General features: G+C 37.9%; 2 protein-coding genes and 9 pseudogenes across 6 annotated transcripts; 7 read left to right on the top strand and 4 right to left on the bottom strand.

The window, feature by feature from the left end:
* The first annotated feature begins 20,257 nt into the window (after positions 1-20,257).
* LOC120615275 (uncharacterized) lies at positions 20,258-20,373 on the top strand (annotated as a pseudogene).
* Positions 20,374-53,167: 32,794 nt separating this feature from the next.
* Positions 53,168-53,276, top strand: LOC120615238 (uncharacterized; annotated as a pseudogene).
* Positions 53,277-57,369: 4,093 nt separating this feature from the next.
* On the top strand, positions 57,370-57,488 carry LOC120615302 (uncharacterized; annotated as a pseudogene).
* A 27,018-nt stretch (positions 57,489-84,506) lies between these two features.
* On the top strand, positions 84,507-84,625 carry LOC120615254 (uncharacterized; annotated as a pseudogene).
* Positions 84,626-88,280: 3,655 nt separating this feature from the next.
* Positions 88,281-88,399, bottom strand: LOC120615327 (uncharacterized; annotated as a pseudogene).
* An 11,877-nt stretch (positions 88,400-100,276) lies between these two features.
* On the top strand, positions 100,277-376,474 carry DYNC1I1 (dynein cytoplasmic 1 intermediate chain 1). Its single transcript, XM_039878046.1, has 16 exons — positions 100,277-100,684; positions 129,140-129,256; positions 135,887-136,001; positions 138,728-138,818; positions 170,886-171,001; positions 262,282-262,371; positions 268,218-268,380; positions 270,412-270,511; positions 278,246-278,371; positions 312,354-312,500; positions 316,409-316,522; positions 319,191-319,324; positions 323,508-323,652; positions 354,485-354,625; positions 358,690-358,815; positions 375,540-376,474. The coding sequence occupies exons 2-16, from the start codon at positions 129,149-129,151 to the stop codon at positions 375,648-375,650; spliced, it is 1,827 nt and encodes a 608-aa protein (XP_039733980.1). The 5' UTR covers positions 100,277-100,684; positions 129,140-129,148; the 3' UTR covers positions 375,651-376,474.
* Positions 124,026-124,145, bottom strand: LOC120615215 (uncharacterized; annotated as a pseudogene).
* Positions 163,379-163,974, top strand: LOC120615001 (60S ribosomal protein L9-like; annotated as a pseudogene).
* A 16,308-nt stretch (positions 376,475-392,782) lies between the features above and the next one.
* SLC25A13 (solute carrier family 25 member 13) lies at positions 392,783-558,153 on the bottom strand. Of its 5 annotated transcripts, none has more exons than XM_039878040.1 (18): positions 558,002-558,153; positions 538,653-538,706; positions 530,729-530,871; positions 498,026-498,141; positions 479,115-479,254; positions 465,078-465,224; positions 463,144-463,282; positions 462,188-462,281; positions 461,859-461,943; positions 457,531-457,618; positions 456,901-457,059; positions 443,880-443,932; positions 442,411-442,491; positions 420,013-420,153; positions 404,523-404,661; positions 394,417-394,575; positions 394,232-394,322; positions 392,783-393,945 (listed from the first exon to the last, which is right to left on the bottom strand). In XM_039878040.1, the coding sequence occupies exons 1-18, from the start codon at positions 558,014-558,016 to the stop codon at positions 393,759-393,761; spliced, it is 2,031 nt and encodes a 676-aa protein (XP_039733974.1). In that variant the 5' UTR covers positions 558,017-558,153; the 3' UTR covers positions 392,783-393,758. The 5 variants fall into 5 exon arrangements, with proteins under 5 accessions (XP_039733974.1, XP_039733975.1, XP_039733978.1 ...); XM_039878041.1 differs by having other exon boundaries at positions 457,531-457,615; XM_039878044.1 differs by lacking the exons at positions 498,026-498,141; positions 558,002-558,153 and having other exon boundaries at positions 457,531-457,615.
* LOC120614999 (peptidyl-prolyl cis-trans isomerase A-like) lies at positions 458,263-458,934 on the top strand (annotated as a pseudogene).
* LOC120615223 (uncharacterized) lies at positions 528,887-529,005 on the bottom strand (annotated as a pseudogene).
* Positions 558,154-565,962: the final 7,809 nt, after the last annotated feature.

The following is a 565,962-nucleotide window of genomic DNA, read 5'->3' as shown; positions in this document are numbered from 1 at the left end:
AAAGAAAGAATAGTTAAAGCTAATTTCTACATGGACCTTGGAAAAAGTAGCAACAAATAATGGATTTGTCCTTCAAAAATGTTCCAAGCAAACATCTTATCAGTCACAAATCAATTACAAATCCATTTTAGGCAGTACCAAATGAGCTATGGGCAATTTTTCTCATTAAAGTAGTGTTTAAACTGTTGTTTCCAGGTGACATAGGAGACATATCAGACAAACAACACCTGCAGAAAGAATTGGTGAAGTATTCATCAGTCAGAAAGTTTACTAAGCAGAAGAAAAATAATTTGCCTTCTCAGTGACATTTTCCTAAGGTCTTGTGAGTAGTTGACACCATTGTTTTTCCTTAAACATTCAAACTTTAATTGGGTTAGCGTCAAAACCAAGGACATGTTAGTAAATTAGAGGTCACATCGGAAAAGAAAATTCATTTTGGTTTGGATGGATTTTTCATCTTATCTCCACTTCCCGCCTCGACCTCCTCCCCTCTCCCCACATGACCATGGTGTCCTGTGTTCACCCTAATTCTGTTAACAACAGGGAGTAGACTTGAGAATCTCAGTAAATGTTATATTTGTATCACTAAGTGAAATTGGTTGAAAAAGGAAGCAGAGAAGAATTGGTTGAAGACATGGAGATCCTGGGTTCTGTGTGACATTTTTTATTTTTTGTACTTATTTATTGACAACCCCTAAAAAAATTAATCTCTCTAGGTCCCAGTTTTCATGTCAATAAAGATTAAATGTTATTGTAGATGAACTTTAAGGTGCATCTCACATCTAAAATTTCCTTGTTTACCTATTATTGATTTTGAAGTTCTCACTGAATGAGTCTGAGTAATTGTTGCCTTTCCCATATTGAGAAAGAGTTTTTGATAAGAGTTCACTTATAATAAACTCTTTCTCCAGGCAGAGACATCCTTACAATGTCCCAAACCAACAGCCATCTCATTCTAGCTCTTTTCTCTGGAAAACCTCAAAATAAATTCAGCTAGGACTAGGCACGATTTTGGTCTAACTCACTGAGTGTTCTTGAATGGAGTTTTGATTCTTGAATGAGTGCTGTAACTGCAAGAACATGGGGACAGGTGCTGGTCATTTATCATTAGTGACAGTAACAGATTTCTCCTGTGCATGACCCCTGCTGGGCTTCTGGCTGCTCTGTCTCAGAGCTTTCTCCATCCTTTCCGAACCTCTGTCCTGTGGGTTTATGAATAAATTTTAATTTTAATTGAGGTAGTTCTACTGAGGTGCCATTAAGAGCTTTGAAGAATAGGCCTAGGTGACAATCAAGATGCCTGAATTACATGCCATCAAATTTCCCCACATATTTGGAGGCAAATACCATTATGCCTGTGTGTTCTTTTTCTCAGACTTTGGATGTTCTTTCTCTGCCATCATTCTCAGACCTTCCACCATCTTATAGATTTACAGTGGTCAGCCACACCTCCCTTCTTACTGTTCTTGACACCATTCACTTAATAGTGAAGTCTAGGGTTGAATTTTGATGCTGCAACCTTATTTTTTGATTGAGTTTATTGTCAGTTAAAACTCCAAAGCCTCTGTCCTCCACAAAACAGGTACTCTTAACTAACTGAATGTTCAAACCAAACCGAGTTCTTTAAAAAAAATCTCATCAACTTAGCCTAACTAGATTTTAATGAATTCAAATTCTATAGCATTGCTTATCTTTTTTTTTTTTTTCAATGTGTGTCATCTGAAAATATGACAACCCATACTTACCAGTTGACCACGTTATCTGTAAGAATATAGTCAGGAACCAAGCTCTTTGGAAGAACCTTAGAAAACTGTTTTTAGAAGAAATGCAATAGAACACCAATTTTGCAAGATGCATCTGAAATACATGCGGAGAATGCTACATACTCACACTTTTTAAGATTTAAAATACATATTGATGATTAAAAATTCTAAGAAACTTTCCTCCATATTGACATTGATCAACTAATGTAGCATTTCCCATATTGTGTTCCACTAGGTAGTCCTTGATCAAATAAGTTAAGAAAGGATAGCATAAATAAATATTTATTTACTGTAGGACTTTTAGAACCATAATTATAGTAATGTACACTGTGCTACAAGCAAACATTAAAATCACTTTTAGAACGAAGCTGGTTTTTAAAAATCAACGTTACTGAGTTAAGTCAACTTTATTATTATTTACATACAATAAAATATAATCCTTTTAACTGTACATTTTTAGAATTTTTACAAACGTATACCTCTGTGTAACTATCACTACAGTTAAGATGCAGAATATTTTAATCATCCCCAAAATTTCCCTTGTGCCATTTTACAGTCAGTCTGCTCTGACCCCTGGCTGTAGGCAACTGCTGATCCCTTTTTATCACTATAGATTAGATTTTCTTTTTTATAGACTCATATAGATGGCATCATACAGCATATACATTTGCATCTGGCTATATTACTCAGGATATTTCTTGAGATTTATCTACGCTGTTTTAGGTATTAGTAGTCCATTTATTTTATTGCTGAGTAGTATTCCACTCTGTGGATATACTTGCTTATCCATTTGCCTGTGATAGACAGTAGAACTGTTTCTAGTTGTTAGCTATTAAAAATAAAACTTTATGATTATTGTATACAGGTTTGTTTGTACACCAGCAGTGTTTCAGTTTTTCTCACTAACACTTAGTATGGTTACTCTTTTTCATGTTAGCCATTCTATTGGGTATGGAGTGCTATCTCATTGTGGTTTTAATTTGTACTTCTCTGATGACTAATGGTGTTGAATATCTTTTCATGTTCTATTGGCCGTTTGTAATTCCTGTACAAACATTTTGTCCATTTAAAAATTGTGTTGTTTATCTTCTTATCGATATCTAAGAGTTCTTCATATGTTCTAGGTGTGTCTTTTTCCCGATATATATGTCATACAATACACACATATGTCCTGTATGTTACACATATACATATACATATTTATATATACACATATATATTGTATTCACACACATACGATTTTGGATATATATATATATTAGATGTTTTCTCCTCCCATCTATAGTCTGCCTTTTCATTTCTTAAATGATGTCTTTCTAAAAGCAGAAGCTCTGAATGTTGATGAAATTAAAATTTTCAATTTTTTCTTTCACATTCTTGCTTTTTCAGCCTTTCTATGGAATGTTTGCCTACCTCACGGTCATAAAGGAAGTAGTGAGTTCTCTCCTCATATTATTGTGTTGGCTCATTTCAGCCTCTGTATTAAGACTACCCTGCCCCCCCTCTCCTCCGCCTGCCCCCTCCCCCTTCCTTTCCCTTCCTTTCCACAGACTCATCACGAGTTGTCTGGAAATGAGAGTAAGCTTCCAGTTGTTGGGGGTCTACATCAGCTAATATGACAGGAACGTGGTTAAGCCAGATTTAAAAATAATAGAACATTTATAACATGTAAAACCTTAGATCAGAAGAATATTCTGAAAAGGCTTTTCTTAAACATCATGTTAAATGAGGCCTCTCAAGTTACTCTCTATCCCCATGTTGGAAATTTTCTTCAAGGCACAATTATCTTTGATGATCTTGTTTATTTGTATACCTGTTTCTCATCTGACCCGCAATGGACTATAAGCTTTTCTGTCTTGTTCACCTGTGATGAATGTAAGGAGGAACCAGTGGAGGCAAGATTGCAATGTGGCTGACAGCTGTTGACATGAATTTGGGGTTCGTGGCTCCCACAACTTCAGCATCCAGAAATCTTCTCTCCCTGTCACTTTCACCCACTGCATTTGTAAATTACTATATGGGGGTAAGGCTTTTGTGTAGAATACCTAAACCCATTCCTTTAGGGAGATAATCTCTCTTTCCTCACATTAATGAGAATTGGGATTCTCTGAAACTACTATGTTCATCCTTTCATGGGTAAAAGATGATTCAGGATGGGGTAATGGGAGAATTATTAAGAAGATTGCATCTTTCCATAATTTCCTTTCTAGCCTTTTAGATGGGCAATTAGCAACAGAATATTGGTTTTCTTAAATTGTTGCCTGCTAGTGTAAACTTGGTTAATGCAGCCCTGCTGGCATTCTAGAAAGGGTTTCTTTTACTGGTGTTTATCATTCAGCTGCTGAAATTCACACTGGGTGAAACTTGGCATGACAGCTTTCAGCTCAGTTGCAACTTAGAAGAAAACAGATTCTGCTTTGCTTAAATTGTTTTCGATTGACTGGGTAAGAATAAATTAAAGGTTCTTGTAGGTAATCGCTTCTGAATTCAATTAAAAATATCATCAGGCAGCTGCTTTTTCTGAAAGTACAGAAATGATTTCGAGCTACTTAATTGATTTTCTTATGAAGTTTTTTGACTGACAGATTTAGCCTAATACTTCCTCAACATTTTTCACTCACAGCAATATAGCAATAGAAAATGGGAATTAGAAAAAATTTTAATTATCCTGCTATGGTAAGATTCTTAGTTATAAAATTTTAAAGGTCAGTCAATCTATCTCTTCATTTGTTTATTCATTCAAACATTGATTCATTGATCAAACATTTACCTCTTAATTTGGGCCAGGTTCACTGCACAAGAGTTTAATACTTATCAGACTTGGGATTTTTTTGTTGTTTACAAATGACTCTAGTTTTGCTAGTCTGTAAATTTCAAGCAGGCTGGAGCCATGTCTGTTTTATTCACTGCTGAATGGAAAGTACCAAAAATAATGGATGGTGCATGGTAGACTTTCAATAAGCATTTGATGGAAGGAAGGAAAGAAGAAAGGAAGGAAGGAAGGAAGGAAGGAAGGAAGAAGGAAGAAGGAAGGAAGGAAGGAAGGGCTGAAGGCTGAAGGAAGGAAGGAAGAAGGAAGAGAGGAGGGAGGGAGGGGAAGGGAGGAGAGGCAGAAAGTTAGCAAGGGCAAAAATTATGATATATTCTGTGTACTGCAATCCTTGGGCAGGAAGAGGCTAGGAACACACATACCCAGAGGCTAAGGTTAGCCAAATTCTTCTTTTCTTTATTCAATATAGGGAAGAAAAATTCCACAAGATGTTTCCCCCTTAGCCATATAGGCAATTCATGCTTTCTAAATCAAAAGAAGAATTTGTTGGGTGTCACACTATGCCACAGAAGGTCAGGCTGTATTCTTCATATGTGAGAGGACAGTAGCTGTGCACATTTTTCTCTAGCTGGCGGTTAAGAGGTCTAGACTCAGAGGTAGGGGCTTGGAATCCTATCCTCTCTCCAACTATAATTCATGACAACCTGCATTGGCAGCTTGCATAGTCTCCCTGTGCCTCTTTTTTCTCACCTCAAAAACAGGATAATAATTGGAAGAATAATTGCTTCACTGAATTCTGTGAGACTAAAATGCACATCTATGTGAATGTGCTTGACAAAAGATAAAGTTGTTTGAAAGTAATGTGTGCTGATACTATGGATAAGAATTGGGACAATTGTGCATGCTTCAACTCCCCAAAACATGTAATTAATGAAACTGACAAAAACAAGCTTTATGAAAGAAGCTAAACCCTAAGCTGTACATATATGATTCCATTTATCTCAATATTAAAATCAGTCAAAAGTAAACTTTAGTGCTAAAAGTCAAAGTATGAGGGATAGAAGGAAGGGCATGTGGGGCTTTTGGGGTGCTGGACAGTTCTGTTTCTTTTCTTGGTTGCTAATTACAGGGGTAGTTACATGGGATAATTAACTGACCTGTGAATGTATGTATGTTATGCTTCAATAACAGAAGTTTAAAATATGATACAAAAATTGTTTTTAAAAACCACCCTAAATTCAGCCACTCAGATATAATCACCATTAACGTTTTGGTCTCTCCTTTTCTAAATGTGTTTTCTTTTTATATACATGCATATCTATATAGACACCAACCTTCTCCCCTACCCCGCCAAAAAAAAAAAAACACCCACAAAAACATTATAAATATAGAAACACAGTAACATTTTACATTTTTATATAAAAACAGGATTTGGGTATATATATAGTATTGTTCACAACCTGTTTTTTAAAATGAGTATGAAAATTGCTTTGATGTTTTTCTTAATTACTGAAAATTACTCAGTAAAATATAAATAATATGATATATGCAAAGAAAAAAGTATTATTCACCTTTAACCTCACCACTCAGAAAAATGATGTAACAGGTAAGACATCACGAGTCTTTTCCAAAATACCTTAACAAATTGGAGTATTCATTTCTGTCCTTCACATCCAGTTCTGCAACTTACTATAGTAAAAATGTTATTAAAAAAAATAAAAAGTTTTTTCTACTAAGCCTAATGGGATATGTGCATCTTAGTCAAATCACTGAGGCATGCATGAATTTGGCTGTTGGCTTTTTAAGGTTCGCAAAATTAACATTATAAGTTAACCAGTATCTGAGAGTCCAGTTTGAAAAACTCAAACTTAAAAGACACAAACTCACATCTAGAATGCCAAACGTGCACTTACCTTTGTGCCTGCTGGAACCCTCTGCCTAGAATCCTCATTCTCCAATTACATATGTGGCTCTCTCCTACTTCATTCAGATTTCTACTTAAATGATGGAGGTCTTCTCAGACCATCCTTTTAAAAATAGCGTACCGTGCTCCCCTGACACAATAAATCCCCTCTTTTTTGTTTCCTCTTGGCACTTACAGTTATCTGACATTATAGTAAACATTTAAGTATTCTGATTATTTTAAAAGATTAGTTCGAACCTCTTTGTTTTGTTCAGCCATATCTGAGACACAATATATGCTAAATCAATTTTTATTGAATGAATGAAGTATCTCCCCAAATGGGACACAACAAGTTAATTGCCCTCTTTGCTCATTATCTACCTCTAGAAAATTTCTTTGGGAAATGTGATCAAGAGCATGAGGTACTGTATCACCAAAATAGTTTCACCATGAAGAATGCATTTATCAATACTATATACTTTTGCTCTGCTGATTAATTAAACCCATGCAGTTATTCTTAATAAGGTTGTGGGGAAAACTAAAATAGATAATCCAGAAGTTGTAACACTTTCTCAGTTCACAGCAACTTGGTAATTTTTTCATAGCATTCCTAAGTCCAAAGAAATTCTTAACAGTTCTGCTTATTCAACATTTACATCCACACAACTTGATAGTAATAGTTTTTGTGATATCTGAAAGATGTTGTTATATTTCCCTAGAAAATGTAAAATAACTTGCAGTGCTCATGTGAATTTGTTGCAGTACCCCGGGCTGCCTTGGCACACAGTTTGGGAAGCATGGAACTGACTAAAGCTTCTAAACAGTGTGTTTACCATATTACTAAAACCAAGTTACTATAATTCTGGTTTAATTTGGCCATTGATGACATGATGGGAACAAGAGTGTTGAGCCAATTTGATTCTGAGAGTACAAGTTGACTTGAATGAGTTGAATCTTGCCACAGTGACAGTCAATATTAAGCAACCAAGAATTCAATGTTCTAAGGAACTAGATTCTTACTTAATCTTGTTTATAAGCCTTACAGTCTTAATAGCAATTTCTGTGATTTCATAATACTATCATGAACTTTGCTGCTACTAAATCATTTGTATCTAGATTTACATTAACCATAATATGGGCAGAACAAACTACTTATTGCTACATATTAATTTACTACTTATTAATTTATTACTACTATTAATACATATGCAGCTTATTTGGTAGACAAAACCTTTTAAAGACCCCACTGACATGAGTGGTGAGAGGTTTGGGAACGATCGCTTTAGTCCTTTGTTTAACTGGGCTGCACCTTAGTCTGATTAGTAAAGCATTTACAAACTTACTTTAGGGAGGGAGAAAACGGTGGAGGATCCCTGTGCAGAAGATTACCTGATTTCATTAAGTGATGATTTCGATGAAGAGCATGTCAGAGGGTGACATTTTTTGATCTTCCTTCCAGACTTTGGATTCCAGATTTCATACACATAAACTGACTCCCATAGTAGGCACTTGAACTTGAGGGTCTAAGGGATGGTTTAAAGCAAAAATTAGTTTCCTATAGCATGAGCTTGAAGCTTTGCTTATTTTTATTCATAAGACTAGATTATGAAACAGAATAGCTTATGCTTCTCATTTTCTCCCTGTAATAAATATTACGGCAGAAATTAATGAAATAGATAATAAAAAAATAGAGAAAAATCAATGAAATAAAGTTGGTGCTTTGAAAAATGAACGAAATTGGCAAAACTTAGGCTAGATTGATCAAGGAATAAAAGAGAGGCTATGACTTATTAAAATCAGGAATAAAAGTGGGAAGATGACTACCAACCTTACAGAAATAAAAGATGACAAAAGGAAAAAATATGAACATTGATATACCAACAAATTAGATAACTTGGACTAAGTGGACCAATTCTTACAAAGGCACAAACTACCAAAACCAACTCAACAAGAAATACAAAACCTGAATAGACTTATAACAAGAAAAGAAATGTAATTAGTAATCAAAATATTATGCACGAAAAGTTCCAGGCCTGGACAGTTTCACTAGTGGATTCAGCCTAAAATTTAAAGAATTAATACCAATTCTTCATAAACTCTTCCAAAAAAATAGAAGAGGAGGGAATGATTCCTAACTCATTTCACGAGGCCATTTTTATGCTGATACCAAATCCAGAAAAAGACAACAGAAGAAAGGAAAACTCATTTCCTGTTCTGTATCTCTAGTGGTAGTGATCTCCTCATGGATTGATAGACCCTCGGTGAGGAGCAAAAAACTATTCAGTGTATCAGTGTTGTGGAACCATGTTGTAGTTAGTTACATCTAATCTAGAGTCACTGACAACTATGAAACATGGATTTTTGCCTTTAAAAAAAATCACAGTATGTTCAATATATAGCTTAAATATGAGATGAAATGGCCTACTGTTAGCCAGACTTTAGAGAAACAAGTCCTATAAATTACAAAATGTACCTAGCCCAAATGCTCAGAGAACACATGGGTCATTGCTCTTCTGATATGAATATGATGTTGTTACGTGCCTCTTAACATCCACCAAGTTCTTATGCAATTCCCTTTCAGAAAAATCCACTGTACTGGAGTCCAAGCAGGGCCTCACTGATTGGGACTATTAGTATAGTTATGTGTTATTCCTACCTCAGTGACCTGACACAGTGCCTCAAGCCTCATTCTCTTCTTCAAGTCACACTGTCTACTTTTCCCCTTTGTCTCGTGACGGACTCCTGCTTCTACAGCATGTCCTATTCTGAGCATTGACATCAGTGATCTGATGGCTTCTAAGACGTTGGCTGAAATCAGCTCACGGTTCTTTCACTCATCTACTTGAACAGTCACAAACAGAAAGACAAGCAGACCCCTTGTACTATATTTATTCTTAGCCCTCTACTGAGACTTGGCAACAACCAGTGGAACCAGATTTTTTTGTTTGTTTGTTTGTTTGTTTGTTTTTGGATTAGGTCAACAGCCAGCCTCTGAGATTTTCATCTATCTTGTTTGTTATGGTGTAGTGGTCTCTGTTCCATCATTCCATCTGAATCATAAAAAGCCTAGAACAATCAATCTTGATAAATGACACAGAGAGCTGAATCGCTGGTATTTATTTACTTTTGAAATTCACATTTAAACCAATCATCGTTAATAAAATTACATTGATATATGCCTGCCAACATTATTCTCTTAGTTAAGAAAATATGAATACGTAAATGTTGATGCAAAATTATGTAGTACATAAATGTTGATTAACTATGTACACCTGAAACTCATAAAATATTGTATGTCAAATATACTTTAATTTAAAAAAAGAAAATATGAATGCGAACTCTCAAAGAATCTGTTTCCCTAAACAATCCAGAGATGTGTAAATGTGGCTGCTTTGAAAGACCATTCTCACTGCTCCTAATGTTTTAACTATTCTGAAGAAGGTATTATTATTTCTTATATATATGTATATTGTTTACTGTTGTTTTTTTTTAAAGAAAGAGAATAGTTAGGGAAATTAGGTATACTCTGTAGCATGAGGCTAAGCTCCTCTTAATAAAATTTCTGTGTAAATATCTAACCATACTTTGTATTTAGACTTTCATATATTTTTTCTCTTAAAAAAAATATAGGTTTCCTATATCAGATATTAAGACTTCTTTTTTAATGAGCTTTAGTGCCTTTGCTATCATTTCATTGTCAGATCATCCACCTCACCTTACTGCACAGTACTTTACAGTTTTCAACCTCAGGCATCTTATCTTCCTAACAATCTTGTGAGGTAGGGCTGTCGGATATTGCATGCTTATCCGTTTTACCTCTGGTGTGAAATGTTTTTCTTCCTATAATTAGTGTAACTATAATAAAGTTAATTATGCTTCAAGAATTTTACAAGGCCCAGAAATACCAGGAGAAATGGCAAGGTATTGTAAAAACAGATTGAGGAATTTCTGATATAAGAGTCAGAGCCATCTTATGTGAAATAAATCTGAAACCAAGCTAATGGAAAAGAGGGTGGCATCTAGTAAATGCCAAAAAAGCCCGGAGTTACACAGAAAACATTGCCATATTTGGTTTCTTGACCTCATCTATGTTTTTCATGTGTGAATCTCAGGCCCTATCTTGATCTTTAATTACATTTTCTTTTACTCTCCCCCCACCACCCTACCAAATAGTGTGCTTTGTTTAAAAAAAAAAAAATTAACTACATAAAAATTTGAGATACAGAGCGTGGAAGAATTTGAGGACTGTTAAGTCAGGGTTAGTAACTGCTAACCACTTTGATAGTCAAACTTCAAAATATCATTTGCTTAACACAACAAAGAATTATTTTCGTACTCTTGTCATAGCTAAATACAAGCCACAGATTTTTTCCAATGCTATCTCAGAGATCCAGGCTGCTTCCATGTTGTAGCAATGCTATTTTAAAGTTCTTTATTTCTAGTTGCTAGAAATTGAGAGAGATTGAGAAAGAGAGAGAGAGAGATTGGAAGAGAGAGAGTGTGGAGAATTCACAATGGCTCATAACTGCCTTATCATTTACACTCATGTTTCCATTGGCCAGCACTAGTTAAAAGGTCCCAACATAATTAAAATACTAAAAAATGTATAAGAGTATATAGAGTATTTGGTGAGTACTAACTATCTCTGCTATGAACATATAGAATGATTGCAATTCATGGAACATTAGAGCTGAAAAAAGATTTTAGAAAACATGTAATGTAGTCTATTTTCTTACGGAATCAGAGTTAGAGAGGCTGAATGACTTGGCCTAAGTTGCATATCCAAGAAGTGGCCAAGGGAAGAGTTTATATCATAATAACTGGTATTTATTTATTAAACTCTTATTAAGGACTAGGCAGTATGCTAACACATCTATGTACCTTAGCTCCTTGAGCCCTCACACTAACCCTATGAGACAGACATTGTTCTCTTCATTTTAAAGATGAGAACATTAAAAGCTTAGAGAAAATGGGTGAAACATTTAAGGTCACGCAGTTGGTAAATGGCAAAAGAAAGATTCAAACCCAAGCTACCTACCATCGAAATGCCAACACAGGATCTATCACTTAATGGCCTTTTTTTTTTCCCTCTGGTCCCCAAATCCTCTTTCTGATTATACCAACAGACTAGGTATCATTTGGATTAAATATAAAAGTCCTCAAATGATGTTATAGCAACTTTAAGACAGTATTCTTACCTGTCTCGAAGATAGGTTGAAGTTACTTGTGAGAACAGAGAGAAGCAATGTATAAACAGGCAAATTGCATTGGATTATCATGGTGAAACTTGCTCTAGCTATGAACAGGGTTCTACCTGTAAAACATATAAGTATTTTCTGTCATGCGAGAAGTGCCCAGTATAGAGCACCAGGTAACATACATTAACTTATACCCACAGAGTAGGCAAATAGAGAAAACAAATGTTGCAGTGTAATATTAAACCAGTTATCACAGTCATTTCTGTGGTTCTTGTTCTTCTACATGATAGCAATACTAGTTTTCGTCATAATTTTTCACATCTATCCATTAGATCAGATTGTAGATCTCAAAGACTAGAGTTTTTTTTAGAGAATTATCCATTTTGTTATCAATGAAAAAGCCTTCATTTATACTGAGAAAAACAAAAATAGATTTATAAAATTGTTTCTAATTAAGATTAAATTATATGATGTATTTAGCACAGTACTTGGAATATAGTAAGCATTCAATAAATGGAAGCTCTGCTATTGTTGTTGATGCTGCTGCTGCTGCTGATTGCACATCTTAGCCAGTGAATCCCTACTTTCATACTTGATGTTATTACAAAATTCTTTATATCAGTAGGGAGTAAAATTTTCATTGAGGAGAAGAGGGTTTATGACATAAAATTACCCATCCTATATATTTAACTGAAATGACTGCTTGCTTGATTGAATTCACCAAATTGCCAGGTTTTTTTTAGATCTAGCCTCCAGTTGGAGGCCATGAGTAGGAAGGGATGGGTCCACATAGTTTCTGAAACATGCGGACACAAGCCAGGTAAAACATGAGATCCTTAACTGAATGTCAGTTCAAATAAGTGTTTCGAAGGAAAAGCAAGTCTCTATTATCCAGTGTTCATGAGGTCTCCTGAAGAAGCAAGCATGCTGTCCAGGAAAAATCAGCATAGTTACTGTCAAAAGAATTAGTAGGAGTTCCAGCTCTTGTTACTAATTTGTTAAGTCCTTTACTTTCTTCAGAAGTGTCTATTTTGTTTTGTTTTTTACTGTTAAATGAGGTGGTTATTTTGAGCATACAATCCAGTGATATATTAAAGAGTTTTTAAAAATAATTGTACATTTATATAAAACCCCACCATAACTTGATGGTGAAGTCTAAAAATTCAGTTGCGGTCTAAAAAGTCAGTTGTGTAAAATATGGAGTCTTTTTTTTTTGCATGATTTATGAAATACATGAAGTTCCAGAGTCCAAGTGTGCCATCTACACCTGCCCGGGACCTGCCAAAGTTTGACGTTTTGAAGTTTCCCAGTTAGTTGGCCAGTTTGGGCCAGGAGAATATTTAAGATTTAAGGATCCATTTTCCTCTCCCTGCTTTCCCCAGATGGTTTGAGATTGTCTGCTTGCTGTTTCCCCTCCTGGCTTCATCATCTTCTCTTCCCACCCAAATAAACTACTTTCTCTGATTGAGAAGGGGCTGATCAGAAGATAGAAGTCATTGCCAATCTTGCTACATCAATATTCAACTTACAGGGCGATGCTGCATTCCCCTAGAGAGCTTAAGTACGTTACCCATGGTCAATGGGTAATGGAGTAGAGAAAAGTTTATTCTTCTGATTTTTCTTAGGGAGAGCACAGTGTTTACTTGTGGAAATAATTCGACATGCTGTACCCATGTTATGCATGAACTGAGAGGAGGAATTGGCATTGCTGGTGAGGGGGCAGTGTGGCTCAAGGAGGGGTGGAGGGTGGAGAAAACACCAAAAGCAGAAAGAAAGAAAAGAGAGTAGGAGGAAAGGAACTTAGAGAACTGGCAAAATGCTGTGCTCTAGGCTCCTGATAATGCCTGAATCTTCAGTGTGTGAACAAAATCCAAATATATACTTGAAATCATTGGAATTCTTTCCTTCATTGGCTAGATGGGAAGAGGCAATATTCCAATATTAGGACCTGGAATTAGAGTGCTATGGATATTAGTTATTATATTGCTATTAAATTTTACATCTACATTACAATTTTACATTTTACATGAGGGCAATTTACATTGCCCTCATCATAATTGGCTATTGAGGTATATCATAATTATTTACCTTTGAACCTCCAATTCCCATTTCCATGGACTCCCAGAAACTGGACAGGAACAGCAGATAAACTCCAAGCCTTATTGTTCTGAGGCATCTCAGACCCTTCCCTTTTGATTTAAAGCATAACAAGGATAAGACATGTATTAATAAGCTGAATTTCTAAGAGGGCAGGGACAACTCCAGTAAACTTGACATCAATTTATATCAGAACTATCTCAAGTAAGCCATAAAAACAAGTGCAAAGGGTAAAAATAAGTCAACATACTAAATAGGAATAATGTAAAGCTAGAACTAAAGTAAAATTCAAAGATAAGTGGAAAATTCTGTTTACTTTAAATTGTCAGTGACAAAATCGAGTGCAAATATTTCAAACATATATAATTTTTAAAAATTATAAACATAATTTTTAAACAAATTAAACATAATTTATGTTTAAACATAATTTAAACATAAATTATAAATATAAAAAATTATTAAAAAATTTTTTTTAAATTTTTAAACATGAAACAAATTAATTAGAGATTAAATCAATCTATGCGACAATATTTTATGTCAGGCAATGAAGAGGTGTAAAGGACAATTTGTCATACCATATGCTTAAATATTTTCTAGATTTCTTGAGGGAGAGACTATAACAGAAGGATAACAAAATAAAAATAAAATTATTTATAAGACTGTTGTTTCAATAGTTAAGGTATAGTTAGCTTAGCCTGGTTTTCTCCTGAAAAAGTGAGCAGAGGGCAGTGGAAAGCGAAGGAGGGAAGGAGGAAAAGCCAGTGCAAGGGTGAATTCTTGAGTTGGTCACTGCTTTGGGCAACTGGGATTCTCTGACAGGTAGTGTAGACTGTGCCTCAGAGTGGACCTTCCAGGGAATGGAAAAGGGAGGCACTTAGCACTTATGCACTCGCTCCCATCCCTGATTGGTCAAGAGTTGCTTTATGGGTATTAACTCCCTGGCGATTCCAGGAGTAAACATGTGAGAGAATGTGACAGAACCCAGTCTTTCAAGGGGGTAGCAAAAAAGCCCTGGGTCAGAAAGTAAGACATAAGTGAGGAAGCTAAGGTGAGATGCTATCGAGATGCACCTGTGAGCAGAGGCACTGGCTGTGGCAACGTCTGTAGTAAAAGGTGAGCCGAGAGGAAGACACAGGGCACAGGGAGAATCCACTACTCTCACATGCCAGTTCTAACTGACTCGTCATGCTGCTAGGAGTCTGATATTGAGATAAATCCAGAAGCCGATTCTGGACTTATCAGCAAAGACCCCAATGTCTGTGAGATGGGAATTATGGTATTTTTAGTCCATCTTCATTTTATGTCATCTGAATATAGAGAGTCATAATACAGAACGGTATTATTAAAGTTGAGTTGAGAACTCAGACATTAAAACTTTTACACTGAGATTAGAAAGTCCAGTTATTCGCCCAAGAGTTTGCTCCCCACTCTAACTTGAGATAGAATATGCCCCATGGTGTGGGAAGCATAATTTGAGGAGATTTAGTTCTTCTTGAGTTGGAGGGCTTTTGGACAAAGCAGACTTTTGCTATTGCTCAAAATCATCGAGATGATTTTTGGGGGGCAATGCTTATGATTAATAAAAGAGTGAAATAGGAAAGAACTGTCTGCCCTACCAAACGTAACATCAAAACACTCTTTGGTGTCCTGGGTAGGGAATCATGTTTAAGCCAAGTAAAAAACTATTATCCCAAACCACAATGCATGTGTTGAAATTAATTACAGCTAAGGGGTAAATTTAAGCAACTGCAAGCAAATATTTACTGTATTAGAACATTTCTGAGGTCTTCAGTGAGAAGTATACTAGGAAGAAAAATGTTCTTTAAAGAGTTATTCTGAAATTGAATTAGTTTCCTATTCAAGAAATACAATTGTATTCCCTTCAGAGTGAACTCTTAATCATACTTTGAAATGACACGCTCTTTTTTACAGAGTTCTCTCAGGAAATTGATTTTTATTATTCAAACACCAAACTTGCATCCGACATAGCGAGGACGCAGAGCCAGACATTTTTGCAGATAGCATTTTGCTCTGTCATTCCTCAGAACTAGCAGAGAACTGTCTCAAGCTAAGGAGTGTGGGTTTGGGATTGGAGCACGCTATGAGCATCGACTCCACTGTGGGCCCTTATTGTCAATCTCTGCCATTCTGAAGATGGGATGTGCTTGGCTCCTTGCAGATAAAGGTCCCTCACCTTCGCAACTGAGATTTGTAGACACCTGCATTGTGGTGTCAAGCAAATTCTGTGACTTTGATTATTCTCCTTCACATGTTATTTCTCACACACCTCCACATTCTATATATACAGTGTCATCCAAATTCCCAGAACTCTGCTTTGGCCCGGTTCTGGATGGTGTGGCTGGCCAGCATCTAGCTTTTGTCTGGCATGCTGCCTCACAGAACTTTTCCCTCTGTTCTACATACTGTAACCATAGATTAAGCAATGCCTCAACTCCTTGCCAGCATGAGAACCTCAGACACTATGCTCCAGTGTCTAAACTGGAATGCTCCTAAACATTCCTTTCTCAGAGGAGAGAATAATTACAATCATGTGCTACGTAACCATGGTTTGGTCAAGACCACATATACGACGACTGTCCCATAAGATTACGATGCAGCTGAAAAATTCCTATTGCCTAGTGACATCGTAGTTGTTATAACATGATAGCATGGCACCTTACTCACAAGTTTGTGGTGATGCTGATGTAAACAAACTTACTGCACTGCCAGTAGTATAAAAGTATAGCGCACAAATTATATATAGTACATAATGCTTGATAATGAAAAAAAATGACTATGACACTGGTTTATATATTTAATATATTACACTTTTTATCATTATTTTAGAATGTTCTCTTTCTACTTACAGAAAAAGTTTGTTGTAAAGCAGTACACAATGTTACGCTGGCAGCAGCCTCATACATCTTGTGTTCACCTTGTCTCTTGGTTGCATCAATTTCTCTTATGCTAGATTGAATTTCGTGTTGTTTTGTACAGTAGCATGCTACACAGGCTTGTTGCCTAGGGACAATAGGTTATACCGTATAACATTGGTGTGTAGTAGGCTATACCACCTAGATGGTAAAGCACACTTGTGTAAGTGCGCTTTATGCTGCTTACACAAGGACGAGGTCGCTTAATGACACACTTCTCAGAATGTACTCTGTAGTTAAGCAGCACATGACTGCTCTTCAGCCTGGCTAGAATATTTAAGAAGCCCGCTTTACCATGACCTTGCTGTGATCTTGTGGCCTCCTTCTTTAAATTGTGATTAATATCATGACTTATGCCACATTTCCATCAAAGTCCCCATCTTATGTGCCTCTCAACTACATCTAAGTCAGAGTCCTTAACCTGATTTCCCATCTCTACTCATGTTTCTCTGTGATGGACTGGCTGTACTGCTTCTTTCCACTCTCCTTTCCAGTTAATAGAGATCTGTCTTTGGATAAAAGTCACCATATCTGAGTCCCTGATGCCTGTCACCAGAGCAGCCCAAAGCCCATCTCCTTCCTTATTGGCACTTCCTTTTACCATAACCAGCCCCGTGTGGCTATTGACTGCTGCTGCTTCTCTCTGCCCACCTGCCTCAGCTCATGCCAATGGCATTTTGTTGTTACTGTACCTTCTCCTTGTCCCTAGAGCCTCTATGGCTCTATATTCCAGTCACCTCTGATCTTGCTTTTTAAAACAGAGAATCAGCATCCAGGAACAATAATATTTTGTAACTTCTGTTAAACACTTCCTAAGTGCCAATATTGGACTTACTATCTCTAAATCTCATGACATTCCCAAGGTAGGTTTCATCACCCCATTTCATAGATGATAAAAATGAGTCTTAACCTGAAGGTGGCAGAGCCAGAAACAGGCTGGAGTCTGGCATCAAAACCCAAGCTCCTCAATGTTACCAAACTCTTTTGCAGTATATTATCTTTAATCATCACCAGTATTATTATCTTTATATACAGGCAAATATACTGAGACTCAGGGACCTTGTGCGTGAGGAAGCCAATATTAGAGTCAAATTTGCTGCTTAAAACTTTTACTTTTTCTACTACAGATGCTGTCTTCCATGATGGTACTTAATACTTTATAAGTTGTATATTTGCTTTGCAAATTTTAAAATATATTTGCTACTTTATACTTTATAAGTTGTATACTTGCCTTGTAAACACTCAGATTTCAGCCTGAAATCAGTTTAAGTGCCCCTATAATAAAGTCTCTTGTTGATGGCATCTGAATTTTGGCTTTGGATGACACCTTTTCCCTTCTGCCTCTCTGCCTCCTTCTCAGCTCTCCTCTCCACTTGTCCTTGGAATGATTCATCTCTCCATCTTCTCTTCAGCAGGCGTAGATTGTTCCTGAGGATGTTTACAGAACTTGAAATATCAGCTAGAATGTCAACTTTAGATTACAGTGAGGAATGGAGACATCAAGTTCTCCAGTGACTCATGTCTATTGATGGGTACTCTCTCTCCCTGTAGGCAAATCTACGTGGGATGTTAAATTTATAATTGAGAGATGGATTGGCGAAAGAAGATTTGAAACAAGAGAAATCAGACGAGGTGACTGGATATGACAGACTACAATGGTTTAATGTGTTTGTTTTTGCATTTGGGATTTTGCTGCCACAGGCTTTGGCTGGTTGAGTTCCGGGACCATGGGACAGACTCTCTCAGATAGTGCTATGGTAGAGTGTTGAAAAGTTGTTATTTTGCTTAATATACTTAAACAATTTTTTAAAGTTTTTAAAATGAGATGTTCAGTAAATAGAAATATATTTATAGAATTTATGTAAGTTATAAAGGATAAATACGGTGAACATTCACTTATCCACTGTCTAAGCAAAAAACAGAACATCGCCAAGAATGTTAGTTTCTTGTGTGTCCCATTTCCTTTCTCAAATAACTATGACCCAGCATTTTGTGTTTATAATTTCATTTTTTCCATATTAGCATTACCTTTTCCTTGAATCTCTAAATAACGTATTAACTTTATGTAAATGGGATCATGCCATATATATTTTTAATCAAATTTTTTAAAAAATTATGTTGTTTTATGTAGCTGAAGTTCATTAAATTTCACTAGGGCATAGTAATCCACTGAAGTAACATAAAACTTATTTATCTGTGCTATTGTTGATGCGCATTTGAGTTACTCAAAATTTGTCGAGACAGTAAAATTTGTACATTCTTGGGTATTTCTCTTGATGTGTATAAACATGGATTTCCAGGAGTTAACACCTGGGTTGTGGGGTATACACATTTTCAATGATAGTAGAAAAATACATATTGTATTCTAAATGGTTGTAACAACTATTGATATTCCTATTAGCAGTATAAAATCCATCCTTTCCCACATCTTCACTAGCATGTAATGTTGCCAGACTTGAATTTCTATTGTGGATGTGATATTATTTCACTGTACTTCGAATTCATACTTCATCATTTCTAATAAATAAGCATCTTTTCCTGTATTTATTTCCACTTATGATTATTCATCTATGAAGTTTGTATTCAAGATTTTACCCTTTATTATAGAATTGTTTTTTTCTCTTTAAATGATTTACAGGAGGGTTTTTTTGGTTTGGTTTTATTGTTTTAAATATGCATTATATATTAATCTTTTTCAGTTTTATGTGTTAAAAATCTTTTCTCAGTTTTTGTATTTTCTTTTCATTATGTTTATATATTTTGAATGAAACGATAGCATTTAACTTTTGCTTTATGTTTTCTGTTTTTTAAGAAATTCTTCCCTATATAGAGATCATATGTAATTAGCTTTGTTTTTCTCAGCTAAGACATTAATGGAATTATTTTTTAAATATAGTTGAAATTTTTTTTCAACTGTGCATATCCAGGTGTGCCAGGATAACTTTTTGAAAAGTACATTCTTTCTTTGATGACCTTCTATATATACACCTTCTGTCATATATCAAAGATCCACATATGAGTAGATCTGTTTTTGTACTTTCTATTCTTTCCTTTGACAAGAACTCTCTGTCTTAATTATTATGCCTTTATAATAATTCTAAATATGCGATAAAGTAAGTACCTTCTTTTCTTCTTCTTCTTCTTGGCCCTTTGCTCTTCCATGTAAATTTTTAAATCAGCTTGTCAAATACCACAAAGTGTTTGTTGGCATTTTGATGAGAATATCATTGAAATTATCAAATAGTTTGGGAAGAATTGGTGTTTCTACGGTTATCAAGTCTTCTTGTCGATATATATGATGTATATTTAGATTTTCTTTGTCTTTCAATCATTTTATAATTTTCTTCATAAATTTGTTGAGCAATTTTTTAAAATAAAATATAAATTTATTTACCAAACCCAACAATATTATTTACCAAAATAATAATAATAAACTTCTGCCATATTAACCACATAGTAGTATCAGGTTTAAGTTTTGGTGCACGTTACAAAAAGTCTAAAAGTAGGACATGGTTCCATAATGTAGCGGTTAGCACATCTGCTTTACACACAGAAGGTCCTGGGTTCATGCCCCAGTGGAGCCATGGTCCATGGTCTATAGCCATGCCACCCTGAACAAGCCTGATGGCTAATCTCAGAAGCTAAGCAAGGTCGGGCCTGGTTAGTACTTGGATGGGAGGTCACCTAGGAAGACCAGGTGCTGTAGGTACAAATAATAATTAACTTTTTTTAAAAAAGCCTAAAAATAATATAACATTTAAAAAATTAATTAATTCATTTTTTATGGTGACGTTGGTTAACAAAATCCAGTAAGTTTCAGGTGTACAATTGAACAGTAAGGCATATATGTATTGCATTATGTGTTTACCTTCCATTGTTAGATTTGTTTCTGTCACCACGTATTTGACCCCTATTAGCTCATCTACCTCCCCGCTCCTCCCCTATCCCCTATCCTCTGGTAAGCGCTAGTCTATAGTCCATGTCCATGAGTCTCTCTTTGTTTGTCCTGTTCACTTGTTGCTTTTAGGTTTATATCCCACATATAAGTGATATTATGTGATTTTCAACTTTTTCAGTCTGGCTTATTTTGCTTAGCATGATTATCTCGAGGTCCATTCATGTTGTCTCAAATGGTAGTATTTCATCTCTTCTTATGGCTGAGTAATATTCCATTGTATATATGTACCACAGCTTCTTTAGCCAGTCATCTATGGTAGGACACTTTGATTGCTTCCATGTCCTGGCCACTGTGAATAGTGCTATGAACATCGGTGTGCAAATATCTTTTCGGATATGGGTTTTCAAGTCTTTGGGGTAAATATCCAGTAGAGGGATTGCTGGATCATATGGTAGATCAATTCTCTCTCTCTTAGTTTTCTGAGGAACCTCCATACTGTTTTCCATAGCGTCTATCCAATTTGCAGTCCCACCAGCAGAGTATGGGGGTTCCTATTTCTCCACATCCTCTCCAACATTTGTTATTACTTGTCCTGTTGATTATAGCTATTCTAACAGGTGTGAGATGATATCTCATTGTGGTTTTGATTTGCATTTCCCTAATAGCTAGCGATGTTGAGCATCTTTTCATATATTTGTTGACCATTTGTATGTCTTCTAAAAAGAAGTGTCTGTTCAGGTTCTCTGCCCACTTTTTGATTGGATCGTTTTGTTGTTGTTGTTGTTATTGAGTTGTATGAGTTCTTTGTATATTTTGGATATTAGGCTGTGATATGAGGCGTTGCTTGCAAATATATTTTCTCATTCAGATGGTTCTCTCTTTACCTTGTTGACAATTTCTTTTGCTGAGCAGAAGCTTTTTAGTTCGATGGAGTCCCATTCATTTATTTTAGTTTTTACTTCCCTTGCTTTTAGTTCCTATGTTTTCTTCTATGCATTTATTGTTTAAGGTCTTAAATTTAGGTCTTTAATTCATTTTGAGTTAATTTTGGTGTGTGGTGATAGACAACAGTCTAGTTTCATTCTTTTGCAGGTGGCTTTCCAGTTTTCCCAGCACCATTTATTGAAGAGGCTTTCTTTTCTCCATTGTACGTTTTTGGCTTTTTTGTCAAAAATTATTTGCTCATATAAATATGGGTTTACTTCTGTACTCTCGATTCTGTTCCACTGGTTTGTGTGTCTGTTTTGCTGCCAATACCATGCTGTTTTGATTACTGTCGCTTTGTAGTATAATTTGAAGTCGGGCAGAGTGATGCCTCCAGCCTTGTTCTTTTTTCTCAGGATGGCTTTGGCAATTTGGGGTATTTTGGGCTTCCATACAAATCTGATGATTTTTTGTTCTATTTCTTTAAAAAATGCCGATGGGATTTTGATGGGGATTGCATTAAATCTGTATAATGCTTTAGGTAATAATGTCATTTTAACTATGTTGATTCTTCCAATCCAAGAACACAGAATATCTTCCCATTTCTTTGTATCTTCTTCGATTTCTTTTACTAGGGTTTTATAGTTTTCATTATATAGGTCCTTCACTTGTTTCATTAAATTTATTCCTAGGTATTTTATTCTTTTTGTTGCAATTACAAAAGGAATTATTTTTTCCACATCTTTTTCTGATACTTCGTTATTAAAGTATAAGAAAGCTAAGGATTTTTGAACTTTGATTTTGTATCCAGAGACTTTAACGTATTTGTTTATTGTTTCTAGTAGTCTTCTTGTGGAGTCTTTAAGGTTTTCTATATAGAGAATCATGTCATTCGCAAATAGTGACAGTTTTACTTCTTCGTTTCCTATTTGGATGCCTTTTATATCTTTCTCTTGTCTGATTGTACTCGTTAGGACCTCCAATATTATATTGAATAACAGTGGTGATAGTAGACAGCCTTGCCTTTTTCTTGATCTTATAGGGAAGGTTTTTAGTTTCTCACCATTAAGTATAATGTTGGCTGAAGGTTTGTTATAGGTGGCTTCCATTAACTGATTTTGTTAAGTGTTTTGATCATAAATGGATGTTATAGCTTGTCGAAGGCTTTTTCTGCTTATATTGATATGATCATATGATTCTTATTTTTTAATTTGTTTATGTGGTGTATCATATTAATTGATTTGTGTATGCTGAACCATCCCTGTGCCTCTGGGATGAACCCCACTTGGTCATGGTGTATAATCTTTTTACTATGTTGCTGTATTTGGTTCACTAGTATCTTATTTAGTATTTTTGCATCTGTGTTCATGAGAGATATTGGTCTGTAGTTTTCTTTTTTGTGTGTTATCTTTACCAGATTTTGGTATTAGAGTAATAGTGGCCTCATAAAATGAGTTGGGAAGTATTGCCCCCTTTTCGATTATTTGGAAGAGTTTGAAGAGAATAGATATTAAATTTTCTTTGAATGCTTGGTAGAATTCACTGGTGAATCATCTGGTCCTGGACTTTTACTTTTTGGTAGACTGCTGATGATTGTTTCAATTTCCATACTGGTGATTGGTCTATTTAAATTTTCTAGATCTTCTTGATTCAGTCTAGGAAGATTGTATTTTTCTAAGTACTGGTTTATTTCTTCTAGGTTATTAAATTTGGTATTATGTACTTTTTCATAGTATTCTTGCATGATCCTTTGTATTTCTGCAATGTCAGTCATAATTTCCCCTCTTTCATCCCTGATTTTGATTTTTGTGTCCTTTCTCTTTTTTCTTTAGTGAGTCTAGCCAGGGGTTTGTCAATTTTATTAACCTCCTCAAAGAACCAGATCTTTGTTGTATTTATTTTTTCTATTTTTTTTGTTTGTTTTCAATTTCATTTATTTCTGCTCTAATTTTGACAATTTCTTTCCTTTTGCTGACTTTGGGCCTCATTTGTTCTTCCTTTTCTAGTATTTTAAGACGAAGCATAAGGTTGTTTATTTGGGCTCGTTCTTGTTTTTGGAGATAGGCCTGAAATGAATGAACTTTCCTCTTATGACTGCTTTTGCCGTGTCTCAAAAGTTTTGATATGTTGTACTATCATTGTCATTCGTTTCTATCAATCTCTTGATCTTTCTTTTTATTTCTTCTCTGACCTAGTTATTCTTCAGTAGCATGTTGTTTAATCTCCATGTATTCGTGGTTCTTTCTGATTTCTTTTTGCGGTTGATCACTAGTTTATTTTGGTTGGTTTTTGTGGGTTTTGCCTCTGATTCTTCTTGTTTTGTGTTATATACTTCAGTTCTGACTCTATGGTGTATGGTCGCCATTACAAATATGAAAAAGGTAGTTATATATAAACAGTCGTCCATTTTCTTCTGTGTGTGCCTTATCTCCTTTCGCCTTTGCAAATCTGGATCTTTGAATCCTCCTCTTTTCAGTCATTGTTATCTCAATTCGTTTCTATGTATGCTGAATGTTCATTACTACCTATAAGAATTCTCTTATTATTATTTAAGCTTATAATGTCCTGTTCTTAGTAAGGGTTGCACTTCTCTGCTTCTATTTGCCTGATAGTCACTTTACTCCTAATTATGTGTTGTTGTTGTTGTTTTTTGGTCATTTTGTTTTAGATGAACTGATCCTTTTCAGTATTTCCTGTAGTGCAGGCCTCATAGTGGAGAATTCCCTCAGTTTTAGTATATCTGAAAAGTTCTTAATTTCTCCTTCATATCTAAAGGAGAGCTTAGCTGGATACATTATTCTAGGCTGGTAGTTTCTTTCACTTAGTAGTTTAAATATTTGATTCCATTCCTTTCTGGCTTGTAAAGTTTGCGCTGAGAAGTCTGAGGATAATCTAATGGGTTTACCTTTATAAGTTACCGTTTTTTTCCTCCCTGGCTGCCTTGAGAATTCTATCTTTGTCGTTGATTTTTGATAACTTTAATACAGTGTGTCTTGGTGAAGGCCTTTTTTGTTGAGATAATTGGGTTTTCTGTTGACTTCTCGAATCCCAAGCTCCAGCTTATTTCTTAGATCTGGGAAATTCTCGTCCACTATTTGTCTGAAAATGCTTTCTAGTCCCTGCTCCTTTTCTTTGCCTTCGATAATGCCCATTATTCTTATGTTTCCTCTCCCGATGGTATCAGCTAGTTCTTGAATTTCTCTTTCATTATTTTTCATTCTTCGGTTTCTCTCTTCTTCCTTCTGATTTATTTCTAGATTTCTGTCTTTGATATCACTGATCCTTTCCTCCATTTGATCAACTCTATTTCCCAAGCTTGCTATTTCATTTTTCAACTCTTGCAGTGTGTTTTTTATCTCCAGAAGATCTATTCTGTTCTTTTTGTGGGTTTCAATCTCCTTGCTCTGCTCATCTAGTTGTTGTTTTAATTCCTGAAATTGTCGATATGACTAGCTTTGGAACTCACTGAGTTTTTCCAGAAGCGCCATCCCGAAGTCTCTGTCATTTAAGTTGCATATTTCTATGTCTGCAAGCTTATTTTCTGGAGATTTTTCTCTCTCTCTGAGATGCCTTATCACCTTAGTTGTTCATGGTATTTAATGGACTATTTCTTCACCTGGGCATTAATGGAAGTGTATTCTGCTGTTTTTCCAGAAAGAAGGTTTATTATATAAAGTTTTCTCTTTGGCCTGATGCAAAGAAGACGCTTTTCTTTTGATTTCCAGTAGGTGATATCTAAGCCTCTTGGATCCCTGCTTTATATAAAGCCTTAAAATGCCTCTTAAAAATTTTCTTGTAGATATTTAATCACACTCACTACCCTTAATTTCAGTCCCCATCAGTGTCAGTGACAGTCTCAGTAGCATTTGCTCAGATTCCCCTGGTGCTCCATGGTGATTGGTCTTGGAGGGTATGGGGGGAGGAGCCCTCTGGGTTGGGAGTTGGGGGCTGCAACTCAGCCTCGGTTTTGCAACTGAGGCTGGTAAAAATCAACGGTTGTTTCTCTGTGGTCCCGCCCCGCTTCTCTGTCTTCTGCTCTGATGACCTGGCCCTTCCGCCCAGCATAGTGAACTCACAGCAGTCCTAGGCAGGGCTGTTCAGGGAAGTTCCTGCACGTTCACCCCTCCCCATTTTCCTGCATGGAGCTCCGGCTGTGAGAGGTAGCTTCTTTGTTTCTCCCAGTCCACCGCCCGACACCCGGGGTTCTGATGTGCGATAGCTCTTATGCCCAGATCCCACACTCAGATGTGCTGGTGTGCAGTTTGGGCATTTTTTGTTGAGTTTTAGATGTTCAGCTTATTGTTCTTTCAAGTGGAGAGATCTGGGGACATCTCTCACTCTGCCATGTTTCCACCCAAATCAGTTGTGGTTGTTAATATTCTAATTTTTGTATCTGTGTTCATGAGAAGATTGATCTGTAATTTTGTTCTCATGCTTCATTGAATTTTGTATTAAAGTTATTCTCACCTAATAAAGTGATGTAGGGATGTCCTGTTCTTCTATACACTGAGGTAATTTGTATGAGATAGAAATTATTTTTCCTTTTATGTTTGCAAACTTATTTCTTCCTTGACTGTTTGTCGGAGAATGCTGACAACACTGTCTGGACCTGGTTTTTATGTAGGACTATTTTAAACTACTGAATCAAGTTTTTTATTGTTATATGACTGCTTATATTTACCATTTCTTCCTAAGTAAATTTTGGTAAGTGATATTTTTTTCTAAAGGTTTATGCATTTTATCTGAGTTTTCAAATGCATCACATAAAATTGTTAATAATTCCTACTTATCTTTTTTAATTCTTGAAGCATCATTTTTTTATTTTTAATATTGTTTATTAGTGTCTTTTCATCTTTTCAAAAAACTATCTTCAGAGATGTTTGTCTGTTTTATTTGTTCTGTCAAAGAATCTTGTTATATATATATATATATATATATATATATAGATAGATAGATAGATAGATAGATATAGATATAGATATAGATATAGATATAGATATAGATATATATGACAAGATATATATATATTTTTTTTGTCCTGGTATCTTTCTAGGAAATGTTTCTACTCTTTTATAAAATCATTTCCTCTGTCAAGCAATGGCAATCGAGATTTGATATTAAACTGGACACCTGAAAAATCACCTTTCTCTCATAAGTACTTTACATGCTTAAGTATAAATTTGGGTAGAAACTTATTTTTCCACTTGGAAAAATAATTATGAAACCAGTTTGATTGAAGATTTAGGATATTAAATATTTTCTTGTACAGTCTTAAGTAGGAGACAGATTGGGTGCTCATGTAAACCTTTCACTTTACCTCCCTAAGCTTTGCAGACAGGTCTGAACAGGTTGGTTTTCAAATCCTCTAAGCAATCTACCAGTACAGAACACAGCAATCATCAGAAAAGGACAAATGGAACCCTGGCTGCTTTAACCAGGCAAAGACGAAGAGTGCAATTCATCTGCAGCTCATTGAATCTATGTGTCCAACTGTATTCTGCATTTCATTCTCTCACCCTTCTCCTGTGAGCAAAACAAAATCATATACATGTTGATATCCAGACAGGACCCACACTTGCTTTGCTTTAATTCTTTCCTCTGCCTAGAATTCTTTTCTCAGATCTCTTTTACCCCAAACTTAACTATCCTGAAAATATGTTATGGACACTATTAGTGTTTCTGCCTAGCATATACCCTTCCTTCTCTGAATTCATTTTACTCTCTGCCCACAAAGTGGCTTCCGCTGCTTTGTTTGTTATACACGACCCTCTACCCTTACCAATCTGCTATAACCAGAGTTGACACCTAACCAAAGTTGAGACACCCAGAACCTCTCTTCTGGTTATTTGAAATGGGAATTCAGAGTTTTAGTAGTTTCCAAAGGTCCCCCTTGGACCTGGATGGTGTGGCTTTGGAGCTGAGGATGTCCTTCTGCAGCCACCATGCGCAGATGTAGACAAAGCCATTTCATAAATAGAAATAAAGGTAGATGCACAGAGAAAAGCAAAGATTGCAGACCTGGTGACTCTGAACGGCTAGACAGAGTCACCTCTCTTTCATTTGGCATTAGATTTCCATTTCCACTCCCTCATTAGGCTCCTTGGTACTTTCCACACTTAGGTTCTAGGAACTACCTTTGTATCCTTGTGATAACCCCTCTCACCCAACACACACACTTTTTTTTTTTGCTTTGTCAAGTCAGATGAGATTCTGTTTCTTGCAACCAAAAGAAATTTAACAAAGACATGTCTTCCATGAAACCATTCTTTATTCTTCCTTTTGAAAGAAAAATCTTTCTATAAACAGCTACTTAATTTTATCCTTCTACCCACTGATAATATATCATGTTAAAAAAAAAAAAACCACTCCTATACTGCTGCTTTTATTTTTCAGTTTTAGACTTATATACTGACTTCCATGTAAGGAAGATGAGGACTTGCCTCTGCTACTTGCCTCTCCTCTTTTTCTTTCTTCTTAAAATTTGTTGATTCATAGCAAAATGTGACATTTTGTCACTTGTTAAAATCATTCTAATTAAACTCTTTTCCTTCTGTCTGCAGTTTCTATCTTCTGAGATTTACATTTGGGGGTGGGGTTGGTCTACCCAATGCCTCCTCAGTCAGTCTTTGAGGTAACTTCAAGGCTAATGCAAAAGCAGAAGCAGGCTCAGACTTATCTTTTTACCAAAACCATAGAGGCCAGTTACCCGAATTACTGGTCTACACAGGACAAATAGCAGAGAAGATTTGAGTATTCTATCAGTGAGACAAATAAATAAAGATAAATTATTGTCAGAGAGTAATAGTAATAATAATACTATCTTCCATTATACAAGTCATTCGACCTCATTCTTAATAATCACCTTATTTTAAAGCAGTTATTATTATTGGTGTTGTTATTATTAGTAGTAGTATGGTAAGAACACAAAACATGAGATCTACCCTCTTAACAAATCTTTAAGTATGCAATACTTACAATAGTTAAATATAGCAGATCTCTAGAACTTATTCATCTTGCATTCTTGAAACCTTATAGCTATTGAATAGCAACTTCTCATTTCCTCCTCCCGCAACTCTGTCAACCGCCATTCTACTTTCTCCTTCTATGAGACTGCCTCCTTTAGATGCTTCATATAAGTGATAGGTATCATGTAGTATCTGTCCTTCTGTGGCTTATTTTACTTAGCACATTGTCCTCCAGGTTCATTTATGTTGTTGCATGCGGCAGGATTTCCTTCTTTTTTAAGGTTGAATAATATTACATTGTATGTATACACCACATTTTCTTTGTCCATTCATCTGTCAATGAACATTTAGATTGTTTACACATACGGCTATTGCGAATAGTGCTGTGATGTGTCCTCCCTCTTCATTTTCCCCTTCTCCTACTTTGCTGCGTCATGATTTTGGTTACATCATTTACATTGTAACGTATATATAAATATTGTAACAGCTGAACCATATGCTGTAGTGTTTTTACTTTTCCTTTCTCTGTGGTTGATAATTGTCTTTTTAAACATTTGCTTATTTTTTTATGTCTCTGTTATTAATTCAGCCACAAATTTTATCGGATAGAACTTAAAACTCTTCTAAATATGGCACACATGTTGGCTGCTGTTAAGTTCATTTTCTTTTCTAAAGATGTCCCAAGAAAACCTCCTTTTCCTCTTCCAATGTAGATTGGTGATAATCTGCACAATCATCCTGAAACTTTTCTTCATCTCTCCCCTGAATGCAATTCCTCTGGTTCTTGGATCTCATTTTCTTTGTTCTTGATTTTCTCTCAGTGTTCTAAAATAGTGTTCTAAAATTTCATAATGATGTGCCTTTTCTTCATCCATTGTGCAAGATGAGTCCTTTCAATTTGCCAAGTCATGACCTTTGTCTTTGAGAATTTTCTTCTATTATTTTTTGATAGTGTCATCTCATGGAATTCCTAGTAATTGAAGTTTGAACATTGTGTATTGACCCTCTAATTTTATTTTCTTTCTATTTTCCACATCTTTATTTTTTCAATTAAATGAAAAGAACCATCCTTATCTTTATCTTCCAAAACTTCTAATGAATTTTTAAAATTTTCTATTCTGTCCATCTTTTTGGAATTTCCATGGCTGCTTTCTTGTTTGTTGAATATTCTTTTTTGAAACATCTTGTTCTTATTTCATAGATAAATATTTCCTCTTAGGTCTTTAAGCATATTACTTATAGTTATTTTGTGTATAGCTGTGAAGTTTTTTGTGTATAATTGTTCATAATAGAGATTTTCCTCAAATACATGATGATCCTAGATTTATATATTTTGGAGCAAGTTACTAAAAAGCTAATCGATGATTAGAATTTCTTTTTTTAGTTATTTTAATTAATTTCAGGTATATAGTACATTGGTTAGATATCCATATAGTTCATAAAACAATCCCCCCAATTCCTCCCTCCCTCCCCGACCCTACACCTAGCCAACACATTCATGATAATTGCGTTCCCTATGCTGTGCTCTCCATCCCCGTGACCATCCATCAGCTACTAAGTTGTACTTCTTTAACCCTTCACCCCATTCTCCCAGCTCCCCAAATCTCCCTTCCCTCTGATCATCACCAAATTGTCCACTATATTTGTGAGTCTGTTTTTGATTAGTTTGTTCTTTTTATTCCTTAGGTTCTGCCGATAAGTGAAATCATACAGTGTTGTCTTTCTCTCTCTGACTTAAATACCTTCTAGGCCCATCAAAGCAGTATCTTTGCCCATCCTCTTCCTTTTAGCCTTTGTATGTCTTTTAATCTGAAGTGAGTCTCTCGTAGACAGCATATGTAGGGGTCTTGTTTTCTTATCCTTTCAGCTATTCTATCTTTTGGTTGGAGCACTTAATTCTTTTCATTTAAGGTACTTATTGATAGGAATGTAGTTGTTACCATTCTTTATTCCTGTTTTTGATACATGTTTTTTCTTTTTAAAGAAATCCCTCCAACATTTCCTGTAATACTGGCTTAGCAGTGATAAATTCCTTTAGCTTATTTTTGTCTGGAAAGCTCTTTATCTGTCCTTCAACTCTAAATAATACCTTTGCTGGATAAATTATTCTTGGTTGTGGATTTTGGGTCTGCATCCTGTCGAATATTTTTTGCTAAGCCCTTCTGTCCTGCATAGTTTCTTTTGAGAAATCAGCTACCAGTCTTATGGGTCTTCTCTTCTAAGTAACTGTTTTTCTCTTGTTGCTTTTAATATTCTTTCTTTGTATTTAACCTTTGGCATTTGCCTTACGATGTGTCTTGGTGTGAGCCTCTTTGGATCCCTGGTTTTTGGATTTTCTGAGATTCCTGGGGTTTTATGTCCATTTCCTTCACCAGGTTAGGGAAGTTTTCCATCATTATTTCTTCAAACATCTGTTCAACATCTTGATTTTCTTCAGTTATGCTTATCAGACAGATATTTGGACCCTTATTAGTGTCCCATATGCTCCTTAAATGATTTTTATAGTCTTGGCATCTTATCTCTTGCCATTCTGATTGAGTGTCCTTGGCTTTCCTGTCCTCTAGATAGAACATTTGATCCTTTTCTTTATTCACTCTGTTTATTCCTTTGTTTATTCCATTTAATATACTTCTCATCTCAGATAACATGTTCTTCATTTCAGACTGGTTCCCTTTTATAATTTCCATTTCCATTTTTAGGTTTTTTATCTCTTTGTTGAAATTCTCACTGAATTTAACCAAAAGTTCATTGAGCATCTTTAATAACCAGTGTTTTGAACGCTGCATCTGTTAGATTACTTGACTCCATTCTATCTGAATCTCTGTTCTGTTCTCTCATATAGTTTCTGCGTTTATGTCTTCCCATTTTGGCTGCCTTTCTGTGTCTGTTTCTATGTACTAAGCAAAGCTCCTAAGTCTCCCAGTCTTATTAGTGTGGATTTGTGAAGTAAGTGTCCAGTGGCACAGTCCTGAGAGGGATTCGGCTGCAGGTCAAATTTAGCCGAAGCCTCTGCTCCTCTAAGGCCACCTGTTAAGATTCAGCAAGCAATCCACAGATGCTGTGCTTATAGTTGCCTCAAAAGGCCACACCGAGGTCAGCTGCCTCCAGTGTGAGTCTAGGCGCTGCTCAGCAAGGGGAACCTGACTGGCTGAGAATACACCTGGGTGTGGCTTGGGTGGAGCCGCGAATTGGGGGAGGCGGGGTTTCAGGGAATCCTCTGGGCGGAGCGACCACTGTTATCAGTTTGATGACCTCAGGGCTATGTCTGCCCTGTGTCCAGTGCACTGGTAAGGGGGAGGGCTCAACAGGGAATAATGGATACCGCCGGCACTTATGTACTCAGCGAGTATCACCTTGGCCCTCACTCTGCCAATATGCCCCCTGCACGCAGCCGAATCGGCACTGGTGCTCAGAGTGAGCAGGTCCGTCACCACGAAAATCTGCTCATGGATGCGGCTCCTTTAAGAGGCATCTGCTTCTGCTGCTGCAAGTGCCTCCTTCTCACTCAGCTGCTGGAGACTGGGCAGCCTTGCATCCTCGCCCTGTCCTACCTTCTGCCATTGCAGGGTGCTTTCTTGGATTTCTCCCTAGTTATATGGCTTATTTATCTAGATCCCAGGCAATTTTTCTTTGCTGTTGCTCCGTGTTTCTGTCACAACTTCGATTTGGTCGCCAGAGGGATAAACAGGGCCTCTATCATGTATGTCATTTTGATTGGCCCCCACTCCTCTCCTACCTCCCAGTATTAGTATTTCTGTGTGAAAGAATGAGCTTACTGACTAGTGGACTCCACTTAAGCAAAAATCTGACTGTATTTTGAGAGGTTATCTCAAATTTTCTCTTGGGCTTGTCAGTTTTTCCAGGGAGAAAGCTAATTTCCTGCTTGAGAGTACAAACCTGATTGTCAGTATTCCGAGAATCCAGCAACTTTCTGGACTTCTGTTTTCAGTTTTGGAACCTTATTCTTGTCTTGTTTTATACCTGGAGTTCCATATCTACAGTGTTCTGGTTCTTCTCACAAAAGTAGAAGTGTCCAGTGTTCTGCTGAGGTTGAGGGAAGGGGAATTCAGGCTTTGGAGGCTCATTTGGGGGTTGAATGTTTTTCTACAATTCTTCAGCCAGTTCTTCTATTGTCAGTCCACTGTACTCAGACCTAGTTTTTACTTGGGTTTTCTTTTTATTATTGAGTTGTAGGGTTCTTTATATTGTATAGATATGAGTACCTTATTAGATATGTAATTTGCAAATATGTTTTCCCATTCTGTGAGTTTTTTTTCAATTTCTTAATGAGGTCGTTTGAGACATAAAAGTTTTTAATTTTGATTAAGTCCAATTAACAATTTTTCTTTTTGTTGCTTGTGCTTTTGGTGTCATATCTAAGAATCTATTGCCAAGCCCAAGGCCATAAAAATTTATACTTAATACCTATGCTTTCTTCTAAGAGTTTTTTTTTTTTTTGAGTGAGTTATTTATTTTTTTATCTAGTATGAGGTAAGGGTTGAACTTTATTCTTTTGTATGTGACCATCCAGGTGTCCTGCATCATTTGTTGGGAAAAAAATTTTTTTTTTCCCTATTGAATGGTATTGGCATCTTGTTGAAAATTTGCCGTAGATAAATGGGTTTATTTCTGACCTCTTAATTCTATTCCATTGATCTTTATGTCTATACTTGTTCCAGTGTTATGCTGTCTCGATTATTGTTCCTCTACAGTAAGTTTGGAAACTGGGAATTATAAATCCTCCAACTTTGTTTTTCTTTTTCAAGATTGTTTTGACTATTCTGGGTTCCTTGAATTTTATCTGAATTTTAATATGAGCTGGTCAGTTTCTGCAAAGAATCCAAATGGAATTCAGATAGATTGTATTAAATTTGTAGATTAATTTAGGGAGTTCCTCAACTCTTTCTTCCATTTCCTCCTTGAAATGTCTCTTGTCTAGAGTGATATTTATGTTTCCTTTCATAAGATATTTTGGAATGAGGGTAGAAAAAAATTAAGTCTGTGACTTTAAAATGTAATACCTTTATATGGAGGAGAAAATTGTAAAAATAGAGAAATACATGTTTCTAAAAATATCATTTTTTAAAATAAAGAAACATTATTACATGATACTTTTCTAGAATCTTCATTTCTTTCCTAGGGACCAGAATATGGAGCACAGAATTGAAATGAGGAAATTACCATATTAATATTTGCAAATCCCTTTCTTTGAAAGGAAAAAAAGCCCTATATAGGGAAAAAAGACATATATAGTTCATAATTCAATTTCTATTCTAAATAAAGATGAAATAAACTTAAATTTTCTTTCCACTGGAGTGAAATGCTAGCAACTTCATAAAGCTTGGGAAAGAATGACTTTTGAGAAGTAGTAAATATTATTATTTGCACTTTAATATTGTTAATAGTAATAATAGCACCATTATTTACACAACCCTTTTACGATCTGCAAACTAAGTTTACATACATTATATCTCTACGTTATATTTCTTCTCTACCTATTTTAAAGTAATTTTATTGTGACACCACAACAAATAAGCCTTTTGTGTCTATGCTACTAAATGTCTGTGTGTGAAAAATGAGCTATTTTTTTCTATTTGACCCCAGCATGTAAAGCAAGAGTTATTAACCTATTTTGTGCCATGGACTCTTTAACAATATGAGACAGATGCCTATTCATAAAAATATATTCAAATGCATAAAGTAAAACACATTGGACTACAAGAACACAAATTATATTAAAATACAGCTATTGAAATATTAAAAACCATATTTTAGTATCATAATATATGAATGTAAACCTAGAAAATTATCTTTAAGCATGTCTCATATTACTAGTTGAAGCACACTTTTCAAATCTTTGTCAATTTCTTACCCCTTCCTTTTTGGGGTGGGGAGCAGATGACTTCTGCACTAAATAAATATTGTTTATTAACTAGTATAATACCTAGTGTTGCTTGAGGATTTTATAATCCAAATTCAAGTTTAAAGTCAGGGTGACCTTGCCTTGAAGTAAATAAAAATGGAATGAAGGGAGACTCTAGTAAGCAAGAAATAAAATAAAGCAAAAATAAATCCAAACTCTTTCCCAGTGGCCTTTATCGACAGTACTCTATAAGCACAGAAAATGCTGAAATTTAGAGTAGATCATGTTTTCAGGGCAAAAACTTAATTCAAATTAGAATACACTTTCAAACAAGCAAAGAAATTAACTAAAGAAATGCAATTTTGGCATATTAAGATCCTCTGAAATTAAGTGTTATTGAGAACATTTTGAAGGATGTCTATGTGGGGCTGAGATTAGAAGTTTCGTGTGACATTAACAGATAAATACAATTTTGTTTTGTTTTGTTTTTGTCTCCCATCCTTACATGCAAGAGTACAGAAGTTAACAAAGTACTTTGGAGAATATGACTTCAGGGAGCACTGGGTGGGTTTCCCTGGCCAAACACATCAACCCTTTTAATTTGTCCTTTGACCTTTAAATTTTCTTTTTTTGAGTTTTGAATTTTTAAAAATTTTTTTACCATTTTCCTGATTTTTAAGTATCTCTTGGGAGCATTAAATCTCAACGCCCATCATTAGTTAGCATATAACTACTAGCAGATAAATTAATAGTTAGCAGAGAGCTCGATCCTAGGACTGAGATAGCAGAGAAGTGTCTAGTAGAAAAGATACAGGATGTGTATTCAGGTGATTTAGACCAAATTCTTGGCTGCACTATTTTCTCTGAGCTTCAGTTTCATAATTTTTGAAGGAGTATTGATTATAATGTCTATGATGTCTATAATATGACCCTGTGTATGTCATAAAGATGTTATATAAATTATACTGTAATTAATAAATGCTATCATCTTCTTTATTGCTTTCGTGTGAGTCAAAGAGCCAGGAAGGTGAATAAAAGGTAGATGAAAAAGAATAATAATTGTTGATGATTATGCCCAAGATCGGCTTGCAGGGCCAATTTTGGGGCTCAAAAGTGCAAAAGAAATTTAAGAGGCACCTGGAGTGTGTCACCTTTAATTTATCCATTCATCTAACCAACCATCAGCAAACAATTACCAAGCACTTGTCCCATACCAGGTGTGCAAAAAGCAGAGACTGATTAAAAAGAAAACAAAAAACAAAACAAAACAAAAAACCTGTCATACCCTCACACCCCTAGTCTAGTTTTAGGAGTCCCAGAGTTATGAATTATATTATTCTCATTCATTGAATTTTCTTTCATTCAACACTTTTAAACCACTGTTTCTCAAAATGTTCAGGCCTCTAGTTGAAGAGATTCTTCTCTGTTGAAAAACCTAAGCTTCCCTCAAGTGATGGAAGAGATAATTTTTGTAAGGAACCTAGAAAATTATATGACCAATTATAAATTTTTGACATATGCGTGCATTAATTTATTATTTATTTAATGGGTAGGAGTGGCATAGAAAGTAGCATGGGTTAGTGGCATGGAGAGATGTATGACACTGTGGTAGTAGGCATCCAGATTATTGGTGAATCGTTTAAAAAAGCAATTAATACTTTTTATTTCAAAGCATCTTAAGGTACCTATACACAGATTGTAGTAAAATGATCAAAATGAAATGAATTTTAATGACAGAAAAAATATCTAGTGGAAGCCATACACTGACCTTAGATAGTTATTCCAAAACCAAATGTGTAACTATAATACAGTACAATTTTATGCACTTCGAAGAACACTATTTTACTATTTTCTTCTTGTCTCTCCTTACACTTCACATTACCTTCGTCTAGTCACAAACTTCATTTGATAAAGTAAGACAAAAATTTAATAAGGCAACATAATCAGTGGAATGGTCTTTTGTCTGCTGTTTGCACAATCAGAAATGTTAGAGAACTATAATAAGAATCAGAAAATATCTATGAGATTGGGCAAATCACTTAATCCCTCTAAATACCTGTAAAAACAGAATAAGTATAACTTGCCTACCTGCCCCTTGAGGATGTTGGGAATATCCAATAAAATCTTTCATGAGAAGGCTCTATTTTTTTTTTCACCAAAACACCGTACACGTGTAAGATATTATTTAATTATTAGTTTGATGTCATCTGTGTTTCTCAGTCTACTACTTTGTTCAATGTATGTCTTGCTCATTGTGCCCCTTTTAGAAGCTTCTCCACAGAATAGAAATAGATCTTCTTTTATTGATCATTATATCTAACTGTCTAATGGAAATGTTGCACCACGTATGCAAAAGATACCTCTTTCCTCATCACATCGAGGACAGAGTGGCGTAACCTTGTTATAAAGAGTGTCACAGATTACCTGAGGATCCAGCCCTGTCGTCTGTCTGCAGTATGATTTACAGCGCATGCTATAATAGGAGATTATAATGTTGCAATCAGAAGACAGAGCTCTCACTTGCATTACAGAATAGGCTGTACATAATTCTGTTCACAGCATGCACCATCTTCCCTTAACGGTCTGAATAATGTAGTAGCAGAACAACAAAAGAAAGTAATTTGGGAAATAAAACCAACCTGTTATTAAAGGATGCATAACACCAATAGTTCCCAAAGTATTCTTTGTTCTTGTTTCACTTTTGCCTTTCTTTAAGAGAAAGTAATACCTTATGTATGCATGCCATATTGCACTTTATAAAGAGTTTTTTATGAAATATACTTTAATCCCTATGGCATCTTAATAAAGTAGGAAAGGCATAGTTTTATTTTAATTTTATAGAAAGAAAGATTAGGTTAAAAGCTTCCTCAGTATCATATACCTCATTAGCCGTAACTGTGAATCAAACTCAGGCCTTCGATTCAGTGTTTCTGGTTTTATTTTTCTAAGAAACATGCTCTAAAAGCTTATACAACACTGCAGACATCCTGGATGACCATTAAATATACATCCAAGAGCTCTTCCAGTTTGAAATGGAGGAGATTCTAGACTTTCTTCACCAATTGTACAATTCTGAGCAAATTAAAAGGAAGGTTATCACATCACACAAGAATAAAAGCATCGTCATAATTACTTTAAAAAATTTTTCTGTCGAAAGGCAAGGATCCTGATCTGGTTGGATATATATCAGTTCATTGAGTAAAGTATCAAAGGTGTAATCATCTTTTTCAGTTATTGTTTAACATTTCTTGTTCTACAGGTGGGACAAAATGTACTCATTTTATTTTAAGAGCCAGAGCTGCAGAAGATTTGTACTGAGCTCAAAGTACATTCTTTGTTTCCCTGGTAATAAAAAGTCTTAGCCATAAGGACTACTCCGCAACATTTCAGCAAAGGGAGGAGGAATGTGCCTTCCAGTTTATAGAGCCTTTATTACAGTTCTGCCATTTTGGCAGATTCTCCTTCATATTAATCTGTGAACTCTGTCCTTTGTTACATGAGAGGGTGAAGCAAAAGACACTGCTTTTATGACATTAAAAGAGAAGTCTTTATTAATGGCTCTGTTTCATGCTTGTGTAATATTAAGCAGTTCTAGCTAACGGTAGGAACATGGCAGAGAAGATTGCTTTAAAGAATTGTAAAAGAAGTTTATGTGGAAAGGGTACCTTATCTTTACTTTCACATTATGGTGCATTCACACGGGGTAAGATGGAGATCTGATAATTATCTAGCTAATGTGATCAACGTTAATGGACAATCTGGTTAATTTGGCTTTTAAAAGTAGAGTTTTAGTAACAAGAAGTGGAACGCCAAGAGAGCTCTTAATGAATTTTCTTTAATTTTTAAGTTAAATTGCGGTTCCTGACTTTATTTTCTAATTACCATGATGTTTTCAATGGTATTTTTGCAATAATAACACTTGGTTCTCAAAGGGTCCCTTGCATTCAATTAGTTCAAAGTAGATTTGGGTATGTAGAGGCTAGCAGCTTCCATTCAGCTTTATGAAATGAATATGAGCTGCAGATATTGGTACCCCCACTATTTTTACTATCCTTATTCTTTTCTGAATTCTAGCCACAGTGATTTCTGATATCCTTGAGCAATTTCATTTACTGTATGTGCATATATATTTACCTATACACTGACAATTCTTCCTACATTTAGAAGGACAAAATTTTAATTTTTTCTTACTCTGAAAATATTAAGCTGATCTTTCATTATTAAACTGTATTGCTTATTTTTTGTCAAAATGCTTACACATTTAGGTGAATATTTATGAGGCACGTGCTAATTTTATGTAAAGCACTGAACCAGGTTTTAGGCTGACTTATATGAAATTATCCATATACAAGCACTATTGACCTTAAAAAAAAAACTTCAGTAGCATGAGGTTCAGTCTGTTACATGAGATGCTATGAGTATTAGAAAAGACCCATAGAGCCACCTTTGATGTCCCAGACCTCTGTCTGCTTTGTCTGCGCCTCTTGATTATCCATATTCTGAAATTGTTAGTAAAGCTTGTTACTGCCTAAGCACTTTTCTAGTGAGTCTGATTTGAGAATCTGATCTTGTGTGTTAGCCCACTCATGAAATCAATAAAAAGAGTTTTAAAATTAAATGCTTGGTGCTGTAGTGTAGTGTAGACTAGGCAGCAAACTATTAGCCCTCAGAATTTATTCTGCAACGTTCTAGGATCTGTGAATATTTTTGTGTTAACTCTGATATAAAACCAATATATGATGTAATATAAAAATGTAAGAAAATACCCTAGAAAAAGATTGTAAGAACATATGCAAAATATTAGTAGTAGTTATCTGTGAATAGTGACATATGGGGTAATACTCACTTTTTTTCTTTATCTATTTTTCCAAAATATTTTATAACTGTAGACATATTTCATTTTCTAAATCATAAAAGATTTAGAAAAAGATTCAAAAGATTCAAAAACTATAATCAATCTTGTATAATACCAATTTACTGCAATTATGTTTAAAAGATACTCAGCAAAAGACTGAACAGAAATATACCATACATTACCTAAGATTTTCTTAAAGTTGCTATTTGAATGATTTGTTTATATTTTCGGTGTTTCTAAAATTTCTATAATGAGCATGAATTATCTTGAAAAATTTATGAAAAAATCTAATTTTTTAATGGGAGTGTACATAAAAAGAAATAGGTTTTTAATAGGGCATTTCTCCCTTCCTGTGCGCCTGTTTTCAACCCACTTATTCCTATATAATAACAGTTAATGATTAAAATAGGCATAGAAAAAGTACAAAGTTTATAGACTTCAACATTAAAAGTTAATGATCTCAAAGCCACCAATGTTTTTTTTGTTCCTATCAGATTCTATAAAAAATGCTGTTGATTCTATAATCCTATATATTTATTTAATCCTACTTATACATGTTTTATTTTGGCTATTTGCAACAATGAAGAAATAAATCTAAGAATTAAAAAAATATATATCTTCTTCTCCACCACGTTAAGAATAAACTTTTTATCTACTTCCTTTAAACTGTTGTGGCTGGTGTCGGAAGAATGTGACATTTCTAGGTTAAAGCTCTGAAAGTATAATGCGAGTCTCCCCTCTTTTTACTCCCATCATGTTCTAAGCACTACAGCAACTTCCTGAGAAGAGTTAGTCCTATACTTATTTTTGTTTTCTTGAATAGCAGTTTCAGGGAAGTAGCTCAGGAATAAACTAAAACATTCAGTCTAGTGCCAGAGCCAAAAGCATACTCGAACCCATGTGATCATACAGTTTTGCTCAGTTCCTTGGATATAAACTAACCTTAGCTGATATCTGGTTGAAAAGATAATAGAGGTACACAAATCTATTACCATTCATTCATTCATTCATTCAGTAAACCCTAGCATAATCTCTAGCAGCAAGTATGGGATGAGGGGTTTCAGGAATGTTCAGTGATGAGCAAGACCAACACAATCTCTGATATTACTGAATCTTACATTTTAGTGAGAGAGGGAGACATTAAAGAAATAACGAAATTAAGTATATATTTATAAGCTGTGATAATGGTTACAAAGAATCCTATGGAAAAACAGCACATGGAGACTTGGGCTAGTCAAGAAAGGCCTCTTTGGAAATGACATTTAACTTAGGCTGGAGATGTGAGGAGCAGAGACAATGTTTGAGTCAGAAGAAAGAACATGGGAGAAATCCCTGAGGAAGGAAATGGTGTGGAGTATTGAAGAAACCGTAGAATGCCAAAACCAAGTAAGTGAAGGAGCATAGAACAGAGGACAGTGCAGTGTCCAGAAACTCACAGACTGGAATTTTTATCCAAGCACAATGAAAATTCATTCAAAGATATGGAGCAGGGGAATAAATTAAAATGAATGCTACCTTCATGTTCAAAGTATCCTCATGTCAAGGTTGAAACACTAAGTTTCATCTCTTTGAAGACATAACTATACATGATCTATACAAACATTAGACATAAATTTGAGTCTATGAAATCAAGTATTTCTTATAACATAGTGGTTAAAACTTCAGGCTTTGAAATCAGACTATCCTGTGTCTGTCACTTTCTGGGTGCATGACTCTAGGTAAGTTTCTAAATATGTACCGTGTGAATAACAATTTGTTGTTGTGAGAACTAAATGAATAATACATATAAAAGGTGAACATGGTGTCTGGTACATAGTAAGTGGTCAAAAATAATAGCCATTATTTCTTGACTCAGTGCCATAGGAAAAGAATAAAATCATCACATAGCAGACCTGTGTGCTCCTTACATAGCTAATGCTGGATGCACTTTTAGAGAGCTAAATTGTACTCAGTGTTTTCAGACTAATGAGCCAAATACATTAACTGTTCTGGAAACAGATGAAGCCTGACTATTTGACTAAATATAGAGATAATTAGAGTCTAGACTCTATCTGTTGATATGGCTTAGGGAAGCATAATGAGAATCATCATGCCATAATAGAATAATACACAAGCTAAAACAAATCAGAAATTTCACAACACAGATGAAAAACAACTAATTTTATTGATGTTAGGAAAACGTTATTAGCGGAGTCTTCTGCAATCTTATAATGTTTGTTTCATGTTGTAACAGCTCCCTAATAGTATAATCAATTATGTCTTTCTGTTTTGCTACTGAAGCTTTTTCTTTCCTCCACACATAGTTTAGTAAAATTATCAAGTGTCAGATGAAATCCTTTTTTGTAGTTTTATAATGTGCTTTAGAGACACTTATTCTTTGACGTAGTTGAGGATAGAGATGAAAGGTCTTTACAGGTACTTTTTATTCAAAGCCAGAGAACTATTTTCTATAGGAAAGGTATTGACTATCTTGCTGGGTATCAAGGCCTGACTACATATTTGCACATTGTTAGTGGAGCAATTCCTATTATCAGGAAAGCTCCAATATTACTTGATAATACACATGTAAATAATGTACAATGCCAGTGTGTTGCATGGAAAGGAGAAAAGGCCAGGCTATAAAGTTTCACACTCTGTCCAGTGTGGGAGGAAATGATAGGATATGACCAATTCTAAGACTGTCTTCATTTTATACATCACAGGCAGGGTGCAGCCCAGGGTCTGGAACATTAAACCAAAGAGTAAAGCTTCATTAAGGCTAAGTTTGGAAACTGATGAGTGTAGGGAGTATAGCATAGATTTGCAAGTATCATCAATCATTACTAGTCTATGGTTAATTTCTCACTAGTCCTTGGTGAAATGAAAAGGAGAAAGACAATGCAATTAGTTTTTCATAAGATAAATTCTTTAGGGTGTTTTATTTTGAATTTGTGTCCTTCTTTTTTACATAGCATAATGGTGGTAGAAGATTTTTCAAATTAATATTCTTTATTTGGTGAGATAAAAATTGATAAGATTATGTACGTCAAACTGAAAAATATTTAAACATTTTTATTTATTTATTTGTTTGTTTATTTATTTGTTTATTTAAGAAAATCTGAAATGCTAAGATCCACTAGTACTGAGAACATACAGCAATGATAGTCAGGAAAATAAGAAGTCTTAATAGGCTCTTTAAATCAAAGTCTGAAACACCCATAAAATCAAGTTATTAAGATATACACATTGAAAGCATTAAAGGTTAGAACCTAGAAGCTCTGGTTGCATTCAGGCCTGCAGGCACCTACTAGAGAAACTAGCAAAATACTTAATCAATGGGTCAGTATCATCTTATGAAGCTCTGGCTCCAATATTGAGGTAGGATTCTGGGGCTGCTGTGCCAGGAGTTAACTTTTATTGTGGAGAGGTGTGGGTCAGAGGTATAAGAAAACTGAAAGGGGAAGAGTGGCCAGGGAACTTTGGACACCCAAGACATTTGGTTTTTACCAACTGATATAGAAGTCTTTCCATATTTAGCAACTGGTATAGCTTTATAGTTTGCTGAATATCATCCTTGAGTATTTAGAATGGAGACAAATCCCTTGAATTCAAGCAGGGAGAATGTCTAAGAGCTTTAATAAGCTGGCCTTAATTTTTGATATCAGCTCCTTTACCAGCCTTACCTATTTCCAAGGGAAGTCTGACTTGAGTTGGAACTAATCCCTGCTCTGGAGGATACCATGGAATCCAGTTTGATTCCATGATTTTTAGCCCTGTTCTTTGAAGGATTAACCTTACCATGTATCTAAACCCTGAAACAGAGTCTGCCTTTGTAAACTATGAAAAAGGTCAGCTCATTTTCCCCATTCGCCTTCTTCTCCAGGTACTGATTAATCATTTATTTATTTAATTTTTAAAAATTAATTTATTTTTGTAATTGAAGAAATGATTTTAATTTTTTCCCCTATCTTCCTTCCCCCTCTTCCATCCCCCCTATCCTCTAGTAATCATGTCCATGAGTCTCTGTTCATTTGTCCTGTTCATTTGTTGCTTTTAGGTTTATATCCCACATCTAAGTGATATCACGTGATTCGCAACTTTTTCTGTCTGGCTTATTTCCCTTAGCATGATTATCTCAAGATCCATCCATGTTGTTGCAAATCACACTAGATTTTATATCATGATTGACAGCAAATAATCTTTTCAGCAAATCTTATTTTTCTTTGTTTCTGGTAAAGGAAGGCATGAGGAGAATATAATTTGTCTCAAAACCATAGGGACATTGCAAGACAATAAAGAGACTACCGTGCCTCCATTCCCCAATGTTTATATTGCCTCCAACCAAGATTATTTGTGTATGTAACTCTTACTTTTTTTCAGAACTGTTCACCCTGTGAGATTCATCTTTGAAATAACCCACAATTATTCAACTCGCGTCCTGAGAAAATGCCCTACTCTGCACCAATAGTATAACATTCTAGAAATTGTACTTATAATCCTTAAAAGAGGAATCAGTAAGACTCGATTTACAATTGAATCTCAAATGGTCTTTTATTGTTCTATGGTTGCTGGGTTAGAAACATTCATGGTCTCTTCAAAGAATTATGATGTAGTTATAATACACTTTAATATCCTCAAATAAAATGTGCTCTATCAAAGTATTATAATTAAAATGCATTATTAGAGAATCTCTACTTTCTTTTGCTATATTTAACATTTTTAATTTGCAACATATTGCTATCTCTAATTGCTCTTTCTCAGAATTACTGTATGAGGTGAATGAGAATTATACTTGTGTACATCATCCTTTTTTAATAGGAAAGCAATGGAAATTCAGCAGACTCGTTTAGGTCACACAATGAAAGACAAAAGCCTCGTGTGAGAAACTTCTGGGTCTGGCAATAACGTAACTCTAAAAGAGACGAGACCCATAAATATGCTGAATAGTTGATCCAAAGAGAGAAAATAAAATCGCTCGGTTCCAGAAATGTAATGGAAACAGAAGATGAGAGCGCTAAGGGCGTGAGCTGATGCTGCAACAGAGCATGGGGTGAGTGAGAAGTCTGGCTTTAATATCCACAAGAGAACAGTAGACAAAAGATTGGACTTATTATAGACTGAATGCATTCCCCCCAAATTCATATGTTGAAATGTTAACACCACAGTTTGATGGTATTTGGAGATGGAGCATTTGGAAATATTTATGGTTAGATGAGGTCATGAGGGTAGGGAATTGGTTTGATGGGATTAGAGGCCTTATAAGGAGAGACACTAGAGCTTTCTCTCTGTCTCTCTCTGTCTCTGTCTTACTCCGTCTCTCTGTCTCTGTCTCTGTCTCTGTCTCTGTCTCTGTTTCTCTCTCTCTCTGCCATACAAGGACATAGTGAGAAGGCAGCCATCTGCAAGCCAGGAAAGGATCCCTTACCAGAAACTGACCAGATGGACATCCTGATATCATATTTCCAGTCTCCTCAAGTGTTAGAAAATATTTTTCTGTTGTTTAAGCCACCCAATCAATGTGATTTTGTTATGTCACTTTAAGCAAACTAATACAGGACCCAAAAGAGGAAGAAAGTTGGAACAGTTTCTCACATAAAGCGGATGCCCCGAAAGGACAGCACCTTCAGTGAAAGGGTGAACTAAGAAGCAAATTCGTTCCTCAGCAAAGAGAGAAAACAAAAACAAAGCAAAAACAAACAAACAAACAAAGTAGAATTAGAAGGTCTTCATGCTCCTGATAGGAGTCCAAACAGCTAGAATAGAAAAAATGAGGGATAAGCACTGAGAATTTTCTAGAAATGATGAAATATATGAATCCATAGAATCAAGAACCACATAATTTCCAAGGATAATAAATAAAAAGAAATCTACAACTAAATACATCACTGTGAAGCTATAGAACCTGAAATCTTAAAAGTAACAACAAACAAAATACACAATTAACAGACATGATTAGACAAAAATATAAAAACTTGTCAATAGCGGGGGGAAAAAAAGCCTAGAAAACAATGGAATAATAAGGGAAAGTGACTATCAAACCTAGATTTGTATACTCAGCTAAATTGTTATTTGAGAATCTGTTTCAAGCAAAGAACTAGAAACTTTAATCATTCAATGACCCTTGCTAAAAAGAACTATACTAAAGGATATATATACTTCATAAAGAAGGAAATTGAATTCATGAAAAAGAAGTGGAATAAAAGAAACGGTGATGAGCAATCATGTTCATAAACATGTGGATATGTAAAGCATTAACAATGATGGGAGCGACAGGTTTGAGGATACAAAAATGAGATGAAACAAAAATATTAGACGACTATAGAATGTAAAAAAATGAAGTTTCGAGTTAAAGCATTCTACGATCTTTTTAATTGTTAGGAAAGAGTAAAATATTGATTGAGTTTAGACATTGTTACATCAAGAATTTATGTTAAAACTTTCAAAACAGCATTAAAGAAAGAGAAATAGAATGTATAACTTTTGAACCGTGAGCAATGATGAATAAGGATAACTATTAATTAAGTAGAATCTTGGAAATGTTAAAAAGAAACACAAAAAGTATGCAAAATAGAATGCATAAGGTGACAGAAATTAATCTATATATACCCATAATTGTAATAAATGTAAATAAACTAACTATCAGTTAAAAGAATTAGAGTGGAATTTTTAAAAAACACCTGTACTTTAAATAAGATATATTTAAAATATGACCCAAAACATGAAGCTAAGAGGATGGAAAAATCATCCAGAAAAATGCTAACCCAAAGAAAGCTGGTACAGCTATAACATATCTGACAAAATAGTCTTTAAGTAAAATTTAAAATATATACATTAGGAAAAAAGTGCACTATATAGTGATAAGGAACAAAATCACCAAGAAGATACAAAAATTTTAAACTTAAAAATGATAAACCTAAAATAATAAAAATACTTGACAAAATTACAGCAAAAAATTGACAAATCCATAATTATATTGTAAGACTTTAATACAGTTCTTTCTGTAATTCATGAATCAAGCAAATAAAAAATTGTAAAGATTTAGAATATGTTTCAGGAATATTAAGAAGTTTGATCTAATATACTTATGCAGAATCCATGGATCTAGATTTCTACATCACACAGGTAATAGTCAATGCAAAAAAAAATGAATAGCCGAAAAATAGTCATGCTTCTTTGATCAGAAATTTAAAAACATACTTTTAAATAATTTATGAGTCAATCAAGAGATCGTTGAATGAAAAATTGTGAGTCGAGGCTAATCCTGTCTTTATATGCATTATTTACATATATTAGGGAAAAGATACTAAAAACTAAGAATCTGTCTCTGTAATTTTAAAAGTTGGGGAAAATAGCACTTACAAGTTAGCCGGCAACATAGGAAAGATGAGTGTCCCACGATCTATTAATTTGTGGTGATGACTCACTCCTAACTGACAACAAAAAGCACTTGACCCACCCCTACACAGCTTAGTGGTTAAGCACCCAAGTTAAAAGATCTTTAAATTCTGGTTCAATTACTTTTGAGCTATATGGCTGTGGGTACAATGTTTGACTTCCCTGGGCCTCAAGTTTTCTCATCTATAAAACAGGAATTATAAAACACAGGGATTATAAAACACAGAGAGCTCTCATCATCCAAGTATATGTTATCCAAGCTTTTATAGGGAAATAAAATGTATCATAACATGAAAATATTGACTAATAAACTGACTTCTTCAATTGACCCCCCAGCTCAAGTGCCTTGGCTGTGCCTATTAATGTCGACATTGGTCATACTCTCACTGAGTGTCCAAAACTTTCTTCCTTTTCAAATAATAGTAATGACCATTAGATATATGCAAGTGATTAAAAAATGCAAATTCAAATGGCGCAAATGATGGAGGATATCATGAAGTCAATATAAGTAGAAAACAAAGTGAATTATACCAAAGCTATTAACAAATATTTGGCAAAGTTAAATATGTTAACTCTCCAAGAAAAAAATTTAACTAGAACAATGACATGATAGGCATTTCAAAGAAGAATAATTCTGACATCAAGTTCTAAGTAAATTCATGAACTCAAATAATTTTGCAAAATGAACCCTTGTGTTGCTTTATATTTTCATGTTGAAAATATAAATGTAAAGTGAAGAATATTACATTATGCAATCATGTAATCCCCCCACCCAAATCCACATGAACCATTCTTCGTTAGTTTTAAGAATTAGTACAAAGTTGATATTATAAAATATGTGTTGTTGATGGGAGATAAATTTATGTTATAATGTTAATCATTTTTAAAGGTAATGTCCTGATCAAATATTTTCTCCCCAACAATTTATTATAAAATTATGGTTTCCATTTCAAGTGGGATCTTTTTTTAATTAATTAATTTATTTTAATTAATTTCAAGTACACAGTACATCTATATAGTTCGTAAAATGGTCCCCTCAATTACTCTCTCCCTCCCCTGACTCTCTGCCTAGCCAATGCATTCACAATAATTGCATTCCCTATGCCGTGCTCCCCATCCCCATGACCATCTATCAGCTACTAATTTGTACTTCTTTAACCCTTCACCCCATTATCCCAGCCCCCCAAACACCCCTCCTCTCTGTCCGTCACCAAATTGTCCACTATATTTGTGAATCTGTTTTTGATTAGTTCGTTCTTTTATTCCTTAGATTCCACACATAAGTGAAATCATATAGTGTTTATCTTTCTCTGTCTGACTTAAATACCTTCTAGGTCCATCAAAGCAATATCTTTTCCCATCCCCTTCCTTTTAGTATGTGTATGTCTTTTAATCTGAACTGAGTCTCTTATAGGCAACATGAAGGGGTCTTGTTTTTCTTTCCATTCACCCACTCTTTTAGTTGGAGCACTTAATTCTTTTCCATTTGAGGTACTTGTAAAAGGAAGGTAGTTGTTACCACTCTTTACTCTTGTTTTTGTTACATGTTTTTTCTTCTTAAAGAAGTCCCTCCAACATTTCCTGTGATACTGGCTTGGTGGTAATAAATTCCTTTAGCTTATTTTTGTCTAGGAAGCTCTTTATCTGTCCTTCAACTCTAAATAATACCTTTGCTGGATAAATTATTCTTGGTTGTAGATCCTGAGACTGCATCCTGTCGAATATTGTTTGCCAAACCCTTCTGTCCTGTATAGTTTCTTTTGAGAAATCAGCTCCCAGTCTTATGGGTTTTCCCATCTAAGTAACTATCTGTTTTTCTCTTGCTGCTTTTGATATTCTTTCTTTGTATTTAAACTTTGGCATTTTAATTATGACGTGTCTTAGTGTGGGCCTCTTTGGACCCCTGGTTTTTGGATTTTCTGAGATTCCTGGGGTTTTATGTCTATTTTCTTCACCAGGTTAGGGAAGTTTTCCATCATTATTTCTTCAAACATCTGTTCAACATCTTGATTTTCTTCAGTTATGCTAATCAGACAGATATTTGGACCCTTATTAGTGTCCCATATACTCCTTAAATGATTTTTATAGTCTTGGCATCTTATCTCTTGCCATTCTGATTGAGTGTCCTTGGCTTTCCTGTCCTCTAGATGGAACATTTGATCCTTTTCTTTATTCCTTTGTTTATTCCATTTAATATACTTCTCATCTCAGTTTATTCCTTTGTTTATTCCATTTAATATACTTCTCATTTCAGATAACGCATTCTTCATTTCAGACTGGTTCCCTTTTATAATTTCCATTTCCATTTTTTAAGTTTTTTATCTCTTTGTTGAAATTCTCACTGAATTTAACCAAAAGTTCATTGAGCATCTTTAATAACCAGTGTTTTGAACTCTGCATCTGTTAGATTACTTGACTTCATCCTATCTGGATCTCTGTTCTGTTCTCTCATATGGTTTCTGCTTCTTTGTCTTCCCATTTTGGCTGCCTTACTGTGTCTGTTTCTATGTACTAAACAAAGCTCCTAAGTCTCCCAGTCTTAGTGTGGATTTGTGAAGTAGGTGTCCAGTGGCACAGCCCTGAGAGGGGTTCAGCTGCAGGCCAAATTTAGCTGAAGCCTCTGCCCCTCCGGGGCCACCTGTTAAGATTCAGCAAGCAATCCACTGGTGCCGTGCTTATAGTTGCCTCAAAAGGCCACACTAGAAACAGAGGCCAGCTGCCTCCAGTGTGAGTTTAGGCGCCGCTCAGCAAGGACCACTTGTCATGCCGAGGACACACATGAATGTGGCTTGGGTGGGGCGTGTATTGGGGGAGGTGGAGTTTCAGGGAATCCTCTGAGTAGAGCAAACTCTGTTAACCAGTTTGATGATGTCACAGCTATGGAGCGCTGTGTCCACGCACTGGTAAGGGGGAGGGCTCAACAGGGAACAATGGATACCTCCGGCACTTCTGTACTCAGCGAATCTCGCTAGGCCCTCACTCTGTCAATGTCTCCCTGTAATTCTCTGGTTCCTCCTGCACGCAGCCGAATCGGCACTGGTGCTCAGAGCAAACAGGTCCATCACCACGAAAATTTGCTCACAGACGCGGCCCTTTTAAGAGGCATCTGCCGCTGCTGCAGCCTCTATCTCACTCAGCCACTCCAGACCAGGCAGCCCCACATCCTCGCCTCATCCTACCTTCTGCCATTGCAGGGTGATTTCTTAGATTTCTCCCTAGTTGTATGGCTTCTTCGTCTAGATCCCAGGCGATTTTTCCTTGCTGCTGCTCCTTGTTTCTGTTACAACCTTGATTTGGTCGCCAGAAGGATGAACAGAGCCTCTATCATCTATGCCATTTTGGTTGCCCCTCCTCAAGTGGGATCTTTTAATGGGTCTTTCCCAGCATCAATTATATTTTGATAAGAAGGACTTCATGAACCTACATATGGGGTTATTGGGAACCTTAATTGAAATCACTTATTTAATTACAATGTGCTGGCCCATAGTAAGCATTTAATAAATATTAGCATTTAATCATCCTGTGCTATCACGAATCTAACACTTTAAAAAACCTCCATGCAAACTTTCAATGTACTTTTCCAATGTTATTGCCCAATATTGTCCTTCGTAAAGTCCAGATCTTATATAAATTAAACTCTTCTCCATCTTCCATATATCTCCAACACAGTCTAGTCTACCTCATGTTCTTTCTTTATCTCAAGTGTTTTCCCTGAAACATCCAGATTCTTCAAGGTTCAGCTTAAATTAAACTTCTTACAAAAGCTCTTCCCTAGCACTCCAATTAGAAAAAATCCTTCCTTCCCTCGTATTCTGTATTCTCACAGCAAAACGTGTAACTCCATAATGTTTTTCTTAAAGAGAGTTATTTTTGTCTCATTTCCCTTATGAGATTGCAATCTCTATTAGGAGCAGGTCCAACATTTATTTTATTATCCTCATAGTATCGTGGACCATGACTGACACATAATTTCCATTCATTTACCCATCCATTCAAAAACATTTATGGAACAATAAAAATAGATTTAATTACTGTGTAGTCATTGAGTGAATGAATTCAAGATAGAGCAGTTATGAGTGAGTGTAAATAGGAAGTTTTCTTTTAGCTTGCAAGCAAGATTTCTTCCCAGGCTTTTCTAAACTTCGAGAACATACAGGATTCCTGGATGTGTGCCATTCCAGAGATGCGCTTGAGAGAGTAGCATGTGTTATTCATTACATCACATATAACCTTTTCAAGTTTACAATCAATCTTGCTCAGAAAGCTGGTGTCATTTAAAAAGTATAGCCGTGTGCTGGAAAGAGAGACAATCTGAGTTGGCTACAGTCTGTGAATTCAAATACCTTATTTAAAGGTCCAAACATGAAGAAGGAGGATGTACTAAACACATCATTTTCCTTCCCAGTGATTGAAAAGGGATGGTACATTGAAGCTTTGTTGGGTTTCAATGCATTGATTTTCTGGCTACTTATTTTTCTCCGGTTTGTCAGGTACTTAAGAGTCTATTTCAAGTTGCCTGCAGACTCCTTTTCTCATGTTTCTTAAAATTATTTGTGATTAAATTCTCCATATTGTCTTCCAGGCTGTAATGATTCTCTTCCTGCAAAATCCAGTTTTGTCCTTTACTTTATTCTGGTTCTCATGTCTTTATTTTCCAATCCAGTGCTTGCTTTTGGTATCTCCATCAATTTTTCTGTTTCTTGATGCTCTGTACATGCTCATATTTATTTACCTATCTGTCTATTCACTCAGTATTCAGTTGTTGGACACCTTCCAGTGTCAGACAGTGCTATCTGATCAGACAGGGTCCCTATACCTGGGAAGATTGCAGTCTAAAGTGGTAATGGGAGACTGGGGAATATAATGTCACATGACATAATGAGCAAGCACAGCATACCACTGTGCATATCATCATGTAGGCATCTCTATCCAATGCCGAATAAATTATTAATTATGGAATAAAATCGAAAGCTAAGAATAAGTATTAGACTGGGATTTTAAGTCAACAGGGGATGAAAAGAGGAATTCCAGATGTACCAACTAGAATAGCAAAGACAGTGGATTGTTAGTTGCAAAGAAATCTGACTGAGGAGAGTATTTCTCAGTGCTATCCGTGGACCAACTATGACAAAATCATCTAGAATGTTTTAAAAGTCAAAGTTATGTGGACTTCACCTCCAAATCTATTGAGTTGGAATCTCTGAAAGTAGATAAAACCTGTTTTTAACAAACACTGCAGGTGATTTATAGGCATGGCAAAGTTGAAAACCTTTATATAGAGTTGAGAGAACCTGGGTAGATAACAGGCATATCGACTCAACTGACATAAACAAAAAGGAGACATAAGTAAAGAGGCAGCTGGACATGTCCCCAACGATTATTAAAAATTTTTTCATATCTTATATAGTTTCCATTTGAGAAATGGGATATTAAAATTTTGATGGGCCTTCTGGATGTACCTGGCATGATGCTAGGTACTCTCTGAATAAAATCAAATTTATTTCTCAAAACAATTAGTCCATCTTCTGTGTTTCTGGGCTTCTGTGTTCTAGGATGCTAAGTACTATTGGAGAAAACCAAACAACCACGCAGATTGGTTTCACTACCAGTGTGGGGTCTTCCCCTAATTTAAACCCTTAACGTTGCCTGAGCACCCTGTATATTTCTAGCTGTCCCTTTCCATTCTTTACAACAGCTATTACAGGCTTTCTCCATTCTCCTCAAATCTCCTACTGTACTGCCTCTATTCTATTTTTTAAATTTTGTTTACTAGAGTACCAGTTTAGTATGAAAGTATGTAACTCAGGAACCACCAGATGGAGAAGATGCAGAGAGCAAGGTATGTGGGAAGGGGCGTGACGCTTCCATGCTCTCTGAGCTAGCCACTCTCCCCAAACCTCCATGTGTTCACCAATTCCGAAACTCAACCTTCATTCCTAGTAGATAAATTTCAGTGAGAAAAGGAAACCCTTAAGATAGGACTCCTCAACTTCTTTCTGCCCTCTCTACAAACTAACTGGCTCCACACCCAGTCTCATTACCTACCCATTCTCCTGCCTAGAGTTAATCCTCCTAAACTGAGATCTAGGATAGCTGCAGCAGCATCACCTAGGAATCTGATAGAAATGCAGAACCTCGGGCCCCACTCAGACCTACTGTGTCAGCATTTGCCTCTTAACAAGATGATTAAAATTTGAGAAGCTCAGCTAAAAACAAAACAAATAAACAAACAAACAAAACTCACCCCTTTCTGCCTATTCAGGTGTCTGGCTTTATCAAATGACCTGCTGTCTACTCTAACTGCAAACCTGCTCTTTTCGTTGGGCCCTCTCAACAACATTTACATGTTTTAATCTTTTCTATTTTAAACCAATAAACCATTTCTTAAAACTGTGCTATGACCTCTTGTTCCCTGAGGGAGAATACCTGATGCTCTTTTCCTCTAATAAAGCCACAAATCTTCAAAGACTTTCTTATATTCTGTTTTTTATTTTGCTCCCATTTGTTTTTCAACCCACTTTTAAAAGATGCTACTAGGATGTGGTTCCATTGTGTAGTGGTTAGCACGTCTACTTTACACGCAGAAGGTTCTGGGTTCTCACCCCAGTGGAGCCGTGGTCTGTAGTCTATGGCCATGCCACCCTGAACAAGCCTGATGTCAGAAGCTAAGCAGGGTTGGGCCTGGTTTGTACTTGGATGGGAGACCACCTAGGAGGACCAGGTGCTGTAGGCATAAATAATAATAAAAAAAAAAAAAGAAAAATACTATTAGTTGTCCCCCAAAACCCAGTCTCCCAATTTTCCATGGTAAAAACACTCCAATATTTATCTAGGCACTTGATTGTCTAGAGTAAAGACGTATTTCCCAGCTTCCCTTGCAGTTCTGCATGTTCATGTCTCCAGGTTCTAATTTGATGGGATGCTAATGCAAGTGATATGTTCATCTCTGGAGAAGTGTTCTTAAAAGGAGAGAGTATGACCTTTTCATTTTCTGTCTCCTTCCTACTGGTAGAATGTAGATGAAATGGCTCAAACACTGGCAGCTGACTTGGATCCTGAGATGAATTTGGGAACATGATAGAAGTCTCTGGAGAATTAAAACAAAAGACTATTGTTCCAGACTGAACTGACTATCCCCAGACTTCTTGGACTAGAATGAGAAATATAATTCTGTCTTATTTAAGCCAATGCTATTGGAGGCTTTTAGCATCAGAATACTAACTAATATCCTACAGCAATCTGCCAGTCCTCCTTTACTCCTGATAATATTCAAGTTATCAACGATGCACATACATGTGTGTATGTACACACACACACACACACACACACACACACACATTTGCTACTCCTCAAGGCATAAAATAGTGTTGACTACTCCTCTTCTTTTAAATACTTTCTCCTTTGGATTTCCATGACACCATGTCACTTGGGTTTTATCCAAACTCTCCTCTGCCTCTACCTATTAAGTCAGAGTTCTCAACCATGGCTTCATATAGCAACCACCTGGGAAGCTTTGAAAAAGTGCTGATACCTGGGCTCCAGCCCCAGAGATTCTGACTTAATTGGTCTGGGGTGAGGTCCTGGCATCACTATTCTTTACAAGCTCTCCAGTGACTCGTGTAGCCGCGGTCCGCAGCTATACCTAAAGCCATTGCAGACTCTAGACTCTTATTCTCTGACTTGCACATTCCCCCTGACCAATCCCATCAGCTCCTGGTTTCAATTAGCATTACATGCTGATGACTTTCAAATTGGTATGTGCTAGATCTCTACTGAGCTTCAGACTCATATATACAGAACAGCCCATTGTAAAGTTCCAATGGATATGCCATTGACATCTCATTATTATATATCATTTTTTTAAATTATTTCTTCTCACCATCCCCAAAAAGTTCTTGTTCCTCTTCCTGTGTTTACTATCTGTATGAATAGCAGCACTATCCACATAGTTTTAAGAGCTAGAAATTCTAGCTTCCTTCCTAATTCCCCTTTTTCCCTTGGTGACCCTATCTAATCAGTCATTACACTTAGTTTTTACATTTTAATGTCTCTCACGTTCATTCACTCCTCTCCATCTTCACTGCCATTTCCTGGTTGAGGCTACCATTGTTTTCGTGCCTGTACCGGTTTCTCTATGGAGTCTTGCTCCCTTTCTATCCTTTCTCTGCACAGCAGCTGGAGTGAAACTTTTCAAATGCACATCCAATCATGACACTTCTTTGCTTAGAATTCTTCAGGATTTCCCTTTTGCTTTGGGGGAGAGGCCAAATGCTTTTGCCTGGCCCACCAGACCCTTCACGATATAGGCCTGCCTTACCTCTCCAAACTCGTGTCTTATTTTTCCTCTCCACCCATATGTTACCGTGTAATTAGGTATAAGGAATTGTTGGTAGTTTTCCGAATTCATGTTTCCCTGCGCCCAACCCTGGTTCTACTGAAATGTCCTGCTTTGTACCAAATAGTTCCCAAACTTCCGTGAGTGCAGAGAATTGTTTTAATCAGCATTTGTACTCATAGGATTTTATACAATGTCTGCGGTATAGTTGACTCTACAGCAAATATTATTGCCTACTTATGCCATGGAGCTTACATTACTATGTACTCAATATTTACAGAATTAAAATAGATTCTTAATTATTTTACATGTAGGCTCAGAGAGATGTACTAATTTTTACATGATTAAATGTCGCAGCAAAAAATGTGACCAAAGCTCCGTTCGATCTAAATTTGTTGGCTCCAATGCTCATTTTCTTCCCACACTAAAATATACAACTTCTACACAAAGATGCTTTGTGAAGAGACTATAATAAAATGGCATTTAAAGCAAACTCCTCTAATACTTTGAAATGTTTTCTAAGTTATCACGGATTTCCTGACTTTTCTAATTAGTCTGGGGCTTCTAACTGGCTTATAAAACAGCAGTCTGAAATTGTGTTTATCTAACAGCAAAACAGTTGGTCAATTAAACCAATTTACTTAAAAAGAAATAAACAATTGAATTTCTTGGAGAGACACCTGTTTTCTTTTTAAATAGTTAGCCTGGCATCAATGTGGGTATAGCCTTACACTCAGAATGTTATTTCCTATTTCCATTTGGACTTGGAATTTGAAAGTGTGGCTTTTCTTGTGTTTTGCTTACTCAAGTTACATGAAATATTAACTATAGTTTACCAGGACAGACATCCATAGAAGCCAGGTAAATAAAGCAAACAAGTAGAGATGGTTCTGTTTAATAAATACAAGAGCATATACCTGATGATAAATGTATGTTGTGATGATTTAGAAAAATGCAAGACTGTGGGGGTGGAGAGAAGAAATGAGCAGAGAAATGGTTGATCAAAGTGGAAGAAACAAAGACTATTCTGGGGAAAGGAGCCGAGGAAGTAGCAGAATTTCAGTGGAGACTCTGCTTCTGCTGGCTTCAGGATAAGGAGAAAACCCTCTTGGGGTGGCCAGGTGATTACATCAACCATCTTAAACTGGATCCTGGGGCTGAGTATGTTAACCTTGTGAGGACTTTACTCTGCAGGTTGAGGAGAAGCAAAGAAATGGATAGAAAAGTCCACTCCTAAGTGGAATGAGTCATGCACTAGCTCCCTCTCACACCTCCATACAAGCCTTTTGTCTAAGAGTCACACATTTGGCAGTGACCAGTCAACACCTGGGAGGAGAACAATAGCCCAGGATCAAGAAAATGTCACAGGGCCTGAGGGATAGAGTGAACCTAGATACTTCCCAGAGATTTCCTCTACCTCAAGGCAAGTCCTTAGAAATCTAAAAGGTGAAATGAAATATCTACATGGACATAAAAAAAATAAATCACCGGATTTTCTTTTAGCTTAAGTTTAAGAGTTTAGTCTCTTAAATTTATGAAAAGTTGTTGAGTCTTACTCAAAACAAGAGAAACAAGTTAAGTGGAAAGTCATAACATTTTTCATCTATCAGATAAAAAATCAAAACATTTAACAAGCTATGAGGAAGTAGGCATCCTCCTACACTGCTGAAAAAATATAAGTTGGTAGCAATGTTTATGAAGGGCGATATGGGATTGTTTGTTAAAATTTAAAAATGTGTAAATTTTAACCTCAGCAGATCCACTTCTAGAAATTTATTCTACAAATGTACTTACACATGTGAAAAACAACATATGTATGAGGTTATTCATTGCAGTATTGTTTGTAACAATAAGAGGTATTACTCAGCCTTTTGAGAGATATGAATAAGCCCATCAAGAGGTTAAATAAAGTATAGTACTTCTATAGGATGGAATATTATAAAGATGTTAAAAAAGATTTAAGAATTTTTATTTTGATGTGCACTATTCTAAGATATGTTGTTTTGTGAACCAATTAATTTTATGCTATCTCTTGTATAAAAAAGGAAGAACATATATTCATATATATGTAAGCTTCTGGAAGGAACTTATGCAAGAAACTTATGAGTCATTACATAATTGGGAAGCAGGCAGGGGAACTTAGCAGATGGGGGACAAGGTTGGAAGGGAGTTTTTTTTTCTGAATATTCCTTTATTCTTTTTATTTTTGAGCCACATAAGTGTATTACTTATTCAAAAATTCCATAAATTAATTTTAAAGAAAATAATAGAGTCCTAACTAAATCATTAGAACTAAGCACGTATGTAGGCACTGAGTCGTCGACAGCCTAAGTTGACTTATCAGACTTCCACCTTCTAGAATTTCTGGTCTGTTGCAGTTCTGAAAGATAAGGGCCGCAATGCTCAAAATATGATTAAAGTGGCCCCTACAGGACAAATTGAGATTTTTTTTTTTTGTTACTTTGTTCCCCTTTAAAGGCAGAAAAATTTAGTCTACGGCCATACCACCCTGAAGAAGCCCAATCCCATCTGATCTTGGAAGCTAAGCAGGGTCAGGCCTGGTTAGTACTAAGATGGGAAACCACCTAGGAAGATGAGGTGCTGTAGGTTTAAAAATAAAAAATAAGGGATTGTAAACTTAACAGTTCCTTGTAATCTGTGAGGTCAACCAAGGGTTGCCTCACCTAAAAAATAAACAAACAAACAAACAAAATAAAGGCAAAAGAGTTTAGAATACATGGTTAGTCACTGTGACCGTGGGTTTCCCTTTGCTGTTGCTAGAAAGAAAAGTTTTGATAATTACATAAGCACTACAAACAAAGCCATTTTATAGAGAGCAGGTTGGGACAGCAGTGTGTTGAAGAAGGAAATCTATGTACCTGGATTTTTATACTCTCCCTGTCATTCATACCTTTATGACTTTAAGCAAAGGCCCCTAACCTCTTCAAGACCTAGTTTCCTCACTTGTAAAATGTAGATCATATTACCGTCCTTGTAAATGTATGCTTAATAAAACCCAGAGCTACTACAGGTCAGTGATGTTCAACTCTAAGGCAATCCCAGGTCCCCCAAACTCACTCCAACAAGAAGTGAGTTGCTAAAGACCACAGCCCAACAAAGAGCACCTCAAAAACAAAAACAAAAACAAAAACAAAAACAAAAACAAAAACAAAAAACCTTTCTAGAGGAAAGAATGAGAATGGCCAGATTATATGACCAAGAAACTCTAAGACCTTACATGGGTGATGTTCTAGTTATCACTGTTAGGTTTCCCATTTTCTGTGTTTACAATGAAGATTTTAATATAGGTATATTATCCTTTCTCTCTGAAGAGTTTGTGTATTGATTGAGGGTGATCGATATTATGATTTACTATAAATTGCTACAGTATTTTATTTGAATATTTACTTAGAAAAAGTTCAAGATTTTCTGTTGAACTTGGAACTGTAAAGTTATAAAGTCTGAAACTGCCAGAGGTCACCAAATGAAAGAAGCCTATCTAAGATGGAGGAAAGCTGGGGTGGGGGACCGGTAAGGAGAGAGAGATCTTGAAATCCAGGAACATTTTCTTTTTGCTTCAGTCACTATTAGTTGGGTTTTCTAACCCTTGCAAGTGAAAAAATCTCAACTAAATAAACTGGGTCTTTAATAAGTGAAAAGATGCTTAACCTTATATACCTCACACTGATATGCCAGTTTTCAACGATCAGATCTGCAAATGTCTGAAGTCTTGATAACTCACTGTATTGACCAACTTACAGAGAAATAGAAATTATGTTTTGTTGGTGGGAGTATTCAGATGATACAATCCATGTGGTAGGTAATTTGGAAATAGTATCAAAATTACAAGTGAATTTACCTTTAAGCTTAACAATTTCACTTCTAGGATTTATTCTACAGCCATACTTGTGCATATGAAATGAAAGAACATTTGTTCATTACGGCATTGTTTGTAATAGTAAAACAGTAATGTAAAAGTCCACACTAAAGGTCTGGATAAATGAAAAATATAGTACATCATACAGAGGAATATGTGAAGCTATGGAAAGAATGAGGAATTCTGTTTGTGCTAATATAGACACATTTTTCAAGATAATGTTAGAAAAAAAATTAAGTGCAGATACTTATGTGAAATATTCGTATAAAAATAGGAGAGAAAGAAAATATCTTTTCATATTTACTTGTATGTGTATGAATATCTCAGGAAAGATAGAAAAGAAAAAAGAAGTAGTTATGCATGGGGTAGGGACACTGGAACATGGGATTCAGAGGACAAGATTGGGAAGAGGAATTTTTCACCGTATACCTTTGATTTTATTGTATTTAAAACGTTTTGGAACAACATAAACCTTCACAGATATTTTCAGTGTATTTTTTAAAAGAAAAATACAATGATAACATAGCGGAGTTCCATAACTCTAAATTATATGTGGGGTGCCGGCGTTGAAATGTCAGCCGCATAAATTGAAGGAGCAGGCTTTCTATCACGTTCTAGAAATTCAGCTCTAAAGAGATCTGTGCGGCGCAGCTTGGAAAGAGCTATTGCATTGCAATGGCGACACCTACAGGACATACAGAGAATCTTCTATTTGTTTTATTTTTATTTTTCTGCGAGTTGACCGGTTTAAAGCATGGATAGGAGTGGTGCTTGGTTTTCCATTGGAGTTCCTGAACAAAAGTATTTCGCTAATCACTGTACATTGATTGTCAGATATACCTGGATACAAATACTGTCCCTTTCATTTACTGTCTGTGTAGCTTTAGGCAAAGGCTCTTATATCTTAAAAGCCATAGTTTTCTTCACTTGTAAAATCTGGATAATAATACTTACCTCGTCATATTGCCTACTAATATTTTAAGTGAATTGTATTGCCTAAGGAATATCCATGCTGCCCTCCAAAATAGCCCGTGATTGCTCAATGCCTAACACAACCCCCCGGCCTCTGAACCTGCCAGTCCACAGGAAGTGAGATTCTAAATAAATGCAGCCCACAGAAGGGGCCTGTGAGCGTGCCTCGAGGAGCTTCCCTGGCTGCAGGTGAAGGGAGCCTGGAGAGAGGGAGAGTGAGCGGAGGATGAGAGAAATTAAACAAGTGGGGCTTGAAGGCATTATTTGAAACCTATATCCAGGCACACGGGAAGCTCTAAATTTATCCCTGCCTTTTCAGTTGTAAAGACAATAAATCCCTTTTCTAAAGCCAGATTGAGGTTTCTTTTTCCTTCTGCTTCTAATTGAAATACCCCTAACAATTTCCCAGGCCGTTACTCAATCTCACTCGTAATGAAAATATGAATTAAAATGACAAAGTATTTTCCACCCATTAGATTAACAAAAATTAAGCTAAAATTGATCAGACACTATGTTGGCCAATGAAATATTTCTGTGGAGAAATATTTGATTTTACTAGTGAGAGCTTAACAATCCCTAAAGAAGGCAAATGAGATATATTTGTTAAATCACAAATATGTGTATCCTTTGACCAGACATTTATGCTTTTGTGTAATTTGTCCCATAGATATATACATCCACACATGAAAAATGAGGCATGGACAAGGTTATTTAGTGCAGCACTCTTTAAAAGCTCAAACAAGAGGAATCGACCTAAATGTTCATCACTGGAGAATTGGTTTCATTCACACCGTGGAGAACTCTAAATCTCCCCCAAGGAGTACGTTTCTTTAAGAACTGATAATGGAACGCTCTGTAAAGAAAGAAAAACAACGACATAGAACAAAGGGGTGTGAATAGCTAGCTATTACTGGCATTAAAAGGGAATGAGGGAAGGAATCTATGTTCATATATTTACTTGCAAATATCTTCAAGCCTCTGGAAGAAGAGACAAAAAAATGAATTACCATCATAGAGAGACTACATAGAGGAAATTGGTCAGTAAGGGACAGGGATGTTGGGAGATTTTTTTCAAATACGACTCTTTTGTACATTTTAATTTTTGAAACTTATAACTGTATAACCTATTCAAAAATGAAATAAATACAGTTTCAGGAGAAAAGGATCGTAACTTATATGTTGGAGCTATGGAACTCTAAATCCATGAGTGGGGGTCCTTAGATTGAATGGCAGCCAGACCGGACTCTGTCTTCTAGAAATTCTGATCCGTTTCAGCCTTAGATCAGGCTGCAAAGCTGGAAAGAAACAGCCTGTGGTTACAGTGGCATCTACAGGACAAACATAATATTTCACTTTGTTTCTTTGTACTTGTGGGGAGGAGCATCAGAGGAGTTTGGCAAGGCATAGGGGATGGTGATTTTTTTTCCCATTAGAGTTGCTAGTTATGGTGAACATAATCGTTCATATAACCCTATTGGAAGCTTAGACCTTAGAGTTAAACACCCCTGGTTACAAATACTGGCTTTGCCACTCACTCATTGTTACTGCCCAGCTGTGTGGCTTTAAGTAAAGGAACTTAATATTTCTGAATCGTAGTGTCTACTCCTGTAAAATGAGAAATATACTATCTATATTACGGGTTAGTGCCTCACAGTGTTTTAAGAGACTTATCTTGCTAGAGAAACTCCAAATATGGCAAACAGCAGCCTGTGATTATTCAACCCCTTAGTCAGACCTAAACACCTCAAATCTATTCCAACAAGAAGAGAACTAGCTGCTTATGAGATCTAACACACAGAAGGGGCCTCCTCCGCCATAGGTTCCAGCTCATACAGGCCATGGAAAGACAGGACAAAGGAGATCCTTCCAGAGAACAAAGCAGAGCAGCCATGTTGGCTAAGGAGCTCACGTTACCTCCAGGTGAGGGGCACCTGACTCTTCCTGTCCTGCGTCACACTGTTTTCTTTTCTTCTCCTTACCAAAGGGAAGTTTGGTTGTAATTATCCTGCTCTTGCCCTGTCTCTTCAGGTGTGTGTTATAGTTATACTAGAATCATAAGTTGTTGAGTCATGAGGAGCCACATCAGGACCCAACCAATAAGACTGTGTATCACCCAGAAATCTTGAACTTGGAGCAATAACTAGATGAGTCGCTATGTGGTCTCCCTATGTGATTGTAGTTATACAACATATAATTATGGCTTCATTACAATTATGGGTGTTTTTTAAGGGATATGTTTGAATAGAAGGGTGTGTGTGGAAGTAGACCTGTCAAAGGGGTGGACTGCAGCGCAATTTGTGCTGTTCACCAACCAGGGCTTATCTATCCTTCATCATATAAGACTCTCTGATCTTTCTCTGGACAGCCAGGATGCCCATCTCTCACTCAATCTATCTAGTTTAGGGGATTTTGACTCTATTGTGTGACTCAGGCCTGGCCAATCAGAGCACTGTATCCTCTGTCCAATGCAGGTCAGTGAGAACTGGGACGATCAGAGGCTGTCTGAGGATAGAGCCAAGACAGAAGGAAGCTAGAACAAGAGAGAGAGAAGGCGAGGGCGCAAGCAACATAGAGAGAAAAAAGAGAGTGAGAGGGAGAAATCACAGGCCTTGGGGACATGGAAACTTTTGAATTAAGACTTATTGGAAATTCTACATCTACCTCCAGACTTTTTAGTCAAGGAAACATAAATATCTTCTCGCCGATGCCATAAACCAAAGCTTTCTATCACTTGCAATCAAAAGGATTCTAACTCATTCAAATGGCTTTTAAACCAAAAGATGCTCAAACTCACAAATAATAGGAGAAATAAACAATAAAACTGAGAGACATTTTTTTTCCACTCTCAGATTGGCAAAAATTCAAAACACACTATGTTGGCCAAGTTGTGAGGAATTGACAATTTCAAACATGACTGACAGGAGTATAAGCTGGTACAAGCCCTGTACAGGGCAATTTGGAAATGCCCAGAAATGCATTTATCCTCAAACACTTTCAGATGTATTCACACATGCAAACTGAACGATATCTGAAATACTTTCAGATATATTCACACATGCAAACTGGACTATTTTAAGACTGTTTTTCGTAGCAAAAAATCAATTTACATGTTCATCATTAGAGAACTGTGTTGATAAAATTAGGTGCATACATATAGTAAAAATACTGTAAGTGAGTGAGAGAGAATTTTAAGTACTGATATATAAGGATTTCCAAGATATAGTGCTATGTGGAATCATGGAGAAGGAGAAAAAAAAGTTATAGAATGCTATCATGTGAAATAAAAGAAGGTAGTTTTTAAAATGTATTTTCTTGTATATGAATAAAGAAAGTATATGGAAGTATGAAAAACCCAATAACATTGGTAACTTTTGGCATGGATTTGGTGAAACGGAAATTGTTTTTACTGTATTTTTTTGCACTTTTTGTTTGTTTTTGAACCATATAAATACATTGCCTTTCAAAATTAAATGAATTAAAAATTGAAAATGTCCTAACTAGTAGCCAGGAGATATAGAACAATAGAAACAGATTATGGATGCTGACACGGAACTGCATAAGTTGAATGAGCTGGCTTCTTGCATCTTCTATGTCTGGTCTATTGCAACTGGGAGAGATCTGTGCAGCAAAGGTAAAAATACATGTTCTATGATGAGAGTGACACCTGCAGGACAAAATGAGAATTGTTCTGTATTTTTTCTTTTTTTCATTTTTTTTTTCTGACGGAAAAATTTAGTAGGGCACAAAGGACGGGCAGTGAGCATGAATTTCCCTTTAGAGTTGCTAGAGGTGAAAATTTTGCTGATAATAATAAAGATATTGCAAACAAAACATTTTTCATATAAGGTACACAGAGAAGCGGTGTGAAAGAGAGAGGTAGAGGTAGAGTCCTCTGGATACAAACATTGGCTTTGTCACTCCCCAGCTGTATGGCTTTAGGCAATGCCACTTAACATTTCTGAGCTGTAGAATCTACACTTAAGGAATGAGGATAATATAGTATTTACCTTCCAGGGTTGTTGCCTCTTAATGTTTGAAGGAGCATTCATAGCCAAGAAACCTTAAACCCTACAACTGTTCAATCTCGGAGGCTATTCCAGGTCCCCAAGCCTACCCCTTCAGGAAATGAAATGCTAAACAGAGGCAACCCATGTAAGGGGCATCCCAGCCAAAGGTCTTCAAAAAATGGACCACGGAAGATGAAGAGAAAAGAGAATGCTCAAGGGTGACCACATTGTGTGACGGAAGAACTCAGGGGCTTTGATAAGGGTTTGACGTCAGCGACTTCTGTGGGTTGCTTCCTGGTCTCCTATTTTCCAAATGGGAGGTTTTATTTCAATGTCATTGTCTCTCCCTGTAAATGTGTAATGTGAGTTATAGTTTTCATTAAATCATAGTTTGCTGGACTATGAGAAGCTACATTAGGACCCAAACAAGAAGATTCAGGATTAGAGTAATAACTGGTTTATTCATGATTTGGGGGTTATTTATCTGGCATGTAGATGAACAGTTTTTATTATGAGTAATACAGCTGCATTCTATTGATATGGACATCTTTGAAAATATATGCATGGGTAGAAGGGTATGTGGTCCAGTGACTCGAACTTGGGAAAATAGAGAAACACATCCCTCTATCTGCAGTGATGATTCAAGGGCGGCACATGACACATTTGAAGTCAATAAGAATCAAGTCTTACTCTTTGTGCTGAACTTGGAGCTGTGAGAATGAAAGTCTGAAGCTGCCTCAGGCCACTGCAAGAAGGAAGACCCGTGAGAATAGAGCCAAGAAAAGGGAAAGGAGAGAGACGGAGCTAGAAGGCGAGACAGGAAAGACAGGGAGCAGAACCAGGCTTGATGACAACCTTTGAGTCCTTCATCAGGGTGTCTCTAGGTATACCTGCTAACTTTTGGGGACTTTTTTTTTTATGACTTTACTCTGTTGCTTGAACCAAATGGAGTTTTCTACCACTTGTAATTGAATGAATTCTTATTAATTTATGTGAAAAATGTTGTTCCTCCTCATAAAAAAAGAAATGCATAATAAAACTACACAGAGATAACATTTTTCATCTACCATATTGACAAAAACCCACATGTTCGATAGCATGTGGTTGGACAAGTCATGGGGTAAAGGCTTTCAGACACAGGGTTGGAGGGAATGTAAATTGCTGCAATCTTGAAGCAGGGAAGCTTGGAAACGCTATAAAAATTACAAATGCATCTACCCTTTGACCCAGAAAGTCATGTCTATGAATTTAGTGTACACCTATACTTTGTACCAGATAAAGACCAATGTCCTGGTTATTCTCCGTTTATCTCTCGGCCCCATTTCCTTTTTCAGTCCTTTTCTGCCATGCTTTTTTGCTCCGGGAGCTGACTTTACTCCAGGAAGCTCCAGGAGTATCACACAGGCTCCTCTGCCCTCCGTTTTAGGTTGGGTTAATGGAGGGGTTAATGGAGGCGTTTGGAAGACAGAAAGAGAGAGGTCAAGATATTTATTCCACTGACTCCTGCCTTGACAAGAGTGATTCTGGAAGAGATTTTCTTTATCACTACAGCCAATGTCAAATGACCCCTTCAATGACTACAGCTATCACCAGATCCCGATGACACCAATTCCTTCCCATTGTCCCAGCAGACCAAATGCTGGTAACAGATTTCTGCTGCAGCTAATTACTGTATATTCACTATCCCTTCTCAGTTCCCCTCTCCCTATTCATCTGTGATGATTAATCTTATGTTTCAACTTGACTGGACCACAGGGTGCCCAGATATTTGGTCAAACATTTTTCTGGGTGTTTCTATGAAGGTATTTTTGGATGAAATTAACATTTAATCAGTAGACTGAGCAAAACAGATGGCCCTCCATAATGTGAGTGAGCCTCTTCCAACCAGTTGAAGGCCTGAGTAGAACAAAAGGCTGATCCTCTTTCCTGGGTAAGAGAAAATTCTCCTGCCAAAGTTCTTCAAATACATTTCCAATAGTAGCCTTGAACCAATCAGAAGATGCTTTGGGCTGTGGATCCACTGAAAGGAAGTTATGCAGAAGAAATAACTTCCCATAGTTCCCTGCATGAGCTCCCGTGTCAGAGCCCACGTTGCTGGTCGGACATGCCTGGTTTCTCAGCTTTCCCTATAAACTCTTGGCCTGGACTTTCCCGCGTCACTGCTCATGGCACACAGATCTCTGACTCCCCTTCTGGACTTTCACTCCCCACCTCCAGCATTTTTGTAAGGTCTAAGACCTATAACAAATGTCTTCTTCCCATAATTTTCATCCTGAATCCTGAATAATGCAGATAAAAAATCAGTTGACAGCAGCTGCATCTGAAAAGAAGAATGAAGACTTAAACTTTCAACTCAGTTAAACTCACCTGGACTTCTGATCTACAGAACTGTGAAATAATAAAACATTGATATTTAAGCCACTAAGTTTGTGATAACTTATTACAGCAGCAATAGAAGACTAACATGCTGCCATTTGTGTAATAAAGAAGGCAGAAGGCAATATTATGTATTCATATTAGTATATATATGCATTAAAACTCTCTGGAATGATGCAGGAGACCAATAACTATGGCTACTTCTTTTGAGGGGTCATGAATAAAAACTAGGTAAATGGGAGTGATGGTAGGAGGGAGATGATTTATTATATACCTTTTTATACTTCTTGATTTTTGAATCATATAAGTATTCTCTATTCAAAAACTGAGAAATGCTTTTTTTTAAAAAAAAAGGAAAAATACAATGTTAATAAGTATGTATATTGGAGCTATAAAACTCTAAACACATGTATAAGTTTAGCAATATGAGCCATCACACACATAAATCGGCTTCTTCTATTTTCTAGAATTTCTGGTCTATCACAGCATTGAATGATCAGAGCTGAACAAGAAGGAGATATTCTGTGGTTATAGTGGCACCTGCAGGACAAACTGAGAATTTTTACGTATTGGTTTCAGTTTTTTCTTCGAGGCATACCTTGGAGGGAGTGAATGTTGAATCCCCCGTGGAATAGCTAAGCAGAAAAGTTTTAATAATGACTGATGAAATTGTAACCAAAGATATATTTACACAGGTCGTGCTGGGCAGGAATGCAGAATGGTGAGATAAATAAATGTAGGTTGAAAAGCCTGATACACTTGGCTTCACATTTTCTCTATGTCACTTCTGAGCGTTAGTTTCTGCACATATTAGTTTCTTCACAAGCACAAACCTGCCCCTTTTGCAGAGTTGCTGTAGCATTAGAGTGCATGCAGTGTGCTGAATTTGGAGCTTAGCATACAGGTAGTTTTCAGTAGTGAGTAAGCAGCATATTTTTGCACTTTGAGTATCCTACAGTGTCACTAAACTCAGAAGGCTGATGACCCTATAAGGCTCACCCTGTTTCAACCCAGCCCCCACCTTGATGCACATCCAGCGTTTCTCAACTTTCCACAAACAAGTTTCTCACGTCAAGGATGATTTAGCTTTCTCGAAGCTCTTAATATCAAACCAGCACAGACTCCTTTCCCCACTCCTCACTGCGCTCGTGACTTGGGGCCATTTTTTAAAAACTCTTGGTGTCTGTTTCATTTTTTCAAGGAAAATATCAAGAATTATGTTTATACTTTTTTAAAACCTGACACTAACATGTATTTATCCACATAATGACATGACATTTTCTTCTCCGAGACTGTTATTAAACTTGAGCATGACCTTTCTTTACCTTTTGAACATAAAGGTTCTTCTGAGCCTCTGTCAGCCACATATATATACATATATATATATGCGCAGCATCACGTTTTTAGAGTGACATGCTCCTGTATGTGTGTAAGACTAAAACAAAATAGAATTTGAGGTCAAGAGCTGAAAAAAATTCATTAGTTATTTCAAACCATGAATAAATTTAAAAGGTTTTGCAACTCAGTAAAAGGAATATTTTCTAGGGCAGCAAACTAGTCAGGCCTGACTTTTAAAAGTAATCCAATACACATTAGAAAATACATATAAAGTTAGGTTTAAACCCAAAATAAAATGTGGATTGATTCCCTGCTCCCATAATGTTTAGATCGACTAGAGAAGAGAAAACTAGACGGAAAAAGGATGTGATGATTATGATTTGAAGTAGTGCAGAATCTAGACAGAATTAGGAAAAAAAACAAGAGAAGAAAGAACCCTGTGTTTCCAGGCAGATGGTGCTGCATGTCATAAATATCGTGAGGAAGATAATGACTCAGGGGTCTGGGCCGGTCAAATGACACTCTGATGGGGGATTTCAACAACCCAGATGACGGGAATTAGAAAAAGTGACTAGTCATGATTACTAAAACATCTGTGTTGTGGTCGACATAAGTTAGGCTCAGCCACAGAATAATGAACACACAATATGACAAATATAGTGGTAATATATAATATTGGTAACTACAAAATATTGCTAAAGAATTCAGACATCAAGTTAGAGAATTTAGAAACCACATAGTTTTATATGACCATATAGAGACCATGTTCCCTGATACTACTAAAGTTAAAAACAAAGGGAAGGTTGACATTCAGACACCATAAAGGTCACAGGCCAGAGACAGTCATCACTGAAATGAATATCTCCAAGATGGAAAATTAGATAGCCCACCCCAAACAACAGTTTAAGAGCTAAACCATGGACAAATTATAGAAAAGCAAAACAGTACTGATGGAGCTGGAGAAATAGCATGGGCATAATACACACATACAAGACAAACTGTAGTTCAGACAAGTGTAGATGAAATGAAGATCAGAACATTTATAAGCCAGGATCTCCCCAGGAAAGGATTACAATTATACAGCAATGAAAAGTAAAAGTGGGATATAGTGATTTCCCAGTTGAGATAAACACCGTTAGGACATAGTTAGACTACTGAAAGATATGGAGAAGATAAACTTGCATGCCAGAATGGACTTCAGAGAAATAGAAGAAAAAGTCACATTAAGAAGTCTATTAGAATAGAAAAGAAAAGGAAGACCTACAGTTAATTTTGGACATGAAAATGAATAGAGTATGCCAATCTTATAGACAGTTGATCTCCATGAGACAGAATAATAGAACACACAGGGATGAATGGCTGTCATGCAGCCCTAAACCGAAGAACCAGTCTGTTCCAACAAAGAGAGGAAAGGTGTCAAAATACAAAAGAACAGGAAAAAACTCAGGCCCAAGACAAAGAAAAAACCTAGAGCTCCAAACCAGAAACTTGGCGTTCTTTTATCCTCCCAGATTAGATTTTCTGTATATTATCTATTAAAATGTAATTAAATTTTTTAAATGTTAGGATTACTAGATACAGGATTACACATTTCAGTAGTTTCAGGAAACTGTCCAAGTGTGCATAAAAGTAAAAGAAAAGTAAGATTCAAAATGTTAGGAAGAACCACATGAATAGGAGTCCTCAGAATTTATGAAATATCCTTACTCTGAATAAATTTATGATGTATGCAAACTCTGACTGAATCACTGGGACAGACAAAATTTAACAATTACAAGATACTGGAGAAAACAAAATCAATTCAGCAATACATGTTTCTACTGGAAAGGCAGAATCGGCACCAGTACATTAGGTTGTGAAGTGTTGTATCTGTATTCCCATGAGTAAAGTTTATTCTTAAAGTTTTATAAAATGTATTTGTTGTTTTTATTGTAAAAACGTTATTTTCACTTTGATTCATTTCTTTAATGTGTATAGATGAGCTAAGAAGATGGATTTTCTTTTTTTTTAGTCACTTTTGGTAATATCTTTCTAGAAGTGTGCTCATTTCATCTAGGTTTTCAAGTTCATTGCCATAAAATTGTTATTGAGGAGGCAGTAGCAACTCAGTAGTTCCTTTTTGATAACTTTCTAAAGTTGCAAAAATAGTACAAAAGTAGTACAAATATATCCTATATTTCCTTCACCCAACCAACTTCCCCCAATGCTAACATTCTACATATACTAGTAAAATATGAAAACCAGAAAATCGCTATTGGCATAAGACTGCATTCGGATCTTATTTGAATTTTATCAGTCTTTATATGCACTGATTTTTTTTTTCTGTATAATTCTGTGAAATTTTATCACTTGTATAAATTCATGTAGCTACCATCACAATCAAGATATGGAACTGTTCCACTATCACAAAGGCCATCTCTCATGCTACACTTTATAATCATACACCTTCACCCTCCTACCTCCCCTGACAACCACTGATCTGTTCTCTATCTTCATAATTTTATAATTTCAAAATTTTATAAATGGATTCATGTGGTATGCAACTCCTCGATACTGGCTTTCTTCACTAAGCACGGTTAGTGATGTTGAACACTTTTTTATATCCTTATTTAATATCTTTATTCTTTTAGGTTAAGTGTCTGTTTTAGTCTTTTGCCCTTTTTCTAACTGGGTTATTCGTGATTTTATTGTTAAACTTAGAGAGTTCTTTATATCTTTGGAATACAAGTCCTTTGTCAAATATGTGATTTGCAAATATGTTTTCCTGGTCTGTACCTCTTAAAAGGATTTCTCGCAGAACAAAAGTTTTTAATTTTCATGAAGTCCAATCTGTCATTTCTTTAAATGGATTGTGCTTTTGGTATCACATCAGCAAACTTTGCTCAGCCCTAGGTAACGAAGATTCTTTTCCAAGTTTTACTCTAAAAGTATTATAGATTTATATTTTACATATAGGCATGTTCCATTTTGAGTTAATCTTTGTGTAAGGTATGAGGTGTTTGTCAAAGTTTATTTTTCTAGCTATGAATGCTCAACTGTTTTAACATCATGTGTTGAAAATACTATCCTTCCTTAGTTGAATTTTCTTCAACTTCATTTTTTTTAAAAACATCTTTTAGTCTACTTTAGTTTATTTTCTGTTCTTTATAAATTTCATATTAAGATGGATTATAGCACAAAAAATGTTGTGAGGATTTTAATATGAATTGTACCAAATCTATAAACAAATTTAAGAAGTATTGATATATTACTGTTGAGGCTTCCAATTTATAAGCGTTGTTTATTTCCATTTTTTTTTAAAATTTCATCAGCATTTTGTACTTTGCACCATACAGTCCTATAAATCTTTTGTTATCTTATGCCTAGAATTTCATTTTTGAAAGATTTTAATTGGTTTTGTCTTTTTTAATTTTGGCTTTCAATTGTTCAGTTCTAGAGTATAGAAATATGATTGAGTTTTGAGTGTTGACCTTGTATTTTTTGATCCTGCTAAATTCATTTATTAGTCCTAGGGTATTTTGGGGAGTGAGTAGGGACTTTTTATGTAGACTGAGGCTCTCCAAACTACAGCCTATGTGACAAATCCAGCCCGTTGTCCGTTTTTGTAAATACATTTTTAGAAAAACATGCTAATTCGTTTATGTTTTACCTATGGGTGCTTTCATGCTGTAATAGCAAAGCTGAATAGCTGTAACAGAGATATTTCCTACAAAACTGAAAATATTTACTATCTATCCCCTTACAGAAAAAGGTTGCTGACATGTGATGTAAACAATCATGTCATATGCAAATGGAGACAATTTTATTTCTTCCTTTATTGTTTGTGTGCCTTTGATATCTTTTTCTTTACTGCACTGTCAAAGAAGGCCAAGAATAACGCTGAAACTTTAATTCTTCCTAGCCTGTAATGAACTGCCCCTCCCACATGGTGTCAGTGTACATCCGGAGGTGAGTCTGGACTTCCGCTCCCACTCGGCAATAAGAAGGCACTCTTTCCTTTCTAATCGTTGTGATGTCAGAGGAGGCCTAATGGCTACATTGCCCAGTAGAAACAAGGACAACTCCACCTCGACATGGGCGAAGACCACAGGGGCAGCTGGAACACCTGTGGCCGCCCAGCAGTAACTATCGACACCCGCTGTGGGTTGAGTGATTAAGCTGTGCTTCTACCTGCACCCTTCTTCACCTCCTTCCTCTGATAAAGTAATGCCAGAAAAAGCCAGTTAACACGGAAAGTTTAAACAAGATCCAGGATCTCCTAACATATTATGAAAATGTTCAGGTTTAAATAGAAAATCCCTTTTCATCGAAGAATCAAGATCTCAAACTTAATGAAGGGAAGACAATCAATAGATATTAACACCAGTATGACAGCAATGTTCGAATTGTCTGGAAAAAGTTTTTAAAAAGCCATGATAAAATGCTTCAACAAGCAATCACAAGCCTGCTTAAAGTAAATTTTAAAAAAAACGTTAGGAAGGAAAAGTCTCAGCAAAGAAATAGAAGATATAATAGAAATGAAAAATACAATAACTGAAATAAAAAGTTCAGTGGGTGATGAGGTCAACACCAAAATGGAGGGAACAGTGGAAAGAATCAGTGAATTGATGATAGAACAGTTGAAATTACCCAAACTGCACAACAGAGAGAAAATAAACAGGAATAAAAGTACACAGGTCACGCTCTCCAACCACAATGGAATTAAACTGAGACCCCCATAGGTGGGCAGTTGAGGCTTATATGCCACCTTGATCTAAGGAGAAGAGAGTAGTGGTTTGGGACTTCAAAGAAAAGGAGAGCAATTCACATGAAGGTGGTAAAGCAAATGTTTGGTAAAAAAATGTTTGCTGGGCCATGCAGAGACAATGGGACACAGGTGGTTCTGATCTCTAGGCCCTGCTGAGTCTCCCCCACCACACATAGCTCATATTCTTTGTAGATCTCTCTGGTGATATCTAAATTCTTTCCAGCAGTTAGGAGGAAGGTCAAAGGTTCTTCCTGAGTCTTTTGTTTCTTAAAAATAAAATAACTCTATGCCAGAGAGACAAATTTGGGGATGACAAATTTTGCTTCCTTACACTCCCTTCCCTCAACGTGGCACCAAGTTTGAGAAAGGCGAGATTTTTCACTGTTTTCATTTGTAGAATAACTTTAATTTTTAAATTCACCCTTCCAACTGACAGTTTATCCCTTTGGAGTCCCAGCTCTATGCAGTGGGATCCTGTCTGAATTTCCATCTTGTAGAGGCCTGAAGGTTTGCTTCCTGCTCTAATGTCCTGTGACACCACCAGATAGAAAACTCAAGGTCACCATAACTCTGAATGCCCTTTAGCAGTTGATAGCTTCTCAATTCCTCATCTCATTGATTACCTGTTCACTCCTTTTCGTCTTCTGAAATTGTCTGGTACTTTGCTGTCTTTATTTAAAAAATTCTACTTCTGAATTCCAAGAGAAATAAACTTCTAAAACTAGATATTTGTTTTTAAATATTTTATCTAGAATTTTTACAGTCTTTTTCTAAAAAGTTGATTTTTTCCTTTTCTTTTCCTTCTTTCCTCTTTCTTTCTTTCTTTCTTTCTTTCTTTCTTTTTTTCTTTCTTTCTTTTCTTTCTTTCCATTCTGCCATATTCTTAGAAATAAAAGTCCTTCCATAGTGTTGGTAAGTTGGCTGCATCTAGTCTCATGCAGTGTAATTGAGATCGCTGGGAATCGAAAACCAGGAAACAGGAATGATAACCTGAGCTCTGTTCTTTACCAGCATGTGACGCCAGGCAGTGAGCTCTCTTTTCTGAGCCTTTTTTTTTTTTTTTTTTTTTTATACCATTGAGGAATGAAAAAAGGTAGATTAAATGATCTCTAAGTCTTCTTCACTTAAAAGGTGTACTATTTTGATATTGTAGTATATCAGAAACCTGCTGGCCTGGGAGTCCAGAGTCCTGAATTTTAGATTTGGCTCTGCCTCTCTCTCGCTTCCTGCTTTTAGCCATGTCACTTTACTTTCTGAATCTTCATTTCATTTACAAAATGAAAGTGAATAATATACACGTATATGTGCCAGATTTTCTTTATCCATTCACCTCTCAGTGGGCACTTAGGTTGTTTTCATATCTTGGCTATTGTGAATAATGCTGCAATGGGATGCAGATATCTCATCAAGGTACTGATTTCATTTTCCTCGAGTATGTACCCAGAAATGGGATCGCTGGATCATTTGTTAGCACTATTTTAAACATTTTAAGGAACTTCCATACTATTTGCTATAATGATGTACCAATTTCATTCCCACCATTCCCTTTCTCCACCTCTTCACCAACACTTATCTTGTCTTTTTGATAATAGCCATTTGTGACAACACAGATGAACTTGAAGGACATTATGCTAAGTGAAATAAGCCAGACACAGGAACACATATACTGTATAATGTCCCTCATATATGGAATCCAAACAAGTTGAACTCATACAGAACCAGAGAGTAGAACAGTGGTTGCCAGGAGGTTGGGAGAAATGGGGAGGTGCTGGTTGAAGGGCACAAACTTTTGCTGGCGCTGAGTAAGTTCTGGGGATCTACGGTGTGGTGACTGTAGGTAATAACGTTGTATTGTATACTTAAAATTTTCTAGTAGCCCTTACATGTTCTCATCTCACAAAAAGTAACCATGTGAGGTGACTGATGTTTTATTTAACTTGATGGCGGAAATCATTTCACAAGGTATATGTATATTAAATCGTCGCGTTATACACTAAAAAAAATCAAAATGTACAACTTAAATATACATCATTTTTATTTGTCAGTAATACTTCAATAAAGCTGAAAAATAAACAATATAAAAATAAATTTTAAAATAAAATTTAAAAAATGAAAGTGATAATACTTCACAGAATTGTGAAATCCAAATTAGATATTATTTATAAAAGTTCTTGGCATATAAAAGGTGAATAATAAGTATTAGGCATATCCAAGTATACAGAATTAAATGATCTCTAAGTTCCTTAATGTTCCAAAAATCTATATGTCAACCAAAATCAGCTCTTAAAATTTAAAAAAAAAAAAAAAAGTTTTGCTGCAGTTCGAACATAAGCTCTCTAGAGGTCTCCATTGCCAAACAAATCAGCACATGTTTTACTATCAGTTGTGGAAGTTCAGAAACTGGATCTATTAATCCCTTGTTGAATTCAACATTCTCTAAAGAGATTTTTTTTTTTTTTTTTTGCACTTGTGAAGCTAAATCATTTGATTTTCTGGCTATATCAATCTTTTTTCATTCAAGTTATTGAAGATGAATCTCCTTCTAAGTCTCATTAGCAACTGTGGACTGGGAATTGATACAATACTATCCATAAACATATTATGATTTTTTTAAAATAAATTTGTTTCTCTCTTATTCCCTCTATTTCAAAAACCGTTGGCCCCAGATGTTAACCTATGCTTTCCCAAACTCAGGTTATCCATCAGAATAAACAGTCAAACCAAAAACATGAAGGGGTGATGGAAGAAAAAAAAAAGAAAAACAAACAAAATACCCAAAAAACACTTAACCGCTGTTACTCACAGTAAGCTATACATTTCAGGCAGTGCCTATAACACTCACATGTATTTAACTAAAACAAATGTTTCACAAAACAATAGTTATCCTTATAGAGGGAGTTGCACTTTTATATTTTCTATTCTATTCTATCCTGTTCTTTTTAATAGTGCTTTTGACACACTAGTTTATTCCATGAATCGCTAAGGGATGCTAGCAGTTGTTTGAAAAACACTGCCATAAGGGGATGCAAAAGTTAAAAAAAAAAAGTAGGTCGGCCTAGTCTAGTGTGCAATATATACTGACTGACCTTAAAAGACTTTGCGAAGTGTCAAGTGAACCTGGCAAACAAAATGCACAAGGTGATTCCATTTCTACAAGGAATGTGAGTATACATATATACTTATTTAAAGAGATTGGGTAGGATGTTGTGCTGGACTGTACCTTTTTTCTGACTCAGGTTAGAACTGGCCACGAGTGAACTTGTGTAAGATTTGGAAGGCAGAGGCAAAGCGGCAGCCATTACTCTCAGAAAGTCACCATGGTCAAATACGGGGGTCAAATACGGAGCTGCGTCAAACCTCCCTGCCCATTTGTTCTTCCCAATCTCTGGCCCTGATGTTTGATAGCAGCCATGAACCGATCAGAAGGTGCTTGTCTGCGGATCCACTGGGAGGAAGTTATGCAGAGGAAATAGCTTCCCGTAGCTCCCTACACGAGCTCCCGCACCAGAGCTCACGTTGCTGGTCGGACATACCTGCCTGGCTTCTCAGCTTTCCGTACAAGCTCCAGGGCTCGGCTTCCCCACGCCACTGCTCCTGGCACGCTGATCTCTGACTCTCCTTCAAGACTTTCACTCCCCACCTCCAGCATTTTTGCAAGGTCTAAATCCTATAATAAATGTCTTATTTTCATAATTTTCATTCTAAGTAGTAAGTATAAATCAGTTGACAATAGCTACATCATCCAAAAAGAGGAAAATCAGTGACAGGAAATATAAAGGAGGAAGTATACTTTTCTTTGCAGATGTTTAAATCATATAAAGTTTTATGGGAGAACGTATTAATACATTACATAATCAAGAAAGAGAGAAAAGGAAAAAAAGTTCTTCTAAGATACCAAAGCACAGAAAAGTGCAAAGTGGAAAATAATATCACCATTTTCCAAACATTTTAGAATGGATGTAAGTAACATTTATATTCAAATAAGTGACTATAAAAATGGTAGTAAAAAAAGACAACTTCCATAATTTTCAAAAATTCAATATCATGAGGGGCAAAGTGGAAACACTAGATAAGAGCAGTGCTTCTCTGTCCTTAAGATTCATTCGAATGACCTTGGAAGCTGGTTCAAAAATGGCTTTTGATTCAGTAAGTCTGAGCAGGGCCTGATAGTCTTCATTTCAAGCTCATGTACAGGTGATGTTGCTAATACTGATTCATGGATTATGCTTTGAGTATCGAAGTTCAAGGAAACTAAAATTAAATCCAATACTATCTGTGAACTTAGATTGGATATTGTTTCAAAGGGGGGGATCAATAAACATCATTTGAAGGACAATTAGGAAAGTAAGAAGGTGGACTGGGTGTTAGAATATATTGTAAAACTGATGTTAATTTTTAGATGGGATAGTGTTAATGCGGTTATATAAAAGAATGTTCTTAGAAAAGGCATCCTGAAGTAGTTAGTGTAACATATATGCTGGGTTAACTTTCTATGAGTGCAGAGATAAATTTCTCTTGCTGTCAGTAACTTGTAATATAGTAACTCTTATTCCTGGAAAATATAGATAGATGAAGAAACAAACGCAGCAAATGGTAATTAATTGGTCCCAAGTTGCCAGCAGCGAAGGTGAAATATGATGTGCTAGTTTTGAAACGATAATGTTGAACTTTACCTGAGCCCTGTGCTCAGGACGAAGCCAGATACAGACCCTTCATATTCCCATTCTTTGTCATAAAAAATTAGTTGAATGCTTGTCCCCATTGATCAATTTGAAGAAAATACTCACTAACTTAACTTGACTAAACTTTAGTCAGGCTTCTCTGCTCCCAGAGCCTTGAACTTGTGCCTCTGAGGTTAAGCAAGCATTGTCAGATCATGCCACCTGCTCACCCTATGCCCAACTCCCAGTTCTTTCCAGCCTTGTTTACTCCTCCCCATAAAACAAAAGTCCTTTCTGCCTGACTGTTGAGATGCTTATAGATCTTGTAATCAGGAACTTTGTTCTCCCTATTGCAAAGTCTCCCTCTCTTTATTGCAATAGTCTTTTTGGATGAAGTCTCTGCTTACTTAAGTCCAAATTTGTTTTTTTATTTGACAGAAGTGTAAAGTGGGAGAGAAACGTTGCTCTGCAAAAGTAAGAAGTGAGATAAGGCAGTGACATGCTGGATCAGAGGAAATCTTGGAGCCAGGATGTAGGAATCCAAGAAGCCAAATGCTGCAAGAGACAAGGGCACAGGATGGGACCCTGATCACTTCTCAGGTGACTCTGCTTTGTGACTCTGCAGAATAACCTCAAGTAGTGTAATGTACTTGGTGTGATTGGATTCCATTCAGAAGATGGTAAAGGGGCTGATTTGCAGCAGGTTGGGCATCTGACTGAAAGAATCAGTCCAGTAGACAGTTGCTATCGTAGGAGAGCAAAATTTGCCATCCCGAAATGTGTCTCTCTGGCATGAGGGCTAATTTAGGCTGATTATTTTCAAGAAACAGAAGACTCAAGAAATTTTTCTTGTCACCTTCCCTTTAAGTGCCTAGAAGAATTTAGATAAAAGGCCTGTTTCCCCGAATAGAGCTATCACCAGAGATATCTTCAAAGAATATGGGCTAAATATGATTGGAGAGACTCAGCAGGGCCTGGAGAGCAGAATCTGCTCTGTATCTCATTGTCTCTACATAGCTCGGCAAACATTTGTTTACCAAATATTTGCTTTTCTATCTCCATGCGAATTATCCTTCTCTCCTTTAAATCCCAAACCACTTCTCTCTTCTCCTTAGCTCAAGATGGAATATAAGCTTCAAGTGCCTGATTTGTCCTTCGGCTTCCAATACAAAATTAAATCGAATTTTCTCTTGTTTTTCGTCTCTGACACTATTAACAATAACAATAGCTACTAGTTGTTGAACTTCTAGAGAGTCCCAGGAGCTGGACAATGAACTTCACATACCTTATTTCAAATCTACACAACTCTGAAAAATGAGCCTCATTCTCCATGTCTTATACCTGTAGGAATTATGTCTCTGAGGCTGTTAAATACCTTTGTAAAAAGAAAAAACTAGTGAGTGGGAAGTGCTTTTCCAGGATGCCCTATATGAAAAATGTGTTTCTTTCCAGTGTTTCCATCAGTGCTTATGCAAACTTCTTTGTCTAAGTTTTGATGGGAAATCTGCGATCACCCACCCACCTTAAGCCATGCCCCAGGTGTAGTGCTCTGTTTAGCAAAGATAAATAAATCAACAAATTCTCAGCTTTTCCTGCAGGTGTCACCCTTACCATGAGGTAGGTCTTTTGAGCTCTCAAAATTCATCTCTTGGTATTGCATTCATCAGAAATTCTTGAAGAATAAAAAAGGCTGATCATGGACTATATGCAATCTCGATTTCTGGATCATGACTCTCTCACGTGGATTTAGAGTTCCTTGGCTCCAATAAATTAATTAGAATCTTTCTTTTCTTTTATATTTTCATTTTTAGGCATTTCCTATATTTTTGAATAAATACATTAACACGGTTCTTAAATTGAAAAGTCTAAAAGTGTAAGTGAAAAATCTCTTTTACCTCTGTTACTCATCTGCCAAGTTTTTATGCCCCAAATAGAAAAACTATTATTAGCTTCCTGTGTATCTTCCCCAAGCAATTTTATGCATATATAAGCAAATATAAGTATATATTACTTTGCCATATTGTTTTACACAAATATTACACAAGCTGTTCTGTGGTTTCTCCATATTAATATATCTTATAGCTTCTTCATTTTTAAACAACTGAATGATATTCCACTTTATAGCTGTATTAGAATTCACTTAATGAATTCTCTATCTTTTAGGTTGGTTTAAAACTTTGGCTTTTTCATCATCCTACTACTACTACTACTACTATTATTAATAATAATAATAGCAAGCACTTGCTCCAGATCTGTCACTGCACTTATTTCTACTTAAGCCAAACCACAGCCCCATAAAGTATGTGTTTTATAAATGAAGAAACAGAAGCAAGGACACAAATATTCCGTCCCTAACAATGACCTTTCCAGCACCTTGAATCCTGGTCTTCTTGATCCCTGCTGCTAGTACATATGGTGCCTTTGGGCAAATTAGAAAGAATTATAGCTAGATGCTTTATAGGTCTGGATTCCAGAAATAAAAAGCCATTCCTTTCTCTCCCTCTTGGTGTTCATTTGTTATGGAATGAGCATGAGAACAACTTTGGCTCTGGCCACTTTTATATGTATAGCCTGGCAGTACAAGCCTCAAGCCCGACCCTCATACCTGATCATTTTCTGCCACAGGGCTTTTTTTTTTTTTTAATCAATGTTGCATTGTGGAAATGTGGTAGGAAACTGCTGGACCCTCATGCATATGTACCTCAAAGTGGAGGGCAGTTACCCTGTGGGGTAACCACTAATGCGAGATGTGAATCAGGGCATAGTTTTTCTTTCTCGGAACGAAAGCAAATGTATTCATTTTCTATTGCTGCTGTAACAAATTGTCACAACCTTAGTGACTTAAAACAACATGAATTTGTTTTCTCAAGTTCCCTAGGTTACAAATTCAGATGGGCTCGATGGGTTTCTCTGCTCTGGGTTTCACAAGATCAAAATCAAGGTGTCTGCTGGTTGAGATGCTTCTCTGGATGCTCTGGGGAGAATCCAATTGTAAGCTCAGTCACGTTGTTGCAATAATCTCGTTTCCTTTGTTTGCAGGTCTGAGGTTCCCATTTCCTTGCTGGTTGTCAGCCTGGGGATGCCCTTAGCTCCTAGGGCTTCTCTCCAGTCCTTGTACCTGGGCCCCAGCATCTCAGAGACAGTAACGGCAGACTGAACACTTCTCACACTTGGAATCTCTCTGACTTCCCCTTTTGCCCCATCTTTTAGGTCTTCTGTCTCCAGCCAGGGAAAGTTCTCTGCTTCCAAGGGCACATGCGATTAAATTGGGTTCATCTGGATAATCCAAAATTATCTCCCTATTTTAAGATCAATTTACTAGTAGCCTTAATTACATCTGCGAAGATCTTTCAGAGTAGCCTTTATTTAGTATTTGATTGAATAACCAGAACATCTAGATTGGGGAACATCTAGAATTCTGACTATCACATAATCAGTCGTCTGTAGTGGTGGCCAACTTGACAACCCATTTTTATATTAGTTCTCTATCCTTACCTGCTTTGTTCTCACTATCTCCCACCTTTGTTTCATGGGTCACACTCCCCAATGAAGTATTGTCATTTAAGCTTTATCTCAGACTCTACATATTGTAGAACTAATGTACAGTTCTACCAGTGGCCCTGGAAACCAGACCTTCCGGATGAGATTCTGAAACTGGTTCCCTCACAAGTCATATGGCAATAGGTAACCAATTCCTGGAGTTACCTATGTAGCCTGGTGATAACCTCCGGCCTTCAGTGGCTCTTTAATTACCAAGGTTCTCATCTGTGACTTATCGGAGTGAGATACAGGTGGAAAGTAAGATTTGGGGTTATACTTTGGTTTTAGCACTTGAATGATAGAGAAATAACGATAATCATGAACTGTGGAGAGGGCTTTTTTTTTTTAGATTTAAATTGAGCTTTTATTTTTTATTTTGAGATCATTATAGTCAGAGATATACAGAGATTTTATGCATCCTTTACCTCCTAATGGTAATATCTTGTAAAACAGCCAAAATATTGATGTCGATAAAGTCAGGTTACAGAATTTTTCTATCATGACGGGAGTATTTCATGTTGCTCTCTTACAGCCACACCCATTTCTTTAATCCTCAGACTTCTCATATTCTGGCAACCACTAATCTGTTCTCCATTTCTATAATTTTGTCATCTCAAGATTGTTATATAAATGGAATCATTACAATATGTGAAATTTAGGATTGTTTTTTCACTTAGCAGAATTATCCAGAGATTCATCCGAGTTGTTGTGTTGTCAACAGTTTGTTTCTTTTCATTGGTAAGTAGCGGTACGGATGTGCTACAGTCTGTTTAATCTCTGACATACAGAGGTTAAACATTGCTTATGGTTTGTAAACTTTTTATACCATTCACTTATGGAAAGATAGCTGAGTTGTTTCCAGTTTTTGTTATTGATTTTTAATTTAATATCGTTGTGGTCAGAGGGCATATTCTCTAAGAATTTAATATTTAATTTTTAAATTAAATTAGATTAAAATAAATGTAATGTTTAATAGTTCAGGTGCTCTCATGGGATTGAGCAACCAGTCACACACGTGGTAGTAGCCAACTTGATAATATGTCTTGTTTCCTTTTTCTTTTCTGCACTACCATTGTCTCTCATTTCTGCCCCTGGGCCACACTCCCCAGTAAGGGGTTGGCACAGAAACTTTTTCTTCGGGTTCTGCTTTCTGGTAAACTTAGGTGAAGACAGAGTTTGAGTGTTAGCCTCTTCTGATTGTTTGCCGTAATCTCAGGACATGTTCTGTGCACTAGTGCCAAAGTCGTGTCATATAAAAAGGAGGTGGAAGCGGGCAGCTGCAGAGGACCTTCAGATATTAGTTTAGATGGCTTTGTCCTCGGTAATTCCCCGGGGCCCAAAAGGAATTACTAAAGGTAAATCTATAATCTAGGAGGAAAAGTAAATGAATTTACAGAATGAGACAACACGATAGAGAATATATTTTAGAAAAATTATCTTGAGGATGTTTTCAGTCTTGCATGAGTGATTCAGGGTATTTCCAACGCTCAGTCACCTTTCAATAGCAGGAAGGGATATGAAATATTTAAAGTTCTGATGTCTTCAGAAGGACTATGGAGGAGGCTGAGTGTGTAGACTACTGAAGGAGGCAGGGTTGGAACTGACCTTGATAAGGGTTGGCACTTCTGCGACTTTGTGACATATGAGGAACACATTGTTTCTCTACAGGGGATGAGCTCAGAGCCAGGGAATATTTCTGAATTTCAAGTATCGAGGACCTCTGAGTCCTTCAGAGAGAGAGAGAGAGAGAGAGAGGTAGGAAGAAGCCTGGGAGCTGCCATGCTGAGCATTTGTGTTGTATATTGAAGTCTAGACTCCAATAATATTTCATATAAATGCCAACTTGGGAGGCTTGAGGTGGTACTACAACAAGAGTTCCCTCAAGTAAAGAAACCCATAGAATTAGCTAGGTTGATTCAGTCTGACAATTAGAGTTGCTAACTCATTCATAAACAAATATTCTTAGATATAAACAAGAATATAGTGGTTAAATTCTAAAATTTATATCAGTCGCAATACTCTTTATTGCATAAACCTATACCAAACTACTGCTATGTCCTACCAGCGCTAAATTGGGCGTAAATAGGCAGTAGTGGATAGCAGCTCTAGAACCTACTTTTTGCTTTTATGGTTAGTTGAGGTTGCAAAACAAAAATGTAGATGGTTCATTACGTGACCAGGTTCAAATGAATCTCTGGTACTCTCTATTGAGGGAACACCTCCCCATTTGGGGTGAAAAGACTTGCATCCTGAAGACTGTGCTATCTCTCAGCAGCCATGAAGTCAGCAACCTAAAACTTCCACGGTCATCCCAAAGGAGAGTGGAAATCTGGCAAAGAGCCCAGTTGAAAGATTCAAGGTGACAGAAAGTAGTGGAGTCTTCAAGTGGGGAAAAGATTAGTCTCTTTAAAAGCCAGAATCCTACTTTGGGAGTGGCGGACATTAATGCCAATTAATCAGGGGTTCTAGATGGTACTGCAGTGCCTCGTGAATGGGTTGTGAAAGGCACTAGTACTTTCTCAACAATGTCACCACAGGGTACTAAAGAAATGCATGATGATTTACCTTTGAAATCTGGCTAAACTGAAGAGTAAAGGAATTCATTACACTCTATGATGTAACTACCAGATTTGACAAGAAAGTTAAACACTTTGGCTCAGGTAACAGGCAGGATTCCAAGCCTGGGAGGCAGATAAAAATATCCAAGGTTGTACTGTAGGACTAGGCTGTTAGGCTCCAACTGCTGTGCCTGGGCACAGGACTGACCCCATCCTGTGAATTCTCTCTAATATTCTGTCTTTGAGTTTCTTCCTCCAACATTCAAAATCCCCAAGTTAGGAAGGAAACATCTGGTATTTTTTAGATTTTCCATAATGGGATAAATTTTCTACCTCTTATAGACTTATGTGCTGTGTGAGTTTTTTGTTGTCATTATTGTTGTTTGTTTGTTTAGTTGTTATAAGAGGGAATATAAATGGGATTTATTCGCCGGGCAGTCAGAGATCACTAGAACATGTCTTTTCTCTACCATCTTATTGGCTACTTGATATCCCACATGAATTCTTCCTCCCAGAATTGTACTTTACTGGAAAAGTTTGTGAAGGATTAGAGTTATTTCTTATGTGTTTTTAAAAAAATTGAACTTGTGTACTTATCAAAGCTTGGAGTTTTCTTTATAGGAAGGTCTTACATTAATAATTTAGTTTCTTTAAAATTAGTTTACATTATAGAAATTATCAATATTTGATTATTTTTTTATCTTTGGAAAATTTGATTTGGACCATATTTTCTTTCCCTTGTTGAAAACATCCAATATTTCCATACATTTGGGTTTCCACAGCTTACAAAGGGGCAGTGGGTTTCCTGCAACTACATACTATACCCAACTTTCTTTAGAAAGGTCAGACATTTTTTAACCTTGCTTTTGACTATTTTTTAAAAAATGCTTTAAGGGTTCCATACAATAAGTGGCAAATGAAACAAAGTAAGGCTTTATTTTCTCGTTTTCCCCCTTTTCAGTACTATATGTCAAAGGAATAGGGAGGAAGGCTTATCATACCAGTTGGTACCCCAAGGGTTGCTGCTGGGTCCTCCATAGTGCACCCATATCATCAAGGCCCTGAGGCACCCTGCACTGAGGAGCCTGAGGTAGGTAGGTGCCAAATGTCTTTTCACAGCCACCTCACGGCACGGGGTGCTGTAGGTTGCCTGGGTCTTCTTGGTGCTCCCAGGGCTCCTGGCCTTTAGAATAGCAAGAATAGTAGGACCAAAATCACGACCAGAGGTCTCCCACCTGGTACTGCACTACCATAAGTTCATTTCTACGAGCCTTACAATGTACACTTAAAGACTAAATGTAATTACTAAAAATAAAGTGAGAAAAAAAATCCCTTTACTAATTCCTGTATCAAATTACCAGAATGAAAATAAAAACATTTGTTCGATAAAACACATTGTCAGATGAAAACAACTTGCTTGCAAGATAATCTCAGTAATGTATATTTGTCACTATTTATATAATTTGTCTGGTGAGGAAATTTAATTAAATCTGAACAGCTTTGTCATTTTTTCAAACAAGTAGTTTCATTAGCTTAAAAATAGATAAGGCTAGTCAATGGCCATACCACCCTGAACACGCCTGATCTTGTCTGATCTTGGAAGGTAAGCAGGGTCGGGCCTGGTGAGTACTTGGATGGGAGACCATGTAGGAATACCGAGGGCTGTACGCTTTTAAAAAAATGGATAAGGCAGCCGAATTTAACTGCTTTTGGTTGCAGAAAAACATCTCAGACATTAACCTTCACCTTCCCAAATGTTAAGAGCACAAGATAAAAAGATAATCAAAGTATCTTCTCTTAACAAGAAACTAAGCAGCTATTGTCATCAAATCTATCTCTAGTACTGTTGTAGCTGCCAGCCCCCGATAGACACACGGACCACCAGAAATCAGTGAGTTATAGGAAACACACTCTTTATTCAGCCAGCTGGGTCTGCCAGGGGTATGTAGACCCCCAATTAAGCAGCCCCGAAATGTAGAGGTACAGGGTTTTTAAGCCCTAAACCCATTCTTCATTCTATTTGAACACACAAGTCTATTTTTCTTCTTTTTACTAATTGTCAACCCACAGGTCAGTTGTGCAAGCGGGGCGTACAGAAGCAGAAAGCTTATTGTTAGAATGTTATGTTCCCATGGGCGATAGCCAAGCAATAATTTTCCAGCCAGCACAGTACTAAACACAGGGACCCTCATAAATATAAAATTAAATTCTTTTTGAGAAATGGGTTTGTGATTTTAGGTATGTGGGATTTACATTTATTTGCTAAATGTTGTATAAAAATGTGTGGTTTTCACATCTTTATTTTCATACACAAGGGATTTCTTCATCATCTCAGCAAGTTCTCACACACAAAGGACAAGCTGGCTTCTTTGGCTAATTTCAGAAAAGGGCGCAGCCACATGTCATATGCTCTCGGTCTCTGTAAAATCTCCTTGGGTGACAATCTCTGTGTCCATCGCTGCCATAAGGTACTGAAAGCTTTGCTCTCCAAGTAGCTCCTGCTGTGTCTTAAGCTTCTCGTGGATGAACCTCTGCAGTGACACTGTGTGCACTGGATCCTTCAGGGCCAACATTTCTTCCCTCTTATCCTGTTCTGTGGGTGGTTCTTCATCTTCTGTTACTTTTGGTTCTTCAAGATGAGACATCAACATTCAGTCTTTGTAAGTTCCTGTTTCGAGATCTTCCATCATGACATCGTGTAGGCCCTCCACTGAAATGTTCATAATCCCACACAATTTATCTCGGATAACACCTGGGCTCCGGCGGAGGGTCAGCAGCTGGGGAGGCACAAGAGGCATGGGCAAAGACTGAGTTCTGTGGCGCCAGAGGGAGGCCTGGAGGGACAGCCGCCATTTTTCCTCTAATACTTAACTGTTATAAGTCTATTTAGATATCTATCTTCTGCCCATTTTGATAAGTGGTATTTTCTAGAAATATAACCATATCATCTACATTTTCATATTTATTGGCATAAAATTATTTATAATATCTTAATATATTCTTACTTACTTTAAATGCCTGGAAGTTCTCTAGTAAGATCTAAAGATCTAGATCTAAATTTCTAGTGAGATTAATCCTCTTCAGACCTGATATTTTTATATTTGTGCATTCTCTCTTTTTTTTTGGTTAGTCTTGTTAAATGTTTATCAGTTTTCAACAAACCAAACATTTTTGTAGTTGATTTTTGCTATGAGAAGCTTATTGTCTACTTCATTAATTTCTCCCTTTAGTTTTATTATTTCCTTCCTTCTGTTTCTTCGGGTTTATTTTATAGGTTTTTATCTTAACTTTTTGAAACTTCTGGTTTCAGCTGTGACATGTAAAGATCTGGGAATTCATCACTCTTAACCTTACATCAAGACAAAAGACATAAGGCTTAAACGGCACTAACCATTGGCTTAATCTAATTGACAATTTATACTATGCTCCAACCAACAATAGCAAAATATGAATTATTTTCAAGTGCATGTGGAATTTGCAAAGATATACCATATGCTGGGCCACAAAACAAATCTCAATACATTTAAAAGGATTGAAATCATTTAGACTATCTTTTAATTTATGGGTTATCAAAAAATGTAAGGCTAGACTTCATTATCCAAAAAGAGTCTCCGAATCCCCAAAACTATAGTATCTCTCCATACAGAAAAAAATGGCAAACCCACAATTATGTTTCTTTGTTTATGATAAGAGAACAAAATAATAATTTCACTCCTATATGTAAGTAAAAGAAAACTCCAAGAGGCTTAAGGCTGCCTGCTGCGGAGCAGTGCCGAGATCTCAGGTAGGTATACCTGACTGCTAGGAGAGAGCCCTGATAGTAAATAATGAGAATCCGTGCTACCAAACGAAGACCGAAGTGGGGTCTGTTAGGTGAAAGTTTCCTTCCTCCAAGGAAGCTGACAGGAGGGGAAACACCTGGCTTCAGGTCACTGATACCAACATCCATGACTGAATTAGTTTACTCCGAGTGAGGTCAAAGAAGAGCCCTGTCGCCTCTGGGAGGAGAAGTTAGAGCATGAATGGTAAAGAGGAGCAAGACGGGAGTAATGTGGGGGCCATGACCCCTGAACCTAGGACAAGGAAAGTGTAACTACCACCCCAATAAGGCGAGGAGGCCAGGCCTCTTCCACAGATTTAAATTTTGAGCTTGTAAATTTGAAATGTGTTGGATCTAATCAGTGTGATGTAAAAAAAAATCACTAAAAAAAAAACAAAAGAGGGGCACGGTTGGAGATGGGTGGGTGATTCAGAACCTGAAGCAGAGGACAAAGGACAGCTCCCTGCAGGAGGCAGAAGGAAATGTAGAGAAGACTTTCATCGCATCTATGACATGAAGAAGTGTGTGGAGGTCACCCTGCCCTCCCTGCCCCCACCTATTTCTAAACCTTGAGTAGGACTCAGGGCTGAAGAAGAAGAGACTTTTTTTTTTTTTAAAGCAAAGCCATGAATAAGAATTATGCTCAAACATGGCAGTATGGAGGGATCGAGTTTTCATGTCCACTCCATTTGCAGTACTTTACCCAGCAGCCTCACGCTTCCAGAATGGATCTGGATGAACTCAGACAATTAACAGTTGGCTTCGTTAAAGGAACCAGATTCTGCAAAAAGGGGTCCAAATGGTGAAACTTACAAATGGATGATTGGGAGAAGATAGAAGGAGAAAGATTTTCCCCAAGGTCACGAAGGCTTGGGCACGTGGGGTAGTCCTGTCAGCCTAGTTAAAAGGACATAAATATACCAGGCGGCTGTGAGAACAAGTTAAAGAGAATAAAGGAGTCACTTCTAAAATCCCTATGCTGCTCTAGATTCACTTTGTGTTGAAAGATATGGCTCTAATCTGAAATACAGACTATCTCTTTGCATTCTGTATCTGTTTGATGAACAACAAACAACAAAGCTGTTTAATAATTGTACCACCTCTACTTCCACTACCAAAGATGTTGTATTAAGCTAATCAGCAACCATCCCTCAGAAAGATGTGAATATGCATATCCTTGAGAGTATATGAGATTGTTTGTTTATCCAACTCCTGCCATCCTACATCTTACACTCAGTATTACTTTTTCTAAAACAAGTTATTAATCCTATTTTTGAATATTTAAAAATATGATCAGTAATATGAAGAACTTTACCAAAGTCTAGATTTAGGAATTAAGGGGACGTAGCAGAGATAGCTGGTTGTCCACCAGCCACAAGCTCCCTTCTCTGTATATGGTCATGAGCTACTTAACAACTGGGATACATTCCAAGAAATGCATTATTAGGCGATTTCATCATTGTGCTGACACCATAGAGTGCACTTATTTATTTATTTATTTATTTAGGCCTACAGCACCTGGTCTTCCTAGGCGGTTTCCCATCCAAGTATTGACCAGGCCTGACCCTGCTTAGCTTCCAAGATCAAACGGGATTGGGCTTGTTCAGAGTAGCATGGCCATAGACCTAGAGTACATTTAAACATATCTAGATGATATGGCCTACCACACGCAAAGGCTATACAGTATAGCCTATTGCTCCTACTTACAAACCTGTATAGCATATTACTTTTCTGAGTACTGCAGGCAACTAACTGTAACATAATAGCATTTGTATATTTAAATGTAGAAAACATACAGTAAAAATGTATAAAAAATGTTTAAATGGTACACCTGTATAGGGCCCTTACCATGAATGGAGCTCGCAGGACTAGAAGTTGCTCTGAATGAGTCAGTGAGTGAGCAGTGAGTGCATGTGAAGGCTTAGGACACTGCTATAGACTTTAGACTTTACAAACACTGTACACTTAGGCTACACTGAGTTTATTAAACAATATCTTTCTATTTTCAATAATAAATTAACCTTAGCTTACTGTAACATTTTTATTTTATAAACTTTTTATTTTTTAACTTTTCGACTCTTCTAATAACATTTACCTTAAAATACATTGTACAGCTGTATAAAAATATTTTCTCTGTATACTTTTTCTATAAGCTTTTTTCTATTTTAAAAATATTTTATTTTTCTTTTACTTTTTAAATATTTTTGTTGTTGTTAAAAATTAAGACACAAACACACACATTAGTCTAGGCTTACACAGGGTCAGGATGATCAATTTCATTGTCTTCCACCTCCATACCTATGACGTTGCTAGGCAATCAGAGTTTTTCAGCTCCATTGTAATCTTATGAGACCATTGTCATATATGCAGTTCCTTACTGACCATAATGTTGCTACACAGTGAATGGCTGCTATAGACTTTTGGCTGGGCTCCTGAGGGCTCTACTAGTGATGACATTTCCCAGTCCCTTTTTAATTAGGTGTGGTCATGTGACTGAGTTCTTAAAGAAGTGTATGTAGAAGTGACCTGTGCTACTTCAGCATCTGGGCCATAAGACAGGGATTTGCATGCCATATTCCCACTTCCTGCAAGATATATGCCTTTCGCCTGTGATCTGGCTTTCACTGTGCAGGCGAAGACTTGCTTTGACAAAGCAACAGGTTGCAGGGAACATGAGTCTCTGAGTGTGCATCTGAGCAGAGTAACTTGCTGCCCACCAGCCTGGTGTGCTCACTGAAGGGACATAACATGAAAACAATATGCTTCTATTGTTTTTAAACTACAGTATTTTGGAACCATTTGGTTATACTGCCTTAGCCTTTGACCAAGCTTATAAAGCAGATTTTAGCAAAAAGTAGAGTGACATGGCAGGTGGGAATTTTACTTTTCTCTGATTTTTTTCTTTAGTAAATTAATAAACTAAATAATTAACATTTTTTTTTCAGTTTAAGAAAGGCATTATAATTTTTTTCAGTTAGAAATTGAGTAGAAGTGCTAGAATCCCTGAATCATGAGAGTAATTCTTATTAAATCATAGAATCATCAAATTATATAACCTTGCTTCTGAAAGTGATAAAAGAAATATAGTGCCCTCAGTGAGGAAGTTGCCTGGCCAAGGTCTCAAAAATATGTAATAGAGTGTAATTATCTTTCTACTCATCTCAACTAAGTGCACGTACATGGGGGCACACAGACACAAGCTCCCTCACAGGCAAGAAAGGCCTCCTCATTTAGGAATCTTAAAGAGAAAGGTGAAAACTATGAAAAGAAGATCAAAGCTTATCATATAAATGAAAAGAATGAAAACTGAAAAGAGAAATGTAGACTTGAAGTTAAAAGAAGTCATAGCCAGAGAGGTCATTTTTAATGGATTTAGTTTCCACTTACTCTACAGACTGAGCACATTCTCCATTGGCTTCATAAGGGATAATCATTCATAATCAGTCTCACGCAATTGCCACTAGAATTAATAAGTTTCTCTTCCTTACCAACCACTGTTACAAAAGAATCCATAAAAAATATTTGCAAGGCTGACCATATTTAAGATTCAGAGCACTTCTCATGATTTTGAACACCACCATTGTCAGGAGTAACAAACTTCAGCATTGGCGCCTGATTAAAACCTTAAAAGGGTTAGTGCGTAGCAAACACTGTAGGTATGGAGGGGGACTACACAGGCAAATAGACATGGTAGTAGAAGGCCAGAGACCCAGTTAACCATAGCCTTGAACATGGCTGTGTCAGGGACAGAAGCAGGTGGCAGGGAGAAAATGGCTGGGAATGAATGCAGGGGAGGGGTCTAAGGATGTGATTGTATTATTATATCCTGCTCATTTTATCCTACCCCTCCTATTTATTGTCTTGGATTTAATGTGCTGGTTCCTACCATCGACTCCCCAGGTTTCGATTTCTATAGAGACAATTATCAGAATGTGCGTGTATGTGTGTGTGTGTGTGTGTATGTGTATGTGTGTGTATTAGCTTTTAGAAACTCTCCTTTGACATGGGATATTATTTTCTTTTTTTCCTTCCTTTTGGTATCTCTTGAAATAACTGTTTTCCACCGCCTTTCTGTGCAGTTTTCTTAACACTAATAGCCAAACAGCTGCTACTATTGTGTCTTACCATCCTCCCACATCAGAGGTAGAGAATCAAAAACAAGACAAAACAAAAACCATATACCCCTGGAGAACTAAAAATCTATAAGAACACAATTCTAAATAATAAATAGTTCACAAGATTTAATGATAGTGCTCACTATGTAAGTGACATTTTTCTAATGCTTCATACTCGCTAATTCTCAAGGCCACCCTGTGAGATAGTGCTGGTTTGCAAATTCTGGGTGAAATCTGAAACTGGCCCTCATACATGGAGAAAGAATCAGACCACTCCACATTGGCAGGTGGCAGGTTTAATAAGCAAGGGAACTTACAGATGAGGCTTGTCTTGAGCAGGTGCAAGAGTAGCAGATCTCTCCAACAGCCTGCCAGAATCTTAAAAGTTTGTATAGAGGCCTTAATTGGATTAAGTCACATTTACCATCCAGATGATCTCGACTACACATTCCTCTCTAACGGTTGCGTCCCTGAACCAGCTCCGGCTGTGGGGACAGTGGGCAGAATGTACATTCCAAGGACAGGGATAGGGGTAAAAAGCCTCTGATGACTCAAGTCCAGCTAGTGGATCAACGTCCTCTTAATGACCTCCTCCAACACGTAGGTATTGTTAATATCTTCATTTTACAAACGAAGAATCTGAAGCACAGAGAAGTTAAATAACTTGCTCAAGGTCAAGTAAATACTATCTGAGTGGATATCCTGGCCCGAATTCTAATTCTGAGAAGTCTGTGTGCAAAATCCAGCTACAGCAGACCTAATAAAACCCCAGAGTCAGATACACAGTGGTTGCATAGCACATGTAGCACTTGGGTTCTGGCATCAAACATCCTGATTTAGGATCCCGGCTTTATAAGCTGTGAGAGCTTGAGCAAGTTACTTAAACTCTGAGTCTCCGCTTTCCCATGCACCTACCGTGGGGGGTGATGATAATGATACCTAACAGATGGAGAAGAGCCTAGCACATAGTAGGAAGTTGCATCTCTGGTGCCCAGCAAATAGTAGGTGCTTGAAATATATTTGTTGAATGTTATTTGTTATAATAGAAGAGTATATGTTAACAAGAGTAGAAAAAATGTCGTTTCTTAAAGACAAACCCAGTGACCTTTCTATTCCTTCAAAAGCTTCTCATTTCTCCAACACTTGCAGTATAGCCTACAGATGGATCATATCCATAAAGCATAATGCAGACCCATATTGTTCTGATGGTGACGTCATCACCAATAAAATAAAAAGGCTTCCCTTGCTCTCTTCTCTTGCCACCCTGCATGCTTACCTACAGACTATCCAAAGAATAGTTGGCATTTTGTGAATAGTACTTAAAATGTTGATTTCCCCACTTTTTTCCTGCCTTAAATAATGTTCATCTATAAATTATGCCTGATAGAATATATGTAGAACAAAAATCTACATTTGATTTGGAGGCAATGGCTCAAAAAATAGATTCTGATTCTGAGTTCAGGCATTATGGAATAAGATGGTTATGATTTTGCACAGTTAAAAAAAAAGGCAATCTAAAGAACTATGAAATTCAAAGGGTCACTGAAGCTAGACATCTAGTAAATTCATGAATAGGACACTTTTAGGAGTTGAGTGAGTGCGTCAACTCTTAAATTTTTCCTTAATGCATGGATAAAATTCCTGGAATTCCATTGGAAAATAAATCTTTAACAATCAACCTAATTTTTGAAAATAAAAGCAAATCACATGCTCCCCAAAGGAGATGGGAATCTTTTAAAATTGTTAATAAGCCAGTGGCTCTATAGCGAAGTGGTTAGCACATCTGCTTTACAGGCAGAAGGTCCGGGATTCTCGCCCCAGGTGGAGCCACGCCCCAGGTGGAGCCACGCCCCAGGTGGAGCCACGCTCCAGGTGCAGCCACGCCCCAGGTGGAGCCAAGGACCATAACCGTCCTGGGGTGCGCCAGACACACCCCCCCCTTCTCCCCCTGCTCCGTGTGCGCTGGGAGCGCTTGGGAGGAGACACCCTGCCTTCAGAGATCCAGTTCTTAAGGGGAGACAGCAACATCTGTAGGTCAGGGGTGGAAGTGGTGGGGGCAGGGAATTAAAGAGGGGAAAAAAATTGTTAATAAGCCAATTAACATTGAACCAATGTTCAAACATGTTCAAAGTAATACGTGATAGGAGTACTTTATCTTACACTAGGGCTAATTGCAGAGTTTACTGACTCCTTGTGTCTGTATTTTATTTTGTTTTCTTCTGTTTCTTTGGAAATTCTTCCAAACTTCCAGCTGCTTTAGAACTTCCTCTCTCTCTCTTTCCTTAACTCCATCATAGAAATAAAGCATGAAATATATTCTTATCTGTTGCCTTTGTTGAACAAAATTTGGAGTTTTATTAATCCATTGACCTAAAATATTACAAAATGGTTTCTCTCAAAATACACATACTTATTTCTTTTTGTAGTTCTTTTACTGTAAAAAAAAAAGTTTTCAGACTCTTAATGGCGGTTAATCATTCCGTTTAACATAATCTTGTATGACTTTAATTATAGTTGACAAGTTAGAATGGTAAGAAACTATTTGAACAGTTCAGTAGTTAATCTCCATCAACATGAGCCTTTAGTGAGTGAGGAAGTTTGACTTACAAATAAAGACATAATATTAAGGATGTCAAAATAATGAAAGACATATAATAGCTTTAAGCAGCTTGTAATATTTTATCTTCTATTACTTTTAGTCTATATGATCAGAAAACCTTGTATGAAAAAGTATTTTAAAGAGACTCTGTTAAATGTAATTTCACTAACAAAAGATGAAAAATTAAAGTCGAATTAAAAAAAATAGTCTTAAAAAAGGTTGATTCTCTTCCGTATTTAAATAGTTTCACGCAAAGTTAGAAAACAAAACAAATAATGACCCCAAGGCCCAATGACAAATGGACATAAAGCTAACTTTTAAAAATATTTATGAATCACCTTTTATCAATTTCAGACCATTCAAAATTTGAATACACATACACATATATTTGCAGCAATAATGAGTTCAATTTAAAATATCAGTTAGAAAATCTTTCAAAATATGATAAACACATCCAAGAGGCAAAAAAAAAAGGTCCAAATGAACCTTAAGAGATTGTTCTTGTAGGAGAGCATTAAACCGTTAAAAGCTTTCTCATGTGCCAACGGTAAGATGATCTCAACTATCTTCCCATTAACTAGTTAAACTTATATTTTACAGTTAGGCCATATTTTTGAGAATCTTCTGGTCAATAATGTGAATTGGACTACCCTATTGTTTTGTACACAGAGAGCAAGAAGAGACCTAAGAAAGAGGCCAGCCATTCCGCATTGGTAGGTGGCAAGAGAACTTATTCATAAGGCTGGTCTTGGACAGCCGGCAAGGTGACTAGATCTCGGCATCTGCCTGCCAGAATCTTAAAAAGAATGTATAGATGTCTTAATGGGATTCAGTCATGTATCTGGTCCAGGTAATCTCAACAACACATCGCTCTTTCAAAACTGCATCCTCGTAAATAGCTCCCACTATGGAACTGATGGACAGAAGTCACATTACATTACAAGGACAGGGGAGGGGATGAGGAGCCTCGAATTGCCTGGGTCCAGCTGAAGGGTCAACCAGCGGTTACAGTCCTCTCAATGACCTGCTCCAACATACCTTCCACAAAGAATTTCACTGGGAATTTGTAAAGAGAGGAAGGACCCGGAGGTCACAAAGGAACCGCTGGCCACACGGCTGTATCCTGTCATCGCTAGAATGAAGGACACCTCCCTGGACGATAGACAAGGGCAGCACATCTTTCCAGTTCCAGAGAAGACTTCAGCAAGCATATTATTATTAGATCCCTGGGGAGGGATTCTTTCATGGCTCATTGCATCTCAATGGAACCAGAGTGGCACAATAACCACTTAAGTGGTATGTGCTAGACATGGTGTGCAGGATGATACTTGGTATTTATCTAGGAAGTGAGAAGGCACAATCTTCTTCATTCATCTTCATTCTATCCTTATCCTCATCTCCTTTCTAGCAAGGAGGCGCAGCACTTCCTCTAACCACAGCTTATCGTTTCTAATGTCTATAATGCATATCATAACCATTGCCAAATGATGAGATTTAGTGTATGCTTAGGAGTTTCCAAAGGAAGAAGCTTATTATATAAACCTCTATTGCTTCTAAATGACTTAATGTTGTTACTAGAATTTCTCTGGTATCTAACAGGCTTGTTGGAACACACATGCATGTTCATCATAGAGCAATTAGAATATAAGAATAAACTCAAAAAGAAAAACCACTATAATCTAATCACCCCCAAATCTAAGCCACCTTTAACATTTTTGTGTAACCTTCAATTTTATTTTCTATGCATATCCACATAAAAATGTCTAGTGTTTACTTGGTGCCAATCACTATAACCAAGTTTTAGTGTTTACTTGGTGCTAATCACTATAACTAAGTTCTTTATATGCATCATGTCATTTAATCCTATTACAATCTTAAAAGATGGGCACTGTTATGTCCATTTTACAGGTGAAGAGATTGAGACTTAAAGGGTTTAATCTATTTGCACAGAATCACACAGCTAGTGAATCATAGGAACTAGCTTTAACCCAGATATGCCTAACTCCAGAGCCTGTGTTCTTGATCTCAATGTAATATTATTGATTTATACATTTCTTTAATACTGTTTTATAATTCTTTGTAAAGTATAACTCTATAATGAAGTAAGCATAAAAAGGGAGAGAAGTGAGAAACATTTAATATATAAAATTTGTATTCTAAAATACATAAAATATTTAGATTTCATGTCTCAGATAGCCAAATGATATTAAGAGTTAGCAATGAGAAATAACGAAGTACCATAAAGAAAAACACTCAGATTTGCTGGTTAGAGGCACACACACAGTACCAGTGTATATATATTTAATTACTCATAAATAAATACAGGTGACTTTTTTAAAGTCTTGGGAGAGCTATGGCAGAGAGAGTTATTAAGATCAATTTTTCTAAGGAGTGGTTACAAGAACTATGAAATATGTTTCTAGGAAATAATCTAGAGAAGTAATTTACCAAAAATGTGGTTTAATTTCTTCTGGTGGGTAGGTTTACTTGATTCTTAGAAATATAAATTCGAAATAACAACTAATGAGGCAGAACATAAGGAAGGATATAGATACTAATTCCACAGCTGGGAAAAATAAAGATTTATATTTAAACACTGATGGAAAGTGAATTTAAAACAACATAAATAATTTATGTTTTGTAATCATTGGACTTTTCCCCCAGAAATTTAAGTGCTTAAAATAATTTTTGAGGTTAAAAAATTTTTATTTTTGCTGTATAAATATTTTCATGGTTGCTTTCATTGCTGATTGTTAAAAACACATGTATTCTGGCTTATCATCATCCTGCAAAGAAAAGCTGATGGAAGAAAATTTAAGAAGGAGAGGAAGGAGCAAAGACACACAAAGGCAAAAGTGAAAGAGTTGTAAATATGGGTGATATTAATAAAATTATATTACAAATGTAGTTAATTATAAAACAATTGGAGTTGCATTTGGAAGTTATCCAAAAAAGCATTTAGAAACTATACTGTAGACATCCCTGAATTCATTTTCAAAACTGAAGGCAAATTTTGTGTGCGTGTGCATTTATTTATTGAAGATTCTTTGTACTTACTATATGGAAGCATAGGCAGTGTCCCTTAATGAAGTGTCCGGAAGACAAAAAGCTGGAATTGCTTTAGACATTGGAATCATTGATTTCACTATAAGACGCTCTTTGATTTCTAATATATCTTCAAACACTAATAATGCACCTGCTCCTGGACATCTATTATTGTTTTGATCTGGTGCAAACAGACCAACTTGTCATATAATAGAAAAATACATAAAATATATCCCCCTGAAATATATCTCACATAAAACCATATCTGACATTGGGCAGTGGTTTTAATTAGTTTCCTTATAGGATTTTATTCTGAATATGATGTAGAGTTCATATCATAACTGGAGAATATTTCCAAGCATTTTTTCCTTCTTTGGCACCTTATGTTTTTAATAGCTGATTCAGATGTCTCGCTTTTTTTTTTTCCTGTGATTTTAAGGCTGTTGGATCCCTGAGATGAATTTTTAGTTTTATTTCTTGCAACCAAACATAATGAACCGAGGAATAACTTCCACAGGAGATTCTTGTGCAGATGTGAAGGGATCTGGTATATGAGAGCGTTGTTATAACCTATGTGAAGTGGGGCTCTAGGAAAGTAAGTCAGACATGGGAACCATCTGTGGGGCCATGCCTGTATCCAGTATTGATGAATGATAGGTGTACAAAGGCAGAGGAATCAATGTCTTGAAGGCTAGTGGTGCCCCCAAGGTCTGTGTGGTCCCTGAAATCTGGTAATATCACAGATTGAATGTTGAATTTAGAGGGTACGACGCTCTACTTTTTAAACTTTTCATGCAGACTGGATTAATAATAGCAAACCATGTCTAACATTTATTGAATGTTTCTAATTATATGCTGGTGGCTATGCCAAGTGCTTTGCATGGATTAACTCACTGAAATATCACAGGAGACAAGTATCTTTATTGCCCCCTTTTGACTTTTAAGAGGTTCGAGTCTCAGAGGAGTCTAGTAACATGTGCAAATATACCAAAACCGGTAAGCAGTAGACAAGAGAATCTGATTCCAGAGTAAAGGAACTTAGCCATACTATTATTGTCTGTCTGGAGGATTCTAAAGCAACCTCTTAATGGCTAGCAAGTTAAGAATTACCCAGCATGTTTTGTGGTAGAGACCGAATCCCTTCTTGAAGACCTTCTTTCAAACTTTAGAGTAATAATTAGATTAAGAGGGGAAACGGGTATATTTGTAATGAGTAGTTTATAATTTTTAGGGGGGTATATGGGAACTCTACTTGCTGCAGTTTTTTTTTGTTGTTGTTAACCTAGAATGCTCTAAAAAAATCTATTAATAAAAATAAGGTCTATGCTTCTTTTTCTGCCTGCTCTCTAACTCCATTCTCAAATGCTCATCACCATCTGTCAGAATTTGTATTTAACTGTAGATAAACACCTAGAACCTCTTCAACAAGGCTTCCAGATTATAGATTCCCAGTTGGAGTGGGTTTTCTTCTTCTCCATTTCTCATTGCAGATGTCTTCAATTATTCTACTTTTCCTAGTCTGCTTGGTATTATAGCCAGTGTGTCTCTTCATTAGATTTTGAGTTTCTAGAATACAGAGACCGTTCATTTCTTATTTATTTCCAGTCCTGGACCCAATATCTATACTATACCTGGGTACATGAGAATAAAAAAATGTTAACTCAATTTTCCTAGGTCTTTCCCATGTATACAGGAGATATACTTGATTAAACTTTTTTTTTTCTCCTTTTATTACAGGGATATACAAGGGTTCAGCCAAGAACCCAGGAGAGAAGAGGAAAAATTATTTTCCCTCTTGTACAGAGCAACAGGCTATATCGTATAGGCTAGGTGTTTAGTTGGCTGTACCAAGTAGGTCTGTGTAAATACTGTTAAAGAGAAAACCACAGGCCACAAATGGCGTCACTTATGCTAAAGCCCAGGATGCCAAACCTAGATTTAATACTTGACCTAATTGCTGTTTGAACCTCTCTCAGAAACATAATCTTAATCAACCAGTCTGATATTCTCTGGTCAACACCAATGAAGTAATCTGTCACTTGGTTCCTCTCTATCCTGCCTCCCGTTCCTATAGGTTAAAAAAGGCAATTTGCATGATAAAATCCTTGCCATTCCCTTCTTCCCAAAAGAAGTTGTCCCAGGTCTAAAAATAATCCTTTCTTTTCTTTTGTTAATGGCTCCCTTGCCCCACCCTTCTTCCTATAAAAACATTCCATTTTGTACAACCTCTCTGAGAACTCTACTATAGCTGGATGGGATGCTGCTTGATTTATGAATCACTTAATAAAGCCAATGAGATCTTCAAATTTACTTGGTTGACTTTTGTTTTAACAGTACACTCTGTGATGTTTACACAACCAGGAAATCACCTAAGGACAAAATTCTCAGAACATATCCCTGTTGTTAAGCAGTGTATGACTGTATTATGTATCTAATTCACAGCAGAGGCAAGTATTTTTTTTCACAGAATTTTTCTTCTGGAATATCTTGAGTTCCTTCTCTAAAGATATTTCACCTGTCTCATTTTTAGCACTATTAATGGTCACGATAATTTGTGAGTAGGAAAAATTGGAATAAAGATGGTCATTTCAGAGGTAGATATACTATATTTACAATAGGAACTATATTTACTTCGAAACTACTGTAGAACTTGCTGATTAAATGAATTTATACGTATTTATTGAGCAGCTATTATGCATCAAACACTGTTGGGTATTGGGGATACAGCAGTGAATAAGATACAATCCTTGCCCTCTACTAACTTTCATTCTAATGTGTACAGTGCCCCTGCATGTCGACTGAAAAATAATGTCGACTGAAAAATAATATCAACTAGGTGTTTCGTCACCAAAAAGGATTTATTGGGAGGGAGGTTGAGAGAGAAAGGGTTGTAACCTAGTGCATGCAGACATGGGGAGCCAGAGTGCACACTCTGGCCTAAGCGCCAAGATGGAGGAGTATTTATATAAAGGACAGTTAAGGAAAGGGGAAGTTAGAATCATAGAGCTTTATTATAAGCATAGAGTTCTTCCTAGGGTTCTTGCATGTTAGGTTCTTAGGATTACATAGAGTGCCAGAACTTCTATAAGCTCTAGCTCCTACCACAGACTCTCTCCACTGATTATGTGTCTTTAAAGTTCCAGTTAGTCTTTATTTCACAGATATTGAAGAAACATGATGAAAAGCTTACTTACAAAATGGCGCCAAACCTGGGTTGGTAAGAATCCCATACTCCATTTCTGGGCCTTAAAACTTACCTGTTATGACAAGTTCTGGGGCAATCCAAGAATGGTGACCCAGGTTTGTAAAAGCTAGGACTCTAAGAAGCAATCCTATATGTACTTTTTTTCTTCTGGGGAAAAAATAGGGATAAATCAGTCTCTGTGTGTAGCAGATAAACCAGAGGTTTCTAACCGTAAAGTAGTTGTCTGGGAGTGAAAGTTGTTCAAAGTCGGCATGTCAGCAAGAGCTCCCCCCAAAATGAAGCTCTTCTGTTTGCTGCAGCTTAGGTGTGAGTCCGGCCGAATGGAAAGGGATGGACCGATTGACCTCCGCAGGTCCCCTGCTCGCTTCCAGCCTCTGGCCGGCGCCACCACCTCCCTGAGAGACCGGGTGAGCGAGAGGGGAAGCGGAGGACGCCCCCGCGGGAGGGGCGCGGGGCGTGGAGGGCGTGGGCCGGGGGCGGAGCGAACCCCGCAGACTGGGTGCTGCGGGAGCCGTCAGTGTCAGGCTCCGGGAGAGAGAGGAAGTGCTGGCTCCCGGAGGAGCGCGAGCCCAGCGGCCCGCGCAGCGTGAGACAGCACATCCTGCGCGCGCCGCGCCCGCAGCCCCCGGGAGCCGCTCGAGCGCCGCCGCCGCTGCCCGGAGCCGCCGCTGCACTGGGGGAACCAGAGCCGGCGCTGCCGAGCGCGTCCAGGTAAACAGAAGAAGGGAGTCGAGCTCTCCCGCCACCCTCTCGGCGCCCCTCTTTCACCTTTCCCGCCTCGGTGTCCTCTGAGCTGGGAGCCGGGCAGTAGTGCGGCCCCTGCAGACGCAGCTGGACCCTTGACTCGGCCCCTGCACCAGGCTCCTGCGTGCTCCGCTGCGCCCTAAGGCGGCCAGAGCCCCCCAGCGGCGGCCCCCTGCTGCAGCTCCCCCTGCAGAGCCGAGAGGTGAGTGAAGAGGAGGAGGGGTCGCGGTGTCATCACCTTGTTGCCCACCTTGTGAGTTGGGAGGGGCGTCCTATTAACGTCCGGCCACGGTCTTCCCTTAGGGAGCAGAAGGTCAGCGGCAGTGAAATCCGCACCCTTCTGGGCCACCAACTGACGGCCCTTGGGGGAGGAGGGAGCTGCAGAGGGAGAGGATGCTGTTTGATTACATTTTCAGCTGTCTGCAAAGCTCTTAGATGCTGTTGCTACCCGCCAAGTTGGAGGGAGCGGATGCGCTTCCAGCAGGGCATTAATTAACACGCAAGAAGATGCCAGTTTCTTCTCACTGCTGCAAAAAAGTGTGGCTGGGGGATGTGTTTTCATAAACACCTTCCCAGCCGCGTGGCTCTCCTTCCCCCACTTTCACTCCTGAATCGCTGTGGCTTTATAAATCTGTGCGTCGTCATCGTAAGGGCTGTGATCCTGGCAGCAGTGATGGGTACTGAGTGTGCCGGAGGCTCAAGACTTGTACCTCTGCTAATAAGGTTAAGCAGAAACCCAGGATTAAGACAGGAAATTACTTAGGAAATCAGAGACTCAACAAAAATGCAGATTTGGAATACAGTCGTTATCCTGGCCTCTACTACATCTAGGTGAGGGGCAGGAAAAAGCCAGCCATTTTCTTGCCTAGAATGCCTTTCAAGTGGGCATTCTAGATTTATTGTAATTCAAAGTTATGAAAAATTGCTTCCACATATTCCAGATTAGCGGAAATCATAGCTAACAGTAAAGCATGTTAACTGCAGAAAACATCATAGGGCTAATATTAGCACAGATATGGGTGACTGTGTACATATTTTCATTGTGGAAATTTTATAGAGAAAGATGTTGGTCAGTGTTAGTAAATTTGAAACAGAGCATTCTGTGCAAATTGCATCCTGAGGGTACTAGTGGGAATGTCAATAATACTTTCTCTGATTATCAAAATGCCATGTTTTTCCTGAAAGTTTTGGTGTAGAAAAAAGACCCCAAACTCTGCTCTTCTGCATATTTCTTAATAAAATAAAATCAGACTCTCATACCACTTCTAAGTTATCAAATGTTCTTTTAAAAGGAACCAACTTTCCAATATTTCTTAAGGTCTGAGGATCTAGTCCTTCAAGAGCCATTTCTCTTAAAAATCTTCTAGCACTATTGTTGGGATGTTGAGATGATATGATTAGGGGCCCACTGCAGGCTTTCCCCAGCCTATCCATTTTAGGCCCAGTTTTGGGGCAAGCACATCTCTTTTTCTTCCTTATCTCTGGCCTCAGGCACTGTTTGGCCTACTTCCTCTCCTGGACCTTGGATACTGAAGCCTCTGCAACACAGTGCCCTGGAGGAGAGAGATGACTCAGCTCTTCCCCCGCACCGAGCCTGCCCTCCTCTCCTACCAAAAACATGTCCTGAAGCTCTTTTGGTGGTAAAGGTCTACAGAGTTAGGTATAATCACCATTAGGGATATGGGCAGAGAAAAGAAACTACTCACAGGACAGTGGGGCAGATTTCTTCCAGTGGTCTTTAGTTTCTAACTTCTGAGATGGTATGAGGAGGTCACCTAGCATTTCTGTCACCATGTTTTATGTCTAAGAGGGGGCTCTATTAACTTTCTTCCCACCCCTTCTACCTTCCCAAACACTCTTTCCTGAGTCTACATTTAATAAATAAGCCTTCTCCTTGACTCCGGTGCAGAGCCAAGTAATTCTTGGAATCCATCCTGGGTGCTGCTCTGTCTATACTCAGAACAGCCCTGTAGACCTTTGTAAAATACATGCCAAGTATTTAAATCCAGCCATGTCTCTTAGCACAGACTATCTGCACAGGCTTCATCCACAGTTAGTTACCTAAATGGGTCATTCATTTTTCTTGTCACCCTGTTTCTTTCTGTCACTTAATCTAGCATTAAATGAAAAGGTCGCACACATCCGTTGCAAACACAAGTATATTCCCTCACCATTTTCTTCTCTCTATATGTTTTTCCACCAAATAAAACAAAGGTTGATAATATACTGAGCACTTTACCAGTGCTCAGTACATTTAGTAAATGCAGTGTTATACATTTACTAAATTCCCAATACATTTACTAAAGCGTATTGAGCACTTGACCAGGCCTTGTATTTTAAACTACTTTTCTATGTATTAATTTATTGCTTACCAAAATCTTATGAGTTATTATATTATTTATAATCCTATTTGACAGATGGGGAAACTAAAACAAAGATGTCAAGTAACTTTCTGAAAATTGCTCAGCTAGTATGTTGTAGAGCCAGGATTTGAACGTGGCAGTCTGACTCTACTCTTCTCATCTACAGAATTATACTGGTTAATTCTCATCTGTTCAATCCCAAGCTCTTTTAATCCTGTAAAGTAGGCATTATTATGCATGTTTTGCAGATGATGAAACTAAGTGACATTCTCGATGTTATAGTTAATAAATAGCAGAGGTAGGATTCAAATCAGATCCGTTCAACTCTAAGACCAGAACTCATCCATTTTAAGTAGCGTCCCTCTCTTAGAAACAAACAAAAAAAGCCGAGCTTGTCTGTTTCAGGTTTGCTGCCCAATTCTCCCATGAGCCATTGTTATTTCCTTTACGCCTCAAGTGTAGTCATACTTTTTTTGACCGCTGATTGGTAGCTGTGGATGATACGGGAGACCCAAAGTAGAATCATTGCTCTTTCAAAATCAAATATTGCCTTCGTTCTGTCTCCTTAATGAAGCTAGCTAATTCCCCATGATAGTTTGTGGATCTCAAATGCCAGGTAAATAGTTGTCCCCTTGATCTGGGGATCTCTTTTCCAGAAACTTTGTGGCTTCTACATCCCATAGAAACTGTGATAAAATATGTTCTTTTGGGAACTTCGCTTGGACAATAAACTTCTAGTGTTGACTTATTTTGAGAATTAGCTAAAGTTAATGTGACTCATATTTTACTTCTTTGAAATTTATAAACCTTTGCCCAGATCCATGTAAAAATTATTCCTCTTGACTGAGAGCTTTTCATCGATATCTGAACTTATTTGCTTTACTTCTTCTCTACAGGAAGCCTGGCACCAGAGTGTCAGAGTGAAGCTGACCATTGTAACATAGATACCACTGCCCAGATGGCAAACTCTGAGGGGCCCTCAAGTTCATAAAGCATATCCTGATTCTTTATGTAGAGGAGGTTTCTCAAATAGGAGTCATAGGCACATGGAGGGCAGACACATGATATTTTCAGGTAGTAAATAAATAGAAAACAAATAAAATTGATGAAAAATTTTATGCATTTGTGCATAATTGAAGTTTTCTAGGGGAAAAAAAAAAAGGGCATTTGTGACTGGTCCAAGTGTACTGTTTAAGAAAGGAGGGAGGAGCAGAGGCCACTCTGTTGAAATGTGTTGAAAACAAGGCAAATTTGTCCAGCCAGAGCCGGCCAAGAAGAAATGTTCTTGGCTATCAAGACATTTTTGGCATTTCGCTGCTCAGGCATGCTAGAGGTGACCAGGTGTAAGTACAACGTACACTAATGCACACTGCAAACAACTGTGGTCTCCAGGAGTGGCAGGCAGCCCTAGGGCTGCTTGCCATTCATTGGGCACATACCCTGTTCATATTCAAGGTTCATCAGATCACCCCAGCATCCCTGTGAGGCTGACATTTTTATCTTCATTTGATAAACAACATCTGATGCTTGGAAACATTAAGCTACTTGGTCAAGGCCAAATGAGGCCAGTTAGTAGAAGGGCTGGATTTCAAATTCCAAGGTTAGTTTATTCTCCTCCCATCTCATTGTTTCTCTATATGGGATGCCAGAAAATGCTGTTTAGTGTAACTTTTTATTGTGGCAGGACGGAGAGTCCCTCAAGAACATGCTCAACAGTGCAGATAGGAAAAGCCTAAATATATTCGCAAAGGGGAACAGAAAATGAGACATCTCTCAGAATGACAGAGGATAAGCAATCCCTGCTTTTCCTTTTGTGTGCTGAAGCTCCACATATTTGATTCTCAAGCGTCAGCAGGTATCTTGCTAAGCACGAAATGCATAGTAGTCCAACTAAGACAGCCCAGGAAGTTGATTTTGCAGGGATAGTGGAAAGTCAAGACTTTATTCATTGCAAAGATGAATTTACTTTAAAGCTAAATTCGAAGCTGCTCCGTTTTCTCAGGCTTACCTAATATAGTCCTGCGTGGTGATCCAGAACACTAACTTGGTAGTAAATCCTGGGAGCACCTCTGCTTAACAGATGACCTATGGGCCCTTTAGTTTTTAGTTAATGTCAATCCTGAGATCCTCACAAATAGTTGTGCTTGTTTCCAAAATTTACTTAATCCCTAACATTTTTATGCTTTATCCATATTCTTGCTATACTCTTATAGAATGAGCCACTATTTCATTTTGGGGTACAGATCAGCTAATGCCATCAGTGTGGCAAACACACAAAGCAGAAATTTATGTTAGAGTCAAGGCCATTCTTTATAATAAAAGTAATGAGTCTCAGGAACTGTAAAGGATGATCGCACTTGATCAGATCTACCTGGGAACCAGTGTGCTTGCTTCATTATGCTTCAACAGTGTTTCTCCCTATGACCGCAAAAGAATTTTTTGAACTAACTTATTTACTTATTTCATTTTCCCATTCCCTCACCCCCTTCCCTTTGGCATCCATCAGCTTGTTCTCTATATTCGTGGGTCTTTTTCTATTTGTTTATACATTGTTTTTAGATTCTACATATAAGTGAAATCATATGGTATTTATATTTCTGAAATTTCACTTAGCATAAATACCCTCTAGTCTACTCATGTTGCAAATGGTGGGATTTCCTTTGTTTATGGCTGAATAATATATCATTATGAGTGAGTGTGTGTGTGTGTGTGTGTGTGTGTGTGTGTACACACACACATATACCACATTTTCTTTATCCATTCATCTATTGATGGGCACTTTGGTTCCTTCCATATCTTGGCTATTACTAGTAATGCTGCAGTCAACATAGGGGCGCCTACATTTTTTTAAAACAGCATTTTTGTTTTCTTCAGATGAATTCCCGGAAGTGGAATTGCTAGATTGTCTGGCAGCTCTGTTTTTATTTTTTTGAGGAATTTCCATAGTGGCTGCACTAATTTACAATCCCACTGACAGTGTATGAGCATTCCCTTTTCTCCACATCCTCACCAGCACTTGCTATTTCTTGATTTCTTGATGATAGCCATTCTGACAGGTGTGAGATGTTCTCTCACTTTGGCTTTGATTTGCATTTCTCTGATGATTAGTGATGTTGAGCATCTTTTCATATGTCTCTTGGCCATCTACATATTTTTTTTGGTGGAAAATCTATTCAAGTCCTCTACTCATTTTCTAATTGGTTTGTTATTTTAATACTAAGTTGTTTAAGTTACTTATATATTTTGAATATTCACTCCTTATCAGATGTATCATTTACCAGTATCTCCCATTTAATAGGTTGTCTTTTCGTTTTATTGATGTTTCCTTCACTGTGCAAAAGCTTTTTAGTTTGATTTGGTCCCATTTGTTTATTTTTTCTTTTGTTTCTCTTGCCCAAGGAGACATATCTAAAAGAGTAATGCTAAGAACGCTGTCAAAGAGTTTATTGGCTATGTTTTCTTCTAGGAGTTTTATGGTTTCAGGTTTTTCATTTAAGTCTTTAATCCATTTTAAGTTTATTTTTATATATGATGTAAGAAAGTTGACCAATTTAATTTTTTTACACGTATCTCTTCAGTTTTGCCAACACCGTTTACTCTGTTGTATATCCTTGCCTCCTTTGTTATAGATTAATTGGCCATATAAGAAAGGATTTATTTCTGCGCTCTTTATTCCATCCATTGATCTATGTATCTGTTTTTATGCCAAGATCATATTCTTTTGATAATTGTAGTATAACCGCTATAGAATTTTTGAAAATTTTGTTAATTCTTTACCCCCACACATTTAGGTTGGCATATGACAGTTTTCATGTAAATTTAAAGAATGACAGTGAATGTGATTTATAGAGTATTGTGAACTTGGATGTTTAAAAAGAAAATGATGAGATCATTCTTTGAATCCACTTAAAATCTAAAGATTATACCAACTTCAATTTAGAAAGTACCTGAAGGAGCTCTTCGACAAAAGGTTGTCTTTGTACCTTGTGGTCAAGCATCACAGTAAGATTTGGGTTTCTTTTTTTTCCCCCTTTGGTAATGTGGAATAAGGGCCTTTGTGAAAATGAAAGTGGGAACAGACGTCCTGAGTGCATATCACTAGCTCTTCCCGTGCCTCCATGCTCTTTAGAAAGCCTTCATGGACACCAGGGGCATGTGATGCCAGCCTGAAGAGCATGCATTTATCTGGCACGGGTGCCATGTTACATGTCATTGTGGGGCAGTTGCCAGGAGTCAGGTCCCCATTCTGTCCATGTGGCTCACACTCAAGGTGGGCAAGGCAGGAAAGAACTAGAGAGCTGCTGGTCCCTTCTCCTGCCCTCAGGCAGGTGACTGCGGAAAGCTGTCTTTTCTCTATTTAGCGATTCACAGAAAGAAATAGGCCCACTCCAGTGTGTTTTTATTTCAGTGATTTTTAGCCGAGAGCTATTGCCTTCCTCAGGGGAACTTTGGCAATGTCCAGAGATGGTTTTGGTTATCACAGCTGTGGAGAGAGGATGGCTATGGGCAGGTATCTCTAGTGGGTAGAGGTCAGGGCTGCTGCTGAACAATCCACAAGACAGTCCCCGTGAGAGAATTATCCTGCCCTGAATGTCAGTAAGGCCAAGGTTAAGAAGCCCTGTTTCAGATGTTTGGTTTTCTCATTGAAATCTTCCCTGCTGTAATTTAAGTCCATTTATTTTTTTTTATTTATTTTTTTTTTTATTTTTTTTTTACCATGTATGAGCACAACATCCAGGGAGCAGCAACATAAGGTAATGAAGAGGAAACCAAGCATCTCACTTACAGCCTGTGTGAGCCTCAGTTTCCTTATCTGTAAAGTGGGGATCATACAAAGTTATTGTAAGGATTGTAGATAATGAGCGTGCAGAGTCCAGTGTGTGGCACACTCAATGCATGGAAGGTACTTTTTTTTATCCAACAATAATTATATCACTCTGTAGCCTCCCCTTCTCAGGGACGTGTATGATCTTATTCTCCTTTGAACCAAAGGTACATTTTTTTTTTTTTTAAATTTTATTTTGAATTATACACGCCTCCCTCCCCTTCCAGACTCTGGGCTCCCTGAGGCCTCCCTGTATCTTCCAGCAGAGACACATGGGGTAGATGCTTAACAAACTTTATTGACCTGAAATATTAGCCAGAATAGATTCCACTCAATTTTCCTTTTATTATAAGATTTAATTCTTTCCCCTTGGATCATTTTAATGTGTTTAGTGAAAACACTTACTTCCTGAAATGTAGCCCCTGAAATGGCACCGCCTGGGCCCGATCTGAATGTGGGCTTGGTAATGCCTAGAATTTTGGAATCCTGTGTAGCATTTCTGCTGGGGAGGGAGAGTCGAGGACAACCTTTCATTCTAGAAGCAACAGGCAGGATGGTTTGAGTCATGAGTCTTTATGAGCCTCTTGGGCTAATTCTCTTGATCTGGCTTTGATCTGCCACTCTCCTCTGAGCGGTACAGTACTTTGGTTCCTTTCTGGTAGAAAGAGGAAATTTTGATTCCTTTGTCAGATTTCTGTTTTATACTAATGTCTAGAGTGAAGCCAAGAGCAATGTGTATGTTTTAAATTGTGCTAATGGATAAATAATGACACAATATTTTATATCCGTTGCCTGTAATCGGTTTCCCTTTTAGAATGCAGGTGTTTCTACTCCAACCTGAAATAGTACCCATTTCTTTGTTTGACAAGCTGAAGATATGAGTAATTGAAATAGAATGAAATCCTCACCCTTTGAAAGTAGTTTTGATCCTGTAATGCACACATGGAAGCCTTTAAACCTTTATCAAGTCATTGAGTGTTATAACGAGCCCATGCAAAAAAGATGACATGAGATTCTGTCTCAGAATCAGCCTGTGGAATTTCAGTAGTTGGTAGGTTTGGGTGGTTGAAAAGGTAAGGACCCCTGTGGGGACTGTGTGTTTTGACAGTGTCCCCTTTTAAAATGATGGCGTGTCTCCCGTTTCACCATCTACCCCATTGGGATCAAAATAGCAAGGGGTTGTGGGAATTGGTGTGTATTTTGTAGAGGAAAGAATAACAAAAAACGTCTCTCCCTGTTTCCTTAAAAAGTGTGACTCTGTTCACTTTCAGAAGGTGTAGGTTACCACCGATTTGGAAGGAAGATCTTCCCCTTTGAATGCTTTCAGGCTCAGAGGAAAGCGAGAAGCTATTTACATAAGTTAAAATGCCAAACGAAATCTTCCAATGCAAATGTGGACCACCCAGGGACACTGTAAAGGCCAGGTTTGGGGTTTCGAATACAAATTTTCTTGCTTCCTCTTTTAAGCTTTTTAATATTTTTCGAATGCTGCTGAAAAGTAATTGGCACAATAGCAAAAATAAAATCCCTTATCTTTTGTCGTAGGTTTTAAAGGGTGAGGGGTGGGGTGGGGGGAAACTGTACTCATTTCCCTTGAGAGTACCTTGTTTTAAAAATTAAAGAAATATGAATTCCTAAAATTTGCAGGCCAACCAGTTGTAGATTTTAAAGTAGATAAGAAAGTTGGGTTACAAAATAGTTGTAGGGGAGGAGAGATTCTTCATGTGTTCCCTCGCCCCAGTACATTCTGCAGAGACAGAGCCCTTTACCTCAGTCAGTTGGGCGGGACTTTGCTTCTGGGGATGGGCCAGGGTTTCGGAACTGCCTTTAACCGTTTTGTCAGCACCACCGCTGCCTTCCCAGACCAGGCGGCATCTGGAAAAGAGTTTCTGAGCTCCCTGGGGGAAAATGCAGAATGAAAGTTGCTTTAACCAGGACACACGTCCTGAGGACCATGCGGTTAATGACATTACTGCTTTCCCAGTCTTTCTACCTCTTAAAAAAGAAGTTATTCATGACACTTGTTAAAGAAATGGTAAGGCAGGCTTTACTCCGGGGGACTAGTGTGATAGATGTCAGGACCAGTGCGATAGATGTCAGGACCAGTGCACGGGGGCTTTGCAGTGGAGGAGAGAGATTGGGCTCAACTCCGAATACAACAAGGAATAGTGGAATTTATAACCCAGGAGCAGGGTGGCAGTCTGTGGATGGAAAATTACTAAGAAGAAACATCAAGGGTAAGGCGGGGTGGGGATTCAGGCTAGACATAGCAGTATTCTTGCTGAAGGCAGGCCAGGTTGATTAGATATCCCTTGGCAGATGGTGGGGGGATGAAGAACTCAATCAGATATCAATCAGATATCAGCCATCGGATATTGAGGGTAGGGGATTCTGGCTAAACTGACTTAACAGGATTCTTGCTAAAATTGGGCTCTTGAAAACATGCCCACAGACAGGGCCTGGTTGAAAAAGAGCGCGAGGAGCCTGACTAGAGTTTGATCAAGGAGAGAATTTTTGTCACCACCTTCTCAGAGGGCATTCCACAGCGAAGCTTAGGGTGCTAAATCAAAGGTAAAAAGTAACCAGAATGCTGGATCACTGGAGTAGATTTGGGCCATGGGATCAGGTTAAGCTGCATCATGATGCAATGACAAATAACTCCCAAACCTGGGCAGAGTAACAACAAAAACGATTTTTCTTTTTCATGCTGTATGTCCAGAGTGGGTTGAGAAGGGACTCTGTTCACCATATTCACTCAGACACTTGTGCTGAGACAGACTTCCTCTTGATACATATAATGCCCCAGTCCCTCACATTTCATTGGCCCTGCCTGATTACAAAGGAGTTCTTAAGTATAGTCGGAGAGGAGGGGGACAAGAATTTTTGTGATTAACCCAAATGACTGTAGAAGGGAGGGACTTTTCTGACTTCCACCTATTCTGGTGAAAATTACCTTCCTTTAGTAGTTTTTCAATTATAGTCAAGAATGTTTATTTAGTACTCAGAACACTGGAGTGCCAGTCATGAACAAGACTGAGTGCTTCGTGGTTATGCATCATCACATATGTCAATTACGTGGTTGTCACATAAGATGATATGTGATAAATATCTAATAAAGATATAACAAAATGCAAACGGAGTTCAAAGAAGGGAAGTGATTAATAATTAAGTGAATAATAACCCTTTTGAATTTGCAGGCTGACCAAACCTCACTGTTAACCAGGCAAACAAAACTTTTTGTATGAATGTTTTATCTTCATCTTCCTCTTTTGTTCTTGGACCTGATTTGATCTCAGGACAAGAGATAGTATGAGAGCCTGACCTCTGGAGCCGGGGTTCAAATCCCAGTGTCACCACTTACTAGCTGTGTGACCTTGGCAAGTTACTTTGCCTCCCTGTCTTACACATGAAGAAAATGAGGTAGGATCATGTTGAACATTTCTGTCTGTGCCCAAAGAGCAGTTTAGGGTTTAGAGTTTAGGATAACTGCATGGTAAGGACAAGATGGTCAGTCAGTGTTTTCCATGATTATGAGGCATCCTTAGTCCAGAGGCTGCTAGAGTGTCAAGTTGACATCTATTCTGATCTTGGTATTCAGGTCTGCTGAGGACACCTTTCCTAGTCCCCTTAATCTAACGCCAGCACTCCAAAGTTGTGTTAAATTAAAATCTAATGTGGTACAAATCTACTATGGCTAAATAAATCACAGAGGCATTCTGTTTGTTTGAGTCTAGAAAGTTAAAGGTCCATATGCTTGGAAAGAGCATCATGGTAGAGTCTGGGTGTGGTGGAAGGGAGGCTGTGGGGCTTATCTTGGCAAATGCATCCCCTCTCATTCCTCTATCTCTTCATTGGCTCTCTCCTTCCCCCCTACTCCTCAGATACAAAGTAGATGAACATGAAGCGATGATGTAGAGAGCTTGTGGGCTGTCAGCAGGTGAAGGGGTGGGCAAATAGACATGAGGACACCTATCTACTATAGCCCAGAATTCTAGGAGAAAGGAGAATTCATATCAATATAATGGAGAACTTTTGATTGATTCAAGATATTCTTATTCAAAGTATGAACTGGGCTGCTTTTAAGGTCATGAGTTCCCAGTACTCAGGAAAGTTCAATGCCACGACCAGTGAGAATTGTCCATAAAGGGATTATTGTGCCAATGAGAGGTGAGACCAGTATTTGGTAATCTCTACATTATATTTTCTCTTAATTTAAGAGTCTATGATTTTGTGTACTGTAGAAAGCCTTGCATCGTCTTTACCTTTGGCCAGATTCTGCCATTCACTTGGGGGCAGAATAAATAGAGCAGGTGCCAAATTGGAAAAATATATGTGACAATCTGTGTCTTCTTTTTTTCCCGTGTAACTGTTCAAGTTGTAACATTCATTCATTCACTACTTCATTCAATAAACATTCCTTGAGCTTCTGCCAGACACTGGGAATGTTATAGCAATGTCAGGCCAGGTGGAAGGAAACTTAATAGCTTATGGCAACCATTAAAAATAAACAAAAAAATGGCTTGCCTCTAACTTTATTCCAAACTGGCCACATCGTCATGCGGTCGAGGCTCTTTCTTCCATTTGTTCATTTATTTGTTTGTCTGGTAATCTTTTAACGTGCCCTGATGATGCTCAAAGTCTGATCTATCCTGCCAACAGCAGAGGCTAGACAGATATGCCATTTCAGAGGCATATCCCCCAAATCCCGAACTGCCATTTTCTTTTTATAATGTGAAGAATAGAAAACTACCAGATGACTTGAGAGATAGAATTCCCACCCCGAATGGTTATTTTATGCAAAAAATGTTACAAATTCTAAGGATTCAATTTTGAGCACTTAATTTCTCACTTTTTCATTATATACAGCAAAGGTGTGATATGTAAGGCAAATGTTAATTCCAGTTGTTTGCCTTGCTTAACACATTCGACTAGATTGGCTTGCTTTAACGTGGAAATGTTTGATTTTCATCCAGACTACATGTTTTAAAAATAAATAACTTTCTTCTGAAGTGAAGCAGGACCAAAGGGCAGAAGGTCAATTATGACCTGAGAGTTTAGCATCAAACACACACCTTTCCAGCTTGTTTCCCATGGCACCACTTTGGGCACACTTGGCTGTATGCTGTGGTCCAACTGAACTGTTTGCCATTCCCTAAACCCAGGCTGCCGCCTGCTGCCTCTGTCATTTCACTCACACTCACCTTCTTTCTATAGAAAATCTTTCTCCAGTTCACATCCTACGTACATTTCAATGTCTGGTTTGTGAAGCCCTCCTTCATGAAGCCCACTGCATGTTCCACTTCTTGCATGCTCTCTGTCATGCATTAAACCTCTGTCAGGTACTTATCCCATTCTCCCTGGCAATGGAGCTAGGGTTTTCAGACCTCGCCACATCACAAGCTCTTTGAGACGGATGCTGTCTAGACCATTTGTGTAAGTCCCAGAGCACCCAGAACAGCACTTGGCACTTTGTAGAGTCTCAATGAGCATTCATTAAATTCCATTAACATAAAGATAAATTTAGCATTGTGGAGCCAAGTACTTGGCTTTCCTGGCTATTAGCAAATTAGAGAAGTTGGTTGATTAGTGTGCTTTTCCCTCATTTACAAATGTAGGGGGATGTTGCTGCAGATACCCAAGGTATTTTCACACCACCCTCCATCAGCAAATCATCACACTCTTCACTCCATTCTTCCCGCTGCTCCCTTCCTGTAAAGGGTCACTGTGGAGCAGGGTCTGGAGTGGCGGGGAGAGGCGCGCTCTGGTCTATCAAAGGAATTTGGGGTTAGGTGACTATGTGCATAAGTGTGGGTGTATACTCACGTGCTGAGAACATGAGCATGTGACACTCTTGGGCTTCGGCATTCTCATCTATAGTTAGGTCTCATTGCAGCTGTAGAGACAGATGTGATCAGTGGCATCTAGTCGTCAGCTATTCAGATGGGCAGGATTAAGGTCTGAATCTTAGTTTTGAGGGTCTAGATGTTAGATTGTTCTTACGTAGCCAAAGTTCTCTAGGAACTTAGTTATGAGTTCACACAACCCAATGTACGTATATGTTGTATATTAGGCTACAAACATAAAATGCCAACTTACTGACTTGTCAGGAGAAACCTAACTTCCCATGGGATCACAGTGCCCTTGCTTATAGGTCAGTATTCTGAACTCTTCTGAGAAGTTAGATTCTTAAGCCCTTGGTCTCAGAAGTCTGAGCTGGGCATGGTTGGGACAGTGCTAGCCTGAGGGTAGTCCTGAAGGCTCAGTACAGTAGTAACATGGGCTTTGAAAAATCATACAGGTGGTCCAATTTGTAATACATTCAAAGGGCCAGGAAAAGAGGCAGAATCTAGGTGTGGCAATAATATGGCAATTGAGGACACCAGATTCAGCGAAAGAGCTGGAAAGGAGGGTCACAGAGCAGACCTTGGAGAATCTCAAAGACAGTGGAGCTTTGACCCTCTTTATAGAGAACAAGGCTGGGAGGAGAGAGGAAGGCGCTCACACAGGTACATTTTGGTGACATTTGTTTATTCAACAAATATTTATTGGTTATCTCTTACCAGTCACTATCCTAAGTATTGGCAAGACACTAGTGAACAATATAGACAAAAATCTCTGTCTTAATTGGAGCTTAAATTCTAGGAAAAGAGATAAACAATGAAAAATACTTAAATATTACAGAATATATTAGGTGGTGATACATGTCATGAAGAAAAATAAGGCAGCAGAAAAAACATGGAAATGCAGGTACAGTGGGGGGAAGTTTGCTCTTTCAAATTGGGTGGTTGTGAGAGACCACAGTGAGGTGCGGTTTGATCTAAGTTTTGAAGAAGCAAGTATTTCAGATATTTAGGGGAAAGTGTATTGGGCAGAGAGAATAGTAGATGCAAAGTCCCTGAGGTGGGAGAGTCCCCGACGTGTGTGAGGAACAGCAAGGAAGCAGGTCTGGAGATGAAACCAGAAAAGTAACGGGGCTGGATTGTTTAGGGCCAAGGAGGCCATTGTAAGTCTTTGGCTTTTTCTTTGAGATGGGAGCCATTAGAGAGTTTTAAGCAGAGAAGTGACATGATTTGACTTGTGTTTTTAAAGAATTGCTGTTGCACCTGAGCCTAGATTGTAACGAAGCCAAAGGTAGAAATGAGACCATTTAGGAGGCTTTTGCAGTAATCTGGATGAAAGATGATGGTAGCTTGGACAAGGTGATGGGAGGAGAGGTGGTGAAAAGTAGACAGATTCTGGGTATGCTTGGAACGTAAAACCTGAATAATTTGCTAATTGCTCAGATGTGGGATTCGATTGAAAGAGAAATCAGGGATGACATCAAGATTTTTGGCCTGAGTTAGTTGGAAGGCTGGAGTTGCCTTTAACTGAAGTGTGGAAGGCTGAAGAGTAGACGTACATGGAGGCAGGGCGTAGGGGACAGTTGTCATGGCTGATGTTTCAAGATGGTAGCCTGACGCCATTATGGTGACTCTCCTAACAGATGCACAGGAAAGATAATGTCAGCTGGTGTCGTTTTCCCTGGATGCACTAGAGAAAATCTGAAAAATGCACGCTTCTTTTCCTGTCATTTCCGACTCTGTTCTCCTTTCATTGTAATTTTTATAGTTGTTCACTAATTATGTGGTGGTTTTCCATTACATTTGGTCAACCCCCAGAGGTGATGTTTTGGTAATGTCGTGCTAGCTTTGACTTGGGATATGCCTTCTGTTTTAAGATAAGGTCTATTTTAACTCTCAGAAAAAGATCATGCTCTATTTCCATTTATTCTAAATTCTTGGAGAATACCTACAATCATCATCTCCCACCACCCTAATGTCACTCGAATTAGGGAAATCGATTTTATGTCTCTACTCTGCCACTTCCCCAGGCTATGATTTGGTGGCAAAGGTTTAATTGCAGCGATAGACTGGAAGGGGCAGCCTACCAGGGAGAAAAGGAGTTAGATGTGTTCATGTAAGTTACAACTTACTTTGGATATTTTGTTACTCCTTAGCATGGCCTTGAAAATTGAGATATAATTCTTCTTTCACTTTAATTCTTTCTGCCAAAATTGCTTTTCTTCAAAAGCTGATATATACAAGCCTGCATCCTATTTTCACTCAAAGAGACAGATGGTTGAAACTGACTCCAGCTAAAAAAAAATTTTTTTAAGTCTTGAATTAAAATATACACATGAGTATCAGAAGGGTATAAGCCTTTTAGTTCTGGTTGAGAATCTGTTCTGCGTCCTGCCTCATTCCACTGAGTTACCCATTCATGTACAGAATGCCTTGTGCTGGGGGAGGCTAGGGACTTTGCAGCCAAGCTTTTCAGATGGGTATTTACTTCCAGAAAGAATATAAAGGTTGTGCTGATGGGACAAATAGCAAATACCCAAATCCCAAGGTCATTCAGCATTTGTGCTGACATGGTATGCAGGAAATATACTGTGGTCTTACATTTCTGGCGGTATTGATTTTTTTTTTTTTTTGCACTCTTATGAGCATACCAGGGTAGCTGAAAAAGTGGGTTGATCTTTGTAAGTACGTCTGCCTTGCTGTGTTTGTGCCTTGAAGTATCCTGGGATTTATGTTGTACCCCCCCTACCCCCAGCACCCCTTTCTTTCTTTGGTAGATTTAAACACATAGAGCTGAGCTTGCTTTGGTCATTCTATGGTAGAGCTTCCCCATCAGTGCTTTGCAAGTGGATTACAGGTTACGTGTGTACTTGGATGTTAATCTCTTGGTCCTCAGGGTTGTTAGAGCCCAGGTCAGTCTCCTGTGGCAGTGAACAGTTTTGTTTGTTCACCCCATAGTGCTGTGCGAATATTGTCATGATTTATGGGTGTCATCATACAAAATATTTTCTGAGAAAGGACAATGGCAGGGATAAATTTATAGTTTAAAATTTGCAAATTTTAGAACTGACATAGCCCGATATATTTCAAACTCTTTTTAACTGCAACTAATGATAATAAATAATATTGATACATAACAATGAATGTGTGTCCAAAACAAGTTTCATGAAATAATAGTTGCCCTTCACCATGTGCAATGCATTCTAATAGTCCTAATCTGTCAATCACAAAAATTGCTACCTATGACTACTAAACTAACTTGATTTTGTAACTCACCAGTGGATTGCAACCCCTGTTTAAAAAGGCTGGTCTGGCGTGTATTTCAAGCTAAGAATAAATTGTCTAGTGTTGTACTTGCTCAGGTCCTGCTGTGTTTCCTTGCTGCCTACAGAGAAGTTCAGACCCCTTTAAAGCATAGCAGACCTCGGGCTGTAGGATGACTGACTTGTCCAGGTTTTCCTAGTGTGGTCACTGAAATTCTTATATCCAGAGAACCCTCTCACTTTGGTGCAAACTGAGATGGATGGTTTAGTCACTCAACCTTTGGGATCTGATCTCTGGCTGCATTTCCATCATCATCTTCCTCCATCTTCTTTTGTACTCAGCATTTTATCTGTTGCAAATTACTTGTCCTATGGGCTGTCCATTCTCTTTTTTACTTACCCGCCTTTTGTCAATGCTTCCCTCTGAGATGCCCTGCTTACCTTCTGCTGTCTGCAGGTCTGGTCTTCCTCTGTGATGGGTTAACTCACCCACTCTATGAGCCTTCTCACTACCTTGTGATCACAGACTACATCGATTTATGGGATCTTTAGTAGCTCTGTGTTTTTCTCAGGTGCCTTATTCTTTATCACCTGCAGAACAAACATGAGAAGGGAAAACTGCTGACATAAAGTGGGTGATTGAGACAAAGAAAGAATACAAGGGGAATGGACTAAACCAATACAGATGCTAAGACCAATAGAATAGGGCAAGGGAAGAGGAGAAACACATAAAGTTACAGGCAAATGCAGTAGTTAGTTAAGAGCATGTGCTCTGGACTCTTGGATTTGAATCTTAGCTTTTCACATGTCAAAGTTGTTTGCTTTGGGTGTGAGGATAGAGTATTGTATATACCTTAGCAGGTTCTTTTTCTACATGTGTTTCTACACTCATTGTAACTTCAAGGGAGATCGATGATCCTTAAAATTATGTAAGCTTAATTACAAATTCATAAGTATTTAGTAGTTAATTTGGGAGGGTATTGAATTAAGTGGTTTTAAGATGTCAAAAATCTCAACATAATTTTAGAAGATTAAAACAAATGGACTGTGAACATTTATACTGCTGATTTATATTGAGAAAATCTATTTTGACTTTATTATTTAAACATTAACATTTTTCCTTTCCTTATTTTTATTAATGTGTCTTGATTTTATTCCCTTTAGTATGATACTTTAAATTTGTTCTTATTTGTGAGTCGCAAGAACCTCAGGGCAGCTTGAATTTGCCTGTGTTGTCCATCAGGATAGAATGCCCACTTTCGGCAGGCCTACCAGCCAGGGCTGTCTGGATTTAACTTTGCTCTACAGAAAATCTGGCCCCTTTACAGGGACAGCAGGCCAAGGACTCAGAGTGAAAGCTAAAGCTGGTCATGTGTGAAGTTTTGCTTGTTTTCAGTTATTTTAAAGATCAGCCCCACACATTACCTGAGAGTGATTTGTTTTTATACATGTTCATTTATCATCTTAGCAACTCTGGAGAAAACAGCTTTAAGTGCAATAGATGGCTCTGTTCTAAACCATTGATATTTTACATCTCTTAAAGAGAGAGCCAAACTATCAGCATGATAATTTATCCTCAAGGTATTTTGGGTGATAGATTCTAGATTGCTGAATTTGTAAGTTGAAGTAAACAATAGAGGCTATCAATTATAAATTGAATAGATTTTGCTAAATAATCCTTTCAGAGTCAGAAATCAGATTAAAAATATAAGCCAGGCAGGAAAACATTATATCAATGGGTACACACAATGGTAGTGATTAGGCAAAGATAGTTCAATGGTTGAGGGAGGCAGTGCTAGGATTATGTGTTCATTGCATATTTGTACTGATGGATGAAAACATTTAATCTTCCCCACCCGGCATTGGAACAAAGATCTATTTATTACACGGTAAGGAAGATCTTTTCTTTGGGTGTGAGAATAGAATATTACCTTAGCAGGTCTCCACTCATCATAATCTCAAGGGGGATCAGTGCTCATTTAAAAGCTTAGAAAAATTCCAATAGTGAAATTGTGGGAGATTTCACATTACTATCTAATGGTTATTTAGCAGTTAACTGAGCATTCACTGCTAGGCACTAGGAGTACAGAGGTAAATTAGACATGGCCCTTCTCTTAGAGGAACTTTCAGTGCAACAGGAAGAGAGAGTCACATAAACAGAACATAGCCATGGGTAAATGGAGCATGTGATACATGTTCCAGTAGACCATGCATAGTGTGCCCTAGGGCCACCACGGAGGGATGCTTGGCCCAGGCTCGATGCCCTCCCTAGGAAGCCTTTGTGGAGCAGATATGATTGAGTTGAAATAGAGAGATGAATGGGAATCATCAGATAATGAGTGGAGAAAAGAGCATTTCTGCAGTTTGCAAAGGTACAAAGGAAGGAAATAGTTTGGTACGTGCTGGTCAAATGTGAAATAGGGAGTGCAGGGATATACGAGTGGAGAGATGGGCGATGAGAGCATCTTATGTGCCTTGATAAGGAGTTTGGGACCCATTTTGCAACTAAAAAGGAATCATCGATGTGTTTTAGGCAGGGGTGTGGACTCATCAGATTTGAGTGGCAGAAAGATCACCCTGACATAGTGCGGAGGATGTGGAGGATCACTAGGGAGCCAGGTTAGCATGGGGACAGGAAGATCAGAAGAACATCGCAATCGTCAGATGAGCAGTCTGAACTGGCATTGGGCATTGTGAATGGACATGGAAGGCAAGGGCAGACTTGGAAGTAGTAGTTGGTGAAAGTGGGAGTACTGCTGAGAATTGGCAGTGGGGATGTGGTGGTGAGTTGAGGATTTCAGGGCTGAACAAGGAAAAGATGGGACCATGAGGTGGCAGCATTGCTCAACGCTATTGGGCGGTACTTGTATAGGACTACAGGAGAGGGGGATGTCACTTATAGCAGGAGACCTTCCAGAGACAGCAGTGTGGAGCCACCACCCACAAAGGGAAGAGAGAATCAGAGAGGGAGGCCACGTGTCTAGGGGATGCCATTCAGCAGCAAGGTGGGGAGTCTCTGGATCTGAGAGTTCTGAAGGACAGCAGTAGTTAAAGCTCTCTTATAGTCACAGGGTTTGTCCTATCTATGTCTAGCAGATATTGGGTGCAGTTTGCAGAGTATGCAAAGCAGGCGAGCTCTAAATGGCTAAAAAAATATGCTCATTTGAGCTATGTTTAAAGCAATTGGATGTGTAAGAATTTGTGTTTGGTGCCAGTGGGCGCTCAAAGCTAGTGGTCCTAGTCTGATGTGAAGAAGTAAATAGCATAGAGGCCAATACATAGGGGCCATCGTTAACTCATTTTTATAATAGCAAGTATTTATTAATGCCTACTATGTGATCGATATGAGGCTGAGGAACCACTGTGAAAATTCCAAAGGAAGTTTACAGAATGGTCTGTGGAGAAGTCGTTCCTCATGAACTGCTCCTTGAGCATGCCCATTTAGATATGGAAGCTCCTTTCTCTTTGCTCCGAAGTGCTTTCAAACCTCTAGGAGGACAGATTCATATTATATAAAGTGTAGTGGTGATAGTGTTCTTTGATACATCCTTCCCATCTATTTTGACCCAAGACTAGGTGCTTCTACAGGATCCTTTGTGCGAGGCTTCATTTCTTTGTTCACTCTAGTTTTCTATCCTATTCCTTTCTTCTGTTTTCCGGTTCCTTTTCTGACCTAATTCTTATGGATCCAATACCGAAATACTGCCCTCTAGTTGTCCAAACTGTCCCATCTTTAATTTTATACTCTTTCAGTGATGCCACTTGACATGCTCACTGCCTAAGGACTCTCCATGTCATCTGAGTGTTTCCCGAGGGAAGATACTCTAAGAGATGAATGACTGGTTCCCTTAATCGAGGAACAATTCCTTTTCCAAAGAGAAGTATGTTGTATCTCTTAGTTGGTGGAATGCACGGTAGGGGTCAGAAATAACTCAGTGTTTTTCAGAACTTTTTGGTGAACATGACGATGGCTTTTGAGTCCTTTAAATTTTAAGAGCTCTCATGTCTCCTCTGTTAACTAGATGAGACGGCTGATACCCTATGGATTGATTTTTCTCTCTAGCATAATGGGCCTCTGTGCTGAGTGCTTGAGAGTCTCTCCTGTTTAATGTGCTGCAATTGCCAATGCTCGAGTTACAGCTCAAGCAGCATAATTTGGGTGGCTCAGAATTGTGAAGTACTGAAAGTAGGACTAGAGACAATATGCAGACACAACAATCTTAAATATAGCTCAAAATCCCAGCAAGAGCAATACTAAAGGCTTAATTTAGAAATATTGCCTGATTCCCTAGTCAGGAACAAACCTAATATGGATAAAATTGAAAGGAGCTTAGAAAAATCAATGTATATGTTTAACTATATGTATGTACTGAATTTTTTTTTTTCCCTATCAGAGCAATAGTTCTCTATTGATATAAATAGATCCTTCATATGTAGATGAAACTCTTGTAGTGTTTTGGACTACCCAGTATTGGCTTTGGTGGTGTGGTAGGGAATTTCATTGGCAAAACCTTTGCTCCTGGTCTCAGCTGTCTCATGCAATTTACATTTCCTGCCACCAGTTGGTGATAGAGAGTGGTTGCAAGGTTCTACTGGAAGACTGGTGGGATCCAACATAAAGCCTTTCAAGAAGAGCTTTATTTTTTAAAAATTTTATTTTATTATTAGTTTCAAGTATGCAGCACATTGGTTAGACATTTATATAGTTTGTAAAATGATGCCCTTAATTACTCTTTTTCTCCTCTGGCTCTCCGTCTAGTCATTACGTTAATGCTAACTGCATTCCCTATGCTGTCCTCGCCATCCCCGTGACTATCTATCAACTACTAATTTGTACTTCTTTAACCAAGAAGAGCTTTCTTTTAACTAAAATGAGTAAAATATTGAATAAATAAACACTGAAAGGAAAGCATTATTTAGTAAAAATATTCAAGAATAAGGAGATCTGGTATTTTCAGTTCTGACTTGTCTCCTTAATCATTGTGAATTTAGATAACTATTCAGTTTCCCTATTTATGGGTAAAATACTGGTATTGGATAATATCGCTGAAGTCCTCGTCTTGAAGCAAACGTGTAATTGTAATTGTTAAAACAGCAAAATTAAAAGAACAAAAGAATAAAAAAGTCTTCATATAACAGAGAAATCAATATTTTATTAACAACCATCTTAGTTCCCTTCGAGGCAAAGGCCCATTAATTTGTGTGTGTTTATGTTTGTGTGTGTGGAGGCGGGAAGGAGAATGGGGAGTGAGAAAAGGCTTCTTATTTTCTCTTCTTTACCTACTGCCTGGCTTAGGCAATCTTTCACACATAGTTTTATGGAACCTTTTCTTCATGGCTTCACTCTTTCCCTAATTCCAGTTTTCCTTATGCTATATCCAGAAGTCTTAGATCTTCCTGGTGTTTCTAAATGATTATAGTTTCTTGACTCTAATCTGAATTTTCTATGCTCAGTGATTTTGCTACTGTGTCTTTTCTGCAAAAAAGAAAGAGCTCTAACCACCTCTGTTTAGATTATTTATATAGCACTTATCAAAATTTTGTTAATTAACGTCTCCTTAGGCTTTGGAGTCCACTTCACCTTATCAAAATTTTGGTTTGAGGATCCCTAGGGATTTTAAGTCGTGTTCGGGATTGTGTAAGGTCAAAAATATTTTTATAATCATGCTGAACTGTTATTTGTCTTTTTCATTGTATTGACATTTGCAATGATGGTGTAAAAGTAATGGTGGGAAAAACTGCTGATACTTTAGCATGAAATGAGATTGTGGCACCAAACTCGTGTAGTAGTAGCATCAAACTTCACTGTGACACACTTGTAGTTTAAATAAACGAATGAATAAACAAAAACAGTTTCACTTAAAAATGTCCTCTGTGAAGCAGAAAAAAAATTAGTTGTATTAAATCTCCACTATCGAACACACATCTTTACTCTGACAAATAGGAACACGCAAGGTGATTCTGCTGCCTACTGATATTCAGTGGTGGTTGTCTAGAGGAAAGCATCGGTTTGAGTTGAGTTGTAAGCTGAACTAGCTGCCTATTTTCATGAAACTATTTACTTGAAATAATAGTCCAGAGAAAAACTGTGGTTATTCAGACTTGGGCATTTGGCAGAAATTGTCTCAAAAATCAATGACGTGAGCTTGTCACTTTAAGAACATAATTGACAGTATTTGTTGCTAATCATAAAATTTAAGCTTTCAAGCAAAAATTAGAATTTTGGGAAACTAATATATGCCACTGTGAGCTTGACAACCTTACCATACCTAAAGACTTTTCTGAAGACTTTGGTTGTGATATTACCAAATTTGATTTTTGAATATCATACCATGAAATGTGTCAACATTTGAGAAGTCTGCATAATTAACTAAATAATTTTCTAAATAAGCAGTGAACGATGTTTTAGAATCATACATGGATAAAAGATTCATTTAAAGTTTAAGATAGACCAATGGATTTTGGGTTGGGGAGTTGTACGAAAAAAATGAGAGATTCAGAAGTACAAATTGGTAGTTACAAAATAGTCACGGGGATATAAAGTACAGCATAGGGAATATAGTCAATAATATTGTAATAACTATGTATGGTGCCAGGTGGGTAGTATAGACTAATTGAGAGGATTACTTTGTAAATTACGTAAATGTCTAATTCCTATGCTGCACACCTGAAACGAATAGAAAATAATTTTGAATGTCAACTGTAATTGAAAAAAGAGATAGACCAATGGATTTTAATGTAACAAAAAGTTCATTGATTGATGTGGTTTCATGTTCACATTGCAACTGAACTCTAAGAAACTGCTATTTGTTGATTTTTGGTGTAATAACAAAAAAAAATCCATAATTACTTCAAGAAGCTATTCAGATACTCCTTTTTCGTAATACATATTTACATGAGACTAGATTTTCTTCACAACTAAAATAGCATCCCACCACAGATTGAATGCAGAAGCAGCTTCAAGAATCCAGTTACTTCTGTTAAGCCAGATATTAAAGAGATATGTGAAAATGTAAAAGAATTACACTCTTCTTACTATTTTTTTTTTTTTTTTGGTCTTGGAAAGTATGGCTGTTTTTCATAAAAATTTTAACACATTTATTATTTTAAAATTAATTATTAAATAAATATTTAAAGTTTTATCAGTTTCGTATTTTTTTTTTTTAGGCGAGGCAACCCTTGGTTGACCTCACAGATTGCAAGGACCTTGTCAGTTTACAATCTCTTATTTTATGTTTTATTTTTTTTTTATTGCCTACAGCACCTGGTCTTCCTAGGTGGTCTCCCATCCAAATACTAACCAGGGCCCGACCCTGCTTAGCTTCTGAGATCTGTCAGGATCGGGCTTATTCAAGGTGGCATGGCCATAGACCTCAGTTTTGTATTTTAATGTGGTTATTGTTATTAGATACAGCCCACATATAAGCAAAATCTCTTTGAGTTCTCTGATAATTTTTAAGAGTATCAAGGGATGCCGAGACCAAAATTTTTGAGAACAGCTCATCTATGGTATAAGTGCCAGGCCTGGACACTTTCCTACTTCTATTAAAAATCTTGTTTTAACAGTGTAATGATGGTTGTAAAAATTTAGCAAGTAACCTTTCCACAGTTTTCACCAGCCATCCTCCCTCCTGAGACTTTATAACCTTCTTTTTATTGGCAGTGTGATATAGCTGTACAAATGGACGAATGGTTGTGGTCCCATTCATCCTTTGGCCTCCCATCCTTTGGCCTCCCATCCCTACTACCTTTAAGTGCAACTCCATCCAAGTGCAAGGAGGCAGCTGTTTTTTATGAGAAGCAGGCAGGTGAAACAAGGTTGTGAAAGATCAAATTTCTTATGTACCTCATTGCAGATGAAAATTTCAATAGCTGATGGTACAAGAGCAATTGTTTTCATGCAGGAAAAGAGAACTTGTTTGTGGGTTTTTTTTTTTTCCCAATGTATCTGGCAATAGCTGGGCAATGATTTAAACTTCCTAGGATTCTTACTTTAAGCTTAAAAGTAATTTGCATTATGCCAGCATTAGAAATGGAATCTCAAACTGCTGCCAATGTAGACAACTGAAAGGAAGTAGAGATCTATATTGTTCAGAAGCTAAGCCTGGGGAGGCTCTGGTACTCTGCAGCTGTGTAAACAGAGCGAAAAACTCTTTGCTTCTCCTCTGTTAGTTAAGCACTTGGTTCCAAGCAGGACTAAACCATCCCATGATGATATGTGCAGAAACAAAAATGAAGGTAAAAGATCTCATTTTTAGGTTCAAGAAAAGCTATAAATTTTCCTTGCTTAAGGGATGTGTGTGGACATGACATGTGAAGGAGATGCAAAGTTAACTGGGAAGGCAAGGGGAGGTGTGAAAATTACTTTCGTTTCTTTCCTTCTTAGTGGCCATATTTTTCTATTTCATGTCCCCATTCTTTCTTCTATTGAAATTTAAGCCCATGAGCCATTTTCGTGATGGAACACCAAGAGCGACCCTCCCTGTAAACTAACTTCTTAACTAGAGAATAAGCCATTTCTCCAGGTGCCTCTCCATCCTCTGGGGGAAGTGATAAGAGGGGAAGATGCCTACCTGGGACAGCTTGATATGTAATTCCCATGTTCAACAGAAAAAATGAGAAGAATTTACAACTTAAATTAAATTTTAATATTAAATGACTACATTTAGTTAAAAAATACATTTTTTGAGTCATACCTCTTTAACTACATGCCTTCCATTTTTATAACCCATTTAGATTGAGAAGCTCCTTCTAGTCTCTCTGAAGTGCCTTCGAATAATCTCTAGGAGCACAGATTGGGTTTTCTCGCTCTGATTGTATTGCTATTAAATCAGTAACATGCTATCCCTTTAGTGTCTTTCTCTAATATTTTTTAAATGATTGCGGTGAATTTTGAGTGATGACTTTGGTTATTGAATTAGTGTGGAATTAATGGGGCAAGAGTTGGCATTATAAAAAAATAAGAGAAAAAATAAGTTCAGAATATGGGACTCTGCTATGGGGAGAGCTGAGCAGGTGTGTAAAGATGAATCGACTGATCACCGAATGGATGGAGCTGGGGAAGACTGAGCTGTCATTGCTCCTAAGCCAGAGTAGAGTTTAGCTGCAGAAGGCTGGTGGGTGGGAGAGTAGGTTGATGATCAGACAAGGAGGAGACTTACACCCAGAAGTAGGTTTGATTTATCTATTTGACCCCTTACCATTTGTAAATTAAAGAGACCAGTTTTTTATGTGTTGGAAGCAAGTGAGCAGTAATTAGCAGCAGGCAGCTCTGATTCTTATTTTCTTAAACTTTTGAGAACATCAGAATTGCCTTTGCAATGACCTGCATTAGCCACAGGAAGCTCTATAACTCATGTTCCCTATCCTTTGCTCCTTGATTTTGCTTTGTTTGATATGCAGGGAAATTTTGTGGGTCAGACGGGCAAACCCTACTCCCACCTCTCACTCTATGCCCCCTCCCTCTTGAAAACCTGTGGAGTTCAGTGCTGACGCTGCATTTAATGCCATTATTTAAGCCATATCTCTATGTGTAAAGGCCCATTCATTTACTCTAATGTGTACTTTCCAAACCCTTTATGAGATGTTCTCTTGAGATTTCTTGTTCTCCTAGGGGCTGATGCAAAGTGTCTATTTTGGAGTAGATCCCAACATCAATAAGAGCAAGGTCTAACATTGTGGCCCTACTACCTTTAAAAAGTGAAGTGTGTTATTTGAAATATCACCACCTAATACAATTGTTTAAAAGTTCCCTGGATGTTTTTGTTGTTTATTTTCAAAATATTGGCTCTACGGCTGGTAACACCAACTTAAATGACCAACATTTTCAGACATATTTATTGGTTGTAAAAAGACCTCTGCCCTTTGCAGAAGTGTACTAAGAATACATTTTACTTCCCAAGGTGAACAAAGGTCTTCACAAGGAAATCACAACAAATACAGGATGTTCTTACTACCTGGTTTCTCATCTCATCTGTAGACTGCACCTGTGCATTCTTTCAGCCCAGAAGTCCCCTTGACACTCAAATGGTTTTTTCATCATTTCCTTCTTTGCCTTCCCTTTCCAATTTCACTGCCATCCTCTTTGCTCTATCAAAGTTGAATTGTTACTAAAGCTTTCTCTTTTGCTTCCACATCTAATAGCTACCAAGAGTGACTTCTTCCTTCTTGACTGTGCTCTCTCCAGTCCACATTCCCTACATTCTTTCTGTTCACCTGTCATCTCCCTGCAGGTACAGTGAGTCTAGATAGATGCCACCAGCCTCCCAGCAGCTTGTCTTACTTCTGGTGTCTGCTTCCATCTGTTTTGCAGGAAGAGACAGGGACGAGAAGAGGCTTAAGCAAATTCCATTTTCATTTCATCACTTTCTCTTTCAAAAAGCAGCTGTGATTTTCCATAACTCATTGTACCAAATGAAACTCATGTGTGTTCCCCCCCCGCCCCAAGGCTTCACCAGTTGCCTGCACATACCCATTCTCACCAACTCAAGTTGGTATTTCTTGACTTGGGTTTATCTGTCATCTCTTGTACTCAGCCTGCTGGTTCCCTGTACCACAGGTTTTCACACATTTGTACCTTCCCTTCCTTTGCTAGTTCCTGACCTCATTTGATATCCAGTTCAAATTCTACCTCTTTCTCAAAGCTCACCCTGGCATACTCCGCCAGACTGTAATTATTCTTGTGTTTTGCATTCCCTCTGAACTTGTGCATTGGGATGAACAGTATAATAGTTCAAAGCATGGGTATGTTTGAATTTACGTTCCACCATGTGTTAACTATACAGTCTTAGGTCTTGCTGAGCTTCCTTTAGCTGAATTATGAAAAAGGCATTAATAATAACACAGCTCTCCTTGAATTATTGTGATTAAAGATGCTAATAAATGTGAAGTTCCTGGCACTCAGTAATCAATGAGCCCATATCTCAGAGAATATCTTCAGCCACAGCACATACCCATAAAGTTGAGTTAGACACTCCTTGAAAAAAAATCTGGTTTTGCTCATCTTTGTACTCTAATGCCTTATAGAGTGCCTAGCACAGATTAAATGTGCAACAAATATTTGTTGAAAAATGAAGACAGTGTGATCATGAATGGCAGATGGATTGTTGTTGTTATTATTTCACAAATGTTTGCCAGAACATCCATGAGCAGAAATACGTACAGTAAGAACACAGGACACTTCTCAACTGTGTTTTCATCAGAAAGTGTGTCTTGAGGTGATGCAGGTTCTTCATTATCTTCTAAAGCCAATGACAGGAAGTTTGAGAATTTTTCATTATTTTTGATTATTTGGTTCTTTACTGTCTTCTGTTGCCCTGTCATCTTCTTAGGGATACATTATATATTCATTATAGTTGCATACAAATAATATGCAAATGAATACTTATGACATTTATGGTTAGTTTTTTTTTTAACTTTATTTTACGAATTTAGGTCAGAGGGGTTTCTTCATTTATGTGTTTCCATTTTCTTAGTTTCCAGTTAGGAGCACAAAAAGAGACAAATATAATCATTGCTAAGTGGCGCGAGTCTTCTCCAAACTCATTTTATTGAAAATATTTCTGGCACCATCACCACCAGCATCACCATCATCATTAACATTAAAATTAAATCTCAGATAAATTTTCCCAAGAACTTGCCATGGTGTTTATCTCCTATTTTATGTATTCGCAAACATCTTTTGCTTTGAAAAGAGAAAGCACCAGAATAAGCAATATTATATTCAGTATGCAAATGTAAGCTTTATAGAAATAGGGTTGTACTAGAGATGAAATTAATTGTGACAGTTCAGGAAGAGTTTTGCAGAAAAAGAAGATTAACATGTTAGGCCTTCGGTGGCTGTCTTTCCTCATGCATATAATATTAGGCAAAATGAAATCTTCATGTGCCCAAGCTCAGTGGAATAATGTTTATTGAGTCCATAGAAATTTGAGCAGGGCACATCTTTAAAGGTTTATGACAACCTATTTTCTTCTCTCAGTGTGAGGATGAATTGGTCCATTATCGTCTAAATTAGAAGTCAGGATGATGGTTCTTTTTTGATTCTCTTATTTACTTATTTGTTTGTTTGTTAAGAAACTTTTACAGAAAATGTGTTGCTTATTCTGAAGTCGCTATTATTCTTCAGAACAGAATAGACTATAACATTGTATTTTTTCAAATATTAATATATACATAAAAGGGGAAGATTTTATATCGAGTGAGACCAGATCTAACTTAACTCATTTCTTTGATTATTTGACATAGACTAAATAATACAATCTGTTATTGCCCCAAAGGTAAATTTCCTTTTGAATTATTTTTGCGATGATAAATCAGAAAAGTTATTTTTATATATTCACATTTTTTTTTCTTTTTTCCTCTAAGGAAACCAACATGTCTGACAAAAGTGACTTAAAAGCTGAGCTAGAGCGCAAGAAACAGCGCTTAGCACAGATAAGAGAAGAGAAGAAACGGAAAGAAGAGGAGAGGAAAAAGAAAGAGGTAAATACTGGGCGTTAGAACATGGAGGGAGGATAGAAAAATCGCTCGATTCTTAGGGGCTGGCCAAGTGGATAGGGAAGATTCTCTAAAAGAATCCTGAATAAAAGAATCCTGAATAATGCCTGAATAAAGTGAGAGGATACCTATGGACCCAGAATAATGAGGTCATTGCCATCTGCTACGTACTGATCAGACACCATGTACGTGGTAGGGAGCATTTGGTCCAGAGTCCCCAAACCCCATGTTCACCCCAGACTTGAATAGAACCTTGAAAGTGGTCTGCGATATCTCTATTGTTAGAAATTCCTTAACCTTTCTGAGTTTCAGTTTCCTACCCTTAATATGGGAATAGTAATATTTTTTTGTGGGGTTGTGGGGATTAAAAGAGTTAATCTTATACAGCACATAGCAATACCAAAATATAGTTAATACTTAATAAGTGTTAGTCTTAAGTTTTTAAAAAACTACTGGTAAGAACATTTTAGGAGAAAAATAAAGAATGATGGCAGGAGATTTCCATGGTTTACTAAGTGGTATATATTTTTCAGGGTAAATAAGAATCGGAAGTCTGCTAAAGGGAAAGCCGCATTTCCCTCCCTGGGTGAGGGGCGGATAGTATAGCAGACTCTGCCCCATAGACATAGAATTTATTATGAGATATTAAAGCTGAAAGAGATTTTAGAGACTTTCTGTCGAGGCCCCTCTTTATGCCAAAAAGGCAGCAGACAGCCAGAGATGAGATGTAGCTTTTCTTCCTGCTAGACCTGGGATCCGGACTCTCAGTTTAATGCCTTGCTGTCATATCATGTTTCCTTCTCCTATCTATCTCAATCCAACAAATAATTTATCTCCAATTTGTTGCGGCAGAATAGAAATAGTCCACATCTTGTACAGAAACCAGATGCCAACGATATTTTGGAATAGTTTTCCAAAAAGGAAACTATGTATGCTTGTGTATAGAAACTGGAGCTGCTTCCCTCTACTCAGAGTTTTTCTTTAGGAAAAGAGAACATATTTTGATGCCTCACAATCTGAATAAGTGTTGTTTCATACTGTAAGGCTGGGAGACCAAGGTAACAGACTTATAAAAATTATTTTCTGACAAAGTAAAACATAATTATAGTTGCATTTTAGCTTTCTGGCATCATGTATCTCTCCATTCCGTCACTCTGTGATCGATGCCATAGTTTATTTCTCCTTAACAGAGTGCATCATGTTTTCCCTGTGGAAATCTTTGCTGTTATATATTCAGTTTCTGAGTGAAGTGGAGGTGAGAACTGACAAGGAATGGCTATTCATTTCTATGCAAAGCCAAAAAAAGAATTAAGTTATTATGCTTCCTTTCCTTCAAATGTCAACACTTACTGTAGTTTTAAAGCACCTGTTATCCTTCACTAATAACTGGTTTCCTTTTAAACTGACATTCTAATATCCAACTTAAATTACCGCAAAATGCGATGTGATATGAGAACTCTGGTTCCAGATTAGTCTGCCTGCTTCATCTTTGTTATTTTTCACATTTGGGGGAAATTACAGGCAAACAAGACTGATTGAAATAGGCCAGCTTTTTGTTTCTACATTAAGCAGCCTGATGGAGATTTGGCTTGTTACACAGCAGACAGAGCCTGGCAGATTCAGGGCGGCAGGTGGTGGGTGTGTGAAACACCTGGATTGTAGGCATTCCTGGGGCTCTACCTAGTACTGGAATTAGAGTCCTGTCGTCTTAGTTTCTTCCTTTCTGTGCTGTTCTGACTCTGTTCTATGGACTCCCATGGTAACATAGAATCATAGTCTCCCATTTCAGAGTTTTTAATTTGAAATATCCAAACGAAGCCAGATTTGAGGATCCACTGGACTATACATCTTTAAAATCTGCCTGGCTTTATTTAAATCTTGTCCCTTGGCAATCTGCCCCTCCCTTCCCCCCACCCCCCCGCAAAGATCAGTTCAGTCTAAGCACCTTTTGTAGACTGTGAAGACTTGGTTTGTCTGAGCAGCCGGGGCTGTAAGACAGAAGGCAGTAAAACTCAGTGGTTATCACAGAGGCTTTCGAGTTGAACATGGCTGGGAAACCTGGCTCTGGCCTTCACAGAATGGCCTTGAGGGGTCTGGGGCCTCTGTGAACCTGTTTCCCTTCTGTAAAATGGAGAAAAGAGTGGTGCCTTCCTCACAAGTTCTGAGAGGACCCAGGAGATACTGTAGAACAGTGAAAGACACAGATAAACCGGTTAGTAAGAAACAGCCATCACTCTGCTCCTGGGATCAGCTATCAGAGTAGGAGAATCTGATAGCTGCCTCCTTTCATCGCCATCCCTGCTGGTGAGTCCATTTTCCAAAAATACCCCGTTATTGTAAGGATCTTATAATTCAAGGGCCCTAGTTTCTTGGGATTATAGCATTTTGTAGCCAAAAAGAACCTGGAAGTAATCTATTCTGATTTTCTTTTTCAAATGCTCTTAAGCCCCAGAGGCCAAAGCCTTGTGGGCAGCCCACTTTTATCTCCAGTCTCAGGAAGGGACCCTTCTAGCTAGTTGTCCAAAGCAGAAGCCTGGGGTCATTCTTTCACCACCCCCCTTCCTCAGCTGACAGTGATCGTCAGGTCCCAAACAGACACAACACTCTTTCTCCCCGACTTTCTTTCTCCCTAAAATCTGCATGCCAGCCAGACTCAGCCACTTACATATCACCTGTGGGCCCTGTTCCCTCTTGACAGAGAGTTTGTGAATTTTCTCCTTCCTCTAGTTTTGCCTTTCTTCTACTTCTCTCTATTGTCCTTCACTTGGCTGTTAACTACATGTCTTTCAGTGCTCATCTAAATGTCACATCCTCACGAAAGCCTTCTCTGATACCTTTTTGCATCTATGACTGAGTTAGTCCTGCTCCCTGTCCTTGACCTTATCAAACACCATTTAACACAAAAGCATTATATTTGCCTCCTCACCTGTCTTTCTCTTATAATAGAGTACAAACTTTTGAGGACAGGCTGGATATTTTTCATCATTGAGTCGGTATCTAGCGTAGATCCTGCCACTAGGATAGGCCTTCGGTCAAGGATTATAGAATGGACGAATGAGTGAATGAGTGTATACATAACTAGTTAGGGCAGATCTGAGGTGCTGGTCACTGACATCCTTCCCACACATCTGAAATTCCTTTGTACAAATTTCCTTGGAAGCTTCTGATCCTGAGTCTTTGCGATGCCCCAGTCATCTGGCCACTGTCATTGACTCCTAAGTTTAAGATTTTCTACTTTTTATGTTGTTTATGGAGAGTTAGACGTAGCTTTAGCCTTATAGGTTTGATATTTAACTATTTAGGCTTATATTGCAAATAAAACAAATCTAGAAAAAAAGGGAAACAAAATGCTCTTTTAACGCTAGTCTGAGTAGCTAGTTTTGCCATGACTGAAAACTAGTGTGAATTGGGACCACCCAGGTTGATTGTCTCCACGGAACCCAGAAAACTGTGTACATGTATAAAATTACCACTCTCTGCTCCTTTGGATGTCAACTGCTTACTTGGTTGTGGTATTATGGATGAAATCTGATTTTAAAGTAAATATAGTGGCCACCATTTAAGACACAGACCCAATTTCATGAAAAATTGCCTTTAATGCAGTGAGGTGTTCTTAACGGGGCCACCCTGAAGTTTTGTCCTGTCCTTGGCCTTCTGCCAAACTGCTGCAAGGTATGATGGACAGAGGTTTCCTGCCCTGTCCTCACTTGTTCCTCTAATAACCACAGAGCTGTCTTTGGAAAAGTGACTGATAATTCTCAGTTGGTAATTTTTCTTTCTTCGATTATCCTCTCTAGGTCTTAGCTGTGATTACTCTACACAAATAGAAATATCATTGGCTGAGGAAAACATCTTTAGCATATTTTTTAATTATTAATACTGTGAAATCACTCCTTATTGAGTCATTAAAACATATTAGGATTCTATAGTATTTACATGGAAAAAATCAAGAGTTTCATGATTAGGGCACTTGGTGTAGCTGTCTTGGATGAAGTAACATTGTTTACTTTAAGGTGCTATTTGGTGACAGATAGGTCTGCCTTTATTTCCAATAAGCCCCAGTTACCTAATTTTGCATTTTTCGTGGTCAACTTTGAATGTGTTCATAGCTTTCCTAAGCTTATGATACATCCAGATGGACATTTGTCCTTATTAATATATGTCATTATGTTGCCTGTTTCCTGAAGGATTAGAAAAGACGTAAGGCAGGGAATGAGTTGTAGAGGTGCCTTGTATTGTGGGAGTGAAATTTTAGAGCTGGAGTTCAGGTGAACTTTATTTGCAGAATATATGGTTATGGATGTTAACCTGTGATTTACCCTTTAGTATGTTTCTTGAATGATTAAAGTTAAAATAAATAAAAAAAAACGACAACAGATTTTGTGCCTTTCTGCATAGGTCATACATGACAGAAAATTATAGATAATATGCCCTAAGTTTGTTCAAAAGGAAAAGATTAGGCAGATCTTTTTCTGTTCACTCTCTATAAGCTGCATTAGAACTTCTGTTTCATCATTAGCATTCTGTTGTCAAATAAATTTTTGTTGAAAGAATAAGGAAAGGTTAAAGATTTTTTATTTTTTGATCATAGAAACAGACCCAATTTGGGTCTGTGTTTTATTTTTAGAACATAGAAATGGTTTTGTTATGAGCGTGGAGTCACTGGAAGTTTAGGTGACTCCTCACGGTGGTGTTGTAAAGGGGCTTTCTGAATGGGGTCCAGTTGGTGGAAATTGGCCTGAATACTATGTCATTCTAAGATTCTATAGCGGTAGAATAACACTTACCAAAAGCAGATATTCATTCATTCATTTAACACATTTTTTTTTTTTTTAAGCATCTACTATGTGTCCGGCCCTGATCTAGATGTGAGGATATAGTGATGAACAGAATAAACACATATCCGCTCTCAGTAAAGCCGATAGTCCAGCCATGGCTTAACTATTATAACACTCAAACTATTCCATATTGGCTAAGATGAATTTTGCTTGCCTTAGTTTTTCATTTGTATTTCAGTAGCTGCTATAGTAATTCCCTTTTCTTTCATTTCTCCCCTTTGTCTCCCATTCTTCTTTTAACTTTATGATGTGAATGTTGATACAGATCTTCACTCTGCAAGTCCCTTTTCTCAGTTCTGTCTTCGCCTTCGTTGTATGCATAAACTTTGAAACTTGCTCCAGTAGTTTAAATGTTAAAATTGGAAAAGAACATGAACTGTGATATCTTCCCTGATAGAGATTAAACTGCCATTTCAGAATTTTGGAGTGCTCAAAACCCTCTCATACTCTCATTAGTCCCTGTTGACCTCCATAATGGCAGTTTTCCCTCTACTGACAGATAGACTTCAAAAATATCAGTGCCTTTTAAGCCTGAGGCAAATAACAACAGAAGTGTTGAGCTCAGAACTATGTACAAAGATTCATTTTGCTTATTATCAGGGTGTAGTTTACCGTCTGGGAGTTAAGTAAAAATTTGCATGAACTTTTTCTGCTTTAGATGCTAAGACATAAATTATGCTTCACTGCTTTGCAATGTACTCTGCATTCCTGAAGGAGGTAATATGCCTGTTCAGGTGCCAAACTTGCCCCTAGGGAGGAAGGTGTGTCTGATAACTGGATAATTGGCTTTTGACAAGCTTTAAGGCAGCTTCACTTCTGTAAACTCACAAAGCTTTCTTGTGAGGTCGCTGCACATCGAATAAGATGTTATCATGTTTCAGACTTGGGGCAAATGCCTTGTCTTAAGAAGTAACTGTGTTATGAAAAAGAAAAAAGACCTTAATGTTTAATAACCCGAGTCCTGCTGTTAACCTTCTTTAACCTGTATTCTGACTTGTTACTGTCCTGTGAAAATACAAACTGGCATAGGATCTGACTATAAGAGGCTCACACACAAAATGTGGTTTATTTTTAAATAGAATCTGGAAAAAGAAGTTCTTCTAAATGATTTTTTTTTATTCTATATTTTTGACGCATTAATTTTCTCTTTTTAGTTAATATGTATAATAGAAGCCTATGAAAGTCAGAATTAAGTAATGAGACATCAATATCGTTCACATGACTTAACAATTAGATTTTAGCCTAGCTTATTTTAAATCATGATAAACTTAGATTTACTGAAACAAATAGCGTATTTTACAGTTACAGATTTTCATAACTAATTTTACTTTTTAGTCAGATCCCAATAATACCTTGTTTGCATAATTTCAAACATGGGGCATGAATATTACAAACACACACTCACCGAGAACTGATAGTATGTTTCCCAGAAGGGACAAGGGGTGTCTCAAAAGCAGACAAAATTTTTAAAAAATTTATATCCCAGTTAGAAATATTTTGTCTTGATGGTTTCTTCCAAAACTTGTGAGAGAAAGAAACTTTTATGCCATGTGACAGAAGCAGGAAAAATATTCAACCAGCAGAGAAAGCACTGGGTTAGTAATTATTAAATGGAGCAATTACAGTGTTTTTTTCATCCTTTATACACATGGTTATATCTATTTAGGGCTTTGGTCTGGTCTTCACAGCCAGGCATTTACCATTTTCAGTTTCCGCCAGGAAAAGCATACATTTAGTTCTGTTATTAACTCTTGTTACTGGCGTCTACTTTTTAAAGGCTGATATGCAGCAGAAGAAGGAACCTGTTCAGGACGACTCTGACCTGGATCGCAAGCGCCGGGAGACAGAGGCCCTGCTGCAGAGCATTGGCATATCGCCGGAGCCCCCTCTAGGTACTTAAAAGGGCTTTGTGTTATTTATTATTTCCTTAAATTCGATTTGCACGGGATACACCATGTCCAACATTTACTATTCTTTTACTTTTTTTCTTTTTCTTTTTCATTTTTAAAGAAGTTCTGTGGCTTATGGTTCAGATTATTTATTTTTGGAATTGAGGGGCTGGAAGGAGAAGGGACGACAGGTTGTATGTAGAGTTGTTAGCAATTGGTTGCTTATTGACTGATTATATGGTCAACCGTCTCTACTGTGTTACGTTAGATTATTTTATACTTGCTAAACGGGTTGCCACGTGGTAAATACAAGACATTCTGGAATTTTTTTCTTCAGTTATTCTTTATTTCCATTGCTGAATTCCAACCACTCTGCCAACCTAAATACTGTGAATCTGGTTATGAATTTCATAACCACCACAGGCGTAGTTATTCCATGCTGAAAATAGAATGCTCAGTGGGAAAGTTGAAGGAAAACCTAAAATGCTGACAGATTAGCAGCTAACTAACAAGTTTTATTTGATTCTATTGTATGTCTTGGTTTCATTGTTAATTGGCATTTTCACTGCAATACCCCTCTTCCAACTCATTCATTCCTAGTTAATTGTCCATGATCTCATTTTATTACTAGGATTTAGATATCGAACTATTTGTTTTATTTGTGTTGAAGGTACATATCGTGGTTTTTTTTTTTTCTGTCATTTAACTGTGTATCTCTCATGTGAAGTTATTTTTTTTTCTTTATCTGTTTGTTTTCCTGACATTTCAGAGTAGTCCTAGAGTGTGCATAAAATTACATGATATGCAATATAGTTTAAAAAACTTGAAAAACAATACATATAAATAAAGACAATAATAGTTCCTTTAAAAATGGTTTGTTTTTCTTTAATTCTACCATTAATTTTATATTAAAATAAATTCTCATTTATTTCCATGGTCACTTAAACTAAGAACAAAAATTATCCTATGTACAAAAAAAGATAAGTATTTACATTAATGTAAATAAGAAAAAACAATATATAATGAGCCTGCAAATTATTAAATATTGTTGGATATAATTTAATATGTACACACAAAATTAAAACACCATGAAAAAGCATTTTATACTCAACTTTGATTTGTAGTAGATAAAATCATATGTCTAACAATGATATAATAAGCCCCAATTAGATGTCAATAATCTTGTTTAGCTTCTTTATGGCATGGAAGATGTAACCTATGGGATACTGATGGACCTTCTTCAAGGAGGTTGACAAACTTTTTAGTACTTAGTTGATGTGTGATATCAATTAGACATATTGTAATCAGTTGTATTTTTGCCTCAAAGTAGTCTTGGAAATTCTGTTACAATGTAGACACTGGTTAAACATGATAGTAGTATGTCCTGTTCTCCCCTACCCAACATAAAACCAGCAATTAAACTTTAAGAACAAAACAGTTTACTCTCCCTAAGCCGTGTCCACATTTTGAATTATCCCTGAATCCCTATCAACAGGCTCTGGCAAGGGTGGACTCCATTTTCAGTTGTCATTCATCTCTCTGACTTACCCTCTGACTTATTGCAGAGGATAATCAGTGAATTAATTGGGGGACCACATGAGAATTCCTAGTTTCTTGACAGATCTGCCACTTGCGTTATAGGATTTGGATAAAACAGTTAAATCCTTTACCCTATTAAATAAATAAAAGGAAATTGCACATGATTGAAACCAAATGGGAATCTACACTCATGAAATGAAGTTTCTTTCTGCCCATATGACTTCATTGGCATGTGTGATATTGAGAACCCGTTGAATTCGTCTGGCCTGGAGCCATCTTGGCTCTTTGGTGCAGCTTCTATCTGAAGGACTTTTGGTTTGTATCTGAAGGGTAGAGAAAAAAAAATACACTTGAATTTTTCTTTAGCTTGCTTTTATTATTCTTGCTCTCAGATTTTCAGCTTGCACTGACCTCAATCTTTGACCTTGCTTCTCCTGTCTTCAGAATGGCAGTTTACTTACGTGAACACGGCACTGCCTTCTAGAGCTGCCAGAGGCAAAGGAACACAAGTCCCAAACACAGTAAACAGTACAATGGGATGAAACTAATAATTAAATGTAAAAATAAAGCATCCTGGCATTTTCCTTTGTTTCGAAAGAGATTTTTAAATTACCAGGTTCAACATTTACCCTTTCTCTACCTGTCACTTAGTTTCTCAATAACAAATACAGTTTATGATTCACAGAAGATCGATTTCCCTCCAAATGCAGACGTACAGCAGACTCTTCTGACTCTTCTTGACTATTTAAATTATCCAGAATCACTTCATAATCTATTTTAAAATTTTATAGACACTCCATTTTATTTTTTAATAGGTCACATCTATGCTAACAAAATAAAGTGGAGAGTTAGAATTATTTGGAAAGTTCATACTAGAGAGATCTTTGATTTAAAGTATCTGGATAATTATTTTAATTCTCCATTTTACTTCGTTAAGGTGGACATGGCCTTAGACTCTCTAAGTTCTGTCTAAATTCATTTCAAATTTTAATTTCCAAAATATAAAAAATTCACTCGACTTTCTTCCTTTTCTTTCCTTTTTTTTTCCCCCTTATCCCATCTCAATTTCTCCTGGCCATACTACCACTTTTTAATTTGGGCCCATTTGTTTTGATTTGTCTGACACTGCTCTTCTCCAGTGCAGTCGCTGCATTTTTTAACATGGGATACCTGTTATTTTCATTATTTAGTCCCAACCCCTATGTCTCCCTCCTCGAAATCAGCGAGCACTCCCAGTGAAGCTGGAAGCCAAGACTCAGGCGACCTGGGACCATTAACAAGGTAAGAATCGTCTCTTTACGATGGTCATTGTAGGATGTCAATTAAAAAAAAAAAAAAATAAGCCTAAAAAAATCAAAGCACTGTTAAATCTTTGTGAATAGAACACTGAAATGTTCTAACCCTAAATTTAATTTTTCAAGCAACTTCTTTGTTTGCTCAATAGAGTCAACTAATTTGTCCCTCAGGTATTTTTATTATTGTTACTAATCGTGATCATCAGGGTTGACGGCTCCATTTTGTGTGTCACTTGCCAAGTTTTTATTACACTATGTCTACTCAAAGATTATGTAACTTCTGAAAACAGATACAGATATTCTCTAATTAATATATGCGTGGAGTCATGGTAACTTTCTTAATTCATTCGCCTTCACCAGGATTCCCACATGCAGGTGCTCATAGGCAGGTGATATAAATGAGTGGGGTGTGGCATCCTGTGGCAACTGAATTATAAAGCACTCTATTTATAAAGGCCAGATGGTCTCCTCACAGCCCAGGCTGGTTGGACTCATGTGGGAATATGAACCCAGTTTTTCCACATCTCTCAATTTTTCACGAGAAGCTAAAAATTCAAGAATTTATGTAACAATCTCCTAAATGTTAAATGTTAATGACTTTGTTAAAAGTGGTTGTGGGCCGGATTTGGGCTGCAGGTTGGCAATTTGTAACCTCTGTCTTTGACTCTTAATTAAAAAAAATCATAAAATGCTTTAATGAATCTCGGATAAGAGAAAAAACAATCATCCACAGTACTACAATTCCTAACAAATCAGCTTTCGCCTTGTCAATCCTTCTTTACCTGTGTATATTTCTTGCTACCACATGTGTTTCTGGGGGGAGAGGTAAATAATTTTGCATTTTTCTTTTTTCACTTAACACATTATCATAAGCATTATCTTCTGAAAGTGCATCGTTTCCCCGTAGGCTGAGGCAATTTTGGTAGAGAAAAATATGGAAATGAGAATAGTCTGGTATTAGCCTGAACTGTAGGGTTCTTTTTTTTTTTTTGCTTTCTGAAATCAGCATGTAAGACTGGTATTATATCACCCATATCTGCCTGTTGGTTTGTTTCAGACTTGAGAATGTATTTTGTTTTGAATGGTCTTTTCAAACTAGTGGACATTGCTTCCAATTTGAGAAGAATGAAAGTAGAGGTTTTTGTGGGCACCAGGCTGGTTTATTTTAGCAAATCGCCTTCGTGATTTGGGGCAGCACATGTCTTCTCTCATATTTTGCTTTGAACACTTCAAAGATCTTTGAGGGGGAAAAAAAGTAATAATAACACACTTACGTAAGATCTCACATTTATATAAGAGCTGGCACAATATAATCACGTTCTAGAAGGTCCATTGGTCTATCATTAAGTTAATATATTTGCCTCTTTCTTTATAATGATGGTGTTATGTCATTAAGGATTAGCTTTAAGGGTACAGTTGTCAGCATTAAACTCGGTCACTGTGCTCACAGTCGATGAGCCCTTTTGAAAACTTTCTAGAGAAAGCTGACTTACGCCGTTAGCCTTGTGGGTACAGCAGCAATTGTTCCTTCTCAGAGAACATCACTCTTCATTTCTTCCTTTTTCTTACATGATTTTTCTTTTTTTTAACTTAAGAAATCATTTTGGAAGAAGTGTTGCCCACTCCTGCCCCCCGCAAACTCTAACTAGCTTCAATTCTTTATAGGAATGTTCTGGCAAGAAGAGACAACTAGAAGTCAGTGGATAAATCCCTTGCTAAATGTAAATTTCATAGGATTGAAAGAAAACTGGCACTGAGGAAATGATGATTTTTCAGAAAAATAGCACAAAGTTTGCTTAAGGAGAAGGTATTGGGAATAGCTTAGTAGATGTTGCCCTTGTTTTGAACTTAGGAAAATTCCATGCAAATTTATGTTTTTGCTTTCGTAAAATAGATATGGGAATTAAATTTCAGAATAAAATTATATTTGTTTTTAAAATTTCACTTGGAATGTCTTTTTCTGTAGAAGAAATATCCCTGAAACAATTACGATTAATTTTAACACTTCATAAAACATGAGACTGGGAAAAGAGCTTGGTAATTCCTAAGAATATAACTCTATCTCATAAATTTGCCTATTTGTGTGGAATTTGGACTCTGAAAAATGGAAAATCTTTCAAATGATAACATAGGAATAAAATTAACATTTCTGGTCTTAACTAAGGATGCACATAAATTCTGTCATTCACTTGCCAAAATTTCAAACCAAAACTAAAATTTTCTTTACAGAGTCAAATTGCAAACATTTCTTATATAACTCCCTGTAAGTGGTTAATTTGCAAATTGGCATGCTTAATGTATCCTATTATAAAGAAAAGGTTAAAGTAGCGCTTTTAAAAAATCAAGTATAACAAAATTCCTTTTATTAATTTTTAAAACGGTTAATTTTTTTAAAATGAGTGAGTAGAGAGTTGAAACATATAATAAATTTTCAATTATAGTAGTGTGGTTTAATTTTTTCAAACTTAGAGTATCGCAACTTATTTTGCAATTTCTGCTCCTTTTGTTATGGCCCTCTTCTTTACAGTTTACATTTATAGTATTTTACTTTTAATCACTTTTGGTAAAACTAATTAGTCATTGCACAGCTACTAATCATATTGGGCAAATACAAACTCAATATTATTAATAAAACATTTGAAAGACTAGTGTTACTTAGAAACATAGATGTAGAAAGTCCTAAATATACTATATGCAACTGGAATCCAGCACAACATTAAGGGGATACTATGCTGTGATTAATTTAGGATTGATTTAAAAACTCAAAGATATTTTAGTATAGGAAAAAAGTGTTACCATAATTCAGCATATGAAAAGGTCAAAGAGGGTAAACAACCATTGTAACATACACTTAAATGGTACTTGAGAAATTTAAACATCTATTACCATATTTTAAAACTTAGTATTTTCTCTGTATGATAACGAATAGTAACCTCAAACCAACAGCCTACATCTTTTATACACAGGGGTGAAGCATTTACTACTTCATAGCCCTTAAAGAAGAAAAGAAGAATGACTTATGTTTAGTTGAATATATGTCTTCTTTCTTAGGAAATGACAAGTTCTTTTAGGGCAGGGAGTAAGTGATATTTGAGGTTGTACCCATATAGTAGGAATTTGATAAATGTTTGTTGAATGAATCTAGCATTATCCATATATATGTATACATATATATAGGATATACATATATTAATATCTGTATGATACATGGTACTGTCAAACATGTTTTTCTAATCAAGTATCTCTGTTTTTCCATTTTAATACATTTTCATCTTATTTAATTTCTACACTATCTTCAGATTTTCCCAATTATAACATAATTCCATTTGTATTTAAAATTGATGCCTGTCTTCCCAGCAATGAACGTCTATTAACCAAAACCCTTATATCTATGGATTTTTCTCTAAGGAGGTGAGGTCCCACTCAAGGAGACCTAAATGCAGTAGATGAAGAAATGTCTTTTGAAACACTGAACAGGGGAACAGAAGTACAAAGGGAAAGGATTAGAGGTCACTTAGGCTTTCAGCTTCATGTGTACTCCAGCTTAGAGTTTAGGACGAAGATACAAATGTCTGCATATCTTCTGCTGCTCAGTTTGAACACTAGGCCCCCGTATAGTTAAACTTCCCATTGACAGACTACTTTGGTAAAATGCAGACATTTGATAAACTCTGCCATTCCCTGATCTACTGCCTAGTGAACTCTCAAATAAGGAAATTAGAATAATTCGTTCATGGTCAAAGTGTGCTTGCAGCACCTGGTTACCACTCTCTTTTCTCAGTGATTCCAGTGGAGAAAATTGTGGTACGTGACCACATGGGCTTAATGCCCAACAGAAAATCCTTGGGACTTTCATCTTTATCCAGTCTGGGACTACATCAGCTTCGAAGGACTTTTGACCCTTTTTTGGTGGCATCACTGTCTTCTGTGGTGCTCTGATGAATCAGGGGCCAAAGCGAATACAATAAGGAGGTTTTAGTAAAGGTGAAAAGGTACAATAAAAGAATGTGACAAATTGGAGGAAATTTAATAAGATTATTAAAATTTTGTATATACAAAATTCTTTATCATTATGTAAAGAGGAGTCGACAGGATGCTATCAGCTAATTGGACTTCAAGGAGACCAATATCACTGATTCAAGGCTGGTTAAAAGTCAATCTCTTTGAAAATTAAAATAAAATGTACACCATATGGTTTTCTCTTTATGTAGCACATTAACCGATTAAACATTTTTGATATCCCTCTGTCTTCGGGAGAGTGTGCTGTGTATACCCATACGGTTATAGTAGCACAGTAAGCATCTGTTTTAGCAAGACACGGCTGAGCTTTCTTCCGGAGAAACTGCTTGACAGCAGCTCTGTGTTGGGAAGTCTTACATTTCTTTTTTGAATCCAGCTCCAATGGACTTCCTGTATGGCTTACTGTGGTCCATTCTGTTTTTAAGGCTTTGATGTTAGGCAACAGGGAAGATTCTCACACAGTAAATTAAGAAAAAGGCTTTTAAAAAAATAGCCTGGTATTAATATACATTGCACTGTTCTAATTTTATTCTTAACATCAGAAAATCTTTATTATCATCATTGCCAGTCCTAAGGAAGGAAATAATTGAGACTGGGAAGTAAAACATTAACTCATTATTTAAATGCCATCTTGATTAATTGATATCATGTTAATGATTGAGACAGATTGAGTGATATGCTGGATTTTAAACTGTCCTAATTATTCAGTATATTACTTTTGGAAATGGCACTCAGAAAAATAGATATTTGAGTATGACATTACTAGAGATTATCTGTTTGGCACTGTGGTCACATTGGCCCAAAGGGTTTTCTTTATCTAATTAGTGACTAGTGCTTTGTTTGACAGAGAAATTTTGGGACTTGGGAGCTCAATATTCTGTCCTCAAGCTGTTTCTCCAACTTAGAGAGAGAAAAAATATAATGTGAAAAGTTGGGTTCCAATGCACGTGTTTCAGAGATGATCTAAAGTTGCTAAGTTCATTTGGTAGAGAAGCTAGTAGGACTTCTCTTTTTTCAGCATTATGGTCAGAATTTTTAAGATAGGCTACCCTTCAATGTGGAAGTGAGTCAGAAAATTTTACTGGGACTGTGGGGTGACATCATGTCATATGACATTGAGTTCTTTGGTAAAGATGAAGGGAATCGGGTAGATATGCCCTGATTTATTCTTTCATTTTTTTATATAAAGTAAAAACTACTTCTTTGGGACTCAACTTGCCCTAACACTTCATACCTACCTGCAGAAAGGGCAAGTCAAGACCGTTTGTGCGTTCATTCATCTAGTCACTCAATAAATAGTTGAGAATTTATTGTGTGCAAGATACACAACAAATGTTAAATGTTAAACCTGCCTGGAATATGCAAATAGGAATTCTTCTTACTTCTAAAGAGCCTGCTTCCTGTAAATTAATGCATATTAGGTACTTGATAAATGTCTATTGATTTGCTTGTGTGTGTGTGCACACATACTTATGTGCGTGCACAGCTTGCAAAAATCTGGGTAGGATGGATGTAAGATGAATGTAGGCATGAAGACACAGGCCAAAGCAAGGAAATTCAAGATTGCTGGGCACATTACTTGAAGGTGGACTTTCCTCGAGAAGAACTATGGGCAGTCGTTATAGGACTGAGGTACAAGGCGACGATTTTCTTACAGAAACAAGGCAGAAATCCATTTATTGGGCTCAGGGCAAACTGTCAGTGGGACTAGCACTGTGTTTGGCTTGATGCTGAGGCCCTTGGGCTTTGTAACAGTGCTCATTACCTCCTACAGACCATCTTCAGACTTGGTCTTAAACCCTGATACGGGGCTACTATTGAGGTCAAGTAGATTATAGATTGGCAGAGAGAACTGTGGAATAAGAGGCCCAGATATTTCTCTATTCTTGTCTCATAGAAAGGCAAGTTATTTCTGAATGAGGTTATTGAGGACAAATATATTTAGAGAGCAAGCCATTTGAGGTGGGCCTTAAAGAATGCACATGCTTTGGATAAGTAGAGATAGGAAAAAGGGCTTCCAGATGATGGGACAGGCATAAACAAAAAAAGATGGGGGAAGTCTGGGTTGTAGAATACATTTTACTGAGCAATAATAAATTGAAACTGGGAGATAAGTATCACCTTTGAGATAGTTGAGATCCCTGGCTCCTTTACCTGGTGGTTATTTATTGGATTTAATTAGGAGTTTGTTCAAAACACAGGTACCTGGGCCATAGGTCTGAAGTGAGGTCTGGGACGCTGCAATTTTATAATGCTTTCGAGAACTGAGGGCTAGTTTGGGGAACCACTGATTTGAAGAAAAGGACTGAAATGAGGGTTGCGGGAATGGAAAAGGAAACAAAAGAGCGATGAGACAAGAAAGGTGAAATGGCTTTGGTGTGCAGATGGATATGTCTGAAAGTCAAGTGAAAAGGTGGGAATTGGAGCTCAATGGTCATCAGGACTTTGGGGTTATTTGTGCAGAAGATCTTTGCACATGATGGGATCGCCGAAGGTTAGAGTACAGAAGTGGAGGAGAAGTAACACTGATTGGGAAATGCCTATCTTTGTGGGTACGAAAGAATAAGGGCCCTGTTAAAATTGTTCTTGGGATTTGATGATTTTGAAGTCTCACCAGGACTACCACCACCACCACCACCATCATCATCATCATCATCATCATCATCACCACCACCACCACATCATCATCATCATCATCATCATCATCATCATCATCACCACCACCACCACCACCACAGCCGCCATCACCATTATTTTTGTTATTACTATTATTGCTTGCAATGTTTTATTTCTGTAGGCTGAGTTCCTGGAAGTAAAACTAGTCCAAGAGTAATTCTGTGTTTATGATTCTTGCTATATATTGGCATATTGCTTTCCAGAACTGTACTAATTTTAAATGCCACCAGCAATGTATGAGAGTGCCTCAACCATATTGAGTGTTAGCATTAAAAAATGACAGAACACTGCCTTCCTAATATTTATCAGATATCACTTCCTTATAACCAAAGCCCACAAGAAGTAAGAGCAAAGACATTCTTTAGAGAAGAGTTTTAAGGCTTTATATTCTAAGGTCTAATAAAGGTGGAAAGAAGAATGGAAACCACAAACCTGGCTATTTTGGTAATAGCTGAGTAGGAAGAAATTAACCACTCATCAGAGAGTAAAGTACATGCAGCCCGGACATCATCTTTTACTTCTGAATTATGCTTTCAACAGATGACCAGGGATTGTTTTTGTTTTATTTTTGTTTTTTGAATTTCTACTTCACTCTATCTAATAAACTGAAACTGAGCAAATAGAATTGGACCGATGATAGTGATGAATTGGCAGACGGTTTAAAGTGCAAAGTTCTATTAGTTTCTTAGTAGGTCGCTGCTAATTCAAAGAATTTTGATGTTCTGTCTATTCTTAAAAGGAGTATTAAAAACAAATCGTACCCCAAATTGTATACTGTGACATGGTAGGCCTTTTTAGATGAGATGCTGGAGGCTGCATTGTCTGGCATATTTAGAGTCAAATAAGTGAATGATTATTTTCCATGATGCGGGAAACTTCTGTAACCTGGTATTTGGAAACAGAGTTGGGAAATGTGACGTTAATTGGTATGTCTAATCCAATTTTGGGCCCATAGAACCATGATGATGTTCCTTAGTCCGGAGCAGGAAAGGAATTATTGGGTCGTTCAGGATCTGCGCCAACAGCAGGATCCCTGTGACAGATCAGAGATCCTTCCTTAGACTCTCAGAGAGTTAACCCAAGAAATAACCTAAAACTGATCAATGCAGACAAATGCAACTCTTAAACATAAGCAAACAAATAAAACCGGGATAGTTTCCCATGAAGGAACACTGGACAAAATCAATTGACCTTTAGGAACGATTACATCAGTCACAAGGGGTTCGGTTGGCCATCAGAGGAATTCAGGAAAGTGGAGACTGGCAGCAGTGAGGGCGTATGTCTGGCCTGGCTGAATGATGTAGACGCAGTCGGGGATAGGGAAGGAGGAGCTGTAGGAGCTAAACATTCAGCTCTCCTTGTTCTGATTCCAAAGGTACTGCTACTCATCTGGCTTCCCAGGAAGCTGGCCATCAAGGAGAGAAGACTTTGTGAGGCTTGTATAATTGCTGTGCTGGCAGTTATTGTTCTCATGATGAATTGGTAAATTGGCATGTAAAATATGACAGTCTTTTTAGATGTAGTAAACTAAATCAGCCACCTAAGTCTAATAAACTAGGCACTGATGAAAGTGAGTTGGTTATGTTCAGATCATACCCCATCCTTCAAAAACCAAGTTGAATGGAATCCCTGGTCTTTTCAGAGGGAGAGTGTCTTCCTGCTCGGGCTTCTAAAGGTTAATAAAAGTACAGTCCAACACCAGGCTGACTGGCACGGGGTAAACACTAACTGAAAGGAAATCATAGCTATCATTATTATTAATTTTCTGATGGCATTTATTTTTTTTCAGCTAATCTTGATTGAAACTTTAAACTGTACCAGGCCCTACACAAGCGATAAGAACTACCTTTCCTTGTATATGTTATCCGTATATCATTAGGTATAAATATTTATGCCTCATTCCTTTACGAAAATGTAAGATTTTTAAGCGCAAGTCCCATGTCCCACAGCTCACCTGTGGTGCCACTTACATGATATATTTTACTTTCTGCCTTGTTCTGCTAAACTATTTATGCTTTATTTTTCCATAAGTGTGGTAGTTTCCTTGAGCAGTCTTTTAATCATGTAACATAGAATTTTTACACATTAGGCTCCTTAATTGATATTTATTGAATGAGTAAATGAAGATTGTTATGAAAAATATTCTCTCCCTGTATGCGTTGATTGGTCTGTTCCAGAAATGATTGAAAACTAGAACTAATATACTATAGTAAGCAGGGTGATTTCTATATGAAAATATTTTGTGATAGTATATTATATCCATATATATTTACTTAAAACTTCACTAATTCTTTCATTTTAAAAATAAATTACCTAGTAAGGTTTCAAACTGTCCAAGAAGCTGTAGGAAAACCATGATTTTATTTTCAGTGATACAGTAACTTTGATAAGATGGTTGGAAATAAGACCTATGTCAATAGGTTAAATAAAAGTATACCAGTTGGAGAAGAGAAAGCTGAAAGGCAGTTTAATAATCATCCAATGTTTTAAAAGATCAGACAGAAAGGACCTGTAAGGGACTCTAGGCCTATATCCTCATTTTACTGAGGACGGAAGACTTTCCTGATGACACAGTGTTTACCAGAGCTGGGAACACTAACCCCACTCTAGGCCTGAGCGGGGCCCTCTCCAAGGTGCTGCCATCTCTGGAGAAGTCTTTCCACCAGTTTTCACAGAAGGAATTCAGCAAAAGTTTAACCCACCTTCTTAGGCTACCTTTGGAAACACAAGCAACCTTTGCCCATTTATTGTATGGGCTTTAAGTTCATTTTTAAAGAAAAAGTGCCTTCTGTGCAAGTCTGACCACCCCACAGATGATAAAGGAAAAACGAAAACTAGCACATGAGGTAGCATCCTTGGCTTGACTCCTTACCCTGCTGGTCATTACTGACAATAACGATGATTTCTTTTACTGAATACTATATGTGTGATCAGGGGGGCGGGGCGCAGAAGTGTGGTAGGTCAGTTGCATAGACCACCTTTGTTGTTCTGGCTGAGTAAATGCGAACGTCAGACTGCTAATCCGCGGACCTCTTAAGGGAGTGATTCTGATGGAATCATCATTTTTACTTCTGAAGGGTTACAATGAGTTCAGGTGAGCTGTCAGATATTTAACGGAACAGCCGGACCTCCTGGGGTCTGCCACATTCTTCACCTGCCTGAGAGAAGAGGAAAAGGTCAATAAAGGTTGTTCCATGAGAAACCTCAAGGCAAATTGAGGGCAAAGTATTTGATTCCACCCCTTATGAGGGAATGTGTCTCACAGTCAGCCAGAGCCAGAGGCTGCTCTGCTGTCTACAACCAAAGAAATGCCTTAATGATAAAAGGTTTGATTCCCCAGAGATATGTGAATGGCAAACACGAATTGCCGTAACTTCTACCATCTGAAACGAGGGGAGGGGTCAGCGTCCAGAACCAGGAAGGGCTGCTTTTCTTGAGCAGAGAGTGAGCCCAGGGCAGTGGTACTCACCCCTGGCTGCATATTAGAATCACCTGGAAAGTTTTCCAAAACACAGATGCCTGTGTCCCACCCCATACTTTCTGATTTAGTTGGTCTGAAAGTGGTCTGGGCCTGAGGCCAGGCTTGAGTTAATCATGTGTTTAGATGCTGGTATATTTGAGGATCAGTGATACTTTGTATCTGCTGACAAATGAAAGCAATAGTCCAGCCTTGTCATTGCCTAAAGTTGGTTCCGGGGTCAGCTGTAAGGATTTTCTGGGATCATGTTAAAATACAAATTCTCAGGCTCTGATCCAGATCTACTGAGTCAGAATTTCTGGGGTTGGAGACCAGCATTCTGTATTTTAATAAGCCCTCCAGGTCATTCTGATCCATGTCAGAGTTTGTGAGCCACTTAAATTTAAGCCCAGACCTTGCTACTCAAAGTGTGGTCCACAGACTAGTGGCATCTGTATCCCCTGGAGCCCGTTAGAAGTGCCATAGACCTACTAAATCAGAATCTGCATTTTAATAATATTTCCAGGTATCTGGATGCACATTAAAGTTTGAGAAACTCTAAGAAACAGTGACCAGTTAGTATTCTCATTGGACTTTAGTGGTCACTTTTTCAGAGTATTCAGGTAAGGGAACAAGAGTACAGCCAGAGCTAATAAGAGAAGCTGTGACACCGCATTCTGTTACCTCTGCAGGAAGAGCTTATGTGGCGTCTGTCAGATAGGTAGGGCATTGACTCAAAGAAACCTTGGTAGTAGATATAGTGGATGTATTAGTAGTAGGGGCAGCTACTGTTTATCAATTAGTTACTTTGTGCTTTATAGGGATAATTGTATGTAATCCCTTTAGAAAACCAGAGGGAGACCATCCATCCATCTATCAATTGATTGAACTAATAGTGTATTATATAAGCATGTATGCCGGGCACAGTTGTATGCACATATCTCTGTAATCTAAGGATATAACTGCTGTTACCATTATGAGGCTTAAGTCCAGATCAAACAACAAACAGTAATAAATGAACTGATATATAATAAATATAAGTGCTGTGGAGGTAGTAAAACAATACTACCTCCACAGCACTTATATTTATTATATATCAGTTCAACAAGTAAAACAGGATAAGGGAAAAGGATAAGTGTGACAAAGAAGTGCTACTTGAGATAGGGCAGCATAAGGAGAAAACCTCTCTGAGCAGGTGACATTTGAGCCAGGGCATGGACTAAGCCAAGGCATGATAAGCCACACAGCTCCTCATGGGAAGAACATTAAGGAGGACACAGGACACATGGAGGATACAGTGAGGGAGGTGGACAGTGGTTAGAGATAAGTTATGAAGATAACTACAGGCCAGGTCATAAATTCTCTCATAACCTATGGTAAATCCTAATGCACAAGGAAATGGTACAGGGCTTCTCATACTTTAAGGTGTCCACGAATTGCCTGGAACCTTATTAAACTAGTGTGGTGTTAGTGAGTTTGGGGTGAGACCTGAATCTCTGCATTTGCAACAAGCTTCCAAGAGATGCTTATGCTCCTGGTCTGTGGGCCACACTTAGAGGAAGCAAAAGAATAGTGTGTTGAGAACTCATGCAACATGCCCAATGTCACAAAGCTGATAAGTTGCAGAGGCAAGATATGAATCTCAGATGCCTGACTTCAAAGTCCCTGCTGTCCATCAGTTGCCTGCTAGATAACCTCCTGCCTGATTCACCTTAACTGCCTACGTGCAAAAGTCTGCCCAAGAAGGGTCCTGTGTGCCCTCTGTTTACAGAAGATCTATTTATCCCTTCTTATTTTGAAGGAGAAATAATAAGAGAAATTGAAAGCCTGGGTAACTGTTGATACTTTGTGCTATTTTTTTGTTGCTCAAATAGTAAAAAGATGTAAGATATCCCTGGCATTCCCTGGCATCTTAGAGACAAATGGTATGGTTGGAGACCATCTTGGTGTAATATATAAATAAAAACACCAAAATACCCATGGTCCTTGAAAACGAATGCATGATTTTGCAGTAGATGACCAGAGGGAGCCAGTTATTCTTCAAGCCCTGCAGTCACGCTCCATTTGGCCAGACTCCCCAGATGCTCCTGCTCTGGTCCATTTGCACACTTACATTTGGTTCTCTTCACTGCACGGGAGATGCGTGGTGCTCCCAGGTGCGGATGGGCTCTGGGGTGTCGGAGATACGTGAAACAGGTTACGTGTTCAAATCAAGCTTCAGTGAAAAAAACAAAACAAAAAAGGATGGCGGAGGGTTTGGAATCTGAATATTTAGCTCTGGGCTTCCTTCCAGGAAAACAACCATAACTTCCAATATCAAAGAGATATCAAAGGAAAAGATGGCTCCTTGTTTCCTCTTGTGCTTGATATTCACAGGGTCTTCCTTGCACCAGGAGATGGAAGGGGTGCGGGCGAAGAAGTGGGAGATGTTCTGTGTATGTATCGTATATGCCATTGCCTTGATGATGACATGGTTTGGTTTGGTTTGTTTCCCTCCCCTTTTGTTAATTCTCTGTGTTCTTTTTCCTTTGTGCTGCACGATTAGGACCCTGCAGTGGGACACAGACCCCTCAGTGCTCCAGCTGCAGTCAGACTCAGAACTTGGGTATATGTCTGCTCTTTTGTTACTCCTTTTATTATTTCTTCGCTACAGTTGTGTTGGAATGCTGGAGCTGTCGTTGCTCTTGTTTTTTGCCCCTTTTGTTGAACTTCCAGTTCGATAAGTTTATTTCCTTGTGTTAGATTTCCTTATAAAGTTCAGCTTTGAAGAAAGTCTCTCTTTGTGGAAAACACCACAAAAAGATGGCTTTTGGTCTCCCCTTCTTAATTCCTATTATTGGAAAACAACCCTCCCCCCAAACAGAAATGCAAGCACATGCCCACACCTCTGCTTCAAGGTGGGGCACATAGTTCAGCGACAGGAGATACGTTTGACTTTATCCTAACCATCGTCCCCCTTTACTAACAAGTTGCCTTAGGTTAATTTCTGTTTAAAATCAGTATTAAAATGTTGTGTCTTGTTTGGTTCCTTTCCTTTTTCACTGTTTTGGGGACTCACAATAAGCATTTCATTTGAATTGAGTTTGAACATATAAATATTCCTGTTAAAGAAAAAGCAAATTTGTTGACTTCTTCAACATTAAGAAATCTAAAATATTTGATGATGGGTAATGTCTCCTATATCAAAATGATCAAAAAGATCATTTTTTGGCGGGGGGAGGGGGTATGGAAATGTGTTGTCACAGATTTAAAGATAGTTTCAGAACTGAAAATGTGGTATATATGTACAATGGAATATTATTCAGCCATAAAAAAAGATTGAATTTCTGCCATTTGTGATGACATGGATGGATGGACCTTGAGGGTGTTATGCTAAGTGAAATAAGTCAAGTAGAAAAAGATAAATACTATTTTGATCTCACTTATATGTGGAACCTAAAAAAAAATGAAAAAACAAAACTAAACCTGTGAATAAAGAGAACAGATTGCTGGTTGCTTGAGGTGGAGGGTTAGGGGTGGGCAAAATGGGTGAGGGTAATCAAAAGGTACAAATTTCCAGTTGTAAATAGAGCAGGTCATGGGGATGTATTGTGCAGCCATGACTGTAATTAATAATGCTGTATTGCATGTTTGAAAGTAGTTAGGAGAGTGGATCTTGAGAGTTCTCATCACAAGAAAAAATTTGTAACTGAATAGTGATGGATGTTAACTGGACTTATTGTAGTGATCGTTTTGCGATATATACAAATATTGAATCAGTACTTTGCATACCTGAAACTAATATAATGTTATGTCAATTATACCTCAATAAAAAACTTCATTCACAAAGAATAAAACACTAGGCATATCCTAGAAACTTGATTGATTTCTCCTTTAGGTTTGGAGTTAGCATGGTCACACATGAAATAGTGGGGTGCTTATACCAGCTTGTGCTAAAGCTCAGGAGAGCTGACTGTGTGCCTCTCTTCCTTACTTTGCATTCAGCGAAATCAGATTGAAATCTGCCATGGCAAGAGTGTTTACACTACAAAAACTGGCAAATGCTACAAACCAGGGCTTGCCTCCTTTCCCCTAAGCCAGTTATTAAACATTTACCAACATGTCATCGGATTCTGCAATATGTAAATAGCAAACATTATTACAGTATTTTATGAAACTATTATTTTCTTATTTCTAAGTATAACCCAATGAATCCCAAAAGAGACTTTCTTTATTTATTTATTCACTCATTCACTCACTCACTCACTCACTCTCTTACTCACTCACTCGCTCACCCACTTTGAATTCCCGAGATTCCTGGGCATGTATCTCTGGTTTTATATCAATGTCAGTGACCACTGTAGGTGTATGAAGAGGTCGAAAGGCTTTTTGCATGTTAGATTCAAAGCTATCTGCCTGTGTCCCTTTGTATATGCAAAAGTTCTTGGCAGACTCACAACAATGCTAAACCAAGGAAATATCCTAACGATTCAGTAACTGATACACTATTTTTTTAAACATTACTAAATTCTTGGCTATTTAGTTATATAGTTCATTGTATGTTATATTTCAATTTGTATTGTTTAAGTAACTAAGAAATATGGCTTAAATCAAGCAGAGAAACAATGAATATATAGTATGCTCTGGTTCAGGAGAGCTTCAGAGGGCAGTTCTTTACTATATCATTGCATTTAAAAAAATGAAGATGGAACTGGCAGAGACTCTACCTTATGCATGTAACAGATTTTTAGACAGATTGTGGCATTGCTATATTACACTTGCTGATGTGGAACAGTTAGGAATTTTCCCATTTTTATCTCTTTTCCAAGCAGAAACTCAGTTGGCTATGCAGATTAAAACTTGTGACTCATTCTAGGGAGGTGGCATATCTGTGGCTCCCACACTGCCTGCCACATTTTACTTCTGAGTGGACCCAGTGAGTCAGAGAGAGATGAGATGTGAGACTTTCTGTTCACTGAGTAGTTTATCTTAGAGAGTTTGAAAGGAACATTCAGAGAATATTTGAGAGAGGAGATTATTTTAGCCATGTTACAATTTCAAATATTGATTTAACGAAAAATTTTCTCTTTTTGGTAGTCCTTTTATACCTGACTTTATGAAATACACCTCAGGTAACAAGATTTTTCTAGAAACAAATTTATTTCCTCTTCTTAATGCTTGCCATGGCATTGGCCATAACTCATAGCCTGCTCTGTCACTCGATTTTTTTTTTTTAAAAACCAGCTTTATTGAAATATACAATTGACATAAAAAACTGCACATATTGAAAGCACTCAAATTGATAAGTTTTAACATGTACACACAACCATGAAATCATCACCACTATCAAGATAATGAACGTATTCATCATCCCGAAATATTTCCCATGCCCCTTTATAATCCTCACTCCTGCTTCTTCTCCCCATCTCCCCAAACAACTAATCTGTTTCGTGTCACTGTACTTTAGATTACATTTCCTAGAATGTCATAGAAATCTAATCATGCAGTAGGTACTCTTCTGACTGATTTCTTTCAGTCAGAATAATTATTTCGAGATTCATTGTGTATCAGTATCACTTTTTATAACTGAGTGGTATTCTCTTGTATGGATATACCACAGTTGGTTAATCTGTGCACTTTTTAATGTACATTTGGGTTGTTTCCAGTTTTTGCCCATTACAATTAAAACTAAAATGAACATTCATGTACAAATTGTATTATGGTCATATGCTTCCACTTCTTTTGGGTAAATACCAAGTAGAATGGCTGAATCATAGTGGATGTACATTTAACTTATGATTCTGTTAAACTGTTTTCAAAGTGGTTTTATGGTTATACATTTTCTGTAGCAGTGTATGAGAGCCTCAGTTCCTCCATGTTCTTGACGATGAGTAATTTAGACTTTTGAAACAAATTATTTTTTTAAACCATTATCAAATGAGTGTAGTGGTTTCTCATTGTGGTTCTAATTTGCATTTCCGTAGTGGCTAATGATGTTGAATTTCTCTATGTGTTATTTGCCATTTGAATATCTTCTCTGATGAAATATCTGCTTGAATCTTTGGCCTTTAGTGTTTTTGAATTGGGTTGTTTTGTTTTATCATCATTATTAGAGTTTTTGAGAGTTCTTTATGTATTTGGGATACAATCCTTTATCTGATATATAATTTGTAAATATTTTCTTTCAGCCCATGACTTGTCCTTTTCATTCTCTTAACAATGTCTTTTAGACACTTTTTACTTTTGACAAATTCCAGTTTACAAATTTGTTCTTAATGGATCATGCTTTTGTTAACATGATTTCAATTTTTAGTGCTTCTTTAAATATTTGGTAGGATACAATTAACCTGTGAAACCATTTGGATTTGGAATTTTATTGTGAGGAAGGTTTAAAAATACAAATCCAATAACTTTAAAAGCAGTGGAGCTATTGCAGTTATCTATATTTTTCTGAGTGAACTTTGGTAGTTTGTGTCTTTCAAGTAATATATCCATTTCATCTCCATTGACAAATTTATTGACCTAGAATTGTGTATATGATCTCTTATCATCTTTTAACTATCTGCAAAATCTTTAGATATACTCACCGTACTTATTTCTGATACTGGTAAATTTTGTTTTCTGTCTTTTTCTTGTTATAAGTATGGCTAGAGTTTTATCCATTTTATTGCTCGTCTCAAAAACCAGCATTTGGTTTTTTGATTATTATCTCTTTTATTTCATTGATTTCTACTCTGTCTTAATTAGTTCTTTTCTTCTGCTTACTTTGTGTTAATTTGCTTTTCTTTTTCTTGTTTCTTAAAGTACAAGTAGAGGTCATTGACTTGAGACTTTTCATCATTTCTAATATATGTATGTAGTGCTATAAAATTCCTTTTCAGTACTGGTTAGAGGCTTAGAACTTGAAAATTTTGATTTTTTTTTTGTCATTTTCATTGGGATCAAAATAGTTTCTAATTTTTCTTTTTATTTTAATTGATGATTTATTTGGAAGTGTGTTATTTAGTTTCCAAATATTTTGGGATTTTCTAGAGATCTTTTTGTTTTTGATTTCTAATTTAATTCTTTTGTGGTTAAAAACCATTCTTGTGTTCTTTGTATCCTTTTAAATTTGTTACTTATTTTACAGTCCATAGAACAATCTGTCTTAGTGAATATCTTATTTGCCCTTGAAAAAGATAGGTATTTTGCTGTTGTTGTTGGGTGTAATGTTCTAAAAATATTAATTAGGTCAAGGTGGTTGATTATATTGTTCAAATATTCTATATTCTTTACTGATTTTCCCGGTTTTAGCAACAATTGAGTGAAAGGTGTTAAAGTTTCCAACTATAATTTTGATTTTTCTATTTATTGTTGCAATTCTATCAGCTTTTGCTTTGTGTACGTTAAAATTTTATTAGGTGCTTAAATGTTTAGGATTCTTATGTCACATTCGATGAATTGATTTCTTCATCATTATGAAATGATCTGGTACAGTATTTTGCTCTGAACTCTCCATTTTCTGGCATGAACATGGACACTCCAGCTTTCTTTTGGCCGCTGTTAGCACAATATGTCTTTTTCCATCCTTTTACTTTTTAACCTACTTGTCTCTTTATACTTAAAATGCATTTCTTGTAGGCAGGATATAATGGATTCCTTTAACATTTTCAAAAAGAAAGATATAATAAAGACTTTTAAGTCATAAAAAGATCTTTACTATAAGAAACACTGAAGGATATCCACCAGGCTGAAATCTTTTTCTTTCAGTACTTTAAAAATGTTGCTTCACTGTCTTCTCACTTGCATTGCTTATGACCAGAAATCTGCTGTCATACTTGGTTTGTTCCTCTTTATTTAACACCTTTTTTCTCTGTGTGTGTGTGTTGGCTACTTTTGCAATGTTCTCTTTTTCACAAATTTTGAGCTGTTTGATTACGATGTGCCTTGGTGAAGTCTTCATGCTTCCTGTGCTTGGGGTTCATTGAGATTCTTGGATCATTGGCTTTATAGTTTACAACAAATTTGGAAAATTTTGACATTATTTTCCAAAAAAATTTTTTTGTCTCCCCTTCTTTGGGGACCAAAATCACATGTATATTAGGCAACTTGCTCCATTTATTTCTTTTTCTTTACTATCTGTGTTTTATTTTGGATAGTTTCTATTGATATGTTTTGTATTCACTAATCTTTTGCTTTGTAACTTCTAATAGTCCATGAAGCCTATCCAGTGAATTTTTAATTTCACACCTTTTAATTTTCATCTCCAGAAGTTTGTTTAGGGTCTTTTTTATATCTTCCATATTTCTACTTAATTTTTTGAACACATGATATACTGTTTTAATGACTTTTAATACCCTTTCTTGCTATCCCATCATATGTATTTGTTCTGGCTCAGTTTCAATTGATTGACTTATCTTTTCATTATAGTCATGTTTTCCTGCTACTTTGCCTGTCTGCTAATTTCTGATTGATGTCAGACATTGCGAATATTACTTTTTTAGGTGTTGAATATATTTGAATTCCATATCAATAAATCTCAAATATCAATAAATCTTCTTGATATTTGTTGTGAGATAGTTAATTCACTTAACTGTGATCTTTTCAAGTCTTGCTTTTAAGATTTATTAGTTGGGATTAGAGCAGTGCACAGTCTGGGGCTAATTAATTCCTACTACCGAGACAAGACCCTTTTGTGTACTCTACACAATGCCCCATAAATTCTGAGATTTCCTAGCCTGGCTGGTGGGAATAGGTGCTATTTCTGTTCTTGTGTGGGTGCCCAGAAGTGTTACCTCTAGTTCCTTGAAGTAATTCTTCTGTTGGACTCAGGTACTTTCCTTACATACATGCATTGATCAGTACTAAGCTGAATCCTCAAGAGCAACATTCTGAAGATCTCCTGAGTTTTCTTTTTGTGCCATTTACTTTTCTCTCTTATTTTGTCCTGTGAATTTTAGATGCCTTGGTCTCTTTGGACTCTCAGCTCTGTCTCCTCAACTTAGGGAACTTGCTAGATTTCACCTCACATTCCTCTTTGCACCATGGCCTCGAAATGCTCGTAATGCAGTAAGCTGGAGAAATTGTAGGGTTTATCTGTTATTTTTCCTCTTTCATGTATCACCATCCTTTATTGCCTGACCTCCAGTGTCTTGCAAACTATAGTTTCATTCAAACTGCTGTACATTTTTTTCTTTAGTTGTTTTAGGCAAAAGGTAAATTGGGTCTCTATTACTCTATCTGGACCAGAAGCACGAATTTGTGTCCCTTCATTCTGGTTTATATTTTGACCATGTGATCAGCAAAGCAGATGGCAACATAGAGGAATAAGTACATAGTATATAGTATTTTGGGAAAAAAAAAAAAAAAGAAGCTTCAAGAGAATTATAAATAAAATAATAAGTGCAGCTCAGCTTGTTGTGGTGGTTTTCTTTTGTTTTGTTTTAATTTTTTCTACTACTTATGAAAGTGCCCAAAACACTTTGCTTTCTTAGACTATTATAATAAATTAAGTGGATTGAAGATAGCAGGAGTAAAAAAAATGAAATAATAAGATAAATAGAGTAAGTTAAAAGATCACAAGGTAGAAAAAGTCTGTATAGGCTGGGAGGTGAATAAATGTCTTTGAAATTTAGGGTTGCAATGGGCACGTTTGAGGAATTACGATTTAAATGTCTTTTGTTGTCTTAAGCAAGAAACGTAAGTGGAAAAGCCACCATGAGGTTGTCGGTCGTTAAGGAGATGGGCTGAGTCAGTAAAAGGGAAGTGGGGCCAGGAGGGAGGCAAAGACTCTCAGTGACGAGCAGCTATCAGTGAGACATGAGAGTATTTTGTAGCCCCTAACTTCAAATCCCAAACCCAATAACATATAGGAATATTTAGTGACTTCTGATTTTATTGAAACCTCACAATTGTATTTCCTCTATGTCTTAGTATATTAAACTCTTTGTAGGGATTCTGCAATATTTGGAAGCAAAAGAGGATGAGGAACAACTGAGGCTGTGAGCAAGGATTTGGCTGCTTCTGTCCTGAAGGAGGAACTTAGAGATTCCTTCAGTCCTTGAGAGACATTGTTAGAAGGTAGTGACCTCTTTTTTTCTCTCAGTCAACAGAAAGAGATGGTATCACTCCTGAACCCACCAGGTACCATCCCAACTGCTGTGGTGAAATAGAGAGATCACTGTCAATAATAGAAGTTAAACCAACTCTATAAAGATACCAGAACAGCATATGGTCTTCAAGGTTGTGGTAGGTGTTTGAGAAATCTAGCTAGACAGTTCTAGAGGTTTTTTCATGTTTTAAAGTTATTTCCATTTGCTTAACATAACAGTAATAGCCTCATTAGCCTTTGATGAAGTCATCCTCTTTTGGCTTATTCTCCAAGTTTTGTCATGTATTCTTATGCATTATGTTTAAATCACTGGTTTGAATGAATTTATAAAGGTTTCCTATGTAACAGCGCCTAGTGTTTTGTTGACAATGATGTTGGTTGTGTTCTTGAGCAAACTGACAGTCTCTGACTGTTCAGTAACACCTAATCACCCTTTCTATAGAAATTAAAGTATGGAACAACATCTTGTAGTGCGTGTGTGTGTGTACACATGTGTGCAAATCAAAAGGTAATGGTAAAATGTATTATAAATAGAGAATAAATTCAGACCCACAAAAAACTTCAATAAATTAGTTTTAACAGATCCACTCAAAATTTTGTCATGAAAGTGAGAGAAAGCACTTTGCCTACCTCTTAAAATAGTCATATATTCAGTCTCCAAACATTTCTTGAGAAGCTGCTATCAGCCGGTCTTTGTTTTCTGCCCTCAAGAATCTTGAGAAAGCAATTATAGGATATCTCCTGTTCCACACCAGCAACTTGATTTTCAAAAAACAATATTCTTTTTTTAAATTCCATTTCATAAAAATGAATATGACCAGTTGGTAAGGACGTGTGCGAATACCTTGGTACTCAGTGTCTTGAAGAATTCCATAGTTTTATAGCTCTATGTTACAACTTCTGTAGGCAGTAGTTCATAAATATCAAGTCAAAAAAGTCCGTCATTATAAAGTTATTATATTATCATTGTTATTTCTATGTAATATTGGAGAAAACACACTTCTGTACCTTCTGTCCTTTTAATTCTGAACTTTTAATTTCCTTTGTAAAGGGAGCACTTAACGGCAGAACCTTTGCCAGTGTTGCCAAACTATTATAGCTAGGACTATTTTGACTCATCTCTCTTCCCGGAAAGTTGCAAGATTTGCTTGTGTTCTACAATTCCAAGCAAACCTTTTGGCTGTGCCTTGACTGATCCAGACTTGACATTTGCTTCTGTTCAGGAAAAATGCTTTAACTGCCAGACTAATATCTCTGCACAGTAAGAAGCAAATATCATGGAAATGAAATAAATACTTCTTTAAATGATTTTTTTTTAAATGTGAACATAGAAAATGGAAATTTATCCTTCTTGAGATAATCAGAAAAGATCAACCATCAAGCTGTGTCTTAGTCCTTGGAGGGAAATACCCATTCTGAACATAAAGAGTAAATTGAATGTGGCCGGGGGGCTGCCATGCCAGGCTCACTTCCTCTGTGTGCTGTCCCATTCCCAACTCTGGGACTCAGTCCCTGAGATGTTATACTTTGACAACTAATTACACTAGTGTATGGCGTTGGGGAAGCAAGTTAATCTTATACTATTTTTTTTAAAACCTCTTTCATATTACATGAGTTTCTATGCCCTTAGTTCTCTATATTCTCTTTTTCTATCGATGCAGCATTATCTCATATGACTCTCCGTGGGTGGCTCCCAGGGCCACATTTTCTCTTTTGTCTTCTCTTCTGAGCCTTGATCTTACATCTCATATAGTTAGAAACCCCTCGCCACAAACTCACCCACTGAGATACTCATTTCCACCCCAAAGTAGGTCTTTCTCTGGGTTCCCGTCTTCCAGTTATACCACTCACTCTTCTTCCCATAAGGCATGAAGCCTTGAAATAATCTCCAGTCTATTTCTTTTTTTTCACCCTCCATACGAAGTAAACTGCTAACGTCTACCCTTAATTCTTTTCTAGAGTCACCAAACTAGAGCATTTCCTTTCTATTCCCAGCGTCATCACTACTGAGGGCTTTCTCATCGAGTCTCTACGTTGGTTGCAAATTTCAATCACTTCTACGGCCGCCCACTTTGAATTAAGGTTTTGCCTGCTTTCTCTGTTTAGTAACTGAAGCCACCCACCCTTTTCTTGTAGATTCTTTCTCAATCCCCCCTTTTCTCCACAGTAAGGGCCTACACATAGCCTCTGGGCACTCATTTGTCAAAGAGCGAGAATTTTACTCCTCTTTGCATAGTTGCTATACTAATATATTTTAAATGTCTCTTTGAAGCTGTCAGTTTCTTGCTTGGTAACTTTAATAATTTCTCATTGTCGACAGCATAAAGTCTAATTTCTTTAGCCTGAGATTTAAAGCTCTCTAGCCATCTAGCTTCAATGTAGCTCTCTAAATTTATCACCCATCTTCAAAACTTCTATTCTGAAAAACTGGTTGCTTGAGCATAAAATGTGAACTCAGTCTTTAGATCTTTGCACATATGGGGCCACCCCCTCATTCTTCTCCACTAGACTGAGTCCCCTCTAGCCTTCAAGACTCAAATCCGACCTCTATTCTCAGCGAAACTCGCTTTGTTTCCCCAAACACATTATAATCTGCCAATCGTACTCTCTTGTCCCACTTATTATATGAATTCTCATGATGGCTCTTATTATTTGCTACCTATCTTTGCCTTTTGATGTATATGTTCAATATCCTCATTCTCCCTGTGTTATAAGGATCTGCCAAACTATCGTACTTCAAAAATTGTTTGTAGTTGGTGGTAATGATGTTGGCTGATGAAGTGCTTTTGCCAGTTGTCAAGGGCACAGTAGGTATGCACATATTTCTGGACAGGAAGAAAATAGCACTATTATCACTCTTGCTGTCTTAGGGGGCTCTTCTGTGGGAAACCTCAAAGAATTTACAAGCAGCACTAAGAGAAAGTCTCCGGTAGCACCATTAATATATCTTGGTATAAAATACTAACATGCAAATAGACAGGGATAAAACCCAACAGAATTGAGTCTGGGCCCAATGCAGATATTCTTTTATTCCTTGGCTTTGACCTACTTTGGCATCTGGCCAAATAACTCCTTGTCTCTGAGAACATCTGTTCCTGGTTTTATCTGCTTTACTCCCATGTCCCTTCCCTGCTCTGGAGATGGCTCCTTGTGACAATGACCCCTTTTGACCCCTTCTGAGTGCCACACACCGGCTTCTGACCTAAGCTCCCGAATCTGCCATCTTAGTTACCCACACTCGTCTCCTGCCACCAGGTCTAACCAACATACCCTCAACATTAGAATTTGCAGTCATTGAACACTGAGACTTATTTAAAAACCATATTGAGAGTCTTTTGTGATTCACAATTTCTGAAATTTGAAGGTTCTTAGATGCCTGAGTTATATTTTTATTCTGGCTTTTCTGTATCTTCACACAGGCTCTTGTACTGTGATTTTAAAAAAATCCTACTAATGTCAGGCTCAGCCTATCTTGCAGTTTTACCTCCCACTATTGATGATGGATCATTAAATGAATCATTCACCCTGATATAAGTGTATCTTTGAGGATTAGCTGACGGGATCTGTGAAATTCTCAAGGCAGCCATCTTGCTTAAAACTTTTGTTGTCTGAAGCTAGTTCTCTGATATTGTTGGGCTCCTTTATGCAGTATTTATGCAATTTTCTTCACATATCTTGAATATGAAATGCAGAAACATCGAGTTTGCTCTATATAATTAATTATGGTCTGAAATTAGAGCACCAGAATATAAGTTGCATTGTGTTTAACTGATTCAGGAGGAATTTGATGATGCTTATGCCAGTGGTCAAAGACATGCTCGGGATCTCTGAAAGCTTTCATGAGCACTGGGAAGCTTTTAGGTGATGAGGTCCTTTTCTAGAATCCATCCTTCCACAGTCAGATTCGGCTACTGGTTGGGGCCAGTGGGCACAGTGAGGATCACTATTCATGGCAGACACCTTCCTCAGCTCCCCTGCTCAATCTTGCCACTGAATATTAAGAAAAATTAAGCATAGGGCAATTGGATATCCACCTGTGTAAAAGAATGAAGTTGGATCCCTCTTTCACACCATATGCATAATTAATTAAAAAATAGATCAAAGACCTAAAAATCAGAGCTAAAACTATAAAACTCTTAGAATAAGGTATAGATATAAATATTTATGACCTTGGATTGGGGCAGTGGTTTCTTAGATATGACACAGCATATAAGCAGCTAATGAAACATAGATAAATTGACTTGATTAAAATTTAAAATTTTAGTGCTTCAAAAAACACCAACAAGAAAGTGAAAAGGCGCTCTTTGCCGCATCTACTCTGAAGATGAAGACCGTTCTCAGCAATCAGACTGCCGAACATTCCAGAAAATGTGGTTATCACCCTGAAGGGACACACAGTTTTTGTGCAGGGTCCTGGAGACACCCAGGGACATGGTCACGTCAGTGTAGAGGGACATGGTCACATCAATGTAGAACTCAGTCTTCTTGGAAAGAAAAGGAAGGAGGTTCTGGCTGACGTGTTGGGGAAATAGAAATGAACTGGCTACTGTTCACATTATCTGTAGTCATGTACAGAACATGATCAAGGGTATTACACTGGGCTTCCATTACAAGGTGAGGTCTGTATATGCTCACATCTCCCACAATGTTGTTATTCAGGAAAGTGGTTCTCTTGTTGAAACCCAAAATTTCTTGGGCAAAAAATACATCTACAGGGTTTGGATGAGGTCACGTGTTGCTTGTTCAGTATCTCAAGCCTAGAAAGATGAGTTGATTCTTGAAGGAAACAACATTGAACTTGTGTCAAATTCAGCTGCAGTGATTCAACAAGCTACAACAGTTAAAAACAAGAATATCAGAAAATTTTGGGATGGTATCTGTGTTTCTGAAAAAGGAACAGTTCAGCAGGCTGATGAATAAGTTTTCCAGCTACAAAAGCACCAAGACATCTGATGATTCCTCAGACTTATTTGTGATATTTTAAAGATGCAATAAAAATTGTATATTGAAAAAAAAGTGAAAAAGCAACCCACAGAATGAGAGAAAATATCTACAAATTATATACCTGATAAGTATCTAGTTTTCAGGATACATAAAAATCTCTTACAGCTCAACGATAAAAAGACCAAATAACCCAATTTGAATAGGCATTTCTCCAGAGAAATACAAATGGCCAATAAACATGTGAAAAAAATGCTTGACATCATTAGGCATCACGGAATGCAATTTAAAATCACAAAGGTACCACTTCCACTCAGTAGGACAGCTATAATAAAAAAGACAGGTGATAAGGATATATAAGGATGTTGAGAAATTGGAATCCTTGTGCACTGCCAGTGAGAATGTAGAATAGAACAACTGTGGAAACCAGTTTGGAAGTTCCTCAAAAAATTAAGCATGGAATTACCATATAATCCAACAGTTCCACTTCTAGGTATATATAAATTCCAAGAAAATTGAAACCAGACGCCCACACAAAAACTTGTACACAAATGTTCACAGCAGCATTATTCATAATAGACAAAAGTGGAAACAACTCAAATGTCCACCAGCTGTTGAATAGATTAAAGGTAATGTGGTGTATTCACACAATGGAATGTTATTCATCATTAAAAAGGAATGAAATTCTGGTATATGCGATAACATGGATGAACCTTAAAACATTAAACTAAGTGAAAGAAGTGAGACACAAAAAGCCACGTATTGTATTATTCCACATATCTGAATGTAGACAGAAAGTAGGTTAGTGGTTGCCAGGGGCTCTTTAGGAGGTAACAAAATGTAGGTGTAATTAGGTAGTGGTGAGTTTACACAACTTTGCAACTATACTAAAACACACTAAATCTTATACTTTAAAGGGGGTTTTGCCATCCGTAACCAACCCCCCACCACCCATGTCCTTGTCATGTCAAAATTATTTTTCCATTTAAATTTGTTACCTTTATTCTTAAAGGCAGCTAGATCATAGTTTCTTTGAAATCCAATGGGTTTTCTTTAGCACTCCACATGCAGGCACGAAACAATGGCTCTCCATATGTTTAGGTCACAGGTACGATGACTTCAGAAGCTGAAGGTCTCTTATTCATGGCTTTGAAAGGAATGGAGGTCTTTTTAAAAAATAGAGACAAACCAAAGGTATCCAGCTTTGAATTTCCTTCATCTTTGAAATAGGAAAAGAGCCAGTTAGTGTATATTTATTAGAATTCCAATGGCAATGTACGTTTCTCATGCTGTTAATGATAGGACAAAATCCTTTTATTTGGGAGTAAGTTTGCATAACTGAACTCTCTTTAGCTTTGGTAGACATCATAATGACACTTAAGTTACACTTTGGACTTTATCTTCCTTGGATAATGAAACTTTGTAAGTACCTACCTAGCAAAGCCGTGCTAACCTTTTTGTAGGTGGATACAGACATCGCAAGTGAGCCAGAAACAGAAAGGGGATTAAGGACAGTGGTTCCTGCAAGGTAGCATTCTTGTGATTCATAACGTCTAACCAAGAACAAATGGACACACCTGGGTAGATTGGACTGTGCTAGTGGTGGACTGGAAATATTTACACCCTGAGCACTGGCAAGTAACCTTCTCAAAGTTCAAGTACCTACAGTTTTTATTCTTTATCAAAACCTGACTTTTTTCCTCCCAAGAAACATTACAGCTATGGTGCAATGTGGCTTTCCTCAGCCAGCTTGCTCAGCCAAGTTGATAGGACCAGGTGGAGAGGAAGCTTCCGGGACTTTGAGTGAGGAATCTAGCTCTAGCCCTGGGGGGATGTGAGCCTCCTGTCACTTTAGCAACATGCCAAGTCAGCTTGTGAAGGGTTGTGGTTCCATCACCTAGAGTCTCTGGCATCCTCAGGCTGAGTTTTTAGTTTTAAATCTAGGACAGACTCTTGTGCCAGTGCCTTAATATTTTGTACACTGCAAACTCCTTTATTTGACAGTCATCCTCTCACCCTGTCACTCATCTTTGTTCATCTTTGCACCTGGCCTATCTCATAGTGCTTTGTCAACTTGATCCCAGAGACACCTTCCCTCCTCAGTGAGACTAAGGCCTCATGCTCTAGGATTCGGCTGCAGGATAGGGAGGTCCAAGCAAATCTAGTTAAATAATGAAGTCTCTGTCTCTACAGTGTAGTGTTTCTAAATAAGTGGTACTCAGCCTTTAGTGTGCTTCAGAATCTCGGGGTGGGGAAAGGGGGCTAATTAAAACAGATTGCTGGACTCTACTCCCAGAGTTTCTGGTTCAGGAGGTTTGGGTGTGGCCTGTGAATTTGTATTCTCACCTGTTCCCAGGTGGTGCTGCTGTCAGGGGCCACACTTTGAGAACCTCTTTTCTAGGACTTATCTCATTTGGGGGTTCTCTATGTTTGTTAAATGCAGTCACAATGAATCCAAATATATGAGGCCTTCTTGTACTTAAGTGATTTTGATTTTCGTACAGTTATTTAGAACATGTTGTACATTTAATTCGGCATATTTAAAATTTTATTAAAGCTTCTTATTTTAGAGCAAATTATCAAGGTGAAAATACACAGTATGATTTAAAAATAATAATGCCACGTCGACCATGGCATGGATAATTGAAGTCTCAATTTACATTTCCGTATCATGCCTTCTGCCTTTTCCTCCTTCTCTTCTTCCTTCCCTTCCTACATCAAACATTTATTTACTGCCTGCTCTGTACCTGACACTGAACTCAGGCACAGTGTACAGAGAAAACACAGAGAGGGATAAATAAGTTTGCATTCGAGTCAGACATGAAAAGAGTGACATGTAGCAGAGGCTGCGGCGGAGGTTTATGTGTGTACAATAGTGAGGAGATGAGCTTGGCATGAAGCATAGTGGGACAGCGGGAAGTGTATCCTAGCCAGACTCAGAACTGAAGATCCAACATGGAATTTATAGCCTAATTAGAAGAAAAAGAATTATAGTAGCATTAATGGTACATTTTTTTTTTCCTCCTTTGCTAGTTTAATTTGCATCCTTGAATAAAAGAATTATGAACTGGTAAGACCTTGAACAAAAATCAAAAACACACTCAGTGTTATACTTTTAAAGAAAATAACTACTATATACTTCATCTCTTAGACGTAGTTATAAAATAATTTTGTCAGCTGATTAAATTGTAGGAGTATTTTAGGGAAGTCGAAGAAGGTTTCTATCATGGGGTTGTGTAAATGGATGGATTCTGGATCAGCTGAGACATGCAGATCCGAGGATTCTTTCAGGAGAGACTCAGAAGTGAGGACTGAGTTGGAGAACAGGTCTAAGAGGAAGGTCTTTGCCGTCGAATGTCGCCACCTTCTGGCCAGCCTTTCTAAACTAGCTAGAGCTGGGACAGTTAACTGTAGTGCTTACCTTGAAATACGGTCCTTCCATCAAGTCTTAATGACCCAGGTGTGGCTATTTCTCAGGAACCCTGTCTCGTGCTTATAAAATGAGCACATGGGCTTGGACTTCTACTATCTTAGGTTGTAAGCCTGTGCTTCAATGAGAGAATGAACGTGAGGCATTAGAAAAAGGCAGAGCAAGGTCGACCTAGCGCAGTTTTTAAGAATATAGCCCTGGACTATAGATAGAGCCAAGGCCTAGGTCTGTCACCTTTGTGATTTGGAGCAAATTACTTAACATCACTGAGCCTAAGTTTTCTCATCTATAAAATCGGAATACTATGCAAAATTTTAATAACAATAAAATAATACATGAAAAGCGTTGACACAGTTACTAAAACAATGACAAAATAGCCACAAAGAATAAAATCATTTGTTATAAATGCAACTTAATCAATCTAGATATTGCATGGAAAGATGTGGTAATCTATCAGTACCCCATAATTAGTATCAAAGCAGTTGCTTTAAAATTACAAGTCATTTGAGACAGAATCACCCTCAAGCCAGAACAACCACAAGTTTATTAATGTATCAGCTGATTGGCATGTTGAGAGAATCACATGATCATAACTAAACTTTTATTTATTTTTGTTGGCTTGAGTTGAGTTGGGACCTGAACTCACAAACATAGATAGCATCAATGAGGAACTGGTTGAAACTTTTCAGTAATTATTGAGAAAAGAAAATATTTTGTTTAGTGGAATAAGATCACTTCTTCAAACTAAGTTTTGAAAACTGAAAAGTTTCATGGTGATAATTCTTTTAGTTAAAGAAAAGGCGAATGGATTCTCAAGCAGCCAACACAACCATATGCCCATACATAGAAGTTAGGAGTGTGATTCTTATGTTTTATTGGCAGATTTATCTTCAAATCTAAAAGAATCTGTAGATTGGAACATTTATAAATCTGCCTTGTCTGATTTTTTTTTTTTAAATATAAGCATTATTATGATCAGTCAAAAGGATAAATTAAAGGTAAAATGCTTGAACCAGGAGTAGCTTGCTATGTGCCAGGCACTAAATTGAGTGCTTTATAAGTATTAGCTTCATTTAATCTTCACAATTACTATGATATGTCCCCATCTTACAGATAAGAAACGTGAGGCTTAGAGGGGTTTGTCATTGTCCAAAGCTTTCACATACTATTTGGCTGGTTGGTGACAAAACAGGGATTTGAACCTAGTCTTTCTATGAGTACATGACTTAACCATTATGCTATACTGCCTCCCTAGTTGGTTTCAGTTTGCCATAGTGGATTATCAAATTACAGATGAGCTTCCTGTTGTCCACTGCCTGCTGCTGGTCACACGTGAAGATAGGCCTACAGCTTATGTCCCATTAGCAAGATGTGCTGGAATCTCTGCCTGCACAAATAGGTACCTCTTAGTGGGAGTATGGAGATCTTTGGATCTCCCTCAGGTGCCCATTAAAGTCTAAGGTCCAGGGTGATCTCTCCATGCCAGGGGTCACCCCTCCATGCCAGTAAGAGAATAGACACCCAAGGTCTGCTTGAGGCAGACCTTGGGTGTCTCTTCCTTCAGATGCTTCAAGAAAGTCCGATTTCATGAAGAAAAACATTCTTTTCTGACACAAAAAGGCTTTAAAATAGTACCTGAATTTCTTTGATACTTTGAGCCTTTTACCTAGTTTGGTAATCTTGTTTCTAGTACATTTTGTATGTTTTCCCATAATGCTGTGTGAGCAGCCTGTGTGGAAGGGCTGGGGGCCCGGCTTCACCTTCTTTTACACTCTGTGGTTCAGACTCCTGGCGAATGTGGCCCAAGCTTGCGTGGAGCCTGGAGGCATAGTCACACTTATTGGGGCTGCAGAGACAGCCCCTAGGCTTGTTCTCTAAACCAGCCTTGGTTTGTTTGTGTCTGCTTTGTTCATATCTTAGATCTCATCTCAGTTGTTTTTAATAATTCAGAAAAGAAAAAAAAATTTATTCTCTTAGAATACTTGGGAAATTGTGCATAGAAATTCCTAGCTGTGCTATGCATTTACTTTCATTTTATTATTACTACTATTAAAAATAATGAGTCTGTGCCATCTCCTAGTAATAATTAAAAACAATAATATGAATAGGGTATGCTTCTACTGATCCTAGAGAGCTAGGGAATGTAGGCTTTTGGCTAAATGATTAGTTTACCTTTCTATTTCTTTCTCAGAGACACACACATACTCTAGACCTGTAAATTTTTAAGAAATAAAATATGTTCAATATTAATACTAAATTTACATATTAAAATAATGTTCCAGAAACTATTATAAGATATATATGTATGTAAATTATGTACATGTATATACACAATATCTATGTGGTATATGCATTATATTTTGTGGTACATATATGTTACCCATAACAATCTTAATTGTAAGTACTGATAATATCTCCATTTTATGGATGAGGGAACTGAGGCACAGAGAGGTTAGGTAGCTTGTTCAAGATTACACACGGTTGGTAGGTGCTGCAGTTAGAGTTTATGTGCTTAATCACCAGACTATGCTGCCTCCATGATGTTTTCTGGGTGGCCCAGGAGGGCACTTCAGATTGTTGTGGTAACTCACAAATCACCATTGAGGACCTTAGGATGGAGTTTGGGTTGGTAGAAAAAGCACTGGACCAGGAGTCAGGCCGACAGTATTTTAGCCCCGTTCTCACTCTCCTCGTTTATCAAATGGAGATGATAACATCTGCCCATATGCCTCGTAGAGGTGTTTGAAAGATAGATGATATGATAGAAGTGAAAGGCATCTGAAAACATTTGACGTGCTGCATAAATATCCAGAAAGGATTTTTTTACATGGTTACCGTTAATTCCAAGCCAAAACTTTATCACTCTTAGCCCAGTGACCTCTTCACTCACCTAGGCTATGTCAGTATGTCTTTAAACAAATTCACGTGCTGATCTATGCTAGTTCCTTTCTAGAGGAATGAGGCATGTTATACCACCCCACCCACCGCCTTAGAATATGATCCCCTCATTGCTATTGTAGAGAACATGCAACTTCACTAAGGAATCATCTCTCTTTCCTCACATTCGAGAAGCATACTTCTCTTTTGTCCCTTTCACCTACGAGTCTAGAATCCTATATTATAAATGAAAATTCCCTTTATGAATTTAACTCAAGCAAAATCAGAGATGCTCAGAATGGAAGGAGTCTTTTCCGAGCTGGACTAAGATCTTGTTTTACAGATAGAAAAACTGAGGGTCAGCATGAGGGACCCATCTGACATCATGCAGCAAATTAGGGCCAAAGTGGACTAGCAGTCCTGACTTCCAGCCTAGGGCCAGTTCTACTTCCTGTCCATGACCTTTGTACTGGAAGCTAAGGGTATTTGGGGTTCGTTTGTTTCAGTCCTTTGTTTTAATACTGATAGCTCTTCTACAAGGAATACCTTCCCTCTCTAAGCATTTGTCCTTTGTTACTTACAGACGAAGACTGCATAAGCTGGGCGTATCGAAGGTTACCCAAGTGGACTTCCTGCCCAGGGAAGTGGTGTCCTACTCCAAGGAGACCCAGACTCCTCTGGCTACGCATCAGTCTGAAGGTGAACTGTGTCTTTTGTTTACTTCCCGTGTGATCTCTGGAGAAATTGCCAGAGTCACATCCTTCTTATTGATTTCGTGTCCTACAATAACAGATCTTCACAGGATGCAAACAGTGACACGCCAAAGGCTTAAGGGCTCCTTTGGCTCTGACTTTGATAACTGTGGCGAGGGAACCCAGTGGTACTCCTCCAAAGAACCCAGGGAATTTATAGCGGATGACTTAGTGAGGTCACACTTTGTCAAACTGTGTAAGGAGGGAGATGATCACCAAAAGGTGATGTGACAGAAACTTTTCTGGATTTTATCAGTAAGAAGAGTGTGTATGTTAAGATTCATCATTTGCAGGAGTCAGCAAACTACAGCCTATCACCTATTTCTCACCCGTTTTGGAATACAGCTTCATCCAGTTTTTCATTTCTACATGGCTGCTTTCTGGCTATGAAGGTAGGGTTGAGTAGTTGTGAGAGAGAATTTATGGCTTCCATAGCCCAAAATCTTTACTACATAACCTGATGCTTGACGGAAAAACTTTGCTGACCCATGATTTGCTTTGCCAATTTAGAAGACAACACATTAGAGTTTCTTACAACAAATTAAAAAGATTTCAATTGAAGCTCAGCCTAGGTGAATGAGAGTTGAACTTCATACATACCGGAAAACATCAAGTGGGAAATCCACATGCAAATCTTAGTGGATCAAAAACAATACACTGATAAGAGAAGTTGAAGTTGATAAATCAAAATGCTTCCTGGAAGTCAAAAATTAGACCAAAGCAGAAGAGGGATATGTGTATACTTAAAATAGGATAAGCGAAGGTCTCATTGTTTGAGAATAGCATTATTGTTAAAGCTAAGCCCATTCTCTTTTTACTTTATGTTATTTTATTGTTTAGTGTGATGAAGAGGATGTCAGAATTCTGGTCTCATTGTTGTTATGTAGTAAATACTGCACAAAAGCCATAAGAATGAAAAATGTTTCACATTTCCTACTTGGTTTACAGAAAATATATAAATCAGTACAATTTGGTTTGTGCAAACTGTAGAGCTTTACAATTTTGGTTCTACACACATAAGCAACATGAAATCTGATTCCTTAGGTAGAGCGCTGCCTGCCAGCTTCCCGAAAACCTTTCCTCCCTAATGCTGGCCATCCTGGATGGTTCTTTGGTAGCAAGGCCTTTATTTTTCAAGTCCGATATTGAAATGAATTTTAGACACAAACAAGTAGCACCCTCTGGTGGTGAAATTTTAAACCACCCACTGCAACAAACGTGAGACCAGTACATTAATGTGGCAGAAAATGCAAAGTTAAAAAAGCCTTCGGTAGTTCACCTAGTCTATCCTTGGACCTCCAGGCAGATCAGGAAGATCGTTAAAAAACAGCCTCACCACCCAACCCAAACATTTGTCTGAGTTAATTTGCTGCCAGAGGTATTTGCAGAGCTGTAGCCCGAGGTATGTTTATTTAGCCTAAAATTTGACTCATAACATAAAGTTATACAACTGAAATAGGAGAAGGAGTGAATTATTTTTTTGAAAATTTGTAGACTGCAGATATTGGCAATCATACAGAAATATTTACAGGGGAAGATAAATTAAGGATGAACAGGCATCAACTCTAAACTTTTAAACTGGAATACATCAAAAGGAAAAGCCTGTATATGCCATTTTATTACTGCGAAGAGAGCTTGGGAGCTCTCATTATGCTGTGGTCCAAGCAGCGGGAAAGAAGGAATTTATTTCTTAGCTATTGGCAGAAGTACTTTCTGTTTTGTTAACAAGACTCACAGAGCTTTTTGTGGTGATTGTATTTCAGTAGTTCAGATTCCACAATGCAGACTTGAACTCAAAACTAGCTATTGTTGCTCTAGACATTAAAGCAATCCCCAGTGGGTTTAGAAGGAAGAACTTTGGATATGGGTTCAGCAAATCGTTCTTTCACCACAGACTATTCCTTGACTATCGGCTGCCTGGAGTTCCCCAGCTACCTGGCTGATGAGGGTGCTCAGTGCTCACCTTTCACCTGCTATGTGAAGGGAGGTGGCAGAGGGAGAGGCAGGGGCAGCAGCAGACAGCAGACAGCAAGGATCTACCGCATGACACGTTTCGGTTGGCTTCCACTTTGGGGTCTTCAGCATGGCAATGTTTTCATGACAACCGCAGCCATTCAGAGGCAGGACACAATGAACTACTGAATTTTATGACACAATGAGGCTCTTGGGTGGATAATATTTAAAGCTGTGGAGTTTATAAGATCCACTTTATCTCTTTATTTCCCGTAGTATGTAAAGGAATGACAATTGTTTTTTAAGTCATTATGGGTCTATGGAAAATTTAATAATATTTAAGCTAATGATCTCAGAACATTGATCTGTTCTACATCCAATGGAGTTCTTACGCATTCTGTTTTTTATGTATTCTCATTTTATTTTTTTAAATGAAGGGGAAGGCACCCGGGATTTGCCCAAGCTCAAGCCTTTTTTGCCACTATGTACTAAAATGAACAGTCTCTTAATTTGTGATCATAATGACCTGTTACGAGAAACACTTCAGGGAATGATTTAAACCAGGAAGATTTAGGAACGACATCTGCATGAACACTGTTTTTCCAATGCAAATTTAGAACTTGCCTCTCTACTTAGATCAGTAGTTGCAAAGAAAGAAGGCTGAGAATAGGAAACACTGATTTCAGGGAGAGCTGGATCTCTCTACTCCATAACATTTTAAACACATGCTTTATATTCCCAAGTCGTAAGAAAGGAAAAAAAATATAGTTTCCTACCAAACTACCTCTGCCTTGCCTCTTATTACTGTCTCCCTGAACTGACCATGAGGTCCTGAGGTTAGTTAAGAACTGAGTCTCCTACATCTTTATTATAGCGGCTAAGCGACTAGCTCATAACAGGCACCTAACAAATGCTGTCGAATGACAAAGATGATGCCGGACATCTTAGAAACTCCAGGTTCCGTAATGACCCCTGGGAAAAATGAGAATTTCTTAACTTGTTGGAAAGATGTAAACCAATCTGGAGGGAGGAGGACGAAACTTAAGACAACTTGTTCATAGTTTTGAAGAGTTCTCTGATCTTCCTCTTCTCGTCATGATAGCTTATAAATGGGAACTTCGTTCCTCGTGTTGGCTACCCACATCCCTTCACTTCCCTCTCATATCTTATTTCTTATATCCAAGAAAGACCAGTTTGCTTGCATTTTCCAAGGTGCCGTGCAACCTCACGCCTGCACTTGCTGGCACATACTGTCTCCGTGCCTGGAATGCCATTTCTCCTGCTTCCCTTCCTTCAGGACCACAATCAAGGGTCAGCTCCTTGGTAATTTCTCTTCTAGTAGACATCCCTCCTCACACCAGGGGCACTGTCCATTGTCTCCTTCTCACACTGTATGTAATTATTTTTCAAATGTCTGCCTTTTAGACTGTGATCTCCTTGAGGGCATGGCATGTGTTCTTTACTTCTATGCCCCACGAAGTGCCTGGCACAAAGGAAGGGCTCAATAGATATCACTGGAAGAGATGAAGAATGAGGTGATCCTGGGGAATAAGAAAGAAGGAAGACGAAATGCTCATTGTATTTCAGGGAGGATAGAGGGCGATCCACGCATGAAGGCTATGTAGGTTTGATGGTTTTTTTAAGGAAAAGTTGTGAGAGCAAGATTGTGTCGGGAGTTTAGCCAAGCCTCTGTTTCACTTCCTCGGCCGATGCAGGCAAGCCTGCCCATGAACGTGACACAGTTATGAAAACTAAAGGAGAAATCACAGAGGCAGCCTGGGTTGGCCCAGGATAGAGCAAAGCAGTCATCCAGTTTCTACTGTGCAGAGATACTATTTAAACTACTTTGAGTTTGGAACAGGTGTGCAGAAAGGCGGCCAAGGAAGGCTCTTGTTTCACCTTTGCATTTTTTTTAAAAAAATATTTTCTTGGCTGGTTAAGGAGAATTTCTACCTTGGTTCCCATTCTCTCCAGCATATACTCAATACAGAAGCTGCAGGCATAGAGACAGTTGCCCAGAATAGTCTAGTTCAGTACTGTTCAATAGAAACATAATGAGCCATTTTTATTTTTAATAATGTTTTATTTAACCTAACACATTAAAACATTATCATTTCAATAGGTAATCAGTATAAAAATTATCAGTGAGATATTGTACATTCTTTCTTTTTGGTACATTCTTTTTTATGTTAAATCTTCAAAATCTGGCTTATATTTTATACTTACAGCATATCCCAATTCAGTTACTAAATTTTCATTGGAAATACTTGCACTGTCGTAAGATTCCATAAAATTTACAATTGAAAATATAGATTCATAATACAAAATAATATTAAATGTCAATAAAGAAATAAACCATGATAATATAATTTTTAAAAAATGTAGATTCATATACTACTGTCATTCCAAATATATTTAAAAGCTTTTAAATAATTATATCAAATATCACTTGTTAATTTTAAACTTACATCAATTAAAAGTAAAAATGAAGCTCCTTAGTTGCCTTAGCTACATCTCGTGTGTTCAATAGCCACATCGATTGGTGGCTTTTGTACTGGACAGCTCGGGTCTAATTGCACAGGTTCAGATGCAAAGACCCACAAAACCAGCCTGATCTTCACTTTGCCCTGGCTGGGCAGAGGGGCTGGGGTGAGAAGACCTCTCGTACTTGTAAAGAACTCCTTCTTTCTGTGAGGCCAGCTGAATCCAAGGTCATCCATAACACTTGTTAAATGATTGGACAGAGCAAAGTTGTACCCTCAGCAGGGCAAGTTCAAAATAAGGCTCATCCTGTCATCCCAGAGGCAGTTGTGGGAACCCCTCTAGGCTCTTCTTTCACAGTCCATGGTTTACACATTGAGATATTCATTCCTTCTACTCCGTCTTCATGCTGCCCAAAGGACTGCCGAAGACCATGTATGACCTCCTGGTTGGGTATCTGCACCTCTGCCGCTCCCTTCTCCCCTCTTCCACTACATGAAGTCAGGAGAGATCAGGATTAAGATTTGAGTCCTAAACTGCTGACAGTTGAATTCTAAATCTTCCTACATCTTGGTGGCCCTAGGAGCATAATTCTTTGGTTCAAAATTTTCCAAAGAATCTAAGTGGAATTTTTATTTGGAACCTTAAATTTGAAATCCAGCAGTTCTTAGAAATATAAAATAATTCCCTAATGAAAGCCAATCCTGAAACACCTAGAGATGAAATGAGAGAAAACAGGCTGCGGTGTTATAACCTTGACTCAAGCTCTTCAACTGGTTCCCAATTTCCTGGACCTTATACTCTTTCTCTGAACTTGTTATTTAAAGCAGCCGCGTGTTTGGAGACAAGCCGTGGTGGCATCTGGATGCCAATTAAAAATCCCTAGTGAAGCTGACACATACTGTTCTTATTTTTAGCTTCTGCTTCTTAGATAAGAACTGACACTTTTCCTGAGACAGATTGACATTTGCCGTGTTTTGCTTCCTTGAAATACGCCTGCTATTTCCCCTTCGACACTTGTTTAAGTGTTAATCCTCTTTTAGAACAAACTGTAGAGCCTCCAGGCCCATGTTAATAAGCTTGGGGATTGAGGGATCCTATCCTGGGAGATTAGTTTTCTTTACACAATGTTAATCTCGTATCATCTTGGCAAGACTCTTGAAAGACCAAAAAAAAAAAAGGCTACCTAAGGAATATAGACATTTCAGGTATTATTTTTCAGATATTATTTGTGTTAAATAGTCAAAATGTTCTGGTTAAAAAAACCTCTGTTTTTCTTGATTTGGGTTAGACATCAAAGATATTGGCCTACAGTCTAGCCAGTCTTGATACTCCAGAAGAGAAGGCTTTTAATCTCTATTGGGTTCAGTGACAAACCAACACCTATGTCTCAAAAGAATAGTAACATAATGAAGTGGCTACACTATTGCTCTAAAATCTAGGACCTCTTCTATAATTTCCTTTAGAGCTTTGCCACAGACACTTTGGGCATCACTGAATCACCTAACTATAACGTCTAAATAGTTTAGCCACTTAGAAGCCATATGAATTACTTGTTAAATGGATTGAATAAATACATGCAGATTTTGACTATGTTGTCTGCAAAAGCCAACATGGCCCACCAAGCACTATGACTCAGCATTGAAGAAACAAGATATTTGCACTATACTTTGGCATTTACTGCTAGACCCATAGAAACTTTCCTAAAGTAGCAGGTCCTTATGTTTTCAAATACTTTTCTCCCATCCTCTAGCCTATCTATGTCTTAACAAGATATTAAAGGTACCAATCCAGCTTATCTTCCAGGTCCTGCTGATATGATGCCCTGCGTTGTAGGTAAGATGATCAAGGTCTATTAATAGAATCACAGAGCTGGCTCAACCCTGATGTAAGATGATGAAGACGCAAAGAGAAATGAGGTGGATCTTCTTTGGATGTCAAGCAAAGTTTAGCATAGAATGTGGTTTGGGAGTACGTGCAGGCCTTCATATCTTCTCCGAATTCAGTTTTCTGTTATTTCCCAGTCAGCACTGTCACTTTTACATAAGTACGTTGGTGAGACTGGCAATTCAATGGCATAAAGTCAGGAACAGAATTTGGAATTTGCATCTGACTTTGGCAGACATTTACATAGACATTTATCACAACCAGCAAATTCCCTGGGCCTAGGCCTTGAGCTAGAATATTGAAATTTGAGCTTGTCATCTCTTCTTCAAGCTGTCTAGTCCCATTTGAAGCTGCCACCTCACCCTAGCATCTTTAAATTCTTCATGCCATTCACACTATTCAATGCAGTGACAATTTGATCCCTTAAATCCTTCTTTCCTGTGGATACTTCATTAAAGACTGCCACAGAAGAGAAATCATCTAGCTATTTGTTACGGCTGGCAGGTTACCATTCCTGAACTCTTACTAAATTTTCATTTGCTTTAGCCCCTATTAGGATAAATAACCAGGACCAATTCCCCGTGTGACTGTCTTTTGATAGCAATTTCTATACCAGTCTGAATTCATGGTTGCCAATAATAGAAACTAACTCTACTTAATTTAAACAGAAAAGGGATTTGTGGGAAAGATATGAGATACTTGATAGAATTGATGAAAAGTTAGAGATTTAGGTCAGAAATGGAAAAAAGGCAGCCCTCACCCCCAATGCAACTGCATTTGGAAACAGGTTTCATAAGAAGTAATGAAGGCTAAATAAGGTCATCAGGGTAGTATTCTACTCTGATAGGATTGATGGCCTTATGAGAGGAAGAAGAGAGATCTGTCTCTCTTTCCACGTGCAACAAGGAAAGGCCATGTGAGGACACAGTGTGGAGGCGTGAACAAGCCAGGAAGAGAGCTCCCACAAGACACTGAATAGGCTGGTAACTTGATCTTGGACTTCCCAGCCTCCAGAACTGTGAGAAAATAAATTTCTCTTGTTTAAGGCACTCAGTCTATGGTATTTTCCTTTGACAGCCAAGCCAACTGAGACAGCAGCTAACACAGCAAGGTCATGCCACTGAACTTGTTCAGCCTGGTAAGAAGACCTGAACCTTCTGGACTTCTTGTTATAGGCAGTCACTGTTATGCTCAGGATTTGAACTCTGTACTCACTTTTGCCTTGAAAACCTCTGCCTCTCCTGGCGTCTCGCCAGTGCTCCCTCAAGATTTAAACAGTGGTGTAAAAGTCAACTCGCTGGGCCTAGGTTACATGCCCAGCATTAGCTATGAGGAGCCAAGTACAGGAATAACTGTCTCTACTCAACTTCCATAATGTCAGGGGAGGCTATGACTCTACTGTGATCTATTTTTATATACTCCCCTCCAAAAAAAAGTTGTGTGGATGTTGGACAGCCAAAAAAAATATGTTTAAAAGATGCTCACTCTGGTGTGAGAAGAAAAAAGGAGATATAAAGAGAAAAAATATAGGAAATTATATTTATTATGTGTCTAGCACACTCATACATTATTGCACTTATGATGTTGCTACAAAATTTACTCAACTTTAAAATCAGAAGTGCAAAGAAAATATAACTCCTTGTTTTGTCTTCCGTTGTCTACAACACTACTGGCTATCAGGGGAAAACAGGAAAAATGTATAAAACAAACAACCTTAGTTCAATCTCTTGTTTTAAACAGACTCCGTTGGTATGTTTTGTTATAATAGGGTGGAAATGCTCAAATTCTCATGGAACCTCACTCTCACCTAGTTTTCTCCCTAAGATCCAAGTATAGAGGGGCAAGAGGTGAGGTTTCCATGATCTCATGGCATTGGGGACGTGGGGAGGGGTAAGAGGGACTCTGGCGTCACGCCTGTCCTTGACGGTATGCTGGCTGACTTCTGCAGCTCTCTGATATAATGGTCTTTGCCCACCTGGGCTCTGGCACCCAGTGCTACAGCATGCAGCTGGCAAACTTGTGTCTGTTCTTTTGGCTTGGTAGTGTTCCTAGGGAGCATGGGCCATTTCCCTTTTGGTGACTTGGTCTCCTCTCAGCTTTCATCATCTTCAGACTTTGAGTCAATCAATACCTTGTTCTCTATCCAGCCCGTGGGCTAGGAGCTCATCCCCAGCTCCTGCCACCTAATCCCTTGTTCCACCACAGCAGACCCCTGGCAGAGCTGCAGAAGTCAGCCAGCATACTGTCAAGGACAGGCATGACGCCAGAGTCAGTTCAGTGTCCATGCCTCATATGATCTAAAGGAGGTTCACAAGCACTCACCAGCTCTCTCTGTCTTGTCATGCCGACCAACCCCAGTGAGGCTGGGTTGCCTTGTGCATGAGACCTGTTGCATAATGGTCTCCTCCTAGGTTCCCAGACAAAGAATGTGGTTCAAGGGTCCCTGTGCTCATGCCTCTCTCACTTGTTTAACACGCCATCCTTCCCAATGCTTCTCTCCAGAAAGTGGATATCTAGATTTATCTGAAAATTTCTCTTTTTCCTAAATGCTCCTTTTCTTGCCATTTATATGGAAATAACTTCCTCTGTTTAATTTTTCCATCGATTGAGGGAAGGTTCTTCTTTTTTCTTTTTTTTAAATGATCTTTCGACATTCTAAATGGTAAGAAAAAGGAATTTGGAGTATCTTTTCTCTCTCAGTTAAATCTAGCTTTCACCTTACTGTTTCAAAATCCAGTTTTTTTTAGATGGAAACTGATTCTTTAGCTGTTTTATTTTCATTCTTCTGTATCAAATACTAATCTTTCTCCTAGCAAATGAATGCCCTAGGTAGACTAGAGTGAAGACAACTATGTTCAGGAAGACAAATAAAAAGCACATTAATAATTTTCAAATATAACTCCCACTGTACACCAAAACAAAGAGGATGTTGTTTCCATTCATTTCTCCTGATCCATGATATAGTCAAGAAAACACAGGGATTACAGAATACTGAAGGGTAGTGAACCTTTCATTCCCTCGAGAATTACAGTTGATATGTTGACTAATTAAACAAGTATGGAAAGGTTCCGCTGTCAGTATGGCAACATGGGGAACTGTGTGGATCTGATTCCCAGGAAAACTAATAAAAATTATAAAAAAAAACAAAAACCAAAACCAAAAAACAAACAAACAAAAAAACTATTTTAAGTCTCTGGAAATGGTCCCAAGGGCATACAGCAAATGAAAAAACTATCTATTCAAGGAAACATACTAAAACTTGGTAAGAACAGGAAGAGTCTGCGGCATTGAAACCACAGCCCACTCATTTTCTTCCTCTTCCCAGTTCAACTAGAAGCAAATTCCACTTCAAACAGGTACATCAAAAACAGGTTCACAGAGGTGCCACTCCCTTAGCTCCCAGTTGTAGGGCTATGGTATCTTTCTTACTGGGAGGGGCAGGGCATTAGCATTTATGCCCCTAGCTACCTGATTCGGAGCCTGAGTTCCAAGCAAGTGCAGCTGAGAGGTAGGTATTCCCTTCTTCTGCCCAGCCCTCACTTGAAGGATGGCAACTTTACCTTGGGTTCAACATGATAAAAATACTGGAGCCCCAATCACCCTCATGCCAAGTTCATGTGTAAAGCGGAGGTTCCATTCAGGGAGAGGCAAGCCAGATAGAGGCTACAGCAGCACCCCACTTTGCCAAGCACCAGCTCTGAGAGCAGAAGTGTTACTCAGGGAGAAGTATGCCACTGTCCCTTCCCCTAGCTTTAGAGTCTTGGCTCAGCTATTTTGCCTAGGAGAAGAAGCAGTCCATAAAAAAAAGCTTGGAATCTCATCCCAAAGATGTGCATGGGCAAGTTCAATCCTAAGGGCATCCTCAAAATAATGGAGGTTGTAGTGTAAGGTATTAAGAGGCAACTGATAGATGCATTTGAGATATAAGCTGAACCACAGGCCAGCTAGTTTACCAGACAGCACCAGGGAAACAAATAGCTAAGAAGACCCTTCCTGGGATCAGGCAAATCTCAAAAACTGATCTCAAAAACTATCCCTGTGAATGAACATGAATTTAATTAAATCAATCTGTGGAGAAATTTGTGCCCCACGGCATTGTTGCAAACAACAGAGCAGTCAGCCAGCTGTTAGTGGAACTTAACAGCTCAGTGTGGTCTGGGAGAGGGACAGTTAAAGAGACTACAAAAGATCGATATTCCAGGATGGCAGTGTCCATGCCCAAGGCTGCACCCTCCCAGGAGCGATATCAGAGGAAGAGGGAGGAACAAACTTGACCAAAGCAGTCCAGTCACTAAACAAACAAACAAACAAATACCAAACAATAACCAACCCCTGAGGAAGGGGAAGAGGATCAATCTGTACCCAGAGTCACTATAACATAGTATCTAAAATAGTCAGTTTCCACAAAAAGTGAAAGAGAAAAAGGAAAGAAAGAAAGAAAAAGGAATACAAAGAAACTGGCAAGTCTTTACAGGAGGCAAAAGAAACTCCCTATGAGAGCAACCAGTCTGTTGGATATAACAGATAAAAACTTCAAAGTAGTGGTTACACACCAGAGAGAAAGAAAAGAGTGAGCTTTTTCAAAGCACTAAAGGAAACCATGATTGAAAAAGTAAATGAGGGTATAATTGCAATATTTCATCAAGTAGAGGATATCAATATAAAGAGGCAGAAATTATAAAAAAGGACTGAATATAAATTCTAGATTTGAAAAGGACAACTGAAAAAATTTAATGAAGGGCATAATAGTAAGAATTTGCAAACTTGAAGATATATCAATAAGAGAGTAGTCAATTTGAAGACTAGAGAAAAAGAATGAATGAAGAAAAATGAATTCAGAGAGATGTGGGATACTGTCAATAAATGAGCATACATGTGAGAAAAATGAATTTTCACTTATAAGGAAACCCAATAAGGTTAACAACTGACTTCTCATCAGAAACAATGGTAGCCAGAAGACAGTGGGATAACATACATAACAAGCTCAAAGAAAAACTCAACCAATAAATGTGAATCTAACGAAACTTTCTTTCAGAAATGAAGGTGAAATAAAGACATTCCCAGATAAACTAATAATTACAACATTGTATTGCTGGCTTTGTAACATATATAGATATCTTATATATAACAATAATAGCATAAAAGAAGGAAAGGGCATAGAGCTATATAGGTGTAACATTTTCATATATCATTGGAATTAAGTTAGTATTAATCTGAAGCAGACTGATTATTTAAGATGTATATGGTAAACCTTAGACAACCACAAAGGAAATAACTAAAAAAAAGTGAAAAAAATCATTAAATAATTAAGATGTTATAAAATATTCATTTAATGTTGAAGCAGTAAAAGTATAATAGAAGAACAAAAAAGACATGAAACATACAGAAAACAAAAATAAAATGGCAGATATAAATCCCACTATAAAATGGCAGATATAAATCCCACTGTATTTTAGTGAGTGTTGGGATGGGAATGGGAGTGGGCACCTTGATAAAACCAGACCTGCCCCACAGAGACTTATAGGTGTGCTGGCTACAGAAGATACAAAGACCAGGCAGCATGTGTATGTAACAAGGGAATATAGTAGCAATACAGAAATACTTCATTGCACTTTGCTTTATTGTACTTCACAAATGTTGCATTTTTTACAAATCGAAGGCAAGACCCTCCACCAGCAAAGTGATTACAACTTGCTTTATTCTGGAACTAAACCTGCAATGTCTCCAAGGTATGCCTGTACAGGCAGGCAAATTCTAATCCAAAAAGACAATGCAGTGGCCTACAAAGAGATGTCTAGGACTGGAACATAGTGGAATATAGGAGAAAATGGAGTTTGCAGTAGAAGAAGGTGTTGGAAAAGTGGTGGGGAAAAAAAAAATGAAGACAATTTGAAGGTGGCAGAAAATAATGGCATGTGAAGGTAGCATAGTGTCAAGAAGTTCTGATAGTAGATAACTTTTAAAAATGATAATAGGATATTATCCATAATAGAAATATGTTATATCTTGAGGGTCAACTGAAATCTATTGGTAGTGACTATCTAGATTGCTGTATTGAGGATTCTGAGGCTCCATTCTACCTCATCCCAATGAAAGATGTCTTCCATGGGCGTGAGATGCGAAGCAGGCATGCCTATTGTGAGCAAACACTGGCTGAAACCATTTCTGAGGACGGGACTGGAGCAATGAGAATCACAGCTATCATTTACATTTTATTATATATAGACTATGGAATAACTCTTTTCAATACTTTGTTATTTGAAGAAATTTTCCAATGTTTATTATTTTTATTTTTATTTATTTTTTGCTGATTTTCTATAGTCTACAGTAGCTAGCATTAAAACTCTTAAATGAAAAGGAGAAACATATGGGGGTAATAATGAAGCGAAGAACAATTAATTTCAGGGAGAAGGAACTGCAGAAGTAGAGTAAGTAATGGTAATCAAAAAGTGAAAGAGAAGGAGGCTCGGCCCTTGTGGCAGAAAGCAAGCAAGAAAGCTGTAAACAAAGAGATAGTGAAGGACATGGAAGTTGGGGCAGGAGAGCCCCATGTGGTCTCCACACATTTTAGACAGGCAATGGAGTTAAATCTGGGGCATCCAGTTAAAGGCATTGGAGATTCAGCCATGTGACCTGGGCTTCGTGGGAGGGTACAGTGTGAAGGAAGGGCCTTCCGTTCCCTTCCAGGAAGAAAGAGCTCCCCTCAAAACCCTTGACTCTTGTGCTTTTCTTTTCTTCTCCTCAGAGAAGTGGGTTTGTAGGAAGGCTGGCAGACGATAATTATTGGCCAGTATTTCTTAATTGGATGTAACTAATTTATCAGTGGTCCTAAGCATGGGAAATTTAGTCTCTTTATACTATTGTCACAGATAATATATTTTACACTATTGACCAGATAGAGGTGTTGACATAAGTAAGAGTGTTTGCTGTGCCACATGTGAAATGTTCTGGGGCCTAGAATTTAGGGGAAAAGTGAAGGATAAGCTATGAAAATTAGAAAATGGTTTGTGAGACCAGGGATCTGGGGAGGTTGTTATGCTTGGTGACTTGTTAAAAAAGAAACAAATAAATGAAGAACAACAAAAACTCTGATCACTATCATCATAGAGCCCTAATGTATAATAAGTTTTCCCATAAAATCATCAGTGCAGGATTCCATTTTTGATAACAATTTGGATGATTTTGTCAAAACAAACAAACAAACAAACAAACAAACAAACAAACAAACATGTATCTGACTGAGAAGTTTTCCTTTTCATAAAATAAGATAGTTTTTTGAACTACAGGAGAATAGTTGATCTCATTTAATAGCCTAAAACTTGTGTGAAATTTGTGTCCTTGTGGTCAATAGAGCAGGTGGCCATTTTCACTGTGAGTGTGGCATACCGAAGACTCGGGATGTTGCTAATATGTTTTTCTGGTACTGGGAAAAGAGATTGAGCTCATGGCTCAAAGAAAATGAGAATAACCTTTCCTTCTTTCATTCCCTCTACCTAATTATTCTTGGGTATCGTTTGCAGGCTGTGGCAGCCCATTCACATTTCCTGATTAAATAAGCAGTTGGGGTCAGGCAAATGGTCATGCCATGGAATGGTATGCTAGATGATGGCAAGAATAGTTCCAAAGCAAGAAGCAAAATATGATGCAGTGTGTATTACTATGATGAAATTGTATGAGTTCATAATTTATTAACTGTTCACAGAGGGTGAGATTTGCTTTGTGTATCACTCATTTTATAATTCTCATTGGTTCCATACTTGCTTTGGCTGAGGGCCAAACATAGACGTGTGTTCTCCTATCTTCGGGAGTACCATTTAAAATTTCCTTCCATTCCTGTTTTCTCCACTGTAACCTCCACTTAGGAAACCGTTGTCTTTCTCTTGGACAACCATTTTGATTTGTTTGGACACCACAAAATTCATGTCTTTTTTTCAACCCTTTCCTTAAGAGGATATTATAAAGATAAATGACAAAATGATTGGAAAATGCCTTTCCTTAAACTATTATTTCAACGATAGAGATTGGTTTTGCTGCTAGAGGACAGAGGAAATATATATGTAATAACAATCTTCCCCTCATAAAATAGATCAGGACAGTGTTCTTGCCAAAATTGGGGGTTTCTTAGTAGTGATGAGTTTAAGGATGTGCCCATTTTCCCAAGAAAAGAATACCATATTTCTTAAAGTACTTGGATAGAGATTTTGAGCAGCTGTTTCACTGGATCCTCAGTTCATGCACAGCACTAACCTCAGCAGAGTCATCTAGCAGAACTAAGTAGTGGTCCAATCATCTTTAGGTGCCCCAGACAAGCTGTGATTTGGGCTGCCAGAGGGATTCTTGGGTGGGCTGGTGGTGATGCATCTTCCAATAAGCATTATTACAAGTGTCAGCTTAGGTAAATTCATGTTCATCTGGGTTCATTTTATCTTATTTCGTTTTAATTTAACCCAGATCTTGAGATTCAAGTGTTATGTTGAGCATTACTTTAGTGAGGTATGGTGAAATTTGAAGAGGGAAAAAATGTTCCTTGCCACCCTTACAGAGACAACACACAGAGGAAATAGGACTTTTCCCCTCCCTGTTTTGGTAATTCTTGGCTTGGCATATTTGGGTAAGAAAATGAAAGGTTTGCCTACATAGTTGAAATCTCTCGTCACATTATATCATCTGAAGCCTATTTGTACGTTGGGATCACTTTATTTGGTTTTGGTTAGACATAAAAGTGTTCTGTGGTCTCCTATTTTTTTCAAGGCCTTCTGGCTTTTGGAAAATTGAGTGATTTCATCCTTGTCCGGGTTTCCTAGTGAAATCTTTTATTTTTACTCAAATTACTTGATCAATTAGTTATGTCAGCTGCCCAAAATGTGCCTTTTTATTAATAGCACCTTTTATCAACTCATTGGAATTAGACATTACAACCATGGTCTGAGGCTGGTAACATCTTGCAATAATTTATAAATATTACTTTAAAAAATAGCACCACAATTGCTCATTCGTGAACTTTTTGGATGTGTCCCTGTGTGAGAAATTGTGTTCGTACTATTATTAGTTCTGACAAACTGGATTAGGTCTTGGCTATTGTTAAGTGGTTCTATCTGCCCTCAAATCTACTGAGAGACACAGCATTCTTAATGAATTTAATTAAAACTGCATGCGGTTTATACAGTCGCCTCTAGCCAATATGCCATTCTTCTTGACTGAATGGAGTTCTTGCTAATGCATAATGATGTTTTCTGTGAGAGATGTTTGAAACCCTTCATAGTAGCCCCAACGTAGTTTCCACGGAATGACATGGTGATGAAATATTAAAATAATAAAAAAAACTTTTCTTCTTAAGTGAGTCATGTTTACACTAAGTAATGTATGCACAAATGTATTAAATATGTTTGTTGAAGCTGTGAGAGACATGGGTTGTATTTCAACACCAGCAATATGTTGGCAGTGAAAGATTTTTAAGAAATTCAAATCTGGCAACACTTTGGATGATCTGCTATGTGTATTATTCTTTGAAGTAGTAAAAAAAGGCCATTATGGAATTTCCTCTTAATATTTAGTTCATTTTGGCCAACTAGTTTTAACGAACAAGAATTATATGGAAAGATGGTTCTCAGCATCAATTTTAACAGTCTTGGAAGACATCAATGATAGAACTTTGTCTTTTTTAAAAATAAAGACATCCACTGTATTTTCTTAATATTGTTAAAGAGGAAATTATTTCATAAAATTCTGTGGAAGGGGTCAGTGAAGCCCTCTGATTGAATAGACTCAGTTTCTAATTCTGGAAATTGATCTTTGATGGTAATGATAAGAGAACTGCAGGGAAATAACACTCATCTTGAGTGTTGTTCCCTCATATTTAGTCTTTTAAAATGTCAAAACACTACTGAGGAACCTTTTCAATCATCTCTATTAAGTACATAACAAATGTCTAACGATTTTATAGAACCCAGCAGGGCCAAGGTTAGAAGGGTTTTGTAAGATTATAGAGAGGAAGTGGTCCTTGGAAGGCAGAAAGCTCCAGGTCGATGCGCCTCAGAATGGGGAACAGATTCCTGGTCATGGAAGTTGACCGGGAAGAGAGATAAACTCAGATTGAAGAAGTCCAGTGAGCACTGAGGGGAACGATGAACTTTCCTTGGGAAGAGAGTTGAGATAAAGGAAGGTCATGGAATCTGGACTGTGATTTCTTGAGAAGTCAGTGAAATAGACAACTGGCATGAACAATGAAGAGAGGCTAAAGGGATGATAGAGGCAAAGACAGCTTACAGGCTGCATGCACAGCAGTGTTCTCGATTACTTCTCTGACACTCAGTTTCTTAATTTACCTCCTGGGGTTGTAGTGAAGATCAAATGTAATCCATGGAGAAAAAATTCCATATAAAATGCTTAGCACAATACTCGTTATAAATGCTCATAAATTTTTGGCTTAAAATGACCATTTATACTTATTCTAACTAGGTGTCTTAACAGTTTCATAAATAATCCACATATTAATTCGAAATCACCAAATAGTCTCTCATTTCTAGTACCCCCATCTCTTCTCCAGATCTGAATGGCATGTCATTTTAGGATTTTTATTTTGAGAAACACACCTCATCTTAGCTCCTTAAAACTGAAATAGTTTTAGGTAGCAGTATTCTCTTTCAACATTTCATTGAATGACAGGAAGAAAAACATTAAAGTTTTTTTTGTTCTTTGGACTTTATTTTTTGTCCCCCAATTTGGGGAGATGAAAACAATTTCTCCATAGAAAAGATGAGCTATCAAAGTCATATTATGAATCCTACTTTCAAGATTTGGGTGACACTAATTAACAATAGCAGCTATCACTTATTGAGCTCCTATGACTTGCCAAGTGGGATATCATATCCACATATGTTTCTCCACAATTCTCATTCCTATGCCAAACAGACTGCATTATTCCACATTTTATAAAGAAACTAAGATTCAGGGAGCTTAACTTGCTGACAGACAGCCGAGCCAGGATTCACACTCTGCGCTTCCTGACTTTAAGTTTCTTCCCACGATACCACTGTGCCTCAAACCTCTTGTTTTCAAGAAAACACATTTCTAAAAACATTTTCAGGGTTATCTTATGTTGATATTAGTGAATTGACCAACTATACTGTTTGACTGACCAAGCAAACCCTCCCCAAGGAGGCAAAAGAAGGTAAAGTGAAAAAAAAGCGGGGAAGAAAAGGTTGAAAAGGAAGATAGCTGAGACTCAATAGCCAGAAAGATACCTCCGTTTCACTGAAGAACATATGGAAGAGAGCAGCAGTAATCACAGAGAACAAGTTAGAAATATGCCCTTTATGAGTGATGGTATTCTGTTTCTATGGTAACTAGACATAGAAGAGTAAGTTGGTGCCCCATTTCTATTTTTCAATCTGTATGTGTTTAACATACATGACAGAGCAGTTTTCAACAAAAAATAATTCAAAAAGACAGCTTTGATCATGTCACCACCACCACCACCACCCCCACCCCGCCTAAAATTTTCGTGACTCTTGGCTAAGAGTGGAATGCCATGTGAGCATAGGAGGCCCTCCAGTGCGTGACACTAACCTACAGAACCAGCCTTATCTCTCATCCTCGACAATTCAGTCTCTATGCTCTAGGTTCAGTGGCTCTTAACCCTGGCTGCCTAGCAGAATCACATGAGGAGCTTTAAAACTATACAGATGTCTGGGCTTCACCCCAAGGAATTCTGGTTTAATTGGTTTAGGGTGGAGTTTTCAAAATTTCTCCAGGTAATTAGAAGGCACAGTCAGGGTTAAGGATTACTGCTCTAATCAGAGGAGATTCTGAAAACTGCTTCAGTCTCCTGACTGCTTTTTATTGAGGTTCTTCCTTTCTTTTGAAACACATTTTTCTCTCTCCCCTTCTACCTCCTCTGGCCAACTGCATCTTCTAAATTCTTCCCATTCTATAGGGCCCTTATCAAATGCCTGGAAGCTTTTCTTACTCCACCCCTCCCCCTTTAGTGGCATGTCATCTCTCTGTCATTTAAACACAAGGTCTTTATGCCCCTATTACAGCATCTACAGCTCCTATCCCAGCTTCTTGCCACCCTTCTCCATGAGAAGGAACTAGGTTTTACTGATTTCTTTATACACTACAGGCTCAATAAAAAAATACAAATATTTCAAATGTTGCAACCAATCTTCACATAGATCCTTGAAGAAAAGAGTTAATATCATCCTTCATTTCTGATGATGTCTGGATTGAGTCCAAGTCTACATTCAAGGTGTATCCTATAATAATGAGACTTCTTGTTTTAGGGTCTGCAGGTCCCCTGACATAGTATTTAGAATGGCGTATGGGCCTGAATGTGTTATTTTCAGGAGAGGTTCCATAGTTACAGTCTCAAAGGTACCCATCTCTGATCTGTTGACTTGGTTAAGAGCCAGTGTCCTCGAGAACAAATCCCCATAACTCAGCATGCAGCGATAACAGTGGCCCTGTTTGCTGGTCACTAAAGTTCCATTTCTCTTTCTGCCATGCTAGCACAGCACCACATCTCCATTTAGGTTGAATGCCTTCATGAAAAAAATCATTAGTCTAAAGACTAATCAAGCACATAGCATCTATCATTTGGATGATTAAATATTTTTAAATGAAAAATAAAATCAGATTAAAGCCTCTTTTGTTATTGGCGCAGAAAAGCTGTAAATTTCTAACTTGACTGGAAAATAAAAGCACAGTGGCCCTGCCATTGTCCTCCAGTAAGTCACAGGAGAAAACTGCTCACGTGAAGGTATGAGTGAGTGTGTATGTGTTGTCTGTGTGTCGTATGAATGTTTTACCAAAATATAGTTTTTCTTTGACAAAAATTGGCAACAATCTGGTTGTCTGCAAAGGGAATAAAATTTATTTCAACGGGCCACCTCTGAGTTTCTTATGTTTCACTACTTGCTGCTGAAATATTTAGCACTAAAACAACAACAATCGAAACATGACTTAGTAGCTGTTAGAAGTAATTTTTCTATTCCCGGGCACAAAAGAGCCAGAAAAGCATGTCTTCTCAATTGCACTGATTTGTAATTCTAGAAGGTAAGAGGAAAAAAAACTGTAAGAACCTCCACTTAAATCTGTAATTTGGGTGATTCTGAAGCGATGTGACGGAAGGAACTTTGATTGGCGCTCAGTTTGGCATGGGAGATCTCCTTCCAAGGAATAAGAAACGTTTGGGAGAAGTACTTGGAGGGAGCTGCAATTGGGGTTTGACCTGAATCAGTAGAAACAGAACATGGGAGACAGTAACTAATGAATCTTTTAAATTAATAAGCTAAAGATATGGTTTAGCAATACATATATATATATATGTATATATATATGTATGTGTGTGTATGTATACATATAAATACACTTTGAAATAATTTTCAAGAATAAACATCAGCCTTAAGTGGAGTACTGATGTGCTTTCCTATGCAAAAAGGCTAGCATTAAAATTCAGAATTTCCAAAATACAAAACTTAGGAGGTAATTAGTCATAATTTTAAAAGGATTTTTTGCTTTACAAAAGAATCTACCACAATATTCCATTCCAAATACCTCTTATAGTATGTTAAAATTGCCATTTGGTTAATTCCAGTGGTTCTTAAGTGTTAGCATGTACCAGAATCTCCTGGAGGGTGTGTTAAAACACAGATTGCTCAGCCCCTACTCCCTTCAGAATTTCTGACTCAGAAGGTTTGAGGTGTGTCCCCAAAATTTGCACTTCTAACAAGTTCTCTGGTGAAGTCTATGCTGCTAGGCACCACAGTTTGAGAATTGTTTGTTAAAATTCCACCCGAACATAGCTTTAAGAAATAAATCTGCGATGTAATAGAAGGTATACCTACAAAGGATTTTTTAGTAGTTATTATGGAATGAATTGTCACCCCCAAAATTCATATATTGGCCCAATACCTCATCTTTTCTTAGTTTCTTAATAACTTTATATATTTTGGCACAGTGGATTTTGAAAGGAGTGTTAAAAAATAACTCCCGATTTTGACTACTAAACACTATCATGTTTTAGAATTCTCTCATAGCAGGCTAATTTCCATAGTAACATACCTTTATTCATCCTGATGGAGATATTGAGAAGTCAGAGGAAAAATTCACCCATTATATGAAAATAATTTGAGAAAAATTAGGCAGTTCGTTGGTTAGCTTTTGCAGTATAGACTTGTGACTTGAGAAAGTCTTGTTCATACATTTCTTGATCTTTTCTCCTGGATTTTTATAATCAAAGAAGGGAAGGATAGGGAAGTACTTGATGTCTGCTTAGGAGGAATATTAATGATACTGTATAAAAGGGCCCTTTGGGCGTCATACATTTTGTTTAGTAAATATCTAGTCCTTTTGTTTAAGACTCTAAAAATGACAAAGTGAAACATCATTCCCAGTAATTCCCTTCAATGTAATGAGAAATATTGCCTGGGTTTTCGAGTCTCATAAATTGCTTAGCTGAGAACATGAGTCCTATTCCTGTTTCTATTTGGGGTCCATCACATTGCTGGCACTCCACGAATGTCAACTACGAAGCTTATACATTTTGGTATCAAAGACTGCTGATGGTTCAAAACCTAGAGATCGAGGAAATACCGAAGAATAGCACAACCAGACTCAAAGGTTTTTTTTTTTCTTTCTTTGAGCTGTCAAAGCTAGGAATGTCAATGGAAAATATAGTTAATATAAGCAGATGTCAGACAAAGCCAAGTGGTAAGAACGGGAAACAAAGATATTAAATAAAACAGCAGTGTGCTGACTGGGTTGGGACTTGGAGAATTGGGTTTGGAATCTCTTAAAACAATCTGCCCTGTGAAGGGTTGAAATACATTTTGAAGTGAAATGAAAATTTGTTTGGTCCCTCAGTGGATAACTATTTCCCAAACAATATAGAATCTGATGAAGCCTTGAGTTTTGTTCTTTGCTGTTGCATATAAATAAATTTGCTGACTATTTAACATGTTGGTATTATACTATTATCATGTGATGCTGTAGTAACCTTCCTGTCCCTCATCTATCCAGACCCAGCATCCTTGGATATCCAAAATCCATTAGCACTATAAGTGCAGGGTGTACGAGTGTGTGTCTTCTTTTAAACCTAGATAGTAACCATTTCTTAATATGACCTAGATTTCTCTAGGTAATAATAGTTTAAGACTCCTATTGTTTGACCTGAGAGGTTTCTAATGAAAGCAGGGCTGGCTGGCTGTGGAGAAGGACTCTGAGTTCAGGATCTACTAGTGAGGGAGGCCAGAGAAACTATCTTCTCCACTCTTCCATTCCTTGGGCCGTTATTTGCAAGAAGAGCCAGCAGAAGGCACTAAGCCTCCACAGCCTGTGAAGCTGTGGCTGCTGGGCTAATTATAGCAGAAGCTGGGCGGTGGAAAGAAACTAGTGCTGGCAATAGCTTGCTTAATGGAGACGGCTGCTTTTTCAGGCAGTTTCAGAAACAGCTTATTGGGGGTTTCGGTGGGACTAGAACAGGAAGACCATCTGCTCAGGCTTGTCCAGTGAAGAGCCTTGAGTCCTTAGCTAGTATTAATTCAGCTAAAAGGAAGCTCTTTGTGAAGAAGTGTACCGAGTTTGGCACATCACAAACATCACAGCAAGATGAGAGGCAAAGAGGTAAACTGGAGAGGATTATTAATATCAAAATTAATAATAATAAGTATGATAATATAATCTAATGTCTATTACATACTTGCTATACGTCAAGTCTTATACTGAACACTTTAAATTCAATGTTTCATTTGACCTTCTCAGCTACCTTATGAATTAAGTACTATTGTTATTCCCACTTCAAATGAGATAGCTGACAAAGGGAAAATAAGAAATTTGCCTGAAGTTACACAGCAACTAAACACTTGGAAGTGAGATTGCACACAGCTCGGTGATTCAGAATTTCACACTCTTTTCACTAAATCATGCGGCTTGAAAACAAACACAGGGAAGGCCAGTGAGAAGTCAAAAGGCAAGTTGGTTATTACTTCATGGCGTTGATGTGTGTTGTGGGAACCACAAATGGCTGTAAATTATTACCGCTACCCTCCAGGAACCTAGAGTGTCAATCCATGATCTTTCTCATCAATTCTGTTTATGTTCTATTTAGCCTCATACATAAAAGCAAAACAGTAAAATTGGCTTTGTTCATTTCCAACTGAATGGCTTATTTTTAAATTTCTAGAACCTGTCGTATGTCAAATGTTAGTAAATATTGCTAGATGGACTGATTATATTAGTGTAACATACTGAGAATAGTGAAAATTACTTAAAAGTTGGATTTTTAAATACATGGTCGATTCCTTCTAACTTGTAAGACCAACATAGAAAATTTGTCTCGGGTTTATCAATGCAGGTTGATAAACCAGGATTTTATCAGTTAAAAAAGGGAGGACTATGCCAGGGTTTTTGGAATTTTAGGGAAAAGGGAAGCCTCTAATTGGGTGAGGAAAAGTAGAATTTGAGTTATAACCTCTTCCACGGGCCGTTTATGAGCACACGGTCATTAACATCTATCCCCAGGTTTCTAAGCAGGAAGCAGGAAAGGCAACAAACTAGAGAAAGTTCTGAGCCCCCTTTGAACTTTATAGAAAGGCACTTTATAAATCTTAGGAAAATAAATTTATGTTATAATTTGTTCAGAGTGACTCTGAGTTAGAACTCTTTTGAAGGTAGAGCCTACTCGATATACCACGTGGAAAATCACGTCTCTCCCTCGCTCCAAGCAGTGTGGACCGTTCTGTGTTGACTTGTTCTTCGTTGCTGTGATTTTCTCTCAATATCCTTTCCTTTGCACCTAGATTAAAAGTATTAAGAAATACACTATAAAAGGGAAGAGCCTATACAACAGGAGGCCTAAGAGGCAGGCAAGAAAAATCTAGCCCTTTGTCATGAAATGGAATGAATACTCATCCTTGGTTGTTGATTAAACAAGATTTTAATTAGCCGTGGACAGTCGTGATGTAATTGGCAGGCAGACCTGCTTTCTGTGCAAAGGAATATATTTGTATGTGTTCATTTTTTTAATGCATTCCAAACCCTAACAGTCAAGTTGATTTTTTTTTTCCTGTAATAATGATATGCTTTTAGTAGCGTGTCATTTTCTTTACCCTTGTAGAGAGATAACATGCAATTAGGGAGTGATGTCAGCCTATAACATTTTGGTGTAAAATTTTGGTCACACCAAAATACCGGGCTCCTTAACAAAGCTGGCAGACACATCTTCTGGCAGCAGCTGCTCGCCATGTGAGTTAAAACTTCCTGTCACTATAATTGATGTGTTTTTATTCTTTCCATTTCCTGAAGCCTGATCAGAATTAAAATTGCTGTTGGAATTTCCTGTCAAAGCAACTCATTTATTCGCTGAGCTCTGCCCTTTCATTGGACATTGCCTTCAGCAGCAGTCAGGTGGAGATTGCTGGGAATTATCCTCTTCACGCAGGTCTGACAGCCACACACACCAATAATACAGATTGTCCCTCACGTGGCAAACGTGTCCTAATGGAAACTCCAATGCAAAATGTTAACGATGTGAATATCAAACTTGGCCACCTGCTGGGTGCTCTGGGTTTGTGTTAATTTGGGAAGTCCCACAGTTTCCAACTGCTTGTCTCACTGTCGAATTTGGATTCTTGTCCCAAAGCTCTTGTATTTCTGATCCGTCCCTGGTTTAGACAATATGACTAAAAAGTTTGAATTTTCTCGAACCCATTTCCCAATCTTTTCTGTGCCTCATATGCTGTTTACATACACCATCTTGGGTGACTGGGTTTGAAGGATGGGTGATTCTGAACTGTGCCTTAGCAGGCACTTTCTTACACATCTGTGGATCAAGATAACTACAAAAATTAAGGATGTGGGTGAAATACAGGCAAACCTCGTTTTACTGTGTTTCTCTTTACTGCATTTCACAGATATTGTGTTTTTAACAAATTGAAGGCAAGACCCTCCACCAGCAAAAAGATTATGACTGACTTTATTGTGATACTTGCTTTATTGCAATGGTCTGGAACTGAACCTCCAGTATATCTGAGGTATATCTGTAGTAGGCAGTGGAAGGATCTAAATTTTCCTTAGTAGTTTTGTTTTTATATCTGAAAGAAAAATCCATAAAATTACTGCTTTTTACAAAGAAGGAAATCCCTGACTTACCTCTGATTACACGGAGGAATTATTTATTTAGTTCTCAGTTTTAGAACTGAGTTTATCATCTGTTTAAAATGACTATTTTCAGGTTGAGGCAGGTAAAAGAGAAAAAATTTATGAACTTGAAGAGGTGATTGACTACATTCAGTGCCCTGAACAACAAAGACACTTTGCTCATACCAGTGATTGGGTCCTAATGTTTCTTCTTGGGAATGGGAATCTCTGAAAAAAAAAAAAAAATTCTTCATTGAAAACAATCTAGCTACTCATATGCAAGTTTTTTGTTTGTTTGTTTCTTTCTTTCTTTTTTATCCCCAGGTAAAGATAAGCTTTTAGATATGAGATTCTCCAAGTAGTTTTAAAATATTTTATCTTTCAAGAATGTAAACTCCATGAGTCTGAGACTTCATTTTGTTCATTGCCTATCTCTATTACCTAGGACAGTGCCTTGCAAATTATAGACACCCAATTAATATATATTAAACAAATGAATGAACTCCTTTAGACCCCTTAAAGTGTCAAAGCAACAGAGAGAGGACTGTTGTTATGTCTGGAGGCAGAGAGTCTCCAAGCATAGTGACCTTTCTCTGAACAAGGGATCCCAGTTCTGCTTATACTTTGGAATCACCAAGGGCGCTTTAAAAATAAAAACCTGATGCCTGGACCCCTCCCTGGGCTATTAAATCAGAATGTTTTGCTGGTCACTCTTGAGCTGAAATGATGTGAAGACCAAAGGTCACCTTCTTTATATACCAGCCACCCTTGAGGTTGAATTGTAGGTCCATTCCACTCCAGACTGCCAGGTCTGATCTGTTGGTCCCAGCAAGCCAGAAATCATACAGGACATATTTACTTTGTTAATTGAGGCTCTCAATCAATTCTTGAAAAATGAAGATGGAAACAGCAGTTGGTGGGGAAGGCAAAACTACTCCCTTAGTCACATTGTGCGATGAAAGAACAAACAAATTAAAAAATCACAGGTAAAACAGGGATGGGTCAACATCCTCAAATCAGTCAGTGTGATACATCACATTAACAACATGAAGGATAAAAATCCTATGATCATCTCAGCAGATGCAGAAAAAGCATTTGACAAAATTCAACATCCACTTATGATAAAACCTCTCAGCAAAGTGAATATAGAGAGAATGTATCTCAACATAATAAAGGCCATATATGATGAGCCCACAGCTATCATCATACTCAGTGATGAAAAGTTAAAAGCTCTTCCTCCAAGATCAGCAACAAGACAAAGATGTCCACTTTTGCAAGTTTTACTCAACATAGTATTGGAAGTCCTAACCATAGCAATTAAGAAAAAGAAACAAAAGGCATTCAAATTGGAAAGGAAGAAGTAAAACTGTCACTATTTGCAGATGACATAATATAAAGAAAACTTTAGAGACTGTCAAAAAACTACTGGGACTAATAAACAAATTTATTAAAGTTGCAGGATACAAAGTCAATACACAAAAATCTGTTGGCTTTCTATATACTAATAACAAACTATCAGAAGGAAATTAAGAAAGCAATTCCATTTGCAATTACATCAGAAATTATAAAATGCCTAGGAATAATTTTAACCAAGGAGGCAAAAGACCTATATATTGAACACTCTAAGACATTAATGAAAGAAACTAAAGAGGACACAAATAAATTGAAAGATATTCCATGCTCATGGATTGGAAGAATCAATATTGTTAAAATGTCCATACTATCTAAAGCAATCTACAGATTCAGTGCAATTCCTATCAAAATTACGGTGGCATTTTTCACAGAAATAAAATGAATAATCCTAAAATTCATATGGAATGACAGACTCCCACATGGTCAAAACAATCTTTAGAAGAAAAGAGCAAAACTGGAGGCATCACGCTCCCTGATTTCAAACTACATGGTGAGCTCTTTGACATAGGTTTTGGTGCTGATTTTTTGAATTTTACGCCGAAATCAAAAAGCAAAAATAAAGCAAAATAAAAAAGTGAGACTATATCAAATGAAAAAGCTTCTGCACAGCAAAGAAAACTATCAACAAAATGAAAAGGCGACCTATTGAATGGGAGAAAATATTTACAAATCATGTATCTGAAAAGGGATTAATATCCAAAATGTATAAAGAACTCATACAACCAACAGCAAAAAATACACAAACAATCCAATTTAAAATGGGCAGATCTGAATATTTTCCCAAAGAAGACATACAGATGGCTAATAGGTACATGAAAGATATTCAACATCATTAATCATTAGGCAAATGCAAATTAAAACCACAATGAGATAGCACTTTATACCTATTAGAATGGCTATGATATAAAAGACAAAAAATGAAAGTATTGGTGAGGATTTGGCGAAAAGGGAATCCTTGTGTACTGTTGATAGGAATGTAAATTGGTGCAGTCATTATGGAAAACAGTATGGAAGTTTCTCAAAAAATTAAAAATAGAGCTAATATATGATCTAGCCAATTCCAAGTCAGGGTATTTATCCAAAGAAAATGAAAACACTAACTTGAAAAGGTACATGCACTCTTACGTTTATTGCAGCATTATTTACAATCGCCTATATGTGGGAACAACCTAAGTATCCATCAGTGGATGAATGGATAAAGAAAAATGTGGTATATACAGTCACGCATCACATAACAATGTTTCGGTCAGTACGGTATAAGTACACTCTATGATGATTGCACAGTGACAAAATCACCCAGAGACACTTTTCTCAGAACGTATCCCTGTCATTAAGCAGCACATGACTATATACAATGTGATATTATTCAGCCATAAAAAAGAATGAAATCTTACCATTTTGACAACATGGATAGAGAGTGAGGGCATTATGCTAAGTGAAATAAGTCAGGCAGAGAAAAATAAATACCATATGATCTCTCCTATGTGGAATCTAAAACAAAACAAAACAAAAAAACCAAAACACCAGAACATGAAAAACCAGGCTCATTGATACAGATAACAGATTGGTGGTTGCCAGAAAGGGGCACAGGGTTGGAATGGGGGAAATGGGTGAAGGAGGTCAAAAGGCTAAAAGGAAAAAAAGATACATTTTTCTCTCTTTTCCTAAAAATTGATCTCCACCATAAAATAATTTGACAGTATATTATTTGGATAGTGTACAATTTATATTAAATGTCAACAAGGAAAGCTTGTCTGTAACCTAGCTTTTCAATTATTTTATTCTGTCATTAAATATCAACCATCTTTAAAAACTTATCTAATATTCTAAACAAAGTTCACTTCAAATTTACATAATAAAAGGAGAATAAATCAAATCAATGACTAGGAGTTAGATAATAATAATATCGGGGACGAGCACTTGCTTGGTATCTGCTTCCACTTACTATCATGCTTAAGACATTTCATCTCACTTCACAGTTCACCTCTGAGAGGCTGGAAAAATCTTATTTTAACTTGCTTACTTTAGCCTGCTTTTCTTCTATCTGTTTTTGCAAAGTGTATCACAAGAAACACACAGGTATTCTTTAAAATCCAATGTAAAATGTTTTGATGTCCACTATTAAAAGTATAGAATATAAATCACACACATACAGAGAGAGAGAGAGAGAGAGAGAGAGAGAGAGAGAATGAAGAGAATCACAGGTAAACCACAGGTAAGGATAACCTTACATGAGGAGCATGTTAGAAACCACTACTTTTATTCAAGGTCTCTAGCATGTTAGGATATTCAGAGCAGGGGGAAGAAAATTTACATCACTAGTGTTTTTTGTTTTCTGTTTTTGTTTTTTGTTTGTATTTTAATTTTAAAGCAAGTTTGAATATTCTACTTTTTCCTAGGACTATCCCAGGATATTTCTAACTCCTCATAGTTGTCTGACCTCTATTCTACCTCAGTATCTCCCTCACCTTATTCCCCCAAACTCCTTGATTTTAGAGCAGCTGGCAGAAATAGCAGATAAATGATACACGTATTATCGTGTAGGGGCTCGTCTGTTTTATGCACACAAGGATATTAGATCTGTTCCCTGGAGCACATGATTTTGCCCTGATAATGATCTGTGAAGAGTTTGCATAAGTATTTCTGTCGCCTTCTCTAGAGGGACACGAGCTTGGGAAATTCATCTCCAGAGGGCGCCTGAGGCTACATGGATTGGAAGCTCATCCTACTTTATTTCCAGTTGTGCTCCATAGCCTATGTTCAGCATACCACTGGAAAGGAATCCTAGTTTGTGTTTTTCTTCAAATTTCCCTTTCCTTTTAATTCTTGTTTCCTTCTTATGACATTTTGCTGTTCTTTGCCACAAACCATTGCAAAACAACCCATACAAGAATTTTGCCTCCGTCTTGGCTAGGGCTGAAGGCTCTTTGAAAACCACAAAGCCACATCTCTAGGGAACAGTAGCTTTATTAATATAATAATCACCATCATCATGGACCGGTTACAATACACACATTGCTTTAGAAAGCAAAATAAGGACAACCTGGGGTTTGCTGGAGAGGCTGCTCTTGAGGTTAGATGTGTACAGTTAAGTTTGGAGTCAAGCTGAGGTCATCGCTAAGGAGATTTGGAGTTGGAAATCTGTGTGGAATATGGTTGTCCCATGGAAGCTATCCACTCACCATTAAAACTCATTTTGAATGATATCAGAGCAGAAAAATACAAGGGTTTGATCCCAAAACAGACTTGGGCTTTTCTTAAAGTCTTGTTTTGTTTGGAAAAGAGGTTTGATGGTATGTAATCTTTGCTGTCCATCCTTCACTCATAAAAGAAACCCTAGTAACAGTTGAATGAAAAGTTTTATTGGGAAGATACATCCCATGTGTCTTCCATGGGATTTTCATTACAAATAATATATAAGGAATGATCTATAACATGTTAAAAGAATGACACAGTTTTTACTTTGCTCTGGGTCCTTCCAAAGAAACTGAGTATATTTAATAAAATATTTTCTCTAATTGGATTGTTATAAAAAGAAAATAACATATTAAGAGAATCTTTAATTTTCTCTTTGGTTATTTCTTGGAGGTGGGGGAAGAAAAAGAAATAATGTGTGATAAACAAAATTGGCATCCTCTTTTTTTAAGCAACCACGTCAGCTTGGATGCAAATGACTAGTGACAAAAGAGTCCAACTAAGTGTGCTGGAGCCTCCAGGAAAGGCAGACTGCTGACATGGCAGCAACTCTGTTTCCAGCTGATTTTAGGCCCAGATAACTATCCCTTTTCAGCTTAAATGATGCTCTGCCGTAATTGACCAATGCCCAGTTGGGTTGGAGCAGAGTTCTTTTGGAACCTGTTCAGACCAACTTGGACTGCCTGTGAGTGCTGGGCCAAGATCAAACTGGTTTCCTGGAGCCTAAGGTATTATGCTGGCTGTAGTCAAAGGGGCAGAGTTCTCTGAATGTTTAATAGAATGTGTCATTGCATCTGTTTGCTGCATTGAATATATTCAAGAATAATTAATAACAAATAAGGCTATACTGTAATCTTTAGGCTGAAGCAAAGTGTACACTAAACACATCTAATAGTCTATAAGTTGAATAGGCTGTTTCGCTTTAAGAATAGTTGTACTCTTTCTTAGCAGTTGCTCTCGAACTGTGTTCTGCATCTTGTCTTTTTATGAACCTTAAATCCTCCTTCTAATATGAAGCTGGCTTTAATTGACAAAAGATAACCATTTTCAAGTTGTTCAACTCTCTGTAACAAAGCTGCTTACTGACAGTGTCACTGATGGAGGCTGTGGAGTCTAGAGGACGTGAATGGATGATGGAGCCTTGCATGGCTAGATGAGGGTCATCATCTGCTTAAGGGCTGGCCAAATACCTGGATTGTTTTGGTGAAAAGATTAGTCATTTCTTCATTCTAAATTTATACCAGAAATTACTGCTTTCTAGATTTGGTCTCAATCAACACGAGAACTGATTTCCCTAGTGAGTATTTAGGAAGGTAGAAGTGAGATCCCAAACTGATCCTCCAGCTCTAGTGGACCAATGAGTGCATAAAATGGCCACGAGCTGCCTGGTGGTTTGTTTAGATTTTACAGCGCTATCTTTTGTTTCTTTAGCTGATGTCTGCAAATATTGGTATTTAAAAAGTGGCCCTGAGGTGCCCAAAAAACTTGATAAAATTCAGGTGGCTGCCTTTTACCTTTCCTCCAAACTAATTGTGTTTAATATATGAGTCCAGGAGATAATTGACTGCTGACATCTTGTTTTCTAACAGAGTATTTTTCTGCCATTGAGAAGAACCAAAATAGTTAGCATGTAGAAAAATACATGGAATATTAAACTAAAATACGTCTGTCTAGGGATCCATTTAGTTCCCCCCAAATAGCTCCTTTCTTTGTGCATGCCAATATGTTTATATATATTTAAATGCCCCATTTGCTACACTGGTTTTAGCTTCTTGTTAGCATCACTTCTCGTTAGCATGATGTTCTACAGCGCAAGGCAGCTGGAGAAATGAAACATGTGTTGAAGAATTTATGCAGTGTCCTTAGTTTCTTTCATTAAGAGAACCAGGAATAATAGGTGCACATTATAAGTTTGGTGTGTTAAGCAATATGTTATAGCTATGCTTGACAGACATCTTGTTTACATTCATGTTATATATTGGGGAAAACATAGCATTTTAAGAAACATGGCATTTTAAAAAGTAATATTTATACTGTGCCTCCATTCAAGGGAAACTCGGTCGTCTAAAAACATGGTACGTTTTAAATCCACTTGTCTCCTTCTCCTAACGAAATATTCCAAGTGAGTTCTCCCCAAAGTAGGGAGTTCAACATGGTCTCTATTCAGGCTATTAGAATTACTGCCAAGGAAAAACCCAGCTGCATACCCTCAGTTTATTAAAACAATAGGCCATCTTATTGCATTTTGGTTTAGTTCACTTGCGAAAACTTTATCCTGACTTTTCTCCATGGAGAACGGTATGAAAGCTATCTTTCTGGTCAGTTCAGTGTTTTTGTTTTTAAAAACGTCCTGGCAGTTTCCAGGATGACTTGGGGAACTTCCTTGGTGTCATTGAGCATTGTGAAGTCGCTAATGGAGATGAAACATCTCAGTAATGCACAGTATTAAAGTCATCCACATCCATACCTTTTATTAAAAAAAATTATTATTATTTTATGTTTATTATGGTGACATTGATTAACAAAATCCAATAAGTTTCAAGTGTACAATTTAGATATATATTGCATTGTGTCCACAGCCATATCTTAATAGCAAGATTCTTTAATGCCTTTGCGTTTTCCTCCAAAAAAAGAAATGAGATGAAACTTGAAGTTCAATATAGTTCCTGGTTTGATAGTAAGTATACTGAAGGTGAGAAAGAAGAACATATCTACCTTCTTCCTTTTTCACATTTTTTGAGCTTAGGTCAAACTTCATCGCTGCAGAGTGCTTTGCCTTATTTTACTCGAATGCTTCAAACCTGTGTGGTAAAGTGTTCATTTTGGAGAGCGAGGCACCTTGTATTTTCTAAAGCATTCCTATCTATCTCCAGCAGAAAGTGGGAAGGCTAGTCATACTTGGTTCTAGTTGAGTCGTAACCCCTGCCAAGGACTGGAACCCAGATGAAGCAAAAGTGAAGAAAAGGTACAGAGCTGAGATGAAGGTGGCACCACTTGAAGAGACTTAAAGTTTGAAGTGTTTCAGCCCATGGAAAACCGGGTTTCATGTGACTATTCTGTCAGAACAGAAATGATATAATATCATCATCATTATTTCATTACCACGCCAATTCACAGTTTATTGACTGCTTCCCCTTTTCAGACATTGCTAAATGCTTTGTATCCCTTCTTTAATTTTATCCTCACCACAACTCTGTAAGGTAAGGCTAATCATTCCTCTTTGATAGATAAGGAATCTGAAGCTTAGAGAGGTTGCACAGCTTTTCCAAGGGCACAACCAGTAACTTGTAGAAGCAGCATTTCAGTCCTTCTTTGTTCGACTCCAAAGAATGGGAATGTGCATCACTGACCAGGTGAAGTTAGTTGCATGCCAGGATGCTAGGCAGTAGTGGCTGCTCCTGCAGGAGAACTTGGCTTAGGGCAGAACGCAACTGCCAAAGAGACAAACCCAGTCAGGAGCAGCAGCAGTGTCCCGAGAACATGTTGACAGTTGGGCAACCTTTTGTGGCTAGAATAAAAGATTTCAAATTCAGTTTTGCCTTGCTGTGTGGGAGACATAGATACCATTGAGCTGATAACTAAGTTTGGTTAGCCCTTTATTTTAAGGAATATGTAGGACTCAGAATACCCCAAATATGGCATCTACCTTATGGCACAGGGTCATCAATGTCACAGAGTCCATACTACGTCACTTCCATAGTCCTGTTAACAAGGACTCGGACTGCAGCCAGGCCTCAGGGTCTTAATTCCCAGTTTCTCTTTCCCTGGCCATCTGTGGGAGATAAAGGCAGTGGAATTTTAAAGAAACTGCTGGATGAACTGCTGGATAGAGGAGGAAGCTATGTTTTAAGAACATGCAGCAGTGAGCTGTAAGTGATGTGCTTTGCCTGGGGACAAATCTGTGAAAGTGTAGTGAATGATTCAGCGTGGAGATATTGGTCAGATTATTTGAAACAAAAATGGCAGGAGACGGGATGAAAAGGTGCATTATCAGTTGATGACAGGATACAACTGGACATAACAGAAGAACATTATTTTTAGATTTACAAGTTGATTAAATCTAACGATTTAGATTCAGAAATGTTTTTGTATATAGAAGAATGGAATGTGATCTTCAATTCTTGGAAAATCCTTTTTTGAAATCCTAAATGCCCGAAAATACCTTTTTTAGTTAAAGATTTTATATATATTTTATATATATATAGCATTTTAGTCCAAAGAAAGAGTTACCACTTGAATCTTTCCTCTTTAATCCATTGGCATAATATTTCCACCTTAATTTTCCCAGCACTTTTTGTCACATCAATGTCCTATTCAGTAACTTTCAGAACTTTGAAATTGCCTATCGCATTAAGTCAAAATTCTTTGTCATTGAAATCAATACTTTTCGTAAGTCAGTTTCAACCTACATTTCAAGCTTCATTTCTACAACTTTCTCTATCGATTTAATTAAAAAAATGGATCAATTTATTGTTTTTGACCTTTGTTTAAAATGTTATTTTGACCTATAATGTGTCCAGTATTTTCTCTACCTAGTGAAATGTCATTTGTAGTATAAGGCTGATGATGGCCTATAATTATAAACTAGCAGGCAGCAGATAAGGTGTAAGTTGGCTTGGTAAGTACCTGAGGTCATAAATAGCAGTTGGCTTCAGAATGGTTGAAATAAAGAGATTCTTGTGTTACATTACAAGGTGATATTACAGAAACACTAGGACAGACTTTGGTCCACTGGGTCAGAAATTAGGGGTGGAATCAGTCAGTACCCTGGATAGCTCCCAGGAACAAAAATTCAAGCTCTGACAGGGATCTATACTTTGAGCTGTAGACCTACTCAGCTACAGACCCATACTCTCTAGGCCCTTTCTCTTAAAGAGGCCACTTTCTCTCTTCCCTTGCCCCCCAAGCTTATCAACTATAGATTCAGAGATTCATTCTCATATTGGCCCTTCTTCTGGTCTGACTTGGGATCCCTGATCATGCTAAAGGCTTATCTTCTACATTGTTGCCTGAGTCATTCTCTGAGGGCTTCGTCTCTCAGAGCAGAGATGGGGTCCTGATAACACTCCATTTTGTCCAGGCTTTTTTTGTTTTTCCTCGATGACATTTTATTATTTTGCCCAATGTAAAAACAAAACAAAACACCCTCTCCCTCGTCTCAACCAGAACACTTTATAGTCTGCACCACTCATTCCAATATTAACGATACTGCCTTTTATAAACTGTCTTTTAATCTGCCCATGTCTTAATCTACCTACATCTAAGCTCTCCACTTAGCTCGTGTACTTCATGCCTCTTATCAACAAGGCTTCCCACTAAGGATGCATTTCAGATTATTCCATGAAACATACTTTTTTTTTTTTTTTGGAAAGAGAGAACAATTTTTAAATTTTCTAACAGACATGTTCAATCAGTAGCCCTTTTCAATTATGTGTTGAAGTTTCTATTATTTACGGAAACCTTCATGTGTTGTCATGACTACGATACTGGGATATATGTAGCTCTTCCTTTTTTTCTCCTGTTATTTATTTATCTATTTATCTATTTATCTATCTATCTATCTATCTATCTATCTATCTATCATCTATCTATCTATTTATCTATTTATTATGGTGACATTGGCTAACAAAATCCAATAAGTTTCAAGTGTACAATTTAACAGTAAGTCATATATATATATCACATTGTGTGTTCACTGCCCATAGTTAGATTTCTTTCTGTCACCACATATTTGACCCCTTTTGTAGCTCTTCTTTTTTAATCACACTTTTCTGATGGTTTTAGAAACACCACCTTTAGAGGGTTTTGTGTTTTTTACCATGTGCTTACAGTGACTCACTGATCATGGTGAAGGATTTATCTTCTACTTCCACTTATTCCTAGAATGGTTTGTTTTCCTCAGTATAAAATCAAGAATTAGGGTTGCCATATTCAACATATAAGAAACAGACCTTTAAGCTTTATTCTTATATTGGAGCGGCGGCGGGGAGCAGGCTAACATTTATCTTTGTGGAAGTAAGGGTGAATTTGTTCTTACTTCTTTTATTTATAGAAAGCCACCTTATCAAGCAACCTGACAGAGGAAGGCCACTAGATCTCCAAGAAAATAAGATAACATTTCCCAAACACAGACCCCGTGGGCAGTTCAGTCTTTTCATGAGTTGCAAGGAGTTGATTTCCAGAGACTGCTCAGGAGAAAAAAAGGTCTCAGAAAAATAAACCTGAATATTTATGAAAGAAAACCAGAGCATTTTAGCTGGACTTCTATCCCTTTAAACAATACTAGTCACAGAAATGTGGTTTCCTAGTCATTTAAAATACAGTTTACAGAGGAATTAAGCTAAATCACTTAAGCTCTGCAAGCAGCTGGCTTCCCAGCTTCCTTACTGAGATCTGCTTGCAGAGCATCTCCTTTGAAATCTGTGGCTCAAAGACAGGGTTGTTGAGCTCTGAGCTACTTGCTTTTTCTTGTCCTGTTCTTCTCAAGTAATACAAAAGCTGGGAAATATTTGGATGCAAACACATATTCTTGCCCCATGTCTTAGTGTTTTAAGGGGCTTTATTCTCATGAGTTTAAGTGAATACCTGAAAATGAGATAAGGTCATGTATTAAATGCTTTCGTAAAATACCATATAATTTGCAGAATGACTGTGCATTTTGGAAAGAAATAGCAGGGCTCTGTTTTCCGGGCGAATACGCCAGCACTCAAAACCTCCTATAGTTTGCCCATCCAACCTCCTCTTACTCCCCACATGCGAGCCCTTGGCTCCTGCTAGCCTGGTTTCTACACTCTTGACTAAAGTCAGCATACATTTCTGTCCCTGTGCCTCTGGTCTTGCTCTTTCCTCTCTTTTCCAAATGCCTTTCCCTACCCATTTCATTGCTCGAAACCCAAGGCCCATCGCCTCACAAAGATTTGCTTGCCTTCCCCAGTCCAAGTTCATGTCCTCATTCTCTGACTTTCGCCAAGACCGAATCAGCCATCAAGGAGCAGTTTGGTTCTTGTTCTGTGAATTCTTAACTAGAATGCAGTCTACGTGAGAGAAAATGTGTCTTATTCAACTTTTTATTTTCGTCTCAGAAAGTGTTTTATATATTCAACATTCGGTAAGTATTGTTTAATAGAATTATCAGATGAGAAATTAGAAAAGCGTAGGCAAATTGAATCCAAGTTTTTAAAAACAAAATATATCAAATGTAAGGGGTAAGAAATAAAAGGAATTAAAACAGCCTGGAAAATATGCAAGCAAACACTCAACTAAATGTGATATATGGAAATTTTTGTAATGTGTTTTAATGAATAGACTGAAATGTGTTTTACTTTATATGATTTATGTGTTAGTAGACACAAAATGGTGTCTAGGTAGTATAAATTCAGTTAAGCAGTCTATGAATGTTTTATTTAAGGAAGAAAATGATGAACTATTCTCTGTAATCTTATTAAAACAACCATGCATGAACATGGTGTTTGTGATAACACTCTGAAGTTTAATATAAATGTATACATTTTTGTGTATAGTTCCATAAGACGTTAAAAGTACTTGTTTATGGAACTATATCATGGAGAATTCTAGTTTAGCATGTGAGATATTTTTCCACATTTCAATCTAAAAGCAAGCATTTAGTACCTGAATAGCGACCTATAAATAAATTTAGCATCTATTATGTTATACCCTTAAATATCTAACATTTTAAAAGCAATAGTAGGTACTACTGATGAGATAATTAAAAGAGTTTTGGGGAAGATGCAGCCTTTTTTGTCAGAAAGCAATAAAAAAAATAAATGACCCATGGTGGTCCTTTAAAAGAAAGTAATACACCAAATTGCTAGATGTTACTGGTTGAACAACTCTTCGACTCTGATATCCTTAGCAAATTTCTAGCTGATCTGTAGAATTTAAGCCAGTGATCTAAGCTCTTTTTTTCTTTGGCGGGAGGAGGTTTCCATACCCAGATGTAGGAGAGCATCTACAGCCATCGACGGTTCACAGGCAGGCCAGGAATCCAGGGTTCCTGGGTGTGACTTGCCGTGGCATCTGGTGTGGAAGGGATCTGCCTGACTTAAATCCACTGCAAGCAGAGCTTTCTACCCAGCACTGCCAGCAGAGCAGTGCTGGAAAGCTAGCATCCTGCATTATCAAGAGCAAAGCATACCTTGTTAAATGTGATCTTGACCCCTAAAAAAGCCAAAGACTACTTTTAAGATGAGACATAAACTGCATTACAAGACAGGGAGTAGGGGTTGAGGGCAGGTCTATGGGACTGCAAGGGGAAAAAATTAAAGAGTTGGGCATAGCTCTCCAGACAGTGTCTGGACCAGGGCTGTTACTGGAACAGAAAGAAAAGGGAGGATGTAAAGAATGATGAAATACCCAAGGGAGACTTGAGATTAAAAACAATTCTAAATGAAAGGGAAAGAATGGCGGGACAAAAGTTCACGGGGAGCAGACGAGGAGTTCGGTAATTAAACAGCGAAGTGAGCACAGCCGAAAACTAGAGGAGTTTGGGAGAAAAAAAAATTGAGCTCTGAAAATATTCATGTTGTATTTTCTAGTAGAAATGAGGATTTTTTGAAACCACATCCTTGGCCGTAAGAACCTTGTTATTGCAGATTACATGTAAGCCAAAGAAATGTCCAGCTTCAGGTTTTCACTTATTCATTGAACACACGTTTATTGAGCATCTCTTACGTGCCTCCCTTGTGTTGCTGCTGGGGACGGAGGGTGCACGATGCTGGCACGCTCACGCCCTGCTTCTCTGGAATAGGCAAAGGAATTTGGATCCTGAACCGTGAATAAGGAGAGAGGAAGGAGAAAGACCAGGAACTGGTAGAAGAAGGAGGGATGCAGCTGGAGTGATTTTTATAAAATATAAATGTCATGCCATTCTTAAAACTCCTCCATGGTTTCTGCGTGCCCTTGAAATAAAATCTAAACTATATCTTTTATTACCTGATCCGAACCTTGCTCTCCATCTCATCCTAATTTCATATAATTCTCTCCCTTGCTCAATATAATCCATTTTTGCCAGTTTCTTTTCTGTTTCTTCTGAATGCCCCCAGTCCTTTCATAACTCACAGCCTTTGCCCTGCTCCACCCCAGCTGACATACTCTTTCTCCAGGACTCAGAATTGCCCACTGATTTTCATTCTTCAGCTCTCAGGCTACGTCACCTCCTTAGTTGTGTCTTCTCAACCTAACTTTGCACACTCCCTCCTCTCCCCTCTACCCTACACCACCTAAAGACTTAGTTGCATCACTCTGTTTTACTTGTCATAGCATTTATCATAACCTATAATTATCGTACCTGTTCTGTTATTCACCTGTAAGCCCCATGAACACAGGGAGTCTGTCTGGCTTGGAGCACCCAGTACAACGTCTACTATCTACCAGGTGCTCAATAAATAGCTGCTGGACGAAGAAATGTTTGCCCACGCTCTTGCTTCTCTCCTCTCCCAGTGAGACATATTGTGGCCTGCCTCACTGTGTCTCTGAGCCCTTTATCCATGCATGCAAGATCCAATGTAGGTGACAGCGAATCCCTCTTGTCCAGGCTGTGCGTGCACGTGGCTCTGGTTGGAATGTGCACATTTCTCGCCCCTTGATTTGCAATGACGGAAAGAGTGCATAATTAATGATGAGACTGATTCAATTTTGATCGTGTGAAGATTTTCTCACCAGAAGGATCTCCTTCGAGGCAGCTCTCTAGTAGAAAGGACTGTCCTAACCAGGTCTGCTATGTTGGATGAATGCCAGGTGAGGTGCCAGCCAGTTCTGGAGGCAGGAGCAGGAGATGCAGCCTTTGTCTGAGCTTTGACCTTCATTAGCACAGCTCTGATCGGTGGCTGACATCCCACAGCATTCCTCTGCCTTTGGATCAGCTTCTGAACAGTGGGAGGTTTGTCCTAAGAGCAGGAGACTGTGGGGCACAGATTGGACTTCTTGGGGTTACTGCCCTGGCCCTGGGTTGGTTTCATGCATACTTGGAAACAGCCACTCTTCCGTGCTCCCCAAATGAAAACCAACTTTTGCAGGTTGGTAGAAAAGAAAGCTAATTAAATTCCCTTGATTCATGCTCTATCCACATTAATAGTTTCATGCAAGCCTTTTCATTTGTTTTTTGTGTGTGTGTGTAAGGCGAATGAGTGTCTCTTTTCTAATTAACATCTCTAGTTAGGAGCTGGAGCCGGGTTCATGGCTCTGTCCTCGGTAGGAAAAACAGATGTTAATGTGGCTGTATCTTCAGGTTCATAGATTGATATTATTTGCGAGTTCTTTTGAAATGAAATTGAACCTTGACCCTTATCGCATAAACTTACCCTTGCCTCCGAGTAAGGTGGTCATGATGTGAGAACTTGAAAGAGAGGGAATTCAAGTACTAAAAAAGAGCTTCATAGGGTATGACAGATACAGATAACACGAGAAACTATCCTCACCAGTCGTTGAGTTATGAGTTTGACTTTCAGTCTATTCACTAATAAAGCTATGGTTTATTAGGTCAGTTCCTAGAGTTGTGCTTCCCAATATTCCTCACATCAAAATTAACAATATTGGCTTGGCATTCTGGAGTAAGTGGAGGGGGAACTCCCATCCTTGTCAGGCTGAGATCAGTAGTCCACTTGTGACGCGTAAGTGACACACCCATCCAGAAGCTCTGAGCTTGGGCAGAATTATACATTTGGCTCATGTGCAACCTATTAGCTTTGACTCATTTCATGGCCCAAACGATATACTTTAGCCAAGACAGGCATTGGGTTGTTAGGTGACTGCAAATGCCAGGACAGAAAGCCTGGTAGAAGCGGCTGACCTGTCTATTCTTAGAAAAAACAAGCCAAAGCATATTTTTGTTTTATGGCCGCCATGAATCACGTTTTTATTTCCTTAACTTATAAGGAAGCTCTGAGCCACTTCCAGCGGCTGAACAGGATGGGGCCGCGCGTCTTGTCCATGGCTTTGTATCTCCCTTCGTCAGGACTTCCTTGGTTGTTTATTTCATACTTTCATATTTTGGTTCTTTTTATAAGCCGCTCGAATCCTCTTTGTGAGTTGTGGATAAGGGAGGGAATACATAATTAAAAAAGAAAACTCAAAACCCACGCCTTGCCCATGTTGGGTCAGTCATGTCATTTTTGTATGCAGACAGAATATTTTCACCCTTTAATAACATTGGCAACTGAATATATTAGTCATAATGTGAAATGATGTTCCTTTTTGAATGTGATGATCATCCTGCTTTTATTTTCCCATCTGCAAGATGAGAATGATAATTATCCCTTTGAAAATATCATATGGTCAAATTAGTTAATGTTGGGCAAGCCTTTCAAAATGAAGATACCTAATAATTTATTAGCGGCTCCACTGGGTGCAATTTGAGAATGAAGTCTGCCTGTGAGGAACTGGCATCTGCATTGATTCACGCTTTCTTTCAATACCTTAGGAGACCTGTGCTGCATTTTCTCCTCTGGGCGTCAGCCGTGCCCACCTGTGGCACGTGGTCCTGTAGCCTCCGCCCACAGCAAGCAGCCTGAGGTCAGGGGATCATGTCCTAAAAGGGAAACTGAGCAAATAAATTCACCGATGTACTTCTTTTAAATGGATTCACTTTTCCTTTTAATCAAAATGAGATTTTTGATTTTTAACTCAAAAGAAAATCTTGTAGCATTTTATGTTCTACTCTATGTCCTTCAAGATACATTCTGTGACTTGAATGATCTCAGTTATATCCTTAATGAGACAAGTGAATTATTTCTGTTTCATGTGCTGCCATTTCCATGTTAGATAATTAAGCTTGGCATAATTCAGAAAGCATGAGATTGTATAGTCACAAAGAGAGCCAAGGAGGACGCACAAATAATAGTAAATACAGTAATAGCTATCATGCATTGAACCCTTATATGCCAGAGGCCTTACATGTATTACCTCTAATACAACAACTCTGAAAAATATTTACTTACAAATCAGGAACTGGAGGGTGAGAAATGTTTATCTAACATGCTCAAAGTTACATAGCTTTAAAGAGAGATAATGCTGGGATTTTAAAAGCTTTTACTTTTTAATTTAACTTGTATTTCATGAACCTAAGTCATTAATGAGTATTTATGTTTTATTTCTTTATACTTCTGAAAAAGCTAATTTTTTTTAAACAATTTTTTGGTTACTAAAAGAAGCCACAATCTGATGGAGCAGAATTAGACCAAATGGTCCTTCCATTATGACTGCAAAATTACACAGACCGACCTGTATGTGAAACTTTCAAAATATTCAATGTATTTTCTTGAATGCCTACTGTCCTCCAAACTTTGTGGCAAATTGCAGTCTAGTAAAATTCATAAATTCCTAGACGAGAATTCCTTTTTTGTCAATGAAATGAAATCAGAAAATTTCACTTCTTTAAAAGGCTGTACCTTTATATAATACAAATCCCTAAATTAACAAAGTCAGAATATTTTGCTTGTCTGCTTTTCATTTAGGTTAGACTATTTCTTCTGTTTAAGTTGGGCCGAGTCCATAAAAGGCTTCCCCTTTCCACTTCATCGGCAGAGAAAATGAAACTGCTTGGTAGTTCACTGGGATCCATCCGACAACAAGAAATGTGAACTCACCAAAAGATTGATGTGCCTTAGAGTAAATAACCAGCTCTCCCTACTCTGAGAATCTGTGGGCTTGTGAAGCTTTGAGAATTGATTTTATTCTAGAACTGTTTGCTCAGTACTCCAATATTGTGTCTGAAATGCCTAACAAAGAACATTTAGAAGTTATACTGGTGCCCTTATTTAAAATATTTATTTAAAAGAAACTAGACACAGATGGAAATGTTTCTAACTAAAAATTATCTTTCTCAAGTATAAAAACATTTCTCAAAATCAAATATTTCCCATATAAAGTCAGTTAGCTGTGGGCTTTGAGACTTTACTTTCCATTGCCAATAAAAGCCTTTGATTGGCGAGCCTTTCTTTGCTTTAAATTTGAAACTGAAGTATGTAAGCAGAGCTTGGATATGAGTGGAAAAACTGGCTTAAATTATGTGAATTTCAGAAATATCGCTGTGTATTTATTTGTATAGTTTCCTCTAAAGGGGAAAATTTTGTTTAATATTTGAATATGTTTATTTATGAGAACGATAGAATAATCAGCAGACATTTGTATTCTATTAGAAATACGTGTTCTCCATTTTCTTTATGTATTTTCTATTATAAGGGCCTAGTTTTCATATGTGTTATGGCAGAGTATTTATTTGAACATTTAGAAATCGCTACGATTTCACAGTTAACCTTTAATATGTGATTATCAGTCCTTTCCACGACATACACAGTCTTCCCTTGAACATTTTCCTGTCTCTTTAACCCAGCTTTGCCGCTTTGCCCTATTTTAGATCCTCCGCGCTTCAAAAACACAGCCAGGAGAGGGCGCTGCTGGCCTACGTTTGCGAAAACTCATTGCCTTATTTCAGCACTTATAAACATACGTGGAAATTATTTTTATTCAGTCAAAGCAATCAGAATGAAAAAACTGTCTTAAATTTGTCAAAAATTGTTCATTCGTGTCACTTGCCACCCCAGAGACATCAATAAAACTGGGCAATGAGTTTTTCTTCACTCATCTTCAGAGCCCTCAGCTGACCCATGGCAAGGATGAGTTCAGGGCAACCGGCTGTGATTATCTAATTTTTCCATCAGCTTGAGGTTCTTGTGTGAAAGTTCTATTCATGGAGAGCCAAAAGAAGGGGAAAATAAAAACCTGTTTACGCTTTCACTTTCCAACTAGCCTTGCCAAGTAAGTTATCCCCTGACCTGGTATAATGATGAGAACATATCTGTGCAACCTCCACCGTCCGGGGTGTGGACTTGGGAGGCTGTGTCGGGGGTCTTGGTAGGAAGAAGTTGGTGGAAGATGGGCATGATCTTACAGACGCAAAAGCATTCTCTCTTCTCACACAGGCATTTCCTATAAATACAGTGGCAATGCTAGGAAGTGATCTGAGGAGGAAACTTTGCATTTCTACCAGCACCACCATTCTTACAGATCAACTAGTGACAGCCCCTCAATATTTTATAAACTCCTATGCAAACACAGTCTCAAGTTAAAACTTCTAGCCAACTCTCTCCCTAGTCTCCTTCCAAAGAAAATGCTATACCTAAGCCCTTCCTACAAAGAAATTCTAGAACCTCCACCGCTAATATAGGTATTCTGCAGAATTCCCTCACCCCTCTTAGGGACATTTACAAGTTGTTGAAGATGTTGTGGTGAAATAGAAAATATCGAAATATCACACTAATCACATCTGCGATTCACCTTTATGGGGGTGTTAGGGAGTGCTAGAAACACCCTGATAAAGTTTTTGGTGAATCCGAACTCTGCTTAATGTGGTTTTTCTTTGCCACGTGGGAACTGGGCACTTGCCGTCCTTCATAGCTGGTAGGTGCCACTTTTGGCTGGCCCCGTAGCTGGCTGCATTCGTCTGTCCTTCCACGGGATGAAAAATGTCTTCCATTAGCTAATGGCTGTGTTCTCCGTGAAACATTCTGCCCCTTGGCCTGGGGCTGCAGGAGAGCATCAATCAAGTCTCTTAGATGAGGCCTCAGAGGACGGAGGGAAATTTGTATAATCCTGAACTATAAACATAGGGACCAGTGGTTGAGGTTTTGGATTTGCACAACATTTAAAAATGTCTATTTGAGTATCGAAAGTAAACCTTTATTTTAAAGAGAAGCTGAGGCCCAGGAGGCTCTCTGGGTGGCCTTCAGAAGGCCGACTCAACTTTCTGCCTCCATTTCCCTTTCTTCAAATTGGAAAAAAAAAAAAAAGGCAAAAAACCTTACTTTTCTGTTTTACGGAACAATCATTTTAACTTGATTACCAGTGTGAGGTGATCTAATTAATTTAATTTTTACCAGCCAGGTTTACTTTATGCCTCTGCACACCTTATAGACTGTATTATAAACTCTCTACCCTGAGGTTTAAGTGTCTGCTAGTGATCTCTCCCTAGTGATACTTTTTGCTAAGGTTTTAGTTTTCCTTTTTCTTCATCTTTTACTTTTACCTACTAGCCAAGGAAGACAGGATGAGGCGCTCCCACCCTTTCTTGTAGTGGCAAAACGGCTCCTGGCTCGTGAGGGAGTGGAGAAAGGCAGGGACCGGGTGCGTGTGTGTGCGCGCGTGTGCATGTATGTGTGCATGCACGAGCTCACACATGTATACGTCTGTGTGTGTCTCTTTTAGCAGCTGGCCTTTTTGTGGTGGTTTGTTGTTGTTGGCACTTTTAAAAGCAGTCAGCCTGAAGATATTCCTTAGGAAAAAGAATGAACTAACTTCCTAGAGGTGAAGAGAAGTTTGTGGAGGCCTTGCGGGGCATTTATGTAGAGCTGACTTTTCTCTATGCTGCTTGGTATTGCTTATTTTAAGTTCTTTATTGTTAGGACTAAGTTTTTGCTCACCATCTCCCCATTCTCTCATTTTTTCCCTTTAAACAATTATCATAAATATTTTCATTTGAGGAACAGTCTAGAATTTCCTGAATTCACGCCTTTTCCATTTTAATATGCAGTGCATCTGAATGTCAATCTTGATAGATCTTCTTAAAGAGTACTGCTCCACAGTTTTAGAAACTCATTTTACTCTGACCTTGAAAGATGAGATGAGAGGGACACTGAAAAAGCTGTTATTTCTGCACAGAGCAGACAACCCAGAAATATTCACGAAATGAAAATTACATATACCATCCAGGCTGATATTTTTCTCAATGGTAAACTCAGAATTTTGCTTATGTATTTATATAAGGCCATGCATTCGGATAAATTAGCAATTAATTCTACTGAAATATTGAAATAATGTTTTCTACAAGTTACACTATCTCAAAGAAGTAAAATGAAACCCAGACATAGAATTTGATTACTAACTCAATGTCACCAACCTAGAGATTTCTTCAAAGAGTAAGTAAAAAACTCCCCAAATCAAAAAAGCTAGTTCTAGATTATCTAGTTAAAAATATGGTATGCTAATTTCAGCTTTACGTATCACATGACTTCCATTCTATTTTCACAAATATAGGTTAATTTCACAAACAGGGTTAATTAGGTTTGACATTTTGTTTCATATATATAAACATTTAAAAATCAGCTTCTTTGTATGACCAACACATAATAGGAAAATATGTAAAAAAAAAAAAAAAATATGATGACAGTTTGCAAGAAAAGCTGGAATAGTCTATTGTCTTCATTCTGAGGAATTGTTGGGCTCCAGGCAAGAATTTGATAGTCCACCAACTAAAGGAAGAGCTCAGCCTGGTGACCTGTATGAGCCATCACATACCAAAGTTAAGAATCTGGGCTTGGCATTTAAAACAGTACAAAGTCAACATGAAAACAGTCATATTCTTCTCATATATAATTTTGGAAATATACTTTGAAAACTGGAAAAATGTAGCTATCTTTTTAAAAAGTGATATTTAGGAGCAAATAGAAAGAACTCTCAATGGCCAAATCTGGAGTAAACTGAGTGACAAAATAAATCGTAGATCATTGGATTGGATTGCGTTGGGTTTATAACAGATGAGTATTGGATCATAACTCAAAGAGTACGATACATATCTATGAGTTCACAAGGATGTAAATAAATGATGGAGTAATTAAATAAATCAAGGAGAATAGACAGATCCCCCATATAAAAGGATCCCAGGTAATTTATGTAGATACTATGTCTTCAAGGAGGTGGAGCATACCTTGCTCATTAAGGATGGGTTACACATAGTGACTTTCTTTTATGGAGTATAGTGTGAAAAATGGGGTGGGGTTGGGGGGAGATTAATTTTACGATGGAGAGACTGGACAGACACTGTCTTAGCCAGGTGATCGAGGTCAACATCACAGTGATAAATCATGTCGATAGCCTGTGCCTTTAGTGTGATACGATGGGAATGACACTTTACTTCTGTAGTCTTCGTACCCGAAACCCATAACCCCAGTCTAATCATGACAGTAACATCAAATCCAGTAGAGAGGCATCATACAAAACACCAGACCAGTGTTCCTCAAAACTTTCAAGGTTGTTAAAACTGTGGAAAGTCTGAGAAACTGTCATAGTCTAGTGGAGCCTACAGAGACATGATGACTAAATGTAGCACAGTATCCTGGATGGGATTCTGAAACAGTAAAAGGACATCAAGGAAAAACTAAGGAAATCTGAATAAAGGATGGACTTTAGGCAATACTAATGTTTCAAGATTAGTTCATTAGTTGTGACAAATGACATAGTAAAAAGATGTTAACTGTAAGAGAAGCTGGGCAAGAAGTATACAAGATGACTCTGTACTATTTTCCCAATTTTTCTGTAAAACTGAAACTATTCTAAAATATAAAGATTTCAAAAAGTAATCCTTATTATCATATGTTAGCCCTGAATCTCAATGTAATTATTTTCCTAACTCTTGGTTGATTTTTAAGTGACAACATTAAATTGGATAAAAGGAAATATGTTCTTCAAATATTACTATTATATAGTTATAATTGTTAAAGGTGCCATTTGTAGAGCTATGAATATTATGATTGCCTTTGCTTATAAATAGACTCAATATTCTACTTTATGAATTTTATTAGGGATCCAAGATATGAGAAAGCTTGCTCCCTATATTTAGGACTACCATGGCCACCCACGGAGGAGGAAACTGAGTAACTTAGTGGTGAGTGGCCACTTTACCATTCAGTCAAGAATTATATAATTTTAAATGGATAGTTTAGAAATAATAATCAAATAGTTTCTCTTCTGTGCACAGTCCCTGTTAATATGATAGCTTCTTTCATAAAATCAAGTTTGTTATAGCCTTTATCCAAATGGCATTGTATTTTCTTCCTTTGATAAGTACAGTGTTTTTAAAAAAAATTAAAATATATTCTCTTTCAGATAAAGTAATGAATTTTTCATCCAAAAATCGTAACCGTTCACAAGAAATGTAAAATTTCTCATAAATATCGATAAACCTATCAAATTTTTTGAGGTTCTCTTACTTTTCGTAACTATAAATACTATGTGCAATCAAATTATAACTGCAAAAAGTTCAAAAATATTACATATCACTAAACGTTTTCTAGGAGAGTCCTTTTGTGTGGCCCAGCGATCCCCTCCACATCCATTTCCCCCTCATATTTAAAGGCTAACTGCTTTTACTTTTTCCATTTTAGTGTTCAGCTATGGTCTGGTACAGATTTTTCTGCCTGCAGTAAGAAACACATGGTCTGGCTTCATCATTAAAAGTCTTTGTGTGACCTGGGCGTCTTTGAGGAGCCAGTGGGTTTTCCCGGTTGTCCTCTTGTCTGCAAACACCCTGGTCATCTTCCAAAATGAAATTCTGGGAGCCGAATGTGCACCATATTTGTGAGTGTGTTGACTGACCAATGACTCATGAGACTATCACACAACAACTGATGATGAATATGCCATTTTCCTTCTCTAAAGTGACTCCTGTCACAATATGGTTATAAGCAGTGTGATTTTACAGTTTCCTCTCCTTTAACCCAGTAAATCCTTGCTGTCTTATTCTTTGAAGGAATATTTCAGTCATTTTGAAAGAACGGAGAGTGAGCAAGTACTGTATGCAATTACCGTGTATTGTATCTAGCCTTGAGATAAAATAATGTCCCAGTAGATTTACTTCATCTTTTAAACACATAATAATTTAAATTCTTAACTAGAACACACTTGAATTTTCCCATGTTTAATTATTAAAAAGGCAAAACTTAATTTCATCAAGTGCAATCAAAGAATTTTTCCTAGTAGCAATTAAAAAATATGGAACTGGAATTTCAATGACATAAAATTGAACAGCTGCTATGTTATATTTTTAAACTTCATCCAAATCAAATGGCAAATCAGATTTTTTTCTTCCAAATTTTTTCTTTTCTTTTTAATATTAGTGGGTCGAAAGGTGGTTTCAGTAATTCAAAAACCTCCTTAAACATTCTCTAGTACATTTTGAAATGTATATACAGTGTGACTCCAAAGTGAGTAACCTTTTTATTTCTATAAGACACAAGAGGCTAAAGTGTTTGGAGAAGGACTGATTGGTTAGCTTGCTTTGGCATGAGGGGACTTCCAACTATACTGAGCTGTTTAACTAAGGAAACCCAAACCTATTTTGCTCGGTTTGCCGTTCCTCCCGTACTCCATGTGTGGCATTTACAAGAAGAGAAAGTAAAAGCCACACATGAAGTTCAGGTCCTTCTTCTCATTCCTTCCTGTTTCCATGCTGGGGGAGAAGGGCTATTTTTGTGATACCCAGTCTTCCCCGCACTTTTATGTGTAAGACAGCGAGCTGGGACATATGTAGCAGATATATAATTAGCCAAATGGCATACTTTTCACTGCATGCGCAAACATGTTCCCTCTGATTTTCCTCCTTGACTTTTAGGTGTAGACACCAAGGAAAGGCAGCGCCCAGTCAAGCCAGGACTCCAGGTTTTCAAAAATGTTTAAATACTTTGAAAAGGTGGGGCTATTTAATTATTTTATAATGTCAAAAGCCTTCTTATTTTCTCTCTTGACATATTTTTTCTTCCTGAAAATGAATTTGAGTTATCTGGTCTTGAGCCCCTGTCACCTCTAAAGACTTTTATTTTAGTTCATTATTTCTTTTCATCAAACCTCTCTCCTGACTCTATTCTGGTAGCAGATTTTTCTCAAAACCTAAAGGTAGTCTTTTGCTTTCAGAATTTTAATTTCTTCATGGGCCTTTTATTTTCATATCTTTTTTATTATTGGGGGTGGGCAAGAGGAGGCAATCGCCTCTTCTGTGGGAACAGAGGCTTAACTGTTCCTACACCAGGCAGGACTACATATAAAGTGACTTAAATGGTAGATCAGCCTTTGGGACAAGACTTCAGCCTACCATTTTTTAAACATTAGAATTAAGTGAATAATAAGGGAATTACTTTGGTTAGTAGGATTTTTTTTGACCAGGACAAGAACTTTGACTTATTCAGTGTGAAAACCAAATGACCATTAGGACATAGTTTATTCAGCCTGAAATATTTGTTGATAATATTTTTTTCAAAAAATAGAGAAGTCTCCTATATTGACCTTGCACATAGTCAGTGTGCCTGAAGGCAGTAAAATGTAGGGGAAAAGCCAATGACAAAGAACTTGTATTTTGCTTATTTTGACATCTGTGCTTCACAAGGATTTTTGTGAAGCTTAATGAGACAGACCATGCTTTATAAACAGTAAAGGACTGTCCACATGTAAAGTATTCTTCTTATTATTATTAAAATATGGGTTGAGTTATGTGCAGGAAGACTGTACTCCGAGAATCATTTCTGTGGGAGCAACATTTTATAGATTATTTGCAAACATTCTCTATATGATTAAAACAATGATATGTTTTTACGGGTACATAATTCAAACTCTCAGAATATCTCTTCGCCATTCTTTTAATTGCTTTGAACAAGATGCACACACTTGAAAATTATATAACTTTATCCTACAAATGGCATTTGAGCGAAAGTGGAAATTATAATAAAGCATTACTTACTAATACATTTTTAAACTCCGGGCCCCGCATGACAGTTACTTACAGGAACTTAATGCTGGCATGATGGCTATCAGGAGCTGGCACCATGAGAGGATGGAAACAATTTTTTATGTTCTTCACATTTATGTTCTTCACATTGGCACCTCTTTACGGTTATGCTTTTTGCCAAGGGAAAACATGAGAGGCTCATTGCATAGTGGGCATGAGATACAGTCTTTTTGTGTTTCGTGTCTTGAATTGTCCTTATTTTGCTTTGGTCGTCTTGATCCATATTTTAACCTCCAGATCTGTGTTCCTTCTGATTCAGTAGCCACTGGGCACGTGGGGCTTTTAAGCATTTGAAATGCCGCTAGTCCGAATTGAGATGCACTGTAAGTATAAAATACACACTGGATTTTGAAGACCTGGGGTGAAAAAAATGGAGACTATCAATAATTTTTATATTGATTATGTATTGAAATTATAATGTTACATGTACTATGTTAAATAGAATAATTATTAAAATTAATTTCATCTTTTCTGCTAGAAAATTTAAAATTACGGTTGTGGTTTTCATCATATTTCCATCGGATAGCTCTGAGATAGATAGTAGTCAGCATTTTTCTGCTTTTGATGAGAATGGGGAATGAAGAGAGTTATTAAGTCACACATTGGAAAACATTTTCAGTATTCGTTAAATTTCAGCTAATTTCGATGGGAGGCTTAGATTTAGAACACCTCGTTAGTTCATAGTCAATGCTTGGAGCTAGTCAATGTGGAAAGCAGCACAGTGGTTTAGCTTGTAGTGGCTGGAGCCAGAGTATCTGGCCGGTCCCGATCTGTGGCAGAAGCGACTTTGACTGCGTGGCAGAGATGGATCCCACATCTTTGACCTATCTCAAGGCGGGCTGTCCCAGAGCCCCTCAGTTGACTCTCATGTGATCTTAGCCAAATCTGTGTAACCACCGCGCTCTCTTATACGTACAGCGAACAACTCTCTGATCTCGCAGCTAGAATGCAATTCCACATAGACTTCAGCAACTGAAAATCTCACACCTAATCCTTGGTGACTTAAGGCTTTTCTGTTGGTATTCACAAAAATGCCCCTGGATTGTCACGTATGAATCGCAATATTTGCCTTAGTATCTGCTCACCATCTCCTCTTTCTGAACATGTTCATTACCATTAGGATATTCTGGGTGGCTTGTGTGGTTCACATAAGTGGGGACAAGAACTTGCCAATATGTTATCAATGTCTTGAGCTTAAAAATATATGTTTGGATTTTCACCAGAGTGAAAATTTGTGTCTAATCACCCCCTTTCCACCTCCCTTTTGATGAAAATCATCAAAATGTGAGATGAAAGGATCTAATGGATTGTCTGAATGTTTTTCCCAGCCCTTTTGGAAATGATTGAGGCATTGGGTCTTCAGTGTTTCCTCGGAGAAAGCAATTCCAAAGGTTGGTGTCAACTTACAGCTTAGTAATGGACTAATATACATTATCCTGTATGCAACTCTAAATTACAGCCTGCCAGCTGTGATTCTGGAAGTTTGGAATAGGTTCCTTCCCAAGATTCTAAACAGAAATGGCTTTGAATGTTGCGGGCAGGAGTTTGTCTAACCCTTCTAAAGGCAGCATGAGTGCTGTAACATTTCTATTGATTTTTAGCATTCAGCTCTCTAGAAAATAGAAAATAGCCAAAATTTGACAGGCGCTTTACAAAATGATCTGATTCTTCTAAGAGCTGTGTTCACAAGTGGCATTGTGCTTAAATTCGAAATAAACCTTCCTTATTTCTTTTTCTGCCTATTTTATTATATGGAGTGATTATGTTTTACTTGATTTGAAATAATGCTTTAAATATTGTCTTAACTCTTTTAGTTTTTCTATCTTTTAGATATTTATGGCCCCAAAATTCTAAAAGGAGAGTGCAGATTTTCAGTTGAGTTATTTAATGTTTAGCCTGATATATAAATCAAAGAAATCTGAATTTAAACAAGGAGCCACTTTGCATATATTTGTCGCAGATAATGTCCAGAGTTAGCAAGGGTGTGTGGGTGAAGAGGCTTTGCTACAGCAGTTAAAGTTGTCACAATATTGCTGAGAGGCAGCTTGACGATACTTAACCATCGTAAGCTTTCACACTGAGCAATTTCATTTCTAGGAATTGTTCCTGTGGGAAGTAATTAAGAATGAGAAAAAAAGATTTCAGTAAACTGCAAGAATTCTCATTGCACTGTTATTTAAAATAATAACAATAGATGAATCTGGGTAAAGGGCATATTGTGTTCTTTGAATTATTTCCTTGTCTGTTCATTTGAAATCATTTCCTAATAAAAAGTTTTAAAAACCAATTCTCAGATAAGAGGCAACAGAGGATAACTATCCTTATTCACTGCCATCTGAAGACCAGAACTGATGCCAGCTGCTTTTTTAATTTCCCAATTGCAAAATAAAAAAACTAGAAGTATCTATTACTAGGGAAGTAGTTACATAAATTAAGATGCATCTGTACAATGAAACACTATTTAGCTATTAAAGATGACATCTTTTAAGTGAATAAAAAATAAAATAGGTTTCAAAATAAAAAACAGCTTACAAAAATGTATTTGAATGTGATTTATCCTGATAAATATCTGTTTTATACATATGCGTAGGTAAGACTGAAGCGTAACACCCAAGCATTAATATTAGTTTCCTCTGGAGGTTTTTTTGTTTTTTGTTTTTGTTTTTTTTTAATCTACTCGTGTTTGAGAAGATATAACAACTTTGGCTTCCTGAACAGTGGTCTGAAACTCTTTTTGAGCATATTTGAGTTTTCCTCATCCTTCCATATGTGGTAAGATGAATAAAAGCCAAAATTATACTAGGGATAAAACACAAATGAGGGATGTAAGGAATTCCGTTGTTATTCAAACCAACTGTTTCTTCTGGTAGTTGCCTTAATAGCTATCTTGTTGATCTTGGTCTTGTATAATCATAATGATCCACCTGCCCACTCCTGAGGAGCTTTCAATATAGACACTACTTGTCATCGTTCTCATGTCATATTACCTTTAATCTAATGCTGATGCATAGGCAGATATGGACTGTGTTGTTCAGACTACTTCTTCCATCTGTTATGAAGCTTTGGCATTGTAGTCCGTCCTCTCATATGTCCAAAATAAATGACAATACTATGAAATTTTTTGTAAATACTTCAACAAACTCACCTCATGAGCAAAGACTATTATGATTTAATAATTCTATTTAAAGGTTATTATAGTATGTGAATCTTCTTAGACTAAGAAGGAAAAAGTATTCATTTGTGTAAATGACATCATGGAAGTCTTAAAATATCTAATACAAATTAATGAACTCTATAGCCATTTGTGTGTGTGTGTGTGTGTGTGTGTGTGTGTGTGTGTGTGTACTTGGCAATTCATCGAATAGATATTTGTTCTGCCTTCAAGAAGCTTACAGTCTGATAGAGGAGGTAAATGACCATACAACGCAAGGTAGGACATAATAATAGTCAGAAGAGAAGTAAATTTAAGTGCTAAGCGAGTATCACAAAGGAGAGAGAAATGTTAGGGTTAGGATAATGGCAGCAGTAGCATTTGTGTTGAGCTAAAAGGACATTTTTGGGCTAAATGACAAAATTGAATGCGAATGATTATTTAAAACTATATCAGTGTTAAATTTACTGAAGTCATAACTATTCTGTGTGACTATATATCTTTAATTAGGAAATACACAAAGACATATGTGTGGGAGGGAGGGAAGAGAGAATACAAGTGATACAGTAAATGGGGTAAAATATCAACAATAGATGAAATCTGGATAAAGGGCATATGGATGTACTATTTTTATTTTTGCAACTTACCTGCTCATTTGAAATAATTTCCCAATAAAAAGTTTTTAAAAACTGACTCTCAGATAAGAGGCAGCGGAGGATGACTGTCCTTATTTACTGACTTCCGAAGACCTGACCTCATGCCAGCGCTTTATTTCCCCAAATGTGGTTCGTTCTAGTTATTTGTTGACTTCACCAAACCACCGCATAATTTCACACAACCCAACATGGAGGGCAGCGGCATCTACTTTACAGGACCCAAGGCCTGAAATAGCAGGAGAGCTGTGTTGTGAGTGGGGTGGGATTCGGTGCCCTGCCCAGCAGCGTTTGGCTTGCTCTGAGCAGTTTGCTATCAGACCCTTCATGGTGCAATAATCAACCAGCACAGATAAGATGGAGTGTATGACTTAGAAAACAAAGCTTTTCGCCTTCTATTTGAATGTTGCCTTTCCTTTTTCCTCAGAATAGCACACGTTTCTTTAAAGATGTTTCTCAGATGGCACTCCAGTCACTTCCTTGTCATCACTGTTAAATTGGAGTTTCAGCAAAAGGACACGAAGTCCTCATTTCTGGTGTCCGGGTAACCTCCTCCAATATGGCTCAGACCTGAGCTGTTTCACATACTTTATCTTACAAAGACACCTCTATTTAAGAAACACATTTTCCAAAGTGCTGCAGGTTTTAAGGATCCCTCAGCAGCGTGAGAGCAGTGAGAGTGACAATGCTCCTAGAGAGGAGCTCACGTCCATCTTAGCTGGAAGAGGGATGGTTGCTGCAGCCCGGAGGAGCTGCGTACAGTCTCCATTGTGCCTCCCACCACACCCGCCTCCGCCACCCCCGCTAGTTGCTCCAGGAAGCAGAATTAGAAACACTGAAGTTGATTCTCTCCTTCAGGCTGGGAAAGGTGGAAATAGAGGGTGTTGAGGGCAGGAAATTATCCACCAGTGTCTCTCAGTAACTCCAAGTTGGGGACTTGGTCGCTCAAAAGCCATAAGGCTAGAGAAGCTGCAGTCCTGACTGGGGTGGGTTTGTAACTGTCTTGAGCTGGCCCTCCACACAGGCTCTCTCCGCTGCCTAGGCTGCAGTGAGAGTTTATGCCTGATGCCCAAGGGCCACGTACAGCTCTGCGCCTTCACTGAGCAGCCAGGCCTCAGTGTTAGACTCACCAGGTTCCAGCAGTGGCTGTGCTGCTTACTGCCTACACGGCCATGGGCAGTCAGGGAGCCTCACTAAACCTCAGTTTTGGCACCCACTAAATGGAGATAATAATAGTCCTGAGCTCCTAGAATTGGTGTGAGGATTAAATACATCAGACAGTGCATATCAAGTCTGAAATGTAAATGGTGGTTATTGCTGTCGTTTTTGTGTGTGTCACGAGTATTAATGTTCGCAGCCTGGCTTCTGTCCTTTCTTCTTTCCCCAAAGTTATTGGTGTTGCATAGTCGATTCAACTGTATTTAGAGACACTGCTTCTTTGAAGATGAGAGTCTTGCAACTGGATTTGAGTAAAATGCTCTTTGAAAAACTGCAAAGTCCTCAGTGAATACATAAAGATGAACAGTCTTTAATTGTCCACTAGCATATTTCACTTAACATTATGTGTTAGATTCATTCATACTATTGTATGTAGTTCTAGTTCATTTACTTTCATACCTAGTATTCCACTATATAAATGTATCGTTTATCCACTTTGCTGATGTTACACTGGAGAGTAACTATTTTGTGAACTGAACTGAATACTGATGTCTGGCTCTTAAGAAACACTTCCCAAGGGAAGGCTGACAGGTCAGAAGGTTAAATTCATGAATACTAGAAAGGCGGCCCTGATTTCTCACGACTTGGGAAGAGCAGTGACTGAGGACTCCCAATATCCAGAGCTGGCAAGGTCTTTCAGATTCGACACACCTCAGTTCCCCAGCCCATGAGAGTTCTTTATTCTGCTCTAGCCTGGCTGATTGCTAAATTGGTAAAAATCAGAGTGCTTTTGGGCATGGGGGCATTCCTAGGATTCTGTTTTGCTATTAAATATTGACATACAAATATATAGCTAAATGTGTTTTACTAATGACTGTGGTGGCATTAATTGTAATTACTTGTCCATCTAACTTGTTGCCACTGTCTGAATTTCTAACATGTTTGAAAAGGTTTTTAAAGGATTTCACTAGCAGTCTTATAAATCGTTTGTCAATAAATGATGAAAAGGCCTGTCTGTTTATATTTCGATGTTATCGTTTTAATGGGTAACTGTCTACATGCCACCCACCACAGAAATGCTCCCCACACCCGCCTTTTTTGGGAAGAAGGTATCTAAGGTGGAGGGAGGTCCGGTTGCTATGGATATTTTAACAGGTAAGCTGAAACCCTCACTCTTTGGTCTCCACCTGAGTGGCGTTCACATTTAGAAGTTACAAGATTGTTCTTGGCTATCTGGACCTTGAGGATGTGGCTAAGTACTGGCAGTTAATTAAAACTAGGCTGGCTTTCAGTATCAGAATTATGCAGCCTGTTTTTGTAGGATGCCCCTGAAGTCTTCACTACCCAGCAATGTGTTTTTGATGTAAAAAAAAATATTTGAAAAGAAAACATAACACAGGGCAGCTTGTCCTCATTTACTGCAGAGGTTGGTTGCTCTGTGGGCTTTTCAGAGTGGGGTTCTGCCCCGGTGTTCTTTGTCCCTTAGCTTTGCAGACTCTGGGCTGCCACACTTTAATGTGCCCCAGAGAGCTGATAGGAGAACACAGCCCTGGCAGAAGATTTTGCTTCATGGGATAAAATGGGGACGATCTTAGAGAAGGTTCTCAAATCAGAGTATTACTACTTTAAGTGGCAGATGAAATAGTTTTAAATTATTCTTTTAATTATTCTTATTATTTTAAATATGTTTTCAATTATATAGCAGTTCATGAATACATTCTTAATGTAAATGCAAAATCTAACAGTATGGATAAAGAGAAAAATCTCCTTGACTCTTCTACATCAGTTCTAGTTTCCTCTCAATGGATACCCTCTCATCAGTTAGTAAGTATTATGATAGGTCAGGAGTCAGGAAACTATGGCCCAAGGGCCTATCCAGCTCCCTTCCAGTTTTTGGAAATAAAGTTTTATTGGAACACAACCATGCTTTTGTTTACATGTCCCTGGCTGCTTTCATACTGTAGTGGCTGAGTCATGTAGTTGCAACAAAGATCACGTGGCCCACAAAGCCTAAAATATTTACTGATTGGCCCTATACAGAATAAGTTTGCTGGCCCCTGTACTAGATCTTATTTTCTTTGCAATTTTGTATATTTAAAGTAATATGAAATTTTATTTGCAGTGTTCATATGTATGTATAGTTTTTTATTTTGCAGAAATCATCATATAGTTCATACTGTTCTATACTCACTTTTTTTTAACTATTTGCCTTCATGAACTGTCATCCATATCAAAACATGTGGCTCTACCTCATTATGTTTATTTAGCTGTTACATATTGTCCACAGTAGGACTGAGTTAAACTTATTCTGTCATCCTCTATTGGTGAGCATGTAGTTTACTTTCAGCTTTTACTATTAAAAAGAATGCAGCAATAAAAACTGGCAATAATCTCTATTTTTCTCTAACTGGTATCAGAAAATCATATATACAATATGCTGGCATATTTTCACAACAGAAGTTTCGTAATAATCATGGCTAATATGAAGGAAAGGGGGGTTAATGACCTTGGCTAGGGACTTAAAACATGACAGTGGGCAACACCCGGGACACACATTTTTATGCTTCCCATTGCTAGGCTGTGCCTACGCTGGGAAAAGGCCCGAGTGGAATTGCAAGTGCTTTCCCCTAAAGGACACAAGAGGGAACAGAAGTGTCCTTCGGCAGGGTATCTGTAAGCTTGCTGTCACTTGAACTATAGTCTGAGAAAATGTCGAGATTACAGTGTATGTGCTAGAAATATAAAACCATTGAATGTCAAGCTTCTAGGAACTTCCACAGTGATCAAGTTGAGCCCCTTCAGTTTTTAGTTGAGAACACCAAGACTAACAAAGGTTAAATGATCTATTCAAGATCATAGTATTTGGCTTTGATCATGACCTAGCCTGTCAAGTGACTTCAACTCCAATGGCCTAGAAATGAAAGACCTGATTTTTGTTATTCAGGAGGAAGAAGACTTACAGTAGCGCATCATTTATATGTTTTATAGTTGGTCAGAGTATTTGTATTTAAAACACACGATTTAGGTATGAACATTCACATTACAGTAGTTTCATTTCTGGTAATGTATTAGGTGTCATTCCTTCAGCAATCCCAACAAAGAAGAACCCACACTGACCAGTGCCTGAGCGGTCCGAAAGTTCCTGTCCGGCCATTAGTTCATGTATGTTGAAGAATCACTGGAACGGAAACAGGCGACCTCAGCTGAAGTTGTTCTAGCGCAATGCTGTGATTCGAAGGGTTAATCCAGTACAGGAACATATTTTCCAGAATTGTAAGAAAATTTTTGCTTCCAATGAAGTAACAATAATAATTGCTGATCATATGAATTAACATTTGTGGCAGCTTAGAAATTACACCAACAATTGGCCAAACCCACATTTGCACAAAGAAATGCCTTTTAAATATGTCAAGATTTTTGTTCATGATAAATATACTGTTTGAATGCAGACTCTTGCAGAGGTGACATGAAACTGCACTAAAAGTGTTTTTTTTTTTAAAAAAAACCCTTACCTAAATTACATAAATATTTAATGTTAATGAAACTCTCACCTTTAAGTTACTATGCTTGCCACAGCCTTTCTCCTTTAGTATTCTTAGCTAGATTTATTTTGAGCCTGATGATAGTAAAAGAAGTAACATAAAATGAAACTCGATATTCAGAACTACCTGTTTCTTATTCATAAGTTCAGTCTGGGGTCACCATTGGTTCCACTGAAAGACTGGCCTAGAAAGCAATTGTAGTCCATATTCTTTGCAGTAGAATAGAAAAGATTTTTGCCACTGATAATTGTTTTTATTTAAGCAATAATTGCCAGGTGGTCTTGGAACAGAGAAAAAGAGGGAAATGACTAGAACACACTCTGCTATTCAGTTTCTTGGCCTAGAAACCATGGAGAGACAGAGAAAACAGCCCTAAAACAACTAATCATAACTAATCTCAATGACTGGAAGATGTGAAACAATTCCATACATTTTGTCAGATTAATAGATGGTCGCTAAGTATTTCTAGAGTTCCTGTAAGGTACATTATTAGATATTTGAGGGGGCACATATGAAATTACAGACATGAGCTTTACTTCCCAAATTATAGCCCTTGCTAGGAAAAGCAAGACAAGCAAACCATAATCAACATCCAACTAGGAATTTCTTCTTAGTAGGTCTAGGAGCAAGACTCTTAACTTCCATTATTTAAAACGGTAGCTGAACATATAAAATACTAAAACAGCTCATTGAAAACTAATCAGTTATGTATCCACAAATAAAATGGGTTGATAAATAGTTCTTTCTTACGAACACAATTATGTTGTTGTTTTGGCTTCAAGTGGGCAGAGAATAAAGGCAACCATTCATAGAATAAAACCAAAGTTATAGAATAAAACAACGAAGTCATAGAATGAAGAATCCCCAGAACTAGAAGGGACTTTAAGGTCTTCGAGTCAAATGCCAATATCATCAAAAATGTTATCCACCTGGTGGATTTTACTTATAAACTTTTAAAATCCCAGCCTGAATTCCCCTAGCCTCTACTGGAATTTTAAAGTTGCTACCTCACACCATCACTTAAATATACAAACCCGTTTTAATATTAGCATAAGAAAAATATAAGAAGATAAATATACATGAAACTACAATTTACAAAAAACTGCATATAGCACCTCAAAGTTTAAAAAAAACTGAAGCTTTTTGTTTGTTTGCTTTTTTGTTTTGTTTTCGTTTTGTTTTGTTTTTATCTTAGCCAAAGTATACAATTGCACAGATACTCTATTCTCTCTTCTCCATTAGAGGAGCTAGTCAGATGTGACCATATAGACCTCAAATTTGCCTGGATACGATGCGTTTAGCTACTAAATAGGCAGGCTAATCTTAAAGTCAAGAATTGTGTGTATGCAATAAGAATAGTTATTATAGGAAAGTGTAGTTATTGAGGAATTAATATAATATGTGTGTTTGCCATATAAATAAGGAACCTAAAAGTGTTCAAATACATATATGGCTGATATGCTGAGAATGAAAGAGAAATGATTAGGAAACTAAATACCAAAGTGGTAGCTATTTTTTTCCCCTGGACTTGTCTCAGTGACAGTCGCAAATAAAATAGCTACAGCTAAACCGTTCTTAAAGCTAAGAGCCTGGAATGTTCACAGACTCTGGAAATTTGACATTAAGATAATGCCCTGATTTATAGAGACAACCACAGAACGATGGGTTTTCATCTGTAGCTGGTTTACAGGTGAAACAAGTTATGTTTAGAAAACAAACCCAAACCAGAGACAAAAACAAACAGAAAAAAATAATCTGGAGGAATACGATAATGCAAGCAAGAGAAAGAAATTACCAAGAAAGAGTGCTATAATTAATATATTTTGAGTAGTAAGAGGTGATCTGATACTTATAAAATGAAAACGAAATGCTGTGGAAAAAGCAGAGGACAAAAAGAGTTTTACAAATTAAAGCTACAATAGGCCCATGAGGAAGCAATCAGACATAACCAGAATACGAAACATTCTCAAATAATTTGAAAATCTACTACAAGTGAATGCCACAAAAAAAAAAGGGTTTGTGTGGGAAGGGTGGGGCGAAGACTGGGAATATGGCTCTATTAGGATGAAAGATTCTATAAAGGCAGAAAAACCAAGACCAAGGTGTGAACCTTAATTAGATTTAGTTAAAAAAGAAAGCAGCTATGAAACATATTTGAAGGACAGCTAAAAATATGTGCACATAGATTGAATATTAGATAATACTGGGGTAATATAATTAATTTTCTTGGTGTAATAATAGTATTGAGGTTAGGATAATGTGCTTGTTTTATGAGATGCTTGCTGAAGTAATTAGGAATGAAGTGTCATGATAGTAAACATTCTAAATGGTTCACAAAAATAAAAAATACACAAAAAATGTTATTACATTTTATTTTTTCTTTACAATAGCAGTCCATTTCAATGTAGAATAGAAAATACAGGAAAAAAAGGAGAATGTTTACAAGCAATCATAAATACAATTCATCCCAGCACTGCTAACGCTCTAGTATTGTATATGTGTGTGAATATATTCATGATATATATTAGGTACTAAAATATAACATCTGCATTATTACATAAATACATACATATATAACACATAATGTATGTATATACCCATGATAATACATATGTTATTTATAGTAATATGAATATATCTTTTACATTAAAAATGTTAATCATATAATATCCTTTTAGTGATTGAACGAATGTAGCATTGTACTGTGTGCATGGACCCTAATTTTTTGTACCTGTCTCCTCCAGTGAAAGGAGTTTTACTTATTATTATGCAGGCACAACTCTTCCTCCTTGTGGCTGAGGTTTTAATTTAGTGTGCATGACTTAGAGTGCTTCTGAATTCCCTCTTGATGAGACCTGACTGGTTTGTTATGTTTTCTTATCATCTGTTCTGTCAATGACATTTTTCATCATTTACATTAGCCCAAGAGGGCAAAGAGCATTTTTATCTTGATGGGTAATCTTACACATAACAAATTGGTTGCATATCTTTGCTCACTGGTACTTTATTTAACAGGCTAATCTGATAAACTACCTATTTTTCAAGTTATAATAACATTCATGGTGGTGGTGAACTTGATGAGGTTCCAAGTCTCCAAAGACAGAAGCTGATTGCTTGCGGCCACATAACATTTTAGCTAATGCAATAAAGGATTACTCTTCATAGTGAAGAGGTAAAGACTGGGGGAGAAGGGGATGGTTAGCGTATTAGGGGCAAATGCAGAATAATCACATATGGCAATTTATTGCTTTGGAATGTAGAATCTTTTTATTGTAATATCCTCACTTTGAAAAAGGGCACTTGGCATCAAATAGACCTGCTTCAAATAATGGCTTTGCTACTTTTTAACCTTGGCAAGCAAGGGTATGATTCTCTCTGCCTAGTTTTCTCATCTGTAACATCGATCCTGAAGTATGTATGGAAATTTCATAGGTCTGTTATAAAGATTTAATGAGGTCATGAAAGTTTTTTGTAAATTATAAAGAGCTGGTGATGGGGGAGTGAGGATCGTGATGGTAGTAGTAGAATTAGTAGCAGTAGCATAAATAGTAACAGAAGTAGGAGAATATTAGTAATGGGTAACTATTATTAATAGATAATAATAAACCATTAATATGATATTTATATTTTATATCTATATTTATATTTTAAGATATTTATATTTCCATTTACAGATATTTATATCTACATTTTAATATTTATATTTTAAGACAAATTTTTAATTTCTATTTTATATTTATCTTTATACTTATCTCATATACAAATATTCGAGATATTTACATTTTAAGACACTTTTTTATGGATTAAAAAGCTGATCTTAATCAGATGCATTTATTATAGCGTCTTTTCAGACACTCCAAAGACCACCGTAAAAAATAATTTGTATATATTTGCAAGTAGAGGGAAAAAAAGATATTACTTGATTCAAAAATATGATATTGAAAATTTATGTTTATTCTACATTTTATTATCAATGGAAAGAGTTTTATTGTAAGTTACAATAGCATTTTAATAATAGTCTTCTAAATAAAGTATTTCTGCTAGATTTGTAGCATCTCTGATCTCTGCTCGATTCCTCATTTTGCATAAGTATTCCTTTAATTTAAATTCATATTTGTTGTCATTCTTAAGTTTTGACTATAAAGGAGAAAATGTACTCTTTATAAGTGATACAAAATAGCTGTATGTAAGATTAGGTGGCTCATACAATAAGTTTACTTAAGAATATCCTTGTTTTTTCTTTATTCTAAAAGATACTCTTGGGAGAAGGATACATTTCTGAAGCTTTAAGTTCTCACCATTCATTTTCTTAGCATTATACACCAGCTTTTGTGTGTGTGTGACCCAACAGACACATAATACAAAAGAAATGAACACAGTTCTTTTTATAGTGGAGGATGAATGGGGTAGATGTTTGTTTTGTTTTAGTGAAGAATTAGTGGGGTGGGTGTTTAAAAAAGCACCAATACATCAAAATATAGAATGATATTTAAGGCAAAAAAAAAAAAAAAAGATATTTTTTCCTACCTATTAGGATCGTTTCATCTCAAATTAGAGTGTTTGGAAAAGCACATAAGTATATGAGGTACTGACATAAACATGTAAATAAGTATAATTCTCTTAAAATCCCACGCTCTCCACATAATCTTCGATAGCACCCTGTAAGAAGATCTGATTCTGGTCACTCGCAATCCACTGCGTATTCAACATGTAAGCAAAAATACATCTAAGCACTGAGCCTCATTCATAGAACATGAGGGTGCCATTTGGAAAGAAATTGGAGTGGAGCAGAAAGAGTCATGGTCCATTCCACTTACAGTTCATTCATCGATTCATTTATTCAACAGACCTTTAATGTCTACCCTGAGCCAGGCCCTATTTTAGTTGCTAAGGACACTGCAGTGGACAAGGCAGGCACAGTCCCTTCCCTCATTGAACTTATATCTTGGTTCAGGGGAGGAGGAAGAAATACAATAAAAATATTGAACAAGTAGAGGGAGTATGTCAGATGATGATATGTGCTATAAAAGAGAAGAGTAAAGGAGATGGAGAAAGCCAAGTGGAAGGAGGGTACTCGTTTGTGTAGAGCGGACAGCGAAGACCTCACTGATCTTCTGAAGTCAGAACAGAGGCATGGGGAAAGAAGCAAAGACAGCCCTAGAGGACTGGAAGGAATGATTCCAAGCAGAGGTGAAGCAAAGGCCCTGGGGCAAGCAGCAGTCTTGCTATCTCTGATACAAGTTAACGAACTTCTCTGAGTTGCAGTTTCCTCTGTGGTCAAAATGGAAGGAACAGTACTACAGCGAGGATTAAATGAAATAGGGTGTGCAAAGAGCCACATGTACTGAGTATTCTGTAAATCTTCAGTGCATTTCTTCTGTAAATATCTGTTCATGTGTGTATGTGTGCTTGTCTGCAGCATTATGGTCTCTCTTCCTTGAAAGCGATGTCTTTTAAACACTAAGGCCAAAATCATTACCGAATTGTGCTACATAAAACACTAAGGCAATCACCTGTGTTATGCAGTTTAAAGATGTCCATGGACTACTTCATGAAGCATGTCTTCATGTTTCACTTGTCTTTCTCAGATCCTGCCACCATAGGTCCACCCCAGAGCCTCCTGCTGCTGAGATCTTACACTAGTGATGGCAGATTTGGAGGTGGCATACGCCCAAGATAGTTCCAGATTAGCTAGCTCCCTTCCCTCTGTTACTCTCTCCCTGAGAAACTCATGTCCTCGTAAAGAGGGTGGGGTAGATTCCTTGGCCCCCACTTTTCTATACCCTTACTTTTCTCTCTAGTTTCTTTTTTTCCAGCATAGGCAGGCACGGGAGCTGAGAGAGCTGAAATGCTCTGTGTAAAACAGTGAGAGAAATACGGATCAGAGTGGGGCTTATACCTGAAAGGGAGAGCAGAGAGAAGAGAGAGGAAAAAACACTTCAAGTATCATGATAGAGTGGCTGAGAAGCTTTTAAGAATAGAAAAGACCAATATGCATTTCTAAGCGGTTTGCATTGCTGCATTATAAATTCTTTCCATCTCCTCAAAGCTTTGATAAAGTCTCCTACAAAATTGGTCTTTGTATATGGCTTCTTTTGGGTAGCAGTCAAGGAAAAGGAGTGAGTTCCATTATGGAGTCAACGTCAGGGCAGAAATGAATGAAAAGCTCTGTGACCAACAGTAAGGAAGTAAGAATTCTGCAGAAGAAGGAAGCAGGAGCCAGAAATGACCACCCGTTCATCCCAGAGAAATTCTCAGAAGTCTCTCAAGGACATTGAGCATTTCAAGCCAATAGTATATTGATTTTTAGGAGCAGGATAACCTCAGTTAACATGTGCATGTACAAGACACTTACTTCAGGCAGCATCCCGAACAAAGACTGAACTCTCTGGGGTGGTAACATGAAATTCAGGCTGATGATCTGAGAGGTACTTTGGGCCTTCCAGGAAATGGGTATGACAGTTAAGACACATCCACATTTATCAGTGTCCTTGAATGGACCAGTGTATATGCTTAAGCTGCATTGTAGAGATCCCAAGACGACATTCAGAAGTGACACCTTGAGAATGGCTCTGTTTGCCAGCTTAGTTTGCTAGCTTAGTCTTGAATCAACATCTTTGATTCCATAGAACAGAAGGGGAGTATGTTTGGGGTAACTTCCTTGGACCGTATCCATCCTGGGCTGCATATAAGGCAGCTGTAATATTAAAGCTAACATTGACTGAGTACCCAGCATGAGGAAAGGCTTGTGCACTTAAATCATCTAGTTCTCACAACAGCTCTTTGAGATAACTGCTATTATTATTATTCCTAAACGAGGAGGCATAACTTGACCCAAATACAGGTTTTGGGAAACTAGAGCATGTGGAATAAATAAGTACTGAGGGGAAATTTTGTGAGGATAAGTGAGAGTTAAAGAAGCAACCAATTCAGCAATTCTTTAATAGCACATGGGCTGTTAACTTTATACAGATGCCTGGTGTCTTCGTCAGGCTTATAGGATGACAGTGTAATTTCATTTGCGTTTGTCTGATGTTTTCATTTAGACCATGACGACTCCCAAGTCAGCTCTTTTCAGGCTGTAGGTCTTCCTCTGTCTTTGCAACTCCACTCTGGATGGGCAGGTATGTGGCTCATTAAAGGCAAGAGTGGAAGATGAGGTGATGATAACTGGGAAAAACTTGGGCTTTGTGGAGAAATAAGCAAGTTTTGAATTTGAGCAAAGATCAAATTGAGATGAACCCCAAGGCGAATGTGGTCAAGGTAAAAGAGTCTGTTTAAAAGCAGATGTTTGTATGCGTACTTCGTCCGCAATGTAGCTCTGGAGATCCATTTCGGAGTCTGGTCTTACAGTGTGCATATACATCTTCTATGGAATTTACACATTCACTCATGCAAGTGAATCCTTAGAAGCCCAGCTACCCATTACTGCCTGGGGTGGGGCCAGCGAGGGGTCGGGGAAAGTGATGCTGATACTTGCTGGAAACTCTGTCTTTGGGTCAAGCTAATTTACTGCATATTTGAATGTTTGGCTTTTGATGGCCATTAACTTGAGCCTGACTCACCGGAGTAGCCGGCTTTTAATGAAGAATTGCTTTGTTAAAAAAAAAAAAAAAAAAAAATTCTTGAGATTTTTTTGGAAAAGGAAAAAGTAAATCCCAGAAGATTTTTAGAACTGGTAGTTGAAGCCTGTTCACTAGCCTGCCTGGATTTCCTTTAAATGCTAAGATGAAAGTCATTCAGCATGGAGCTCTCACTAGTGGGGATTTAAGAGGTTTTTATTCCTGTTCTGTACTACTGCCAGGAACTATAATTAACAGATAAGTGAGAGAGATGGAGATGGATTTTTTCCCCCAGCTTATTTAAATATCCTCCTCCTTTAAAAACCCATATCCATCATAACCAGAGTGGACCTGGAATAATGGAAGTCCAAATGGACAGAAAATCCACAAAAACAGTGCACCTGTTTGTTTTTCTTTTGGCCTGAGGATTAATAAAGGATCTTGGACTAGTTTGCCATTCATCTCTCATCTTTCATTTTTTCAATAATCTTATCTACAAAATGCTTTAACTAGTATATTAAAAATCTTTAATTTTTAGATGTGTTCACTTTGAATTCTTTCCATTTTTTTCCCCTTGGTAAATGTTTATCACACTCATAGGCAACTTGAAATTTCCTTTATAGAGAGGAGTGCCCCATTAAGGAAATGAAAACAAAAAAGACTGCTTAGAAAATTTAAGGGCCCTGTGAGACTTATATTTCTAAAAGGACTCCTATTAAAAGAACATTAGGGACATATAAGGATAAACACTTGCCATTTCTTCAAATATGAAGATATCACTACTCACCATTCTTCAGGCACATTTTGAAAGCTTTGATTTGCTTTGGTTTGTTTGGTTGGTTGGTTTTGTTTGATTACTTGCTTTTTCCATGCACATTAATCAATTTGCATCGACTCATCCACATCTACTTCTTCTTTCCCTTCTGACCAAAAATATACTTTAGTGTGCACAAACCAATGAAAAATCTTATTAAGGCATCTATTCAATATGTGACATCGAGTCTTATATAAGTAAGTAGCTTCTGTTGCCAGTAAAGAATGATGAACCGTGAGTTTTCTTTTCGACCTATTCTGACATCTGCAACTCTCACAGCAGAGTTTGGCAAATCTGAATTGAGTCATGACTAGAGAGTCAGTAGGTCACATTCAGTCCAAGAGACAAGAGAAAGATGGAGAAGCAATGCCATTGTCAGTTGGGAAAGGTGCATCTACAACCATACTCATAAAACAAAAGTGAAGATCAAGAAGAAGATTAACTTAGAAATAGCAACAGAAGCATACTGATAAAATATCCAGCAATAAAGATCATAGAAATTAACCTAGTATAGAATATTCATGACACAATAAAGTTTTGAATCACCTCTACTTCAGGGTACGTGAAAAATTCATTACCTGTTGCAAAACATCACCGTTTCCTTTAGTCTTTCTCTCTCTGAGACTAGTCTCATAACTCTTCAAAGTAAAATGGTCTGTTGAACTAAGAATGAACAGGGTTGAATAAAATAGACCCGTGTATTGGTGACAATGATTATACCTTTTAAAGTTTTCATAAATAGCACTTTACTGTTATCATTATTTTCTGCTCAGTGGACAGCACCAGTTCCAGAAGTTGTGTGAGATAATTGAAATTGATTTTTTTTGCTAAGCAGCGCGTTTGATATTTCTTCAATGAGACTCCAGCTCTCCTCCCCATGCCCGCCCCCAAATCTGTGGTGAAGGAAACATAACTTTACTTCATCTCATCCTTAATATGGCTCTTAAGTCCTTAAAGGTCATGGGCAGTATTTACAAAGGCTAGGATGTACTATGAGAGAGGCAATAATGCTTACGTTTTCCCAGTTACGATAAGCATCGAGTAGTCCAATTAATGATCCATCTGGAATAGTCTTCTTTGGATTTGGCTTTCAAAAGTTTGCTTGAAACCTGAGAAGTTTTTTTTTTTTTCTTTCCCTCATTACCCATACCTGTCTGTTACAGTTTTAAACAATACATCCAATATAACCTTTTTATTAAAGGTTAAGTCTAAAATGCGTTTTCTTTGGCACAATTCTGAACTCACGCTTTACCCACTTTTCGAATGCTTTCAGCTCACAAAATGAGAGAAAATCTTTCTGTGACACGATGGTATCACCATCTTTTTTTCCAGTGGGAGGACTGCACGCCCACACAGCAGATTTTCTCTATGTTGTGGCATTCATGCAGCAAAGGGCTGTACTTCTGAAGGGTTTCTTGTGTAAGGGCTTTTATGCTTCTCGCTTTGGAGAATTCACTCAGACTGTAGCCAAGTGGAGGTCAGGAAGAACCCCGCCCTGATCCTGCTTTTCTGTATGTTTCCCTGTGGTTCTCCACCGCCTCACGGAACATATTCCTTTCAATCTCTCTCGGAATCATTTGCTGCTTCATTATTTGCAGATGGGAAAAAAAAAAAAAGCACACTGACAAACAGGAAGAATTCTTTTATTTAATAAGCCTTTGGTCGCCTGCTCGATTCTGAAATGTGTGTGCTCTGTGCTCCAACTGAATAAGTCTGATAATAGACTGTAAGAATCTTTCTGCTTCCTCTCTTCTTTTCTTCTTTCTTTTCATTTTCCCTTTCTCTTTTCATCCTTTCCTGTTTTATCTGTTTTAAGGCCAGTTTGCTCCCCAGATTATCCACTTACATTCTTTTCCTCACGATGGAATCTTTTTGTCCTTCTGACTCTTAGAGTTGTTCCAAATCTCTGTTAACGCATTTATCACTTCTGACATAAGGTGGTAGATTTTTTTAGCTTATATTTTCCTCCCCTTTGCAATTCCCTTCTTTCACTAATGGCGGAGAGTGACAACTAGTGATTACAGGAATCTTGAAAATGCCACTGGGAACTCAGCAACAAGAGCTGCCTCATCAAGACAAAGATGTGAATTCAAGCCTGGATCCCCAGATGCCTCCCTCCCTTTTATCCCCACCCCACTAGCAAATTCTGAGTAACCTCTTCCTACTTCCTGACCTGGAGGGTCTAACTGAAAACCTCAACAAGCCCAAGGGTGTGCGTGGCCTGCTTAGTGCTTTTACGTTCCCTCCCACACACAGTCTATTTTAGAGTGAACACTATGTTATTTCTGTACTAGGCAAAAAACTTTTCTGTGTAAATGGAAATATAAAATTTGTAGGTGCTATAAAATAAGCTTACAGAAAAAATAATGTTTCGATGTGTTTCCTCTTTCTCGTCCTTCCTCTGTCCTTCTTTTACTCATCATGGTGACATTTGTCTCTTCCTTTCTTATTTATGGATGTGCTAAAGTGTGTGGCTGAGTCCTGAGTGGGGCTTAGGGAGTGATTGATCACATCAGACCTTCAGGGTCTGCTTGTCCAGCAGAGCTCAGCTCAAAGCCAGACCACAAAACCACTCTGGTCTCCATGGAACAGCATTCTACTGGTCAAAGCGGCTAATGGCCTTCTTTGAGCACAGTTATAAATTACGACGGTAGGTCCATATCTTAAAAAATTCATGCATTCATTTAGCAAATATTTGTTTTGTACCTACCGTGGGCTGGCTGTTCTAGCTCTGAGGATACTGTAGAGAACAAAACAGACAAATGTCTCTTTACATGTACCTTCACATGTTAGAATATCTTTTCATAATCTCTTAGGCAATAGCTGTTTTTACAAGTGGTTCTAGTATCCTTTAGACATAAAATCCCCAACGTTTTAATGACCATAAGCATCTTGTTCAGTTTTATACATTTTTTTCAAGAAACAAATGCTATAAAATCAAGTAAAATATGTTTTGTCTTTTTTTATGTGAGTCGAACAGCCTTTTGCAGAACATGTTTTAATTTCTCTTCCCCCATTTCCTTGCCCCTATCGGAAAAAAAAAAAAAAAAAAGAAACAAAAAAAGAAAAGAAAAAAGAAACATGTTTGGATTTTCACCACCTGGTTATGGTTAGTTCTTTATTTTAAAATCGCTTTCAAAACAGATCAGACATTACACTGTTAAAAACAATTTTCACTGTAGGTATAGAATATCATACTGCGCTTGTAGTAATAACTGATAGATATCTAGAATAATCTTCAATAGGACTGAGACTATAAAGAACTGTCAATCACTGAGTTTAACTTTAAACACAGATGATTTGAATTCATGTTAGCAGCGTGAGGAAGCCAAGAAGATGGAATAGTGCTGGCTGGAGAAAAGATGATAGGATTACCTCTGCAGTTTGCCTTTCTTGCTGGTTGTTTGAGTCACTAAATCAAGGCAAAGTTTATGAAAAGCCTGTGGTTGGGGTCTCCAACTTTTTATTCCTGCTGAGATTTTCCTATTATAAATCTGCTGTCAGAAATAAGTGCTTTACTTGTGACTTAATTCTATGCAGGCACACACACCTTGGTTCAACACTTTGGCCAGGCAGCCTTGACTGTCTTGAGAGCAGCAGAGATCTCATTAACTCAAGCTGTTACAAAGAAAAGTGGTTCACATGCTTTCTGGTCGTCATTCACTGCTCTGGCAACAGCTCCGTGGATGCTGAAAGAAACCGTGAACTCCAAGGCAGTGATGGGGCCAGAACAGTGAGGACCAGAGGGTGCAGCCGAGTACGGTGGAGAGAGTGGTGGGATTTGTGAATTCAAAACCGTTATCCTTCTTGGAAGAGGCACCTCTACTTTTTAAAACTTTCCAAGTTACCTATTTTTAAAAACAGGTTATTTTAAAGTATTTCCGCTACTATCATCGCAGGCTAGACTTGAGCTGTCCAGTGTGGGAGCCACTAGCCACATGAGGCTATTTTAAATTGAAAATAATTAAAACAATAAAATTTCAAATCCAGTTCCTCAACTTGCACTAACTGCATTTCAAGTGCCCACTGCCGCACGTGGCTCAGGGTTACAGTATTGGACGGCACAGAGAGAACATTTCCACTGTCACAGAAAGTTCTGTTGGACAGTGCTGGTTAGATAGTGTTGGCAGAACGTGACACCTTTACAGTGATTAGGCATTTAAAAGGTATAACCAGTAAGAACTGAATGCTAACACGTGAGCATATTTTCACTTTGAATATATTGACTTTGTATTAGTTACATTTCTGTTAAAATACATGGATGATTATTTTCTTTGCTATGTCTTTTAAATGTCTTTGAATATCATATATGTCAGTGCTGTGTCACATACACTCCCCAAAGGATCCAGTCCACACATTGTTAGTTACCAATCAATGAAGTAGGTAGAGAAATAAAGAGTAAGCATTTAGATGTTTTTTATAAAGATTCAGCATTGTGCAACTTCCAGTCACTCATGATGATTGTATTTTATGGAAAGATCAGTCTGAGACAGATTAGAAATTATTTAAAAAGAACAACTGCCCCTTTACTACAGCGAGTTAAGAAGCAAAAATATATGAAAATATTCTCCTTTGGAAACACATTAATCAGTTCACCCAAGGATTTCAGGCAAGACCAGCTTATACGAAAGGAACAAAAGCTCAATTCAGAGTAAAAAAAATTCTATTAAAAGTATAATTATGTGACATGACTGAATATAAGCTACAGTAGTTTTCCCATTCACTCTTCAGTGTATATAAAAGATTCAGTTCTGGGTGCTCTTTTCTATAAATGTAACGACACTTTTATGTAACATTCTCTATCTCAGGGAGCTTAGACCAAAGTAGGGGGAACGAGTGTGTCTTGAGAGGAATGTGGCACTTATTTAGTACAACTTGCCAAGTTAGAAAGATTTGTGCTTTGGCTAATAAAAGTAGCTACTATTCGAAGAGTGTTACAGTATCTGAATTGAAAAACGGTATGTGTTACTGCATCAGCACAAAGGAGATGTCTCCCATGATGTGAACTGGTACCGTGCAACAGGAGTATCCCTAGCCTTGTTTTAGTTCCATCCCTGCAAACCAGGCCACGTGTCAGCGCACTAAGCACAAGGACCAGAGTGTACATGGCACGTGCATGTTGAGTTGCTAAGTAAATAATGTGTAGTAGTAAGTGCTTATTTGCTAGCTTCTCTAAACTCCGAGCTCTCCAAGGGAAGGAGATGTATTTAGCCATGTCGGCTTATACAGTGGATGCTCACGAAAACCCATTTAACAATTGGTACTGTAAGATGCTATTAAAACAAACATTTAATGATCGAGTCAGTTATTCAGGTTATTCAATATGATACCAAATCACTGCTTTGACATTTGCTTCATCTGGTTGTTCTGTCATCCTGGATATGCTGAGCTTAAACTACAGCTAGGTGAATGGCTTGTTGCAAAATCAGAAAACTCTTATTCTGAGTTATTGCTCTTCCTTAGCTCTAAAATAGTAATATAATAATAAATATTGGTTTGCATTAGAGGCAATATAATGAACAAATGATTGTGAACTACTTTACTGTGAGATAAGGTGAAAACATTCATTCCATGAAATATTTCTACTACAAATTAGCCAGAATTCATTAGAACTTTTTTTTTTTTTTCTCTAAAACTTCCAAGTGTCAGAGGAAGTTGGGAGTTGCTGCTTAGGATTTCAGAATCAGCAGCATCTTCATAAAACCTGGCACTTGGAAAGTGGATCTCAGGGCAATCTGCTTTCCCCGACCCACCCCTCCATTTCTTTGTATCACATAACTACCCCTAAAGTCAATACTCCCCCTTAAATAAATAAATTGTTCAAGCTCTTTACTGTCTGCGCTGCTTCTTCATTAACTCAGGGTTTCAACGTTACTCATTCTCCGGATGGTCCTACTCTCTCTGGCTCTTGTCTGCGAGTTCCTGACTGGGGGCCCTATTGATCTGAGGAGGAAGAATACTGAGGCCCTGCAGATATGTGGTTGATCTCTTTGCCCACTAGCCTGGCATGAGTTGGAAGTGTCAGAACTGAGGAAATGACTCTTACAGCCTGAAACTTTCATCTGGAGGCAGTAGTCAGGAGCTGGGAGGTTCACTTAGAGTGACAAAATGTTTTGCTTGTCATGCGATTTACAGGAAAGGACACATATAGGGGTACACTCTGAATGGAGAAAAGTTCTCCATCCCCAACACCACAGAGCTCAACCTGTGGTTTTTAAGTCACATTCACACTCACAGGAAATATCACTACTCACGAGGGCTTCCACTGGGTGAGGAAAAAGAATAGGCTGAGTGATACCCAGTGCATCATAATTACAGAGAGTGAATGGATCTGATGCATCATAAGCCAGGGTTACTCAGGCTCAGCACTACTGGCATTTTAGGTTGGTTAAGTCTTTGCTGCGGGGGTCATCCTCTGCATTGTAGGATGCTTAGCAGCATCCCTGGCCTCCAGCCACTAGATTCCAGTAGTAACCACCCCCAGATGTGACAACCAAAAACATCTCCAGATATTGCCAAATGTCTTCTGAGGGGCAAAATTGCCCTGGGTTGAGAACCACTACAATATGGAGACTTTGAAAGGATTCCAGATGTGCCACCATTTCTCAGAAAGGTTCAGTAACTTTTTTTCTAGGAATCTCTAGGAAAATGATTAAGGAATGTTTATTTCATGTTGTAACCAAAAAAGTACATGTAAGCACCCACTTATATGAGACACTCAGTTGAGTTCTAAACAAAACAATCAAAACTTTCCTCTAAACATAAATCTTCTAAGCCAATCAAATGATAATTCTTGCCATGCACACAATCTAGAGATAAATCATATTCAAAATACATCAGTAGAAATTGACACTGACTCTGTCTTAAAATATGCCTTAAAGAATTTGTCTGTTAATTCACCATGCAGAAATATTTATTGAGCATCGACTATGTGCCAAGCACTTGACTAAGCATTGGCAATAATGGACAAAGAAAACACTACTACTGCCCTTAGGAGTTTAGAGGAGAGTGGAGACCGACAGACAATCATTAATTACAAATGATAAATGGCTTGGTTGCTCTACACAAAGGAGAAGCAGCTAAATCAGACAGGGATAAGGGAAAGTGTTCCTGAGGTGAATTTTGAAGCTGTGTTTGGAAGGATGACTAGTTAGTAAGGATGCTGCAAGAAGCGGGAGGAATGTGTATGGAGACTCAGAGGGATGCAGTAGCGCGACACAGAGAACTACGAGAGACTCCGAATGTCTGTGCAGAGATGGGGCAGGGGTATAGAATGAAGTGAGAGAGTCTCAGGCAGATCTGGCAGGGCTTTGGGTGCTGAGCCTAAAGCCACGGTGGAGATACACTGGGAGAATTTTAGCAGGGGCAGGACAGGGCGTTTTTGGCAGCTCCTCCCAGCAGCGTTATAGGGGATAGATGGAAAGACTCAAACCAGGAACAGAGAGGGAGTCCAGTTAGAAGCCAGCGGCAGTAATTCAAGAGGGACCTAAATCATCGTCGTGGCAGTGGGTTAAGGAGGAGGAGAGGATAAGAGATCTTTCAGAGATTAAGGAGATAAATCGATCTGCTGATTGTATATGGGGGCTTGACATAGAAGGGACATTTCTAATGGATCCCAGGCTTCCTGTGTAGGTGGTTCATTGGCTGGTTCTCAATCCCAAAGAAAAGAGAATCCAGGAATGAGACCAGTTTCGAGGAGAGAACAATGAGACAGCATGGCGGAGTGGTTAAAACCTCGAGTTCTGAAATTCAACTTCGGTTTATATCCCAGTTCTGTTATTTACCAGCTGCATGAATGTGCTTGAATTTGCTTAATTTCCCTAAGCCTGGTTTTCCTCCCTTGTTAAATGCAGTTGATAATAGTACTTACTTGATAGGTATAATTGAAAAAATTAAATTAGATGACCGTTAGGAAGAACTGTGCCTAGCGCTTAGAACGTGCTCAGTAGAAGTTAATCACAATGTGAAGATTTCTGTGGAGTTATGCAGTGAAGCATCCCAGGGCCCAGGCAGCCCAACTCAGAGCTTATACTCTTAACCATTCCAAAGGACTGCTTCTTTGGGGTGTGTTCACATAGATTAAATAGTTGCAATTTAGTCTACACTAGGGAGAGTGGTGTGAGATAAGGATGACAAACTAGGCAAAGGTTAGATCACAGGACACTTTATATGCCAGGCTAGGGAGTTTGGCCTTTATCCTGTGTGAGGAATGAGGAAATGCTGGGATTTTTAAGAAGGGAGATGCCATATCCCAATTTGCATTTTATGATTATCACTTCGACAGTGGTGTAGAAGGGATGAATTAACACCATAAGAAGAAGTTAGAGAAAAAGGCCCATGAGACTTCTTCCTCTTTCTTGTTTCCTTTCCAAGTGTATAGAAAACTCAGCTGGCCATCCTGATCTGCTTGGTTCTATGTAGAGAAGATAGAAAATGGTGATAGAAACTTGAGGTGTTCCAAGTATATCAGCATGAAATATTTCTCTCCCCTGGTCTTCACAGCTGCAGGTAGGTACTGTGGATTCAGAAGGCTTCACTTTGCCTTAAAAGGCCAGTGCTCCATGCTGTGCAAAGCAGGAAAGGAAGTGCCTTTGCAGACGGATAGGAGCAGCCAAGCCTGTGGGACCACAGCAGGCTCCGATCCAGATACTAAACTCTGTTCATCATCGTCTAGACCTGTTTGAGTAAGTTGGTCTAATTAGCCTGTCCAAAAAAGAATCTTCAATTTTAATGGTACATAGTTGCGCTTGCAAACTTCCTTCTGCCAGGCATGGTCTCTAGAAGTGAGGGTTTGATGGCCCGCAGTGGTTTGGCCAGAAGCCAGGGTGGTGCTTTAATGACTTTGTATAATTTAATGACTTCATTCAGAAAGAAAAATTTGGATTAGAGAAAATGAATAAATAAATGAGGTAGTAGCCATCTTGACAGGTGAGGCTTGCTGAGAGTGTGTCAGATAATCCTCTGCTGAGACTCATTTCTGATGCAAATCTACTTGGAATTGGGGCTTTTCTTCCTCTGTATGACAGTCTTGCTGCCACAGCATGAGGAATGGCGGGGAGCTCTGAAGACAGAGTCAGCAGAGAGCCCCAGTCCAAGCTCTGCCACTAGCTGGCTGTGTGAATTTGGGGAGCCTGCAACTCTGTGAATGGCAATAACTCACCCATTCAGTGAAAGACTAAACTAGGTCATTAAGGAGGAGGAGAAAGAAGAGAAGAAGGGGCAAGGGAAGGAAGAGGAGGAAAAGAAGAAAATAATAATTTTCACTAACCTAGTTTCTTATTTAATTTTCTGAGCATCATGCTATGTGGTTTACACACTTCATCCTAAAATCTCACAGCAATACTTCCCTAGCTCTTTATGAATTTTTTCAGTTATATGTTTTTATGATCCTGCATTGATGTGAAAGCTCTAGGAATAATATGGAATGGCAGAAGATGAAGACGAAGCCTTCCTGTATAATAGGAGGAGATATTTTAAAATATTGAGGCTGCCTCTCCAGTGACCACGAGCAGGATACGAGTAGGGATTGGCACATGTAGAGGAGAAGATCGATTTCACCGGAGCACCATGATCAAATCACAGTGTCCGTGATTTTGTTTGTTTCTCCCGAAGACTGCATTACAGCTAGGAGTGTAATAAGTATATGGCTACCAGATAATACTTATTTTAAATATAATTGTTTTTTCTGTTTCACCGCTCTATCAAAACTTAAGGCCTTAGCCTGGCTTCCAAGCTATCTGTCACATAGTTTTCCACCTTCGCACCAGTTTTGTCCCTTGCTTTCTCTCACGTGGCTTTTCTTTCCTTGCCATGCTCATTTTCTCCTGACTTCGCACCTTCCTTCATCATGTACCCAGATCAATTCAACACGGATGTAAGGAGTCCCGCCCTTTATGGGCCAGACATTAGGCCAAGAACTGGCAGTACAGAGAGAATTCTATCAATACTTAATTGATTATTCCATGTTTCTGTGCCTTTAAGATGGAGTATAAGATGTGATGGGAGCCCAGATCATCTCACCTAGATGAGATAGATGCTAACAGCTTTTCTCCTGCCCATCACACTCCTACCTGTCCTTTAAAGCCCACCTCATACCTGCAGTAGGCCCCCGTATTACCAGAATGTCCATCCGTGACCCATAGTTTACATGCTTTCTCTAGTCCCAATAGGATGTAGAGTCTGTTTCATACAACTTGAACCATGATTTTGTATAATGTTTTTTTGACCTTTACTAGGTGCTTTATACTCCTCATCTCTAAATCCTAACACAACTCAACAATAGCTGTCTGTGTGGATCTTTTCAGCCCTTTGTTTCTATGACGAGTCCTAACTGGAATGTCTCTCTTCTCTTGCTACGTTGCACATTTTTGTGTCTGGATAGGCCATTGGATATCAAAACCTGTAATTATTACTACAATGACCTTACCTTTATAACTAACACATTACAGCCTTTACCACACACTAAGCATCTCTACATTCATTATCTCATTGTTATATTAGTAGCACAGAGTTACCATCCCTGACTGACAGATGAGAAAATAAATCTTGAAAGAACTAAGAAACCTATCTTTTACATATGTAATAAAAGGTCACGAATAAGGCCATATTCTCCTTATGCTATCTCTCGGGGAAAAAATATTTAGCTAATTTACCTACCACAAAATTTCTCATGGGAAAACTGTCCCCCTGGGTCATGGTATTGCTAACTGTCTAAGGATCCTTAAAACCCTCTTTTGACATAAATTGAAGCAATGAGGATTCAGAGTGCTTCTTCTCAAAGGAGCTGAGTGAATCCAATAGCAATGTGTACGACCCTAATTATCCTGGTGTTTAAGGCCTTCCATTATTTCCTCTGTTGACCTATATCTGCAATGCACTGTACACGTCTTTACGTTGTTACACATTCGTATATGCTCTTTCCTCTTCTTGGAATGATACTCTGAATTCCCATTTCTATATCCTTGTCTAGACCCCACCAATCCTCAAACCAACTCAAATTAAACTCTGTAAAAAAGTCTGTTTCCCTTTTTTCTCTTTTTTCCTATAGTCTCCCTCCCTAACTTCGGCCCTCTTGAATTCCCATAGCCCATCTCCAAGCAGTCTCCATTCTGATTCAGATATTTGCACAGATATTTGTCATTTTTCTGCTCAAATGCCAACTTCTCCGAGGTCAAACATCTCTCTTGATTCATTCCTGTGGAGCTCATAAGATGTAGCCTACGCCTTGTACATAGCAGTTTCTCAAGAACATGTGTCCAATTACAATGAATGGAAGAATTATTGTTAAAGGGGTCGATTTAGGTTGGATGAGGACACTCGACATGAAACTGAAAAAGCTGAGAACAGGCAAAACTTTCAGGCCTTCATGCTCTGACCAGTGGACTATTTTTCCATTCTAAATAGGACAAGCATGGTCATTATTTTTGTTGTCACAGTTTCATTCTCACACTCACACTGAGCCTTTGAAGTAAAATCTCTCCTAGCACCACTGAGGTTAGTCTTCTGTTTGGAGGGATATTCAGTAGAAAGTTATGGAGTCTCTGGTGAAGTGCTGCTCAGTTTATCCTCTAGAGATTCAGAGTCTTTCAACCAACTTAATGTTTCAACAGCTTGAAAAATGAAGGCAAGAACCATGTCTGTCTAGACTGACCAGAAAGTAAAAACAAGGGGCACTTTGAAATCTCTGAACCTGACCACAACTGAGAGCTGTACATAATCCAAGTCACTGGAAAATCAGTTTCTTGGATTAGACAAATGCTTCTCTTAAGACTCTCAAACTGCTAGCTTTCTTCTTTGATAATTAATAGAAAATTATTACATTGACAGACATGGGACCTCATATTTGGGCCAATGGGAAAATTTGACGTTAAAACCAGGGAAATAATTTAGCCCCAAATAGAGTTGTTAATGTCAGGAAAAGGCAAACAAATGTGCTAATGATCTTCCCTGAGAATTGGACCGTGATGAATTTTTATGTATTTCCAGATGGAAAATATATCAGTTCTCTCTGGGCTGGGGACGGGACACTAGAATGAGAAAATGCTGAAGTGAAAGTCAGCACAAAGCACTCAGAAGACCTCATTTCCATTTTCTAAGTAATAAGAATGCAAAAGAGATAGAAAATTCCCATTTGAAGAAACCAGATCTGTAGGGTTGTAAGCCCCTATGACAAGATGGGGAATTCTGATTTCCGTAGCAGGAATGCCATTACTCTGCTGGCTCATGGAATTGTGTGTGTGTTGGTTTCAAGATACAGTGCTGCCTCGCTATTCATCTGTGCATTCAGTCATCTTTTCATTCAACAAATATTTATTGCCGCCTCCCACATATTCAGCAGTTTTCTGTGTTTTGGATACAGCAAAGAAGAGATATAGTTATTGATGTAGAATTACCTGTCTAGTAGTGGGAGATAATAAATACGTAATTAAATGTATAAAATTAGGTAGCTATCAGTGCTATGAAATTAAAAACAAAAACAAAAACAACACACACATCAAGCTAAAGGAGAAACAAGTGCTATGTGCCAGGGCAGAATGGGGCAAGACATGTTGATATAGTATATGGATTGGATAGGGAAGACCTCAAAGATGATGTGGGATTTGAACAGGGACCCTAAAAAGGTCATGAGAAAGACATGTGAGTATTCAGAAAAATGGCATTCTAGGCAGAGGGAATGGCAAATGCAAAAGCCACGAAAGTTAAAGTTCTTGGCAAGATCACGAAAAGGCTAAGAAGCTAGCTCAGTTGAAGCAGGATCAGCAAGGGGAGAGTGTAACTCATGGGGTAAGCTATGGAGCAGGGAACTTCCTGTAGACATGGTCTTGCACTGAAGAAGACAAGACTGTCCAAAGCAGACCACTCTGCAGCAGGCGGGTACACTTCTGAAACTACACATGAATTGTGCAACAGCCCACTGATGGTGTTACACTGACTAGACAAGGAAAGAGAAGCTGGGGGTCTGTTTGATAGAATATGGGTGGCTGCTTTGTTTTCATCTCTGCTCCAAAATGGCTTTGCCACTTCATGATCTTTCTTCTCCATTGGCCGTGCTTATTCTCACTCTCGAATGCACTGAAACATCTGCATACTTCACAGCCTACATCAGGTAACTGGGAGACAGTATGGACAAAGCTGAAACAGAATGAAATTTGAAGTCTCGAAACTTGGGTTCCAAAATCTCCCTTTATAATTTAGTAGCTGTCTGACTTTCAGCACTTTATTTAACCTCTTTTGAGTCTCAATGTCTTCATTAATAATAATAAAATATTCTTTAAGTATATTGAGCAGTTAAAGAATCACTATTATTCAAGGAGGGCAATTCTGTAATCAACAGCCCAGGAAACTAAGGCATAAGGGGTTAAGTAGTTCAAGTTTACTACTAAGTATTAGAACCAGGATTTGAATCTCAACAGCATGGTGAAAAGACTCATGCATTCAATTCTGTGCTACCTTGCAGGATAGCATGCATGCTGAAAGAGACTATGTTGAGAAAATACAGAACACAAAGTAGGTACTCAATAATTATTAGTTCCTGACCATTTGTACTTTTTTTGGTTGAAAGTGGCAGAGAAACTAACCCTAAATTACTTAAGACAAAAGAAAGTTAATTGGCTCTTACAAATAAAAATCTGGCCCCATTGCCTCAGATACAAAGTTTCCCCTTAAACCTTAAGAAGGATTTACTTAGCTTAGAGAGGGGAAGGAGGGGTCCACCCAAGAACAATAGGGGGATTCTTATTCCAGGAAGTGGGGTGGTGGATTCTGGGTGGTCAAAGCTACAAATGTCCATTACCATTCCCTTTTCTTCCTTTATGCTGTTTGGTATGGTTTAGCAGTAAATTGTGGGGTTTTGGAGTTGGAAAAACATGGGTTTGAATCTTGGCTTCATTACTTCCTCTAGCTCTATGACTTAGTCAGATCATCTTCCTTTCTAAGTCACTTTCTTCACATATAGGGAAAACTAATTGTGTAAGCCTCTGTGAGTTCTTATGAAAATTAGATGGGATAATGGACATAAAACATTTACCACAAAGTTTGACATATCTGAACATTAAATCAATAGCTATTGTTTTCCCATGATGCCTAGAATAGACCTGAGAGCACACGTTAGGTGGTGAGTTAATACCTAATGACCAGTGACAAGGACAGGAAACAAAGAACCACGAATCTTACAGTGAGTGTGCGGAGTCTCAGGATAAGTTTAGACAAGTTTGCTGTCAATGATGATGAGACCCAGAGATCAGGAAAAGGAATCTTAGAAGTTGAAATTAAGTTCAGGAGATTTGTGATCCAGCTAAAACATTGGGGGAACCACTGAGAAAATGTATTTTTTAGAACTACCATGTAGATGAGACAATTCACATTTAAAACAGTCAAGAACACTTATTTAACACCCATATTGGGGCAAATAAATATGAATAATTAATCCATCCTACTCTCAAGAAGTTTAGAATTTTGGATGGAGAAGAAAACTCCTCAATGCACAGGGACGTGTTCTACTTAAAATAAAAACATAGTAAACAAAGTAGAGAATGATAAATGCCATAATCTTAAACATAAGCATTCTTTGATTGGTTGAATAAAGGTTAAGAGAAACCCAGCTGAAGTGCTATGAAGGGTTCAACGAGGAAGAAAGCCTTTCCAAGGATGAAGAACAGGAGAGAGATGGGGAACTGGGGGTATTTGAATCAAATCTTGAAGTAAAGCTGGTTTTTACTTGTGGGAAGATATGAAAGTATTCCAGGCCTTGAATACTCCAGGAAAAATTCTGCCCTTGTACTTTTGTTTTCTCTGGCTAGAATGCTTTCCCCAGGTATCCATATGGCTTGATTCCCTCAGTTCCTTGAGTCTTTTTTTCAAATGCCACCTTTAGGTAAGGACATCTTTAGCAACCTGTGTAAAATGGTGATAGCTACCACTTCCCCCTCCTTCCCTCCTTTGCTATTCTCTTTAGCATTTGCAACTCTCTAACCAACTGAATACCTTACTTATCTTCGCTGTTATCTATCTCTCTCACTAGACTGCAAGCTCCATGAGTATAGGAAATTATGTCTATTTTGTTCACCGCTGTATCTCCAGCACTTGGAATGCTGAGCAGCATATTAAATGCTGAGGGAGCAACGTGAACCAAGGGACAGATGGAATGTGGACATTTGTGCAGCAAACGCAGTATCAGTGTAGACTGCATGGAGTGTGTACAGAAGCAAGGGTGAAGTGAGACGAACATGGTAGAGGAAATTCAGGCCAGAAACATATTTTGGGGCCAGACTCTAGAAGACTTGGAGACTAGACCAAGGAATCTAGCTTATGTTCTGCATGTCATGGTATCAAAGGCTTTCACTAGGAAATTTATATGACCAAAGTTCTATTTTAAGAGATTAATCTGACAGTGTTGTTTGTAGCAAGGGTTCATGTACAGAGAGGGTGAACATAGGAATGCCAGGTAGGGGACCCGGACAGTAAGCTACATAAAAAGCCATAGAGGCCTTAACCAAAGAGAAGGAAGTGGAAAGGATAAAGGGTTTTACAAGTGGAGGTGATACAAAGAGAATTAACAAGATTTGATCCTTTTAATAAAAGGAATGCTAGAGAACATGTAATATTGAGATGACCTATATGTGCAGTAACTGATGCGACAATTGCTCTGATATTAATCATCAAAGTTGACAATACTTAGAGACGGAAGGTACCACTTTCTCTTTCAGAACAATTTTTTTTATAGGTAAAACAATGTTTCTAAATGGTTTCTAACATAACAATAACCAGTTTAGTACTTGAAGACCTGAGGTTTTACCTTCCTTGGGATGTATCTACAGTCACTGTTGAAAGTTAATAGGATGACATCTCTGTTTCTGTGACCTGAATTTTCTTTTTCACAAGCAGTTATTCCACTGAAAGGATGTATGGATTTGCACATTTGGATGAAATGGTAGAGGAAACAAAGAATAGGGTGTGGGATTGGCCCAACTCAAAAGTAGGCGGCAAAAATGATTTAAGTCAGAAAAAGAAAGCTAGGAGTTCTTTTTCTCTTTCCAAGTAGCCAAGAATTACATTTTCAAGGGTTTTTGAATTATTGCCTAGAATGTGTATGTGTGCGTGTGTGTAGATCTATATAAATAAGGCCGCCAAGGACAGACATAGAGTCTGTGCCCTGTTCAGCTCCAGAGGCCCTGTTTGCATGAGTGCGATAGCAGTGCTGCTTTCTGGAATTGTCCCATGGATGGTTCAGTGTCCAAGGATGCAGGGCAGAGGACTGATCTGAGCGGTGGCTCTGCTCAAAATCTACCCTGCAAGAACTGCAGTTTGTCATTAGAGATTAATTTATTTGAGTTACTGTTCTCTAATTCATTAATATGAATTAGTTCATCCAGTTGATCTCTTCTATGGCTGAAGGCTCCATGACCTCCTGAGAAAACTTGGGAGAAAACTACAAAAGCTTAGTCTGAAAACTACAAAAAACTAAGGAGAGGGAAGATGGAGGGGTGGTTTCTGACAACAAACTTGGCCTATTTCATATACAGTTGAGTCAAGGGCTATTCTGCTTTGAGCAATGCTGAGGAATTAAGTTGGGGGTCGGATGATGATGAGCCTTAAATGCTGATCTAATCTTGGAAATAGGGAACTATTAAAGGTTTTTAAGGAGGAAAATGTATGGAAATACAGGTCAATCAAGCCTTCCCATCCCAAACTTCAAATGCTGAAGTTACACATGGGGCCCTGCCTGGACATCTCTGAGAAGAGCATTGTTCTCTTCCTGATATCTGTCCCTCCATGCAAGCTGACTAATCCACACCAGCTCCATTCAACACATATTTACTGTACACATATTATATATCAGTACAATTACAAGTTTCAGAAACAGCTGCTAAAAAGTACTATTCTCTGGCTTCCTCTCTCGTTTAGAATATTTTCTTTCATTTCCTCTCATTTGCAATGTCTTGGGTGACATTCCATCAGGAAGTAAACTTTCCAAGTACTGTCATGTTAGAGCCTTAGGAGAGAACTGATGTGGCCGAGAGTGTTAACAGGAGCGCTCTGTACGATGAGAAATGTATGTTTTCTTTACTCTGGCCAGATTTTTCTAGACCAGAAAGTGAAGGTTTTTTAAATATTAGCATGTAGTATATTTAACAAAGTGCTTACTGAAAATCCCACAAAATATGTCGTTCCTGCATATTTTTAAAGCACAGAGGCGCTCACCTTGGTTTGTGTAAGCATTCAGTGGTGCACGTTATACTTTATTTTGGCCGCTATGATACATATTGGGAGGGTGGCTCTCTTTAAACTCCTGGCAAAATTGGCAAACCATGCACGAAGCTGGTCCAAGGATAGGGTGACTTGAGTGAGTTCTGTCCGAGAGCCTTCACTGTCTGCTGTACAAACACGGGTCTAAATTTACAGTTCAGTTCATCACACCCACTGGTAACTAAACCATCCAAGGTCAAGTTCTCATCATCTGGTTGCTTGGACTACAGCTATAGCTTACCTTCTAACTATCTCCCTCCTTCCAGGTTTCCTGACTCTGCTCCAGCCTTCATACTGCCTCCAAATCGCCTCCGTATTCTTAAACAAAATATGACCTTGTCTCCTGTGTTTTTAAAAGCCTCCAGTTTCTCTACAGGGCTGGTTGACAGCAGTATTTTCATCAAGAGTCAGGCAGCTCCTTAAAGAGATATATCCGAATATGCATAAAGGGCTGGCTGAGAAGGAGATAAATGAGGTTCCAGAAGCTATATTTAGCATCATCAATGCCTTGAATTCTTTCTGAAATTTAAATTAATTCTTATGGGCTAAATGAGACCTGTGTTTATTAAAAGGGGGACACTGATCTCCAGAAAGAAGTCCAAACTCGTTCTGTCATGCAAGGTCCTAAACAGTGTGATTCATAACTCCTACCTTTTCAGAGCAATCACCTGTCTCATTGTTTCTAGTCTCAGTACTTGACATCGATTTTACTAATAAAAGTAGGTCTTGAGGGACTTTTCATCTGATTGTGGAGATAGATGCATAAACCTAATTTCAAGTGGTCTGAGATGTGATATCATAGAGATATATAAAAAGGAGGGGTGGTTGAACAGTAGAGAAGGTCAACAAGTCTGCTTGGGGGGAAATGCTAAAGCTCTGGAGTTGCCTCGTGAAGGACCAGTAATAATCATCTAGTGGGTATTGGAGGGAAGACCAACATAAGAAGAAAAAAATAAAGTGCAATGCCTTCAAGGCATAATCCTGCTGGGATGTCACCGGATTGTGCATCGTCTATAGAGGAAGCTGAGGTGAGAGAGACAAGAAGAAGCCATGGGCTTTTATACCAAATTTTTTAGAGAACTACAGAAGTTTTTTTTGGTGGCGAAAGCATGCATAGATGTGTTTTTAAATTAAAAAAAAAAAAGAAAAGAAAGAAACTATGTAAATACAGAGCAAGACTTAGTGGGAGGATGACCAGTCAAAAAGCTGTTATAATACTCCGGGCAAGAGATGGTGATGGCCTGGACTAGGGCAGTGCAGTAAAGACAGAGATGAATTTGAGACATTTTGGAGGAGGAATCGAAAGGACTTAGAGACCCTTGCTTGTTTTTCTATTGAAAAAAATTAAATATGTTATAAAAAGAATCACTCTCTGAAATGTTTATGTGTGTATATATATATATATATATATATATATATATATATATATTTATAGAAAAGCGGCTAGGGCATTTGTTCTTACATTGAAAGTAATACATCTAATTACTGTCCTCTGCCCCCAAAAAAGTACCTCTGTCTCTCTTTACATCTGTTCACCAACAGCACAGTTATAAGATTGATTTAGAAGTAACTCTGTGTTCTTGCTAGCCCTTTTATCTTTTGGAAATCTGTTTCTATTTATTCCTAAGCCACAAATTATTTTATCAATTCCAACATTCACAATTTTTCACATTAGAATTGATGATGTTATGATTTAATTAGCAATAATTGTTTTTCTTAGTGCTACATAAAGTAATTGTGCATCTTGTAGTCGCTGGCTTGTTTGATTCAAAGTCATGTGGTAATCGCTTTGTGACTCCCCTTTTTGGCAGCAGCAAGCTAGCCTTTGGAGTCAAGAAGGATGGAGTGAGATGGCCTGCTCTGCTTTCCGCTGCCCTTCTGTATCTGACCGGACTTAGTGGTCTTCCATGAGGTGGCAGATGGAGGGACCACAGCCCCCTCCTGAAAAGCCAGGAGCAGAGCAGCAGGAACTCCATCCAGGCACTCAGACTCTTTTATCCTGGGGCTTTGCAAGCCCTAGAGAGAGCACAGAAAAGTGAGAAACCACTGACTTTATAAAACACAAGTCCTCGTCTTCAGAGAGGGCCACCCTGCACCGCTCAGGGTTTTGGTTGCAAGCAGGAGGCACCAAGTTCAGTGAGATTCACTGGAAGGAAAGCTGGTGCTGACGGAATCAACAGGAGGCAGAAGGAACAGGCTTGAGAAATGGACAGGAACCAACCCAGGCCGTGGTCCTCTCGAGCAATCTGGCCAGGATGTTGGACACCACTGCTATTATGGCATGTTGCCCCAAATTAATCCTAACTGTCCCCTCAGCTTTGCTTCCTGTATCCAAAAACAAAGCCACAGTTTGGAGCATTAAGTCTGACTTCCCAGATCCTCCTGTTCCCTGGTTACCAGAGATGGCGAGCGGAAAAATGTCTCCCCTTGGCTTTAGGAGAAGAAAGTAGGGTCCAGCATGTCATCAATACAGTATAACTGCTAGGAGATTCCCCGCAGACAGAAAGCGGTTGTCATATTGTATTCCAAACACTGACAAACGTTCCACTCCACTCCCTTCCCAGTGTCTCAAATTCGTGACCATCAGAACAGTTCAGCAGTCAGAAGACTGTGGCATACTCAAATTGACTACACAGCCTGGTAGAGGAACTGACCCTTCTGGAGCTCATAGAAAGGGTCAGGCCTGTGCTCACTGTGTTACATGTGGTTGTTGCTGAACACGCAATTATTCATTATTAGACCTTCAGAAAATCCTCAGGAAAGAGGACAGTGGTTACCAAAGATTTTTCCGACTTCAGACGGAACCAATGTAGCAACTGCAGAAGGCAGCGTTTGGGTGCTAAATAAAATATTGTGGCCCAAAGATGCCGTTGTTGGAAATTAGCCCCTTCACTGACAGGTCATTAAGTTCTGCCACTAGTTTAATTTCTTGTGTGGACCTGGTACAGGAAACCATGCATGGGTGGTAATTTTTTTTCCCTTCCAATCTCAGAGGAAATGTAACTGGGTATGAACTAGTGGCACAACTCATATATCAGTAGTCTGTAACAGGTCTACATAAATCCTTTTCTTTAAAGTTATTTAACTGTTTTAAAAATGGTTTCAACAGAAGTAATTCCAATTGCACCAGAAAGGAAACCAGAGTCTTAAAGAAAAATATGCTCTCTTTGCTGAGCAAGGCAAACATATCAGTATGTGGAGAAACAAACCAGTCTCTTGTGTTTTATTTCCTTAGCAAATCCACTGAAACACTTACTTTGTGTCTTTAAAAGGCTGGTAGACAAAGAATTCTGTGGTCACTAAAGATGAATGCCTACAGCTGGTTTGTAACCGCTTTAAAAGGACAGGTATCTTTTTTTGTTTTTGTTTTTGTTTTATTTTGTTTCTCTCGTGTTCACAGTATCTCATTATGGGACTTGGTACATATTATAAACACAATAAATATTTGTTGTTTTTTTTTTTAAAAAAAACATCAAAAACATATTCTCTGGGGAAGGATTTTCTATTTGAAGAAAAGGATAACTTGCTGTTGACCCACACACTTCGTGCACAGACTAATACATTGCTATCACAAACCCAGCCCTTTTTATAGCCAAGCCCTTATAGAATAATATTTTTTCAATATCTCTACGTGGCACTTTCTGTCATGATGTTGCTTTTTGACTCTTCCAGGAATTAATGTTTAAAATAAAAACCCTTATATCTGCTAAAGCTGAGAACTTGATGCTATTTAAAGCTGACTAATTCAAGTCATTGGTGAAACCAACTACATTTTGAGAACTAGAAAATGTGAATATACAGACTAGATGGCTCTGATAAAAGCACAATTGTTTTCCATAGTCAAAGGAACTGATAATAAATTAATTTTAGATCTTGACCCATTCTACCCCTTGGGTCCACACAACAAGACGGAAGAATCTGTTTGTTATTAGTATTACTATCTCAAGATCTTCACACGACTCACTCCCGTAACTCCTTAAAACTGTTACTCAAATGTCCCCTCAGTGCGCCTTACCTGAACACTCTATTTTAAATTTCATCTCTTCCTTCCCTTACTGTCATGCCCAATCTCCCTTTCCAGCTTGCTATTTCCCTGCAGCATTTATCTGTTACAGTGTAAGTTTTGTTTATTGTTTTGTGGTTTTTCTCCTCTAACTCAAATGGAAGCTCCATGCACAGAGAAATTTTGGGGGTCTGTCTTGTTCTCTGTCATATTCCCAGCACCAGGTGCATAGTAAGTGCTCAATAAATCTTCATTCACATACAAGCTAAGGCAATGCCGTTTTGAAGGTTTCTGGGTGCGGGGATTCCCAACTCTTTTGGTAGTTTAAAAGCAGTTTCACATCAATTATTTTATTTGATCATTCTTACAACGACATTGTGTTTTAAGAAAGGGTTATTATTTACTCAATTCAGTAAATGAGGAAACAGGGCCGCAGAGTTTTTATGAATGGAGTAAAATTGAGAGGCTAGCAAGTAGACTCCATTCTTGAACCCAGGTCAGTTACTTCCCTTGATGTCCTGCTCCCAGCCAGGCCGTGAATCTGTCAGGCAGGAGGAGTTAGTGCTTTGTACTAAGCATTGCTGGTCACGTCTCAAGGAAGTAGATTCCAAAGTGAAAATGAGAACAGACTTTGGATGCAGAATGTATGTTCTTGACAAATGAAACAGCACGTAAGGGATGGCTCTCAAGGACGTGAAACCTAACTCTCCTCAGCTGAGCCTTATGTGTAGATGAGCTATTCGCTTTGAGGCCATGTGACGTCTGCCTTAAAGAGCACCCACGAACCCCGCCTGGCACTGCGAGTGGCCCTCACACCCGCATGTGCTCTAGGTCTTTCTCCTCTGCATTTCTGTTTCATGCCATGCGGTGGGTAGGGAGGCATAATGGTTAAAGGTCATAGACCTGAAAACAGTCAGAACCACACAGAACATAAAGCTCGATGTGGTTGGTAGTTGTTTTTTTGTTTTTGTTTTTGCTTTTTGTGTGTGTGGGTGGAGATGGTGTTGCTCTGTTTCCTCATCTATAAAATTAGCCTAATGGAACCAAATTCTGATAAATAAATTAGATTTATACAAGTAAAGCATTCATCACTGCCATAGCTATTATTATTGTATATTGCCTGTGTCTCTCTTACAGGATCATGAAATCATAGAAAGCAAGGCACTTTACTGGCTTTATTAGTTTGCTAATAATGCTACTGTAACAAAGTACCACAAACTGGGTTTTAAATAGAAACTTATGTTTCACAGTTCTGGGTGCTAGGATTCCAAGATCAAGGTGTTGGCAGAGTTGGTTCTTTCTGAGGAATACGAGGAAGAAGCTTTTCCATGCCTCTTCCCTAGTTTCCGGAGATTTGCTGGCAATCTTTGATGTTCCTTGGCCTATTAACACATCACCCCAATCTTTGCCTTCATCTTCACATGGCATTCTCCTTGTGTGTCTACATTTCCCCTTTTTATAAGGACATCAGTCATTTTGGATTAGGTGCCTGCTCTACTCCAGTATGAACTTATTTTAAGTAATTGCATCTGCTTCCGAATATGGTCACATCCTGAGGTACTGGCGGTTAGGTCTTCAACACATGATTTTGGGGATGGGGGACACAATTCAGTGCATAACATGGGCCTTATCTTTGCACTCGTATCTACTTGCAGTTGGTAAATGTCAGGGCATTGCGGCTGAATCCATTACATTTGAAGAAATGTCTCTAGAAGGTTCAGAAATGGAGCCACTTTCAAACAGATTGGTGACCTTTTGAAAATTGTTTCTCCATCCAAGATTTACCAGAATAAACTTCCCTCCAGCTAGTGCCTTGCTGAGTGTTGTGTTAGATCTTTGGATCAGGAAGAAAAATCATGTGGAGGTGAATGCTTTGTTCAGGACTTTCCAAACAGGTTTTTAATGAATAGATAGCAGTAATATCTGTATATGTGGGTATGCATTTAACTGTGCTATTTACAACTTAACATTTTAAGGCTTTGTCTAAAAATCTGTATAACTCACTGTTCTTGTCAGTATTTTAAGTGCAACTTTTAATCTCATAGGTATGTGTTAATAATAATGTGTTAATAAATGTGTTAACATGTTAATAATAAATGACAATTTTCCTTTGTTTTACATTTTTTCTGATATGTATATAGTGTGGTTATAAAGTAATAAGGTTGGTTCCACGATCTTCAGACATGCATATAGAGTACTATATTTCAATGAAAAGTCACATTTAAAAAAAATAATGTCTAAATTGCAATGCTCTACTTTATATATTCATATTTTTTTAATTGATATTCCTTCCACAAATGACTTGCTTAATATAGTCAGAACTTTTGGAGTTGCTTTTCAGTCTATGCATATTTATTTATTTGGGCATTTAAGTGTACATTTGTAATGCGTTCTCTAAGTGGTTGGTGCTGAAATTTTAGTTGATGTCAAGTTCAGGATTTATTGTGATGGAAATGGGACTATCCATAGAGCTTGAGATCTTATAGAAGGTCTATAAATATTTGTTGAATGAATAAATGAATATATGAATGAATATATGGGGGGAGGAAGTGAATCTATTTTTTTTCCAACTCCATTTGAATGAAGTCAATAACCTACAGTGAATATAATACTTAAGAGTGGAAATAATACATTAAAAACTTGTGAAAGCAAGTTTTAATTTTTTATTGGATTTTTTTGTGACACCTTGACTCTCCCCTATATCTTCTACATTATGACTGAAATTTCAGGCACTACAAGAAAGGGGCCTCTAAGAAAGGCGGGTTGAGAGCAGAGAGAGCAAGTGAGCGAGCCCACATTAGCATAGGGCAGGAAGGGCACTATAACATCTGGCAGTGGTAGTCGACTGGGTCCATTTGTTAGTGCTCATTAAATTCACATTAATGCATGAGCTGCTCTGAATGTGTAAATGCCATGTTGGTTGGTTGCTTTCTCCCAGGCCAATGGTAGTGACTTTTGGGGCCCTACCCCCAGAGGCTTACTTGCCAGTGGCATTTGACCTGGGGTCAGACCTGTATTTAACCCTTTCCTGTAGGTCAAAACTAAATTAATTTGGTGAGAATTAAATTGGAAATGAGTCGTCTGTACAGCAGGTGTCCCCTGTGGAGAATGTGCCCCAGGTGGAAACATTTTAAGATCTGTTCCTGGGCCATCTCCAAAGAAGCTTCAGAGGTCAGGGAGGCAATTCCAAGACATCCCATGTGGTGAGGGCCTGGAGGTGGACGTAGCAGGTGCTGACTCAGGGCGGTTTTCTCGGCAGCTGGGGGGACTTTCAAAGAGACCCCTTTCGGAGAAAATTTATTTATATATTCATGAACATATATCTTGGGCATTCATTGTGGACTGATTTACTTAGAAGTTGCCCTAAATGATTGGAACTCTACCCTTTGCCCCTACCTCCCACCATCAACCAAAGACTTTGATTTGAAGGAACAATAATAACGCATTTTTCTCTTTCTTTTTTCTAGAGGATGAGGAAGACGAAGAAATGGTGGAACCTAAAAATGGCCATGATTCAGAACTGGAAAATCAAGACAAAAAACAGGAGGTGAAGGAAGGTATGGTGTGAGAGATAAATTGAGTCATCATTTTATTTTATTTTTTTAACCAAGGGTTAAGGGACTATAGAGGTAAGAAAAAATTAAATGTACACCCACTTTGTGGAAGGTTTTTTGTGACTGTTCAATACATTACATTTAGCAACATAAACTTTAATCTCCAAAGCAAGCTGTTTGTTTTTCTGACTGACTGATAGAAGCAAATAAAATACAAACCATCCACATTTCCAGCAACAAGTCCAGTCATGATTCCAATAAAATTATTACTCAGTAGTGATTAAATAAGACACTTGTTATCAATTGTTGTGTTATCTAGTTCACTCCATTGTATAACAGTAACAAGAAAGCAAAACAAGAAACAAAAACAAAAAAAGTAAAGAAAGGGGATGATAATACTACAGGTGATGTTTCCTTAAAAATCTAACTCTGTATCCTTTTGAGATTCTCTGCCCTGGAAACAAAAGAGAATTTTGAAATTATCTTTCTTACTGACAAATGGAGAATCCATGAGAACAGAGTATAGATTAAAAAAATTCTTCCATATTTCCTACTAAGTGTCCCAAATATTGATCAACATAATTCTAATTAGAAGGCCACTCGATTTAAAAACTTTAAAGATGCCATGGCTCTGGCACAGCGTGTCACATAGTTGTCACTGGGAACATTTGTAGGAATGAATATGTACTGGTCATATGCACTCACTTCAGCCTTCTCAGGCATTGAGCAAGGTTGATAACTGTCAAGTTCTGGGGTACAACCGAGGGCAGGGAGAGAATTCAGCATCTTTAACACTGGCATTCATAGAAGGCACAAGAGTTAGTTTTTCCAAGAGATTATAAATGGATACGATTGAAGAAATTTTACCTTTGAACACCTACAAAGAACATATATATTTTTAAAGTAGGTAAGTAGATCATTAAAGCAAGACAGGTGTAGCACAAAACAAAATAAGTCAGATTTATTAAAGTATTCTCTTCTTTCTTTTGCAAAATATCCTTAAGATGTATTGGGTGATAAGGAGCCAGGTTATGTGTTGTGTGTCTTGGTACCCCCAACCCCGCCACAACTCGTCTCCAAATCGTCTTCTCTGGCAAACCATTGCGCCTCCTTCTTCACTCCTGAGTAAAAAACACCCTCAAGTTTTAACTGTTCCTCATGCTTCATGGAATTGATTAAAGTTCTGGTAAAAGTCAGAAAGAAGTTTGAGAGGACATTTCCTATTACTGCTGCACTGTGCACCTTATTCTCTATTAATGAGTTTTCTGCAAATTAGCACATAATGGGTTAAAAGCATGTTTATGTTGGCATCAAACTCTCTCTGGCTTTTTTTTTTTTTTTTTTAAAGCAAGACAGTATTTTGCAAACTTTTAAAAGAATCTCTAGCAGATATAATCGTGGCGCCATTCGCACGGCTGCATAGTAGTTAGGGCTGTGTCAGCACTTCCATTATGAACCCTGAGTTTCAGGCATTTATTACTCAGCCATAAAAATTTGCTCTGGGCTGAAACTTGACATACATGGTTTTAAACCAGAGAACACATTTTTGAGAAATCTGGCCTTTTTTGGAGTTAAGAAAAAAAAGGGAGTGAGGGAGAGTCGGGAAAAAAAGTCAGCGCTCACTAGCTTTTGACATTTTTGCTAGTGTGACATCAAAATGCATTAAATAGTAAAGAAATATGGGTTTGATTTATTACCATTTTCACTCTTTTTTCCCACAACAAAGTAGAGGAAAACAGCAGACACGTTTTAGCTTTTAATCAAAATTTAGGGAATTTCTCTATGTAAGTGTCGTAGTAGCTTCATGTTTGGAGATTTAAAACAGCAGGACCGGAAACCTAACTCTTGTAAACGCACATCAGCTCATAAACCTCACGTGAACTTCAGAGAAGGGTATTCGTCTTTATTAGTTTGGTTTGGTTTTCTTGCTCTTGTTTATGAACTGATTTCACCAAAAAGTTCTTATAAGAACCACTTTATTTAATCTGCTTTGAAATTTAAGCTATGTGGGCTTATTTATTTATTTATTTATTTGCTTATCTATTTATTTATTTATTTTCTTTTAGATATATTCTTGGAAAATATTAAAAGTTGTAATGTTTTATGTTGAAATTTAAAGCTACATCATTGAAAGAATGCAATATATTTCTGAAGTAGATTAAAAAAAAACTTAACCTAAAAATGAGATTGTAAAAAATTTATTAATATAAATTGTGAAGTTTATTATGAATTTTACATTTTTACAGAGAAAAAAATTTCAAGAACCCGAGGAATCAAGAGGAGTATATTGTAAATAGAATAAATTAAAAAGAAACTGAAAAAGTATACTTTAAGGTCTAAAGAAAACTCAAGAAATCAGAACAAATAGGATAAAATCATCATGAAAGATGTAAGATAGTATTTTCATATGTAAAACCAAGAGAAATTAACACTTCTATAATAAATAGGATAAAAAATTATCCCTAAAATAAAATTTATACTAGATTTTAATTTTGCAGTATATGAGTTCATAAAATTAGCAGTCTTCTAAATTCTGAATTTCATGAAGGCAGTAAATTGTTTTTATGCTTGTTATTCGAGCTAAATATAACTGGTCAGGTACATTCTGTTAAGTTTGGAAATGTGTCATGTCATTTGGATCATTTGTAAGTCATATTCATGTGTTCTACTATTCATAAAACACCTTTATTTTTAAAAAAGGTCACTTTAAATGCATAAAGTATTGTTAGCTCTTGGCAGGAATACTAAATATTTTGTTGCAAAAACAAACAACAAGCCTTCTACAATAGCATTTTCTGCTTAACTTATAAAAATCAAATATTATCAATTCCCATGTTTTGCCATGATAAACCTTTTGCTATTAAATTAATCCCTACCTTTTATGCAATGAACATGCTAAATATGATTCATTAGGTTCCAGTGATAGGGAAAAGCTTCAGAAACACATATTTCAGGAGAATTTGAGCTCTTTTCCTGGGTAATACAATTTCAATTCTAATTGTTTATGCTTATATTTCGAACCTTGTGGATTCCATTAATCAACCAATTTTCTTTCATAAAATATGGTGTATGGAGAGGTTTTATCTTCGAATTCAGCTTTTGATTGTGGTCCTGGATATTCCATTATGTTTTCATTACATTGTAACAACACATCGATTTAAAGACTTTTAAATATGGGACATTTGGGGTTTTTATCAAAACTAACTATGTCCCTGTTTAACTCCTAGAATGAACATTGTTTATGACTTTAAAGAAATGCTTGTCTGCACATACATCTTATTATTTTGTGCTAACAGGGATCATTTGATCCCTGTTAGACATCAAAGCTTAATATAAAAGATATCCTTTGTTTTGCTTCATTACAATTTAATTTCAAGCCAAATATCGTATTGTAAATATAATATCTGGATAGGCTACTGCTTCACCTACCTTAACTTGGCCTCTGCAAATACACTTTGATCAGCCATTTATGTTTCTCTTGGAGAAGAAGTTGTATGTCTTGAAAGCCGAGATCAAAGTGACAATAAGCTACAGGGAAGAAAAAATTACAGAAAATTACAGTGACACTATTTTTTATTCAATGGACCTGTGAGGAAAGATACAGGTGAAATAGAAGTAGCTGAAAAGATAAACAGAGAATAGGAAGATTTTTATATTATAAAAAGAAGGAATAAAGGGGAAAATTCCTATTCCTCTTTTTAATTTCAAGTGTGTCATCCATCCACAGTGACTAAGGCTGAACAAGACTTTTAAAATAAGACATTTTTCTTGGCCATATAGTATCTTTGTTCAGTGAAGTTTATTTATTTATGTAACAGCACTAACCAAAACAAAATGACCCTAATATTTTGTAGGGTGTTTTTTTTTTCTTTTGCCTAATTATATTTAATAGTTTACTGTTTTCTTGAACTTACATTAAGGACAAAAAATTCAAATGCCTAATTTATGGGAGTTTTTAAAAAGTAGACTAATAAATTACTACTTAATTACTAATTATTGAATGCTTAACTATTTGTCCTATATATTTATCTTTAACTCTTAACCCAGACTTAAAGTTTAGGTATCATTACTCCATTTTATAGATAAAACTGCTTTTCAGAGAGCTTTAATTGATTAAAGAATCAAAACTAACATATGGCACAGTAAATGTTGTATTCCAGGTTGGTTTTGTAGTGTTCTTGTTACTTGTGGTCTACACATTGCTTGTTTCACTATTTCTCAAACTAGTGTCTGGGCAACACTGCTTAGCAGAAGTTGATGGGGGTTCTTGGAGATTCTCCACACACATTGGCATATTTAGGGCTCTGGAGACATTGGCGCAAAGAAATATTGCAATATTTGGGGCTGCTAGAAACTATGTGATGGACTGTTTTTGGAGATCTTCTTCTGTAGCAGATGAATCATTTCTTGTTATATTACCTGAGGAGCATTTCTCAAGGTGTGAACCAACTACATCAGAATCATTCCAGTTTCTTGTATAAATACAGGCTTGGGAGTCCTTTCAGACCTCCTGCATTGTGGTCTGGGGCAGGAAAGGGGAGATCGGAAGGGGAGAGACAATATGAACCTTAAAAGTTTGAGATGTACTGCCATGGCTCTGCAGAGGAGCTTTTGGACAATTTCATTTTCTCAGGACAATGGCTTTGTGACATCATGAATGGAATCAAATAACATTTCCACAAAACATTATGCTATGGGTGACTGTACATAAAAGATTCCTCAGACCACATGGCCAGGTAGGAATCAGTCTTGGTTATGGGGATAGTGGTGGAAGTTTTGGGGAAAGTCTGTGGGTGAGCATTCCATCAGGAATCTCACCTGTGATTATGATGCACTACCCTCCTCCTGTAGCTTAAACTACAGACACTTCTGGTCCTACTGAAAGAGTCATCAATCAAACGTTTATTGAAGGCTCTGTGCATGAGAGTTGAATGGTGGGCGGGGGGGTGGGGAGGGAGTTCCTAAAGAGCCACAAAGATTCAGCTGACAGTTTCTGCCCTTGAGAGCTTCTCAGTCTGGGGAGTTCTTAATCTTTTATCTGTGTTTTTATGTAAGACAGCGACTATAAAAACAGTTTATGTAAAACAATTGTGACTCTGAGGTGAACTGACTTCCTTTCAGACACTATAACATATTGCTAGTTATTTTATCTCTTTGCCTCATTTTGCATCTTCGAAATTAGTTTAATGAGATTAATTATGCCATGGAAGTAATGCATAAAAGCAATTGTGAAGTGTCTTATGAAAGTATTTATTTGTTTCATGTGTTCGTTAAAAACAAGATATTTTGGGTGAAAGCAGATATGGAAGGACATATTTCAGGTTTTGAGTGGAATCTTTACAACAATCATGTCAACTTTACCAACTCTTCATGTAAAATAAAATGAATTTTTCCATAGAAAGAGGAAAGATACTATCTGGATCATATTATAGCTAGTTCTTAATTATTTAATATGTGCAGCTTTATAGTAGTGTCTAATATATATAGTTTTAGATTTCTCTATTATATGTTATTTCGGTTATTTTCAAGCTCAATTCTAAAGAAAATGACAGTATTCAAAACCAATTGCTAAAAAATCTACCTAGCTATTTCCACTTGTAATCTTTTTTAACTCTTCCAAACAGTAATTAGGCCAGATATGAAATCCTTTTCTAAAACTAGCAGTGGAGACATCTGCAAAAACCTTTGGCGTGAATTTGGTAGTGATTTAGACTGCATATTATAAACAATGACTTTTCTCACTGTGTCTTATCACTCCTTTGATAAGCATTCTCTTTCAAGAGTTGGATTCCTTGTGAAATGTTTTTAATTGCCTTTTATTTCTTTCTTGACAATCTGTTACAAAAAAGCACCTCCGAGGGAGCTGACGGAGGAAGAAAAACAGCAAATCCTTCATTCAGAGGAATTTCTCATCTTCTTTGATCGGACCATACGGGTAATCGAAAGAGCACTGGCAGAAGACTCTGACATCTTCTTTGACTATAGCGGTCGAGAGTTAGAGGAAAAAGATGGGTTAGTTTCTTGTGTGCATTTTTTGAAAAACAAACAAACAAAAAATAAAACAACAAAAAAACAGTGATAGATTATCTGTTGATGTTAAATTCATGTATGTATTGAGCAGGTAAATCCCAAACCTAACAAATCAGAGGAGGATGAAATTCCAGGGTTGATCTTGCTAAACAGCTTTGACTAAGGACTTTGGTTATAACTTCTGGCTTAGCGTTTCCCTGTAATTATCATGTGCTTCCGTGAAATGCTTTTGAACTCGATATCTGGGAAACAATCCAGGTGATAGAGACTGGCAGAGTCATGTACATCGTCCTTTGAGAAAACATTTTTATAAGCAGCAAAAGGAGATGTGTGTTACATCCAGTAGATTTATTTTTTATGTCTAAGCAAACAAGAAGGTGAAGAAAATAAACACGAGATACGAGAGACCTTAACTGATGTGGGAGACAGTGAACAGAGACTGGAAACTTTTTTCTGTTTTGATACTGTAAGATTATGTGTGTATACCTTTTAGGAAACACATTGTGCAAGGATATATTTATAGATAAAACAAACAAAAAACTAATCAATAAAGCATATGGCCCCAAAGGACTTTCTTTGTGATGGCAACATATATCTTGTAAAAGGCAGTGGCTGCCAACCATCATCATAGGGGTGATAAGAGGTACTTTGTGAACTTTGTAAGAAATAGAAATAGCTGGTTTTTAGCTGCCAATTTATTTTGGCTAAGAACAATATGAAAAGGTAAGATCACTTGCCTTTTTCATTAGATCTGACTTTACTATATCTAAAATTCAAATACATTCTCAAAGGACAGCCTATCATCACTGAAGACACTCAAAGAAATGTCATAGAGACTCCAAATACAGTTTCAAAAGGGAGTTCTGAAAATGTTCTAAACAAATGACAGCATCCTGTTTACTTCAAAAAGACAACAGTATTTTGAATATACATGTTCTGAGGTGTTTGTTTTCTTTGTAAAAAGCCTGTTCTGTGGCTCAGTTGATTTTCTGGGTCCTATTTCCTTCCGGGTGCCTGGCCCAGTGATATTCTGGCTTCTTGGCAGCTACTTGGGTGCATGTACCCCATGCCTGAGTTTGCAGTGGTCGAGCTGAAGAAGGGTTAGCAGGACAAAAACTTCATAAGTCTGCTGATTAGAGCTTGAGTAAAATAGTCTGAAGCCACTTCACCCAGTCTGAACAAGGGCTATATAAGACAAGTGATTCAGGGGTGCAAGCCAGTTGAATGAAGCAAATAAACAGAAAAAAAGTGAGTGAACTGAAGCCTAAGATTTTACGCAGCATTTTATGCACATCCAAAAGCTGCTGGCACAGAACAAGCATTACTTAATTTAAACACTCAGTCTTGTGGAGAAAATGCATGACCAGTGCAGAGTTCTTCAGAAGAGGTTTTGTGGCCAGCTGAATATCAGCCAAATAAACACTGGCCAAAGTATAATCCACCTAGAACCAGATGCCATTTGGGTCTTTGTGAAGGATCTGATACATTTGGTGAATTCCCTCCTCTTCACCATGTCTGTCTCATGGCAGAACTTCCCAGTTGCCATTGAGCAAGGAGGTAATCACTATAGTCAATCAGAAATTACAGATAGAGAAACATGCATATTATCTTTGGTCTAAGGCTAGAAAAGGAGGCATTGATATCAAAGAATCTCCAAGTGAACTAATCTCCCTTGACAGCTCAGAGATTTCTAGTGAACTCTGCTTCAAGATAGAACTTATTAGGAAAAGGAGAATCCTTTAGGACTGGTCAAGATGAGAACCTGAAACAAATTTGACATTTCATACCAGTCTCGAAACAACATGTGGAAACATTTTCTGGGCCAGGTTAGAGAGAGCTTGTCATAAAGGAGAGCCTAATTGGTTCATGTATTTGTGATCAGAATTTGATGCTTTGACTGCAGAGAGTATTGTGTGCCATGCTTTAGCCATTTTATTCTTTCAGTATGAGCAGCAGAGGTAAAGCCCCCATCCTAAAGCATCATGTTTGTCTTTGATGTTTAAACCTTCCTAGGGATGTCCAGGCTGGAGCCAACCTTTCTTTTAATCGTCAGTTCTATGATGAACATTGGTCCAAGCATCGAGTGGTCACTTGTATGGACTGGTCACTCCAGGTAAGAATTACTGCTAGAATGGGACAAACTGGGCTTGCATTCTCATGGGATGTGTATAAAAAATTAAGAGACGTTTGCTTCCCCACTTTGGATATGTTCACTAACCTACGATTTTTTTCTGTGTCTGTGATTGTCTTTCTTATTTTACTGAGATTTTATTTTAAATTCTACACTCTGTTGTTCATATATATTGAGTACTTACTATGTGCTAAGTTTCAGACAAGGAGCCAAACCATTTTGTCTGTGAAACTGCTCTTGTTAAGGTCACCAATGATTTCCTACTTGTCAAATCCTCTGGATATTTTTAAACCTTCAGAGGCCCTGACTGCTCTTTGTGATCCAGCTTATTTAACGTCCCTACACTTCTAAAAACAATAGCCTTCCATTAAGTTCTATAACTCTCTAATTCTCAGACTTTTCCAAGACTCCTTTTTTCTCTTCCACCTTTGTGGTCCTCGTGCTTATGGCCTCACTCCCTACCCTTCTTCCCGACATGCTCTCTGTGGGAGATTTCTTCCGTTGCAATGGATGCCACTACCGCATGGACAGTCTGTTTATCTCTCCTAACCAATCAATCATCCTCCTGAATTCCACTTTACACACCAGACAGATCCACGGAGGTGTCCCACAGAATCTCAAATGTATCACTAACTCATTATTGCCACATAGTTGAAATCCTTTTTTGCCCACTACATTCTCTTTATGGTAAAGCCATACCCAAGGGTCTAAAGCAAAACTTTCATCATTCACATTAGCAACTTCCTCTCCCTTATCTCTCAGTCTATCGACAGGACTGCCCATTTCTGCATTCGTATATTCACTATCTTATATCTATAACATTACAAACCTTCTCACTGGTCTTTCTACATCTATACTTGTCCACCTATAGTTTTTCTTCTGGACAGCTAGCTAAATACAGTTGACCTTTGAACCACACAGGGTTTAGGGACACCAACCCCCTGCACAGTCGAAAATCTACATGTAACTTTTGATTTTCCAATTGTCCCTCAGTATCTTTGAGAGGTTGGTTTCGGGACCAGCCCTACCCCACCACTTCCACGGATACCAAAATATGTGGATGCTCAGGTCCTTAATATAAGGTGGTATAGAGCAATGCATTCAATCAGCCCTCAACTGCAGATTCCCAGCTGTAGATTCAAAATCTAGGGACAGAGGGTCAATTGTATATTTATTGAAAAAAAAAATCAGCATGTAAGCGGACTCGAGGGTTAAATGTAACAGAGGGTTAAATGTAATCTTCCGAAATTGCAAATCTGATCATTTTATTTCTTTGATTAAAATTCTCCATTGTCTATAAGAAAAAAGTCTAAACTCCTTAGTGTGGCTTTCAGAGTAAAAGCAGGCAAATTTATCAAAAGCCAGTTCACTGAATGACCAACTCAATTAGTTGACAATTTATCTAGTGCTGACCAGTCAAATCATGTGCAGACAGGCACGCAGCCTAGTTGTGGTGCAGGTGGAATTTGAACCCAGGTGGTCTGACCCCCGAGTCCATGTTTTTGACAACTACACTATGTTCTCTACTGCAACGACAATGACATAACAACAACGATGGAAATAGGAAGGGCCAGTCCTGGCTATTTATGTATTGCACAGTTTCTACTTTCTCGTAGTCTGTGTTTTTATTAAAAATGATAACCATGGCTAGCTTTTAGTTTGTGTTTCTTATATGCCAAGCACTGTGCCAGGGGCTCTGATGGCATTATCCCTTTTCACTCTCATAATATCATGTGAGGCAGCCGCTATTACTGTTTCCTTTTTGTAGCTGAGAAAATTGAAGCTCAGAAAAGCTAAGTAATTTGCTAAGTCACTCAGCTAGGATGTGGTAGAGCAGGGATTTGAACCCAAATCTTTTAGCACTTCAGGGCATATGCTCTTTACCACGGCTTCCCACGAAGGGCTCATGAATCTAGAACCAAGAGTGGTGATAAGTGCTGAATGATAGGGGCAGATAGCAAGTGCTTTCAGTGTTCAGTGGAGGTTGGGATCTGTTTCTGGTCAGACATGCCTTCTCAGAAGATTGAGATTTAGAGAGATGGAGGGGAGAAGAGGGTGTTCTAGGCAGAGCAGTGAAGCAGATGATGTGAAGAGCCCCTATTTAATCCTGCTGGAGAACAGGAGAACTGAAGAGGAGTGTAATCCTCCACAACCAGACTGTCATCAGCCACCAAGTGGGTGAGTGTTCTCTCCTCTCGAATCTCCTTTTGCATCTAAGCAACAAAGCACACAGTGCAGAGACGAATATAAGCAGGGTTTGCCCAGCCACTTCTCGCCAGCGTGTGGGTGGTCTGTGAGCACGTTCGGGTGTATGCACAGAAATCAGATCCAAGCCTGAGGAAACACTTAGCTCGGCGTGTTCACTTGTTCAGAGTCTGGAAATTACACAGGAACCTTATCTGACACATTCCTCAAAGGCCACTTTTACTGTGTTCCTGGATCAGCTGATCATGCTCCCTGAGGAGGTGGCAGAGCCAGCATCAGCGAGACTGGTCCTTCCTGGCCTCAGCGTGTGATGGGCCATCTTACCCATGGTTGGATTTGCTTCCAGTCAGGGTTCCGTGTGATGTTTTTGTTGCAGGAAGTGAAACTATAAAGGGCAGAAATTCCACCAGGGAGACACCACATTTATTTTTCCCCATTTTTGTGTAAGCTGTTCATCTACTCTGGGGGCGGGGGAAGAGGTTTACAACTCTGAAAATGTTATTTTATATGGAGTGTGAGAAAAAGGAATTAGAACCCTCAGCTCCTACATCATAACACTTTTGCAGGGTTCAAAAGACCAGGTGTATATGCTTATGGGATGAAGAGACTTCCTGAATGGATCTAGATGCAATCCGGTGATATTAAGAAAGAAGAGGATAGAGGCACGGCTTTGGAATCTAATAGGGGCTTGCGTGCCTAGGATGATTTCCTGAGTGGGACAAAATGGAACAAAGGGGCGAAAAAGGAAGAATAACTACAACGAGTCCTTGCTTAACGTTGTCGTCGAGAGGTTCTGCCACTTTAAGCAGAGCAACATATCAGGAAACTAGTTTCACCAGAGGCCGATATAAACAAGAGTTAAGCTCCTATGATATCTCATTGTTATAATGAAATGAAGTTGGACAAAACGATGTTATTTGAGGACTTGCCATATGAGATTTCTGCATAGCTTTGCTTTGATCTCCTGAGCTTCTTAAATAAGAGCACTTTAACTTTGCAATATTTGCAAAATATCCACCAAACATTATTCCTTGGAAGAAATTTGGGCACTTAGGGAATTACATTAAATTTGTCAGTCATTGAACAATGTTTAGCAGAGACGGTCAATAATACTATTCACAGAGCATATGACAGATTTTCCAGACCTGCACAAAACCAGATTCACGATCTTACTCCCACGTATATACTTCTCTTACATGTAAATTGCATTCTCCAATCTTTCAGTCATTGTGATACAAACCCGAGTAATCTTTGACAGCTTTTTTGTTTGCCAAATCCAATCAAATTTACAGTAGCAAAAAGACTCCCACTGATACCAATTCTAATCCATTAACGTATGGGTTTGACACCTACTTTCTGTCATGCCCTCCATTTCTTGCTTATATTAGGAAATAACTTTCTAACTGGTCTTCCTACCTCAAGTCTCTACACTGTTGAGTCATTATAAGTACTTTTGCCAGATTAACACTTGTAAAGATTACTTATATGCTCTCAATATCACCTTGGGCAAGTTGCCTTACTTCTCTTGGCTTAAGTTTCCTCATTCATAAAATAATGATTTAAAAAATACCTAGCTCACATATTTATTGTGAATATTGAATGAGTTAAGGTATTTAAGGCACTTTATTTAAAAAATGTCTCTAGTACATAAAAAATACGCAATAAATGTGACAGTAAGGAGGGTCGTTGTATAAATAGTTTCAGAGTATGACTCCTGCCATCCCTAATGTCTAAAATCGTTAGTCTGTACTCAAAAACTTCTGTGAGGATTCCTTGAGACATTTCTAGCCCTTTCTTCTTTTTTACCTCTTCACATACCCTGCCTCCTAGTCCACAGCTACAACCCAAGGTCTCCTGAGCCTGTTCTTCTTCACTGCATTGGTTAAGAAAACTTTACCTCTTGCTAGCTAGCTTAAGCAAAAGCGGAAATTTATTGGAGAGCCACTCAGGTACTTAGGGAATCCATGGAAAAGATGAAGAACTGGGACTCAGGAAGAGTAGAAACCTGGGCAGCTTGAGGGAACCTCACCAATAAGATGCTGTTACTACCTGAGTCAATTGCCAGCCTGATGGTTCTGTGTCTCAATTCAAAATTTACAACAGCCAGCTTAGAGAATGTGATTTGCCCAGCTGGGTATCAATCCCGCAATGAATGAATTGTACCTGGGTAGTGAGACAGCTGTTTATTGAGGTAATCTTCAAAGATGGGAGAATCACTGTGAGCCAGCTGACATGCAAGAGAAAGCTCCTGCACCCATATTGGTACCCTTGTCCACACTCTCCTCTCCCTCTTCTCCTAATATCTTCCCACTGGACAAAGCCCAATTCAAGTCTTGTTTCTTTTCAGAGGTCTCTTCCAATTTTCCTGCCACACCCCATCTCAATTAAAGTAGTTATTTTCTCCTCTGTACTTGTATAGAACCTTGTTTACGCCTCCATCTTAGCACACAGTATATGTTCTTTTATGTTTGTATTACAGTTATTCATACATGTACCTTACTTCCCTCTACTTAACAGCGAGTTCCTATAGAGCAAAGCATGTTATTGTTACTTTCTTCTCCCACATTTCACCTGGCACAGTACCGTACATGTGCATAGGAGGCACTTGATGTTTGCTACAGTAAACCAGAAGGAATGTAGAATTTAAAGCCAGACTTTAAACAGGGTTCTCACTTCTTCATTTATTAGCAATAAAACTCAGAACAAGTTACTCACCCAGGGACCCTTGGCTTCTTCATCCGTAGAAATAGGAAAACCATTGCCTACTTTACAACATCGCAAGGACCAAATGAGTTAACATCACCCAGTTCGATGTCTGACACATAATGGGCCCTTAAAACATGTTGGTTTTTTCCTCTCCAATAAATGTCATATTTTATTTCTCTATAAGAATAAATGGCTTGAGAGAAGATCTGGTAATTTCCTGGTAAAAATTTTCCTAGTTTAAATATTAGATAATCTAGCCCAATGAGTAATCGCAAACTTCATAATTATTCATTTTTCTCTTTAAAATCATAATTTTGACATTTAAGGTTAAATGATTATTCGGGGATTTACTTTTTATTGGAAAATAAGAAAATATGACTAGTCATGTTCAAACAAACAACAGAAAAAGACATTCTAGAGGAGACTTTGAATTCATAAAAACTTACATTTGATAAGAGTTAAAAATAGTATCTTTAGGACTTACAATCCCAATTACGAAAATTACACCAAACACATTTCACTGGTATTTTACTAAAACTCTCCTTGTTTTCTAAAGGAGACTTAAACCCAAATAATTTAAAATATGTTTTAATGGAAAAAAGAAAAGCTACGAGTGGGAGCCAATGATGAGACCCAGATGTGAAGCTGTGGGATATGATTGCAGACACATCTGGCTGCTCATTGGCCACTATAGTAGTGCTGCTCATGTTTATAGAGTTGCCTTTTCACGTGTGACATAGTTAAACTTCAGATGGACAGTCTGGAGACTTTTGTGTTTATCTGAATGTCAGTGTCTTTGAATGGGCTTTGAATCAGAGTCATTTTTTACCATGAAGTTGTAGCTCTGTGCAGTTTTCTTAAGTTGAGGAAGCTGAAAGAATGTATAAAGCCATGTGGAAGACTTAGGTTTAATTATTGTGTTAGAAAAAAAATGTTGATGTTTAAATTTATAAGGATAATCTGTTAAATGTATACACAGCATAATGAAATAAGGGGAAAAATTAAGTTATGAGCAAAGGGTGATATGATCTGCTATAATCCTAATATACTTGCATATATAATGATGTGATTTTTTACTGGGATGGCCTTATAGGAATCCCACTAGGAATGGCCTTTTCATGAAATGTTGTCTAATTCATAAATACCTCCCATGAGACTCACCCTCAGTTTATTTATTAACACATAGCATAGAGTTTATATAGGGTGAGTAAGTATTTCTACGCACCATAGAGACCTTGCGATTTTATTGGTTGTGTTTCTTACACTTACACTTTTAATCGCTGGCATTATTTGACAACAAAGGATTAAATATAAGGACTTTTCAATGAGCACAGTTACTAAAATAAAAAAGAACATTTGTAATTCAATAGCTTTTGGCACAAGTTTATCATGTGCTAGGAGTTACTAAACTCTAGATTCAGAGGTCAATACAAACCAGTCCCTACATTCAAAGAGCTTACAAGATAGTAAGAGAGATAAGTGAGGGGAAAAAACCCATAATACGATTTGACAAGTGCATTAATGGAGGGGGACACACAAAATGCTAAGGGAGCCAGTGAGAGGCAAGGAGGTGTTATAGATGGTTAGTTAGGATTGCCTAGAGGACTTGATGCCTGCATTGAGTCTTAAAGAATGAGTTAATGATGTGTACACTAAAGAAGAGGCATTCCAATGAAAGCATCAGACTCATAGGTACAGAGGCAGTACCTATGAATCTCAGAACTAGCCCAGTGAGGCTGGGTCACAGAGTATAGGGTGAGATGGGAGAGGGAGTGGAGGTTGTAAGAGATTAAACAGAGGAGGCCGAAAATGACAGATCATGAAAGATACTATATGACCTACATTGTATCTTGAAAGTCATAATGAACCATTAAAGTGTTTTAAGCAGAGGAGTGACTTAGCTGAATGTATGTTTTTTAAAGTCATATTGACAAAGGATGGAGTATGGAGTAGGTGAGGGTAGAGCCTGGTGAGCTCAGAAGCAAGAAGCCATTTAGGAAGCGGTTGCCTTTATCAGGTAGGAAATTAGTTTAGGAGGCTCTCACCTTAAGCATGGAAAGGAAACATGCATTCAAAATGTATTAAGGGAATAGCAAAGCATGGTGCATGGGGATAGGAAAGAGAAAGGAGTAAACATTAATGTGGAGTGTCTGGCTTGAGCAGCTAGGTGAATGTTAGTGCAAAGCGCCAAAAGAGAGAACATTGGAAGAGCAGTAGGTTTTGGGAGGAGGCAATGAGCTCATCTTTCTATGCATTGCATCTGATGCGTCTATGAAGAGCCCTAGGAAATCCCCAATAGGCAGTCAGATAAAGTATCTGCAACTCAGAGAGAAATCAAGCCTAAAGATATAGATAGATTTGAACATCGTCATCATATTAGTGCTTGTTAAAGCCATTGGCATAGATGAGGTTACCCAGGGAGAATGTGTAGACAGAGACAAAAAAGGAGGAATGAAACAGCCCCCTTGGAATATAGATAATAGAAGGAGAACTCGTAGAAACTAAAAAGAGTGAACAGGAAGAAAGTGAGGAGAGATGATAGATGTATTGGAAGTCCATATAGAAGAAAGGAGGGAATATGTCAAATGTCAGATAATTAGAGAGGTCCAGCAACATGTATAGTTTGGTAGTTATTTGCAAGCATATATGGAACGTTGAGGCAGGAAGTTGATATTAAGTATGCCACAACTTTAAAAGAAAATGCCATGTAAAGTATGTAGCATAGCATGTGTCTGTAGGAATTAAGAAAGTTTTCTTTATGTTGTCATCTTGGCATGATCCATCTATGTGACCTCTTTCATTCAGTACCCCGAGCTGATGGTCGCTTCCTACAACAACAATGAAGATGCTCCCCATGAACCAGATGGAGTGGCCTTGGTCTGGAACATGAAGTTTAAGAAAGCCACACCAGAATACGTCTTCCACTGTCAGGTAGGAGTCAGCATAGTAAAAATAACTTACATCTCCTACTAGACCAAATATAGTTCATGCTGCCTTGCATCTGTCTTATGTGGAGAGGAAGAACCAAGTTTAAAAATGGAATTGTTGACAATTTTGGAAAATTCCCCCACAGTAACCTAATGTTTTGGGAAAGTGGCAACCCTCTCCAAACCCTCTCCAAACAGTTAGGAAGCCTGGTTGAGGACTGTGTGTCATGTTCTTTCTATTTAAAACCGACCCCGTAAAGAAGAGTTTATAAAGACCTCGCACTTATGAAGGATTCCTGGTGTACCACTTCCTCTGCTTAACAGCAACATATGCTAGCCCACCCACGTGGACATCTCAGAGCACTACCATTTCAAGTTCTCTGCTCTCTCTGAAATGCAGTTCAATGGGATTTTGCCAATTTTAAGTTTACGGACGCCATTTTGCTTACAGATAATAATAGTTTTGTAGCTGGTTTAGGGGAATACCTAGCACAAATCTTTCTTGAATTGTTGAGAAATATAGATGTTGTTTCCGGTTTGCAAGTGCAGAGATCATTTAAAATAGTTGTAGATAGTTTATTCTTTGTGTCTGCTGACACATTTGTCTTCTCTTCCATTCAACACAATACAGGCTGAAATTATGTTACACTTGCAAACATTCAGCTTTGCTCTGTTGCCATGACTCTGCTTAAATAATAGGCCTCAGCAGTGGCCAATATACCAACCCCTTTATTAATGCCCCTATCCTGTGATTATGCTCAGGAAAATGCAAAACAAACATTCCAGCTCAAAGTTTCAGTTCCTCAAATATTATGATTCAGACGTTCTGAGTGGCAGATTACTCTGACTACAAATACACCAGCTAAAGAGGATGGATAGACCTGTTGATATTTAGAAGCTTAGTGCTTTTATATCTAAGAGCTGAATATCTTTTTGAACTGAAATATGTTTAGACTTTAGAACATTATCAGATATAATTTGGGGAACAGGAGCTGCTGGAATAAAAGTCTCAGCTTCGACCTGATTGAGTAACCTCTAACTCTGGCCATCTTTTTCTAATTTGCTATCTTAAAAACAACAAGAAGTCTAGGTCTGCGTAGTAAATAACCTTTATTTTTTGAACCTTTGAAATAAGAACAGTTTTTTCTTTCCTTCTTTTTTAAGATTATCAAATTTGTCAGTGTGATATGCTCTTTCTGTAAACATAGAAGCACAAAATCTTAATTTTGTTCAGTTTTAAGAGGTTAGCTGAATTACCAGGAAAACACTAAAAAGATTATGGGGTAAGCAGAAGCACATTTATGAAAAATGGTGCCATATAAACTATTTTCATATTATATAAAGCATACCTTGATTTAAAAAAAAAAAAAGAAAGCTAACACAATATATTATTTTGGTTGATGTACATGCTGTTTTTCAAAATTAAAAAAAAAATATTTTATTAACTGACTATAGGTAGCCTGTAACAATAAATTTGATTATATGCTTAATATTCACAACATCCATAGTAAACAGGTGAGGAGGAGCGTAATAATGCTGAGTCAAGTACCAAATTTCAAAGGTCTTTGTAATTAACTGGCATTTTGAAATTGCCTGTTTTATTACATAATAATTAATACCAGCATTGATTGAAAAGAGCATCTTCTCTTTCCTCTCCTAGTATCTTTGGGGTCATTTACTAAAGATCTCACGAACGTGCATTTAATTTCATTTTTAGTTTCTCCATTAAATGATATAATATATGTATTTTAGAAGAAAATATACTCCTGATTTCAAAAAAATGTCATAAGTGCTCTGAATAGCCTACCAAAAGATGCTGATTAAAATGTCTGTATTTCCCAACTTCCCATTACTATCTTCACTTTATCTGGTGACCAGAAGCATATGGAGGTTCTAAGCTCTACCTAGCATTCTCACTAGGAGAACAGTGAGAATTCTAAGACTTTTAAACTTTGCAGTTGATTCAGTGACATGTGCAAAAGACCAGGAGGACTCTGAGATTCTAGGTACCAAATAAAAGCTACTCAACTTAACTACACACATCTTTAAAGATATTGAAAATCATACTTGCACTATTTAGATATGAATGATAAGTAGTTTACATAAATGACACATTTAGAAAATCTTATGAAAACCTAAATCTGAATACCACTATAATAGCTTGCTTCTGTGATTAGATTATTTCTCTTAAACTTATTTAACTGTAGAGGGCAGAGTGTATCACCAGCTTTGGGAAGGCGAAAAGAGAAAGAACTTTGATCTCTCATTGGAGATGAGGAAAAGGAAGAAGTGAGCACAACCAAAGTAATTATGAAGCCCTTCTGAGGAACCCTGGTAGTTTGAATATGCAGCAATAGTTGGAAACTACTGGAATATAGAGAGATGAAGAATGGGGATGATAAGAGACAAAAGTGGCCGGCCTCTTCATTTGGAAGCGTGGGACTTTTCTTCTTGCCCCGCAGTTCCTCTTTGGCTCAAACTAGAGTGGCATTTCTTGCCTTTATTACTCTGATGCTGATCTCCTGCCTGACCCTATTTGAGAAATTTCCTAACCAACACCCCCGTTCTTTTCCACCTAGCCTCCCCGCCAACCCCAACTCCATCCCCGACACGCACACATGTATGTGCTCACTTCCTCTAGCTCACTCATTGCTGTGATCTGCTTCAGTTGGTGGATGGTCAGAAGACCCAGAGTTATTTTTCCAGGAAGGGGCTCAAGTCCACATTGAACATAACATAAGGACAATGTTCACTGGCGAGTCAGAGAGTACTATTTCTTTGGGGATAGTGACATACCTTGCTATAGTTAGTATCTGTGAAGTTAAGATTAAAGCTAAGTAAATATTAATGGCTGCCAGAAGAAAACAAAGGGCTATAATCCTAAGTATACCTGAGCTGATGGGAGACCAAACCAGGGGCAACTTAAGCAGCCAGGAAAGTTATAGATGAATTAGTAGATGGAAGTTAGGTAGAGGGAAAAAATAATAAAAGCAATTTGGTTATCGTGCACTGAACTCTAACAACTGCAGTGAGTATAACTACATTTGCCTGTATCTTACATTTTCCCAGCACTTCATGATCTCATTGATCCTTACAACATTGCAGCAGAAAAGATTTTATTATTTTTCTTTTCCAGTTGAGGGAGTTTGCACTTTAAAGGTTCCCCAGCTAGTGAGCAATAGAATCTCTGCTGGAAACAAGGCTCCTTCCCCCAGGCTGTATTCAGCGATGGGGCATTGTGGGCCTTGATCGCAAAGGCTGTGCAGTTCTGTCAAGGTATACTTTTGGCAGCCTGCCACTTAGAAGATGTTGGTTAGACCTGGTACTAGAGGTGGCTGCTGGAAAGAGAAGGTAGACCTCAAGAGGGTGTGCAGCAACCATTGAGAGAGGCCTCATGTCATGTATAAGCAGTGACTAGATTGGCTTCGATACTAGGTAGCCTGGCAGCCTATCATCACTAGCCTAGTGCAAGGCATAAACTACATCCTGGGCCTAGAATTGTTAGGCAGAGCAGCATCTACCCACTATGGACCTCAGGGCACTCTCCTTCCTGTCCTTCAATACCCCCTTGGTGGAAAGGACTCAAAGGGGACATTTTGGCCACCTAGGACCCATCTGGCTGTGTCCAGGCTAAGGAGGAATATGAGATTGAACCCATCAGTGGAGCTGTTAGCAGTGGGGGCTTTTTATTTTTTATTTTATTTATTTATTTTTTAGGCGAGGCAAACCTTGGTTGACCTCACAGATTGCAAGGACCTTGTCAGCTTACAATCTCTTATTTTTTACTTTTTACGCCTATAGCATCTGGTCTTCCTAGGTGGTCTCCTATCCAAGTCCTAACCAGGCCCGACCCTGCTTAGCTTCCGAGATCAGACGGGATTGGACTTGTTTAAGGTGGCATGGCTATAGAATGGGGGCTTTTTAAAAGAAAACTATTTTGATGAATATATTTAAAAACTTTAGAAAATTTTAAAGCTGCCAGTCTAGAAATAAAAACAGCAAGTTGGAGAACTTGATTGCTAAGTACTTCTCAGTAATAACATGCATTTCTTGATAACTGATTAATGATAGCAATATCTTCTAAACTTAAAGGGGAACTTGGGGACCCCACAGAATTAAAATACATATATGAAAAAACCTAACCCCTCACTCACCAACCTATCACTTTTCTTCTATATCTTTTCTGATCTCTGGTAAAACTTACTTATTACAACAGGTCTCTTCTAGACACTATCTCACTGAAGTCAGGCAATTTGAATGTGCTTCCACATGCTCCTGTGATGTTGCAATAATTTCAAAATTAGACAGTTTGCTTAGTAGGAAAGAGGTCTGTGGATAGAGAGAAGCAATGGGTACTTTACAATGATTGTACTTTATCATTTTGGAGTAATTGCATTAGTTATCTATTTCTTGATGATCTCTGCGAATTCTTTGTATTTTTCAAAAGTGTATAATTGCAAACAAATCCTTTGGCTCCGAAAAGTGTCATTTTGAGCACTAGAAAGCAAATGCACAAGAAACAGTCATCAGTTCAGTGTTCTTTTGCAAAGATTGACAGGCTTTTAGCCTAATCACAAAAAGATTGCAGTATGAAGGCTCATTTCTCTCTGTGAAGAATAGCAAGGCCAAATACCTTCTACTTCCACCGGCAGTTTTTTTTTTTTTTTTTTTTGGTCTTTACTAAACTGAATTTTTAGTGTGGGCTCTGGTCCTGCATTTTCTATTTTCATTTCAATAAGAGCTGTCCATACTTGGAAAATGTCAGTGGACTCTGCATAGAAATCAGCCGCTCGGCCCCACCACACAATCTGGCAGCAGTCCTGCTGCCTTCTGTAGTGGCTTCCACACACTGTCATTAGATCATGCATTCTGACCACCCTGCATCGCTTACCCTGGTGTGGTCTTTCTCTTTTAAATAGAATGAATAGAATCAGAAATATATATCTTAGAATTATCTGCATTGAGGTAAGTGGAAAAGTTATATTTAGAGGCTTGGCTTGGTCAGAGGTTTTTATTTTTACTTTTATTTTTTTCCTGATTTGGTTTCTTTGTTCTTAGCATTCTCTTTTTTAAGGATTATCTGACAATGACCTGAAACCCTCACTATTTCAAGGGGAAAGCAGAATGTGGAGTGGGGGGTGATATTAACTAACCTCATTTGTGCCAGTGTTTAAAATCCTCAGTTGGCTTTTTCCCTATGTTTGGCTTCACTTCTCATCAAGATTCTATAAAGGTTATAGATGAGATTGCAACTCAGAGCTGTAGCCGTCCAGTGTTTGGGTCTGCATGAGGTTCCGCTGACCTTGGAGAGAGTCCTCCCTGCACTGTGAGGAGTGATGGTGACACAGGAGGGAAAATGGGCTAATGGTTAGGAGAAGGGACAGAAAGTCATGACTTGCAGCTCTGCTTTTAGCTGACCACACTGCTGAATGACCTGCAGGTGTTGTTTAAGCTTTGTTGTTGTGTCATGGAAAGATTTCTTCTAGTCTCTGGTGGAACCATGAAATTTATTTCGATGAACTTGATTTCTTCTCTCATTAATTTTTGTCCCTCCTCCAGCTCGGATTGCGGCCCATAATCCAAATCGACAAAACAAATGAATTTAAAGGCATTTTGCAAGGTGTTTTGACCAGAGCAGTGCTGGAATTTGACTTAAAGATTTTTTATTATTTTCTTTAATTAAAGGAAAAGTAATTTTCTGATGGCCTGGCTGATAAAAAGAAGAAAAGGAATTGATTTTCTAAGCTTTTCTCTTGGTTGTAGCAAGGAGTGGTTACTTGGTATGAGTCGAAAAAGAGAAAGAGTGAAGGAATCGAAAGTTCTTTGTCAACTAGGGCTACACATCAAAATGTGTTGGGATGACAAACGAAAGGACTTGCTAAGTGCTTACTAATTGGAGAACGAAGTCCATAGACAAGAACACGCTAACTAGTGCAAGACCCAAACAGTTTTCAAATGTAATGCTGGGTGGACTGCAGGATGGAGAAGCCCAGAAGAGGAAACCTCAACCATTATTGTATAGACTGTGATACACACTTCAAAGTATACAATTATGGAAAATTAAAGAATGCACATGACATAAAGGTAAAAATTAAGCTCTGACATAAAAGATGCAAATTATATGGATCAGACGAGAGGAACGGCAGAACAGCAGTGCTATTTTGTGCCTTTAGGAAAAGGCACAAGGGAGTTTAAACATACGTGCTGAAATGAAATGCAGACGCTTGGAAACACTTCTTTTATGCCAATTGAGTCTGACTAGTCTGACGATCGAGGCTTGAGCTAGACACTGATTCTTATTAAATCAAACAGCAGGAACTTCTTTTTCTGTTTTTGGCCCAGGAAGCTAGAAGTAGAGAAACTGCCTTGCCAACTTTCACTCTTTATCTGCCCTCTTTCTGGAATTTTCTCCAAAAAGTAACACAAGAAGAAGCAAAATCGATCATTGAAACTTATCTAGGGAAATGAGAATTATCATATCGGCAGGATTTCAGCAAACGGGTTGTATCATAGACGATTCCTTATCTGAAAATAGTAATGACAGAGACCGTATACTGTACAGGTGACTGAGGGAGCTAGTTGAGGCAGAGGATGCCATGAGAATACACCTTCGAACAAACTGTTTTTAAATTGTTTTCTTTGTCTTGCCACGACATATTGCAAGTGATCAAGCTGAAGTTTAATATTATTACAAAAATTATCTGAGACTTACTAGCATTTACTCTACCCCATTAATGTGCACATATATCGGAGGCATAGAACCCAAATGTTAATGTTTTTATTCGATTCCCTAAATGCTCTTCCTTCCCCCTTCCCATGCCCTGTGCTAAAACTGTCCAGACAGGACTTTCTCTAGTTGCACTTCATCAAGCAATTGCCCCAGGAATTATTGATGCTGAGCAATGGGAGCTGGATAGCAATACAAGAAGTTTTCTGGCCTGTCACTCCCCTTGTCCTCACCATCATCCCACTCAGCCATTCACTGAGGTCAGAGAAACTGTGATCTAAGGGGAATGGGTGTTCTCAGGGGTCTGGGCTGAATGCTGATGGGTTCTACTTACTTCTTAAGGTTATTGTGAGGATACAAGAGATAATATGGGTGTATTAGTTTGCTCAGACTGTGATAACATAATATCATAGACTGGGTGGCTTAAACAACAAAAAGTAATTTTCCCACAGTTCTGGAAACTGGTAAGTCCAAAGTCAAGGTGCTAGCTATTTCGGTTTCTGATGGGGACTCCCTTTCTGGCTTGGAGACAACTGCCTTCTAGATATTTCCTCTAATGGCAGAGGTAGAGAGCAAGCTTTGATGATGTCTAATGCCATTATGAGGGCCCACCCTTATGACCTCATCTAAACCTAATTACTTCCTAAAGGCCCCATCTCCAAATACCAAACATCAGGAGTTAGGGCTTCAACATATAGATTTTAGGGGGATGTAATTCAGTGCATAGTAATAGGTGAACATGCTTTGAGAAAAATAAAATATTCTCTTTATATTTGCTTGTTTCACTATTATTGCATGAGAGTCCCATAGGAGGAAGCTTAAACCCTGGCATCCTTACTTTTCTTGCTTGAATATATTTTTCTTGCTTGAATATATTCCCAAAGAAATTTTGCCTAACTCCAATTCATTCATTCGCTCATTCATTAAGTGAGTATTTATGGGTTACCCACCACAGCTAGGTCCTCACAATAACAATTGGCTGGAACTGAAAGGAGGCTGTCCTCTCTTCACAAGAATTTTAGTTCGACCCTGTCCACACTGTGTCCTGTCCTAATTCCCATCACCCGGCCAGCTCCTCTTACATTGTCAGATCCTTGTATGTTTTTATATACAATTGCCAAGAGAAGAGGGAACCTGAGTCAGAGTCCTGGGATTATAATTCAGGTCCCACCATTTAGAAGCTCTGTGACCTTGGGCAGGTCATACATGGGAGCGAAATAAATAAATATTTATGAAGCGCTTAGTGTCAGGCACAGATTAAGTAACCAGTAAATGTCAGCTACAGTTATCTAATACAGTAGTCCCCAACCTTTTTGACACCAGGGACAGGTGCTCCTTATGAGAATTTAATGCCTAGTGATCTGAGGTGGAGCTGAGGCTGTAACTAGTGCTGGGGAACAGCCACAAATACAGAAGAAGCTTCACTTGCTTGCTTGCCACTTACCTCCTGCTGTGTGGCCTGGTTCCTAACAGGCCACGGAACTGGTACCAGTCTGCAGTCCAGGGGTTGGGAGCCCCTGATCTACTATGCAGAAATGAAATTCGAAATATGTAACAATGTATTTGGCTCTGTCCAAATAGCATGGACGAGGGCCCCCATTGTATCAGGCATTGTATCTTTACTTCCTCACTGAAGGAGGGAGGGACCAGGTGACAGGGAAGCACAAGTTAGGACCTGGAGAAAAGCATCTTAACAACAAGTACAAAATGATCTCAATATTTTAGTAACTGGTGATATATTAGTGTGCATGGCTTGTATATCATCCCTGATGTTCTGCTTCTACCATATGCTGGGCACAGATGCATTTGCTTCTGTGGCTTAATTACTCACACTGGTTGCCTCAGGCGCAGTCTTCATATAGGAGCCCTCTGTTTTCTACATAGCTCAGATGGCTGCACTGAAGTCTTTGTAGACTAGCTGGCCATTTGCCATTCTGAACCCATGCTGTAGACCCTGGAGTAAAAGTAAGGAAGATGGGGCTGACAAATGTTCTACTTTCATCGAAGACCAGATTAGCATCTCTGTTAAGAGCTATCCCTCCTACAGGCCTTCCCTAGGTGGTGCTTTCATTCTCTGGAGAACAGATTTTACTTTCTCTTTATCTGAAAACATTTTAATATAGGCAAAAGTAGGTTTTTAAATATAGCAGATTCTCTAAATGGAAAGAGAAGTCTCAGAGGGGCAGCCCTCTCCCTCAGAGGTGTGGGCATGGTGGCCTCCTTCCAGGGCAGGAAACAGTGAGCAGCAGAGGGGTGGGCTGGGGTGCTGCCCCAGGCCATTAGCACATGCCAAGAGTATTCTAATCTGTTGTCACCTCTGAGGCAGTGCCTGTGCTTTGCTTTGACATCATTATATTCTAGGCATAGACCCACTTCTGGACTTCAGGTGATCTATTTCTTAAAAAAATAAACCTTTTCTTCCCTACAAATTTGACCAAAAGCTTCTGATTTGTGTGTGTGTGTGTCTTTAAGTTGCCTGATATTATTGGATAAAAGGGGTTGTGTGAACTTAGCATGTAATTAATAAATACAGTTTGTATAAATACAGTTCATATAAATAAATATAAATAAATACATTCATATTCCCCAGTAGTCACATTATTATTTTAACTCATTTCAGACAGTGGCTCTCAGCAAAAAGCTGTTCTTTCCATTTTTGTGATTGATTTTCGACAATTATTTTAAAGCATTATCATCGAAGAGAATTTGTGAAAGTAGAATCATCATCCTTCTGAGGAAAGTATTTTTTTAACCTTTATTGTAACAAGTAGTCTGCATTTTACTTTCACCATGCATATATTTGATTTATAATTTTAAAATGATATATTTATTAATATATGAAGAATTAAACAAGATGTTGCTTTTCTTAGGTGAAAGATTTAGCTTAGTTGATTTGTAATCTCCTTCTAAATGTACTGAGTTTTATACTTAGAAAATGCTCAAATCATTGCTGCCATAATCATTTTGTATCTACATTTTTTTTTGTTGTTCTCTAAAGCTGACATGTTTTCTCCTTTTTACTTGTTTAAAAAGCATTTCTAGCACCTATGTACAAGAAAGGTGTGTTATTTTTTTGCTTCTTTGCTTCTCGATGACTTGATCTGGAATTATATTGAGTAGTTGAAATTAACATTATTTTTTAGATACAAAAATCTTTATTTCTGTAAAAGTTTGTTATAAATACGGTCTTCTGAAAAGAGAAAGGGACAGGAGCAAGAATTATACACAAGTACCCACACTCACATAAATGCACACACACACCCAAGACTCTAAAATCCTGGTCAAAAGCTATATTTCATAAAAGGGAATTATAGTAATGTTGATGGTTTGCCAAAACCTCAAGCAGTGACAAAATCCACAGAGTGTCCTGAAAGGGATGCCTTTGCAAAACCGTGCCTCTCCAGATGGTTTAGATTACAGATGTTTAAAAACACATGGCAGCATTAGTTTGGTTTAGAATTCATAGTTAATTCAGTAGATAAAATAATGCAAATTTGAAATCCTAGCCTGTGTATCAGAAAAATCATCAAATCTTATGATTGCTCTTAGGGGAGGTTGGTATGTGATGTGTTGATTTTTAAATGATCTAATTGAAATAATAAAATTAAGCAAGAAGGGGTAAAAAACAGGATTGAAAATACAAGAGTATAAGTAAAAGCTTTCTTCTCTGCAGAAGATTTATTCCTTTAAGCTGTCATATCCAATCAATTTGTATGGGATTCGACAGCCAATTGTCATTTCCTGAGATAAACTATGTAAAGAGGTTGTGTTACAGAGACAGCATGAAAAAGTAGGGGCAAAAATCCCAGAGCATGATGCAGAATGTCCTTAAAGTCCACTAAGTGTTGCCAAGATCTCCTCACCTTGCTAAGAATAGCGGATAAGCTGCTTATGCCCAAGTTTTCCCTTTGGCTTATTCAGCCTTTCCCCCTGCACATACTATTTCTAAAAGAAAGTGCTCGCGGTCCACATTTTAGTAAATTATTTTACCTTATATGTGGTTTTTAACCTTGGTGGGGGCTCTATGTGAACAGTGATGTCGCACACTGTGTTCTCCAGCACAAGATATACAACAGTTACCCCAGGGCCCCGAAAGGCTCCATCACTAAAGGCCTGGCACCCTCTGTCCCCTTCCTTCTGTCTAAAATCAAAAGCATCCCACCCTCTGATCCCACAGCTGGGCGGCTGGCAAACAACTCCTGGGAAAGAGCTTATGTATGGGAACAGTATTAATTTAATGATGTATATTATCGTGTGTGCTACCTGCGGCACAAATAAAAGCATTCGGCTATGTTAAAATTGCCACTATAAGAATGTTCATCTAAGAGCTCAAAGCCTTTCAGAAAACACAGGACAAAGATTCTGCAAAAATAGAATTAGAAGGTTTCAAACAACAGTTGATGGGCTTCAAAGGGCTTGACTCTCAAAGGTGGCACGGTATTTACTTTCCCCAGAAAGGAACACATTTTGAACATTTTCTAAGTATAAAAACTAGAATTGTGGCTTTTAGTGTCTGGAAAGAGCTCCACAATCAAAGCAAATGTGCTCCTTTAGCAGGAAAGTGCACATACACACATATACACACATACACACATGCGTGCACACAAAGAGAAATGTGGGGTGGAGGAGGAGACCCTGTGCACAGAATTTGTGTGGACTCATGGAGATTTCCATTATGAATTTATTTAATTCTGTTTTGGTAACAGAGACATTGTATTGATCAGACTTAACTACTGATCCACAGTTCTGCATCCATACCCACTTAATATTTGTAACCAGAGATTGTAGTTTTGTTTCATCTTCTAATCATTTTTTAAATAAATGGGTATGCAAGCCCCAGCCAGATCAAATTCTTATTTTAAGATAGTTTAACTGTACTCTACCATATGAAGAATGAAGGGATATTGTTTTTTAGCTTTTTATTTTGTTTGTGTGTGTGTGTGTGTGTGTGTGTGTGCTTTTGTTTCTCATATGTGACTTAATACTTTTTTTCATTAGACTTATTACTATATAGAATTATAGAATCTCAGAGCTTTAAAGAACTCTTGTGGTTTTCTGGACCTCTGCTTATTCAATCCCTGAATTCTCTTGATTTCATCTTCCCCTACCAAGTCATCATCTTGCCTTGCTTGAACATTGCTTATGCTCTTGTCCCAAGGCAAACCATCCTATCTCTGGCCAGTGCTAGAGAGTTTCCGAGTGTGTTTGCATTCCATCCTAAAGGATTACTCATCACGAACAAAGGCAAAGTCACGTTGGAATGTCAAGGGGACCACGTCTGGGAGCAGAGAAATTGGCTTTGAGTTTTTGAGGGTGAGAATGAGCACACAGATACAATACTGCCTGCCCTCCCCTGCTACCTTCCTCACGTGTCGTACTATCTTTGTCCTCACCTGACTTCCTTTAACATTGTTTTATCAAAGGCTTAACAACATTCTGTCAACCTATTGCACTCAAATTGTTGAAAAGAATTGACTTTGGGTGCTCACTTTGACTGTTGTCCCCCCACCCCCAAACCAGACTTCTAGTCAAGCCCTCTATATGTTTCATGGCATTTCCTTTAAAATTGTGAGGACTTGCTAAATTTCGGAACTGAATTTCACTGGATTTTCCCCTTTATATAATGAGCGCTACTGAGACAGGCCTAACACAAACCTCCTGCCTTTAGAACATTACAATATGCTGTTCCCTTTGTAAGAGGGACATTTGAGCCAAGTTCTGTAAAACATCACAAATTCAGACAACAGGGACAAAGAAGGCCAGTTCTCCATTCATCTGTGGCTTACTAAAGGCAGTAACTAAATGTTTGGTTTTTTTTTTTTGAAAAGTGATTTTGAAATAATCCCACTCTCCCAAGTATACTTGAATAAATTGAACTTTTCATATATCAGGTCCTCTGATATGATATCTGCTGATTTGGGACATTGCTACTTAAATGAAAATATATTAATAGTGAGAGTATGTGATAACCTGAACTAGCAATCAAGCATCAAGGGCCTGATTGCTTTAATGAAGAGTTGAGAATATTTTGTCATTTGTATATTATGGTTCATAAATACTTAAAAAATGTAGAAAATATTTATTCCCCCAAACTATTCATTTAGTTAGAAAGTATTCTCTTTTTTATAGATAGTGTAAAGGGAAACCAGTTGCTCTTTATTATTCTGTAATAATTTCATAGCTAATTAGGTAGTTTTTTTGTTCTAGGAATAATGCCAAAATAAACGGGAAAGGATCCCTTTGAGGTTCTCAGACCCATATTATTTCAATACCTGATTTAGATATTTCGCTCAAAACCCTTGTGGAATTTTAAGTGTTGTCTATGCTGTGAATTTTTATCTCGACGCGCCCGAGACTGTTAAATCTTGCCTATCAGCGGAATGAATTCGAACCATTAAAATATTACATTACTGCTCTCAACCTCAAAACTCCTCTAAAGAAAAGAAGGATAAAAATGAGCAAATCAATCTTATATTTCTATTCTACATAGTTTCTACTGAAAACCTTTAATGAGTATAGGAATAACAAGTTCCTATCAATAGTGTCTGGGTACGTAATTCTCGGACAGCAGAGAGCAGCAAAATATGATACATTGGAAAAAATGGAAGTGCAGAAATAGGGAAAGGCTTTTCATTTTTACCTACAGAATACAACTTGCCATACCCTCGGTCGATGGCATGTTGGCCCAAAGAAAAACACTCTAAAGTTCTGAATAGCATGTTTTTAAAAAGACTAATGGATTTTTACTGCCTGTTTCATATGTATCCCCATAAGAAAGACGATGCATTGGAAAACCAGCAGTATCAGTTAAAACAAAGTTTGGTATAAACACTAAGACCCATATTAAAATTTATATATGCTCAGAGCCTTATTATTTGGAGCCTGAATTCTATTCTCTCTGGCTCTGAGTCCGAGGGGCCATGATTCATTTCACTACTTCAGCTAGTTCAGTTATCACCTGTGTTCCAACAGTGAAGTCAGACCAGGAGGAAAGGGAGCTCGCTGGGCTGCTAAGATCCGTATCCACTCAAGCCGCTCTATTTATTATTCCACAAGGGAATGCTCTGCCCTTGAAGGCTGATCCGATGAGGGTGGGATCACAGGCAGCAGGTATGCCATGAACAACAAACCCATATTCTTAACATATGTTTAATTTGAGTAACTCTCCTCCTTTAAAATAACTCTTGATTTTAAATCCACATCCTGATTTGCCCACTCTTGTTACCATTTTCTGCTGCCTGTTCTGAATTAATCCTTTGAGGTGGTCATTCCCCGGAAAGAAAAAAGGAAAATGAGAAGAGAGATGCAAAGTGGGGAATGTGAATGAAAGAGAGTGGGAGAAAGCAGAGAGAAGGGGATCATTAAGTAGAATCTGTTTTCATGTGCTAGGTTTTCTTTGAGCTGTGGAAGACAGGAGAGGTAGAGGAAGAAGAGAAATACAAGGAAGAGGCTCTTGAAAGGTTATCCATTAATATCCCTACTGAAGAATGGAAATCATTTTTTGCAATAGAGCTCAATTTACAAAAATTATTTTGATTCTCCATCATACTTCATCTCAAAGAATTGGTATAATCTAAAAAGTGGTTAAAATTATTATTAAAATAGTTTCCATAGTAGAAAATTAAATGATTTTACTAACTGTCATAGTCAGTGTTTAAACTAAGATAATTCGAAATATATTTTTATAGTCATCATGTCACTAGGATGTCTAAACATTCTTTGTAAAAGAGTAATCCCTGATTCTGATTTTTTATAAACAGAAAACTGACTAAAGGTTAGAAATATTAGCCACCAATTGCTATTATTTGAAAAATCTACAGAGAAAGCTGGTTTTATTGAGGAATTCTGAGTTAAAATACATTCTCCACTTTAGAACTATTAACCCTATAGGACACTTTCTGCATTTTTCCTAGGTTTATTTTCAGCTCAGGGGATTGTGAAACTACTTCAAATACTTATTTAGACTATATTTAAATGTGAAATAACAATATCTTGTGCTGTTAAATGTCATAAAATAGCAAATTATTATGTTACTTGAGGCCATCATATTTATTTTCCCTATTTCTGTTCGTGTGTGAATCCATCTATCTATCAAATCCAGGTTTTTCTAGCTCATAACAGACTAGTTAAATGGGGTCTCGTTAACAGTATCAACCATATTTCTATAGTTCTCACCTCATCTGCAATTTAGGATTTCTGGGCTCTTCAAATTCCTGTACTTCTTTTCTGAGAGCTTCCAAAGGAGGTTGCAAGTGTGTTCATGAATGAGGTTCCAAGGACCACCTGTGACTCTAATGGCGCCTTGCTAGGACTCTAGCACCCAAGCCCCATTGCCTTCCCCAATGCCCGAACCCCATCAGGCACCCCAGGGTCCTCACTCACCCCTAGAGTGAGCTTCACAACCATGTGCTGGTTTTTATTGGTACAGTGCCATCGTTGCTGATTGAACAGCCCAGTTACTTCTAGAACTGAAGGTAGTTTGGTCAAGGAATGTTCCATGAAGGAGACAGAATGATCCTCTCCCCTAAGTATATAGTTTTTGTCTCAAGGAAGCCTAAATACTGCAAATTGGTACTTCACTGTTTCCAAAGTTTATAATACATTTAGTCTTTATATTTTATCAGCAGCACACTAATGCAAGTAAAGTTCTGGCAGACCTATCCCACTAGTCTGCTATTCATGACTACCCAAATTGTGAACACTGCTCGGGCTCAAACCTGACTACCTGTTTGATTTTATTTCAAGTTTTAAATGTGGTGATTTTTACATTCACACTGGAGCAAATTGCATTTTATCCAGAGCAATTCAGCAAACATTTATTTTGTCTAGACCCATGCTAGCTGCTAAAGCCACATGATGAAGATGGTCTGTACCTTGCTTATGGGGAATTTATTCCTCTTCCCTAGGTCAAAAGCAAGAATGTGTGATCCTCAGTAGATTGCAAGCTATAAACCTGATATTATTAGTGCATATTTTACTCAGAACAACCCCCCTCACTTCCCCCCACACCCGCTATGGTGTCATCTGACTTAAGACTTGGTGTGAAAGGTTGAAAGTGAAGTGGAGATAGGGATGGTGAAGTTGGTTTGTGGAAAAGGCCTTTGGAAAGCTGAGCTAGTCTGCATTTGGAGGGAGGCGACCTCACATGAAGAATACCTACCTCCTACATCAAGACCCTGCAAATGGTTTGGGGATGGTTGGTGAACCACAGGTATTCCTAAGGCTGGTTCCTATTAGACAGGGAAAACTAGAAGCCTCGCTATTCCTCATCTTTGCCGTGGAATGAAACCAATAAAGTCAGTTACTATTTAGACAAGTGAGTGAGTGCTGTTCATTTGGGAGAGAATGTTCCTGGGGAGGGGAATGACCAATAGAGGCCACTGAAGGGCTTTTGGGGGCAGGGGGGAGAGTTCAACTAATGCAAGAATCAATGGCAACTCTGTTAACAACATTTAAATCTACCTAAATCAAAATCATGAGGAAAACCTTACGTTTGCATATATATTTTTGTCATTCTACAAATAAAACGTGTAGTTTAAAATCTGGCACAATGACTATCTACACAAGACTGAATTCTATGGAAGAAAAATACCTAAGAGAAATTTGTATTGCCAGATGCTTGGCATCATGTAGTCAAAACATTTTGGATGTGTTTTAAAATAGTCTTCCAGATGTGTGACAACTTGTAGCTAACTGTAGCCCTCGTCTGCATCTTGGAAGGGGGTGGGGTGAAAAACTTAGGTATACAGGAAAATGAAACTCTTTTGCCTTCCTGGTCTGATTGCCTTGGAAAAAAGTAGTTTAATTTTTTCTTTTTCCTTTCGATCAATTTCTTCAACTCTTCATTTGACCTGGCAAATGTAGACACAGAACTTTCCACAGTACCTTGCATTTGCCATATGAAACACATTATTGCCATCAAGTTATGACATTTTCTGACTCCAGAAGTAGTTATTTAGAAATTCAGCTTTATTTTGTGTTTATTTGTCCTGCTTTTTGATATTAAATATTATTAATTTCATATATGTCAATTTACCCACTTTATGATTTAAGGCTTATGTTCAAGAGTACAGAATTAAAAAAGGAAAAAAAGTGTAGTAGAGATTTCTTTACCTTTGAACTGGATTTTCCCATAGAAATTCACATTCTTCCATTAGAGTGGAGTGTTATGTTAAACCTACCTTAAGTTTATATTTGCAAACATTGGGTGCTAAATATTTAATAACTTGCTAGAACTGCAGAGAAAATTGCTCAGGAGAATTTAGACCTTGTGAATCTTGCAAAATTATTTCCTCTAGGCCATAGGATGAGATACTCTGTACTTATGATAGCCAGTAAATCTGTGGATTTTGTCACTGATATGACATCATTGCCAGAGTTAAAAGAAAAAGATGCCTGGACTATAAAAATCTGAAGTGTTGTTGTGTGTCTATCTAGTACTTATCTTCTTCTGTCAACACACTTAAGTCCAGTGCTTAATTAATTTCCAATTATTCCCAATTACTCTTTGACACCAGTTATACATGATACAGTGATAGGACTGGCATTGGACAAATATAGTAAATTGTCATCCTTTGCCAAATGATACGATTAAGTTAAAAACAAGATAGAGTTCCCATAATTGTTTTAACCAAGAACGGGTGGAAGTTTACCCAAGTGACACACACTAACAGGCTTAAAATGTCAATTGCTTCAAAACAATTGAAAGCTTCAAAATGAAAATATATAATGGACCATCACTAAAGTTCCTATAGGTTGCCTGCCAAAAATATCCTGAAACTTTATCTGTATGGGTGGGAGGAGGGTTGGATGGCAGTTGGAGGTTGCTTATTGTCATATATTTTTAATGCCATGAGGACAAATTTGAAAAAGTTTCAACAGAAGGTGTATGAATCTTGCTTGACATGATGGTTAGTAGCACCTTGAGTAAGAGTAATTCAGTGATTGTGACTTAGGTTGGAGGGGTTTATTTTGGAGTGAGAAGGTATATGACTCAGAGGTTGCTAATAATGGCAGAGCTTGGGTTTTATCTGGTAGGATTCCAGTATGCTCTGTGTATCTTTACTCCTGCCTGAAGATTACCACCTCCTCTTTTTTATTGGTTGATCTGTTTGCAATGGTCATTGGGGAAAAAGGAGTTTAGCGTGAGGTGAGAGGGAAAGTGGAAAAGGGGTTTGAATCTCTGTTATGGCTACCTCGTTGTCTCTCTGTGACAGTGAGCAATTCACTTAACTTTGAAGAAAATCTGTCACAACAGATTATGGTCTGTCCCCCAGGTAAAAGAGACTAGGATGGAACCAGAGTGCATTTTTTAAGCCAAAACAGAGTCATGTGAACCTGAGGTTGAAAGAGTATGACGTTTGTGTGTTTGGGAGGGGTCAGATGTACAGTATACATGTGACCACGACTTCGGCTAGTGATGAGCCCTGGGAATTACCTAACCTTAGAAATAATTCAAAGTGTTTATCATTTTCTCAAAATATTTATAGGTTGATTAAATATTTATTGAACACTTTGGTAGGCAGAATAATGGCCATCCAAAGATGTTCACCTCCTGACACCAGGAACTTGTGAATATGTTACCTCACATGGCAAAAGGGACTTTTCAGATGTGATTAAGTTAAGGATTTTGAGAGCGGGAGATTATCCTGGATTATCTGTGTGGGCCCAATATAATCACAAGGGTCCTTATAAGTGAACAAGGGAGGCAGCAGAGTTAGACTCAGAAGGAAATGTGATGATGGAAGCAGAATCAAAGTGATATGATCTGAACAGGCCTTAACCAGCCATTGCTGCTTTGAAAGTGGGAAGTGGCCGGCCATGAGCCAAGGAATGAGACTTTTAAAAGCTGGAAAGAAGGGAAGGAAATTGATTCTCCCCTAGAGCCTCCAGAGAGGAATGCAGCCTTTCCAACCCCCAAGTTTAGTCCCTCTAACCTCCAGAACGATAAGATAATAAATGTGTATTGTTGGAAGCCACTCAGTGTGTGGTAAAGTGTGACAGCAGCAATAGGAAATGAATGCAAATACCTACTAGTTCTCAGGAACTGTCTTAGGCACAAAATACAACACAGAGAGAAGAGAAGCTTGTCATCTTATCTCCTGCCGTGTGAGGCTTCCAAGTCTGGTGTGCCCATTTTATTTTGCCCGTGAGGAAATTAAGCTGATGGAATTAACATGATTTTCACATAGAAAATCAGTCTTGATTACCAGCCCAGGGATCTTTACACAACATCTGTATCATATGACTGGGGATGGGGGAGGTGCATTCTGTCTGCCTCTCCCACACAAATTTTGTGTGTTATGCTAAAGGCTGCTGTCCTCTAACCACTGTGGAAAGCAGCTTAATATCAATCCAATCATCTAATAGAATAACAGTCTTGCTTTTGCATTCTGAAGAACTGGAATGTCTAAAGCCATTCAAAGAAGAGAAGGTAGCTTTTTCTCTAGGGCAGTGGTTCTTAACCTAAATGAAGAAACCGTGCCCTAAAGGAGTTAAGTCACATGAACAAAGTCACACAGCAGTAGTAACAGGCCCTGCTAGAACTTGAGTTTCCTGACCCCCTTTTCAGTCTCTGCCCATTTTCCCTACAGACATTAAAGTGCCTGGATCCAGGTGCTTTTTCAGAATCTGAAATAGGAATCGAATCCATTTCACTAACGTACTTCCTAGCACACCGTGTGGATTACGAAAGGAAATTAACATGGAAGGAAACCCTTTGGAAACTAGAAGAGCCATGTTAGTTCTCTCGCTTTATTATTTGGCTGGTCTCACCGTCGGTGTCATTTTCAAGTGTGGGGCTTGATTTAATAGAGACAGCCAACAACTGTGGATCTAATCAAATGGGGCTCAAAGCACGTAACTTTCAGTGTCAGGGAGCTGTAAGAAACATTTTCAAGTTTTGGAGTGGTCTGAATAAAAGGGGTTAGAAAATCAGGCTTAGGGATCTTGTTTTTCAGGTCTGTTATAGCCACTCTGTGAAGTATTGCAGACAATTCATTATAATTTATCACACTGATACTCTTAGGTTGGATGAAGCCCAACACAACTGAGTTAGATGCATATTAAATTACCTCTTACTTAAAAGGAGGGTGGTCTCACCAGGGCAGGATGGAGTTCATTAGCAGACTGAGAAGTTTTCTTAACTCTTCATTATCTGGTTTCATATTGTTCTGGTTACCCAGGAACATCGGACACTTTTCTTTTTTCAACTCTTGAAGAAGAACCCTGAGCACTTTGTGAATCTCACAAATCCCAGAGATAAAATACTCATCATCACAAGTCTACGAACAAAACTAAGACTGCTATGAAAATTGCTCCTGTTCTTTACATAAAATTATCTTTTTTAGGAAAAAGGAGGAAAAAATATTGTCCTCTTGTATTTTTATTTAGATCTGCATAATGCAAAACATTCCATTCCATTATCATAATTGACTGGCACACATATTAAGTGCACTCTAACATATGTGTTTTGGAATTATAATCACATTCTTCTAGCTAACCAGCACTATCCCCCATATCGTTCAATGAAGGACATGGTTCAGACAGGATTCTGTTGACAGATGGCCTTTAATATGCCTCCAGATTTTTTTTCCAGGACTGGGAACTTCAAACTCCATGTAAATGGCCTTTAATTTATGCATTCTAAGTCTTATGAGGTGGGGTTTTCCCCCTGGGGGACAAAAAGGACAGAGATAAATCTCTGAGGTGCTGTAAATTTAATAATTTAATCCCAAAGGAATTTTTGTTCGTACATTTTCGTTTGTCTCTGAGTTTGTTTATTGTTTAGTTCTTTTAAAAACTAGCTCATGTTGAACACTGGGAAATTTAATACCCATTTATTCGTTATTCTTCCCACTACGTGTAAACGTCATGTTAAGGGGGAATTTATCTCAGCTTAGAAATAAACCACCAGGACAGATTTCTGTCCCTTTCCACACTCTAGTCACTCTGTCTTGGAGTCTCTCGTTAAACATCAAAGAATCTTCATTGGAAATAGCATTGGTGTAGAAATCGGGGGATGGGTGGGACTTGGAATTAGATGACAGTCACAAAAATCAGTTTACTCTTGTCTCTTGCATCGATCTTTTAGCAAGCACTTAAACCCAGTTTTTTCTAGTCCTTTCAGTACTTCAAAGTAGCAGTTTATCAATAGAACCACCAAGCTAGACACAGTCCTGAGAGGTCATCTGGTTCATCTCCGTGCCTTAGGCATAAGCATAACTAAGTAATTCCAGGCAGATAAAAAGAGACAAAGACTGCTTCTGCCTTTGAACCACATTGCTTCTTGTCTATAGGACCTCAATTCCTATTTGTGTCTCTGAGTTCTATACTCACCATATAGTTTTAATGTAAGGAAAAAAAAAACCTATTCTTACCAAATTCTTTTATTTTCCTGCTAAATTTAAAATAATCTAAGTGATTCCATGTACTGTCACAGCTGGCAAAAACACCACAGTAACTCAAAAAAAAAAAAAAAACAAAGAGTCTATATATAGTGGAACACTGTAGGTTGTTTTTTTTTTTTTTTTAATAGTCCCTCTATAATTTCTGACCTAAGTAACTTGGTAATGATCTAATGTGGGATGTTCCATAACGTTTTGGGTAGACCCTCTGAATGTACATTTATTTTGTCAGCAGGGGCTGTTGAGAGACATATAGAGACGGCATGTTCTTCCTTCTTTTTTCTACCTCCTCAAGCACAAACTGAATCCTATAAATTCAAGAAGAAATTGCCCAAGAGGCAAGACACAGATCTATGTATCGTACAATGGTATATAGACATTCTCGCCAATACAACAGTTCTAAATCAGATTAGCCTATTTATTATTGTGTTTGCAAAAAAAAAAAGACCCAATACCTGTATTCTATTGGATTCTCTAGCTGAAAGCCAAATTGCCAAGGAAAGTCACAGACTAAGCTGGCTCCTTTTTTTTTAAACATGGCTTACTCTATCAAGTTGAAGGGGAGGAGGCAGGGACAGGGGGAGGGATCTATATTTCTGAATTCTGTGTTTGCCTCCTTTGCAAGGACTTAGTACTTTTTCAAAAAAAATAAAAATAAATTTAATTTGTGGCTACACTTCAAGTAAGATGGTTTGATGGGAAAAGTGGAACAGTCCCAGTCTTGATTTGGAGAACTCGTGTAGCTGCATCCCTTCGTGTCACTTTCATGTGGTTTGGGTGAGCCAGTCTCAGAAACCCCAAGCATTTTTGAAGATACTAAACTGGAGACATTCACAATTCTTCCCTCCCTTTTTGCTATTAATTCTTCATGTTTTAACAAGCACTGGAGTTAATACTGCCTATACTCTCTTTCCTGTCAAATTGGAACTTTTCTTCTTCTCTTAAATAATCTGTTCATTCTAGTTTATACTCACTTAAATCAAAGTGTTGGATGTCAACACATGCCATATCCAAATACCAACTTCCTTTTTTTTTTAATTAAGCAGGATTTAAATATTTGATCTGAAGAAAGCTGGTGCTTTTTAATCTATAAAGCAATCCATGTATTCATCTCTTCTTTTTCTTTCTTGTTCTTTTTATAAAGTTAAAGTTTGCTTTCAGCTTGTACCTCATCCCTATTCCAGCCTAAGCATAGCAACCTGGGTTTTGTATTTTCTGAAAAAGTGGCACTACAGGGTTAGTAAAGGGTCAGAAGTCTATACTGCAAAAGCTTCTTTGACCTGAGAATGTTTCAGTGAGCATTTTTGTCAGATACAATGGCGTATCCTCACCTTGCTTTATCCATAGTAGTTTTGAAGTAAACAATTTTAAATGTTCAATGCGTGTGTATGTTATAATTCCCTTTCAGCAGCTGATCTCAAGTCATGGATTTTTTTTTTTTTTTGTCTAATATTTTATAAGATCTAAAAAGATCTCTGTCTAGGGGAGAAAAAAAGGCAAATCCAAACTGAGGGACATTCTAGGAAATACCTGACCTACCAGTATGCCTCAAAACAGTTAAGGTCATCAAAAACAAGGGAAGTCAGAGAAGCTGTCATAGCCTAGAGAAACCTAAGGAGACATGATTACTAAATGCAGTGTGGTGTTCTAGATGGGATCCTGGAACAGAAAAAGGACAATAAGAGAAAACTAAGAATGTCTGAATAAAGTATGGACTTCAATAATAGTGTACCAATGTTGGTTCATTAGTTGTGACAAATTTACTACACTAATGTAATAATAGGGGAGAGGTTGACAATAGGGAAATCCGGGTGAGGTATGGAGGAATGGTACTATAATTACAACTTTTCTGCAAATCTAAAACTATTATAAAAAGTTTATTAAATAAAAAAATAATTTTTGTGCTGATTTTTCTACAGAACTCATACTAGCTGTGAGAATTGAAATAGGACTGAGAGCCACTTTTCCATTTATAAAGTTTGCTAAGGAAACAAACTGTCCTTTTACAAATAAGGAAATTGAAATTTCCTAGTTATTCTGCAGTGTAATATGTTATATCTAGTCTGACACCTGGTACCAGGAAGTCTTCCAATGGCTTGTGTAGTTGATAGTCTGAAGCAGTTATTTTCTAAGAATGGCTTTGCATTTTAAAGATCTTGTTATCAAGATTCTTCAACTTACTGTTGGGTAGTTTTTAGCTAGAATGTACCAATTTTTTTTTTTTTGTAAAGTTCTCTTTTTCACCTTGAATTTTAGTATTTTAAGAGACTCTTCAGATACAAGTGAGGATGGAATGCACCTAAAATTTTTTATTGATGATTGCTTTTTGAACTTTTTTTTAAAGATAGGCCATTCTTTTTTTTAATTTCTAAAATGTTACCATTTTGCCCAAGATGACTCTATCTCCTAATGAATCTCTTATTTTAAAAATGCATGCATATTATTTCATATTTCTTGAGTTCAGAAGACTGTTCTCCAAGTCTTATGTCTGTGTCTCTAAGTAGGAAGTCTCTTTTCTTTTTTAAAGCATGCAGAAGAACTCTTCCCTTTCCACAATAATTAATACCAATTTACATAATTATTTTGGGGGATAAATACTCATTTAAGAAGAACTTGTACTGAAATGGCATTTTTGGTTTGGCTGCATAATGACAAGATGAAAACAAAGTACTTTCTCCCAAAAGAATGACAATAATCACAGAGCTTGTCAGTAGTGACCCAATTGGTTTCCTGCTGCTAGCTGTTCAGTAGACTCCTATGAAACGATTAATTGGTCTCAATCAGTTCTCAGCAGGAAGTACTCGCCTTATAGTAAATATTACCACAATTGGTGCTAATTAGCTCTGTTGTCACCTGTAGGTAGGCCAGGAGCTGAGTCAGGTGACCAATATCTATCTACATCAGCAGCAGAAGTTTAACTAGAGAGAGGTTTGAGATGCAATGCCAAGGCTATTGTAGTGGGCAAGGAGCCCAAAGCCTACCCTGCCACATGGGGATGCATGAGGTTTAGTCTGTGATTACCAGTCCCATAGTATGTCACAAGTGTGACACTCAAGAGGTGGGGCTGTGTATTTCAATGAGAAAATGCACCTGCATTCAACTGATGAAACGTTTCACAGTTTATTAGCTTCTAAATCAATATAAACCAGGCTGCAGTTCAAATCTGGGCTTTACCACTTACTATTCACTTGCTCTTAAACTTTTGGTTTAACTTGCCTGAGGCTGGGTTTCCTAATCTGAAAAAAAATGGAGGCAAAATTACCTACCTAATAGAATTGATATAGTGATATATACAACATATTTGGCATTTAGTAGGTAATCAAAAGTTTTGGAACACCCCCACAAGTGAATAATCATGAACACTTGGTGTAACGATGATAATGATCATTAGCCCTCCTAGTAATAAGCAAGAAAACTCTCTGGTGTTCAATGTCAGCCTGAAGAGTGATGCTAAAGGGGAGTGGGGACCTAAACCTTCACTATCCTTTTTATTATTTTCTAAGAGCCTAATTATTTAGGAGGGGAGGGGAAGCAAAGAGAGATGTGAAAAGGAGCAGCTAAAATGAAGGGAAATGGAGCGATGGCATTGTAGTAGAGAAATATTTATCGTATCATGTGTGTCTCATTTGGGCAGGTTGTGAAAATGGCACATGACCGACCCTATGAAGAAAACATCCCGGCATGGCCTATGTTGATGGAAAAGGAAATTGATCCCATAGTGACTTTAGGCCATTCTCTAATTCATTATTTTAGATCTGGGTTATCCAAATTTCTCAATGATATAAAGCACCAGGGTATTTGTTAAATACACAGACCACTAGGCTTCTTCAAAATTTGATTCAGTAGCTCCAGGCTTGGACTTAAGAATCTGTGGGGTATTTTTCTTTGTTGCTGTTGTTTTTGTGTAAGTATAGTTGGCATACAATACTATATTAGTTTCAGCTCTACAACATAGTGATTTGACATTTATATACTTTATGATATGATCACCATGATAGGTTTAGTAACCACCTGTCACTGTGCAAAGTTGTTATGGTATTATTGACTATATTCCGTATCTGTATACTACATACCCATGGCTTATTTATTTTATAACTGGAAGTTTGTACCTCTTATTCCTCTTCACCTTGTTTACCGATCTCCCTGTCCACTCTGTCAACCATCAGTTTGTTCTCTGTACCTGTGAATTTGTTTCTGTTTTGTTTTATGTTTTTAGATTCCATGCAGTATTTGTTTTTCTGTCTGACATAATTTCACTTAGCACAATACCCTCTAGGTCCATCCATATTGTCTCAAATGGCAAAACTTCATTCTTTTTGATTGCTGAGTAATATTCCATTGTGTATGTGTATAACACATTCTTTATCCATCATCTATCGATGGACACTTAGGTTGCTTCCATATCTTGACTGTAATGAATATAGAAGTGCATGTTAGTGTTTTCACTTTCTTTGATAAATACCCAGAAGTGGAATTGCTGGGTTGTATGGTAGTTGTTTTTAGTTTTTTAAGGAGGAATCTGTGTTATTAATAAACTCTCTAAGTGCTTCTTATATTCAGGTAAGTTTGAGAACCATTGATTTAAAGCAGTACTTTTCATTTGACAGCACATCAAATTTCCTATGGAATTTCTGAAAATATTGATGCCTGGGTCCTACCCTCCTCCCCGCCCCCAAGAAATTCTGATTTAATTGATATAGGATATGGCTTGATCATCAGGGAAGTTTTTAAAGCTCCTCAGATGCTGCTAAGATACAGGCAAATTTAGAGTAACACTGATTTAGAAAATAGCTTGAGGGAGACTATGAACCTGTGTAGGATGAATTAGTAATAATCAGACATAAAGTCATGTCACAAATAAGTAGGTTCCAGCTCTGATTCGAGGTGTGAAATATGGTTAAAAAAAAAAAAGTTTAGAACTCTCCTTGGAAATAGAGTGCAAATTATCCCATTGCCCTAGAATTTTGTTGTATTCAAAAGTATTTGTACTGAAGGGATTATAAACTATGATACAGAGTCTAAATTCCCCTAAATTGTCCATCCTTGCTCTGTGAGTATGCATATAAATAATAATGAATATAATCTCGGCTTTCACTGCAGAGTTATCTCTGGTGCTAACTTTGCACTGTTTCTTCTTTCTCCTCTAATTCATTTTCCAAAGTCAGTAAATGTCAGGACTTGGAACTGCCATCAACAACAGGAGCTATAACTAGGCATGGGGATATGTGAAACCAGAGAGAAAATCAATGTCCCAGACAGAGGGGAAGGGTTGTCAAAAATAAGGACTCGGAAGAGTTAAACATGTAACAAAAGGTGTAGTACACTTCTAGGAGTTTCTTCACCCAGGTCATCAGGACAGGATCAAATATTACTAACTGAATTGTTTAGGAAAGATTCGTTGAGCAAAATGAAGAGTCCTCAGGACCTTCTTTTTCTCTAGAAATGTTTCTTTGAATCACAAAGTAGTCATTTCTAATTCTATATTGGGGAATATTTTTTATCAGTCTTTAAACTGCACTTCTTAATTAAAATCTTCCAGCAGTCCCAGGGAAAAGAAGCAAAGAAAATGCCCTGTTTCTGAGCAGGGCAAGAACTATCGTGTTCCTATTATGAATTGAAAATTCAAAGTTAGACATCTCATTCAAATTAGGATGTGAAAAACAAAGCAGAAAATAACAAGTGTTAGTAAGAATATGGAGAAATTGAATTTTTTTTTTTTTTTATTGCTAGTAGGAATGTAAAATGATACAGCCACTATAGAAAACAGTATGGAAGTTCCTCAAAAAATTAAAAATAAAATATAATCCAGCAATTCCACTTATAGGTATATACCCAAAATAATTGAAAGCAGTCAGAAAGAGATATTTATACACACACATTAATAGTAACATTGTTTATGTTAGCCAAAAGGTGGAAGCAACACAAGTGTCCATTGACTGATGAATGGATAAATAAAATGTGATATATACATATGATAGAATATTATTCAGCCTTAAAAAGAAAGGAAATTCTGATACATGCTACACATGGATGTAGTAATACTTGTAGTACTATCTGAGTGTGGTAACAGCTATAAGACATTATGCTAAGTAAAACAAAGCAGTCACAAAAGGACAAATATTATATATGATTCCATTTATATGAGGTTCCAAGAGTAGTCAAATTCATATAGACAGGAAGTAGAATGGAGCTTGCAAGAGCTGAGAGGAGCATAGGAGTGGGAAATTAGTTCAATGGGTATGGAGTTTCAGTTGGAGAAGATAAAAATGTTCTGGAGATGGATGGAGGCGATGGTTGCACAACAATGTCGATGTACTTAATGCCACTGAACTGTATACTTAAAAATGCTTAAGATGGTAAATTTTATGTTATGTACATTTCATCATAATTTTTTAAAACAAATAATTTGAAAATTTGCAAAACAAAATTAAGGCTTAGAGGATTCACACAGCTAACAGGTGTCACAGCAGGAAGTAAACTGTAGGGACTCCAAGTGTGTCAGCCTTCCCTTTCCACCTCAGTGCCTCTTGGAGAGTAAAAACTGAAGATGTGCAGGGGAAAGTAAAGAGGACTGAATAATTGTTTGAAAAAAAGATCAAAATAGTGCAGACATGTGTCCTGAAGATAAGAAATAAGGTTGGTAAACTCCATGAGATCAGGACAACGTCTGCACACTACCTTTTTAAAAATTGAGATATAATTCGCATATCATAAAATTCACCCTTTTAAAGTATACTATTTAGTGTTTTTTTAATATATTCACAAAGTTGTGAACCATCACCACTATCTAATTCCGGAACATTTTTATCACCCCCAAAATGAATCCTATATCCATCGTTAGTCATTCTCCATCCTCCCCCTGACCGCCACCCTTAAGCAACCACTAATTTACTTTCTGTTTCTATGGATTTGCCTAGTCTGGACATTTCATATAAATGGAATCATACAATATGTGGCCTTTCGTGACTTGTTTTACTTAATAATATTTTTAAGGTTCATCCATGTTATAGCACATATCAGTACTGTATTCTTTTTTATTGATGAATAATATTCTGTTGTATGGATTTTTAATCTACATTTTTAATCTATATAATATTTTTATTTTAAATCTATATAATAAAAAAATATATGTTTCATCTGGTCCTCAGTTGACGGACATTTGGGTTGTTTGAACTTTTTGGCTACTATGAATATAATGCTCTTATGAACATTCGTGTACACGTTTCCGTGCAGTCATATGTTTTCAGTTATCTTGGGTATATACCTAGGAGTGGAATTGCTGGGTCATATGTTAATTTAGTGTTTAACTTGTTCAGGAATGGCCAGACTGTTTTCCAGAGTGGCTGTCTCATTTTACATTCCTAGCAACATTGTATGAGTATTCTGATTTCTCTCTGTCCTCACTAACACAAGTTATTTTCTCCCCTACCCCCAGGTTTACTGATCATAATTGACATGTAAACATTTAAAAAATATAGCTATCCTAGTAGATGTGAACTGGCATCTCATTGTGATTTGTGCACTAACGTTTATATTCTCAGCACAGAGCTCTAGGCCCACATGAAAGTCTCGGTACTGAAAGGCATGAAAAGTCCAAGGAATTCTAAGAAAAGTCATCGGAATGAGTGGTTTCTAATCTTTGGGAAATCAAATTTTAGAATCAGCTCTTCTCTCTCTCTTTTTTTTTTTTCCTCCTTTTTTTTAAATACAAACTCAGTCAAGAAGTAGCAAGCAAGCTAATTCAATATTTGCTCCTGGGCACCCCATTACTAATGGGCTGATAACTTTCAGTAGATGCTCACTCTTCTCAGAGTTTAGAAGAATGAAGTATGCACCCTGGGATAGTAGCTTAGGTGAAGGAAAAGAGAGCTCAGAAGGAAACAAGACTTTTCCCCTTCATTTCAATCAAAGTTAAGTGCCCAACTCATGACTCATGTCTTGGCTCTACCACTTTTACGCCTTGCATGTAGTCAGATGCCTGGTGCTATGTGATTGCCTTTAAGAGGAGTTTTCGATAGCAGTGTTCTCCAATTACATGTATTTCCATTAACAAAAGAAATATCTTTGTGGGTTTCTTAGGTACTTGCAGAAATATATACTTTTTCGCTAGTAGCCAGAAGCATCTGATCTGTCTGCCTCAGAGCCCTCTGACAGTTAAGCATTTGCTTTTAGGCAAATAAAATGTCAGCCATCATTAAAAAGCATATGGCAACAATATGGCTGTTCCGTCTCTGGGGACCAGCCTCTCCTCAGAAGAGATGGTACTTGAAATAGGAGATGCTTTTGAATACAGAACCCCTCTTTCTCTCACTCAGGGATGGTGGCTGGGGAGTGGGCAGAATGCCACACACAGAAGGACAAACCAGATCAAATGTGAACATAGGGGACGAGCTGCCCAGCCAGCAATGACCAAAGGCTTTTTGTCCTAGGCATCTGGTCTGTGGTTAAGGGGAAGTGCCATCCCTAAGCTGGCCTGGATTAGCTCTATAAAATAGAAAACAGCCTTCACAGCCACTTAAGGAGAGCTTGGGGTCGACTGGAATTCAACGCGGTGGTGTGCAGTGAGCAGGGGGAGACGTTGAAAGTGGAGTCTCCACTGGTCTCGTCTCTGTGGAATTTCCCTGGTGAATGGGGTAACATAAACTGCCTTGTCTTGACACAGATGATAAGGGTGTGGAACCCTGTTCAATGGGTCAGCTCGTGCTCAAGTGGACATGTGGCAATGTGGATAAAGAGGAGTGCCGCCTTTCCAGGGACGGCCGGTATCCAGGCTGTCTGCTCAAGATTAACAAACCATTTCCTCTGGAGCCTCTGGGCTTCTGCGGCTGCAGAGGACACCAGAAATGGTCAACACAGATGACTGATTCTCAAAATGTAGTCTCAAAACCTTGCTTGTCCCAGTTTGGGGGGATTATAGTATACAAATAATCAGAATGTGATGCTCATCCTGTTAGAAATGGTGGTTCCTCATGCAAAACTGTCTCTATGTTACTTGAGTTAGAATGTAGTTAGTCAGGCTCGCTGGTTTTACATCAAGCTTTTAACATATGAACTTATATTTCTGGGCCCCTGATTTGACCGTCAACGTGCCCACATCAATGAAATCACTAGCTTCATAGAAAACAGAGTTCAACTGTAGTGTCAGGAAAGCTTACTTTGATTAGACAGTTAACATCATCCAAAAATTCTTCTTGTCAGCTTCATCATGATTTTCCACTCATGTCAACTACTTGATTTGAATGTTTAAAGGCCATACATTGTTTCTCAAAATAGTTCTAACTCTCTAATTTTTAAAGTATAAAATAAGTACAAAGTTAAAATTACAAAAATATCTATATAGATACATATTCTTTGAGCCAGGATCACAAGGTAGGGAAACCTTGTTTCTAATAGATTTTGTCTAAATTGTATTAATCATATAATTTAATAAGGCTTTATTGTGACACTGATTAACTGAATGAATAGAAAATGTTAAATGCCTAGGAAAGTGATGAATTTTTTAAAATAACATTATTGTTAATGTTTTTCATAGAATATGGCTTCAGAAAATGTACGGTTAAAAACAGAACAACAAAAAAACACATATTTTATTAGTGTCAATCAATTTTTCTGGAATGCTTTTTTACCCTTTACTGAATAGTTGTAACTGACAAGATGATATCATCCTTTGCTCTTTATACTGACAGTCTATAAATTCCATGACAATTGACAACAACTAGATCAGTAGCTATATGAACAGTAGGAGGTTGCAGGGCGTTTTTCCAAGACACTTTACTCATAGGGAGTTGATGCATACTTTCCAAATTAGAAGAGGGGCTCTCTCTGTCGGGGCTGTAGTTGGGGGCTGTTCAAAAGGAACTTAAGTATTTGGACAAAAAAATAAAAAAATTCTATCATTCAGCTGTTTGCCACCATTACATCAAATGTCAGGGTACTTAGAAACATCTCAAGAAATGACCAAATTCTAAACTTTACATCTAGGTAATTGAGATCATACTGCCTTAATGTTTCCATATGAATGGTAATATGTCAAATGTGGCATACCTTGGAGATCTGTTTTGAACCTTAATATATATTCTAAAATGCTATAATTAATGTATTAAGCTTAAAAATAAGTGAAATGGATGAATTACATAGCTACTTCTCCATTTCAAATCTTTCAAATATAAAATAAAAATGTCTACTTTATTCCTTATGGAGATATTGTAAAGATTGGTTTGTAGCAAAATAGAATAGCTTATGATGGCAGAATTCTTTTAGCATTAATTGAACGTTTTATTAAATGCGAACAGAATTCTGAATTCGAGATGAGGGCTTTTGTGACATTTGAAATTTTTTGAAATGATCGAGTTAGTACTTAGTGGGCACTAGGTGTTTCATGAATGAATGAATGAAGAGTGAACCAATGAATGAATGAAAAAGTAGGAATTAAGAGTTTTCACTTCGTGAGGTTGGAGTCTAATTGATGGCCAACTATGTGTTTCAGCCTCATAGAAATACCCACACTTTATATTTTGCTCTAGTTTAGTCTCTCAACAAGCTGTGTAAGGTTTGGAGCAGTACGTGCTGGTATTTGACTGAAACACAGAAGCAATCAAGTGGTTGAATTCTGGATTTTTCTAATTTAATGACATTCCTTTATCCATATTGATTGGAGCTTTGGTAAATTCAATTGTTGATACCACCTGGATAATTTTAAGTCTTTCTGAAGCTTTAAAGAAAATGTTTCCAACATAGCTCAAACAACATAAGAATTTCATCAATTGAAAACTAAGAATCGTTTCTGTGGGATGTGTAAAACAAGAAGCTGACCAGCATTATTTTCTTTTTCTTTAATTCAGTATCATTATTGAGAGTTTTTCTTGAACTTTATGAAAACCAGATTGGGGCACACGCATGTTCTCTATTGAATCATGTTCAAGGCATTGGAACTGAAAATCATTTCAAACCAGGAAAACATGACATTGAAAAATAGTCCACATTCTTGATTCTCCCTCAGAGTATCTGAGACTGTTTCTGACTAGAAAGCCTTAGGCTGATAATAGATCTGATCTTTTTAGAAATGGATGTTTAGCTTCCTGTCAGAAAGAGGTCGTAATTTTTTTTTCAGTCATTTCTTTACTTTGCTGGCTTATCAGTTACAACCTTTGATCCTCTCACTTTGTTTGTCAGAAAGCTGTGATTTCTCACTGTTGCCCGCAGAAAAACATCCTTAGGTGCCTGCCATTCAAGGCCCTCTCTGGTCTGGCCCAGGTGACCTCTTTAGCCACATTTCCTGCTACCTGCCTCTTCCACGGGAGCTCTTTTCCAGCCAAACCAGACTGCAGGCTGTTCACCAGCTTCTGTTTGGGTGCCTCCAGTCTTTTCTTCTCTTTATCCGTCTCTCAGGAATGCCTGTTTCTTTTTCTGTCCACTCGCTAAATGTCCCACATATACTTCAGAGGGTGATACATTTTCTTTTGTGAGGTCTAACCATCGCACCCTTTACACTTTTCCTCTTTTTCTCCCCTCTCTTTGCAAAAACAAATCTTCCCCTATCACATACACAAGACACATCAACGTGTGTGCGTGCATGCACACACACACACACACATACACGCAGTCCTATGGTTTAGTGACAGGCATGTACCACATTCAAGACTGCTACTTGTGTGCACAAATTGTGTCCTGCACACTTGCAGGATGTCAAGTGTGGACAAAAATTAGGAGGGGCAAGTGAGCACAAAAATTCCCCTTAGTCTCCACTTGCCAAGGCATGCACCCACCCACATGACTATGTCCCTGTAGAGAGGCACCTTTTTCTATTTCAGACAAAGGCGTGGACTAATGCGTATGGACCAGCAGCAGCTCTGTTCATCTGCCTGCATGCCTTTCAGCTTCTTTAACCAGGGCACGAGTTTGTTGAGGGCAGTGACTACTCTTGTCTTCCCATCATGCCTTGTACAATGCCTTTGTTACATATAAGATCATTTATTAAATTTAAATGAAGGGATGAAATATGTTTATTAAAAAATTACTTCTACAAACAAACACGAACATGTAAAGCACTGCAGGAATGAAAATGGACTTTTTAGCAGATGTGAAACAGTCAACTTGTCTGATTTTAAGTACATCATGGTTCTGTCTCAGCTAAGTAATTTCCCATAAAATGTAGTGCCCAGTAGTCTTTTGTGGAATTTCAGAAACCACACTCATGATGCTATGACAGGCCATGGCAGAGCTGAACTGAAATCCATTTCTGACTGTTTGTTAAAATAGGCAAAGAATAACATTAAGAATTGTCTGAAGTGGGCAGGATAAAGGTCAGGAGAAAGCCCACGGGAGGCGAGGGAATTTGGGGAGGGACCTGTTGGATCAGTCTGAGGTCAGTACACTTCCTAGAAGTCTACTTGAAGCTGAAAAGACAAAAAAGCACCCCATCTCAAAATCTTCAAAGCCTTGCCAACACTGTACATAAGATAACTTGATGTGGCCATGGCCTCAGAGTAAAGAATTGCTTTGTAAAGACTTCAGCGGGTAATTAATATTAGCTCTAATACAATTGCATTGGTAAGGGGAAATGTCCATAAACCAAGCTTTCCAGACCACAAAACAATGATGCATATCAGATAGGTTTTACGCCTATTTGATGACATACCCAGGACTTTAAATTTCAGGTTTCAAGGGGTAACTGTTGGCACTCTCTCAAGGGCAAGTCTGTATCTATGCACAGAATTTTCTGTTCACTATGCACTTAATTGCTTTATATTTTCCAGGATGTATTGAGTTTATGTGATAAACTGTTTTCTGTTCAGAAGGAAACAAACCTTCTCCCAGCATTTCACCATGCTCCCTTCTCCCTTTTATTTTCACAGTCCTCTGTGATGTCAGTCTGCTTTGCTCGTTTCCATCCCAACTTGGTGGTTGGTGGGACTTACTCAGGCCAGATTGTCCTGTGGGATAATCGCAGTCATCGGAGGACGCCAGTGCAGCGGACACCCTTGTCAGCTGCTGCACACACAGTAAGTCGAGCTTTTGTTACATCCCTGTTGGCCATCCAAGCTCTGAAAGAGGGGATAATTGACAAAAGTACAAGGTTGTCATTAACTTTAAGTTAGGAGTATCTAATTTATAGTGATTGCAGCCTGACTGAAATAAAGCTGAGGAAAAGTAGGTGAAGGAAGCACTGGGTTTAGAGAAATCTCTTAATATTTTACAAATTTTAGCACATATATAGGATCTCTGTGGATGTCTCAAAGGCCACCAGTGAGGATGGATTAAAAATAAAAAAGGATACGGGGAGAAACTTTGGAACAGGCATCTGTGAAATTGTTTTCCTAAAGAAACCCTTCATGTTTACATTGTAAGGTGGAAACATGACTTTGGACACACCCTGAAGAGTAACCATTTCATGTCTAGGGATGGTACACGAGACTTTTGCCAACAGGCCTTATCCACTTGTAATTAGAGGAAATCTATGACTTTAAATTCCTGAATGCGTGATGTAAGTCTCAACGGTAAAGTCTACAGTGACAATATAATCCCCAAGGTTAAGAGTCAACATCTCAAAACCATTACCCATAATTTAGCAGAAGAACTTCAGTATAGTGTTTGGAAGACAACTACTCTGTCATTTCCTTTAAGAGAATGACAGGTATGTTTAGCAATTGTTAGGAGGAATGAGAAGACAGGCATGTCTCCATCAATCCGTGCTACCTTGACATTCAGAGTAACTGATGTTCTTTCTCTGAAATGCCCAAATTATGCCCAAGGAAACAGCTCTACTATTGTTTCAATTTTCTTAACATAGTTGCCTCATTTGCTTCATCTGCTGGCCACAAAACCACTCTAGCTTTAAAAAAGTACTGCTAGCTGTTTTAGATAGACCATAAAGAGGAAAATTCTTCCACTCTCATAAGATAGATTGACAATGAGAACTGAAAATACCAGGTCAGCTTTAATTCTGATTGACTTGGGTATAAGACATATGAAGGTAAAACTAGTTGTTAGGAATCTTGGAAAATTGCTCATGCTTACCCCATTTCCCCAAACTAATAACAGAAAATTGTGACCCAGGAAAAGGCGGGCTTGATGCAGGTGTTTGCTCAAGTAGCGTGAAATCACCTCTTGCCTGTATGTATATATCTGGTGTGTTTGTGAACATGCCTTCTGAAGTTTCAAAAAATTGTAAATCCAAATGTTAGAATATTTAGCAAGAAGATTCTGGTGAGAATTGAAATCCGGGCATTAATCTTCCTTTTTCAAATAACTTAGGATGTGATCATCAAAACTAAAATTCGATTATTATCGAACAGAGTGACATTGTTTCTGTTAGAAAATAAAACAACTTTTTTATCTCTTTTGCTGTGTTTTATTGAAGTCACTGCTTTAAAAAAAAGTTCACAGTAAATGTCATGACTGTCTTTCAACTTCCACTAATGACTGGCTGATTGGTATCAGGATCCAAAGTGGTTAAGGAAAAAGAGGCCCACCACGGATTACTAACTAATTTCCTTTCACACCCACCACACATATGCATTTGGGACAACAGGAAATTATAATTAAAGCAAACCTTCTGCCACACAGTAAGTTTATTCCTAAAATAAATAAAAAACAATCTGGCATCTACACTGGAAATATGTGCCGAACCATTGCTTTTTTCTTTCCATTAAGTAGAGTTGTATATGTTTGTGTCTGTGTATGCCCACGTGTCTGCTTCTGTTCTGGTTTCTTTACATCCAACTCTTTTCTTTTAAATTGAGTTTTATTACTCATGAAAGCACAGGCCAGTAGTACTGATTAAAGCCAGGAAGAGACTACCACACACATTCCTTCTTTAGGCGTTTGGCTCCGTACATTCTTCTAGATGCTTTCTTTCCCTACTAAACTCACCTGTAGGAGTCCCACTCTATTAGTGTCTTGGTGATTTCTATAGATGTTCGCTGATTAACATAGAAACCCTACTGGATTTTTGCTAAAAAATACTAAATAGATTTAATTTGACAATTTTTAGACCTTGCTTTCCCGTTCTTCAGTTTTGCTAAGTCTGCTGTTTTTAGGTGAGAATTTGTTTCATCCATTCTTACACTTGATTTTCATACAAAGCTTCCTTTGGATGCTTGCTTTAAACACTGCTGCAGATTCCACATACTCCAGAGACTTGGGGAAAAGCATTATCTACAGTCCCACAACCAGTTAGTCTTCTTGATATTTAGACCTGATCAGCATAACATTTTGTTTCAGATCTCTGATGTCCAGATCCACTAAGGCCAATTCATTTGAAAGTTTCTGTAGGAACATAGTACGAAAAAGACAAAGGGACTTAGTTGACTATCCATCAGCATGGGTAAAAAAGGCGAAGTGATTGTTAAAAAAGCAAATGTAATCTCAGGATGCATTAATACAGGCATTTTTTTTACCTCATGAGAAGTGACAATTCAATACTCCCTGGATTTCTGAATTCTCTTGGTCGGAGTATAGGTAGATAGTTATGTTTCATTCTCTGAACTTCAATGTTGAGAAGAACTCAGAAAAAATGTAGTATATTAAAAAGAGAGTGACCAGATTGGGGAAAGTACTGAAAACCAGACATTCAAGGAATAGTTGAAGTAATTAGGGTAAGACAAGAGTAGGGGGAGGAAGGATAATATAACAATAATTTGAATAATGTTTTGACTTGACCTGTATGATCCCAGAGGACATTGCACTGAAAGTATCTCCTTGAGCTTTCTTTATCCCCATTGGTGGAGGGAAGAATTCCCCAGGAATTAGTGCTAAAACTGACTACCCTTAAGAAAGGTGTTTAATCAGAGTTTGGACCACCTCTTGGTAGAGGCAGATGAGCAGCTGCCCCAGATGATTATTATGGTTCTTTCTGACCAGGAGTTTATATGATAATAATAGTTTTGGAACCATCCTTTATATAACATCAACTTTCTAATATTAAAGATTGTTTCATTGTCATTGTGGCTAGGTATTATGGATAGTAACTCATCAAGAGTAAGTCTTAGACTGTCAGCTATTTGTACAGAGAGGCATCAACTGAGTTGTGGTTTGGCCACTGATGGCTAAGCTGCCTGAAATCTAACCCAAATTACTGCTAGGTTCTGCTATGCTAACCTTCCATTTAGTATTTAATGTGCAGCTGCAAATGATTTTAGCCTACCATTTAGAATTGTACAGAGTGGGATAACCTACTAGAGTATGACAAAAGGTTAGAGCATCTTGCATACAATTCCTGAGATGTATAAATGGCCTTTCTCAAGGCCCTGGCCAAATCTAAGCCTCCATACTACCCCAAATGATATTTTGAAAAATAAATCTATCATTATCCTAGATTTTGCAGTAACATAAAAGAACCTAATTTTATCTCACTAGATGTGTCATGCCAATAATTTCCACCACCATCTCTCTCTCAAATTAAAGAGGCTGATGAATATTAACCACTTTTTTATAAAGAATGTTAACAAATGCTTGGCACTGTGACCGTAATTCCTTAAACTCTGGATTTAGTAACACTTATTCCTTCCAAAAGTCAATAGTTCCACCCTTTTGAAAACTGGCTTTTTCTATTACTCATGGTGAGTTTATAAGCCAACCTAGGCAGTGGGAACTCAGTTAAGTAATCCAGATTCACCTCTCTGCCCTGCGTCTGCTCATCAATCCTCTTTGGCTCTAGCTTCCTACAGCTTCATTACACTGCATCCGACTGAGCAAGATGAAGCTTTGTAAGTATTTCCACTACTATGTTGCTTCCAGAGCTTTTAGAAAGAAATCAGGTTCAAATCAAAAGTGGCAAATGACCTGAGGCTCATATTATTGTTGGATTATGTCACTCTTTAATCCTTGTTTTGGAGTAATGTGCTTGATACTCAAATGGAAGCATTTCCTCCTGGATCAATGTCTGATCCTCCATGTTTATGTTTTGCAGCATCCCGTGTACTGTGTAAATGTTGTAGGGACCCAGAATGCTCATAACCTCATCACTGTCTCTACTGATGGTAAAATGTGTTCCTGGAGCCTGGACATGCTCTCAACTCCACAGGTGGGTTTGTTTTCCCCTACACATCAGAGCATCCTGGTTAAAAGAGATGCCTGCCTAATGGAACATAGTTCCTAAAAGCCAAACCCTCACATCCTATAGGAGCTAAAACCAATGGGTGCACTTGAAAGACTGGGGCTTGCTTTCAGCAGTCTCCTCTTGAAGCCAAAACCCATTTCCTTTACCACAAATCATGTAATTATTGTAATACGTTAATCTTTAGGTCAGTTTCAAGTGAAAATGAAATAATCCATTTTAAAGCATAGTAATTATGGAAGTTGCCTGTGGTATGAATTGTACTTATCCTACAGCATTGTTAAACAGATTCAAACGAGGTGGGAGTGCAACAGAGCAGTCCCTGGAGAGGAGGTATCCCAGCAAAACAGAAACCCAAGCTCTTGCTTGTATCCGTAGCCTCCACGATTGCCTGTGTGCATGTAGAATCTGTCAATCCATCTGTTTTCTCCTCCGGAATGTTTGTTATTATGGCGTCTGCCATTCCTCGATCAACAAATGAGAAGTCAAAAATGAAAGAGCTCCAAAGTTTCCAAACCAGTAATAGTTACATTAATGGAAACCAAACAGGAGCATAAGTGGAAGAGACCTTTGGAGGAAAGCATCTGAATGCAACTTGCAGAATATATGTATGTACACATACACATGAGAAGATAAATACCTACACACTTTTACACACTATTTTTACATTTCTTTGTGGGGGAAAAGTACTTCACCATCTTTCAACTAAAAACACAAAAGTTTATTGCTATAGCCTTTGACAAAAATGTGAGGAAACATCAAGAAAATTGTCAAACATATCTAGAAGATGATTCTTAATTTTAACATTTTTATTCCTTCTTGGAATAATAACCCAAGAATGTCTCTCACAGTTTTAGAAGATATTGAAGTTTCAAGATACATAAGGGAATGCAGAAACTGTAAGGAACCTCCCATAAGTTTCCGCGTTATAAAAATGTAGATAATGCTAAGACTGAATAAGTCTTTTTATAATTTAGGTGGGGGAGAAGGAAAGAGCTAATAAGCTCCTTACAATTTAAGTTCCTCTATTTTTGCTGATCTTTAACAATATACAAGTCAGGAGTTGTGTGTGGGTATTTCATGGCTTTGTCTTAAAATTCTCAACAATATGTTGTTTTCTTTTAAAAGCATGGAGATTATAAACAGATATAAGAGTGAACCCTCTAATTAAGAATTTTTAATTGCCCCATTTGCTGATTAAACGTGTATTTGTTTAGGTTAAAGTCAGTCATACAGGGGCTACAAGACCGTTTTTATTAGTTTTAGCATGGCTGCAGACTCCTGTCTCTATGCACAGCTCGGGGGTTTCATGGCAAGACTGTGGATGACAGGCAGACTTGGGAGCATCCAGCAGTTGCCCTGCTCCCTCTCTGTCCCAAGCGGGTAACAAAGAGACAGTGCCTTCCCCGCTGCTAATTTTATCGATGGAGCAAACCATTGGATGGTCCAGTTTTCTGTATTATATTGTCCTAGCACCCTCTCACTGATGTGTTCACTCTGTGTGACTCTGACATCCTGTAAGCATGTCATGTGACCACAGCACACATGCACTTTGGATTTATGGACTCCTTGGTTGGAGCGACCCGATTTATTTGCACAAAAGACTAAATGTCCAAGCAACTATAATGATGATCCCCTAGAACAGTGGTTCCCAACCTTTTTGGTACCAGGGACCAGTGCTCCTATGAGAATCTAGTGCCTGATGATCTGCGGTGGAGCTGGGGTGGTGATGCTAGTTCTGGGGAGTGGCTGCAAATGCAGAAGAAACTTTGCTCACTTGCCTACCGCTCACCTCCTGCTGTGTGGCCTGGTTCCTAACAGTCTACAAACAGGTACCGGTTCATGGCCCAGGGGTTGGGGACCTCTGCCCTAGAATGACTTTTTAAATTACTTCAGGTGCACAAAGAAGGCTGATTGATGTCAATAGCTAAAAATAATCAGGGACATCAGTTAGTTATACTTAATTACTCATTACTCTTCACTGTCATTAAATTTAATTCAGCAGAATGTCCTTTAAAATACACTTTAATTCCCTATTTTGAAAATCATTTTAGATAATATGAAGACTCCATTTACTATTTTAAACAGTTATTTAAACACATATGCACCCAATGGCTGTCCTTCATGAAATCTAGCCAATCTAGTTGAAATCTGGTTTTTATGACCTGACTGACAACTTTCTAATTTTAGTCCATGGAGGACACACACTCCTGCTTTGACAAATGTACTTAGTACATGTGATATTAATACATGTGTATTCTCACGAACAATTGATTTTGAAAATGTTTGTAAATACAAGGGTATTGTGTGTTTTATTAAAGCTTGGGGCTGACAAGTATAACCATTACAGTATTATCTTTAGTTTCTGCACCATTAGTTTCAAAATTCTCACCTGTCATCTCTGCCTGACTTAAGAAGCAGCAGCGCACACTGATGAAATCCAGCCAGCCTGAAACCAGAGATACACAGAAGCATGAATGTCAGGGGCAGTAAAGCGTGGTTTCTGGCACAGCCGGGGTCTTTTGTAACGCTGTGTGAAAAGCAAACAGACAATTTAGCCAAATGATTTTTCCATGCTGTCTTTGGCATGGCAAGGAGTTGACAGAGGGAATGTAACCACACTGTGTTTTGGTAGGAGAGCATGGAGCTGGTGTACAATAAGTCCAAGCCTGTGGCTGTTACGGGAATGGCTTTCCCGACGGGAGACGTCAATAACTTCGTGGTTGGCAGTGAGGAGGGTACGGTCTACACGGCCTGTCGTCATGGAAGGTGATTTTCTGTTTTCTTACCAGTGACGTGTTCTTCATTTCCGAAAATCTGTTATCACATTCAGGATTATAACCACCTTGCATTATGAGAAAGGCATTTCTGAAGAAATGCAAAGTGCCACCTCAAGTTCTCATTATCGTACAGCATCCATCTGCTTTGGTCATTAGCAATTTGTAAAGTTCACAATTGCATTGAGGAAAAATAGTCCCAGGTTCTTAGCATATCATATAAGACCCTTGACTCCCTGCCCCTTTCCAGCCTCAGCCTTCGGGCTCCAGCAGCGACAACAGTCCCCAAATATTGTTTATTCCCATACATCTCCATGAGTTTGTACATTCGATTTCTTCCTCTGGGTCTGGCATGTCTCTCTTCTTGTCCTGGTTAATTCCTCCTCATCTTTCAAGAGCCAGCACAGAGGTCATTCCACACTGAAGCCTCTCCAGACTCTGTTGGGTAAAGAAAACCATTCCCTCCTTTATGTTTCCATAGAATTTTTATTTCTTCATTCATTTATTTATTCAAGGAATATTTACTAAGAACCTTCCATGTGCCAGGCACCATCACGTCTTAAGGATGCAGTAGGAACAAAAACAGACCTGGAGTTTATATTCTGGTTGAGGGTGAAAGATAATTAACTAATAAAGAAGTAAGTATATGGTTTGCGATGATACATACTATGGAGAAAATTAAAGTAGAATAAATGGGATAGGACTTAAGCTGTCAGATACGTTTGCTATTTTATATATTTTGATATATGCTTCTACAATAGCTTTAATCACATTTTGTTTCAACTACTCAACTACTCACTCACCTGCCATTTTTCTCTTAACTAAACTATTTCCTTTTTATCATTGATTCCCTGCCTGGTGCCTGGCACATAGTAAGTAAAGAACTAAAAATCTATATGAGGAATAAAGAAATGACAATATCCAAATAATATAGAGAAATGCCTAGGGCCCTTCCTCCCAGTCAGAGAGGCTGGAATATTATGAGATACACAAGCCACTCTGCAGTTTCCAGGTGATAAGAACTCTGCCTTGATTGAGAGATTGGCAAATGCCCTGTGGAAAACCATCAGGATAAAGTGGAATCCAATAATTTAGGCTGGATTGTAAAATTGCATGTAAGACTTAACAAGCGGCCTTGCATCATTTGAAAGCTTCACTGTGTTCACCTAGGTGCTTAATTTCTCTTTCACTTTAGTAGGTCTAATTAAATTGATTTTTCATCTCTTGTACTCATCCTAGGCCATTTAGATGTAATGAGGAACCACAAATTGTTCCAAGTTCGTACTCCAGTGTTTTTGTGATTTGTAGAAGTAAAAAGCATCCATGGCCCAACTCTGTGATTTTTCCATTCACGCAATGTGAGCTGTGATATTCCTACTGTTCTGCAAATAATAACAAGCAGTATTTTCCCTGATCACATGATTTAAAGGTGACCAGGAAGTTATGCCTCATAGTTCCAGGCCCATGGTCCTACTTCATAAAACTGGCTAAAACCATGCATTAAAGTCCTATCAAAGCATAAAAAGGTCTGATAAAGTTGTTCATTTATGCAAATATTCATTGCCCACCTACTTTGAGCAAAGTGCATTGCTAGATGCTGCCAGGCATGCAAACATCATTTATTTTTATTTTTATTTTTATTTTTTGGTTTTATTTGTTTGTTTGTTTGATTGTTTTTTAAGTTTATTGGGGTAACATTGGTTAATACAATTATATGATTTTCAGGTGTACATTATAACTTGACATCTATATATCCTATTGTGTGATTACCACCCAAAGTCCAGTTTCCTTAAACTACCATATATTTGATCCTCTTTACCCACTTCACCCTACCCCATCCCCCTATATTTGATCCCCTTTACCCCACCAAACATCATTTAAACTCGGCTTCTAGCTTCAAAAAACTAATGATGGTGGGAAAAGTAAACACTCAAATATCTTTAATACAAGTAGAATGTCATAAGTGATGTGAGAACACAGAGTGCAGTGCTGCAAACGTGGAGTCACACAGCTTTATGGAAACATTTATTACAAGCAATGGGGCATAGGTTCAATTGACTTAATCCAGGACCTTAATGATCTATGAAGGCTACAGAACATGTTCACTGATAACTTTCAGGTTTATTTGTTAGTTTCTGTGTAGCAAATAACTTTTACATAATGAATATTTTGTAAAATTATTTTGGCTATTGTCCTTTTCAGACATAATCAGAATATGCACTGTGGTTCGAAAGAAAGATATCTATGGTACATGCCACAAATCTTTATACAGCATGCTTGATTATGCTTTTACATTGGTTCATTCATCTGAAATATGAAATGCAGATCTTAGTAAAGTCGTAAAGTAGCAAGCATTTGGCTTTGTAGTAATTTTTTATGGGTCATATATGGCAACAGGGGGTGGTGGGGGGGATTTCTATTTTTCACCTAACGTAGAGAAGGTGCAAATCTACTTCCATAAATTAAACGAAGTCCTCATTTTGCACCCTATAAACCCTTTCAGGATGCTGTTAAGAGCAAGTGAAGTCTCACCAGGGGCCACTTCAAAGATCAGTTCCTCATGTTCATTAGAACAAATTTAAAGGATTATATGTAGAACTGCTGTTCGCACTTTTACTGGGCATAATTTCTGAGTGCCTGTTACACAGGACACGCATTACAGTACTTTGCTCATGTTTTCAAATTTTGCTCAACACATTGACATTTTTTGGTGCTCTGGAAGCCCAAATGTTTCAATAACTTAGTTCATTTTTACTCTTAGTGACATAATATTTAGATTCTACAATCCCTATGTACTTGTCATATTTATCACCTCACACAAATGGATTTTTTAATTATAGCATTTTGGTATATTTTCTGATTGGGTATGACTGTGTGCAAACTATTGTGTGATAATTGAGGGCTAGAAATAATCCCAGCTTAATTAAATAAGTGACATGTCTGTGGATAACTTTCAAAATATATGTCACTTTCTCAACTGTGCTTCTGCTAGAAAAAAAAGCATGTTTGTCTCTTCTCCTTTGTTGTTTCTTTAAACAAATATGTATTGAGCACTTACTACATGCTACACACTTGGCGACAAGAAAACAAGACATGAACCCTCATAAAGTTTAAAGTTAGTAGATTAGTAAATTTTTCTTCTGCTTTCATTTTCTCCATGTTACTTTTTTAGTTAGGCATAGTATTTTGTGGTGACAAGAGTTTCTACAAAGTATTACATTTTCAGGTATGCCAACCTAATTAAAGAAATTGCCTTGAAAGAATAAAGGTATGTGTACAAGAGTGTCTGGGTTTTATAGTCAATAGGCTCTGCAAAAGAAGTTAAAATGGAACATGTACAAAAATGTCATCACAATAATAGAATAGTCTTATTATAAGTATGAAACCTTCTGAGATCTAAGAATATACATTTTGTATCAAAATAGCTGCATCAATGATGATAGAATTTGAGGAACCCCTTAAAAACAATTAAATGATAAAATCTGATATTAAATTCTGAAGCTTAAAAAGATTATATTACCCCTTATTATATTTTATTAGATTTATTAGGGTGACATTGATTAATAAAATTATGTAAGTTTCAAATTATATAATACATCATCTGTATATTGCTTTGTGTGTTCACCATTCAAGGTCAGATCTCCTTCTGTCACCATCTATTTGACCCTCTTTGCCCTTATCTACCTCCCTCTTGCCCCCGCTTCCTTCTGGTAACCACTAAACTATCGTCCATGCGTCTGAGTTTTTTGTCTATTTGTCTTGTTCCTTTGTTGCTTTCAGTTTTATATCCCACATGTGAGTGAAATCATGAGATCTCAACTTCTTCTGTCTCACTTAGTTCACTTAGTATGATAATCTCAAGCTCCATCCATGTTGTCACAAATGGCAGTAGTTCATCTTTTCTTATGGCTGGGTAATATTCCATTGTGTATATGTACCACATCTTCTTTACCCAATCATCTATCAAAAGATACATTGGTTGTTTTTTAATTATCAAAAATAGTCTAGCATTTTGTTTTTTTCTAGATAACTGTGAAAGTGGTCTCATTTTTGGTGGTGTATGGTGGTTGTTCTAAATTTGGAGAAGTAATCACACAGAGATGAAATTGTTATTTTAAAGCCATCATGACTTTGCAAAGTTCACTTAAATTCTGCTCATGTTGGTCTTCATGCAGCAAAGCAGGTATTGGTGAGGTCTTCGAAGGTCACCAAGGGCCAGTGACAGGAATTAACTGCCACATGGCAGTGGGCCCAATCGACTTTTCACACCTGTTTGTCACATCGTCATTTGACTGGACCCTCAAACTGTGGACTACAAAGGTAAGAATACCTTGATTGAAATTTGCAGGTAATACATAGGCAAAGAGGACAATTTTTGTCCCTTGGAGGAGGTCATAGGGAATCTCAAGTCTCTTCCAGATGACCTGGCACTGGAATTTATATCACCTGCTGGTGAGCCCCATCTGCCTCAGAGCTAGTTAAAGTTCCCTTTCTTGGTCGATTTTGTTTATTTTTAAATATATAAGTAATACTTGAAAAATTTGAACACTTCTAATAGTGATAAAACTGATGTCTTCCTTAACCAACACTAACCCCACCTAGGACATCCCTTCATTGCCTAGCATCCCAGTCTTCAACCCAGAGGTAACCTCTGTTATCAGTTTAGTGTCGATAGTCTAGAGCTTTGTGGCATGCACTTACATACATATGTACCTGTGGAAATATATGACTTGGGACTTGGAGTTTTTGGTTTAGCAGTTTTTTTGGGGGGTGGTGGTGGTGGAAGGATTAAGCTAGTAAAAGGCACTATATTATTTGTGTTTTCAAAGGTAATTCTGACTATGTTTGAGAGCAGGAAAAGGACAGAGCACTTAGAAGACAGGTGCAGTGCCCGTGCAGGGGAAGAATGACAATAGCCTAGACCAGTAGAGTGGGATAGAGAGAAGTAGACGGATTTGTGAACCGCTTAAGAGACACATTACTGATCGATTTGGTACAAGTAAGGTGAGAAAGGAAATCATCAGGAAAAGACCCAGGTTTCTTGTCAAGGGACATGGTAGCCAAGTTGAATGAGCTCCTGCTGGCCAAAGAATATCAGTAAGGACAATAGATTCATGAGTTCATAGTGATGCTGAAAAAATAAAAACTAATTCATTGGTCGTGTATAAAAACACTGGGGAAATCAACTCATTTGGAAAATCATTAAGTAATAGAAAGGATCAATTGATCATTTATGCTAGAAGAATCAAACATTTATTCTGCCTTTTCTGTATGATTTGAACTTCATGGATACTAAATAGGTGACCAGGGGGAGTTTTCTTTCACACAAATATTCCAGTTAATATAAGAAGAAGAAATGATGGGGTTTGAACATCATCATTTTGCATCCCCTAATGATCTCGGCCATGATTGTTGCTGATAACATAAAATCGGAAACAACCTTCATGACTATGGAAGTACATAATACCACTTTTGATTTGCCACCCAAATTGAAACTGAATCTTATCAATCCACCAGATCCCTGAATTTAGAGGCAATAAAAGATACAGATGCAAAATGTTAAATAATATCATAGGGATGGAATCAACCACATCTGGACTGCAGGGGATACTTATAGGACAGTTGATCATATTTCTGCAAACAAAAAAAAATGTTTTTCAAGGGAAAAAAGAAATGGAGGTGGAAAGTATATATAAAAACAAAATTAATTGTAACAAAACTTAAGACGTTTCAACCAATCTTAAAATATGGATCCTATATAGCTCTGGATTCAAACAAACAACCAATTAAAAATATCAGAAACCTATTAGGGAAATGTGAATATTGACTGGATGTTTATGAATTATTATTTTTAGGTGCAATGATGATGTGATTATTTTAAGTGCATTTACTTTTGATGGATGCACACTGAAATATTTACAGAAGAACTTATATGCTGTCAGGGATTTGATTCAAAACAATAAATTGGGAAGGGGTGAGCCTGTGAATACAGATGAATAAGATTGGACATATAGTGATAAATATCAAAGCCAGATATTGGTATTATTCTATTTCTGAATATTTTTGGAAATTTTCTGTAATGAAAAACAAAAGAGGAAGGAATGATCAATAGTAACAAATACTTCAGAAAAATAACATCAAGACGAAAATACAGCAGATCCTCCAATAACATCATTTTTTTAAAGCAGAAACTTAACTCTTGTTTATATCAATTAGCCTATGGTAAAATTGGTTTCATTCTATGTCATTTCACTTAAAGTCACAGAACCTATGAACAACATTAAGTGAGGACTTACTGTATGTCTATGGTATTTAGCAACTCGAAGCCACTTGTACCCATGGCAAGTACTGTCTCATAAAAGTGTATCGAGGGTGGGACACAAATAACAATGGGTTAAGGGCTGAGTGGAAGACAAGGAAGCACTGAAGACAAATGGAGAAGTTTGGCTATGAGGAGAGGAAAATGGGAGGTAAAGAGAGGATTTTTTCCTTTTTTTTATTCTTTCTTTTTTTATTTTAAGGTGATAGAGACTGTCAAAGATGTTGTTGTGGTGGAAGAGCCATTAAAAGAAAAGAGGAGAAAATCTAAAAGTGTAAGGCTGAGAAAGGGCCCTAAAATGCTGGAGTGAATAGGATGCATAGCGTGGGCAGGGAGGTGAATTTTAGATTTGGACAGTGATGTCTCTTGTGTTGTCATGAAAGGGAGAATGAGGGCAAATATATGTAAGTGTGTAGGTTTGGTGAATGGAAGCAGAGAGGACTCTCATATGATGCTGTTTTCTCAATGAAGTGGGAGCTGAAATATTCGGGTGAGTGGGAAGTAGAGGTATGAAGGGAGCAAGTTTCAGCTGGTCACAGAAGAGAAGAGGAAAGACTGGTTATGGAGACAAAGACTCTGGGCCGTGTGGAGGACCCAGCCGAGTTGAAGACCAAGATGTTTTAGTGGCATCAGTCTTCGGGGCTGACTTCCTCCAAGACAGCTGAGCAGCACTGAAATGGACATGGATGAGGGAGACAGTTAGATGGATCTGGGGCCGGAGCTTTATGAGAATACCATGGAAGGACAACAGGATGTGGGATTTGGAGATATAGACGAGAGCGTTTGGTGTTAGAGACTAGGGATTCTAAGCTGGAACAGAAAGGAAAAGAAAATGGGAGAAAGTAAGGGAGCAAGGGATTGGAACCCCCTATCAGAGAACAGGTATGAAGGAAATAATTGAGTATGAGAATTGGTAAAATGAGATAGTTATTTAAAAATGGATGTTTGGACTTAGCGTTTCACAACTGAAATAATTCCCAGTGATTTATAAAAGAAAAGTTGAGGATGTGGTCATGTCTGTATCTGATATGCTCAGTGAAAAAGTGGGAAACCGGGATTGGGAACACAGATTTCTGTGAGCCCAAAGCCCGTATTCCACGCCGGCACACTAAGCCTTGACACAGGAAATCCAGTTATAAGGCTAGTTCAATCATCCAGGTGAGAGCCAGAGTTTTGGCAATGGCAAGGTACAGTGAGTTTATGCAGGAGAAAACAGGTCCGAGAGAGAAAGTCGAGCAGTGATCTACTGACTCGATTTGGGAGGAGATTCAATGACAATTCTGATATTTCTGCCTTAGGCATGTGAGTGAAAGGCTGGAGGTACCAATGACTGAAACAGGAAATAAGGGAGGAGGAGGAATAGACTAGGGTTGCCACTAGAAAACAAGCAGTCGGTTGGGCATAGTCCAACTGAGATGTCTGGAAAATCTAAAAGATAATTGAAAAAATTGGAGATCAGGAACAAGAGTGGAATTAAAAAGATAGTTATGAAAGTGATCAGCATATATAGTTAGTCATGTATCCAAGAGAGAAAATTATGAGTAGAATGTGAAATGAAGAGGACAAGGGTGCAGCCTTGCAGCTGTCGATGCTGCAAGATGAGACAGAATCCACAGATGGAAAAGGCAAGAAGAGGGTGGCACTCACCACGGTGAGAGCAATTTCAGTGGAGCAATGGAGACAGATTGTGGTCATTGCAGGGTGAGGAGGGAAGACAGTGCACATAGGAAATATAGACTACTCTCTTAGACATTCAGCTATGAACTAAAGGAGATAGAGCGGTGGCTGGCCAGTTAAGCTGGGCCAAGGACGGATTTGGTTATTATACTTTTTGAGAGACTTGAGCATGTTGGTGGCCTGAAGAGAAGCAGCCAATGAAAAGTGTAGATGATAGTAAGTGGTTTGAAAAATTGAGAAAGGTGATGTCAGATGCCTATGTAAGGATGGGGTGAGAAGTAGGGGCAGGACACCAGTTAGACTGGAAAAAAATGCTTATGGATAGGTTTAGCTATATGGAAGTGGAAGGGGAAGCAGAGAATGAGAGAAGGTTTCTATTTTCTTGGTGAAGTCAGAGGCACGCTTATCTGCCCGCAATGAGGAGAACTGAGATGCGGTAGGGAGAAGAGAAAGGTTTAGACCAGGTCCTGTAAGATGTGACAGGGCCCTGACTCCATAGGATGTCTGAACATCACAAGCTTGAGGACCACCGGGGGCTTAATATCAAAGATGCATTTCATGAGTGCTAATTTAAGTTTTGTAAGAGCACTAGGAATTGCATAAAATTACCATTGTTGAATCTCTTAGGTCTTCAGAAACCACCTGAATCTGACATTCAAAGTTGTCCACAACCTGTCCCCAACTGACTATAGCAGGCCTATAAATTCAGATGTAGGAGATATATCATTTCTCTACAATTCTAAAATAAAGAATTCTCAAAGTGTGCCCTTTGATTGTCATGGGCAGCATTACCCAGGACTAATTAGAAATGCAAATGATCGGGGCCCCATTCCAGATCTTCTGCATCAAAAACTCTGGGGATGAGGCCTGGCAATCTGTGTTTTGACAAGTAGTCCAAGTATTCTGATGCTGCTAAAGTTTGAACAGCTGTGCTGCAAACCAGCGTGAAGTTTTATTTCAAATTCCTCATCCTATAGAGCTACTGGGACAGATAGGTGAGTTTGAGGGGGTCACTCCTTTCTCTTCAGGGTTGTGTTTGGAAACCAGGAAGCTATTTCAGGGTTCAGGCAGGAGAATAAAAACCAATGTCTCACCCCCCCAACCAGGTTTCCTGATACAATTAATACCCTACTTGTTCTGGCCAGGGGCTTGTACTGTGAATACATCTGAAACCCCAAATTTATCATGACCTTTCGTGGTGATGTGCTGGGAGCAACAGTTACGCTTGATACTCCTGACACCATTGCCCAGAGTCTTTCTCCTCTTCTTAATCTGAACATGCATTAAATTTAAAGGAAACGGTATCAACATCTCTTAAAATTTCTAATCACTTTTGTAAGACTATGACTGAAAATAACCTTCTTTATGTTAACAAAAGGGCAAAGTGAAAATACAAATATTATTTTGGATATAGTGGAAATCAAGGCTTTAGATTTTTTTCTAGTCTTGTTGACAATGAGGATTTTTAGATAGGTATAGAGCAGAGGGAATAATAAGATAAGTAATTATTTTTCAGTCCCTCCTGACAATAATAATTACCTTAGTTATCTTCATTTTAAACTCATTGGGTAACTTGGAGTCATTTGATCATTTAAGCAAAGGTGAAGTTTATGGTGGAGCCATACTAGACAATTGAGTTAGTGATATCTTCACACTTAAGAAGATTATGTTTTAGTCAGTGTGGGCTTCTGTAACAAAATCCCACACTGGGTAGCTTATAAACAACATAAATTTATTTCTTGAAATTCCGGAGGCTGGGAAGCCCAATATCAAAATGCCAGCATGGTCACGTTCTGGTGAGAGCCCTCTTCCTGGTTCATAGCAGATACCTTCTTGCTGTGTCCTCACGCTGTGCAAGGTGCTAGGGATCTCCGTGGGGTCTCCTCTATAAGACACTAATTCCATTCATGAAGGCTCCTCCCTCATGACTTAATCACATTCCAAAGGCCCCCACCTCCTGAAACTATCACATTGGGATTAGGATTTCAACATAAGAATTTTGGGAGGACATAAATATTCAAACCATAGCAGATTGCAAATTAAATAATGTAAGGAAGAGTCCTTCGAATTGTGGATAGTTGATGCTACGAAATAAGACTTTAAACGAGTGAGAAGTCAAATTTTAAAAATGACTTCAATATGATACTTTGTGCATAAAAATAAGTATAGCTTAAAAAGATAACCAAAAAAGTTGAAAGGCAAACCAACAGGAAAATTTAGCAACACAGACATGCATTTTGTGCATTCTCCTGACCAAGAATTTGTATTTCTAAAATAAAGCTAAAATATTAGGAAAGAAAATCTGTATTCTCGGAGAGAACGTTATGCTGGAATTAGCACACGGAGCGAAATGAATCAAATCTAAAAGCCTGTAGCCAAGTCCATATCCATTCACTTTGCATAAGTAATGTGATTGCAAAGAGACAATAGCTTCACACACTTTTAGGAAGAGAAAAGCTATGATTTTTAAAGATAGCTAAAAAATGAAATTTCTCTACACAGGATTTTAGAAATATTGCTGTAAAATAGAAAAAGTATATTTGGAAAAAATACAATCATTGTCAATTCTCTTTGTGACTTGAAAACTTAATATTGCCATTAAATTTATATATGGTTTTATTTAAATTTTCATGAAGACTGGGTAGGTTGAATTGGGAAAGGCTAAAGGAAGAACATAATACTGCATATTTTTGGAGGTTTGGGTTTCTAAATAGTCCCCAAAGAGTGGTTTAGTTCTTGAATAGCAAATAGTCACACTGATTACAGGTGAAAAATTAACCTACCTAATAATATTCTATAATAATATTATAGAATCTTAAAATAGAATTTTAAAATGATTCTTTCTGGTTTCATTAGTTTCATTAGTTGACTTAATAAGAGAAAATAAGTAGTTGCGTATTAGTGACAGAGGCAGATTGTTTTTATTTTTATTTTGTCAGAAATTTAACGCAATATTATTAAAGGCATACTTTTTTTTAAGAATAGCAATGCAACCATTTTTGATAGTGAGAGAAACTTTGTTTATCACCTTAATTATCAACATATTTTAACTTTTTTTATCACCTTAATTATCAACATATTTAACTTTTTAAACTATATGACCCTTGCCACAGTGGATAGAGTGAAAATATGATCAGGTATAGAAATTAGTATTGCTATAGTTGGTTAGCTTATAGGCAATATAACAGGAGGGTCCAAATGAATAGCAAAACAATCAGTTGTGTGCTGATTAGGGTGTAGGGAAGGGATGGGCATGGAAGATATTTGTAGGTCCTCTGCCTATCCACATGATGGCCTCCCATGGGAGATCTTCCCATGTGAATTCCCACATTAAGCATCATCTCTCTCTTTTCTCTGTATGCCCAGCTTCCCCTTCCCTCCAACATATTGAAAACAAAACACAGCACCTTGTCACCTCTTTTCCATCCTGTTTCATCTTCTGCCTTTTCCCACCAAACAGCAGTTTTACTTCCTCCAACCTGTCTTTATCCCAGTGATCACCACTAAACCTGCTTTCTCAAAAGTTGCCCTGATCTCCTACTTCCAAGGTCATTTTGCCATTTTCATTTCACAACTTTGCTGTTTCAATAATATTGATTAGCATCTGAGCACATTCTTCTTTCAATATATCAATGAAGCTCTAATTTTAAGAGAACAGTAAAAAGCTGCATGCTTAAAAGTTTATCCTTGATGCTCTTTTAAAAAATATTTTAAAATGCACTGCCTGAATAAATTCTATTGAGTACCAGTTCTTACCTTTACTATATATCTTAGCACATTAAATTTCCCATCCATCAAGAAATGCTGGAGTTGATGCTTAGAAATAAAGTATGAACTCTTGGCTGGATGAAAACATTCATTATTCCACTCAGCTTTTCTGTTTGCTGAGGTTTTGGATAATTTTTTTTTCCCTCTACTGTAGCTTAGCTTAGTGGCTAGACAAGTTATGAGTCTTTGGGCTTTTTATCGTTGCATCCAGTTTGGAAAGTTTCAGTGGATTCCAGTTAAACATTGGGTTAATATTTATTTTGGTCCTGATACAGCTTCACAAGCATCAAGGTTCTTGATACTGTTTATGTATTTGCCAACTCAGTCCCTTCCTTTAGACTTCAAAGGACTTGTGTTTCTTCTGCTCATATTGATAATATTCTGCAAATCCTTTCTGTACTAGAACTTTGGGGCCCTATAATTCCATTCCTTTATGTTGACTGGTCAGGTATATGGCCTGATTTAACCCATCGGTCAGTATTTGATGTGGATCCTGGACAGCACCCTAGGGTGCTATCATCCAAGAACCTTTCAGGACACACATTTGATTGATGGAAATCACTGACTTCCTCTAAATGTATCTTGACATTGTATAATCTGTCCTAGCAGTCAACATACATCTCAGTCCTCTGATCTTTTAACAAAACAGTGAATCTGATAAAATTTTCTAAGTGATCGAGGGTGGTGACTTGGCACAAATTAGAAAGATAATCTTCAATTTTCAAGCAACTACTGTGAAATCAATAAATAATTATTATCATTTCAGTTTTCTATCCTCTGCCAAGTTTAAAATATAAAATGGCTATCTTCGCTGATTTTTTTCCCTCTTAGCTACTAGAAAGGAATATAATTTGAGTTTTTTATAAATAAAAGAAACGAGAAAATTTTGTTTCTAAGGAAAAACATTATTTATTGTGTTTAAAATGTATTCATTAAAAATGATCATGTACTGAAATAAATGTTAAATATGTTTATAGTATAGATAATGTAATAATAAAAATACTTTTGTCTTGCCCACTGAATCATATTTAGTATGTGTAGAAATTCCACTCTTTCAGCATAAGAACGTGCACTCCTTGACAGCAGGCCCAAATCATTTTGTCTGCCTCCCCAGTACCTGGCATAGTCTTGGCATATGGTAGGCACTGCATAAATCATTCAATTAATACATGAATGAATAATCCCTGGGCTTTTAAAAGATGTGCATTAAAGAAATACTGAAGCAAATATTTAGTTAGCAGTGGTTTTGAGCAGTAAAATTCATAGCCATAATTTAGAAATATAATGATTAGAAAACTGAGGTTAAGCTTTTAAAATTCTATTAGGATATATTTAAGAAACTATAATTTCAGAAAAAAATACCCAAGGCAACCATCTAGGAATAGAGTAGCCTCCAAAATATTTTTCTTACAAAGTAGTTGAGTAGAATTCCTATTAATTAGTGAGAATATCTAAAGAGCTGGGCAACATGAATGTGTGTCCTTAGCCACCCCTTCCACTCAAAAGGGTGAGTACTTATCTAAGTGAGTAAGGAAAGAGGTTCCCCAACAGGCCTGACAATCACCTCTTGGTACACTGTAGCCCAGTTAAATGCAGGAATGCTCTTTCTAAAAATATCCCTGGGAAACTGTCTCCTGTGGGATGTGGTTCCCTTTAGAGAAGAGGGCTTGACTCTTCTCTAAATCATAGTTTATAAGAGGAATTCCTAGCATGAACTAAAGCAGTAGAGTGGATATGGAAAGGGAAATGTTCTAAAGAATCTCAAAATAGGTGACATCCAAGCTGAGATATGAAAGAGTGAGTTAGGTAAAGAGAGAAAGGGAAGGGCATTTAAGCAAAAGGAACAGAATATTAAAAAACAGAAGCATGAGATAGTTGATACTCTGGCTGTGTGACTTTAGGAAAGTTACTTAACCTCTCTGTATTGCCGTTTAGTCATCTCTACAATGGGGATTAAAACACTGCCTATTTCATAGGGTACATGAGTTTATGTAAACTCTTAGAACAGTGTCAAGCAGAGTAAGTACTATGAATTAATTGGCAATACTTATTATTATTATTATTATTATTATTATTATTCTTAAATATATTTATTGTTGCTATTATTATTTGAATTTTAAGTGGTTTAACTGAGTTGGAACAGTAGGTGCAAAGTGACTGGACGGGAATAATGAAAGGATGGTCTGGAGTCAAAAAGGGACCAGATGGTAAAAGGCAATCTGTGATGCTATGTGATGGAGTGTGGACTTTCTTCTGAAAATAACAAGGTCTCTAATATATGATAAAGTGGCCCCTCATCACCTCTTGCTTAATGTCATATAGAGTGAGACTGGGCACTAAAGACATGTCACCTTCCCTTCAGGACTGTGAACCACAGTGTTAGCATAATGTTCTGCGTCTGATCACTGCTTCATCAGATTCCTAGCAATACTCACGTTCCACATTAACCCCTGGATACAACCCATAGATCTCGCCTATCTCAATGATAGTTGGTTGGATTATTAATGAATACTCGCACATTCTAACAAATTCAATGGTCGCATCTTGATTGACCAGAATGTTTACTTTTGCAACCCTTTATGAGACTTTTCTCTTAATTCACTCTCCACTTAAATTTTCAGATGAAGCCCAATCATGGCGATAAAGACTATAATCATAATAATCATAATAATAATAGAAGCTGCATTCAACTGAATACTTCCATGTGACTGGCATTGTACCAGTGAGGTCACATAATTCTAAGTATATTTTTGTAAATATACTGTCATGTGACCCCATCTTGAATGGATTGTTGCAGAACTGTCTTATCTGACCTTTCTGTTAGCTTTATGTTTACTTGTTTCTCCATTGTATTTTTCATAGGACTTCTCTTTTTATCAACTTGCCTTTAAATTTTTGAGCCAGATATATATTCCCTTCTTCATCCTTATTTGTTCCCGCAAAATTGTCACTAGTACTTCTAATCCTTACCCAAAACCCCATTAGTCTTTTCACATCTGCCTTGCTCCTACCCAAGTCCTGACTTCACAAAGGGGATTTAAATATGGCAAGAAGATGGAGATACTCTCATTTGTCTTAACTTTTAAGAAAACACATGTAAAGATTTTTTCTTAGTATATTTTTATATCAGTTACTTTCACAATTTCTTGTTTAACAATTTGGTGTACATTTATACACCCTTTTTTTCAGAGTAGGATATTTCTTTGTTCATCTTTATCCTGCGTCTAATATATGTTAGTTTTCCAGTATTACACACAATATAGAATGATTAGAATTTGACCATCAAGACAAATTATTATTTTATCAACTTGGGACGATAAAAATTGGGAGATTGTTCTCATTCTTCTAGTACTTTGTAAAGAATAAATAAGAGTTTTTATAGAGGAAAAATAAATATAATTAATCTTTGAAAACTCTCATTTTTCCTTCCAAAGTAGAGTAACAGGCCTCCCATAAATTCTGGGGAAACAGACCTCAGTGTTTACTACTGGACGTTCACCAGTTCTGTGGAAGGTTCCGGAGAGGAATGTTGTGGAATTGGCGGTAGAGTGAAATAGTTTTCTCTCCTGTCCCCTGGTTCATTGGCTTGAACTAAGCCCAAGTCAAAAGTAAGAAGAAGTCTCTTATAAGTTGTCAGTTTCCTTCTCACTTAGGACCTCCCTTAATGATTAAAAAGTTCATTTTTAAACCAGATTTCCCCTTTACCACACTGCCAGACCCAGCTACATTAAGAGGTATAATGAGTGACCAATCCAGAGGGTTTTGCTTGAGACTCTTGGCTCCCACCCATCTATGGAACTTAACTTAAGCCTGATTGGTTTGATGTTTTTTCCCCCTCATTCACCTTCCTTTAAGAAAGTTCAGTAAACGAATTGAGTTTTGCTAATCTTTTTAAAGACTGCTTCTTTAAAGTAGCAATCCATGAACCAGATCATCAAAATGAAGTGTGTGTGTCTTTATGTCCATAAGTGTGTGCATGCGTGCTATTTTGTTTCTTCTTACAGTATTTTGTGTTAATCTAGATCTGAAATAAATTAGAACAGTCATACTGTGGTCTAAGAATGCCCTCTCCTAAAAAAGTCTGTTTGGAAAAAATAGTTCCTTAAGAGCAGAGAATGACCATGTATTGGCTATCAAGTTTGTGATAAAATCATTACCAGTTTCTGTGAGGTTGGTGTCTCCCCATGCTCATTTTTCCTACATAATTCTCTTAGATAATCTTCCTAAAATACATCTTTTATCATGTCATCTCCTTATGCCACAACATATAACAGTGTTTACAGTCTGTGGAATCTTAACAAGCCTTTTTTTTTTTTTTTTTTAAGGTAGAGAAGAAGTTCTATGATTTAAAAACAATACAGAAAGTTAAATAAAGTGAGTGAGTATCTTTAGCAGAGAGGCCCTTTAAATTTTCCCTCAGAAATGGGCTGGATATATGGCATGCAGAGATCCCCAAACTTCTGTGGATATGGAGCTCATTTTGACCCAAGCATACTGAGAGAACAGTGTTCCTTGGAACATACCTCTGGAAACTCTGACTGACACGGCTCTGCTTGCTTTCCTAATCATTTCAAACACCTCGACCTACATTTCATGGTTTTCCACCCTTTTGGACACTCGTCTAACCATTAGTCCCGCAAGTTCTAAATAATGTCTTTCTAATTTGCACTTCTAGTAATAATGACAAAGAAATAAACAACAATATCAGTAAGGATAGAAATAATTAAAGAACTTGAATATAGGTAGAGAGAAAGAAGAGAGAGAAAGACTGACAGGAGGAATTAAGTGTCCAGAAGCAGTATTTGAAGATGGACGCATGACAGGACCCTGAAAGCCCAGGAAGGAGCTTTCCGTGAAGACAGGTATGATGCCAGCACCACAAGAAAGTGCGATTAAATAAATATACCAACTTAATTTTTTTTATAAAGTCTTTAGGTCCTTTAAAAAATCAAAGTCCATATGTGGGAAACAAGAAAGAAAGGCAACGAGAAAATCTGGTTTAAGTCATAGAAATCATAGCTGAGGAGTATTTTGCAGATAGAGCCCCCATTCAATTCCCTAATTTTACAGAAAAGAAAACACAGTGTCCTATATTTTTTCTATCTCACATTGATTGTAATTGAGTCAGAAATCATTAGGCTAAAAAACAATGGTTTTAATATTTTGAACTGTCTGCCTATTTTTATTGGCGATTTAGTAATGGACTCAGATGACGGAATAACTTACCGTTTTAGATGGTTTTTATACCACATCACTATAGTCATAAATTATTTTTATAATAATTTTATTCAACACCAAAATATCCAGCAGTTGAATATAATGTAAATGTCTTTTATTGTATTTATTTGTTCACTGTTTCCCTCTTTCTACTGAGCCATGAGCTTCTTCAGGTCAGTGGCCATGTTTCACATCTATTCTATATTCCCCACAGCTTTCAGTCAGAGTAATTAATGGTCAATGTATTGACCAATTATATATAAATTAAATTAAGCCACTAGCAGTCAATGATTAACGATAGGGTAAACTCTGCAGTTTTATATTTATTGTCAATTTATTTCAATGCTCATTCAGGCACCCAGTGACTGAAATACCCATGGATCTACAAAGACACCTCTGTTCATTTTTTTTATTGATATTTCTGACAACTGCATTCTCCATTTATCACCTTTTCTCTACTCCATCGATCTTTTCCCTTTCCGTTCAATCAATTGTATACACATATGAACACATGAATGTTTACATATTGACCTACATATTATCACTGCAAAACATGAAATAATATAATAACAGAGCAATTGTTTTTCACGATCGCTCAAGTCCACAGTTTACATTAAGGTTTACCAATAGTGTTGACATTCTATAGGCTTAGACAAATGTATAATGACATATATCTATTCTTATAGTACCACACAAAATATTTTGTCTGCCCAAAAAATCTTCTGTGCTCTGTTTATTCACCCCTACCCTCCAAAATTTTGGCAACCACTGATCTTTGTATTGTCTCTATGGTTTTGCCTTTTCCAGAATGTCATTTAGTTGGAATCCTACAGCATGTAGCCTTTTCATATAGGTTTCTTTCACTTTAGTAATGAATAAGTACTTTAGTGATATGCATTTTAGATTCCTTCATTTTTTTTTTTTTCATGGCTTGATAGCTCGTTTCTTACCACTGAATAATATCCCATTGTCTGGATGTGTTACGGTTTATTTATTCATTCACCTACTGAAGGACATCTTGGTTGCTTTCAAGTTTTGGCAATTATGAATAAAGCTGCTATACATGTCTGTATGCAGGTTTTGTGTGGGCATAAGTTTTCAGTTCCTGTGGGTAAATACTAATGAATATGATTGCTGAATCGCATGGTAAGAGAATGCTTAGTTTTGTAAGAACCCACCAGACTGTCTTCCAAAATCATTTAGCATTCCCACCAGCAATGAATGAGAGTTCCTGTTGCTCCACATCCTGGCCAGCATTTGGTGTTGTCAGTGGTCTGGATTTTTGGCCATTCTAATAGGTGTATAGTGGTATCTCATTGTTGTTTTAATTTGTATCTCCTTGATAACATGATGTGGAACGACTCTTTATATGCTTATTTTCTATCTGCTTATCTTCTTTGCTGAGTATCTTCTTAGATAAGTTAAAGTCTTTGACCCAGTTTTTAATCAAGTTGTCTTTTTTATTGTTCAGCTTTAAGAGTTCTTTGTATATTTTGGATAACAGACCTTTATCAAATGTGTCTTTTGCAAATATTTTCCCACAGTTTGTGGCTTTTCTTCTTATTCTCTTGATAACAGTGCAAATTTAATTAAGATCTGCTCACATTTAAAGGCAAATATTGCCTTCACCATCCTTCTAATCAAAAGAATACATTTGATCAATTTTTCGTCCATTAAGCACACATTTAAGAATTTAATGTGTTTTTAACCTCACGTCAAAGTCTTTGAAAAGAATAGAAATGAGACATGGTCCTTGCTACGAATGGGATGCATAGTATACGTCTCTTTACTCAAACTTGAGTAAAGAGTGGAACTTCTTTAAAGGAAACAAATTCTTATCAACCTCCAACATTAAATGATTTTGTTATAATATAATTTAAATACATATAGACAGAGAGCAAGGTACATACTCACTGTACTTATTCATTTAATACATTGCTGTAGTCCTAGCACTGGGAATATAATAGTAACAAAAGTAGACGAAGTGCCTGACTCCATAGGCACATCCATTTTGGTTGGGAAGGAAAAAATGAGAAAAAAAAAATGTAATTGGTTCTCATTATTCATGGCTGTTGTGTTCTATAAAGTTGCCACGGTGAACTGGCAAATACCGTACCATTGCCTCTAGGAAAAATACAGGATTCATTTCCTGAGAGCCTCTGGTCACCACATTTTCATCAACCAATCAGTACATGATCTTGTTTAGTCTGTTTAAAGACACTTTATTTAATATCTATGGTTACTTCATTAACATTGAATGGCAGCCAGTTGCTCATGCCTGAAGGTAGCTTATCTAACATATATTTTCTCAATAAGGCACATCACAGCCTTCTTACTCTTAGGAACTATAGACGGCACTTTAACACTCTGCGTGGGGGCCACTTGAACAGTGACAAGAAAACCACAAAAATGAAAAAAACATGGCACCCAGTAAACCACAAAAAGGACGTTTGTTTACAGTACGAGAACCGAAACTAGGAGCCAGAGCGTCTTCTTGTTCATCCTCAGCTGGGAATGTACATGTCACGTGACTCAAATTTTTCCCCACTTTGCACTTGTATGTGAATGACTTTGAAATACTGCTTTTGGGGTTATAAGGAAATTTGAGAGAGTAGGCAAATGCGAAAACATGGAATCCACAAATAACAAGGACCAATTGCACATAAAGAGTTTCAGATAGCGGTAGGTGTTAAAAAGCAAATGAAGCAGGGTTAAGGGTAGAGGGTGAGAGGACGTTGGGGAGAGTATTTTAGGTAGGTGACTCGCTGTCCTCTCTGAGGAGGCGACAGCTCGGTAGACATGGATAATGAAAAGAAGTTTTCTCTGTGAAGGGGAAGGGAACAGAGGTATTATAGGTGAAGGGAACAAGTTAAGTTTGTGAAACAGATGGGAGCTTAGCTTGGCTTGTGTGAGGAACAGGACAAAGGTCTCCATTTTGCTGCAAAATTAGAATAGCAGATGAGGTTGAAAGGTAATCAGAGGTTAAGTAATGCACGGCCTTGTTGGCCTAAGAAGAAGCTTGGATTCTATCCTACAGGGTAATGGGAAGCCACTGAGGGTTTTAAATATAAATGAGCTAAAGTTTAAATAATTTTATAGCTCTCCAAAAATTCCAAATTAAATTTACTCCCCTCCCACCCACCCCCGATATACCATTTCAATGAACCACATTAGCTTAACATGACAAGTAATCTTTCACTGAAATTAAAGTGTTCATAGTGTGACTATCGGGCTAACTTCAGTGGCAACTCTGTGCTGTGTGATGACTGCAGGAATGATCATCACCTGGCACAAATGGATCATTTCCTAGTCACGATTTCTTGGTGGGTCCCCCGCCCCCACCGCCCCGCCGCTCCCCAGTCTGCCATCACTGTAGTGAGAACATTCATCCAGGCCCAGACTCCAACATACAGTTATAGGTGGCAGCATCAAAATGATCCAGAGCCATGTATACATAATTTTTTTGACTCTTACCTAAAGGAAAATATAAAATAATACTTCTCCTACAGAGCTCCTAAAGTCTCCTCTCCCTTCAAGAATTAAAACCACAGCCCTCCACGATTGTTTGTAAAACCTTGTTCAGATGTTCAGACAGGATTTTTGAGACAGCAGAACTACACTGTACCTGCCGCATTGGTGGATAGCTGTCATTGTACATTTGCCCCAGTCTATAGAATATACAACACCGAGAGGGAACCCTTAGGTGAACTCTGAACTTTAAGTGATACTGAGGATGTGTTGATGTAGGTTCATGGTTGTAACAAATGTACCCCTCTGTGAGAAGTGTTGATAACAAGGAGGCTGTGGGGGGTGGGGAAGGGGGTGGGGCGGGCAGAGTGGATGGGAAAACTCGGTACCTTCCTCTCAGTTTTGCTGTGAACATAAAATTATTCTAAAAAACTACATTTACAACAAGGCAGCCCCAAAGCACCTAGAAAGAAGTCAGAAAACAATAGCTGTGGCCCGGAGGAAGTAGATGCCCTTGTGTGGGTAGATGTTCCAGGGGGACTGAGAGATTAGTCAGGACTTGATCGGGATGGCAGGATTGGAGAGTTTGCGGGGAGAGAGAGCGGTGCATCATCCTCTAAGGGTGGAAGGCAGCGTGAACAAAGGCTGGAAGGCCAGAAGGGATTCAGTGTGCAGAGGGGACTGTGAATGCAGCCCGGTGGCTGGAGCAGGAGGTTTTGATTAGGAGACGATGGGGAAACCACTTTCGGAACGCCCGGCCCTGCGTTTCAGTACTGATCTGTCCCAGTGGGATCAGATGTCGGTGTTCACACCCCCGGACTGTCTTGTTAGAGTGCTGGCCGTGGGAGCTGTGGCATGGAGGTACTTTCTCAATGTAGCTATTTGTACTGAGCCTGTCACTAGCTCGGCAGGAGGTAAAAATTATTTGACAGTCTCTCCTGGCTCTCACCCATTTAAAGCGTGAGAGAGAGTGGGGGTGTCAGAGTGGGTGGGCATTGGGGAGAGTGAGTCCCTAAGAACTGAAGCTTTTGATGAAGGAGAGTGAAGGTCATTGAGAGACTTACCCACAGTTTGGGGGCACCTATGCCAGGCAGGCAGGCCCCCCACAGTGGGCTCCCTGTACCCTTCCATCCTCTCTAGGGTTCGCTTTTCACTCTTGAAGTCTTCGATTCAGTATAGAAATTCTCTCTCTCTCTCTCTCTCTCTCTCTCTCTCTCTCTCTCTCTCTCTCTCTCTCACATGCACACACATTAAGTTGTTATCAAAAATCACTTTGAAATTTAAACTCTCAGCTAAGGATCTTTCTCTTAAACAAAAAGCTACGTTTTAATCCAGTTCTATTGATTCCTTATTATATTGCAGATGTGAACCACTCACCATGTAAAGGGCAATCATTTAAGCCCGCTTGGCTTCTTAAAGTGAGGGCGATAACATTTTGGATTTCATTTTGTTTGTCCTATAAGAGTCTTGAGTTTTGGCCAAAAACCCAGGCCCTGGATGAATGTGCTTTAGACCTCACTTTTTGTCACAGGGCCAAGTGGACTTGGGAGAGAGGGTGGAGCTGTCTGTTCAGACATGATTTTTAGTTTGCCCTTTGCCTCTGGAGCCGAGGCCCTGGCCCACATCCAGCCTCGCGAAGAGAAGATTATGGTATTTTCTAGGTAATTTTAAGGAGCACAAACCCAAAGTAAAGTCAGGTGGTTTCAAGTCTGCACTGAATTTTTCATGTTAAGGATTTGTCATGATTTGGGTTTTCAGCAGAGCTGTATTTTAAATGATGAAGAGAATTGTATTCTTCTGGAGACAGGCATGTTTTGCTTGTTTGCTAATGACCTCTGGTTTTGCTTAAGGGGAGTTTTGTTAACAAATGGAAATGTAGCAAAATAAAACACTCTATTTCTTTCATACTTCCTTTTTCTCCCCCCTTTTTCTTCTTTTTTAAACAATGGGAACCCTTGTAATAAACTGTCAAAACCAGGCTATAGATATTGGTTATTTTAGCATCATTAATACTGTGTAAAAATAAATTAGTCACTTTGGCAATCAGACATTCTTCTGATCTCCTGTCGGCGCTTTTAAACAGAGCCTTCCCCTGGCTGTTTGATAGATTCTATTGTTAAGAGAAAAGAACTATAGAGATGTATTCAAAAATTCTTTGAAATTTTTCCAACCTTGGGAGCCCATTCAGCAGTAATTAGCCTTTAAGGCTGATAAGGAGAGCTTGGCAGGGGCCTTCCTGGTGAGTTGAAAGGTCAACCGTAGCCTCTAATGAGAGAGTTCAGCTTTAGGACCCATGTCATGCTCCATCTACCCTGCCTGCTTGCCTTGCCTTTTCCTGCCCTCTCATCCAGCCCCCATGGCACCCTCTTCTACCTTTTCTAAAAAAAAAAAGAGAAGTCAAGACTGAGCATGTGGAAGGTGACAAAATTAAACCAAAATAAACTCTAATCTCTGTTTCAGGGAAAAATAGCTCTGTTTTCAGCCAAAAGTGACTGAATTGAACACATTTGTAATTTCTGGTTCAATTTTAGTTGGGTCTCCGGAATGGTTCGACCCATTGGTACCAAGATGGCTTTGAAGTCCACGTAGATTCCGCTCTCCATCCTCACTGTCCCAGTTGTCTCAACAACGTTACAGAACTATAGGTATGATTTAAAGCTGCATTGAAAATTAAAGAGGCTCTTCTGGCTCCAGAGAGGGGCAAACTTTTATATTCACTGCAGTCCCCTTTTAATGGAAGGCACAGTAAAGCACAAGGTAGAGCTGCCATCATTGACTGCAAAGAGACATGTTCAGAGGGAGAGAAGTAGCTGCTCAGAAATAGCATTCTGCCTTGCACTCTTGAAGGCAATTTCATAAATGCAGAATTGTAGAGTAATTGTGCCCATGCGGCTGTGTATTAGAGGCCAAGAAGAAAAGAGCCCTCCTTTTCTTTTCATTTGAGAGCTGTATTAGTTTGCTAGGGCTGCCATAACAAAGGACCACAGGCTGGGTGGTTTTTTAAGTAACAGAAATTTATTTTCTTACAGTTCTGGAGGCTAATAGTACAAAGTCAAGGTGTTGGCAAGGATAATTTCTTCTGAGGCCTCTCTTTGGCTTGCAGATGGTCATCTTGTGTCTTCATATAATCTTCACTCTATACATGTCTATGTCCTAATTTTCACTTCTTATAAGGATACTAGACATATTGGATTAGGGCCTACTCATATGACCTCATTTTAACCTTAAATACCTCTATAAGGACCCTATATTTAAATACAGTTACATCGTGAGGTCCTGGTGGTTAGAACTTCAACATATGAATTGTAATTGTCAACATGATTCAGCTCATAACAATGGCTAAGGATATTTCCTGATCACAGTTGACCCTCGGTTATGGACAAAAAAAGTTAACAATAGCAAGTTTCCTCGTGAGGTTCTTTCACATACACACTCCACTCCTAGTGCCTCAAGGGCTCCCATCCACTCAAGGCTGACTCCATGGGCAGTGGAACCTGAAGGGACCCATGGATGTTGAGGGAAAGTAGAAGGAACTGTTGATGCAATGTGGTTGATGTGAGAAGTGACTTTATTGATGCTGAATCTAAAGACCCATTTCTTCATTATTAGTATGTTCAGAATACACTTACTCATTGGTGCAGGACATTTAGTTGCTGTGTGGTATATTAATCTGTGTGTGTGTGTCTGTGTGTGTGTCTGTCACACACACACACAAACAGACAATTGCATCTTATGTGTTATAAAGTATCTCAGGTACGTACTGATGCTTTAAATCCAAGGATAAGTTTTATTTGTTCTTAATGAGATAGATAAAATTCATCAGACGTTTAATTCCCAATACCTTGTTCCTATTGTACACAGGAAATTCCTGAATAGATTTCCTACCATCCAAGTCACTGGTAACGTATTTTTTATTACTGTTTTTTTTTTTTTTTTAATATCACTTTTCTCCTCAAGAACACTCCCCTACTCCTGGTTCCTTGCCCATGGTCTACAAGCCTGCTGAAATTTTTGCCATGCCTGGGCAACACTGTGACTTTCATTAGATTAGATTTAAGGTAGCAGAGTGAGGGGAAACATTCTGAACCAAAGTAGCATGCTAGACGAACAAGAGATAGCCCAAGGAAGATGCCAAATCAAAAATCCTTCAGGGAAACAGAAGTTTAGCCCTGGGGAGACTAAGAAAGAATTACAAGTCCAGAGAATCAAAGGCTCTGTTCACCAGTGTCAAGAAAAAATGGGACTGGACCCATATGCTACCTGCTTCATCCCCCATTTTCACTGTGTCTTGTCTGCTTCCTACTGGCCGAGCTTAATGCCAAGTGTTTGAGATATAAATTCACATAAAAATGGTCCAAAATGTCAAGGATGTTACATCTGAATAGCAAGTAGATGGTCTTGAGAAAAAAAAGAAAGTGGCCCTGGACATCAGTGATATTAGGATCCTCTTAGAGATTGCTGGTTGACGATTGGATGGGACGGCTTTAAGTGTCATGGACATGTCCTAAAATTTAGATGAGCTTGCCAAACCACTTAAAGAGCCGGCGTGTATTCACACTGACCACAGCCACATTTCCCAACCACTCCTCAACCAACCCTAATAGTTTTTTGACACTTCTCTCTCCAAGGCCATCTGTGAGTCCCTGATCACCAAATGCAGTGGCTTCTTTCAGTACTCATCTTGTACTGTCTACCACGCATTCTTGCAGCTCTCTCCAGCTGGGTCGTTCTCTTGGTTTACCTTTGACCTCTCCACTGGTTCTTTCTCCTTCACTCTCTTGGTCCAGTCTTTCAAATTTTCTAATACAGGCCTCCTTCCTCCCTACTCTCTCCTCTCCCTCAGCACCTCTTGTGGAAGATTCCTTGGCGTGGACTTCACACCTGCCCTCTCTTTCAATTCCAGACCTCCATTTTCACTGCCAGCTTAACCGGGGTGTAGTCTCCAGAGACTCACAGGTACCAGATCTTCCTCTCCTGCTCTGCTCCTTTTTCTATTTTCTATTAAATTCATGGTATTCATCATTCAGTCATCTGCACTACAAAAGCTGGAAATGTTCACAGGAATGGAGACGTCTCTGAATCCATTTAGTGCACAGCACAACGTTCAGCATATCTGTCAATACTTGTTTAATAAATTAGTAGCTTATTTATTGCATGAAAAAGTCTTAACTCTATGCTTAAGACCATTCATAACATGTCCTCAGTCCTCCACCTTACCCCAAACCAAAATTATTTCCTTCCAGAAGACAAATCTTCAGAGTCAGCCGGGCTGCCCCACTTCTTACCTTTACATCGCTCTGGGAATTCCATGCTGTTTGACACAGCCAAGTCCTTGCCTGTTTTCCTTTCCTCTCTTTGACTGGCTTCCTTACCATCTATCAAAGTCTATGCGTCTTTCAAGGCGAGTCCCATCACCTGTTCTAGATAATACCTTCCTTGACCACATCAGACCATGGTAACCACCAACATGCCACCCCCCAAATCTCCAAATTCCTCTGGCACCTAACATCTGTACCACAGAATTTAGCACCTGGCTACATACTTGTTCTTTTTCTTTGGTATAAACAAGACAGAAAACCAATCTCATTCCCAGGGATCCACAGACATGGTAAATTCCTCCTTGAATTTTTCCCAAGAATGTGTCTTTGAGGAGGAACTTATATTCTTTTTTTCTTCAGATGGTGAAACCTACTTACCTCCTTGTGATATGGTGTGTTTTCTCTTTTGTCTTAGTTATCGGGAAATTTAGAGCTTTTTCAGTACCAGATTGTAATAATCAGCTTATCTCAAGATCCTGGTAATAGCTGTCTTTTCTACCTGCCTCTGTTGTGTGTTTATTCATTTTGCAGTATATTTAACTTGTAAGACATCACAAATCCTTTTGGAACAAAGTGAGAAAATAGACCCCCAGGTAAACAATATTCTTCTCTTATTATTTCATAATTTGTATTTTCTACCTGGATTGTGAGTTTTGAGAACAGAGTCAGAACTCGCATTTCTATTGATTGCCCGAAGTAGAAAGCATATGGTAGGTCCTTAATAACTCACTGTTGATAGATTAATACTTTTGGATACCCTAAGTGAAATAACCTACTTTGTTAAACTAGGTTAGGTTATTTTAAACTGAGATGAAACATAACTCTTTTAAACTGAGATGGGGAAATAATTCTAGAAAAGAGCCCAGAGCATACCTATTTCTGCTACATTTTGTTAAATGTTTAAAATATCAGAAGAAGAAAAACAAAAGCTGAAGTTTTAGCTATTACAGTATCTAAACATAGTGTTTAAAACAGGCGAGAAGATTAACAAAATCAGTAGTTTACTGCTAGTAACACTTACTGGATGACAGAGTGCATTTTTTCCCCACGACCCAAACCCTGCTGGCTGCTTTTCTGATAAACACAACATTCAAGTGGTGTCTGACTTTTTTTTTTTAATTCCCTTATCCTCATTTTCACTCACCCTTCCCGGCTCTTCCTAACATAAGGTAGCAAATATTAAAATTGACTTTCAATAAAACTACCTGTGCCAGTCATGAAATTCTTTTCTTTCTTCCTGTTTTTTTTTGGAGGGGGAGAGGTGAGTAGGGAAGAAGGGGGAAGGGGTTCCTTTATTAAGCTCACCCAGGGAGAATAACTTTGAAAGAAACCACAAGAATGTAATCGTCAAGTCACAGCCAGACTTAGCCTGTGTTCCTACTTCCTGTCCTTTTACCCCCTCCCCAACCCCAAACCCCACCAAACGTTCGCCCACTGACACATACCTATAGCTGTAAAATATTTATACAGGCATGTCTGAATAATCCACATAAGTACAAACAGCTTTGAGACATAAAATTCACCCAGCTGACTGGGCTTTACCGTTGTGCAAGAAATGAGGGCTCAGTGAATCTTTTCTTTTGCTCTTTTAAAAAGAGCGGAAACATTTGCCTTTTCATTTCAATGATACGCTATATGGCTTCCCTTCCCCAACTTTCTCCTTTTAAGCAATCATGTTTGAAGAGAGAACGAGACTAAAAAATAACAGACACAATTATCTACATAATTATGAGATTCAAAAATAAGTCCACTCCCACCTCCTGGCCTAACCTGCATTTTCTGTCTGATGTTGGAAGATGAAGTAAAACTCATCTCTCTCCCCCAAAGTAGCTGTTTTTGGACCAAACAAGTGTGAGTACATTTTGGCCAGCCTCGTGCAAATTTCTAACCTTGTTAATTGTCTGAAAACTCGTAATTTAATCTTGATTATTTTCCTATGGTCATTTGCAATGTCCTGATTCACCGTGCCTCACATTGAACTTGTGTTTGCTTTTTGAATAGAAATTAATTTCAATTTGGCTTAGGCGAAACAAAATAAGGTAAACGAATATGTTTTAAAGCAGAAAGCATAGCAAATGTACTCTAATTCTGAAGAGAATAGTTTGACCTGCTGCTATGTGGGATTCTCCATGCCTGTTCTCTCCACCATTAAAATAAATACAAGTTATCAACTATACTAATTTTAGATATAATATAAAAGATACATTACATTTAATACCAGGAGACACAGGAGTGCAGACCTACAAAAAACTTGCCTTGACCCTTTGAAAATGTGCCCTTCATACATATCATCAGTTGTGGATACAAGAAGTAAAAGTGCAAATTTCATTACTTTAATAATTATACTACCAGATCTTAAACCCATTTGATGGGACAAACCTGGGTATTTGGATGTATGACTCTTTGAAAAGAAATGAAATTTGTCTAAATGTTGCATTTACTAAAAGTAGAGAGACCCTGGTGTCAGATTAGCTCTGGGAACTGGCCCGTGTTAACCTGGTGATTTAAAAATAAGAACGAATCAAGGTGTAATCCATGGATCTAGGCTTATAATTTGATATTTTTAAAATCTTTTTTAAGAATTATATATATGTGTATGTATATGTTTATAAATTTATTTGGTGTGCCAGATGCTAGAGTGAAAGTTGACAGTTGAAGGACCAGCATGGACATGTTCTGCCACTTAACCTACCCATTAATAAAATGCAGTTGTGCAATTTAACATTAAATAAATAACAAATAAACAAAACTGTTTGAGCCTGCAAATATCACTTGACTTGCTCATCTTTCTAACTTTTCAAGTCTTCAAGTCATGAATACAACCATACTTCCTACTGCTTCTACGTCCAGCCCATTGTCACCCCTCGACACCTCCTGGTCCTTAATACTTACTTAATGTCCAGTCTCTAATCAACCTGACCATTACCTAGATATTGAATGCTTCTTTCTCTGACTAATACCATGTTAGACATGAAACCATTCAGCCATAGTAGAAATAGAACTGGGGAGTGGCCACCAAAGGGGCTCTTTTGGACTTGCTAGCTGCCTTCTACAGCCATGTGGTCTTTCAGAGAGTCAATCTAGCAAACAACTGACTTTACAGTGACCCTCTCTGCCCCGCCTCAATTCAAATAAGTCACAAAGCAGAATATACCAAAGGAGCCCCAGCAGCTGAGATGAATGCAAGTGGCAATTCAGGAGCATACCCCTGCTTGCTGAGCATTTTCACAATGACTCAGTATAGAGTTGTGCTACTAAAATGCCCGTTTTAAAGAAGAACCTTTAGGTGGAGCTGATATTCATAAAAATCATGCCAATGCCGGGAAATACTCCTTTCATGAATTAGGCAAAGCTTGTAGTTTCTTTTCCCCCATGGCTTTAAACACTCAAATACTAGTCAAAACCTGTGAATATGTATACATTCTTTTATATGGATAATTATCTTCTTTATTGGTGGCGCCTCGTGGATTAGGAGGATTCTTCCATGCAAATCAGCAGTAGAGGAAGGTCGTGCAACAAAGAACACCTTTCATGTGGCTTGAGTACTTATTTAACAAAACTTCTACGTTTCTAGAGAGGCAAATGCTAAATTCCTGCACTTCTACAAATATCTTTCTAATTATTTTAAATTAATTAATTCAAATTAATGTCTTGATATATTTTGCACTAATGCACGCAAACGACAAACAGACTCACTACACATATTCTATACAGGATAGCTTACTCAAAGGATTTATGTCTAATTTTGAATTTCTGACTATGATAGAAACAGGTAAAGATATCATCATTTAGGTATCATAGATACTGTTTTACTATTAGCCACAGAAATGAAGATAAATACAGGATACTTTGTGCATTAGAAGATCCCCAATTAAGTTGCAAATAATGTTTTCCAATGATAGTACCAAATTCACAACTCTTTTGGGTCAAGAGGGTTGGTTTTTTTGGTTTGGTTTGGTTTAGTTGGTGAGTCTTGGGTTGTTTGTTTGTTTAAGCACTTTTTTTTTTTTAATAGTAGAGACATCCATTTTTGTGTGAGCCTGAAGTTTTGGGGTACTTTGGTGGTTTTTTAAAAGTGATAGTGTGGTCTCACATTTTAATGTTTCCTGGAAGAACTGGCTGGCTATTTATTCTAATTACTTCACAGGAACCCACGTGACAGTTTTTGAAGGATATTTTCTTATTACTCATTGTTTTGTATTTTGGTTATTGTTTTTTTCCTCTACAGGATATAGTCTTCAAGGTAAGATTCCACTTGTTTTCCTTTTATTTTGGAGTAAAATTACAGCAATTCTACTATTAGTTGGCTGCCCCCACCCCACCTACCCATGTATTACCCCCTTTACAACTTCCCTTCCACTCCAAAAGAAATTTCTGAAGTTTGGGTAAACATTTCTACTAAGGCTGCTTTGTAAGCTAATCATTTAGAGGCAAATGCAGCCTAAAGAACCACAGTGTTTGGAGGTGTTAGGGGATATTCTCACACAAATCTTCCTATTCACCAGCCTTCAAAATACTGAAGCCTATTGGCATACTGAGAGGTGCCTGATGAGAGCAAGACAAATAATATAGAGGAAAATAAAACAAATATTATATTCTCTAGATGTGACTTTAGTCCATTTCTGACATCAGAAATAGAAACTCATCTCTCATGAAATCATTTTATACTTAACTGATTGGAAAAATATGCAGCTCTACTCATTGTCAGAAGTATACTTATAAAATCAAAGCTCAAAACTAGAGATACAGTCTTTATTATAAAATGTTGATGGATGTTATAAACTTTCATTTTTGAACAGAGTTCACTACAAGTCTCTCTTATGTAAATTTAATGTTCTTTATTCCTTCTCCACTTGGTCAAATAAGAGGTCTATTACTTTCATGATTTTAAAAATTTTACTAAAAAAGCACCCTGGTGAAAATAAATAATAAAATAAAATAAAAACCACCTTGGTACATTTTTATATGTATAGTTTGATGAAATACAAAGTAAAAAAAAAAAAATCACTGTGATAATAATTCCACAGAACATCAAGGAAGATGGATTTAAGATACTTAGCTTTGAGTAACTCTATGTAAAACAAAAAAACCTTTACACACTTGATTCTATTCAGTTCTCACCACAGAACAGGGTCATAGAATCACAAAGCCAATAGGAACCTTCGCGATCAGTTGCTGCAGCCTTCCGTCTTACAGATGAAAAGCTAAGACTCAGGGATGGTGAGTTAAGCTTCCAAAGGTCTGTAGTTTTCCCACTTCCTCCTATTGCCTCGCTGCTCCATGCTCCCTGCGTTACCCCCATCTTTCAGATAATTTCATTTTTGTCCCCCAAACTGTAGAGACATTTAGTGAACTTGACCATCTTTGCCTTCTAGCATCATTTTATTCTACTGTGTAATGCATGGCCTGCTGTTAATCTCTGCTGGTTAAAGGGCCATTCCCATCTTATTTCCTAGTTTTGGGGAGAAAATTTATCTATTACTGTCAGAAGACACTAAAGATGCATGGACTTACATGGGTGACATCTTCAGGATTATTAATAACTGATTCAGGAAATGAAATAAACATTCTGATTGTGATCTTTTAACTCTTTCTATAAGTTACACAGTGTGTGTTTAGTAAATATTGATTGTATTGAATGGGACAGCAAAGAGGAAAGATCTAGTTTGTTTGTTTGTTTGTTTCTTTTTATGAAGTCTGAAGGCCATTGCTATGTTTTATAGAGGATCACAGCAAATAGAGGATGTGCTTAACAGCTAGAAAAACCTGAGAGCCAAATCCAATTCCACCACTTACAACCTTCATGGCCTTGGGAAAGTTACTAACTTTCTTGAACTATAATTTTCTCTTCTGTAAACACCAGCTACCTTAGAGAGATTTTATGCAGATTAAATTAGACAATGTGTGTACAGAGTCAGGCACTCAGCAAACACCCAACAATTTACCCTTCCCTGCCCTTTGCGTCTGTCTGGGAAGTGAATGGTAGCCTGATTCTCTGTTCTGTTTGAGAGTCAGGGCACTACAATCAAGCTGATCTGTGTCTGGATATTTTAGCATTTTTGGCACAGACCTGGAAACTTGTCTAAAACACAGGGTGTTGTGGCTTTATTTCATTGGCATGTGTCACACGTGCAGTAGGTTGCATAACAGTGCAGTTTTTCTTTTTTTTTTTTTTAACAGTTAATTGATACTAAACATAGCCTTAGGAAACACACAGGTGAAGGGGTTTTTCTCTAATGAAATTTGATTGTTTTGAAAACACTTTCTACAGTAACATGCTGTGGAACAATATTTAGTTTACTAAATGGCCTTGAGTATTTTGCAGAGTAAATATTTAAAATCACCAAGCTTCTGTAGCTTTAATATATACAAATGATATTACAGGATCTTTCTCAAAATCATTGGTTAAATTTATGCCCACATTCTTCACCTTTTCAAAACTTGTAATATTCTAAAATCTGTGATAATGCAAAAGCAAGTTACAGCTTTGAGACAAAATTTTAATTGGGTTTTCAGATTACCCTTTGTGCTCCAAATAAAATAGAATAAAAAATTCCTTTATTGAAAGAAGTACAATTAATATTCAAAATATCACTACTTACTATGGTAAGAGTGGCATTAGCCTATGCCTATAGCATTTGCCATACTCTGTTTGGAAAGCAGTGGTTCGTAGATGTCAGTCCACTTGGAATCTTGATAATGGATTCAATCTAGACCAAGACTGTATCAGCCTATGAATTTATAAAGGTTAAAACAATGTCTCTGAAAATATAAGCCCTTCTCCCTTCCCATAGACATGCACATACTATAGCCTAGAATTACTTGCACAGTGACTTTTATAACAGAAGATTCAATCTTTGGGGTGAGAAGTGATAAGGAAGTTGAAGAAAACCTAGAGAATAATAATAGCATTTCAATATAATACTATTAAACGTGAGGAAATTGGTTTTGGTAACATGAACAATAGCAGTTATTTCCAGATGTTTAAAAAGTGAGGTCCCCAGGATCTACTACCATTTCAACTAAGTTTCTCAGAGAAGCAGCTAGTAAAAGGAAAAAAAGAAAAAGAAAGAAGAAAAGCAAGAAAGAAGAAACAGCACTAGATATTAACAGGATAATTTATTAAGAAAATGAACATATCAAATAATATCAGCTCCTTAGAAAATGACTAAAGCTGAATGGTCTTCTAATTGATCAAAACAAGGACTGTAGATGTGTGATGTGTTTATTGTATGTCTGTATGTGTGTTACCTATGACTAGATCGCTACATAATCAATTATACTACTAGCTGGCTTATTGAGACAGGATACCTAGAATCAACTTTTTAAAGCATGTTTAAGTCTTTTCCATTCTTTGACTTTAAGAAAAACGTGCTACTCATGTTCTTAAACAAATAGTGATCGGCTTGCTATAAAATCAAGAATTGAGGGCAAGAATAATCTACTAAGAGTTAGAATTTAATACCACAGGTGGTCAGTGAAGCACCAGTTACACCACACTGCATTTTTTTCCTATATTAATAAAAAAAAAATGATACAATCATGCTACATTAAGGTATCATCGGATATTCAGATTTTCTGGAGAAAGTAATTTGAACCACCTAGTCCAAACAATGAAAGGAAGAAAGAAGCTACATAACTAACAAATAGGCAAATAATTTTAGTTCCAAATCACAGTACAAACATAGTATGTAACAAATATTTTGGCATAAAACAGTTATAGAATATTAAAATACAAACTATAAGGCTGATGTCCTTGTCACTCTTTTTGCGATCTCATTGTCATATATTTAAAAAAGAAATTACTCCACTTTATACTTTTTGAAATAAAAATAATTGTAGGCACACACTACAATACATGGACACACACACACAGTGGACTGTCTAAAATATCCTGTATTGCTTTAATAGTACTACAATTGTGTTCATATCTAAGCAATGCCAAAGTAATATAATTCATAGAAAGAGAAATCACTTATAGTTAGTACCTTAACAGGTTTTTGCATTAGGTTTAGGTTATGGAAGTTTTATTGTCTTCTCTCTGATCTTTCTCACTTTGATTTTAGCACCTTTATTTTGTGTGTTTTACATTCACTAACAGTACACTTTGGGAGTTGAGTATAATATTTGGAGCTGATTCCCTACAGATACATTCTCCAAACATTCCATGAAGATTGTTCATATTGTATGTTATTTTATTTTAGTCTTATTACTCTGGCCTGTATAGCCATTCAGTCAAACCCATGAAGAGAGTATAGACAGCTGACTGGATGAAGAAGACACTGGGGAAAAAAAAAACTCCCATTGTTTAGATTTCTGTCAGAGGGTATAAGAATACTTAATTTCTTTTATCTCTAGGGCTTTCATTATCATTTAAATTTCATTTTACATTAATTGATCGGGGATTAGTAAAGCCATTATGCAGAAATTAGAATAAGACAAGCCAGATGGAATGAATAATTCATGAAGTCCAATTACGTTTTATTTCTGGTGTACTTTAAAACTTGCCTCTGACTTCTGTGCTATTTTGATGTGACAATATTCATTGGAAACTAAGAGTGCCATTTTAATTTATTGTATCCCTCTGGAGTGGAAGCATTTGTATGCAATGGGGATGTACTAATGCATTTCCCCCAAAAAACAATTTCTGGGCTCTTGGAAATACCGGTGATCTAGAAAATATGGTTCGTCTTGTACGAAGGTTCAGGGATGGTACATTAAGCCACGCTAGCCCACCTGAGTTGGATGAACTGGCACTAGGTAGGGTCTTAGAACCGTGAGATTTTTCACCTCCCAGAAGAGCTACAAATCCCTTTAAAATTTGTGTTCCCATTCCCCACCACAAAGGAGCCATTAAAGTGTAAATTTGGTCTAGAGTTGGACTAGAAGCAGAGTTGCAGCTACAGACAATGACCACGAGGTGGCAGGAGTTGCCTTCCATGCAAAGGGTTCGGGGCCCGCCGGGGCCGCCGGGGCCGCTAGGGTTTGTAGAGTATCCCCGCGGGTCTGATGCCGGCAGAAGGGCCACGATTGGGTTCCGGCTCCCAGCGACTCGTGGAGCGTAGCCCATCGAAGATGCCGAGTTAATGGGCAGTCCCGTCCACCTGTCTGGAATGTCTCGGACGACTGTGTTTGAAACCGCCTCCCCTAGTCCGTCTCAGCCCCCAGCCCCTTAAGAGCACCCCTCCCCCACCCCCATCCCGGTATTTATTTATGCTACTGGACAGTTGTATTCACATTAAAGCTGCGGCTCACCTTCTCGAGGACTTTCATCTCGGGAAGTTTTATGACACTTGGTGAATGTGCAAAGTTTTTAATTAGGCTCGCTAGACAGCCCGAGGCAGCGGCAGCGCCACAAAGTCTTCACGGTCTCTCTGCTTTACAGCACAACAAGCCGCTCTACTCCTTTGAAGACAATGCAGACTATGTGTACGATGTCATGTGGTCCCCCGTGCATCCCGCGCTCTTTGCCTGCGTGGACGGGATGGGGCGCTTGGACCTCTGGAACCTCAACAATGACACCGAGGTGAGCGGCGGCGCAGGCGCCGGGGCCGGGCGGGCTGGGAGTGGGGCGCAGTCGGCCTCTCTCGGTCTCCCCCTGTCTCCAAAACGGCCGTTTTTTGGACAGACCCTCCAGTTGCAGCAGGGCTGCCGACCCTCCCAATTCTTGACTGCTCTGAAGGAAACTGATGGATGCATTGGCCCCCAAATCATCTAATCTCACTTCGTTCCTAACCCGTGGCAGATCCTGGACAATTGAGGACCCTTCCTTGCAAAGAGCAAAACGATATGTGTTCATACTTTTCCCCAAGGGAAAGAACACACAGGCATATTTCAGAGTGGTGTTGAAATAACTCTATTGGCAAACATTTGGAAAAGTAAGCTTTGTGGACACTGACTTTAGATTGGGCTTTTAGAAAGAGCGATTTGTCAGTGTTTGCTATTTGTTGAATTCCTATTTTAAACCCATAAAAGATTCTGTTGACTGTTTATGTTTAGAACTAAGATCCATTAGATTTTTACAAGGTGAATAATCCTTGTCTAAGACATTGAACTCACAGGCAGACTTTTGCAATAGTTTTTAACTCAGAGCACGTATGTTAAACTCGGCATTTTTTTAAAAAATTGGGATTTTAACACATCACATTTAGAGTGCTTCACAAGTGAAAAATAGCCATTTTAAAAAATGACAATAAAGAAATATTCTTTTTAAAAGTTAGATTATATATATTTATGTTTTAAAAATTATGCCATGTGCATTATTCCACTCAAAATTATTGAAGTGCTAATTCAGCTACTGGGGGGTTTTGTTGGTTTTTTAAAAATATGAATATTAAATATCCTTCAATTTAATAAAATAAAATGATCTCTTCATTTCCTTCGGGGCAGCCCTCCATAAATAAGAATGGACAGGTAAGAGAAGAAATGCTGCAAACTACATGTCAAGTGGAGAAAAAGAGAAAGCTCTTTTGAAGTGTTTTGAGCAGGAAACAGTTCAGCCTTTTTAATTAGAAAACCTACAGCTGGAGGATATGAAGAGTAGCAGCACCCCCCGCCCCCCAGTATTTTTGGGGGGAGGGGGGCTGGCAAATATCCTTCAGGTGTTATTATTGAGTCATTGTATCTTGCAAGATTATAAATACCTATAACCAATGCCAAATAGTTATCTTTTTAAAATATTTCAATTTAAGTCTATTTTTCCTTTTGGCTATGAAGGGAACCAAACTCAAGAACTATGTGACAAGGATAAGAGTTACGTAATAAAGCATCTTTGAAAACAATCAAAAAGCATGAATATGTTCAGTGACCATCTTTTTGGATGTTGAAATGTTTACAACATTATTGCTTTTAATAGAAAGATGTTATTAACTCCACATTGTAATGGTTTCCCAAAGCCTTTCATCACTGTTGATTAAAATCATATTGTCTCTATCTGCTAGAATAAACTCATTCACTTAGAGCAACCAAAAAACACATTTTCCAGATTGACTCAGGAGAGGCCCCATATCAGAAATCAGATTTAGTAGAAGTGACATTTAGGTAATACAGAACTATAATGCAATGCAGTGAACGTTCTCCAAACTCCATAATAATTCCTACGTAACTATTTTTTTTTTAAATCTGCTTTTTAGGTAAAATGAAATTAATGTCTCAACATTGCCAAACATAATTATTTCCCCCTTCTCTTTCTCTAGGTATCAAGAGACAACCACATAAAAGTTTTATAGCTAAACATTTCAAAAAATCATTACTGGGCATGCGAACCATTTAGTTTCGTGGTAAACGTAATTCTGCTTTCACAATAATAGTCTATATATATTCAGGCTGGTTCAAATCCAGTAGTGAGCTGAACATTTTTGAAAATCCTGAAATCATTTTTGCCTTCTTTCAAGTTGAACAAGTTTCAGATATTTGTCAGATTAGGAACTGGATTTGTTTAAAAAAAGAAAGAAAAAGAGAAAGAAAGAACCTGAAATCCCAGTGTTTTGCTGTTGTTCAAATTACTGTACTTTTAGACCAAGTTACCCAACTGCTCCTACGCAAAGGTAGTTCATATTCACCTACCTTGGTATCATGCTCAACGGAGTAATTTGTGCTGTACAGAACCTGTCTTTGCAATTAAAATGATTGAGCCTTTAAAAAAATGTGAAAATATTTGTGAAACCAAAGTAAAAGAATGAGAGAGGCAGAGACGATATATGAATTATTTTCAATAAAGATTCATCAACTTTTGTAAGGTCATTACTGGTCAAATTAATAAAATATATTTTGTCATTTCCTCATATATTTGATAATTTATTAGCACATATTATAGGCTGTGATAGTCATTTTTTATCACTTAGATTATCTATGAAAAAAAGGTATTTTAAAATGATTAGAATATTAATTATTTCACTTTACTACATTACTTAATTCCAAATAAATAAAATTCTTTAAAATTTATTAGGCATAATTTAAAATGTCTCAAAAAATCAGTTTCTTCAGAGTGACTAATTTTTATCATATTTATATTAAGATTAAACATTTTTATTCAATTTTTGAAATTGTTCATAGATAAAATCTGATACTGAAGTTAGGTAAAGTATAATCCTGTATGATTTCTCTAAATTATGGAGTTAAAAATTAACTCTGAGATTCTATAGCTGAATCTCAGATTTGTTTTCTGAGCAGCACACTAATATTAAAGTATATTGACAGAATTATGGTCCATCTAAATTCACATTGTTTTGGCCTTTGAAAGGTTGATTAAAAATGCAGGCTCCAGCCTGCACAGCAAGTACCTTATGTTGTATAAATTGTGTATTTAAAAATAAATAAATAAATGAGCTGGAGGACTTTCGTTTTACATTTTTGCTCACAAGTGGCATACCTTGATTTAAGCAGGTAAAAGAATTTTTATTGATTTCAACATTAAGTGTAAACACAGATTCTTACATATGATGGAGTTTTTGTTGCTATTTTAAAGACAGATATTGGGTCAATAATCTCATATAAACAGACGGTTTCGATTCCCTGAATAACAGATGGCTGGAGTCTGAGGCGCAGTCCATGTCGTGCTTCTATCCTGACCTGACATGTCCCTTAGACACAGGTCTCAAGCAGTGCTGTGAGATGTTCTCAGTGGCCCTCTTTACATTTTTTTCTTTTTGTTTTAACATTTACCGTTTTCGTTTTTAATAGCCCGTTGTCATTTCTTATTTAGCATTCTTGTAGAAGACTCAGAAATCTTATCTTTATATGAGTTACAAACTTCCAATCTTGAAGACGAGAGTTCACACACTCCACTGATGGTGGGAGAGCAGCAGACCTACTAAAATTCTCTTTTTGAAATACTGAGGTTCTTGTACCAAATACTGCAGGTTTCATTTCGGCAACTCCAGTTCACTTTAATAATGATTATTGTAACTATCAAAGTTGTTGGATTTCGGGTATTTATTAAAGGAGGAATAAGACCTTTTCTACAAGTAGGTGCTCCGTTCTACCGGGATATAACTCAGGGGCACTGCCTGCACCCCAGTACTGCCAGGAGGAGGAAAAACAGAAAGAAAAAAAAAAAGAGGAGAATTTGAGTTTTTGAAGTTTTTCACCTGCATACTTTTTCTTCTTCTGATCATCCCCTCCCCGGTGAGGTTTTGAGGGATCAATACCTATTTTTCCCTGAAAACCCATATTAACATGATTTTATTCCACCATACACTCCCCCTTCCTGCATTTTATAGTATCCTTAATCTGGGTAAATCCTGAAATCTCTCCATCGATCCATAAATCATGACTTGATCCTGAAGTATCACATTTAGCTGCTGTGCTTGTTTGTATGTTGGATGTAACCCCGGCATAATCCACAGAAACATTTATGTCCCCCAGTGCCCATTGATCGTGGAAAAAGACTCTGCCTCTTTTCTGTTTTCATTAAAGTGTCTCCTCTCTACTCCTTAATACAGTGGAGCATATGGTTTAAGCACAACGAATCCTTTTACTTCTGCACGAGGCATGCATATTACTTCATGCACATGAAGACAGTGGTGACTCAGCCAGTGAAACATATATTTAAATTTTTATTCAGAGATTCTTTCGTAACCTCTTCGGCAGGTTCCAACAGCAAGTGTGGCCATCGAGGGGGCGTCTGCCCTCAACCGTGTGCGTTGGGCTCAAGCTGGCAAAGAAGTTGCTGTTGGAGACTCAGAAGGCCGTATTTGGGTCTACGACGTTGGAGAGGTACATGTTTTTGGGTTCAGGGGTTTTAGGTTTTGTTTTGGTTTTTGTCTGTTTGTTTGTTTTCGTTTTTTGTACACCTAGTTTAAAGACCTGGTGAAATTATTGATAAGACCTTGTAGGACAACAACCTTCTTGAGGGCGTTTGCAAATTTCTGTTGACTTCAGTGGGAGTCGATGAGACCTCCTTGGGGCCTCATTTGGTCTTCTCTCTCCACGCACAGGACGCTGTAGTTCATGATCCAGGCTCTCTTCGGAGTGCTGCAGGATTAATTCCCAGGTATCCTGTGGCGAAGCATGGCACTTCCCACCAATTTCATGAGAATGACAAGTTTGCCAAATTCGTCATGCTGACTTTGAATTTAGAATTTGTTGTTTACTTTGAAAAGTCAAGTTTTAGTTGATATGTTCAATTAAAATATATACTATTACTCTTTAAAATGTAGCCAATTAAAAAGGCTGGGATGAGTCAGAGTTTTGTACCATTTTTATGATATTCAAAGTTATATGAACTATATACCTCTCTGGTATATCTTGTTACATTATGTGTAAAGTATTACTGAATATCGTGGCACATATCAAAGGAAAAAAACTCCATCTTTTATTTCAGTAAAATCTCCTTGTTATACTACCTTTAATATTACATTATCAATTGTACTGAAGCATATTTGTTTATTTTTACTATATGAGAAAGTGTTGACAATACCTTTATTTCTGATGAGGTTAAAGAATTTTTTCCTTAAAGACAGAAAATGTTAAACTTCAAGCAAAACAAAACAAAAGTGTTGCGTAATGCTATTTTGGCATAATATGAATGAACATTTTGCATTTCAGGGAGAAAATATACCACATTTGTGTGCATAATGCCCTAGACCTAGGAAGTACTCCTTGAGTGCCTGGTTGATTGGCTTAGCTGATCATATGAGAATGGTTCTTTATGGTTTCATCAATCAACATTCTATAAATTTGGCAATCCTAGATGGTTTGTTCTACAAAGGAACTTTTTGTGATATATACTGCTGTATGGTAGAACTGATCGTGTTGAAACAAATGGATGACTTTGTTTGTTTTTAATTCAAACAGAGACAAAAACAAAATTATTTTAGAGATAGTAATTTTCTATTTGGGGATGTACAACTCTAAGTAAAAACAGCTAGAAGAATCTCTCAGTCTTACTGCACGTTATCTGTTTCATTAGACATTTCTTTAATTACTCCTGATGCCATAAGCTGAGTAAATGGCAACAGAGCCTCTGTTAATATTTATCCCCAATGTTGAAGATGCAAATGGTCTGGTGATTATTGATGCAATTTGGAATCTGTAGGAGAGAGAATACACTCTGAATCAAAAAATATTGCTGGTAGTTTTACAGCAATATTTTCAAGGGGTATTTTTATATTCAGTGCATCTTTTTCATGGTCTTCATCAAAATAAAACTAAACAACAAAAATAAGTACTCTTCATTGGTTCACTTACTAAAAAGTAAAAAATCTGGCAAATAAGGAGAATATAAAGAAACAAACAAGGTTTCTTTCTCTCTTTCTTTGTTTATAACAAGTGTAATTGTGGGAGAGAAATAAATGTGGAGACGCTCAGAGATGAAATGGTGGAAAGAATAGATGAAATTTTAATTTTTTTTTCTCCATCACCCTTGCTTATACATAATGTTCCTTAATTCTCTAAGATTATATGCAACATTAATTATTTTATCTAAGAGGGCTGAAAAGCAGAATAGTTTATCAACCTAGTTTATTTAAAGAAAGCCCTTTTGAAAAGTCTACTTATTGACCACAAATATTATATATAAGTATATACTTAATAAATATGCATATACTTGTGGTTTTGTATACATTATATGTAATATATATACACACACATATACATACCCACACTATCTCTGTGCAATAAGAAAGCACAATATAACACATACAGAATTTTCTGCGATAAAGTGATTTTATCGTCTGTGGGCAGGATTACTTGAATATAACTCATATTTTGGGAGTATAAATGATTTTGTAAAAGTTGCTTTGGTTGATGTGTGGCTGCTAAAACTTCTTGCTAGGTCGCTATCATCATTTCTAAATTGTAAAGTCTTGTTATACTCGTATTTCTACTATCGTACTGGCAGGTCAGGCTGGTTTTCATTTTTGTATTATTGCCCTTACTTTTCTAAGTGATATTACAGACTATAGAAATGTCTGCAACTATTGGCCAGTCTCGCCTATTGTCTGGAGTCTAGACAGGCTATAGAAAAATCTCTGTGACATATAATAGGCCAAACAATTTGTAGGGTTGTTTATCCCTACAAATTTACTACCAGGAGAAAAAAAAAAAAGGATATACGATTTTATCGAGAGTTAGGTAATTTTAAAATCTTCCAGCCCTTTTCTGAATGACCAAAAATCAGGATAGGTTTATACATTTGAACAGCTCTTTCTTTCTGTATTGTCTGATCATATACAAAGCAATCTAAAGCTCAGAAAAACTCAGATTTAACAAGATAAATTTGTCTTAACTATAGTTTTCTTTTTTCCTAAGTATTTTTGTAAGGTATTTACAAATTTGCCTCATATTTATTTCTGAGGAAAAATAAAGGTTGGTAGGGTTCCTTTTTCTCTTTGCTTGTCTCTATACCCTATTCTAAATGCCTGAGGACTAACACTGGAGAGGCTCCAGATACTCACTAATAGGAAAGATGGCTTGTCTACAGCTGAGCTCAGCTGAAGCCTGCTTCTTAGAGATGGTACATTACTTCATGGGCAGATGCCACCATTGTCATTACCACTGTCTCCTTCATCAGCCTAGAACCGACAGAGCATAACTGTACTTCAGAGCGAAGGGCACTCTTCAATAGTGCCTCCCCAGCCTTCCAAATTCCCTAAACTGCAGAAAGCCAGACAAAGTGCCTTCACGGCAAGCTGACCCCTTTAGAATTTGAAGTCAAATTCTAAGGCTGGTGCACGGCTGATGAGAGGGAAGGGTTTTGAGCAGGAAGTGATTGGAAAAGGGAAAAAATGTAGAGGAAGAGAAAATATATGGCACTGAGGATCAAAGTGCCAGTAGACTGTGCTACCATTATCTGCATTCGAAACTGGTCCTCTGGTCCTCATTGAAGCCGAGCACCTCGCTAGGGTCATGCTGGCCTTTGGATGGAAAACCTTGCTTTGCGGAACCTTCTAGGAAAGAAGACAAAATACTTTTCAATAAGCCTTATAATACAATCTGTATAAGAAAGTAAATGGTAGTTTCTGGAGTACACTTTGTTGATCCATTTTCCTCGGGACCTGAATACATTGAGTGGGTGTCTGCAGGAAGACACCTCACATTTATTCTCCCATGGTTGATTTAACTGGATATCTATTAGGCTGAGAAGAAAGGAGTGGGCAGCAGGCTACCTTTTGCCAAGATCCTGTTTCAGGAATGAGGTCGGTTTCATGTTTGTGCATCCTGTACAGTCTCATACAGCCCTATGTTTAGAAGGGTCCCAAGCTTGGTTTTAATGCTCTCCTATCATTGTCTTGCAATTGTTAAGGAAATTTTCAACAAAGCACCTCCCCCCCCATTTTAATTTTGCACTGGGTCCTGCAAATTATGTAGCCAATCTTGCCCATGAGAGTATTGCTTTTAATACTACTCACAATGCAAATCAGAAATGAAAAGTTTGGACCTTTATCTAGACCATTAGGAAGAAGGAGAAATTTTTAGAAATGTGGTTAAATGTAGCACATGCCATATGTTCTTCTTATTACCTGTTTCTTAAGACTACTTTAAAAATGTTGAACGAAATAGCAATGACTTTACATTATTAACATCACGAGGCCCATAAAAATAGAGCTGAAACCATACTGGATATTCTAATTCTCCTTCCCACAACCCTGTTTTGATCACATCATAATTTTAACTGAAAGCATAATAACGTTTTGGGAAAGATCTCTGAGATGCCTACCGCAGTTGGGAGTGGAGAGGAACAGCCTTTTCCTATCCAGCGCATTGTCAAGAACTCCCTAGAAGGAGACTTCTGTGACTACCAGTGGAGGCATCCTCATCAAGTCCGGGTGGATGTGCCTTCTGGTGAGACCGACATTCAACCAGAAGGGCGCTGCCGAAAGGGACTCTGGTGTCACCAGTCATTAACAATCTGCCTCATCTCCTGTCCCAGCTGAGGCTGCAGCTGCTGCAGGGAGTCCCAGCACAGTGTCCCCATGATCATGCCTTCCTCTATTATGTACAATTATCCTCCGTGATTTTTAAGATGATGGCAGAGAGCAGTGGCTTGATTCCAGATTTACTGATACGATTTATTATGAACTTCTGAAGGAGTAAACAGAGGATTGTGTATGAGCTCACTGAAATCACTGGATTGAGTTTGTCCATCCCCCCGCCCTTTTTTTCTTTTTGTTATATTTAAATGACAAAGGTGTGAGTAGTATCTTCGGGCCTATGACTAAGGAAGTAAAACATAAAACAGCAATGTTTTCAGGTAGGCTACATGATGCTTTGTTTATATAGCACACATTTTGAGTTGTTTGATTTCAGCATTGTATCTGGAAATAACACTGTACACATTTATTTTCACAGATAGGGGTCTATTTTCTTTGCAGAGCAGGTGCTTAACTCCCATTAGCATAAATGGAAGTTATGTGAATTCAATGAAATACAGAGAGGACCCCTTTTATTATTTGGCTATAGTTTTTATTCTATTTGTACATCTTAAAAGTTACTTAAATAGACAGTGGTTGCATGCACCATTGAAATTTTCTACGATCTAAAATAAAAAATGAGCCTAGCACTTAAATAAGTTTTGAGGATTTTTCTCTCCAAACTATAGAATTGCAGTCTGTTTGTTTTGGAGCTGTATGTCCCCATTCAACTAATTGAAATACAGGTAAGATAACAAGTCATAAATTAACTACAAATATAACCTGAAAACGCCGAGCATATTTTGCTTCAGAATACACTTGTACAGAACTATTAATCATTGTTGGATTTTTTAAAATGATATGTGAACACACATATTCTAAAGAATTAAAAATAAAAATTACTCACTGCCGCGGCTCCTTTACTGAATAGCAAGCTTTCCTATATATGTGGAGCCGATTTTAATAACACATGGGCCAGTGAGTATAGAATTATTCACGTGTCCTGATGATTGATAGTCAGCCTATCTACCTGTCTTCCTTGCAGATGTGTTTTATAGAAAGCCATTGCCATTGTTAATGCTTCAGTGCTGTCACACAGACACAGCTGTCATAAATATCCCCTAACCACTATGTTTGCTGCTTATCTGAATTAGTTAGAATGCTGTTTGCAGCTCCAGTTTTGAAAGAAGCAGTTTATCTTCCACCTCCTATTATTTTGTTTCCCATTAACCTCTTCCAAGGAAGATTTTGTTTTCAGTTGTGAAAAATACACAGAAGTTTCAATCCCCGATTATATTTCTGCAGTAGTCAAATGTTAAAATTCCAAAATCATTCTCAGCTTAAAGAAGAGTTTGAAAAATAAAATGGCAACTTAAAAACTGTAATTTGGGAGATGACTCAATCTTATCGTCCTAGCTTTATTTGTCCCCTATCCCATTCACTAATTACCTAAGAAAATATTCATCTTTACAATTTAACCCTGAACTTTGGCAACGTTTCAGGTGCCTTGATTGATATGACTATTTGGGGGCCAAAGGAATAGTGGTCATTTTACTATAAATTTTAGTAAATACAATAAATTTGACATTTGCTAGTATATTAAAAGGGCCTTGAAAAAGTCTAGAACAGGAAAAATGCAGGCGAATAAGAGAGATCCAATGTAACTGCTCAAAATGTAAAGCAAGGTTTAAGTGTTTATTTGAAGATATTTTACAACTGAAGTGAAAAATTAGAATGAAAAGTTTATATGGAATCCCCACAAAAAAATGATCTACGTAATGTGGTTTAGAATGACAGTCAAGGTGTAATATACAATGACTATTAAAAAATGCCTCGCACAGTTTTCATAGCCAGCTAAAATAAGAATAAACGAGATTCGATGAGCCATTTCTCTTGCACTTTAAAGAGCAGATTGATATAGTAGCATCTGAGAAACTGGAAGTGCTGGGAGTTATCAAGGATTTGAGTGACACAAAATAAATACAATGCATTTTTGGTTTTTAAGTGGATTACACTTAAGCAATAATTGTTTGCTTTATGGAACTACTTCATGTTTTCAGGTAGGACAGGGCCTTCATCAATTTTCCACAAGAATTTTGTGCCCTGAATATAAATAACCCCCTTCTGTGGGGAAGAAGGTGTACAGAACACAAAATATGAAGTTAAACTGAGATTTTGTGTTTTACTCAAATAAGAGTTCTTTAATGAAAAAGAGCTGCATTAGAAATCAGTCAGTTTAATTATTATGCTTTATCCCCTGCTGCTGACGAACCTGAGAGCATGGCTAAGCTCTGGCAGCCTCCACATAAAGAAAGCAAAGCTGGGCTCAGCTGACCTAAGTCCAGTTAGCGTCTCCCCAAACACTAGTGTTTCTCTTTAAGTAAGTGTGGTCATTAGCTTCTAGATGCTTGGAGGTTTTTGCCAGTACTGGCTTATTCTTCATTGGAGGAACAAAATTTTTCCTTTAGCTGATGAGAAACACTTCTTTTGGTTTTCCCTTCATGGAAAAGAAAAGCCTTTGGCATAAACTATTCTGTGATGCCAAATATTCAGAGAAAAACTGAAATTGCAAATACTTAGTTCTGCTGATAATATCTAGATATTTGATGACCTAGAAACAAAATCATCAGAATTCTCCACCGGACTTTGCAATTTTTACCTGGATTTTTATTATCGTAGCCACAACACTGTTCAGTTAAGTCAAAAGGCACAAGGCATGTTTGTATGGGGTACCAATGAAAATAATTATATAAAATAAGTTACTTTACAATAATATATTAATTCATTTCCTTGTTATAATAAAGTATATGTATTTGAAATTTAAAAAGTTGGTTAAAATGTCTGATTGCAACTCTAGTATTAACTTGATTTCTTCTAGGAAAAGCACTTGATTTAAAAAAGAAAAAAAGTGTTATTAATTCCAATTAATGTTATAATTATTCATGTTATAGTGAATGTAGTACAGTGGCTTTCGTTTTAATAATTATATATGTAAAAAACCATGATTAAACTAATTATTATATAAATAGTGTTCTTATTCAGGTAGCATTAGTTTATAAAAATAGATTTATAGGATTAATATCTTTTCAAGCCATTTTTTTCTGAATTGATAAGAAAATACTTATGACTTTTATGTATTATGGAGTAGTTGATTCAATGAAAAGAAAACCCTAATATCTAATTTTATGGAAACCTAATTAATGTGTGTGTGTGTAGTAATTTGCAATATTCAATGAAATTCATATATTCCCATTTTGGTGATAAATGGCCTATGAATATAAACCTTCTGAAACAAGTGCTAGTTTGTATAATTAATCATCTTTATGATTCTTCTGTGGTTTCAAACTGTCATCTTCAATAGCAGTTTGGATTTTGAAGCAGTCGCTAATTATAGTGTTAATTTTTTTTTTATGGCTGACAAAATTGTGTTTAGTTTTAGAATTTCAAAACTGCTAAATTTTATCTTGAAAAATTACTGCTTAGAACAGTAGCCTCAAATCACAGCTTAGACCAGCCGAGCATGAAGCTGCTTCATTCATATGAATCTAGATTAACACTGGCCTGTATAGAAATGGAAAGCTATTTGTTTCTTCTATGAGTATGTGTACTACTCTTGGTATTTCTAAAATCTAATAGGAAATCAAATATCTGCTCATTCATGTTTATATGTAAATATTTATATGCCATATAAGTTGGACTTGCAAAGTGAGGAAGTGAATGAATCATTATATTCTATTTCAAGGAAGGTTTGCATGAATTTTTGAGAATGTCAACGATCAGGACATTTTTTTTACATTTTAAAAACATGAATTATTTATCGTTTAGGGAATATCAAAGCATAACATTGTGGAAGAAATGTTGCACTCTTACTTTTTTGGCTGGCAGGTAAAACTGATCCATGGCTCATTCCCTAAGATCTTTCTCCTCCTGACAAGCCAATAGTTTCTCAACATTTAGATGAAATCTGTTATGTTTACTTGTCCTAGTATAACGACTGTTAGGTAAAAAGTGAACATCTGTTGGTATCCTAAAAACTAGTTACCCTTTTGACTTAGGGGGGAAAAAGACTAGTCGGGCAGTCCTCCTTTGGTTAATCATATTCCTCAGCAGAGTTTCTAATCATTAGAGATTAGAAACGTACACAGAAATATACACAAAGTAGATACGTAGAATTGTCTCTCTGAACAGGACAACCTGGTCTAGCACGGTGCCTGGCACATAACAGGCATTCAATAAATATTTGGGTGAATAAATGTTTCATATGTGAAAGTTGACGGTTAAAGGAAAACTTAAATGTGTGAAGCATTCAGACGGCAATTTCCAAGTTGGCTATAGATTAATGGTCAGGAAAAAAAAACCCAATCTATTTAACTATATTTGCAGGGAAAGCGATATATAGAAAATAAATTTAGAAAAGAGTACTTGTCCTTTCTTCCAGTCTTCATCCCAGTCCTTCTCCCCTCCTGCATTTTAAAGCGAGCAATTGGCCACTAGTGCAATGAAATCCTAACAGTTGATTCAAATAGTTATCAAACCACTGGAAAAATGCTTCCTTTTCATTGTGCTTTTTTTGGACACTATAGATACAGTAAATCGTGAACTACATTATAAAAATACCTCTTTTATGCCCAAACATTCAATAGGAGAGAACGACATTTCTTTTTTACCTTGGTAAATGTTTTTAAGGTGTTTAGGAATAAGCCTTCTCTTTGTCAAAACTGCTTAAATGCAGTGGTTGCTAGGAATTTACTAGAAAACTTATAGTTAATAATATCAGGAAGATAAGGGATAAATGTTTAGTCAGCTAATAGGACAGATCAGCTTGAGTAGCATATGCTTTTTCATTTCCCTGTCATTTGCTTGATCTTTTGTGTTATGGAAAAAGAGTGGTAATTGAAGTTTTAAAGGTTTATTTTCCATTATTGCCCATCAGCCAATGGTTTTAGCATTTTTTCCATCTTTTGGATAGAGAAATAGATTGTTCCAAATAATTGAAAAAGATAATGCTTAAGAGATTTCTGAAAAAAAGGGGCTGATAAGATTTTAATACAAATGTGAGCAAGGTCATCTTTAAAACCTTAATGAATTAACTCTTCTTTAGCCATGTAGTTTTCTTTTTTCTTCCACAGGTAAAAACTTCAGAATTTTGTCATGCTTTCTGTAATGCTAAATTTTAACATAAAAAATATTTTTAAATGTTCATTTTTTAAAGAATATTATTTAACATTATTTCCTTTAATGTTTGCTGGCTTATTGAAATTGGTATAGACCCATATTTGTTACTATTTACTTTTGACTTTTATGTCCTACCTTTATTTCTTTCCTTAATTGGGTGGTAATGGCTTTTTTAAAAGTGTTGTTCTAACAAACATGCTATAAAAGTCAACCACTCCTTTAAAGATTCAAAGACGAGATCTTCGGCAGAGAGATCTCCAGCTTCATGAGGGTTCTCTCAGATGGAATTTTCAGATAAAAGAAATTCTTAACCAAAAATAGTCAGATATCATCAGACTACTGTAGGTTAGCATGCTGTTAAATTTTACAGAAATTTTAACTCACCAACTGGTAATAGCAGATGCTACAGAATGGGGACTAATGTAACTTCTGCTTTCCCGACTTCTCTAAATCTGCTGTAAATACCAAGTTGCCACACAGTATGTCTTTTTGTGGTAGAGAACTGTAGTGTACTTAAGCTTGTATGCTGCATTCTGGCTTGGAATTTTGGTCCGTGGTTTCATCCATTGTTACCAGTGATGCTAGACGCTCCCAAGAGTTAAATACAGTGGAGCTGTATTTATATGAAGCGAGTTCCAGCGGCTGTTTCATTGCTTATTACCTCCCACTTTGCTTCCATCTGTGTGTGTGGCAAAGGGAATTGCCCTAAAAAATATAGGCTTCCTCTGAACACAAATGTGTGTTTGTATACCAGTAACTCCACAATCTCCTGAACTGGGGTGCCATTAATAATTGTACTTTTTAAAAAGCTTTAAGAGCTTAAAAGGGTTTAGCAGTTCTTCTGTGGAAACTCACGTTTACTTCCACAGTTTCTGTAAATGCACTAACAACAGAAAAATCAATGCATATTAAATTGAAAAGGTAATTGGTAAGATATTTTTTTAACAGAAAACTTTAATTTTTAGATTGCTACAGGAGAGGAATGGTGTATCTGTTCAGAATCAATGGTTAACATAATCATCTCAGACTTTTTTTAAATGACTTCATTTAATTGAAAGATTACAAACACGCTGATGAGCCACACATCCATGGAATACTTATCCTGAAGCCCAAAGTCCTACTCATTTTAATTTGTTTGCCATGCTTAATGTATCTGAGAAACCAAACTGAAATTACAGAATACTTTTCTGTCTTAATTATTTAAAAAAATTTATTAACCTACTTTTATGTTAAGTAAGGCTTGAGACAGATATTTTTACCATAAAATATACAGCATCGGGCTGGTAGGAGTTACTGCAGATAAGGGAGCTATTTAAAATCAGCTGCTAGGTACTATAAACCCTTTAAAATTACTAACAAATGAGGTAGGCTTGACTGAGGACTGTTCAAAATGGTTAGCCATGTGCTTATAAAAAAGGACACATGAATGATATTTGTGTGTTTAACCCTGGTTATAAAAAGTCATTCGATTTTTATAACAGCATGTTCAGCGGTTACAAAACCTTACGACTTGAGCTAAAAATGTAGAATCCTACTGTAGAAAGGAAATAGCTAGATAAAGCTGCATTAGTCATATTTGAAAAATAAAAAATATGTATGTATATGTGTACATATGTATATGTACATATTTACAAAGAATAATGATACTTCAAATTTGATTTTTTTCAAATGAGCAATGAAAAGTACTCTGACAGAATTTTTCTTGTGATCTGAAAGAACCCTTTCCCCACACCCAGCTCATGAAACTTAGTTATTATTAAAAGTGTGACTATTTAGGAAATTATTTGTGTTGGTTTTTAAGATATCAAATGTGATAAAATATAAGGCTCTATGTAGATGAAAAGAAAATAGAAGAAAGACAAGAGGGAAGGAAGCAAAAAAAAAATATATTGGAGAGAGGGATAAACATGAAGGAAAAACAGGAAAAACAACATCCTTTATTTTAAAGAGCAAGCATTGTGCTAACCTCTTTTTGTTGTGGTCATAGTTAATATTCACAACAGTCCTAGGAGATGGGTCTCAAAATTCCTTTCTCACAAATGAGGAAGTGAAGATCAGAGATGTTAAAATATAAAGGACACACAGCACATAAGTGGCAGAGCTGGGAAAGAAGGCATGCTCTGGCTGGTATCTGAGACGGAAAAAGTCAACCCTGGCTCCATTCTCAAAATCTAGTTTAATACAATCTGTGCCTCCCTGTAAGTGACAAGAAGCCCTTGCTAGACAGCCAGTGGTTAGGCTGATGAGCCATGTGGGAATGGCATGGGTAGGGTCCAGAGGCCCCTTCCAGTCCACTCCAGCAGAGGGGAGGGACAGACCCATGACACAGCTTCAGAAGTAGTGAAGAGGGGGGACTAAAATGATCAGTTTTCATGAATTTTTCCACAAGTTCTGTACTTTGCTCTTATTAAGATAACCTTTCATCTCCTAAGGATCTTAAGAACATTAAAAACAATCTTTAGACGCTTAGCAGGTGATTGAAAACACATTACCTGCCGTTCTGCCCTGGTACGCTGGCATTTCTTAAAGGGGTGAGGCTCCTGATTGCCTCACATTAACAACAACGCATGAAAGTCATGTGGTCTTTAGCAAATCATTCAGCTCCCTGTACTTTCTGTCTCCTGCTTGTTAAAGAGAGGTTTGCACGCTGGTCCTAATGTCTTCACATAGCAAACTTCAGAATTAATTCTTAAAGCAAACAAAAACCAAACCACGCAAATGTTATAGAATTAATATGTATGCCATTTACATATCAGTTTTAAGAACGTGTTCAATCTGAGTGGTAGTTTAAAGAAAAAGAACATGTGACTATTCTGTGATAAACTAATAGTATTTTCTTCACTTAGATTACTGTTCTTTTCCTCTCCACATCTCTGTTGATAAATGGGTCAGACACCATCATCCCTATTTTACAATTGAGGCAATGAGAGGTTAAGTGCCTGACCATTGCCAGTAACCAAGATGAGAGCAGGATGTAGTTCTCTTGTCCAAATCTGAGGTTCATTTCACCTCCTTCATATGGCCAAATTGCTACTTCAGTAACTACCTTTGGCATTGGCTGTAAAAAGAGGGTCATATCAAAGCTTTAAAAGGTGGTCACTCTTAGAGCTAAGATTTTGTTATTTCAGGAATCAGCACCCTGACTCTTTTTGGCATAAAAATGCTTTACACATTTAGCAAAAAATTAGAAAACAGTCATCTCATCGGGGGTGAACTAGCTGTTGGTGAACCCTGTATATGAAGTGGTGGGAAAATCTGAGTCATCCCTGACCTAGGATGTGGACTTTGGCGGATGAATCTGAAGGCAGAAAATGTTTCCAGATCCACTTTAGTTCAGTACAATACTGGACAATTTTTGCGAGTCCTTCCTTATAGTATTCTTTTGATGTAACTATGAGCTATTTTCTTCACATTGCTTCTAATAGATTTTTTAATTAATTGAAATTAATTATCACCATTAGAAAGTTGTGAATATTTTTCCTAGCACAGACGTAAATTGTTTGAAAATTATTTTAAACTATTGTTTTTAAGGGAAAAATTTTATAGTGATATTCTAGATTTAGCCTTTAATGCCTTGACAGAAACTTGAAGAGATGCTGAAGCCAAGTCATTCATATGCCATTTGCTTCCCAATACTTGGCCTGACACACAACATACACCGAGAAATGCTACAGTTGTCACTGTAAGAACGTAAATTTTAGGCTATTTATATTTTGAATGTCAGTAAAGTTAAAAAAGAAAAACCATGTCAGTATTTACACATGTTGACCTAAGAACACATTATAATTAATTTTCATCTGTATTTCATAGTCATCATATGCCAAAATGATTCACTGCTGTATCTTTAATCCCTGGCATAGTGAGTGGCATAGAGTTGGTACTCAGTCCATGCTGGTGGAATAAATTTGTACGCTAGTTCAAAGGACATGAGAGCAATGGTTTTCTTTAACCCATTTCCCATATGCTCCAAGAATATTTGCCGGCAGTGCTTATGGCTGCGGCATTTACCCCGAGATAACTCATGGGTTACAATCCTAACCTTACCCCCAAAGTTTGCCACAAAATATCTCGCTTTTATTATTATTTTCACTTCTGTCATTAGTGTTTGGAAACAAATGACATCGTTCTATTTATAGCATTCTGTTTTTAGTATATTTACAAAATATAGTAATCCTTGACTGCTGAAAATATCAAATCCTAGAAAACGTAGCATTCCTACACGTGATGTTAACATCATTCTTGAACAGTTGTTAGCCAAAGATTCATCTGATGAATATGATTTATGTATACATTTCTGCTACATTAGGATTAGAGACAAGTTCTGCTTAGAAATAACTCCAAGAACAGTTTTTATATTTTATTTTCACATTGAAAACCAGTCAGATTTGCTTCAGCCTCTAAGAGCGTGTTTATATAAAATTAACGCTGGTAGCGAGCTGCACTTTTTTTTTAAATGGGAAATGGGTTAACTGGGTTTAGAAACTTGAGCAAAGATTTTCCCTACTTAAAGATTGAGGCATTATTGGATTACAAGTCTCCTAGAGAAAGTCTCAGTTGCTTTCGTGCTCATGAGCCCCTTACTAGTGAGTTCTAAACAGACAGAACCAGGTGAGAAGAGTCGGGAAGTGCCAAAGGTAAGAAGGACAGTGTTGTCCAAACAGGTGCTATTTACAGCCGAAGATGTCAAATGAAAAGAGTGGTCTTCTTGTTTGTTAGTATACCTGTTTAGTCTTACCTACAAGTAATTCAAATGCCAAAAATTATTTCTTTAGGTGTGGAAACAGCCTGTGAACACGCAGTCACACATTCATGCTAAGATTATACTTAAAGTGCTTCCTGATGGTGATATTTAATGCTAAAAATGGGGCAGTCTGCAGTTCACTTTCTAAATCTAACATTACAATCATCTTGGGTTATTTTTATAGTCAACTAGATGAAAACGTGTAATAGGATGAGGTAGATCAATTTAAGTTTCTAGAAGCATGGGGGTGGAAAAGGTCAAATGTAGTTCCATTGTAGGGTATTTTTGTTTGTTTATCAGAAACATTTAAATTTAATAAAATTAAATTTTGAAAAGTTAGATGTGTAACTATCTATTGTAAATGATACCAAATTCTGTCGCAAACTGTATCTGGGCACGTATTCAAACCTTAATGTTTCATAATCTTTTATTGATGTTGTTTCTTAATAGTCTTGTCATTACTACTACATGAAACTATGTAAACATATTTACCTATTTTCTTGTTTTAGTAGATAGTTTCTAGATATTACTGTCAATGAAATGTTGCATATGGCATCATATATTAACTTAAATTTGCACCATTATAACCAATGATGTAGTGTTATGTTTAGGAGCCAAGTTCTCAGAGTATATTGATCTTTATGAACGATATACTATGTATTATCAGTGAGGCCTGCCTTTTTCCAGTATTTAAAGTTATGTGAAGTTATGAGGTGCTTTAGCTTTAGCTTGCTTCTCACCTTATATGAGAAAAAGTTATAAATATGTTATCATGATTAGCTTTTGTCTTTTCTTGGGCTTTTGTGGTTCTTTTTGGAAGGACTTGGTCAGGAGTTGGAGGAGAGAAAAGAAATAGTGGACCTCTTCTTTCATATAAGTACGATATCAACCCTTTACTGCTTATGCTTTTGTTAGGTTTTTTGTATCATTTATTTTGAGGGCTTCATTTTCCCTAATGCAGTATTTTCTAAAATTGAAGAGAAAATTGAAGAATAGTGGAACCTAGGAAAAGAGCTGAAAGAAGGGAAAATGGACTGAGCAAAGGAATAACAGAGTTATTCAATACTATTGTGAACTTATGTCATTGCCTAAAAATAAATTTGGATTCATTTTAATAACTAGGGAAGTAACCATTTAAAAACTCATTCATACGACTAAATGAGAATTCTTAGTGGTATTACATTCCTCAAAGTAAGAAGCAGAACTTATTTCCCTCACTTGTATATCATTTCCAAAATTATATTTTTGAAACATTTAACCTTAATACTAGAACACTAATTGAAGGACATACTTTGTAGAATGATGATGCCACTCTCCAATAAGTTGTCTTGGACAGATGATATCTGAAAATATCATTCCCTGTAATATACATTTTAAAGTTCTAATCATTTGGTCTACATGGAGGTGAGTTTTTCAGCTTTGGAAATGATTTCAAAGCTTAGATTGAATTGCTTCCTCTTTTTTTATTTTTAAAAATGTAATGTTTAATGTTTCTAGAAAATGTGGATAGTATATCTAGCACTAACACCTATATAGATGGATTATGCCATTTTATAGACTCCTCCAAGAAAATGTCTCTACAGTCTAAATCAGTTTTATTATACATAAAAATGAAAACCATTCAGAATTCTACTTGATCCTGCATCTCATCTTCAAATAATTCTCTTTTCTATTTCAAACACTTGCATGATATCTTTAAGCAATTCATTTTGGATGCTATGCAGAGAAATCATTATCCTTTAAATCAGCCAGCAAAAATTCATACGTGCAATTTGTACTGGGTACAGTTAATATTCTCCTCACTGAATTTTGCACAGAAGAAGATATTATTTGGGAAACTTTACAAGTAATGCCACCCTCCTCCCGCCTTTTTTTTTTTTTTTCCAGCAAATCACTATGTTGTGGTGGCTAAGGATGTAAATACTGGAACCAGATGACATTGGCACTGATATTGCTAGCTATGCAACCTTGATAAGATGATTTAATCTTTGTGTTTCTTGATTTCTTCTGTAGAATTAAACACTACCTTGTAGAATTAAACATTACCCTACATTGGAGTGTTGTGAGAAATGAGTTAAGACATGTAAAGTACGTAGAACAGAACTCTTGGTAAATTTTAGCTACTATTATTATTATTCATAGGTATCATCATGTAAGATCTTGCTGGAAAAGCCAAGGCATTATTTCATAGTTGTAAGATTTCTTTGTATATGTAAGCTAGACTTTTGTCATGTATATTAGCATATTAACAACATGTTTAAAAAAGGATCAATAGCTTGACTTAGACAATGCCACAGTTATTTCAAAATCCTAGTCAATAATACAGTTTTTGTTGCTGTGTTCTCTGTAAGTCTGGTTTGCTTATGATGAATTTTCGTTACTAAAAGTGCTTGAATGTGGCTGCTATACGTAATTGTATAGTTTACATAAGTTTTCACTTTTTTTTTTTTAATTCCCTGTGTGATTTCTCTTTCGAGAGCAATAGTATTTCTTTGAGTTGTCAGTTTCAGAGCAGCACTTCAGGGACCTACACGATTCAAGGAAGAAGACTGTCTGGTTTCCTTTACATTCCGAGGGAACCATCAGCTTCAGGAGGAACAGTCACGCGGGCTTCAATGCTTTTGGACATGAGAGATATCTTGTTCACCATTTTCCATTGATTTGCTTTGCAGCTTGCAGTACCCCACAATGATGAATGGACCCGATTTGCCAGGACCCTCGTGGAGATTCGTGCTAATAGAGCTGATAGCGAGGAGGAAGGCACCGTGGAGTTATCTGCCTAGAGGAAGTGAGCCGCCCCCACTCCAGCCCCCACTTTCACCTTCTAGAGCTCAGTGCCACTCACATTCAGTGTCCATTCAGTATTAGTATTGCTGTGACAATTTGGGTCCCATATTTTGCCAGCTTTGCTCCAAGTATTCCAAAGGTGTCCTACCCTGCTTTCCACTAACCTGAAATTCATCAGAGCATTTCTATCTTTATATTTCTGTCTCAAAAATAAGGAGGGGGGGACCTTTAAGGGGTTTAGTTGTTGCCTTTTAACTACTTAGTAGCTGTATTTAATAGCTGAAAACCTCTGGTTAAATTTGTGCTTACATGCACTTCTGGCATAGTCCTATTAAATCCATATGAAGCCAGATATGATTAGGTGCAGATGTGGTGTGCTTCATGATATGGTACAGGGCCAAAGACTTGAGATGTGGTGTTTTACATGGTGACTCACATTATGAATGGATTTACTAGAAGAACATTGCTGCTCCTTATTTATTGTGGTATGCTGCATGGAACATATTTATTTGAAAGCATTAAAATAAACGATCCTAGAGCATGTGCATAATGAGAGGACTGTATTGTCTCTGCTGCTGTTGAGGTTACATTAAGTTCCAAATAACAATTACAGTATGCCAGTTCCATTGAGGACAAGAAATCTTTAGGGATTTGTTGCAGTGAACAGAATGAATTTTAATGCCTATATTTTTAGGTACTTTTACAATATTTCAAATATAGTTGACCATTGATACTTGTCATTCAAGCTAATGCAGTCTGACAAAAGTTTAGAGTTCCTAAATATGACAGCAGTATTGCCAATAAAATGTTTCAAACCAGATCTGCACCAGTGTGGATAAATCCTTTACTCGGCGGAAGCCTGATTAGAAGGGAGTGGGGGAGATCCATTTGGGTCATGTGAAAGATTGATCATGAATTTATAGGCAGCCACCTGGCTGGACTCAAACCACGACTCTTGCTTTATTTTTATGAGGGAATGTGTGTGGTTTTTTGGAAAGCTCTCCCTTATCTCCTTCACCAGAGCCACTCTTGGCCAAAAACTCTCAAATGTTGGAGTAAGAAAAATAGGTGAAGATGCACAAATACCAAAAATGCTACACATTTCACTTTTTAAAAAATTTATTTACACCAGAAAAATTATGTTTATTACTATTGGACTAAGAAATATGTCTATAAACAACCCTAATGAATATTTTTTTTTCAAAAAGTCATTTCATGCCTAGAGAGAATGAAAATAAATAGTGGTTGAGTTATGAAACACATTTGAAGACAGACGTTCAGCTCTTTAGGAAGAGAATTTCCATGGTGCTTTGTCAATAGGGATTCTTTGAACTGTGGGATTTCTTTTATTTTTAAAATAACGATATGCTTTTCTCCAGGTGCTCTATGGTACATATATATTGAAATTCTTTGTAAATGGAAATTAAAAATTTAAAGATAAAATGTGAGTGTCTTAAATAGGTTTTAAAACAATTTGATAAAAAGTACTAGGGTGAAAAGAATTTCTCAAGCATAGACCAAAGGACCAAGAATAATCAATAATCTATGAGTTGCTATTATAGACCAAACTCTGAATAATTCAATGAGTGAAAAGTACAAAGGCCAGAGTCACTTGTATGAAGCACATAAAGGATTACAAGAGTTCCATGGTATTAGAAGTGTCGATAGTGGGAAAGCACGTGGTATGGAACTCATGACAAATCCCAGTCGGGAAATCACAACAGTGGCCTGTGGGGTTCCGAAGGAAGGCCATGCCATCTGAAGCAAAGAATTACGTGACTTTTGAGAAACAGCTCCTGGCATGTTACTGAGTCCTAATAGAAATAGAGCTCTTCACCATGAGATATGACGATACTAGACATTGAAAAAGTCCATTATAATTTGAGTTTTGTCAGCCTCACCAAGTCATAACGTTGGTCAGATCCAGCAGAAACCCCTTGCAAGATGGATGTACATCTGAGCAGGACCAGAGGGCATGAGTAAGTTGCATAAACCAGCAGCTCAGAAGCCCACTGTTACCCAATAAGATTTTACCAGCACCCATTTTTCCATGCTTGCCTACATGGTCACATGTAGGGTGGGTTCTCTATGATCAGCTGAATAAAGGAAAAATTCAGAGTTGGTCTACATATGGGTTGGCTCAGTTTGTGGGTGAAAACTGAAAGTGGCTGACAATTGCGTTATCAAGGGTGATCTTGAAAGATAGTAAAGAGGAAGAAACTTTCCAATAGACAGAGCTGTGAAGTGCACACCTAATCATCTATTTTGTGTGGAAGAAGTGGCCACAAGTCAATATAGATTTTATCATCCTACCCCAAGCCATCATCATCTCTCTCATGAATTCTTGGAATAATCTCCTAACTTATCTCCCTGCTTCCACCTTTGACCTCTTCATTATCTCCTCAGTATAGCCATTTGAGTGATGCTATTACAACACTGAACTCAGCTCAAAACACACCAATGGCTTTCACATCACTTTGAGTAAAAGTCAAAATCCTTAAAGTGACCCATGGGCCCTATATGATCTGACTCTAACTTTCTCTCTGATCTTATATCCAATTACTCTAATCTCTTCTAATCCACTTCAAGTACTCCAATCTCACTCTGCTTTTGACACACCAAGCACATCTAATCGTAGGCCCTTTGTACTAATTGTTTCTTCTGTCCAGAATGCTGAAAGCATTGAGTCTATAGACCTTCATGCACATATATTTCAAAATTCCACCCTTTAATTAAGGTCATTCCTCTGACTGACTAATTTTTCAACTAACTTTTTATCTTTGAAAGTAACAGCTTCCCTAAAGGCCTAATGTCAATGTCAATATTGAAGAAGCCATAGTTTAAAACAGCAACAACAACTGGAGATGAGCTTAAAAGCATCTGATGTTTCCTATCTCCGAGAGAGCACTGAGAAAGAAAGAGGATTAAAAATTATCAGTCGAATTAAAATGAAGAAAAGTATATTTTGTATTCTTATTGAGGTATAATTATGTAAATAAAATGCATGTATATTGTGTTTGATTCAACAAGTTTTAATAATTATGTACACTCAGCTAACTACCAGACAAAACAAGATACAGAACATTTTAATAAGCACAGAAAATTCTTTCATGCCCTTTCTAGCAATCATTGTTTTGATTTTTGTCAACATAGATACAGAAGATACAGAACATTTTAATAAGCACAGAAAATTCTTTCATGCCGTTTCTAGCAATCGTTGTTTTGATTTTTGTCAACATAGATTAGTTTTGCCTGTGCTGTTCTTAAACTTCATATAAGTGAAATCATACAGGATGTCTTATTTTATGCCTGGATTATTCTATGCAGTATAATTTTTTTGACATTTGTTCATGTGCTAAATATTTCAGTAATATGTTACTTCTTAGTGCTGACTAGTATCTCATTTTAGGATTATACTGCAATTTGTTTATTCATTCACCAGTTGATGAACACTAGTGTTATTTCCAATTTTAAGCCTTTTTGTATAATGTTGCTGTGAATATTCTTGGACAGTTCTATTTGTAGGCATTTATTTTCTTAGATAAATACTGATTGGGATTTCTGGGTCATATGGTAATTCGATGTTTAACTTTATAAGAAACTTCAAAGAGTTCTGCAGACTGGTGATACCATTTTACATTTCGACCAATAAAACATCGGAGTACTGATTGTTCCACAGGTTCTTCAATGGCTAATATTATTAGTCCTTTCTATTTTAGCCATTTTGGTGAATATGAAATAATATCTAGTTGATTTTAGTTTGTAGATATTTGATGTCTAGTAATTTTAAGCACCTTTTCAAGTGTTTCTTGGCCATTCTTATACCTCTTATTTATCTTAATAATTGTAAATATTTTTTCCAGTCTGTGGTTTGGAACTTCATTTTCTTAATAAAATATTTCGGTACAAAGAATTTTTAATTTTGTTGAAGTCCAGTTTACCCATATTTATCTTTTATGCTTGGTATTTTATGGTTCTTTCTAGGAAATCTTTGCCTGCCATGGATCACAAAGATACCACCATTTGTTTTCTTCTGGACATTTTATTGTTTTAAATTTTACATTTAGGTCTATGATGGGTCTTAAATTAATTTTTGTGTATGGAGTAAGGTTGTGGTCAAAACTTTTTTTTTTTTTAACCTACAGATATTTAACTGTTTTTGGTAATATTTGCTGAAAAGATCATTTTCTTTTTGACCATTAAATTGAATTAGCGTTCTTGGTAAAAAGCCAATTGCCAATATACATATATAGGTGTATATATAGAACACTATTCTATTTCATTGAGCAATTTGTTTGTCCTTTATACACTATTTTATACACTACTACATTGTCTTGATTGTTATAGCTTTTACTAAATCTTGAAATGTAGTATAAGTTTTCCAACTTAGTTATTCATTTTGAAAGATTGTTTTAGTTATTCTAGGTCTTTTGTGTTTCCACATGAATTTTAGAATCATTATGCATTTTTTTTTTTTTAAACGTACCTCTTTGATTTAACTGGGATTTCATTTAAACTATACACCAATTTGGGAAAATGGACATCTTAACAATTTTGATTCTTCCAGTATATGAACAGGGTTTATCTTTTCAATTATGAAGACTTCTTTAATTTATCTCACTAATATTTTTAGTGTATAGGTTATACACATCTTTTCTGGATTTTTTTATTTTTTATTTCATTTTTTATTCTATTATACACATTATTTTAAAATTTTATTTTCCAAATGTTTTTCCTGGTTTTCAGAAATAAAATTTATTTTTAAATATTGACCTAATATTTTGTATCCTTGGTAAATACACTTATTCTGTTAGATTTTGTCCTACTTGGATTTCATGGAGCTTCTTGAATGTGTAGATTAATGATTTTCATCAAATTTGGGGAGTTTTCAGCCATTACTTCTTCAAGTATTCTTTCTCTGTCTCCCCTCCTTCTGGAACTCCCATCATGTGTATGTTGATGCACATGATGCTATTCCTCAGGTCTCTGTTCAATTTTCTCCCTTTTGTTTCCTTTTTGTTCTTCAGACTGTATAATTTCAATTGACCCTTCTCTATGTTTGTTTATTTTTTCTTTACACTATTCAAGTGTAAAGTTGAGTTCCTCTAGTGAAATTTTTATTTCAGTTATTGTGCTTTTCAACTCCAAAATTTCTATTTGGCTTAAAAAAATAATTTCTGACTATTGATATTCTCTTTGTTGAGACAGCATTCTCATACTTCCCTTTAGTTCTTTAGAAATGGTTTCTTTTAATTCTTTAACTATATTTATAATAACTGATTTAAAGTTTTTGCCTGGAAAACACAATATCTGAGTTTTTTCAGACAGTTTCTATTGATGTTTTTCCTTGTGTATATGCCATACTTTGTTGCTTCTCTGCATATGTACTTATTTTTGTCATTGAAACTGGGTATTGTAATATACTCAGTGATTGTAATATTAATTGACACCCAGTATTCATAATATTGTAATGTGCAACTCTCTCCTCCTCAAGCTTTATTGCTGTTTCTGCATTAACTGTTGTTTATTTAGTGAATTTTCTGGACTAATTCTGCACAGTCTGTTTTCTGTGTCGTGGATGGCCCCTGAAGTCTCTGTTAATTTGATATTTAGCTAATGATCAGACAGAGATTTCCTTACATGCCTGGAACAAAACAAAACAAAACAAACAAACAAAAACTTCCAGTCTTTGCCAAAGAGCTCATGTATGTGTTGAGGTGTACTCTTACCATTTAGCCAGGCAGTTTGCAACTCTGCATTAGCCTTTACTTCCTGTTTTTGCAGTAATCGAAGTCTCAAGATCATCAGGAGTTGAGACCTTAAGGTCTCCTCGCGTCTTTTCTGAGTATATGCCCAGTACTGAGTAAGTGTGTATGTTCTTCAGATTCCCAGGAATATGTCAAGAGTTATTCAAAGCCCTCACAGACATCTTATTTCCTAGCTTGTCCTCTCAAGTGTTAGGTTAATCTATTGTTTGCCCTAACTATTATTCATTACCTCAGACAGCTGTAACTAAGATATTAGCCTGTGAATGTTTTTGACAAATGCCTGTCCGGAAGCAGTTAGCACTGAGCCTATTCTAGGAGTTAGGTAAAATAAAGACAAGCATTTTGTGATAGACTACCAGGGAAGGACTGGACAGATCAGAACAAATAATTAGAATTATTTGTGAATGAGGTACTTTACGGTCCCTGCAGTACCAGGAAAGTGAGCTGTTATTTTCAGAGCGACTGCTGGACTAGGGTGAGGGGATAAGACTAGTGTAAATTAAAATACTACAACGTTTACTATTTTTTCTGAGAATCAGTAGTTTTTTTCAGTGTTCCCCAAGATTTGTTGTTACAAGTCTTTGATTAATTCTCAGAGTTCAAGAAAAACTGGATTTTGAGAGTTTTGGCCTGCTTTTTATTGCTTTTATGGAGAGACAGAATTTGGAGTTCCTGACCTTACCACTTTGACTGAGGTCATTTCCACCATTTTGCTTTTAATCCATCTGTGTATTTATATTTGAAATTTGTTTCTCTTAAACAGCTTAAAGTGTTTTTTTTTTTTCTTTTTAAAATCCAACCTAATAGTCTCTGCCTTTTAATTAGAGGGTTTAGTTCACATACAGTTAATGTAATTTTTCGCATGGTTGAATTTTTTTTTTTTGCATTGGTATTTGGTTTTTAGTGATCTCATTCATCCTTTGTTCTTCTGTTCATCCTCTCCTGTTCTTTTTGATGGCTCAGGTGATTTTTAGTATTGTATTAGATTTCATCTGTTGACCTCTATTATTTTTAGTGGTTTCACAGAAATATAATAAGCATATTTAATTAATTACAGACTATCTTCAAATGATGTTATACTACTTCTTTGTTTGTCCTTTGTTCCCCTAGTGTCATGTATTTTACATCTATATTGCTCTAAATCCCACAACACACTGTATTATTTTTGCTTCAGTGAATAGTGTTTTGAGGATTAAAAGTAATTTATAAAATAAAGATAAGTTTTAAAGGTTTTAAAAAATATATATATTTTTCTGGTTCTCTTCATTTCTTTTTGGAACTCTGATCTTTCCACTTAATGTCATCTTTATTCAATCAATGAAATTCTTTTGGCATATCCTGTATGAGATTCTGCAAGAGAATGAATTCCTCAGTTTTTGTATGTCTAAATATGTCTTTATTTTGCTTTCATTTATGAAGCGTACTTTTTTTCTATATAGAATTCTAGCTTGACAGTTTTTTGTTCTATAGGTATGTTTTCTAATATCTATTTTGCTCCATTTTGTCTTGAACAATATTACTTTTTAATGTTATTATTAGAACATTTATAATTTTTTATTTCAGATATTGTTAATTGTATGTAGAAATATAGCAGATTTTTATATATTGACTGTTTTACTTCTTTTTCTCCAATTTTTTTTTTTAATCTTATTACATTAACTAGGACATCGAGTCTTTCACATAAAGTATGTATTAGCTATAGGTTTTTTTGTAGACATCTTTTATCAGATTAAGTTTCTTTTTATTCCTGGTTTGTGAGAATTTTTTTAAATGAGTATTGAATTTTGACAAGTGCTTTTTCCAAATCTAATTTGAATAATCATAATTTTTCTTTTTAATCAGTATACTACATTATTTTTGAGTGTTATACTTAACTTACATTTCTGAGATGAACCCCATTTGTCCGTAATGGATTATCCCTTTTATATATTGTTAGAGTCTAATTGTTCAGTTTTTAAAAGTATGTTTGTGTCTCTGTTTACAAAAAAATATTGGTCTGTGGTGTTTTGTCTTATAATGTCTTTGATTTTGATAGTGTGGCAATGCTGTTCTTATAAAATGGTTTGGGAAGTGGTCCCTCACCTTCTATTTTTGCTAAGATTTTCTAGAATTTTCATTATTTCTTCCTTTGATATTTGGTAGAAATTGACAATGAATGAATGCATCTAGGCTTAGATTTTTCTTTGGTAAAAGATATTTAAACTTAAGAATTTGATTATTTAAATAGGGGTATTCATATTATATCTTTCTTCTTCAGTAACTTTGCTAAGCTATATCTTTCAAGGAATCCATTTCATCTATGTAGCTTAATTTATTGGCATAAGTTTGTTCATAGCATTTGTTACCACTTTATTATTGTTCTGTAGAATCTGTGGTAATAGCCCTGTTTTAATTTCTGATATTGGCGATCTGTTGTTTTCTCTTTTTTTTCTGATCAATATGATTAATGGTTTTCAATTTTATTAATCTCTTTATGGACCCAAATTTTGATTTCATTGTTTTCCTATATTGTTTTTCTGTCTTCTGTTTCATTGATTTCTGCTTTTTAAATTATTTTTTTGTTCTGTATCTTTGGAGTTTAATTTGCTCTTTTTTCCTCCTAGTTTTTTAAGATAGAAGATTAGGTAATTGATTTGAGATCTTCCATTTTTTCTAATGTAACTATTTAATAGTATGTCTCTCTCTCTAAACACAGCTTTAAATGTATCAGAAAAATTTTAATATGTCGTGTTTATGTTTTCATTCAGTTCAAAATATTTCCTAAATATCCTTGTGATTTCTTCTTTGACCCATGGCTTGTTTGGAAGTATATTGTTTTTTTTTCAGATATATGGGAAATTTCCAAATATCTTTCAGTTACTGATTTCAGTTTCATTCTGTTGTGGCCAGAGAACACAATGTGCTTGATTTCAATTCTAAGTTTACTGAGACTTGTTTCATGGCCCAGATTATAGTTAACCTTGGTAAAATTTATTTTGTGCTTAAGAAAGGAGGGTAGAGTATTCTATGAATATAAATTAGGTTAATTATTTGATAAATTTGTGCAAGTCTTCTATATGCCTATATATGTTTTTCTTCTTGTTATATCAAGAGCAGTGTGTTTAAATCGGAAGTATAATTGTGGATTTCTTCTATTTCTTTTTTTTTAAATTACAGTTGACATCCAATATTATTTTACATGTTTCACATGTATCTTCTATTTCTTCTTTAGCTCTGTTAGTTTTTGGTTTATGTATCTGAAGCTCTGTTATTAGGTGCATACACATTTAGGATTTTATGTCTTTGTGATAAATTGACCTCATTGCCAGTAGAAAATGTTCCTCTTTATCTCTACTAATAGTTTTCTTTCTAAAATCTACTTTGGCTAATAACATAGCCAACTCCAGCTTTTTAAAAATTGTGATTACATGGTATATCTTTTTCCATCAATTTACTTTCCATCTAATTGTGTTTTTATATTTTAAATGGGTTTTATTAGATATCATATAGTTGGCCCTTGCCCTTCTTAAAATGAAATCTGACAATCTCTGCCTTTTAATTGGGATGTTCAGGTCATTTGCATTTAATGTACTTATCAATATGGTTAGGTTCAAACCTACCATCTTGCTCTCTTTTTTTTTGCTCCATCTGTTTTTGTTTATTTGTTTTTACTATTTCTGTGTCTTCTTTTGATTTTTTAAAAAAGTTTCCTCCAATATCTTATTAGCTAAATCTGTTTTTCATTTTTTTAGTGTTTGCTCTAGGAGTTTATAACATCCATCATTTACTTATTATGCTTAATCTACAAATAATAGTATATCACTTCACGTATAGCATAAGAACCTTTTGACAGTATATTTCCATTTCCCTCTCTTCTCTTTTATGCTATTAGTATTATACATTTTACTGTTGTATGTGCTATAAACCTCATAATACATCGTTATTGATTTTGCTTTAAAGAGTCAATTATCTTTTAAGGAAATTTTAAAAATAAAAAGTTTTTTAACAAAATTATTTACTTATTTTCATTTTTAAAAATAAAAAGTTTTTTAAAAAAATTATTTACTTATTGATTAGTGATTTTTAATTATATTTTTCATTAGAACCCTTCTAATTTCTTTGTGTAGATCTAAATTTTCATCTGGTATCATTTTCCTTCTACCTAATGACCTATCTTTAACATTTCTTTTATTGCAATTCTAGCAGCATGTGACTTCTCAGCTTTTGTCTGTCTTATTTTGCCTTTGCTTTTAAAAGATATTTTCATTGGATATAGATTTCTTTGTTGGCACTGTTTTTCCAATATCTTAAAGATGTCACTCTGTTTTCTGCCTTAAGTAGTTTCCAACCAGAAATCTTCTCTTATCATCTTTCTCTGTAGGTTATGGGACCTTTTCCTCCAGCTGCTTTTAAGACTTTTTGTTTATCACTGCCTTTCATCATTTTCATTATGATATATGTTCTTGTGATTTTCTTTAGGTTTGCTTTGCTTGGTGTACAATGAGCTTCATGGATTTGTGAGTAAATAAATTTTCTTAAGTTTGGAGATATTTCAGTTATTATTTCTTTAAAATTTTTTTCTGTTTTCCCTTTTTCTGGGACCCCAGATACATATATGTAACCCTGCTAGGTATTGTCTAAAAATTATTTTAAGAATTTGTTTTTCTCTTTCTGACTCATTTTAGAGAATTTCCTTTGCTGTGCCTTTGTTTTAACTGATCTTCACTTTTGTGGTGTCTAATGTATTTCGATGAAGTTGATTTTTCATTTCAGATTTGTAGTTTTCATTGGTCTTTTATATCTCCCATTTCTCTCTACATTGTGTACTCGTTTTCCCTACCTTCTTGACTTTATGAATTATTTATAACAGCTGTCTTAATGGCCTTGCTGCTGGTTCCATCATTTGTTATTTCTGGGTCTATTTTTTTGGTTGATTTTTTTCATTTTGTTATGGTTATATTTCTTTTTTATGATTAGTGATTTTTAATTATATTTTTCATTGGGAATTTGACATTGTGAGTTGCGATATTTTGTTATATTGATTTTAGTATTAAATTGTGTGCTGACAAGCAATTTAATTACTTGAAATCAGTTGGGTCTTTCTGAGGTCGGCTTTTACATTTTGTTAAGGGCAGAGAAGCTTTTATCATAGGACTAATTTAGCTCTATCTGTAATACAGCCTTCTTCTGAGGATTCTATCTGTTGTTTTATGTATTATGAAAGATGTTCTACACTTGCTGGTGAGAACACAAACCATTTCCCCTCTGTGAGCTCCAGAATTTTTCTGCTTCCTTCTTTACAATAGTTCTTTCTGAAATGTTATATAGTTTTCTCTCACAAATGCATCCATCAGTGCTCAAAGATTTGGAAACTCTCTGCAAAACTGCAGAGCTGTCTTACTTTGTCTTACAAATTCTAGCTCTCTTCGCCTCCCTGGTTTCTGATCTGCATCTCTTCAATTTGGGGATTCTGCTGGGCCCTGTCTGGGTACCCCTTCCTTATACAGTGACTGGAAACTTTCTCCACGCAGTAAGCTGATACAATAGTAGGTCTCACCTTGGTTTTTTTTTTTTTTTCAGAGTTCACAGTCCTATTTTGCCTCATACGTAAAGTTTTAAAACTATTGTATCATATATTTTCCCCCGTTTTCTAGTTTTCCCTACTATTATATCAAGGCCAGAAGTAGAAATCTCTGAAAGGTATACTTTTTAAGGCAGAAAGGAGTAAACTAGAGTTCAGTATATGTAAAGGCCAAAACATTTATTTATTTACTTCAGGGTTTTGATGATACAGTACTGTGGTTACTTTGAAACTTACTTTTAAACAGCTTTAATAAAAGATAGCAGTTATCCCTTACATCCAACTAATGTCAAATGCCATTATAATTTCTAGTAACTTAGCTTGATATGTGTAGTGTTAGAAGGCTTAGTTATTAAACCAAATCAAGAGATCTAAATCTAATAAAAGGAAAAAATACCATGCTTAATTTCAAGTACCAAAAAGAGACAGGATTTCTGGTTTCTTTACATACACTCTCACAGAGGCAAACTGTCACTTACTTTATAAGTAGGGGTCCCAGAGAACTTGAAGTTCCAAGTCAAGTGTGAACTGCTTCTTCAGTTAGGAAGAACGAGATGCATATACTACATAGTGAAGCAGGACAAAACCTGAGACTGAAAGTGTAGAGAAATTTCTACTTTCCACAGTAATGAAATTCAACAAACATTGGCATTCACTTCACTTCTGTCTTCGGAAGAAATAAAAGAATGCCTGTTTCTGTTTTCCCCATCCCCAATTTTTCATTTTTATAATTTTCCTCTCAGTGTAAGCCTTTGATAACACTGGACCTAGCCCAAATTAAGAAGTTATCATAAAAAGCAGTCTCTTACACGGAGTGGCTAATTGTCAGGAGACGTAAATTCTCAAATTGATTAAGCATCTCTCTCTACTTAAAGCTTATATAGGAAAATTCTGCTTCAAAACAGAAATTCACACTTCGAAATATCATTCTTGAAAACGGAGTAGAATATAACATTTTAATACATACATATACATGTATTTAAAGAAAATGCTATAAATTTTTGGTGCGAGTCAGTAATCTGCTTTCATTTGTATTAGAATGGGGGAGAGGGCAGCAAAATGCAGTGACAGATACCCTCTCTTTTAACTTTAGGGATAGCAAGAAACTTGTTGGGACTAGAGTAAGACTTTTCCACCATTAGTGGTGACAGAGATTTTATGTCTAAAAGTAATTCCAGCAAATCCCACATTCTGTAAACTGTCTCCATTCCCTCCAGACACACTTTGAGGCCAAGTACCCATAGATATTTACTTTTAACTCGGTTTTCCATTATTTCCAATTTTTGTTGAAGAATGGCATTTTCTAATTATAGTAGAGATTTAAGATGGTCCAGTTCAGTTCACATCATATCACGTTGCACTGTAACAGTTTGTAAATTTACCTCTGCTTTTTCCACATTACCTTCCAATTTTAAGCCCGTGGGGCAAATGCTTCAAATTTACCTTAATACTCTCTTTACTGACTTTAATAGGCTATAAAATAGTTTTAAGATGAACCTCAAAAGGTTTGTCAGGATTCACCTGGTCCTCAGGCTCTGGAATTCTCTGAGATAACAAATGCAAATAACCAGAGATCACTCTTCCCTTCTACTCTAAGCTAGGAATAATACATCTGATACTGAGAACTGGGGGCATTAAGAAATTCTGGGCGTAGACTATCATAAGAACTTTCTGTACTAAGTTTTGTTGAGAAACCCTCATAGGGAAAGTACAAGACTTGGGTGGCCATCGGACTTGGATTCAAATCTTAGCACCCTCATTTGCTAGCTGAGAGACCACGAGCAAGATACTGAACCTCTCTGATTGGTTTCCTCATTTGTAGCACAGGCAGAAGAATAGTATACTGGGTCCTCGAATAGCATTGTTTCATTCAACGTCATTTCTTTTTAACATTGATAAGGTGCTGTAGAAACCTAACACTTGTTTTTTATCAATTAGCCGAGGATAAAATTGGTTTCATTATATATCGTCTCGCTTAAAGCCGCAGAACCTATTGACAATGTTAAGTGAGGACTTACTGTACCTATATTAAGGGTTGTGGGGAATATTTAATGAGATCATGCCTGGCATGTAATATCATATTTAACAGGTTCTGACTGGCCACAGAACTCCAGGGGAGGGGTAGAATTATTTGCCCCTTTCTCATTTGAAAGCAGCCAATGAGAGACTAGAGCAAGAACTGGGATAAGGGGCAAAGGATGGTGGTGGTGGTGGTAGCAGGGTGATGAGAGATAAGACTATTTTAATCAGTCTTTTTTCATTAACCTGTACTCTCCTTTCCCCAGCATATAGGACGGACTATAGCGTGAAACCAATCAGAGAGGTTCAGTATCTGTTCTGAGAGCTTGAGTCTGTTTTAGGATCACCATAAGAACCGCTCCACTGCAAAATCAAGCATCCTCCAAAGTGGCAGGAATCAAAGCAGGGTGGGCAGTACAGCTCCGGCGGCCAGACCAGTGTGCGGGGGTGTGTCTGTGACCTGGGAGAAGCAGCCTGAGACAGGCACAATTAGTGTGTCTTCTTAATTTTCCTTCTAAAGTTATTTGAGGGGACTGTGGTTTTGCCTTGAGCAAAACCCCCTTAACAGCCAGGAATCTAAAAACAAACAACATTATTTTATTAGGTTACCCCAGCAGATGAAAGCAGAGTGTTCCATTTGGACTCTTTTGGAGTCAATTAATGCATTAGCTAAAAACAAACCCTGCTGAAAGAGTTCCCTCAGCAGCTTCTAAAGGAAAACTTGCCACCATCCTCAGAAGGCACATACACGTCAGGCAGTGAGAGGGAATGAGTCGTAAACAATTAATAGTCATTGATCAGATAAGCTATTTTAATGACATATCTTAACCTTACTGTAATATTGATCTCAAAGGAAATGATTTTTTAAAACTTTAATTTAGATACCCTATAGTTTATGATAGTTCCTGACTCAAAGTAACTAATTAAAAAACCAATTTTAAATAGCTGTAGTTGCTTTGATGAAAGATATATTTATGACTTTTAAAGTAACTGAACAATGTGTAAGACTGATTGTTTTCAGTTATGGTTTGAACTCAGCAGCAGAAAAGGCCTGTAAAGTAGGAAAATAATGGATTGCTCATTGAAAAAAAAAGTTCTCAAACTATCCATCCATCCATCCATCCATCCATCCATCCATCCATCCATTCATCCATCCATCCATCCATCCATTCATCCATCCATCCATCCTTCAAAATAATAATCAAGAGCCCACTAAGTTCCAGGCATTATGGAACTAGAATCAAAGACACCGTTCCTTACCCTCATGGGGCCCGGTCTGGGCTTTCAATTGGAAGGTTGCCACTGTTTTAAAAGAAAGAGGTGGCAATGCTTTTAGCTGCTTCAGACTTTCAAATGAAGCAGTGACCCCTGCGGTCTGTAGAAAGCAGAACTCTTTGGTGAGGGCTGGGTTACTCCCAGAGGTAAAACAAAAGGCACACGTCTCTGTGGGCAGTACCATTTGTGGAAAGAACATTTCACTGCTCTTACCAGGGAACATGTCGTTTAAAGATCTTTGGAAAAATCCACATCCTGAAAGCATTTGATTACCCTGAATTTAAAATCAGATTTTGCTCAGTGGCAAAGATACAAATTCATCCCCACAAGTATGGCTTCTGCGGTAAAAGTCACATGACTTTTAGAGAGGGTTTATCTAGAAGGTTGATAAATGGGGCCATGAGACAGGATTCGTCAAATTGCATTATTGGAGATTTCCCTCCCTCTACCTGAGGAATTCTAATGTGCCTTGTTGAATACCTAGCTGAAGGAGGTTACAGTTTCAAGCACAATTTGTTCCCGTTTTTATTCCCTGCTTGCTGAGTTATGTGCTGTTAAACGTTTCCAGAAGACTGTCAAAACGTAAGCATCCTGAGGTTTACATAGCCCCCACCATTAAATAACATATAAGCACAAAATTTTAACATTGTTTTCTAGAAATGGTAAATATTTTAGCAAAGTAAAAACTGAAGCTTGAAATGCAATAAGCATTTAAATGACTCCTTTCTGTGCCAGGATTCTTATTTTCCCCTGTGCAACCCTGGCTGCTGGGATTAAGGCGACCCCAGGGAGCTCAGCAAATGATTGTGGGTTATGAGGTGTAGCATGAGCTTGGCGACAGCGTGCCACCCAGCCTCAAGAAACCCAGCCACGACTGGAACCCAAGAATCAGTGTGTTCACTTTGTGGTCAGCTTCACATTTTTTCCCCTCCTTCCAGAAAAAAAAAAAAAAAAAAAAAAGCTGCTACAAAAGTCAGGCCTCTCTTCCACCCCCAAAGCAATCACGATGTGGACCAAGGGCAGAGCTGAGACTCTGGGGCTGGCAGAGCAGGGGGAGGCTGGGTGGGTAGGCAAGTGTGTGGGTTGCACATCTTTCAGTTACTCGGTGTAAAGGAGGGAAAAGGCAGGCTGCACAAACAGTGGCCACAACACTGGCGACGTATTGTGCTGTCACTTCAGGAAGAAGGAAAACCCAGAACAAATTTGACGTGGTTTTCACCACAGGGTGATTGCAGTCCTATTCAAGGATGTCACAGTCACACCACCCACTGAGAACTCAGATGGAAATGAGGCCTCCTTCGAAGTGTCTCAAGTCAGTGCCTATCCTCCAAACAGAATAAGCCAAGTATTTTAAAGAATCGCAGCCCTGTGGGCCTGTCTCCTTTGGCTTCCTGGTACCTCTGGTTTCTCATTTACTAAAGAGATTCGCTCTCAGCTACAGGTAAGTCTAAGTGAAGCCAAGATGCTCTCCCAACAAATGCAACAGCTCTCAAAGAAGGGAGAGCAATGCACCATACCTGGGTCGGTGTTTATACCATGAAAATTCAATCTTCTATGAATTTCATGCAAGTGAAGGAAAATAATGCAGAGATTTACACTCAGGGACTTTTCTCCGCATTCAAAGGCCCGAAGCTTGAGTGCTTTGTTATTATAACACCACCCACATTTCTAAGACCTATCTGGAGTTTGGTGACTGGTCTTCGAGGTTAAATGTAAACATTTATCACATCACATTGAATAGGGATGGGGATTGAATAGGTAGAGGGAGGGGTTTTCTCTTTGGTTTTGCCAAACTAAAACCATGGAGGGAGCCACGTATGTAGGTGTGCTATTTCTGGGAAGTATAACAAGCTTTTGTTCACTTAAAAAAAAAAAAATCAGACTCATGGATAGCATTGGATCTTTTCAGTTTTCAACAGCATTTGAATGTCAACCTATTGACCTACAGCAAGACAGACTGAAAAATGGCTGTCTCTTATGGAGGAAAATGTTCTAATTGATTACCAATAGATTAATCAGTAGCCTCTTCAGAAATATGACTGTAGTATAAGAAGAGCCCTAAATTCTGTTCAAGACAAGCTTCTTTCCCCAAATCGTTATAGTGTTGGCCAAAAATTACCAAATGTCAGATAAACAGTGGTATATAGTTCTGGTATGAGGAAGAGTTGGACAAAATACAATTGCCATCATTTCATACCAGGTTTCATGTCCAATTTCCAGTGAAACTTTATATTACTTTAATTCTCATGATAAGAAACTACAGAAAGTACTGGGGATGACTAGAATAAAAGTGTCAGTTTGCTAGGTTCCTTATTTATTGATGGTTAAACGTAGTATCTCTTACTGTGAAAATGGCATACTGGCATACTGAAAATGAGGGTACATATTGCCTTGAAAGAACAGAATATACCCATGCCAATATGAATAAAATCCTCAAAACAAAAGATATAGAGTCCGATAATGACAATTATTCACCATGTGACATACAAAGAAAAAAAGAATTCAGTAGCTTTAAAAATAGTTTATTTCCTCCTTTATGAACACGCAAGCCCTCTGACCATTATGCAAGGCACCACAAATTAAATAAAAACTTACATTAGAATACATTTGTCTTACATGATTCAAGATAAAGTGGATTTTGAGGGCAAATGGGTGCCGACTGCAGGGGGATCAGGAGGGAATTAGGGCAGGTGCCAGGAACAGGGGGCATGCATTTTCCTACAGAGTTTATTGAAATAGGCAGTAATCAGCACAGGTGTATCATACGAGCAGTTATCCAAAGTTAGCACATCTAGAAGAGGTGCTGCATCTCATGGTTTCTCTGTCCATATAATAAAATGCCAAGAGTACTCCTCTAAAGCACAGACTTCTCACTAGTAGTCTCGGTACCAGTAACAGAATATGATTATTATTAAACATCTTCAATGTGGTTTTCATTACAAAAAAACATGTTTCACATAAAAGCTTCGTAATATAATCCAGAGGCAGAATTAGTGCATGGTTAAAACCTGAAGCCAGGCTGGCTATTTCTGATCATGTTTTCATTGCTTCCAGTGCTTTTCACTTTTACTAATTAGCACCCATGTTCCTACCAGTTAAACATGCACAGAACACTTTGAGCACCATGATTGCCTTTCTGTAGCCTCTTTGGGATTATAATCCTTATCTAAGGAGAAGACCTCTAATTTCTATTCAGACTTGCTCTTTCTCCCAAATCATGTGAGTGTTGATCAAATCCCAGCCAACGTCAGATGCAAACAAGTTTGTGAGCAGAGGCCCAAAGAGTAATTATGAATAATTTTATAATGACCTGGTTAAAAAAAAAAAACACAAGGAAAATGAATGATTTCACCTTATAAAAAGCCTGGACTTGAATTTAAACAAGAGATGGATGTGAAAGGAATGAAATATTGCTTCAACCCAAGATGGGCGCTCTTTCCCCATGTAACAAAGCTATAGCACAACACCCCAGGGTCAGTCTCCTAGGGCCCTCCGCTGATAACTTTTGAGGTAGATGCTGATGTCTTAAAGAGAGGTAAGTAAAGTCCAAATTTGTTTTCAATCCCTGCAAATGTTGCAACTGCCACTTTGTAGCCCCCAACGTGATCAGGATTGGGAGCAGGCAGTGTGATCCGGGATTTAGGAACTGGTTCTGACCCCATGGGTTTCCTAAAAGAAGAGAAAACAGAGTAAGAATCTGAGTTTTGTTTTATTTATTATTTTTAAATTTGGTAAAAAAATGACATTTAAATACCGAAAATCTGCATCATACAGGAGTTGTAGAATTCTAGTCAGTTATGCGTTCCCCTTGGAAATGGGTTTGATAACACGATTTCACTATTTTCCTACATCTTCTCTATTTCACCATAGGGTGTACGTTAATGGACTTTTTTCCATGATGACTGAGTATTAGAAGCAGCTCAAATTTAGCTGCAGATTTAACAACGATACTTACACTCCTCCAAAATCGATGTAGAACCATCGCTGCAGCAATTCATATGTCAGCAATGTGACACCAAACTGGGGTGAGGATCGAAACACACGAGCTTTAAAAAAATTGGGGGAAGTAACAGATGTAATTAGATTTTAAAAACTTTACTTAATACCAAAGATTTAGTTAAGGACAAGTTATTTCCATACCCCCAGCTCCTTTCCACAAGGCTTTGGGGCCTTCTTCCCGCAGTATCTTCCTAAAGCAGTCTATCACGCCGCTGTAAGTGGTCTGGCCAGCCCTGGCAGCCACCTGTAATCGAGTCTTGATAACATCTGCAGGAGTCACTAACGAGGCCGCGGGCATACCTGCAGAAAGGATAACACATTCGCAGCCCGGTCACATTCTCACTGTATAAAAATAACCGTGCTTTGAACTGCTGGCTGTGGAAAGAAAGCTGAGCATTTGATGAATTCAAATGCCTATTTCACTGTCCCCTCTGAGAAGCACAGCTGTGACTATGTTGTCTGTAGTGATGGAGGATGACACACCTACAGACACTCCTCACCTCTGCTTCTCCGAAATCACCTAACCTCCATCCATTGTTATGCTCCTATTCTTAAATGGTTTTAAGGAATTACTTATCAATCACACTATTTCACGTGGTTGAAAACAAATGGGGAAAGGGTTTTTTTTGGCTTTTTTTTTGAAATCAGAAACTCGCAAAGTTATTAGGTCCGATTTTTCAGAGGTGAAGCTCGTTATGTGTTTCCTCTTCATGCTTTTCTGTGGCTGCTGGCAGTTACAGGAGGTACCTTCTCACACACATTCAACCGCCCCCGACCCCTCCAAACCCTAACCTCTCCAGTTACACCAGAAGAAGACTTTACTGATAGCTAAATAAACACGACGTAAATACATTATTGTATGCCAGAGAAGTGATGAGTAGGTAGAGTGAAACTCTTGAAGAGAGAAACTCACAGAGAACCGCAACACTTTTACTTTTTAGCAAGGCGGCGCTCTCCAAGAAAAAAAGCAACGCGGCAGGAAGCCCTTTAAAATTTCTACTGGCTGATAATCAATGAAAAGGGAACAACAACAACAACAATAACAACAACAACAACAACAACAAACCCTCCCAAAATTACCAATGGGACGGTTTTCTACAGTCATTTTATTCAAAATGGGGCAGCCCATGTTTAGATTTTTTAAAAGCGAGACTGTACTCAGAAGACACTGTCTCTTATGGTTTTATTACTTTTCCATTATGAACCTATTCCAAACCAAATTGGTCAAATGCAGATGCATAAATCTCCTTTGCTTTTTTTAAGGCTTAATAATTCTGTAAGAATTTCTGTCCAAACCAACGTGGTCTGGCTCACAACTGCATCTCATCCTTCTAACAGACAGCTTTAAAGTTACAGTGTGTGCATGGGTATCTGGGGAAGTACATAGTACACGTTTGCATTTTTATTACTAAGCTGAATCTCTTCCACTTCCATCTTGACTGAGCTCCTCAAACATTCATCTTAAGTAACCATTTTCATAAAATGCATCACAGTTTTGCATGTGAAAAAGCTTACTTTATATCCCTTGCTTCACTGGATAAGTCGTACTGAATTTCCTATTAGCTTGGAAAATTAATTTTAAAACTTTGAGCAAGAAATTTATTCTCCAACATAATAGAAGGAAACATGAAAAATGCCTAGAAACCCACTGTGTTCACACCACCGATTCTGTTATACTTTCTGGTTTAGAAAGAACTGAGCAAGGTTGTCTGCTTTAGACCTGCAATAAAGTCTTCCTCACAACAGTGGGCAGGCCTGTCAGTGTGACTGTGAAAGACTCATGCAATGACATGGGTAAAGCTTCCTTCAGTTGGGGTAGTTTTCATAAATAGTTCCTTGTTATAAAAAGAGAAGTATGGGGGGAGGAGGGAGAAAAGATACTGATTAGAGGAATAAAAATGCCAGAAGGAATGTATAAGGTGTTTAGTAAACTGCCTGGCAAAACTGGTGTGTGTGTGTGTCTGTGTGTCTGTGTTTATGGTGGTAGTAGGGGAATATGGTAGCCTGCACATGACTCTCATCCTCTCCACCCCCAGCTCCCATCTCTTCTGGGTAGATAGCTACGAGGGCTTCGGAGAAACGGTAGGTATCTCTGTAGACAGGGGATTTCTGGTGAACCCGGAGGACAGCAATGGGCTGCTCCAAAGCAGGCTGGGGAAGCAGCATCAACGGGAAAGAGCTGGGCCACCAGAGAGCTGCTGATTTTGGGGGCCACAGTTGGCAATTTGTCTGGACTCACCAGGATTCCAAAAAGCTAAGACAACACTGACAAAGAGGTCGTTTTCTCTATTCTCAAAGATGGGGGATGGAGAAGGCTAGGAAATAGAGGCTTCTTCTAGGTTTCTCAACAGGAAGCGGGCAGCCTATCTGATGCTGCAGTGATAGACAAACGTTGAGACCTTGGGACCACCTACTACCTGAGCAACAAGAACAATTTGGGGTGCTCGCCAGCCAATACAAAAATTTTAACATTTTAAGTGGGCCCAGCAACTAGAGAGTAGAAGATCATTTACAACAACAACAAAAATGCACAACCAGCAAAATATAAGTTTGGGGTGAGTCATCTTTGATTTTCATAAATATCCCATTAGTATTTGTAAGGACTGTGCTGCTCTGTTTATGGGTTGCAAAGTTAATATCGATTTATTTTGGATCAAGTTTAAGAGTTTAAAAAATTCTCCTTCCATCTTTATCTACATTATCTACTTGATGTATCAGCTTCTAAGAGAAGTGTCAAGATTCTCATTTAGAATGGAAAATATCCATTGTCATACTTCTAAGTTGAGGTTTTATAAGACAGTATTATGTTGACAGTATATAGAGGTTAATGACAATGTACCTTCTGAGTGAATTTTATCCCTTATAAATGTAAATTATGCCTCCGTGCTTCTGAATGCTCTTTTTAAACCCAGAATTCCATTCGGTCTGACATTAATATTGCTAAACTTGCTTACTGTTGGTATTTGCCTGGTACGTATTTTTCACTCCATTCTCATTCAATTTTTCTGTCACTGTTTTCTAAAACTTCGTCTAAAAGTATCTGTTAACTGCACTGAATCCATTCAATTGTAGCTATTATTGTTAACAGACTTATTTCTGTGTCCTATGTTACAGTTTGTATTTTCTCTGCTTCTGGTTGTTTCCCTTTTGTTCTCCACCCTTTCCTGACTAATTAAAATGTTTTGTGCATTTATTACATAGGCATAATATTTACAATGTGCAGCATTGATTAACATTTACATCCTTCACCAGAAAGGTGAGGACTTCAGCACACTTCTTCCACTTTTGTCCTTCCTTTCCTTTATCTGCCTCCCAACGACCCTGCTGGTATAAAAAACTTTATGCCAAAGTTAGTAGTTATCTAGACCTACTCACAAGTGTGGCTTGATTTGCTCTGTTTTATACCTTCCATATTTTCCTCTTTCTTAAATTCACTTTTCATTTTGCCTCGGAAAGGACTATGAGTGGTAACCTTCGAGTCCTGGCAAGGGAGAAGGTGACCTGAGCTTGGTCCCCCTCCTGAATGGTAGTGTGCCTGGGAAGGTTATCCGGGTTCAGGACATCCTCCCCTCGGCATTTTGAAGGTATCCAGTAATGCAGATGAGAAGTCGACCTTCTGTTACTGACTATGTGCTGTCCTCTTTGCCTCATTACTTCTCCTGAGGAAACCCCTCTCCAGTGTTAGACCTGGATTAATTCTACATGTCTGAAACTTCCTCTTATTTTTCATTTCTGTATTTTTGCTCCATATTCTAGAGTGTTATTCTTTCTACCATGACTTTATTTTCCAGATGCCATAATGTGGTCTTTGATCATATCCACTCTACCATTCAGACCATCTATGGATTTTTAATTTTGGCAATCCTATGATCAGTTTTCAAGAAAGCTTCTTTACTAACGGTTCCTTTTAAATCTCTCTGAGGACTCTAATTATAGTTCTTAAAAGTTCTCTGTTCCCTGAATTGCCTATTTTCTGTTTACTTACTCTATTGCTCCCTCTAGTCTTGTCTGAGGACCTCTGGTTGTCTATTGATGATTCAAGTTCAAAGGATAGGCTGATTAGTGCTGTGGATGGCTTCTACCATACACGAGGCCAGTGTCATCCACAGGCCTCTTCCTGAATGGGAGGGCCTGTGACATGGGTGAGGCCTGTTAACTGTATGTCAGGTGCAAGTTAGCTGGCGGGGTGGGGAACTTCCAGATCAGCTGAAATGTGGAGTGCTTCATCCTGGAAGCAGAAGGGATTATTTTATACTCCTCTTGGGTAGAGCGGCCATTAGTTTATTATTTCTTCCGAATCTGTGGTAAAGGTCTGGAATTATCTTAAGCTTTGCCCTATGTTCTTTCAGTCCCTTACAATTGCCCTCTCCTGGCAAGTGGTCCCTTTTTTTTTAGAATAGAACTCTGAGCTTTTAGCTTGGATTCAAATGTTGCCTGAACTCCATATAAAAAGAAGAGAGAGGACTAAGCCTGAACTTCCCTTTAGTAAATGCAATTCCTTAAGTCCTGTAAATGATTTACCTAAAACCTCCACCTCCACCTCCAGGCACTCTACTGTTCACTCAGAGGTTAAAATTCTCTGCTTCTGCTCTTACATTAATGACAGTCGTTTTTCCTTCCAGTGGTCAGGGCTGTGGCACCTATCTTTCAGTCCAGAGCCTAATTAATTCAAATGCAGCTCCGTTTCCTGCCTTCTGAGGGCTGGTGCTAACATTTCCTAGTGTCAATAAGGAGTTTTAAAAAAAATGTATTTTCTGACATTTTAAGGTATTTGGGAGGAGAGGAGAGATGGATGAACACTTACTTAGTCCATTACCTTGATTCGGACTCTCCATTACATTATTTTTTTTAAGGATCTGCTTTTAAATTATCTTAAGCTTTATGTCTACATAATTAACAGATTTGTGCCAACGGTACTGTATAGAGCATAAAGAATGGGCAACTTTTTGGACTTTACAAAATGGACTCCACTGTAAGCCATGACAGTAATGTCAACTGGCCAACAACTAAGTCACATAATGGAAACACCCTTAGGGTGTGACCGGACCACCCACAACCACAAAAATATCAGCCAGACTGCAGTCCAGAAGCTGGGACTGCAGGAGCCGAAAAGCGAAAGGATTCCACCCTGCAAGGACCTGATAAGCTGAACGCCTCAGACAGGGGATGCTCAAGCCCGACCCCAGAGCATCGTGAATGTGTACGCTGAGGGTCGAGCACTCTGACCTGCTGTCCATCGTAGCTGCTGGCTTGGGAGTGACATGAGACCATCTGTGCCGCCAGTTCCAGAGCTCGCTTCAGGAATCCAGAGGATTTGTACTCTTTCTCTCTGTTGCATAAGCCTCTGTACCCTCCCCTTTCTGTGTGTTGTGTGTTACCCTGTGTGGATACCTGATTGGTTTATCTGAGAAGGTTCTACTCAATAAACCTGGCATTGTGGAAGGACACAAACACGTCCAAGGTGTTACTTTAGCAGCCACCTTTCTTGCTCATGACAAGTACTTTTCCCCTACATGAATTCTAATACTTTGAAAGCCTCATAATCAGTTACATGCACATAACACTTTCATATCTGTGTTTTGAACAGCTTTTAAAGATATTGCTGAATCATAACTTAGTCTAAGCCACTCAGTTCGAAGATAAGACTGTCACTACAACTTGACTTGTTCCTATATCTCATCATTCTGACAATTAAGATCATCTGGTATGAGAAAACACTAGAAAATTTGAGGCATATTAGATATCCATAAACCATACTGAAATGTCCTACATTAATCAAAAGGCAACATGCTAATCAGAGGGAATTAGAATTTGGTTTCTTAATTTTGGGCTCCTTCCTTCAACTCTTACCTTCTGACATACTGAGGTACTTTGGCTATTAAACATAAATTCAAATATCAGTTAGTCTTACTCTACTCTGTGAATTAATAAAGTAGATATCTCCAGGATTTAAAGATATTCCCAATTTCTAAGTTTTTAAAAAACCAGTTATTTTCTAGGTTTTTAGATAGCAACAACCACCTGTTAAAAAGCTGCATATTATTAAAGCAATCTAACTTCAAATCAAATCAAACTTTTGGAAAAATTAGATAGTTCTTATTGAGTAACTGAAATTACTATCGAAACATAGAGAGCATAATCATATTCTTCTAATCCCAGACCCATCTTATTTATAATAGGATTTTTCAACAAAACATGTGTATTCTGTGTAAGAGATCAATTTAAATAGTTATGAGACAATTTGTCTTATAATAAATAAGTTCATGGTTAACTATACTATTCATCATAGCTTATTTTGAGATCAGCTTTTCTCCTTTCTCTTAAAGACAGAAAAGATCACTTTGGCCACGGGATATGCTTCCTTAGATCCTGCACATGCTCCAACAGTGTGTCTTCTCCCTAGGAAGTGCTTCTGCTCTCAGTGGTCTCCACAAGAAAAATGTGGGACCCTTATTTGTCTTCCACCCAGCAGCCCATACAGGTGTGCATTTTTGTGCTCGCTGCCCTTCTTGATGGTGTAGCACTTAGCACACTTCTGGCCCAAAGTCTTCTTGCTCTTCTCCACACTGAATTTGGAAATCTGGCCCAGCAGGCCTAGCAGCTAGTTGCCCCACTTCCTGCCTTGACATCAGTTGACTACTTATCACTGGATATTTTTATGTTCATCACATAACAAAATATATTACTAATCTTTCTTATTAATTCAGATACTTTTTTAGGCATTTTAATTTGGATTTTCAGGTAAACAATTATTTGCAAAGAATGATAGTTTTATTTCTTCTTTTATAATATTTTTTTGCCTCTTACTTTTTTTCTTATTTTACCATCCTGAAAGGAACCTCCAAAATAGGGCTGAAAAACAAGGATGATCAAGACATCCTTGTTTTATCCCTAACTCTAATGAGAATGGTAGTTATGATATTTACCATTGGCTTCCAATATCTGTTATTAGCTTAGTTCTCATTACATAGTTTATACAGATTTGTGGAATTTATAAGACAGTCAAATTTTATAGCTGATCTATCTTTGAATAAAAAACCCATATGACAAATCGTGTCATTAAGTTACATTTTCGTAACCTACAGGGAAGTGGCAGATTAGGGGGAAGATGGACAATAAATGAAAGTAAATGTTCTATAGTAAGTATGACAGCTAGCTCCCCAAATGGCCCTCGATGACCTTTACCTTCCGGTATTCACACTTCTGCATCTGTATCATCTCCTCGCCTATTACACAGGGGGGATCTTGTAGCCAATAAGAAAGTGTGAAAATGTAGGAGTGTGACTTCCAAAGCTAGGCCATAAAAGACATCTCGGCTTCTACTTTGCTTTCTTTCTCTCCCTCCCCCTTTTCCCTTCCCTTCTACCTCACACTCCCCCTCCCTCCTCACCTCCCTTCTCTTCCTCTTTCTCCTGGATCTTGCTCTGGGAGAAGCTAGATGCCCTGTCATGAGGACATCGAGGTGACCTAAGGTAAAGTCATATGGCATGGAACTGAGGTCTCCTGTCAATGGCCAGGTGCTGAACCACCCTGCAAGTGAATCCTCCAACTCTAGTTGAGCCTTCCAGAGACAGCCCTGGCTGACACCTTGACTGCAACCTCAGGACACACTTAGAGCCAGAGGCACTCAGATAAGTTGCTCTGGTCCACAGAAACTGTGAGATAATAAATGTTTGCTGTGTTGGGGTAATTTGTTATGCATTTATAAATAACCAATTCTAAAGACAATAGGACAGCCATATGGCTAAAATAGCAGCATAGAGATATATACTAGTTTAAACTTTCAAGAATAACGTGGCGATACCTTAAAAACAATCATATATATATATATTTATATGTAAATGTGTGTGTGTGTGTATGTATGTGTGTGTGTGTGTATATATATATATATATATATATATATATATATATATTTTACCAGCAAAATCACTTTACAGAATCTCTCCAAAGAAAATGACTCAAAACAAGGGAAAAGCCTTTAAGCACATTTTTTACATCAAATATTTAAATTAAAAAATTTTTTTTGGGTAATCTAATACCGAGAATTAGATAAGTATGTAGCAATTAAAAACTATGTTTGCTAAGTTTTAAATGACATAATAAAATTAATGTTCTCATTGAACATTTAAAAATATTTATTATGTGCCAAGCACTTTCTTGGACCTCTATATCTATGAATTGACTTAATCTCCATATTAGCCTTGTGAGACTAAGACTACTTTTATCCCCATATTTAGGTGGAGAAACAAAAAGAAAGAGATTGAATAACTCGCACAGGGCACATAGTTTAAGTGAACAAACTGGAATTTGAACATGGGTAGCCTGACCCCACAGTCCATGCCATGAACCACTTTGTTGTGATGGCTTCAGATACGGTATTAAGTGAAAACCACATATGTATGCACGGTATGATTACACTCTGTTAAAAACCATTTGAGGAAGAAAAAATTAGCAAAAATGTTAAACAGGGATTACCTTAGAGTCATGAAAAAAATGAGTAATATTTTCTTATTTATCCTTTCTGGTACTTTCCAAATATTTTACGATGAGAATTATTGTTTTCATAATCATAAAAAACAGAAAGGAGAAAATAAATTTTTAAAGACAAAAAAATCTACTAGCAATTTCTATAGCTCTGGTAGTATGGACTACCTAGGAAGCCCCCACCCAGAAATGAAATCACGTCTGCTAACTGCCTTCTCCAAGGAAGAAGTCAAAGGTAGTATGTTGGTGGTATGAAGAACACAAAGCTTGGAGAGAGTCCTAGACTTCAAGCTGAGCTCTAATACTTATCTTCCGATTTCATAATTGATTTTTGGAGGGATTTACAGACAGATTCTTTTGGATTCAATAAACTATTGGCTAACATTTATCTAGTATTTAGTACACGCTATGCACAAAATCCTTCACATGGAAACTCTCACCTAAGCCTCCCAACCACTCTCTCTAGTCTAGTTCCATTTATAGCTGAGAAAATCAAGGCTTAGGGGAGGTTGAGTGACTTGGCCAAGGTCACACGCTACTAAGTGGTATGTTAGTTCTCCCCATTAGGTCCCACTTTCTTTTAACCAAGTAATTTGAAACGAACTGTATTGTAACCTTTTGGTTAAAAAATATTATCATTTATACACATATAAATGACATATAAAGGATATACTGAGTCAATGGCTAAGTTGGGATTAAAACTGGCAATTTTATATTCTAGGTTTGAAATCATGATTTCCTGATATAGAGTAGTCTCATTTCTACTCATACAACTAGGGACAATCCTGCCTCATACAGCAACATCGCTGCCTTTAAAGAAAATGAATTCAGAAATAAAGAGGAGCTACTTGGGTTCCTTCCTCCAGGGGCTCCGCAGGCTACAGGCAGGACACAGGGCCCACAAAACAGCAAGCAGCTTCTCAAAGCAGGGGGGGTTTGTCCTCAGGAGACTTAAGCCACGTATCTGTTGAGAACACCTGTATCAAAACTGTCTGGGCCCAGGCATCCCATGACTGCCTTAGGGTTGGTTAACTCATTAAATGTTTGTCACCACCTGGAGAGCTAATCCAGATTGTTCCGGCCTTTGGGGTCTCTGGACAAGGAGCATCAAAGAACAACCTGATTCCTGCTGTGGCTATAATCAAATTTCCTCTAGGGATTTACACTGGGATGTAGAAGCCAACCTCCGAATCCATTTTTTTCTATTGATATTTCCACTGTAGCACTGAAAAAAAGATGGCAGTCATTTCTCTCTGCAATTCAATTAACACACACACCCAGTTCCTATAACCTTACACAGCGAGGAGGAATCAGGTGTCTAATAGGACCGAGTTGTTTCTGGTTGTTCTACATTTCTTTTCTCTAAATGATGATAATTATCACTTCAGTTCTGGACAAGCTTTTTTATACTCTTTTGCTTACATACCACAAATGCACAAGTATTAAAACTTTTTAAAACTTCCAACTGAACAGTTCTCATTCCTATTTTATGAAGCGAAACTATAAATTGATACGGAACTTGAACTGGAATCCAACGATACCACAAAATGAACCAATTTTTAATGAGCCTTTTCTGGAGTTAAGAAATTAAGCTAATAGTCTAATCTGCCAGAAGTAAGATTAATTTCTTTCCCTTTCTATTCAGTAGCTCTTCAAAGCAATCTATAGCCATCTCATATGTGCCCTGTCAGGAACTATAAGTAAAAATTCCAGTGCAGTGGCGTGGAGGTGGGGGTGCCAACAGCCCTGTGAGGGACACTCACCAGCTATGGCGCCAGCTAAGAGCAGGCTTCCGGGGCTAACCTGCCCATCTTCATTTGCAAAGGAAGCCTTCACATGAGCATAGCACGGGAAGTAGATGGCCGAGAAAGGAATGTCCCGCAGAAAGCATGCTTTGGCACCCTGTCCATTTGAAAAGGAAGAAAAACCACATGAAACACATATCCCATTGAGAAGATCAAGCTTCTTTGGAACTTACCTCAGAACAAAATATTCCTGGAGAAGACAGAATTGTACTCACAAGTTAAAAGGGAAACAGGAAAAAAAAAATCACTGAAATTCTGCAAGTAATAAATCTAAAGTTTCTTTTAAAAAATAAAATGAATTTTACTGTGTAGCATGAGGAAGAGGGGGTCGTTCTTTTATTCTAATGGTAAGATTTCAATTAAAACATTTTTGGAACTCTGCTTGTGATATCCTTTGAAATCCCTATGGATGGCAGGTCACTGGCATTTCAAGGAGGATCTGTTCTCAAAAGATGGGCAGCAACAACCAAGAGGCCTCTCTGTTTACATGCTAGGAAGTAGACAAATTATATAGGTGGCGGGGGAAGGGATTTGTTTTTCATACTGTTTGAGATTCTGATGAAAGTGTTGGACTCTTTCCCAGAAAAAAATTACACATATAAAAAATTATATACCTTTTCAAGGGGTTCATGGATCCCCTAATTTATTCACATACTTACCCCTACCTCCCAGGATTTATGAAACATTAATAAATGCCTGTTCTAAACCCTTAAAATATTTACAATAATTCCTACACATTTAAAAGCTGTATGTAGAACAATTAACAACTAGAGCAAAGTCTTCACCAAATAATTTTTGGTGCCAAAATGATGCCATGGAGAGGCCTTGGGAACCGATGTGAGCCCCGGAATATGACGGAACGGTTAAGCATCTAATGAAAATTACAGACACATACTGTACTTTAGGAAGGCTAAGTGGGAAGGAAGTCACTCTTTTTCAACACTTAATGATTTAATACCATTTCTTTTACAGATTTCTAATACCTAAAAATTTCCACCAAATTTAGAGAATCTTCAAAGAAAACAATGACTCCATCCAGATTCAACAGATGGAACGAGGCCCAGTCACATTTACTGAGGCCCAGTGGTGTTGGATCTTGGCTATTTCTGACTGATGCTCGGCTCCAATCTGTCAAACTTTCTTAACACTACACATCTGTTACTGTAGCCTTTGCTTTTCTGACACCCACATTATACTCCTGACTCAAACTAAGCTGTGGGTAACAAAACCCTTAGTCTTTTTCATTGGAACGGCTATTAACCTAGTCTTCTGTAACTTAATTAGTTGCCTTAAACAAGTAACATAAGTAGGATTTTATGTTTAATCCTATTAAACTTCATCCTAGCTTGGCCCATCCTTCCAACCAGAACGAATGCTTGGAATCTGGATCCTGTCATGCTGCCTATTCCCCAGTCAATTCACCCATGAATGTGTTCAGAAGTTTCTGTCCACTTTGAGTACAGATATTTCAAGAAAAGGAGAGATTCACATCATGTACTGCCAATCAACTCACACTTTTGTGTCTTGTCTCCCCCCAAACTGTGAAATGCCTAACTGAGAAAAGAAACCACAAATCCACCACACCCAAATTCCTCATTTTATAAATGAGCAAACTGATGGCCAGGACAGTTAGTCTATTGATTGCATGTTTATTAAGGGCCACGCTGTTGACTTGCTCAGGGGACATCCTTGGAGGCAGTACCAGAGACAAGGCCAAAACTCAGGACTCTCAAGTTCTTTGCCCCTCTCCCAGTTTCCCAAGAGGACAAAATACAGTGTAACACCAATATCCATGTGTGGCATCCAATCTTTTCCTTACGATTAGTTTCTTAAAAAGTTATAATGCAGGTAGTTACTGTGATAGTGACACTATTACCATTTGTTACTCTATTTTTACTTCCTTTTCCTTATTTTGCATCCAAACCTTCCTGTAAGTTCTGCCAGCCATTTGCCTACTGTGTGGGAAAGCAGTATCCAAATTAGATACCAAGTAACCAGCTCAAATTAAGATCAGTTAAATCTTCTTCATGTCTGGCTCTCTCAGTAGAGCAAAACCACCGCCATGTTACTTTTTAAATAAATCGCTTTGGAGTAATTTTTTAAGCTGATGTAATTCCTCCTCTCACAAATCTTTTTTAGTAAATCTATTAGTTTTTACTTTGAACATCACCTCTCAAATCTTTGCATTTTAGAGCTGAACTTCAGCCTCTATGTTCTGTTTTTGTTGTTGTTGTTGTTGTTGTTAGTAATACTTTCCCCTTTAAAAAGTTTCTTTCCACCTGATTATAAAATATTAAGTGCTTATCATAGACAACACAGATGAATATTGAAAATTTAAACTGCTCTTGATTTTTCATCAGTCAGAGGCAACCACCACAACTGCTGTATGTGTTTCGGAACGTTTCCTTCAACGGCAATCTTAACAACCATATGCTTCTGTGGTTCTGAGTCGTGCCTTTTCTTCTCCTAAAATTCATGACGTGTGATTGCTTTGTGGGAAGAGAAGGGCATTATGGTCTAACATCTCCTTCATTCCTCAGCCACATTGCCTAAATTTCCTTGCCATTTGTTATTTAAAAAACTCTTCCACCATCTTTGGTCTTGGAAGTCTTGTAGATTAGGCCTGGTATTCTCACTCTTCTCAAAGCTTTGTAATGACTTCACTTTTCCATTTTCCTCTACTTGGTCAGCTTGATTCCTCTCAGGTAAAGCTACTCAATGCCCCCATTCATCTGATCCATCAAGGCACACCTATCACTCTGCATCTTCTTTGATAATTGCTAAGCTGGGAACATCGACTTCTTAAACACTATCTCTTCATTCATTTAAACCCAAATACCACCCTTTCCACTGAGGATCCTTTAACTAGAAAATAGACAGGGCATGGATTCCATATGGCTCCACATTGTCTACACTTTCTCATTACTGTTCTGAGTTTTCTTCATGTTCTTACATCTGCCTATGTTCGTATTGCCTATTTCATAGTATAAGCAACCAGGGGCCAGGAATTATTGTCTGATTTAATTTAGAAAACACTTAGCAAAATCTCGGGCTGTCATTTGGGGCCTAAGACATGTTTCTGGTGACAATGGCTTGGCTTTGCCAAATCATACAGAAAAAAACCACAACTAAAAAGAGAAATGAGAGGCCCTGGGATATGTTGTCAGGTTTCTGCAAGGAAAACTAACTCATTTCTTGGAAAACTACACTAGACACCAAAACCAAGCTTTTTGTTTTTCAAACAAAGATATATAATTTGCTGGGGATACAACAGAATTTAGGAGGAAGCAGTGGATAATTTTGTACTGGAATGTTAAAATTAAAAAAAGAGAGAGAGAAAAAAACAGCAATTAGCTCCTCATACGCTGTGTGGCTTCAATTCGATCAGAAGGCCATGGGAAGATGTGATCTGAAATGAGAAACATCCTTGTGACACAAGAAGGGTATGACCACATGAAGAAGCAGTTAGGTTTTCTCAAGAAGGGATGTTCTTTCCTGAAATCATGATAATCATTCATGTATCAGGGAGAACAAGTGCCTAGTAAGGGGTGTGATGTGCTTGAAAACAGCCCGAGACGACTGAGAAGAAAAATGGCTTAATCAAAACACATACCAACGAACAAACAAACAAACAAACAAATCCTAGGAAAAGGTGGAGCCGCTTTGTGAAACACTAAAGGAAAAATGGACAGGATATGTTGTAAATTTTCCCTACTAGGGATTAGACAATGCACAATAAAAATCAAATAATTTATGTGTACCAGAGCAAATGTGAGATTATGTAAGATGTCTTAGGTTTCTGATTATCTGACAAAAAGGAAGAAAAGGAAAAGTCAAGGCAGAAAGATGGCACGTGGAGCAGCTACAGTCTCTGTTTCACAGAGGCAGGACGGCCTTGCCAGCAAGTTAAAACATTTAAAAACTCCAATTTCCACTGATCCAGGAATGAAGAATCCCTGATAAAACCTTCCCCTCCATCTCCGTTCTGCTACTTGATGAGCGCCCCTGAGTAATCAAGCTCTGAACCTCCCTCACCTGTCAAAAATACCAAGCTGCCTTCTTCCACTGACGGGGGACGGGAGGTTAGGAATAAATGAGGTAATAACTGTGAATGTCCTGCGTGAGGTGTCCACTGCAGCATACATGCAAGGGACGGTGGGGATGAGGAGGTCCAAGTTCCCTGCCTCTTCAGGGGCCAGCGACTGCTCAGCCATCTCCTGGCCGCAAATCACTCTTCTGACTCACGAGGTGCCTCAAGCCTCTCTCACACCCCAGGCATCAAAGCCCAATTTCCAAAGAAAGCTAACTTTGCAGAGGATTGGACAGAAAGGCATAGACTTATTAAATTTCCCTGGACTCCTTCCTCACTGCTTCCTTCAGGTCTAAGGCACAAAGGCAGGTGCCAATTTGTAAGGCTGCCCCAGGCAGTACCTGACCTGCTGCTCACACGATGAAAAGGGGAGCAGGATGTGAAACAGGCTTTTAAAGTTCCAACAGTGAGAATGTTTCTCTCCCAGATTCCTTGATAAATCCTTCACTTTGTGGTGAACACCCATTCTCCAGTCCTACATCAAAACATAAACCTGTTTAACTTGAATTCTACTTGCCCACATACAATTTTTCCTAGGTGATCAGCCATTCTGAATAGGCAATTTCATAATAAAGGGAAACATTCTGTGCTGCCCAGGAGCCTGTGTCAGCAACACAAAAATAATTACTTTGGCCATTAAAATATTAATAAATTACAAAGTGCGTGCCACCTAAATAAATCTTTAAATGTTCTTGTCCTGCTTTTAAGTCTTTCTCACTGGTTCTCCAGGCAGCCTTGTCTCAGATGTTCTCTGGCTAGCCCTGAATTTCATTGGTACACAGTAAAATCACTTGGGGGAAATTAATAAATGCAAAGTGCAATCATCTAATCTCTTACAATTCATTAAAGCACTCTTTCTCCAAAGAGGGGAAATTGCTGTTTTTTTTTTTCTTTCTTTTTTCTTTTTAATAAAAGGCCTAATAACAGACAGGAACAATAAAAGGCATCTCAGGGGAGACCTATATATAAATAAACTAGAATCAAAACTCAGATCTAGTTTAATTATCGACTCTGGCTCTGTTCCAATCCTGTATCATTCTGAAGTCTCTCCGTCATCATTCCAATTAAGGTCTAGAAAAGCTTCTTTAAGGGTAGACCTCATTTAACTTCAAGTTACTACTCCACGATTGACACTAGCCAATTTCACAGGCTTAGAGATACTGGCCGCAGGTTCATCAGGGCAGAGAAATTTTTTGTTTTGCTTCTCATGCTTCTTTGGATGTAGACACTGTTGAGAGTTGATCAGTTCTTAAGTTGCTGGAATCATCCGCTTAAGTTTACTTTGGCAGCTCCGTTTGGCATGAATTGTCAAAAGATATAATACAACAGGATTTGTATCTCACACGCAGTGTTTAGTGCGACGACGCGGCACACGCACACACACACACACACACACACACACACACACACACAGAGCTATCTCCAAAATCTTTTTTTTCCCTTCTTTTAAAGCTTTTCTCAGTTGGTATCACACTTGCCCAATCAATTCGAGTTAAGAAAACAAAACAAAACAAAACAGTCCTGAAGGATACTTGCCGATAAAGAAGCCAGGGCCAGGGCAGGGCTTTCGCATGCTGATTCCTGCTTATTCTAGCAGTACCTGCAAATACAGCTCTAAACAGACTATTTCTAATACAGGGGAAGGTAATTACACTCACAAAGGCACCTCTGTGTCAGGGCCGGGCACCAGGAGCCAGCAGGTCTGGGAGACGGAGGCTTAACAGAGACTCCTGCAGTGAATGCACATTGTCTAGCATGGGGGAAAATGCCAGACTGGGGGACCCTGCAGCATTCAAGACAACAGTGGTGCACCTTGTCTGAGAATGTTATTTAATGCTTCTGGCACCTGTAGTCAGAGCCACCCCTCCTTTCCTAACTTACAGGTTTAGAATTTATTTGGCATGTATAATTGTATATTTTGATCCTAGAGCTACAAACAATGGGCAGCATGTCATGTCTTGATCCCTTAGCATTCCTCTTGGTTTCTCCCAAGCGAGTTAACCCTTGGATACACAGCCTGGCAGTACCTCCTCTGCCCAGTCAAGGGACAGTTGGGCCATGTGGCTGGAAACTGAACAGGGTGAGTTTCAGTATCTTGCTGACAAATATCACCAGTGCCAAGACCTGTCACATGGCTGTGTCTTTAGTGTTAAAACCAAATAAACCAGCCAGCAACTGGAGACTCAATATCAGTGACATTGAAATTACTTCAATTTGAATACGAAATACCAGTGCCTACTATTTGGTTTCTTTAGTCCAGGGACTTTTAGGATATTGGTTGCTCCTTAATTTCATTGTAGTTCTAACAAAAGCATGTTGGTGACTCAAGGTTTTTGGTAGGAAATGCCACGCCTGTGTCAATGCCAGTTCTCTGTTCTACTATTGTGCCTCCCTTTGCTATGAACGGTGCTCATCTGCTAACGGCCAGAAACCCTACAGAGAGAACTTAATGCCTTGCTTAGGAGATGCTCAGGCTGGTTTGCTCTTGACTCATTCTCTTGACAAGTTTCTTTCAAAAGGTGCAGTATTATGCGGACAATGCCCCTGATAATTCCTTTTTTCTTTTCCTCCTTGATGTAGATTTCAAAGTCCAGGGAGAAAGAAAAAAGCTTTTTATTCCAATCCCCTTCAACATACTCAATGAAGGGCTTTTCTCTGCAACATTAATCATTATAGCTGAACTGAGTACTGTCTTCGTGTTTCACCTTTCTGTGTGCAATTCTTGAAGAGGATGACTTTTTAGAGGAGAAGCAGACTGCTTGCAAAGAAGCAGTCAAAATGTATTACCTTAAATATGGATCTGTATCTAAATTCTGCCATTTTACACCCACAGGACACTCTAGGAACAAGAATATAGGCTTCGGAGTGAGAGACCTAGGCTCAAATTATTGCTCTGCCACTTAGCTATCTTAAAATCACTGAACCTACAATTCCTAATTTATAAGATGTGGGTAACATTTATATTGACATAAGAACTAAATATAAAGTACCTAATACAATACCTAGCATGAGGATCTTCAATAAAGGGTGATGATATAAAGATGATTGCTGTTATCAAGGAAAAGTACACTGTCCCATTGGAGCAGTAAATAGAAACAACTAATATATTCTTTAAACAACTAGAAGCTGGGGTATGACTCCTATGTGGTTTCATACCTGAATCACAGTGGAGTTCTACATGTATCAGGCTATGGGCCAATCTTTTCTCTGGTGAAAGGCCTAAACCTACCAAATAAGTTTATACTAGTTGGCTAAATTGATCATACCCCATATGGGACTCTTTGGTTGTCACAAGCCTTATATCATTAATTTTACAGTCAATAAACATTTATTAGACTGGACATGTTTTAAATGTGTACCTTGGTCACAATTAAAAACCAGAGAAATGTAAAGATAGATTAACAGAAATACATCTGTCGCTTCTGGAAAATATATTCAGAGCACTATGAACAGTAGATTAGTAGTAGCATACTCTATTACAAAAGTTTGGTTAAAATAAGTGCTGTGTTAAAACTAATCCTGCAGACAAAAACAAAGGAAGAAACATCAGAACAAAACACTAACTTGATAAAAGTGTCTGCTTCTGGAAAGGTAGGTTATCTGCAACATGGGGCAAGGAGATTAATATTTTATTGCTACATACTCTTTTATATCTAAATTTTCTTCTTTTCAAAATTCTACTGCCTATTAAAATTAATTTTAAAAAGAACTTTATGGCTCTAGAACATGTCATTATTTTCTCTCACCATCCTTAATATAGATCACTTTGAAGGCAATGGTACTGTATTCACGTTTGTAACTCTGGTACCTGTTAGAGTTAGCCCTCAACAAATATTTGGTGAATGGATGGTAGGATGACCAAAAATATTTAAATCATTTTCTAATAGTTCTAATAATATACTATTTCTAATATTTTCTAATATTTCTAATAAGGGTCTTTTCTAGCCCCTTCTGTATACTCGACTCCTTTGGGTACTGCTTTATAAACCTAATATTTTTCAAGATGTCTCCTTCCCAAAGTCCAAAGCAGAATGTCTGACCTAGAGGAGACTGCTGACCACACAGGAGTATGATCAGAAATTACCCAGGAATGGGCAGAGTGGAAGGAGTTGGGTATGTCTGCAAGAACCCATTAGTTGACATCCTATAACTTAAAATTAATAATAACTGACACATCATGCATATTATGTGCTATTCTAGCCTATGTCCTTTACATGTATTAGTTTAGTAAATCTCCACACAGTACTATGAATATGTCAGTACTATTATTATTCTTTTTACAGATGATGCATCTGAAACTCAAGAACAGAATGATAATAAAAAACCACATTTTTTTTCCCAGTTTTTCTTTTAAAACAACCTTTAAGCAGAATATCACATGACTTCCAGTATTAATCACAAGTTTACAACATTTTGGATACAAAATCTGGCCTCCTGAGGTACTTGATATCCTCTCCTGAATTTCTAAAATTCTGCGTTTTAATAAGACAAAATGTCCAAAATGTTTGTTTTATGGCAGATATTTTTGACAAAGCTATCATGAGGGCACAAAGTTATTTTCAATGAACATAAATAAATATCATTTGGAATAGCAACAGGGCCCCACTGTCTGGTTTTGTGGCTCTCTGTAGAGCATATGTGGTTTGTACTGCTACTCTGGTTAATATAAGAGGAAAATAGAAGGGCCCTCTCCCCTTGCAATGGACAAAATAATTTTAATTTCTGTAATTTCAAAAACTGATATAAGATCTAAGGTTAAGAGCCCTTTTCTGGAAAACAAAACGAAATAAAGTAAAATGGAATCATTTTTCTATAACACCTAACATTTTAAAATAGCATTGGGTACTAAGAGCAATTAGGAAAAACAATCATATAACTACCTTGGCCTACACTATCTCACACTCATGTTTAGTGTCATCTCGATTCTTTTCATTTCCATTTCCCTAGCATGTTCATTGTCAACAATGACACCAAACCTGCCAACTGCTCAATATCAATGATTAGCATACAACCTTGTTTTAAAACTTCCCTGAATTATTAGGCTTGTGCTCTCTCCTATCTGGCTCAACATATCTTTATGTGATAGCTCAGGTTTCAAAGAGATGGAACTGAGTTTGAAATCTAGCCTCGCACTCTCTTAGAAGGTATATGACCTTAGACAAATTACCTAAACCCATCAGGCCTTCCTTTCCACAGCTGTGACTTAGAGCTAGAAAATAACAACAACAATAACAACATCCTCCACACCCCTGCAAAAAAAAAAAAACCAAAAAACAAAACCCCCAAAAACCTATCTGCTTCATAGGTTGTAGTAGGATTAAATAATAAGCCTGGACTCTGTCTCTTTGACCCTCCTGAAAGTCCTAGCACCATATTCGATCTTGCTATCTTCAGGTTCTTCAAATTCTTCCATCTTCAGTGACTCTTTTTCCTCTCTGCCTACAAAAGGCATGGTCTTCTCAACAAAATGAAAAGAAACGCTAAATCTCTCAGCTTCTTCTCCCCTCTACCATCATTGCTACACCCCTTTCTTTCTTCCACAGCGATTTGTATCTACTCATATTTTCTCATAAGGTTTTTCTACTTGCACCATTCTACTTAAATTGATGTTTTAAAAATAACCGTTGACCTCTATCTTTAAGTTCAAAGACCTGTTCTTGGTCTGCATCCCCCTTGGTCTCTGTGGCACTTGATGCCACTCACCTCTCCCTCCTCGACCTTACATCTCACCCCTCTGCCAGCTAACTCCCCCACACGGCTGACCTCAGTTCCCTACCTGACAGCTACTTCTGCTTTTTCTCCACCATACTACTTTTGCCACCTAAATGTGGGTGACCTCTGAGTTCCATCATTGGTGTCCCAGAAGCTTACTCTCGTAGCTTCATGCAGACAACCGTTAAAAGACCATCCCTCTGACAAGGCCCAAGGCCTACATTCAGCATGGCAGAGCAAGAAAAAAACACTAAGATTTCTGGGCCTCTACTCCTCAGTTATAAAGGTAATACCAAATAGAAGGTCTTTTCAGGTTTCTTGGAGCTTCTTGAATAAAATGAAATTCTAAAATTTAAAGTAGTACCATCCATCTGGGTGCTCAAGCTAGAAATATGAGAGTCATCTTTTATCTTCCTTTACTTTTCACCTTTAATTACTTTTCAAGACTTTGTGAGACTCTCAAACATCCTTCTAATGCATACCCCTCATACCCATAACCCTAAGCTTAGGTCAATGCTGTCCTTTCTCCCCATCCATCCCCCTGGCCAATATCCTCCTAACTGGCCTCTCAGCCTTCAGTCTTGCTCTCACACGGCATTCTCCATACTGAAGCTGAATTATCCTTCCTCAAACACAAAGTTGATCATACCATTTGTCTTTGCTTTTCACCTGGTTAACTGTGACATCTTCTACGGCCTTCCTGGCCTTCTTGTTACAAGTCAGCTCCACCTCTCCGAGAACCCAAGCACATCTTTCTGACAGCCCTTCTCAGCTGTACCTGTGTTGTATTCCAAAGACTTGTTTACTTCTCTGACTGCCCCCATGAGATGGTAAACTCCTTATGAAATCATGCGTTATCGATTTATTTTCATATCCCCAGAGCCCAGGGCAGAGCTGGCTGCCTCTGAAAGTGGGAAAGCAAGCTCTCATATAATTAGTGTCTTCCTTTACAGTTGACTTCTCCAATATCATGGTCTTCTTTGGTCATTATTTGCCAATTTACTCACTTTCTGTGCTCTAATATCCTTGTTATAACTTGGAAACACATGGCTTTTGCTCGCCATTCATTGGCTCAACAAAAACTTATCAAATGTCTACTTATGTGCCAGAAACTGTTATAAGCGGTGTGAACAAGATAGGTCTCTGATATCAAAGTACACTCTAGATAAGGGAGACATGCGCAGAGAAAATTATCAGATGGTGACGGGTGTTATGTAAAGAACGGAAAGGGGGGATGTGACAGCAAATGATCTGGTCACCCTTCTAAGCAGGCATCTGTTGAGCTAAGACATGAGGGGAAGAGCCTTTAGGTGGGCTGACGAGGAAAAAAAAGGGGTGGTACAAACTGGAGGGTGGAGAGGACGGGGCCAGGAGTGAAAGAGTTGGGGTTCTATTCGAAGTGCAGAAGGAAGCTGTAGGGCACATTAATTTCTCATTTCCTCTGGTTTCTGTTCAAATGTCATCTCACCCAAAAGGCCCTCACTGACCACCCTATTAAAATACAACCTCCGTCCAATTCGGTCCTGCTTTGGCCCTTCTCCATATCCTTACCCTACCAAGCCTTTCTTATTTTTCAAGGTTTTTAGTATGATCTGATGTCATACGATGGATGACTTTCTACCCACCAAACTGTGAGCAAGGGCTTTAGATTTCACAGCCAGACTCTAAATGGCTAGAACAGGGCACACAGTCAGCTTTCAATTGAAATGTGTTGAGTGAATGAATTAATCTGATTTACATTTTAAATAGATCACTCTGGCTGCTGTGGGGACAATGGATTTGAGGGAGTCGAGAGTCAAAATAAAGAAACCCCATGAGGAGGCTTTCCTAGAGGTCCAGATGGAAGTCAAATGTGGAAGAAGAACGGTGAGAACTACCACTGTGGTGGTTTTAAAAACCATACAATGTCCCTTGGTCTTAGAAAATTAGCGTGATACCATGTCTTCAAAGTAACAACTCAGGAGTTGCTTTCTTCATGTAGGGCTATGAGCTCATAAAAACAGATATCTTTTAAAGCCGTTCAGTCGAGAAATTAGTCTTAGGTACTTATGTTACCAAGATAAAACTGATAAACTGATACAGCTTGACAAAAACCTATTAATACTAAAAATTGCACATGCCCCTTATCTTACCAATTTCATTACTAGGAATTTATCATGGATATAAGTCACAAAAGTATGTCAAAATATATGCACGGATGTTCGCCCTGTCATTGCTTGTAATATCCCCAAACTAGAAATAACATAAATACCCATCAGTAGGAAACTGTTTAAAAAATACTTTAAAAAATTTTATACAGTTATTTAATAAAATGAGAAAAGAGCTTTAAGATGTATGTTTAGAAAGATTCTATTTTTGTTAAAATACACATAAACAAGACTGATATTGATATGGGTACAATATGACATATACAGAGAGAAGGGGAAGGAGAGGTAAATATTGATCTAAGTAAAAAAGTTTTCTTTTCTTAAAGATGTATAAAAAAAAAAACATAAGAGGTGGTTATCCTTTATCTTTTGAAGAGGGATAATGGGTAGAGAGAGAATTTTACTTTCTTTCAGAAATTTTAAATGTTACCAAAAGAGGGAGGGGGCTCTGTTTACAGGGTTCACTGTATCTGCTCTAAACTGTTCCTAACCTCAGGAATGTGAAATGTTTACCACATTCAATTTTTTTTTTTTCAGTTGTAAATGTATTTCTAAAGCAAGAGTTCTAATTACCATTTACTGGGAAGTCAGAGAATAGTGGGGTATTTTGCAAGTCAATTCAGGAGAAAAATAGAAAGCCAGGTTAAGTCCAATTTAAGTGAGGTTAAGCACTGCAGCCTAAACACACAAGACACAGCCCACCGCTCCCCTCACCAGGGTCCCGCATTGTCATGTTAACGACAGCAAACAAAAGGACCAAGGGAAGGGGAATGAAGATTACCCGTCCCAACTAAAACTAGGACAGAGTCCTCAAAGACCCAGGTGGAGGGACACATGCCAGGTTTAAAAGTATTAGGTCTCTTCACATCACGTGCATTTTTTTCTACCTAACCAAGACAGGAAACAGTGAAAAGTTTTATTACTAAAAAGTGTGATTCTGAAACAAAAACATAGTAAACTACACAGCAATACGAAAGCTGTGATGCCCCTAAAAGGATGGATCTTGAATTGCTAAAGTGACCTCTGACCTCGGAGGGGTGGGTTAAGGTGGGTGAGCACGGAGAAGGGCTCACGGGAACTCAAACCCGAGGCTGGAAGCTGATTCATCTTTATTGCCTCCCTAGGTTATCAGTGAGGATATCAGTGAGGATAACCTAGGGAGGCAATAAAGATGAATCAGACTGAACGGAGAAGTTAACTCTACAGAACGAATTCTTCCAGGCTCATGGATCTCAGCGGACTTAGCGATGACACCAATGGCCAGCAGAAAGGAGGGAACTGCCAGGTCAGTCTCTTGCAATGAAACCAAATTTCCAGAAGCTCAAAGTGTTAGCGACTTTAACGGGTAATTACCAATGCACCAAATGCTGCACCAAGCCCCATGGAATGCCTCTGAACTAGATTAAACCACCAGGCTAGTAATTAAACTAACTTTATATGGGAGAGATCTCGTGCTCAAACTTGAGCAATCCTGCTCACTTCAGGAAAGCAATTGTAGCACAAAAGTGGAAACAAGAAACTTCTGAGCCTCAGTTTCAGCTCAGATACCATCGCTGGCAGCCTCTATTCTCTTAACTACAAAAGTCAGGAGACCAACTACTTCCAGGGGGTGTTAAAGGGGATTAAGATTATGAAATACTGTGAAGATGAAAAGGACTAAGTCTCAGTCTTGTATCATTTGCAAGTATTTTAACAGTCTCTGTTTCTGTGTCGGCAAACAAGTTTTTACCATTTTATCCATCTAGACATTTCGATAGCAGTCACTGCCATATGTACCTGAAGTGTTTTTACCAGACAACCTGTTGAAAGACTGCTTGGCATCTTGTCAAAATGACATGCTGCTACATCATGTTAGAGTCTGCAAAAGCCTAAAAATTTAGAAAAGGAGATGATTTTTCTTCAAATTGATCAATGCTATGACAACACTGTTTATTTCTTACAGCTGGATAATAATTTGGTAAATGAAACAGCTAGAACATTGCGTTCTACCGCATACTCACAGACTGAGTATTTTAAGTGCTGCTTTTAAAAATGAGCATGTTTATTCCAAAACATTACAGATAGCTACATATAAGGCAAGCTTCTGCCTTTTTTAAAAATAATCCCAGAAAAGAGGGTGTCACATTATATTTGACCTTTACGAAGTCAGATCATGGGGTACTCTTCTAATGACTTGACCTTGAGAAGTACAGAGTACCATTTGGGAAAGGCAGATCTGCCTGAAACAACCTTAGTTACTTCTAACACCAGATGTTTATCAAGGTCACCTACAAAAGTTGAGTTAAAAAGAAAAGGGTAAAAAAACGTAGGAGATCCTGGGGGTAGGATCTCACAAATGCTGTGTCAAAACAAGGCATTTAAAGTTCACTCTAAAAAGCAATATGATAAGTTGTTACACTATGAGACTCATTATATCCATTTAGGATGAATTGGGCATAAGAAAAAGGAAAACGACTTTCCTAACATTATGTTTCTGTGGGATAAAATGCCAGGGCAATACTGCACGTGCAGTCTAAAAGTGCTTCATTTTGCCAGGTTGGGATGAAAACGAGATGATGTACTCTTGTAAAACTATGCGAACAGCTGATTCAAAAAGTAGATTATGTGTCGATCAAGACAAGGATTCAAAATTCGTATGAAGAATCTGAATCAAATATTGATATGTGTGTATAGGAAAACGCAAAATAAATTTTATATAGTATGATTTTACACCATTATGTGCAGAATAAATGAAAACTATCATAAGTAGACATTTGACTAGTCATACTATATCTTTAAGGTTTACTTATTCAAGTTGGTCATAAAATATATTTTTTAAATCTTTCCATTGAAAAATAGTGAACACATTATGTTTGATACAGCCTTATAGCTGGGCGTTTATGAAGCTAATTCTAGTATATTCTATTACCACTTCTTTAGTAGAAAAGTGTGAATAAAAAGTTTTAAGTATTTCTTAAAACTTTGGTTTTGTAATCAGTCTGAAAAACCATTTTCTAAATGAAAAATGGTTAAGATTCCAAATAGTTATGACAAGGCATACATATGGACAGGGCCAGAATGTATAGGATCAGAAAATAAATTCCACATCTGGTGTGGGCTTCTCCTTAAACTGAGCTCAGCATATTTTCCAAAAAACAGTGCCCTGTGATCTTCACATCTATCATTCCTAGAGGATGACACTGAGAATTAGATTTTTATATCAATAACAAACTCAAATAAAGCTCCAGCCAGTGTTGCTGCAAAGAACTGTGCACAGAACAAGGCTAGTGGGCGTAACTCACGTCATAGTCATCCTTGATTTGTGTATTTCTAGAGACAAGTTTTTTGGCAGATGGCAGGAAGGGGCACCTCCTTCTAAATGGCATGAAGGTACCCTATGGGCGCCTGCAGAACGTCCACTCCAGGTATAAAAAAGTGAGGAACTGATTTCATGTTGATGAACAGTTACTAATTTAGGAGATGAGCATATACACAAATAAATGGCCAAAAGGAAAGTTACCTTGTAGATTCCGAAGAACCCCAGGTCCCTCAGGACAGACAGAGCACTGACTCGGGGACCAGTGGTGATTTCCCCAGCTACCTGCAGACGGATCTTGACAATTTCCAAAGGATTTGTGAAAATCACCTGGGAGCCTCCTGCCTAAAAAGGAGAAAAAGATTCAGTATTAAAGCAGGGTAACAGTCATTATTCTCAATGGAGCTTAGACTATTCTATCCTCAAGAGACTGTAATTTCAATCCTTGTCCCATCAATTAAAAGTGAGGGATTAGGAGTTTCAATCAAAATACAGTTACTGCCTAGGAGACTTTTGGTAAAGGGGCCCAATCTCTTTCGTGCAGAGATTGAAAGAAGAGAAAGACCAGAAACAGAGACTTCTTTGCCAAAAACAGAGACTTCTGTTGGCCTCACCAAAGTCCTCGCACTAAAATGACGATTCTTTGAAGCAAAATCAACTGCCACCACAAGGCTCAAAGCCAAGAACACAGAGGCAACAATAAAATGAAAATCAAACAGTATCCAAATAAAGAGATACAGATCTGCCTGTCAGAATAGGAGAGAACAGGAAGACACAGGTTCTCCCACCATGAACTTCGTGATTCTGTCAATGATTCAAAAACTGCCAGAAAACACGGAAACTAAGATGAAAGCTATTTTTCTCTTAAAAAAAATCAGGCTGATCATCAAACACCATTTTCTGAAGTTACATATTATTATAATTTTATTTATGTATTACCTGTGTATAGAATTGCTCTTTTCATATAAGATAAATGTCAAAGTAGTAAAAATATGCATTAAATCAATTATGGCCCAAACTTTGAACAACGTGTGTTATTTCATTCCAGCAATGGCTGGGTGCCATACCTCCGAGATCATCAGTGGAAATCTTTAAAGTGCACTATAAGGGAAATTTTAAGCTACGTATTTTGAAGCTAAGCCTATATTTATCATAAGCAATTACATTTTTTCTTACTGTACTTCAACTTGTTATTCTTTGTCACAAATATATTAAAATTTTTGTATCATTCAAACTAAGGTTGACACACAGAATCTTTATCATGTAGCGACTGCACCAAACTGGACCACAGACATAGTAATGACATTTTACAGCTTAGTAGATGCTATCAAGGTAAAAGGCACAATTTGGGTCAATATTATACAAAACTACTTCTTGTTAGGTCCTTTGATCTTATTAACTAATGTATGCATCCTCATAAGGATGGTCTTTTATGTACTGTTTATAATATCTGGAAATAACAATTAGAAATACATAAACGTCCAATGGTAAGGAATAGATTAAATGAATCTGAGTATGTTTGTACAATGGGTTCTGTGCCTACAATAGAAATACTGTGGAAAATGTTCAATAGATACTGTGAAGTAAAAACTCTCATATGATTAAATGCACGTACATCCTTCCCTCGGCTGTCTCTCAACACAGTGTGGAAGAAATACAACAGTGTAGTGCTTCTGAGGTGGTAGAATTACAAATAGTTTATTTTCTCTTCTGTTGTTTTTTTAAAAATTTCTTCTCGATAGATCATGTGTTACTTCTATAAGGAAAAATAAATACTTCTGCATAATTTATCTAACATATATAGCAATGTTAACCAAAAACAACAACAACAAAAACTAAAGAAAAATGTTCGCCCACTCTTTAAAACTAATTTTTTCCGTTTGTATTAACTTGACACTTCAGTCAAGACACACTGGTTCTTAAAAACAGACTGAGATTTGCCCTCGCTTCACTCATTAAAACTATTTGGAAGGCACAATTTTCCCATGGCTTGAGGCAACATAGACTTCCTCTCCTTACTTGCTTTTACCCTGTTTCGCCCATCACCTTTATCTCTCCTAGGTGACTCTTAGGAGGTGGGCCAAATAATCTTGGTAGAGAAAACCTGAGTTGGATATGTCAAAAGGCCTAAGAGAGGTCCTCTGAAGTAATTTGTGGGTTTGCACTGGAGCCTTTCCACATGGCATGGAGCGAGTTGTTTAAGGGTGGCAGCGTAAAGAAGGGAAACGAGCCTGATGTCGTGAAGGTGCTAAGGCACAGTAAGGATTATGTTCATGCATCTGGACCTAAACTCTCGAGTTGCAAAAATGAATAAAAAATTAAAAAATTCTTTTGTGGAGACAGAATTGCTCAGATTCACTGAGTTGGAATTAGCCTGAGGCTGATTTTTGAAAGCTCGCTAGTGGTAAGACTATGTCTACCAAGGGCAGAATGGAAAGCATTCAGCGTACATCCATCTTCTTGCAGAACAGAACAAGAATATGATGCCAACAGCGGGTAAGGGGGCAGCACACATGAAGACCAACCCTCAGCCCCTATTTGTCAAACCATCTCACTCATTAGGAGGATCAAAGACATAAGTGAATGTACTGCAGCCAGCACCATGCTCAAGATACAGCAGTGACTCCAAACATGCTGGTTTTGTTTCCTCAAGCCCCTAAATCAATGGTTCTCCTCCCTGGCTGCATGTTACAATCACCTGAGAGCTTTTAAAAAGTAGTGACGTCTAGACCCTACTCCAGACAAATTAAATGAGAATTTCTGCATCTGCTTTTTGAAAAGTTTTCTCATGTGATTAAAATTTGCAGTGAGAGTTGAGAATCATTTTATCTCACCATATCTTCTCTAGGATCCCTTTCAAGTCCAAGAAGCTGCTTAATAGGCTTATTTAAAGCTGTGAGTTCTAATTCTAGTCTTCTGCATTCTTTCAGAGAATAACTTCCATATGTTTTACATGTGATCTCATAAGAAACTTTTTATATACATCCAAGTTACCACTTTTAAAGGGTATAATTCTTAGGTATAGAATTGTTGTCTTATTCATTACCTCATATCTTTACCAATACCTGTAAAAGTTAACATTATATACAATAAGAACTTACACTCGACTTTCTAACTCCAAGTCGATTGATAGTTACCAATTCTTTTAGCACAGAAAAGTGAATTCTAATCACTAAAGATGATGCAAAAGTCGAATCCACTCCGGAGAGCTGCAGGGAACAGAAGCAGTGGGAAGAAAGAGCATAGTGATTCTAGGAAAAAATAATGATGTGCTCGTTACCTTTAGTGGGCTCAGAAAGAAAGAACCTACAGACTAAAAGTGGCACATTGTAGAGGTGCCGAAAATGAATGGGTCCTTTGGAGTCAAGCTGGAAGGAAATGAGACTCCAAGGCACCAAGAGAAGATGCTTATCATCAGCTGCACGGTATCTGGGCATCGCCATGACCTGATCACTGAGCAGCACACTGCCTGCTGCTCCTCTGGCTCCTGGTCTATTATCCATTCACAGTACCTTGCCCAGGTCCCTTCTTTGCAGAGAGATCAAAGACAGCCAAATCTGCGGACAGGGACACCTATTGTGCTCGATGTCTTTGTGTCCTTCATCACTCGAGAGTTCTAGCTGTGTGAAGATACTGTTTTTTTGTGTGTGTGCAGTTTTGTCACAAATCATTTCCCTATGACTTTCTGGAGTCTGAGGCAAGTAGGACAGGGGAAGATTTTCCACACCAAAACTTGCTCTGTGTGGCATGTTACACTTACAATGGTAACACTGCCTTCTCTACAGGTCTCTTGGAATATCCTTTGTTACTGAACTCTTAGTCACTACCCAGCAACTGGATACCTAAAGAGAAATGCGTATACCTACTACAGACTTACTTCTGCTACTTGATCATTCATTCATTCATTCATGTTTATTCATCAAATGTTTATAAGCAATAGTGTTTAAAGTTTGTCCTAGGAACTGCAAGAACACAGACGAGTGAGAAAGCCTTCTTGTTTTCAAGGAACTTGAAATAGGAGTAGAGGTAATAAATGTTCGTTAAGCATCCATTATGGCCTATAAAGATATTGCTCTGTGTGTGTGTGTGTGTGTACCACACACCTTTGATCCACTCAAGAGATCTTTTTCCGGATTTTATAGGAGAGGAAACTGAGGCATAGAAAGAGTAAAGCAACTGTTACAAGCTGAACTGTGCTCCACCACAATTCACCTATTGAAATACTAACCCTCAGGACTTCATAATGTGACTATATTTGGAGGTAGGGCCTTTTAAGAAGTAATTAAGGTAAAATAAGGTCATATGGGTGGGCCCTAATACAATGCGACTAGTGTCCTTATAAAAAGAGGAAACTGAGACACATTCACAAATGTCCTCCCCGTGGTCTCATGGGGACAAGGAGGGAAGATGGCAATCTTCAAGCCAAGGAAAGGGGCCTCAGAAGAAACCAACCCTCATGACACCTTCATCTCAGACTTCCAGCCTCCGGAGACGTGAGAAAATAAATTTATGTGGTTTAAGTCACCCAGTTTTTGGTAATCTTTTACGGCAGTTCTAGAACTAATATAGCAATTTATCCAGGGCTACACACACCCGACAAGCAGAGGATTTTCTACTGAGTCCAATAAATATCTACCTTATGAATAGAGAAAGTGACACATGAGAAAAGATAATTAAAATATATGACAAGAGCTAAGGTCCAGACAAATTGCAAGGGCAATTCAAAGGAGGGCCGAGATCTCTGCTGGCTAGGATAATGTCGGGAGGTAGTAAGGCTGCAAAGAACATAACACATCAGCTGGTGACTGGGGTGAAATTAGGATTTCCGTAATCCAGGCAGAGAATGGCACAAAGGCACAGTGACAAGGGCTTTCCATACTAAGGGGTGAACAGACCCAGCATAACATCCATCCAGTGAAATTTTAATAAGTGTGATAATTATGATGAGATTAACATTATCGTCCACTAACATTTATTGAGTACTTACTATGTTCATCAGGCATTGTGCTAAGAGCTTTGTAAGAATTTTCTCTTTGGGTCCTCATGATATCATAAGGTAGGCAGTCATATTATTTTGGTTTTATAAGCGAGCAAACCAAGGCTGAAAGGGGTGAAGGAGACAACTTGCCTGAGGTCACACAGCTAGAAAGATAGAGTCTGGATTCAAAGCTAGACCTGCTGGGTGCCGGAGCCTGAGCACTTTACACTACTTATCATAGCAGGATAGAGGAATTAACAGGACTATTCCTTTACGGAATGGAAAGGGTATGAAAGAGGATGTCTGCAAATAAGACTAGTGGGGCCAGATCATGGAAGGCCTAGTAGTGACCCTGAAGAACGGGGCTGCATTCTAGACATGGTGCATTCATGCACGCCTGTGGTAGGAGCAGAGCTGGAAAATAAAGTTTAGGAGTTGAAGACTGTAGTAATTCTTATCTATGTCTCAGAGAGAAGACAGGCCAGCAGAAGAGGGCATTTATTAGGGGGGAAGAGCCCTGAGGCAGAAATAACAACTAGGATTTTAGCAGACTAGGTGAGAGATTAAACAAAAACAAAAAACAAAAACAAAAAAACAGAATTAGAACAATTACACTGTAATAAGGTAGGGGGTGGGATGGATGCAATAGAGATCAACAGGGCTTGGCTGCTGAATATGGGACAAAAGGAGCAGGTAAGGCCAAAGAAAGGACCCAAGTTTTTGCATCTGTGTTAATAGGAACAAAGGGACCTAAAGAGACATATGAAACATAGAGAAGGTAATGGAAGGGCTTTAAGTTAGGAGTTAAGGTCTGAAACAGAGAGATGGGCATGATCCCACATATGTGCTAACTGGAGTAGGAGCTTATATGGGATGGGAGGAAGATGAAACAATAGTGGAGACCTAAGAAGTGATCAGAAACCTCTGCTACATGCCAGTATTCAGTCGTCCAGGCACAGAAAGGGGCTTCCAGAAGGGAGAAGACCAACGACCAAATGGCCGACAGTGTCCGCTGACACAGGGAGGACATGGAGGGATCTGTGAGTGGAAAGATGGAAGCTGGATGTAGAGCAATTAGAGACAGTTTATGTAATCTATATTTCCAAGGGAAGGGAAATAGAATGAATGTCATTAATAGAAGCAAGCAAAGTAGAATGAAAATTTATTTAGGATAATTAAGAAGAAAAGATCTGGGAGAGAGTGAAAAAATGAAAGAGAACTGGGGATAATTATACCTATGTAAAACAGTGCAAGTTCTAAAGTAGAGGAGGAGTGAAAGGTAGAGTTTCATGAAGCCTGCAGATTTCCTTTAACGACACAGAGTTGTGGGATAATTTTGTTTCAGAGAAGAAAGTGACAATTGGCAGTTGTTCTTAGTATTTGTACTTCAAAGATTAAAAAATATTAAAATCAAATGGATCAGGATTTGGCACAAGGAGACATGACTAAAGTTCTGAAGCACAAACCAGTCAGTGACAATAAAAGACCCCTCTGAATCAATAATAAAATTTTATTCTGGCTCTCCCAGCCTCACAGTGAAGTCAGTCAGATTTGCAACATAGACAAGAAGAAGAAGTAGCTAATGATGTCTAAAGGTGAGTCCAGTGCATTTGCTCAGACATTCTATCCCTTAACTCAAAACAAACAGATGGGAAGACGCAGGGTGTATGTAAACACTGCTTAGGGTTGCTTATCTACACCTGTCCCAGGGAACCCAGAGCCACAGACAGTTCCACAGCAGGTTCTTTATTAAGAGCCTACTGTGTGCACAAAACTGTAGATGTAGAATAATTGGGTTCGTACCCAGGCTATTCCCAGGTACTGAACAAGAACATTTTATGGCTTACTGTATTAGTATTGAATACTAGCATTGGTGTGACAAAATATCCTGTAGCATATTTTTAAAAAAGGAACCTCACATTCAAAAGCATTATTTATCTTTAGAGAATATGTAATTGCTCTAATAAAATATCTTACACGTTAACATTTTTTATAAGTGACATGAACAAGGGATAACCTAACATGAAATATATAGAATTAAAATGAAGAAAACTATAGATTTTTTTCAAAGGGACATAAAATATTTGAATACGAAAGAAACAAGTATTGTTCTTCAACTGGGAGATTCAACATTGTTAAGATGTCAATTTGCCTGTAAATTAATTTAAAATATAAAAAAAGTCAATTTTTCTATAAATGAATATAACAGTCAACTGTTGTAAAGATTTCAATTTTCCCATAAATTCATTTAAAATCCAAAGCAATCTTCTTAAATAAAATCTTAGTAAGGTTTCCTGAAGATGTTTGCAGACAGGAATATTCTGAATAAAAGGTCACATGGAGAATCTTGTGTTAGTACCCATTAACGCACATTTACAGTGTCAGTGATTTTTGAAACTTTAGTCCAAAACTAGATAAATGGGAAAAAAAAAATCAAGATATAGAGGGTCACTGGGTACCTTGAAAAGGAATATAGGAAGTGCTATTTAGTGGCACGGGGAATGGTAGAGCAGACCCCCTTCTATCTGTAGCTAAGGTCCCTCTCTGCCCAGCTCACTCACATGGGGGCACCCTAATGAGTCGCTACGGTTTTGTAATCCTGACCAGGGGGCTGGTTTTGATCCACTTCTGCCTCAATCCCGTGGACTACAAAGAGGAATACAATTCATCAATCTTTCTGGGAGAGTCTCCAGCTTCTATCAACTCTTGTTTCCCAGAGTTGTCTTTTCACTCTTTATTCAGAGAGCATGTAGTTAACCAACAGGTCCAGTATGCGGGAGGAATTCAATAGTTTGAAAGCACACTGGTATAGGGAGGCCAAGAATCTGTGTCATAAAATTTAGCAGTGGCTGGTAAGGGAATTCTGACCACTTTTATAAAGATTTTTTTGCAATGTCTCTATTTTTCAAACCATGTCTCCTAATCAATGAGGTCTCTCCCCGCAGAGGGAACCAGCCCAGTAGTGGACTCCACTGTCCTTCCTACCTGGGTGATTGTTCTCCTTCCTTTCTTTTGTTTGTGCGTGGGTTAGCTACTCCCATCCTCCTGACCTTTATGGGTTCTGGAGGCTGCAGCCTTTCCTCTAGCATGTGGCTCCCCTCGCAGTGATCTCTGCACTGGTTACTTCCAGTCAGCCCTCCAACAGCATATTCTATTCTTACGTCTGTCCTGCAGGTCTCTTTCTGGAAGGACGTGGTTTCCCAGTAACCCGGTGGGGGTAGTCGTCTTTGAGATTCACTTCTCAGGAATAAGCTATCCACCAGAGTGATCAGAAAGATATAGTTCTCTGAATGACTATAGCCCTGCAAACCCTTACTCCTCTTCTCCTGGTGAAGTTAGAGACAGACATTTGCTGAGCACTGTGATATAGCAGGCACTGTGCTAAACTCTCTAGACATTATCTCCATTCCTCCAGTGATGCTGACACAGGTTATATTTCTACAGTTCTGGAAAGGAGGGAACGAAAGCAGAGATTCTGTCCAAAGCGGAGACAGAAATTGAACCCAGGCTGGCCTGATTCCCAAGCCAGGCGCAGAACCATTATGCTGATTTGCTGAGTGTCAAAAAGCCCATGCTTTAGAACAAAATTCATTTTCAGTTTTTTCTTTTTTGTTTAAACAGAGTATCTGCAGGAATCTTTGGTCAATCTGTTCACAGGGAGTAGAATTCCCATGACTTGGCGAGCCTCTGTCTAGAAGAGATAAGTAAATGATTCAGAGATACTAAAGTATGTCAAGAAATATGAGAGTTTTTTCCAGGTACAATATAGTCGACTTTCATCAGATGCATCAGATTGTTCTTTGCAGTTTAGGCAATAAATCATAAGGCAACCCTAGGCCCTGAGGCAGTAGAATCCCTAATTCATGCCAAATCTGAATCCTTGAGGAGCAGTTCAGACTCAGACATGTATAACTACTGACATATTTTCAATTTCACTCAAATGAGCTTATAAAATAATTACACTGGTGCGGGTTTTACCTAAATATAGCTCAGTGGTTCAGGATGGGAGCAACTGAGTCACATAGACCAGGATTTTAATTCAGGCTTTATCATTTCCTTGAATGGGGCCTCAGGCAATTTCTCAAACTTACTAACTCTTAGATTTCTCATTTGGACCACAGAGATGACACCGATTCAGGCTGTGAGGACTGTGTAAAAGCAGCGCGTACCAACTGCCTAGCACGGTGCTTGACACAGAGCAACGGGCCAAGAAATGGGGGACGCTGCTGGGTGTCAGTATGGCACCATGGTTGACAGCCTAGGCTCTGGCAAACTTCTTAACTTACTCACTCCCAACTTACTTCATCTGCGAAATGGGCACATCGACATTAACACTCTTCGTGCTTCCAATGAATAATGACTGGGTGCCAGCTCTCTAGCAGGTGTATCAGGATGAACAAGACTGACAAAGGTCCCCACCCTCATGGAGCATGTGTTCCAGCTGTTACTTATAGGATCATGGGAGGATTACATGAAAACATGCATGCAAAGCACTTATTCCATTGCCTAGCATACTATAGTGCTCAATCAACGGTACTGATTACCATTAATAAATATATTACAGAACTCTGTTTAGGTGACATTAGCTTACCAAACTCCTTTAAAGCCAGCACAAATCAGTCTCAAATTTTTCTTTCCCTAGAAAGCTGTAAATTAAACTTTCTTTCTGAGGAAAGCACAGCTATCCTGAAGATTGGGAGGAAGTAGCTATATCAGTTAAAAAAAAAAAAAAAAAAAAAGAAAGGAAAGAACTCACCTAAGTGGGTAATGGTGATGTAGTAAAGCTCAATATAGGCAGATGGTTTTTATTTAAATTCATTTAATTTTATTTAATTAAATTTAAGCTGACATTCAATAAGTCATGGGTATTTTTAATTCTGAAATACTTTCGTTATTGAGAAATGGTTAATCATGTCCTTCTGCAGAAGCTGGTAAAAATGACAATGGCCAGATAGGCAACTAGCTTAGTTCACCACACGATGTTTGTGGGACTGGCCTATGCTGTTTAATTCAGGTGTGGACGGCCCCCAACACTGGCAAATCACTTTGGAAATGTGAACCATTGTCACAAAAGGGGCTGCGACAGAGACTAAATTGGGTATAGCACAAAAGGTTCCCCACTGCTGAAAATGACACATAGTGCACGTTCTTCTGACCAGGTAGTGTGACTGCCAGAAGTGAAAGGCAACGCAATCACCCTTAATGCTCAAGATCAACTTCTAATTTGGGGGGCTTTTAAAAGCTATCTCAAGTGGATGCTGAATGCCTCACTCACTACAAATACAAATGAAAGTTCCCATATCCATAGGACAGTTTCAGCTGTTGTGATTACTGTCTAAAGTCCATGATCTTCATAAATTCACCTGAGCATCCTGGAGGGCTGAGAGCAACCAGAAAGGAAAATGGGACTGTGGAAGCTACAACTATGTCAGCAGGAAGTCCAAGCACTGGGCTTCTCAATAAATAGGGCTCTTTCGACATAAAACATCATTCTTTCCAAATGCTCTAATCTTTCACATGATACAGTCCTCATGGCCTAAAGTAAAATATAGGTTTTTTTCCTTCTAATATCCCCTCTCTGAAATGGGCTAGATAGATAGTCTGCAAAGAACCTGAGCTGCGGCTATCACAGCTTTTGCTCAGTGCCCAGATGCTTCTGTAAGCTTTCTTCCTTCTTTCTCACAATTTTGCCACTCCAATTCCTCTTGCCTTGTCATCTAATGATTTACTTCCTTGTTAACACTTTTGATTGCACACAGGTAACTTTACTGTGGGAAGTGATTTATCTATTTCTTTTTAAAAACAAGAATTTCAAGAGGTCAAATATTTAGAAAGGCAACATAATCCTAATGAGCTGCCCAATTTCTCTAAGTACTCAAAGAATAGTGACCTTCACTAAAATGATCTTAACATGCTTTCGGTCCAATAATTGTGAACAAGTAGGTTTTAAAATCCTATGTGCCTTAAAAATGACTTGTCAAGGCTGTCTGCTCATTATTATAACCACAGGAACTATCAGCATAAAAGATTATCTAAATACATAATCAAAAGGATCAGTTCAGGAGCCCCAGTTCATGTTTCCCCATGATCCATTCTTTTCACCTGTTATGAACTAAACAAGCCTTACTCCAATGCTTCTTTACTGAGACAGTATCCCTTGGGGCCTGGGGAGATGAGCCCAAAGAACCCAAAAGGTGAAAAAGCAGGCCTTCTTATGATTTCCCACCCCGAAACCATTCTAGGCAACAGTCTTAATATGCAGAGAATATTAACAGTCTTGCATTTAAAAAAATCAATTCTGTCATCAATCCGCAGTCCACAGAAAATGTTGAAGTGTATTTTTTTTAACATAGTGCGATTCCTGCTATATTCTAAACTAAAAGCATTAACCATAACTGTAATTTAATCACCTCCCTTTAATTTGAATTCACATGGTAGATACTTACAGCTACTTAAAAAATTAAGTGGCAAAATGTATATGAAGAATATGTATCTTGATATTTTAATTATGCTCAATTCAATGTACTTAGATTTAAAGTGCTTTTCACAAATGACATGTGCTAAGAATATCTAATTGCACACTGACATTCTAAAATGTGTGCTTACATGTGTCAAAAATAGATTAATATGAAGTTATGGAATATGACTTTTTTAAAAACTAAAACCCAAATACGTTATTTTGATTATTTGGGTACAAATATGATTGTAACTACAAAAAAGGTCTACACTAGTCAATATCTCATGATTTACACTACATATAAAATGAATACTCAAGTGATGACAGTACTTGATTTTTAAATAAATTGGAAAATGAAGATTTCTTAAGAAATCTAAGCTTCAACACATTTTCCATTTACTCTCTTATTAACTCTGTTAAACGGAGACATGAAAATAATTTGTATGTAGTACAGGTATTATCATCGTATATAAAGATCATAGGTACAAAACTGATATTCAGCGAATAGCAGTGGATGAATTAAAATGAAACACAGTGCCCAACAGCAGTTATCTGCTGTTCACAAGTACTAACGATAGGCATTAAATAATCTCACAGAGAAGCTGGCAAACTTGAGGGCTTATGAGGCCCAGAGGCCACTCATTCCATCCAGCCCCAAATGGAAAGTGTTGAACCCAGGGCCCACCCAAGAGAGGCCATCGCTCTGCAGCGTCCCCACTGGAAGCTGAGAAAAGAGCCTTTATCTTGACGCCTTGTGTTATGGGCTGAATTGTGTCCCTCTCAAATTCATGTGTTGAAGTCCTAACCTTATATCTCAGAATCTGAGTATATTTGGAGGTAGGACCTTTAAAGAGGTAATTTAAGGTAAAATGAGCTCATATGGGTGGACCCTATTCTAATCTGGCTGGAATCCTTATAAAAGGAGATTAGGATACAGACAACACACAGACTGAGGGGGTGACCATGTGAGGACATAGGGAGAAGACGGCCATCTGCAAGCACAGCAGAGAGGCTTCAGAAGAAAACCAAATCTGCAGACACCTTGATCTTGGGCTTCTAGCTTTCACAAGTGTGAGAAAATAAACTGCTGTTGTTTAAGGCATGAGGTCTGTGGTGTTTTGTTATGACAGCCCTAGCAAACTAACACACTTCGTCAGGCTGTGACTAAATGCACATCTCTCAGCATAAGGCAACACGGGATTTTCTCCTTTGATTTAGTATGTAAATTAAGCTCTTAGGTAAAAAAAAAAAAAAAAATCTGTAACTAGATTTTTAAAAACTTTGAAAAATAATAGATTCTCACCACTTAATAAATTTTTGAGACAGAGACCATATTGAAATTTACTATTCTTAATTTCTGAGCTACATGGTAAGGCAGAAAAAGGCTATACTGTTTACACGTTTTATAAATATTAAGTTTCACATTTTCAACTTCATAGGGTTTTAATAGGCTTATAGAAGCCTGGCCAAGAAACCAAAGTAGAATCTGTTTGACTGACATTAAAAAGCAATTAAGTTACAAACCTGTCAAATATGTTCACATTTGGGCTCTGCTTGTTATACATGTCTATTTTGACTACTACTCCCAGAATTATTTAATGATTTACAGACCTTCAATGTCTAAAGCACCTTAACTGTATGAAAGCTGTGACCCCATCTTTCTTCATATTTTCATATCATAACAAACCCTTCCCTTATTTATTAGAAAACCAGGATGGCTAGACATCTGAATTGTGTTGAGTCAAACAACTCTAGGACTTTCTCCAAAAATGGAAAGGGAGGAAAAGAGAAGAGAAATCTGGCTGGCTCAGTGACCATAACAAGTTGGACTTTCCCCTAATTAGATGACATGTCTGAGCCACCGAAGGCAGCCCTTAGGCCACCCCTTGAACCCTGCGTGTTATCAAATGTCTTTTATTTTTGCCCAGTATCCAAGTCTAGAGAAAGAGCTTTTCACAGAAGCATGCAGGCAGCAGAATTCTTATTCTAGCCTGGTGCCTTACTACTACCCCCAGGAGACTTACTGGGCAAACCATGATGGAAGTGCCTCATTGGCTTCTCAGAAACTTCCAAATTTATATATTGCCATGGTTAAGGTTTTTTGATATTCATTGGCTCTCTCCCTCTTTATTTAAGACTTTCTTTTTTACAGCAGTTTCAGGTGCAGAGGTTTCCCACATCCCCCTGTCCCCACACATGCATAGACTCCCCATTATCAACATCGCACACCAGAGTGGTACATTTATTACACTGATGAAACTACAATGACACATCACAATCACCCAAGGTCCGCAGTTTTTACCATTTACTCTTGTTACTTTACCATTTACTCTTGTTACGTTCTATGGGTTGGGATAAATGTGGAATGACATACATCTATCATGATGATATCATATAGAGTATTTTCACTGCCCTATAAATCCTCTATGCTCTGCTTATTTATCTCTCCCCGCAACGCCTGGCAACCACTGATCTTTTTACTGTGTCCAGAGTTTTGTCTTTTCCAGAATGTCCTATAGTTGGAAATATAGAGTATGCAGCTTTTTCAGATTAGCTTCTTTTACTTAGTGATATACGTGTAAGGTTCCTCCATGTCTTTTCATGGCTTGATAGCTCATTTCTTTTTAGTGCACAATAATACTTCATTGGATACATCAAAGTTTATTTATCCATTCACCTACTAAAGGACATCTTTATTTCTTCCAAGTTTTGGCAGTTATACATAAAGCTGCTATGAATATCCTTGTGCAGGTTGTTTTGTTTTTGTTTTTTGTTTTGTTTTTGAAAGCATAACTTTTCAACTCCTCTGGGTAAATATCATGAAGTACAATTGTGGGATCTTACTGTAAGAGTATGTTTAGTTTTTAAGAAACCTCCAAACTTTATCTTCCAAAATGGCTGTATCGTTTTGCATTCCTACCAGCAATGCATGAGAGTGTCTATTCTTCCACATCTTCATCAGCATTTGGTGTTAGTGTTCCAGACCTTAGCCATTCTCATAGGAGTGTACTGGTATTTCACTGTTGTCAGTCTCTTTTTGTTTTAAAGCTACTCTTTTCTACAATTCTTTCATGATTCTGACATGATAATTTCACATGTTACCCATTCAATAAAGTCTTTTCTACTAAAAACATAAGTGTTAATGAATAAGCTATAACAAATGCCCCAAGTTATCTTTATCCCATTCTTAAAGTTCTATATATACTTGAGTGTTAGTTCATTTGCCATTCTTCGAAATGAAGCCCAATAAAATAAATAGGAGCTTTTTAAAGGTTAGTTCCTTTACTGAGTGATCATGGAAAATCTTTCTTGTGAAACATCCTGGATATGTACATACGCAGGCATGTTGCAGCTATTCCCTAAAGTCCATCAATTCCTTCACCCTGCTCCAGTCCATGGAGATAATGCCTTGACACTGACCATTTGTATCTAAGTTAACAGCAACATGGTATATCAAATGACTATACTACGTTAACTGCCCTCATCACCAACACCTTCTGGTCAAGCATTTATCCATTCAGTAAATATTTTTAAGTCTCTCCCATATGTCAGACACAATAGTAGGCACAGATGCATAATAGTGACGCATGGAGCCTGTCCTCGGCATTTTTAGATGTCTAACTTTAGTCAACCTTTACCCAAAGTTCCCAGGATGCAATCAGTTGTCAGCACTGTTTTACATACACGAAGATCTCCTCAAGTTGCAAAACAAGACCATAGTTAACCAGACAATAGGTAATATATAATACCTGAAACAGTCTCTAAGCCCTGGATTTGGAAGACAGGAAAATGTCATAAGTACAAATTAAGAAAACATACAATATGAGAATTAAACAATTATGAATAGGTTATTTTGCTTTGTTTTCTACCTTAGCTTTAATATGGCTATTTTTCATAATTAAAAATTACAATTATATGTTAAAATATAAAAAAATTTGTGATATTATCTTGACTAAAATATGTGTTTGGTACAATCTTAAGTTTGTAAAAAAATGGAAATGAATGAAAAATATTGTAAACAATGCAAAGCTTATGAAAACAAGGATAACTTAATTCACTTTAATCTTGTTGGAAGTCATCTATTAAACTAGAAATTAGCATTGATGAATCAAAAAAACCCCAAAACTTACAATATGGTCTTACATTGTTAGGGGTATGCAAAAAAAATCTCCCAGAGAATATTCCAAATAGCAATACAATTTGGTACACTATAACTAATCATTAGATTTTCATTCAACTACGAATAAATTTAAAGATGTAACATTAAAAAATAAACTTATTTCCATAGCATCAATTTAATACATAATAAATCTTGGCTATTTGACATGCTACATAGCAGCAATCCCACAGAAGTTCAACTTAATGACTGAGCCTCGTGTCATTCTATATTTATAACTAGGATATGTGCACAGAGATTTGCACAGAGAAATAAAAACTCTCCCTTAAGAAAATGCACTGTGAGGCCACAGCCACAGAAAACCCTGAGAAGAGAAAGATCACAAAAGTAGCAATTAAATCCGTTTTGGGCAGTCTGACTCACCAGATTGCCAGAGTCCATGCGTTCATTATATGAGGAAATTTTCTCCCTGGTTTGATATGAATGGGCCTGAAATCTCAATGGATTTCAAGCTCAATCATAAGGAATATAACTTGGTGTATATTTTATGACAAAAATATATACACTACTATTCAGGGGATAGTTACCGAATTCAAGCTAAAACCAAAATAGTACTAGAAGTGTTTTAACACATTTATAGACAGTTGAAACAAATAGATTTGTTAAGCAAAGTTATTAATATCTAGGTGGGGACATGACTCAAGGCTGCTCTATGGCCTGGTACACAAAGATGAGACTTGCCAAATGTACCCTCTCAACAATTAAGTGAAAAACAAAACAAAACTGTGCAACTTGAACTAATTAGCTGGGGCTGAGAATGAAAAAAGGCTGAAGATCATACTGTATGGAGAGAGGTCAGATGACCAGCAACAACATAAAGGGAATTCGTGAGGAAGTAAATACCATGAGGAAAAGAAAAAAATGGGTCAGCAAATAAAAAGATGCACAGAACACTGACAACATCAAATGTTGGTGACAATAAGGAGCAACAGGAACTCTCATTCATTGTTGGTGGGAATCGACATGGTACAACCACTTCTGGAAGACAATATTTAGGTTTCTTACAAAACAAAACATATTTTTACCATAAGAACCAGCAATTGCACTCCTTGGTATTTAACCAAGGGAGCCGAAAACTTATGTTTTCAGCAAAAACTTGCATAAGGATGTTTATAGCAGCTTTATTTATAATCAAAACTTGGAAGAAACCAAGATGTCCTTCAGTAGGTAAGTGAATAAACTGGTCCCTCCAGACAAAGGATTATTGAATGCTAATATAAAATGAACTATCAAGTTTTGAAAAAACATAGAAGAATCGTAAATGAATATTACTAAATGAAAGAAGCCAGTCTGGAAAGGCTACATATCACATGATTCCAACTACAGGACATTCCAGAAAAGGTAACATTATGGAGACAGTAAAAAGATTAATGTTTGCCAAAGGTAGGGGAGGGAGGGAGAGATGAACAGGCAGAGCAAAGAAGATTTATAGGGCAGTGAAAATACTCTCTAAAATATTATCATAATAGATATATATCATTACTCATTTGTCCAAATCCATAAATGTATAACACCGTGAATGGACCCTAAGGTAAACTGGGACTTTGAGTGACTGTGATGTATCAATGTAGATTCATCAATTGTACCACTCTGGAGGAGGAATGTTGACAATGGAAGAGTTTATGCATGTGTAGGGGCAGGAGGTATGTGGAAAATATCTTTCTCTCAATTTTTTGAACCCAAAACTGCAGTAAAAAAAATAGTATTAAAAAAAAAGAAAAAGAAAAAAAAAAAAAAGGTGCAGAGAGATGCAAAGTCGCTGTGAGAGAGACCAAAAAGGGCAAGGAGGAGAAAACAGAGAAAGTAGCCAGTTCCCAGAGGTGCCTCAATTTCAAGAGCCCTCGATTTCATTTCATGCATGCCCTTAGTGTAAACCTTCATTTAGTTATTGCTACTTTAGTGAGATCCCACCTCCTGCAACCAAGAGCAACTTGGAGCAGGAATGAGTTCTAGAATCAACAACAGATTCTCAAAGAAGACATGGGATTAACTATGAAATCTTCAAAGTTGAGGGCAGCAAGAATGTGCCTATCCTGCAACCCAGCTTACTGAACCTCCCAGAGGTAGGTTCCTTGACAATATTCTTATTGAGAGGCAGAGTACAACTTCTCTCCTCTTGAATCTGGAATGGTGTAAGTGGCTTATTTGACTAATAGAATCCACCAGAAGTGATAGTCAAAGTTAGATCACAAGAAATCTTGCAGCTTATTCCCAGGAGTCTTAGAATATCTGCTTTTGAGAAGCTCTCACTTAGAATTAAGCTGCCAAGGTTTGAAAAGCCCAAGGTACACAGAGAAGTCACAGGAGGTGCTGTGGACATCAGTCCCAGCTGCTCCAAGCCAAGGGTGAGCATCACTGCCAGCCACAATTGCGAGCTATCTCAGATATCCATCTCAGTGGAGCCTTCACATGACTCGAGCCCCAGCTCCGATCTGCTAATAACCACAGGGAGATCACAAGTGAAAAGTGTCCAGCTAAACCAGTCAACTCGCAGAACCGTGAGAGATAATAAATTGCTGTTTGAAGCTAGTAAGTTTTAAGAAGACTTGTTATACACCAATACATAATCAGAACAGCTCTCCTCCTCAGTGATGGAGAAACACTGAAATCACTTCCATTAGGAAGAAAGAGAGAAGGGGGGACAGTAAGGCAGATGGGAAGCATGTGTGCTGGCAGTAGGGAGGGTTACAATTTTAAATCTATTCAGTACTGGGCACAAGTTTAAATGGTAAGGCTGAAGAAATAACTTTAGTCTAGGGAAGAAATTTCAAAGTTACAAAAAACTTAGTTAAATAAATACACAGTTCTAACTGTATTTATATAAAATTTTATAAATCCACACATCTATAACAGACATACTCACTGTATGCCACATTACAACATTTGAACATAATATTCCCATTTACTATTCTAACAGGTAAAGCATATGAGTTGCACTAATGCGAAAAAATGCAAAGTTATCAATGTGAGAATCCTCTGAGTTGTTTCTATAGCACTGGCTCACTCGCCGGCAAACATTTATACTGCTTAGGGACATACTCGGATGTAATAAAAAGTATAAAGATATGCACGGAAATGAAAAACAACGATTTCAGGATAGGGTTATCTCTTGGGAGATGAGGGAGAGAAAAGTATTGGGACAGTTATGTGAGGGCCTCCACTTGCATTTGTCATTTGATATTATAAGCTAAGTGGTAACATGGGTAGTTGTATCTTTTTGTTTTTCAAAATCATAAAAATTAACTGCAGCTGAAAATGATGCAAAAAAGGGGTAATAAAATTTTGCCTTAAAAATGGTATCTGATACACAGCTGTACAAACAGGCATAAAGATATCATGCATGTGGGAATTACCATAATAATAGAAATATACAGAACAATATTAGGGTCAAACTTATCTGCAGAGGAGAGCAATTACGATTGCTCTTCAAGCCATGTTTTTCCCAATGGTGATATTCTCACCAATCCCTTTCAGCACCAGGGACGTGAGGATATCAATTATTTTCCCCACTTCAAATGGATATAAACTCGAATAAACATCAGATATATTTACATACACATAAATGTGCATATATATCTCAAAGAAAACATATAGTGGGCCTATTATCAAAGGACTACTGTAAAAAAGCATGTTCACTTATCTTTCCAAATTACTATAGAATACTATTATATTTTATCAGTATGAAAGTATTTTTTAATAATATGGGCTTTAAAAGACAGAGGTTCATCTTTTTTTCTGGTGAGGATTATTTCATTTCTTTTCATTTCAATGTAGATTTTCACGCCACATAAATTATCATATTTATATCTTCCTTGAATCCAGTCATGGCACCAGTTTTACTTCCTTATCTGATGATCTTAAGATCAAAGGATCACAAACTAAAGATCCCAGCTCAAACTATTCCACTACATCCATGGAAGACAGTCAACACATACTTATTTTGTTGAATCAGGGGACTGTGACTCACAGACCAGTTGGCATTACATGCTATTTTTTCTTAAAGTAACAGCAATACAATAATAACAGCAATAACAGCAATATATTCAGAGACAATGTGTCAGTTTTTAAAGTCACTGGGAACCTAATTGGAAGTGAGTAATGGTGACAGGCCCTCTCTCCTCTGCCTCATTGCCAAGAGCCTGTGCTGTCGCTGACAGTGATTGCCCATCACGTCTCCCTGCAGTGGCTGAGCTCCTGACCAAAGAAGGGGAAGGATGGAAAGGAACAGAAGGCATGTATATTTTGTGCAGAGATACCTGAGGGTCCAGGTCTCTGTCAACACTCTTACAACTTCCAGCCTAATTTAGAAAGTAGAAAACCATCTTACAGAAAAAAACACACTCCACAAGAACCTTTCAGACTTAGAATTTGTAAACCCCAGTCTCAGTACCTAGTTTAGTCTTGAACTGTGCTGAATATATCACTACTGTTAGGTATGAATCTATAAAAATGTTCAGAAAACAAGTTGAATTTTTCACAGTACTCTAATTTAAAACAAAATGTGTAAAAAATGAGTTCAAAAATAGTTAGATATACCCTTTTACAGATGTTAATGAAATAAGAGTATTTTTAATCTCTTCAGTTAGAGTTTCTTGCATAAAAAATAAAGTAATAAATGAGATTAATTTATTTCCTGTTTTCCAAAACCTTCCTCCAAATTTACTGTCATATTTGTTGTTTTTCTAAAAAAATTATAAGATAAAAGAGACTATTAGTTTAGCTTAAGCACTGCGAAGATTATGAAACAAAGACCATCCTGAATATTTTCTATTTTTGTAGAAAACAGATTATAAAACAGAAAAAGCCTTCTTCGAAGAAATGAGCAGCTTTGATTACAAGTGCGAAAGTCAGCTATGTGTACTAATTCTCAATAATAATGAAGTAAGGTGAGCTCCCCAGGGACTTAAAAGTCAACGCCTGGAAATGCTTGAGTGAACTAAGGAGGAGAACTGCTCATGTGACACAACTTTTCAAAACCCTTTTTATTCCCAATTGAACAAACAAGGCTGTGGAACTCACGAGGACTTTGTGAGGTGTGGGACTGGCTCAGATGATGGGGAAAACTCTGCCAAGGCCTACAAGGAGAGATGCTGCTACTATTAAAAAACACACAATGAAAATGGACTCGTCCATTGCACCACTCAAGAGATCTAAAGGGGCCTGGATTGTTTGCCACCTACAGGATTGCTTACCTGAAAAATAAACTCTTACTTCTTAAAGTCACGACTGAAAAAAGAGGAAAAAAAAAAAAAAAGGCAAAACAGGAGACTAGAAACACTGAGGACCACTGTCTACCAGCCTTTGAGATGAAGGATGGCAAACCTCATTTCATAGATATTTTAAGTAGCTGTAAAGCCCAAGTGGCTCCAGTTTTAAGCCTGTGTTTAGATCAGGTTTGAAAAAGGGCTGCACCTCTTTACAATAACTAGGCACCACTTCTGATGCCAATGTGGGCTTTGTGTTTGAAATGGGCAACCACATATGAGGAAACAGGACCACCTACGGTAGACAATACGTGCCACAACGGATCTCCTTGGCACTCAGACCCATATGCAGGCAAAATGCTTTCATTAAGAAGAAAATAAACCTCAAGTTTATTGCCAAAATCTTGAACAGTATCAGATAATTAATTTCACATTTTAAATTCTTACAGAGATATATAATCATGTTTTTTAGCACGTTTAAAACCTGATTTAAAAAAAAAAAAACCCACCTGACCTGCTAAAATGCCCTGCTATCTCCAGCTCCTAGAGGAGCCTGCAGGACAGGTTAGATACACCCTATGGATGTGCCTGTTTAAAATCAGAAATCTGGTTTCTCAAACGAAAACTGTAGTTGTTTTACATGAAGAGCAGTTTCTGCAACTCATACTGTTCTTCTTGATTATTATTGTGTGTCCTTTTTATTTAGGACATTAAAGCCTCTCTTTTTTGTCTTGAATGCTCCTAAAGTTACAGGACAAAGGGATTCTACTTGGCTGTCTATGACAGGTCAGTGATCAAACAGAAAGAGAGGCAGGCAGTAGCCCAATTCCACCCATCTTTAAGAATTACTAGGAGCTAGGACTTCTTAGCTCCTGCTACATTCAAGGAACCCTTATTCAGTGTTAGGACAATAAGCCCTTTCCAAACAAAAGTTTAATATTCTCAGCTTCTAAATGCAATGGTTTTCAAGAAAAGATTATTTTATGAATACCACTGCCTGAATAAAACAAACTAATTTAAAAAAAAAAGTGACCTCATCTTTCTTATAAGAAACACAGGTTTGTATGGAAAATATACCAATATTGTATTGCCCTAGTGACCAAAGCCCATTTATTGAACCAAACTTATCTTGAAATAGCACCACTCTTTGTATAAAAGTTTAAAGTATTTACATTCACATGAATAAACCTGTACATGAGGTAAAACAAGACATGTTTTGCTGAGCTTAAGAACAAGATGCAGGTTGTTCATTCATATAAAGAAATACTCATTCCAAGCGTTTTTGACAATGCAGAGTGCACTCAGCCAGTTATTTCCCAGAATCCTTTTCCCAGAAGCACTGGGAAGCTTGAAGAGCTGCTGGCGTTTGCGAAGTAAAGCAAAGCAGAGAGCTATGGCTGCTGACTTCAAACTATAGATTTTAGTGCCTGACCCAGCAGAGAGTGCCATGAAAAAAGAATGTACTAAAAATTAACTCTAGAAAAGGTTAGCAAAGATTTTTCAAAGGCCAAACACTTCTGCCACAAATGACATTCTACTGCAGAACCAATAGCAAGCAATGACAAATTTAACAGGCATGGCTTAACAGGCAATAAGATTGGAAACATTACCCTTCCACCTCAGGGATGGTTCGCCTGTCTAGGAAAAGCTGAGGTGCCCTAGTAGACTCTCCCCTTGTACAGGATCTGTGGTTGAACAGAAGCCTTAGTTCACACTTGTTTACCACGGTGGTGATAAGTATGTGAAACTAGTCTTTTCAATGCAGAGATCTGAAAAACGTACTTACACAGCCTCCAGCAAGAATTTCTGCTGCAAGTGGAACCGAACCATCTTTGTGCATAAATTTATCCCTCACAAAATCATTCACCTTGAAGAAAAATATTTAGAAGCTGATGAAAAATATAAAGAAAGTCGTTAAATGCATATAAATACGCATCTATAAATATGTTATTTTTTCTGTCAGTTTAATAATCATAAACTAAATAAAGGCTCTTAAAAGAGTTTGAGAAGTGCTCTTAATAGTGGGCATGGTTTTTAAAAGTTTACAAAAATATATATATTTATACATTTATATTCCTGATATTTCAGAGGGAAAAAATTAAAAGATAGTTTACAAGCCTAAAATTCAATATGTCCTGCAATGACAATAGCATAAAAAGAGAGACATATTAACAATAGAGACAAAATGAAAACATATATTTTATAACTTAGAAACTGTCTCATAGGTTTTGATTAAAAATCACTTTCAAGTTTTCTAACAAGATGTAATCTAAAATAACACTCATCATTGAGACAAATTTGGCTAAGCATATTTTTCAACTTAGTTGAAATTCAGTATCTAAAAATTTTCTCAAGGATTCTCAAAGAACATCAATAACATTAATTAATTAAGTATAATATTCTCAAAATGGTATGTACTGCAAGCAATTTTGAGGATCAATCATATGTTTTTGGAAGATATAAGCCAGAAAATATTAGTTGTGCCAAGGTAATATAATAAGATGGTAAGGGAAGAATTCCAGGTAGCAAGGCTATATAGCCCAATCTAAAAGTAGAATTTAACCTTCTGGGCTTTATGTCCTTGGTGATGGAAATGCACTATCTAGCCGTTTCATTAACACTTACTGAGTACCCACCATCTGCCAGATGGGAGCCAGGCACTGGAGAAACAACCTGATGAAGGATCAGCTTCAGCTAGAGCTCCGATCCCTCAACGTGTGGCTTTGGCAAATGCTCATAAGAATATGCCCAAAGCATGAATTCTGTAAACAGCATGTGTAATTGAATGAGGGCATGCTTTGGAGTCAGCAAAACCTGATTTTGAAATCTAGTTTTCCTACTCATAAATGATGTGGACACAGGTTAATACTTAAACTCTGTGGGTCTTGCTTTCTTCATCTGTAAATTGTGGGTCATATTTTACTTGAGATTAAAATAATAATAAATAATATATGTAAAGTACCCAACATGGTAGGTACTGAAGGAAATTTAGCTGCTGCTGCTGTCTCTATTACAACAACGATGATGATAGTGGTGTTGGCAACCATTAGAAGTCTTTTTCGAATACATTATCACATTTTTGGATGTTCAGTGTTAAATGAGAGAAAATGAAAGCTTTGTGTGGTGAGTGCCCTATGTTCAAATCAGTTAGCACCTCTGAGGAGCACAGACCTGCTATTTCACATAAGAATATCTTCTGGATTCTTGAGTATGTGCAAACTCCTGTAATAAAAAGCAACAACTCAAAAGACTTACTGTAAGTTTTATGGCCTTCTCTGGGGCAACTCCCAATAACTGTGGCAACAGACCTAAAAAACAACAAAAAGTAGAAGTGTATTAAGTAAACGAGCATTAACTAAACAAATTAACGGCTCTAAAGGGGGGATCACCATCTAAAAACTGGGGCAATCTTTGCTGCAATTTTCTGCTATTACCTTTAATGAGAATACTCAAGATGGAATGTTTAAGTACCAATGTCTACAGCCACATCGGGCCCAAGTAAATTCCCTCTCACATACTGGATCATTTGCATATTGGGCAAATCAACAGTATTAGTGATATAGAACATCTCATTATTCCACAGCAAGTTTGCTTTTATCCTTCCTGCCTTCTTAAATAAGAACTTTAGTGAATATATTATTTTTTTCCAAACACTTTTCTCATCCTCCCTCCCCGCTCCTAATGACCACAGTTCAGCCATTCATCCACTTAGCAACTATGACTCTGTGACAAGCACAAGACAAATGAGGTTCTTGCTCTGACCAGTCTCAGACAGAAGGAAGGGAGAGGTCTTTCTGAAGAAGAAACTTTTGGAGAAAACTGTGTTCCAGGAAGGAGAACAAACAGGGCAGAGAAAGCAGAGCAGGAATAAGCCTGGTGCACTCAAAACTGAGGGAGTCATCAGTGTGCCACATCGCAGGAAGCAGGCTCAGGGAGAGGCATGGTTGGGGTCAGGTGCTGGAGCCACATCGTAGGCCAGGATCCTGAGCTTGATGCATTGTAAGTTAAATGAGAAATAATGGAGGATTTCGAACAGGATGAGCGTGCTGTGCTAAGTCATATTTCTAAAGACCCACCCTGAAGCCGCTGTGTAGAAAATAAACAGACACACTGATGCTGTGTGTGTGTGTATGGGGTATGGGGTGGAGACAGATCGGGGAGACTGTGACAGAAAGCAAAACTGGGTTTGACTGCTATTGCTCAGTTTCTAGTACGAACTCCTGGGTGGAGATGAGGAAGCCTGTGGAGAGTAACAGGTTGGGGGTACAAAGTACAGAGTCCAGTTTTGGACATGTAGGGGTGAGTGGGAATTAAATAAGACTCAGAGCAGGGGGCAGGTGTGACCTTTGACAGGAAGGGGCGCTTCTAGAAAAGGCGGTTGCAACATTAGTGGACCAACATATCTAAACTAAAAAAAAAAGTTACCATTTTCATTTGTTCTAAGAAAATAAATTCAAAGACAGATGCCTTTACTTGGAAAGACACAGTAAGCTAACTCCAAGGATCGGGATTTATTTTTCCTTGTGTCATACTGCTGTCATTAAGAGGGGCTTCACGGTGTTATCTTTCATTAAGTACAATTTTCTAATTCATCTATACAAGAAGGTCCACTTGCAGCCTCTTCTGAGAGACCAGCCCTACACACATTGTCTTCCTGAAGCAGCAGCCTGCGGACAAACGTCACTGGCCCCAGGGCTGTATGTATCAACCTGAAGATGTGTGTTATTGAGTAGCATAAGATTTCAAACATAATTTGAGCTTATTGTAAAGACATATGCAGACAGACAGACAGCTATATCAGGCCATCTGACAGCTCTGGGCCTCTTTCTCACATCACAGCAATCTGCTCCACTTGGGTGAGGCTCTGTCCTTTAGACAGGACCCAAGCATCTATTCGCCAAGGTCTCTGCCATGCTCTAATGCAGACCAAACAATGAAGAAAGTGCCAGTTGTCATTCATCATTTTTCTTGCTCTGTTGATGTCCTCATAGTAGAGGAATGTTTCTTTGTGCTTGTGACTTTATAAAAAGGAGAAAACTAGGAAAGTAGCTTCATGTTTTAAGAAAAATGAGAGAAAGCTCATTTCATTGTGGAACCAAATGATGATGAACATGCTAATACTAATAAAAATCTTCTTAAAAAACAGCTAACATTATTTATTATGTGTCAAGCACAATTTTAAGCATTTTACTAACTCACTTAATCCTTATAATCACCCTACAGAGAGGAAACTGAGGTATACAGAGATTAAACAATTTGGACTAAATTATCCAGTTAATAAATGGTGAGACTGAGATTCAAACCTAGGCCCTCATACTCAAGAATTTATGTTTTTAGAAAACACTCACCTCTGCCCTGTGCCGAACACGTGAAAGTGTATCTGCCTCTCTCACCCAGACTTATTTGCTCACTTACATAACCTGCCTTTGTCTTTGAGTTTGCAACATCCTCTCTAGGCAGCCATATTTTGAGCCTGCTTCATTCCCAGGGCCACGACTGACTGGACAAGGGGAATACACTTAAAAGACGCGCAGCCAATGAGTTCAGCAACCTGGGCCCTATGACCTGGTACCAAAAGTGGAGCTAGCCAGTCAGGACCCTTCTCCCACTAGCATGACGGAGTCCTTAGAGGTGATAAGCCAGTTAGCACAGAGGCACCCGCTGAGAAGATGCTGTGTGGAGCGGGGAAAGCAGTCAGTGGAAGCCCTGTGTGTGCTAATGCCCTGAGGAAGGAGAAACCACAAATAGAAAAAAGAAGTGAGTCAGCGGAGAAAGGAGAACGTGGAGCAAATGAAATGGAGACACCGAAGAGCGAGAATGCACAGCACACGAAAGGTGCCCAGATGGGAGACCTGGCCTTAATCACCCTGAGGTCCCACTGAGGCCAGGTTCTAATGACCCTCTTGCCCTGGGATCCCTACGAGATCTCTGCCTTCTCTCTCTCTCGCACGTGCATTCTTACCAAAAGTTCTCTTACGGTCTTGCTACCGTGAGTAGAGCTATGCTCTTTATAATCTAAATGAACCAAAGCAGCGCAGAGAACGTGACTCTGAAACTATCTGGGCAAAGTAAGCGTCCTTATGCAAAGCAAGCATTCTCTCCTCCTTAACTACACTCGCTTATTAATCTTTTACTTATACCATATAATGAGACAATGTCATATCTATAATATTACAAGAAAGGCTTTATTATTATCGTATGAAAGTACATTAATTTCTACTAATAAAATGAGGGGATAAGCTGTTTAAATGACATCTTAACGTTTACAATTTCCATTGTACTCTCAGCAATTCAGGTCAAGTGCCAAAATGTTTAGTTAAATATTTACTTGCTAGATGTATTTTTCTCATCATTAAATTGTAGACCGAAACCATGGATGGGTTGAAAGCACTGTGATTTAAATGATGATCTCTTGTCTCTGTAACTACCCTGTGACAGTCTTTTTAAATGACTAATAAAAAACAGCCCACAGAGCCAAACAACGACAGTGTTAGATACAATCACTTCAGCCAGCCTTTTAAGCTATTGGGATTTCTTTCTCGCTATAAATTTAGTAATGCACTGTGAACAGCAGAAAAACAAAACAAAAGGAAAAACCACATATTTAAGACTAAATATAGGGCAGCAAATATTTATTTGTTCAGCAAACATTTACCAAATGACGTATGTGCCTGGTAGTGGAAGAAATTGGAATGAACACAGTCAGATCTGTGCCGTCCCTTGGAGAAATTCTCAGTTTAGAAGAAAAGGGAACCCTAGGTGTCTCTGTGTGCCAGAAAGGGGACAAACTACCTAAAAACATCGTGGTGAATACCATAGCCCAGGAGTACTATGGGAACACAGTGGAGAGAAGCACTCGTTCTGCCTGCAGGAGGGAGAAAAGCATCAAAGAAGAGGAGATACTTGACCTGGATCTTTAAGGATAAGCAGAGATTCACTGGGGAAAAGAGACACGACTAGAACGGAAGGCAAGGTGGTTCAGGTAGAGGGAACAGTGTCTGCAAAGGCACAAACGTCTCAAGATGATGGTACGTTTAGGCCATATCACTGTAGGCTGTGGTTAGATCGCAGGCCTTGTAATAAATAACAGTAGCAGTTATAATAACGACATCCGTATTTGGGGGCGCTTACTGCATGCCGGGCACTATCTCTGCGCTTTATGTGAACTAACACCTTTAATCCACACAACGACAGGTCAATACCAATAAATCAGTGCATGTTATTTTTGTTGCCATCAAGAGATGAAGAAACTGAGGCAGACCTCGAGGAGCCTGCCCAAGGTCATTCGGCTGAGTGATGGTGGATGGGGTTCAACCCAGGTAGTCTGGCTGTAGAGGTGCTCCCACCTGGGACACTGCACTGCTTCCCTCCCAGGCCACACTAAAGAACTTGGACCAAATTTTGTAGATGCATGGGGTGGCTTTTAAAGTAAAGAGTGAGTTTAAAAGTAAAAAGTTCTAGAGGCAGGTGAAGGACAGATAATAAAGGCGGAGACCCACAGCTGGGAGAGTAATTAGGAGGTTAAAGTAAAATAATCAGAGGCCCCAAGTTTCACCATTTTAACTGAATAACTTCAACTCACTAGGAATAAAACCAAAGTATAAATCCATTCCTAAGACCCAGGCCAGACGTGGCACTCAGGGAGCTACTGGAGAAAGACCATTCTTGTGGTGACTACCCTGGCTAAAGTAAGGAAATAAAGGTAGCTCTGGGTGACAATCCGAGTGCCATTATAGAAGTGGGCCTTGTCATCATTCATCCTGAGTAAATGGCCTTTGAGAGGGGTCATGATCTGTGGGACAATGAAGTCACAGAGGTGGGAATTTCAATAATCCTCGTGGTTCCTTGACCTCGGAGGGAGGCAGGTTAACGTGGCTCAGTAATGCCTAAAACAGCCAGTCTTCTTAAGGCACTCAACGTGATTACATTGAAGTCTAAAGCACATATATGTTTGACATCTGGGTAACTCGGCAGAAAAATTAGGCTTCTAATGTAAGATGCTTCTGTAGGATTCTGGGAATTCATTTTAACCATTAGAAACAGAGGATGGATGTGTGTGTTGTTTTTAACTTATCAAAACAGTAGCCTATTTTCCAACTGCCTCAAATGAAATTTATTAGTGTGGTTAGTTTTCTAATCTTCTCATTTTAGTTCAGCTCCATCAGCACATATGGCAATGCTTCCTTGGCAAACTGCACCAGAGGCTGCTAATGCGAGAAAAGATTTACAGGGTACAATATTAATATAGTATTTTGTCTTCAAATTTCATGGAGTTGAGATATAAATCACACTGCCCCCTATGATTCTAGTCCCTTGTGCAACCCAGTGAGAACGGAGCCAGAGGTGTAGACGCTAAGCCCACATCAGGAACCTCCAACAAAGCTTCATAAAGTACCCCGAAAAGAGCTGTGTGCTGGATCAGAGGGCTACTATGCTATTTACTTTAATACTGTTTAGAAATAGATTCTAACATCTCAGAGTAGGAACATACTATGAAAGAAACTCATTAACAAAGCTGGCCTAATTAAAACTATTTATTTTCAATGGCTTGGCAGCAAAATGAATGGTTTGGAGCAGGGGATCCGGAGGTAGCTGGGCCTGGGCTGGAATCTGAGGTCGGCACCCCTTTCATGCTGAGTGATCTTGGTGATGTTAGTCTTTGAACTCTAGGTTCTTCACGGGTAAACCAAGGATGCTAATTATGACTCATTGGTTTATTATGATAATTATATGAGTAAATGTATACACAGAGCCAAGCACTATTTACAACCTATGTTATGTATCCAAAAAATGTGATGTTTCTTCCTATCTGTTTCTACCTAATCAAGGTATACACTTGATTCTCTTCTTGGTTACAAGAGGCAATGAATCCTGAATAATGTTCACATTCCAAAATTAGGTAAGGAGTACAGACGGCCCCCAACGTGTGATGATTTCACATTACTATGGTGTGAAAGCAACAGGCATTCAGTAGAAAATGGCAAGGCTAAGCTATGATGTTCTGTTAGGTGTATTAAATGTATTTTTGATTTATCAGTATATTTTCAATTTATGATGGGTTTATTAGGATGCAACCCCATCATAAGTCGAGGGGGCATCTGTATAATGCTGTTCTCATGGCATTATATCCATCCTTAGAAGAGCTACCCCCAAGCAGTAAGGCCATATCTGGTCTGATAGTGTCTAGTGGTCCCATTTACTTTAGGCAAAGATAAGGAAGTATCACAGACGTAACGACACACCTTCAACTACATTTTTCAGCTAAAAAAAAATGTTTTAGTTAAGAAACTAAACGTTTCTCAGTCTCTGATGCTAAGCAACTTTTTACAATGTAATTTCTACTTAGTGGCAGAAGAGCCCGGTGATTAAGAGCATGGAGTCTGGAGCCAGGCGGCTGGGCTTGAATTCTTACCCTGGTATGTATTCGCTGTGTCACTGTGGGCAAGTTACCCAATCTCTTTGTACCTTAGATTCCACATCTGGAAAATGGGGATAAACACAGAACCATCTTCACAGGGTAGTTTTTATTATGAAAGGAATTAACATACATGAAAAGCCCTCAGAACAGTGCCAAGCACATAGGAAGTACCAGAGTGTTTTGTTGTTGTTGCTGTTATTGTTGTTGATTTTTATCTTCATTCACGTTATCACCATCATTACTATCCTCCTCTTCCTTCATCGAAAATGGAATCAATCTACAGCTTTTCCTAAGTGACTATCTGGTGACTGACTATGCAGTGGCACCCACAGTTGAACTCAGATCCATCACTAACCAGGGCCCTGTGACCCCTAATGCTCAGCTTTTCCCTGTTTACTCTAGTGGACTTACTGTTCCAACTTCCTTCTCTACTCTAACCCAAAAAGTGTTGGATGCGGCTTTAGCTACAGAAATAAGGTATCTTATGCATTACTTTTCTCTACTAAACTCTACTGCTTATCTCTGCTCTGAATACTCACCCCATCCCTGCATCCCATGCTGGGTACTCTAAGCTACCTTTCTCAGGGCTGGGCTGGCCACTCCTGAACTTGTTTTTGTCAGACCTGAGACAGAAATGCTGCCTAAGTTATGGAGTTTCTTTCCTGTTGTGGCCCCTCGCCATCTCTGCTTCTGCTTGCCTTGTGTACATGGTCTTTTGGGACACCTGCTACACTGTGTTTAAAGTGGTCCGTGGGGCAGCAACCTATCTTCTGACCCGCTATTTTCCCTGAGCCTCGTGCTCAGTGGGTTTCCTGACTCCTTGTTCACCAAGTTGTAATCTGCACCTTGGCTCTGCCACACGGTATCTTCTGTATTTTAAGGAGCCTAATACTCAGGACCCAGAGAGAGAGAAGTGGAGGCTTGATGTGGATGCCACACATAGCCGCCCTCTTTTTGTTGTGTGAAAGGGCCAATCGGTGCATGGTGCTCGCTCGGTGCCAGCCAGACCCAGAGAGACGTTTTGGAAGAGTCTGGGTGGGAAGAAGGAAGAGTAGAGAAGGAAGTTGGAATAGTAAGTTCGCTAGAGTGAACAGGGAAAAGCTGAGCATTAGAAGGCACAGCATTTCTGTCTCACGTCTGACCAAAAACAAGTTCAGGAGTGGCCAGCCCAGCCCTGAGAAAGGTAGCTTAGAGTACCTAGCATGGGAGGGAGGGATGGGGGCAGTATTCAGAGCGGAGATAAGCAGTAGAGTTTACTAGGGGAAATTAATGCATAAGATACCTTATTTCTGTAGCTAAAGCCGCATCCAACACTTTTTGGGTTATCTGGTTTCAAGCCAGAGGCAACCCCTCCCATGTTAAATTCTTACCCCCTTGACCTCACTGTTGAGGCCACTACACTTGCCCCCATCTTCCCAGAGGGCCCTCCTTGCTTTCAGCATCAGATTAACCTTCATTCTGGAGCTATCAGCACTCTGTGTGCCCTGCCTCACAGCTTTTATTCCTGCTCCTGTTTCCATGGCCTTCTCTCCTCACTTGTTTAAGTACTCTTTTCGCCCTCCTTCTCTTCCCATTTGTCTGTCCGCTCCACTCATATTGCCCTTAGGCATGAGGCACTTCCACCCTCCCAACCACGCTATCTCCTTTCAGGGCCCTCAATGCAACCCAGTTCTTCACCCCAAGATGACTGTACAGTGGAGCTGGGGAATGAATGGGGGTGGGGGCTTGCAATGGCAGACATTAAGATTTAAATGCTTGTTTATCTGGGTTAAACGTTTTACTCAAAATGTCAAGAACCATCTATTATCTTAGCTATGCTGCAGGATGCCTTTGGGAAACTAAGTGTTAGTAAATCACTGATACTAATTATGGTCTAGAAAAAATTTAGTTCCTTTGGCCCCTCCTCTATTTGGGGGCTTTCTAGAAGTGACAATCATTGGGACGAAAGATCATACATACTGTCTCCTCCAGTTTTCACTCTGGTACATGGCAGCTTTCAGAGTCCTGGTTATTGCCTCTTCTATCTAAACTATGTCCTTGGTGCTGAGGAAGTAGATTAAAATCTACTTCCCTCGTTTCAGTGTCAGGAACAGGCAGTAGCCAGTTATAAATGATCATTCTTGAGGCCTGGAACAATTCATTCCCTAATCTTCTCTTCTTCAGGCTATGTCTAGTTCCATCTTTTTGTCCTCTTTCCTGCCTTCCTAGGGTCACTGCTATTCTCACCTCTCAGGCCACTGACAACACTCCCACCACCTTATCTCAAGATAGTGTCACCTTAGTGTCCTATTTTAATGCCCTGTTTTCAGTATAGTTGGCTCACTGGAAATCTCTGGTGATCTGATTACCCAGCTCATGGACTGCCCAAGTCTTCTGCTCATTTCTGTTTGGTTTTTGATAACCAAATATCTGTCTTTTGATCTTTTCACAGCTTAATACCCTCAAAGAAAATGTGCAGAAATTAGCCAAGAATATAAAACTCAAACCAATCCATTTTGTACTCATTAGAAGCTTTGGTGGACATAGATGGACACCCATGACTCTGTAAAGTTCATGGATTCACTGTGGTTTGTTCCAAGATGCATGAGTTCTTAACATTATACAAATCAGCGTTGTAGAAACTCCAACCATTTTATTTTGGTGCTAGAATTTTAAAATTTCTTTTTAGCCACAAGAATTATGCAAGGAGGATCTGCCCTGTGGATCATAAAATTTGAATACTCTAATCTATAGAACCATTAACCACAAGAAAAGACCTAGCTTAAACTAGCTGTCTGAGAAAACTTTCTTCTAAAATGCAAACGTATCAATAACCTATCCTGAGATATCACAATATCCTCTAGATGTCACCTTGAGAACATTCCAGGATGGGAGATGATTGCTTTTACACCACACAGACATCGTGAAATAGACATATTTAAAACTTTGCAAGCCTGGATCAATGGGCTTATTAATAAAACTTTTTTATTTTTTGCTGATTACCTTAAAGAAAAAGTGCTCTACCTTAAGTTTAACTCATAAAATGATCTAATTTCTTTTCTGGCAGATTTTCTTTATGGCTTTTCCCTCCAACACAAACAAAAACCAAAATCTTCCTTTAAGAAGTATTTTTCATAGATCCTGATTTCTCTTGAATCCATCTTTCTCACCAAGGTTCTCCCCAAAACATTTTCCAAATTCTAAAGCTACTCATCTCATTACTTGAAGCATGTAAGGGAGGAGAGCGTAGCAAAGCTTAGAGGCAGAAATTAGTTATTCTGAAACATTAAAAACATTAATTATGGATGATTACCCGATTGTTTTTCTTTAATATGCCAAGTCTAGAGCAGACCAATAACTGACTGACTCATCTGGTTATGCGGTCATTCAAACCAAATGAGCTGTCAGGTAATTCATTAAGGATTTTAAACACCTGCATGCATTAAATCAACCTGAAGACTGGGGAGGATACAGAGGAAGACTTACAATTGACTTCAGAGAGGTCTGGATTATCTCAGGTGTTATTTCCCTTAATACAAATAGACATAGCCTCGGGGCCTGATTTTCAAAAATATAAAAAAAAAACCTAGGAAAATCAATCACTTTCTTGTAAAGAAATTAGTCTGTACTATAGAGAAGGTTTGCAGAATCTGTCTCATAGGATTTCTAAAAGGATCTTTTCTAACAACCAAAACTTACCCTTCCAAATAAGAGACTCCCAAAGACCAAGAAACACAGAGATAGGAAGAATAAGACCTAACCAACCCACGCTACTAAAATTACATGTGGTACTCTGCAGCACAGGATGCGAGGTCCACTAAGGACCATCGCTAACAATCCCACAGCTGGGTTATCCATCTCCTCTGGACTATGGGCAGGATTCGAATGTGCTCCCAGATTACGCCTGTATAACTGCCAAGACTGTGTGTGGATGCAGGCCACTGCCACAGAAAGGAAACTGAAAAACAACTTGTGCTGGAGTGCTGAAAGAGTTCTTTAAAAATAACCTTCATTCTCATAGTTCCATGAGAACTTGCTTCTAAATACAAAAACCATTTCCCTGTGGAGATCTGTAATCTCTTTAGAAGAACGAAAAAGGGAGAAGGATGCTTATCAACCTTATAATAAGGATACATGGTGCAATCACCACTCAAGGCCAATTCCAAATTATTTTCCCCAAAATATAAAGATCATTTTAAAATAGGGAAGATATCTTACTTATGCAACATTCCCAAATTATACTATTCAGGAACTATTAGCAATTATATAAGTCTTGATGCAGAAAAAAACATATTAAGCAAAATTCTAGAATAGGAAAAAATATGCTCGGTATTTCAAAACATGTTTATAAATTAGAGATGTACTCTGACACCTTCTTAAATATTGCTAGGTGAAGCGTTAACAGCAGCAGTTCTAAACTCTCAAAATTTAAACTTAACAGTTTTCCCTGGAAATAATAAAATTTTTGAAGAATAAAATTATATTTAATGAGAAATTTATAGTCAAAGAATCATGCGTCCAGTGTTTTATATCTTGACTCTATACCCAAAGGTTAGAATATTGATTCTCAAAAATACTTCAGGTCTTTTTCTTTCCATTGTAATTTCTTGCCAGAAATGACAGTTTCCATTTTCATCTGATCTCACTCTTGCCCAATGATAAGCATTTACAAATACGTAGTTACACACAATTAAAAATTTATGATTACATGTAAGGGTGCTAACGGGAACTGATCTCCAACCAATCAAGATTAGGAATAAGTCATTTATGAAGCAAGATTGTAAATCACTTTTTAAAACTAAATTGGCAATCACCTCTTTTCTCTCAAGATCTAAATTATAGAACAGAGCTAAACAAAATTTTACAGTAAACCATTTGTTTTAAAATCGTCTACTTTTTCAGAAATCGGGGCAAAAGGAACATAGGTGACTCCCAGAACTAATCTTCTTCTATTCACACTCTACTTATCATCCTCTGACAGAGAACCCCTTAGGGTTCAGGCACCAAAACAGGTTAGATAAATGGCTATTTCTAAACCAGAGAAAGGATGAGGAGCTGCCTCTTTGGTGCTTAAAGTGAGCCTCCATCTCTGTCTAATAGGCTGCTCACTCCCGCTTCCCTGAGGAGTTAAAACCAGTCACTCCAGGCTCACAGACGTAATAACTGCAACAGCAAGCGGTTTGTGGGATGGCCCATATTAGCTCAGCACTCAGACCTCAGATACACTTTAGGCTGCTCTGTCCATGGGGTCAAAAAAAAACAGGTCGAGGAAAGAAAGCCAGATGCAACCAAAAATCAAGACCTGACAGGTGTGGTCAAAGAGGAAAGAGAAAGGATTCAAATTTAAAAGCAAACCAGATCAACACAGCACATTAAAAGACACTTAGCAGGACAAAAAGTATTTCTCACTATTCTAAAAGCACCCTTGTCATTTAATCCAAGACCAAGGAAAGCCCATGAAAGTAGAAAGCAGTTTGTGAAGCAACACCAAGCGAGGCTCAGACATCTGTCTGACTTGCGCAAGCTCTCCCTGAAGTAAACAACCCAGGTGAACAGGTAAGGTGGTTGCCTTTATCTGAATCACTGCGAAGGAGGAACTGTGACATTAACCTTGTACTACTTGGGAGACATTTCATTTGCCAGGTTTACTGTCACCAGGAGGGAAAAGTATTTCAAATGGAAGGCAGTGACCCTGTAAGGGTCATCATCAATCACCTGGGGTCAAAGACCTTCCCAATTGTCAGAAGAGGCAGGGGGTGAGGGAAAGGGAGCAGAGAAAAGATCAAAAGGCCTTTGATGGCGGTTATCTATTACACAATAGGACCTGCAAAGTGGAACTTCTCTGGAGTTTGAAACCTAGTTTCTAAGGTGAGAGGTTTCAAAAGGTTCCCCCACCCCCACCCCCTTTAACTTCGGTGCTTAAGATGAAGACTGGAATCACCAGATGGCAGAAGAGGCCTAGAGGCACAGGTTCACCGGCCGTGTGCTTCAAAGTCTGTCTCTGCAGAGGACTAAATACTATTCTTGTTCTTCTAGAGCAAGAACAGGTAGGAGAAAGGAGGGAAGACCCCTCTAGCTTTGTAGTTGCCAACTGGCAAAGGGCTCAGCTTGAACTGCCTTGCAATGCTGTATTTTAGGTGATGCAAATACACTTGCTTTTCTCTTTGTAGAAGGCAATCACAAAGAGAGAGGCTGGGAAGGAAAGTCAGGTCTCTTTAGGCCAATGCTGACAGAAAGTAGTCGGAGCCTCTGTGTTCTTCTATCAGTGACGACATACTCTTTGCTACTGTTGACCGTGCTTGATGAATGGACCTGAGATGATTAAAGGAGCAGCTGGTCCAGAAGGCCTACCTGGCTAGAGTGATATGTGAATCAACTCCATGGGGTGCAGAGTCAGAGAAGGAGCAACTTCAATGCAGAGAAGGAGCAACTTCAATGCAGAAAGAAGCAGTAAAGGAGGGCTCCACGGAACCCTTGGTTATTCACTCGATAGACTTTCTTATGGTATAGTCAAGAGGAATCACTAATCCCAGTAGGCCCTGTCCTGTCCCTAGGACGCCTGTCCCTATTAGCCGGTGAATGGAGTTATTTTAAGACACAAACAATAGGATACTTTTGAAAACGCAGTGAAGATGTTCATAAACATAATTATTTTAAGAAATAAAACATGCTTCACAGCAATATAAATGGCTTTCAGATTATGGGCTGTTTTGATTAGCCATACCCTAGATGCCTGCAGCCTACTCCCATTAGCATGGATAATTGTGAATCCACTGTATTTACATTTTCACGCAGTCTCTCTAATACATTTCAGGCACTTAGATGGAAAACTAAATCTCTATTATTTCATCTTACAGGAATTTAGCACATGGCACTAACCTCTGTACAGTCCAAAGAAGCCTTCATAGCGTAGCACTTTCTTAAAACAGTCAAAGCTGTTTTTATACATAAGTTCTCCCACAAAAGAGCCAGTTGATCGTTGGTTCTGCATTCGAGTTTTTACAAGATCAATAGGATACACAGCAGTGGCTCCCACAGCTAAAATTAAATAACATCAACATTTCAGAAAGAATTAAGGTCTGTCAAAGGAAAGAGAGTTAAAGTCAAGGAGAAGGCTGGTAAAAGGAAAAAACAAATTTTGAATGTACAGATTTTAAAACTATACTAACTTAATAAACAACTGTGGCTTTTTATTCAAGTGTCTCCTGTTAAAGGATGCCTTAGACACTTAAAAAAAAAAGTACATCACTACATCCTAACCTCATTATTAACCTGTCTTCAGAAAGCCTATTTGCAGATAAATAAGAGAAAAGAGCCACTTAAAAAACACTGATCTTGTGCAGGTATGGGAAAGAAGTCCCCTTTGCTCTTCTTCCATCTCATAGGTACAGACAATAACTGGCTTACGGAGAGACTAGAGAAGGCTTTGTCCTTTAATATTTCCAATAAGATGGAAAATCAGAGAAAAAAATAAGAAAAATGAAAACTTTGCACTCATCCATGACTTACCTCCAGCAATGGAACCCAGACCAAATCTGTAGGCTGACTCTGCAACCTGTAGGAGAACTGGTCGAGATGAATCGACTGAGGCCTTCTTCTTTGTATGCACATATTTTGGAGAGCAGAAAGATGGGAGATAAAAAAGACAGAACAAAAATGAGCACATATTATTTTAAAAATTATCCGCTGGTTTCTAAATTCATGATACAACTAAAATGTCCAAGGGGAAGATAGCGTTAGAGACAGTAAGTTTTTATTAATAAAAAGTTATTATTGCTATTAATGTTTAAAATCAAATTTGAACACAATGAAAGCCATTATGTACCAAAAACTGTTATGAACCTATTTTCAAATGTTCAATTCTCATTGCTGATCAAAAAGATACAGATTTTAAAATATTAATGGGATATCATTCTTCATCAAGAATATTGGTAGGTTTTGGGCTTGTTTTTATTTGTTTGTGTGTTTGTTTTTTTTAATGACAATATCCAGCCTGGCAAGAGTTGATGAAAACAGGGCTTCTCAAATCAGGTGTTTAATCAAGTATAAACTAATAGGAAACTTAGTAATAAATACCTGAACCCTTAAAATGTATGTAACTTCTGACCTTATAGTTTTACCTATAAAGAGTTAGGTTAAAAATAATTGTGTATGTAAAAAGGATCAAGCTACAAGAATGTTAAAAAGTAGTACTGTTTGGCCTTGCAGACTCTGCTGTCCCAGAGCCATTCGCTCCCAGCAATGGTCAACTCAACCGTGTTCTTTGACATCACGGTTGATGGTGAACCCTTGGGACGTGTCTCCTACGGGCTGTTTGCAGACGAAGTTCAAAAGACAGCAGAATAATTTTGTGCTCTGAGAACTGAAGGGAAAGGATTTGGTTATAAAGGTTCCTGCTTTCACAGGATTATTTTGGGATTTATATGCCGGGGTGGTGACTTCACAAGGCATAATGGCACTGGTGGCAAGTCTATCTATGGGGAAAAATTTGATGATGAGAATTTCATCCTGAAGCATACAGGTCCTGGCATCTTGTCCATGGCAAATGCTGGACCCAACACAAACGGTTTCCAGTTTTTCATCTGCCCTGCCAAGACTGAATGGGTGGATGGGAAGCATGTGGTCTTTGGCAAGGCGAAGAGGCATGAATACTGTGGAGGCCCTGGAGCACTTTGGGTCCAGGAATGATGAAGACCAGCAAGAAGATCACCATTGTTAACTGTGGACAACGCTAATAAGTTTGACTTGTTTTATTTTAACCATCAGACCATTCCTTCTGCAGCTCATGAGAGCACCCCTCATCCCAGCTGCTCGAACACCCTATAATCTCTGCTCTTGCTGGGTTCTTTGGGTTCCGGGTTTTCCTTGTCCCTCCAAATCCAGCTGAGTTGCAGAGTTAAGTTTATGTTTATGAAATAAATGCTAAACAAACAAACAAGAAAAGCAGTACTATTTTATAACAGCAAAAACTCTGACAGTAACCTAAATGTCCAATAATAGAGGACTGGTTAAATATAATACTATAGCCTTAAAACTAAATAGTATGTCACAAAAATGATATAGCAAAATAATATTTGTTATTAAAAATGTTCATATAGTATAAGTGAAAACAGGTTAAAAATATGGTGGGTACATAGGTATTTGTAATATGATTCTCTTTACCTTTTAAAATATTTGAAATCTTTCACAATCTTTAAAAAACAATGTTGAAGACTGTGCAATGTTATTTTTATTAAAACTATTTGTGGGTATATATATGCATATAAAAATAATACTAACATTTGGCTACCCTACCATCAAGAGATATTAAAAATGTTTACAGTGGCTACAACTAGGTAGTTATATTATTGTTACTTTTTCCTCTTTTTTGGTCCATCTTTTCTAAAGTCATATTTTGGGCCAGTCATTGGTTGCATTTCTCTATCTACATGAATAAAATTGTAATTTTATGTCTATATAGAGTTGTCAAATGAGGGTGGCATGAAGCTTAATAAATACCTGTTGAATGAATAAAAACATTCAACAAAATTTGCTTTTTCAAAAGCTGTAATAATTAAAATCAATGAACAATGAAAATAATTACCAACCCCAGCTAACAACCCACTGAATTTTAGCTGTTGTCAATGTAATACAATTGTTAATACAATGAGATAATTTGGAATCTCCTTTCAAGTCATTTCACTGAAAATAGCTTTACACAGAAATACACATCTTTAAGAATGTAAAACATTTCTTCTGCAAATTGCATGGGGTGTTTCCAATTCCATTCCTATATCGATGGACATCAATAGTAACTTCATTTTGCCAGATATATCCACGAGAAAGGCACTGTTTTATTTATATGAATATAGATATGCAACACAGATGAACAAACAAAACAAAAAGTCTCATAGAAACAAAGAACAAACTGATGATGATTGCCAAGAGTGGGGAGTTTGGGATGGGTGGAGAGATGGGTGAAAAAGGTGAGGGGGAATATGGTCCAAAACAGTGTAATAACTACAGGGCAGTGGATGGTTTCTAGACTTCCTGTGGTGAGCATTCTGTAAGACACATAAATGCAAAGTCGCTACATTGTACACCTGAAACTAATATGATACTGTATGTCACCTATAATTTTAAAAAGACAAAAAATATGCAATACTTAGAAAGGTTCTGACATAAAATCACAAGTGAAAATACTTTGAAAATAATGAGGGGAGGGTGGCTACCACTATCACTAACTCATCATTTAAAAGATGAAATAAATGAAACCCCAGACTTTTATTTAACTTTTCTGAAGCTAGAAATGTAGCATGCTCACGAAGAGACAAGAATGATTCCCACTCCTATACTATTTTGTCGAGGATAAATGTCAGCACTGAGCCTACCAGGTGGATTCACCTCCATTGCTTGAGTCTTTCTATGTTGTCTGGCCCATTGGGGTTCACAAAGTAAAGAATATTCCGGGTAAGGGCACTGTGAATTGCTCTAAAGCTTTAAGAGGCAGCCAATCATTTCCCACTGTAAATCTCATCAATCTCCTCTAACCCTTTCATGGCCAGTGTCACCAAGCACCCATCACAAACTTTCAAAAGCTTCAGAGGGCATAAAGGAAAAATCGTGGGATACCACTATCAAATTGGGGAGGGGGGGGAATCTGGAAAAAAAAAATCCTTGCTTTTTTTAACCCCCCAATTTCTATAACAACTAGTAGCACAGAGATACTTGTAAGCAGTGTTTTAAAATCAAAGGGAGGGTGGAGCGACGCTGCTTCCACCTCTGCACGTGATTATACAGCTCTCTCCTGCTCTCGCGGAAATCGGCTTCCTCTTTTAACGACGGCCAGCTGGTCTTCCAGAGGTGCCTGGTTTAGGATTTACTGAGCACACACCCACCACTTTGAGTTACACGCTGCACACAAAACTCGCCGCTGCATTTGGGTGGGGAGGAGCTGGAAGGAGGGGGTCCTGGCTCGAGGCCTGCCAGTCCTAAAAATGTAGCCCGCATCAACCCATTGTGGTCAAACTGGCGTCTCTGTTCAGACCCAGAGCTCCAAGCCAGAAACTGTTAAGTCTCACAGGATTCAGAGATGACTGTGCCTTAAAGGAGGTATTTTTCTAAAACGACGCTCATCTGTGAGTGGATTTATTTTACAAACATCACGTGAGGACAGCCTGTGCTACAAAGGCTTTGATTCTCATCCTGATCTATAGAAAGTTGAGCGAGAGTTAAAACGAGGAGGTCCCATGTCTTAAGTTTCTGACTGCCACAACTGCGAGAGATTGGCTTCTGTTAACCATAAAATAAAATTTAGCATTCCTCAAATTGTTTCCACATAACTTATGAATCCTTTCACAGAGAAAATAGATCTAAAAACCTTCAAACTATGACTCCAGACTAAACAAAATTATCTCATTTTGATATTCAGAAAAACGGAAGGCATGGCAGTGAGACGAGGAGCTGACAAAGTACCTCCTTGCGGAAAAGAGACGGCTTTCATTTAGCAATGTGCCACTTTGCTGGGACAGCGACACCGAAAGAGAACTCCTGCCCTGCAACTCTCAGCTCAGATTTAGGGAAAACGAAGGGATCTTTTGCCTATTTTTGGAGGGCTAGGCTTCCAATGAGGTTAGGACGTCACCTCATCCAGAACAAGCAAAAATGTTAGCTATCCGTTAATCAGAACATCTCTAAGCCATTTCTTTTTAGCCTTTTGAAATTGTCTAGATTTTTGATGCAAAATGGAAAAACGGTAGGTCAGATACCAGTGCCAGAAAGGCAACTGCAAGTGAAAAAGATTTGGGGGTTCCCCAACTAAAGAAACAGCAGGAAGCAAGTTTGCTTTTTCTGCCCACCTGCCTCTGGGCCTCAGCCAAGTTGAAGGGCAGAGTTTCCTCTTCCAGAGGAGCAATTCGTTCAATGTCTGCTAAGGTCATACGTCTGGAAGGAAGGAAGGAAAAACAACAACAACAACAACAAAAACAAACAAGCATAAGCAACAACAAAATACAAGTTTATTAAAATTTACATTATGGCATTTTAAAACAATCCCTTATTTCCCATATTTCAGAGTCATCTTTCATTTGGCTTTTTTTTTTCTCCCAGTTCACTGCCCTCCTCCTACCCCCACCTCCTAACCTCCTTTTATTAAGCTAATTAAAAAAAAAGAAAAAGGCCAACTTACCCCCGTGGCTCATATAAATCTGCTAACTGAAACAAGATGTCAACTTCCATGGGTGTAACCTGACCAAATTTCTGAGCTGCCAGAACAAACTCCTCTGTATGGAAAAAGAGTTAAAAGGGGAAAGATTCGAAAAGGGAATAGTCACTAAATGCAGCATTAACTCAAGGCACTGGAATGAGTGAACATCATACAATTTAATTATTATCAGTCGTAGAATTCAAGTCAATCCAAATAGAGTAAGAGCTTTTGCACGTCTTCTGGAAAGAGTGTGCAGATGAGTCTCTCTAACATTTGACTTTAAAAGCTTGGTGTCATCTGAAGGCTTTGATAAATGACATGGAATGTTATTCAAATTATAGGTCAGGGAAAGCTAGGAAGCAGATATGAAATATGCACGGGTCCCAGGAGGTTACATTAACGAAGCTGTGGAATTCCTAAGGGAATTTTCTGTTTTTTTTTAAAAAAAAATCCCATCAAAATGCTAATATCTTGTTCCTAGACTATAGATCAACCTACATTGTCATCAGTATAACTTTATGGAATTCCTCATGCACTTCTGAAGGTGACTTACGAGGCTGCTAATTTTGCTCAGGTTCTAGCAAGATTTGAAAACATTTAAGAAACTTTAGATGGTTCCGTCACCGAAAGACTATCTTTGGTTTATAAAAAACTTGCTAAAGATTGTTTTTGTTTATAAAAAACTTGGTTTATAAAAAACTTGCTAAAGATTGTTTTTGTTTATAAAAAACTTGGTTTATAAAAAACTTGCTGAAGATTGTTTTTGTTTTGTTTGCTTTTGTCTGATTAAACGATGGAGAACACACATATGCCATAGAGTTAATAGGTGTCAATGGAATAGAAAAATCTACACTATGACCTCTTGGGTTTTAGTTTTCATCCTAATGATAATACACCAAGATACTTGCAGGTAAAAATTCAGATTTATTCCCACTCACCTTTAGTCACCTCTACATCTTTCTTGTTGCCAGCCAGAGTGCTGTAGATCTTTCTAATGAGTTCCATGTTGTTAAGGAGTGAATTAAATCCATTAAAATAGGAGAAACTAACTTGATGGGATGTGGCACCTCCAGCAGCCTCAAATAAGTTGAAAATAAGAGAAGAGAAAATAAAAACAAAGGATTTAAAGAATGAAGAAGTACATATATTAAATGCTAGTTTTGGAAGTAACCAGGAATGCATGTATAAGAAGAAATAGCCATAAGTGTTTTTCTTTCACATTAAAAAAAGCTATATATGATTTTTGGAAGTAACTGCAAGTAATCATGACCAGAACTTGTACTCTACACACAGAACCCTAGAAAACTAAATAAATGCATGTGTAGGGTTATAACAACAGGACCAGTAGTAATTTACAGAGTTCAAATTTCCACTGGAAATGTTTTATAAGTTTGTTTATATCATCTAATGAGCAATTCTTAAAGGCTTAGACATGCAAAACTATATTACACACATGTGTGTGCTTATACATGCAAAACTATATTATACAAACACAAACATTCTATAAAAAGCGGTCAATCTAGCATTAATGTCATGATTTGTCATGCTACTTATAACTAGCAATAAATAATCATTTAAGTACAGACTTTACATTGGTGAGATTTTTTCTAGCAAACAAGCATATTATGGTAAAATTATGAGATGTCATATGCTTTGATGGGGGTGAAGACTGGTCAGAATTCTGATAGTCGAAATTTGTAATTTCTTCACAGGGGACAAGGGAAGTAGACAGCATGTCCATTATGAATGGAACTTCAGTTTAGGGTTTCAAATTCTATCCTTCCCTAACAAGGCAAAATGTTTTTATTAGGAAAGCACTTCTTTATAAAGTAACAACCACATAAATCTTCACTTAGTAATCATTTAGAATAGCTGACATGAGAGGTTAGAATGGAGTAGGGAAGGGGGGGGGCCAAGGAAAGGAGCTAGATTAACACAGTGCCAGAATGGAAAGGCCTTGTCAGAATGCCACATTTCCAAAAAGAGGCACCAGGAAAAAAAAAAGGAAAAAATTAAAACCTAGCCTAAGCTCCTGCCTATGGTAAGCATTGTGAGAAACCCAGATGATGGTGAAAACACTCAAAAAATCTTCTCCCTGGGATGGACAAAAGGCTAGTTACCACTGCATAATGGTTTCCAAATCTGAGTGATCATCAGAATTATCTAGGAAGCTTCAGAAATTATATCCTAGGGCCTGAACACCTGTAGATGGTGAATCGGTAGGCCTGGAAGGAACCTTAGAACCTGTGTTTTTTATAATTATCCCCAGTGATTCTTAAGCTCCATGATCAAAGCTTGGGAACCACCACCACAGAATGTTCTAGGATACCCTCAGGAGGCAAGGAGTGGCTGGACATCCACTGGGATGGAAGCTCCATGACATAGGACAGAGGACTCTGCCCATCACGTGTACCACTGCCACTTCAGCACACATGTTGAATCAACAAGTAAATCGAGGGTTTAGAATTTCTGTTTTGTTGACCTTTCAACTATATCTGTATGTACTATTTTTTAAAAAATTTATCACCTTGAAAAACAGATAAAAGCAAAGATTAGCATTTGGCATACTTCAAAATATAAAGCAAAATTAATACATGATCACAAATTTGTTTTTCCTTTAAAAAAAAAAAAAGCTAATACATTTCTTTAAGATATTCCATATTATCCAGATAGCAAATAAACCTATCCACTAAGACTAGCCAAAATATACTGTGTCTGTAAGTTTGGTAATGTATGTGATCACATTAAAAATGTCAGTGTTTTAAACAGAACAATCTCTACATAATATGCAAGAATTATTCTTACAATACCTTATTTACTGAGCTCATGCCAGGTACAATAAACTACTTCATTAGGGAAAGTTACAACTTACAGCTACTAGACATTCTTCTACAAAAGGTGTCAAGACATGGGGGCGGATGGTGACCATGATGTCTCGGAAATCAATGGCTGTGACTTTTCCAGTCCTGGCATTGTCCCTTTGCACAAAGGCTTGCTTTGCATGCTCCAATTGTATTTCCTACAAATAAAGAAGGTAAATAATTTGTTCCTCAATTACTACAAATGACCGCTCAATTTTCAATTAGGGTGAAGAAATGTAGATTATATCTTGGTTTAACAAACTCCACCTATTTGTTAAAAAGAACCCTCAAGCTAGTTTCTCCTTCCAAAGAGAGAGCTTTGCTCGGACCAGTGAACAGGTCTTGAAGAAGTGCATTCCTTAAATCTCCTCCTGCGAAAACCAAATCGCTTCCATGCTCTGCTGGAGTCCAAGGACACCAATGAAAACTGGAATGAGCCTAGTTTACTAGGCTCAAAGATCTGGCCAAACCCAGCTTAAGTGATGCAGATGATCAAAGGAGAAACACTCACAAGGATGTTCTCTCTCTCCAAAGAAGAGAGGAAAATTCTTAATGGCAACCTGGTATACAAAGGTGTGCTGTAACCACAAATTGGAATGTGCTATTCTTCTTGACACTATTGGTCTTTTAGGCAGGTTAAGCCTTTGTTATAGGGGTTCTTCCATGCATTCCCCACTCTCTCACTTCCCATTAGATGTCAGTATCCCCTTCGCCCCAAGGCCATGACTCCAAATGTCTCCAGAGAGGGCCATGTGTTCCAATTGAGGACCACTGCTCCAGAATTAGGAATTAGATGGTACGTGGGTCAGAGGTGGCAAAACTGGGGTAGAGTGCCATATGATCTAAAAACAGGAACCCCAATCGTAGATTTGTTGCTAGTCCCAGGGGATAAGTGTATGCACAAAATAAAACATAGCCTCCCATCAAAAGCCATTATGTACCACGTGGAAGCATCCTTTCTGCAGAGAGCGCTTCATTACCTTCTTCATGACACTATTCATTTCCCAAATGACCCCTTAGACTGAGAGCTAATCTCTATGGAATTACAAAACATCACTGATATGGCTCTCAAGGACTTCCAATTAAAGAAAAAGAAGCTTTATTAGATGATATAGAGGAATTAATTTTTTAAAACTGGTGAGATAATGAATTATGGCTGTATAAAAACTAATTGTCCTTATGAACTAGTGCAAAGTGAAGTATGGGAGAAATGAACATGAGTCTGGTAATGCTTTAAAGTATTCTACCTCCCTTCTCTTCCCCCGGAAAGGTGGGGAGGTGAAAAATACTGATAAAATACTGATAATAACTGAAACTGGATAATGAGAACATGGTGGGTCATTATACTTTTCTCTCTACTTTTGTGAAGTTTGAAAGTGTCTACAAAAAAAATTTGAAAAGACAAAACAATGGTAAGAATCAGAATTCTTATCCTATTCAAAAGCTTCTCAGTTATAGCTTCTTCTAGTTTCGATTCAGCTTGTCCCTCCTAAAACTCTCTTCTGGTGCCTTTTCCATTCACGCCTTAAATTAGGGGCATCTGTCAGCCCTCTGTCCTTAGACTATTCTTTCAGGTCAAGACCTCCCCATCCAGGGCCTCAAAGACTTCTTAGAAGGCTTGACTCCCAGATCCAAATCTCTCACTCCCATTTGCTGGACCAGAATTTCTAACTACTTAGAGAACATATCCACGTGGGCATCCTGTAGAAGCCATAATATTACATATCATTAAACTTACTGTTATATGTACCCCACCCAGCCCTCGAAACTAGCCCCTCTCCTATGTTCAAAGCTTCATTATTGGCATGTTGTTTTTCTGGTCACCCAACCTAGGCATCTGTCTGTTTTAATTCTTCAAGCTTCTTTTTCCCCAGAGTAAACCAGAACTTTTGAAAGTTCACCCAAATGCATCTTCTCCTTTTTACTCCTGATGCCACTGTTTCCAGCCCTCCTTAGACCATGCCTGAATGGCCACCATGGGCCCAGCTGTCAGTCTGGTGCTTCCCTCTCACCTCTGCAGTCCATTTTGTACACATCAACAGCTGCCTTTAAGCATCTCAGGTCTGACCTCAATCCCTGTCTGCAGAAACCTTCAACAGCCTTTCATCATAAAGGTCCATCTCCAAAGCAGAGCACTCGAGACCCTACAAGGAGCTGCTCTCCATCTTGCCTCCAGCGCCTCATGGCCAGCCCTGCCAGCCCTTCCACACATCTGGCATTTGTCTACATTCTTTCCTCCATCCAGCAAAAACTATACATGGCCTTTTTCTCTAGCTCCTGAAATCCTACCACTTCCTCCAGGCTGAGTTCAAATGCTACCTCTTAGGTAAATATAATTAGGCCCCCTAACTGAAAATTAATAATCACTTGGTCCCCTGCTTACACTTCAATGATAAAACTTGTCTTATTCCATCTTACATGCCTCTCTTTCTCTCTACCTTGCCAGGGAAAAAAGACTATGCCCTGTTCATCCGTTATGGTGTAGGCAGAATGCTTTAGATAGAGTAGGTACTCAACAAACCGTAGACATAATCTTCAGTGACAGGTATTCTAGTTCTCTGTACAAGTGCCTCTGTTTTAAGAGGAAGGCAGAAACCAGCTGTTCAACACCCTATAATGAAGAATGACCATAGTATGTATTCAGGTGAAAGTAAATGAACATGAACTCCCTTGAATTGCCAGATCTACTGCTAAAATAAAGCTAGCTAAGCCGAGATCACTCTCAATAATAGTAGAAGGTGTGTTGAGTTATTTACCATTTTCCCTAGTTTATAACTCAGATAGAGTCTTAAGGATCCTGAAACCATTATACTAAAAATGGCATCGCTTTCCCCATCTACCCTATCTCCTCAGAAAGCAGGAAGCCAGAACACTAAGACTAACCTGCCCAGAATGTCAAATTGGGAAACAGACACCAGAGTGGGGGTTGATGCTCACACCGCAAGACAGGGGTGCATTTGTAATGATGATGGGTCACTACACATTTCTGTGCCTACACTTGCACGAGTAAATATTAGCAGTGATCCCTCAATCATGCAACAAGAAGGACTTTTGACTCTAATGATGAACAACTTAAACAGCTTTTAACCCTAATGATGAACAACTTCCAACAGCTCTTAAAGATCGGGGACATTATAAATAAAAATGAAAAATAAGGAGCTAGATCTACGTAGTTGTCTAAATAATAGGATAGAGTGAAAATACTTAACTAAGTGCTTCCCCAAACTTAAAAGTAGCTTACTAAAGATGTGGGCTACCTTCTGAAGAACACTTATGTTGTGCCTGTTTCTTGTTCTGGGTGAAGAAATGAAACTATTACCTCAATTAATACAACCACCATTGTAATAGCATTTAGTGAGCATATATTATGTGTCACTCTGTTCTAAAGCACGTTATAGTAATCAACTCATTTAATGCCCACGGCAACCCTACAAAGTTAGTACAAAAGTCTCTCATCTACATTGAATATGTTCCAAGACTCCCAGTGGATGCCTGAAACCATGGATAGTACCGAACTCTCTCTCTCTATTTTTCCTGTACATACCTAGGATAGTTTAATTTATAAATTAGGCACTGCAAGAGAGTAATAATAAAATAGAACAATTATCACAATATATTGTAATAAAAGTTATGTGAATGTGGTATGTGTGTATCTCTCTCTCAAAATATCTTTTTGTATTGTACTCACTCTACTTATGATGTGTGATGATAAAACGCCTTATTAAGTAGAGAACTTTCACATTTTCATTTTAAGGAAGCACTTTATGGCTTCTCTTTGGCACACCAATTGCCAGCATCTCTACTCTTGTACTTTGGGGCCATTACTAGGTAAAATAAGGGTCACTTGGACACAACCACTGTGATACCACAACAGTCAATCTTATAACCAAGAAGGCTACTGAGTGACTAATGGGCAGGTATCCAGTGTAAATGGGCTGGACGAGGGGATGATTCACATCCCACTCGGTACAGACAGGAATGGCACAAGATTTCATCACACTACTCAGAATGGTGCACAGTTTAAAACTTAGAAATTATTTCCGGAATTTTCCATTTAATATTTTCAAACTGTGGTTGACCGTGGGTAACTGAAACCACAGAAATTGAAACCGCGGATGAAAGGGGACTACTGTACTATTATTAAGCTCATTGTAGCAGTTTAGGAAACTGTGGTCTCACTGACAGGAAGCAGCAAAGCTGGAACTCAAACCCGCCCCTCTGACAATGCTCCTAATACTTTGCTATACTCCCGGGGAGCCTCGAAAATGCTACTGTCAGGAATTTGGTTATAAAATATATCTGACACAGGAATCTTAATAGCTATGAAAAGACAAAAATTCAATTCGTTTTTAAATTATTCTCAGTGCTCTACATTTTTCTGTTGCCTATTTTCATAAGAAAACAATACGATTCCATGCCACCTTTTCATTAAGGCAAAAGTCCTCTATGTGCTCAGAGTGCCAGGATTATTCCAACAATAGCAGAGACCATGGAGGACAGAAACCTGAACTAAAAGGCCTTCTCCTGGCCTTGCTCACTGTTGGCTCGCTTTCTCACAGTAAGGAGGCCTGTGGGAGCCAACACACAGGTACTCTACCAATACTTATTTTGAGAATGAATGGCCTTTGAAATAGTTCATGGCAGAGTAACTTAAAACCAAAGCTCTTCGTTGGCACCTCTAAAGCTATTTAAGAAAAACCTAACGTGTAGTCAGGACTACTCTGATCATTCTTAGATCTGAACCCAGCGGGATAAAACTGGGACAGAGAACTTACATATGCATGCAACAGAGGATATGTAAGATAGTGTTCATGTCCAAAACAAAAGGGACCAAAATGGATAAACTCATCATCTGTACAGGGAAAGGGAGAGCAATGGGAGAAGCAATAGTTACATTCAAATATTTAAAGGTTAAAGGACTATTAGGTATAAAAAAAAGAAGTTAGACTGGCTCTCTGTATTTCTTAAAAAAGAAATCAAAGGAGAAAAAATATAAGGATCAGGTTTTAGCACAAAACACAGAAGTATTTAACCTGTACAACTATTCAACAATTAAACGGGCTACCCTGACAAGCGGCAGGTTCGCAGTCACCAGAAGTATCTGTTCAACTACAGGCTAAGGAACATATGTTAAGAGACTTATTTTAATAGAGGGGGTTATGGAAGCAATATGTTATAATGCCAAAAATATGAAGTTTGGAAGAGGAATGAGTAGAGTTCAAATATCAGTCATGACACTCCTAGCTGGGAGAGCTTACAGTTTGTTTGCATCTAAGAGCCCCAGCAACACCTGCTACACAGGGTTGTAAAAACCAGACGTCACGCCTGACAGGCACTTGATAAATGGCAGCTTTGATTTTTGTCAAGGTGAATGGTTTAAAAACCTCTGAAGTCCTTTACAATATAAGTTCTTTGAAGCTTTCAAAAAATCACCTAGTAAGCCACAGTGGTTCTGCTGAGTCATTATGAACCAGCCACAGGGATAGGGAGATGAAGACCTGATAGCACAGGATAAAGGTAACAGCTGAACATTTAAACACTTACTCTAGGTCAGCGGCTATGCCAAGAACTTCAAAGACGGTATTTCACTTAAGCTTCATAATAACTCTGTGAAGTAATATATTGTTTTCATCTTATAGAGAGGCACCTGAAGCTCAGGGAAGTTAAGTAAGTAGTCCAAAATCATAGAGCTAGGAAGTGGCAGAGCTGAGATCTACACCAGGTACTGCTTGATTCCCAAACTGAGATTTTTTAACCACTAACTCATGCTGCCTTAGGTACAATCGTAGTAAGAGGATCATAGGTAGATTTGGACCGATAACTGGAAATGAGATTTTAAGGAAAGTTTTGGTTATGGTTTGTATGTAAAAATGGAGCAAGATAGATCTCAAAGAATTCTCACCGTGGTTGATGGGGGAGACAGAAGAATCTGACCACAAAGGAAAATACTTGAGAGGAAAGAGATGAGGTGGTTGACCATGATGAGAAATTTGGGAGTGAGATGAATTTAAGTTACAAACAAAAGTTATGCTATAAACAAAGGAAAGCTAGAGGTACAGGTAAAATGTAATTCTGGGAGATGTAGATAGCAGGGTTTTGGGGGGACGGGGGGAAGGCTAACGCTTAGCGTTATTAAATATGCTCCAGGAGCTGTTGCGTTTCCTTCATCTCTTTGAACCCTCCCGACAACCTTACAAGGTGGCCCTACCATCGCCTCCATTCTGCACATGGAAAAATGAGGTAAAGAGTCACTGAGGGTCACATGATGCTAAGGATGAAATTGGATACGCACCTGGGCGGACTGGCTCCGGAGCCACAGTCCTAAACTACACGACTGCTTATTCCTTATAAGGGGAGGCCTACCGAAAACCGGAAGAAAAAAAGTAATAGTTATAGAAATAGATGAGATCATCCCACAGTACATACAAAGAGCAGGCAGATGATAAAAATGGAACTGATCCCTAAAGAAGTGAGTACAGACAACAAAATCGAGGGCCTGAGATCTTGGGGAAAACCTAGTGAGCAGGGAAGATGGCACAGCTCTGCAGAGGAAGCCCGGATCAGTGCCAGGCCAGGAGATGCTTGCTAAACGTTGCTGATGGAGTCAGTAAGAACTAAAGAGAAAGGGCTAGCCTTCACCTGCAGCCAGAAGCCCCTGAGCAAGGAGCAGTATAACTGGGCAGTTCTGCTCAAGCACATGGAAGTAGGTCCAATTTCTCCTTAACATTTGCCAGTGAACTATTTCTGTTCCCTCTATTCTGTTGCATGATGATTAATGGAACAGGCTTTTATTGCCACAGTTTCCAACTACTTCAACACACCCATTCAGATTGCTGCAGGGTAAAAAGAAATCGAACTTCAAAATTGCTAGATGTACAGAAATAAACATATGTACGGGTTACACCACTTTAGGGCTAACATTTACGCTTCTAATAGGGCCTGTCATTTCCTTAATAATCTCCAATTTTCAAGTGGGTATATTTTGAATGCAAAAATTCTCTCCACCTCTATTCAGACATGCAAGTTGTGTTTCAGTCTGAGAACAATTTAACAAGAACATAAAAATGGACCCTCGAAATAAGCAGCAGATTCAGATGATTTATATTATCAAGCCAAGAACACCAAAAAAGACCCCTGGCTAGTTTGCATTTTTGTGTTTTGTATAGTTTTGAAATGTAAAGGAAAATCTAAAACTTTGATAAAAGCAGGGAGTTATCAAGAAGAACATGATTCAAAAGAATTTCTTTTTAGGGGTGGTGGTAGAAGAATTCTGGGGAAAATGCAGGTAATTATAAAAATAAGGAACAAAAATGAATAAAGGTGTGCTTAAAAAAATATGGTATCACATTTAGCCTTATCTCAAACAAATTCTATATTACATCAAGTATCAGAACTTGCACACTATTTAATATATATGTATCTACTTCATTTTCATAATGTTATGCTAATTTGAAGAAAAAAAATTCTAGTTAAAATAGAGATCCACATATTTTTAAACAGTAAAAACTAAACTAGAAATAGAATAGGCAGAGAAATAAGTAGTTCCCATTCTTAATATTTTTCTTTGCTCCCCACATTCAGACTTTCAGAGTTCAGAGTGAAATTTCATCCCCAATTCACTGGGGCCCTTCAATTAAAAGGGTCTTTAGGAGCAGTGTTGCACCAGGCACAGCAACACCTCGGCAGAAAGCAAGTACAGAGCTTTTCCATCTCAATTTCCTTCACCTTCTGATGTAACGTTAAACTTCACAGTGGGAAGTAGCTGTTCATTTTTACCAGGATGTTACTATAAAAGCCTGCACGACAGGCTGCTCAACAAAACAGCAAGCTGACTAACATCATGGACACAACAGCACAATGAACGCTGATTTCCTTTGCCCAGAGAGTAGAAAATGCAGTGTGAATAAAACGTCCAGCATCTAATTCTCCAAGTGACCAGGATATTACCATCTCTCTGGTTACCCTTCGCCAGAGGGTAACTAGCAATGCTTTCATTTGGACACAAAACGCAATATAGTATCTTGGAAGAGCTGAGGACAAACAACATTAGCTATTTTTACTCATTATTTCATTTTGGGACGTCAAACGGTGCTGTGGTGATGAAACAGTACTATAGCTGTACTGCAGCTCTCATCCGGTCTGACTTAAAACCAACATAAAAAGCACTCACGTGTTAAAAATGCAAATATGATCAAGGTCTCTGGCTACTAAAGATCCATGGTCTAGATTTTTTAATTAATACAGATGGCAAGTTGGGAGACAATGGGAAGGCACAAATGATTACTTAATCTGAAGCAAGGATCTTGTTAGTTGTCCACTAATCTGTTTAAACAATTGTGGCTTCATCAAGTTCTACCATAAGTGATAGTTTTTTTGCTGTTGTTATTAACACCAAAATGTTCTATCAGTTCCAAAGCTTCAGAATTTGATGTTGTCATGGTTGAGGTTAAGTTTTCTTTTGTTTGGTGGTGGTGGGGAACGATTTCTTTTTTATACACAGCCTTTTGTGTTTAAAGTTTTGCCTTACACCAGGATGCCATGAAATGCAGTAGCAAAGCACAAGTGATGGTGACTAGGAGCAGTGACTCCTGGGGGCAACAGACCTCAAGAGCTCTGCTCTCTGGGGCTCAAAACTTGAAGAGCCAAAATGTCCATTTTACAAAGAAAAGACTTGGGCTGATTTGTACACCATGCTGACCCAAAGCCAAAATAACGGTCAGTTTGCTTTAACAAAAAGAACTAAAATTGTTCCGTTGCCTCATTAGCATGAATAAGCTTTGGCGTCCAACAGGGCTGTCATAGGGTCCAGGTGATCTGACAAGAGACCTCACCAATGTGAATGGCTAATCTGGGACACCAGGCACAGCTCTGAGCCCCAGGTTCTATTCCTAGCTCTATCTACTATGATTCACCTCTCTGGGTTTCATCATCCTCTTCTGACAAAAGGGTGACCTGAATAAAATTATGGTAAAACATTCACACCTCTATGATTAGGGTTCTCTTTTGGGTCAGGTAACTTTAATCTTAAATGCTATTTGCTGAGAAGACATTATAGAGAATTTTTAGTGCCATTCCTTCTCAAGTGAGCTATTTTGTTTCTTGGCTAACAGAACCCCAGCTTCAAAATCTGCCTTCTCCACCAATTTAAAGAGTTGTTGATTTACTGATGAGTCCTCTTCCTAGAGCAAGAGGAGGAAGGCCTCTGGAAACAGAAGAAATGTCCTGGCTCCATAAAATGGGAAACAGAACTCCTTGGAAATGCCCAAGTCACTTCAGAAAAGTGTTATAAAACATCTAAAAAATACTGCTAAAGATTCAGGAAAATTAAAATCGACTTCAGTTCTACCTGTCTCATCTTGAACAAATCCAGAAAACTTTTCCAAGCTTCTGTGTGCTCATCCTTCATACAGAAACAACAGCAACTGCTTAACACCAGAGGTGACTGTAAGAACAACTATAAGTCAAAGCACTTTTCCAAGCTAGAAAATGCTCTGTGAGAGGTAGATAACAGCAATAGTTTTCTATTATCAAGTACACTGCATCTGGTAGCAATCCTAGACTCTTCTATCCTGAGACCTAAGCTACTAGAAATTCCTATGTGTAAGTTATTTTTAAATTGTAATAATCATGTGTGAAATATATACATATGATTCTAAACATCATCAAAAAGTAATGGAAGCGACAGTAACATACACTACCACTAAGAGCTTTTTATTATCATATTTGGCAATTAATACCCAGGTCGAGGTCAGGACTTTGAACGTCCAGCCGTGCGCATGCCTGCGCACCCCATGCAGAAGCACAGCCCCCTCCAGAACAGAGACTAACCCTTCTCAGCCTTGGAACGGTGGAGCATAGTGACAAGAGCACTGTATTTCTGAATCCTTCACACATCTGTGATCTTATGGAAGAAGCTAAGTTCTAGAACAGTTTCTCTGTACTGTTTTGGAGTACTCCTTTGGGAACCCAACAAAAGCCATGAGCATTTTCCCCACAAAATTACCTGAAAATTAAAATTTTACCCTAGAGTCTGTTTGTTCTTTTGTATATAATAGAGGATAATGATAATTACCTCTCAGGGTATTGGGGCATCTATTATCAGAAACGAAATATTTAAAAGCACTTTGTAAATTATAAAGATTGTTACTATCACTACGTTTTTGTTTTATTTTATTTTATTTTATTTTTTTTGGAGAATGACTCTTAGTATTGACTCTACAAAATAAACTGACAGAAAAGTTTAACAGGCCTTTCACACCGTGCTCACAGTTGCCTACTATGTCCGCCCAATAAAAAAAAAAAAATGGTCAGGGGATCCAAACAGACATATCTCCAAAGAAGATACAAGAGTGGCCAATAACCACATGAAAGATGCCTGACATCCTTAGTCATTAGGGAAATACAAATCAAAATCACAAACGAGACACTACTTCGAGCTTTTAAAGTGAAGGCCTCAATCTCCTCATCTGTAAACTGGGGCATGTAAACTGGGGCAGTCGACTAGACAACCTCATGCTGGTATCTGGCCCTTTGAGTTTGGATGGCTGCTCTAACCACACGTTGAATGTTGGTTTGGGGTTTGTAGCACAAACACTTGTGCCACAAGTGTTTGTGCTACAAAAGGGCGACCTCGAAGGGTATACACTTTATACCTGTGGTGGTTGCTCCACAGGCAGATAAACATAGGAACAACCCCTAGATTTGTACATTAAAAGTGTCTCAAAAGTTATTACCTCTGCACCTCTCAGCCCTCTGCATCAGGCCTTGTGACAAATCCTGCATCCTTAGCAAACATTTGCCGAATTGGGGGGTAATAATGACAACATAAGAAATACTTCCAAACAGTGCAGAGTTTTCTGTTAATACCATTCATAAACAGGAGTTCCAGAAAGTACCGAATAAGAAAATTTCTCCAAATTCTTTTCTAAATATGCTATTTTCAGCATGTTAAAATGCATTATTCAACTAGCTACCATAATATTAGAGCTTTGCCCTAGGAACTGAGAGTAGAGGTATGTGGAAAAGTTTACAGAATATTTTAAAATACACTTGCATACCCACATATAAAGCTGTATTCACATTCACACACACATACCATCATTCTTGTAGTGAAGTGGAGATGATAGAACTGGGCATAAAAAAATTAGCAGCAACAAATGCAATAGTATGAATGGTGGGGTAACAGGACTGTGGCTCCACTCCCTGCTGTGACCCTTCCCTACCAACAGGAACAAGACTCCGGAAGGAAGATCTGTGTCCCTGCTACTTGCTTTAACACCATCATTCAGCATAAATAGGCAAGCTTGGCTCAAAGCATAAAAAAGGCAAGCTTGGCTCAAAGAATATTAAATTGATTCACCACTTAATGAATTTTATAACCAAAGTACAGAAAACAACATACTAGCTCAGCCCATGACCAGCAGCACCTCAGCAAGTGGGCAGCTTGTCCAGACTGTACACAGACAAACACGTGAATGCACTGTCCTCACAACCACATGGTGGCTTATAACAAATTCATGCTTGCTCAGACAGCATAAAACATTTGTTAAATGAAAAAAAAAATCTGACCTTACAGAGAATGGCATTGTCCACCAATCACAAACACGTGTACATACATAAGCACAGTAACACACACGAGTGTGAGGCTTTTTCCATTGGCTGTAACCAACCTGAACTACCTTCTAGGACCATCAGTGGGATGGAGCAGTGTTGTCTCTACAGACTGCTCAGGCTCGCTGAAACCACGAGCACTTCTCAACCAACCCTCTGGCTGCTCCTCTTCCTCAACAGGTAACAGGTAGCAGGACGTAAAGTGGCAGTTCTCTCATGTCTCTAGCAGCCAAGTGTCTGCTTTCATGACCTTGGCACCAGGCAGGAAACCAGTGCTTGTGTTTCTGAGCCCTGCTCTAGAAAGGTGGGTGCATGCTTGACAAAGCAGGAGCCCGAAACATAGGAGATTAAGTTCACTTGTATCTTTAAGAAGTTCCCTGTATCGAGAAAAGATTTCAAAGGAAGCAAATGAAAAATTTGAATGAGGATGGTCGAAGGGAATGACCTAATGGTAGACATCAAAACCGGCATTTAATATAAAGTCTATCATAATACATTCATTAATTCCTTTAAATATGAGCCTGGAGTGGAACACAAAAGCAAGGCCCTAAATGGGGTAATTATCCATGAAAATAATTTTAATATAGTAAAAAGCACTTGCATTTTGGCTACAAAAATCAAAATCATCCTACGCAGCACATTGTGGGATGAGTCCATTTACCATTATAGAATGGAGTCAAATTCAAGTGAGTGCCCTGTTAAGATGAAGCTGGAAACGTAATCAGTAATTGCTGAGCCATCTATGACTCTGGCTTTTCCATATCTTGAGGAAGTCCTAGAAGTCGCTGTGAGTGGTTTACGGCTGACTCAATTCAGCATAATTGATACTTGCTTAAAGGAAAACGCCATCAGCCTTACTACTGCTAACATTCCATTAAGACTAAAAGTTAATTAGGCTGTGTTCCATAAAGTTAATTTGAGGCATTTGTCTCAATAGCATTATTGTAATTATTCCTCATCAAAATGAATATCACCTCCTACTGCGTGCCAATGTCTTGTGTAAACAACGGCAAAAATCCAACAACTTGAATTCCAATCCCCACTTAAGTTATTTATGTAGGTTTATGTTGATATAGAACTGCAAACAGGGTCTCATAGACATTAACATGTTTTTAAAGAATACTACAACGGCAGGTTTAAGATACCTTATTTTAAGTTTCCAAAGGTTATGAAAATAAAAGCAAACTAAATGGCATGACAAATTTCATATATCATAACAATACCATTATAAGTCAAAGAGAAGCACTTATTCAACCTATTACATATGCCTGTGCCTAGGAAAAATGCCATAAAACGCTGGCTGGATAAGCACACAGCCGGTGGACGTTATGTGTCCCATGCACCTGCCACCTCCACTTCACAGCTGTGTTTCCAACCACCCTTCAGAAGGCTGGCAAGGTCTTGGGCATACAAGAGAAGCAGGGGCACTGAGACACCCACCGACCACATTACTAGTGACAAAGAACAGAGAAGTTAGTTTCCCTGACAAAATTTTCCTCAAGACTCTGAATGCTAATTAATCCCCTTAAATGACTTTTAAAATATTATATTTAGTAAAATATAGAATTTGTTAGAGAAATAAAACAAATGCATAAAAGAACAAAAGAAGAATGGTTTATCATATGGACTTACATATGTAAGATATGTAAGATATTGATTTCTTTTGGCTAAATGTTAATATCATGGGTAAAACATTTTTAAAATCATGCGTCAAGGGGAAAACTAAATTGTAATCATATTTTATTATCACTCTTTTGTTGGCATCACCAGTGGTCCAGTGATATGATCATACCGGAGTGGGAGGGGAAAATGAAAGGCAGGAGGGCTGGGGCTAGGAACATCCAGAAACATCAACCCCAGTTTACTCTTGGACATGGACAGCAAGTGCCCTTTCAACAGTGGCTCTCAAACTTGGCTGCACATGAGAAGCGCCTAAGAAGCTTTATACATCCCAATGTCCAGACTGTCCACCCCACCTCTCCCCCAAATCAAATCAAATCAAATCTAATCTCCAGAGGTGGGATCTAAACAACAGTTTTTTAAGCTCACCAGGTAATTCCAATATGCAGCCAAGTTCCAGACTCTGTGCCTTTTCTAGGAAAGGCCTCAGATGAAATGATTCTACTGTCAGATCCTGATTATGACATTTCTCCAATTCTCAGAGGAAAACAAAATATTAGTAAATAGTAGTGGGTCCAGTCATAAGCCAGGAGTTCAAGTTTCAGTATTGTCCCTCTTGACTTAGATGTCTTTTGAGCAAATCACTTGATTTCCTAGGACATAAAGGGGTTCAACACAATCTGTAAGAGCCAACTTAATCTTATGGTTTCTACACACTAATAGAGAAATACTTCCAAATGGGATGATTTGGCCAGGATTAGAAAGTCTGAGGTAAATCAATTATTTACTCTTTTTAAGTTTTCAAGAGCTAGACCCACCAGCAAAAACTGAGTGAATTCTGCATATGTCAGGTGTCTCTTTCTTTCTTTTCCAAAATGTAGTTGCACAAATTCTGAATCCCAGTTAAATGGAATATGCTGATGAATTGTGGTCTGTTCAAAAACTTGCTTAACATCCTCTGAAAAGAGAAAAGAAAAGCTGATTAAAACAAAGCGAATCAGGTTCTTCCTTATAAAATATTATTAAATGGATATCTCTACTTTCTTCTTATAAATAGTAACTCAACTTTTAAAATACATACAGATTATAAAACCATGGCAGAAATGAAAATCAGAATTCTCATGGAATCAGTCAAGAAATCAAAGTTAATAATCCCATCAAATAAAATAAAGGGGATATACACACACACACACCCCTAAAAGGCAGTAGAAAACCAAACCAACATAATAAGCTATATCTCATATGCTTTGTTTTAACAAATATTATTTTCTATGCATAAGGGATATAATTCAATCTTTAGTGGCAGGAAACACATATAAATACAGAAACACATATAACACTATACAAATCTTAAATATAGTCCTTTATCAAATTGTTGAAAAGTTTTTCCAGATTTAGAAATCAGTTAGATAAATCTTGAAGGACATATTCAAAGGCACTACGACTCTATTTGAGCTTTGGAAAGTTCCACTATTTATCAAACCACACACCTGAAGACAAAGGTGATGGGAAGTAAAGCCAGGAACCTGATTCTTTAACTGCACACTGCACGTTTTTAGCTTGACAGAAGTTTGCATATGGTCCAAATATCTCATTTTAAGATGGGCTACCAAATGGGCTAATACTCATTCTTCACCTCTTTCTAGCCTTAACTACGAAACTGTCAGAGGACTGACAGAGAAAAGAAAACAATATGAAAAACCTTACTTTCCTAAAGCTCCATGTTTTTATTTACCGGTCTCCTCCGCTCAAGAGAAGTGTGTGCTTGGAAGGTAGAGGGAATACAGATAATTATCATATTAATGAGTTTTGTCCTAGCCTTCACATCGTTAAATATAGCTACTAAATCTGCTTATTTTTATGAGCAAACTGTGCTTGATACCTTGTTTTTTTCCCTCCTCTTTTGCCTCTATTTAAAAAAGAAAAAGAAAAAAGTTACTTAGTCCTGAAGGGTGCCAAAAACTTTGGCACATGTTTCTACTTTTCCCCCCAAATTTCCCACTTCCACCCCCATTCCACCCACAAGTTTTCATTCCATGCTTTTAAAGTTTCCAGACATTTTTAAAGTTTTGCCGTGAAGAAACAGTAGTGCCACCATCAGCATAAGGTTGGGTGTGTTTTCGTACAGAGAAGGCAGTAAAAATCAGAATTATGCCAGCCATAAATTTTATAAAAGGTGGCAGAAAACCTCAGGCTGGCCCTGATGAGGACAATAAAATAAAAAATTTTAAAGCACAACCCTTGATTTCTTTGAATTCATTCTGTCTTCCCTACTTTTAGGGAAAAAGAGACGGGACATAAAAAAAAAAAATGAAGTGAATCAAGAATTGAGAATTGAAAGAAAAAAAAGGGCAAGACTCCCAGAGGATCTAGGGAGGGTCAATAAAATGAATTAAGTAGGAGATTCTGCAAGTTTCCTTTGGCTCTAAAACACCTGAGCGCACTTAGCACGAGCCAGGTATCGTTCTCAGGGCCACTATACGTGTAAGTCTTCAGCAGTAAAAATAGATACCAACCTAGATAATACGTAGCTCCTTTCCAGCTCGCAGTTTTTATTGCTCTCTATAAAGCAGGCCCAACAGAGGTTCAAGGAAGGCTCCCCCAATCTCTTTTTTTCTAATGCATTGGTTTCAGGTATATAGTGCAATGGCTAGACATTTATATAGTTAAGTGATCCCCTCGATTACTCCAGCACCCATTTGGCACTACACACAGCCCCTGCAATAATACTGACAACATTCCCTATCTGTGCTCTACATTCCCATGACCGTTTTGTAACTACCAATTTGTACTTAGTCATCTTTTCACTTTTTCCACCCACTTTTTCCACAATCTTCTAATCTAGACCAAAAAATTACCTAATGAGAAATAATGTTCAAATGACAAAGATGTGACCAAAAGGAAAAACACAATTTTTTTACACTATAAATAAAATTTTACACTATAATAAAATTTTAGAGAAATAATAGGCAAATAAACAAAAATGGTGGCTTTCTGGCCATTTTTCTGCCAAGCATTCTGGTGAAATAAAGATTTCTTTTTGCCAAGTATTCTGATGAAACAAAGTTTTACTGTAATAATCATAAGATAGCTGTCAAAAATGAAGTCCTTCTTTTTCTTGACCTCTCCTTCAATGTCCCACAGAAAATAACAGAGGGTATTAACTAAACATTAGCATATAAGGCCAAGGCACTTATATGTTTTAATATTTATATGCTCTATACTATAAATATATGTACATAAATTTAAGTTACTCAGAAATTAGTGAATGAATTAAAAATGCACCTCACTCTAACTAGCAATCTTATTTTTCCTATAATGTAACTAACATTGACTGCTTGCTAGGGATCCGACTTGAATTCAACAGTGTGAACTTAGAAAAGTTTAAAGGTTTTCTACTATTCTATTGAGCTTGTCTCCCTTAAGCAATTGCCTGTCTGAAATATTGAAATCTAGTTATACTAAAGTAAAGCTATATGTGATCCCTAAGACATATCTCAACTCTACAAACTGTCAATCTTATAGACCTGTACTATTTATAATAAAGTTTTTAAAAACACATCTCTCTATAGTATGTATATGTATGCAGATATGTGTGTGAGTACACATATTTATTATACATCTTTTCTTTCCACACAGATTATTAGCACCTTGGGAGCAAAGGCCTTATTTTTCACATCTGATTCTCCCACTGTGGCTGCAGAGTGGAGGGCGTAGAGCAACTACTCACTAAGTAGTGGTCAAATTTAGATGAGTCAGAAAAGGTTTACAGTTTTGCTACAGGTTAAGGACGGTGGTACTAACCCTTTGAGGTACTATAGTTTCCCCCTTACTGAGAAGTTATTTCAGCAGTCATTTTCTAAGATTTTAGTGTAGAACATAAGAATTATCAGTCTTGCTAATGAAAGGCTCCAGCCCCACTCCTAGGCTCATTCCAGTCTCCTGTGGGGGCTGAAGAATCTGCATTTTAACCAGTGCCCCAGGTTTTTCTGACACATGGGTCCAGGATCTCATTTTGAACAACACTGTCCTGAAGTGTTATGGAAGGGTTAGATTCGCTCCTCACTAATTTTTAACTTCCCAGTGAAACAGACAAAAATATTAAAGGAAGGAGGTAGGATGCAATGAAGTAATGTGTAAACACAGGCCTCCTGTAGATGCAAGAGGACACGCAGGGCTGCCATGCTGTACAAACCAGTAGATAACATTCACTTCACGGCCTATGTGACTGGCGCTCCCTGGAGTTGGACAGCTTACAAACTACATGACCCTGAGAATGTGGCCCACTAGCAGTTGTCAGCTGTTCTAACACATGGGCAATTGTAAGAATGCCAGTCCTTAGCTAGCTATCAAATTCTAAGTAGCACAATTTATGAGCACTGTACCCTGTGGGAAGTGGAAGCCAGGTGGAAGGCATGGTGCTGTATCCAAGTCTAATCCACAAGAAGGAGCTGAACAACAGATCCAAGCAGTATACTGTATTAGGAGCTAAAGTGCAGGAGTTCCTCGTGGCAAAGAAAGAGAAGTGTAAAGAGGAAGGCACTTGCAGAAGTGGGAGAAAACAGCTTCCTGGGGAAGGTAAAACTTGACCTGGGTCCTGCAGGCTGTCGAGGATTCATTCAAATGGATCAGTAAGAGAGTTGCTCAGTGGAGGACAACAGCATGAGGAAGAGTTCACTTCTTCTGAAGTGATTTGAGGGTCCTGGGGTCACTAAGACATGACAGACCCTGCTCCACGCAGTTAGAGATGTGTTGAAATCACTTGCCAGCAGCAAATATCATTATTTTTAAACCCCTAGAACTCGATCCTACATTGATGATGAAGAAAATGTTACTATGTGAAGAACAGGTAGTCACAGGACTCTAGAAAAAAAGGCCTGGAGTTTTTAACACTTGATACAATATCTACAAAATGTGTTTTTCACTCTTCTAACTTACCTAATAGAGGTTTATGTACTCCAATATCCTAAGATTGTCAAGCTGTTCTAATTGGACAAACTGAATGATATGAGCAAGAGGAAATGGGTATTATTGGTAAAGAGGAAGACTACCGATATTTCTACTAATTTTCATGGCTAATCATCTCTTTTAAAACATTAAAATAGTAAATTTTGTCACTCTAGAAAAGACACATTTTCTCTAGAAATATTTTATAGGTTCATAAATCATTCTGGGGCATCCATTATCTGAAATACTTGGTTTCTACATTTTCCTGTAGGTTTACGAGTAGAAACAACATCTTAAGTCCGAGAGTCACATGGGTTCTGGGAATTTCACTCCTTGTTATGGAAGACACTACAGTATCACTTCGGGTTAATACTCTTTTTGTCCTTTTAAAAGACATGAATAGCTTTCTCACTTATCATTTGATTGTTTAAAATTTTGCCATGCCTTGTGAGGCAATGAAAATCAGAAACGAAAAACCAAAGTGATTTTCGAATTCTGCTCTGTACTCTGGCTCCCATGCAAAATTCCGTGAGCTTTACCATCAAAGACTCCAGCATCGACCTTGGGGCCACGCTATCACTAGACCTTTACCATTCCCTGACTTTTCCAAATCAAACTTACAGTCCTGGAGAGGAAAGAGGAAATCAAAATGTTCTGGGATTTTTGGTGACTTACTTGGTTCACTGAACTATACATATATACACCACTCATAACTCACAGCTGACAGCTTTCAAATAAGCATGATTGGCAGATCTATCACTAGCTAAAAATAATTAGAAGAAGGTCTCTCCTAGCCTAAAACACAAGGTCTTAAAATCTTACTCCCAGGTTGAGGTCCTATAGACATAGTAACAAAACTAAATTAGCACTGGAATATGAGTGAAACACTAGATATATATTTTGGATATTTAAAGTCATATTTTTCATAGCTTACCCACTCTTCCTGAAAGTAAAAGTAAATTAGAATGCTTATCTCTTAAAGTATAATCACTGTTATTTCAGTCTGTGCCAAATAAAGTATGTTTGGAAGGCCTATAGTTCCCATAATAGCACCAAATAATGGTGATATTATTTAAAGCAAGACTTCACCAAATAAGCTCAAGGATCCTTCGAGTTTATTCGTGCGACTCTGCTTTCTCCACAAATATCTCCAGCCTAGAAGTCTGCTGTATTTTTCTTTTTAGATTACAAAAAGATCATTACAAAGTGGCAATTGTTTCTTTTCTAAATATAACCTCGAAGTCAACTAATTTCTCCTAAGTTAATAAATTCCCCAGGCTACAGAATATGGTTGTAGTGGAAAGAGTTGTGATTTTTAAAAGCTTGACTATAGATGACCTGATCTTGTGTATAGAAACTACTAAGGAATCTGCTAAAAAAAAAAAAAACTATTAGAACTAATAAGTCCAGCAAGGTTGAAGGATATAAGATCAATATATAAAATCAACTGCATTTCCATACACTGAAAATAAGCAACCCAAAACAATGAAATTAAGAAACAATTCCATTTATATAGTCTCACAAAGAATAAAATACTTAGGGATAAATTTAACAAAAGACATGCTAAACCTTTACTCTGAAAACTTTTACTCTGAAAAGATGTTAATAAAGACCTAAATAGAAAGACATTGCATGCTCATAGATTGGAAGACTTAATATCATTAAGATGGCAATACTCCCCAAAGTGATCTACAATTTCAGTGTAACCCTAATCAAAATTCCTGCTGGTTTCTTTGCAAAAACTGACAAGTCGATCCTAAAATTCATATGGAAATTCAAGAGACCCAGAATAGCCAAAACAATCTAAAAAAGAACAAAGTTGTATTTCAAATTTACTACAATGTTACAATAATCAGGACTGTGTGGTACTGGTATAAAGACAGACATATAGACAAATGGAATAGAACTGAGACTTAAGAAATAAACCCTTACATTTATGGTCAATTGTTTTTCAACAGAGTGACAAGAGAATTCACTAGGGAAAGATTAGTTTTTTCAACAAATGGTGCTCGCACAATCAGATATCCACATATAAAAAAAAAGTCAGAACCTGACCTCACACCATAATCAAAAACTAACTCAAAATGGAGCAAAGACCTAAATACAAGAGCTGAAACTATGATGATCTTAACAGTAAAAGTCTTTGTGACTCTTGATTAGAATTTTTTTTAAGATATAATAACAAAAAGACAAGCAACAGAAGAAAATAATAGGCAAACTTTATCAAAATTTTAAACTTTTGTACTCCAAAAGATATCATCAACAAAATGAAAAAATAAAACAGACTACAGAATGGGAAAAAATATGAAAGTCATATTATCTGACAGAGAACTTTAGAATATACAAAGAACTCTCACAACTCAATAATAATCATAATAATAAAAGAGAGACATATCATCCAATTTTAAAAATGGGCAAAGTATTTGACATTTCTTCCCAAAAGACATACAAATGGCCAATAACACATGACAAGATGCTCAATATCAAAAGCCATTAAGGAAATGTAAATCAAAACCACAATGAAGTACCTCTTCACTCCTACTAATAACATTTATTGGTGAGGATGTCAAAAATTGAAACCCTCATATACGACTGGTGACAATATAAAATGGTTGCTTTGGAACAGTTACTTTTGGCAGTTCTTCAAAAAGTTAAACATAGTTACCAATGACTCAGCGATTCCACTCCTAGGTATATATCTAAGAAAAATGAAAACATATGTCCACATAAAAGCTTGTACACAAATGTTCATAGCAGCATTATGATATGCAGCATCATAATGTCAAAAAGCAGAAACAAACCAAACGTCCATTAACTAAAAGATGGATAAACAAAATGTGGTATATCCAAAACGATGTGATATTATTCATCAATAAAGATATAGTATTGGTATATGCTACAATGTGGATAAACCTTGAAAACATTATACTAAGAAGCCAGTCACATAAGACCACATATTGTGTGATTCCACTTACATGAAATGTCCAGAACTGGTAAGGTCATAGAGTCAGAAAGATTAGTGGTGGCTTAGGACTGGAGCTAATGGGGCTAAAGGGGAAGGGAGAGTGAGAATTGCTAAAGTATGTAGCTTCTTGCTGGGATGATGAATATGTTCTAAAACTGACTATGGCGATGGTCACACAAATCTGTGAATATACTAAAAACCATTAAATTATACTATAAATGGATACGCTACAGCTATTTAAAAAACAAAAAACAAAAAAAACCTGGGACTGTCATCTCTGGCTCTAATGAGTGACAGACAAATTACTTTGACTCAATTCTCTCTTTCTGTAAAATGGGAATAATATATCTATCTTAGAGGGTTGTTCTAGAGCTAAGCATGCCTAGCACAATGTTCTAAACATAGTAGGTGACCATTAAAATGGTAAAACTCCAAAATCTGGTCTTAATTATAATGAAAATTGTTATCAAGGCACCAAATATTTACAAATGATACAAAGAAAAATCAGGCACAGTGTGATTTGAAAATATCGCAGTTTATACATTTCTCAAAAAGCAATAATTTTCCTCAAATATTTAAAATCCATCCTTCTCTTAGCTCATACATTAAAATTTTGAATGAAAAGTGATCAAAAACTAAGCATTTTCTTTTATGTTTCTGAAAGTATGAAATTAAGAAAGATTAAGAACCTCCACTCTTTACTCTGAAGATCTTTCAGCTAACTAGAAATATTTAATTGGCAAATTACTTGCACATGCCATTAAGTGGTTAGACTGAATTTGTTTTTACAAATTCTATGGGCTCTTATTCCTTAACCTCCACCACACTATAATCTGAAATCATCAAGGTCTTCACTTATGCAAATTTTAACTTTCCACGTTTTTGTTCCCATACAGAATAACTAAATTAATGCACTTTAATTTCCAAAAGATTCACTTTTTAAAGCTGCAAATCAAGGAAAACGAGTTTCCCGTTAAAATAAAAAAAGGTTCATCAAGCTACATTATTTCAAACCCTGAACCATAATACTATCTCTCTCATGGATCCTAAAACTTTCATTAATACAATAAACACAAAAAGGATGTTTCTGTTAAACTTGAACACAACCCTTCTCAGAGGCAAAGGGAGAGTGGCAAACAGCCACACTTTATCTGTGAACGGCTTCACTGGGGTGCTTTTCTAACATGTGCTAAATCCTCACAGAAAGTTGTGGTTTCGCTCTAAGGGCAGTAATATTCCACCCTGCTGATATGGTTAACAACAGCTTATATGGCCATGGTCGTTTAAGCAGGGAGCAAAAGACAAATTGTTGAATTCGTAAGTTAAATAACATAATGGAGTAAGTGGATGCAGACCTATCTCTACTGCCACATGCTTCAATATCAAGGTTGCCATTTCAGACCCTTTTGACAAGTGCCTTTTTATATTAATCACGGCTAAGGGTCTGAAGAGGAAAGAAGTATTCTGGCTACAATTCAGACTTGCTTAAGGAAGTTCTAGGGGGAAAATGGGTGCCATTAAAACGGAGTAAGTACAGAATAAGTGCGTCACACATGCAGCCCTTTTAATAAAATGGGGTTCGCTATAAGCCCCTGTAAACTTTTTATTATTACTGTTCTGAACATGTAGATACAGTGGTGATAAGTATCTTTTGAAAAATAAGCTCACACAGACACACCACACACACACACAGAGACAAGGTGAGCTGAATATTATACTGCAGTCATGTATGGCATGTAAAAAATTAGGACTAATGTAAAACTCTTCCCTTTCTGTACTTAGCGAGGGATGGCACTACCCTGAGATGGGGTCATGTGGCACCACATGTTCAACTGCAGTGTGAACCACGTTCCCTTGGAGACCTTTTTCAAAGCACATTCCCAAGCCCCACGCCCACCAAACATTTTGATTCAGCAGATTCCGGATGGAGCCAGTGAGTCCACAGTCGTAACGAACACTCCCACGCTACCACAACGAGGATCCGTGGTCCACCTTCTCGCTAAGAATCCTTTCTATTCTAAAATCTGATTGATCTATAAGTCCTCAAGATTAATACACAATTTAAGTCATTGTAGTGAATGCTGGTTAACAACAACAACAAAAAAGTTAAAGGCTGGCAGATAGTTAGCATCTGATATTAATCTTCGTGTATTATCTAAATCAACAGCAAGAAAGGCTGACAAGTTTTCCATCTGTCTTCTAGAAGGTTATTTCAGTTGGATAGAATAAATCATTAGCAGTCTTTCATAATATCAAAAGTCAGTCAGTTAAAATGATGTTCGGAGATATACAGCAGACTGTGGTCACTACAGATGTGTAAGCTTGCTTTAATCATTTTTTGTGCTAATTATTGTTAACTTCCCTCACCACTAGAGAAGAACACAACAAAAAGAAAAGAATTCCAACTCTTTGAAATTTTTAAAGCATTACAAAGAATCCTAATTCATTCTCTAAATGCAAGTATAATATCTATATTGTTTTAAAAACCAATTTCCTAAGCTAGTTTCCTTAGACGGATGTTATCAAAAATAATTTTCTTGCAAAAGCATTAACATACATTTAACCCTACGTAAATTCTTTCGAGAGCATATGTACTACAAATGTACACCCACAGTGATCCCATATTAGTATAAAACTGTTTTATTTCAATTAAAATGTCTAACTATCCACCCCCAACATATACCTAAACTGTAATTTTCTCTGAGAACTTCCAGTATGTTCTTGATTTTGTTTCCTTTACCGACCTATCAGAGCAAAAACTGCCTTGCAACTGTTGGAAGAAATCAGTCATGAGCGGCGAGATTACAGCAAATTTTCCAATTTAGAAAAACGGTATTTTTATCTCTCTCACACTGAAAGAATAATGGTATAATTTTACTATTTTTAAGTGAGCAGTACAGTTTAAAATAGTCAGATTTTCCCAGGGCTCCAAGTTTTAGGAGTTACCGTTAGCTTTCTGCTCTCCACGCCTTCTTTCCTATTCACAGGTTCTCTTCTCCCCTCACCCTACGCGCACGCGCACGCGCACGCGCACACCAGGGCAGAAGCCCCCAGTTTGGCCTCTCCATACAGACGGTCTTCTAAGAAAAGGTTAACCTTCAGACAGTAGTTAACTAAGGAGTGGCTTCACATGGTCACCGTGATTTACTCTCCAAGTGACATTCTTCCACCTTCTCAACAGGCCCCCTCCTTCCGCCCCCATTTTTAAAACGGAGTGATGAAGTAGCAAAAAGTACAATATTTTAGCCATTTGAGGCATGGACAATTCTCAAATTATACCACCAACTGGAAGTGCGCTCTCTGATACTACTATCTTTCAAAATTGAAGCCATTATGGTCAATCGTGCAAATCCGTATTTAGCTTTTCGTAAACAGTGGCTTTGTGACCCAACAAACTCAAACAGCTTCTAAACCGTCTCTGGGATCTCAGGCAAGACACTCAGTACGCAGGCATGCCACACTCTTACCAATGTGAAGGTTATTCACTTTCAAAACTCACACTGTTCTCATTCAGTATTTTTATTCTGTTAGAATGTGTGTAAGAAAATATACTCAGGTCATAAAATAATATAAAATAATATTAAAATCTATTATACTACGATAAGTTTCTTTCACCAATATAACAAATTATTTTGTCAAACACCAAAATCAGAATCCATATTTTACAAAAAAACTTTCCCTAAATAATGCTCCTCCTGACTCTTAACCATATCCCCCTTCAGTTATCTTTTTGAATTATTTCATTTTCCAAGAGTCTTTACAAAGATAACAAATGACTCTTTCCAGTGAGCTTAAAAAATTATGGCTAAAGCTTTGTCCTCTTCTAGTCCAATACTTACATTCCTCTAGCTATTTTATTTATTATTAAATTTAGGTACTTCAAACTTCTCATTTCCATACTTTTAACTGTCATTATTTTTGCCACTTGAATCAAAATGATTGAAGTGGATTGTTTCCACATATTTCCTCACGTCATCTAGCCTGTCCATTTTCCCAAAGCATAGCACCTTCATTTGCAACATAGTGGGTGTTCCCAGGCAAAATCTAACTGTGAACCCAGAAAAGGCCCCTCTGAATACCAATATATATGTCATAGAATTAACTTGAGAAGAACATTAGAAGTCATCTCATTAGTTCTGTGAATTTCGTTTAGGTCTCACACACAAAAGAAAGGTTCTAATCAAATGAGTTGGACAAAGTTAAATAGATTTTTTTTCTTTTGTGGGACTTCTCAGAGTCTTAATAAACTAAAATTTTTAGGCTTTATGATTGTCTAATAGGAGAATCCTTTTTCATACAATGCTTGACATAAACAGGAATCACTGATCCCCTTTCAAGCTTTGCTAAAAGCAAATGCTCATTTAAACAAAATATTACTAACAACTGTGGCCATTCATGGACTCTCTGACACTCAACCAAACCCCTGAGTTGAGAACCCATCTTCAAAGTTCAAGTTAAAACTGCATTCCCAGATGGGACCCTTGCTGCTGCTCATGAGTACACAAATTACCCAGAATACATCGAACTCTTATAGCTGTCAAGGCTCTGATTTAAAAGTTGTCATTTATAATCTGGCAAAATAGTCTTGTTGTTAGTTTCAAACAATGAATTTCAGTAGTAAAGTTCAGAGCTCTTTCTCACTCATTTTAGAAACTCAAAATCCTCTATCTCAAACAGACTAACAACCCATTATTAGTATGTGGTACAGTGGAATATTCCTAAAAGCATGAATAACTCATGTCCACTCTGTAGAGTGTGGGACATTCTCCTATTCTATCATGAAAAGCCCCAAACCTGTGTCGTCCAATGTGCTAGTCAATACCAACCTGTGGGGCTTACTGGGTACTGGAAATGTGACTAGTTTTAACTGAGATGTGTTATAGCATAAAATAGAGAGTAGATTTTTGAAGACTTGGTATAAATAATTAATGTTAAATATCTTAATCATCTTTATATTAGTTCCATGTTAAAATGATACTATTTTAAATATAAAGGGTCACATAAAAAACATTAATTTCATCTTTCATTTTACTTTTTTTTAGTGTGATTACTAGAAAATTTTAAATTACATACATGACTTACGTTTGTGACTCACATTATATTTCTACGGGGCAGCACTGGTCCCACTGTGATTAAGAGTTCTACTATACTTAGAATGTTTATTCCTCCTCCTCTTATAAAAACTAAACTCTCCTCATGATGATGATGATGATGACGATGAAGATGATGATGACGACAACGATGATGAGGACAATGATGACACCTTCAGTTTTACCAAGTACTATCAAATATATAACCTCATTTGATTCTCTTGATCTTCTACTTTGGTTAGTACCTCTCTCCACATCAACTCACATCATCACCAACTAGGATCCCTGCATTTTTGTAACATTTTGGTTGGGGAAAACGTATTTTCCAGAACTGAATTAAAACAGAACAAAATATCAGGACACTAGTAGATAAAGCCTTCGAAGACATTCAGATTTCTAAAGTTAGTGTTCGATGTTTGTTTTCCCCCAAAGAAATAGCTTTTGATTAGTGTATTGTGATGGATAGCCCATAGAAGCAAGGTTCTTAAATAAAATGTATACTGTAAATGAGAATTAGAAAAAAAAAGAAAAGAAAAGGAGAAACAGAAACATTAGAGAATAAATAATAAATACTTATCTTCTTTCTGCTCAAAGCAGAAAGAACTATACATTCAAGAACATTGTAACAGCTAAAGGAGTTTACCATTAGAATATTGCTTAATCAAAGGAGTAAAAAAGAAAATGAAAACAGTTCAATAATTTTAAAGTTTTACTTTTTCCCAACCACTGTCAGTTCTCTGGAGAAACAGAAATTAGTAAAAATTCCTTTGTTCTTCCTTGTATCAAATGATAGATGAGAAAATTCCAGAGTCCTAATCACCAAAGAGTAGTGTTGTGATATTTTCAAAAACAAGTATTAATAAGCTTAATCAGAATTGGTATGTAATTTTTCTCCTGGGAGTGTTCAAACACTTCATTATTAGAGACCATTTCATTCCAATAATTATTCAAATTCTATGATCTGAGCCAGTAGAAGCATCAATTGGCACACGCAGTTTGGAAAACCTTTAGGCACTAAGCACATACCCAACAGTTAACACCCACAGACCCATCACCAGGTGCATGCATACAATCAAATAACACACAGAAATCAAATGACCAACTGCTGCTACACAATGACAGTGATGATCCTCACAAACATAACATGTGTGAAAGAAGCCAGATATAAAAGAATACATACTGTATGGTTCTATTTAAATAAAGCCCCCAAACAGAAGAAGTTAATGTATGTTCTGTACTTGTAAGTCCAGACAGCTATCGCTGGGGAGAAAGAGGAGGTGGTACCTGGGAGGGGAGACTTAAGGGACATTGAAAATGTCTTATTTCTTGACTCAGGCAGTGGGTACATGGATGTGTCCATTTTATGACAACTGAACTATACGCTTATGAGTCGTACACTTTTCTATAAGCCTATTACATTTCAATAAAAAATATTTATTCACAAAAATAATAAAAATGAAATAAAAACTGCATCCCCATACAGACCACCACAATCATACATAGATAATGAAATTAAGTGCTTATGTTTATATACTAAGAATAACTTTAAAATTACATTAAAACATTTTATGAAATTTTATTCACTGTAATGAAAAAGAGAAGTCAAGGAAGAGTAATGGCATTACGTAAACAAAAATTTTAGATTTCGACCTAAAGAAGTGCTGTGATATAGAATACTGTGAATTTTCAGGGGATCTGATTGTGACTTTCACTGAACAAAAGTAACATTCAGGTCCTCCACTACTATTGAGCTAGGTTATTACGATCATCCACTACAGATACAACCGAAGAAATATTGGCAAGTAGGAATAGTTAATGTTAAATTAGCATCATGAAAAAATCCATCTGGTGGGTGCACTAAACATATCAGAGTAATAGTTTAATTAAACACACATACACACACACACACTTACACACTTACTTTCTTAAGGTCATAATGAAAATGCTTTTGCTCTCCTAACATCATCAAATAAGAAAGATGAAATAATGAAAGTATTTGGGAAACTACCATTCACAACCTGTCTGCACTAACCTGCTCAGAGGACAGATCAGTGATTTAAAACCCTTACTTTCAGTTCCTCCACTCACGATATGGGAGTGATCACATGCTGCTCCACAGTGGTCCTCAGAAGCTTCCGCAATGATCACAGTCGCCTCTGCCTCCGGCTTTGCCCCACTCCAGTTAACGCAACAAAACCATTTTTTCCAAACATCACTTGGATCCTGTCCCTGACTTCTAAAGAACTCTTCATGACACCCAACTGCCACTCCTACCAAATAAAATCTCCTGCTCAGGACCTGTCGTGAGTGCTCCATCACCCACTTCCCCAGCACCCATGTCTCTTAGGATGCATATTTCAATCAAGGGGCTCCTTTACTATCCTCATTCTGTAAGAAGACCACCTCCCCCACAACCTGCCACTCTGTGATTTGGCGCCGGTGAAAAGATAAAGCTTCCTGGGTAATGTGCATGTCAAGTGCATTTCAACAAATTACCTGAATGTCTGTGTAACCAAGGCAACTTTCTATGTATACTGAGAGCTCTAATCCAGGTACATTCTTCCTTATAATTACTTTCCACTATGGTCATATAAACAAAATTTTAACTAATTATTTTGTTTATTCTTTACTTTTTCATGAAAAATGATGAAATCATCTTAATGTCTGATATAGGTTGAAACTACTGTGGATTTTTGGCACCTATCTGGATTATGAAGGAAGGGCCCAACTCACAGAGGATAACCACCACCAGACGGAGGCAGTGAATAGCTCTTGGCCGTCATCAGGCTGCTCCCCAGACTCCACTATGACTACCAAGGCAACTCCATGACTGTGGAGTTGCAAGTTACTTAAGCTCCCCAAGGCCATTTCCTCATCAGAAAAATGAGAATTATAGATCTCTTAGGTTGTGAGAAATAATAAATTACAGATAGTGCTTATCCCGGGGCGGGGGAGGGGCAGAGAGTTACATAATAAAAGACCAATAAACTTAAAGATAAAAATGAGGGTTACTTTCCTTCTTTCAAAAGATGTGTAAAAAAAAGTTCAGTAGCTACTACTGGGTCTTTCTTCCTTTCCTTTGACCCTCCTTTTATCCCACAGCCAATCAGGAGCCAAGTTAAACATGATACATTTTTAGAATGGCTCTGGTGGGGTCCAGAGATTTGAGTCTAGTCCAGGCCTCCCTTCCTCTGGCCTAGACTATTGTAGTATCTCCCAAGTGACCATATCCTCCAGACTCCCACAGCTCCAACTCCTTCTGCAAACACAGCCCATAGCACTTCATCTGGGTGTTGAGACTCCAGCTCAGAGAGGCTCCATCTCTCCTACCCGCTTAGCCTGCTTTACTTCATAAACAGGGTATCCTGACATCAAACTATATAATGTTTATTTGTTTATTGTCTAAAACATATGTACCCACAATATTTTTTACTCTTGTCACTGCTGTACCTTTAGCCTTACAACATAGTAAGCATTCAAAGATACCCCTATCTTTACTTACTCTTTTATCTCATCTAGTTCAAACATCATCTATTTGCTGATAACTATCTCCCAGATTCAATACTGATATATCTAAGTGCCTATCTGACATCCTCACTTATTCAAGAGGCATCAAACTAACACATCCAAAGTGAGACCCTGTTCTACACAGCCCCCTCCCCACCCCGCCACATGTGCAGTCCTCCCCATCCTGGTTGATAACCCCACCCTTCCAGATGATCTGCTCAAAGACTTTGGAATCATTCTTCCCTCCTCTCCCCCTTTCACAGCCCATAGCCAAATCATGAGAAACCTGCTGGTTCTGTTGGTTCTCTCTTCAAAATACCCCTTACCTCACTCTGGTCTAAGCCACTGTAATTCCTCACCCAGATTACTGCAATAGCCTAACTAACTGATCTCTCTTTCTACTCTGGCCCTTCTACTTTCTGTTCTCAACACAGCAGCCAGAGTGATCCTGCTAAAATATAAACCAGATCATGTCACTCCTCTGCTAAAAAAAAATCCTGCAGTGGTTTCTCAATTCACTTACCATCAAACTCTAAGTCCTAACCTTGACCTAAAGGGCCCTACTTAATAAGATCTGTTATTTCTCTGAGCTCCTCTCCCACTAGGCTCCCCTGCCTCACTCGGTTACATTGTCTATGACCCAGCAATTCTACTCCTAGAAATACCTACACACGCATACAACCCAAAAATACATTAAAAAGCACATTATTTCCAGTAGCCAAAACTAGAAATGTCTATCAACATTTAGAATGAGTAAATAAATTAAGAAAAAGGTCAGTCACACAGTTGAATACTATACAGCAAAGAAAAAGAACAAAGTAAAAAATACAACAAAAATTAGATGAATTTCACGAATAAAATTTGAGCAAAAGAAATCAGAATGAAAGAGTACATTCTGTATCGTTCCATTGTTATTAAGTTTTAAAACAAGCGAAATCAATTGATGGTGATAGATATGAGTTGTTACCACTGGGACTGAGGGTGGGGGGCAGTAACTGGGAAGAGACCAGTGAGGTGCTGGTACCATTGTCGTTCTGATCTGGTTGGGGATAAAACAAGTATATACATTGTGTAAAAATTTATCAAGATGTACACTTACAATTTGTGCATTCTTCTGCAATTATGCTATACTTCGATAAAATATGCTTAAAAATTAAAAGTAAAAAATCACTATCATGTTTAAAATCACTATCAGGCTGAAAATACAGGTAAAAACATTTAGAACAAAATATATTTTTCTACACGTACAGAATTGTAAATAATTAACTAGAATTTTCTACTTATACTGATATTCTGTTATACACCTGTTGATATCTCAAAATGAACTTATAAACATCAGGTATCAAAATAAGAAAACACGGTGAAAACAGGAATCTTTGGCCTCAGAGGAAACATGAGAACATAATGAACCGATCAAAGGGACAAAACTGACCTAATCAAGATCTTTTCATTGTAGCAAACAAAAGTGAGTAATCTAGACATGAAAATATGGTAAACATAAACAAGGCCTCAGAAAAAACAGGGCAAAATTTCACTGAAATGTGACACTTGTTTATCTGCCCCTCACTCCATCTGACTTTCGTTTGGTGTGTTATCAGGATCAGCGTTAGTGGGAGCATGAACGCTGCCTGCTTGTTGACAAACACTGCTGTTTACTGAGCTTAGTCAGAGAAGCCCTGCTTCAAACAAGCTCTTATGTAGAAACCCAATATGTAAACAGATGAAGAGTGTAACTGCTCTCCTCTGGACGAAATGCAAGGCTGAGAGACATGGGGGATCTGCAGCCACACGCCAGCTTTCCCTGAGGCCCATGGGAAGACCCCAGATGAACCTCCATACAGTGCAAAAATAGTGCTCACCCCATGACCCCAAATGACTGAGCTAATTTGAGAGTTTAAAAAGGAGCCCTTCCTCTCTCACCACCCCATCCTTACACGTACCAAAGATGCATGCTCAGGTAGACGACCTTCTAAAATACAAAAATGGTCGCTCTTGGGTTAAGATTTACAAGGAGCTAATATGAAACAAAAGTAGGCAAATACATGTGTTTTCCCTCTGCCCTAGCTGATCGAGCTTTAAAAGACTGTCATGTCAAATGAACATGGAAGAATGGGTGGGAGAGGGGGCAGGCTGCTAGAATAAATCTATTGTGCTCTCTTACCTGTACTTTATGTAGTTATTATGTTTACTTTTGATAAGGAAAATGAAGGGAAGAGAATTAACTTGGCTCAGAGACAAAAGTAGTAGAACTAGAAGTAGCTAAATCTCTCCAATTCCACAACCATCCCAGAACAATTCTAGATTAGATGTTGCTCTATTACATCGCCTGGATTTCCCCCCTATCTGTACATTTCTTACAATCCATCAGGTAAGAAAGGCCGAAGAGGTCTGAATGAATTGGAAACTATGAATAAGTACATCTGAAAGGGGCATATTAGCCACTTATACTGAACGCACAATTCGTTAGCCCAAAAGGGCTCCAAAATTCTTTTCATGGGCACTGCTGTCTATAGGAGGTTCGTATGCACAGACAACATATGTTGGACACTACATAGTCCAAGAAAAAAGCAGAACTTACCACCGCTCCACCACTTTCTGCTCTTCCCTTTCTCCTAATACTGCAAAGACTTCAGTGTTTTCTAAAGCTCGGCAGCTAATCTCTGTGAAGACGGTTCTGCCTTTCAAAATAAAGATGGCAGTAGCATAGCGGGCACGGCCAACCAGCTATGGGGGAATGTGTCACTGAGAAGAATAAGGTTCTTCATGTGGCACGCTGAATTCCCATCTTGTGCAGCGCCTCTGGCCTCAAGCTACTTCACAAGGACAAGGTCAGGACACAAAGTACTGGGTACATAAGCACCTTCGGGTCTCAGTCAGTTTATTAACTTCCTCATTCTATCAGTGGAAAGCACTACTGATCATAAAGGGAATGAAGAGAAGTCCTGTCTCATTCTCAAATTCTACGGCTGTGAAAAGTTGTGCCACATCGATGCTCCCTCGCCTTAAAATTAAAGCAGGTATCACAAATACTAAGTCAAAAGGTTAGTATTTTTTCAAATAGGGAGACAGTTAAACTGCAGCCCCCCTAATACTGATATCTTTGTTAAAAGGGATATGCTAACTTCTTAAAAGTATTGCCATACATTTCATTCTTGAAAAAAAAAAAAATGCTCACACAATCTTGCATTTACTTAGGTATACACACGTTCACGCCCCTTACCAAAAGTGACTTCTCCTTTGCCAGTTTTGTCAAACAGCTGAAAGGCCACCATGAACAAAGCATCTGGGGCACACAGGACAGATTCAAATGCTACAAATTCTTGAAAGGATATTAATCTGCAACATAAAGCAAGCACAAAGCATAAAGTCAGTAGCTTGTGGAAAATAAAAGCATACACAAATATGCACGAAGAAAAAAATGTCACTGTTGAAAAATAAAATTCAAACCTAAAAACATTTATAAACACTTAGCATTTCCTTTTATATATAGTGGACCTAAATAACAATGTACAGAATCTAAAAGACATGACAGGTTTGAATGGTGGTTTGACATATTAGATGCATTATAATTTCAAATGTAACTGTTTTACCCAACATGTATCATTTTTGTTTAGCGCATATTGTGGGATTCCAGAATTAAAGCTTAAAAACTTTAGATGAAAATATGATTGTGCTATAATAGCAAAATCAAGCTGCTCTGTAATGCATTAATACCTTTACACACTATGTAACATGGTTCAGAGAGATTCATTCATTCATTACTGCTATCTACTGACCATGTGTGGATTAAACTAGGACTGGGGGTGGGGGTGGAATACAGATAAATCAGACATGCAAGAAATCTAGGAAGCAATTTTGTCTGGACAGGAGAGTGCATAAAAGAGAACACTGTGAAATGAGATTAGAAGCACAAGACCGGAGATGGGCCTGAAGACAAGAAAAGGGCCTAATCTTTCTTCTCTAGAAAGCAAGGAGTGACTGAAAGTTTCTAAGCAAGGTCATGACATGATCGAATCTATCCGACAGGAAGAGCATGACAGGCCACAGATGCTTTGACTTTCAAGGAGTAAACAAAAGCTTTCCTAGAACTGTCTTTTGCCACTATTTTATATTTTAAATGTCCAACTATTTCAATGATACATTGAGAAAGTCCAAGTCTCTGGAGGATATAGAAGGAGGACGAACACGAGAGTAATTTTCCTATGTTTCACAGAACACTTAATTACTTCTAAACATCTGATGAGAGAACACGTTTTTATGGAGAGTGTACAAAGCTAACTTAGCTGTTTTCAGAATATCATCTGATATTTGTAACAATGTCACAAAGAAAAGAAAAACTCATGGTGTGTTCAATACACTATCTCTATGTCATTCACTGCTCAAAATACATCCTGGCCAATGCATGGGAACATTCAAGAACGGCATGTGTTACAGATGAATGCTTGCCCGGAACATTTTATCCTCTACGATACAGTCTGTCTTACTGAGAATCTATGTACAAGCAAGACCAAGGGTAGGCAGGGATGAGAAAGGAAGCATATTTGAGTCAAACATTCCTGGCTGGCATCAAAGAATTTACAACCTGTCGGGGGAAGACAAGGCAGTCATGTGCACATATGCCCACCAGAATGCAAAAGTTGAGTGTCAAAAGTAAAAGGAATAAAGCACTAAGGGGCACAAAAGAAGGAGTGACTTATTTTGCCTAAAAGAACTGGTGAATGTTTCATGGAGGTGTGGCATGCAAAGAAAAAATTTTACTTTTGAGAAAACTAGAAGTCAAAGGCTTGCGTGAGGTGAAACAACTGGGTTCTGGCACTTTGACCTAAAAATCATGTGTCCTGATTTCCATTTGAGATAGAATTCTAGCTGATATAAGAGGATGAAGAAAAGAGAGAAGGGTAGAGAAAGGATGTTCCACAGAGAGGAAAGAACAAAGTACAGAGGTGACAACAATGGGGTGTGCTGTGCTTAGAGAAGGACGAAGGTCATGAAGATTAAGAGTGGCTTGAGCTGTTAACGACAGCCACTCATGGGAGATCTGAAAGGCCAAGTTACAGAATCTTGACTTTTTTTGCAGGCAGCGAGAAGTCACTGAAGGTTTTGGGATTGATAACTATCCGGTGCAGATCTCTGTTTGAGGAAACGGACGGTAATTTAACAGAGGAAAGACAAGACGTGGGGAGACAGCCTGGCAGCTAGAGACAGCAGGAGTCTAAGCCAGAGCTAAAGCACTAGGTCTGAAAAGAAGAACAAAGGCTAGAGAAATACAGTTGAGGCAGGAATGACAAAACTTTGAAGCAAATGGATGTCAGAAGCTGAAGACCAGGAAACAGGCCAAGTTATTCCCATGACTTCTAACTTGGGTAACTGAGAGGGATGATGATACCAGCACCAAAAAATAAAGAAGAAAAAGGAAGAAAAAAAAAAAGAGGAAAAAGTTAGAGAGAAGGGACTTGTGAGAGAACAAGATCAATTCAACCGGATTAAATCCGAGGTACCAGTGGCAGACTGCCAGCAAACCACCAGAAGCTAGAAAAGAGGGAAGGCACAGATTCTCCTTTGCAGCCCTCAGAAGGAACCAATCTTACTGACACCTTGATCTTAGCCTCCAGAACTGTTAAGACAATAATTTTTTTTTTAAGCCATGCAGTTTGCAGTAGTTCGTTATAGAAGCTCTAGCAAACTAATACAGAGACCAAGATTGGGAACACAGATCTGAGAGTTTTTAAACAAAGGCTAGTTAAAGCTGTGAATGAAACTGCCCAGAAGCATTTCAATCAAAGATGCAAGTTCACGTTTTCTAGACTACTGAGGCAGTACAGAGGAGAAACGTGTTTCTGAACCATTCCTCACATCCCACGATGCCTTCTGAGCAGGCACCAGCAACCCTACAGCCAGTCTAACTTGATGGCAGTCTGTCAACGCAGAAAACAATCATATTTGCTAAATTATCCCTGCGCAGACGTTAGGTTAGTTAAAAGTGAATCGCATAGTGTGTTATCTAGAAAAGTGACATTTTTCAAAAATTTAATGATCTGAATAAAGAAAGGCTTAAGTACAATAAAAAGAGCATCCCATCTCTCTCAAAATGGTACGAGAAACCTGAAGACTATCAACGCGCATTAACAAATTCTCCTCTGGCAATGTCAACGTGGTTTCATAACCATAACAAGCCAATGAATACTCTGGTATTTTAGGCATGTTACAGATATCTAAAAGGTATGTAATTTGGTAATCCTGTTAGATACAAGTACTATACATCTATGTAGGAGGTATATAGATGAACCATGAAATCATAATGTCTTACTGTTCATCAAGATCATTTTGGATTTTCAAGGTAATCTGACTAGAAGGCTATCAGAATAATTATATAGTACTACATTCACTTACAGCATGATACCTAAAAACATTCATATATGTTTTTCATATAAACAGTACTTCAGTCTTGCTTTACAGATTTAACGGGTATTAGCATAAATTACAACAACGAATACAAGCTTAATCAAGTTCAGACCTGGCTGGTGAGCTCACTAAGTTCCTTTTTCCACCCTCCACTCCCTAAATTTCTTTGACAATGTTAGATGCTCTTTAAAATAAATCACGCAACTCTGATGAACTCTGTCTGGTATCTAAGGAAAAGTACTTGACACAAATGCTCACCTGCAGCAACTAACAGTGGAACAGGGGTCAGTGAACATGGAAGAAAACACAGGAGTCACATTTTCGTAGGCCTACACTGCCCAGAGGTCAGGGGAGAACAGGTATCTAACTATGCTCTCTTATGGTTCTGATGCTACCAGAGAACACAAACAGTGACTTGTTAAGCAAGTCACTGTTTGTGTTCCAAACCCCTAGAGCAATTTTTCTCCTTCTGAAAGCCATTGACAGCAGCAAACTGACAACTCCTTTAAAGTCCAGGTAAGCAGTGAAAATAGTACATACTGCTATCAAATACCGAGCCAAGTGAGAAAGAGTTAAAAGTGGACTGCCTCTGTGTGCTTAACTCGTGACAATGTAACATTCCATATCTCGCATATACATAGGAAGATACTGGAAGGATACATACAATGATGACAGTGCTTCTTTATAGTAGCATAACTTTAAGGTCTCCTGTCCCCTACCTTTTCTCAACTTTGCAAGGGATAGCTCTTAGCCCGGAGATACTTAAGATACAGTAGAGAATACAGACTGAAAACTATGATATAAAAAAGTGATAATTAATATAAGAAAACTGAAGATAAATTACTCAATGAATTCAGAGATAAAGATTATTGTTCTATTGAGAGGAAGGATGAGAGATGGGGAAATTGGGAACACGATGTCAGAGGGAAGATGTGGCCAAGTAGACAGGTAATATCAGTACTGCAGGAGAGGTAAGACGTGATCAAGTCAAGATGGGAGGTGGAAAGAGAGGCCACCAACTGCAGTGGGGCTTTGGTGCCTACTGTATATGCTAGGCACAGGCCATACTAGGACTACACAAATGAAAGTGCAACCTCTGCTCCCCAAAAACTGGTGGTTGGGGGGTTGGGGGTTGGGGAGGGCAGGTGGTGAGCCAGGAACCAAGGAAGGAAGGTCGGAGATGAAGAACCTCAAGACATGCGGGCTTGTTTGAGTGAGGGCAAGTACAGCGGAAGGCATGGTGCTCACATCCTGATTGTAGACACAGGTCTGAAATTTTTAATGACATGATGAATTTGTGCTTCAGACCGTTTAATCCAGCAGAAGAGTGAAAATTATTAGGAGGGAGAAGGGCCTACAGCTGGGGGATGTGTTGGCTGAATCCAGGGAAGAGCCATGAAGGCCTGAAGGAGAAAGATGGTGTCCTTGTGACGAAAGGATAAGAGTAAATAGTACTGTGATCTCCCAAGGGCAATGTCCCAACACAGCAAATCTTAAAAATGCCTACGCTCTCTGACACTATGATCCCACTTCTAGGAATTTATCCTGAAAAATAATTAATGAATGTGTGCAAACTTTTACCTACAGAGCCATTTAGCATCACTGTTGATAACGGTGAAAAGTGAAAACAACCACGATCTGCAACAATATGTGACTAATTAAATAAAGGAATACTATCTAACCACTAAAAATTGTTGTAAACAAATTCAAGTTATTAAGTAAAAAATCAGTTACATAAATATTTGTATAAAGTGATCCATTTTGTTAAAAATGGACAAAATTAATATTTTATACACACACAATCTGAAGGACGTACACCAAAGTATTAGCGGTGATTATCTCTCGGTAAAGTAAATTTAAGATTTTTTTTTTCCTTTTTGCTTGCCCATATTTTCTAATCTTTTCAATAATAAGCATAGGGTATTATTTTTGTAATACAAAATAAAAAAATATATGAAATAAAACAACAAGGACCTAAACTTAGGTAATGACAGAAGGACTAAATAAGAAATGGTGTGGGGCTGGGGACTTAAAAAAAGAAACAAATGATTGAAACAATCGCACTACCTCTGGCTATCCGGGTGGATAACCAACCTCAAGTGCTTCTCTTCCTCCCTGCTGTTTATTCTCCCTCAGCAGCGGCTCATACCCCATGTGGTCCCTTTCATCTCCCGCCTGGCTTCTATCTCCAGGCCAACTCTGCGGCTACGAAAGTTTAAGCAACTGCACATAAGGATCTGATCTGTTCAGATTTCAGGAAGTTTGGTTGTAGACAACGCACCATATCAAAACCCAATTACCACTTTTACTTAAGGTTCCTAACCACAAGAGTGCTTCGCAAAAATAACTTCTCCTTAAAATCCTCTTCATGTGTTACAACAGAGGCCAAACAATTGTCCCGGATTAATGGCAGAGATAAAAGTAAAATCTAAGTCCAAAAACAGAGCTCTAACCACCAGACCACCCAGGTTCAAGTATCCATGAGTGTCAAGAAGGGAAAAAAGAAAAAAAAAAAAAAAGAACTGGGGTCTCCTATGATCACCAGTTTACCAAAAGAGCTTTGGCCTCCATTATTTGAACATCTTTAATAGCTTTTGGAGTTATACAGCTCTTTTATCTCCTTCCCAAAAAGGCCTTGCAGATATACATTCTTCAGGCCACCAAGCACATATGTACCTTGTATCTATTATATGCCAGGCAATGCCCTAGATAGTAAGGGTACCATGAAAATGAATAAGAATGACAGAATCTGTGTTCTCAAGGAATTATACTCTAATGGAGAAGGTAAGCAATGAGAATAAGATGATTCCACAACCAGATAATTGCTGAGGACAAAATAAAATAAAGGAATGCATTAAACCAGTGTTCCTCAGCCCCCAGAGAGTCTATTTAACTGGTCTAAAGAGGACCTGAGCAGCTGTTTGGATTTTTAAACCTCTGAAGTGATTCTACCATACAGCCAAGCTTGAGAATGACGGGGATGGCAGAGAAGGAGCTGTTATCGCTGGGGTGATGTGAAATCTCGTGTCACCCCAGCGGCATGTGGTCGGGGATGCTCGGTTCTTCCTCGCCGACACAGTAAAGAATTACAGGTCAGAGAGATTTAGAAGTAAGATTTACTGAAAGTACATTTTAGAAGGAGATGGGCGATACTCAGGAAGGTGGCGGCCCTGTGGAACTGGGGAAGTGAAGAGATAAAAGACAGAGTACACTCCAAGGGAGGAGCAGGTTTTCAGAGAAGAGAACTCTAACAGTGCAGAAGTGGGAAGGTCTGTATTATCTTAGGGCATTCCTAGGGGATTGGCACTGTGAAGTCATTTTGATCGACATCTGGCTGTTTTATAACTCCCTGCCTACTGTGCATGCCGTTACTCAGAATTCAGTCTGTTATAATTAGATTCATGAACTTCTGGGTATAGGGATGATATTATAGTTATGGTATAATGAGGCTGAGGTTATGGGCAGGTTAGGGTAGTACTTTCTGCGCAAGCGTTTGTGGCTCGTTAGGCCAGCAGCTTTTATGGCATTTGTGCCCTAGGATTTAGGATAATTTATAACCCGAAAGGGGATGTTTTTTATGGGAGGTCCTTAAGGAAGGTCTTCAAGGAAAGTTATGGTTACAGAGCTGGGCCTTCTCATGTCTAACTACATAACAGAGCCGCTCTGCCTAAGGTGGTCAGCAAAGGCCTCTGGGAGGTGGCATTAAGATTTGAATGATGAAAAGGAAGAAGCACTGGGAAGATCTGGAGGAAGCGAAACCTCAGTGCAAGAGCCCGCCCTAAGTAAGGCAGGCCAACCTCGGCAGGTTCCATGGGGCAGGGAGACATGAGTGGCTGGAGACTAAAGGCAGAGGGAAGCGGGTAGGGAGACAGGGACGAAGGTGTGTGCAAGGCATACAAGGCCGTGTAGAGTTTATTCCAGGCATACATGGGGAACAGCCATTGTTAGAGGGTTTTATGCAGGGGAGTGACGTGACCCCACCAAACACACACTCAGGACACTGCGGAGCTTGGACTGCGTGGTGAAGCACTGAGTCCAGTCGGAAAGCAGCTGCTGGTCTGGGGTTGTAGCCAGAGAGACATAAATGAGAAGTGGTCAAATCCAGGATGTGTTTTCTAGACAGAGCTGGTAGGGCTTGTCCTAGAAGTCCTAGCACACAACTTTCAAAGACCAGGGGCAAGTCAGGCCCTAGCTGCAGATGACCGGTGGCCTGTGGCTGCAGGGGCTCTGGCAGCCAGAAGCACAGACTCTGAGGCCCTGAAATTACTGAAGAAATGAAAACCGCTAGCTAGGCAGATGATGAAGGAGCTCATAAATAAAGATTTTATTTAAAATGCCAGTTGATGGTCGGTGAGCAAACAATCTAAGCCTCACTGCCCCAATTATGTAAATTGTCCTTAACACGATCTAAAAAGAGAATGAATTATTACCTAATTCTATATTCTAAAAACCATCAGTAATAAGGCAGAAACAGGCCCGAGTTCTAGTTTTTCTCTTGCCTAATTGACTGACTGATGTTGCTGAACAAGTTGGAGAGGCCTCCTTTCCTGACTTATAAAAGGTGCTCTCTCCAGCGCCTCCCACTCCGCAAGCCCACTTCCTTCCATTTCAGTTGCAGGGAGCCTTCCATGCCCACCCAAGCACTGGCCTTGGCACTCCTGGGACTGCATCTGTTCTGACGCCAGCTGCGCTCCTCAGCTCCACCACTCACTCGGGTTCAAATCTCACTGCAGCGTTTGCCAAGGGCCTATTTAAATTCATTGGCTCCAATGAAATCTGGCAGATTGAATATTGTTCAAACAAGCAGGCTACTGCCTGGCTTTAAAAACCTATTAAAGATTTTATTAGCAATTTTACTGTATTGTTATCATGAATTTAGCCCATAAATACCACCTCTGCATATATCACTGCCTCCCTATTGCGGAAAGAAGATAAATATATAGGCTCTCACAACTGTGAGCTTAACTCGGTTTTATGACCATACTTCCAGATTTATCTGTCTGTCCGTGGCTTTATACTTCACTCCAAACAGGACATCAGCTGCCCAAAGCTGACTGTGCCAACAAGCAGGATTTATGAAAGGCATTCTTATACCTCTAGCACTTTCTTCCTTATCAGAGGGATTCAGCGTATTTATCAGTAGTAATTCATCCCTTCTACTTCTCTTTTGCTAATACTTAAATCACACCCTAGAAAATGCCTTTCACCTACACATCCTCTATTCCCCATTCCTTCTTCTCCTTCCTGTTAAATAACACTGTCCAATGACTTCAGGAGAAAGTGTTTCCTTATCCTGCCAGCTCCCCCAACCCATCTTTTAACCTTTGAGTCATAAAAAAGGCTCTAACCATGGCCGATCCCCCACAAGAGTGATACCGCATCAAGGAACAGAACCATCACGGCTTCTTAAAACGAGAGATAAATCTCTATTTCCATAAGACTCTAGCTAGATACCCTATTATTTCTTAAATACTAATGGATATTATTTTTTAAGCTAAAAAACTATCTCATATTACATTATCTCTATTTTGTATAATTACCAATATTGAGAGCAGAATTTTATAATGTGCATCACAAATATTCTGTATTTTAGTTACATCACGGGTTAAACAGCATTTTGAGATCTATCCAAAGACTTGGTGTTCTTTTTTTAAAGGAAAAGTATGCTAAGTTAAAAACAAACAAACAAACATAAATCACTTTAAATTGGGGACTGCCTTTAAAGGGGTAAGTTGAAAGGGAAATAGAATGATGTTGACAAAAAAAGGGGGGCAAGTAGTTGTAAACCATACTGGAAAATCAACTGAGGTAGGCAAAGTACATTTAAAAAATGCAGGTTTCCTACATCCTCTGTTATTCTTTTAATTAAGGCTGGATGAGAAGACTCTGAAAGGAATCAAAGTTTTGCCACTCTTAGGCTGCCTTTTAGGAAATTGATTTTAAGCTGTTTATTAAGAAAGAAGGCTCAGAAAGAACCTCTGACCTACCCCTTTCCTCCCCAAGAGATTCAGACAGAAACACCTGCTTTAGGGAGGGAGCCTGGGCCTGATCACCCTAAGGACCTTCACCCTGGCATCAGTCAGGAAGACTCTAAGCCTGTTAGCTAGACCCCGCCCCTCCCATCCCGTGTCCCATTGCCTCCTGGCTGCCTAGCAAGAATTTTCCCACCGTGTATGTTCTACTCTTCCTCAACAACCTGTAAATTGCCCATTCTCACTTCTGAACTCTAATACCTCGCCCCAATACATAAAATGTCCTATACACCCAACCTCACTGTCACAGTTGCCTCACTGTCTTTGGAATTTTCATGCTTATGTGAATCCCCCACACGCATGTACTAAAAATTTGATTTTCTCCTGTTAATTTGTCTGTTCATTTAATTATTAGCCAGCTGGAAGAACTGGGAAGGTGGGAGGAAATGTATCATTTCTTTTTTAGCCCCCACAGCTTCAACTTTATTAAAATGGCAAATGTAGAAGGATAATGGAAAGATACACTGCAGATAAGAAATCAGTAACTGAAAAACCAGCAGGCACACAAATTTGTTAACTACTATTTTTTTAAGTGACCACACTGCCTGATCACTCTGCATAAAGTAGATTGCCAGTAGATAATCAGGTACTTCAAATGCTTCTAGTAGAATAGGCCAATGCTTTGTTTATCTGACTTCAGTCTCCAGTTTGATTGTTCCCTTGGTTTAGAGCTGAAAAGCACAAAAAGTAACCTCCACTTAGAGACCTTGTCAGAACCTAAGGCACAGGACAGCCCGAGGAACAGAATTTTCTCATGCATACTTTTAGCAGATGCCCATATTACCTATGGGTGTTCTTTGCCCAAATAGCACTTTAAAATAACAAAAAATGATTGAGTTAAATGATTTTTTTTTAATTGGAACAATGTCTTTCTTAAAGTGTTTTTCTGAATCTCTGAAGCAAAGTAATGACGATTAAAATGATATTTGAAAACAAATAAAAGGCACCTGAGCACAAATACAAAAAGTGCTACTTTCTTGTATCTGCCAATGACAATTCCCCACTCACTGTAAAAAAATAAACAGTAAGCCAATTTTTAAAAAATATATATAAAATCAAATTTTACTGATTCCTCTTTGAGAAACATTATCAATTCTCAGGAACATGTTAGCATTTCCTTCTGTTTTGGATACACCCAAAAACATTTTTGATGCAATTGTAACATAAGCTCAATGATTTATGCCAATGCAAAGCAAAAATTAAGTGACTGAAACAGCCTTTACCATATTTTAAAAATAAAATTATTCATGGTGAGGGCAAGAAGAAATAGATGTGCACAGGCTTGAGCCAGATTATCACACACACACACACACACCCGCGCGCACACACACAGCCAACATTAATATCCGCTGTGCCAGCTGAATTCAAATTAACCCAATTTTACATGTTAATTAAACCAGCTATTTTCTTCTTATTGTAGTTTTCCTTCTCAAGTAGTAGAGTCTACAACTGATTCCCAATAGACTTGTTCCAACAACAATGACGTATTCATTTACTTCTATTATGACCATACAATACAGTAACTGAGCAGTAATTTTTCACAGTCAATTACATATGTGGTTCTTCATGCTTAAAGATGCTGAAATAATATGTACTATAGAGCCATATGCCCGAATCTCTAGTCTGCCTGAGGCAGTTGCCTGGGTAACACATTTTCTCTCCAGTTTAGCATAACCCTTCATTGAATATCATTAGGTGTCATTAAATAGCAAACATTAACATGAACTTCAATACACTACTTAGATGGAGTCATTTTACCCATGTAAACAAGTCCTCCATCATTTATAAAAAGCTTAAAATTGATTATGCTTTTCTGTATTTAAGACATGAAAAAGAAAAAAAAAAGTGCCCACGTGTTGATTCCAAATTGAATTGGTAGAAATTTCTGTTAACATAAAGAACTCAGACCCAGTTTCATAGGAAACTTTCATTGATAGGGTCATATTAGTCATTGTAAGAAAAGGAAGATTAGGTTTTTAAATCTTACTCAGAATTATAAAATAATTCCATCATTTGCCGCTCAGACTATCAAAGACTGTTTTACCCTCTTTTCTAAGCGGTGTTACAGGACGGTTGGTTAGAGAAGGCGCTAGAGTTTATTAACAATAAATATAATGAATAAGATGTTTAAAAATCAAGACACATAATACACAGAAAGTATGGGATGTACCTTGCATTATTTAAAATATCTTAAACGCTAAAAATTTAATAAAGTTTCTATAGTTTAGCTATGGCAATATACGGTTTATACAGGCTGCTCTAGAGCAATGCCAGTTTTAAGAGAGGCAATTCCCAGTCATCTCCATCAGCCCCCCATCCCATGCCACCCCAAAAGAGCATCTACATCTACGAAAAACAATGCACTTGCTCTACAAACACAGTTTCCACACTTAGAGCCCTCCCTTCCCGCCTTCCTGACCAAATTACCACTTTTACACCATGGAATTATAATTTTTCTGAGACACATCATAATTCCATGTAAGCCTAAACTCTTGGCCTGTGAACAATTACAATTTGCCCTCTATCATCTGCATTACAAAGGGTCTCCAAATTTTCAATATTAAAGGACACATATAAAAAGAAAATGAATCATCAAATGGCATCCCTACCTCTAATACACTTTCTCACCTTCCCATCACAAAAGAAAAGCAGGCTCCAAAATCCTAGAAGTGGGGCTGGGGCAACTGATAAAGGGTCAGGAGGCAGCCCCAAAGCTGTCCACAGTCAATCTAAAAGTAACAAAAGAGAAAGCTCTGCCTAGAACAAATGAATTGTTAGTGATGGTGACTGAGGCCCCACATACAAATACGATGATGAACTGGGATTTTTTTATTTTTCTTTTTCCAACATCTGTTTCCTAATTCAAAGTAAGGAAGAAATGGCCACACAAAACTGAGTGATTTTAGCTTTGGGCACTTTGTTCTTACCTCTCACTGTTCTATAAACATTCATGTAGCTATTCGTAAAGGTGAATAAAACTTCAATCACCGTGTTCAGTCCAGGGGCTGAGATGTTGTTGGCAAGGAAAAATTATTTGATATTAAATGTATATTCCATTTTGGTTTCATCATTCTCGTTTGAAATGAGGTAACTCTTGGGATATAAACCGACAGCAAGGATAAATCTCAGGCAAAATATTTTCAGGATATATTGGGATCAGTATAGATTTAGTCATATTTCTGATGCCTCCATGACAATTCGTGTGTTGAATGATTACTTACAACACTACAGGATTTCAAATAAAATTTTAAAAATTAAAAATGTTGTATAAACTGTCATTATTGAGAAAAGTAGCCTAGTAACTTAAGAAACATCGTTAATGAGAACTGAAATAATAAGTGATTTTCTGCTTATAATATTCTAATTAGGTAGTGTTTCTGGATTTTACCCAAGATCCTCAATAAACAGAACACTATTTCCATCCCTAGTCCCAATACAGATTAATTAAAATGTTACTATATGAACATAATTTGCTTGCCCGAGAACTGGCACAAGATTTGGTAAAGAAAAAACATAATTTTTTCTTATAGTTTATGTTTTGTCATCCAAATAATCACAAACAAAATACAATGAATTCACCTGTTAATTCAGGCCACCCATGAATGTAGAGTCTCATTAAAATAACCAAAAGCATTTATTATAACTGTCTGAGCCTAGTCTACTTCGGTAAATTTTATTTTACTATCTGGAAGAACCTATATAAGTGCTGAAAAACAGGTAAGGAAAGAAAGTTTTCTGTCCCAATTGATCCAACATGGTTTCCATCCTATTCCACACAGTCTCTGCATCTATTAACAAGTCTTGTTTCTAAAGGTCTTATAACAATGCCAAGCTTTTTAAAAAGCAGGCAATTACAACGCAGAACAGCAATTGTAAAGAACAATCAAAATTAGAAACTGTTGGGAGTACTTTATGTTTTTGTAAAAGCAAATTAAGCTACAAGACTTTTGAGACTCTTGCTTTTTCTAGGTACAATTATTGCTAATTGTGGAAAAGCAACATCAGCGTCTAATGCTTTTTCCTTCAGTACGTTGGTGACTGTTTTACTTCCTGACTTAAAAAAATAATAATAACACCTCCAGAAGAAAGCACTGATCAGGAAATTATAAAGCGATAGAAAGGGGATTTCAATATGAACTACATGTTCAGCCAATCCATAGGTACTTTCAAGGGGAGTTTTCCCCAAATGGAAATGCAACACCTTTAGTGAATTTCAAAAATAAAAATAAAAATAAAATAAAATAAAATTATATTCTAAACTAATAACTGGAAGGATAATGTGAACTAAAATTAAAAGAGACATGGCTGCGTTTATTTAACCACGGAAGGCTGTAACTCACCAGACCACAAGCAGAGATGAGAGGGGCAGAAGGGCAGAGCCGAACGGTGCCCAGTCAGCAAACGCTTCGGCCTTCATAGGGTACTGACGGGGAAGGGCAGGAGTCTCAAAAAGGATCAAGACACTAATGGTATGGGTGGTTTTCTTGGTACAAAAAAAATTAATGTTAAAAAAAAACAAGAACGATCCCACACGATTGTGGTACCAGTCTATTTGGAGAGCATAAAAGTAAAGACCAGAGGAGAAAAAAATTTGCTAAACGTTTCAGTACCTGTGACAGAACAAGACTGCATAAAATGGTACAGTGTTCCTTGGGGAAAATGACAACCAGGGATTTTAACATGTTGAATTTCAATATGGAACCAGAAAGACAGCCTGAGAATCTCATCCCCTCATCATCGTAATAACAATATCTCGCATGCTCACGGCGCTTTATGTATTCAGTTCATTCAAATTCATTCAACAAACACCAACGAAGTGCTACTATGTGCCAGCCACACTGTTCTAGGATCTGCAGATTTAGCAGCAAACAAAAGAGATAAAAATCTCTGCCTTAATGGAGCTTCCAGGCGAATGTGTGTGAAAAAGTCGAGGGGGGACAAAACAAGGAAGTCTTTGTTACAAGATGAGAACCACTATGAGAACCACTACAGCAAACGGGGAAAGGAGTGTCAGGGGTACAGTTTAAAATAGTGTGTTTGGGGAAAGCATCCCTCAGAAGGTGTCACAGGAGCAAAGACCCTAAGGAGGCGAGGAGCTTCTTGGCAAAGGAAGTGCAAAGGCCCCGAGGTGACACAGCATGGTGTGTTCAAGAGGCAGCAAGAAAACCAGTGAGGCTGGACCAAAGTAATCAGGGTGAAAGTGAAGGAGGAAAGCGGGGGAAGGAAGGAGTGGCCGCTGCAAGGCCTTGGTGGCCACAGTAAGGGCTTTGGCTTTTACTCTGAGTGGAATCAAAAACCATAAAGGTTGTGAGCCAGAGAGTGAAATGATCCAGCTTAGGTCTTAACAAGATCACTCTGGTCACTTTGCTGAACAGACAGAAGGGATGACTAGATGATGGGAGGCTTGTTAAGAGGCTACTACAACCATCGGAGTGAGAACTGGCCATGCTTTGGACTGTGGTAGTAGCAGCAGAAGAGGTAAGAAGCAGTCGCACTGGATGCAGGGCAACATCCCACCACAGTTAGTTACGAATGAAATCAAGAAAGGCTAAGTCATGTAAAATGCAGGTCACATCCCTGGGAGTGAATCTAAAGAACTAGCCAACTGGGGGCTACACGTCAATCACTGGTTACGCTGCATCGCTGAAGAGTGAACTAATAATAGTTTTAGAATTTCAGTTCTTTTGGTGCTCACGTAATACAGTTTTAGTTTTGAAAATGTACACTTAGATGAACTTGCAGAGAAAATTGAAATGAAGCACAACTAGAGTGGTGGGCGGTGTGCCGCCCCACTGCCGGTTTGAAGCATCTTCACCAGCAGCTGGTGCAGCGCCATCTTTGCTGGTGCAGGTTGAACAAGGATTCTGTGTTAGAAATCAAGCTGATACATCTCCTACTAAGTATCTCCTAAAGGGATGCCCTGGTTGGGAAGCCTCAAATTGTCAGTCCTTCAGTGATGACAACAGTTATTAACTTAAGAGTTGGAAACTTCTTGATAGTTTGTCCCATGTGCCTTTATGAAACAAAATCAAGTAATCGAGCCTGCCTTGGAACTTGCCTTTGGACCTATTCTCATCTAGGGCTCGCCCCCAGACGTGTGCAGTGGGTCTTTGTCTGTCCTGGCTATCCCTGTCGGTCATCTCTCTCATATCTTCCTTTCTCCTATTGTCTATGTTGGTATAATGAAGCCTGAAGAGCCACTGCTGCTACCGCCACCCTCTTAAATAGGACAGAAGGAGTTTTATTCTATGTTGAGGGTAAAGACAACTAGATCTGATGAAAGATTAAACGTGAGGTATGAGAGAAAAGGAGGAAACAAGGATGTCTCTAGAGTTTGGGTCTGGACAACTGCAAGATGCGATGTCCTGAGACAGCGAACAGGAAAGGAAGGAAGAGTGCCACTGGAGAGAAGGATCAGGAGCCTCGTTCAGGAAACCTGAGGTTTGAGAGGCCTAGTAGGTAAGCAAATGGAGACCTCGAGGAAGCGGCTGCGTGGACCTGACTCTGGAGCTCAGCAGGGAGGAGAGGGCTAGAGACACCGTGAAATGAGGTCACTCAAGTAGTTAGAAAAAACTGGAAGTCCCAGGACTGAACCCCAAAAATGGGAGATGAGGAAGAACAAGAAGAGGGGACTGAGCAAGAGCAGCCGGGGAGGTGTGAGAAAAGCCAGAGACCGTGGTGTACTGAATGTCAAGAGAGTACTTTGGGAAGGTGCGAGGCAGCAGCTACGTAACCCTGAGGACTAGTATTTCAGTGGATTTTGCTATGGGGCTCTGTCAGATAATACAAAACATATATACTGGTCTCTGCCCCTGGTTCCCGGCACAGCGCTCCCTAAAACCCTAATAATTTCCTAAATGACAAGGGCACTAGGAGCATCTTTTGTTGTCCTATTTATTCTATGACCACGGTTTCTGACAGAGAGCTCCTGAATCCCTTGGTTCCCTGGGTGATAGCAGTGTCTCTGTTCTAAGCAGTGTCTTTAAGGTGACTCTTGGTGGGCTCCTGGATAGGAGCTCATCACCAGAAAGACCCAGAGATGATTAGAAGTTTGGCATTTTCAGCCCACTCCCATTATCTAGAGAGGGAGAAGGGCTACGAGTGAAGTTAATAATTGATCATATCTACATGATGAAGCTTTCATAAAAATTCCCAAAACACAGGGTTCAAGAGCTCCCAGGCTGGTGAGCACGCGGTTCTGGGGAAGCAGTGAGCCGAGGAACTCTGAGCCCCTCCACAATGCCTTGCCCTGTGCCTCTCTGCCATCTAGATGTTCGCCTGCATCCTTTAGCAAACCTTTTATAATAACCTGGTAAAGGATAAGTACACTGTTTTCCTGAGTTCTGTGAGCCGCTTTCATAAATTAACCGAATTCCAGGAGAGGGCCACGAAAACCTCTGATTTATCGTTGATGAGTCAGAAGCACAGGTAACAACCTGGACTTGTGACTGGCATTGGACGTGTGATGGGGGTGGGGAGGGCAGTCACGTGGCACTAAGCCCTTGTCTTGTGGGATCTAACAGATCTTCTCCGAATTGAGTTAAATCGTAGGACACCCAGCTGATGTCACGGAATTGTTTGGTATGGCGGGGAAAGAAACCCCACTTATCTGATGACCAGAAGAATCAGAAGTGAAGCGTTCTGTGTGAGTAGTAAAGGAGATGCACACAGAAGGAGCAGTGAGTTTCTCCTCCTCAGGATCTGAACAAGAGCAGACCCAGGACAGCCGTGGAGGAAACCTGAGGGGAGTGGACTCGAGCGTGAATGGGTGGAGACAAACTGCAGAGGGCCAGAGGGGCAACGCTCTCGATGAGCTCTGCAGAGAGAGCAGAAGTGGAGCAGAGATGGAGGAGGAGGCAGAGTCATGAGAACTTTTCCTTAATATGAGAGAGATACCAGAAGGTTTATGCGCTGTCAAGAAAAGATCCCAGCAATGGGAGAGGGAAGGGGAGGTGATGATGTGGGAGAGAGAAGAAACGCTGGAACGAGACTTGTGAGTAAAGTGAGAAGGGAAAGCTGACTGAACTCTTTCATGGATGTTATTTTACTAAGTAGCAACACACAAGTGATCACAGAGCAGGTACCGGCTCCATTTAATCAGATGAGAAAACAGGCTCAGAAAGTTAGATCACTCGTCTACAGTCCCAAAACTTTTAAGAGACTTAGTAAGATGTGAATGTGGTTTTATCCACCACTATCCATGTTCCTTCCACTGTGTGTTCCTATTTGAACAACCCGTTCTGTCTGAGGGCAGCGGTTCCCAGAAGAATTGAGGTATGTAACATAAAAGCCCTTCTCCTGCGCATGTGGATAAGGGAAAGGCGGGCAGATGGCCTCAGCAGCATTTGGTGCAGAGAAAACGTAAAGAAGTAAAAGAATATCCTGAGTGTAATTACAGTTCATCTAATTCATCACAATGTGTCTGGTTCTCTTTGACAAGAGCCCTAACAGATGGTCTGGAAAAATATCCTTATGACTCAAATAATGTAAGTATTAAAAGCAATGGTCTGTAAACTTTAATGGCTATTAGAATAAACTGGGGAAATGATTCAAAATGTGTATTCTTATGTTACACAGATATAAAAAAAATAAGTAAGATGTCCTTACATAGAGTGATCTTCAGGACATATAGTTAAGTGACAAAAGTGCAGGAGGAGAGAGAGAGAAAATATGTTCTGGGAACTAATATTACACACATGGGGACTAATATTACATCAAACTGACTGGGACCTGGGATTAAACGTTATTACATATTACACACACCCAGATTAGACATTATTTCAGGCTGTCTGTGGGAGTGTTTCTGGATGAGATTAGCATTTAAATGAGAGAACTGAGTAAAGCAAATTGCCCTCTCAAATGTGGGTGGGCATCGTCCGATCTGTTAAGGGCTTGGGTAGAACATAGAGATGGAGACAGGTGGACTTGCTCTCTCTTCCTGACTTACTGAGCTGGGACGTTCATCTTCTCTTGACCTCAGACTGAGACTTAAACCACCGGCTCCCCTGATGCTCAGGCCTTTGGATTCGGACTAAATTACATGACTGACTTTCCTGGGTCTCCAGGCTGCAGATGGCGGATAGTTGGACTTCTCAGCCTCCACAATTACATGAGCCAATTCCTTATTATAAATCTCTCCCCTTCTGTCATTTCTCCCTTCCCTCCCTCTCTATATTGAGAATCCTAATACACATGCACACATACACATACATACACTCTTTCATAGGAATACATCCATAGTATATAGAGAGTTTGCATAGCTGCCTTTTGGGTATGAATGGGGAGATACAAACATGAATATGCATACATACAGCTTACTTATATTTGAGAGAGAAATACCCATGTGGAAGAAGAAACTAAAGGAAATAAAAGTGAGCTCTAAAGAAGAAGGAAGACAGGATGAAGGGACAGGCATGGTAGGTCAGACTTCTCTGAAGATATCTTGCTTCTGTTATACAATTTTGACTTAGGAAACATATGTTTTACATATTCAAAAATTAAATTAAGTCTAAAAGGAAAAAAGCAATCTCTAAAAATTAAAAACAAACTGAAACGAATGAACCTAACCAAATATCAAGTTGGTGGCAAAACCACACGGAGAAACGAATTATTTCAAATAACCTTAGAACACAGTATTTTCACTGTATAAATTCATTGGGATACATACTAAGCACAAAGAAAGCTGAAAAGAAATCTTAAACTTCATTCACTATCTAATTGTTAGCAGCAATACCAGTCTTATTATTTTAAGTATAGTCTACATCTTGCATACATGTAATTATGTGAATGTTGCTGGTAACTAAGACTTTCAATGAAAGAGTAAAAAAAAAAAAAAATCAAAGAAATAAATATACTTTAATTTTGTCAACTGTTTAACTTTGAATCAGAAATATCAATATGAAATGAAGACTTTTTTCCCCGTGCTATCTACTAAAAAGACCTAAAAGCAGTAACAACCTAAAAGAAAAAATACACTTACCACCCAAATTGTGGTCTCTAAACACAACTGCCCATTAAGAAGAATAAGGGCTCCATGGAGGAGTGAATGATTCTAGGTCTGGAGCAGGAAATACACAAAATAACATCCTGTTTTGCCAGAAAGCAAGTAAGCTATGACATATTAATGGAGTCTATCAGAAAAGACTAATGAAAAAATAAAAGGGTTCTCATTGGCCAAAGATGTGATAAACACATTTGATTAAAACATGCCAAATATATATTTAAAAAGCATATGAGTTCAAAAAACTCAATATTAAAAAGGCTCCCATTCCCACAAAAAACAATCCCCAAATCGCTGAACCTTTAAAGTTACTAATTACAGCACCGATTCCTTATGCTGAAAATTGGCTCTGATCAAGCAATTTGTTTGACTCCTGTGTCTGTCTAACCCAGACCTCTCCCTGGAAATCTATACCTAAATATCTAACAGCCTACCTTTCCAACTGCATGTTTAACAGGCACTTCGATATATTTTTTTTAATTTATGTATAGTTGGTATATAGTATTAGTTTCAGGTGTACAATATAGTGATTCGACATTTCTGTACCTTACAATGTAATCATCTGTCACCATGCAAACTTATTGCAATATTATTGAGTATATTCCCCTTCATGATTTACGCCCATCCGGCCACCCCACTCCCTTCTGGCAACCATCAATCTTATCTATTTCGATGAGTCTGTTTTTATTTTGTTTTGTTTGTTTGTTTTAGATTCCACATATAAGTGAAACCGCACCATATTTGTCTTTCTCTGTCTAACTCATTTAATTTAGCATAGATACCTTCCGGGTTCATCCCTGTTGTTGCAAATGGCAACATTTCATTCTTTATTGCTGAGTAATATTCCATTTGTGTGTGTGTGTGTGTGTGTGTGTGTGTGTGTGTGTATCACATCTTCTTTATCCATTCATAGGCATCTGAATATTAACACGTCCTACAGAACTCTTAGTTTTGCTTCCAAACCTATTCCTCTCCAAGAATTTCCTATGTTGCTCAGATTGCCCTCTCTCACATCTCATATCCAATCTATCAAGAAAATCCCAAATCCGACCACTTCTTACCAGGTCTACAACTACTACTCTAGTCCAAAGATGTCTGGCCTTTCCTCTACTCCTGCCCACTTCACTCTATCCTTTACAAATCAGTTAGGAAGATCCTTCTAAAATTTAATTCACATCATGTCAGTCCCATGCTCAACACTCTCCAGTGACTTCTACTACACTTGGAATAAAATTCTGTAAGATCTTTAATAGGATATAATCTGGCCCCTGGATACCTTTTTGGCTTCTTCCACTTTCCTCCTCCTCCTCAACCTCTAGCCAAATGGGTCTCCTTACTGTCCTCAAACATGTCAAGCACCCTCCCACCTCAGGCTCTGCATCTGTCATTCCCTCTACTTAGAAAGCCCAACTCAGATTCTCACATGGCTCTGAGGGCTCTGCCTAAATGTCACATTTCAAAGAGGTCTTGCCTGACAACCCTGTTGACCACGGCACCCCAGAGCCCACACACAGTCACTTACCATCCTCTCCCCTTGCTTTAGTAGATACAGCTACCTGCCTCTGTCATAAACATCTATTGGTTCACGTTGTCTATTTGCTATGTAAGAACACAATGTTTACTGTTTTGTTTAGAACAATGCCTGGAACATAGTTGGTGCCAATAAACATTTGTTAAATGAATTAATAAATCTAAAAATAACCTAGATTTTTTTAAAAATCAAGATTCTCTCAATTTGTAACCCAAGGCCACTTTATCTTACTATATATGCTTTATTACAGAAACTAAATTATTCTACAATTTCTATGAAAGTGAGTCAGTTATCTTCTTTCACTCCTTACTTTTCGAGGTTGAAGATCCCAAAACCTTTATAGCAAATTGCAATGGAAGCCTTACCCTCAAAAACCTTCATTAAAGTCTGAGAGCTTCATTCTATTTAATAGGAAGTGACTCATTGACAATTATGTCACAATCAATGGGAAAGTTAATAGGCACTAAATCTCAGGTTACACTTCAATCCTCACAGTTTATCGCATGACTTAATTTAAGCCACTGCCATATCCTGTGCCTACAACACTGACATTGGTAGGGAAACAGATTTGCAAGTAGCTGGGAAACAGTGCTTACATTTGATTTCTTTTCTTTACAGTTTTAGATCTAAGTTTTAAACACCTATGGTACCAGTAAAGCAAGACCAAACGAGGAAAGTGGGAGGGAACAGTATTTGCGCTCTCACCTTCACATACTGGGAAGAAGGGAGAGGTGCTAGCCCGGTAAAGGTAAGTATTCTGAGAACATGGTATGCCATGGTACCTCAAGGTTGAGTCTAAGGTTAGTAAAAGGGAAAAAGTGTTCTGAAAACTATTCCTGGGTTAAAAAAAAAAAAAAAAATGTGAGGACAGTTTTTCCTAAGTCTGGTGGTAAAGATGATAGTTGGCCAAAAAGTCTTAAAGGGTAAGAATCTTGCAAAGGGCATCATAACTTTTAAGTAAAGACATATGCTCAGTTCTCATGCAAAGCTCTATTTTTAATATTCTTCTCTATACTTAGAAAGTTCCATGGTAGAGCAGGTAGGGCACAAATAAAAAAGAACTAAGTACAAATTCTAGTTCCAGAATTCACTAGCTATGTAATTTTGGGCAAATTATTTTAACTCTCTGATTGTGCACCCCCTTCTAAAAAAAATGGGGGCAAAAGTACCTAGTCTAAGGATTTGTTATGAAGATTAAAGGAGAAAACAGGTGGAAACTGTTAACACTGGGTCTGGAACCCTCTCCTCTGTGTGCTCAGTAACTATTTGCTTGCCTTGTCCTTTAGTCTAACCATCTAGGGAAAAACAAAAAACAAACACACACACAAAAACAAAAAACCAAACCAAACCAAAACAAAACACAGCAGAGCTCAAATCTCACAGAATAATTTTACTTTAGAAGTTCTTCAAGGAATAAAATTGCCCCTCCCAAGGCCTCCTAGCCTCTCTGCAAATACCCCTATCTCCCAGCACATACAGTGTGGAGTCCACTGGAACTAATTCCATTGGGTCCTTTATCCTGTGCATGTTGACCTCCACCAGCAGCCCAAGACCCTCTGGTCACCCTTTTATCACCCACATCCAATCCCCATGGGCTCTGCATTTTCTTTATTCTTTTGCCATCTCCCAAAAAGCCTTCCGTTGTGCCTTCAAGATTTCACAATTCATGATGAGCAAAATCTCATCCTCAATCTCTTTACTAAAGGAAATCCTTTTCAGAGGAATCCTTTAAGAACCCCTCCACATTCTTGCTCCAACCAATACATGGTTCTCCCTTGAGGATGATCTTTCTTCCGCAGCCCCCTCCTTAAACAGCGAGGGGCTCTCCTCTGCAGTACTGGGTTGCACCAGGCTTACGAGCAGGGTAGGTGTACTCCTTCATTCTCGCTGTGTCTCCTAGACCATTCCCCAACACTCCCGCTCTCACCCCCAGTTCAAATACTTACATCATCTGACTATACCATCCCTCCTTGTTTCTGTCACCTAAGAACAACTGATCTGTATCCCTCCCCACCACCCCACCATGTTTTAGCTTTTGGCTCATTGACACACTCTCCAATCCTACTGCTACCTTAATTCTCAGTATTTTCAACATACTTATCCTTCAATATACTAATCCCTCAAACACCTAGGCCTCCCAATTTCTTGAACTCCTCTCTTCCAATGATCTTTTCTCCACCTTTCCTTAGTCATTCACTCCCATGGTCAGACTCTAGACTTTTGCCACTATCAATAACTGCAATACCTCCCTATTCTCACTTTTATGCATCTCACTTTTTGGCCACTAACTTCTAGTCTTCCTGCTCACGCCTTCTGATACCTCGACTTCAACAATCTTCTACCACACTGAAACCTGCAGTTCAATAAGCCTACCACCTTCTCACTGTCTCCTACTCCAATATCCTCTCTTTACCTCTTAGCCATAGTAAATCTATAGTCAATCATTACAATTGCTCCCTTGCACATCCCTCGCCTCTGTGGCACCTCTCCGGCCCTGGATTATTCAATGGCCATGTCCTCAACCTGGGATGTATCCAACATTTCCTACTCTATGCCAGGAGCTAAGCAGCTGAACTCAGCTGGAGAGCACACAGCCACACTAAGCAGTTTCACTTTGAATTTTGTGAGCACAAATCCTCAGGTGGGCCTCCAGTGAGTCCTGCCCAGCCATGCTATGTTCTCTCGTCCATTCGCCCTCCCACTTCCAGACGACTGTTTAGTAAGTTCTTCTCTCTCAAAATGCCAATACTTCAACCCTCATCCTCTCTCTCATCTATTTCCCAGAGAAAAACCAAGAAGAAAATGTTCCCCAAATCCTACCACTAAATTTATATGACATTTTTACTCTATATTCCACTTGCCCTTCTATTTTTCTAGCTCAGTATTTCTCAAACTTTTGGATTTCAGGAACACTTTAGATGCTTATGAATTATTGAGGTTCTCAAGGAGCTTTTATTTATGTGCATTATAGCTATTATATTTACTATGTAGAAAATTAAAACTAATATTTAAAAAATATTTATTATTACATTAAAAAGTGAATAAACCTATTACACAGCAATGTAAATAACATATTTGTACGAAAAATAACGACAGTTTCTAAAACACATAGTGAGGAAAAAAAAGTTTTATGTCTGCAAATCTCTTAAACGACTGACTTAATGGATGCATTCAGTCCGCTGTAATATATTGTTTTTGTTGGAGGATATGAAGGATTTCAGTCTTACACAAACTCATAGTTACAAATGGAAGGAGTATTTTAATAGCTTGTCTGTCTAGTTAATTGTGGATATTCTTCTATGATACAACACCAAATCTCAACAAGTGATAGTTTCTTAAAAATCAGTTGCAATGTGGAAGCTGAACCTGCATCCATGAACACTTCCCATTCTGTTACATTAAAATCCACGGGTCTGCTTGTACCTTGAATAGATCTTTTACACATGCATGATTCCGAAACAACATTTACTTGGTCATCTGGAAAACATGTTTCCCTAAGTTATGCAGATCTTCCGAATGTTGGCACATCTCATTATACTATATTTAAAAATCACATAATTAATATCAGCACTAATTACATCAGAAAAATCTTTACGTAATGGGAAACTGTCATGTGAGAATTTTAATTCTTTCAAATAAGTCATTCTTTCAAATTTAAAAAAAAAAAGTGTTCCATGAAAAAAATAAATAACTAGCTTAACTGGCAACTCAAAACACTGCTCAAGCGCTTTTCTCCAGACAACCATCAGACGACAGTGAGCAAGTCCTCATGGACACTTCCCATTTAGTCACTCAGAATTTTAAAGTGACATCTACTTAAGGGTGAGATTTAAGAAAATCAATATTTTTTTACTACTTCTTCAAGGCCACCCTGAAGCAGAACTGGCGGCATCATCATCACCACTGCTGCTGCTGGGAATGGGTGGTGGGAATGGGTGCTGAGAATGTGAGAGCATGATGGCTCACAGTGTGTGGCTTAGTGGCACTGTTTCATTAGAGATAGGGCACCAGCCGTTTTACCCACCGTTGCTTTTAGAACCATCAGTTCAAATACAACACAGCGAGTAAGGCAGATCACATCTTAATGTTATCATGTCAACAGTCTGGACCTCATCAACTCCTTGAAAAGGTCTCACACTCACAAGAGGCCACCTCCCACACAGACAAGACACTAGACTTTTCTTTTCTCCTACAGTGTGTCAATTCTCCACTGTCCGCAGAGTCATTCCCATCGGGATAAGTGATGCTTAATCTACTCACCTTAAAAAGACCCTCTTTTCTTTTCACCTTCTTTTCCCCTCCAGCTATGGTCCCATCTCTCACCTTCCCTTGACAGCAAAACTCTCCAAAGGACAGTCTCGATTGGTATGCAAAAGAACAAAGGGGAAGAAAGGGAGGGCTATCCGCACACAGGAATGAGAAGTGAAATCAGCACCTCGTCATTAATCAACCCTTTCTGGAATTAAAAAGAAAATAATCCCAGGCACCTGACATTCCTAAAGGTTTTCTAATATACCAGCAACATAATACAAACCTTTTTAAGAATTCTTTTTAATTCACCCCTCGCAGACAGTGTCTAGCCACCACATTGCACGCACTCCCCCTATGATTTCAGACATCAAATATTAACACAAAGTGAGTAATGCAAAAAGAAAGGGGGTTAATCAGACACCTTGAGAGAAAGAAAAAATAACACTGATTCAATGAGAGCTGCTAATGAGGCTTTTTGTTTTGGTAGATTAATTTGGGAGTCTGATGACTAAGAAGAAAATTTAAGCTTCTCAGGTGACTGATGGTGATTATTATCGATTTTTTTTTTTTAATAAAGAGATGCTTTTGCTTAATACTATAGTTTATGAATTTCATGTGTTTATCTGAGATCTGTGTCCACCCTAGCAGTGTAGAAAACTTTCCTTATTAGCAAATTGAAAGGCCTCCTCTTATTGATTCCGGATTGTATCTGACAGATGATGAGCACTGCAGACTGTGAACTGCTGATGTTTAAATACATTACCCTAATACTCTTTAAGCATTGCCAATTGTAAACCTCATTAACTCCCAGCATGTGGCCAAGGCCTGGATTTCATCGTGACAGCTTCACAAAGTGAAAACAGGTATAGAAAAATGATTGTGTCATCAACAACATTATATACTCCTTCACCCTGCGAAGTATTTAAAAGGTCTTATTTTTTTTTTTCTCAGAAGGAAAAATAACAAACATGGGAAAAGCAGAGAATACACTTTATTTATATAGACACACATTTTAAAACTCTAGACTTCTCTTTTTTCTTCTTTGACATCCTTATTCTTCCTACTTCAAATGGGCACTGTTGCAGAACTGATCCTCCACATACGGAACAGAAAGAAATGATTTGTGGATGTTGATTCCACTGCTACCATTTTGATTCAACGAAATGAGTGCTGGTAATGTAGTAAGTTGGACATGTCAACTCATCATTAAGTAACCAGAATTTCTGACATTCTGGGCTGCAAAGAGGTACCACACTTAAGACTGGAAATGTGTATGTGGTAAATTTGTACACAATCCAAGCAAACCAATTAGAAAGCAGATCCACCCAGTGCCCACTCCACACAGACAGGGGTCAGAGCTGTTAACACGCAGCCAGCACCCTGAGCCCAAGAGGCCAGGCGCCCAACACCTCCAGCTTATACAGGCACCACTTAGTCTTTCCAGGTGAGATCAGATACTCATGGAAACACACTTTGAGCTTAAGACCTCTCCAGTAAGACAGTTAATAACAAAAACAAATAACAAATGGAAACATGTTTACAATGCTCAAAGGGACACACTCACAACATTTATTTTTACCTAGATAGCTATGTGAACAATGTATAAAAATCACACTTACATGATACACAAAGAAAGCTTCATTCCTATTTTAAACAAAAACATCACAATCTAAAAGACATATCAAAAACCGTACAAACAATCCAACAGCAAGCAAGGTGAGAAGGCCTGAGAAGCCTTTAGAGACCTTTGTTCCCTCCTCTTCCCCGGCTTTCTCATCCTCACTCCCGCCAGATGCTGGGACAAGCCTTCCTCGCCTGTGACACCCACTAAATAAAAGGTGTCCAGGCGTGGGCAAAGTTTCTTCTTATCTCCCACAAAGTACCTCAAAAAATGAGTATGCCCATGATTAAATCTATTAAAACAGTGGAATTCAGGGAAATCTAAACATAACAGACAATCAGAAGGGAAGAGCAGAGGACCAGTGAAATCACAGCAAGCACGCTGCAGCATAGGCAAGTTCTGCCAGTCCTGACTCAAATCCCCCTTTGACAGCGCTCCATTGCTCTTAGGATAAGAACCCTTAATTCTTAATATGAATTAGAAGTTCCTACGCAGCCTGCCCACTCCTACCTCCCTACCACTGTGTCCTGTACCTTCCATGCTCCAAGCATGCCAGCCTCTGCATTTCAGAATACCCTTGGCAATCACTGTTCCCTCTGTCTGCAGTGCTCTGTCCCTTGTCCCCCATACCCTTTCTTCAACTCCTAGAGCTCAAATGGCACTCATCGGGAAGTCTTTCCTAACCTCCCAGTCAGCACGGAAGCCCCCCTTTACCGTCTCTCACACCATGCTCCTCTTTCACATTTATCACACATCAGTTCATTTTTTTGTGGTTCTCTGATGAACACCTGTCTGCTCCACTAAATTAGAAGCTCCAAGAGGGCACGTACCATGTTTTTTCCACTCACCAGTTATCCTCAACATACAGAACAGCCAGGCACAGAGATGGGGTTCTCAAACAGCTGTTAACGACAAACTGTACAGCACTCTGAGAGGAGCTCACAGCATGGAAGGCTGACCAAGTCGCAATCTCATGAAACATTAAATTGGAATCAGGAGTGCTCCAGAAAAACTGGATCCCTTTACCATAAGTTCACGCGGTACACAGGTGGTTAACTTCCATGCCTGGAGTTCATGGGGACCAGAAGTCTGAAATCAGAGTGACAGTGGGGTCACAGCCTCTCCAAAGAGAGATTCATTAGGGGAGAATTCTTTGCCTCTCCCAGCTTCTGGTGGCCCCAAGTGTTCCTTTGCTTATGGACACATCACTCCAATCTCTATGGTTACTCCTGCCAGGGTCTGTGTCAAAACTTCTGCTTCTTATAGGGACACCTGTGATAGCAAGTAAGGCACTGATAATTCAGGGTAATATCATCATTCCAAAATTCTTAATTTCTGAAACTTACTGGATTTCGTTAACCAATGTCACCACTAAAAAAAAAATCCTTAATTTAATCATATCTTAAAGAAACTTTTTCCAAATAAGGCTCCATTTCCAAATTCCAGAGATTATGACTTGATATCTTCAGGTAGCCGTTATTCAGACTACTACAGTGAGTAACCTAGAATATGAACTAGACCTTCTATTCTCTCAATAGTCTTGGGCTTTCATAACATTACAGAGTAAACCCTTCTGAGTAGCTCTGCCTAAGTTTAGTCAACAAATTGATGTGAAGCAGAGGCCAGATATTGGACTAGATACTGTAGATACCAAAATATGCAGGACCTGGTTTGCACACTCAAGAAACCACAGCTAATGGACAGTAGTACCTACCTAAAAATCAGTTATTTAACTTACCATGACCTCTGGGTCAGCACAGCTGTCACTATTTTTAAATCTTAAGGTTGTCAATCTATAAATTGCTTTTCAAATTTTAACAAAGTTATGCACTAAAATTCTTCTGGCCAGTCAAGCTAGGTGATTACGGCCCCAAGAGCCCGGCTAAATGAATAAAGCCTACTCCAGTGCTTCGCCATTGTCTGCTGTGTGTGTTGTGCTTCCGTGGGCCAACATGTGGCTTCTGCCATGTAAGTTTTTCAAGGAACAAAGGTTGATTTTAGTTAATAATTTGTGACTATGAACTTGACAAATGCCATGCTTCAAAAAAAAAAAAGAGAGAGAGAGAAAGGAAGGGGAACTAAAGGAATTCATAGTTTTACACTGAGAACGAATGTATGGTTATACCTATTTGTGAAGTAAATACTGAGGAGCTGTGTGTCTGGGTTAGGATTAGGGAAAATGGCACATCAACATCTGAACAGGCCTTGGGCAGGCCCAGGCTCAAACACTGGCCCTTTGCTAGTAGCTCAGTAAGCATAAACACCTTGGAAGAATTCTTCGACTTGCTCAGCCCTTTTGGAAAAATTACCACGATACACATGGTGGGCGATAAAATAGTTCTACCCTAGACCCAGGAATCTTTGTCTTCTAATTTCTTTCTAAGGAAGTAATCAAACGGAAAGGGAAAATATCATATGAATGAAGATATTCACTCTAATACTACTTATTTTAGAAAATTAGAAACTGACATTACTCTATAAGGGCATGATTTCATAAAGTATGGTACATTAATTTGATAGAAAATGGTGAAGCTATTTAATACTGTTAATGTGAACAGCATATGAAGATATGAAAATTGACTGATATAGTCTAAAAGATTATGAAGGAGAATTATAATAAAAATGAATTCAAATTATAAAAAATATCAATGCAGGTTAAGAAATGATGGAAGATACTAAAAAGTTCAAAATATCTCTGTCAAGCTGAAATTATGGGTGGTTCTTTTCCCTTTTAAAACTGAGTTGTTCACTGTTAATACTCTTTTCACAACTAGAAAAGAATAAGTTAGCCGAAGGGTAACAGATTGAGGCCCTCTACGATTTTCTCTGTCACAGTAAAACACAGAGATTTAAGATAACACAACACCTTAAAGAAAATGTCAGGTTAAAGAGGACTGCGAGATTATGAGAGAAGAGGCAGTTCCGAACACTGCAAATGTCAGGGTTTTGACAGGCCTGGGCACCTTTTTGGCAGCAAATTGTTTGAACACTGAGAGCCTCAGCAGTCGCCTCTGTAAAACCAGGAAAATAAAGCCAACATTTCAGATTTGTTATAAGCTTTTGAAAATATATATATGTTATGTTTTATTATACATGTAAAATGTATGTTACAATGTTGCATCTAATGAATTTAAGGCATCTAGTGAATTGGAGATGGGGATGGAAAAGAAGGCAAAATACATTAGAAAGTATTATGATTATACGAATTAATGCCCCTAAATGTATTAATGTAATTAGGAACCAAAATACTGAAAGAGAGGAAGAGATACAAAATAAAAGACAAAGAAAAAATCCTGTAATGTTAAGTTTAAACAGGAAATGTCAATACGAACTTTTGATTTTTTAAAGTATATTTCCCAGCTCTTTCTACTAAAAGTCAGAGAAGCAGTAACACCCTAGTAATAATAAGCCAGTGCTCAGATCTTTGTTTCCAAACGCCAATCCCAGCTAAAAAGGGCTTCTTGGAGAAAAGAGTGATTTCCAGAGGCAGGAAAAATCCAAAGTGAGCCTAGAACATCCTATTTACCAAAAGCAAGGAGCACTCAAAGGCTAAGCGTACAGGAGCCAGCTTGAAGGGACACCCACTGACCACGATAGGACAATTTTAGCATCTAAGGGAATAACAGTAACAGATTATAACACATTGAAGTTAAAATAAATAAGTCCATGAATTTATACTGATGTAAACGGTTAAGAGAGAAAGAAAAGAGAAGGGAAGTAAGCTAGCTTTTCTTTACCAAAGAATGGTAAATAGGATAGAATTTTAAAATCACCAGTTTTCATACCCCATTGTAATAACTGATTCAAGAAAGGATTATTGTGAATACTAAAACTATTGGGCGAAATATTGCTGGGAAACAGGATATCCACACATTGTTAAAGTATTCTATCTACTAATTATAAAACAAAAGTGGTCCCCCATACAATGGAAACATCTAGTGGATACCACCTTAACTAAGTGACCAAACTTAGCATCTTCAATGCTGGGACAGCATGCCTCCTGAGAAGATAGAGCAGGTATACAGAATCTCTCCTAACCCCAAAATGTAACATGAATCCAGGCAGGCATGAAGACACAATCAGACAAGTCCAGAACATGGGACCTAAACAAAATGAATGGGCCTGGATTTTAAAAATCAATGTCATAAAAAAATAATAGAAAGCAAGGGTCTGTTCTAAATTAAAAGATATAAACAGCTAAATGTAACAGAAAAACTTAGACTGGATCCTGGATTTTTTTTTAATGCCTACAGCACCTGGTATTCCTAGGTTGTCTTCCATCCAAGTACTAACCAGGCCCAAGCCTGCTTAGCTTCCAAAATCACACGAGATCAGGCACATTCAGGGTGGCATGGCCGTAGACTTGCATCCTGGATTTTAAAAAAAGGCAAGGAGGCATTTGAGAGTGGGAGGTGAGGGGTGAAGAGATCGGTATATTTGAATATGGACCGGATATTAGATAATATTTGACATGGCTGTTAATTCTCTGTAATTTATAGTTAAATAGTCCAAGCACAAAAGGAAATTATGTGTGTGCCTGTTGCGTAAAGAAGAAAGGGTGTAAAACAAAGAGCACAAAGGTGGAAAAAATGTTAACAATTAGTCAATCTAGATGACGGGTATGTACTGGGTGTTCATTGTATCCTTTCAAGTTTTCTGTAGTTTAAAGAAATTTTAAACTATCAAGAAAGAAAAAAATTTGATCTTAAACACTGAGTTAGATAATTTATGTTGCATGTGAGGTTCATCACCTTTCCTCTGAATCCTGAGCACAGAGAGTATGGAAGCAACCAAATTTTCTCAAAAAAATGTTTGCTAGAATAAATCTGTATCCTATCTAGTTTTTGCTTCAATAGGCTGGTATGAAATATGCCTCAGCCTCTCCCTGCACTACTCTATAGAGGCCCTGTGAGCGAACGAAGGCCTACTCATACACGATGTTCCCTTACCAAGCTAAGTTGCTACCTTGGGGTGGAGATGGAAAACAGAAGTAACTGCTACTAGAACAAAGAGAGAAGGCTTGATCCAGCAATCCTCCAGGATATTACAGAAAGTATACTTGCCAGTTTCCTCCCACTCCTTTCCACTCTGCAAGACCTTCACTTTAGAGGAGGTTATTTCCATGCAAGATGGGACAACAGGTTCATATATAAGAAAAGGGAAATGCTGGTAAAAACTGAAAGCATTTGAAGTACACCAAGAGAGTTTACTTTGGTTGTATCTCAAACCGATGCATGTGGGAGAATCAGACACGTGACAGAGAGCTCTGAGCTAGAGAACACCACCCCAGAATGGCAGATAACTGCAATCTGTCAAAGGGGGTGCTGGCAAGCAGTGTGGGCATATGGCTGGGTCTATTACAGTTCACATAAAGAAAGCCTATTCCTGATTATACTTGGCTATTAGGGGTAGTCACTAGTGTTCATATTAACAAGAATTCAAAGCCCCAAATTCTACACTACATGATGAAAACCAACTGCAATTTTATACGGCTTAGGAAAGACTCATTTTAAAAATGTAAATGGAGAAGACTGGTAGGGGGAAAAAACCCAAAAGCATTTTGCAAAATGTTTTATTTAATCTCAGATGGTTCGGTCTCTCCCTTCCAGCTTGGCAGAACAACTTTCATGGGGATTTGGAATCATATTCTTCTGTTATTCGTATTTAATCACGCGTTAGATTTAAAAGCTATTTGAGCAGAGAAATATTATAGAAAAGCTATGTTCTTAGAGCTATATTTTACATTTACTCACAATTTTTATAGTTGCCTTGAAAAATACCAACTTACATATAGTAAACATACTGGTATATCTTCATACCACTTATCAACAATAGCTCTGTGAAACTATAAATAGTTCTTTAAACTATGTCAAAAAAATACACACATAGAATCCTCAGCTGTGATAAGAACACTAAAGAAAATATTAAAGTATTATTTCTAAAATAATGTATTGATTGCAATAGGTAGAAAAAATGATGCGCTTAGGAGATGAGACGTGTGTTTACAATGACATCCTCATCATTAAAGCAACAGACAGTTGTTTCAAACACAAAAAGTTAAATGAGATCATTAAAAATAAACATACCCATCTTTGGTCTGGTCCACTACACCACTTAAAAGTTCCACAGTCTTTGGATTCGGCTGGCTTTCTCCAAAAATGTTCAAATATCGAGTGACGAAGTCACTGGGAGACATGAAAAATTCACCATTTTTTTCAATGCTTGCATACTATTTAAAAAGAGAGAGAAAAGATATTTTAGTCTCAAAAGTATACAATCATAAGATTAATAAGTTAAAAAGCTGAAAATATTCAAAGGATAAAATATCAGATATGATAATATTCTCTTCACAAAGACAGTTACTTCCCATCACATCAAAGAAAAACAAAAACAGAGTTTGCCAAATTTAACGTTTATACCAGTGGTTCTCAACTGAGGGCAGCTTAGCCTGACCGTCCAGCTTACAAACACCAATGTCCCAGCCAAATGCAACCTACAAGAACTAGTCTACTCTATCTATAACCTGCCTTTCTGGGGTGGAGTTCTCTAACTCTGAGCTTCCTCTGTCTTTATTTTCCCCATAGGGGACATCTGGCAGTGTCTGATGATAATTTTAATTGTCGTAACTTGGAGAGGAGGGATACTACTAGCATCTAGTTGGCAGAGGCCAGGGACATCGCTAAACACTATCCAATGCATGGGATGCCCCCATAACACAGTGATCCAGCCCACAACATCAGTAGTTATGAGGCTGAAAAACTCTGGCTTACAGAAGTTTGGAAAGACAACTATGGCTTGTTCTTTAACAAGGACATATAGCTTTTATTAAAAGTAGGACTAATTATAAAGTCCTAGGTAAAAACAACCTAATTCTTTTGCCCATTCATGCTTCAAGGGCATCAATGACGCAAGAAAGGATGACAGGCTGAGCTGGAAAATAAACTACGAACTGCACGGCTTCTTGTGGGATTTTATGGAAGTGGGTATGAAATGCTGCTCTAGTTAGTGTCCTCTTCATTCTAGAGCAGAAATGGTCAACAAGAACTAGGTGGCATGCGATGCTGTGTCGTAGCGTTCCCCCAGGTCGTACCTTTAGTGTGGTACATTCCAGCTCCTGTAAGTGGGAACTCGCTAACTCCTGCTCCATGGAGCCCCAGGGACTGTGGGAAATGCTGAGAAACGACCTGGGGATCCCATGATTTCCTAACGGAGCAGGAAAGAGTCTCTTGATTCCAGGAACGGAACAGTGATTTAGGTGGACAGTAGTAGGTGGGAGGTGAGGACAACGAGCTATACAAAGAACAGAAAGAGATGGGTGACAGGAACCACACTGGTGGCCACTGTGACGGGGGAGCACAATGAAGTGAGGTACAATAATAGCGTCTCCACTCCAACTGTAACCCCAAGGTTAAGCCTGATTTAAATTGTTTTAAAAAGCCACTTGTTATTTCTACATTTTAATTCCAGTGAAGGATAAGCTCTTGCTTAAATACTCAGTAACAAGCGTTGGAGTCCCTCGGGCACGGGCTGCCCTGAGTTCTCCTTCTGCCTCTTACCACCTGTATGACCTCAGGTAAGTAACTAATGCTTTCTGGGCCTCTGGCTCCTTACCTATAAAATAGAGATAACAACATTACCTCCTTCATACCGTTGATCCTAGAAATAAAGTAATAATCATGTAATAATCTTAGCACAACATCTTACACACAGTAAGCAATTTATAAATTTCTATATTACTAGTTTTATTTCACATTTTTTAGCATAATACAGAAGAAAAGCTCAAAGATGGCCCACTAATCCCATTCTTCAGTTAGCAATGAATTCAGCTTTTAGAAAATGTGAAAGAATTCTATTTTGATTTTCCTAAATGAGGCAAAAACAAGACTGAAATATAAAGGAAATGACACTGCTAATTACAGCAACACTGTGATTTTGAATTACACCTATGTTTGCTTATCGTAGTAAAGAATTAACTTAAAAACAAAATTTAACTCCTCTCCAGTAGAGTTGGATTATTTCCAGTTTGGAGTATTTTTAAATAAAGCTAAGGTAACCAGCCGTGTATATAACATTTGTGCAAATTCCTGGCAATTTTTGAAGGCTAGACTCCTGGAAAAGAAATTGTTGAGTCAAAGGAGAGGAACTTTAAGGCTCTTGATGCTTATTATCACACTGCTCTCCAGAAAAGATTGTACCAATTTACGCTCCCCCCAACAGTGTGCGAACACGCCCTTTCCCCACCTTGTCTATCGCATTTGTTGCGAATATTTTTCCAGTTTGATATTTTTATATAATTGAGTCTGTAGGTTTTTTTCTCCTTTGCAATTTTTTCCATTACTTCTAACTTTAGAAACTGGTTCTTCCTCATCTCAAGGCTAATTATTCACTCGTACATTCTCTTAGCTTTTTTAAAGTAGGTTTATTTTTTACCTTTAAGTTTCAATACATTGGTACTTTGTTTCTGTATGTGATTGCAGGTAAGGATCCTCCAACTTTCGTTTTTTCCATTTAATCTCTTGGTTGTCCAGGACCACATCTTACAGCTACCACATCTTTAAAATGTTATTTAGTCTTTCTTCGGGAATAGATTTTACAAGTGACCTCAAGTCCTTCTCTTTTACAATTTGTAGAAGTTTTAATATGACTAAACACACACTTACAACATGGGAAGGCTTTTAGGATTCCGTGAACAACCCAGTATAATACTAATTGTGACGCTTAATTTTATGTGTCAACCTGACTGACTGGCCAAGAGGTGCCCAGTTGAAGCATTGTTTCTGGGTGTGCCTGTGAAACTGTTTCTTGATGAGATTTGCATTTGAATCTGTGGACTCAGTAAAGTACATTGCCTTCCCCAGTGTTGGATGGTATCATCTAATTCCTTGAGGGCCTAATGAAACAAAAGGTAGAGGAAGAAGACTCCACCCTCTTTATTCCTGCTCCATTGCTTAAGCTGGGACATAGCTTCTCTGGCTCCAGGACTGAGACTTACACCATCAGCTACCCTGGTTCTCAGGCCTTCAGACTTGAACTGAATTGCACCACAAGTTTTCCCAGGTCTCCAGCTTGCAGACATCAGGAGACTTCTCTGCCTCTGTAATGGATGGTGTGAGCTAATTCCTCAAAATAAATCTAGATGGATGCATAGATGGATGGATATAGCTAGAGAGAGAGAGATCACCTACTGGGATCACAAGTTACTTCTCTTTATATGCATCTGCTTTTAAAATTTTTATCAATATGAACTGTTTTGTCATAAGAACAACGTTTTCCGAAAAACGAATTATTTATTTTTCCTACGAAAAAATTTAAGAACATATATGCTTCTACTGACAATAATTATAAAAATCCAAGTGTAGTAGTAACAAATATTACTACTACAATTTGTAATATGGACTATTTCTCTTGTCCAGTTCCGTTACCCCGTCTTCCTATCTCCAACGTCTATAGGCATTCAGCCACTTCCAGTTTTAGACTTCTAAGCAGTGCATATCACCTCCTTTGCTCTCCCTTGAGCTACCTGTTTTCTCCTCAATTTCCCCATTCTTATTACCACCCAAGATATATATCCAGTGGTCATGTTTACCTCCTGTTCTCTCTCATCCATTACATAAGATCAGTCATTTTCATCTAATAGTCCTTCAAAATGTTTTTAACTTGCCCATTCTCCATTCTTCCTGCTGTCACAACCCTAATCAAGTTATTAGGGCCCACACCAGGATTACACCCAAAGCTGCCTAACTCATGCCCTTGCTGCACCAATCAAATCTCAAACCCATCCTCCACGTGTCACTGGATTACTCAGAAAATCTTTAGTGTCTTCCTACTGTTTAGCAGAAATGCCAAACTCCTAATTATCCATCTAATTTTGTCACTGACACCCTGTAATACTTGGCAGACTCCTTGGCACAGAACTGAATTTAAATAAACATTATTTGAAGAATGAGCAAGAATCTCTCAACCTGGAGAAGCTGTCTGCTCCCAAAAACCACGTCCAGGTTCACTCAAATGTGTTCTTCTTCCCCAGACTGCCTAGGCTGGCCTAAGCTGCCCTCCCTCATGCCTCTACAGCTCCCACTCATCCTCAAGTCTCCTCTAATTCCCTAAGGAGCCTTCTCTGACCACTTATCACCATGGAGACCTCTCCCTCCTTCCATTTCCTATGATATGGGCTTTCACCATACATGGGAGCCTTGAGTATACTGATTTAGATTCTTTTTTACCTGCTGCCTGCCTGTAAACCTGGTCTCCTGGTTTAAAATTATAAAATCTGAACTCCTATAAGACAGAGTCAACTGCTTATATCTATTTTGCAAATCTCACTCACCACCGAAGTTTCATGGTGTTATACAGTTTAAGCACTCAATGTACGTCTCCAAATTATCATGAAGCAGTTATTAGGGAGACAAAAAACACATCAAGCAAAACTGACCACACCAACACATCAACTTCCACATCCAGACAAAACATTAGCCATCACTCATCTCAAGAACAGCTTGAGCAATAAAGTTCAAACACCTTATGCTAGAAATGTCTTACACCAAGTTCCACCCCACCACCAGAACCCAAGACCCGGTGCCCCAGGATACCCAACACGCCCAGCACGCTTATAGCATTTTGCTTACTACATGCTGTTCCTTTGCCTGGAGTGTCTTCCTTTGCCCCACGACCTTCCCTACTTTCTCCATTTGATAACTACCTACTCATCTTCAAGCGCAGCTCAAATATCCCCACTTCTCTGTAACTTAATGACCTTCTCTAGGAAGATGTAATTAGCCTCACATTATCTTCCTGCTAATCAATGCTATATATTGCTTATCAACCATTAATATAGCTTTTTCTTGCTTAACACTTAAACACACACGGTGAGATAGTTAAGGGCAAGAGCCATGATTTATACATCTTTATCTACCCAACAACAAATACTATACTTACTAAAATAGGAAATAACTTGAAAAAAGAAAAAAAAAAAAGAACAGTGGAATTTATGTTAACTCAAAAACATAAAATAAGCCAGAATTGGGCTCATTTTAGTCCTCCAGAACCCCCTTTTTCTTTATCTGTCTCAGCTCCACTGTCTCTTTTCTTCTCCACAGCTGCCAACTTCCCTGTTACAAGCACATCTGGTCCAAAGGGTACAATGAAGCTTCTCTCCACCTCCCCCAAGCTACAGAGGAATCCTCTAACTAGTTTAGCAGACAGAAGGCCGGGATATTCATTAGGAAGAAAAGTCAGGAAAAAGTCATAGAAAATCAGCAAAGTAGTCAGGTTTACGCAGGGCTTAAGGCTCATCGTACTTCACTGCAAAGCCCAGCCACAGCGCAGACGCACCTGGCACGGTCCCCACGGCGCCTCGCTCCTGCTCTTCCTCTGCCACACACTGTCTGCGGTAGATGGTAAACAAGAGAGCCTCAGCGTGCCGAGCCAAGGATTTCTGCTGGTACTGCACTATCCAGGCCCGATGAGATCACTCGAATCTTTGCCAGATCCACAATCCCTCCCAGAAACTGCTGATCGCCGTTTTCTTCAGGGGCAGTTCCCCCTACATCGTCCCCTCAGACCCTAATGACAGAACTCTTGTGTAGTCATGCAGTCCTAGCCACCCCAAGGGATGACAGTACTTCCCTATCTGGTCCGATTCCACCTCAGCCCACAGGCCTACTCACACAGAAACCCCACAGGTGGCGCTCCTGAACTCTGCAAGGAATTCCTACCCTCCCTGGGTCTCCCTGACCAATCTGATTTGTCTCCAGTATAGACATGCCCGCTATTGGGATACCGCAGATGGAGAAGACACAGTGTTCCAAAATAGGATCTTAACCTGGCCTTGCCAGCTGTCACATGGCCTCGAAAGGTGGACACAGCTTTTACCTGGAGCCTTTCCACTGGATCATGCCAAAAGACCAGTAAGTGTCTAGGAAGTACCACCTATTGAGACGCTCTAAGTTGTTCCCCTTTCCCGTCAAAAGGATGCCTGCAACTACTGCTGGTTTAGAAAACAGAAATATGTAACAGACAGGTCCTGAATTCAAAGAATGATTATGACTTCGGCAGCTCAAGTTAATGAACTTTATACATTTCTCTAGGCTCTCTGGCACGTATTATGTGCTCTTCTGCAAACGGTCTCATAGAATTACAGCACTAAAGTTCTACATTACAGACCTTAAATACACAGAGAAAAAATGTCTGTTGCTTCCTTATACACACCTCATTCTAGCCATGGTGAGCCCAAAATGTACAGCAATAGACACTAGTCCAGGTGAGAAACAAAACCTGTATTTTCTGGACCTTCATTATTCAAAATCCTTTTCCATCTTAGAATCTTAGAATATTGCATTGTCATTTCTGGGCCAAATACAAATTTATAAAAGAATTCTGCTTTCTTATATATAATCCAAACCTCCTTACAAATTTATCTTTTCCTCCCTAAATTTATCTTTTACTCCTATGAGTAAAACTGCTCATAATTTTAACCATTTTTCTCTTGGAGTCTTTGTCTCTATTGTGTTTTATTAATTATTTTTAAGCATATATGAATCAATAGCTAATGCAAATCATTTAATTTTCACAATTTTTGTAACTTATGAAAATGTTCAATAATATACAAAGTAGAAATAATAGTACAATAAACCCAGTACTCCATTTCCCAATTTCAAAAATTATCATCATACTGCCCATTCATTTTTCCTACCCTACCAAAACTCGATTTTTTAAAAGCAAATCCCAGACATCATAATCTCATTTGTAAATACTTTAGTGTGTATCTCTAAGAAAAAGGTCTTTTATAGTTCCCATAATCATAATACTATTACCTAGCCTAAAAGTCAATTAATAACAACTACTTAATATCAAAAAATTCTGTCAGTGTTCAAATTCTCTGATTTTTCCATTTTTAAAAAATAGTAACACATTTTGATGAGAAAAGTGATGCTCACAGAATTATTAATTTTCTAAGTTATATATTCAGTATACAGAAGTAGAACATCAAGTTTCATTTGAAGCCTTGTTCTTCTTTATGTATAGCACAGCTGCCTTTTTGTTGTGTTTAGAAAAGGCTCACATCAGGAAATCGAATATATGGTGACGGAAGGAAATTTAACTTTGGGTGGTGAACACGCAATGCAATATACATATGACGTATTATTGAATTGAAACCTATATAATTTTATTAACCAATGCCACCCCGATAAATTTAATTTAAAAAATTTAGGAAGTACAAATATACCAAAATAATTTCAATAAAAATGCTGAATTTTTTTTTTTAAAAAAGGCCCACATATATACTTTTTAAATTATCTTTATAAAAGTGGCCTTTTCTTTTTCGAGTACTTGGATTCCACTTGAGTAACATTAAAGGTGATTCAGTGTTTGGAACCTGAGGTAGACTTTTGTTAGAGTATCAATCATTCTCTGCTCAATATCACTAAGTAGGTAAAAGTATAAGAAACTAAGAAAAAAAAAACCCATATGGTGTCTGTTGTGATCCCATCTCTATCATTACTCATCCTGAGGTCTCTACATCAGGCACCACAGTTGTAATAAAATGGGACGATGACAGTGAGGATGATGGCAACAATAATGACGGGCTTCTACCCAGAGAGAGAGCCAGACAGCCCCCTCTGGGTGAACGAAGGATTACTGAAACATTGATGAATAGCTTTAAACTTCTTAGGAGAACAAACATTGCCATCAAACTGTACAAGTCAATCCTGGAAAGGTAGGTGGGCTGGGATACTAAATCCCTCAGAAACTCATTTTCATTACCTGACATCATATGAGATAAAAGAAACTAAAATGTAAGCTGTGTTGCCATTGCCATCACCTACAAGTTTCTGATACAGTTTCTTAAAAAGATATAATTGTAAAGGATCTCTATCATAAGTCTTAAGTAAAGATACTTTTGAGGATTTTTTAAAAAGTATAACAATAAAAGAGCTGCTTGAAAATAATCTTTAAAAGTTACAGAACAAAAATCAAACAAGGAAACGAAATAGATTCCTTTATACTGACCTTCAAAAATATTGTTCTAAGCTCAGCTGGATCTGCTCTCTTGGTTAAAGCCACCTATAAATAAACATAAAAGTGTTTATATTATTAGAACAAAGCTGAGAAATCAAGCTAGAGACTGAAAGAAAATAAACTCCAGGTTAGAAATTAGTGGATTTCATTTTTGTACTTAAAGCACCAAATTTCCCCAGTGCATAAACTACTCCCTGGATTATTGATTAGCCTCCTTATGTGGCTTCTAAAATGCTAACATTCTGGGTAAGCAACCAGTAAAGCTCCTAATGTGTAGTGTTTAATGTATATATATTTTTTTGTCGTTGTTGTTTTCAAAAAGAAGGAGAAAAAAGAAAAAGTGTCAAAACAAATTTGTAACGATCTGGTATTTTAAAATCATACTCCAGAGTGACCCATACCTTTTCATAGCGGAATATTAAATATTAAAGTACAATTTATTTAAATATGCAAGAGAACATAGTTCTTAAAGTAGTTAGTGAATAAAGCAAATCATATGAACAAACAGAAGGGAATTACTTCCCACAGTTCCCATATTCACAAACAGGCGTGAATGCCTCGCTATCTGAGCATGTCCAGCAAAGTCTCCTCCTCTCCCCAATTTTTAATTTAAGAAATAAGAAGTCTCCAAAGGTACGACTATTATTCTCCATATTCTAGAAATACAAGGGGCTATGGTTACCTTTCAAGAGCAAAATTTGACAGATTAGCTCAGAATAGGTGTTGTGCTTAATTCTCCAGCCCACAAAGTCCAAAAACATCATTGGGAAAAAAGCAAGACAAACTTGAGCATGGCTGCCCCAGGCCAACACAAAAGAGTCCTTATGTGGAACCAAACAGTGGGCTTATTCAGTGTCCCATCACCCAATCCTGCTGGCAAAACCGTCATAAGACTGAATTCTCACCAAGCACCATGTCACCCCATGATATAGCCAAGGAGGGGTTCCTGGAAATACCCCAATACTGGAGCCATGTCGCTATCCATGGGGAGATTTATGCAAATTGTTCTAAATCCCTTCTGTGTGTTTGCAAAGGCTCTTCTGAGCTCTTTGGACAATGGGTTCTCTGTCTCTAAATATGTAACGGCCTGAGCTCCTTTGCCCACCACTGTCAGGAATAATTTTATTAACTGATCATTGGAATGGGAGAGGTACTCTTTCGAAATCACTTGGTTGGTCACCTTGTTTCCAAAAGCAAGACTGATAACTCTTTTAATTTCAGCTGAGTACTTGTGACCACAAGTGCTATATTTATCCATAAGAATCTGTGACCTTTTAAAAATCCTGAATTAGTTAGTGTTCTTTGCTGTTCAATTAAGGAGGAAAAAAAATAGACTGTTAACCAACTTAAGATTGATGATAGTGCTGACTTGAAGGTTGCAGGAGAAGATTCCCTCCTTTCAGACCTATATTCTGAGAGATGGAGTAGGACAGACATTATTGGAGAAGATGCGACAGCAAAAAATGCCTCCACCCTCTTCTTTTAGTAGCAGAGAAATTCCGAGTTCCACATCTCAAGACAGTCCATAAGTAAGTAGCCTTTTTTGAAAGGCATATGGTGACCCTCGGTACTTAGTCGGTTTTCCTGTTAAAAGCAAAGGAAAGTTTCCACAAAGTGAACTATTCTTGCTCCATCTGAATATCACATCCTTTAAAATCTAATTAGTTCACTATGCCATGTACTTCATAAAGCCTTCCCTGGGTCATGCTTTCACAGTGAATTTCTTCTTCCCTAAATTCCCACAGCTTTCTTCTGCTTATTGATCCCAAAATGCACATTCAGTGCTCACCATCAGGACTATAACTTGGTGAGAGAGAAGAAACAAAGCTTTCACTTTGTAACTCTCCCAGGGTCTCCGGCAGAGGAGAAAACAATACGAACGGTGACCACTTAAGTCATGTCAACCAACTGTGTATAGAACACGTTATGGTTTTTAAAGCATGACTATCCCCTCACTGGATCCTTGCAGCAATCTGCGACACAGAGCATATTATTGTCCCTATTTTACCGAGGGGAAACTCAGGCTCTGAAAGGTTCCAATATTTCCCCCAAAGTCAGATTAAGCGCCAGTTTGTACCAACATTTCTAAGTGTTTGAGATCAGATCCTAAATCGTCCATCTTTTACTGTGTAGGTCTTTCTACTGAACCACATTATAGGCAGCTTCAAACCGACCATAACTTGTGTTAACCACTGACAAAATATAATACATGCCTAGAAATGAAGAATCTCCCAATTTCTCCTCTCGCCAACAGTTTGTAGTGTCCATCCAGTGCTGTGCTGAAAGACATGGCTTTAGTGTCAGACTACCCTTGATTGGGGGACAGGCCTGACCTCCAAACTCATTAGCCATGTGACCTTGAGCTACTTGCCTGACTTGTTGGTCTCATTTTGCTAATCTATAAAGCATAAGTCCCAGATGGTTGGAGGAGTGATAGGAGACAGTTACATAAAGTGCTTAGCACCAAAAACACCCCAACAGTTAAAGCACTCAATAAATGGTATATATTATTTGTATTATTTATCCAAAAGTGTTTACTAAGCTAACTCCTAAAAATTTTTAAATGATGAGCAACGTGGCTCATAACTTGAGAAGGGAGAAATCAGGGTCTTCAAAAACATTTGCCAAAACCCTAAACAAACACTTAGGTCTTCCTAACTCATCATTCTCTCTGCTACCCAGCCCCATCCAATGCTACTTCTTGGAAACAAACCCAAAGTTCCAGGTATAGCACATGATCAGTGATCACTATGGAATTCCCGAGGTCCACTGAAATTATTAGGTCCTGGGCACATTCTACTAACAGGCAGGTGACTGTGGTTCAGTAGGGGATAGATCCAGAAAAACTGCTACAAGCCTCCGGGGCCTCACCTCCGCACTAATTCCATCTACTTTCCAATGCTCTGTGGCTATTCAGAATTTCCACTTCTTCTACCTCCCATTCTTCTTGTTTGGGTGTCATCTGCAGTGAAGAACACTTACACAGCTTCACTGAAGACAACACAAAGTTAGAGCTAAAAGTGCCAGGGTTCTGAAGGTGCACTGAGATGGAGTCTACCTGGTGGCAAAACCAATACCCAGGAAGTTCGCTGAGCTGGAAAAAGGGAGCCACAGAAATGCAGCCTCCCTTCTGAAATCAGATCAGCTCCTCAGCGTGCACGCTGTGTATCATCTGACAAGCCTTAGTTCATTGGGCTTTAAAAGATTCATCGAACTTTAGATTGTTTTCAGAAGGCTGATTTTCGTTGTTGTATAAATGGATTCTGTCATATACTAATAGCATTTAAATGTTTACATCTACCACTTTTATAATCCAATTGCCTGATTTTATCATTACTCCTCTTTATATTTATAAGAATAAATTCCACTCTTAAAACAAAATTTTTATAGCAGGAGTTTTGAATAAAGTAACTGGTTTTCACATACAGATCACCAAGAAGGAAAAGGGTTCTTGGCAGATGACTATAAAATACTACTATTTGCTACTTAAATTAACAGAGAATTTTACACTCAAGCAGGTTAACGTTCATATCAAGCTTAAGGGAGAAAGAGGAGGATTAGACCAGGAAAAACTATGCATTATATATTTGTTCAATAAATTAAAAGAAGTTTATTTTTATTAAACTTTAGTATGGGAATTTCAGGTCAATTCCATGAATCTACATTCCACAGGGCAAAATTTGAGGATCACTGAATACGTAAAGTTTTTGACAAGACAAACATTAGATACAATAGCTTCAATAGGTTATCTATCAATAGCATTTGCAGAACATAAATACCAGCTATGTACATCCCAGATATATCTATCTATCTATCGATCGATCGATCGATCGATAGATAGATATAAAAACAGCCAACAATAACATAACTTCAATGACCGGTTTTAAAAGGGGGGTAGTAGGAAGCATGGCATGGACAACCAGAAAGATATCCTTCAGGACAAATAAATTCACTCATTTTAATATGAGTTTCAGAAGCCAAAAGAAAGCAGATACTAGGAAAGATTCTTCCACATGTTGGAGTATTTTTAAGACTGGCTTTCTTATACTGATATCGAGCTGCAGTTGCCGGCTCATTACTTTAACACATCACAACAGTACAGCATTGAGGACTCAAAAATGTTGCTTAGGTCTAACAGTGGTTGGGAAGAACCTAAGAAAACCTACATGAAATATGGGAAACTAATTTGAAGAAGAAAAGGTAAAGAAGAGAAAAGCTATCATTTTACACTGGTAATCTCCAGTGACACAACACCATGACCTTCTCAAAGGTATCTGAGTCTTCCATATCCCCAGCTCTGGCAAAGACCAGAAACTAAGTAGAGGTCCCCAAAATGTTAATTAAAGAACGTCTTCCAGGTGGGAAGAATTAGATCTTTACAATGAAAACAGGTAGCTCCCTTTAGACCAGTGGTTCTCAAAGTGTGGTCACTGGGCCATCAGAATCACTTGGGAACTTTTAGAAATGCAAAATTTCACACCAGACCCCAGACCTACTGAATCCAGAACCCTGGGGGTGGGCCCAGCAGTCTGCGGTTTGACAAGTCTTCCGGATGATCCTGTGCTCTTAAAGCTTAAGAACTGCAGCTTCAGCTAATGTCCAATTCTGTCTGATTAAGACCAAGGATTTTAGCCCCAGTTGCACATTCAGGCCACCTAAAGAGCTTTTAAGTTTTATCAATATATATTTGCCTTACTGATAAATTGTACACCTGAAACATACTGGATTTCATTAACCAATGTCATCATAATATAATTAATTAATTAAAAATAAAAAAGTTTTATCAATGCCCAAGCTCTGCCAAAGGCCAGTTGAATTAGAACTTCTGAAATGGGTATCTTTAAAGCTCCCCTGTGAGATTACGATGTTTAGCTGGGCTGAGAACCACTGGGTTAGTAGAATCCAAGGTCCCAACCTCAGCTTCCTACTTTACCAACTGTATAATAACAGACTTCACTTAGCAATACTTCCTCTATCACCCTCCCAAACGTGAAAAGTCTGAAAGACAAGACAAGCACAGGCTTATACTTAAAATTTTACTGTCATGAAGCAATTATTTACCTCAGATATGAAATAAAAACAAGAACAGACAGCTCATCAAAAGCAGACTCCTCTGTGTGTGTGGGAGGGGATAGAGGAAGATGTGCATGTACACACATGCAGCCATGCAGTGACAAGCAGAAAAAGGATGTGGAGGGAGAAATGTTCCTACATGGTCTTTTGTACCTGAGGATGTAAGTGTAGTAGGTGGACCAGAATCCCAATGTAAAGTACTATTGGGTGTAACCTAATAACTTAAAAACTGGGATCCACCCTTCTTCCCATGTACTACAAAAACTACAAAATTAAAACTACATTTCCCAGACTCTCTTGCAGCTATGCGGTCTGAGTGCTATCAGATAAAGATGAGTGAGAACTGGAAGGCAAAGGCTTGGAAGGCAATGATTTGGAAATTAGGAACCATGTTTCTGCTGTTTCTGCCAGCAAGCACCTCCGTTGGAAGTGTCTGATTTTCCAGTGGCAACCTCCTGCCCATGTCAATGACAGCATGGTTCTGAAATACTCCCCATTTGGCAGGTGATTTCATGACTGCACAAGAGGCAACTGCTCCCTTGGTGGCCTGATCTACTGTGAGGCTCTGGAAGTCATTCCTGAGAGCTCAACCTGATGTCTGTTTCTTCACCTTCCCAACAAATTCTGTAAGCCATTTAATACCCTGTAATAAATCTCCCTCTGCTTAAACTAGCTAGAATGCATTTTGTTCTCTGCAAGTGAACCTTGACTGATACAATCAGTAATTGCAAAAGAAAGTTTGAAATTCCCCAAACCACAGAGTTACCACAAACTTGAGAAGAAGAAAGAGGTGTATTATCAAATTTAAGAAAAATATTTTATTGAATTCACTGGGTCACTCATTCCTCATCCTACACTTTCCCTAAGTTCTAATAAATGAAGAGCAGTCATTATGAAAAAAGTTACTGAAACATAAATTAGTACACAGACAAGATGCTACGTTAAGCATTCTTCGAACCACAACATTTTTGTGTAATCCACCCCCAAAAGTTCATATCACTCAACAGTTGACGTATAAAGCACCAGACATCATAAATGTTAACCCACTGGGTAATTACACAAGCAGGTCATTTCAGGGCCGCCAAGATGCTTATCAGAAGGATTCAGTAGGTTGTGAAATGTGTTGGATTTAACTCTAAGCCATTGTAGACAAATATTAAACTATAAAGCCATCATCATTAAAATTCCGATATTAAGAAGGAGAGTATGACGGTGAAGAAATAAATGGCGGTGTTTTAGCTGTGAGTTTGTTATGCCAAAAGAGCTTTAAACACGCTAATTTTAGATTTTATTATTATTGTTATTAAGCTAAAGCTAACATGCCGGTAAATGCTCCCAAGAGCAATAATTTGACAAGAGATAGTATGAGTCTCTCTGAAATAGACAATTTTTCTGTTTATATTTTTAACTCTTTAAAGATAGTAGAAGATGCTTGTTCACCCTGACATAGGTGGAAATCATCAGCTTTAAAGATTCGGTTCTCATTGTGCTAACTTGGTCACCTTGGGCAAGTCAGTTAACATCTCTGAGTTTTACTTTCCTCAACTATAAAGTGGGAAAAATGACAAAATCTACTTATCTATTTCATAGTTATCTTAAGCACCAATCAGATTGAAGAAAAAGTACCCCATGAATCCTAAAGTGATAAACAATGTTAATAGTGATTATTAGCTACTCTTAAAAAATATAAACTGAGAAGTACATGACATATAAGTACATATTTCTAATCCCAAATATGAATGGAGTGAGGAAGTCCAGCATGTATTCAACTTAGAAATAAGTAACAAAAGATGACAAGCTAAGAAAAAAGACAGCTTATTAAAATTCTATTGGATGATCACAGTCTTGTTAGAAAGGCTGGAGAATCAACTTGAGGCATGGCTCCGTCACAGATACCTGAAACTATCCCAGAATCACTTGGTGAGGAATCTACTTCAGATCCCATAACAGAAGCAGGTTGCCTAGGCTTCCTGTTAGGTTAGCTCCATGGAAATTTCACACACAAGCTGCTTCCTCATGTTGCCTGCTTCCATATCAAAGTCACACGTGAATATCTAATTGACAAAGCTAGATTGTGTGCTTGTGTCCTGGCTGCAAGGAAAGATGGAAATTGGTTCTGACTCAAATGTTCTGACAGGCAGGCTTTATAATTGGAGATTTTTTCTGCACATTATAATGCGGGGAATTTTCTGCCATTTATAAAATTTACAATGAAATATCACTACACACCTGTTAGAATGGCCAAAATCTGGAACACTAACAATACCAAATGCTGGTGAGTAAGTGGAGCAACAGGAACTCTCGTTCACTGCTGGTGGGAATGTGGAATGGTACAGCCCCTTTGGAAGACAGTTTTGGCTGTTTCTTGCAAAACTAAACATAATATTACCATACGATCCAGCATCCATGCTTCTTAGTATTGACCCAAAGGAGTTGAAAACTCATGTCCATACAAAAACCTGCAAAAAGGTGTTGTTTATAGCTGCTTTATTCCTGTCAAAAGTTGGAAGCAACCAAGATGTCTTTCAGTCAGTGAATGCATAAACGAACTGTGGTACCTCCAGTTTATTGGAATATTATTGACCCCTGAAAAGAAATGAACTATCAAGCCATGAAAAATACATGAAGAAAACTTAAATGCATATTACTAAGTGAAAGAAGCCACTGTGAAAGGGCTACCTGCAGTATGATTCCAACTACATGACATTCTGGAAAAGGCAAAAAAAAAAAAAATCAGTGACTGCCAGGGGTTAGGGAGTAGAGAAGGAGAATAGCACAGAGGATTTTTAGAGCAGTGAAAATACTCTGTACAATAATATAATGGACACATCATTATAAAATTTGTCCAAATGCATAGAATGTACAACGCCAAGAATGAATTCTAATGTAAACCCTGGGCTTTGGGTAATAATGATGTGTCAATATAGATTCGTCAGTTATAACGAACGTATCACTCTGATGGGAGATGATGATTATGGGGAGGCCATCCATGTGTGTGAGCAGGTGGTATATGGGAAATCTCTGAACTTTCAATTTCACTGTGAACCTGAAACTGCTCAAAAATAGTCTATTAAAAAAAACAAAAACAAAAAAATCATGGGTAGCCAGGACTATCAAGATGAACCTGATTATGTGCAGTCACTAGGCACATACCTGTATAAATCTCCCTTCTTTTAGAATCCTTGAAGCAGGCTGGATTCTCTTCCTTTATATTTGAGAAAACTGCAGACCAAACGGATTGATCTGCCCCAAGCCCATGGCCTTTTCCACAATGCAACCACCTAGGCAGTAAGGTTGCCTTAGACCAGGCTTTCTCAACCTTGGCGCTACTGACACTTTGCATCGGATCCTTCTTTGTTGCAGGGGGCTATCTGGTGCCTTCCAGGCCGTTTAGCAACATATCTAGACTCCACTCATTGGATGCCAGTAGCAAACCCCTCCCAGATGTGACAACCAAAAATGTCTCCAGACATTGTCACATACCCCCTGGGAACAAAACTGCCCCATCTCCAGATGAGAACCACTACCCAGTGCCAGGAACTGAGGAGACAGTACCCCATGGGGGGAATGACCCTGCCCCATGGTGGGAATGACACACTTATAAACAAGTAGTTGGTACAAAATGTGTGATGATACGTGCCAACACAAGTTGGAATGGTGGCAGAACTAAGATCACAATTCTGCTGAAGTTGGGAGTCGCAGAGGCAGGCTTTGGAACTGGATCATTTGTTATTAATTATAGCAATTAACACTGACCAGCTAACTTTTACTGGGCCCTTAACTCTACGCTAGGCAGAGTGCTAACAGATTTACATCTGATCTTATTTAAACATCACCAAAACTGTTTAAGGTGAAGAGACATTAATATCCTCATTTTTCAGATGAAGAAGCTGAGGCATTTAACACACCTAGTCTTAAATGAGTAGTAGTAAATCACAAAGCCAAAAACAACCCTAGAGCCCAGTTCCTTTTGACGCTAATTATAATACTTGGAGGATGTGCCAAAAATTCAGCAAGCAAAGACTTTAAACTATCCTTATGAATGGTGCTGCTGGATAACATTGTAGCTGAAAGCAATTTAAAATAAAGTTTTTTTGATTTGGCATTATGATACATAAATGCTCATGGTTCAGTAGAAAGCAGATCTGCCTAATGCAGAATATTATTCTCCAGTATTATATGCTGAACTCAGTCTCAATTTTTTTTTAAACATCAAGGTTACAGTATAATTAGGAACCAGCTGCAATTGTAATTACTGCTCCCAATATAATTTGTTACATATTAGCAAGTGTCAAATTACCACTGCTCCTTAAATGAATAAAAATTGATTGTGCTGTTCTGAAGATTGGGATGTGTGTTCCTGATGGGGAACAAAGGAATATAAAAAGTATATGACATATTTATAAAGTGCTGAAAGGTTCTACTTAGGAGATCACAAGTTGCTGGAGCCCAGATAATGCCAATGAAAGTTAAAATGGCTTCTGAGAGAGAAGAGCTAACTTAATAAATGCAGAGGAAAGCAGCAAATCCAAAGGCAATAGAAAAGTTGCTTCCACTAAATAATACCTTACCAGTTCACAATTTTGCTGTGCATCAATATTATATGACTAAGAATAGACAAGAACCCAGGAGGAAGTCAAAAGAGAAAGAACAGGTACCCTCTGCACAGCCAGGATCCTCATTCCAAAGAGTGTGCACAATTTCAGTGGAATGAGCTCTCCTCTGCCTCTCCCATGGGACCATGGACTTGTGACATGACTGTGAACAACTTCTCTGGTTCCAAACCCACAGCCCGCACTTCTACAAGCTTACTATGTCCCAGCTCTGAGTTTTACAAACATGAGCACACTGACCATCTCAATAGCCCCAAGGAGTAAGCACAATTATGCCCTGTTTATAGATGAGAAAACTGAGGTAACAGAGAGGTTGAATAATTTGCCCAGAGCCATAATTTGAACCCAGAGTCTATGATTTCAACCATATGTTAAACTGGCTTTCAGAGGAAAAGAGAGAGGGCATAAGATTGAGAGAGCAAAAGAGCCTAGAGATTAAAAGAAAGTTAAGACACATCAACTAATTGCAATGCTTGAGCCTTATTTAGATGACAATTCAAATAACCATTTTTTAAAAAATTATAAGGCAATAGGAAAAATGGGTAAAATGTGTACAGAATAGATATTTGATCGTACTGAAAAATTACTGAAAAATTTTTAGGTTAATGGTATTTTGGTTGTGCATTTAAAAATGTTTTAGAGATACATACTAATATTATACACATGATGATACAATGTTAGGGATTTGCTTTGAAAATATCTGAGGGATGGACAGAGGAGATAAGGTGTGGTATAAATGAAACAATGTTGGCCATAAACTGATAACTGCTGAAACTGGCTACATAGGGACATGAGAGTTCATTACATTCTTCTATTTTTGCACATTATGGAAAATTTGCATAATGAGAAGATTCAAAAATGCTGCTATTCTTTCAAGGCCTAAGTCAAATGGCAGTTTTTCCAGGAAGATTTTCTAGATGTCCTCATAGAATGCTATCTGTACCTATTCTACGGGGTTTGCAATTGGATATTTAAATTCTTACTTTAATGCTAACCATTAACATGACCTCCTATTTTCTTGCGTGGGGGGAGAGAGGGAGAGGGAAAGAGACAACGTGAGAATGCAGACTGAATGAAAGCAGCATAACTTGGGAGAGAATCTAGGAGTACCTTGCTTCCCAGTGACTTGTAATCTTTCCACATTCACAGTGGCCCAGCTAACAGCTGAGCCATAAAGAGAGGCTCCCTGGGCTTTCTGAACTAATCCGATCTCATAAGAGTCTGAACTAGCAGAGGGTCTGGGCTGGGCTGGCAGCAGGTCACACTGGCCGATGATGTGGCACTAGTGAAGGTTCATGACCTCGTGGGGTTGAACAACAATAACAAAAATTAAAATGGTTCTCTACCTTTCATCTTATATCAAAACAATTGCAGATAATCAAATTTAATCTTTAAAAAGAGAGAGATGTATATAAAGTACTAGAAAAACACAAGTGATTTCTTATGTAATATTAAGTGGGGAAGCTGTGTTTAAACATGACAGACAACTCAGAATCCATATAACACAGAAGCCATAGAGGATTAATAAATAGGTAATATAAATTTTTTTTAATAGAAAATGCTTATGAACCAGTTAAACATCAAACGACTGCAACAAAATAATGTGTAACAGATAGGACAGAGGGCCAAGGTTCTTACTCTTAAAGTGCTCTTAGAATCAATCAATGTGAAAAAGCAAATAACCCAATAGAAAATTGGGCAAAGGTCAAGACCAGGCTCTTCTCAAACTGCTAGTGGACACTAAAAACGGACCAACAGAAATCTCCAAGAGCCACTATAGAAAGAGAACCAGGAGCTGAGATTTTACTTCTGGAACTGAGAGGGAAGACAAAGAGAAAGTGGAATCTTCAAATTCAGTCAACTTCAACCTGCCATAAAATGCTCACAAAGAATGAACACCCTGGCCAGTGGGCCTGGCAGAGTAAGATAAGAGACCTGATGCATCACCAACTGTCCTTGCAAGCCACTTGCATGACCCAGTTAGCAAGATTTAAGAGACATACCAACCTCATGCCATGTGTGGACTATGTCTGAATCTTGATTAGAACACACCAACTGTAAAAGCTATAAACTTAGGACATGGGTTTGAACATCCTTACAGGTGTTTCTAGGAATGGGAAAAGAAAACTAAGCCCCTTTTCTTAAAACTGAAGGGAAGACCTAAATAAACAAAATCTGCCCACCAATAGAGAGAAATGTCAAGAGACACTCCTATCTCTGACAGCCCTAAGTTAAACAAACAGCCTCCCTTTTTTCTGCTACACTGTTGCCCTAGCTTTATGGCAAGGAATTTAAACAGGGATTGGGTAGTTCCTATTGAAAACTGCTGTGAAGGACATGTGAAGGACATGTGCTCCACAATAGCTAGAGCCAGAAGGCTTTGGCCTGCTAAAGAGATTAAATTCCATTCCCTAGGCAACATGAAGCCACACTGTGTAGCTAAGTTAATTAAAGAGGGCAGTGTAGTACAGTGGTTACGTGCATGAACTCTAGAGCCAGGCTGCCTGTATCACAGCTCTGCCGCTTATAAGCTATGTGACCTTGGAGAAGTTATTTAATCTCTCTGTGCCTCAAGAGACTTAATCACTCTATACAGAGGAGTTTGCCCATCTGAACAATGAAGACGATAATGGCACTTACATACCACAAGATTGTCGTGAAGATTTAATTACTTAATATACGGTGTCTAAAACAGTGTCTGGCTCTTATAAGCATTATATAAATGTAAGCTGCTGCTATTATTGCTATTTGTGTAGCCTCTCTGAGCCTTAAATTTCTTTGTCAAAAGAGATTATAACACCTTCTCTGCTGCCTTGTAGGTGGATTATAAAGATCAAAAAATGAAGCTTGGGTCTACACATTATCTGGTTATTTTAATCCCTATAGACTATGAGTTCTTGAAAACAAGTCTAATAACTTACCCATTTGGGGAAGCCCAGTGCTTAGTATAGGAGCTAGCAGATAGTTGGTATCAATAACACACTTTAATTTTTTTAAACTGTTAAGTGTTCTACCCATGATCACAGTACCACTATTAACGTGGGAATACGAGCCAATCTCAGAAGCTTCCTTTGACAGTTCTGGGCAGAACAGAGAGGGCAGTGCAGGGAAGAGACCAAAGGCAAGACCAGTTTGGAAGCTATGGCAAAGCTGTAGATAAAAAGTAATGAAGACCTGAACATAAATGGGGGAGACAGAACATACCTGTTCAGGGAAGCAGAGGGTTTAACTGGCCCATCTCTTTGCCCACATCCAAATTCCTGTTCATGGTGTCTCTCCTGGCTGCCCACAACAGGCACTTAGGAAAATGAAGTTGTAGGCTGAAAGTGAGGAACGACTGAGAAGATGTGTTCCAAATAATACCCGGCCCCAGTGTGGAATCAAAATGAGCCCAAAGAACCCAAAAATTTATACTGAATTTTGTCACTATGTATTGAATTGTGCAAAAAGTTAGACTGATAGACAACCAATTCAAAAAGTGCTGCACCCTTAGTTTAGAAAGGTAGCTACATTTAACGATGCGGTAATGAGAATTCCAGACCAATGGTCTTCAAACTTGAATGTGCACACAATTCCCTAGGGATCTAGTTAAAAAATGCAGGTTCTGATGCAACAGAATCTTTGGCCTGAGGTGAGTCAAAAGATGCTGCAACTGTAACAAATTCCCAAGCAAAATCCGTGCTGCTGGTCCCGGGACTAGCAACTTGCAACAGCAAGGCTCCAGGAAGATCACTCCGCGAATTTGGCGCTTGAAGCAGCCACGCTGGCTAGCCATCATGGCGAATATTCAATAGACCATAAGCTTTAAAAAAGCACACCACATTTTGTTCAGGTAGGTCAAATAATAGGTCTCCCCTAGTTTTCAGTTTGGTGGAAATATCCCACAGTCTCCAATAAACAACTTTTGACATTCCTATGGCATTTCAGAATTCCCAAAGTGTTTCCACATGTTATATTTCATCTGCTCCTCACAGATGTCACAGATGGCCACTGTTTTCCAAAAGGTGACACCAAGCAGCCACAGAAGGGAGACTTGTCCACGTTCTCACCACCAGTCAAAGCAGTGGGCCTGTAACCCAGGTTCTGACCCTTTCTAGTCCAGGGCTCTTTCACTAAACCAGAGCTATGGATTTAAATAATGAAGAAAGAAGGAAGAAGGAAGGAAGAAGAAGGAAGAAGGAAGAAGGAAGAAAGAGGAAGAAAGAGGAGGAGGAGGAGGAGGAAGCAGGAGAGGAGGAGGAGGAGGAGGAGGAGGAGGAGGAAAAAGTTCCCAAAGCCTCTTCCACATAAGAAAGCAATTCTGAGCTGACTGAGCAGTTGGGGGTCTTCTGCAGCTCAGCCTACAACTATGGGGAGGATCAGACACAGGCAAATTGCATGTCTAACTCAGAGAAACTACCAAATATGCACCTGAGGCTAGAAGCCTGTTCAAATCAGGCTTATGATGAGGTTCAGGACATACTACCCCAAAAGAGCACCTTGGCATATTGAATATCTTAAGCTGAATGAGTCTGAGAAAATGGCAGAGGCAGGAAAGTCACTCTGACCCTCCCCACAACCACCAGACACACTCTGCTTCCCTGAAACAGTTATAAAACTCCCAGGTGAAAGGTCCCCTCCCTGTACCAGGAGGAGGAGTGACATTCTTATCACCAGAGATGAGGAATTAGCCCTCATCTTCCTAGTTCTTTCTTCACCATTCACTACCCCTAACCTATCTTTGTCTTGCCAATTCTCCACAAATTTACTGTTTATTTGATCACCTTTGTGGTCTTCATTCTCTTGTGAGGGTGCCCGTGTACATGGTATGCCTTGTCTCCTGTTAATTTGTCTTTGTCGGTTTAAGTTTCAAGGGCAGCCAAGGACATTAGGAGGGTCGCGGAAAATTGTTTCCTCCCCTATATTTACTTATATTTTCCACTTACAATTTTCTTACAAATTGTACTACACAAGCATTAGGCGAAAGATGTTTTACCATCAAACAGTAAGTGTATCTTGAAATATCTGACTCATATCAAGTCAGCAGTTTTCATGGATAACATGTGGAAACTGACTACATGTGGAAATCAAGACAAAGCTACCAGCCTAATAACAGTCATTAAATAGAGTGGTTTATTTAAGTTGAATTGCTAAGAATTTCAACACTGCCTACTTTGCCATGTTGTCAGCACCTAAAGTCAAAAGGAACCATCCGGGTCTATTTTCACTCATGCAATGGCACAGCAAATTTCCAAAGGAAATAGTGAGTATGAATACTCTATCTCTTAAACATTTCCAATCAACGAACCAGACCACCACTCTACACGTCAGCCATTGGGAATAATTCTGAGCTAACAGACCAAAACCACCATTAACTGGGTCAGTTTGACCCAAAAAGGTCTGGTTAAACAGGCCATGGAAAAAAAAAAAGGTTTCCTCAGTTGCTGTTAAATATTTTGCTAAGGGAATTATATCACTGTGACATGGCACATCCTCCTTACTCTCAAGCAGAACCAACAGGTACCCGCACATTCACACATTCCTCTGTTCCAAGGCCCCACCAAAGGCAACCAAGGAAAGGGTGGGAAGGATAGGTGCTCCTGAAGCAGGAGAGTAGGTAGGAACTGTGCTGAGCAGGCCTAATGATTGTGGGTGATGAGGACACAGGAAGGAATGTTTCCCTTTAAGAACTCAACAGAAACAGGCTGTTCATAGGGCAAAAGGTCAAAGAAGCAGAAGCAGCCAGCGCTCCTCCTGACTTTGAATCCTTCCCACCTCCCTGTTCTGTATTTACTGACCAAAGGTTGTAAAGCCACATGACCTATCTGGAGAACACTGACCACACCAAATTAGGTTCCCCAGGGGATCAGTCTGCAAGATCAGGGTCATTCTTTGCAATGTTTCCCTTCTCAAGCACCTACGCTGATCTGGAAAACCACTGAAACTTCAAAGGAGTTTCCAATCACTTGGTGATAAAACCTATATTCTGGGATAATTACAAAACTGTATAAACTTGATGCCTAAGCACCAAGGTGATATGGGGTAAAAGGACTGAAAAGAAACTCTCAAGAAAGAAGAGAACTTGTAGGCACCCCTACATGTTTTCTTTTGCATCGACATAACCAAGGATTCCCATTTATCTCACTGCATTCCTTCCTTATCCCAAAAAGGAGCCACCAGAGAACTGAAGCAATGAGCACGAAAACAACCTAGAGGGGTGGCCTTTGAAGTGCATTAGATTCGCTTGGCAAGCTTTTAAAAGCCTGGAGGCTCAGGACACACCGAAGTGCAATTAAATCAGAACCTCTGGGTAAGACCCAGGCAATGGCATTTTTATATGACTATGACATGCAGAGAACCCCTACAACAGTGCAAAAAGCAAAGAGGTTTCAAGGGAACTTGGACCAATTTCAAATTTTTCTGGGACTCCATTTCTCTACCTGATAAAAGTGAACAGAATTGATGAGCGGAAGAGTGAGGATCATTGTGTCATATAAACCTCAAGGCTTAGCCAGCTTAGCCACTTCTATCAATTTAAGAAACCCTAAATCTAAACACCAGTGAAACCACAAAAACATACCATCATCATGGTAGCATAAAACCAACTCAAAGACTCCTTCCTGCCTAGCACAAAAACTGGTCTGCTCTATTATATCACCAAATGCCTAGCAGTTTTTACAAAACATAAGGGAGAGGAAAACTTCAATCTGAAGAATATCCTTAATAAACTCGATCACATTTCATCATCAATAACAAACCTCTTTAGAGGATATTATTATAGATAGGAAATATGAAAAACATGGAGGTTAAATGAATAGCCCAAATCCTTAGTGAACAATAGGTTAAATTTTTTACACAGGTATATGACAGTGGTAACAGTTGCACATCTCTGCGAATATATGAAAAACCACTGAACTGTGTAATTTAAATGGGTGAACTGTATGGTATATGAATTATATCACAGGTGAACCTGTGATATATAAGGACAAAAATAGAGAACACTTAATTCTTGGTGTTGTGAAAATTGATTATATGTAAAGTACTTGGGAAAGTGTAAGTAGGCACTATGTAGGTGGTTCTTAAAAAAGTCTGGTTTACACTGAGGCTCCTAAATTCCCCTCCTAAGCCAAGTCCCCCTCTAAATGTAGCACGTGTTCTCACCTCTCTGCCTTTCGTCTGCTGCCTCCTATCACTGCAATGGGTCCTTCCTCATGCCTCATTCATTCCCTCTGAAGTACTATTGCTTTTGAGACATATTCTCCTCTCACCTGTGGCTCTGTGTTCAACATGTAATAATATCTGCACTCCAGAAAAAAAAAGCAAAGAGCATGGCCATGAACTCAGGCTGAGCAGCCCTGACTAGTAGTTGACAGAATCATCCCACAAGGATAGTACCCAAAGGCAACTAAGTAAGGGGCATTCTTGGACTAAAGTAGACCAGAACAGCTCATTTTGGGACCTTTTAAGAGTACATTTACTGCACTGCCCTTGAGCTACAATGATGTACATAAGAAATGGCCTTATGGAACCCATAGACATATATCCAGTGGTCATGAGGGAGTTTGTAATCGTTTGCTCACAGCATGTAAAGGGACGTGGGGAGAGAGTGCCCTCAGCTCAGAGAGCAGCAGTACAAGGAAACTTCTCTCCCAAGTAATTGACCTCACTGATTGTTTCCTCTTGCTTTGGCTGCTAGAAAATTCAGTCACCTCTAGCAAGTAGGACCGTATTTTCCACTAACCTTAGTCCTGGCTTCATCTTACTTTATCCTGTTTTTCTCATCTACTCTGACTTGATTTTGATGTTTTGTCAGATTATAAATATATGCATATATATTTAACGTGAGCCATCAAACATTCCAATAAAAGGCAAGTTTAAATGAATAAAGAAACAAAAACAAGTTCTCAAAGAGTAAAAATGAAATGTTTCATCTTCTCTGATTCTCACTTGGCTAAAATTCAAATGTACCTATTGATATGACAGTTCAATAAAAATACAACCAAGAAGTTAAGCCTGCTTCAATGTCATTTATTTTATTTCATACTAGTTAATCGGTCTTATCTTATACTCCAATTATATGCATATTTCTCAATTTAGGTTGCTCAATTATTTTATATCCAAAATTAAGTAAAATTATTTAATTCATCTACAGATATAAAAATGACTGTAAAGTATGGGTATCTACTCCTACCTAGAAGAAGTCAGCTGGAGGGAACTAATTCATACCAAGCCTTGTACACTGATTGCATGCAAATTTAATGCAACAAAAAAGGCCAAAGGCTACTGGGTTTGAAAGGGTTAACATTACTTCTTCCAAAAATGAATCCCAGTGATCCTCAGAGAATCGACCTAAAACAGTTATACATACCTGTGTGTTCACACACAACACACTCACATACACACACCCAGAGCATGCTCCTGAGGATGGAACTCAGAGTAATTACTGAAAAAAAAAAGGGCCACTTAGGCCACATAGTTTAGGAATATGAAGAAGCCTGCAGATTTGGGGAGCCTGGAGAAACTTAAGTCATAGAACAGCATTTAAATATATTTGTCTGCTTACAATTTCCATTGCAAATGTGATTAGTTTGCTTGAATAAATAGGAATATGATGTGTTGGCCATGTTTTCCTCTGGAGGGTTATCACAGAGTTTTGATTAAGGACAAATGTTTGAAATGTTGGGTATATTTAAGTTCACTGCACTTAAAATGAGCTAAGAAGTTGCATAGGCTTGATTAAAGGGCTGCCTTTGTGAACTTAAAATTAAAAGCAATAAATTCCAATGATTCAAGTGATTGGGACTAAATATGGTATCCTGCCAGAAAAGTTTTGAAATGCAGTCCAAATTGACTGAAATGGTGTCCAGGTTTCAAGAAATGGTGAAAGAGGAAAGGTCAAGTTGTAGGAGTTACCTTTCCTCTGGGTTAGTGAATGATTCACATTATGCAGAATCCTTTTTAAGTAGAACTTCACAGGAGTTACAGGCTCCCAGGACAATCTGTTTTGTCATTTCTAAAAAGAAGTCTCTCAAACGCTCAGAGGCCGGTCTATAAGTATTGTCAGATGGGGACAGAGGGGAGAAGGATGGGAAAGGTGAGGGTTGAGGGGTGGGGGTCCTCTGGAGTTTGTCCGCAGACTCGCGCAGGCCAACTCTCAAGCCACCTCGAAAACGGAAGTCAAGGTGACTTCTCCATCCGCGGGAGGGCGGAGCCTTGGAAACCTAAGAGGATCAGGCTTCAGCCCGGACTGTGGCCTCTGGAAGCAGCCCGGGTCAACTACAACCGGGGTCAGGGGCAGGAGCGCGCTGGGGTGGCCCAGGGGACCTGCTGACCCCAGTCCCTCCCCCACCCAGGCGCACCGGTCCTCCTCGCGGGCCTTGGCTCAGCTCGCCGGGCGCCGGTCAGGCACCGGCTCCCCTCCCGGGCCAAGTGGGAGGGTGCAGACTGCAAAGTTTCTGCGGCAGAGTCGGACCTCGGGGTGCGCACGGGTCGCCTCTGCCGCCCGGAGTGGCCATCACCTTCCTCCTCCCGCTGCTGCAAGGTGAACAGCTGCCCCACTCCCCCTTTTCTGTGCTTTTCCCGCTGCACCGGCCCGGCACGTGAGCGCCCGAGCCTCTCGCGCCCCCAGGCCCGGTCCGATCGGCGCGCTCCCCGGGGCAACGGGCCGACGCTTACCTTGGCGGCCGCCATGCTTCACCCCGGTGCAGGCGGCTGCGGGACCCGCTCTCACTGCGGCCTGGCGGCTCACTTCCCGTCCCGGCGGCGTGCGCGCCCGGCCTGCCTCCCCACGCCCTCCCGCCCGCGCCGGTCATGCGGGCGCCGCCAGCCCATTGGCTGGGCCGGGCCAGGCCGCCGCGGCGCGTGTGATGCTGCAGGCCTCTGCCCTGCGCCCCGGGCGGTCCAGGGTCCGTGGGCGGCAGACTGGACGCGGGCACGTGACCGTGGCTGAGCTGTCCAGCGGCGGCGACCTCTGCGGCGGGAGCCGGCGGGCATATGGGGTGCCAGCCTGTCTCCTAGGGGCAGTTGGCCTCTCAGAGGGCTTCAGCTGATACCGGGGGCTACTCCAGGGCCTTGGAGACTCACGGCCTGGGGAAGTTGACAACTCCGCTATGTCACATGTTTAGCTAGCTTTTCCTTGTTGGTTCCGTTTCAAAGGGGCTCCACTCTGCACTGTCTTACAATGGATCCAAAATCATTGACCAGTTGAAGGGAAGATAGCAAAGTGATGGAGCTATGGGTGTGTGTATTGCAGAACATCTATTTGTGGGGCTGTTTCGTTTCAGTCCTGCATATTAGGACTGCAGAGATCAAAAGATCCACACCGCCCCCCAAAAAAGCCTGGCTTACTAAAATAAATAAGTCAAATTTTAATGGAAAAATTAAATGTCTAACCTCTAGAGATCTTATTGCTCTTTATCAGAATTTCATTTCTTTGTCTCTGCTATCAAAATTTATAATTAAGGCAATAGTTGGTCAGGGAAAAGGCCTTTAAATGTTTGATGGATTACAGATATAACTTATCAGCGAAAGTGTTTTTCACTAATCATTTTTAATTAACACTAAGTGAGTGACTACTATGTGCCAGCGCTGTGCTAGGTGCTGGGAACACCAACATGACTTGAGAGATGGTCCCAGCCCTTAAAGAGCTTACCAGCTAGTGGGAAGGCAGACACATAGTTAACTTGGATATAACCTGTTAAGGTAACAACCTGTTCCCAGGGCACTATGGGAACATTGAGAACTAGAGGAGAGGATGCCTAAGCTAAATGCAGTAAAATGGCTCTGTATTAGTCCAGTGAGGTGGAAGGGAAGAGTTTTCCAGCCAGAGGAAATGAGGAGTGGCAGGAGGCCCAGAAATTGGCCACAGCAACTTATGAAAGTGGTTGGTCATGAAAGGTAATTTCAGCTGTGAGTCTGGTAGAAGAAGAGTTTGGACAGGCAGGTAGGGACCTTGTCATGGAGGGTGTTGGATACCATACTTAAGGGTGTGCACCTTAGCTGAAGGACTTTAAGGCAGAAAGTGGTGTAGCCAGGTTTATCATATACATGGATCACTCTGCTCACAGTGGGAAGAACAAGGCATGACTGAACGATTGGAATACCCAGACAAGACAGGATTATACGTAGGAGTGGAAGAGAGAAAGGAGTCGGTCTGTCTTTGCACATGGCCCCTGGTGTGGATGTTGGAAAGACAACAGAGATCAGTGTTTTGAGCTGTGTATATCTGTCTGTAAGGAGAGTATATGTGCAATATATAAATTATGTCATAAAAACCAAACAAGAAACATTTCGAAAAAGAGTGATTGATTAACATACTCGCAGAGGTCTAACAAGACCCTGAAAGACGTGAACACGTTCAGAAGCAGAGGAAAATGAGCAAAGAGTGAAAGAATAAAGACAAAAGCAAAAACAGGAGAATCGATAGAGAAGAGGATGTCAAGGGACAAGCCTAAAGCTTATGTGAAGGGGTGGCCCCAGCTACTCTAAAGAGATTTAAAAGATGCAGAGAAAATACAACCTCATGTAACCAAGATCACATCATATATTGCATATTTGTATTTAAGGGTATCACTGTAGCTCTCTTTTTAAAATATACGCTTTAAAAAGTTTTTAAATGTAGTAAAATATACGCAATATAAAATCTGTTATCTAACCAGTTTTAAGTGTACAGGTCAGCAGTGTTAAGCACATTCACATTGTCATATAACCAATCTCCAGAACCCTTTTCATCTTGCAAACTGAAACTCTATGCCTATTAAACAATGACACCCATTCCTTCCTTCCCCCAACCCATGGCATTCTACTTTCTGCCTCTGAAAATTTGACGACTCTGAAAGTGGAATCATACAGTATTTGTCTTTTTGTAACTGATTTTATTTAACATAATGTCCTCAAGTTTCAGTCATGTTGTAGTATGTGTCAGGATTTTAAGATTCTTTAAAATTGTATAATATTCCTTTAAGTTTTAAAGAAACAAAAAATCGAGACTGTTAGATTTTTTTCTTGAAACCCTAGAAAATTCAGGAAGTTATAGTAATGACCCCCCAAAAAATCACTCATAATCTTACCAACAGATTTAGCCACTATTAACATTTGACTGTATTTTCTTCAAGTCTTAATGTCTTCATGTGTATACATAATCATATTTTTAAATTTAAATACAAAAATTCATACCCTGTGTATACATTTTCTATGATTGCTCTAACAAAGCCCCCACAAATTTGGTGGCTTACAACAACAGAAATTAATTTTCTTATAATTCTAGAAATCAGAATTCCAAAATGAGCCTTCAGGGGCTAAAATCAACTGGTCATCAGGGCTGTGCTCTCTCCAGAAATGCTAGGCAAAAATCTGGTTTTTTGCTTTTTCCAGGGGCTCACGGCCCCTACCTCCATCTTCTCTCTCTGCTTCTGCTTCCCTTACATGGCCTCTCCCATCTGTGATCTCCCTTTGCTTCCCTCCTATAAAGACACTTGTGATGGCACTGAAGGTCCACCTGGATAATCCATGATATTCTCTCCACCTCCAGATTCTTACCTTAATCATATCTTCAAAGTCTCTGTTATATAAGGTAGCATTCATAGGCTGTAGGGATTAGCATGTGGGCAGCTCTTGAGGGGGCCATTAGTCCACCTACCAACCTACCACACCATGGACACAAGTGTATCCACAAAGGGATAAAAGTGTATTTCAACTAACATTTAGGGTCACTCAGTTAATTAAGTTTCTTCCTTTATTCTAGAATTCCCTGAAACATGAAATTTTCAAACAGTTAAACTGCCACAAGCCCTAAGACAGGAGAGATGCTCCTTGACTTCTGCATGACCTATAATCGATAGCATGACATGAAACACCGCCTAAGAATATAAAGTATAAGCTGGCTGGGAGCCTGCTACTTTGTGTCCTGCCACTTTGTCTTGTCCTGACAGGTTTAGGTGCCCTCCTGATAAGTAACTCATCTCATACTTGTCCCTCCTGTCTATCCCCAGACCACCCTCTTCTCTATCATTTCGAAGTAGCTGGCATTGAATTTCAACTGAAGAGGGTCTATTTGGGTTGAGTGGTGTACCCCAAAAGTCCTAATCCCTATTATCTCAGAATGTGACTTATTTGGAAATTGAAGATGTAATTAGTTAAAATGAGTCATACCGGAGTTGGGTTCTTATGACTGGTGTTCTTATAAGAAGATACAGGGACATACTGAGAGAATAGCATGTGTTAAAACGGCAGAAATTAGAGTGATGCAGCTATGAGCCAAGGAACACCAAGGATCAATGGCCACCACCAGAAGCTAAGAAGAGGCAAGGAAGGATTCTACCCAGAGTCTCGGAGGGAGCATGGCCTTGATGACACCTTGATTTGGGACTTCTAGCCTCCAGAACTGTGAGAGAATAAATTTCTGTTGTTTGAAGCCACCCGCTTTGTGGTACTTTCTTACAGCAGGCCGAGGAAAATAATTTAGGCCCCAAAGCCACCTGTGTCTTATAGCACCAAATGCCAGGCTGGCCTTCTGGGAAAGCAGCTATGATGGGGAAAGTGAACAGGCACACAGCCTGAGCATGAGCCCTGTTTAGAAGAGCGAGCTTCCACCTTCCCCAGAGCAGCCGTGCCTTGTACATGCACTTTGGTCATGCTTTGAAACTATCTGATTTTCTTCAGCTCCGTGAAAAACAAACAAGCAAATACAAGGCACCGCTATCACTACCAGCATGCCCCCAGATTAGATTGCTGGAAAAAGTATCCAGCAAGAATGCTTGCAAAGAATGTCATCTACAGGAAATTTGAGGCACGTAACTACAAATTGCAATAGTGATCCTTTGTGTGGATTGCACTTTGCAAAGGTAATGCCAGGGCTGGTAAAGGACATGTGTGACAGAGCAAAAGGAGCACCATAACATAAGTAAATGAAGAGCTCTCAAATTCTGATCTTGCAGCCGAGACTCAGCAACTCAAGGACACAAAGAGCCCTTCTGTGCAGTCATTTGTTTTTGGAATCTTGCCGAGTGTCAGATCAAGCGTGATAAGCCTTCTCTGAGAGTGGGCTAAAGGTAGGTCAGAAATGAGAATGATCCTACTTCTCAGTAGATCCAGAGGAGAAAGCTATGTCAACATCTTTAATGTTAAAAGGGAAGAAAGGCGAAGGAGAAAGTGAGTCAGGATAAGGAAACGTAAGACACTTTGAGAAGTAGAATTGGAAACAAATCCCCAAAGCTCTGAGGTATTTTGCTCTGAGAGCGAGGCCTTGAACAGCTAGTTTCTAAGAGCAGAACAGGTACACACAAGCACATAAACACCTGCCCTACCCTTGGCAGAATGCAGGTTGACCCTCGGTTTCACCAAATATGAAATATACATTTTCAATTTCAATTCAAGGCCCCATGCTACAAAGGAAAAATATCTTAAATTGCTATTGGAGTGGCAGATGGCATGTAGTACCCCAAAAAGCTCTAAGCAGAAGGAGTTACGTGATTTCCATGTACTCTAAGAGCAGAAAGTACACTTAAGAAAGATTAGGCAGGTAGCTGATGCTGACCAGTATTCATGGGGTTATATACATTACTTATACTTCCACAATATCTGACTATTGCTGCCTCTGCCAACTGAGTCTCATATTCTAGTATTAAACACGATTCCTGCCCTACATTATAAGACCCTGGCACAGAAGCAAATGTGAAGAAGATAGTCTTGGGCCTCAGGGAATTCACAGATCTGTCATTCGGGTCTTCATCGAATGTCACCATATCAGAGAATTCTCTGCCCCCACTCCATTCACCTATCCCTTCATGATTTTATCCTTCCCTTATCATCACCTGGCATACATTTATTTATTTATCATCTGCCTCTCCCATTAGAATGAAAGTAGGAATTGCATCTTTCTTGGCTCATTTCCCCATCCCAGTGCCTGCAACACTACAAGGCACTCAATAAATATTTATTTAATGTATTCGTCAAAAACATGGACTTCTATGCCTAAGGCACCATGGCCCGCCTATAAAAACTGAGGAAGTTTAACCCACAGGGGCCAATGAGTGTAAGTTTTTTATTTATTTGTTTCTTTTTTGCAAAAGGAAAAATATTTAATACAAAAAAAGCACAACAGAATCAACAGGTATAAAAAGCATATACAGTGCAAGACTAAAAAGGCAGAGATATTAACCATGGTGCTTATACAGACTAGGCAAGAACACATGAAAATGTCTCCTTCCCTCATTTAGTGAACTGGCCACTATTTGAAAAGTTATTTTAAATTGCCATTTTCTTCCCACTTTATGAAAACCCTAGAGCTACCAAGAGTATAACAACTTCTAACATTGTATTCAGGGCTATTATTGGTTAAGTTGCTCCCCCATACTTAATCCCCACAACAAACTTTGAGGTACAAAGGGTAGTAACGTGTACTCATTTTACAGATGAGAAAAGTTGAGGCAAGGACTTAAGATGGTGGAATAATCTTACTCCTTATCTCTATCCAAGGTATCTAACAGTGCCTGCTACAAACTGAGGAGAGTCGCATTCACAGGCTGCTTAAGGCCTCTACCTTGCCTAGTGCCAGGGGAGCCAGAAACATTTCATCCCTCTTGAAAACATTCTCTACTAATTTTAAAAGGGAGAAAAAAAGAAAAAAACTGGAGATTTTTTTCTTATTACAAATAAAATGAAAAACAATACCAACTACATGAAACAATAATCTTCGACCTCAAGTTCTTAATGCAGAGATGTAGGGGAGCTAATTGCCCTGTTCTCCCATGATACACACAAAGGAAGCTTTGATTATGTGCTATCGTGACATCGATAGCTCTGATGTCACAGCTCTCCTTCTTAGTGTTAGAATCCACCACCTGACTCCACAACAGAAACATCCCCCAAGACTGACTGCAAAAGTGAGATCTTATCTAAAGACACCATATACAGAAAGGCCTTTGGTATAAAAGCAATATCCAAGAGTAGATAACTTTGAACTCTGAGGAAAAAAGATCAGTAGTAAGGGAGGAGGAAAGGGAACTGTTTGACATTAAAGTACTTAGTTACTACTTTAAAAAAAAGCAATGTCTTGGAATAAGAAATTAGATGCTGATAAACTCTCAGTGTTATGACCAATGAATATGTTTAAATTAAAGCCACTGTGATAACTAGGTTTCATCCACAATTTTAAGGCCCACTCTGAATTTCCTATGTGAAGGTATTAGACCGGAGCAGTTTCCTTTTCCAATATCTTATTCCTGCCACCAGTTCATGAGAAAAATGTCTCTCAGTGTTATGTCAGCTTCCTATTGCTGCTGTAACAAATTACCACAAACTTAGTGTTTAAAACAATATAAATTTATTATTTTATAGTTCTATAGTTCAGAAGTCCAAAATGGGTAAAATCAAGGTATTAGCAGGGCTGTGTTGCTTTCTGGATGATCTAGGAGAACATCCACTTCCTTGCTTGTTTCTGCTCTAGAAGCCATCACGTTCCGTGTCTCATGGCCCTCTTTCTCCATCTTCAAAGCCAGCAACCATGAGTCCAATTCTTTTTATATCGCATCAGTCCAATATCTTCTGCCTTGATCTTTTACATTTAAGGACCTTGTGATAACATCAGGCTGGCCCAGATAATCCAGGATAACCTTCCAATAATCAGGTCAGTTAACTAGTATACTAGTTTCCCAGAGCTGCCATAAGAATGTACCACAGACTTGTTGGCTCAACAACGGAAACTTATTTTCTCACAATTTTAGAGGTCGAGATGTCATCAGAATTAGTTTCTTCTGAGGCCTCTCTCCTTGGTTTGTAGATGGCTGTCTTCTGTCTGTGTCTTCACATGGTCTTTCTTGTGTTGTAATCTGATCTTCTTATAAAGACACCAGTCATATTGGATTAATGTATGACCTCATTTTAACTTAATAATGTCTTTAAAGACCCTGTATCCGAAAACAATCACATTCAGAGGTACTGGGGGTTAGTATTTCAACATATAAAGTTTGAGGGGGACATAATTCAGCCCATAACAATTAGCAACTTTAATTCTATGTGCTACCTTAATTATCTTTTTCCATGCAATGTAACATATTCACAGGTTCTGGGGATCAGGACGTAAACCACTTTGAGGAACCATTACTCTGACTACCACAACTTGTTCTGAAAATGTCGTCACTGGTGTAGCAAGTCTTAGAGAAAGAATAGTTCTTAGAGTAGAATATTTGGTACCTTTAACCATAATACCATATGATTCCGGTAAAGCAAAACTGACTGCTCAGGGGAATTACATCAAAAGTCTTTAAGGAGGTTGAACCCAGTTTTTATGGCCCAGAACTAGAATACCCAATGTCTTGTACCAAGCCCAAATCTGTGTTTATGAATCTGGATAAGGTCCCCTGGGCTCAGCAATACCACTCAATGCGGTGGCAAATCAAGCTTAGGCTGTCCTGTTGCTTCAGTGCACTCAGAAGGGACATATCAGATCAGGCAGGCGTTCCAGCAGGCCAGTGTTTGACCAGTCAGAAGGAGCAGCAGCCAGTTATGTGTACAAAGAGCTGTCTAGCCCTGGCTATCTGAAGCATGGAGTGTTTTTCTTCTAGCATAGCAGTTTCATTTACAAGAATTCTTAAAACTCTTAATCAAGAGTTCCATAATTTTTAAAGAAATTAGATGCT

Source organism: Pteropus medius, unplaced genomic scaffold (genome assembly GCF_902729225.1).
Source record: "Pteropus medius unplaced genomic scaffold, Ma_sr-lr_union100, whole genome shotgun sequence".
NCBI classification, from domain to species: domain Eukaryota; kingdom Metazoa; phylum Chordata; class Mammalia; order Chiroptera; family Pteropodidae; genus Pteropus; species Pteropus medius.
The sequence above is the reverse complement of the archived record's forward strand: the minus strand, read 5'-3'. Positions and strand labels throughout refer to the sequence as shown.

Bases quoted from the DNA above. Each gene is read 5' to 3' on its own strand.
- DYNC1I1 (XM_039878046.1), top strand. From the start codon at position 129,149: ATGTCTGACAAAAGTGACTTAAAAGCTGAGCTAGAGCGCAAGAAACAG. The intron at 129,257-135,886 runs GTAAATACTGGG...TACTTTTTAAAG, and splicing joins AGGAGAGGAAAAAGAAAGAG to GCTGATATGCAGCAGAAGAA. The intron at 316,523-319,190 runs GTGGGTTTGTTT...GTGTTTTGGTAG, and splicing joins ACATGCTCTCAACTCCACAG to GAGAGCATGGAGCTGGTGTA.
- SLC25A13 (XM_039878040.1), bottom strand. The intron at 465,225-479,114 runs GTGGGTCTAGCT...CTTTATTTGTAG, and splicing joins AATTCACTCAGTTTTTGCTG to GAAATACAATTGGAGCATGC. The intron at 404,662-420,012 runs GTAACTTTCCTT...TCAAATGGACAG, and splicing joins GGTTCTTCGGAATCTACAAG to GGTGCCAAAGCATGCTTTCT.